Source organism: Barbus barbus, assembly GCF_936440315.1.
Source record: "Barbus barbus genome assembly, chromosome: 38".
In the NCBI taxonomy this organism is placed as follows: domain Eukaryota; kingdom Metazoa; phylum Chordata; class Actinopteri; order Cypriniformes; family Cyprinidae; genus Barbus; species Barbus barbus.
The window spans coordinates 2,573,036-3,149,751 of record NC_136716.1 but is presented as its reverse complement, the minus strand read 5'-3'; the positions used below and the strand labels follow the sequence as shown (position 1 = coordinate 3,149,751).

Here is a 576,716-nt window from a genome sequence, read left to right as displayed (position 1 = left end):
TCATTCAGCCCGTCTGCTGTTTTTGTTTATGCAGATGTGTTATGTACCATCATTTTACAAAGATAAAGTCAGACCTCTCATGCAACATGTGTGTGTGGTATCTTTGTTTGGATCAAGATTAAAATGCAGTGGTTGCCTCTAATTTAAAATTAGCTTCGGCCAGTTTGCTTGTTATAGAGTAAATAAACAATAAAATTAATTTGCTTACAAAAAAAAATCGGCAACCACCCTGACTGCACACGTACGTCACAGAGATGTCTATTTGATATCTGCATTTACATCTGAAGAGTTAATCTGCAAAAACAATTAGTGTCCTGTATTAATCTTCACATACAGCGTGATCTGAACCCTAAACACGGTATTGTGCACTTTCAAGGCATCGCGAGTTCACGTTTCACTGCAAAAGCCGACAAGCGCCCTTGTTGCTTGTGAACAGAAGCTGATAAGTCCATTATAGCGAATAAGCATGCTGTATTCAGGTCAGGTGACAAGGTTACTTTCACTTTGAAAAGATGCACTAGCTGAGAGGAGTTTCATCAACTTGAACCTTTGATATCTTCTTCAGGGCATAAAAGGAAAATAAAAGCTGAAACTTTTTCATGGAACTTTTGCAAAAGCAGCACGTTACAATGGTGAGGGAAAAGCTGCTCCCTGTATTGCATGTAATCACAACCATAGTCTATGATCACAACAACAATGTTGGTAACACTTTATTTCGATAGTACACTTTAGACATTCTACTAACAGTAAGTAACTTTGCAACTACATGTCAACTAGCAGTCATTGTATCTGTAGACTGTCTGCTTAATATCTTCTAACACTTTATTTTGAAGGGTCCACAACATACTGACTATGAGAAACTTTGTAAGTTTAGGTCAACTTATTCTAAAGTGGACTATCAAAATAAAGTGTAACCACAATGTTTGTTAGGCATCTACATGAGTAGATTAAAAAGATGTTTTGTTTTTTTTCTTAACTGCAATTTTGTAATTTTGAAACTTGAAATGTGGAATTATCTGCTTTTGCCAAAAAACCACTGTTGGAGTTATCTGCTTTTGCTATAAAACAAAACTTTTGATAGACTATTATGGGTGGGTTGCACCAACAAGGATTAAATTAAGCAAAGTTTAGAGCTAATCAAGGATTTGTTGATCTGGGTTTTATTTTAAATCCAGTTGTGTTGCACCACTTCAGTTTAAATTTAGATGAACAAATTGGGGATTAGAATTCTAACCTGCGATTAAAACATCCATCTATTAATTTTCTCCGCCATGATGGATTCGTCATGTAATTAAACAGCAACAATGTTAATATTCCTTATCCTCTGTCTCTGACATAAGTTGCTTTTGTCGATAAAGGAAATAAACTTGTCATGCCGTAATGAAAACAAATGTCAGCCATCTTTATAAATCGCTACGTAGATACGGCTGATTAAGCAAGCAATGAAAACTTTGAAGCAGTGCATACAGATTTCATAATCTTGGAAATATATTTATAGCAGGGTAGAGTGGGGGAAAACACCCCCCTTAAGGACTGTGTAAATTATTTTCTGTAAAACAAAGGTTAAATGTGTTCAGAAAAGTTATCATAGTTTCAGTGACACTGACATAAATTATAAACCAAGTACGGAAAATGTCCAGAGTTTTCATGTTATTAGATTTTTAACAAAAATTTAATTTGTACCAAGGTAAAACGCCTCCATGGGTGGGGTAAAACGCCCCCCAGTCAAACAAAGCAATTTGCTTTAAACATTTACAGCAAAATCAGAGTACATGAAGTTTTAGCTTAAAATAAAATAATAATAAAAAAAAGAATATAATCAATAATTATGGACTGCAAAATTCTGAAAGCTATTTGGAAAAAAATAAATAATAATTGTTAGATGAAGCTAACTGGCTAGCTAACTAGCTACCTGATGCTAACTTGGGGTAATTTTTAAATATAAAGTACAAATATTTTGATTCAACCAACTGGTTATAATACATTTGATAGGACGTCCAAAAATTACACTTCAAAAACTACACAAAGTGAATATGACAGTAACTCTCTCAGTCTCTTCTTAAGTGAAACGATGTAAGAAGTTAATCTAAATTAATCTATTTTCAAATAGATCAAAATGATGGATTAAATGTAAACCTGCTTATTTTTAAACAAGGTTTAAAGTTTGGTGCAACAGAATTATTAGATAAACCTTGATTTAATCTAGATTTAAGCTTAATCCTTATTGGTGCAACCCACGCTAAATAAAGAAAACATACTTTCAATGAACTGTAATTTTGTAAGTTACCTGTATTTAAAAGTTATTATTACTTAATCAAAACAGCCCAACTGCAGTTTGATTGATATTTGGAATGCACAATAAAAACATGATTTCTGAAAATAAATAAAACAGTTATATGTTGCAAATAAGCTCTTCATCTGCACCCTTTACAGGGAGTTTGATTGACAGGAGATCTGTCCAATCATAACGCCGAATCTGCCATTTTTGTCTAACAAACAAACCAGACTGGAGAGTACATTAATGTTGGTGGACTTGAACTTGAAAAATGCTGTGTATTGACATCGCTCTGCAGTTTAAACAAGACATCTTTGATGTTCATGTTTATTTAACTAATAAAGAAGAAAAAATTATTAGTCCACGTTCCACTTGAACTAAGGGACTGCAGTGATCTGTCATGACACAATAAAGAGCCACAAAAATTAAGTGTAGCGTTAGTTCTGGCAGGTCATGTGAGTCAAGCTCGCATCAGCTGACTCTTAGTTGATCACATCTACCTATAGGAATATGACACCTATCACGGCATCCCTACATAAGCGCTATTCAGTATTATTCAGCAGCTTGCTTGTTCGGGAGCAAATTACCCTCCTCCATCCCCAACTCCTCCTTTCGCCACAGTCAGGACTTGGCTTCTGACATTCCTGTTGAATCAGACTCCCTAATCTTGAGTAAGGTGTTACACTAAATGTAATTAAGTACATTAATGATATCTGCTTGGTTCTATTCTGTTAACCCTTGGAGGGTTATTATTGCTGCTCTCCCTGCTCATTCATGACAGGCTGCATGGATGGGCAGGGAGTTTTTGCCCAGAACAGAACCATACCGCCAAACCAAACTGTATACTAAGGGTCTATCATTGACAATAGTGCTCCTGAAAGAACGGCATTTATTGTTTGAATTTCTTTAAAATATGACACAATTAGAAAGCGGAGACTTTGTTTCATACATAGGTAAACTGCTCTGTCTTGTATGTCAGCACGTTGTCACTGTCCTCAAATTGGAAGTACAATCTTGGCTGTCTTTTTCTATCGATTTTCAATAGGTATATGTTGTCTTTCATAAAGGTCTCAAAAAGGTTGGTGACCACTGCTCTAGAGAGTGTGATGTTGCTCTTATAAAACACTTCTGTTTCTGACACAAGCTACTGTATGACTTTAGATGACTTTGAATATACAGTCAGTCTTTTATGGTGCTTTTGCTTCATTTTTGAAGCTTGAATGCCTCAGTCCTCATTCATTGTAATTGTGTGTAAAAGGGCAGCTTGAACGTTCTTCAGAATTCATCCTTTTATGTTCCACAGAAAAAAAGTCATACATGTTTGATGACATGAGGATGAATAGGCCTTTTTTTTTTTGGAATGAAAAATTATTATACCTTAGCATTCAGATCTGGGACATTGTGGTTTTTACACCAGCAGTCAAGGTCATTTGAGTGTTTTTCTGTATGTCTTTTCCTCCTCTACCTCGAAAATGATTTGATAAGACAAGAACGGGATTTGTATTGTTGTATCAATCCTGTTTATAGCTGGAATATACTCTGCTGTACATAAAAGAGACATTGATCCTTCAGTACAGTGCAGTGTCAGCATTCTGCATATTTATGCAACACACAAACTGAGAGGCATGAATGTGAAGGTGTGCTCTGTATTTCTTAAAAAGGTTTTTATGCCCTATGGGTTTTCTATTTACTGGTGTAAACAAGTGTTTTTCACACGTACTGTAGATCCCATGTCCTGTCTGAATCACACTGGGGAAGCGCTGATTATTGCGCTCATGTTGAATCTGACAGGAATTATCCCTCTTCTCTCATTGCACAACTGACCGCAGTGTTTAGCGGTGGTTCCGCATGGATGCACAGAAGGATGGCGTCAATATAAAACACAGTTCGGGTGCGACAGGTTTACTGTAGGTGGTCCACAATACATTTTAGCATAAGTAATGTCTCACTTGTGCCAAGCTTTTAATGGCTTTTCTGTGGTGGAGTGAAGAAGGTCAAAGCATCTCGTGAGGATTGCGGACACGTATTCCAGCTGTGTGGAGTAAATTATCATGTGTCCTCATGCGGAAGAGCTCGCTCTCTGGCCTCTCTGCTGGCCGGAACCTTTGATCCTCCATCCATCAGATATGATGTATGAGCTGCCGCTTTAACACTTTTGCTGCAGGAAGTCGATGTGCTGTCAGATCTGCAATCCTCACAGATGTGCGAACACAGGCTTATTTGCAATGAACTGTTAGTGTGTTATAATTAATTAGGGAAAATAATTATAAGTTACTTTTCTGTTACCTGCGGTAGAATATGAGATCTTTGAATTGCACGTAAGAAAGGAATTGTAAAGTCTGACACACAGACTAACATTCAAGGCTATAGATGAAACCAGAAACTCAGCAAAAAGATCAAGCAGTGCTAGAAAATGACAAATGCATAGCTAGAGGCTGGAGGTTTGGATGGTTGGGATGACTCAGTTTGAGGATTTGACAACACAAAAACTCCTTTCTCCATTTGAGGATTCTGAAAAAAAAAGCTACAGAAGCAGTGAAGCACTGAAATTATAAAAACATATTTCAGTTCACGAGTTCACACTTACATATATTTAGCACGAGTTACGTAATGCGTATTTTGCGAGTATAGTAATATGTAGTTGGCGTGCTGTCCTGGGGAAGGGCTCCGAGCTCGGGAATGGCCCGAACCCAGAGCATCCCCCATGGTGTGGTGAGAACTTAGTGATATTGGTGGAGAAGGGGTGGTGGAGGGATGCTGATAGACCGTCGAAATGAGTGGAGATATGTCAGCTGTATTTATATCCGTGTGTTGATTGACTTGATTGCGTGCCACTTGTGTTTAATTAGGCTAAGTATCTGACGTACTCCTCCCGAACTTTTATAATAAAACATAATTTCATGAGTTCACACTTACGTATATTTAGCACGAGTTACGTAATGCGTATTTGGCGAGTATAGTAATACGTAGTTGGCGTGCTGTCTTGGGGAAGGGCTCCGAGCTCGGGAATGGGCCGAACCCAGAGCATCCTCCAAAATGCAATGAGTGTAGGACAGCCGCCAGACTGATACCCCCCCACCCCAAATTCGCACTAGAGATCCGGGAGCTAGTTCCGAGGAGTAGCCTGTATGTTCTGAGGGAGCATTTTGGCATGCATAGGTAGACCCCACCAGTCGCTGGTGTGAACTACGTGGTTTAGGGTGACCGGTCGGGGAGGGCTCGAACCGAAGCTCAACGGTGTGCTCATCACATTGGGACGGGTGAGCCCTGCCCGCTGATGGAGGAGCAGCGTGGTTGAGGCCCTGACCAGGAGGACCCGAGTTGCCAGCAGTGGGATAGTTCACGGAGTCAGCGTACGGGCCCTACTGACCATCAGCCCCTGCTAATCAGAGGACAGAGGGCGGTTGTCTGGCCGAGGGGGCCCATGAAGCCTCCGGCTTGAGCTCAGTACTCCAGCGTCGAACAAGTGGGTCCCATCGGCTTGGCAGATAAAAAGAGTTTGGGACGTCCGACAAGGAGGCTCTCACGACATCTGACAGTGTTCGGCGGGCGGACGAGACCCGTAGCAACTGAAGGCTAGGCCTCGTCGCCCGTCGGACGGAAAATTAGGTGGGTGGCCAAGACCGACGCCGATGCTCTACGGAAGGACAATACTCACTGAGTCTAACGGGTCGGTCTCGCCGACCGTAGGATGAAGCGGTAAGTTGTCTGGCTGTGAGGCTCTTGCCGACGCCCGACGGGAGCACAATACCCACTGTGTCGGACGGGTAAGCATCTCCAGCTTGGGACTTGAAAAGGTGAGGTTGTCTGGCCGGGTCTTTTTTTAAATCACGCAAGGAAGAAGAATATTGAAAGAGCTATCCAGCCAAGTGGCACATCGGCTGGTAATGTTAGATACTTTGGGAGAGGTGCCTAGCAGTACGCACTTCACATATGAATTAAGTTGCAGTTTGCACTTGTTGCCTTAATTTTCTCATTTACTGTTGGTCCACTGTGATCAACAGTGAAACTTTCCTCTTCCACTGTTGGTTTAATCCACAAAACGAAAATTAAATCTTATCCATCTTTTCTATCCATTTATTGAAATGCAATGTGTAAATTAATTACAGGTAAAAATGCTGGTGAAAAATAAGGAAAGTCTGAGTAATTCCAGTGTGTATCCTAAACGCTTGCGTCATGGTTACATAGTGACATTAACATCCAATGATGTTGCGATGTCCTTTAACAACTTTTATCAACAAACTAACTGCCTTTAGCAATTTTACCTGAGGATTATTTGGCAACATTGGTGGTTGCGCCGCTAGCGGAGGCCGCCTTGCGCTAGCATCTGGAAACAGAAGCTAGAGGCCTGGCTGCATACGGCACTGCGGATGGGAGACCCGCGGTGAAGGCTGAGCCGAAGCGGGAAGCGAGTGAGGCTTTGCTACGGTGAGAACTGGGGTGGGGCCCAGGCTCGTTGAAGGCCCGCTGCTGCGACCTAACGCTTGCGGAGAGCCGGGTCTTTAGTGGGACAATGGTGGTGTCAAGCGAGGCGATTTCGGGGCTTTCCTCAATCTATTGCCCGCTGGAGTGGATTTAGGAGTGAGGTTGGTTGGTTTGCGGGGTGACGGAAGATCGTGTAAATCTGCTTTGTTTACCCTCCGCGAGGACGGTGCGTCGGAATTAATCAGCGTTTGCCTCAGGCTTAAATACGATCTACTTTCCGATCGGAGGAATTGTTGGCACGGATGAAATCCGTGCATCCGAATGATAAGACGCCGGTGGAGGAGAGCGTGTGGTTGGTTGACGGTTACGACGACAAACTGCAGTCAGGTCGAGACCCCGATGGAGGACGACGAGCATGCAGATGAGCTTCCCTGAGATGGTTTCTGACAGTTTGTGGAGAAATTCTTTGGTAATGCAAACCGATTGTTGCAGCAGCTGTGGCTGGTCTCAGATGACCATCTTGGAGGAGACGATGCTGCATGTGGAGGTCCTGGGCTGGTGTGGTTACACGTGGTCTGCAGTTGTGAGGCCAATTGGATGTACTGCCAAATTCTCTGAAACGCTTTCTGAGACGGCTTATGGTAGAGAAATGAACATTCAATTCACGGGCAACAGCTCTGGTGGACATTCCTGCAGTCAGCATGCCAATTGTACGCTCCCTCAAAACTTGCAACATCTGTGACATTGTACTGTGTGATAAAACTGCACATTTTAGAGTGGCCTTTTATTGTGGCCAGCCTAAGGCACACCTGTGCAATAATCATGCTGTCTAATCAGCATCTTGATATGCCACACCTGTGAGGTGGATGGATTATCTCGGCAAAGGAGAAGTGCTCACTAATACAGATTTAAATTCCGTAAACACGGAGTCGTCTCAGGAAATATCTGCGTCCACACGGAATCACTGAAACCGACTGAAAACGATGTAGTACACATGCCAGACCAATATGTGGCGCTGTAATTCTGCCACAGAGATACACAAAAAACAGAGAAGAAGACTTGGACCATGTGCGTAAACCTTGCGCACTGATTATAAACTAACACACAAAGCAGAAGATTTTGCTTTAATAAAACTAATGAGCTCAATAGGTTCTGCAGTACGAACACAGGCACGTAGTCTGACATTGCTGTTGTTGTTGTCGCTGTTATGTGACGTAGCGGTGTCTGATTAGTGGCAAGACGTGGGCTGATGACGTCATCGTTTCAGAAAATATACGGATTCGCCGTCCACACGAAAACATGAAACCGGCGTTTTCAAATTTATCCACCCTGGGACCCGGTTTCAAAAATGATCGGTTTCACTCTTCAAAAACGCTGGTTTCGTGTGGACGAAACGCCTATACGGTAAAAAATGTATGCGCATACAGAGAAACCCGTCTTCGTGTGGACGGGGCCTTAGACTGTCACAAAGAAGCAGAGACAGGATTCAATAGCGGGTGCTAAACAAACAGTTTATTAGAGAATCTCTGAAGAACAACAATTGCGCGTCCACATCAGTCTAGCCAAATTTGGGACTTTCATTAGTTGTCAGTTATAATCATCAAAATTAAAGGAAATAAACATTTGAAATATATCAGTCTGTGTGTAATGAATGAATCTAATATACAAGCTTCACTTTTTGAATGGTATTACTGAAATAAATAAACTTTTTCATGATATTCTAATTTTATGACCAGCACCTGTGTATATATTGTATGTGATAATCTACACTATGTCAAATAAATGTTTGATAGACCTGGAACAATCCTTTAAATCTAAGCACAACAAACACAGAGAGACAGGAGGAGGACGTGAAAGCATTGTGTAAATAAATGATTTAACATTCCGTCTCATGCATTTCTGGCTCCAGTACAGAAGAAAGAAAAAAGAGAGGGTATCAGGCTAACATGTTCACTTCTTTGCCCATACAGCCTTAGGAAAGCTCGTCTGAACAGAAGCTGAAATATGTGCTCGTCTTAGCAGCTGTGACCCACTTAATTCATTCATCCCACAGACGACATCAGGAAAGAGGAAAACAGTGGCAGCTGTAAAACTATTCCTCAGAGAGACTCGTGATTCATGTTAGCCCGTAGCAGTTCCTATAACTCTAATGCTATGTGGTGCTTTACGTTTCTTTGGCTCTCAGTCACTCTGATGTGAAGGGGAATGATGAGTGTAGTTAGCCGAAAGGCTTTAAATAAGGGTGTACTGAGCTCTAGTGCTGTCTGTCAAAGGTGAGCTGTTTCTCCATTTGTCTTCAATCTCAAATTAGGGCCAGAGATGAATTAGAGTTGGAGTTTTGTATTGTGGTTGCAGCACACAAACATTCTTGAAAGTTTGCACAGATTCTTAAATGTAACAGAGTGACAGCACAGAACAACTCTGGAGACACAAATGTTCACAAATCCTTCCATGTTTGTATAAAATTTAATACATTTAATTATTTTTTTTTATTTTTTTATGAGCATGATTAACTACATAGTTTCAGTGTCATCCCATTTAATTTTATTTGTTTGTTAATTTGATTTTATTTAATTCTATGTGAACATGTTAAAATGTAATGTATTCCTGTGATCAAAGCTGAATTTTCAGCATCATTACTCGAGTCTTCAGTGTCACGTGATCCCTCAGAAATCATTCTGAAAACTTTTTTAATTGTTTTTATTTTTTTATCAGTGTCCATTTTCCTTTCAGTAGAGTTTTGGCTCTAATCAAACACACGTGAACCAGCTAATCAAGGTTTCAGGATCACTAGAAACTTCCAAGCCATTTTTATTCCTGTGCAATGATGTAACTCGCTGCTTAACCAACATAGTACGATGCATCATTACAGAAATGAACTAGCTTTGAAATGAAATTGCCTATCACAGCTATGCTGATGATACCCAGATTTACCTAGCCTTATCTCCAAATTACTACAGCCCCATTGACTCCCTCTGCCAATGCATTGATGAAATTAACAGTTGGATGTGCCAGAACTTTCTTCAGTTAAACAAGGAGAAAACTGAAGTCATTGCATTTGGAAATAAAGATGAAGTTCTCAAGGTGAATGCATACCTTGACTCTAGGGGTCAAACAACTAAAAATCAAGTCAGAAATCTTGGGGTGATTCTGGAGACAGACCTTAGTTTCAGTAGTCATGTCAAAGCAATAACTAAATCAGCATACTATCATCTCAAAAATATTGCAAGAATTAGATGTTTTGTTTCCAGTCAAGACTTGGAGAAACTTGTTCATGCCTTTATCACCAGCAGGGTGGATTACTGTAATGGTCTCCTCACCGGCCTTCCCAAGAAGACCATTAGACAACTGCAGCTCATCCAGAACGCTGCTGCCAGGATTCTGACTAGAACCAGAAAATCTGAGCATATCACACCAGTCCTCAGGTCCTTACACTGGCTTCCAGTTACATTTAGGATTGATTTTAAAGTACTTTTACTCGTTTATAAGTCACTCAATGGCCTAGGACCTAAATATATTGCTGATATGCTCACTGATTATAAACCAAACAGACCACTCAGATCATTAGGATCGAGTCAGTTAGAAATATCAAGGGTTCACACAAAACAAGGGGAGTCTGCTTTTAGCTATTATGCGGCCCGCAGTTGGAACCAGCTTCCAGAAGAGATCAGATGTGCTAAAACATTAGCCACATTTAAATCAAGACTCAAAACTCATCTGTTTAACTGTGCATTTGTTGAATGAGCACTGTGCTATATGTCCGAACTGACTGCAATACATTTTATGTATAATCATTTTCTTTAAATTTATTTTAAATCATTTTCTATATCATTTTAAAATTCTTTGTTTTTATTATTTTTATTTCCATGTTTTTATTGATTTTAAATGTCTTTCACTTTCTTTTACGTAAAGCACTTTGAATTACCACTGTGTATGAAATGTGCTATATAAATAAACTTGCCTTGCCTTGCCTTGCCTTGCCTAGCTAGTCACAGCTGTTTCCAAAACTGTCTCTTAGATGCTGCTGCGATGAACATGGCATCTGAGGACTAATTCACTATTTTTCCCCATATGTTTTGCTTTATTCAATGTTTGATTCATTGCATGTTCCCTTATGCACTGATGCACATGCACATGCTAAACTCCAATGATTACACCTCTGTCTAAAATGATTTACCTGTGTTTGGCTCATTGTTGTTGCTATTTAGCAGGAATCTGGATCAGTCTGCCACTATGACACGAGATTGAGCAGGCGAGTTTTGAGATCTACGTGTATTTGAATTGTACCAATAATTACATTTTGCATCCAAGCCAAACAACTCAACAACAACTCACTACATTTCCTTCCACAGGTTTTCTTCCCCCCCCCCCCCCCCCCCCCCCTTCACGTCTAAGCAAACATGATTTTGTCTTTCTCTGTTAAAACACTCCCAGAGAGGTTGAACCTGTGAAGTGCTTTACAGATTGTCAATGTCCTGACAGTTTCTCCTGTTTCAGCCAAAGAGCTCTTAAAGTCTGTCAGTGTTTTAGCTTCTCTGACGATTACCCTTTTTCTCCAGCCGCGCAATTTGGTAGGAGGGTCAGATCTCTGTTTGCTCCCTGTTGGGTCTTGTCTTTTTCATTTTGTTTCAGTGCTCTACACTGAACTCCTAGGAAGGTTTCAAGCCATTTTGTAAACTTCTCCAGCAATTCAGTTATTTGACAAACCTCACAAAGTTAGCAATACTACATGTTACATTTCTCAAAAACACTCGTAATTTGTAGTTTTGTAAGTATGAATCAGAATCATGCAGATACTCAGTAAAGCAACACTCTTGAGTGTGTGATATTGCTGAAATATTAACTGTGTGTGTGTAACCTATCATCAACACTATATGTCATTAGTAAGCACTAAAGTATGTACTGTATGTGGTGACTCTGTGAAATTATAATAGCTAGAAGTCCCAAAGATCAGGTAATATTAGCTGGGCTTTCAATTTAAATAGCACTTTCAGTCCTGCCAGTAACCCAAATGGTAAGTCCCTCAAGCAAGACTCAAAGCTAGAAAATTATGACCACAGCTGAGGCCAAGTTGCCTTGACAACACCTGTGACTAAGAAAGATCTTACTTGGTTCTCAGAGGTTTTTTTTTGTTGTGATCCTTTAGTCATTCAGGAACGATACAGATATATATATATACATTACGATGGATTTGCGTTGCGTTGAAGGGAGTCACATTTCTAGTGCATTATACATACATATTTTGAGCAGTTAATTTCCTTGTGTGTATATACTCGTGTGACCATCGCTTCACGAGAATAACTAGATTACAATGTGATGTTAAAAGGACACACAAGCTTGTGAATGTATTCATTTAGCAGACAAAAATGCAAATGGAACGGATGCGGGATGTCTCTCATGCAGAAGAATTTATTTAGTTATTTAGTTTTTGGATGTATGGAGAATGAAAGATAATGCATTATATTTCAAGAATGAGGTTTTATAAACTGTGATTACATTCCCTGTTTTATGACCATTTTAATTAAATGGTCTAAAATCCCAGTCTGTTTCAGTCTGTCATCTCCTGAGAGTGACAGGTGAGACGGTGGATGAGATTAGAAGCGTCACAACCTTGACACGCGTCACAGGGACAATTTTACTGAAAATAGACAGAAAGTAGACAGACAGAAAATAGAAAAAAGACATTAAATGGGTCATCGGATAATTCACTTTTACATGTTGTCTGAACATAAATGTGTGTTGGCAGTGTGTGTACGCATCCACCCTATAATGATAAAAATCCACTCGGTGGTTTTTATTTAATCCCTAAAAATAATATCCCCTTTCTCAAATCAAGCTGTTCTCAGCTTCTTGTCTGTGTGACGTCACATGGACGGAAGCCACGCTCACGATTGTTGATGGACACTGCCGTCTTACCTTAGACCCGCCCTGAGTGAGCTTTAACAGTCCGACCGCCATTGTTTCAACGCTGGAGCAGGAGTAGACAAGAATGGCTCCATAGCGATTGAAGTGTTTTGTTGTTGGATGTAATGAACATAGCAGACGTCATTTACTCCCGCACATTTTGAGGGGCCCAAACCAAAAAACGGGCACTAAGGGGGTGGGTGCTTGTTAATACAAATTATCCAGTTGTTACAAATATACACTACCAGTCAAAAGTTTTTGAACAGTAAGATTTGTTATGTTTTTTTAAAGAATTCTCTTCTGCTCACCAAGCCTGCATTTATTTGCTTTTATCCAAAGTACAGCAAAAACAGTAACATTTTGAAACCGTTTTACTATTTCAAATAACTGATTTGATTTCTATTTGAATATATTTCAAAATATATTTATTCCTGTGATCAAATCTGAATTTTCAGCCTAATTTCTCCAGTCTTCAGTGTCACATGATCCTTCAGAAATCATCCTAATATGCTGATTTGCTTCTCATGAAACATTTATTATTATTATCATCAATATTTAAAACAGTTGAGTATATTGTTTCAGGATTATTTGATGAATAGAAATATGGAGTCAGTATATACAGTATATATATATTGGAAAGAAATGATAGAAATTAATACTATTATTTAGCAAGGATGCTTTAAATTGATCAAAAGTGATGATAAAGACATTTATAATGTCACAAAAGACTTCTATTTCAGATAAATGAAGAAAAAGCCTGAAAAAAATTACTCAGCTGTTTTCAATATAATACTAATAATAAATGTTTTTGAGCAGCAAATCAGAATATTAGAATGATTTCTGAAGGATCATGTGACTGCAGTAATGATGCTAAAAATTTCGCTTTGAAATCACAGGAATAATTTACATTTTAAAATATATTCAAATAGAATATTAAATCGAATTAAATTGTAAAAAAAAAAAAAAATCAGAATTTTACTGTTTTTGCTCTACTTTGGATCAAATAAATGCAGGCTTGGTGAGCAGAAGAGACTTAGAAAAAAAAATAAAAATTAAATATTACCGTTCAAAAACTTTTGACTGGTAGTGTACAATTAGAAGAGAAGACAGCACACTCTGTAATAATTTCAGATGTTTTGATAGAGTGGGCTCCCCCTCACTCTCCGAGCCTGCTTCTGCCTCATCTTCAGTGGAAGTGTATTAGACAATTAATTTAATATTTTACAGCATAAATCTGTATTACTAATTAACAGCTCATTTAGAGCATTTATTTTACCTTTTTAACTATTATAGCCCTATTCATATGGTTTTAATAAAATATGATATATGTGTTAGATTACTGGTATGAACAAGACAAGTGATTATAATGGGAAATATACTTAATAGCAAGAATTAAAGTGTGACGAACTGCTAGATATTCTATAGTATGATGATTTACCTGCTGGCTTGCTTCAGCTTTGAATTCATCTTTGCAATGTAGAACTGCCTTTAGCAGCCTCCCTTTGCTCTCTCTCTCTCTCTCTCTGTCGCTTTCTCCTTTTTGTTTTGTTTTTTTGAAGGCATTGTAATGCATCTACCTGTTAACGCAACTACCTTAGGGAAGAACTGTACACTCGGGCACACCGATCGTGAGTGATGCCACGGAGCGGTGGGGAAACATGGAGTAGATTACACTACCATTGAGAAATTTTAACCATAGACTTTTCATTAAGACCCTAAAGAATCATATCAACTTGTGGAAAATGGGCATCCGATTTAAGAATGAAATTAATAAGGGACTTTCAGAGAGCTTTCAGGACATATGCACCTTTTTTGTGTCATCTGCTTTGTGTGCATGTGATTTAATGAATAGGAGTGAGTTTATTTTCCACCACTTTGATTCCTCATTCTGCTTTGGGAAGCAGTTGAGTGACATATGAATGGATGTCATTAATTTTATCTGTAAGCTCTAGAATTGAGTAAAAAAACACTACAAATAGATGTCAAGGTATCTCTTGCAATTTTCTACTGCTAGTTATAACTTTTTTGTTACCATGACGTAATGGTGTTAGCAGGAAGCACAAGTAAAGGGCCCTTTTTTTCTTTTTTTTTGAGTGCAGTAACATATACAATAATTTTCATGTGCACAATGCTAACATCAACCCTTCTGTATCCCTTGTAAAAAATATTAGAACGTTTAAGGGACACCTTTTTTCATCTTGCTCAAAGATGCATGAAAAAGCACTTATTCTCTCCATTCAGTCTCAACTAGAAACCCCCTGTCCCATTTCAACACAGCAGAAATTATTAATGTAGTTCTAGTGGCGATACATTATGTAAACTTCTATTTTACAAATTTAAATGGATTGTACAAAATGAAATGATGTTGTGAGAAAATGTTCAAGAATTGTTGCATTGGCTCATTTTAAGTAATTAAACAATTTGAGCAAGCAGCATTTATGTACAGGGTAAAATAAGTATTGAACACTTCACCATTTTTCTTAGTAAATATATTTCCAAAGGCGCTGTTGACATGCCATTTTCACCAGATATCGGTAACAACCCAAGTAATCCATGCATACAAAGAACACAAAACAAATTAGTTCAGAAATGAAGTTATGTGTAATAGAATGGAATGACACAGGGAAAAAGTATTAAACACATGAAGAAAGGGAGGTGCAAAACGGCATAGAAAGCCAAGACTCCAGCTGAAATCTATCAGTAATTATTATTATTATTATTTAGTCATTTAGCAGATGCTTTCATCCAAAGCGACTTACAAATAAGGACAACAGAAGCAATCAATTGTAGCATTAAAACAACTAAAAGCAGACCCAAAACTAAAAGCTAAAACTTTATAAATACTACCTATACACATTTTAAAAATAAATTTAATAAAAATGACAACTGAATACAACACAATTTCAAAACTTAACATTTAAATGAAAAACAAAAAATAAAGCTAAAAACAATTCAAAATATTAAAGAACAAAAGGTATGAGTATAATAATGATTCTAACATAACACTAAGCCAAACACCAAAAAAACTACAACATCAACTATATATATATGTATATGTACAACCACACACACATACATACATACACATTTATAAATTCAATATATATATATATACATATATATACATATATAATTTCCATTTAGTTTGTTGAAGTATTAAAATAACTAAAATTAAATAAAACTAAAACTAAAACGAGACCAAACGCGATACCAGCACGTCTCCGCACAGTAAACAAAACAAGCGATTCTGAAATTAAAAAGCAATCCTGCCCCTTGTCAGTGGAAATTAATTTAGCTGGTTCCATCCCAACACCTACAGTACCAGGATGATGAAGCTGAAACAAGGGTGGACATTTCGGCAAGACAAAGATCCCAAACACAGCCAAGGAAACTCTTGATTGGTTTCAAAGAAAGAAAATGAAGCTGCTAGAATGGCCCAGCCAATCACCTGAATTCAATCCAATAGAAAATAAGAACTAAAGACCAGAGTTCATTGAAGAGGCCCACAGAACCTTCGAGACTTGAAGACTGTGTGGAAGAATGGGCCCAAATCACACCTGAGCAATGCATGCAACTAGTTTCTCCGTACAGGAGGCGTCTTAAAGCTGTCACTACCAACAAAGGCTTTTGTACGAAGTAAAAATGTGAAGTGAAATTTCAGTAGTTCAACACTTTTTCCCTGTGTCATTCCTTTTGTTACACATAACTTAATTTCTAAACTTATATGTTTTGTTTTCTTTGTACGTATGGATTACTTGGGTTGTTATTGACATCTGGTGAAAATTTCATTTCAATAGCACCTTTAGAAATATATTTACTGAGAAAAATGGTGACATGTTCAATACTTATTTTACGTGCTGTATGTGTGTGTGTGTGTGTGCATGTATATATTTATTGCAGTGGTCCTAAACCCTGTGAATTAGTCAATCATGGTCATAGTGTTTTCATTTCATGAGTATATGTTTGTCTTTACTTGAAGAGACTTTAACTATTAGGTTGCTGAATAAATCTGGCTTTGTTGTCCTAGACAGTGTATAGCCTTGTGTATATATATAATATTGCCTTCTTTAATACAATAGAACAAAGTTTCTTGTTGTTACAACACCCATGTTTGGTCAAAAGAGCTTTATATTTTTTTGTTCTTGTTGTTGTTTTCATACAGTAATTCTAAAACAGGCACTTCTCAAACTATATATATATATATATAAGGTAGATTTTTTTATATAGATACATTTACTGAATCTGACACTTCTTAGCTTGTGCTTTCTCTTCTTCTGCCTCCAGCATACAAGACACAGCGTTTGAAAGTCTTGACAAAGCACTCTGTCTACAGCGACTCCACACACATGCAGAAACACAAGAGGACAGTTGGCTTAAAGAGCTCTTCAACACACTCATGCTGATATTTAGGAACAGTGTTTTGACAAGGAATTGGGTTAAAATATCGACAGTGTGAGGAGACACATCAGAAGACCAGCAAGCCTTCGGGAGAAATGCATAAAGGCTTGCAGGACTGTGCACCACTCTTATGTATGTGTGTGTGTGTCTTTATATATATATATATATATATATATATAAGGGATGTACACACAGGACCTGCTGTGCTTTAAGCATGGAGTTATTTGATTGGATTCCTACTACTAGATTCTATTTGTGACTCTATTTGTGTTTGGATGTGTTCTCATTCTCATATATATACAGTATATGAAATAGTCAGCAGTTGTTCTATTTTGGTCAAGAATGATGTGTTTTGATATATAATAAAATATCCAGAGCTAATTTAATGCCTGGATTGGAAACAGACTGCTTTGAATATTTCCTTGTGGATATTTTCTAGGCATGATGCAATAACATTTTCTACTCTTGCGTTTCATTTTTCCATGAATACGTTCACTTTCTTTTTTTATATAGTTTACATCCCTGAGCATGCAATATGTAATGTGAATGCAATCTTAAATCAAGTATGCATTTCTTAAAGCTCGATATGTGAAGTCCAAGGGAGAACTTCACAAGAAATGCTTGAATATTTCATTAGAGAAACTATGGATGGCATCGTTAAAAAATAGAGAAAGAGAGGGAAAGAAAAGAAAGGGAAAAAAAATAGAACAACTAAGAAGCTGTAACTTAGCAACTGCTTTCAGGCTTCATAATCAGAGGATTGTGTAGGATGAACTTAAAAATATTCTAAATTATAGTCTTGTTTCTTAATGTTATTCCTGATAATTAATTTATGATAACTGAATAACAATATGCTGTTTTTGTTTGATCTTTTTCATTTGCTCAGTCCACAAACACACAACAGAATAAATCTGCTTTTTCACAAATTTCTAAGAGCTCTCTTGAAAATACAGTTACATAATATAGTTGAACATCTCTTAAAGCCCAACACAGGCACTTCACAATACCTGCCTGGGAAAGCTGTTGAACCACGTGACTTCATGCAGAATATTGCGATGCCTACAATAGCATCATGTTGGTTTACTGAACTATCTAGTGCTATAATTACCACACCGTACAAGACTGGCCTGATAGTGCTTAAATGCAATATGTACAGTAGCAGCATTTAAGGCAGAGATGGTGTCAGTCAAGCCCTTTATGAATCATTCATCTCCAAAGCAACTGTGTTCAGCTCTCTGCAGCCTAATCCAGCAGCAGCTCCATCTTTCTGTGAGATTAAAAGTAATTAAGGCGAGCAGAGAGAGATTCACGGTACAAAGAGCAGCCAGACGGAGTGTACAGAGCGTCCTGAAGACTCTGCGAGTTTACGCAGGTTGGAGAAGACAGTTTTGCAGGGAGACACGCGTTCAACACTTGCTGGAGCAGCGGCAGACAATCTGTCACATAACAACAGTAATGCTTTAAGTGACTTCGTATGACAGCTGTTTTCTAGTACTTGCAAAAAGTCTGCAGGAACTGAAACAAATGATAGCGTGCAGGAGCGGGAGAATAGGATGCAGACTGCTATAGGAAATCTATTCAGTGCTGTTTGCAGATTTTGTCCAGCATTTTCTGCACACGGACTGAGGTCTGGCTAAATAACAGTGAAAATTCATGCAATTTTATATTCTTATAAAAAAGCCTGTGCAACTATAACAAATGGCACGTAAAAGGCTGATGAATAGGTGTGGTAATATGTGTAGGGAGGAAATGAAGACCCACGTCCCAGAGAGAGAGAGAGAGAGAGAGAGAGATGCTCATAGACGGAGGGTGACGCCAGTGTTTCATGTAAGAGCGAAAGACGGTAGGCGGACCGTTCAGATAGGTCTGTTCGGGATAGGATACTGACTGCCACTTCACTTCACCTTGGCAAGAGCCAACACACCCGCTCGAAGCAGTAAAGTCAAGGTAAGTGCTGATCAATCACTGATTGCACTCTTTATGTAACCACATAAATCGATTAAATTAGCTCATGAATATCAGACGTGTTGATATGCATCGTATGAAGTGCGTGAATTTATTTTTATTTTTATTTTAGCTTATGTAAATTGATAGAATATAATTTACATTTAAGCAAAACAGAAAAAATGGAAGTCAAACTGGCTTTTAATGCATTCATATTATTTTTCCGTCCATTAAGGCATCGAATGCACATGCAACTGTATTTCAGGTACATGCTTTCCAAAACAGATATTGCCATGTATGCAGTGTTTAAAAATGATACATTTACATATTAGAAAATAGAATTAACCACAAGAAATGCAATCATAGATTAAAAAACAACCACGAGTGAATTTCAAATAGTGATAATAAATGGTAAAAACACACCGTCTGGCACTGCTTATTTTGAGTCTGAGATTATCAGTGTCAGTGTGCAAACATTTAATTCGCTAACAATTAAGTTCGTCTCTACTTCTTCTTCCCAGAGCGAGATGGGAAGCGACACGTAAAGCCTCGTTTGACAAGAGTTCGTCGGAAATCCCAGCAGTGACGCCCAGCTGAGTCAAACACAAAACCGCGCTGGGGGCAGAATATCTGCTTTAAATGAATGGCGCCTTTCATCAGCATCTCCACAAGCGGCTCGTCGTCAGGGATGTGGGACTCGCGAACAGCGGAGGATCAGCGCGCCTGAAGCGGAAACCACAGAGAGCTGTCCAGGGTCCTGAAACGCGCCGCGCCATGGGTATACGACACTTTCTGCTGCTGCTCATTTATCTGGACCCCCTCAACGTGTTTGGCACACTGACTGCCAAACGAGCCAAGCCTGCTCCCAAAAGGACTCAGAAGCAGAAGGAACTGAACGGCACCACTGTCGCGCCTTCCGCGTCCACGCAGCGGATCACGCAGGTCCGCCCGGCGCTCACACACGAAACCTGCCTGGGCTACTACGACGTGAGCGGCCAGTTCGACAAGGAGTTCGAGTGCAACAACACCGACCACCGCTACTGCTGCGGCTCGTGTTACTTGCGATTCTGTTGCCAGTTTAAAGGCAATCGGTTGGAACAGAAAACATGCAGGAACTACCACAAACCTGACTGGGATAAAACTGTGCCCACGTCTCCTGTTCCAACAGGTGACACTTACGATCCGAGCATGGACCAAACGAACACCGCGGTCTACATCACCTGCGGCGTCATTGCGTTTATTATAGTCCTTGGGGTTTCCACTAAAGTCGCATATGACAAAGCAACCCAACCACCTCAGGAAATGAACATTCACAGGTGAGCGCCTCGCATTCATTCTCCTACAGCTCTAGGGCTTCTAAACTCTTCCTAACGAGATCAAATTCTCATTTGCATATTAGAGCCTCGGAGTGATTGATAACGTTGCAAGTGGACTGGATAGAAGAGCTCCCACCATCTGCAGTATCTGCAGCTCTTTTGTTTCTCCATATAGAATATCACACATGCTTACATGGCTGTGATCTAAATTCCAAGCAGAGTTTTAAGATGCACCTGTAGCGCTATAGAGCCAAGCACACACCCATCATTTCTGTGTTTGAGTGAGAGGGTTTATGCTTCATTACAGATGCTTACATTTTCCCCTTCATTTGGTTGGCACAACAAGCACAGATTCATCACAGTGTCTGCCTGTCTGGACACAGAACCACACACTGTTCACACAGGACACAACAATCACTCAGTGTTCATTGGCCAGTTGGTTTATTAAGATGAATTGGCAGCTCTGAGACTGAGAGCTTCAGAACATTTTAATTGTGTTGCGAGAACAGTTCCCTCAATCACCAGTTTGGGATTTGGTTTTGTTATATGTAGATGTGCAATCATTTTCCATAGAAAAAAAAGCATAGAAAAATATCATAATATAAAATTGAATTGCTGCAGTTTTTCTTATAGCCTATACAAATGTATCTGAGCTTCACGCTCGAATCCTCTGGTACAGGCTGCAAACTGTCTGCCATTTTCCATTGTACACGAACAGGTGAATGTATAAAATATCCTTTAGTCAGACGTCTTGCTCTGGTTGTAGAAATAATGTCTGCTAGGGCATTAAACTGGCCTGTATTATATAGTCTATGCACAAATAAACACCAAGAAGCAAACAAACAAACTGAGAATGCATGTAATAAGAAGGAGTGTTGTTGACTCTTCTGTCAGTTCAGCTACTGCAAGGTAACACATGCAAAAATAATTCAGTTTCTCTGCTAACAGTAAACATTTACAGAGCTAACAGTGACTTTCATAATGCAGCTGTGAATTCACATCCTCTGGGCTTCCTATACTAGGTGCAACTCTGAGAATATTGAAATGTGGCTCACATGTGATTAAACATTTATTTATAGATGTTCTTTCTTTCTTTATGTACAAATCCAGTGGAATTAGACTAGAGAGTAGCTGGAGGTGATCTTTCCCCCAAACATTGGAAAGGTATTGTTGTTGTTAACTTCATATCGTATAGTTCTCCATTTTTCTCCACAGAGCCCTAGCAGATATTCTTAGACAACAAGGACCCATTCCTATATCTCAATACGACTGTGAGAACTTTGCGGCGATGAACAGCTCATCCAAAGATAACACTCCGCAGCGTGCAGGCTCCAAAAACCACTACACCCCAGTCCACAGCTCCAAATCTAATCACGGTAAGCGGCCTGATGCTGTTCAAATGTTTGTGGAAAAGCCAAACTGAATGAGATATATGAAATATATGACTGATTTACATAAGCTTCATTCCAAATACTGTTCCTTTTAATGCATTCAAACCATCACGGGACCACATAAGTGACCAATGGGGAACAATCTTCATAGGCAGCAACTACACATGCCATAACTGATTGGTGTTAGCATCTTTCTAAGCTAACAGAATGACACTCTGAAACTCATAAAAACAAATAGCATGAACAAATATTGGATGAAAAAATAAGTTTTTAATTGCAGTTTGTGATTTTATTTATTTACATTTACATTCAGTCATTTAGCAGACGCTTTTATCCAAAGCGATGTACAAATGAGGACAATAGAAGCAATCAAAACCAACAAAAGAGCAACAACATGCAAGTGCTATGACAAGTCTTGGTTAGCCTAACGTAGTACACGTAGAAAGGTTTATTTTTTTATTTATTTTTTTAAAGAAAATGAGTAGATAGAAATAGAAAAAAGAAACCTAATATTGTTGTTTTATATATAAGAAACAAGTATATAGAATAGAAAAAATAAAGCTAGTGTTAGTTTTTCAAGATAAGCTAGCAATTAGAGAATAAATATACTAATTGATAGAGGGTCAAATGTGTGTGTTTTCTTGTTTTGTTTTGTTTTTTTGAAGACAGTTAGATAAAATAGAATTAGAATAGAGTGCTAGAGTTAGAGGGTCAAATAAAGATGGAAGAGATGTGTTTTTAGCCGTTTCTTGAAGATGGGTAAGGATTCAGCTGCTCGGATTGAGTTGAGCAGGTTATACCACCAGATGGGAACAGTTAATGAAAAAGTCTGTGAAAGTGATTTTGTGCCTCTTTGGGATGGCACAATAATGCGTCGTTCACTTGCAGATCGCAAGCTTCTAGAGGGCACATAAGTCTGAAGTAATGAATTTAGGTGAAGGGGTGCAGAGCCAGTGGTGGTTCTGTAGGCAAACATTAATGTCTAATAATAATCAATATTAATTAATTAATTAATTTATTTATTTTAAAAGCATTTGCCTCATCCACCGTCTTTTTGGCCCCTCTGAGCTTGAATGCATGCATTCTGGGATTACTGCCTTAGCATTGTGCCAAAACGAGACATCAGAGTTGGCAGCATAATTAAACCAGCTACCTTTTGGAATAGCATTTGCATCTGTAGCCCTCCTATGATGCCTTAAATGTTGTCTCCTGTGGGCTGTTCGCTAGGCTTTGGAACAGAGCACTGGACAACTTTCAGTCACAGTTGCGATATTGGCATATAGGAGAATATGTATCGGGGGCTTGTTGTTGGATTGTGTATGTTGCGCTGCAGACCATGTGCTAGATGCCTGTCAGTCAGATGGTTTATATGTCATGCTGTTCTCATTGCAGCATGTGTTTCAGCCCTGTCACGTGTAATCTGCCAGGTTAACGCTTGGTAAACATCTGACTTCTACATGCCATATTTAAATGGAAGTCAATTATTGACGAGCCATAAAGATCCGCTTCCTCTCAGTTGTGCTTGGATTGAAGGCTGCGCTGTATTTAATTATGTTCAAGGTCAGGAGGGACTTCAGAGCATTGTTGGAGGTTCTCATGAGTTATGATCGCACAAACGGCAGTTTTGACTTGAGGGAGATAAATGTCCCTCATATGGCAACAACAGCAAACCGAAGGCGGTTTATATTTAAGGCCCATCACTCTAGAAGATCTACAGCTCTTGAAACCCCTTATAATGCACTTTAAGTGAGATTTATGTTGCATGTTTTCCATATTCTCATTACAAAATGACATTGTAGTGCAGGATGACGTAAATGATGTCACTTGACTCCTTACCTGGGATCAGGGTCGATATGAGGCTGTGAAATGCACTGCAGCTCATTAGCCCAAGATCTTTAGGATCCTTTCTCCATTTGTTGCCTTTATGGAAATATTCCTGGTTCGATACAAGTTTAACAGCATTTGTGGCATGATGATGATTACCTCAAAACAGAATTGATTTTGACTGTCAACAGATGAATTTCATTGAAGACATTTGGGTTACAGTAAGGCCAATTTTGGAGGATTTAAAAGCAAAAATGTGAATCTTATAATTGTAGAAATGATAATTATAAGATATTTATGTTAAAATATCTGTATTATTTGAGCTGTAATGTAGCTTAAAGTCATTTTAACCAGGTAGGTAGGTAAATTATTATTTTTTCACCCAAAATCATGGTAACAGGTATATTGTCTGTGTTGTGGCTATACTATATATATATGTAAATTTATTTATACTTGTTTAGTGGCAACTTTTTTATGACTGAAGACTATATGTAATGCTGTCTATACTAACATTTCTGTATGATTGAGATTTTTAATTTTAACATTTATTAGACTTGAGAAAAATAACAACCTCTAATTTAAGTGAGCTTAAAACTATTTTCACATAAACCCATTTTAATAAATATCATATTTGCATGTGCCCTTCAGCAAGTAGGATATATACAGAACTTTAATGAAGTTTTCAAGCACTAAATTCTAAATGAAATATAGATGAATCCTTAAAGCTATAAAAGTTATTGATTTTTCCTCTTTTTTTTTGTTCTTTGATTAACAGACATCACAGCAGCTGGGTTATTAGGTTATTTGGCTGCTACCACTTTAAGAGCTGCCGCTGCTGAACATGACACGGATATGACATGCATGCTTGGAATTTCATTCACGCTTTAATATGAAATGATACAAGCTACAGCGTGCTCCGCCGCATTTGTGTGTGCAATTGAACAGCACGCACTATGAGCAGAGTATAACGGCTGACAGGACAGAAAAATTCTGACATATGACAACATCTGATGTTCACTGATGTTCTACTGAAGCTCCTTATTTCCATGCTCGTTTGACTAACGCCTGGCGAAGTAGAAATCACATCTGAAAAGTCTTCTGTTTGATGTGGTCGTAAAGACTTTATGCGTCTAAATAAACACAATTCTTGCCAATAAAAAAGAGACAGAAGCAGCAGTTAGCTCCGCCCCTGCCTTAAAAACTGTATATATAATTTAACAAACATATATATAAATATATGCATGTGTATATACATATATACTTTTTTAACAAATTGACCAATTCACTGTAGCCCAGAGCTTTGCTTTTTATGAATTATTAGAATTGTTAGTCAAAATTATTATTTTTATTTTTTTTGTGGTAATCAATGTTATGCCATAAGTGCTGATTGCTGATGTATTTCTGCACACATTGATGCAGCTGTGTGTTCATGTATGACGCTGTGAGCTGGAGCTATGCTGGGTGACTTTGTGCTGTCAGCCATGACAGAGCCTAACAACATCTCATTCCCAGGGAGTGGAGCCAGTATTTTCACCAGAGACCCCCAGTCCTGTCCCGGGTCGCTGTTAAGGGACAGTGGCAGCCTCTACAGAAGCGTGTGTAATTGGCATACAAATTTGAGTGCAATGTACTGATAGCATCTACTGAATCAACTCAAAGAGAAAATGCATATTCACATGCTCTGATGCACAAGAGCGTTTATTGGAGGGAAAGACATTGGTCTAAAATGATGTTCATAACATGATCTGGGGGAATAATCTGTGTTTCCATTGCCCGACTATGAATAATTAGTGTTTTTTTACTATACTCTAACACAACTGGACTCTCTTTATTGAATCATGCAGGATATTATAAAATGGCAGCTGTGGGAAAGTGTAAAAATGCTTCACATGTAGCAGGATGCACTGAATGTTTATAGTCAAGTGATTAAAGAACGATTTGACATTGAGAAACATGCATGCATAAAATATTTGATTAGAAGTATACCTGATGAACACAATAACAGAGCCTCATTTTTTTCCCGAGTTGCCAAGGAAAGTAGCACAGCAGCAGCTTGGTGAATGTGCTTCTATGTGTGTTTTATTGCTTTAAGAGAGCAGCATTGCATGTGTAAAATGTGTCTAGCTTATTAATTAGTTTAATTAAGATGTGGAGCGCCAATGGGCAATTTCATAATGATATGGCTCTACACATTTTTGAACGTATTGCCTCATCATCTCTACACTTAGCAATTAATATCAAAGTTGTATGGGCCATAAAAGCATAGTGGAGTAGCGGCTGTGATTTCTCCCTGAGGTTTGCGAAGCCTTACCTGCGTCCTACGAGCGCATGAGAGCCGGCGGCACTGCCATGTTTCTCCTCCGGCATATGTGCGTCAAGAAACAGCATCACAAGGACTCTTGCTAATGGTTTCCAGCTCTGAAGTTGTTATTATCTAGACGTGTCGGATTCTTGACCCTGTGGCAAGGTTGAGCACACTTTTTGGGATTTCCTTAGGGGGCGATATAACAGTCTGTTAAATTCAGCTACATAGTCATGTAACGGCACAGCGTAATGAATTCTCAGCAAGACGGCTCACCTGTGCGCAAGATGCTTTGGGGTTCTCAGGGTTTAGTGTGAAAGAAGTTTATTGTGGCTTTATTGCATTCTCTACCCCCTGCCTCATGTTCATTTATTTGATTCAGAGGACTGTGTCAGATCTTTCCCTTACCTGAGTGCTATGCTGTTGTTTTTTCTGTTTGTCTAACTGTTCCAAGTGATCCAAAGCAAAAGGCTGAACATGCAGCTCTCAGTATGAGAATCTGTCCGTCTCTGAAGCCTCTGTAAACAACATTTTAACATAGTGTTTCCTGCAGTTCAACCTTTTGATTCTTCGGCCTTGTACATCCTGTTGTGCTTGTTATTTAGCTATGAAAAAGCACGCGTTCTTGATGGATTAAATAACTGTTAACCACATTTAATACATTTCTAAGGCCTCTAAATGATCAACAGGATCAAAACGTTGTTATTCTTGTCGCACACAAACTACTATGCTTTCTGTCTACTGATTGATAGTATCATTTTATAATATTTTTTAGAAAAATCAGTGAGTCTTAAATATGATCATCAAAATTTTGATGAAAGTTTGTTTCCAGAAGCTTCACTTTCCTCGTTCACGTTCCTCATATGAGGAATGATCTTCCCAAGCCTCAGATCTTTTGAGGAACATTTATTTGTTCATCTCTCAATCATCATTGTATTGCATTGCATTATATGTTTCGATCATTTAAATATCATCTAAATGAGACACATATTATTGGAGATATGATGAGTGCCGACTGATATTTCTATCATTTTATGTAAGTATCTGCTGTACTGTTATAAAGATCACATTGATTTACATTACAAGCATCAGAATTTCATTTTATAAATATCAGCATCTGCACCAAATGCCATATTTTTGCTCAGTTTGAGTCTCATAATACAATTGAGCTGTGTTTTCCTTCATATACTCACTATATCAGACTATATGAGCCATAAAAGCATGATCCAGCAAATATGATACAAAAACATGAAGCACATACGGAAACCTTTTTTTAAAGATTTGCTTTTAGATTTTGTCTTATGGTTTAACAATGTTCCATTTATTTATTTTTATTTTTCTGACAATTATATAATGTGTCAGTCTTTATGTGGCTGAACTTGCATTTACAACAGTATAAAATAGTATTATCATTTCTATTTTCAAATAAATCTTCTTTTGTGTTTAGTCCCTCTTTATAGGTGGCCTTAAATATTATGTACTTACCTTTAAATTAATCATTTGATACAATGCACTTATTGTTTATATACATGTTTTACATTGTACTTATAATAATAAAAAAAACACCTGCATGTAATTACATCTGTAATTATTAATTTTTGTAATAGCATTTATAATTACACTTTTGACTTAACTGTTTTAAATTAATTTTAAATCAATTTTTATATAATTTTAAATGTTTAAACAGAAGGTTAAAGTAAGTGCTGTGATGGTAAAGAGAATGTGGGCAAAGAAAGACAAGTGTGTTGGTTAATCAGTTGAAAGTAGGACCTCTGGGTTCTATTTGTTTGGTTTATGATGGTTAAAGTAAGGTGTTTTGGAAGTTTCTTTCACTTAGTGCGGAAGAGTTTTAATGTTTGTTTTAAATTCCATTGTTTTTATTGTTGTGATTATAATTATTATTTTTTTAATTCCTTGTTTTTATTGCTGTGATTATTATTTTTAATGACTATTTCACTTCCTTTTTATGTAAAGCACTTTGAATTACCACTGTGTATGAAATGTGCTGTATAAATAAACTTGCCTTGCCTTAAACCTTAACCCACCCTTAAACCTAAACACACCACTAAACCCGTCCCTAACAAAAGTGTTTTGCAATACAATATGAACACAATAAGTACAAAGAACTTATTTCTGATGTAAGTACATAGCAGTTAAGGCCACCTAATATAAAGTAGGACGCTGTAATTTATGGGTGGATATTGTGTAAAGTTTTAGGAATGAAAAATATTAGATTCTGTGTTCACTAAAGCCCAGAAACACTTAGATATGATGCCTAGATTTGAGTGACCGCGACTGCACTGAACTCCCAGATGGTGCTCAAGGTTATCGTCTGACTTTTCTGACTCCTCCATGTACATGCTGGTATTTCATTGATAATTAGAACGTCAAGAATAAATATAACACATCAGACGGTGCCAGCATCAAATATTCTCATGACAGAGCAGCATGTTGTTTGGTGGACAAGGTGGCTTTACCTATGAATTATGGAAAGTCATAAGTCTTGAAATGCACTGGGAATTTTGTTATGCTGTTGACGGCTGTTTAGCTTGGAAGCAAAGTGTGACAAGACGCTGAGTGATCTTCTACATTAATGTTCTGGTGTCCATTTACAGGAGCACATTACTCGAAGGAGAGCACTCGAGGCGGCGGCCATGACCTTCACAACTTCATATCGTCTGGCTTTGTGACGCTTGGCCGGAGCCAAGTAAAAGGTAACATGATTCTATATCGCCGCTTAATGACACTGAAATCATTCGTCCACAACAAATAAGGTGCAAAAATAGAAATAGAAACATTTATTTCTCATCATGTTGGCTTGGAATTCACAGTTCTGGTTGCTAGCACTGAATCAGGCTTGATCTGAGACCTTAGTTTTTAGTTTTTGTAGGTATATTCGTAATTCTAAGCACACTTCCACTGTTTAACCACTATGCAAAGCAAAAAATCACAACTGGAAATGACCTCTCATACATATGTCAAACGATCAAGAAGATTTAGATTTGTAATCTTTTAATGTTGAGTAGTTTGTTGTATGAGCTTTGCATGTTGCCAAGAAACAAACTGACTGGATCACAGTATGTGAGTGGAGCTACAGAGATTTCCTCTTCTTGCTCAAAACTTTCTGTGATCAGTTCGCTCCATTCCGCGTTTTCCATTTTCCGCTCCACGCTTGCTCTACAGACACCGGTGAGAGAAACCTGCTCCGTCCAGCTCTTCACTGCAGCCAAACGTTGCTTCCACTCTCTGCACATCAGAGCTGTTTTATTTTCTGTTCATTTTATGAGATCTGCAAGTTTTGCAACACTGTACATTTAAAGTGTAAATACACTTTAAACCATGAATGTTGTGATTTTATATGTTTTTCTAGCAATAAAATTTGGTAACCCTTTATGGTAACACTTTATTTTAGGGTCTCTTAACTAGTTGCTAATTAGCATGCATATTAATAGAATATTAGCCATTTATTAGTAGTACAGTGGCATGCGAAAGTTTGGGAACCCCTTGCAGAATCTGTGAAAATGTGGATAATTTTACCAAAATAAGAGAGATCATACAAAATGCATGTTATTTTTTATTTAGTACTGTCCTGAGTAAGATATTTTCCATAAAAGATGTTTACATATAGTCCACAAGACAAAAAAATAGCTGAAATTATTAAAATAACCACATTCAAAAGTTTGGGAACCCTTGGTTCTTAATACTGTGTGTGGTTACCTGGATGATCTACGACTGTTGTTTTGTTTTGTGATGGTTGTTCATGAGTCCCTTGTTTGTTCTGAACAGTTCAACTGAGCACTGTTCTTCAGAAAAATCCTCCAGGTCCTGCAGAATCTTCAGTTTTCCAGCATCTTTTGCATATTTGAACCCTTTCCAGCAGTAACTGTATGATTTTGAGATCCACCTTTTCACACCGAGGACGACTGAGGGACTCAAACACAACAATTAAAAAAGGTTCAAACATTCACTGATGCTCCAGAAGGAAACACGATGCATTAAGAGTCGGGGGGTGAAAACTTTTGAACAGGATGAAGATGTCCAAATTTTTCTTATTTTGTTGAAATATCATATTTTTCCATTTAGTACTGGCCTTCGGAAGCAACAGAAGCTACTTGCATGTTTCCTGGAAGACAAATTAAGTACAATTTACCTTGATCTTCAAATTCAAAAAGTCCCTCAATCATCCTCAGCGTGAAAAGGTGGATCTCAAAATCATACAGTTACTGCTGGAAAGGGTTCAAATATGCAAAAGATGCTGGAAAACTGAAGATTCTGCAGGACCTGGAGGATTTTTCTGAAGAACAGTGCTCAGTTTAACTGTATTAACCACACACAGTATTAAGAACCAAGGGTTCCCAAACTTTTGAATGAGGTTATTTTAATAATTTCAGCTATTTTTTTGTCTTGTGGACTATATGTAAACATCTTTTATTGAAAATATCTTACTCAGGACAGTACTAAATAAAAAATAACATGCATTTTGTATGATCTCTCTTATTTTGGTAAAATTATCCACATTTTCACAGATTCTGCAAGGGGTTCCCAAACTTTCGATCCCCACTGTAATTAAGCACATATTAATGCCTTATTCTACAGCCCTAATCCTGCTCAATACCTAAACTTAACAACTACCTTACTAACTATTAATAAGCAGCAAATTATTCGTTTATTGAGGGAAAAGTCGTAGTTAATAGTTAATAACTGTTCCCTATTCTAAATTGTTACCCACTTTATTATAGGGATCAATTCTCACTATTAACTAGTTGCTTATTAGTATGCCTAATATTAACATATTGGCTGTTTATTAGTGATTATAAAGCACATATTCTGCATGACCATAGTCTACATCCCTAATCCTGCCCAATGCCTAAATTGAACAACTACCTTCCAAATTATAAATAAGCAGCAAATTAGGAATTTGAGGCAAAAGTCATAGTTAATGATTTTTTAATGGTGAGAATTGGATCTTAAAATAAAGTGACCTAAAATTTAAATTGACATGACAATTAAATATTTTAAATTAAATATTTGATGATCAATTCATTAAAAATTCTAAAACAAATAAATAAAATAAACAAAGACAGGTGGATTGATACAAACAGTAAAAAGTCCCATGTTAGCTCTCTTTGTAGGAATTTACTAGGATTCTATCAACTTTACTGAAAATAAAACAAGACATATTCTCCTAAAAGACTTGAATGTTAAACAGTTTAGTTTTTTTTTTTTTAAAGATTTTTACACCAAACCATGCAGTATTTGACTTACCTCTGTTAAACAGTGTTTTTTTGTCTGTTGTCATCTCAACATCTGTAGTGTAACATTAGTAATCTGCGTCAGAATGTTCTATAAGCAGAACGTGGAGCATTTGCACCAGCTGCGTGATTTTTAACACGTACATGAAACATTAAGCTTCATCTAATAGCCGGCGGTAAGTTGACTGACGTGGCAGAGCTTCTTCATCCCACATGCAGGGTCGCTCATTTACAAATCTTCCACATGTGTCAGTTCTCACTTGTGATGCAGCGATTAATATTCATGTGCTCTCTGCTGACTCAGACTGCTAACAATGAATCTGCTCTGTGCAAAAGAATCGCTCATAAGAACCTGACCATGTTAATTGCATTTCTTTAACTCCTTTAAAGGACAAAGGAAAAGAGGTAAGAAATAAGAGGTACTGGTATTTTTTGGTGTACGTGATACGAGAAGCTCTCATGCTATTGCCATTAAAATGTTGAGTAAACGGGTCATCAATTAGTATTATCTGACCAGTAACATTTAACAACTCTTAAACACCATAGTAATCCACGGTCAATGCCAAAATAACCATGAGAGGACTAGGCAATCTCCATTAGGCTGCATTTTTTTCTCTCCAAATTTCATTTCCTCCGGTACAATGCATTGACCTAAAATCCATTTATTTCTCCGTGTCTGTCTGCCTCCACCCTGCTCAAGACGTTTGTTTTTTTTTGGGGTTATGTGTCTTTAGTGCCCTTTTCACAATGGCCTATTCAGCCATCTAGTCGTGGTGGAAGGAATGGCTATTTTTGTAAGTCATGAAATATGAGCAGAAAGGATATGGACGCTGCTGCAGGGTGAATGCTTTCCAGACTGCTGCATTTGAACATGACAAAAACACCTTTCATTTATTAGACGGGTGCTGCAATATGATTGCAATGTTTTGTTATTAGTGTTTTTTGGTTTTACTCATTTATATGGATCTTATTTACATGAATGTTTGATTTTTTCTTGGGTAATTTTTTATTTTATTAATTTTTATTTTTTGGTAATAACATATATCTTCCAAAAGTTTATTTTTTAGAAGTTCATTTACATATTGATGCTTTAAAGATAACATACCTAGACCACACAAAAACCCCACAAAACCTGATTTCAGCCTATAAATGTTTGTCTACTACTGATGAAATTGTGGGAGAAACTGTTTCAAAATGAGCTCTCAAGGACTGCTGACGTTAGATGTCTGGTTTTTACATTATGGTACATTCAACATTGAAAACCTAAGTCAAGGTAGATGCCATGTTTATTTTGACATGGATGAAGATGTGGCTGTCCTGTCTTAAGGGATAGTTCACCCAAAAATATGAATTGTTCTATTAATTACTTACCCTCATGTTGGTTCAACCATAACGTTATGAAGCTACAATATGTTTTTTTGTGTGCAAAGAAAACAAAATAATACATGCCACTGATGTTGCATGGACTGTTTTTCGATGTCCTTACTACCTTTCTAAGCCTTGAACGTGTCAGTTGCACTGCTGTCTCTGCAGGTTCAGAAAGCTCTCGGATTGTATCAAAAATATCTTAATTTGTGTTTTGAAGATGAATGAAGGTCTTACAGGTTTGGAATGACATGAGGATGAGTAATTAACGACAGAATTTTTCATTTTGTGTGAACTATCTCTTTCAGACTTTTTTGGCAAGACATATTTTCAATGTTCATCGATTTAACAATCAATACAGGTTGTGCACAGCAGTATAACTCGTTGAGCAGACTGTATGTCTAACAGCCTCATTTTATGTGCGTTAAATTTAACATGCTGTCTAGTCTGAAGTCCATTGATGACAGAGATCACGTTTGATTCATTCCAGCAAAACTGTTGCCTCATCAGAGCGAGGCCGAGAGCAGTGAACACATCTCTCCTCTTGATAATGATGCACTAAGATCAATGGTTTTCTTTGATTCTCCCGCTGTCACGATCAGACCAAGACCAGCAGTGCGTATGGGATGGGCTCACGGCCCTCTCGATAACACAAGCGGACATGTCATGGAATGTTATCCTCCTTGATAAATTGCTCTGTTTTTGCTCCGAGCTTTCTCTCTCAGTCTTTTCCTCTGATTGTTGCCATGCTACCAATTCTCATCCTGTGTATCGTCCTCACCGCTTTTGCCTCATGTTCCAAAATAGTCCAGGTTTTGAGATTCACCATGGTGATTAAAAGGGTCATTGCAGAGGAAAACTCTCTAGCGGTGGTAAAACCTGTGTGCGGGCAGACCGTTGAGTTATCGAGCGTCCGCCCAGGTACATAATTGCGAAGAGACTGTTCGAATAGCATGTTGGTCCCTGTAGGGTGAGTTACAGAGGTCACAACGAACAGCATGCTTCACATACGGCTGATCAAGAAAACAACCTCTTGTCAAAAGTTCAGTCATGCTTGTGTGTGTCATCATGCCATGTATCTTAACCCAGCTCTTAATGTCCCTGAGCTCTACTGTCTGAGTCAGTCAAAGAAGAGTTTGTGCTATGTGAACTTGAGTTATGAAATGAGATTTTTTCAGTGTACCACAGTCATTATTTGTACACCCTCATGTTCCAGTCATGTAGGCTGTTTGTTTATTTCATGGAACACAAAAGGAGAAACTGATTTTTAGCATCTGTTAAAAAACAGCCACTTGTGCGCTATATTCAGAGTCTTCTGAAGCCATATTCCTAGTGAAAAATATACTAAAATGTTTTGAAATACATTTATTTCATGCTAAGTGCTAAACTGGTATACTTAAATTCTGCTAAATTGGACTAAACTAATTTTGTATTGTATTTGTGCAGAGATAGTGCTGAAGTACAACTAAAGATATACTGAAGTATATTTAATTGTGCAAACGTGGAACTACTGCAAGTATATTTCAGGTACACTTTAAATATCTTGCACTGCATACAATCCTCATTAATAGTGAAATTATAACACATTTTATTGTAGTACTCCAAATAAAGTTTAATTCTAATTTTTAAATCAGTAAAGGTCATTGCACACTGAGTACGAAATTTTCGTCCACAATTTTTGCACATTAAAAAATAAATACAATCTCACATCGTGTCAATCATGTTTACACACTGCCTCCGAAACTTCGGATCAGGTTCGATTTTCTGCGTTTTCACATCCGTAGCATGCATTTTGATAGGAAAGGATGAGGAATACGGAAAAAAAACGGGAAAAACGATTGCGAAAATTTCGGACTCCGTGTGCAATGACCTTTAGTCTCGAGCGATATGTCAGTAAATATGATAATAGATTTGAACTATGCTTAGTATGAAATAAATGTATTTTAAATATATTACTTTTTTACTAGGGATGATGCTGTAGCTGTGTTTTAGAAACAGACCAAACTGTATGCCATCTTTCTCTCCAGTGAGCTGCTAATGCAACCAGATCATTGAGTCAGTGAGTTAAATCAGTGATTAAATTTGATTGAATCAGTTGATTTATTTGGATTGAAATTGGATTGAATGTTTCATTCACAAATCAAAGACTCCAAGATTAATTTGCTGTGTTTCTTGTGTTCACTTTAGAGACTTATATTTATATTGGTGTAGAACTGTTATGGACCACATGCATGTTTTTGGTTGTTTTGTTCCACATAACCTGTCATAAATAATCACAGTAAATAATGGCTAAAAATAATGAGAGAATTTTCATCAGTTGTCACTCTACAGTCAAACAGTATCACGGAGTGTGTCAGCAGAAAAGCTTCTCTCTGAAATGCTACACAAACAAATAATTATTCAGATATGTATGTAACGGCGTAATATCCTGAGTGACCCAAAGTGGCTGTTCATTCGCACATCTCATTCCTGGAGAGGTTTGCACAAACTGCTCTAAGAGGGAGGAAAGGCAGCTGTATATGATTGGTTTTCAAGGCTCTGACCTTTGGTTCGTCTCAGCTTGAATATAGAGCAGTTCCCCTAAGAGATCTAGACAGTCCTTTCACATAAACTTGTTAATATGCTAGTCCTCATGTCATCTTTCAATAGAGCCTCTGTGAGTTGGGGAAAAAGAAATAATAGTTGCATACTGACCCAATAGCACTGGGATTTCAGCGATTCGCCCTTGTACTGTAGCTTTGACATTTATCCAGTTTGTTTTGCACACATTATATAGGTACAGATACCCATTTCCACCTCGGAGTAAAATATTTATTTCACCTTAATTTCACATAGAGTAATAGCAACTTTGTTTCTGATAACTGTATTTGTAACTTCTTTCAGATTTGTCCCGCACTTTGGAGTGACTTTATTTCTTATTTTAAACTTTCTCTCACAGTCTCACAGTGTTCATTTTTTACTCCGAGGTGGAAATGGGCTTCCATAGACTTGTAAAGCAAGAAATAAAAAAATGCCCAGACTGGTTGTTTGTTTTTTATGTGTTTTTTTTTCCTAATATCCCTCTCAGAGTGAGATGGTGCATCACATTTTAACCATTCATAAATGTTTAAGCAATCTTCAATCTCAGTCCCTTTTTGAAAAACAATCTCTTGAAATATCCATTCCATTAATAAAAGTCAGTCGGACTGATATTAAAGTCCTCAGAAATTCTCTTATTATTCTTGAGCTGAGAACTCATTGGCATTTCTCCCCTGATATGTTAAATATAGATGATTTGCATATCGGTTTTGAAATATCTTTGTTTAGAAGAACCATCGCACCAAACTCTTTGATTGACGGCATCCAAATGAGATGGAATTTTAAACAGGCCATTTGATCATGATTTGAGCTCAGTCCAAAGACAGTGACTGGTTTAGTCTCATCTAACTCCACCAGGACTGATCATTTCCTACGATCCTTGATTATTCCGAAGCCAGGAATGATTATATCGGAATAAACGCTTCGCTTTGATTGACATGACGGCATAACAACCGGTGGGTGGAAGCATTGGAGTTTAAGTGATTTATCCGTGGCTGAAAAGTTATTAACACGCACTTCCTTGCTCATATAAGCAACATCAAATCAACCTGACAGATGCCTGATTGCAGTTTATTATGTTATGGAAATGCGACGCCATTCAAACCAGGGCTGCGTATGACTCAGCGCCACCCTAGTGGGTTTTATAGCCTCTGGACGTAAATGTTTTCCCCCAAAATGGAGTAGATTTTTAATGCATTATCGTTGTGTTTGGAAACTGATTGAGACTGTGCAAACACCACTGCAAGCCTGAATGCCGATTGTTTTTTAACAGCGATGAGGAATGTGCAATTATGCAAACAGAAGTAAACACATTAACTGGGGAAATAAAAAGAAGAGAAACAAGATTACACTGATTGCTTGGATTCTATTTCTGAAGCTTTGTGCGTGAAGGCTCCGCCCAAGTGAAAGCTGATTGGTCCGCTCCAATGAAACAGTCTTCTGATTGGCTGCGATCAAGTCATGGCAATTTTGCCTTCAGCGTGGACAGAAATGTGATTTGTCGTATGGTGACTGGTTAGGGCACATTGTCAGGCTCTAACATACGAGTCTGAAAGCAGTGATTAAAATCTGTGTCCAGGTGACCTGTCTGAGCTGTCAGAATCCTAAACAGTGAATTCATTAGTGTGACAACAAACAGGAAGAGCCTCCCACTGTGTCCATAAACAGCAAAGTCTCTAAATGTCAGCGCAGTCGTCCTCTGCTCCGCTGGTCCAGCTGTCTCACTCCATATTCCCTGAGTGCAGCAAAACATTCATAGAAAGTCAGTTTTCATATCCTTCCAGCTCGGTTTTGTGCCTCATAGTGTTCATTCGCAGAGAAGAGATGCCACAAACTGAGGAGTAATAAAATTGTGGCTAGAAATTAACAAACATATAAATAAGAGATTATGAATGGAGAGTTTTCATTACATGTGATTTGGTTTCTAGAAACTGAAATATTGTATTTGACAAGGCAAACATGATTTAAATCTTTTATTATACTATATATTTTATCTGGATCATTTATTTTATTCAAATATCCTGTATATTTTATCCTCTATATATCCTATATATGGAGATGTTTATGTTTATGCAGCTTTTATCTTGATTTGTATGTGCTGATTTGCTGCCGAAGCTGGCAGTGAAAGCTGAGCCTCGTGTCTCACAAGGGGGAAAAGATAAAAGTTTCCATTAAAAATCAAGGTTTCTTCATTGCGTGTCGTGGGACAGTGTGAGGAGGGCTATACTTTTTTGGAAGAAAAAAACAGTAGTAGGAGAATGGGGACATTCATGCAAATCCATTTTTTTTATTATGCTAATTGACAGGTCTTTCAAGAGAGTTGAAGTGTCTTGAATGGTTCATTTATTATGCAAGAGAACATCTGATCATATACTTTTATACAAAGTTTGAGGTAAAACTACCCAAGAGATGAAGATGTTTCTTTAAATATTTTTGTGCGGTTATATTTTTGTTCTTTTCCATCTTCTCTTGTTACATGAATCCTTTTTTTCATATTGATGTGAAATTTTAGCTTGGTAAATTCACATCCAGCATTCGTACCATCAGCACTGGAGCTCCTCAGGGCTACGTACTCTCCCCACTGCTCTTCTCCCTCTACACCAACGACTGCACATCTAAAGACCCCTCTGTCAAGCTCCTGAAGTTTGCAGACGACACCACACTGATCGGCCTCATCCAGGACGGTGACGAGTCTGCTTACAGACAGGAGGTTAAGGAGCTGGCTGTCTGGTGCAGTCTTAACAACCTGGAGCTTAACACGCTCAAAACTGTGGAGATGATCATGGACTTCAGGAGAAAACCCCCTGCTCTCCCCCCACTCACCATCATGAACAGCACTGTGACTGCAGTGGAGTCATTCAGATTCCTGGACACCACCATCTCTCAGGACCTGAAGTGGGACAATCACATAGACTCCATTGTCAGAAAGGCCCAGCAGAGGTTATACTTTCTTCGCCAGCTGAGGAAGTTCAACCTGCCACAGGAACTGCTGAAACAGTTCTACTCCACCATCATTGAATCCGTCCTCTGCACTTCAATAACTGTCTGGTTCAGCTCAGCTACCAAATCTGACCTCAGAAGACTACGGAGGATAGTCCGGACTGCTGAGTGAATCATTGGTACAACCCTCCCCACTCTCCAAGAACTGTACTTATCCAGAGTGAGCAAAAGGGCTGGTAAAATCACTCTGGACCCCCTCACATCCAGCACACTCCCTCTTTGAACTGTTACCGTCTGGTCGACGCAACAGAGCTCTGGGCACCAGAACAACCAGACACAGGAACAGTTTGTTCCCTCAGGCAATCCATCTCATGAACACTCAACAATAAACGTGGAACACACAACTATTATACATTATTTATTCACCACACTCACTTATTTTATTTTTATTTTCTCATTAATTTGCACATACTTGACCTGTACATACATAGTTGTCTATATTATATATTGTGTTTTTGCTGCTTAGTACATTGCCTATTTGGATATTTGTATATTATTCTTTTATTATCTGTGTCCTGTCCTGTTGCTGTCTTTCTGTTGCACTTTGCAGCTTCTGTCACTACAACACATTCCTTGTATGTGTAAACATACTCGGCCAATAAAGCTCATTCTGATTCTGATTCTGATTCTCATATGCAAATATGTAAGAGGAACCAAATAATAATTAAATAAAAATCGTAATAGACCCATATGAAATTTCAAGCACATTTCAGCTGTACAAAAGTACAAAAACTCTTGCCTTTCCAAATCATTTAAGATCTTAAATTATTTTATTAATTTTTTTACCACTGTGTGTTCCTCCACTTTAAACTAATTTTAGTTTTGTTCAGACAGATTATCTAAAAGAGAAGGAAGAGAAAGGGGGGAATTGTGATGTTTGGTTTGGGTTGGTTTAGGTTGGTTTGGGGCTGGATTTGTTTGGGTTGCTTTGGATTAGGGCTGGGTTTGTTTGGGTTGGGGCTGGAATTGTTCGGGTTGGTTTGGATTTGGGTTGGTTTGGTTTGTGGCTGGTTGGTTTGGGTTGGTTGAGTTATTCTGGATTAGTGCTGGGTTTGTTTGGGTTGGGTTGATTTGTATTGGGTTTGGTGGGCTCCTCACTAATCTACAGTATCAATCAATACTCCAGCAGCTTGTTATCAGAGCTCGTTACAGTAAGTGCTGATGTTTTATGCATCACTTGGAATACAGAGAGTTTTTCATGCAAATGCTCTCGTCTTAGATATTTATTATCTTTGAGGAATCTGTACGTCATGTGGTAGAAAAAGAAACCATTTTGGGGAGCAGCATGTTGGTATAGAGACGAAGCCACTTGGCATGTCATTGAACTCCAGCCAGATACTTCATACCAGCAGATTATTCACACGTAATGGAAATGAATATGTCACACTGTGCCACACTGATTAATTTCTCTGTTTTATAAGATGCTTCCTTGTACTCAGTAAACAGCACATAATGAAGCTGTTTGATTGTGTCTCCTTTGTGGTTTGTTCATGGTCGGATACACAATACATTTACATTATTGGTCCTCAAGTGACTTTTTGTCTCCTTTTTTTTTGTGGTATATCAAGTGGCGACCTCATACAGTAGCAAAATTGCCCTTAAAGATTGATTCAAGTTAAACTGCATCAACATATTATATGACATACACAGTTTTGTATTGAACCATTACCAGTCGAACACATTATGGATGTGTTTCTGAAAATATTTGGCTTTGCGCTATATTGTGAATGTAGTGACGGCTGAAGCGTTTGCAGGTGTTTGTTGTGCGTGTCGTGCCTAACAATGCTCTTTAGTCGTGACCGTATTGACAACATCGCACAAACGCGAGTGCCTCGGTGCTTAAATATAATATTCATTGCTGATTAATGTACTGTAGCTGTAGGGCCCTCACTGGCAGGCTATAAAGCAACTTGTGCTATTTAAAAAAAGCAGTGCATTCAATATGACAGACAATAAATTATGGCTTTATCATTCGTCTCTTTTATTTTATTATGGTAATGTGCTAACACTGCCCTCACTTCCCCATGCTACAAATTGAATTATAAATTGTGTCAGTTCACATTGAAAGATGACTTTCTCTTTCTCTCTCCTTCAGACGTGAATACCATTGATTGAAGTTAAAATGGACAGTAATCTGATTGTGGTTGTATGTCGGATATGCTGGACTGTATAGCTGCTTCTCAGAGCATTAATCTCAGCACGAAACAGACACTGGCGCGCTGCTAATCTCAGATGTGCATGAGGAGGAAAAGAATTTACAAACCCCCTACCAACAATGCTTTCATGAATACATTAGCAGATGAAAGGCAAAGCAAAGGAGACATGAATTACAATACTGTTTGCAAATGGCATGTTTTGTGTGTGAATGTATGTGTTTGTGATTGCGTCAGGTCCGTCTTGTTTCTGAACGCCTGACTTTTATATGAAACACCGCCACAAAGGACCTCACATAAAGAAATTCCTATAGATGGATTAATGTGGATTACTATCAAGATTTCATGAGCTCCTTCCAGACTGAATAAAATGCTGCCACACAAGGAGACCTATTTATGGTCGGAGACATTAACCTCTTCACAAAACGTATTATTTCACACTTAATGACTCGAGCATATCATATTTGGGAAGTGAAATATAAATAATATCCTTCCCAGCACAATTTCTTGACCTTACGAGCGTAGTGCTTGACACCTACAAGGTAAAAGCTGGTTTTGGTTTGTAATCTATTATTTATATGGAAGCTGCGGGAATGAAGACAGTGGAAGGCAGAGCTCATCCCACCCCATCCATTCTCACTCGCATTGGAAAAGCACACAAATGCAATGAGAACGGAAAGTGCTGTTCCATCTGCAATCAGAGCTAGACTCATCGCTCAAATTCAGCTCTGGGCTCAAGTTCAATACTCTATGTTTTGGTGCTTGGGATCCAGTTAGCTCTTTCACAGATTTCTAGTCACCATAATAATGTTGGTTGTGTCTGTATAGGCCTATATCAGGGTAAATGACATGACACTCTATTAAATGATTCTAAATGTGCAATTTGTGCATACTATAATTTGAATATAGCTCTTTCATGATAAGCTTGCTTTTCATTTCTGAACTAAAATTAATTTTGATATATGTCAGAGTGATACAACTGCCCTGTTGTGAACTCGCTCTCCTGTCACTTAAAAATACATTGAGCTTAATGTTAATGCAAAGAAGAACATGATGAATAGAAAGACGCACTTATCCACTGGCCCAAAGCTAAAACGGAGAAAGCAGTGAGTAGTTAAAAATGACATTACAATTTAGGTATTTCAAAAACAGAATAAACATTGGTTGTTGTAATTTCAGTAGCAGACAATTAATTAATTAACGTAATTTATTTAGTTTTAGTGCCTTCTAGGATGCTATAACACAAAAACAAAAACAACACAGAATCAGTGGCAAATTCTAATATATATATATGTGTTTGTATGAGTGTGTGTGAGAGAGTGTGTGTTTACGAGAGCAGTAAAGTGTGTCCATGAGGCTTTTCCGTGCCAGCTGTGTGTGGATAATTGCCTCATTATGGTTTTCATTGGTGCCCATTTTGAAATTGCACAAAATGTGTGAAAGACCTGGGAAGGACATTGTGCTCCCTCTAAAAAAATCACTTTCATGCCTCCTCTTCGGTAAACAGGGCAGCTAGTTTTCAAATTGACTATTCTCATGTTGCACAGCAGCGTTCTCTTCCGGTTAATGCATTAATATTGGTGTTGCAGGAGATCTTGATAAGTTTTGTAAGCGTGATCTGTGAAATGGGCAGGTCTGTCACTCTGAACATCCCTGAAGTGCTCGTTGTGTAACTCTCATCCTCTCTGAGCACTAATAAACACAGGCCTAGCAGGAGCTCATGAGTTCAGTCCGACTCCCACTGAGACTCTGAGTGCTGGATATGTAGGCTAATGGATGGAGGGTCCTTTATGTCATTCTCCAGCACAATGAATGCTTCAGACGGGACACTTACAATAGCACTTACAATTTGGAGAAGTTGAGTGCAATTAGATGGATCAGCGCAATCACTCCTCAGGGGAAGGGTTGAGAAAATCTGTTTTAATGATTTTCATTTTTGATAATCTTATACAAGCAAACAATTATACGCAAGTGGGTTTCACTTTATTTCCATATTCCACTTTATTGTTTCCACTAACTAGAACTAACTTTGCATCTATATGTCAGCTAACTCTGATTAGAGACTGTTCAAGTTAGTAGAATAAGTTGACATTTACTTGCAAAATTCCATATAGTCAGTAGAATGCACATCAAAATCAAGTTTTAGCAGATATTAGACAGTCTGCTGATACTCGAATAACTATTAGTTGACTTGAGTCCAACATTTTTGTATTCGCAGCTGTCATCCTAAAAATTTATCACACACAGAAACCTTGCACACTGAGTCTGATGCGTATTAATTAATCCATTGCAGATTTTTTTTTTTTTGAAAAACAGTACTAAATGGAGTCCTCAAGCAGTGAGCATGATTTTGTTGTTCTCTCGCCTCTTAAAAAGAGAAAAAGACCTCCTTATTAAGGATCAGCGGGATTATCACAGGCGATTCAAAGTTTAGGCTACTTCAGGATGTCAGTGGCTCAGTTATATGCTTTGCTAGCAATACTAGAGCCACATATTTTTAAAAAAAGACCACCAATATCTCTGAATTCAGTGTGCAAGGATCTTTACAGTGCTTTGTGCTACGAGACAAAGTGGATGAACTTGGCAACTGGCATTCTGGATTTTGGCGTTCACTTGTACTGTGGCTCTGAATTGTCAAAACACCTCTCAAAATGCTTGCTACGGATGCGAAAAACACAGAAAATCTTCCCCGGTCCGAATTTTTTTATGACGGCTGAAATTTTTGGAGCAAGTTTGTAAACGTGATTGACACAGAGTGAGGTCGTATTTATTTTTCAACGTGCACAAATTTTGGACAAAAATTTCACACTCAGTGTGCAATGGCCTTTAGTACAATGTCTAAAGTGGACTACTGAAATAAAGTGCTTTTTTAAGTATGAGTGTGATTTTACATACTTCAATACAAAGTTAAAATAAAGTAACTTACGTTCATTTGTATACATTTTTTTTTCTCCACCAGCAAAAATATTTCCAAAAGAAGCCAGCCATCAGGCTGAATTCAATCTGAATTCTCTCAGCAGAGCCGTACAATATTTATCTAAAAAATGAAGATGTGCAATATTAACGCTGAGGTGATGGCACAGGATAAAAAGCCTCAGAAAGCAGATCCGAGGTGACGTCGGGAAGCGCACAGAGCAGTCATTAATGGAGGATGAGAAAAAAGAGGAAATCCAGACGGACCTCACAGTAGAGAGTTGGATGTATGTCATGTTAGTGCTGTGTCCGGTCTATTGGGACTTTGCTGCTGTGTTGAAATGATCGCTGAGCTGAATTTTACTCTATGTTAAACGCTCTATGAGGAATCAAAGGTAAATTCCATTGAAAATATGGTGCAGTATTGATGCCTAGGCGATAATAAACAGCTGTGTATATTCATAGATGTACAGAAAATGATTAATGATTTTAATTTGAGTGTTTGTGGTAAAAACGGTGAGTTTTATAATAATGCATTTAAAACTGTAGATGCTCATTACTCCCTCTCTCATGTCATTCTAAACCTCTACGACATTATTTTCTCTGTGTCAGACAAATGATGATATTTTGAATGGGTTTGGAGTAAATGATGACAGACTGATGAATTCTGATCTCACACAAGTATGTACATTTATTCATCCTGATTATTAATGGATAACTTTACAAGTCTAAAATATCACCTTGATCCAGAGGCATTATTCCAACACACATTTTTAATGCTGAATGTGTATTGCAATCTTCTGAACAAAATGGAGTGCAGACATCTCAGATCTGTCTGTGGGAGGATGTTTGATGTCGGATTGCGTCCCCCGAGTGCTCTCCTCCGCTCCTCCTCTGCTCCTCTCTCAGTCGAGGTGACCCCAGGAGTCGAGAGCAGCAGAGAAACAGAGACAGATCTACATGGAGCCACATCCACTCAATCTCTGCCACAGTCGCCACTCAACACCTGACAAACAGATAAGATAATGCTTGCAAAGATAAAAACATATTAACTAATGTCAGGTACTGAGTATGTAATGTGGATTGTATATCAATGGCTAATATAGACGAAGCAGATGTTTTTATCCTTTACGTTCATCATGAAGACGTTTTTTAGGCCCGTTCCCACCCTGTGTTTCCAGACGGTCCTCATATTAGCAGATTAACGATGAAAGCAAAATATATGATAATGAAAACTAGAATTGTGTCTCTTTATTCTAAACTCTTTATTTTTAGATTTTACTTTGCATAATGGATTATTAAGTAGTATTGAAGAGTAGGCCAACGCTGATAATTGAAAAATGGCAATTTTTAAAAAATATCCACCCTAATTAAAATAAATAAAATATACACTAGTAATGTTAAATTAAATTTTGTAGTGTTTTAACACATACAATTCATTTATAAATAACGGGTTTCAGAGATCAACACATCCACAGCGGTTCTTTTTACTCTCAGTAACCTTTTCTCATACCGGTTTATTGAAACATGTGTTTAATGCTTACTTAATGCATCACGTCTCAGACGACACCGAACTGATTAGCTTCCTGAGTGCTGTGCCGCTGCGCTATTAATATTGTGTCTGGCTCCTTTAAAATCCTCTGGAACAGATCCTGCCTCCTCCTGAGAGCGGTAACAGCACACCCAATGTGTGTAATCACAGGTACAGACATCAAAATGTTGTGAAACCTTTTTTTTTCCTGTTTTTCACTTAGCTAGAGACACAACTTTGAAGCTCTGTGCCACAGTTATTATGAATAATGACAAAACAAATAATAGTATAATAATGAGAGGAATCGGTAAAGCACAATTAAGGGACACATGATTCATTTTCAGTGAGTCAGAAGAATATTAACCTATGAAAATATAACCCATGCAATGTCAATTTCATCATCCGCATATTAGGCATAATGCATGATCTGGTTTCAGGTCCTAACAGCTCACGCTAAGTAAGTGTGAATGCCGAACACGTATCTCGAACTCATCTCCTGGAGACGGAACAGTACAAGTGCAATTATCATTTACTGTAATTGCATTAACCTTCTAATGAACGGCTCAAAGCGCGAGATCCTGCTGGCTCACGGTGCATTGCAATCTCTTTGTCAGCTTGCGAGAAAAATCCTATCTACGGCGCTAGAGTTTCACCAAGCCAGATTTCTGTAAGAGATACAGCAACGAAGGCAAGCATGAAAACATTTAATTAAAGCCGGTGAAGTCAGTCACGCATCAGTTATCGGGAGCCCAGGGGAGAGGTGAGCGCTGGATGAGAGCTGTGGCCTGTTTGTCGCTTCTGTTTGAGGCCCCCCTTGTGAAAAAGAAGTGCACTTAAGTATACTTTTATAAAGTGTACTTATTGCAGAAATAACATACTTTAAAAGAACACACATAAGTACAAATTAAATATGTTATTTTCTATGCTTAAATACATTGTATTTGTAATTAACTTCAAATGTATCGCATTTTAAAGTGATATTAAATGCTATAAGTTGAACTTTTTTTAAACCACTTAAGTGGTACTTTTTAGTACATCTTTATATGTATTTTCATAATAGTTACTAGTGTCTTTAAAACATGGTTAAAGTGTACTACTAATGTACTAACAAGCAATTAATGTTAACTAAAATATACTTTAATGTCAGTTAACAATACACTTAAGCATGAATCAAATGTCATATTTTTGACCACCTAAATGCATGTTATTTGTAATTGAATGCAAATATATTACAGTTTAAAATCACATTAAATGCAATTAGTTGAACTTTTGAGTGATATTTTTGAACCACTTAAGTGGGACTTTAGTATATTTTATATGTACTTTGAAATATGGTAAATATGTACATATGTAGCAATTAATGTGAACTAAAATATACTTAAATGTCATTTCAGTGTACTTAAATGTTATATATCTTGGGCAATGAAGTTGAAATTTAGTATAGGCTATTTAAAATTTTATTTTAAAAATCTCTTAATTACCTAGTTACAATCAACACAAACACAAAATGAAAACCCTCTACATTTATTGACAAAATCTCTAAAACAAATACACAAAAATGCATTTTGCTGATGCACAAGAAAAACCCAACACTATACACAGCTGTAACACTTTAACTCACTTATTAGAAAGAGTCTGGAGGACAATGCAAAATCACTTATATACTTACATACAAAAGTACCTAATCTCACCTTCATAGAAAACATTATTCTGTATGATTTATAAGCCTGTTTCCTCACTGGGAACCTAAAAATGTCCACAAGGTCAAAATTTACTGGTGTTACTATCCTTGTGGAGTCATTTGGTCTCCATAACGTATAGGATTACTAACACACACACTTAATACAAAAAAAATGATTCATAATTTGTACAACAAATGAGACCTTATTGTAAAACATTACCAAGCTGTGTTAATGGTACCCTCAGTTTCACAGACAAGGCTTAAGACCAGCCCCAGACTAAAGTGTAATTCTGAGCTGTTTCAACTGAAAGAAACTTGCACTGATCTTTAAAAATATTAGTGCCTTTGTTTTGTCTCAAGATGGACACCAGTAATGTTTTTTCTAAGGCATGTTAATGAAAATTACTTAAATGTCCTAATTGAACTATGGCCTAATCCTGGCTTAGTCTAAACCCTGTCTATGAAACTGGGCCATTATAGACTAAATACATTTAAAATACATTAACAAATGTAATTTTGAAGAACACACTTAAATTGAAATTAAAATCAATTATTTTACATGTGCTTTAGTATATTGATAAATATATCAAAATAAGTGTACTTATTTAAAATCATAATTATGTCAAATGTATGTTTAAGTAATACTTAATTATACATTATTATAAAGTGCATTTTTTAAAAAGTGCACTTAAGTATGTTAAGACCTATTGTCATTAAAATGTACTCTCTTTAAGTACACTTAAATGGCCTTTAATTTAGATTAATTATATTATCTGCAAGTGCACTTTTAAAAAAGTATATTTTTAATAATTGAAGTTCACAAAAAGTGCACTTTTACTGCAATTAAGCACACTTCTTTTTCACAAGGGCAGCAGATCCACAAAGTTACGAAACAAGTTTCTTCTGGATTGTTTTTGGTGAAAAATGCATGCATTTGTGCTTTCAATGATCACTTCCCTATTTAGTATGAAGAATCCTCATAAGGCATAGCAAGGATTTTGTCCATTTTCACCCAATACATTAATAGAGTGCAATTAATGTGATCTAATAAGTGTGATATTTAACTGAGACCTATTGACTCATACAACCAATGTAAAATGAATATCCATTTTAATGGAAGTCATACAGTACGGCACAATGAATCGTATTTAAATCATGATCATGATTTCTGTTTCTCCCGAATTATTAAGCATAATCATCTTCAATATTTGTTCCATTGTTATTTATCCTGAAAACATTTAATTTTAATGTGGCATTTGCGGAAAAAGTGTTCATGAGCTGAATTTTAGTTTAGCGATAGATAAGAGTTTGCGTAACAATCTGTAAGCAAACCATGCGAGTTGACATTGTCTTTATCTGTTTTGGGGAAAGTTACTTTTAAAAGTAATGCATTGCAATAAAAAAGTAACTAATTGCATTCCTTGGTTACTTTTTACAGATATTAATGCATTGCGTTACTTTCTCATCCGGCCGGGGCTTCCTTGTTTGTTTTTAATATAAAAAAAGTTTTATTTTTGGCAAATGTCAAAGCCCCTTCACATCAAAAGTGAAATGAATAAGCCTCAGGCTGAAGTAAATGTAAATTCAAAAAGCTGAAACAAACCTTCGTTGCAGGAAGAATAAGACACTGGAGAAGAAAGTTCAACATTTTCTTCTCAATAACAAAAAAGAAAGCAAGAAACACAATTGTTTTATTTATCTAAAGTCATTTTTGCTTATTAGTATGGTTGAATTGAATCATCATAGGTCAGCAGCAAAGACGTTGGAAATGAAATGAGATTAAATGCATAAAGGATTTTTATGTTATTTCACATATTTAATTATTGCAGGTTTGAGTCATGCTGAAGTTGCATTTCACTGTTTTATTCATTTTGAGGAATACTGAATCTACTACTGTACAACTATAGTTTACACATCGCACACAAGTTCTCTGCACTGCCTACCCATTTCTCTCAACATGGGGACAGGAGTGCTGTCAGTCAATAAATGGGAAAACAAAGTAACTGGCATTACTTACTTGAACAAGTAACTCAGATATTTTCTTGTAAATTAAAAAGTAACGTGGTACTTTACTAGTTACTTGAAAAAAGTAATCTGATTATGTAACTTGCGTTTCTTGTAATACGTGACCCCCTACACTGGACTTTATTTGTGCTTACAGTATGTGAAAGTGCAATTCTGATAAAATGTAAAAAAAAAATATTGAAATGGCAATTATTGTAATTAATAATCAGGATTTTATTTTTGTGATTAACTTTATAAACATTATTGTGCAGCCCCAAAACTGGCAGGAGCTACATGTTTTTAAGAAATGGCAGCAATAATGTCATGCATTCTCTGCCAAAATGTCCAGTTAGACACACTTATTTTGTGAAGGAATAAATGATTTATTCTTAATTTGTACTCATCATTCTAAACTGATTTTCTCTGTGCTGGTTGGTTTGTGTTAAGAGTGTGAGAGGTGAGATTGTTTCTCTGTTATTGAGCAGCAGTTGGGTTTCTCCTCCGCACGGATAAAGGCTGGTGGGTTTTCAGCATCTTTTAGCTTGCCCTTTCTCCACATTCGTGTGCTTGTCCAGATGTATTTATTTACCGTGTCTCGAGTGCAGCGCATGCTATCAGAATGTTATTATCTATCATGCTCCACTCGCTGAGTTAGATCGCGCCTTTCAAAACAAATTACCTCCAGTGTCTTGAAGATTAATTTCATAGATTTTCCCAGTTGCTCTTGGCCTTTGAGCTCATTATAATTTATTTGAGGATTTCGCAATTTTGCTTTTCTCCCAACCCAACCCCCCCCCCCCACCTCTATGTGTGAAGACAATGACATTATTAAAGTACCCTGCTGTTCAGGTCTTTCCATGATATCTGTAAATGTGCCACCCTCGCCAAAAACACTAATTGGTGAATCTCTGTCGGTGTGTTGACCTAGATGGCAAACCATTGGTTTCCATGGAGCCTGTATGGATGTATTCACGGACGATATTGATTGACATGCATGAAAATATAATGACTATATAATCAGATCATTGAAATTGTGACACTGATCAATAAGAGGCACAGAGTCTTAAAATACAGGCAAATTTGCTAAACAGTTGCAGGTTTTTGTGTTAAAAAGTGTTTCAGTGCATCTTATTCACCAACCACCCACTCAACTGACTGTTTCACTTAAAAAGCCTTGTTCATAGAGTTTGTTTACTTTAGAATTCTTCATATGCATATTCACTGGATATACAGTACATATTTGTCCATTTTGAGTTAAAGAAGTAAAATTGAAATTGCATTGTCAGATTTTATTGCAGATATGAAATGTAGTCTTGACAAACTGTCTACAAGTAGATGGTGGAACATTATATGTGAACACACTGAATGCAACCCTGATGACCCTGATGAATAAGTCAACTCAAGTCAGATTTCTATAGCGCTTTATACAACACAGGTTGATTCAAGGCAGCTTTACAGTGATAAACAAGAAAATAATGGTTCAATCATGCAAACAGCAGCTCTAAAAAGACAATAGTCAACAGTCATTATTCAGCTGAAATCGATTGAGGTCAGTTATTAATATGACTTAATAGAACAAAAGTAGGTTACACTTTTATTCAATAATCCACTGCAGACATTCTACTAACTGTTATTAAAATTTGCAACTACACGTCAACTAACTCTCATTAGAGTATTAGTCGACTGTTAGGTTAGGGTTCGGGTTAGTAGAATAAGTTGGCAAGTACTTGCAAAATGACCTATAATCACTTGAATGTCCAGTGTTAGCAGATATTAAGCAGACAGACTACTAATACTCTAAAGACTGCTAGTTGGCATGGAGTCACTTAGTTACTTACATAAAGTAGCAGGTCTAAAGTGGACTATCAGAATGAAGTGTTACCAAAATGTAATGAACAGCAGCTGTGTCTACATACAGCTGTATTTGAATGCGTTGAAGGGCATTGGTTGTCTGGTGGTCAGGAATTGCATATTGTTATCGCCGTATGAGATGGACTGGTTTATTTATGGTTTTCCATCACTAAAAGCTGTTGTTACAATGGTACGTCTGACATGCGTATATCCAGATGCACAGTACTGTATGTTCAATTTAGGGATTCACCTGACTGGAGATGAGTCACTATAAAGCACACTAGACATGCCGTCTTGTACTGACTCTCATTCTGGGTAAGTTTGCGAGTAACATTTGATATTTACGTGCAGCAGATTTTGATCGGTGGCATTTGTGAACACAATGTGTGTCTCCCAGACTCACCAATGTTGTGAGCATGTTTTCAGTGGCTTCAGAATGCCTGTGTGTGACCATTGTAAGTGTGTTTTAGCCTTGGGGATTGATCGAGACGCAGGACAAATATCAGAGGTGGAGGCTGCATTATCAGCATGATGGATCTGAAGGACCTGCTGCGAGCGATGCAGTCAAATCAATGTTTGGAATTCAGAACGACTTTCCACTCATTCTTAAACACCTCCTTCTATGACTCACATTCTTCATGAACAATACATTAGAACCTTAAAAGACTGAAAGCTTGTTTATATATTTAACTTTATGAGTCCTAATTACAATTAAAGAGTCCAAATATTGTGCAATTTATTTTTTAATTTCCCTCTCAGTCTAGCTGATCTATTCATGGCTGCTTAAGTCGGCAATTTAGCCTTTGCAGGCTGAGTTCCATTGTTATGCATTGGTTGTTTTTATTGTTTTCGTTATCTAAATTATTGCTTTGACTTGTCTTTCCTCCACTTCCTCTGCTGCCGCGAGCTTCCTGTCTCATGGTTTTGTCTGACTTCAGAGCGGCATTGTCTCTTAGGCTCTTACATAAGGGTTTGCACAAGCTGTGTGTGTGTGTGTGTGTGCAGACATGCATGTTGTTTACAGGAACGTAAGGGTGTGTATAAAAGTGTTCTTTCACGTTTTCTGTTGTCTTAGCAGTTGATAATGTGTTACAGCATGTTTCCCAGTGCACTGAACACTTCATTTACCACAGCGTGTAGAATTTAGTCGATTCCTCTTCCTGTAATTCCAATTTATATACCATTTCCACTTCCTGTGGCATTTTAAGTTCACATTCACTCACAGCCAATTCTTCAGTTCTGTCTTCAGTTCTGCATGGTTGCAAAATCACCCATATGTCTGCGACAAGCACAAAACCAAATGATAGACAAAGAAACTTGATTTTATCAGAACTATTGAAAAGAGGTACAGTACAGAGCATCAACAAAATATCAACTGACAGCAGTCATAAATGAACATTTTTAACCCTGCGTTCTCTTTTGTCTCTTTTGTTCATGAAAAGGCCATCTGAGATGGGAAAATTGCATCTCCTGGTGAATATGTCAAGATTTTAATTTGATTTTCCCCTCTATTATGCAAACAAATTCGTTTTTATGAACTCGTTTCTCTCAAGACATGACATGTCATGCCTAAATCTTTTATTTGAGCTCAAGACAGGCCATAATTAAATTTGCAAGTTTTTGCTCGACCTTGAATTTTTTGGGTCAAGTGCCATTTGAATTTGGTACACACTCAATATCGAGCAAAGAAAGAAAGATCTTTGATAATACAGGCAGGGGAAGTGATGCACGGGAATGTGATTTTGCACTGTGACTATGCGAGTTTTGTTTTGCATGGCAACAGCTCTCTGATCAGAGCAAAGGAGAGATGTTAGGACGTTTTCCAGACCCTTAAGCAAAGACAAGCATGCATTAGAGCGACTTTTATTTGGGTGGCTCTCAGATTTCAATAACAAGCTCGTCTCATAGCTAATGATGTATTTGGAGAGGTCAGATATGGGCTTGTTCATTTGGCATGAGGTTTTCTGATTGTAAACAGCAGTTTAATGAAGTCTAGCAGGTATTAATCAACAGAGATATGATTTTCATGATCAGTAGTATCATTTCATCCCGCCTCCCATGGCACTTTTCCCTCTATAATGAGCTTGTCAACAAGCAAAAGGCTCTGATTCCAGGAATTAAAACCACCTTTGTACATTTGATCTTGGAGCTCCGTGGAAAGAGTGAAAGTAACTTCTCACATTACGCTAAGTTTATTTCTCTTATCTGTTCATCTCTGCTCCCTGTCTTCTCTACATTCTGGCACTTTCCATGAATAGAGTTTTTCCACTGTTATCGTACGCTGTTATCTCTGTGACCTAAAGGTATCATAATATTCACTAGACATGGTTGATGGTAATATCATTTGATGTAGTACGTTGAGGTACCATATAAATATTATGGTATATGACTATGGTAATCATTACTATGTACCATAATATGACTTTGCAGTACATTCTGTTCCATGGTTACTATTTTATAATTTGTGTATTTCTGTTGTATGCTTTTGTTTTTATATTACTACAATATTATAATTTATTATTATACTCTATCATTAGGATTGTAATAATGACATTACATACCATGGCATTTGATCAGATACTGTCACTGCACACCGTATAAAATAATGGAGTCAGATAGAATGGCATGGTATGTACATGGTAATCGAGGACTTTAAGGAATCATATTACCATGGTATATTTAAAAAAATAACACTGCTTTTTTTTTTTTTTTTGCAAGATTCCGTAATTATTATTAACTTTATTAATAATAATTCTCAACTTTATTAATAATTAACTTATTAATTATTAACTTCTGTAATTATTATTATTTTTGGTTTATTATTATTATTAGTAGTAGTAGTAGTAGTAGTAGTAGTAGTAGTATTGTAATAATAATATGTGACCCTGGACCACAAAACCAGTCATAAGAGTCAATTTTATTAAATTCATATTTATACATCATCTGTAAGCTGAATAAATAAGCTTTCCATTGATGTATGGTTTGTTATGATAGGTCAATATTTGGCCGAGATACAACTATTTGAAAATCTGGAATCTGAGGGTGCAAAAAAAAAAAAAGTTTCTACAGAAGGAATTTTACAAAATATCCTCATGGAACATGATGTTTACTTAATGTCCTAATGATTTGTGGCATGAAAGAAAAATCAATAATTTTGACCCATACAATGTATTTTTGGTTAATGCTACAGAGACTTAAGACGTTTTGTGGTCCAGGGTCACATACGATTTAGTTTTTTTATTTATTTCAATGCATTTTATTTTTCATATATTTCATATTTTTCATATTTTGATGATGAAATTTAAGTTCACATTTAGATTTTGGAATAAAAGTGGCAGAATTTTTAAAGATTTTCCAGCCCTCTTTTGGTCCCTATTCATGGAAATTGTCTTCTGTAATCAAAGATTTTTATGCAGAACACACCGATTAATGATATCAGTTTTCCGCTAGTCGCTGAAGCGTGTCATGTGTGTTTCTTTCAGATGAGCTTCAGATTGTCACACTTTGCTGTCAGGATTTACATACATGCACATATTCATTACAAAGGAAAACATTTCTGCACACAAAATCTACATAGTTAATATATCGGATCTGCACAAACGTACCCAAATTAAACCACTGGTGTTTATTATGCAGAAGGATCAGGCAAGATTCACGCTGTGCTTTCCTGACTACAATGAATCATCACAACCCTGAACCTATTGAAATTCCTGCAGGCCGGAGCACTGACTCTCTCTGCTGTCTGGAAATGTGCTGCGCAAACAGCATCTAGTTCTCTAATGGAATCTAATACTATCTTATCTAACAAATAACCAAGCGAAACGTCAATGAATGAACAGAAAATGCTAATGTTAATATCACACGGACAGATATACAGTGCAGCAATATAACCGTCATACAGTACGTACAGCTTCTCCTCGGTTCTACAGGTACAGGCACACAGAGATTTGATTTGTTAATTTGTTAATAGAAGTGAGCTTCTGTACTCAGGAACAAAAGGCCTCCTCTCAAGTGAACTGCTGCCCGGGATGTTTAATTAATGTGAATTATTACTCCACCCGAGTGCTTTTCACAGCAAGTGTTGATTTTAGACGCTTAGGATGGTGATGCAGAGACAAAGAAAGCTCGTAAATAACAAGCTGCATTTCTGTAACTGACTGCAGTGAGACCGGCTTGGCTATGGTTACTGATGCGATCGTTTACAGCAGCACAGTGCTGGGAATACACACACCAATGGTTATGCTGTGCCTCTTCTGTGTTTGCATTCTCAGAGCCAGTTATATCTTTAAATTATTTATTTGTGCAGGTTTTACTTCGGTTTAATGGTCATAAATTCCTGGATAACATGTCAGTGTTTCTGTTATGTTGATGCATATTACTCTTCAGCATTTTTGCCCTTCAGGTTCAATGGGCATTTTACACCAACATATTTTTGTGCGTGACTAAGAAAAAAAACAGTAGTTCTGAAAAAATGTTTAGCCTTGAACTCTCAAATGTGAATCAAATGTAGATTCTTCAAGCCTTTCTCAGTATAAGGATTCAGAAATGATCAGAATCTGTGTCTGTAATATTCCTATGGTCATTCAAATACTGTAAAATAACAGAGCATGTTAAAATTGTGATTATCAGGCTTGGCAATGTCTTGGAAAATAATAACACTGAAACTTTGATGCTGTAATCACGTTGTTTGGGAGGATTGTTTTACTTTACCCGAGGATAAAGATAACAAAAACTTTAAAAAAGAATGAAAATTAGATCCTTTGAACTGTGTTTTATATATATATATATATATATATATATATATATATATATATATATACATATCCATTCCAATGATTAGTACTCAACAAATAAATTGTGTAAAAATCATTATCCATTAAAGTCATATGAATTCATTGGCTAAAAGATGTGGGAATCCTGCATAAATGCTTCTTCGTCCCATTTGACCTCACTGATTCCATTCGAAATACTCCAGCATGCTGTGACCTGTTCATATGAAAAGCAAACAACTCCTGCAGTGCTCTTGTAGAACTGTTTACTATTGGTCACAATCTAAATGAAAATCTCTGTGAACATCGACCGCTATCGTTGAGAAAGAATGAGTCCGCTGGGCAGTTGGAGTGCCTCTGTTCTGTCAGCACCTCAGTGACATGTTTGTGGAGCTCGTCTCATTGGCAGTCTGCTTCACTATCACAGTGCCAGCCTGACAGTGTCTGTTACTGACAGCGTCTGAATCCAGTTCAATACTTATATATTCATGGGCTTATATGCCTTTAATGGACAGGACAGTAAGGAGCAGATAGGAAAGCATTGGGTGGAGAGAGGGGAGCAGGATCGGCAAAGAACCTTGATATCGGGAATCAACTTCGCGTCGCCACGAGCACAGTTGCGCTATGTGTCAGCACACTAACCACAAGGCTGTTGGCGCTGATTAATCAAGTCAGTCTCTGACAGTGTATGTTACTGACAACTTCTGAATCTAATCCGATACTGACAGCGTCTGAATCCAGTCTGATACTGACAGCATCTGAATCCAGTCCGTTACTGACAGCGGCTGCATCCTGTCCGTTACTGACAGCATCTGAATCCAGTCCGTACTGACAGCGTCTGAATCCGGTCTGTTACTGACAGCGTCTGAATCCGGTCCATTACTGACAGCGTCTGAATCCAATCCGTTACTGACAGCGTCTGAATCCAATCCGATACTGACAGCATTTGAATCAAGTCCGATACCGACAGCGTCTGAATCCGCTCTGTTACTGACAGTGTGTGAATCCAATCCGTTACCGACAGCGTTTGAATCCAGTCCGATACCGACAGCGTCTGAATCCGCTCTGTACCTGACAGCGTCTGAATCCAATCCGTTACTGACAGCGTTTGAATCCAGTCCGATACCGACAGCGTCTGAATCCAATCCGTTACTGACAGCATCTGAATCTGGTCCGTTACTGACAACGACTGAATCCGGTCCGTACTGACAGTGTCTGAATCCAATCCGTTATTGATGGCGTATGAATCCGCTCTGTTACTGACAGCATCTTAATCCAATCCTTTACTGACAGCATCTGAATCCAGTCCGTTACTGACAGCGTCTGAATGTGGTCCGTTACTGACAGCGTTTTAATCCAATCCTTTACTGACAGCGTCTGAATCCAATCCTTTACTGACAGCATCTGAATCCAGTCCGTTACTGACAGCGTCTGAATGCAGTCCGTTACTGACCGCGTTTTAATCCAATCCTTTACTGACAGCGTCTGAATCCGGTCCATTACTGACAGCGTCTGAATCCAATACATTACTGACAGCGTCTGAATCCAATACATTACTGACAGCATCTGAATTTTGTCCGTTACAGACAGCGTCTGAATCCAATCCTTTACTGACAGCGTCTGAATCCAATCCATTACTGACAGTGTCTGAATCCAATATGTTACAGACAACATCTGAATCCAATCCGTTACTGAGAGCATCTGAATCCGGTCCATTACTGACAGCGTCTGAATCCAATCCATTACTGACAGCATCTGAATCCGGTCCGTTGTATGCTTTTGTTTTTATATTACTACAATATTATAATTTATTATTATACTCTATCATTAGGATTGTAATAATGACATTACATACCATGGCATTTGATCAGATACTGTCACTGCACACCGTATAAAATAATGGAGTCAGATAGAATGGCATGGTATGTACATGGTAATCGAGGACTTTAAGGAATCATATTACCATGGTATATTTAAAAAAATAACACTGCTTTTTTTTTTTTTTTTGCAAGATTCCGTAATTATTATTAACTTTATTAATAATAATTCTCAACTTTATTAATAATTAACTTATTAATTATTAACTTCCGTAATTATTATTATTTTTGGTTTATTATTATTATTATTAGTAGTAGTAGTAGTAGTAGTAGTAGTAGTATTGTAATAATAATATGTGACCCTGGACCACAAAACCAGTCATAAGAGTCAATTTTATTAAATTCATATTTATACATCATCTGTAAGCTGAATAAATAAGCTTTCCATTGATGTATGGTTTGTTATGATAGGTCAATATTTGGCCGAGATACAACTATTTGAAAATCTGGAATCTGAGGGTGCAAAAAAAAATTATTTCCTACAGAAGGAATTTTACAAAATATCCTCATGGAACATGATCTTTACTTAATGTCCTAATGATTTGTGGCATGAAAGAAAAATCAATAATTTTGCATTACTGACAGCGTCTGAATCCAATCCATTACTGACAGCATCTGAATCCGGTCCGTTACTGACAGCGTCTGAATCCGGTCTGTTTCTGACAGCGTCTGAATCCTGTCCGTTACTGACAGCATCTGAATCCAATCCTTTACTGACAGCATCTGAATCCGGTCCATTACTGACAGCGTCTGAATCCAATCCGATACTGACAGCGTCTGAATCCAGTCCGTTACTGACAGCGTCTTAATCCAATCCTTCACTGACAGCATCTGAATCCGGTCCTATACTGACAGCGTCTGAATCCGGTCCATTACTGACAGCGTCTGAATCCAATACATTACTGACAGCGTCTGAATCCAATACATTACTGACAGCATCTGAATTTTGTCCGTTACAGACAGCGTCTGAATCCAATCCTTTACTGACAGCGTCTGAATCCAATCCATTACTGACAGTGTCTGAATCCAATATGTTACAGACAACATCTGAATCCAATCCGTTACTGAGAGCATCTGAATCCGGTCCATTACTGACAGCGTCTGAATCCAATCCATTACTGACAGCATCTGAATCCGGTCCGTTACTGACAGCGTCTGAATCCGGTCTGTTTCTGACAGCGTCTGAATCCTGTCCGTTACTGACAGCATCTGAATCCAATCCTTTACTGACAGCATCTGAATCCGGTCCATTACTGACAGCGTCTGAATCCAATCCGATACTGACAGCGTCTGAATCCAGTCCGTACTGACAGCGTCTGAATCCAGTCCGTTACTGACAGCGTCTTAATCCAATCCTTCACTGACAGCATCTGAATCCGGTCCTATACTGACAGCGTCTGAATCTGGTCCATTACTGACAGCGTCTGAATCCAATCCATTACTGACAGCGTCTGACTCCTGTCCACACTGACAGCGTCTGAATCCAGTCCGTTACTGACAGCGTCTTAATCCAATCCTTCACTGACAGCATCTGAATCCGGTCCTATACTGACAGCGTCTGAATCTGGTCCATTACTGACAGCGTCTGAATCCAATCCATTACTGACAGCGTCTGACTCCTGTCCACACTGACAGCGTCTGAATCCAGTCCGTTACTGACAGCGTCTTAATCCAATCCTTCACTGACAGCATCTGAATCCGGTCCTATACTGACAGCGTCTGAATCTGGTCCATTACTGACAGCGTCTGAATCCAATCCATTACTGACAGCGTCTGACTCCTGTCCACACTGACAGCGGCTGAATCCTGTCCGTTACTGACAGCGTCTGAGTCCGGCCCATTACTGACAGCGTCTGAATCCGGCCCATTACTGACAGCATCTGAATCCAGTCCGATACCAACAGCGTCTGAATCTGGTCCGCTACTGACAACGTCTGAATCCGGTCTGTAGTGACAGCGTCTGAATCCAATCCGTTATTGATGGCATCTGAATCAGGTCTGTTACTGACAGCGTCTGAATCCAATCTGTTACTGACAGCGTCTTAATCCGGTCCTTTGCTGACAGCATCTGAATCCAATCCGTTATTGATGGCATCTGAATCAGGTCTGTTACTGACAGCGTCTTAATCTGGTCCTTTGCTGACAGCATCTGAATCCAATCCGTTATTGATGGCATCTGAATCAGGTCTGTTACTGACAGCGTCTGAATCCGGTCCTTTGCTGACAGCATCTGAATCCAATCTGTTATTGACAGCATCTGAATCCAATCTGTTATTGACAGCATCTGAATCCCATCCTAGTCACTAATACACACTCAAAAACACACTTGATATTCATTGATCATACATTGGTCTTTACACTGTTTTTGTTCTTAATTGAACCAACACTGAACTGTATTGACACTGTTTTCATTTAGAATTGCTTTACAGCAGAATCTGAAATTTCTCCATAGTTGAGTTTCTATAACTGATTCTACTATTTTCCTGTTTATCACTGTAAAGCTGCTTTGTCAGTCTGTATTGTGTAAAATGCTATAGAAATAAAGGTGTTTGGACTGGACACACACATTTGAGTCCAGCTCAGATTTTCCCCATTGTTTCCTGTTATACACCATTTAAACAGCATTTTAAATGCTGAAGTCATAAAGTATTCTTGCACAGAAAGAAAAAGCTTGAAAAATGGCTGTGTTTCCATTCTTTTGTTAAATATAAGGTGGATTGAGATTGTGGTTTGGTGTTTATTGTACATGCTTAAAGCTAGATCAACCCCATTCTCCCCATTCCTTGTCCTTTTTATACAGCTCCATCAAACAAAAGGGCCCACAAATTATATGTAAGCAATTAAAACAGCAGAATTTGTCATTATTAATTATTTTGCTTACACGGCTTAGTAGTTCTGTCAGTGACAGATTGTACTTTTACAACTAACAGAGCATCAAACTCGTCTACATGACAAAAAAACACACAATAAAGAAATGTTTTTTTTTATCACTTTCTTTGCCCTCAGTGACAATGAATCCCATGAGTTTCTCTTGCATTATTCCCAGTATAACCTAGTATGTCATAAAGTTCAGTCATTGTGCACAGTGATTGAAGGTACTGAGGATGATTGGTGAAAAAAGCTGATATGTAATCAATAATGATGAATCAAAGCACTACACCTCTACTAGCCTGTGGTCAGACCGCATCACTGTTTGCTACTTCATAGCATCTTTTCATCTCCTTCCTGGTGGTGCTTCTCTCTGGTGATTATTAATCACTAGAAGGTACGGTGTTAGTCGAGCTCAAGGCTCTGAAAGAACTCATAAGGTCTTTAGAGAGATCTAGTCGGATGAACGCAGACTTGGATTTGATATATAATCAGTTACATTGTATGTATTGCTGGGCGGATGTGGATAACAGAATGTAACGGGCATTGCGGCTACAACTCAGAAATTGAATTTTTCTGCCACCTCAGATTTGATGCGTCTCACAGTGAATACTGAAGTCAACTATTATCCTGCCACGAGCAGATTACAGGCCTCTCAGAAACAGGAACTGTACAAAGAGACAGCAAACAATACTCACATATTTTCGAGAGAAAAAAAAGAAAAACACTTGAGGTGGGAGGCTTTACTCATCAATAACCTGCTTTGTGTGTTGTCGGTTTTCTGTGAAAATGTGCATCCAGAGTATGAAAAGGCAACAACATTTTTACGAATGCAGTTATTTTTGTGTTTTTCCCCCCAAAGTTACTCAAATGCTCTCAGCAACAATTGCAGCGTATTTGAAAACGCATTCATCTGAGTGACGCATTTCTTTCAGTTCCATTCTCTCTTGCAAAACGGAACGATGATTCACTCCGTCCTAATTAATTTCGTCCAGAGCCATTGTTTGCTGAGCGGAAGGAGAACTTGGACATGAGAGTCATTATTTTTTTGTGCCTCCCTTTGCTTTGCTGGAAATGATGCTGGTGTTAAAGGTCTTTGATGTGTTGACTCACCTTGACTCTGCCTGGTTGTGTCTTCCAGGGGAGAAGCACTGGCCGGTTCGGTCTCAGAGTCATCATGGTAGGAACGCTGCTTCTATGTAGTTGAGTGTGTTTCTTCCCTCGACCTCTGCCTCTGCCTCTGCCCTGTGTCTGTGTTTGTGGTGGATCTGTAAGTCTGTGTAACCTCACTCCTCACCATGTAGCTCTGATTAGATCATTCTTCTCCTGCTTAATCTGCACCCCTGTAGTGTCTTTGTTCCTCTGGATTCTCTGTTCCTCCATTGCTTCGGATTAAGAGTGCCTCCGACAGACAGAGGAGCACACATGCTAGCGCAGGGATAAAGACAGTTTTGAATGATGTTACTTCTTATTAATTAAAGAAGACATCAGAAAAATCTGTGCTTATCTCTGTGGGCGACGTGATGATGCTCCTCGTGAGAAGATCTTCTGCCGGCGTCCTCCAACCTGGTATGTGCAAGCTGAAGGGTCTTTTTATGTGTTTGTAAATGTCTTCTTTTTGTTGTTTTTCTCATGAGTTAAACTGTCATTTATGAGAAGTAAATGAATAAAAAGAAAATAAAACATTGGAAATTGTCTGCAGGTACGTTCAGTGCTTTGATGTCCTGTTTAGTATGGAGCGAACGTGTCTGGGTCAATGTCCATGAAATTGCTGAAATGTCTGTGATATTGCTAAATGATCCAGCGCAGAGGTTTCCGTCTTATCCTGAGAGAGAAGCTGTATAGTGACTCAATCAGTATGTGTTTGTCAGTGCAGCACAGCTTTAAAAGCAAATACACAAGCTTTATTTACCCATCAACCTTCTGCTTCAAGAGCCAAAGGTTACTGTGTCTCCAAATCCACAAGTTAATGATAAGAAAACTCTCTAGTAAAGAGGATACAATGCAAACAATGATTTCCTTGCGCAGTATTTTTGTCTTGTTTTCCAGTACAATTCTTAAATCGAGATACATTTACTTGAGTAACAAAACGACTTAAGATATTTGGTCTTGTTTGCTGAAAAATGTATCAAAATGTATCAAGGTTTTGCAGTAGCGTGTTTACCAACCATGCAAAGCACGCAATTACGTGGGGCAATTAAGATCTTGAAATCAGCGTGCTTTCTGATCCTGCATAGACAGCAATGCAACTACCACATTCAAGGCCCAGAAAGGTAAGGACATTGTTAAAATAGTCCCTGTGACATCAGTGGTTCAACTATAATTTTATGAAGCTACGAGAGTACTTTTTGTGTGCAAAGAAAGCCAAAATAGCGACTTTATTCAGTAATTTCTTCTCTTCCGTATCAGTCTTCAACGCGCATTCAGCGAGTGCCACGACGCATGCATGTGATGCTGCTGATGACGTAGAACCTGAATGAGCTGCGCCTTGTTTGCAAGCAGAGAATTGTGCACAATACTGTCGTGTACGTGCAGCGGAATCTGACACGGAAGAGAAGAAATGGTTGTTATTCTTTTTGTTTTCTTTGTGCACAAAAAGTATTCTCGTAGCTTCGTGAGATTAAGATTGAACCACTGATATCACATGGACTATTTTAACGATGTCCTTACTACCTTTCTGGGCATTGGATTGTTTCAGTTGCTTTCCTGTCTATGCAGGGTCAGAAAGCTCTCGGATTTCATAAAAATATCTTAATTTGTGTCCTGAAGATGAACGAAGCTCTTACGGATTTGGAACAATATGAGGGCGAATAATTAATGAATCAATCATTTTTGGGTGAACTATCCCCTTAAGAATATTTAGATATTTGTACTGAAAAACAAGACAAAAACACTAAGGAAGAACAGTGTGTGGACTGTTATTAGATGTCATACGGTGCTCACAGAGAACTCGATTGCAGCTCAGTTACAGCATTATTTATTGCAGGATGGGTCAAACTGTGCACTTCAGTGGGGAATTGCATTTTCATACATGTAGGACTACCATGGCATTTCACAATTAAATGTTAACCGTTTTTGTCAGTGGTTAAATGCCAAGTCCCAGTGGCTGTCCTGCTCCACTTTTGTCAAAAACACAGGAGAAGGGCAAGCAAATTGGTTTCAAACTGTCAGCGAGGACCATCGGGCTGGACCTCGTCCCCCACAAGACTATATCATTAGAGCCCTGTTTCTAAAGCAGTGTCATAGCTGTGCATTTTGAACAGGTGCATAAACACGACCAACTTCTGGAAGGAAATGTGATGTTCTCGTACTCGCCCTCCCTCCCACTCATGTCTCAATCCCTTCCGGCCCCTCATTAGTCTGAGCAGCATCACCTCTGGAGAGTGGCAGGCTCGAGTGGGTTTTCAAGACTATACGCCGCTCTCATCAGGTTTTTATCAGGGACGATTGGGTTTCCTGTTATACGAAGCCAGATATTTTAACAAAGGAACTCAGACTAGCAGATGTATTTGGCTGTGCTATAAGATGTGCTTGGCATACCGAAAGCTTACTGACCTAAGATTTTGGCAGGATGTATTCATCAAGGAGGCAAAAGCGTGTTGTTAATTCTCGTCAACACAGGGCTGGACCGGATGAGACAGAAGGGAATGAGCACTAGAGGCTACACAGCTGTTCATGCAAATGTTTTCGCATGACCTTGTTTACTTGCTACTTCTTGTTTTGTTTTTTGCAGTAAATTTTTTATTTGATTTGAACTTAATTTCCACAATCAGAGGAAATGTTAATCATGCCGTCATCATAAATTAACTTTTAACTTGTTTTTTTATTCCAGGGATTGTTTAATATCACGTCTCACAAGATGTATTATATTACTGCTGTAATTGTTCCAGTGATTAAGACAGCTTATTGTGAGATTTCTTATAAAGCACGCCAACCTCTTGTGAGCTCCTTTTGTGCTAATCCTGGACTATCCGATGATAGTGTAAAATGAAACACACCCACAAAGATCTCATGTAAATGCGATGACAAACAGCAACCCCTTCTGATGATGTCGATGCATTTCATTCTCTGGAGGAAAAGCAAGAGAAATGTCAAATGACTGAATCATTGCTTGGCCATCTGGACATTACTATTCAAACTGGAACGAGAGTGTTGTTGTCAGGTTATATTAGATGTGAAACAGGAGTATGTGCAAAGTGACAATTCATCAGCTGTAGGCTCTGGCGTCGCTACTGTTGCGCTTTCAAAAGGCCAAATCAACAACATTTGTGGCATCTGATTCATACAAAGTAAATTTCATTGCAAACCGGGGCGGATATTAAAAATGATACACAGCTCATGACTTCTAAAAGCGACCACACTGCTGTTAATGTCAGCGAGTCGCTCCAAACAGCTCAAGATAACAATAATTCTCCAAGCGTTCTCTGAAATCATCAGCTTTTAAAAGGTAGTAAGTGTTCTTTTATGCTGTCATAAACTAGGCAAAACAAACATTACAACCTGCTGTCTGCTTTAGAAACAAAACTCGGCAGAAGTACTGGAATAAAAGATACCGTTTCACCTAATTGAGTTTGATATCAGACCTCAGACAGCATTGCGCAGCCTCTCCTTGAGCTGGAGTGAAACTCTTCATTAACCTTGTGATGCATTACGAGCAGTCAGCTCGAGCCCCTTCTTGTTGACTAAATGACCTGAGAGACTCAGGCCGAGCGAGCCTAAATTGGCACGTATGCTGAGAGAGAGAGAGAGAGAGAGACTGGAGAGAGCGCAGACCTCCGGCCCGTAGCCAGACTTCAACTAACCGCCTTCTCAAAAGCAACTAATTGGTCCCCAGATTAAAGCAGGATCGTTGAACTGGACAATGCTTCTTATTAATTAGAACTCAAGACTGAGCTTTGAGCTCTAGCTTTTTATCAGTGCTGCTGTGAATGTAGTGGACCTGAGATGTTTTGGGACGTGTGTGCGTCCTAAGCACTCCTTAACTTTTATTTGTCAGTTTTAATAAGTTGCTGTAGACAGTGCAGAGAAGACTTTCAGACTAATTCAGTAGTTCTCATCTCAGACCCTGCTTCTTTTTATTACGATTTCTGCTGCTGGAAAGGAAAAGGAAACACATTCAACATAAAACAATGAAATCATGATTTTAGCTCACTTTGATTCCCTTTTGACATGTATTATTCCAGAAACAAGATTTTCAGCCAAGTTCCATAAAAGTCCTGCATGGGGGTCAATAAACAAGTGCACTACAGTTCAGAAGTTTGGGGTCAGTAAGATATATACAGTAGGCTATATATAAATTTTAATACCTCTATTCAGCATGGATTCGTTAAATTGATCAAAAGTGACATTTACAGTATAATGTTACAAAATTTCAGTTTGAAATAAATGCTGTTCTTTGAACTTTCTATTCATCAAAGTATCCTGATGAATAAAATGTGTCACAAATATTAGGAAGAACAACTGTTTTCAAAATAATAATCAGAAATGATTCTTGAGCAGCAAATCAGCATATTAGAATGATTTCTGAAGGATCATGTGACACTGAAGATTCAGTACTTTTTACTATATATTCACATAGAAAACAGCTTTTAAATTTTAAATTTTAATAATATTTCACAATATTACTGTATTTGTTTAGTAAATAAATGCTGCCTTTGTGAGCAAAAGAGAGTTCCTTCAAAGAAAGTTAACTTATTGAACTCAAATTTTTTATTGATATTATAAAAGTTTCTTTGAGAATATAAAATATTTTCTACACATAAAATGTTTTTATCCAAATGTGCTTTTTAAATATTTTTAATAAATATCATTGTAAAGTATATCTGGATGTCCCAAAGTAGGATGGTTGAGAGTCTGGGTCGCCTGAGAAGGTTAAAGAACCCTGTTATAGACAAACTATTGTACTAAATCTATATTGTATATACAGTAAACACACTACAGGAAACCATATAGCTACTGGGCAAAAACATACCCAAGTCATTGAATAACTGCAACGATTGACTCCATTCTATCGAAACAGGGGTCTTCGCTCATCTGAACTCCATGACAGATGTAAATGGATGTTAAACTATAGTCACTCTAATTCATTTTTAAACAGGCACAACAGCAGATATCCAGACGAGCATGACGCTGTGCTCCCTCTAGTATTCATCCATTTATCACGGGCGCTTCATGAGCCCATCTTTGCCAGCTCAGAATAGCTGCCATTCATCACCTCTCAGCACACCGTGGTCCTTACGCGCGGATGCTGCGGTCCATCTCAGCCCATCACAGAGCCTTCTTGCCAACCGCATCAGCCACCTGCCGCGCTAAACACACGCACACAGACTTTGTGACAGATGACAGAGCAACTTTAGTCCTGTAATACAGCTCCTGAAAGCAGGCAAAATAGAAATGTCAACTGGTAAAGCAGCCTCAACACTTTTCAATGATGTGCCGATGATGATGAACTCTGAACTAATGCACATCGTCATATGCAGCGCGTCCATTAGTGCTGAAACTTATAACTGCAACCGCCAATTTAGTAAATGACACGTTTAGCTTTTCTGCAGCTGTTGGTGAGTGAAAGAGCAATTGCATCGCTGAGATTATGGCCATCATTCAATAACTGTTCATGCATGAGCGATTAACAAAAGTGGTCATTCTGCCAAGTGCCAATTTGAAAATATACAGTTCCCTGTCAATGGATAACACATAATTAGTATTTTCAAGTATCAGTGATTTTGTGTAAACATTGTGTAATTGAGTTCAATTTATATTTTAGAGTGATAACAGTAAGCATTTGACTTTTATTAACTAATTAAATAAAAAACATTTAATAGCTGGACCACTAGTGTTGATTGTTGCTGATGCTTTTTTTTGTCATATGCTTTATGTGCACTATATAGCCAAATGTATGTGGACAGTTTTGCCTATTTTAAGCACACACATGCTTAAGCAGATTTTTCAATTTGAGCTTGATAAAGGTTTAATGATTTTAATGCGTAAAGGGTCCACTCAGCAAACTAGGATCCACTCCCTATTTAAAGCCTGGGGTGTGGGAATCAAACCTGAAACAAGCCCATATTGCTGGTCCACATGCTACATTTGGCCACGTAGTGCATGTTGCAATGCTTATCTAGCTATTAATGTGCTTCCCTTTTTGCTAAAGGTAATTTTTCCTATTGGAGCGATCGCGCTCTGGATTACAATCGATCATGCTTGCCTTTACTTTGCAACCAAATCAGACTTGTCATTGCTTTTTCTGCAGGAGCCCATCAACATAATTACAACCATCTTGGTCTCAGTAGCCCAACTCGAACACCTAAAAATGGTAAGAACCACATTCCTCATTTAACAGCACTATTTCACGGATGTTGAGTGCTTTTCACTGATTATTTGTGTCCGCATGCCTACAAGATCAGCTGGTTCTTTGAACAGATCAATGGCGTTGTCGATTTTCATCATCATCACTACCATGAAACAAACCGAGGATCTTGATTTGAGTCAATGGTCTGGAGAAGACGCAATTTAAAGCCAGACATGCAGTGAATAACTGCCAGAGATGGCAAAAGTACACACATCCTTCACTCAAGTAGAAGTATAGATACTCGTGTTTAAAAATACTCTGGTAAAAGTAGAAGAACTGACTACACTTTTTTACTCAAGTTAAAGTAAAGAAGGGCTCTGACATGTACTTAAGTAAAAAGTACCCCTTACTACTACCTGTTTTAGTGTCACGCTGGTAACTGGACCTCACGTTATATTGACACATTAATATAAAATAACTTACATTTAATATTTTGTTAGCTAATGAACGTATCATGACTGAACAACCGCCATGTAGAACAGGGCAGGACTGGGACAAAATTTCAGGCAAGGAAATCTCACACTCATCCAGGCCATCCCATACACCCACAACCAATTCTGAAACCACTGATAACCCTTTTCCTTTTAACCCTTTTGTATGGCCATCACATTAATTAAAGGTTCTCTATTGAACTGCACCTTCACTTGCATTTTCAGTCTTTTCATTTTCCATTATATCTATCTACATCTCACTTTGTGTGCATTTACTTATTTCACTAATCTTCCTGTACCTGTCACTCTTCCCATCAGCCATCTACTGTTATGAACAAAACTGTCTCCACCTTGTTGCAAAACAACCACCTCATTGTATTCTAACTTTATTTTAGTTCAATTTAAAGTATCACATTATGACCGTGTTGTTGTTCTATCTTATAGTGACTTATACTATAGTTTTAACGAAACTATACTCTTTAAATTGCCTAAATGTCAAAATTAGAACATTAATAATTACATCATGACAATATCTTTAAAGAAAAATCCTAATACTGTATATGTTATTGCAATATCACGAGTCATATTTTTCTCTTATCAAAATTATGGTTCATTATAGAAGTTTTTTTTTTTTTTTTGATTGATTACAATCAGTTTTAATTTACAACCATAGTTTCACTACACATGTCATGGTTAGACTATAGTTAGTGTAGCAAAACCATGGTTATTGTTGTTACCATGGTTTAACTAGTAGCCACGGTTATTGTTGTTACCATGGTTTAACTAGTAGCCATGGTTTTTGTTGTTACCATGGTTTAACTAGTAGCCATGGTTATTGTTGTTACCATGGTTTAACTAGTAGCCATGGTTTTTGTTGTTACCATGGTTTAACTAGTAGCCATGGTTATTGTTGTTACCATGGTTTAACTAGTAGCCATGGTTTTTGTTGTTACCATGGTTTAACTAGTAACCACGGTTATTGTTGTTACCATGGTTTAACTAGTAGCCATGGTTTTTGTTGTTACCATGGTTTAACTAGTAGCCATGGTTATTGTTGTTACCATGGTTTAACTAGTAGCCATGGTTTTTGTTGTTACCATGGTTTAACTAGTAGCCATGGTTTTTGTTGTTACCATGGTTTAACTAGTAGCCATGGTTATTGGTTTGAATTTTTGTAAGGGTTGTGTTGTTATCTGCCCTCTAAACCTATTATAAAACGATATTTTATAACATCTGTCTGCTAAATTACTACTGTAACTTTACAGTAGATAATAATTATGTCCTTAATCATACAGTATTTTGAGTGATGATAGTAATTTAGTTTAGTTTATATTAGACTATTAGTAATGATCTGGCTGCTACAGCTAAGAGTTGCGAGCAGTTTAATTCTTAACCAAGTAAACAAACACAAAACTACAGCCTATTTACAAATGAAACTGACCTGCACTTGAAGTCATGAACAGCTCTCTGATCCACTCCATTCTCGAGTCTCTTGCATTTATTACTCCGATAGAAACCGATAGAAACTTTTTGGCGAAGACGTGGAGCGCGCACGAGCCGAATCGCGTTCCCAGTCAAGACTAACCGATTCATAATGTATTATAGATTTGTTATCGAATGTTGATCCACCAAAACTAAAGTAACGAGTCTGGTTTGAAAATGTAAGAAGTAGAAAGTACAGATTTGTGTAAAAATGTAGGGAGTAAAAGTAAAATGTAGTCAGAAAAATAAATAGTGACGTAAAGTACAGATACCAGAAAAATCAACTTTAGTATTTGTACTTCGTTACTTCCCATCTCTGATTACTGCGCTTTCCTGAGCCTCTCTGACATGTCGAAGCTTAGTCACACCTGGAGCCTCACGTTATATTTTTGTGACCTGAAATGAGACTTATATAGCACTCTGTGCTCAATTCTTCAAAGCGCTATGCCTCCTGCGTTCAGAGGACAGCATCCGTTCAAACTCATGCCTCAAAACTATCATCATCTATCTCCAGAATGTATTATTGAAGGCATGAGAGCAGGGCTCGGGCTGTTGTTAAATCTTCCAGCTGATGTTGCTGTATTGTGAGGCTGGAAAGCTTCTCACTAGTGAGCAGAAACGCTCAGCCTGTTAGCGCTGATTAAATCCCTGCTGTTGGTGAAGCACTCAAGTCTGGCTTGGGTTGGTGGAGGATGGGAGTCTAAAGATGGATTGCTTTCCCACACAACAAGCTTCAAATGCTCCCCAATGGATCCCTGTTTTTATGACAAAGCCGGTTATTGCATTCACACCCAGCAGCTAATTCACTGTACGAAAAGAGATACTCTTCCCATATTGCTGTGATTTATAATGACTTATGCTTATATTACGCCTGCAGCTCAGCCTGCAGTCGGCTTTTGTCAAACCTTTTAGTGTCCAAGCAGAGATCAGTCTCTTAAGAGCCTGTACATTATTTACAATTTGTCTTGCAACATATGCTATTAAAAATAAATAATATTTCATGAAATAACAGTACCTGAATATGGAACCATCTATCTGCAAAACCATCTGTGAAACAGAAAATCAATTACGCTAAGGCCCAGACAATGAACTCTTAATAATCAAGCCTCTGTTGTATAGTATCATTACATATAGTTCAATAACAATACACTACAGTTTAAAAGTGTTTTTTTTAGTGTTAGTATTTTTGTTCATCACGCATGCAATCAAATGATCAATGTTACAGTAGATTTCTATTTTACTTAAATGCTGTTCTTTTGAACATTCTTTTCATCAAAGAATGATGAAAAATAAAATGTATCACGGTTTCTACAAAAATATTGGGCAGCACAATTATTGATAATATAATATCATAATTGATAATAATCAGAAATATTTATTAAGCAGCAAATCAGCATATTAGACTGATTCCTGAAGGATCATGTGACACTGAAGACTGGAGTAAAGATGCTGAAAATTCAGCTGTAATCACAGCAATAAGTTACATTTTAACATACAGTTTATTCACTTAGAAAACAGTTATTTTAAATGATAATACTATATCACAGTATTAATGTTTTTATTGTATTTTGATCAAATACATTTAGCCTTGGAAGAGACTTCTTTCAAAAACATAAACGTATACACACACACACTTCCTAAATATACAGTGCTCTCTGACCAATTTGGAAACGTAGGGTTTTGGACAATACATAAAGCCTTTTAATTTTGTGATGACGTTGCATTGCAGGACAATCTGAACTCTGAACATCTATTTAATTACACAACAAATAATGATTTTATAACAGAAAAAAAGAGGTGGTTTGCTGGTCTTAGCAGCTAAACACCACAATATTATATACTGGTAGCCACTGGTACCAGTATATACTGGTAGCCACTGTTACTACCAGTATATCATAAAAAAAGAAAATAATTTTTCTTGGTTTTCAGTGGTAATTGCCCAAAAGCCCACTCTTGATCCAAGAGAGTTTCTGGTGGACAGAACGACGTCTGTATGTAGAAAATGAAGTCAGTTTAGCTGTGAACAGCAGTACAGCACACGTCTCCACCATCCACATCACGTGTTCTCGTAGTTTGTCTGGTTTCACCACACTGTTTTGCTGTGAGACCCGTCACATTGTGTGGACACTGCTCTCTACAGCTGGTGCAAATAGTCACTCTAACAAAAAGCCCAATTCAAACTGCCATTTCACAATGCTTCATCATTACAAGAGCACTAGAAAACCAAGCAGCCCGTCCCCAACTCTATTTCATCTGCTCTCTCCACATAGTGCTGTTATTGAACTGCGTTCTTTTTCCCTTGAATTGACCAGCTCACAGATCTCTAAGGCATGGTAAGTTATCTTCAACATCATTGATTCTCAATCTTTCCTCTTTCCTCCTCCTCCTCCTCCTCCTCCCTCCAATGAAGATGAATGTTTTCCACTTCACACACCACAAACAGCTGAACCCCATGGCATGAACTGAGCGAGTGCAAAGTGCTGTTGTGTAAACATTGCTCGTCCTTCGTATCTCCCCCACCCGTCCCGTCCACCCACAGTGCGAGCGTCCCGCCTGCTCCCTGGAGTGTTGTCGCCTCCTGGCCCGTTCTGCTGCGCTAGTTGCTGCCCTATTTTTAACCACGGCTTGATCCTCAGCCTGCCCAGACTCAGACTGGCGTGACGGGCACATAGGGGCCGCCGCACACATCACATCACATCAGTCACCCAAACCGCTCCTCCGTTATCAATGAGACGGCCGATCGAATGCCATTGGTCACTGTGGCACTGCGACTCTGGTCTTTTTATACCCCCCTAAACCCAGTACAGACGTTCCCCTTCATCCCTCCTCACAGTAATGTCTTCCAACATGTCAAATGTGTGCTGAAAACCTAAAAACAGAGCTTCCGTTTGACAATGGAGATGTTTGCATTTGTGATTTTGACTTTGCCCAGCTAAAGATTGGATGGTTTGTTTTGTCTTGCCCGCAGAGAGCACCCGGATGAACAGTATCCTCACCTCACAGACCGAGCCATACGATCTGTCCTTCTCGCGCTCCTTCCAGAGCCTCTCCCACCTCCCCCCGTCCTACGAATCTGCCGTGAAAGCTGACCTCAACAAATACTCCTCGCTCAAGAGACTAAGTATGTCCTCAGCTCTGCTAAGCATGATCTTTCTTTAGGGGTCTCGGGGCCGGTGACGCAGCGCAGAAACGGGATCTCATGTACACGTGATTACTGACAGTTTAGCCTTAGCAAATATTGTTCTATTTGTTTTATTTTTAGCTAAACTTTAAAATAAGGGTTCGTTGGTTAACATTAGTCACATAGAAAGATAAAGTCCCAGTTGTGAGACATACAGTCACAATTATGAGAAACTTGTGAGATTTAGAGTTGGCATTACAAAAAGTGCTGACGTAAGATACCCAGAAATACTTTTATATTCATGTTCTATATTTCATTAGTTAAGAATATTATGAAATAAGGTCTCAATTAAAGTAATGAGAAAAGTTGCAAATGTGAGATACAGAGCATTTATTAATTTTAGGTTCATGTTCATTTCTACACACAGTATGCTAATGTATCATGAACTAATAATAGTCATAAAAAGTATATAATTTAGCATTAATCTAGATCGTGAATCCTGAATACATTGTTAATTCAATGATTACACCTTCTGAATTTTATAAATCTAGAAAAATCCACAGAAAATATGATGTGTAATAACTGAATTGAAGAACGAGGCTCCTTCAGATCCCAGGAAGCAGTCGGACTGTCAAAAGCTGCTCCTGCGGCGTCTTCGCCACTCCATCACGTCAATCAACGATTCTTATTTTCTGTCCGCTGTGAAAGCTAATCAGCAATCAACATTCGAGCGTGATGCATTGTTTGCCGCGATTGTGACGCCAGTGTAAACGCATTCATGCAGCTGTCTTTGTAAACACACTGTATATTTGGTTCTATATGCGGAGTAAAATCTGTAAGTGTGAAGTAACGGTGGCTGCAGGGGCGTCTCGTAGGCCAGCGCTCGTGGCTCACCACCGGGATCAGAGCCTTCATTTTATCTCATCAGAACTGTTTGTATGCTTCCTCAACAGGCGGCCATTACCCATTACCACGGATTCGATCTGAATCTGATATCACTGAGTAAAGCTTTCTCGTGGCCTTAGCCCTATCATATTGATTCAGTTAGTGGCAGGTTCTTTTGCTGTGTAATAAGGTCTCAGCTTATTATATTCCCTAAGTGAAGAGTAAATTCCCCTGAGGCTTGTGTAATTGCATAAAGAACGCCCCAGATCACTCCTGGCCCTGAACCCAGCCGAGGCCGGGAAAATTGACAGCCCAACTCATCTGCAATTCTTCCGCGTCCGCCGAGTCTCCACCAGTGAAAACATGCAATCATACACTAAACTATTCATGGCAGGAGACCCTCCTTAAAACTGTCCTGCGGCAGCGCCTCCACCGAATCTCAGATATGCCTCTGAAGCAAGTTATTTGTTGTGGGGTGTAGCCGAAAGGCTTAGCTGTTTCTTTTGGAGCTTTGGCGGTGTTTTGCGCTGACAGATCGTGTTGGATGCAGCCAACAGGCAAGAGCTGAGTGCTGTGCCGTTTCCGTGCGGTAGAGTCCTGTTAATAATAACATCTCCAGCATCCTCCTCCTTCTCCTGATGTTTATTTTGCTAATATCCACAAACCTTCAAAAGGAGGCTCCTTTATGAAGAAAGATTAATTTAATCTGTAATCACCATAAACAGATTATGTGCCATTAATTTCCCCATATAACACAGTGTTCGTCCTTTCACAGAGCGTGAGATAAATGGTGTTATTTAGCTCTTTTATCTCATAACAAACTGAATCTAATCCCCTTAAGAGACGCTGTTTCAGATGTCCCACAAAAATGACTGCCACTACCTCCGGCTGTGAATTACTGTGCAGTTTTTTTTTTTATTTTTGTTTTTTTCCCCCACAAAACTTTCATCACAGTTATTCGATTAATTCTCACTTATATAAAGATTTGTGGCTGTAATTTTGTTTGATACACTGCTTTATTGCATTCACTTCTATATTACTGGGCTCTAAATGTGTGGAGAAATCTATCAAGTGTAAGTGAAATCTCGAGGACATCAGCTACCCCAGAATGTATTCATTACACCTCCGAGCAGAGGATAATTTCATTATTTCCAGTTCCAATCACGCAGTTCATTACAGTACCGGCTGGCTGACCGGACTGTCCTGAACGTATTTGTGTCCTGAAGCTCTCAAGCTGTGATCAATCTTGTAGACAAAAGCAAGTCCCTTTGATTTAAAGTATCTTATTACTTGACTGTGATTGGTCAGTTTAAATGGTGTGTGGAACCATTTTACATCTGTAATCTGATGCAGTCCCAAGCAAAAAAGATCCGATATTCACTTTATTTCAATAGTCCACTTCAGACATTCTACTAACTATATGTAGCTTCGCAATAACATGTTACCTAATGCCGAGTTCACACTGCATGATTTTCAAAGTCTTCAGATCACCGTTGTTTTTAAACTGCACGGCTGTCTGGATTAGCATTCAGTTACGCAGGATCCGTTGATCTCTCCCGACAAGATTATGTCCATCAAGCGCTCCGGGTTCCACAGCGACAGGAGGTTACACACTGCATGACTTTACAATAAAGAATCGCTGATAACTCTGTCTGGTCCGCAAACTAAGTTTCATATAACTCCTCCCCGAACTTTCCGCTGCCCTGTATCTTGCTCTCTCATTGGCTCTAGGTCATCGCCAATGCATTTGTCAGAACTCTTTTCACACAGCAGGATTTTGAATCGCCGACAGGTCCATATATTTAGCATGCCAAATCTTTCACGGGCTTCGGCGATGCATCGGTGATTCTCTCAGATCTCGTCTTTTATAATTCACACTGAGTGATTGTCACTTGCATGAACGAACACCGATTTGCCTCCGATATCGGGCATTTGTCAGTGATTTCGCAAAACCTGTTGGTGAGTAAAAATCAGGGCTAAAATCGTGCAATGTGAACTCAGCACAACTCTCATTAGAGTATTAGTTGACTGTTAGGTTAGGGTTATGGTTAACAGAACGAGGGTGATGGGTGCTTGCGAATTTCCTTCTAGTTAGTAGTACGTCCATCAAGTATAGACAGATATTAAGCAGACAGACTACTGACTACTAGTTGACATGTAGTTACTAAATTATATAAAGTGTAAGAAAAAAGTTGTATGGGACTTGGTTTAATCCATTGGCGATTCATTGATAAAAGTCTCCATATATCATAACAGACAGGTGGTTAAAAAGTCAGCTGAAAAGGAAAGTCATTTGAGAGGCAAAAGCCAGCAACTAATTTTTGATTTCATAATGACTTAAATGCTCTGAAACTTACACTGCTTGTGTTTTTACACAGCGGATAATGACGTTGACGACTACTACAGCAGGAAGAGGCATCTTCCAGACCTAGCAGCACGAGGAACTCTTCCCTTGCACATGATCAAGATAAACCAGGAGTCCCAGGGCAGCCAGCAGCAGCAGGCCCAGCAACAGCAGCAGCAGCAGCAAGCGCCCCGCCAGCGTCCCCACAGAGTTCAGAGGGCCATGTCCCAGGACCATGTGCTGTCCCCCGAGCGCATCCACGCAAACGACTATCCCATGTCCCCCTACGACATCTCCCCGTACGGCGGACGCATCCTCTCTGATGAGCAGCTCCTGTCGGCGGAGCGCCTGCGTTCCCACGAGCGGCTCATATCACAGGACCGCCACTACTCCCAGGACCGCATCCACAAGCAGGACCGCTTGATGTCGCAGGAGCGTCTTCACTCTCAGGAACGCCTGCATTCCCAGGACCGCCTCTACTCCCAAGACCGTCTCTACTCGCAGGATCGCCTTCACTCGCAGGATCCGTTGATCTCTCCCGACAAGATTATGTCCATCAAGCGCTCCGGGTTCCACAGCGACAAGTCAATATCCAGAGCCATATCCCACACGGATGTGTTCATGCCCACCACGCCCCTCCTGGACCGCTATAAGATGACAAAAATGCACTCTCATCCCAGTGCCTCGAACAACACCCCCCCGCAGAACACTGCGACCATGAACCAGACGGCCTCCAAGAGGCAGGCCTTCGCCTCGCGCCGCACGCAGACAGTGGAGCAGCTGCACTACGTCCCGCAGCAGCAGCATCACCATCACTACCGCACAGGGAGCAAGACTGAAGTGACCGTTTAACCGCTCGCAAACTCTCGGACGGTTGAGCCACAAGCCCAAGCAACAACAGAAGTGCAAAAGAGCCATTCTAGACTTGGATCCGGGCCTTTCCAGCAGTTCTTCAGTGACTGACCCAGCACCAGCTAGTCTAGAGTCAATACTGAGACATTTCTGTGTGCATATCCATTCATTTAACATGTGTTTGTTGACCACTAATAAGGAAGGACTTACAGATTCTGCGTTCGTAAGGGCTTTGCATGGGGACTCGCAGAGATCGTCAGAAGAAAGAACGTGCGTTAAAAGGTATGGACATGGAACAGAACTGTATAAATTTATATATAAATGCATAAATATATATATAAATACAAATACTGTTTGTACTTCCGGTCCTAGTCAATAGCTTTAGACGTTCTTATGATATTCACGCACTTCTTTTGGTGCCTCTACGAAAATGCTCCATTTCAACGACGAAGTGGTTTTGTGGGTTAAAAAGCACAATCAAGTAAAAGTTGCGTTTCGTTCTGTTCTGTTCTTTCGTTCGGTTGGTGATGGCTAGCACATATCAGTTTTTTCTCTTTAGTTAATTGCCATTGATTATTTTGCGAAGATGATTGTAAATAAGCTCTTTTAGCCACAGTAAACGGACAAGTCTGTTCTGGTTGGCAGTTGTATTATTGTAGTTTGATTTTTAGGAATTCAAGACTTCAGAACTATAGACAACCCACTAACCCAGTGTTGGACCAATTAAAGTAATATGATACTGTATGTGTGTCCTTTCAAATGTGTTTGTAGAATGGGAACCGGGCAAATGTTGTTGGGAAAAAAAAGACAACTGTTGATATCTGGCTGTAGACTGTGTTGCAGTGACTCACAAGACAAATGAGTATATTATGCTTGTTGTAGTAGCTTCAAATAAACCTTCCTTATTTTTCTAAACATGAAAATGAATGTGAAAAAGGTTCATGTGCCTCAAAAGAAAACACTGAAATATCTGAAAGAGCTCCGGTCTAATGGTCCACGATATAGAAAACAGCTAAATTCAGAGAATAAGATAAGAAGAAAAAAGAAGAAAAGGAAAAGCTGTGACAATTTAAAAAGTTAGTTCACCCCAAAATACAATAAGGTATATGTCGAGCGTCACGAAAACAGCTCTCATGCACTGTGAACTGATGCCAGTTTCCATGGAGTATTAAAAGAATCAGCTAACTTTGCTAGTTGTTTTTATGGTTGCTATTTTGTTCAATTTTAATATCTGAATGTTAGCAAGAAGAAAAAACTTTTAGATATCACTTTGCATATGTGATGGGCATCGGTTATGATCATCTTTGGTATTTACTTGAGTAAAATCATCTCGAGTAAAACAGATTCTGACACAACACAAGGACAAGTTTGTATATCTGCCTAGACCCTGGTGCTCAGCACTTTACCATGTCACACTGCCAAATCTGAACGTTAGCGTGAATTTTAGCATGCACACTCTAAGATCAAATCTGTGCACATTTTATAAATGAACTGGAAATGACGCGACCTGTTTTACCAAGTACAGACGTTTGTGGTGCATAACCTCTATTGTATAAAGCCTGTATAACTTTATAAGGATGTAAGGAACATTGTCCAATTTGTGAACAAACAAAATGTTCTTTTGTGTCAAAAAAAAAACTTTATACAACCAGCAAATGTGAGCTGCAGATGGCACAGCAGCCTTTGAAACAGCTAAAGTCACAGGTTTGGAACGGCAGATTATGACAGAACATTCATTTTTAGGAGAACAGCCCCTTTAACCTTAGAGTTCACCATCTTTCTCTTTGGGGTTTTGCTACAGACAACCTTAACTGAACGTTTCAGGAAAGCTTTTCATTTTAAAATGGTTTTTGCTATATTTATAAGTCATGTTACAGTTTAACTTCGGAAACACTTGTGTAAAACAATCTGAGAGGAAAAGAAATGCAATTACATTACATAGAAATCAGAGCAGCACGACAAATCGCCACGTCGTCCCTGTAGAGCTCTCGTGCAGAGCCAGAAAAAGCCAATGTGTCTGAAAACTAACCAACCAAATATGCTTCAGCAACTAGGTGATATATTAGGTTATTTTTTTTATTTATTTTTTTGGAACTGCTGAAACCTCCTTTAAATTCATTGAACTTCAGGGGTGAAAATGCAATTCTCACACACAAACAAAGCCTTTTGCATTTACATTTCTTATTTGCAAAAGCTTTAGGAGTGAGGCTGCTTCGTATCTCGGTTCCTACCCCCCCACCACGTCTTCCCTATCAGCATTTAAATTAAAATATGACAATTAAATGGAGTCCGTGTAGCAGACTGGTTGACATAAAAGCAGAAGCACGAGGCGAGCGAAAGCTTCCACTGTGCAAATGGCTGCTGACTAAAACATCGGTCCCATATAAAATACTGAAAAGCCCTCTAGGTTTCCACTTCTGAGAGCAATGTCTTGTTCAGCCAATATGCAATGTTTCGTACTAAAATTGTTATCCTGGTCAGGGTGAGGTATAAGGCAGGCTCTCCCTGCATGAATTTGGAACATAATTCGTTAATTATTTACCGTCTGTCTGTCAGACCGGCCGAGCTCAGAGACGAGAGACGGCTTTTTAACCGCAGTAGTTGGGAACACGCTTCTGAAAAAGGCATTTGTGTGTTGAAAACTGACAGTTTAGCCTTTGTGCCTGCACAGTACACTGAAAATACTTTCCATCATTCTCTTAAGGACTCTCATAAGTGTTGAATACGCCACATAAATCTTCATATTCCGCACGGTACTTGTGAATAATACAGGCAACGGTACATTTCAAAAGCTTTTAAAGAAAAAGAAGTGGCTCCAAGCGCTTCCATTAAGTTTACAGTTTGCTCTTGTCTCAAATTACCATATTTCAGAAAGGCAAAGTGAAGAAATGCTGTGATTCTCTGCAATTTAGCATACAGCCTGCTTTAATATTACATACACTGCACCATCGCCGGCTCTCTCCTAAGTCATTTCTCAAGACTGACCTGTAGCCTAGCAACCAGCATTTCCCATGGACATGATTAAAGCTTCCTTCTTTACATTCTGAGCAGGAGTCTTTGATAGATTTCTGCTGTAGCCTGACACTTTGCCCAGCGCATGTACCCGGCGGCGCAAACATCCCCTCTGCGATGTGAAATATGAATTGTCAGGTGTGAATGGTGGCCGTGACTGAGGGGAGGAACGGTGCGGGACGGCTGCGTTCGGGTCGAGATGCTCACGACGGATGCAGATGTTCACAAGTGGACTCTTACTGTACATGATTCCAAGTCACCGATGCCATTGGACAGCATGATCTTTGATGGAAACTTCCTTCTTACTTGAACAGAAATCCACATTACTGTAGTCTAGAAATAAAATATTAGATTTTTAAGTGTGTAGTTCATCACAAATGACAACTTTAGTCATCACCCTCATGTTCTAAACCTGTATGAGTTTCTTTATAGAACAGGCTGAATGTTCAGGTGGTGTAAAAATGTAGATTGGTATAATGATTTTTTTTTTTGAAGTTAGTAAACTGCTAGTTGGTCAGACTTGGTGTTAAGACACTGAGACTAAGTTCTGCACCTGGCCTTGTCAAGCTCTAAATGATCCAGGAACAAACTTAAATGGATAGTTCAAATTACCCCATGATTAACTCACCCTCAAGCCATCCTGGCTGTATTTGACTTTCTTGTTACAGATGAATCAGAGTTGTATTACAAAATGTCCTGGCTCTTCCAAGCTTTATAATGGCAGTGAATGGTGGTCGAGATTTTTTTGGGGGTGGGGCTTTTATGCCGTTTTTATTTTGGATTGAACAGTAGAGTGGCGACAGGAAAGCATTGGGTGGAGAGAGGGAAGCAGGATCGACAAAGGACCTCAAGACGGGAATCAAACTCTGGTCGCCGTGAGCACAGTTGTGCTGTATGTCAACGCACTAACCCCGAGGCTATTGGCGCCGACGGTGGATGAGATTTTAAAGCCCAAAAAGTGCATCCATCCATCAGAAAAAGTGCTCCAGGGTGTTAATAAAGGTCTCCTGAAGCAAATCGATGCATCTGTGTAAGAAAAATATTCATATTTAAAACTTTATAAACCAGAATCTCTAGCTTCCGCTAACTGTCGTACTTATATTCAGGAGAATATAATATGGCGTTCAAGCAGATGACGTATAGGACATCGGCGTTGAAAATATGCTAGTCTTGTGAGAACCAAGTTTTGTTTACAGCAAAGGAAAACCAGTCTCCTCTTGGCTTATATCGAAATCCTTCAACAATCTTTTTTTAACAAATCCTCATTTTGTACTTCTAATTTGTGACCGGTGTTTTGTTTTGCTCTCTCCTCTGCACTTCTGTGCTCATTACTTCTTACTGGATTTTACGCTACGCTATGCCACGCTACGCCTACATCCTATGCCATCTTAGATTACAGTTTATAAAGTATTAAACATTTATATTTTTCTTACACAAATGCATAGATTTGCTTCAGGAGACCTTTATTAACCCCCAGAGGTGTGTGGAGCACTATTTCTTATGGATGCATGCACCTTATTTTGCTTCAAAATCTTGACCACAATTTACTGCCATTATAAAGCTTGGAAGAGCCAGGACATTTACTAATATAACTCTGATTATATTCGTCTAAATGAATACATTCATATACACCTAGGATCGCTTGAGCGTGAGTAAATCAAGGGGTAATTTTCATTTTTGGATGAACTATCCCTTTAAATATAGTCCATACGACTTTTGTATTTTCCAAATCTTACTGAAGCCATACGATGGTAATCACACTGAATGTCCTGTCCTTTGCCACAGGCCTCAAATCTCATTTGTTTGTGTACAAATTTAAATATGGTCTCAAAAGAATGAATGCATTTTCAATCATTGAAATACAAAGCTATAATATGACTTTAGACTTTTAATGATACCTTTGTGGATTTTTATTTTAGTATTATTATTATTTTGGATATTGAGAGTATTCAGTGTCATAAAGCAAATATCATAATTTGGTTGCTTGTGAGAAATATGCAAGAAACAAAGTTTCTTAAGATAATAAAGAAAGAGTTTAAGATAATAGAAACTGCCATACCATAGTGAACTCTTTAACATTGATTTGGCAGCAGACTTGAATCCTGACACTGTATAATCAGCCGTATCATGACCAACCTGATTAATTGCTTTCACCAATTTAGCTTTCATTTAATCATGGACAGCTGCCAATGTCTGTGACACAAAACCCCCTGCATGTCTGATCTCCTCAGTTGATATTCACAATCAATACAAAAGCAATCTGAGGAGAAAACCAGATTTTCTTCTTTAATGGCTTCGAAATAAACCAGAAAACATTCCTAGTCCTAATGATCCGATCTTCATCTCAGTCACAACCAGGTCTGTGATGAACACACTGAGGAAACCGTCATAGCTCAGAGTGGAACAAAAATATGTGAGTCCTTAATAACTTTAATTTAATAACAGCCTGATCCTCCTTTTGGCAGCAATAACCTCCAGTAAACATCTGATGAAATGCTGGAGCAGAAGGGATTTTGCAGCATTTCTCTTTACAAACCGGTTTTAAACTCAGAAACATTCTCATGTTTGGTGTGAACAGGTCAGGATTGAGCCGCTGTTGGACAGATTTACTCCTGCGTTTGGGTTTTTCCCCCATTGCGTCACCCAACATCCACTAAGCTTCAGCTGCTAGACAGGTTGCTGTACATTTTCCTCCATGTTGTCCAAATCATTGCGTCTCATGAGATTGGATTGGTTTTAATGTGAATATCAAGGATTGTAGAGGTGTTTCTGTAAAACTTTCCATCTTTATGAAAGTCAACATTAAGCTGTGATCTTCGAAAAAAACGATTAAAATGTGCACCGCAAGCTCTTTCATTGTAAGCATATTTGAAACGTATAAGTGTAAATGTATTTTGTTTGAGGCATGATTCACATTAACATTTGTGAACAGCATCTCTTTGATTGGAATGTTTTGAAGTCATTTGCCTCAGGATTCACATTATGTTTCTCATGGTACGCTCAAACAATACATGCAAACGTTTGGTTGTGATTTTTCTGAAGATCAGATCAAATTTGATGACCAATGTGTTTAGAAATCCAAGTATATCCAAATCTTCACATACTTACTTTTTGCAAGCGTTCACGGAAATCATCGTCTCTCTAACTCCTGACACATGTAAAGCTTCTCTGATGTGGGTTTTCACTGATGCAGAACCAAAGCCTGAAACCTCACCTTAAACTCCTCGCGTCTCTTTTGATGCCTTACAAGTGCTGATATTCGCTTCAAAAAAATGCAAATGTAAAATTCAGAGAACAAAGTGCACTCTTTACTGCCGTGCTGGAAGGAATAAACAAGCAGCACATTAATCATATTTAACCGATGTGTACACAAACAAATGAAGAAGGTTCCCTTACATTTCGTGTCGGTTTCATATTTATTTCTTTAACGTGTTTGTCTCCTATCCCTTACGCCGGGACACGAGAGAAATGAATATAAAGAGCACGGCAGAAGCTCCCTTTCCCGGTGCTTTGTAATTGGATTCTGGATGGATTTATTGCTTTTCTCCACATATTCTGTTTCCCTGTGGCCCCGTTTCATAGCTCAGTCTCTGTACGTGTTGTTAAGTTTTCTCAATAACAGATATAAGTGACCCTGGAGGCTCATCGCTGCTGCTGCGGCGGCGGCGGATTCACTGAGGTGTTGCACTTTCTTCAGACCGACGCCACGGGTTCTCAGGGTGAGATGCTTGAATGTGATAGAACTGAGATTTGTAGGCTTCCTGTTTTAAACTCAAGAGAACAGAAGTAGAGCAGAGTCACACAAATCTGTGAAAGAAAAATACAATGAACAAATATGAAACCGGTTCATCAAAGTGCTTTTAATTTAACTGCATGGAACGTCGTGTTTTTTGTGCTAATGTTTGCACTGGGACTTGCCTTTTCCTAACGACACAAAAAATATGAATATACTATGTTCTAAAAAAGGTGCTATGCCATGAAATCACGTGTTTTGGTGTTATTGGTAGCTAATAAGTCATCGGTGAAATGCGAGCTGGTCGTTTATATCTGAAGCAGCAGAGCGACTCCAGCGAGGGTCCATTTGGACGGTTTCTCTTTGGTCTTCAGGTTGAAGGTCCAGATGTACGTGGGTCCACGTTCTCGGGTCTTATAGACGGGACACTGGTACAGGCTGCGGGTCTCCTGTTTGTCCACAGGAATGGCTTTGATGAAAATCACCGGCATTGTGGGCGTGAGCTCCTTTAGACGGGCATCCACCATTATCCCAGCCTAAAAAAACAGACATTAGAGGATCATCGTTTTCACATTTATAATCACTCTACATGATAAATCACCAATTAAACATATTGCATTATATGATGTTCATATAAATGGCATACATTTCAATATAACATATGCTATTCATGTGCTCATAGTAGGGTTGCACGATACACCGGTACTACGGTAGTATAGCGATACTAAAGCTTAAAAATACCCGCGGTGCCATTGCATTTTTTAAACGGTAGTATAAAATGTGTTGTATGCATGGCAGGAACACTGTTTAAAACATTCATTTGAACATGCATGCCAGCTTAAACATTACAAGTTGATTGCCAAATGTCTTTCTGCTGTGCTCTGTGTAGTTTATATGGTATTGAGTGTTTCCCGACGCTTAAGTTCAGTTTGCAATGAGAAGTTGCACTTGCACGTCGCACATCTATTTATTTATGAAATTTTGATTCATTTTGTGGAATTGAATTTTAAATAAACAATACTGCATGGTATCGTGGTACTTCAGCTGGTGTAGTATTGTAAGACATTTTTATGGTATCGTGACAACCCTAGCTCATAGTATCATATACTGTATATTCATATTTGTATTTATATGAAGTACAGATCTTTTAAAGCTGCAGTCCGTAACTTTTGCCTCTTTGTCGCCCTCTCTGTTTGAAAATCTGGAATTGCAGCTTTTTGCGGAATTATCTAGCTTGCATGGGCTGTGAGTTGCCACGGCTCCAGCCCGGATGAATCTAATGTTTTGAGGTGAATGTGTTGCTGTCAGTCACCTCACCGGTGTGGATGTTTACTATACTTCACAATCACAGATTCTAGCCTACATATTGGAATATATGACCCAAATAAGAATTTTCACCTTATATTGTCATCTGAACAAGTAACAAGTCTGCCACGTTTTTTCTGCCCAACTGAGGAAAAAAACATTACCATACATCGCACTACCAATGGTGATTTAATTTAAAGATCGGTTAGCTCATATCACATCAAACCATGCAAAGTATTATTATTGTTATACTTTATTCTCAAACTATTAATGTTAACAACATCAGCATTGCGTGACTGAGTATAGTGTGTATTAGCTTGTAGATTTCAATTTCTGTACAGACTAATATCTAATTGTCAAGCCATTCGAATTTCATATTAAGAAATTCTTTTAACCCAAAAAGCAAATGATGCTTCCTCCTTCGAACTGGTTTTCTTTAAAATACAAATCTTGTGTAATCCCAGGCTATCTGTAATCAGAAGCACGTTTAAAACTGGAATATAATTTAATTTCATTCACATGTGTTTCATAAACACATAATCCTTTCTGGATCACAATCCGCCATAGAAATTATACATTTAATTATTCTAGCTGCTGTGAGAAAAGGCTAAATACGATCCACCACCTGCAGGATCCTCACATGCTATAACCTAGTAGCCGGGTCAACTTCTTTATGTTTACAGACGTGACGTAATGATGCAGTGCCATGCTCGAATTTCCCACGAAAACCTACCCGTACCACTCAAATTAGAAAACATTATTATAAGCTATAAGTGAATCGGGCTGAAGTAAGGTATGTACTTGCTCAAATATTGATTTCGGGTCATTTTTAACCAAAATGAAGTTACGGACTGCAGCTTTAAATATCAGCATGAAATGTGACGTATATCTGAGTGAAACTGCTTTTTGAACAGAGAAAATTCCTGTGAGATTAAACATTATGAGGGCACATACAATTATATATATATATATATATATATATATATAATATATATATATATATATATGATGTGCATGGATAAATTATAATGATTTATAATTCATTGCAATACTCCATTAAAACGTTGATTTCATTTCATGGCAACTTAAAAGGGATAGTTCACCCAAAAATGAAAATTCTGTCATTAATTACTCACCCTCATGTCATTCCAAACCCGTAAAACCTTTGTTAAATTAAGACAGAGAGCTTTCTGACCCTCCATAGAGAGCAATGGAACTACCATGTTCAAGGCCCATAAAGGTAGTAAAGGCATCATTAAAACGGTCCACGTGAAGAAATTGTTGGGCTTGGGCTTTGAACATGGTAGTTGCATTGCTGTCTATGCAGGGTCAGAAAGCTCTTGGATTTAATCAAAAATATCTTAATTTGTGTTCTGAAGAAGAACGAAGGTCTTACGGGTTTGTAACCACATGAGGGTGTGTAATTAATGACAGAATTTTCATTTTTGTGTGAACTATCCTTTATATGATAATGATTTGATATGATTTCAGCACAGAAAAGGTGTTTGATGATACAATGCACTAATAGGTTTATTTATTGATAATAGCAATAGATACATTTCTTGACAGAAATAATCAGAATTAGTAATATAATTCATATAGAAAATTGTTAAAATAACACTTTAAATGTGGCTCATCAAATCAGATTTGAAATCTGGAATATATTTCATAATGTTTATTACTTACTTTATTAATGAAAATTATTATAAAGAGGCTTCATGTTTGCAGAAGGAAAAAAACATAACACCAATTGAACTGAACCGAGTTTCTGTTGGTGGTGGCAGTATTACAGAAATGATCTTGAAAGTTTGAATTGTCCTTCACTAAACTGAAAACTCCTGCAGTAACAACAGGGAAACGTGCAGGAGTTCATATGCGGGACATTTCATCGGATAGTTCATGAATTCATTAATCCTCTTCTGCTCCACAAACAACAGACCAAAGATTGCAAGTATTAAAGGGACACATGCAAATAATGTTGACATTGCAGTGCTCCACAGAGGACGCTGTTTATGATTTCACTCTAATTGTCTCGTGGCTGCAGTAAAAGTTTGTGCTTTTAAATACTGATAGTTTTACGACTCTTTGAATAAATAGTCAGTAAAACACTCCTTGCACATCTAGCACACGTTTAGAGGAACTCATGTTAGATCTTCTACAGGGCCTGAAAACTTAAGGTCACGTCTCTTTAAAACTCTCTAAGCTGATTACACTACTTCATCAGCTAAGAGAATATCTTCAGAAATAAGCCATACGATAACTATACGATAAGAATAATATTATGTATATAGGCCATCATGTCAATGCCTATGTGCTTGATGTCGTCGCTGTAGGTGTTAAATCTCATTCATATAAATGAGGCCAGATCCTCCATCTCCGCTTATATGCTTTCACACTCGGATAAGCTGGAAAAGCTTTTCCCAAAGGGCAAAAGGCATCCTGAATCTAAGTTTAAGTTGATCGAAGACTATGACGGAAAACAGTCGAGGGGCGCAGTGATTAAAATCTTCCTGTGCGTAATTAAAACTGGTTTTTAGAGACATTACCAGAAAGCCGCATGCATTTCCATTCATTAGAGCGCTAATGGTGCAAGCAGACTCTTTGTTGTGGGTCTGTGCTGAAGCATGTGTGTGTGTTTCTGCAGATCTGTGTGAGCGAGTGTTAAAGTGACAGCTCTCAGAATCAACTCATTTAACCAAATCAATTGGTAAATTAAGCAAACAATGCTAGTTAATATCCAGCTGGTGTCATTATAGTCTCAGCTGGAGAATCTCAGGTGATGCTCTACATGTCGATGCTCCTCTAGGGTTTTTCAAAGGCCGGGGAATAAAATCAGCCCAATGTTGGTTTTCATTTGGATTTAAATGAGCAGAAACCCCTGCCTCATTCATCAGAAATGCTGGTCAGTGTTTAAAACTCCTGTTTAATTTTTCATGACAATGTAGTCAGTGTGAATTTAAGCCAGTAAATCTTACAGATGCAGTAAAATATTCATGAACGATTCATCTGTGCATAGAGGAGCTCGCTGTGTCACTGCTTACTTCACCTGACCTCCAGAGAAAGAGAAAAGAGATGAAATGAATGTGCCTGATTGGAGAGATTCTAGAACACGCAGCCATTGCTATGCTGTCCATATTTCTGTCATTAAATAAATAATTAAACTAAATAATTAAAATGTATCTATTGACCTACCTATATACCCATTTAAGTCTTTATTTTTCCACATTATACACATTTTCATGAATCAGACAAGAAAATCTATATTTAGAATACGTGAATGTAGTCTTAAAAACGTTTTTTTTCTTTTTGTAATAATATTTCTAATATGAACCATTTCCTAGTATATCCTATATTTGAAGTCAAAGCTCACTATCACAATCAGTTAAACACTGAGACGAATGACAATAATTAATCATATGGTTTTAAACATTAACAAATTTAGTTCATAAAATTAATTTTACGTGCCATGTAGAAAATTTACTTTTTTTTATGCATTTATATATTTGAATGGCATGCAGCTGTGTATTACGGGTCTGTTCACGGTCTGCGGTGACAGTAAACCTACTGGCGCATCTTACCCCACTATCTACTGTACTCTACAAAATAATTTAGCAGTAAAGCATTTATGAAGCACGAGGACAGAGGGAAAGGCTGTAATGTGATGATAAGATGAAGACAAATTCAGTGTGATTAGTGGTAAATTGTTCTGGATGTCAAGCTTTCCAAGCTTTTGCTCTTTTCACAAATATTTGCTGCTAGATGAAATGGACTCGAGTGAAGTGTGAATACGCTGCAAACAGCCTGTCACTGCAGTCCTGCTACAAAACTACACATCCTCCATTATGAGCGCTCGCAGTACAGACATCTTCACTGACTGTCATGTAGCTTTAACACTCGCTCTCATTTCAGACAGTTTTACAATAAACAAGTTGTCGACTTCACTATATTACTCTTTCTTCTCAAAACCAATAACAGCGAGTCTGACCTGCGTGTCCCATCGGGCGCCCTCCATAAACAGGCCGTGGATGTAGGCTCCCTCTCGCGGCGGCGAGCTGAAGTCCTCGCGGTTCTTCTTGGTCACATCGCACTGCAGGCTCATCTTGTCCAGCGGCCACTCGTTGCGGCGCGCCATTGACTGCATGATGGCTGTCAGGAAGGACTGCGGGTTGAAGAAGCCGGCCAACCACACCACCGAGGGCAGGGAGAAGTCAGAAGTCCAGGTCTCCAGTTCCTTGATGCGGTTCAGGAGGTCCATGAACCAGATGGCCAGACCGGATATGGACGGATAGGCGCGTTTGGTCCAGGACTCGGGCACCTGGTCCAGGTAGATGGCGTTCTGGAGATTCTCCATGTCGTTGGTCATTGTGAGCTCGCCCTGAGAGAGAAACATATGGGTCAGCCTAGAAACAGTGCGGCTTGATCATTTCGGATTCAAGTGAGAACATGTATATGTATTTGTTTTAAATGTTCAGTTTAAAAAATAAATCCTAAATAACAAATAAAATGATTAGTAATAAAAAAAATAAACGTAGCCTTGTTCTGTTGGCAAATGAATTGTCATGTCTAGTGTTTGTCATTTAAAGTAGATAAAACAGGTGCAATGATTCAGCCGAAGAAAAAACTTTAAATGGGGTAATATATAATACATTTTTGACGTCCTGAGATGAAGTGTTTTTTGTGGCTAAAACACTCAGTTTCAGTCATAAGTGGACAGAATAAATCAACAGGCACCTTGAAAATGTTCAGTGCTAATGTAAACAAACAGAGTTTTGAGAGTCAATTTTGAGACTTAAAAAAAAAAAAAAAAAATTATTTTGAATTTAAGATTTTAAATGTGATTCTTCATGACATGAGCCCTTTAAATGACAGTGTTTTTAAAATCATGTTTTTTCACACTCCATATAGCATAATTGTTTTTTAATGGAAAAGCTGAATATGAATATACTGTATATGAAGCAAAAACATGAAGATGCATCTAAAATGTGTTTCCTCTCATCTATAAATCTCAAGTGTCACACTGCCGTCTTTTAATTATTTTGTTTTCATAGCATACTATTTCCCACAATGCAATGTGGCTCCAAAACCATCCAGGAATAATTGAATAATTTAGATTTTTTTCCCATGTTGTGTCTCAGAACGACACAATAAAGGGCTTCAGTTGTTTCTGTAGGTGATCCACAGTAATGGAAATCATCTCAGTGACCCCTGCCAAGGCCAGAATCCTGCGTTAGTTAATAGTTGTCTTTTCTTCATAAGGCTTACCATCATTCAGGGATTTAATGCAGTTAAAATAGGTCTGAAAAGAGCAACATGACTCTCTCGCCGGCATGCTAGCGATTTAATTTCTGCCGTTACCAAGCACCAGGAAAGAGACGGATGTGTCATTCTAGCAGGTGTGCGAAGAAAGCAATAACTGACTGCATATCAGATTTTAATAATATGGCATAAAAATAATTCAGCAACCTGATCAGCATTTGATGTGGTGATGAGAATCCGTACAGCAGCAGACAAAAGGGGCTAGAAACTCAGTACAACAGCAAGCCATTCACTTACAGGTGTGTGTGTGTGTGTGTCTAACCTTCAGGCCTAGATTGAGCTCTTTTAGAGAGCGTTTGATCTCTTGTGTCAGAAAATTCATGCGCTCACACTCCTGTAACGCCACAACAATATACGGCGTCCTCTCCTCCACCTTCCCCATCATCTCCGCCATGTTGAACTCCTCCGGAAGCTTCTCAAGGATCTCATCAAGTGCCGCTTTCACCTGGACACACAAACACACGTCAGCGACTGCTCTCATCAATCCATAACGCTGAACACTCAAATCACTCCCTTAAAGTATGCCGCTTTTTAAAATACGTCATTCATTGATTCAAATGATTTTACAGAAAAATGATACAGGTTGGTAATTAGTAAATGCTCTTTTTTTTTTCATTAGCGTAAGTGTTTTTATCTTTCTTGGCTGACTAATTTACTAAGGAAACATTATTGGTAAATCAGAACACTGCACACAGAGGAAATGATCTTTTGCAGGATGAACCAACTATTCAATTAGCCTGCAGGCAATGCAATCATCTAATAAGTCCGATCATGTCATTGATGAAGGTATTACTGCTTAGGGACAGATCTCTTCTCTTAGCAGAGAAACATGGCACGGTTTGGATGAGAAGGATTCAATAGAATAAATACTAACAACAACGAACAAATATATTAAACATGACAATCATATGGAATCAATTTAATGCCATATATATTTGCAAGAGAATTGAAGCATTGCAAAAGAAAATAAAGGTTTGCAAGAAGTTTTGCAAACAAAAATAAGTATTGCGAGAAAAAAAATCAGTTTTGTAACCAAAAATAAAGAATTGCAAAATATAAATGAAACGGAGCAAAAGCAATGAATTGCAGTACATATTTTCCATGGCCATATCTATTAATTTATTTGCAACGCTGCTTTTATTTTGCGTTTCAGTCAAGTTTGAGCTTGTGATACCGTTTTCCCCTTTGCGCTTCATGTTTCTGCGCATCTCACTTTGTTTTGACATGGGGGTGGAGTCAAGGGACCCCGTGTACAACAGGCCTGGGGGGATCGTTTCCTTTTATTCACTAGCTTTACAACATGCATTTTTCATTTTATTACAAATGTATGTGTGTGTTACCAGCGTTTTCTCAAGTTAAAGAAGTTGTTAATATGAACATCTGCTGTTTATTTCTCTCAATGTGCACACTTTTAGAGCATTAATATGTGTAGTTTTATTTGGTTAGCCTACCTAAATGTGTATTAACAGTGCTTGTTTAAAATCTCTTCACCTGTGGGAGGACGCCAGCGCACAGCGTTCTTTGTTTACATTAGTTCAGAGTTACTGCTAGTTTTAATGTAAAAGAATGCAATTAATTTCATAAACTAGCCTATCCATCATTAAAAAGGTCTAAGACGCAAGCTTCATATCGATCTCAACTTCGTTTTTCATTTACATAACTCCTGGCATAAATTAAGAAATTACTGTCACTGGAAGATTCAAAAAACGAAGAGTCTTTTTAGTTTAGTTTAGTTTCATTGCACAGAATTTGTGCTGTGAGACACGTGCAAATTGCTTGACAGTGTGTGCTTCCACCCGCCGTGTTGTACTTTAGATATGCTTTCATTTATACCGTTTGGAATGCAGTACTAGTAGATACACGAAACTCGCACACTGACAGACTTTCACGTGCACTTTGTGTTTGTTTGTTTGTTGAAGCTCGATTGTGCCTGCGGTTAAATGCATTTGCATTTTCAAATACTTTTGTACGAAATTGATGAACACACAGTCAGTTATGTTTTCAGAGCAGGACAAAACATCTAATATATCGAAATAGATCTGAATGCAACCTGTTAAAGCTGCCACTGTCTATGATCTCATCAGTAATAATCAAACAGCAATAATGCTGAGGAAAAAAAGAAAAACCTATTGTCTGTAAACTTTCGGATACTTAAGGAACACTTATTTTAAATAAGTAATTGTTTTAAAAAGTAGCCTGCTTATATAATAAAACAATTAAGTACATTTTGCACAAAATAAATTTGATTTAAAATTAATATTCTCTAATGTAGCCATGTGCAGTAATATTGAGAACTGAAAATGTGACGCACCGTGATATTGAGTTGATAATGATAAGCGTAATTGAACTGAATAGTGAAACCATGATTCCAACTATAAACATAAGGCATGGAAACTCCAATTCTGGTTAAAATTTAAAGTTGTAACGATGTATTTGCACAGCAGAAGAATTAATTGGGGGGAAAAAATGTAGATTTTGCAATCGGATTGTGACTCCCAGAATCGGATTGGATCGTGAAGTGCCTGAAGATTCCCACCCCTAGTGAATGTAAACTGACAGTTCGGTCTGGGCTCTTTAATCGCGATCCTCTCAGCAGATCTATTTGTCTATGTCAGATACATGAGGAGTTAATGCAAAGCGCTCATTGCTTACAAATCCCAATCTCTTAAAAAAAAGGTCAGCTGTCATAATGCATTCAAGCACTCTTCCACGACTCCCATATCTGATCTCTTAAATGTCAGAGGCCTCTGAAAGCAGCCGCTGCTGGGAAAGGAGCCGAGTTGAACCTCTTCAGACATGAGAGCCTGTCTCCGGATGTGACGATGTGATCACCGCGACCCTTACCGAGAGCACATTCACGCTCTGAGAGTTTAATGAGCCTGAATGTAACACTGAGATGTGCTCGTCTTTGTCATGTTTTTTTGTTTTTTACAAAATGGTCTTTTGTGGTACAGGTAGCTAACATTATGGTTTATATATGGTAACATAACTGGGAAAATTGATTGCTTGGTCTATAATTCACGAAGGCCCAGATTCTAAATTAATTATGAAAATGTCCCATAGTTATTTAACTGTAGCTTTTACTGCAGCAAGGCTTTGATTACAGGTAAGAGCATTGATGGCTCTTCATTACTATGCTTACTTTCACTGTATTTCTGTTTTAAATCGATAGCATTATGAAAAATAGCAGCCTATACATTTAGAAACTATAGCTGCAACATAATGCAAAATCTGAAGAAAAGAAAAATTTACCACAGTAATTACTGCTGTACACTAAACCGTGGGAAATTCTAGTGTGGTCATCAGTAGTTTAAAAGGTCTTCTTCTTTATGTTGGTGCAGGACGATGTTTTCCTCCTCTGTCTTTTAAGGTTGTGTGGTTCATTTTGATGTTTGTTCTTATCCATTCTCCTGTAGTAAGTGTTAAATTATTCCTAGAATTCAAACGGGTTGCATACTGTTTTGATGAGAACGGCTTGTACAAATTTGTTTTACCCGTTTGAAACACACTGAACAGAATGTACAAAGATTTGCACGCTACTCATGCAAAATTAAACTAGTCTTCAGTCATTTTGTGCAGATGATTGGTCCTAGTTGCATGTTTCAGATGGGAACATAACACTTGAATCTCAAAATCTCTGAACACAATGAATATAATTAATGTATAATTCTACACGTTTCCATTAACCATGGTATAAATATTGTGGGGTTGTACTTGCTAGTTTCAGTCTCCCCAGTGGAAACTAGACGCCCCTGTACAAGTATATTTTTAGCTTGTTCTTAGTTTGGATTTGGATCAAATAGAAATTCAGTGTGTGTTCATCTCCTTTCCCCTCAAAACATTCATGTGGAATATTTAACAAAAAGTATTGATTTTTTTTTTTGCTGTGAGAACATCGATACAGTATCAAGAGATACAATTAATGTTTCCCTTCCCTTTTTCTCACTATTACAAATCGTAGCTAAATAATGTGGTGAAAGTGTTTTTCAGTCGAATGCGAGCGCTTCTCCAGAACCTTCTCATCACGTGATCCGGTCGTTCCCTCTCCCGATCCTCCGTCTCTGGGCTGCATTTCCAGCACGGTGCGGAAGAGCTTCTCTGACGTCTGCGTGAGGAAGCCGATCTCTGCGTTCGGGTGCAGGCCGTATAGGTACGGGGACTCAGGCGGAAGAGCGCCATCTATGTACTGAAACAGATCCAGAAAGAGGTGATGAGGTGTGCAGCTGTAATGAAGTGGTGCTGCGATCATCATTAGACTGAACTACACATCAAATATGAAGACACGTTCATCGAGTCCACTGGGCCTCTCATCTATGATGTATTTGTGACGATTTAAATGCAGTGCAGATGAGAGACAGTGAGCCTCGGGATCACCGCAGACATTCACACAAACACAAACCAACACAGACCTTCAATTCTAATAATGATGAACCCTAATGTATTGTTTTACTGTTAGTGCCAAAATATCGGCCATGCGTGACCCAGCATCCTCGATACTTGACAGTATGACAGAAAAGAGGCTTTGTTAATTAGCAGTGTTCTAATCTGGGCTGCTGACACATGCGGGAGATGTGAGAGAGCAACATGTCAATCACACAAAATGTCATAAAACACTCAGAAGTGTCATTAAATTCAGCCATCTAAACAGGCATGTGCATTTGGGATGCAACTTTGAACTGTGTGGCAGAAATCACTCTCTTTCCACAGATAATCTTCCATTAAACAGATACATTTACTCACCATCCTGGCGCTCCAAACTCGTATGGCTTTTTGGAAAACAAAAGGAGTTATTTTCAAATTATGAAAGCTGAGGATCGCTGGCTACATTAGCAAGTTAAATTATGGCAGGTTCTGAACCCAGGCACATACAGTACATTATATCACAGTATAACATAGATGCATGCATATAACATGTATAGACAGATGCCACATTCGACCGCTCCAGACACGTTGACGCGTCTGCCATCTTGGAACGGTCGGTCAAGGTGTCGTCACTCACTATTAAAATAAATTCATTTCAAGATGCCACAACATTGCGCATTACCTCTCATTGTCAAAAACCACCGAAACTTATATTCCTGAAGAAATTGAATAAACTTCACAGGTAACAATATGTTGCCTGTATTGTCAATATTACAGGTTTATAAAACTATTGTACCTTTTAAATGCCATGTTAGCTAACGGCTTCATCGTTTTGAATTGTGTTAGTTTAGCAAAATAATCTGCTGAAGTCTATTGCAAATATAGATATTCATACATGCGTATAACTAGGGTTGCAGACGTACAGGCAACTTGCTCTCGAGTGTTCACAGACCTGCTTTGACCATTCCAATATGGCGGAACGCTTACATATAGCGGCCCATAGAAACAGCCGCAAATAGGGCATCTACCTATACATATCTATAAGTATAAAAGTAACAGCATAACATATGTGACCCTGGACCACAAAACCAATAATAAGTCGCATGGGTATATTTGTAGCAATAGCCAGCAATCGATTTTTCTTTTATGCAAAAATTCATTAGGATATTAAGTAAAGATCATGTTCCATAAAGATATTTTGTAATTTTCCTACCGTAAATATATCAAAACGCAATATTTCATTAGTAATATGCATTGCTAAGGACTTAATTTGGACATCTTTAAAGGTGATCTTGTCAATATTTTGATTTTTTTTGCACCCTCAGATTCCAGATTTTCAAATAGTTGTATCTCGGCCAAACATTGTCCTGTATTAACAAACCATACATCACTGAAAAGTGTATTTATTCAGATGATGTATAAATCCCAATAAAAAAGACCCTTATGACTGGTTTTGTGGTCCAGGGTCACAAATACACTTGCCTAGTCCATCTAGTGTCAAGGTTTTATATCATATAATGATCCCCTTCATAAATTCAGTATAAAGGCAACAAAAAATAAAGACAACATGTTGTTTCCAAAATAAAAAAATATTCTATATATTGTCACTGTTCTAAAGTCAAAATAAATTATGAAAATATTATGTGATGAAAACTTAACTAGACAGCTTTTAATAAATTTATATATATATAAAATCACTTTGACAGCCCAGGAAAAAAAAGTAAAGAAAAGTAAAATAATTTTTTGTCTTAAATTTCCATAGAGTCCCAAGCTGCTCACAGGCCCCAGTCTGACCCCAGACGTAGTGACCCATTACTGCACTTCCATCAGATCCTAAACATCTGCACTTATCACTGCGATCATTACTGATATGACACACTCACACCCACAGCTTTATGTCCCACAGATCTGGATATATAAGGCTGGCCAGGTTTGGTGAATCTCTTTACCTGATGATAGCCGTTGTAATCCATGTTTCCTGGCAGACGGAAGCCGGGCGCCAGATACAGCTCTCCCTCCATCATCTCCGTCTTGATGAACTCCTCCAGATATGTGCGGCACAGCCTGCGGTCCCAGTCGTCGGTGATGTGACCCCCATACATGATCTCACCGAAGAGATAGCGCAGGTCATCATAGGGCACCTAGATGAAGAGATGACAGTTCAAACCTGAACTAGTCTGAACCACTAAACCACAGCACTGAAAGCACTAAGCTGCTCTTCTGAGGTGTTTCACTGCTCCCAAGAGTGTGTTTGAGGTATATGAGACTCATTCATTCTCTAGCGTGTATTGAGCGTCATGCTCTGCGGCCCCTGCGGATGAGTGTTACGGCCGCGTTTGAATGGCGACTCTGAGTAATGTGATTAAGCTAATGTGGGTGTGTGACAGTACGGCGCCAGAGCCAGATGAAGCCGTTCTCAGGTGAGAGGAGGTTAATGCGAGCGCTGTGACCTGCAGAGATGGAGTGTGGGCAAAACTATTGGAGAGCAAAGCTGAAATGCGTCAGAGGAGCAGGAAAGAACAGCAGCTCATTACATATTCAACCCCATCTCTGTTGGTGAACTACAGTCTGTTGCAATGAAAGCCTCCAAATGTGTTTTTTTGAATTACTAAAAAGTCTCATAACAAAATGTGCATAATTAAAGTGCACAAAGCACTGGATTCATACGTTCTGGTTGGGGTTTTTCCAAAGGATTTGCCTCCTTTTGTGAAACACTGAAATATCTAGAATGTTTGAGCTTCTGTTTTCAATATAATACATCTAGATTCTAGATGGTGATTTATACTCAGTGTTGGCGGTAACACATATCGTAATGCGATTTACGTAATCAGATAACGTTTTTCAAGTAACTAGTAAAATAATGCACTACTTTTACTTTTTCAAATATGTAATGCTAGTTACTTTGTTTTTCCTGTCCTGTGTTAAGAGAAATTGTGAGTGAGTTTCAGAGTCACTTCCTTCAGCCTGAGGTTTATTAATTTCACTTTTGGTGTAAAAGGGCCTTTACAGTTGCCAAAAATATATATTTTTTGTTATTAAAAAACAAATAAGCAAACCCAGCCCAGATGACAAAAAGTAATGCAAAAGTAACACAATGCATTACTTTCCATAAAAAGTAACAAAGTAATGCAATTACTTTTCGATGGTGTAACGCAATATTGTAATGTATTTTTTAAAAGGAATGTTCCCCAACACTGTTTATACTCCTAAAAAGTCTAGATGTCTATATGACTTCACACTATATTCCAAGCCTTCTGAACACAGATGGAAATTTAAGTCATAGTTCACTGATGACCCCCTGGTGGTGGAATATAGTGCACAAGTCTATTTGGTGAATTTATTTGTCCATTTTGGATCTTGGCAGTATGAACTACTATTGACTTTCAGTCTATGTAAAACATAAGGCTGGATATGCTTACGCATTTTTAATTTTTGGGTGAACTATATCTTTAAAGGTTTGAAAACCTCCCATTGACTTCAATAGATTATTCAGTAATCAAAATGTAACCAACAGCTACATTTGCATACTGAATTACGCCTGTTATTGGTGTTTTGTGATTGGTGTTGTCCTAGTATATATTTAAAGCATTTATAGCTATAGTCATACACAGCACTCGAGTGAAACATGACGGTTGCTGAGAATCATGACAGTGGCTTTAACACACCATTACACTGAACCAACACGTATCTAACGCTGCTCTGCAGCCTCGCACTGCTATTTCCTTCAAGAAATGGCGATCTAGTTCGAGTCCATAGCTCTTTAGCACTGGGTTTTTGCCATTAAAGCAAGCAGTGATGCTTAATTGCTGGGTGCAATGAAGGGCATGAATATTAAATTGGGAGCAGGTTGTTGTGTAGGTGTGGGTGAGTAATTACACTCGCTCCAGACCCACATCAGTCTCTTTTAACACAGCATATGTCAGCAGGCATTTCACTCTCCCTAGTTCAATAAATACACTCATATAAATACACTCTGCTTCTCTCACCTTGGTGTTGGCCTCCAGATAGTTGTACAGCACGTAGACAGAAATGGTCAGGTCTCCGGTGTTGAACGGGTAACTCCTGTTCCAGCCCTGAGGGCCGAACTTCCTCCGCTCCGCCACCACCGCGTGGAAGTAGCACAGGGCGAAGAGAATGCTTTTGAACTCGTTCTCGCGGGCACACATCTCCAGAGTATCCTGTCAATTAGGACATATCGGTATCACGCTTCACATTCTGCCAACAAGCTCCGACCGGAGAACAAAGAGAAAGCGTTGAAAGTAAAAACCTTTGCATTGTTCTTTCATTGACAGCATTCCCAGTGGACACCAGGCATTAGGACAGACAAAAGAATGACTCCATTCCAATATATTTAGGAGCTGAAATTCCTTTTTAATTGTCACTGCTTGTCAGAGCTTTCATCGCCGGGCTCATTATTTGAAACAACTTCAATCAGTGTGTGTGTGTGTGTGTATGTGGGGTTGATGTCCAAATGGCATCTCCACCTCATGGGATTCGTTTGTTTGCACAAGAAACCCAATAATGCCGTTAAACAAATATCCTCTGCTTATGAATATGTCTCCAGTAGTGTGAGCTCTTATATGTCGCTGTGCTGGTGCGGCTGATTTAGGAGTTGAAGCTCTGATCCATTAACATTCTGCACGCGACACCAGCGATCTAAGCGCGCCGTACATCCACACACTCTACAGAATGAGTTTATGATCTCCATAGCTACATTTAATGGCTCGTCACAATCAAACCAATCATGAAGAGTTAAAAATCATTTCCATTAGCCCTGAATTTGACAACGCCAACAGGAAGCAATTGACTCGGCTCTTTGCCAGAACAGCTAAAAAGGTCAATATGAAAGTAGCTGTCATTTTCAGGATTACTGCTGCTTACTAGAGTTTGAGAGCTGTTTAGGCCTTTTTCTCTGCCATTGATTTACTTTCGAGGTGCGTACATGACTAGAATGTGACTCGTTCGGCGGAGGAACCCTCCTAGAAAGCTACAGTACGAGAGTTGCTACAGCACTGATCTGGCAGATAGTCATCGGCACACTAAATCGGCCTAGATTGAGCTGGAAAGTCACGCCATAAGTCGGGTTCGTCGATAACACATGCAGAATTTTAATTAGCAGCAGCGCAGCAAACAGAGATTCTCTCATAACAAGCAAAACGGGCCCCGCAGATGGCCACTATTTATTAACCAGACCCAAGATAAACAAAACAGCACAATTTGGATTCATGGGACTTTACAGAAAACATGGCATGGGTTAATAAAATGACACTTATAAAACGGATAGTTCTTGATTCTGATTGGTTGAGCAAAGTTCAAAGCTGTTGTAAATTACTCTATAAACATACACCTTGCTCGGCAACCACTTTGTTGGAACCACAACTGTTTCTGAGGCCCCATTTACACTAGTACATTTTCATTTTAAAACGCATAACTTTTGCTACGGTTACACCTATCGTTTTCACTACTCCAGCGTTTTCCACCCTTGAAAACAGAGACTTCTTGGGGCTTATTGCTTATTTTCCCCCTGCATTATTCAAAAATGCAATTAATACATACAGTGACATGAACACACTTCTTCCATAATGGGCATTTTGATATATTTCACATGGCATGAAGTCAGAAATCTCAGAGTGATACAACTGTCCTAATATCAATGCTTATTTATATTTGAGAAAAAAACTGAAGAAACAGAAACCCCTGCAGGGCCTCAAGACTGTATCTCATGGTCAATAAATGTCTTACAATATTAGATCATATGACTATTTTATGACAGGGCAATATTAGTTCAGGTTGTAAAATGTCATTGTCACCATAACCAATAATATTTATGAATTAATAGACCATAATATTTGTTTAATAATAATAAAAAAAACTAAATTCTCTCTCTCTCTCTATATATATAAAAAAAAAAAAAAAAAAAAAAAATTATATATATATATATATATATATATATATATATATATATATATATATATATATACACACACACACACAGTATATGATAGATCGATAGATAGATCACATAGAGCTTAAATCCCATTTGATATACTATCAGAACTATAATTTTTTGGGCTAATATTGTGTAAAGTAACCTTTTGTAGAACAGAAAACGATAGGTTTGTAGTGGTATGTGACTATACCTACACTGTATGTACTTCAGCTCAGTCAGTGCAGTATGCATAAGCAATAACATAACCAAGAACATTCAGTATTAATCCAAAGTGCACGGGTCACTCTACCTGGTTGAAGTTGTCCAGGGCTTTGTGTAGGTTGGCATGCATGCCCATCGGCGGCTCATTGGTGATTTTGATGGAGTTCTCCAGGATGCCCTGTGGGATGATGTGGCCATCTGGCGAGGAGGACGGTTCCGCACTGATGAACACCCTGAAGTTCTGGTGGCTTCCTTCTGCATGCTGCTCCAGCTTCTTCTCCAGCGTTCCCAGCCATTTAGCCACCAAGTGGATATTCTAGTTTAGAAAACAGCCAACAAGAAGTCGCAATTTAAACAACAAGCAATTCCCTGAAGCATTATCGTGCTGTTATTTGTCAGTATGGTTTATGTAAATTTTTCTATACATGTAAAGTACTGATACTGTCTTAAGCTCTAAACTACAATGTTTTGCATTTTGTTAAAAATCTAATGCATCAAAGAGAAACTGGTTACAAAAACAACTGCGCTATGAAAACAACAATGACTGATAATGCAGGGGCACAAATGATTACCTCCTTAATGCTGCTATCTGCAGAATATAACATTGTGCTGAATGAACAGTGTTAAAATCAGTATAACAGCGCTATTGATTCACAGAAAGATTTAAATGAAAGAAAACCCCTAAATCATATCAATATTGCAATTGGCTGGTAATGACTTGAAAGTACCAAGGATGAGCTGAAAGCTTCCACAAAACAAAGTGGCGCTTTAACTTTTAGCTTGTCAACACAAATGAAGGCTTTCTTTCTCCAGGGCACAGACAGACGTAATGTCTCTCTGAGACGAAACAGCAGCTAAAAGCTTCAGAGCCATCTGCAGTTTTTACTATCTATCCCAGGTGAGATTTCTGTCGTTGGCTGCGTCTGAAAACTGAAAAACTCAGGCGCCTTCATGTGTTTTGTGGTTTCTTTAGGAGGATTCTCACTGAATACATGGCTTTCTGACGTTCATTTTAATTCACTCCACTTATAATGTTCATCCTATAATTTGTACTGAAAAAGGAGTATTAAAAATGCACAACTGATGTGGCTGTCCATCACCATGAGTCATAATTTCATTATTCCAAAGGATTTGTTCCCTTATACAGCATGTCTGTTGTAACTGATCTTTCCTGCTGAATCTGCCCGTAAAGCCTGATAACGGCTGGCTGAATGCGGCATATTCCTTCCAGAAAAGCCATTAAAGTTAAACACTATCCTGGCAGCCGCTTTTCAAGTAATAGTCATCCCTGAGAGAATTCACCTTGCTCTCCAGGTCTCTACTCATTGTGTATCTAAAAGGGTACATTTCTAGCGGGAGGGGGACTATGGTCACTGTAAGCCACTTGATTCCCATGACTGAGGATTTTCTGCTCTAGTATTAGCGATTGATTGCCTCTCTACGGTGAGTGGATTTCTGCATTTCTGCTGGCCGGGACCCCGTGTGCTGCAATATAATTAACCTTCACTGGAGGGGAACTTTCCATTGACCCACCGTCTCCCAGCCCAGGTCTGAATTCATTAGTGCACTGAAACAGGAGATGAGACGACAGATGAAGATTGTGGGAAGGCCGTACGGAGATGGGAATCTATGGATCCATCGATTTAGACAATTAAATAGCATATTTATGATCGGCGCAGCGGGTGGCGGATCAGGATTTCAGGTAAAGATGTTCACATTCTGCTGCTGTTTCATCCCCGTCTATAAAAGTCATTGTGATTCTGCGCAGGAGCAGGATTTAAAGTAAAGATGTTCACATTCTGCTGCCGTTTCATCCCCGTCTATAAAAGTCATTGTGATTCTGCGCAGGAGCCTCGTTTCTGTGCGTTCAATGATGCAGCACGTTTGTCTAGATGAGAGACGTCCATATCTCAGGCATCTGATTTCAGACCACCCCCATACATGTTTTCTTGACATATTGATCATGATTGTGTTTTTTTAATCAAACCGCGTCTATATGGCCAATTTGTACATTTGAGTGGCTGTTGGACGCCGTCCAGACTAATATGTGAAATGAGCAGCAGTGGCCAAGCGGACGCTGTCTTTACAGTGACATTGGGATGGAACGGGGCGCTCTAATGGACTCATTAGTGGAGTGCGGCTGTTTGCCTCCGTGGGCCGGCGTGAGTGTAGGGCATTTCTCTCTCCCAGCACAACAGGCCATTAATCAGCCGGGAGGCACACGCTGCCCAGACATTTGCTTTGCCAGTTAAGTGCTAATGCACAAGCAGCATTCTTCATCTGAGACACGCTACCGTCATACTGCACTGGTTTAAACATTTAGGGGGAAAGTACACAACGATTTACTAAAGAATGATGCATATCAGGAAACTGCTGAATGCAATTTAAACAGTGTCAGGTTGAAGGATGCTGCAGGTTATCACAATCTGGTGTACTTTACTGTAACTGTACAGCATCACTCCACCACTGCCATCCAGGCCAGTGTTATTTTAGAAAAAACAAGATGCGATTATAGTTTTCATGAATATTTTTCAATATTTTGAATAGTTTTTACTCCTACAATTTGCTTTTTCATATTCATTTGAAAGATTTAGAATCAGAATCATTTTAGAATTAGAATCAGAATTAGACTTATTACCATCTATGCTTACACACACAGGGAATCTGTCTTGAGCTTCCAGTGCCCATTCAGTCCAGCTAGATAATGATAAACAAACTTGACTTGCTGTCCTCGAAGGAGGCTCGAACCCAAGGCTCGGCTGAAGCTCCGAGTTAGAACCCCTCCTTTTTTCTTTTTTTTTTACATATGTGATGGAGAAATTAAGGAAATAGAGGAGGAGAAGGGGATGCCGGAAGAATTTTCGCTGGAACAGTGCAGTGACTGCTGCTTATATACACTCGTAGCAATGATTGACAGGACTGAATGATTAGGCTCCTCCCAAACCTACGTTTAGAACTTCATATAAATAACAGACAAAAAAGAAAACGGGCATTATATGTATAGATATATTGCTATATACAATTATATAAGGGAGTGTAAATAAGAGGTATGTCACACGAAATAAATATAAATAATATGAAATATAAATAGTTGGGTATTGCACGTTTTTATTGGACAGACGGGGACATTTTTTTATTTTAGATATTTATTTTATTTCAAGTAATGAAAATGTTTTTTGATCCAGACAACTGAACTGGCTCCAGACCTGTGGGTCTGGTTATGATGGTCTTCACGTGTTTTAGTAATGACCTGAGGAAGAACTTGAGGTGGTTTTACTGCAGTTTGTTGTGTTTTACCTGTAAAATGACCCAGTGCCCCTCTTTCGCAGCCAGATCCAGAGCCTGTTCTGCCACTACCTCCTGCCCCTGGCCCAGCGAAACGTTGTGGAAATTTCTGTTGTCGAACGTGTATCCCAGTTTTCTTCCTGAAGGATGTTATTAAAGGACAAAACAGATCTGAAGTCATGTGAGGTGTTCTGTGTGCGGTCAGTAATTGTCAGGTGTGTGATCTGATTAGTCGTGTTTGATCTGATCCCTCACACCCCCACACACTTCATGGACAGACAGAGCAAGACTTTCAATAAACCTTCAAATCGGCCTTTGAGGAAAAGTCTGGACACAGTAATTAGCCTGCTTACACCGACAGACTCTCTCAAACACATTAAGTTTAGTTTAAGACAGCAAATACAAATAATGCATTGGTCTGGACTGCAGGTATCTGCTGATCTTAACAGGGTCATTTTGAAAATAACAAAATTACATTTGTAAAATGCCAAAATTACACCTTAGCTTTAAAATCACATGCGATTACTGCAGCATTTTGGTCAAAAGATGTAAATGGTCTTCAATTCGAGACCATATGCATCTGTACCGTGTTTCTCCACGTCCTTCAGCGGGTCGACTCCAGGGGACAGGATGAAGAACATGGGTGTGGCGGCTCCAGACTCCTCATATGACACGGCAAAGTCCAGCGAGCGCCCAATCACATACTTACTGCCCAGCTTCTCCTCCACAAAATCTCTGAAGGGTGAAAGAATCGGGATTTGACTTTTTGAAAACTGATGAACTCATTATGATCACAATGTAATAATGATGCACTTCCAAACCATCATAAAGAGCACAAAGTCAGGAATGGACCCATACAGGCCATCTGTGGAAACTGATGTTTTAGACACCGGCCTGTGCTGTCTTGTTATATTAACACTGCCTGTGTCTCCCTAAAGGTCAAGCATCATGGACTGTAGAAACACAGAACTACTAAAAGCGGTAATGAGCGAATATAAAGATTAAAAAAATCCACTGACTAGGCTGTCAGAAGATTCTGGTTGAGATCTGATTTATGAACAAATGACTCTTATTGATTTGAATCAGTCTGACTAAATGAACTGAATCCATCAGAGCTTCATCAAATCACCATCTGACTCCCTTATTGAGCCGCAGCTCTTTACGCTATACTCAAGGTGTCTTTTTTTTGTAACTATTTTTTCAGTTAATGAAGTAAATGTTTTGTATGAATGCAGCTGAGCAAAAACACAGATTCACACACTCCTGGGAAAACATGTCTGAAAACACCACGGTGTGATGCTGAAGGACGGACTGACATCTGACCTGACGGCGTAGGTCATTCTGTCGGGCCGTAGCGCTCTCATCATGCACAGCCTCTGCAGCGACGTCTTGTTCTTCCACTCCTGAGGGAACTTCTCTTTCTCTGGACACTCGGACTCTGAAAACTTCTTCCAGCGTTTAGCCGATCCTTCAATGTCACGGTCCAGGTTATGAAACTCCTCCATCGTACTGAGAGCCTGAAACAACATCACCATAAAATAAGCACATTTTCTATTAAATAAATCCTTAACAAGATAAAATACTGATTACAGATACCACACAAAACCAGCGGAAGTGAAAAAAGTTCAAAAGGCACTTGATGCACAGTATGGCCATGGACTTCAGATTATGTCAAATAGTCCTGCAGTGTGGCAAATTAATTTTTAAAAGTCCAAATATATCACGTCGTCTCAGAATTAATATGAAGCCATAAAAGCTGCATGCATAATAATTGTAAAGTAATTAGCAAAAAGCTGTTTAAAGAATCTTTCGCTGGAGTTTAGCATTTTACGCCACAGGACTTTCCGAATATATCTGATGTCTCTGCTAAGCGTTTCGTCAATAATACAAGTATGACACATTTAGTATGCATTATTTTGCACGTTGCTGAGTGGACGGTGTGCAATCTTATCAAACGTTATGATGACAGACATGTAAGCCTTGGACAGAATAAAGAGCTCAGATACAACATTGTCAAAGCGCTAATCAAATCGAACTACAAAGTAAAGTGTCTTTAAGGCATAAACTGCTGAGTAAACATGAATGTGTTTCTTCATAACGCAGACTTTCAGAAGCACTTAGGCAGCAGAACAGAGGATTTCCTATTGCACACTTATATTTATCTCCTCTCGGAAGAACAACGCTGTGACATATGCCGTTCTTTCATACGGAGTCTCGGCTCGACCCGAAGGTGCCGAAAGCGGTGGGAGAATGATGATGACTCATAATCCCAGAAAGCCTTGCTTAAGGGAAACACTATATCTTAATGGCAGATTTGAGCACATTACGGACTCATGGACTCTTAAATGAGATCAGATTTACATTCCCATCGCTGACGATGTCCTGGAGAACAGCAGGAAACCTCCTGAAGATTTGCACTGAAGGTGAAGTTAGTCGCTCAGAAAGCGGTAAAAGTTTTCAAGACAGAATAGAAGAGACAGCAATTGCTAGATGTACAGTAGTGCACTTAAAGAATAAACTAAGTGATGGGTTTCTGTACAATTACTATTCATTCCTAATAGCATCTATGATGAAGAGACATACAAATTCTAATATTATAAGAACAGTTCACTTCCAAAGGCCAACAACAACAATATATAGGGTCACACTTTAGTTTGGAGACCAATTCTCACTATTAACTATTTACTAAGGCTTTTGCCTTAATAAACTCATAATTTGCTGCTTATTAATAGTTAGTAATGTAGTTGTTAAGTTTAGTTATAGCGTAGGATTAAGGGATCTAAAATATGGTCATGCAGAATACGGCATTATTATGTGCTAATAAGCAACTAGTGATAACTGGTCTACAAACTAAAGCGTTACCATATATTAATAATAATAATAACAGCAACAACACTGATGATAATTCATTATTATTAACAATAATAGCTGTTGTTGTTAGTAGTAGTAGTAGTATTAAAGCTAATATTTACTGTATATAGTTTCATTATAAGAAATTAATAGTTGACCCAAAAATGAAACATTTGAAAACACAAAGATCTCATGTGGAATGTCCGAGCTTTCATACCATGAATGTGTATCGTGATTTATTCAGCTAAATCAAAAGCAGCAGCATAAAAGCATCTTGACGTCAGCTTCAACTAACAGCTTTCCTGACATTAAAGCTCATCTTGCTTTTAAGCAGATTTGGTGAATGTGTTTGAGCAGCCAAATGAAGCTATATTAAGATATGATGAGGACAGAGAGTTTGTTCAGAGATATGATGATGCTTCTGCTCCCTGTGGCCACATTTTCATCCTTTCGTGAGCAAAGCAAATCAAAGATCAACACAGACACTGACGTCTTTCACTAAAACCGTTACACTGAGTAACTCACTTTAATTCCTCCCCAGGAGTGGTTGGACAGGAAGTCGACAGGTGACGTCAAGCCCGGCTGCACCGGGTAGCGCAGCAGGAAGTCCAGCTCGCGGGGATTGATCTCTTTATTCATGAGCAGGACCTAAAGCGGAGATAAATGAAACGTGTTTAAGAGAAGCCGGATGAGCTGTGGCATATGTTCGGGTCTTGTGAGGAAGCGGAGGCTCACCTGGAAGGCCAGCTGGGCGATGTAGGTGAGTTTGTCACACTCGAAGAGCCCGCGGGTGGTGTACTGGAACACCAACGACGTGATGCTGTCGATCAGATTTAAGACCCGTTGTTTCAAGGTCTCGTCCGGGTCGGCTTTTAGCACGGCATTTTGAAACACAACGTTGAAGGCCTGGATGTGAGGAGCATTACAGGAGGAGAAACAAAGAGAAATAACTTGATTTAATACTCTTCTGCTTTTCTCTCATTCTCTAATGAGACGCTTTTGTAACTAGTTCTGGGGAAGATCAAGATTTCTCTGCATAAATTTGTACACAAAGGAAAAGGCAATTATTTTTTTGATGGCTGTGGATTGTATCTTGTCAGCATGATGACTGAAAACACAAGAAAACTAGCGTACAAATTGACTATACATTCATAATCTATTCTCCATTTATGTCTGCAAAGCTCTTCTTATGAATATTAAAATAAAGTGTTTCTTAAAGAATTCTGTGTTGCAGTTAGAGGGGAAAAATAAAATAAAATAAAAGTCTATACTTCTGGGTTTAAGTCTGACAATAATATACTGTAAGTACTGATAACATGCATCTCAATGCGTGAGTCAGATATATAGATAGTTTGTGATTCTTATTGAATGATTCATTAAATGAACAGATGCTGGAAGCAGCGTGTTTGCTTTTGCTTGCAACCAGTGATGACGTGTTGCCTATTTATTATCTTTGTATTATTTCACGGTACACAGTCTAAATCTCATCACATTCAGTTTGGATCAAACGATATATATGCGTAATATAAAACATAATAAAGTATAATAAATGTAGCTGTAGTGATCCCTGTGTTATTAGCTGGTGTAGTAATACACTGAGCATCTGTAGAACATTATATTAACTGCTGTAGTTCATCACGGCTAAATAGTTGTGTTAGCATGGGACAAACACAGCTTCATAAAAGCAGGAGATAAACACAATAACTAAATCCTGGAGCACAGGGAAATAAACAACAGGTTTTTAAGAGCCGGTGCAGGTCAGGCTGGCGCTACCTTGAGAGAGAACTGGTACATGGGATGGATTTTATTGAGGTCGTTCATGATGAAGTATAGGAGTGAACCGCGGGCCGCCGCCAGACGGTAGTGTTCCCGCGCATCATTGATCTCAGCCTCCGTCACCTTAGCCTCTTTCACCTGAAGCGCAGAAAAACAAGATCAGGATCATTATTAATGTGTAAATATGTGTGTTAGTATGTATGTTAATATGCTGCTGAATTTCAGCACTTTCATAACTCATATAAATATCAACAAATAGTTTGACAATGGATTTCATTAGCAATTAATCATGTTTTCACAATATATACATATACAAATGATCTGTAAAACTTAAAATGTACTGTATTTTTAGAGCAAAATTCTGGCAACCACAGCTATCATTTATTACTGTAAATCACACCCGGGAAGATGTTACTGAAGCTGAAAACCCAAGAACACACCTTGACTTCAATCTCAGCCGCCGTTCGTTTGGTTATCTCCAAGTTCTCCACCAACTCGATGTCTCCCAGGAAGTTTCCGGACGCGGAGGAGAGCCGTGAGAGCAGGTTGTCCTCCAGAGTCTTCAAAGTGATTTTGAAGCCATTCTGCTGCTTTGTGAGGTTCGACTACAAAGTAAAAGACACAGAAAGACGTGTGTGGAAGAATGTGTGAAGATTGGTGAAAACAAGAGCCAAGGGGCATGAGAGAGCATCTGAACAGCTGCAGAGATCAATATATGCAGGAGAAATGAAGCTAGTCTTTGCGTGGATTAACGGACATCAAAAACCACATCCGCTAGCGTGTGATGGGATTGTCAATGCTGATGGATCCATTTCCCACGTTTGGATAGTGAAACAAACACACACGCACTCTCGCTGATGATCTCAAATCAGAGAGCTGTCATCGCTGGAGTGAGTATTGAACCGTCAAGACAAAACTCATCCCTGAAGAGGTCAATCTGCAAAAAAACTCAAGTATATCAACGTCGCTCCGTCAGTGACCACCAGAGCCTCTGTGAGACTTTTACAAATAACAGCGCTGGAGAAAAACAGCTGGGTTCAGAGACACAACCCCTCATCAGAGAGGAGGAAAACAGGTATGTTCAACTATCCCGTCTGAATGAGTCACTCATTAATGATTACATTTCCACTGGCATCTTGTGCGTCCAATTAACCCAGACCTGCAAAACAAACAATTAACTAGCAGCCCCACGTGATTGTGAAGAAACTCTGTGCGCTTACAATCTCAGCCGAGTAATTATGCAACCCAAAGTGACGTTGGTCAGATGATTTCAGAGGAGCAGAGTGGTCCTGCTCATTAGACGAGACTGATGCGGCTCTCCACCGATCACAGTGACATTTACTTCATCTAATAGCCTTGGTGGATGTGCAGATCTCACGCTGTAATAAGATAAAACAAAACTGCACAAGTTTGCTCAGCGCAATTATGTCGGTACTGCATGATGTAAAACAAGCCAGGGATTAAAAACAAACCCTCGAAAAAACATCTAAATAAGAAAGCGCATCCCTGCGGTGTGGTTGCATAAGATCTAATTATAAATCCAGCAAACACTGACCGGAGTATAACGATCAGCGAGCAAAACTCTTCGTCTCCCTCCACATTAAAGCAGGTGCTGAGGGATTGTCATGCTTTTCTTGCAACTTTCAATATTAATTAAGATGATAAGAGAGTTCAGTAGCGTTTCCCCATCTTTAGGATCTCAGCTATGAAACACTAATTAATCAAGCTTCATTAAGTAACATTTCAATTTTACAGAATGCACATCTCAAAATAACCGCATTCACTTCCTGTCAGTTATTCAAAAACACTTCTCCAGTTTGTTGTAATTTGTTCTCAAATGAAAGCTTCAGCGTCTGACAGACATTTTAGAGAGAGGAAATGAAGTAAAACGAGAAAAGAAAAAAAAAAGTGTGGAAAGCGAGAAACTTAATGGGGAAGTTCAAGCCTGTGGCACAAACGCTTGCTTGACCATTGCAGCTAATTACTTACAGTAATGTTATGCTAATGTACTAATATACATGTGCGTATCTTTTGGTCATTAAAAAAAACTGCTCAAGGAAACTGTGCTAATTATATACATGGAAGTGCAAAAAGTAAAGCACCAATTACCCTTTTGTAAGTAAAGGTGAGAAGACAGAGTCAAGCTCCTCAAATACGCGTGCAGAACCGCTATGATTGCCCGTTCTGGCCGTCAGCGCATGATGACTAATTATCTTTGAGTTCAGCCAATCTAGACCTCAGAAACTGATTAATCCAATTAAGCTCCAAAAAACCTGTCAAATACCATCTACTTAACCGTCCCGCAATTAAGCGTGGAGAGATTGATCTGATATGGCTGTGATGTTCCTCAGAGAGTGTCTGATTGAGAGGAGGCTGACTTACCTTCAGCTCCTCCAGGTCGGGTCTCTCCATGCTGACCACGGCCGCCAGCAGCTGGTCCTCCAGCCCGTCCCGTGTCACCGTGAAGTTGACCAGCGTACACTGAGCCTGGAGCTCCGGCTGGTAGTGAGGGTTTGCCAGCTTGGTGTGAAGGATCAGACGAAAACTGGGGTTGTACTCGCACTCCTTATCACCGATCTTTATGTAGCTGTAGCGGATTACAAACCAGAATCCTCTCATTATTTTATGACACTTTATCTATTTGCGTCTGTAGATTTAAATTCCAATCTGTATCTTTAGAATTTTTTCTCTTACATACAGCAAACCTTAGTTTTATTTCTATCTATATTCTGAGGGTTTGTTCATATATCATTCATGATGATTTATGTAACATTTTACTCCTAAAAACAAGGTGAAAATGTCTTTGTTTTCTGTCTATTGACAGTATTTTCTGATTTATAGAGTAATAATATAAGCCTTTATATATCAACAAAATCAAACAAGAATTATGAACCTGGCATTATCCAATGTTCAGATTTATGTTCTGGACATTTATGCAAATCAGTGCATATTTAATTAAATAATGTATCATTTGCATATTTAAATATATCATGTCAGAAAACTTCTAATACAAATCTGTTTATCTTAAAGGGGACATCAGATGCAAAATGCACTTTTACATGGTGTTTGAACTGAAATGTGTGCTGGCAGTGTGTGTACACAACCAGCCTATAATGATAAAAATCCACCCAGTGCTTTTTTTAAATCCCCGATAATAATGATCCCTTTCTCAGATCAGGCTGTTCTGAGATTCTTGGCAGAGTGACTGCACAGACCCCCCCCCCCCAGAGCTCATTAGCATTTAAAGGGACATGCACTGAAATGGCTTGCTGTAACAGAGCTGTTTTTGACAGGGAAAAAAGGGTGGTTTTTTACACTACCATTGAGAAATTTTAACCAAATTATGCTATAGACTTTTCATTAAGACCCTAAAGAATTATATCAGCTTGTGGAAAATGGACATCCGATGACCCCTTTAATGTACTGTGCTTAATCAGCAAGGTTAATTTAATTCACCTGTGCTGTTTTGCCTTAATAAAAGAGGCTAGGGTCACATTTAACCACCATATATAATGATAAACATGACTAATAACTACATTATAACACTCACCGTCCTTTCTTTATGGTTTCACGTCCGAGTAGTGGACCGAGCACTGGATCCACAGCCTCCTCCAAATTCTCAATGAGGACGACTTCACCTACAGATAACGCTCTCTCGATGGAGTCCAGATATCTGCATTAAGACACAGACACACACACACACACACACACACACACAGTAAAGCAGACATCAGTAATGGATCAGGTTAAGCAGATTTGATGTGTATGCATATGTAATGCGTGCTCTACCCTCTCTGTCCAATCCTGATGATTCGCAGCTCTTCTCCGTATTTGTTTTTGATCCATTTGATTCCCTGCAGCTGTGGATCCACCATGAGCGGCCATCGTTCGCAGCTGGTGAGGATGGTGGCGTTTTCAGTTGACATCCGGTCCGCCGGCAGACCCTCGTTCTGCCAGCCTGCGATGTCAGCGTCATCCGTCAGCATGTTCAGCGGGTCCAGACCCGGAGTGACCGGGATCGGCACCTGTGGGAAGAGCGATGACACTCATAGACTGAACCCTCAGAGAAACAAATGACACAGATTAAGAGAGGAATGAACTACCTTGATGAAAAAAAACAGCATATGCTGGTTAGATGTTGAAGCATGGCAGCTGGTTTAAGATGGTCCTGAGTTGGTTATAACCTGGTTATGAGCTGGTCCTGAGCAGGACCTAGTTGCTTAGGACAATCTTAAACCAGCTAATAATCAGTTTAGGACCAGCTTAAACCAGCTGCCATGCTTCAAAATATACCTAACCAGCATATGGTGTTTTTTTTTAACAGGGTATGCTTTAGATTTCAGGTGAAAGCCACACTGGCCTTAATCAAACACATGGGCCCGGTTTCACAGATGGGGCTTAGTTTAAGACAGGACTAGGCCTTAGGTAAATTAAGATATTTAAGCAGCTTTTATAAAAATGTCTTAGAAGAAAACTTTACGGGTGTGCATCTTGAGACAGAACAATGGCACTGACATATTTTAAGATATGTCAGAGCAAGATATTTTCAGTTGAGACAGCTCATACATGCATTTTAGTCGGGGACTAGCCTTAAGCCTTGTCTGTGAAACCGGGGGTTAATCTCTTACTTTGTTAATCTTAAACATTTTAAAATCTCAGTTTTTAGCATTGCCGGTGGGACAGACCTTGAGCTGGCTCAGGTACGGCCTCCAGCTGTTGTCCATCAGCTCCAGGCGGTAGCGTTTGGTAAAATAGCCCAGATAGGAGACGAAGGCAGTGATGAGGAGCACGTCTCCACACAGAGTGCTCTCCTGATGCCTGAAACTCTTCACCGCCTCTGCCCAGCGCACGTTCTCCGACGCCAGACCTCCAACCTGAATACACACAACTCTATGAGTCTGACAATGTCATTCAAAACACTCACAAAAAGCGTATATCCACCGCAATGTCCAACGTGGAAGCGATTTAAACAATGAGTGACGTATAAGTGCAACAGATCGCTTCTGCGCATGCATCTGCTATGCCAGAGCATGTTGACGCATCACGCGCCGGCTGTTGTGAACGCGCTCAGGACAGTTGGACATTGCGGTGGATCAGAAGTAAAAAATTATATAAATACTGTTCAGTTTCTTGCACAGACTGATTGTTTTGTGTCTTAAAACCTCAATGTATCATCACGAGCCGCAGGGTTTAATTTGGTTTTGTCTATGTATGTTATTTTTGACTCTCAAAGCCGTGGGTCCCATTGACTGGCATTATATGACTGACAGACTGCAATGGTTTGAGTTAAAAATCTTTGTTTGTGTTCTACTGTAGAAACAAAGTCACCTACATCCTGGATGCCCTGGGGGTAAGCAGATAAACATCAAATTTTCATTTTTGGGTAAACTATCTCTTTAACAGTAAGATTAATTGTGAAAAACTACATTAGCTATGATGCTGTACAGAAAATTCCACCTATCAGAAAGTTTGGAGCAAGCAAACTGTGCCAAAAAAAAGAGATCTTTAGCTCCACCCACTCCCATGAAGCAAAATTAATGATGAATTGAATTGGTCCCCTTTGTAGTTCATTTGTCTTTTTGTCTATTTTTCAAATCAAGGTCTGTAATGTTGTGATCCTCCTCATAGCTGGTTGGTTTGATTCACTTCTTATAACGCTTTAACCAAGACTTGTGAATGCAAAACGAACGCGATAAATACTTCTGGTACCAGTGACACTGTCAAAGTTAACAGCGCTATTGCAGCTTATTATAAAGTGCAGCCTTTTGGATTCTAGCTCAGTAGATGTTTAAAGGTGCAGTATGTAATTATTTACTTGATTTTGCTTGAGCAGCAGCAACCTATTCTGAATGCCGGCATTATTTGCGTGATTGTGTCTGCTGCCCACAGTGGTGTAGAAATGACGCACTTGACCTTTAACCCCTGGTCACCACCAAACCCCTCACACATTTTCGGGTCACTGCCGGATCAATGCTATAAAACGCACAATTATTCCCAGATCAAACAATCGCTGTAATAAATAATTCCAGCCGGTGCGCTTCAGGCAAAGCTAGTGCTGCTGCACGTGTTTGTTTGTGTGATTTCCTGCTGACTTAGTATTGCTGCATGCTTCAACGGACAGCATAAATGACTGATTCTGGGGGTTTGCTGCATTTTAATTATTATTCAGAATTTTCTTCTGTTTCGCTGGCTCATCTATTTTTTCTTAATTAAGACAGGAAGCAGCAGCTCTGGGTGTAATGTGACACGTGCAGCGCTGGAGACTCACCAGGCGGTTGGCGAGAGCGATGGTGCGCGCCGTTGTCTCAGCCTCCTGTTGGCACCGCAGCTTGTCTGCTGTGGCTTTCTCAAACTTCGCCGTCAGCTTCGCCAAGTTCTCATTAAGTTGCTGTCAGGAGAAGAACACAAACAGAGGATGTTAAAAGGCAAAACGCACATTTTAGGTTACGCTTCTTTCAAGTTTTTTAGTTTTTTTCAACACTTTCCACCTTTTGCCTTCAATCATTAATTTTAAATAGAACCGTGGTGTGACAAATGAATTTTTTAAATGTAAAATTAATATAATATATATATATATATATATATATATATATATAAGAAAAACAGTTAATATGAGGCCATTTAAGCTTTATGCATACCAATAAAAGTTTGATAAATTTTAGATGAAAGGTTTTAAATGTTGCCTCATCCAGTCACATTTCTGTCTTTTCACTCGTGTTTGTAGCTGCTTCATCTGCACATGTTCTCCAGTGTTAATAGAGCAGTCAGAACAGTATAAAATTCTACTTACATTGATTTTTGCCTTGATGACGGAGAGTTTCTCCTGCGCGGCGGCGAGTTCGGCGTTGGCTTTGCTCAGAGCTTGTCTCTTAGGCTCGACCTCACAGTAAACCTCATAAAACGTCACAATGTTGATGACCCAGGAGCAGAGGCCGGCCGCCGCGTTGGATTTGGCTGCTATCAGCTCAGGCTTGAAGTCTGGGTCTTCTAGGTACGGCCGGATGGCTTTGAGACAGTTCTCGTGGATGTTTTCTTTTTTGAAATTGATCAAGGCATCGAGGAAGGCGTCCACCTTAGCCATCATGACTTTAGCAGCCTTCCAGCTGCGGTCCTTGGGAATGCGCCCGCCGGGAGCCATGAGGACCATCACAGCAGCTGTGACGTTTGTCACGGCGGCTACAGGAGAGCCAAAAGACTTCAGTTCCGTCAGATTGTTCTGAAAACAAGAATCAAAACAAGATATACATGCAGTCAGCAAACCTTATATATACACATTATATATAAATCCATCGAAAATAATGCACATGTGTGGTGAAATCAGACCTTGTTGAGAGTGTTCAGAGCCTCTTGTGCTGCTATGAGCGCAGGTTCTGCTTTAGCCAGGTCCTCCTCACAGTCTCTCTGTTTGCGCGTCACCTCCTTAGCGATGCAGGCCACCTTTTGCTCCTCTTCATCAGCCACCGCCTTCTCCCGTGCCACCTTCTCGGTCTCCACACCCACAACCTGGATCAGTTTATCTGCGCTCTCGTTTTTCAGCTTCAGCTCCACTTCCTGTGCCGCCAGCTTGGCCTTCAGATCGTCCACCTAAGAGAAAGAAAAACATCAGAGTATTGGGATGAGGTACATACATCAACAATATGTGTGTAATAAATATAAACTAATGGTGGTGACTACTTTAAACATGGTCTGTCATCTAACTTATCAGACAAATGACAAAGGAATTTATAGTAATGTTAATATTTAGCCAGTCCCAGAATCCTCTCAAATGCGTTGTGTATGCAGAGCATTTGCAGCTTATATGGATTTAATAAAAGATTAAAAAATAATAAGAACTAAAATGCTGCTGCAAAAAAATGCCGTTCATGATACCTAATGCATTAACTGTGTAACCTATAGAACCTTTTTATAAAGTGGCATCATAATATTATATGTGCTGTATTTATTCCCTATTAAAGTTTGTTGAGGAAGTTAATGAACTTGCAGTTATCAGCTAATTGCATCAGCAGTTGTTCTGAATAACAGCCTATTTGTTTTTGTTCATTGTTAAATCCTATTAGTGATATTATCAGAGAAATGAGCGCTCAAAGTTTTAACGGATAAATGACAATCACTCGATTGTGAAGAAGCACTGTTCACAGAGATATGCCGGATGAAGGATTTTTTTAATACACTATTTCTGTTTTCATCCATCACAATGGGTTGAGCTGCTGGCACTTATTCAAACAAAGGCCAATTGGGAAAAACCTATCAGGAGAGAAAACTGGGCGAAATACGCAATTAGCTGAAAACTGTTGTTAGACGCAATCCAAAGCAACACGACGCGGCTTGTAAAGCAAACAAACAGTCAAATACGGCTGTTCTACTGCAATCCCCAGCAAATTCCTCTTGAATCTGTTTCCTTTCTCCAGACTCCAAATGAGCTGATTAGCCTTAAGAAAATAAGACGTCAGGGATGAACTGCCCTTGGGTAGCGAAACCCTGCAATACCCACAAAATCAAGTTGCTATCATGTGGGTAATTAAACCGATGAATAGGAGGTAAAGACGAAGGAGGACTAATTGCCCAGAAAGCACAGTCAGACAGCGCTCTTATGGCTCTTGGTGGAAGTTTCTCCCTCTCTGCTCCTCAAACTACATGAAATGCCTAATGATCCTCTTCAGTCGAAGAAAGCAGATCATCCTCACAAGTTCACATCAAAGAGCACGAGCCTAATATTGCATTGTTAAAATACCGTAAATCATCTCAAAAGAGACCGTTTGAGATGAAAAGGCAAAAGAACTCTTAGATAATAGACAATTGGCGCTGCTTTTATCATCACCATAAAGATGGACTGATCTCCGTCATAATCTTAAAGAAGGTTACATCGTAAACATGCTTATATTGAGCAAAGAAAAACAATGCATATTCTCATTGAGACATGAACCGCTTAATGAGTGGCTATAAAACAGATGAGTCCACCTCTACGCCCCCAAATGTGGGCAGGGACCAAATAGCTTGAATTGATATCCGCTCTCCGCTAATTACATGTTACAGGGTCCCACCTCAATAAAGCAGCCTGGAGCAGCACCAATAAACTTTCTGCCTCATTAGCAGCTACTTTTAATTTTGATTTCTAGCCAGGCCAGCTCTCCTCTCATCGCTAATGTAAAGAGGTTATTCTGGTGGGTGTGGATCTCTAACAGCACTATCGGATATATCTTGCGTATGTGTGAATTCTGACTTTACATTTCCCCTCCCGTCGCTTGCAAGTGCAATCTCAGCACACAAATGAGCTTTCTGATAGCTTTTCCACTGAAGGGTGGAGGGACGAGGACGAGGTGCTGAAGCCATTACCTGAGAAGAGTTTTTGAGCCGTTCTGCACCGGCGGGATTAACGCGTCAGGAAGCATAAAGCAGCTCAAACAGAAGGACACATTAGATAGGTCATAATGTCTCAGTCATAATAATTAGCAGTGTAGCTGAGAACAAAATGATTGCTAATAAGAAGATTTGCTGTAGAAAATGTGAACCATGTCACTCATGCAAAAATCACCGGCACGTTGCTAGGGTGTTGCTATGTTGCTAGTCTCTATGATAGTCTGAGGCCAGAAGACACTTGGAATAGACAATGTTAAATAGAATGAAATTATTATTCGCTACTATTTTCATCTGTTTTCAAAATTTCCATTCCTGAAGAGACATTCTCATCGTTTTAAGGTTGTAAAAAATTATATTTATAAGTTATGTAAGGATAGCCTTACACTTGACTTAAATCCTAAAAGATAAGGTTTATTTCAATTTTAAATATTAAAATATAATAAAAGTAGCTACGTATAATACAAGTTTTTTTATTTATTTATTTATTGAATAATGTTATTAATCCTAATACTGTGTTCCAATTATTTTGAAGAGAGGATTTTTTTTTCCAGAAAATTCAAAAAAAAAAAAAAAAAAGATTAAATAAATATAATAAGTTAATAATTAACTAGCTAACTGACATTGCTCACACAGGGTATAACTACATCTCCATTTTTTTTTTTTTTTTTTTGTATATTTAAAAAAAAAAATCCTACCATGATTGATTCATTTGTTCCAGGTCAAAAATGACCAGTCTTCAACAAATTACAGTAACACTTTACTTAAAGCCTTTATGTATACTGCATTATAAATGTTATTTAAGGGTATAATGCATTATAATTATTTATAATGTGCACTGTAAAACTGTCACGAATCTGGTCTGTGGACTTCCGTTTACTCACCACCAGGGGCCACTCCTCCATCACATTGAATCTTGCACCACACTACTGTTGCACTTCACCCACGAACTACAATTCCCATCATCCACTGCACTGACGACACATTGCTCTGATCACACAGCTGATTGCACTGATTACACACGCTTCATAAACCTTGAACTTCGTCTCTGTCTTTGCCGAGTATTGTTCTGTGTGTAACACTCTCCTAGTGTGGCTGCCTTACCGAGCCATTCTGTGTTTTCTAAGTTTAGTTTAGTTTGTTTTGTTTATAGTCTCGTTTCCTGTTTCCCGCCCTTGCATCATGGATTTACCCTTGTCTCACCGTTTCGGACTCCGTGTATACCTCGTTTGGATTATTGCTCAGGTTATCGGATTACCCCACTTCTCAAGCCCTCTAGATATTGTTCGCCGATCGAGGACCCACGCATGCCCTTGGATTACTCTTGTGTCTTGCCTGTGCTATACCCGCTTGCTGGTGTTTTGACCTTGCCTGTTATTTTTCTATGTTTATTAATAAAAGCTTGCAAATGGATCCGCACGTCTCGTTCACCCCGTTACAAATACAACTAGGTATGCACCGATATGAAAATCTTGGACCGATTCCAAAAATCGATAAATCTTTATCTTTGAAAACCGATAACCGATATGTTGGTCGATAAATCTATATCCAAATTTTTATATACTTTTTGAGAGCCAGATTACAAAAAAGGTCTCATCATTAAAAGCCACATCCCAAACACTTCAACATAAGCAGCCTAGTTTGCACAGTGTATGTTACAAATAAATAAAATAATGCATGAATAAGAAATAAAAAACAAGTCATTGGAAATCAATACATGCGTAAAGAATCAAAATGCCTGCGCCATGGATCAATAAAACGGACAATAATGAAATAAGAAAAAATAATCATAAGAAGAAAAATAAAAGTGGTGGTAATTAATAATGCATCAATAATTTTGAAAAAGTAACAAATTAATGCCACTGTTTTAAATAGCAACAATGCTGTTTGAGCTGCATGTGCTGCACAAGTTATCTGAACTAAATAGTCAGATGTATAACTCGTGGACACGCTCTTGGCTCTTAAGGTATGGGCAGATTGCATGTTTTGGAAGGCACTATGAATGCTGAAAGGTGTATAAAGGTTTTTGAGCAACATATGCTCCCCTCCAGATGACGTGTATTTCAGCAGGACAATGCAAAACCAAATACTGCAGCTATTACAACAGCATGGCTTCGTAGTAGAAGAGTTCGGGTGCTGAAAAGGATCATGTGATTTGAAATTCTTTTAGTTTTCATTTTATTTAAATTGAAAAAAAAACGTCCCAACATTTCTGGAATTCGGGTTGTACATTTATATATTGTCGTAAATAATTATAACCAAACAATGAATTGATGTTATAATGTATTAACTGTGGTTTCAATTATTATTCATGAGACTGAACAATGTATTATAAGGTGCATTACAAGGCATAATTAATACATTAAAAGTACTTTTATCATGCATTATACATAAAGGCTTTAAAGGGATAGTTCACCCAAAAATGACAATTCTGTCATTAATTACTCACCCTCATGTTGTTCCAAACCCCTAAGACCTTCATTCATCTTCTGAACACAAATTAAGAAATTTTCATTTTTGGGTGAATTATCCCTTTAAGTAAAGTGTTACCCAATTACTTATAAATTAGCACAGGTTTTGTCTTTCTTTTAGAATCTAATTTATGGTAGGCCTCATTGATCCAAGCTTATGCTCCTCAGTTTTTCAGTGAATATTGACAAAATTACCCACAAGTAATGCTTTTTTCACTCAAAAACTTAGGTCTATTAAGGCCTACGATCAATCAGTTCCAAAAAGAAACAGAAAACCTGAGCTAACTGAAAGAAAACAAGCTGAAATCTACTGTAACTCTGGGTTATGGGATCAAATCCTCAACAAGTAAGTTTGAATAACAGTGATAGTATTGCTCACCTTACATGCCAAAATTATACAGTAGGCCATAAAACCACATGACAGAAAATAATGACATTTTCCTAACACAATGATCATAGATCAATAGAAGAAGCCAGCAGGCTGACCGGGTGATGTTTTTGACAGACTTGCTCCATTAGCGGTGTCAGGAGAATTATTATTATTATTATAAATGTATTAATGTTTAGTGTTTTAATGTAAACATTTTAGAAATTAGTCTGATTCAAAGGGGAATGAGAAGCCGATCCTGACTGGACGAGAGGAGGAGCTGGGGATGGAGGAGGGTAATTAGCCACTGAGCAACGCGGAAGCTGTTGATAATACTGAAGGACCTTATATATGGGTGCTGTGATAGGTGTTGCATCCCTATAATGTAGGTAGACGTGGATCAACTGAGAGTCAGCTGATGTGAACTTGACTAATGTGACATGCCAGAACTAACGCTACGTTGATTTCACTGGGAGCAGCCAAATAATCATAAATGCCAGTAAGTCATTAGATAATTATCTTGTCATTTATTATGCTATGCTGCGTAATGAAATCTGTGTTTATAGTTCATTGACATTACACGCACCTGAGCTGTCGTACTGTTGAGCTTCTCCAAGCCGTTTTCCAGGCGCTCCATCTTGGAGGTCAGATCTTTCTTCTTGAGAGCCAGCAGGTTCCCATACAACTTGATCTGCTCCAGGAAGGACTTGGGCGTGGTGTAGTTGTATCGCCGCTCGTTGGCCAAGTAGTCTTTTGAGGTCTTGTTCACGCTAATGTGTACGTAGGCCATGAATTTGCTCACCGAGTCCTTCACCTCTGGCTAGATCAGTGAAAAAAATGCAGTTCATACATGAAATATAATTACCAGAATATTGCCAGATATGTCATACTACTGAGTCGTCACAGTCGTTTAATTTTCCCCTGAAATATAATGCAGAAACTGACTGCACAGCACTTGGCCAATCTACTTATGTTCTTCATGACTTCAGGCACCTCAAAAAAAAAAAAAAACACACTCTGCATTTGCTTTTAAATGTATTAGATGGCATTGAGATGCATTACTGCAGTAGGAGAGGTGCGTTTGTCTAACCAGCTGAGACGTTCAGTCCTTTGGATTGAGGGAATCATGATAAAACCGTTTGATGAAGATGTATTGTTTCTGAGTTGATGGGCGTCTCACCTGGATGTGCTCCAGGTCCTGCAGGAACCTCAGGCTGACCGACTCTAGCGCCTCCTGTGGCCACTCGTGGAACCAATCGATGGCAGTGCAGTTGACCACTGCAGGAAACTTCCTGCTGCGCACCCTCAGCTTATTGCCCACCGGAGAGAAACACAGCGCCACCTGCAAGACAACATCAGTGTTGGTTAAACGCTCTCCGAAATCACAGGGAAGCGGTGTCAGTTGTAGCTGGTTAGTTGGTTGGTATTTTAATTTTATACATATGCTACTTTGATGGTAACATAGTATTAAAAAAAACCTATATGAGGTTTAAAATTGACTACTAAAATGTCTTCAAAAGTGTTTGTGGAGTGGTCTTGAGTTTTATAAGGCCAGTAGACATGACTTTAAACTGTTAAACTGTTTCAGTGGAAGTGAATGTCAGCTGTGGAAGAAAACTCCATTAATTTTCTCCATAGGGAAACTTAAGACAAACCTGATGTGAGCTCTTAGGTTGTTAATCGATTAATCGTATATGCTGTTGTTGAATCTGTTCCTGTTAATTAATTTTTAAAATAACTGTTGTGAAAAACTTCAGTACCCATGGTGTTGTACAGAAAATGGCACCAATCATTGAGAAACTTTCTTATATAATATCTAGATAGACTGAAATATAGTGAAAGACAAATAGTTGGTATTTCAGGTGTGTATAAATGTGGCTTGTCACCCCTAGAGTATTTAAAAAAAAAAATGATCTTTTCCTTTTATGCAAACCCTGGCTTGTATATAGTTATTGTAAGCCATGTATGCTGGTTTTGTTCTACAATAAATAAACAGTCAAAAAAAAAAAAAAAATTGCACAGTCACAGTAAGCAAAGCACGCAAGAAAAGAGCTCTGCCCACTCCCATGTAATCAAGTTGGTATGTAAACATCCATCCATCCGTCCGTCCGTCAACAATTGAAGTGGATCAAAAAAGTACATTTTAGTAAAATAAAAAGTGTAAAAAAAAATTATTTCAAAAAGTAATTTCAACTAATTTGTTACCCCCGCTGACTTAAACTTTTTAGTTTAGTCAACTTGAAATTTTAAGTACCTCAATGTTAATTTAAAGGGATAGTTCACCAAAAATGAAAATTCTGTCATTAATTACTCACCCTCATGTCGTTCCAAACCCGTAAGACATCCATTCATCTTCAGAACACAAATTAAGATATTTTCGTTTGAATCTGAGAGCTCTCTGACCTTCCCTTAAAGCGTGATGACGTTGAACACACGGCGCAAGCGCTGATCCAGATCCGTGTGTTCAACGTCATCACGCTGGATCTGGATGAGCGCTTGCGCCGCCACATGCTTGCGTCATGTACTGTTGTGAACGCACGCCCACAAGAGAAACATTAATGACAGAATTTTCATTTTTGGGTGAACTATCCCTTTAAGGGACAACTGGAATATTTCAGTTGACTAAACTAAAAATTTTAAGTCAGCGAGGTAAGAAATTACTTTGTTGAAACCAATTTTTTTTTTTGCAGTATATATATATATATATGGAACATCAACCATAACTCCTTCAAAAACAGCCAGAAACCTTGGAGTTATGATTGAAGATCAGCTGAATTGCTTAGACCACACTGCTAAAACTGCCCGGTCCTGCAGATTTGCTTTATTCTCAAGAAGATCAGGCCCTTTCTTTCGGAACATGCTACACAACTCCTTGTTCAGGCTCTTGTTCTGTCCAGGCTGGCCTATTGCAATGCTCTCTTGGCAGGTCTTCCAGCCAGTTCTATCAAACCTTTACAATTTTTAATGAGCCGAAAAGAAAGCATGTCACACCTCTGTTCATCAATTTGCACTGGCAACCAATAGCTGCTCGCATAAAATTCAAGGCACTATCGTTATGTGCCCTCTAGTAGCTTGTGTCAAGTGAATGGAGCATTATTGTGCCATCCCAAAGAGGGCAAAAAATCCCTTTCACAAACTTTTACATTAAATGTTCCCTCCTGGGAATGACCTGCCCAACTCAATCCAAGAGTCCTTTGCCATCTTCAAGAAATGGCTAAAAACACATCTCTTACATATTTATTTGACCCTCTAACTCTAGCACTCTCTATTCTAATTGTCTTTTATCTATTTATTTTCTTTTTTTATTTAAAAAACCCTTTAAGACTTGCACTCTATTTGTTTTCTAACTGCTTGTTTTCTATAAAAAGAAAAGACCTTTAACGCTTTTTCTATTCTATCTATTATATAATAATAATTAAAAATAAAGATAAAAACTTGCTACATGTACTGCATTAAGCTAGCTGAGATCTGTCAAAGCACTTGCTTAGTATTGCTCTTTTGTTGATTCTGATTGCTTCCTTTGTCCTCATTTTTAAGTCGCTTTGGATAAAAGCATCTGCTAAATGACAAAATGTATTTATTTTATATACTGTATATATATATATATATACTGTATATATATATATATATATATATATATATATATATATATATATATATATATATATATATATATATATACAGAAACCGGTTCAACTGGTTCAAGAAACCAGTCTGAAATGATTTGAGCTTTATGACATGGTGCATTATCCTGCTGGAAGTAGCCATCAGAAGATGGGTACACTGTAGTCATAAAGGGATGGACATGGTCAGCAACAATACTCAGGTAGGATGTGGCATTTAAACGATGCTCAGTTGGTACTAAGGGGCCCAAAGTGTGCCAAGAAAATATATCTCTGTTTGTATTGATCTAGTCACATTGCGAGAGCTGAGACTCTATGTGTGAAGCATTACAGAGGCAGTTCGGAGCCTAATCTTTCTCACAGGCTGTGGGAGTATAAAGGCTTCATGAATCACTCCTTTTCACATACTTTGAGTTGCCTACGGACACGGTCGATGAAGAACTTCCAGCAGTTCTCCCTAGTGTCCATCAGACCCTGGCCACGCACTTCATTCCTTAAAGAACCGATGATGTTCTCCACCTCATCATCAGGGAAGAGGTCTGGGATTTCACCTGTGATGAAGACAAAACGATGATGATGGACGCAGAGCAGTCAGACAGATGCTGGTAACATCTGAGAGTAAGATATCAGTCTTACAAAGGAATATTACAGCACTCTGAAAGATGGAAACAGCCAACGGCATTATAAATATGCCATAGACCATAGGAAAATAATAAAGCACTCTGAAAAATTACAGTAGGCTATGATTTAGACTGTAGACCTGGGAAATATAACTAACACAATCATACTTCGTAAATAGAAATGATTTAAGTGGGTGATTTGAATTAGCGAAACCATCTTTTCAACCAAATATTCTCTGTGGACATGTAGATTCAAAATGTTTAAAGCAAGTAAAGTAAAAATGATTATAATTATGTTTTCCACACAAGATGGACAATACAGGGATTAATATTTTATTTAAAAAGCAATAATTACCTATGTGCTACACTGTAATCGTTTGCTAAAACGAAATGCATATTAATGATATTCATTGTATCATCATGATTTTAATATAGTTATTAATACTGTTGTTTGTTGTTAATAATTTTTAAAAAATAATGTTGTAAATATTTTATTTCTAAATCTTTTTTTTTACTAACATACAAACACACTATTGGAGTAGTTCATTGAACAGTGACGATTCAAATAAATTATTAAATCCATATTTAATCATTTAAAATGATTAAGGAATTAATTCAAATGACAACTTACTAAAATAAAATTCTCATTAGAAGTAAAAACGCATATTAATCATCATCAATTTTATATTTTTATTATCATTATTTTTGTTATTGTTGCTAATAATAAATGATTGTAATATATTTATATTAAATACATCTATTATTTTACTAACATACAGAAAAGCTATTGGACCAGTGAACATTTTCAGAAGATTCAAACTAAATCAGAAGACATTGTTGAATCAATCTCTGAACTCCTTCAAGGAAGGACTTACATTTCCTTCATATTTTCATATCATCACAAATATACCCCATGCATATCATCTGGCAGAGAAAGCAAGCTCTACGTGATGCAAGTGGGCACAGACACACAGCAAAGCTTACCAGATGCTAAAAGGTCGTTCACCAACACGAGGAACTTCTCATCTGCAACCTGGGCATCTGTCATGAGGAGCACTGTGCCAATATTCTTCACGCCAGCTTTAATGTACAGTGCGCCCAGATCGGTCTAAAAAAACACAAAACAACAGTCGTACGCCATGAGCTCCTCGTCCTGGAACAGTCCCAGCAGAACGCTAAGAGATGAAACATTACAGGCATGAAGGCAGATGAGCTCTGCAATCTCATATTGTGCTCAAGAGCTCCTCTGGTAATCCCTAATTATTCCATTATTTTTTTCAGACTTTTGCAGGGCCGAGTGTGAATTTGAAGCTATGTGATCTATGCTCTGGTGAGGAGCATTACAATGAATATTTGATAGGGCAAATAGCAAGCGGTTTCAGTGGAGATTCAGTGTGATTCATAGCAATGCAAGCCAATCTACAAGCATGTTTTGTTTTGGTTCGGGCTAATAAACGGAGCAAACCTTGAGATCAGGGATGCCGTATCCTTTCTTCAGCGTGATCTGAAAGACCTCCAGGGAGCTGATGAACGCCGCCAGCCTGGTCAGGCTCTGCTTCCCGCTGCCGCCCACCCCGACCAGCAGAGCATTTCCCCGCGGAGACTCCAGGATCCGATTGATACGGCAGCTGAAGCAGGAGAGACGAGGGTCAGAAGGGTTAAGGAGATCAACTTTGAAGAATCAAACTTCATCCTGCTGAGTAATGCCTAAATCCATGAAAAGGTTTGTCCTGAAAAATCAACCACTAAGATTAGCTTACTGGTTTATCAATGGATAGTACTTATTATTAGTGTGTTTAATGCTGATTAATTCATAGCAGGACCATCCAATGACAGCAAAATATACTGAAATGAAGACTAATAACTCACTAAAAAACCTGAAAGCGGATTTGTTTATTATTCTGTCAGTAGAGTTTAGAATCGGCACAAAAGCCAAATATCACCAGTGATTTGGTCTGGATGCAAAATTGCGTGTACATAATTTAAAAATCAATTAGTTGGTGAGTTGCTAGTCAATTAATTGGTTTTAAGGAAGTTGTTGTAATTATACAGAATTTATAAATTCATTTATTTATTAACTTTTTTACATTATCACCAACCTATTTTGGGTAAAAGTAGGAAAAGTTTTTCTCCAGTGTTTTACCACCTCAAGTTGTTTCCGTTAATGTAAATATATACCTCATTGTTATGTTCTAGCCTTGTTATATTTATCTTTCAATAAAACTGGTATGCCCTTAAAGTTGTGGCAGTTTTTCTCTGTGGTATCAAAAATGGTATAGAATATCGATATTGTTATCATATCAAAGTTATAAATTAAATCCCCCTGTGGAAGTGCCACCATAAATAGAGTTTAAGTTTGTGGGAAACACTGCTTGAAAATACACTGTTAGCAGCGGGCATTCAAAAACAACAAGGCGCACCAAAGAGATCCATCTAAATGCGTTTGAGTGCGAATTAAAAAGGGCAAATTTAGAGATACATAACTTTCGTTAAGGTGATATCAAACTTTCTCAAGAGGGTTTTAGGATGTTTAGCTGTCTAGTACACTATCGTAACTGATCCCGAACTGTTTTCTGGTATACGTTGCACAGTCTAAAGTAGTGCCCAGATGTTCATCCATCAGCAGAAGCTCTTTCTGGCTCTCTTACATATGAGACATGGCATCCTCGAACAGAACAAGGTTTATAACCGCATTGACTTCGTTGTAGCTGTCAAGAGCTTCCAGCAGGGTCTTGTTCAGGCTCCCCCAGGACTGCACCGCCATGTATTTGGGTTCACCGATGCCCGTGGCAAAATGGCAGTACATATTCATGGCCCTGGTCTCCTCTAAGGTCTCCTCCATATCCTGGTGGGAATAAAAGCAGCCTTAAAACTCCATGAAATATTAAAAGGTGAATAACTAAGGTTGAGCGCTGCTGCCTTGGGAAGGAGCTCATGTAAATCAAACAATCACCACCCTAAGAATTCATAGCGGTCGGAGATCTTTCCCTCTCCAAAACCAATGGAAATCTGTGTATTTCATGTGTTGATCAACATGTGTGTGTATGTCAGGTGATTAGATGTTGCTTTAAAGGCGAGCAGAAGTAAAGAAGGACAGTGTGATTTCTCTCCTTCGCTTTCCTGCACAGAGTTCACTCATAAGCCTCAGGAGAGAAAAGCAACATAAATAATTTTTTCCCCCAATTTGGTGGACTGGCAGGGTTTTGCTCTGATTAGCACTGACCTTTAATGACTCTCTCCAGTCAAACAAACTCTCACCTCGTAGAACTTTTTCACCATTTCTAACTGCAGCTTGTCAAAGATGTCGAAATCTTTTTCTTCCACCATCTTGTCGCGGTAAACCCGGTTGGACTCGTGAAGGTAGATCTTCACCAGGTCCTGAGGAGTCTTCAGACACTCGCTGGTACAGAACAGGATGCCCTGAAATCAAACAGACAAACTGCAATAACAAAGGGTTATCATTTCTCCAGACATTTCAAATGCCAAACTACTGCATAACATTTTTGTATGCGTCTTTGTATGCGTCTCTCAGTGGCAAAGCAATAAAACAAAAGCATAATGAGCAGATATCATTACAATTCAATGGAGAAAGATGCTCAAAAACACTGAACTGTTGGATTGTAAAGAGAGAAGAACAAACCATTGATTTTTGACCACCAGTGATTTGGGGAAAGAGCTACAACTGATCCGTCTAATACCATATATTGCACCACTTTAAACTCTACAGTCTTCTAACGAGACTAAGAGGGATTTCAGGCACCAGAACAGGCACAGTTTTTAAATTTCCTCATTATAAAACATTGACATCCTTTGTGTCAATGTACTAGAGAACACTACACTGCTACAGGTCTTTAAAAGTGACCGAGGCACTATCATCAATGTCCAAAATAAGAAGATCGATAAAAAAATTGACCCAGGAACCACGGGTAAGACAGTAGTCATCCTGCATGCTCGAATGGATCCCTGAAAGCATCATCTGGTGTGATCCAGAACTCAAATTCATATTGATTAACCATCAGGAGGAAGGATAAACAGCCTCTCGGCTGTGAGGTCTGTCCCGGAGTCCATACACCGCTCCAAAGAGTGTCTGACGCTGGATTTACAGCGAGCATCAGTCTGATTTCTCCTCAGCATTCATTCTGACACTCTGGAGCTCCTCTGACTTTGCCACAGCTATTCATCACTGGAGAATGAGCTCTATTCTAGCACAGACCTGTCTGAACACACCGCGTTTAGATGCTTTCTTCCTCTGCTAAAGCTACATAAAAGCTCACGAAACAAAGTATAACCATTTAAATTCTGAATCAAACAAATAATCACTAAAACTGCAATAAACATGTCTATTTTAGATGTTGTCTACTGAATCCTAATCAACCATCCAGCAAACCTGCTATTCCATAAATTCCTAAATCTACTCGACATCGCTGGATGTTTCATCAGAATATAAACGACCTGAAAACACCCCATGCACATTCTCAATCTTTTTTTTTCTGAACCACATTTCCACATGTGAAATTACATGAAATTGTTTGTTTGTCTTAAATGTATTATTTTATTCATATGTACTTACTAATTTTTTTATATACACTTATTATTGTTAATCACTCTGTTTTATCAGTTTTTATGACTAAAAGTCTGGGATAACAGTATAAAACTAGCCAAAACACCCCAATTCAGATGAATTGATTAAATTCTAAAGCTGTAAATGCTCCATAAATCTGAACCTGCTGCTGCTGCTGTTCATTATTCTGCGCTCCTGCACTGCAGTGAATCTCAGTCACACACACGGCTCTTCAGACGCCATTTCCACAGCGATGAGCCTCCTTTGAAAACAAATAAATCAAACCGATGGCCCATCGCTGCTCAGTGAGATACAGGTCCAGTCACGGCCGGACAGCGCCTGAGGAACTCCGTTCAGATGACATACGGCAGTGCTTCCCATCCAGTCCTCAAGGGAGCCTAATTATCCGAGCATTTCCTCACACCATGGCTATAAATTAATGACTTCACGTCAATCACCACGCTGAAATGAAGTACCTATCGGCAGCATCTGAAAAACTTTTATAAAATGGGAAACTATTTCTTGGCTGTGGGGCGAACAGGAAGCCTTTTAATTTTTTTTAAAGAGTTCACAAAAACAAATTGGATAAGATTGCACCTTTGGGGCCCTCTCGGTGTAACAGGAGACTTTTAATACTGTGTATCGCCAACCAATTAAAGAGGTCTGAGAAATAACCGGCAATCGCCGCTGTCTCGATTCAACAGAAACACTGAACATGCAGTCAAGATAAGTAAAAAAGAGCTGCAGACGAAGCCTTATGGAAAGCTCAGAGGGAACGTGTCGTGAGATCGGCTGTGAGGCAGTGGTGTCTCTCTGTCCTCCGGCTGCTGAACTGTGAGCTGAATTAGTAAGGCAGAACTAAGGGCCACACTTCAAATGTTCCTTCAGCTGCGTCTCATCTGCTCCTTTCTCCCGCTCTCATTTCGCTTCATTACTCTGGCTGCACCCACAACAATGAGTGGAGCTTCAGAGGCTATTCTCTTCTTTTCCAGCTTTCATCATCGCTAAAGCGAGGAAACGGGGCTCAGTAAAGCCATTTTAAAACAATGAAATCCAAAGGGCGTTTGTCTAATCCAGCACAATAACAAGACCTGGGACAGCAGAGCCGCACTTAAAAGGTGGACGGACTGAACTGTTTATGCATCTGGATAATGATGTTGACTTCCTTAACTAGGTTGAGAATGGAGTGGATTTAAATGTGATCATATTTGTGTCTGCTAATTAGAAGAAAAAAATCAATTTTATGCATTAATTAAAAGTAATGTTATGCTTTTGTCACAATGTGCACATGAAAAAAAAAAAAACATTAATTATTCATTTCTGACTGCAAAGAGAAACATCAGAAGCTGATAGGTGGCTTTCTGACAGTGCTGTTTTCATGACCTGTTCTAGAGTTAATCAATCTGCATATCATGTCAACGTGTTAGAGAGAAATTACTCACACTGTTTTCTCTTCAAACTCAGAGCTCATGATTTGTATAAAACGAATATTAGACATAGACCAGATTATAAAACTTTCTCCAGCTGAAAAGAGCGAGATGGAGGAACAGCAGGTAAGTAATTTCCTCACATTGATTACCGGGATTAATGGATTATTACTGAAAGATCACAATTCGCATCTGCTGGAGTGTGATCGGAGTACCTGGAAAATGTTGGACAGGTCGCGCAGGTTGAAGATGTAGTGGAATTTAATGGCGGTGGGCAGGAAGGTTGCGGTGATGCGCTGATGGAAGGCCAGGGCCAGCTGAACCAGCTGAGAGCAGCTCTTCTGCAGAACGGCTGGGAATCCCACGCCGCGCAGATGCTGACTCAAGATGCTACAGTAGATGGTGTTCAGAGCCTCCACACCGGGAAACGAGAGCGCAAACACAGAGAAATGCCTCTGAAATAAAGCAATAGTTCAACAGCTTCGCATTAAACCACACGCTTCAGTTTCGACAGCTCACATAATATCACACATCTACAAAATACAATTATACGTTGTATCAAGTTTTGATTCCCAACATTCTTCAAAATATGTGTTCGACACTCAAACATGTTTGGTGAACTGTACTGAACTCTATAAAGTCTTATATTTTATATTCGCCAAGGCTGCATGTATTTAAATAAAAATACAGAAATACTGTGAAATATTAATACAGTTTAAAATAGCTATTTCCTATTCTCTGAATCTACTGTAAAATGTCATTTATTCCTGTGATCAAAGCTGAATTTTCCAGTCTTAAGTGTCACATGATCCTTCAGAAGTCATTCTAATATGCTGATCTGCTGCTCAAGAAACATTTCTGATTATTATCAATGTTGAAAACAGTTGTGCTGCTCAATATTTTTGTGGAAACCGTGATATCTTTTTATTTTTTAGGATTCTTTGATGAACTGAAAGTTCAAAAGAACAACACTGTTCTGTAATATAATTGTTTTAATGTTATAAATAACTTTTTTTTATCAGTAGTGTAAATTTCTTATGACTCCTAATGTATTTCATGTCAATCTAACAGTACAGTTTTTGTTTAGCTTGCAAAAGCTATTATTAAACCAATTAAAATGGCGAGTGAAGTATTTTTGGGAAAACAAATTTGAAGGTTGAAAAAAACAAAAAAAACAACAACTACTAAACGATAGTGTGTGTGTGTGGGACTGTTCTTGTACTTTACTTACAGTATATTGTAAAATACTCTGACAACCCACTAGTGAGAACATTTTACTGGTTCCCACTAGTTAAAAAGGTATATAAATCAGCCAAAATATATATATATATATTTTTTCTGTAATGGGTAAGTTTAGTGGTGGGGTTAGGTGATAGCAAATATCATTAACCTGATAGAAAATCCAGTGTAAGTTATAGTGAAACAAACACTTGTGTATTTATGAAGTGACAGCAAACTCTGTGTCAGACAGACTGTGCTGTAGAATCTCCCTGATATCAGTACCTGCAGGCGAGGGTTGATGGTGAAGCTGCCGGCCGTCGGGTTCATGCAGGACACGTACTGCACATTGTGAATCTCCTTCAACTGCAGCTTGCTCCTGTCGTACCTGAGAGGACACGGCGTTCATCAGTCACACACAAACACGCTCTGTATGCACGGCGTGTCTGTGCTAAAGCCAATGCAGCTCACAGATACACTGACTTCAGCTGCTCTCAGCTCATCTCACATCTAACAGACACACCAGAGACTGCAAACCAACAGTAGACACACCGCATGCAGTGACCGCCCTGCAACTGGACCATCTCAACCAATACACAGTTAGGTCCATATATATTTGGACACTGACACAATTTTCAGAATTTCGGCTCTGTATGCCACCAGAATAAAATTAAAATTAAAGTACAGACTTTAAGCTTTAATTCAAGGAGTTGAACAAAAATATAACATAAAATGTTTAGGAATTACAACCATTTTTATACACAGTCCCCCCATTTTCAAGGGCTCAAATGTAATTGGACAAATACATATAACCATAGATAAAATGTTCATTTTTGATATTTTGTTTACAACCCAAATTCCATAAATGCTGGGATGTTTTTTAAATTTGAATAAAATAAAAACTAAAAGAGTTTCAAATCACATGAGCCAATATTTTATTCGCAATAGAACAGAGAACATATCAAATGTTTAAACGGAGAAAGTTTACACTTTTATCCACTAAATGAGCTCATTTCAAATGTGATGCCTGCTACAGTGCTCAAGTTGGCACGGGGGAAACAAAGGGCTGAAAAAGCAATAATTTTTTTTAACTATTCAGCTGGGAGAACATCTAGCTACAAATTAAGTTAATTGACATCAGGTCTGTAACATGATTAGCTATAAAAGGGATGTCTTAGATGGGCAGAGGCTCTCCAATCTGTGAGAGAGCATACAAAGATTGTGGAATCTCATCATCATCAGTGCATAACATCATCAAAAGATTCAGAGAAACTGGAGAAATATCTGTGCGTAAGGGACAAGGCTGAAGACCTTTGTTGGATGCCCGTGGCCTTCGGGCCCTCAGATGACACTGCATCACTCATCAGCATGATTCTATCATTGACATTACTAAATGGGCCCAGGAATACTTCCAGAAACCACTGTCGGTAAACACAATCCGCCGTGCCATCTGCAGATGCCAACTAAAGCTCTATCATGCAAAAATGAATTTGTGAACTTGGTCCAGAAGCACCGTCGTGTCCTGTGGGTCAAGGCTCATTTAAAATGGACTGTTTCAAAGTGGAAAAGTGTTCTATGGGCAACGAGTCCAAATTTGACATTCTTGTTGGAAATCACGGACACCGTGTGTTATCATAAGTGCATATGGTATGGGCAGCTTGCATGTTTTGGAAGGCACTATGAATGCTGAAAGGTATACTGTATGTAACAGACGTAGGCAAGTACGTGCTGGTGGCCTTTAGCTTCCTCGTTAGAGTGCCCGCCTCCCACGCCGGAGACCACGGTTCAAATCTCACTCAGTAGAGTAGGACCGCAACATATATAAAGGTTTTAGAGCTACATATGCTCCCTTCCAGATGACGTCTATTTCAGGGAAGGCCTTGTGTATTTCAACAGGACAATGCAAAACCACATACTGCAGCTATTACAACAGCATGGCTTTCGTAGTAGAAGAGTCCGGGTGCTGAATTGGCCTGCCTGGAGTCCAGATCTTTTACCTCTAGAGAACATTTGGTGCATCATTAAACGAAAAATACGTCAAAGATGACCACGAACCCTTCAGCAGCTGGCAAGAATGAGACCAAATTCCAACACCAAAACTCCAGAAATTCATAAAACTCATGCCCAGACGTCTTCAAACTGGATATAGTCAACAATTATTCACAGATAGACAGGGGTGTTATAATTTGAGAGGGGCTTTAAATATGAGACAACAAATTCCATGGACAAAACTCAAAAGTATGTGTTTTCCTTCCAGGAACTCGAGCTGCGTCAAAACGCTAGGGGAACGCTTTCAGCGTGACCGCTCTCTGAACCACGTGTGTAATCTGCCCAATGGAAGGGCGAGACGTTATAGGCGGGTGACGTCACCGACCGGGAAGCATAAAAGCAGCGTCAGGCGTTTGCTTTTTGTCATTCAGCAACCGCCTCTCTGTCTGTGTGTACTGTCATTTTATGTTGTAAGTCTTATTTAGTGTTGTTTGTCCCTTATAAGCACACTATAAGCTCCAGTGAAACATGTCTAAGAGTGCTCAGAAGTCTAAGCACTTGGGCGACAGCAGATCGCATTTCAGACCGTGTGTTCCCCATTTCAGACGCTACATCACTGCGGGGGATACTCTGTGTGGTCTGCTTGGGAGCAAGTCACGCAGAGTCAGCTCTCGAGGGAGCCGACTGCCCGCATTGCGGGCGTCTCTCGCTGCGTGTACTTCGCTCCTGGAAGGCTCTCTTTCGCGAGACAGTCTTTGCCAGCGTTCCCCGCGGTGCTGGTCCCGCTGCCGCCGTGGCAGAGCGGCGGCTGCACTCGTGGGGCTCCCAGGTGGATCTGACAGAGGAAATGGAGACTTCTTCCCAGCCTATCAGACCCAGCGGCCGCTCCCCGGGATCAGAAGCCCGCTCCATGGTTTCTTCCCCCCAGGGAGGCGGCTCGACACTTCTCCTATCTTCCTCTGAGGAGGTTGATGTGGAGAGCGTCGATGAGGTTTCGCACCCTCAGTATGAGGAGCCCCAGTATGAGGAGCTCGTGGAGGTTACTCGTGCGGTGGCCAAGTCGAACATCAGCTGGCCCGCCGAGAAACCGGCCGAACCGCAGAAAAGCAAGTTAGATGAGAGATTTCTGCGTGTCAGACCACCACCTTCACGTCGGAGCCTGCTCCTCGGTGTGGATGCTCCGGGTGGAATAGACGCTTGCGAGCTATCTGTCCCCTCGCACGGCATCGTCTCTAAAGGCTCCGACCTTGCCTACCAAGCCACTGCTCACAAATTCAGTGCTGGTGGGCAAGGGGTACGCGGCTGCAGGTCAGGCTGGTGCGTGTCTACACACCATGGCAGTGTTACAGGCGTACCAAGCCGACCTGCTCAAGGAGCTAGATGAGGGAGAGGAGCTCAGGCCTGAAGATATTGCCCGCGCCATCGGCAGGTCTATGGTAGCACTGGTGGCTGTGCAGAGACACTTGTGGTTGACCCTGTCCGACATGCAAGAGAAGGATAGGGTGCTCCTCATGGACGCCCCGCTTGCGCCTTCTGGCCTGTTCGGCGACGCAGTCAATTCCATCGTCACCAGGTCTCTAGAGCTGATGGTTCGGCCGTCTCCTGCCGTTTCTCCGCTTCAGGGCACAGAGCTAGCAGCTCTGAGTACATCAGAGGCCAGTCTCGAGAGACTGGTTCCCTTAGGCAGCGTGGAAACTACTGCCAAATGTGTCTCAGTGGGTCCTGCATACTGTAGAGAAAGGCTATCGTATTCAGTTCGGCTCTCCGTCGCCGCATTTCAACGGGGTGATTCCCACTCTGGTGGGCCCCGAGCAGGCTCTGGTCATGGAACAGGAAGTAGACTTAACAGATCATCATCCTCATCTTAACAGATGGATAAAGTAGGACATGAATTGGAGTAGTATTTTTGTATTATGCAAAATGGTATTTCTGATTAAAACATCACAACATTTCCGGAATTTCGTTTTGTAGAATCCATTATATAACTGTAACTTGAATATGTTTTGGTCAACAGCTAAAATAATAAAAAAAATTGTACTTGTGTCCAAATATATATCGACCTAACTGTATGCAGGTTAACACCATAAAACACTCGTGTAACCAAAGCCATGAATGTAGCAATTAAACGATCCACCTGAGTAAAGGCACACCATCATAACAAGTGTGTTTGTGTCAGATCCTGTGATAAATGGCGCTCAGTACCAGTGGCTGTAGTCCATGTGCTGGCGGATCAGTGTGTGCGGCTGCACCGTCCCATACGCGTCCACCTCTGGCATGTTCATGTCATCGATGAAGTAGATGAGGCGCTTGCTGCCCGGTGGCCCGTAGTTCCTCCCTGCCTTCTTCTCCAAGGGTTTCTCTAAAACAGCTGCAGGGAAGACACGCGTTTCTCAAATGCTTTGTGAGCACAGATTTAACAAACAAAATTACATGAAGTTAATGAGTTCATAGACAAAGTCTCATCATCGTGAAGAAACTTTACAAGAAAACTGCATTGCATGAAAAATAGGATGGCACTGAAGAGGGTTTGACTATTAGATATGTTTTATAAAGTACTATCTAACAATATTAACATATAATGTCTGTATCAGTACATTAAAACTGTTTTTGACTGGTCATAATTTTATCTGTTGAAATGATATTCAGCTCAGTGTGCTAAAGCTATTTTAACTTTGTTTTAATTGCATGCATTTTAATAGATATTATTCATTTTAGTTATATTACAAATGTAATATCTTTTAATTGACTCCCAAGTAGTAACATAGATTGGATCCCTTCTACAGCATGATCAGAAAAAAAAAAAAAACTTATTTTTCTAATTTTGTACACAAACTGTAGTCAATCATTTTATTTATTTAAAACTAACTAGCTCCTACTGAGTTAAAACTTAATTTAGGTTCATTTGTAACTTCACAACATGCAATCCAGTTACTAACGATATCCATTTAAATGCTATATACTATATATAAATGCTACATATGTTTTTTTTCTAGCGGTACATAAAAGATTGCAAAATGCATATATATATTTAAAAAAAAAGGAATTAGCTATAAAAAATAATTACTATATAATATAAATTATATAATATTTTTTACATAATAATTTCTCCTGAAAATAATGTTAATATTTTTTTACAATTCCAGGCCTTATTTTGCACCCTAGTCTTTAATTATACTAAAGCATGTGTAGGCTAAAGCATGTGATTGTGATTGTAATGCGTGTCAGTAAGTGAACAGACACATGGCTAAACATGCTGCAGAGCGATAAATATCAAACCAACAGATTGCAAAGACAGCGGAGGACAACGGCACAAAAACAGCTGACGCTGGGAAGAATGTGGCATGGGTGTTTGCTTTAGATCACAAGAATCTGTCACTGTCAAAAGGGCTTGAAGTTGCACTTCTACGTTCAGGGTCTAATGGAAGAAAGTAGAGACATTGTGTTTCTGAAAACACACACACCCTGTAACATGGCTGACGTGGTGTAGTAGTTGAAGGGTGCGTTTTTGATGGCGTATTTCTCCGGGTCTAAAGAACCCAGTTTGTCTCCCACCAGAACAGACTTTCCGGTGCCAGCGTTGCCCACCAGCATGACCGGACGCCTCCTCTCCAACAGACGGTCCATGAAGTAGCGCACACGGATGGTCTCTGTGGTGTGGACCAGGCAGGCCTGCAGGACACAAACACAATGACCTTCATAACTCAACAACTTTCAGAGATGACCACTGATATGATGGCCATCATGAGCTGCTTGTGTATACAGCATCGCGAGCCAGATTCAAGATCACTTGATCTTGCCAAATTCTAAGGAGCGTCATGTGTACAGCATCTTTTGTGCATAAGGTAAAAACAAAAAACATCCCAGACAGAGGACAAATTGAGAAGAATAAATAAATAATTCATTCAATATCTTAAAGTATGGATACATTTATGCTATGGAAGTATGGATAATTATATCTATTTAAAAACCTAATTAGAAACTAAAATAAAAAAGCCTGTTAACCTGGAATAAAAAATGTCAGCTGCAATTGAAAATAAAATAAATTGAAAATGAAAATAAATGAATTAAATAATATTTAATTCATTTTCAATTTATTTAAAATAAAATTTTTCAATATATCTCAATGTTTCATGTCTATTGTAGTATATATATATATATATATATATACACACACTGAAAATTTCAATGAAGAAAAATGACATGAAGAAACAGAACAAACGGAGACGTCTACAAGATGCTTCAAGAAACCTACCTGTAAAGCTACAGTATTGTTAAAAAGTTTTTGCCACTTCTGTAAAAATGCTGTTAAATGAGGATGCTCTCAAAAATAATAAATATATTTTCTTTATCAATTAACTTCTATTAACTAAATTACACTGAACAAAATTATAAATGCAACACTTTTGTTTTTGCCCCCATTTTTCATGAGCTGAACTCAAAGATCTAAGATTTTTTCTATGTACACAAAAGGCCTATTTCTCTCAAATATTGTTCACAAATCTGTCTAAATCTGTGTTAGTGAGCACTTCTCCTTTGCCGAGATAATCCATCCACCTCACAGGTGTGGCATATCAAGATGCTGATTAGACAGCATGATTATTGCACAGGTGTGCCTTAGGCTGGCCACAATAAAAGGCCACTCTAAAATGTGTGTTCTAATAATTTTGGCCACCACTGTACATATAAATTATTACTAATATACGTACATATAAAATAACACTGGTAATCCAACTACATAGTCTGGCTTTTATATAGTATCTTGGAATTTTATGATTCTAGTATTTACATGTATTATTTATCATCATCATATTTTGCTTTTTTAACCTTTATTAGTTAACCATTATTATTTTAGCGTTTTATGGTCACAGTTTACAATTTTGTCCAGTTTTATTGAGAAAAAAAGAGATTGAAATAACACTGCTTTCATGTGAGGAGTGCTGTTGGAGTCACTGACTATGTAGACGTCACAGCTTCCCATGTAGTATTGTCAACATTGTAGTATTTATTCTAGTATTTACAGTGCAAGTGTTGTCAGACTGCTGCACTTTGTAGAACTACAAATACAAACACATCAGTACCCACCTGAAGAGGGATGTCAGGATCCATCACAAATTTGGGAATCATTTTTGACCAGGGCTCAAATTTTTTGCTCTCGGGATCGATGTAGTAATCGAATACGGTTCCTTGAGCCGGAAACTTTACGGTTTTGAACTCTGTCACCCACCACTTACTGAACTCCACCCTGTAATCCACCAGCTGCAGCAAAACACACATTACAAAAACAGTCATCATTCATGATGAAATCGTGTGGAAATAAGAATACACAGCAGTTTGTGTGTGTGACTTTAAGGCTCAGTCGGTAATTTAGTCACATTAGATCCACCTGATCCTGGAACATGGTCCCTCCGAAGGCCCAGACGGCTGCAAAGACAAAATAGAGCTCGTAGAGATCCTTATGGCTGTCTGGAGGGGTGTGTTCTGGGATCAGGAGACACTCCAGGAGGAAGCAGAGCATCTGGACCATACTCTGCTCAGGAAGTGGGATGATCTTCTTAAATCTGGAGCAGGATAGAAAGCAGCACAAAGGCACGCACACACCTGATTTACATTTCATAATATACATTTGGCTCTAGCTGCATTTCCTGAAGCTGAAATGTATTCACCCTCCAAAAGACAGAAAGAGATCTTCAAAGTCAAATTAAAACTGACTTCAGTGAATAAATACTGACTGAAGAGTTTGGCGGAGTCGTACTGTAAAGGGAGGACAACTCACGCACCAGCAGGTCAATCGATATCTTCTGAATGAGGATAACGCTGAGGGACATTTCTTCACTGTTTTACTGCGGCTAATGTGTAACGTGACTGTAGAATAAACTGAGCCGGACTGACGTGGACTGGTTTTTGTTTGTGCTGCTGATTGGAAACAGTCTGACATGTTTGTCATTTTGATGTTTTCCTCTCTGGTCATGTTAATTTGGGTTTGGTTTACATGAAAATTATATGAACAGTTATTATACTTAATTAAAACTAAAACCATAAAAAAGAACATTTGTGTTACTTAAATGTTAAAAATAAAATATAAAAGGTATTTATTTCAGCTAGTTGGCAACATATAATTTAAATTTAGTTCAACTTGATGTACTAAAATAATCAAAACTAAAATAAAGATGAATAAAAACTGTAAAAGCATCTCAGTGATACTAAAATAACACTAGTAAAGGCTACATGAAGCAAGTTCATGAATATTAATTAGTTCATGCTGACATTGCTTAATCTTACAAAGAACTCTCTGTTATGAGACCTATAATTAATATTAACGAGCCAAGTGTTTACGCTCAGAACTCAGAAATGGCACGTGATTTTTAACTGGACGTATATGGTCATGACAAGAATCATTCATGACTCTACCTTGACCTGAGCGTGTCGAGGCATGATGGGAGGTACTTGTCAAACAGAATGGTCAGATTGGCCTTCTCTGACTGGACTTCCCTCCCGTCAATCCAGCTGGACACAGGAGGATTCCAGCCTAAATCCGCAGGGTTGATGTACAAAATACCTGTTTGGAGACACATCAGTAAAATAATGAGATTATAAGTTTTGGATCTCATTCAGGGTGTTGTTTATTGGCTCAGTGTGATGCAGACTAGGAAGTGTTGTGGAAGATACTTAAGTTGTACTTTTGAACTTAATTTTAGTCTTTAATTTGTAGCTTCAAATTGAGGTGATTGCAGAGATGGGAAGTAACGAAGTACAAATACTTAAGTTGATTTTTCTGGTATCTGTACTTTACGTCACTATTTATTTTTCTGACTACATTTTATTTTTAAACAAATATCTGTACTTTCTACTTCTTACATTTTCAAACCAGACTCTTTACTTTAGTTTTGGTGGATCAACATTCGATAACAAATCTATAATACATTATGAATCGGTTAGTCTTGACTGGGAACGCGATTCGGCTCGTGCGCGCTCCACGTCTTCGCCAAAAAGTTTCTATCGGTTTCTATCGGAGTAATCAATGCAAGAGACTCGAGAATGGAGTGGATCAGAGAGCTGTTCATGACTTCAAGTGCAGGTCAGTTTCATTTGTAAATAGGCTGTAGTTTTGTGTTTGTTTACTTGGTTAAGAATTAAACTGCTCGCAACTCTTAGCTGTAGCAGCCAGATCATTACTAATAGTCTAATATAAACTAAACTAAATTACTATCATCACTCAAAATACTGTATGATTAAGGACATCATTATTATCTACTGTAAAGTTACAGTAGTAATTTAGCAGACAGATGTTATAAAATATCGTTTTATAATAGGTTTAGAGGGCAGATAACAACACAACCCTTACAAAAATTCAAACCAAAAACCATGGCTACTAGTTAAACCATGGTAACAACAAAAACCATGGCTACTAGTTAAACCATGGTAACAACAATAACCATGGCTACTAGTTAAACCATGGTAACAACAAAAACCATGGCTACTAGTTAAACCATGGTAACAACAATAACCATGGCTACTAGTTAAACCATGGTAACAACAATAACCATGGCTACTAGTTAAACCATGGTAACAACAATAACCATGGTTTTGCTACACTAACTATAGTCTAACCATGACATGTGTAGTGAAACTATGGTTGTAAATTAAAACTGATTGTAATCAATCTAAAAAAAAAAAAAAAAGTAAATGCACACAAAGTGAGATGTAGATAGATATAATGGAAAATGAAAAGACTGAAAATGCAAGTGAAGGTGCAGTTCAATAGAGAACATTTAATGAATGTGATGGCCATACAAAAAAAAAAAAAAAAAAAGGGTTATCAGTGGTTTCAGAATTGGTTGTGGGTGTATGGGATGGCCTGGATGAGTGTGAGATTTCCTTGCCTGAAATTTTGTCCCAGTCCTGCCCTGTTCTACATGGTGGTTGTTCAGTCATGATACATTTATTAGCTAACAAAATATTAAATGCAAGTTATTTTATATTAATGTGTCAATATAACGTGAGGTCCAGTTACCAGCGTGACACTAAAACAGGTAGTAGTAATGGGTACTTTTTACTTAAGTAACTTGAGTAAAAAAGTGTAGTCAGTTCTTCTACTTTTACCAGAGTATTTTTAAACACGAGTATCTATACTTCTACTTGAGTGAAGGATGTGTGTACTTTTGCCATCTCTGGGTGATTGTTTGACCGCAAAGTCAAGCTACCCTCTTAAAAGTAGTTGTACATTACAACATTATAGCTATAACTACACTCAGATCTCGATTACAGTAACAAAAAAAATCCTGTAGATCAAATAGTAGAGAATGGTGCTAGCGATACCAAGGTTATGGGTTCGTTTCCCACAGAAAGCAAGAGCTGAAATCTGAAATAAAATGTCCATCTTAAATATAATATAAAAAAATAATAGCAATAAAAATAATATTAATATTAATAAATAATATATATTTTTATATATAAAAGCTTTTGAACATATGACTGAATTTTAACCCTGTACACTGAATACCCCAACAACAAAAAAAGAAACAATACAAATATTAATATTCTTATATTATTTTGTACATTGCATCACTACAAAAAATAAAAAAGCATGCAAGATGTGCAAGAATCTGTGAATCATTTTATTAAATTTAATCTGATTCCTAATGCTCCATATGGCATATGAGAATGGATGTTTAAATGACCATGTCTGATTAGTACCCATGCAACACTATATTACATTAAACAGAGATATTTTTTGTTAAAAATAAAAAAATGCTAGATTAACAAAACAAATCTCATTATTGGGAAGGCAGTGTTTTGACATGCTGTAACATCAGCATCATTAATGTTAGTTAGTTAGTTAGTTAGTTAGTTAGTTAGACTGAAAACAAACCGGCTCTGGAGACGGTGGCTGGAGTGGCAGTGCGGAGGTGACTGATCTCAAACAACAGCCTCATGCTTGGGTTCAGAGGAATCCTTTCATTACTGGCCAGCGTCAGCACCTAGACACACACACACACACGTCATCTCAGCGAAAGGTCACATAAAGGTGAGGCTGTTTTCATGCGCTCTCTTTCATAAATATATCTGAATGCTGCATGCGAAAGCTGATATTGAGCTGGAGTTCTGGCTGTCTCAGCTTTACCTTGTTATCATCCATTACTGTGTTCAGCGACTCAATCCACATCGGATCGATATCACCATCCAGGACAATCCACTTGGGCCCGGTGTGACTGATGTTGGCCAGCTCACGCATGATATTAGAAAAGAGGCCTGTGGGGGAAAAGCACACGTGTTGAGTCTGGCATTGGGCTGTGATGGAAGCACTGGAAACGGCGGCGGCCCTCACCATCCTTCCACTCGCGCGTGGCTGGGTTTATAATGCCGAACAGCTCGTCGTTGGTGACTGCTTTGGGGTTGAGGTCGGCCCACACGGCCCTTCGCTTCATATTCTGATACGTCTTGTGGAGAGACTTGAGGACCTGGGATTTGCCGGTGCCGGCGTTTCCCACCACGAACACGGAGTGACGGACGGCCAGCAGCTCCTCCAGCTGGACCACCTGAGACACAGACACACATCACACTCAGAACACGACAGAACTAGCAGGGTTGGCTAATGCAGTTTCAGCAAATCCGGCCTGTCAAAGTATCTAGTGGTTTTGAGCACCGTTGTGACTTCACGCCAAACATTTCAAAACAAAAACAACAAAAAGTTTGAGAAGTCTCTTCCCTGTGCTGTTTAATGGCACCTCTGGCAAACAGGCAGACAGTGAAGCTGTGTGTGAGTTCAGTTTTGGGAACGGGTCGGGTGGATCTGCAGTCCCACAGGAGCAGACAGTCTGTCACTGTAGTATTGTTTTAATAATGCACATGCGAAACAGTGAAGACTCAATGCAACTAGGGAAACATTACAATTCAAACATATGATGTGTTTAAAGGCAAAGTTTGTAGTGTCTGCACCACTAGCATCACCAGACAGAACTGAATCTACAGCACAAATTAATAAGGTTTGCTCTTCTTAGCAAATCGAACGCATAAGGAGAAGTCTGAGCAGTGTGATTCGCTAATGCATGACTCTGAGTCAGTTATATTTAGTGAATCATACGGTACAACTGTAAATCACTCATGTTTCTAACTGGTTGTTCCTGACATAGTAGTATTAGATGAAATATTTAGGGTTTCAAGCACATAGCCCTGACATCCTATTATAATTTCTAAGATTTTCAAAGATTACAGTCAGTCCACAATGTCAACAAGGCTTGCCCTGATCGGCCTAAGGGGGCACTAAAGCAATCTAAAGTACAAAATCGTTCATAACTGTTAAAGCGCTTGTCGCAGACTCAAGTGTCTTATACCATCAAGTTGAACATTTTTGAAAAACATACTTTTGCAAACTAGTTCTATGTTTTTCACCCGATCGGAATCAAACCATTGCAGGAAAATTATCTGCAGAGAGAATAGGCCTATAAATTATGCTTTTCACACATCACATACACAAGGTATTCATATTATTTGATAGATCGCGTCATCATGAACACATTTGCATCAGTCAATCAAAGTATTTAAATATTTGAGATTGTTAAAAACCTACTTTTGCGAACTACTCCGTTTTCTGATCAACCTCAAAAAAAACAAACAAACAAACAAAAACACTGAAGTACAATTCTCTAGGTCAATAATTATCCCAAAAAAATTGAACTTTACACTTTGGTTAGATACCGTATAACAAGGTCATTTAAAAATGGGCATGGCCAAATTTACCCAAAAGCCTACAATTCCTAAACTAAAACTCAAAACGTCATGAAACTAGGTGAGCATATGCAGGCAGCATATGGTTCTAAAAAAAACATGCCAACTTTTACATAGATTGTGCTATAAAGGGCACTATAACAGTTATACAAACAAAAAAGAAACATCATATATCTATGGTAAATTACATTACGCACCTTAGAATAGAATTACATTCTATGGTAAACTAATGCTTGATCTCTAATGGTATTATATTATTTGATTTAGAATACAAGTCATAAGACGCTTCAGATGATAAAAACATATTCCAGGATATACGGTAGCTGCCAAAACTGTGACAGACATACTACAGAGCGTTTCATAATGACACATTACAACTGTAAGTATACAGACTGTAGTTTTACCGTGGTTGAAACTCCACATTTAGATGATTGCTGGAGCATTATGAGTATGATAAACATTTTTACAGTGAGCCGCTTCCCTCTGAGAGCCAAGCGCAGCAGAAGTGCGAGATTTTCCTCTTGGATCTGATGGCATGTTCAATCAATGGCATTGATGCAGCTCCCCGTCGGGCTCTTCAACGCTGCTTTGGCATCTCTGAGGGTTTGCTGATTGCTGCTTTGATCTGATGTCTATAAGAGATGTGGCTAAAGTCCTACTTAAGAATGCACCTCTTCCTCCTCTCGCACCTGTCCTCCAGCCAGTCAGAGCGCGGACGGTCAGACGGGCTGCAGCACGCTAACCCGTGTCTCTCCTCTCAATGTGAAGGGGTTAAACATGCGGTGGAGCGCCGGCCTCTGCTGATGGAGTGCTGTTATGTTGTTTCTGTGGCTCTTTGACCTGTGTGAGATTGCACTTATTTCCCCTGGCTCTGCTGAATGCAGCGGCTGATATCCAGAGCTCATCCTAATGCTCAGAATTAGAGCTGTGCTCCGGCACCTGAGGCGCTATTACACTGTAATTCCTGCTATCTTTGATTTGTCCAATATATCCACTTCCAGACTGCTTTGACACTAATGTCTATTTGCCTGAAACACAACAGCAGGTTTATGGCTCTAAAAGGAAGATAATGTGCAACCCGATGAAGAAAAAATGCGAGTGCGGCATCAATCAGGACTGCACTGGTTCAGTGGATGATTCTTTGAGTCCTGATGAACCTCGAGGCAGCCTGTCAATCACGAACTGATGTGAGGTCAATGGTTATTACTAGTCCGAAGACGTAAATTTTGAAATCATCGTTTTGTTTCTCCTCAAACGATACTAGCTTCGAAAGGGACCAGTGTAAGATCTTTGCCAAAAAGTGCACAAAATGACAGGCTGTCTAGAATAGAGTATGGGAGCGGACTGAAATGACAGCAATTTCCCATCAGTGCTCAAAGCGTTCTGATCGGCTTCTTCATTTCTTGCTCCTCGATGAGAACATAAAGCCTGAAGCGAGAGATGTCGCTTGCTTTCAGTACACCTCACACAACTCCAGCAGCAAAACTTAGCGGATTAATCATTACATTAAGTCATTGGTTGTCCGATGTTTGGGCATTTTGAAATTATCGACATTGTTTGACAGTCATGCCCACTTGGTTGATTAATAGACATGTTTATCTTCCTCTCTTGTCGATTTTAAATTCTACTGACATTTTTGTCAATTGACAGATAATAATATACAATTTCTTTTTTTTTTGATGAATTTTGAGTAAAAATGTAGAATAAAATCAGTGGTGGATGAAGTACTTGAAATAATATACCATATAGTATTTTAAAAAGAAAAACAAAATTTGTGGTGAAACATAATATGAAAATAAGCTGTATAGACGTGACATGGGGTAAAATGTGTTAAAGGATTAGTTCACTTTCAAATTAAAATTTCCGTATAATTTACTCACCCCCATGTCATCCAAGATGTTGTATTTCTTTCTTCAGTTGAAAAAATTGCGACAAGACGTCATACTTCATGAAATGGGCTGTAGTTCCTAATCTGGTGTAATGGCTCATTTGTATTCCCTTCCACTAGATGGCAGACATGTAGTACTTCGATTCTAGACCAAAATTGTTCGAGGAAATAGCATAGTAAGTGAGCTATCGTGTCATTAATGCGGAAGCAATTCAGTTCATAGCGTCTGAGTAAATTGTGAGATTTGTGAGAGAAAATCGCCAAACGGCTAATAAAAAGTTGTACTGTGAGGATGTGTTGCAAATGTTATTGGCCGATTCTGACTCTGAAGGGGAATATTTGCCTTTTGGAAATGACGATCGGTCGTCTAATGATCGCGCTTCTCCCGGTACACCTTTTCCGCGCAATTGTGCCGCTGCGCAAGGCGCGATCGTTCACAAAGCACAAACAAGTGATCATTTCAACACTTTGCCCAATGGGGATGGGGGTGGCAGGGGTGGACGTGGTCTTAGTGTCCATAGGAGAGCTGTTTCTCTCTGATAATCGGCCAGATTGCGCTGTTTGTTCTGATCGCGCGCGCTCTAAGTGCCGCCGGCAGACAGTACAGGTGCGGTGTGTGGGGTCGGTCTGTGCGCTGTGCCATGCAATGAGAGGTACCATACTCTCAAGAACTATAAACTGTCACATAGATACCTGATTGGACAGATAGCTGGTCAACTGATCAAAAAATAGGCACATGTATTTTACTATGGCACAGTAATATAGTAATAATTTACTACTTTCTCCTGTTTTACTGTTGATTTCCTCTTTTCCTGATCATTTGGAATGAGGATAAAAAGACAAAAAAACAACAACAACATGCAAATAAGTTCAACCATCCATTCAATATCTATTATTTCCTGAATATTACTGATGAACTGATCAAAAAGTAGGCTACTGTTCACATGCGTTTTACTACTATATAGTAATAGGCACATGTATTTTACTATGGCACAGTAATATAGTAATAATTTACTACTTTCTCCTGTTTTATTGTTGGTTTCCTCTTTTCTGATCATTTGGAATGAGGAGAAAAAGACAAAAACAACAAAAAAAAAATCAAACATCAATTCAATATCTACTATTTCCTAAATATTATGAAATTCAAGCCCTGATGACGTCATAATATGCAAATTAGATGAGTATATTTACACCCCACATAAACTTTCGGTCATGCCCAACATTTTTTTAATTTACAGTAGATCTCTATCTTTAAGCCCTTTCAAGCCACAAGCTTTTGAAATCTTGATGTCAAAATCCAGCATTTTTTCCAAAAAACCCTGGCGCCTAAAGGGTTAAGGTTTTTGATGAAAACATTCAGTGACCTTTTCAACGTAATTATGTATTACGTGAAGTCAGGAACGTGCATCGCATTTTTTATTTTTTTTTAAATGACCGATCGTTTTGCTAGATAAGACCCTTATTCATTGTTTGGTATCGTTTATAGCCCTTTGAAGCTGCAATGACACTGTAATTCTGACCTTCAACTTCAATTTAGAGTCCATTGAAACTAACCATATGGATAAAATCCTGGAATGTTTTCATCAAAAACCTTAATTTCTTTTCAACTGAAGAAAGAAATACATAAACATCTTGGATGACATGGGGGTGAGTAAATTATCAAATTTATTTAAGTTTTAATTTGAAAGTGAACTAATCCTTTAATATTAAGAGGAAAGCTATGCAAACACACTAGATTTTATTTATAATAATCAATTCTAAAATTCGGCATTAGTAACTTTTCATGCCATCAACTACATTCACTTTATACTTACTCAAGAACAGCTGCAATCGGATCAGTCTGATTTGCGAATTAATCGTTCAGTGTGATTTGTTAACCGATTTAGCAGGTTCATTAGAAAGAATCAGTTGGAATCAGAAAGAATCTTGCATCTCAGAGGGAGCGGCGAATTCTTGAGTTTGAAATGAGGAGGAATGATATAGTTTTATGAAATGAAGTGGAGAAAAAGATATTATGCAATACAGTGAAGTAAAAGTTTTCCAAAATAAATATAGATCAGGATATTAGTATATAGATCACCTTCAGCACAAAGTTGTCCTCAGCCTGCAGCTTGAGATCCAGCACGGACTGCTTGACGAATTTCTCAAAGTCCATGTCCCGTTTGCGGGGCACGTCAAGCGCTGGGAACAGGTCCACGATCAGGCCCATGAACACAGGCATGTCATCAGTCACAATTTTAGGGACGTTAAAGTCTCTCAGCGCTCTCATCAGCACCTGATCCTCCGCTCTGCCCGGATCACCTCTCTTCAGCGAACCAGCCACAACCAGCACCGACTTAATGGCCCGCAGGCCCCAGTCATAGTGATCCTGAAATAGGACGACATGGGAAAACACAATGAGATAAACACAACGAGAGAGACTCACTGAGTTGAATCACAGAATAACAGAGTGGAATCAGTGCAGCTACAGCAGCTGAAACGCTGTTACACACTGACTAATAACTAGACGAGGAACGTTTGATGACAAAATTTGATGTTGGCTTGACAAAGCCAGGTCTGAAAGTTTCAAATAACTTCAAAAAGGTTTAAGTTTGAGGGTTTTATTCAGAGAAGAAAGAGAAAGTCAATAAAATAACATGTTTTAGCACATGGCTAGCATCTTATAACATGTTTTAACAATTTGCTAACATGATTTAACGCATTGTTGTCATGTTGTAGCATATTGCTAGCATGATTTACCACAGTGCTAACATGTTTTAACACGTTACTAGAATAACTTGACTTATAACATTAGTTGCATGTTTTAGCACTCTTTTAACATGTGTCTACCATGTTTTAACACATTGCTAACATGAATTAGCATGTTGCTAGCATGTTTAACATGTTTCTAGCATGTTTTAACATTATGCTAACATTTTGCTCGCATAGCTGTATCTCACTTCAGAGGCTGCATCATCCAGAGGTTGCATCTGAAGGCTGCATACATCATTGGGACAGTCTCATTTTAGAAAAGTAACCATTAAATTGCAAAGTAAAAAAAAAAAAAGAAATGACAACATTTTACATCTTACAAGGAATAACAATCAATTTTATTGTGGTTACTTTTCTTAAATAAGATGTCCTTAATAACATACATGAAGCCTACAAATGTGACCTCCGGAGAGTGCAGCCTCCGAAATGAGAAACAGCTCATATTTAGCACATGGCTAACATGATTTGGCATTTACTAGAATGTTTTCAGATATGGCTAACACTTGACATGTTGCTAACATACATTAGCGTGTTGTCAGGGTGTTTTTAACATGCATCTAGCATGAATTAGCATGTTTCTAACATGTTTTAGCACGTTGCTAAAATGAATTAGCTTGTTCCCAGTCATACTGTTCCTGAGAAAAACACGAGAAAACAAGTTTGACAAAAAACGAGAAGAGAACGACAATGAGAGAGACTTAGAATCAAGCAGCAGAAACGCTGTGAATTATAAAGGCTTTGATTTCTCACTTTCACAGTCTGTATCAGATGTAGATAAAAACTATTTATAGAGTAACAGCAGTATGAGAGCAGGATTGACAACATTTTTATTACAAAGCAATTGGGAGTCTCATAACATCGCAATCAAATAAAATCCCAATGACAGATTAACAAACTGCTCTGGCTTAACATGTCAAAGCCTTTATGTGACACAGCTGCTAACTGCATTGGAGCGATAGTGTGAGACGTCTAAACCTGTTTGGAGAGCAGCTCCTTGCACAGCTGATAGAGAGTGATGAACTTTCTGGCCAGAAGTCGAGCCTCGAGGAAACCCTCGGCCACCAGCATGATCTCACAGATGAGCTCGAAATCTGGAACCACCATCGCACACGGCCTGCAGAAACACAACATTATGACTGAGTCAAACACAGCATACATGCAGATCAGGCCTGTCACTCTTACATACAGTCTGTTATACAGAAACCGACTACAGACATGTATTTACACGGCTTATTCCAGCACTAAAACATTTGTTGCTCACATTTCTTTTTGATAGTCCACTTCAGACATTATATGTCAACTAACTCTCATTAGAGTATTAGTCAAATGTTAGGTTAGGGTTCGGGTTAGTAGAATAAGTTGACATGTTCTTGCAAAGTTTCTTATAATCAGTAGAATGTACATTAAAATAAAGTGTTAGCAGATATTAAGAAGATAGACTACTAATACTATAATGACTGCTAGTTGACATGTAACTTGTAGTTGGTAGATTGTCTAAAGTGCACTATCAGAATAAAGTGCAACCCATTTATTTTTGAATATCATACAGTGATATTACTATATGTACTTTTAGTTATCATCTATTTTCATAACTTTTGACCGTCTTTCTTGTCTCCTAATGGCACTGATATCTGCCTGATCCATAAAAATACATATAATATAACATAATATAATAATAAAAAGGCATCACATTAGAAAAAACAAACAAACAAAACATTTATGGTAATTAACAATCTGCATTAGTTGTAAATGTTCATCTGATGGAGAACAACACCTGGCTGGAAATGCAGCTCATCTGTGTTTGAGAGCTTGATGTTTATGAATATGAATTATGTTTATGAGTATGCAGCCAAAAATAAACTACAGTATAGGCGGTCAAATTAAAATGTGTTCATGAATGCTGACTCTACAGAGGAAAATAGATCTAATGGGAAAAAAGTTATTTATTGTTTGAAATGCAAAAAATATTTTTAAATCTGTGTTATAAAGAAGCACAGGTGCATCCAATCTCCTTATAACCAGGATGCAGATGTCGATATTTAAAATGGCAGAATTCCCCTTTAAGAGCAAATTGCACCTAATGAAATGTAAATCCGCAGCGCACCTGAAGAGAGCCTTGAGGTTTTCTGGCAACTCAGTTCTGCCGGCGTAGCCCGGGTTCATGGTGATAAAGATGCCCACCGACGGGACCAGGTTCACATCCTCGCCCATGAAGTTAAACCTCTTCTTTTTGTCTCGAATGGCATCTTGAATACTTTTGACCTGATGGATCACACATCAGCAATATAAATGTAAATGGAACAGAATGTATGTTAGTTGCACTTAAATGAGAAAGAGAGAATAAATCAACACAAGAGAGCACAAAGAGCACAACAGGAAGCTGGATGTCAAAATCTCATTCACTTAATAAAAATAAAGCTTTAAGAGAGGCCAACCATGAGCTCTGAGATTGTTAGCAATTATTTAAACATCTGATGAAGGCGTAATGCAGATTGTGTTTAACAGAGACAGAGAGGTCAATGTTAGCTCGAAAAAGCCAAACTGAGGCAAAGGAGCTCAGCAGAAACTGCTTGCTAAAATAAAGCATTACAATGTAAACAAGTTTGTCTGTGACTTTCTGTTTCTGTACATGTTGGAATGATTTGCAATAAATTTAAAAACAGATTTTTTTTGCATATACTGTACATAAAATCTGATAAAATCTTACAACACTGAGCATAAAGTAACACAAACATAAAAATGGCAAGAAGAGAAGAAACAGAAAATAATAAATGTAAAGAATGCAAAGATGGGAAAAAACTTAAAAAATCTAATGTACATATATTACAACTTAAAACAGTATTTTTATATTTCTAATCAATAACAAAACTATTTAAAATGTATTACTATTATCATTACTACATGCTTCACAAATAATTAATTTGAGTATTTTGATTACTTTTCTTTTTTTTTTTTGGCAAGTCAAAGTGACTTCTAGAAATGCAGAGCTGTTTGGTTAATGGCTTGTTTTAAGAATTTTTAAAATCCTTTTAGAGAAAATCAATGTGAAAAATCTTTCCAGAAGCAAGGCCACTGAGAAGTGAGTGATCGCGGTTACGCTCTATAACTCATTTACAGCCTACAGTACAAGAAGCATGTCTTACTAGGACGTAAATGTGTTTAAACGGCCAAATCCTTGTTCCTTTCACTCCCTCCACTGACCTTGATGAAATAATCAAATTTAAATTTTATATTACAAATTCATATTAGCCACTGGTCAGCGTGGAGAGAGAGGAATGGGAAGCACAAATACTAGATCAGGATACAGGCAGGCTGTGCTTTAATGGAATATTTTATGAAGCGACAATCAAAAAAAGATCTAATCGGATTACAGTGAACGGTTAACCTGTCAACAGCGCATGAGGAAGGGTTTAGTGTCTGAAACAGCAATGATTCAGCCGCTCGCAGCACTGAAGACGCAGTCTGATAGAGTTCAGGCTGCTAGCAGATAAACACTGACATATAACATTAAGAGTGAGTCAGATATTGCTGAGAGCTGATGGAATAAGATATGAGGTTTTACTCTGCCATGGCCTTACGTGAACTCCAAGCCTCACACTATACACTGCCTTCATGAATTTTACATGCTGTTCTATAGCAGAGCAACTAAGCCACACACAGGCTGCATTAAGAGCTGAAACAGCAGAAGAGCCTAAGAGGGTGACCGGGACACAAGAGTGGAAATTACTGGGAAATATTAAAGGGTTTGGGTACTCAAAACTAAAAAAAATTAGTTATCTTTATTTATCTGACTGACTTTGTTCTGTTGAACTCAAAAGCAGATGTCCAATGTCCAAGCTGCTCTTTTCCAAACAATGAATGGTGTGAATGGTGACTATAGCGTCTTTCACACATGCAGTCCTAATGAATTCCTGGTGAATTAATGGTAAATTACTGTTAAGAGATCATGTGTGAACAGGACCTTTTCAAAAATACTGGTAAAATTGTTCTGGCAATTTACGGTATGAGAAGTTGTAATGTTACCGGTAAATTAGCGGTAATGTGCGCTGTGTGAATGCAGAATGAGATTACCGGTATGAGCACGTACAAGTTCAGAACTCACTGATGTAAGACGTCTACTCTGGGCCAATCATAACATTCTGACGCATTTACTCCACACTGTTTACGAAAATCAAACAAATGTCTAGAATCATCTAATATGATGTCTCTGGGCCAAAAGCATAAATGTGAACGTTTGACACAAAAATTAAAACACTAACAAACACTTATGTATGAATGGTGCTTTACCAGTAAAAAGACGGAACGCCGTTGTTTGTGTGAACAGTGCATTTTTGCATTTACCGGTAAAGTCATTCTGGTAATTTTACAGCAATTTACTGGTTTTGCTGTGTGAAAGGGGCTTATGAAGCAAGATTATCATATGACTTCAAAAGTTACTTTTAAACTTCCTAAAAATATTCAATTCTATTATCAATTTTACTGGGATGAGAACTAAAGTAGAATTGAATTGATCTGAATAATGACACTATTGTCTTCTATTGAGCGGCTGTACTGCAGATTTTGAATTCGTCTCGTACTGGATGAATTTGAAATCTTTGTTATTTTCCTGTTTATTACTGTAAACTGCTTTGAAACCACTTGAATTGTATAAAGCGCTACTGTGACTTGAAGTTCAATGAATCTCTTTTTTAGGATGTTTTTGGTCCTGGTCCCCATTCAATTCCATTGTATGGACTACAGCAGCTCAGACATTTTTCTAACCATCATGTGCATCAATACAGAGAGTGAGTAAATGAGGACAGAATGTTCATTTTTGTTTCCTATTCTATGAATTGCCTGCCTTGACAACAGCCTCATTGTCCGTAAACGAATTGCCTGATATTTGGGGACACTCCTCTGTAAATTTGTTTCCCTCCCATGGGGAGCGGCGGTGAGGTGAACGCTGGAGGTGGTTAATTTGTCTCAATATTGATACGTCTGGAGGCCCTTCTGTTTGTTTTATCTTAACCAAATGGAAAATTGATTCTATCTGTCTTAGTGAGAGTAAAATTTGAATGGACTAAATTCCAGCAAAATATCCTCCTACTTCAAAAGGATAAGGCTAAACGTCAGTCGCTTCCTGTCAGACAGCCTGACAAACGCCTCGCTATCATTACTATGATGTTCTGATTCACTGTAAATTGTTCTTCGTGACAGCTGCTCTCTGAAAACACTACAAAAGAAAAAGGTAATTCATTTTTTATCACACCTTTTCAATGTCCTGACATTTCAGACAAGTCTTTCTCGCTTTCAAAGGAAAAAGTGCACCTTTTCAGGAATTGGCCATTAAAACCCGTCGTACTGTATCACAACAAAAAGCGTCTCAAGATGAACGAGCAGCTACACATCAAACTCTTTATAATCATGCCCATCATCATCTTCAACATAATAGCTATTGTGAGCAAATTACGTCTGCCAGCGTTATGAAGATGATTCATTCGACTACGGTACGTGCATCTGCAGCGCTGCCGCATCCTTGCGTAAACTCTGAATTGCAAGGCATAAAATCTCAATGGCCAACAGCAGATGCCACGGCATTATGAGAGGATGTGACATATAAGCAGCTGATGTAACTGTTGAGTGAATCGCAAAGGCTGGGTTTTTCTCATGCAGTGTTTTCCTGATGCATTATATCTTTATTTTTAGGCAAAAACCTTCCCTGGTTGCATTCCAAGTAGGGCTGTCGATTTAATGGTTTAATTTGGTGCGATTAATTATGGAAAAAATAATGCATTCAAAAGATTAAGGCTCTTAATAAAGCCAGCCCGTCCAGACCTGTCCATCATCTTACATTGATGCAGTAGCTGATGAACCTGATGCAGGATGACTGACAAGCCTATTAAAATGCAGTTTTATGAGTCTATTGAAAATTCAAGATATGAGCGCAAAATAATTACCCATATCATATGATATAGTTCAGTAATATCACAGCAGCAAGAGTGCAGTTTCTCCCCAATACCTGCACAATTGCAAATATGAAGTTGATTAATACAACAGTTAAATAACCAAGAAGATAGACACAGTTTAGACACAATATTGTTGTACTGAATATTGTTATTTTGATCAATTTCACAAACAGTTCTGCTAGGGCTTTAAAGGTAATATTTTCATTATCAAAAATGCTCAAAAACAAGATAATATTGACAATATTGTGTCTAAAATGTAACACTATTAATTTACTGTTTATTGAACTCTCTTGTTAAATCAATATCACATTTGCATTCGTGCAGATATTCAGGAAAAAATCAGCTCTCTAGCTCGAGTTGTGTGATATTGTGTATTTACTTCAACCTCTCAGGTAATGTCAGCTACAGAAATGCATCTTCATATTTTCAAGTAATTTACTCCATTTTATGCATAGGTTACTTTCTAGGTTAATACATCTAGTCTTGACGTCCATCGGGGGGATCAGAGGGATCAAAACTACCAGTGTAGTTTTAGTTTGAGAGTATCACTCATGAAAAAATAAATAATTTCATATTTCAACATTCATTATAATATATATATATATATGTATGTGTATATATATATATATATATATATATATATATATATATATATATATATATACACATACATTTATTATCATTATGTTGAATCAAAATATTTATTTCTAAAGCTACTTCTTTTTTTATGTCTGTTTAATGCTTTTCTTAGTCAACACAATGACTTTACAAGACCTTTTGGGGGTAACCTCTTTTGATGTGTGATTCTTTTGCAATTCGTTCGATTATTTAATTGGTGCATCATGTAATAAAAAACCCCCCAAACAAACAGCCCTAGTTTCCAGGTTTCTAAGCCAATGGCATAAATCGAGTTAATGCTGTTGTTTATTCATCAGGGTGCAAGTCACTCACCTGCACCGCCACCACTGAAAGCACCTCCACCGAGATCCTGTTGAACTCGTCGAAGCAGCCCCAGGCTCCGGTCTGCGCCAGGCCTTTGTAGATGTTGCCACACGACTGAGAGAGACAAAGAAGGCACAGAGTTACATGTGCATAGCTGGAAAGCATCAACCGCAACAAACAGAAGCATGTGAAATTATGCAGGCGTCTTTTGTTTACTAGAAACGACCTCACGGTTCCTGCTCCGCTGAAATTCCAGCTTATAAACAAGAACAACAAATGCTAAGCGGACGTTTTCTGGATGGATGACCAGCATTTGCAAACCCGCATTCATATTCATGTGTGTGTTTGCAGCGCTGGCTGAGACGTGATGAGAGATGACCGGAGATTGATTGTGGGCGTCTGTGATTCTGAGGCCGTCTTCTCCTCTCTTCAGTCGCAGCAGAAGAACACTGCGTTTCTATTATATGGAGCGCAGATGAGGCCTGAATACTGACAAGGCTTCAGACGTAAATAAAAGCCGGTCATTGGAGCTTTACTAATCTGCTGGAGCCCGTGATGGGAGAAGTACATTAAGAAATCGCTCATGAGATGAAGGACGGGATTAGGTGAGGTGTGGAGTGAGTTTGGAGTTAAGAGCTCGCTGTGAACTTGATTACAAGCTGCTCTGATCAAAACGAGACTGGTTGTGTTGGGAACGTGAAAACCACTGTACTATTCTTACCAAGAGCATTTCAAACTTTTCATCAAAACATGTCCTAACATTATTATAGACAAATGGATTGTATAACAATAAAGACTTACTTTGTTGCAAACAAACAATATAAGGCATTTGCAAGTTTTGTACAATGCATTGTAGCTAAAAATCACTTCATCCAGGGCTACTTTTTGTTCTCTGTCTTATAAAGTATCCAGTTGCAGTGCGAGAAACCACTGCAGATTATTCAGCCTGCGAGTGAACTGTCCAAACTGAATCGTGAACCACTTCAGATCATTTAGCAAGATTTGAGTGATTCATTTGCTACTTTTTCTAGTTCTGACTCTAAACAGCTGACAGAAAACATTCATGATTGCTGAAATCCTATCATTATATTTCAGGTTTTAAAGGACACTTCATATTCAGTAATACTGTATTATTGATTTAACTGCACTGACACTATTGGATGAGAACGAAACTGAATTGATCTGAATAATGAACTATTGACTTCTCGTGCTGCTTTACAGCTGAATTGACTTTGTTTTCATAATTGATGGATTTTACTAAATTTACTGAACACTTATTGAACTGAACCGAATCCATTTTTAAAATTGTCTTCAGTTGAGCTGCTTTTGAATTTGTCTCATATTTGATGACGTTTCTATCATTGATTCTGTTTATTAGCCTGCTTTGAAACAATTCTGTAATGTTTAAAACGTAAACATGACTTGAGTCAGGTCAGCATACAGTAATCTCCACTGTCAAACAATGATTTATTAATAATACTTCACAGCTGTATTTCACTGGGATCAGTTAGCAGTGCTTCTGGTTTTTACTAGTGCTACAGAATACTCAAGTCCAATTGCATTGTGGGATACTGTACCGTTTCTGTTTATTCGTCATGCTGGAACTGGAAGATTAAATTAAGCACATTTGCATTGCCTGCATTCGAACATAGGTGGTCTACATAACCCATATCAGTAAGATCTGGCAAATACATATAAGAAACAGCACAACCCAATAAAGAAAAGCCCAGGAGCGTGTACAGTTGTGATATTCTCTGTTCTCGTCACCTTGTAGTCCATCTGCTCAGAGCAGTTGAAGACGTAGACCATGATGCCGAGGGCTCGGCCCAGGTCCTTGGTGGTCTCGGTCTTCCCGGTGCCGGCCGGACCGGCTGGGGCTCCACTCATAATAAGATGCAGCGACTGCGTCAGAGTTATGTAACACCTGCGTTTGAGCCGAGAAAAACACATTTCAGCAAAACAAACACAAATGTTCAATCACCTAAATACAGACTTCCTCAAATTCAAGTATTTGCCAGTGGCCAAAGTCCTGCTATTACAGTGTGCTGCTGATGTGATCAGCCTGAGCAAACAGCTCGATTCTGGTAGACGGAGCTCTGCTAAATGGATCAGGTTTTACCTTATCTTTAACACTGAGTTTGGTGTATTTACTGATGGCCTGTGTACAGAACGGAGGGGTTTTATGTGTTTAAGTAAGGCTATTTGGCAAGCCTTTACCCCTGAAGAGTCCTTCACTGAAGATCATTTGCATTAATAGGTGAGGATGGCACTGTTTTATGTGATTTACACAAACAGGCAATGCTCCTGAATCAACATCCTCTGCTGGTTCAGGAAGAATAATCTAATGCTGTTCCTCTTTAGTGAATCGAAAATGTACAATTCGATCAGAACTGGCTGACTCTTATGACTCCTATGAGCCGGATCTTTATATTAAATCGAAACACTACAGCAGATCCAGTGGACTCCATGTGAACGAATGATTCTTATGAAGTCGTTTTTTTTTCTTTTCAGAAAGTCAAAACCCTAACGAATGATGCTTATGAGTCAGTTCAAACACATTGTGCTATATTGAACTTAAATTAGTTTAGTTACTACTAGGGGTTGGACAATAAATCGATATGGCGATATATCGCGATCCTTCTCCATGCGATACGAGAATCGATATCTGGCACCAAATATTGATATTTTCATTAATGCATTAAGGTGCTCTAAATAGATTTCCCTGCTTCCAGCATCTAAAAATGCGTGGAAATCGCGGCCGCGCCATTTCCAGCTTCTTTCCAAAGCACTCTGAGCAACCATGAACCACGTTCTCTATGAAGATGGTGAAGCACGGGGAACCGAAGGATAAACAGATTTCCAGCCACTGTATTAGCTCTACTGCTATATTATATATGTTTATGGAGATGAGAACTAAAAAAACTGCCCCTGAAGTGCCAGAACAGCTATCAGCGTAGGCCATAGGCACCGATCATGTTATTATTGCAGAGAGCATATTCAGTCCATGAGTAGCCTCTCCGCTCGAATCGAAGGTGGATTTCCTTAGAGCAGGGGATGCCCAACCCTGTTCCTGGCGATCGACTGTCCGGCAAAGTTCAGCTCCAACTCTAATCAAACACACCTGAAGCAACTAATTAAGGTCTTCAGGATCGCGTGAAAATTAAAGGCAGGTGTGTTTGATTAGAGTTGGAGCTAAACTTTGCAGGACAGTCGATCGCTAGGAACAGGGTTGGGCATCCCCGTGTTAGAGAGAGTACTGCCAGCGCGTCCAGTTTTCCCTTCTCTCTCAGATATTACAAGTGCGCGTTATGCAGTGTGAGGACAGTGGGCACCGACCGGTAGAAACATAAATCTGCACCTATGGCATGGACGGTGAAACAAAACCTTGTCAGAGCCTTTATGTGGCACAGAAGTGTATGTGCTTGTCGCGCATCTACATTTGAAATAACGAACTTGAGCGCGCAAAAGACGCGATGCGAACGGCTATTTTTTCCCTGCATGCCATATGTGCAGGGCACTGTTTTTATGATGAGAGGAGAGGAAAAGCTGAGAAAGCATTTCAGGTAAATTTTGAAATGTACCAGGCATATATAAAGTTGATAAGCAGTTAAATTTGTTGGTTTACACCCAGAGAAAAGTGTAAGCTTTTAAGAAGTCCAAGAATAAAATGATTCATTTACTTAACATGTTAAAATTGATTTACAGAACTTTTTTTTGCTGTTTTTTAACAGTTTGGACTTGAATAAAGAAAGAAAACTTGCACTTAACCTTTTCACAGGCATTTTGTTTTCATAGACAGATATCGTGATGTATCATTATATGATTGTCTTGCAATATATCGATTATTGCTGTATCGTGATATTATCGTGAGTTATGTACCATGATTATATCGTATTGTGAGGTACCCTGCGATTCCCACCCCTAGTTACTACTGTACATGACAACATGTATTTAAAGACACATCATGAGTTTTGTCAGTAGTATATTATGAAAAAGGTGAATCATACATTGCAGTTAAAAAGAATGGGCTCGGTAAGATTTGTTTATGTTTTTGAAAGGAAATGCTCACCAAGGCTGCATATATTCGATTAAAAAACAGTCAAAATTGTGAAATATTATTACAAGTTTTCTATGTGAATATACACTGTAGTAAACTGTAATTTAAAGCTGAATTCTCAGCATCATTACTCCAGTCCTTCAGAAATCATTCTAATATGCTGATTTGCTGCTCAAGATACATTTCTGATTATTATCAATGTTCAAAACATCAACATTTTTGTAGAAACCGTGATACATTTGATCTTTCCTGTAGCTCAAATAGTAGAGCATGGCGCTAGCAACGCCAAGGTCATGGGTTCGATTCCCAGGGAAAGCTGATAAAATGTAAAAACTGTAACTTGAATGCAATGTAAGTCGCTTTGGATAAAAGCCTCTGCTAAATGCGTAAATGTAAATGTATCAGGATGCTTTGATGAATAGAAAGATCAAAAGAACAGTATTTATTTGAAATAGAAATCTTGGTAACACTTTAGAATAGGGAACACTAATTCACTATTAACTACGACTTTTCCCTCAATAAAGTCCTAATTTGCTGCTTATTAAGAGTTAGTAAGGTAGTTGTTAAGTTTAGGTATTGAGCAGGATTAGGGCTGTAAAATAAGGCATTAATATGTGTTTAATTAGTACTTATAAATGGCTAATATTCTAGTAATATGCATGCTAATAAGCAACTAGTTAAGAGACCCTAAAATAAAGTGTTACTGAACTCGTTTGTAACATTATAAATGTCTTTACTGTCACTTTTGATAAGTTTAATGAAAAAAATAAATAAATAAACTAAAACCTTTGAACAGTAGTGTAATAATATCTTGCGATCCCTAATTTAAAAGTGTGAGTCTGTCACACTTTATATTAGGTGGCCTTAACTACTACGTACTTACATAAAAAAATAAGTACAATGTTCTTATTGTGTTCATATTATATTGCAAAACACAGGTTTGGTAGTATGGGTAGGTTTAAGGCTGAGTTAAGGTATAAGGGATGGGTCAACAGTGTAATTATAAATGTAAGTACAGAAATTTTAAAAAATATAAGTACAATGTAAAAACATGTAAATACACAATAAGTGCATCGTACCAAATGATTAATGATAATAATGATAGGATTTAGACAGTACATAGTAGTTAAGGCCACCTAATATTAAGTGGGACCCGTGCGTCTAATGGAATAGTGTTTGTTTAGCTTGTGTAGGTTCACATTCTGATTTAGTTCATAAACTAAGCAAAATACAAGTGAAATATTTTGGGAAAACTTATTTACAGGTTAAGTAAAACAACTATAAAGTAAGCATCTGTGCACATGAATGACGTTCAGCGGCCGCCCTATCTTAATGGAGCCATCTGTGCCCCGGTGTTGTATTTTTGCATCGTCTCGGTTCGGTGTGAATGAAAGGCAGGCGTGTGACTCGGTCACCAGAGCTCAGAGACTGACCATATGTTCAGGAAAGCGCACTGTCATTGATTTGACTATCAAACAGCAGCGTCTCTGCTTTGTGATGGTTTCAAAGGGTCGAGACGGACCCGCCTGAGCAACCTGCCGTCTTCCTTTAGCGTAAGGGCATCTGATGGGACGCGTTCGCTCTCTAATGGCTCCTCAAATGAGTCACTCTAAAGCTAAAGCTGTGTTTTTCTGGCGTCTCACCTGTCTGTGAGTGGCGTGATGACTAATCGTGGAGTGTTGCCCAGATACTCGTATGAATAGAGGAACTGGGCGTCACAGATGTTGGCGAAGCAGTGCTTCTCTCTCTCGCCCCAGCGGTGCCTCAGTTGGGACAGCCAGAGAAAGGCCTGAGAGTTCTCCACCTGAGGGAGATGATTATGAAGGATTAGCATGAGGAAAATATCACACCTGAGCTGGATAAAAACATTGGTGCGCTTCTGAGCCACTCTACGGCGCTTTCATTAGGACTTCTATTCTACTAAACCGCGGGTCTTCAAGTGAGACCAAAATATGAGCAATCACATGAGAGCACATTGAGGCTTGGAAAATGGAGGCAAATAGAGGCAGTATTGAATATCCTCTTATGAGACGCCTGCAGGCTTTTTCACATGACTAACGCTAGTGCTGGTCACTGCAGTGAACTCTTGCATCCGCTGCAGCATTCACCTCATGCACTGTAATACACTGCTCAAAGCTCAGACCATTTCAGCTTTGGTCTTTTGAAGGCCATCATTGGTTTTCAGATGATTCACATGACTTATGCAAAGCGTTTGCAATAAATTCTGATTCTAGTAGCATTTAGGAGAGTCCCTGGACAATATCAGAAAATAAAAAAAGTAGGTAACACTTTACTTAAAGCCTTTATATATAATGCCATATGAAAGTATTTTTATTGATTTTTATTAAAGTGCATTGCAAGGCAATAATGAATGCAATAAAAATACAATTTCAGATGTAACAAGAAATCTGCAAATTGTATAATGCATTTTAAATCAGATGCAATTTTTTATGAAAAGATATAATGCATTATAACATACATTATTGAATATCTTTATAATGCATTATACAGTACATAAAGGCTTTAAGTGTTACCAAAAACTTCCATTTTATATGAATTCAGATTCATTGCAATTATTTTATTCTATTCACAGCTATAGTTTTGTGAACAAAATATTTCTTATTTATTTCTGTGCATTTATCTCTCCTCTCTTGCAATGTACAATATTCTAAACAAATACCTATGTAATTTCTTCAAAACAATTTTGATTATGAAAAGCATACTAAAATTACATTTTAAGTTGATATTAATTGAATTGGAAATGTTTATACATCTAACATTAATAGTGTAGAGAAAAAACAATTCTACTTAATACAAGCTAAATATATTCCATATAATATATGAATTGCTTTGGCTTTAGTACAATGAAGAATTATTTCAATTACTTCATTTTGTCTTTACAGCATAAATCTTACTACACTACTATGCCTAGACTGTCTGACATTAAAACATTTTGCAAACCCCCTGCAGTAGATTACAAAACAACAAATGTTCAAACAATCTAGAATTTGTTGCAGTTTCATTCTTTTTTTATCCTACCATATCATCTTCGAGTGCGACCAAAATATGAGACCATACATGGGAGCACACTGAGACTTTGATTATGGAGGCAGTATTGAATCTTCATCTGCAGATATCTGAAGGAAACTCAGTGTCAAGGATAGAGTATGACAATAGGAAAGATGAGACGGTACCTTCTGCTGAATGATCTTGTCCACCACGTCTCTGGCATGGACGTCAATGGTACAGATGGTCATGACTTTCTGCCGGTCTCCGGGAGTGAGCTGGCCGATCAGCATGGTGATGAGTGTGTTTAACTGACTCACTTGCTTTTTATAGTACTCCTTCATTGCATTCTCATATCCCTCCTCCAGTCTGGAGAACGCCATTCCTACATCAGTAGTCCACCAGATCTGAGTACAGGTGAGTGCCACCTATCCAAATAAACAGATGACGCATTTCTGTTCTGCACTAGGCCAAAATACATGATCAGCATAACAATAGTTAAAGGTAACATGAACGTCAGGATGTCTCAGGCCCCGTTTACAGTAGTGTGTTTTCATTTTAAAACGCATAACTTTTGCTTTCTTTTTGCTTTCTTTGCTTTTTTTACTTTCTACTCTTTGTATTTATATTGGTTTCATATGGTTTAAAAAAAATAACAATTACGTAAACAAGAAAGGTTACAATTTATGACTAAAATGTCATGTGGTGAAAACATCAAGTAAAAAGTAATAATATGCATCTTAATTTATTTAAAGGTTTAAGTTAAGTTACAAATATTACATTTAAAAATATCATTATATAACAATTTTAAATCATTAAAATGTTCATTTTTCTGCATGTTGGTTGGACCATGTTTTTTTTTTTTTTGCAATTTTTTAATTTATTTGAATTCTTAGGTTTGCTTATTTATTCTGAGAAATAACGACTGGCCTGAATGTCTTCATTTTACATTTTTCAAATTCATTAAACTTTTATTTACAGTTTTATATGAGAGTTTGAATCCCAGATTTGGTCTGAAATGTGTCAGCCCCACTGAATAAAATAAATAACCATGATTTAAACACAGACATCCACTGTGGCCCCATTGCTATTGGGCAAAACATGAAAAACTCCCAAAAAGCAGGCTTTCATGAGGCTTGATTCTGTAAGCAGCACATGCAGACAGACCCGTAGGCTTATAGATAGTAATACTGCCAGAAATATCTCCAATTCCTCATAATTACTCTCTCATTCAGAGGAAACCGGCCTAGAGATGTTTACAGGTGCTGAGTCAGTACCTGAGCAGGATAGTCGAACAGCCACTGCTCCCTGGGCTTCTCCTCATAGGCGGCGACGGCCTCGGTCATCTCATGACGCACAGTGGCCCTCATGCTGTCCAGAACACGGTTCAGCCACATTTCCACCTGAACAAGCGTTACACGGTTCCAGACGTGAGGAGGTTTGGCAGCAGCCTGATACTGTACATTGGTTCCACTAGAAATAAACTAATCATCCACAAGCAGATGGAGTAAAACTCCACAGGAATACAGAACTTCAGGAGCCGGATTAGATTGAGCCTTAATCCACAGCAGATCCTCCAAACATAACCACATTTATAACCACATGTGCTGGAGAAAACATGAGTGGTGTTTCTCTGTGAAAGAGCCTGTCTCTGAGTCTCTATGATATTCTGGACCGCAGACGTGACTCATGTACAGCAGTGGCCAATAGTGATGTCCGGTCTAGGAAAATGGACATCCTCATCCTTTATTCAAACATTTGATTACTGGGTCAAAGACAAGATGTCACATTTTGATGTTTGCATCTGATTCAATTTACCAAAGTGATTTTATATACATAGAAAACATATTTAATGCAACCAAACTGTCTACTAAAGTTTCATACAACTTTTGTGAAAAATATGGGTGAAATAATGTCATAATTGTCATTCAGCATAATAGCTATATTTATGTAAAAATGAAACAATATACTACTTCTGACCTATATTTACTAAAATATATAAAAGATTGAGTGACCATGCTAAATTTGGTTATATTTAAATGCTAAAAAAATGTTGCTGTCAAATGGGTAAAAGCTAGTGGTTTGAAGGATCATGGCAAAGATTGATTTAAAAAAAAAGAAAAAAAGTATTTTACTATTTTTAAATAATAGTAAAATAGTACAGTATTTAAATAAGACAAGAGTCTCTTGTTCTAAATATGCGTGACAAGATTTTCTGGTATACTGTATAAACTACTTTTTGTTTTTTTGTAAATCATGGTAAAAAATGTATTATAATCTTTATTTATTGTTCAGAATTAAACAGAACACATTCTAATTTATGTCAAGAAAAAAATAATAAAGCTGCATTAAACTTGTATTGTTTTGATGCTTGAAAATCCATTTTGGTACTTGACTGTATTAAGGATTTTGTCAGCATTTTGTGCAGTGAAACATGACAAATTACACCACATGTGCAAAAAATATTGAGTTCTTCCATGGACAATGCCTGCTGTAATCAAAAACAACTAAATATTAATAACTGATTATGTTCTTGTATTAGATGTATGCTTAATTTCCTGTAAGCTTTTTGTTATTCTATCCAGTTTTTTGAATAGTAAAATAAACCCATATTCCGTGATGAACTGTATTTTGTTAGTTTTTTCCCCTAATCATTTTCTCAGTTAAATAGCTTAACCAAATTAGTGTTTTCTTCTTCAAGATATTTTGATCTTGTAGGGTCAATAAAAGCAAATATTGAGAAATATCCTCTCCAGACATCACTTGTGGCCATACTATACATCTTCGGTTTAAATCTGGGCACGCGTCATCTCCACAAAGCACATGATTTGAGTTATTATTCATGTCTGTAACAATGTGCCAAGCATGCAGCATGTATCACTATTTCATGTGTCATCCAATAAATGAAAATCTCCTAATTAAAATGCCTTTTGTAACTGGTATGCTGCAGAACAAAAAAAACTTTTGCGGTGCATTGTGGGTAAATAAGGCAGAGGCTGGCTGTACCTGGCCGGTGCAGTCACAGGACGCGTTGAACTGAACGTACTCGTCCTCCTTACTGAACATACCGAGCCCCGTCTTGGTGGGCTTTCCGCCTGCGTCCATTTCAAACTTCAGCTTCGCCATATTGTCAAACAACTTTGACAGATGCTTCTGAACCTGAGGGAAAAAATGTACGGCTTCACAACTGCACAGCTGCTATTTCGGTTCAATTTCGTCCTAATGTGACATGGAAAATTTGCTGTGTGCCTTCAAGACAACTTAAGAAACCGCAATCAACACTGCCATCCAGTGGGTGCAAAAGACAAATAATGGCTGCGCTGCACTGCAGTTTGGCCATAAGCACTGTATAAGTCATGCTAAATGATTTTAGGCACATAAACATGTGATTTTATGTGTTTACGTGATGGTCTGTGTGCAGATGTACCTGGTGAGGGTCAGTGCCACTGGACAGGATATCTAGCAGGTCAGCAGAAGAGATGAAGTAGAAGCGTGGGAAGGCCAAGCGCTTGGTGTCCAGATACTCTGCCAGGGCTTTTTCACAAATAGACAATCTGCAAGAACAGGTGAATGATGGTCACACTCTAAATCTGAGAGATAATCGGTTTAGCGCAAAGCATCACGGTACACTGAAGCATTTCATGTGTGCATTCTGAAATGAGCACTTCCTGAATGAGGATTTTAAAGGTCAGTCACTGGACACAAATGATGAAATAATGTCCAAATGTGTGATTTTTAATTGATCGTGAATGTGAATAAGATTCATGAGATCCAGCAGGGGGTTATCAGTGATGATAAAATAAAGTTATTGTATGGCTTCAGAAGATGTGGAATATAGCATAAGGGCATATTAAGTTCTTTAGATTCATGAAGCTTTATTGGCCTTTTTTGATGCCGATAACGATACTGTCAGTACTGTATGTTAGCGTCTATGGCTGCACACACTAACGTTTATTCCAAGCGCTGCAGTTTTGTCATCTGCCACCTTACATGGCCGAGTGCTTAAAGTCGGATGGATTCTGATTGGCATTGATTTTATCATTCATCAGCTGGACAAAAATTGCTCTGAAGTGATTCCCATGAATTGTTCTGTGTTTTTATCACTATAACTGTAGTGTGAACTTATTTTCTTCAGTGTATTTGATTTGTTTTCCAGGACAAATATCTAATCATTCTTAAATCAAGATACATTTAGAGAAGCAAAATGACATCAGATATTCTTCAGTCTTGTTTTCTGAGAAATGTATCAAAATTAAGTACAAAATTAACAACAAGAAAAAATATCTGGCACAAGGGTCCGATAAAATCCTTTGAATTAATATTTTTTCTTGTTCTAAACAACATTTTGATGCATTTTGCTTCTCAAGTAAATGTATCTTACTGATTTAAGAATGTTTTGATATTTGTACTGGAAAACAAGACAAAAGTACTGAGGACGAAAATGATTATTAATGAACTAATACAATTTTTTGCAGTGTAGAGCGACTATTAAAACTTTCTAGTTAGTGTTATAGTTGAAAACATTTGTGGCTGGAACAACAGAAGTGTGATTAAATAATGACTAAATTTGCAGTAAACTATTCCTTAAAGTTGCAGAGAGTAAGTTGAGTAAATCAGACAAACAGCAGCTGCAGACCTGCGCTGAATGTCCTCCAGTTTGTCGAAGAGCCCAGGTTTATTGGTGGCCTGCACAACGTTAGGTGTTTTACTGGCGTCGTGCGTCAGCTCTTTGAAATCAGTATCAATACCGTCGAAGCGTTTGGAGTCCTGTGGAGACATTCATGACAGAATGAGTCGAAACAACTTCATCTGCCAGAGAGAAAAACCCAAAACAACCTCTGACATTCTGTGGAACATCTGTGCGTCTGGCCACAGGCGCCCAATGGTAATTACCCAAATGTTTTCGGCCAAATGCATACGATGGACATTTTCATCTCTCATCTAGATCTATGAACACAGTGCCAGAGGGCAGGACAAGATGCTCCCTGAATCTGAGCGGCTCTCCGTTAAAACATCTCAGATGTCTGTTTCACATTTTATCTTTAGTATGCCTTTTGTACATTCCTGCAAATTTGCGTATCGGGTGAATATTCAAAGAAGAAGGAATAATATTAGAAACACATCAGCAAACCCGACCTCTGGTAGCTGAGAACGAATGTCGTCAGAACCGATAAAGATGCTCTCCAGGTGACTCCACGTCCTCTGAACTTCGAACCAGATGGAGATCACGGAGTCCGTTACAGAGAGCTTCCGCTGCCACGTGGAAACCTCCTCCAAGAAGAAGGAGATGTACTTCGATGTCATCAGGTTCTGCAGCTGCACCTGGTTGTCCTCCAGCGTTTCGATCAGTTCCTCGCTGGACTTCAACAGAGGAATGTTAGTCCGTGGATGAGGCTCAAAATCGAACGCCATGCTGGTCCAGGTGGCGTCCAGCTCGTTGAGCACCTTCTCCATGCCCATCTCCTTCACGGCGCGATCCACGATGCCCCTCACTTCGTCCTCAAAGTGGTGCAGGTTGAGGCGGAGCAGGTCGGCCAGCGTGGTGTCCTTGTCCATGGTGAAGCGCACTCCCGTGGCGTTCATCAGCTGCTGCCAGTGGCGCGGACGGATGGCCGGGTTCTGGAGCTCAGCGACAGCTCTAAGCGAGACCAGTGTGTTCTTCACAGTGCCATCCAGCCCGTTGAAGGCGTCCCACGAGCGAGCCTCTTTGTCCAGCATGCGGAGCTCCTTAGAGAAGCGCTTGCACTCCATGTCCATGTCGTCCACGTTGATCTGTCTCCAGGGCGTGGTCTGCCAGGCCTCCAAACAGGACTGGACCACCAAGACCAGATCCCACAGCTCCTTGAGAATGGGCAGCTCTTTGCGGCACTGCTTCAGCTGTCTGTAGTCTGATATGTTGACTTCAAAGAGATTGGCAGACACAATGAGCCCGGCCATTGTGGTCTCCATCTCCTGAATTTGGTCGTGTGCTTCATCCAGCATCTCATGTGTATTCACACAGTCAAACCTGAAAACAAACCGAGACGAATGCATGTTAGTGACTGTGGTCAGAAATGAACTTTTCCATTAAGGGCCAGTATATGACCCAGAAATTTATTTACGGGGCATTTTTACCTTTGTAAAGGCAATTTTTTTTTTATTACGTATCAGTGTTGCTATTTTCTTTTAATGTAAAATACTTAAATTTGACCAGTTACTTTAATCAATGACAGTACTGATACCAATCAATTGTTTCAACATCAATGAAGCCATCTTTACTCTGCAAAGCTGGAACAGAAGCTGTGCTTATGTTGATTTACACAGACTTGTTTGGGTGAAGCTGGAATATCATTACAAAATCATTTTTATTGATTATTGAAAATGTAACAATGATTATTAATGTCGATTAATTTTATGTGGTGAAAATTATTTTGGCTACAAAACAAGCTAAGAATCATTTATGAATTTGTTTAGTACTCTTTTCGGATTACTTCACATTTCAGTAGCATATGTTAAATAAAAGCAGAATATATTATACAAAGAATGTGAGTAAAGAACACTGAAGCATAAGTAAGAACACTGAAAATGTAAGTTTCGTACTTTCGCATAAACTCCCATAATCACCAAAGCATCTACACTGAGAAATTAATATTTTACATCTGTTCTGCACTTGTTTATGATGAGATAATTTGTGAACGCAGATTCCGAATTCACTCAGTGTAAATGTAATGCTGAAATCGATACTTTTCATTAATTTCACATTTCACTTTTATTGATTCATGACAGCTGTAATAGATCTAGTTTAATTGTGCAGGGGCATTTTTTGCTGCCTTATCTTGAATTTAGGGGAATTTTTGTTCCTTTTTACGACATAAAATTTTCCCAAATCTCCCTTTAGTTTCCGTCCCTGCTGTAGCCATGATTACGGTTATCCTCCAGACTGTATCATGTACCTGAAAAAGTCTTTCTTGCGGAACTGCTCTCTGAAGGTGTGTTGCTCCACATCGAATGCAGCGCATTTCCTGCGCAGGTTAGCCACCTCGCCAGCCTGCAGCGGAGCAACATGCTGCTTCACCAACACCGCCTGCTTCTTCATGTTATTCCACTTCTCCGGCAGCACCTGTTCATAAAAAAAATTATTAAAAAAAAGCAAGGTCTCAAGATGCATTTTTTAAAAGCTGAACTTGTCTGTCTAGACAGAAAAAAAATCTTAAAGTTATAAAGATAACCTCAATCTTGTCTTAAATCACCAAATGTAATATGTTTAATGAATTTATTGGGTTGCTTCATATATTACACAAGCTACATATACACTATATACACACACACACACGCACACACACACATATATATATATATATATATATATATATATATATATATATAGATACGTATATACACTAGCTATGTGAATATGGCCCAGAACAATCATGGAAATTCCTCACAGGTCTAAATAACACTTTACATTCATAATCTACCCACAGAACATTAGGTTGACAGAATAGTTATTGCTAATAGAGATTGTCATGTTAAATCTTGGCCTCCGTTTAATGGCTTTATCAGTCAGATAACAGTAAAACAGTGAGTTTGAACTTCTCTCACCGGTTTTCAGTATTATTTTATGGACACACGTACCTCTAGCTGTTTGTACACCACCTCTGGGAGTTCCTGTTCATAAGTCTTCAGCAGATCAATGGTGTGCTGCAGAGGCTCGAACATCTCATCTGTAGTGCTCTGTCGCTCTTTAACTGCCATCAGGTAACCCATGATCTCCACCAGACCGTTATAGTCACCCTCCTCCACCTTCTTACACAGACCAGCCTCCGTCAGCTTGATGAACCCCTCCAGGTCAGACAGACTACAGCCACAAACATAACAGATCAGACAAGACATCAAAAATATCAGGCAGACCATTTGGTAACTTAAATATGGCCCTATGAAACCTGTTTTGTTTTTTTTCCTTTTTTTTTTTTCTTATTATGCATTTATTTACTTCTGTTTTTTTATTTATTTAAATTCTGTTTTAATTTTTCTGGATTCCATTTTAATTGTTAAATTAGGTTTTTACACTCATAAAGCATGTCTGATAATTTGATATCATGAAACTTACACAATTTAACAACAATTTAATAAATGTTTTACAACAATTACATTTTTTTTTTTTTCAGATTCCATTTTTATTTTTCCAAATTGTGTTTTCCTTTTTAATTTTTAATGTTATTTTAATCATCAAAAAGGATGTTTACTCAATTGAACTTGTGTCTTTTTGTGGTTTAATATTCACAGGCTATAGTCCATATGTCCATTTGATTAAGTGTATTGATCTACTTTTGATTTATTAATCCTAAATTTGCCCAGTTCTGTGACATTCTGCATTAAACAGAAAATTATATTTTTATAATTGTATTACATGATTGTGTCTGTTTTCCACATTGTAGAAATCATAGGGCACTGCTTAAACTGGCTCTGATGCACAATTGTAATGTAATTAGGAACTCAGTGCTTTTACCTGTTCGTCACATGATCAATAAGATGCTGTTTGAACATGAAGCTCCACTTTCTGATGACGTTGAGCAGGGCACTTTTGAAGGCTCGTGCGTCCACCCTCATCCAGCTCTCAAACACATGGACAGGCTCCAGCCGCTGCAACTCCTCATATAAGGCCTCATATGAGTCCACCTGCTTGCGGAAGCACTCCAGAGTCGGAGGGGTTTCTGGGACGCCGTGCTCGGCATGGGTCTCGACCTCTTCGCTCGTGAGCACGTGACCGTACAGCAGGAACTGACGCATGAACTCCTTCCGGTCGTCCACGTAGAGGTAAGCGTGGCGTTCCAGGCTGTTACGATACTCACAGCACTGTCCCATCACTTTCCTCACGCGCTCCATCAGAAGATGCCTCCACTCCGCAAAGTCCACCATGTCCTCCATATCAGCCTGAAGGAACAAGATGCCTTTATGTAAACATATCTGACCATAAACCACTTGCTAAGCCACATGAAAACAAAATCCACTGCATTTACTTTCTTAATATGTGTTTCTGGGCTCATTGTGCACAATTAAAAAATAAAATAAAAAAGATATTCTCTTCAAGATCTTTTATCAAAATGTAAAGACTTGATCTGCCTCTGAAATCTGATCTGCCTCTTGATAGTGAATCATGAATTTTCACTGAAATTACAGAACAGGGCCCGTATTCACAAAACATTTTATTTTACCACTAAGAGTTCTCCTAAATAGCAGTAAAAGTTTTTAGAGTAAGAGTTTTCTCTTAAAACCTATTCACAAAGCTGCTGAGACAAACTTGTACTAAGGAATAGAGAGAAGTCTTAAACTCAGACTAAGGGCAGGGTTGACCTCGTTGCTATGGATGATGTCAGCATGCTTACTATGGACACAGTGATTGGCTGATAGGAGAGGCTAGGGGTCTCTGTCAGAGATTTATTCCTAGAAATATTGCAGAGCGCAATGTTATGTTGCCATATTCAAATAAATATTTTATTCAAATAAAGGTTTAAAAATAAAAATGTTAATTGCCACATTCAAATAAAGATTTTATACAGGCTAAGTGTCGCTAATCAAACAATATATATATATATATATATATATATATATATATATATATATATATATATATATATATATATATATATATATGTTCAGCTAATTGTCAGCCTGTATGCTTCTCGTAAACAAATGAGTGAATATGCATATAAACAGGCTTTTAATTAACAATGTAAAATAATCATGGCTGATAGTAAGAGATGAAACAGAAAACCATGAGACAGAAAACCAAACTGGACTCAAGAACAGCTGTTACTTCTTGCCTAATTGGTTAATGAAAACAAGCATACAATCAAAGTAAAATTTGGAGTTGGGATAACCTCCAAAACCAAAGGTGATACCTTTATAAAAGCTCATTATTGTCAAATATTTCTAAAATATTGACGTTCCGATTGCTGACAACAGCCATTTATATATAACTGACAGTAGTGTTGTTTTTTGGAGACACAAGTATGTGAACTTGGCATGTTTTCTAAATATCTGCAAACATATTATGGTATTTTATGCTTTAGTACAGTCAAAAACTTGTAAGACCCGCAGAATCCCTGCAGAAGTATCATGGCACAGACACCTATTCACAGTATCTAAATCCAGATGAAGTGACGTGTTTGGCTCAGTACCTGATAGTGTGGGAAACCACTGTGCTCAGATAATCGTGGCACAAGAGCAGAGATCCTAAAGATGCTATTGATGAGGCTCTCCACCAGATCATGGAAGCCGTCTGAAGCACTGAACTCCAACGACGGACAAAACACAATCTCAGGAATCTGCAGAAGTAGCTGGACCTCAAAGAGTGGGGCTAATCCAGCCTTCTGATCTGTATCAGGGTATTGGTGTAATTGTTTAGTGCAGAACAATAAGTCTGCAATGAGGGAAATCCCTATAATCATATTTAGTAAAGCTTAAAAAAAATTCAAAAGCACACCTGTGTTTTCTAAGAAGAATTTGAGGGAGCTCTCAATAGCGTTGAAGAAACCATCGATGACCATTTCATCAATGTACTCCACATAAACCTTCCACTGCGCAGACGACGGGTCTGCTTTGAAGAGTGACATGTTGTCCTGAAAAAAAAACAAAAAGATAATTCTTATAAGGAGTGGAAATGTTAGGGTGAGCAGTTCCTTTAAAATGTGTCATTCTGTCAGTAGTTATCTGATGGGATCACCGCTGGCTTTTGTCATTGCATACTTTCAGCAACAGATGGATCTTGGTTCCTGAAGCTCGGATCTGGCCGTACGTTCTCTCCAGACGCTCGGTCTTATCTTCCAGGTTTAGAAGAGTATCTTTCTTCCCCTCCTTCCTCTCAAAGACTGGGGTAGTCCAGCTCTTCATGATAGTCTGGATCTCCTCAACATTGTCTTTAGTCCTCTGTAGTCGTTGATCCAGGTCATGTACCGTCTCACGGACATCCTGGATGTATTCCCAAATCCCTACCAGAAAAAAACACAGATTTAGTCTATATAAAAATCTACAGTTTATAAAATCAAACATAAATGATCATCTTACAACAGAGGGAAAAGTTTAAAACACTATGACTATTGTAATGATTATGTGGTGTGTTTACTTCTATCATACGGACAAAAGCAGCATGAACATTCTGCTAAACATCACTTTTTGGGTTCAGCAGAAGAAATAAATCATAAAGGTCTGAAACAACATGACGTGAACTATTAAAAAAAAAAAAGTACAGTAACAGAGGCAGACTTATAAATATAAGAGCAATATAATTAAGCTAAATCACCACATAAGAACAGAAACTGATAAAAGAAGTTTGATCTGAGCCTTCAACAAATGTTCTATGTTAAAGAAAGCTGAAAAATGCTGATATTTTGAGCTATTTTAGTATCACTGAAATACTATTATACTTTTTCTTAATGCCTGTTTTTGCTCTGTTTGGCAAAAATCATTCCAAACACAGCCACAGCACTGTTATGCGTCTCTGAGCAGCATGCTGTGTTTCGAATGAATTAACCGTTTAAATGATTCGTTCAATCGCAATGTCTCCTTTACTACCGTTATCCAGGAGCAAGTTGTGTCGACAACTGTCATCACTCAGTCTATGAAGTATGCACCAGACACCTCTGAGTCTATCATGTCAACCGCTGTCTTCCCAGAGTCTACTGAGTGCACTCCTGTTATTCAAGAATCAGTCGCGTCTTATGTTGTCCCTAAGGTCTGTTCCCGACTTGTCACATTCTGTCGGCCCAATTCCTGTCTCCACTGAGACTACCAAGATCACTACCTCTCCGCCTGTGTTGGCCGAGATGGCTACAGATACTACAGAGGCGGTCAACTACGCAGTTTCTATCCGTCAGGAGATGAAGAAAGCGGCCCATGCTGTGCAGTCTAATGTCCTTCCTGTTAGATCCACTGAAGCCATGTTTTTGAACCCTGTCTTGTCTACAGAATGTGTTCCCGCCAGTCATGTCTAGTCCAAGAATGTTCCTGCTAGTCATGTGAAGTCAACAGATTCCTGTTAGTCAAGTTGTATCCACAGAGGCCACTCCTGAACAGCCCACTCTCACTGTGTTGGCCACAAAAGCTATTCCTGAGGCTCTCATCCAGCCCATTGTACTCACAGAGGCTATCTCTGAGTTACCTGCTATTTCTGATAATCAAGTTATGCCCAATGAGGCCATTCCTGAACTGCCCATGCTCACTATGTTGGCCACGAAGGCCATTCCAGCGGCTCTCATTCAGCCTGTTATGGTCAGAGAGGCCACCTCTGAGGTTCCTGTTGTGCCCCCAGAGGCTGTTCCTGAGCGGTATGCTCTTAAAGTCATGGTCATGGAGGCCATTCCAGTGGCTCACATTCAGCCTGTTATGGCCACGGAGGCCGTCTCTGAGCACCCCGCTTTCCCAGTCACAGCCATGGAGGCCATCCATAAGCAGCCCGTTGTCACGGCTGCTGAGGCCATCTCTGAATCTCTTGCTAACCTAATCAACTCCACAAGGGAGATTTTCGCCACCCTTACTATGGCCATCAAGAATGAAATTCCCGAAGAGGAGCGCCCTGAGTTCGCCCCAGTCCAGGAGCTCCCTGAGTCCGCTATGGAGGAGGTTGTTTTGAAATCCGCTCCAGGTAGTGCGGTCCCTGAGGTCATTGCAGAAAGGACTCCTCCAGTGTCCGCTCCTCCAGAGCCCGCTCCAGAGAGTGCGGTCCCCAGATCCATTTCAGTGAAAGCAGTCCCCAAGCCCGCTATAGAGGACGTTGTTCCCAAGCCCGCTCCTGAGAGCGCAGTTCCAGTGCCGGCTCCAGCCCCAGAGCTCGCTCCAGTGCTGGCTTCTCGAAAGCGCTTTGCTGTGCCTGCTCCTCAAAGAGCAGCTTCCAGTGCCAGCTCCACGTAAGCGCATCCCAGTCTCTGTGATCAGCCCACAGAGGGCTCTGGTCCCAGAATCCAGCGCAGACAGGGCTCCAGATCCCGAGTTCAGCCCAGTGCGAGTCCCTGTACCTAGAGGCACCTCCAGTCGGGCTCCCTTCCCACCCTCTGTCATTCCTGGTAGTGGTTCCCCAGGGCCGAGACCTCCCTGGCCAGCCATGAACCATTGGCCTGGATCAGTTCCCTCCCTCCCCTCTATGTTGGGGTTTTGATACTGTCAGGATCCTGCCCTCATTGTCTTGTCAGTGTTGTCTGTGTTTCACGTTTCTATGTTTGTTTTGTGTTTGAGCACATGGGTCTGTCTTTGTTGTTGTCTGCCATGTACTCCTCCAGTCCTGCCGCCTTGTTACCCATTACCACGCCCCCTTGTTTAGTTCCCATTGGTCTGAGTGTTGTCACCTGTTGCTCATGTTCTCCTGTCCTTAATACTGTTCTAGATTTTAGTCTCTCGTCAGTCCTCTGTCTCGTCTCATTCTGTCCTGTCCAGCAGGCTGGGCTACCGGTCCCCTCCCTGGGTCTGCCATGCTGCTAGGCCTGTGCCGAGCCTGTGACATCACTAGCATGGAGTGTCTGGCCACCGCTGCTAATCTCTGGCCTCCAGCTTTGCTGCCTTCACTGCTCTCTGGCAGTCTACCATCCTGGACTGGACTCTGCGACCGCTCAACTAGGCCGCCTGTCGTCATTCGTTCCCTGCCTATTGTCTGGACTGTGTTCTCTCCCCTCCTCACCATCTCTTGTCCTGTCTGTTGTTTTGTTAATAAACTGTCAACTCCATCCTGCATTTGAGCCCTCTCACATAGAAACATTGACATTTATTAAAATCACGAGTTGTGCTTGTTAACATTAGTTAATGCACTGTGAAATAACATGAACAACTCTATTTTTATTAACTTACATTAACTGAATTAGCCTGCAGGATGCTGTAGTTTTTAGTGTTCATAATGACGTTTGCATTATACTAACAGCTGTAGTGGATCAATCTCAGTTATCTGAGGGTTCAACACTGATCATTTCTACCTTGGCTTGTCCAGCAGAGGTTCCCCTCAGCTTCTTTGAGCTTGGCGTCAATGTCTGTCAGCTGGCTCTGGATCAGCGGCATCTCCACCTCAAGCACGGTGCTCATCACTTTGTTGTACCAGCTGGTTGTAAGATCCAGATTGGCCACATACTGCCACATCAGCTCTCTGTTGGAATAAATGTCTGCAGCCATATCTGGAATGACTTCAGCCTGTCTGGCCTCCAGGTACTTCACCTCCCGCAGCACCGACACCAGCTACAGGGCGAGACGAGAGTCACATTCGATGAGGGAACTGGACTGTAGATATTAACATATGTGTGTGAGGAGAGCGACAGCCTGACCTGCGGGCTGAAGTTGACAGAGATGAGTCTCGTTCTCTGCTCTCGGGATATCAGCGGCTTCTGGAGATTAAACTGTGACTTCTCAGCCACAGAACTCGTCCAGACGTCATACAGTTTAGAGGCGTATCTGGTAATAAATGCAGCAGGAGAATTACTAACATGTCATTTTTGATGTATGCTAAAATTAGGGATTTTAATGAATGGTTGCTCTTCATACATCAAATGTGGGCAGTGCTTCAAACTGCCAAGATGAACAAAACAAAGAAGTTTCTTTAAAGAGCACTCTATACAAAGATGCCTTTTTGGCATCAAATGCAATTGCAGTGGAGATTTTCCAGCTGGATTAGATGGAAAGATAAATGATCGCATGAATTTTAGTCTGTTCAGAAGTAATATAGTGCACAAGCCATATGGAACACTTTTATAGTGCATGCTTTTGCTTGTTGGAGCTTGACAGTATGAATCACCATTCACCTTCATTCTCTCAAACATCTTTACTTGCTTTCACAGAATAAATATGTGGTCAGAACTGCCTATTAGAAAATGTTTTGAGCAACATTGATTTGAAGGTGAGTGGGCCTGTACAAACCACCTGTAGTAACACACTCTCCTCTATGTGCACTAGACGCTTTACACACACTGCTGCGTGTACACAATCCCACAAAAGACTCAGCAATATGTATGTTTACATGCTCATGCACTACAAATCATCCTGCACTGTTCCCCAACCAGCTGCTGACTCAAAATGTCTCACTTTGCACATGTACAGTATTTGTGAAGCATTCGTATAGTTTGCATTTTTTATCTTCTATTTTTTAGTTTGTATAGGGTAAATATTTATGTGAAGCATTCGTATAGTTTGTATTTTTTATCCTTTATCCTTTTAGTTTGTATAGGGTAAATACTTATATATAGTATACTAATAGTTAAATCTGTCAGTAGGTTAGTTGTGTATAGGTTTATAGTGTTTTTTTACTTCATTGTTGTATGTCTGTATTTATGTAGCACCGTGGTCCTGCGAGGCACGACATTTCGTTCCACTGTATGTCCCCACATGTAGCGGAATGACAATAAAGCTCGACTTGACTTGACTTGAAGGACAGTACAGATAGGAATGCTGAAGGATTGTGAACACTTAGTGAACAACCACATGCATCAAGGGTCTAAACAGGCAAACATTCAAATCCCAATTTTAAACATACGCACAGTTTTCGACCATCAAATGCTTATCTAAGTAGGGTTTCATGTGTGTAAGTTTTTAACTGTTGGCACAGCATTCATCAAGAAGCGCGTCGGGTCCCTGTACTGTTACAGTAATCTCTTTATAGGCCAATTGTGAGAGGCTGTACACTCTGGCCTTTATTGGATTTGGTATGAGCTTGATCGTCTTATTAGAGTTGCAGAGCTGCGGTCCATGAAATCAAATATCGCTTTGCTTCACACAAGTCATATGTCTCAGTGTCAAGAAATAATGACTAGAGATACCAATAACAGCTCCAGCTAGATTGTGTTTACGCAACATCGCTGATTACCATCATCTAACGAAGAGGCTTAATTTCTGACAGGAGAGAACGCATATCTGGCTCCTTGGGAAATGCATCATTTGTTTCTCACAAGAAGGGAAACATACACATGCATCACGTCCTTGGTCACATGTAACATACATTCCTACATCAGCGATGCATTACACAACCATTGTTCAAGCTGTGATATGGAAGCATTGCACATAATTGGAGAAAATGAGACCCTGAAGTAATAAGCTACAGACACTAGTGCCTAAATGAGCAAATAAATCATGTTGTATTTGTTTATTCCATGATGAGCTTGAGGTCCCTCAGCAATACCACCCTATCTTCACATTACACCTTACTGTTCCCGCTTGCAGCAGAGAATATATAGGTCTTTCAATAAAAAGCCTCATTTATTTGAACAAAGGTGGATCATAGCGGTCTATACATTGGTTAAACAAAAACGGTTCATCTGGGATTAAAGTTATCAGCTGAGACACACAATCAAAATAAACATGACTAATAACAGGGACCTATTATGCAAAAATCCTTTTTATAAGGTGTTGCAACACAGTTGTGTGGCCACAGTGTGTGAAAACAACCAGCCTATAATGGTAAAAATCCACCCACTCATTTTTTTATAATCCCAATAAATCATAAATAGTCTCTCTGGACACATGATTCCAGATTTCTCCCTATGATGATGTCGTTGTAGGGAAGAAATCTCGCCTAAATGCCAAAGTCACGTGATTTCAGTAAACGAGGCCTGGTAACGTCATGACTGTTTCAAAACGTTTCAAAATTTCAATAGTTTACTTTAGGGGGTGATCTTTGTGAACCCGTGAATCATGCGAGTTCATTGAGATCACCCCCAGCGGCGAACCATTGACCCAGCATCTCTGATCACAGATCAGTTTTATACATTTTTAAGACATTTTTAATGAGACGTGTGTAATTAAAAGGATGAGTTAAGAGTCTCTTCCTGGCCTGTTTAGACAAGCTCTCCATAAAACAAACAAAACAAACCCAGCAAATTAATAATAATTATTTTTAAAAAAAATCATATTATACAGACACTTCATAATGGAATTTTATTATATTAAAATATTAAAATATTATTTTCATTAATGGTATTTTATTATTTTGATTGCATTTAATATATTATACTTTCAAGAAAGCATTTGCATTGGGTTTGAAAAAAACGTTTTTTTTTGTTGTTGTTTTTTGCATGATTTGGCAAGAGTTTTGTTGCATTTACACCGTTTTGACCAGCAGGCATCACCAGCGTATGATATTTCGAGTGAATCATTTTGGGAAGCAATTTATTCAGTTGATTGGAAGCTTCAAAAAGCTTTGTTTCCCCCATCATTACAGTACAATCAGATGACCGACTTTTAAACCGAGTACGTTTTCTGTAAAGATAACAGGCTTGTACTAATAGAGGAATGTTTATTTGCAAATGCCGGAGCATGAACTCTTCAAGCACCACCCTCTCCTGAAAAGGGGGTCAGGAGCACCAGCTTATTTGCATTTAAAGAGACAAATACAAAAAAGGCATTTTGGCTCATACCCTAAAAGTGGCAGTTTTAACATGCTATAAACATGATCTATGGGGTATTTTGGGCTAAAACCTCACATACACGCTCTATTCCCTGATTCTTCTTTTTCATCTTTTAATTTTTCCTTTCTAAAATAGCCTACCACTTCCATACACTCAGAAAGTCCTCCAGTTTTGTGGACATTCACACAAAGACATTAGGTGTCAGGTGTTTACACATTAAAATTCACAAATTCACAAACATTTTTGTAATCTTATCTTCTTTCATCTAATATATTTACTTTAAGTACACCTGAGATTTTAAAATAAATATGTTGATAATTAAGTAACACATTTGCATGTTCACGGTAGTCTGACATTGGTTATGGTCACATGACATGCAGGTAAACAAACTTTTTTTTTTTTGATTGATTGATTGATTGATTGATTGATTTTAAAATTGATTTAAAATCAATATATGATTTAATTAATTATTAGCTTTTCATTAAACTCATAAACCCCCTGCAGTCCCTTCACAAATCTAGTTTGGGAAACTTTGATGTAATATAATGTTTAAAGCGCTTCATGTTGTTAATAACAAATGGAATACATTTTCTTACTCTTTGCATTTTTATGCCAATATGGTACAAGATTTTCCTATTTAAATCAATGTCATAAACGAGTTAGGTCAAAGGTAATCTGAAAGTAATCAAAATGACCTAAAATGCGTAATGTAATGGATTACGTTACTAAAATTTTTGTCATTTAATTTGGAATCAGTAACGAATTACAATTTGTAAGCAATCTACCCAGCTCTGCACACATACATTTTATATAATATTTTCACTGACCCTTTGAGTTGCTGCATCAACTCATCGTATTTCTGGATCATCTCCTTTCCATCCGCAGACTCCATACATCTATTATCACACAAATAAAGTGGTTGTTTAACACAGAAGCAGTTCCAAACGAGCCTTCCCATCAAACACCAAGCATAAGATATTTACGGGTGGTTGATGAATCTGAAGTTATTGTAAGGGATCTGTATGCGTTCCTGCAATTGCTGGACAAATTTCAAACCTCCGGCAACCACAGGCATGTTCTTGGAGACAGGAGAGTAACCTGGAAGACCAATTAACAGCAGATGTCAAGTCAAAAAAGTTAATAGCAAACAGCCAGGTGATGTTGTTTGTGGACACTGAACCTTGGGTTTCTCCAGTCTGCATCTGCTGCTTGAAGATCATCTTGCAACATTCCAGTTGCTTGTCAAACATTTTGATCAGCATCCGATATCTAGTGTGAGCATCGGCTGCTATCAGGGGTCGCTCCAGCAGTCTGCCAAACATGTCCAAGACCTGCCAAGCAGAGACTCTTTGAAACTGTGTTGTGTTTATTGTATTTCAGAAACACAAATGCTTTCCACCAACTTCATCCAAAGACATACTTTTTAATATTATGGTTCACTGCACTATCAACTGCAAAAATCAAATATAACAGTAATGAAAATATGTTCCAGGGTAGAATATTCTGCTCATTGCAAGTTCAAATGACTACAACTCAAAAATACACAAAGAGCCTAAAGCGTGTTTTCTTCTCCTGCAGGGTTCAAACTGAGCTCTGTTAAAGATCTGGAGTCTGTGGAGATTTGTGTACATTCCAGTCTTATAATTCAGGCTGCGTTCCTGATTGGGACTTGATAATATGCAGGTATCTACAACTCATTAAAGACTGAAAAAAGCACTGAAACTGTCTATGTATAATGTCCAAACTCTTTGTTATTACTAAGACCAGGAGCATGTGTGCAGCTCTGCACCAAAAAAGGCTTTCAAATGTTATTTTATTGTCACATTTTCAGAAAGTTTTGCTCACCTTGAAAGCGTGCTCCAGACCAGCAGCATCATCAAAAGCATGACAAAAGATTGTACTCAACTGCCGCTCGGTATTCTCCACCTTGAGCTGAAACTCCATGAAATCTGCTTCAAACTCCTAAAAAGAAGCATCATTTGTTACAGCTACGTCAACCTTCAGTGTTTGTGTTGCGTTTTGTTGGAGATGCTGCCCACTTACCACATTATTAACATCAAGGCAGTCATACGGCTTCTCTGAGAATGTTTTATATGTCTCCAAGAAGTCTTCATGTAAGAACTGGACTCGCTGGCTTAGAGATTTTCCTAGAATCCCTCCAAACTCGACCTTCTCCAACTTCATCATATCAACTACAGTCAGCAGGAGAGTCTAGACGATGACAATGAAAAAGAACCAGACAACACTGATACCACATTTTGCACTACAGACTCTTAAAATAATTCCATATATGGCCTAAACACAAACTACGCACATATGTGAACATGTGTGAGTGAGTACATCTCTCCACTTACTTCAATTGTTCTGAGTCTCTTCATGAAGTGATCCAGTCCGACAAACACCAGGAGGGGTGAGAAATCCCAAGGCTTCACCTCATTCTGGTTCCTCTGGTACTGACTCAGATTGGCCCTTCTGTCCTCATATGTGCTCTTGAAGTGTGTCAGCCCATCTATAGCCATCTGCACTCGGGACAGGCTCTCCAGCACATCACCCTTCAGGACATCCTCTGGGTTCAGGAAAGTCCGGGCCTGACAAACAACACTTATATGTAAAAAGCTTTCTCTTTTGGTGTGCCGATGAACCAAACTGATCTAAAGGTGTGTTCCCGCTTTTGCAATTGCTCCATTAGTGTGGTTAATTTGAATAAGTGTGAACGCTGTCATCTGAACTTTGGTGAGCATCAAACAAACAGACAGAGACCCAGCATTTCAGACTTCCAAACAAAATCTGGTGCAGTTCGACTAATATATGAACGCAACACAGACTAAAGACATCTAAACATCTAAAAAAAAGGACGTGATGTCACAATATGCGACTTTAATTTGGACAGAATACTCAAGCATACCTCATTCTGTTGCATTAGAACCATTGTCTCCTAGCAGTGGATCTCTATTTGAGACATAAGAATTCCTGCAGCTTTATAACTCTTCTAGACATTTTATAAGCTCTTGAGAGTTATAAGCTGGTAAATATACTGTACCACCATATGTACACACATACAGCACATTTAACCAGCACACAGCATTATTTTAGACACTTGTTAATTTTGCAATGTAAAGTGAATAAAAGCTGTCCAATCGGGTTATATTTTGTATCGTTAGGTTCAGTGTTAAAGGTGCCATAGAATGCATTGATATAATATTTTAAATTGTTCTGATATCTACATAGAAGGTATGTGGCTTAGGTAAGGGCAAAAATTCTCCAGAAACGGTTTTACATGTCCATTTACAACCCTGCTTATCACATCAATAAGGTGTATACTGAATTTGATATTTTAATATGTTTTAATATATTAAGGCACTTTAAGTGTTTTTCATAACGTTTTAGACTGAAATATTGCGGCGGCCGGCAGGTGCTTTATGGCAAAAACTTGCATTTTGTTCACATATCTTTGATTTATTCTTTTGAGAGGGTGATTTAAATATTTGTGGCTTGGAAACGGGTGGAAAATTGACAGGCTTGTGCTGCAGTTCTATGGATGTTTGACTGAAAACTATGAATGAAAGTCGGTGGAATATAAAATGTAGTGTGACTGGCCCTTTACCTGCTGGATGAGGAGGTTGCAGATCTCCTGTAGAAGAACTATGATTCGGGCTGGGCTGTTGTAGTATTTGGAGTTTGCCCATATGAGACACACTGTGTGCATGAGAGGAGCGATCTTTCCCTTCACCTCGCTGAAGTCTGCGTTCTCCACATCTTCTACAAGTTTCTCTATTGGCTTGAGGAAGGTATTGATATCCCTCGTCTCATTTCGAGCTTAATAAACACATCGCAAATCCAATTAAGATTCAAAGCTTCCACACAATTAATGCATCACATGTTTTATGGCAGAAGCTGATGTTATACCTTCTGAAACGTCCCGGAGCATTTTTGCAAAGGCAGGATAATAACTGCTGTCGACGGCAGCCAGGAGCTCAGCCAGCATCAGAACTCTAGGGGACTGGAACTGGTTATGAATTCCCTGAAGATCAGCAAGCCTACAACATAACATAACATGGACAAACAAGACTGAAGGAGCTTTCCAGGCAACATCTGAGTGACTGAATTCCAGGACTAACCTGTTTTTCCAAAACTTTATCTCTGTATGTGGAGTGGGGTTTTTGCCCTCAAGTAACGGCTCTGATGAGTCCTTCTTCAGGACCTTATAGACCTGATGACTCCAATCGATCACAACAGTCTCCATCGAATGAATGAGTCGTTTATCCACAAGATGCATACTGCAAACATCAAATCAATGTTCAATGCAAATCAAATAACTAACCCTCGTGTAGTGTTCTGGTTATTTTGATCCTGAAAATGCTAGTTAATGTTTTTGCATTGAACTAAAATATTCTGACTTTGCTCACACACAGCTTCCCAAAATCAATGATAATTTTTGTACATTTTTGGGGAGTTTTTTCATATTAACACTTGTGGAGTTCTGGTCAAAAATGGTGAAATTGCTTATAAATTTCTTGTCATGATTATCACCAAATATTGGGTTCTTTTTGTTAGTTTAATGTGTTTCAATTAGCACAGGTTTTGCGCTTCTTTTTAGAACCAGCTGATCGTAGGCCTCATTGATCTGAGCTGAAACATATCAGTTTTTGAGTAAAAAAACAAAAAACATTATTTGTGGATAATTTTGGCTAAAAAACTGATCAATCTCAGATCAATAAGACCCATGATCAATCGGTTCCAGAAAGTATCACAAAACCAGTGCTAACTGAAAAAAAATGAGTTCATAAAAAGGTTGAATTACATTTACATGCGACTTACAAATGAAGACAATGGAAGCAATCAAAATCAACAAAAGAGCAATATGCAAGTATAACAAGTCTCAGTTAGCTTACACATAGCAAGTTTTTTTTTAAATTATTATTATTATATAATAAATAAAAAGAAAACCGATAGAATAGAAAAAGAATAGAGCAAGCTAGTGTTAGTTTGTTAGTTAGTAAATGAATAGAGTGCAAGTCTAAAGGGGTAGAATTAGAACAGTGTTAGAGTTAGAGGTCAAATAAAGATGGAAAAGATGTGTTGACGATGGCTATGGATTGAGTCGGGCAGGTCATTCCACCAGGAGGGAACGTTTAATGTAAAAGTCCCAATTACAAGCAATTTTTAAAAAGCCAGTCATTTTTAAACTGGAAAACCAAATTGGAATTATAAAGAATATTCAGCACAGCACATGGATTAAGACATAAAAACATGTTTATTAAAATGTCATGGCTCCATGAACCCACCTCTTATCTCCCTCATGAGCGACTGGCTCAACCTGCTCGAATCCTGGAGGCACGGGAAGGTGTGTTTTGCCTTTGACTTGTCCAGCAATAACAAACACGTTGTTTTTGAGCGCGTGGATGTGCCGCATGAGGTCCTGAGAGATGACATGAGGAAAGTCCCGGTGGTTCCTATCATTGGACAACACCGGTTCCACAACCTCAACACATGGGAAAGATGAAAGCAGAAAAGGCTGTGATATTTGGACAAGTCCCTAATTTGGTAAACTCTAATTCTTGTGGAGACTTTCATCCAAAATGACTTTCTGTCAGAGAAACATGAACACAATAAAAAATCCTGAATTCACCAACCCTTTAATACAGTTTGTGGTGTCAAGTATATAATTACACCACAAGGTGATTACATTAACCCATTGTCTCCATAATAACCCAGTGTTTGCATGAATCGACCTTCTACTGCTATAGTGACAGGCAGGTCAATGGCCATTGCTTAGAAACTGCTGTGATGTTTTGTTGGCCTCAGACGGTCCTGTTTGTGTAAGCCCTGAACAATGGTGAATGAGAATGAGTTTCTGAACTAAGGATGACATGTCTCTTAATGATCGCATAAGGAAAATCTGTGTGCTGTAACATGCTTTTTCACACTGTTCAACAACTCGTCATATAAAGATTGTCAAATTCACAGGCATAGCAGGCAGAATTTCCTCATGCTGACAATTCTGCATTCAGTGTATATGTGGCTTCAATAACAAAACTATGAGGACAGTGCAAAATACCTGAAGAAAACAAATCAGTAGCAAAAAAACTTTCATTTAACCAAATCTGACTGTGAATAACTGAATATTATATGAGCTGTGGAAGAGAAAATAATTTCTAACAGTGTTATAATCTGTTTTACAATTTAAACTTAAAATTTAAATGAATTATATTAAACTACAATCAAGTACACTTTCTTCCATTAGACAACATTCAATATATGTATGGGAAAAGAGACAGGAGCATTTGTTTATAACTTGTTAATACGATTTAAAAAAAAAAAAAAAAAGTAATTTATAACAGAGCATTAAAACATTGTCTGTGTGAAAGATATTGAACTTAATGAAGACCCTACACATGGAAAATATATGTGCATATTTGATTTCAGTCGATTGTATGTAGTGTGAATGAACTCAGAAACTCTCCTGGAATGACCGAACTGTAACACGTGAACCGATTCATTTAGACAGCTTTGAGGACTGGTTTGACCGATTCTTTTCAAAGAACCAACTCAAATGAATGAGTCGTTGGCAAAGCGGACATCACTACTCTAGACAAGTTATAACACTAATACAGTGTTATAACAGTGTTTTTTCTTGTAACTTATTTCAAAAAGTGAAACTTTCATATATTTTAGATGCATTGCATGTAAAGTAAAACATTTCAAAAGTTTTTTTTGTTGTTTTAATTTTGATGATTAGAGCTTACAGCTCATGAAAATCAAAAATCAGTATCTCAAAATATTAGAATATTTACATTTGAGTTTCAATTAATGACCATCCATACAGTATAAATTCTGGGTATCTCTTGTTCTTTGAAACCACAATAATGGGGAAGACTGCTGACTTGGCAATGACTCAGAAGACGAACACTGACGCCCTCCACAAAGAGGGTAAGTCACAGAGGGTCATTACTGAAAGGTGTGGCTGCTTACAGAGTGCTGTATCAAAGCATATTAAATGCAAAGTTGACTGGAAGGAAGACTTTGGGTAGGAAAAGGTGCACAAGCAACAGTTATGACCGCAAGCTTGAAAATACTGCTAAGCAAAGCTGATTCAAACACTTGGGAGAGCTTCACAAGGAGTGGACTGAAGCTGGAGTCAGTGCATCAAGAGTCACAAAGCTCAGACGTCTTCAGGAAAAGGCCTACCAAGTCTTACCTGGGCTGTGGAGAAAAAGAACTGGACTGTTGCTCAGTGGTACAAAGTCCTCTTTTCAGATGAAAGTACATTTAGTATTTCATTTGGAAATCAAGGTCTGGAGTCTGGAGGAAGAGTGGAGAGGCACAGAATCCATGTTGCTTGAAGTCCAGTGTGAAGTTTCCACAGTCAGTGATGATTTGGGCTGCTATGTCATCTGCTGGTGTTGGTCCACTGTGTTTTCTGAAGTCCACAGTCAACGCAGCCATCGACCAGGACATTTTAGAGCAATTCATGCTTCCTTCTGCTGCCAAGCTTTATGGAGATGCTGATTTCATTTTCCAGCAGGACTTGGCACCTGCCCACACTGCCAAAGGTACCAAACACTGGTTCAATGACCATGGTGTTACTGTGCTTGATTGGCCAGCAAACTCTCCTGACCTGAACCCCACAGAGAATCTATGGGGTATTGTCAAGAGGAAGATGAGAGACACCAGACCCAACAATGCAGATGACCTGAAGGCCGCTATCAAAGCAACCTGGGCTTCCATTACACCTGAGCAGTGCCACAGGCTGATTGCCTCCATGCCACGCCGCATTGATGCAGTAATTCATGCAAAAGGAGGCCCAACCAAGTATTGAGTGCATAGAAATGAACATACTTTTCAGAAGCCTGACATTTCTTTTATTGATCTTATGTAATATTCTAACTTTCTGAGACACTGAATTTGGGGTTTTCATTATCTGTAAGCCATAATAGTCAAAATTTCAAGAAATAAAGGCTTGAAATATTTCACTCTGTGTGTAATGAATCTATATAATATATGGGTTTCACTTTCTGAAATGAGTGACAAAAAATATTGACCTTTTTCACAATATTCAAATTTTTTTAGATGTACCTGTAGAGGACTGCTGAAATATTGTCACGGTAAATAAAATAAATTAATAAAATAGATGTCACTTAAAACCTAATTAATTAAGAGAGAGAGAGAGAGACGATGTCAACTCACGATACACGTAGTATCCTAATAGTGCTGCAGTTTGTAGTAGAGTCAGATACTATATTTGATAGCTACTAATGCTCTCTGTGGTTGTATTTATACAGTATGTTTCTAATACTTTAACAGTTTAGTTTTTAGCAAGTGGCTCCTCACATCACTAAAACATTAGATTACTGCGAATCTAAATGATTCGTTTAAAAGAACCGGTTCCAAAGAATGATTCATTAGCGAATCAGCAACTCACCTTTTCCACCAGCACTGAAAACTGCTCCAGAGGAGAGTGGCACATGTCTCCACAAAACAACTGTGTTTTCATTTTATCAGCGGACAGTGCGGTTTTACACCGTTTAACGAAATAAACCGACTTGTTCTTCCCGGTCCCCGAGAGTCCGAGAGCAGGGGTCAGCTGTCCGGCGGAGTTTGACGATATAACCAGAGTCTTGTGTTCAGGTTTATCCAGAAACTCCTGAATGAGCTGCCGCTGCTCCTCTGTGGCAACGCATTTCTGCCAGCGGTCAGACTTCACATTAAACGCTTTCGACACGCACTTCTCTAAGAACTCAAATCTTTGGTCAACTTTTTGCGACTCGTTCTCCTCCATTTTTTCGATGTGTTTCTAACTGACCGGACGACTGATTTCCTTTAAACAGCTGTCTCCATGGCAAACAGTGTTTACATGCGCAGACCTGCTGTTGCTATGGTGACAGAGACAAACCTTCTCACAGGTAACTGTCAGTGTATTTATTGACATTTATAAATGTAATTTAAATGAATAAATTAAATTAGTATTTTTTTTTTGTTTCTTTTTAGTACAAAATGAATTATTAGTTTTAAAATGCATTTAAAAATATTTTTCCCATTTGTCAATTAAATTAAACTGAACAGACTGAATAGTTAAACCTATCTGACACAATTACCACCTGCACAAATAAATAAAATAAAATAAATACATGTTTGATTGTTCAGTTGGCATGTCTGAAGTTTTGAAAATGTGCTTGAAAACCAGCACAGTGTCTATGGATTAAACTCTGGATCATTTTTCAGTGCTTTGATGTAAATTGCATGCAGTGCTTATTTTGCACACATTTATGAACAACTTGCAAAACTCCACATTCTTATATGTTCAGAAATATTTACAGAACTTTGTGTTTTATTTGTACCATGCCTATTAAGTACTTACACTGACAAAGCGGCCTAAGAATGTCCAGTGAGCATTGATGATTTTTACTTCATCAAACCGAGCAGGTTTTTTTTTTTTTGTTTTTTTGCATTTCTTGATCTAAATGTTTTTGATGCAACTTAAACATTAAAATAGCTCTTAATAAATCACTTTTTTTTTTAGGCGGCTGTGAAGAGCTTCATCTAGGACTGTGAAGGCCTAATATATGAACAACTAATATATGAGTTTGCACTTTTCTTTTTAAACTAAGTTTGTGACTTGCTAAATTCAAGCTATATTTTATTTATGGTTTTATATTGGGTTATATTTTCAGGTTATAGAATGTACATAAGTTGCTCTTTAGGCCTAATTGGTTAAATGTGCATGCTACTGTACCTCATATCCATTCTCTGTTTTACTCAGTGAGGATTTTCCACGTAAAAGCCATTTCAGAAGGCACAGATGTATGAACTCCAAATGCAGTAACCTGCAAATGCCATTGGATGGCACTAAAAGAGAAGAGACTGTAGCACGAGTTGAGAGAATAAAGTGGCTTTGAGTAGTTTCCTACACAGAGAAGCTTTGGATTGTTGCGATTCTCTTCTTCTTGGTAGCAAATGAAGTTTATTCTCTCCTGATCCAGACAGTTTTAACATACAGTGTTTTAAAGTCTCTTCTGCTCACCAAGGCTATATAGTAAAAATTGTGAAATATAACCACAATTCAAAATGACTGTTTTCTATGTGGCTATGTGTTAAAAGGTAATTTACTGCTACGATCAAAGCTGAACTTTCAGCATCATTTCTCCAGCATGTCACATGATTCTTCAGAAATCAATCATATATGCTGATTTGATGCTCAAGAAACATTTCTGATTATTATCAATGTTGAAAACAGTTGTGCTGCTAAATATTAGTGGAAACTGTGATACATTTTATGTTTAAGGATTATTTGATGCACGGAAAGTTCAAAAGAACGGCATTTATTTGAAATAGATATATTTTGTAACATTATAAATGTTATTACTGACACACATACAGGGATGGGCGGTATTTCAAATGCATGGATTTAAAATACGTATTTGAAATACAAAATACTATTTTGTATTTTAATACCTTTGAAAAAAATCTAATGTGATTTGTATTTTAATACATTTAATCTTAGTATTTTTTTATTTTCAAAATACTTTTTGCCAATCAGCCTCTTTATTAAACTGCCGGTTTCCTGTATCAACTTCAGACATGCCACTTTCATGCTTTTCCTGGGAAAATCTTATTAAAGTCAAAATCGTAGCTATTTAAGATATTTAATTTTGAATAAAATGTAGCATCCCATTTGTTGACAACTATATCATCATTCACAGTGCTATCTTTACAGTAAGCCTGATGATTCTGGATTTTCAGTCAAATACATGTTTTGCTATGTATAAACCGTACAAAATGTTTGAAATGGTTATTGCACTACTATGTGCATGACTTGAACATTAAAACAAAGTGATCTTGCTTTTGTGGGAAAAAAAACATTTAAAAAAAAACCTAGCAAGTGGAGCATAGCATTAGCACTAGTCAGTCTTGTTAGGTTTTTTTTTTTTTGGTCAGATTTTGGTTTTATCGACTAGCTAGTCAAATGTGTTCATTAAACCTGAATCATTACTGCTTGCTATGGCGATATGACAATATAAATGTTGGCAATGATATGAAGTGTAAATCGATTTAACTTTTTCTATATCGTTTCTATATGGTCGTGGTATGCAAATATATCTGTGGAGCTTTAGTGGGCAGGAGCTATTGACATGTCAGAGCGATAAATAAACATGAATAAATGAGTAATAAGCAGCTTTCTCTGCGAGTGTGTACCCCAAGACAAAGATAACTATAATGCTAATATAAAGAAAAACATTTTTTTTTAATTGTTCTAGGGCATACTCACACTAGGCACAGCTGCCTTATACTAAAGCCCAAGCGCGATTGTAATTTCGCTAACAGACAGATATCACAGGATTATAGTCATGGCCTAATAGTTAGAGAGTCGGACTCGTAATACAAAGGCTGTGGGTTCGAGTCTCAGGCCGGCAGGGATTGTAGGTGGGGGGAGTGAATGTCCAGCACTCTCTCCACCCTCAATACCACGACTGAGGTGCCCTTGAGCAAGGCACCGAATCCCCAACTGCTCCCCGGGCGCCGCAGCATAAATGGCTGCCCACTGCTCCGGGTGTGTGTTCACTGCTGTGTGTGTGCACTTTGGATGGGTTAAAATGCAGAGCACGAATTCCGAGTATGGGTCACCATACTTGGCCGTATGTCACGTCACTTTCACTTTCATAGGTTTTCATATCTATTAACTGTAACAGCACATTCCGTTAGGATGTATAAATGTTTCAGACAGCTGTAGATGTTTAAGTAATGAATTATTATGGCGTATGAGGACATGAAGATTCATTCATCAGTGTGATAAGATGCTAAAGCAGAAACATGAAGCATTATCTATTGAAAATTCTGACGTAGTCATGTTCTGTTCATGACCGATGGAGGGAGCTAAAGCAACACCGTCTGAAACCAGTGAACCTGCTTTTCATGAAGCCTGTGATCTGCAGAATATGACTATGAATATGGGTTATTAATTACTCCATCATACAGGCTCTTAGTCATCAGTTTGTTTTGACAATTAGAAATGAATATCAAGAGCTTGTCTGGGTTTAATGGCATGATATTTTTGCTGTATTAATGTATTTTTTAATAAATATATAAATTTATTCAAAAACATAAAAAATGTCTTCTATGTTAAGCATGTTTTTAATTTCTGGATTAAAATTATTATATTTTTATTCATTTTTTTTTTAAACAAGTCCATTTTAAGGAAATGCAACTGCGTTGATACACACACACACATTCATTTATTTATATATACACTAACATGTATGCTGTCACAACTACGTAGGAGCAAGGAACAAGGAGGCGTAGGAACTTTTTCCAACATATACTTTTATTGACCCAAACAGTTAGGGAACTCTGGAGGCCTCCAGGGACCAGGAGACATGATTAACGGCCTACAGGGTGGCGCCCGTTCCGGAACCCATGGCGAATCCGGGGACTCGGGAGGCCATGGTGAAGCAGGGAGCTTGGGCAGCCATGGTGGGTCAAGGGACTCGGGAGGCCATGGCGGGTCTAGGAGCTTGGGCGGCCATGGCAGAGCCGCCTCCGAGACTTCGGCTCCAGCCCCCGCCTCAGCCTCTACGGCAATAGCCCTACTACCCCCCCAAAAACAATTTATTGGGGGAAGTAGGGGCTTGATCGGGCTGGCATACTGGAGAAGTGAGCACTTGGGGGCGCTCGGGAGGAGCGGACTCTTGGGGGCGAACTGGAAGCGCGGACTCTTGGGGGTGCTCTGGAAGCGCGGACTCTTGGGGGCGCTCTGGAAGCGCGGACTCGTCGAGGAACTGGCCCTGGAGAGGCAGGCACTGGAGGGCACTCTGGAGGCGCAGGCACAGCATAGCGCTTTCAAGGGAGTGGCACTGGGCATGTGTGTACAGCGACCGGCAGCCTTGCCATACTCTGCCGGTGGGCTTGGGAGAGCCACGGGCAGCTGACTTGTGTTGGCCACGGACAGTAGCGGGCTTGCGTTGGCCATGGGTGGCCGTCTTGCGTTGGCCGCGGACGGTGGCGGGCTTGATTTCCTCGCGAACGGCAGGCTTGACTTTGGAGCCGCGGACGGTGGCAGACATGACTTCGGAGCCGCGGACGGCGGCTCTGGGCTGAGGAGGATTCTTTGAGGAAGGTCGAGGGGAACGGTGAAAGCTAGCTCGTTGGTGCAGCAGGTGGAGGGCGCTGGCTTGTGGTGAGCTGGAGCGTCCGCATGCTTCCGGATGGGAGGAGGATAAGGATCCTCCACATCGACAAAAAACTTCATTAACTCAAGAACATAATTTAGAAAATCCGCTATGGGTCTGCGGCAATTGTCAGGAGTAATGAAACAAAATAAACTATCCTCTTTTAGTCCCATCCGGAAGGTAGCGTTAATCATAGAATCGCTCCAGCTCACCAGATGTAACACGCTCAGGAATTCCTCCACGTACTGCTCCAACGACCGTTCCTCTTGTTGGAAGTTAAAAAGGAATTCCTCAGCCCAGTTCAACGTTATTGTTGGTCCGGTCTTCTGTCACAACTACATAGGAGCAAGGAACAAGGAGGCGTAGGAACTTATTCCAACATATACTTTTATTGAGCCAAACATTTAGGGAACTCTGGAGACACGGAAAGAAACACTCAGATAGACGATCACAGAATGACAATCACAGAATAACAATCAACACCGGACACAGAGGCAGAGGGCTTATAAACACAGGGCAAACTAGATTAATAATAACACACAGCTGGGGAATAATCAAGGGAACTAATGAACTAAACAGGGACAGGAACAGGAACTAACCAAATATGGGCACGTGAGGAGGGGAAACACGAGACACAGGACTGACATATGCCAGATTTAAGGATAATATATGCTAATAAGTTTTACCACGTGCCACGTGACATTTTTAAACTCGTTAAATTAGAAAAATTTCTTGAAAATATTTAAATGTTTTTTTAATACCAATAGTACAAGATTTTTCATTTTCTTTCATGTGGACATTATTGGCCTCAGTTTTTGTTGTTGTTTTATAAGTTTGATCACATTTCTCAGATAGAGAGGAAACGCTCACTTCAGACACATGAAGCTGCTCTGACTGGGGCTTAAGTCTCTCTTTCTCTCAGCACAGATCCGCTGCCATGGCTTTTGTTTCCATGTCCGCTACGCGAGACATCAAAGCTATTTCTGTCCTCCAGAGGGTCTCGACACGTTGAGCGCTGGACGCATGAGAGCGGCTGATAAACGCCTGCAGGAAGTCAGGCCCGATTATCTGCTCACAGAACAGAGCACTGCGGTCGCTCAAATACACACTCATATCGTCCGCTATATGTGGGACGGTATCATCGCAGGGCTCTTAAATATGTGCAGGGCCTCCAACACTGGTGGTTGCAGCGCTTCAGGCCATGACTGGACAATTTTCATAGTTTCACGCTTTGGTGGAAAGCCAAGAGCAACAGGCTGGACCGAGACTTGCTCTGAAACAGGAGATTGGCTTAGTAATGGCCGTCCTGGGACTGTAATATGACAGAAATAACGGATTTGCTCTGCGTGTTCGCTCATCTGATGAAAGTCTTTCCCAATTTCACACACATTACTGGCTAATTAGAACTTTAAGGGTTTTTAATGCGCTTTGACAGTCTTCACCACAGTACGGCCTGAACCGATGTGCTGCCGAGACGTATTAGTCAATTAAAGTCCGTCTAACGTCTGTCGTTCATTATTAACCAGATCTCAGGGTGTTTTTCAACTCCTTAATCTACCTGTCATGCCAATAAACACGTACTAAACGGCTGATTGTTGTGAAGTCGCAGCGTCATTTGACTCATTCATCACACAGAGACTTCTTACCGATAACTGGGTTTGACTCAAGACATGACGTCACTTCTGGTGATAACACCAAACGCTCTTACCTAGAAACTTCTGGAATCACAAGAATCAAGTTCTGGTTGAAATTTCCAGAGCATGAAGTCAGTGAAAGTGCCATACAAGCTCTTTATTTGATTTTAAAGCAGGTCTGTGTGTATGAACAGATGCCCAGCATGAGCAACTTCACTTAGGAAATGTTTTACAAGATGCTGGAACTTTCAATAACTATGTATGTTGGCCAACAAAGAAAAAAAATATATTTTTTTTAATGCACAGTAATGATCACATTAAGGAATGATTTTCTGTTCTGTAGCAGATCATGTTTAAATAACATGTCAGTTATTTAACCCAAATAAATGGGTTATTTAATGCAGTTTTTGCATAAACCTTTATACTGTCACAGCAGTTTCAAGTGCTTCTAAATTTAGAAGTTAAAAGTCAAAAGGTCAACAGATGGTCAAAATATATATACTGTATATATATATATATATATATATATATATATATATATATATATATAGTTTTTTTGAAAAAAAAGTCTCTTCTGCTCACCCAGGCTCCATTTATTTGATCAAAATACAGTAAAAACAAGGAAATGTTATTACAATTTCAGTTAACTGTTTTCTGTGTAAACATTGTAAAATGTATTGTATTCCTGGGATCAAAGCTGAATTTTCATCATCATTACTCCAGTCTTCAGTGTCACATAATCCTTCAGAAATCATTCTAATATGCTGATTTGCAGCTCAAGAAACATTTCTGATTATGATCTGATTATTATGTTGAAAACAGTTGTTCTGCTTCATATTTTTGTGCTGATACACTGTGATACACTACCATTGAAAAGTTTGAAGTAAGAAAGATTTAAAAAAAAATTATTATTATTATACTTTATTCATCAGGGACGTGTTAAATTGATTGAAGATGACTGTAAAGACATTTATAATGTAACAAAAGATTTCCATTTCAAATGATTGTTGAGGACAGTCATGTCATTATAAGGAAGAGTAAAACTGAACATCATACTGGTTTGGATGTGATATCACAATAAATACTACAAAACAGATTTTTTAAGACCAGTCATCAAAGTGTTAATTAAAAAAAAAAAAAAAAATTTAAATGCAATCCTATCAGATGTAAATGTGTTTTGTTCCCCCGATTACCTTGCAGCCATAAGCTGAAAGGTCACTGTGTAAACACACTTACTGTGCTTGATAAATGACCACATGGAAATCCTGAGAGAAAATTGGAGACAGAATATAATGCCACCAAAAACAATAGGAGCGAGTCCTGGCTAATATCAAACTATGAATTCATACATCGGGATCCGTGGAGCGCTGCATTGATATTTGTCGTCCATTGATCAGAGCCTCAGATCAGCTCAGAGATGACATATGAATATGACTGATGTCACACATCACTCGTGACTAGATCATCTTCACTGATAGATCCTCAGAAGAGCTGGTGTTTCTTCTCTCTGAACTCACTCTAATAGCGTGTAATCAGGGCCAATTAGAGCTCAATTAAAGCAAAGAATTTCTTCATGAGGTCAGCTTGGAGAACGTTCCTGGACTCAGTTTGAGGTAGCATAAATCAAGTATGGATTTATAAAAACGTTTCAGGAGCCTCAGATTCAGTCGCAAACAGTGAAATAAAGACCAGTTTAGCTGTAGCTTTAAAATAATGCATGTACTTTTGTTGTTTTGTGCCCTTATGTCTCACATGGGACAAAGAGGATAAAGTAGTAAGGATGTAATTTTGTTTAATGTATATTTAATGTAAGTTAAAGCACCAGGAAAATGTTTGCAGGGATACTAAAAGAGGTCAGCGTAAGAAAATCTCTGCTTCATGTTGGCATTATTCTTCACTCTAACCCAGGGGTAGGCAACATTGGTCCTGGAGTGCCGCTGTCCTGTAGAGTTTAGCTACATTGCCTACTCCTGCTCTGACCCCATCATTTTCATCCCTTTATTTCATCCCTGTTTTATCTTAACTCCACTGGTCTGTATACCCTCACCTGCTGAGCTTTGCTCATTCCAAACTGCATTCTCCTCTGTTTTGTTCATAATTTTTGCTATAGAACAAACTCAGACTCAGAGGTATATGATGTCATGTATTTCCAAACTCAGTGCAGTCACAAATAAATGCTGGTCTCCTAGTGCCACACACAGAGCCGCAGCTCTTCCCATCCCGTGTGTGTGTGTGTGTGTGGCTGCTGTAGTTCAGTGTTTATTTAAACTCTGGTCTGTGAGTTATGAGTCTTACTCTTAATGATGACTGCGGTGCGTGTCGCTGCTCTATTGTTGAGATGCTGCCTCTAAACAGGCCCGCTGTTGTTTATTTGAGATTTCGGGTTTATATTACCACGTGTCATTGGACTGTTTACAGTTTGTCCGTGTTGATTGATCATTTCTATCACCCGTTCTCCTGCCGAAAGGAAGATGTTGTTCTTAAAAGATGCATGAAGGACTAAAGCGATTTACTCGATTGTAAGGGCAGTTCACTCAAAAAACATCATTCTGTCCTCATTTATTTACTCTCCCTAGTGTGCAACATAAGAGAAGATATTCTGATATTCTTGGTTCATACAAAGAGAGTCATTTTTCTAAAGAAAGTCCAGCAGGTTTTGAGAGTAAATGATGACAGAATTTTGGTTTTTGGGTGAATGATGTAAAAAAATAAAAAAAGCGATAGTTTTGCCAATGACGTTATCACCCTGCGCTCTCTCTCTGCCAATTATGATCTAGGACGTTTACGTGTAATCTGCCTGCATGCATGCTGATTTGTTGTTCGATTGCACTCCTGCCAGGTTTCTAACGTTTCACCGAATACTGAGTGAAAGGACAAGCTGAGGAATGTAAACGCTGCTTATTTTCCAATCCAGAAAAAGCTGAAAAATGTCTTGGCCAGATCTTGAGTCATCAGGCCCGGTTCTGCTGGAATGCCATTTATTATTGTTCTTGTATTGTCTGCTTCGACTATAAAAATGGGATTGCTGAGGCCTCAGATATGTCTCTGGACGAATCGCACGTCTGTTTTTCTGTAAGACGTTCTTCGGCATTAGAACAACAGCGGCTTGCTTATATTGGCATGCTGGGAATATGCTTCATAATCTGTTGACATATTAAAGTCACAGCTACATGATGTTTAGACACTCCAGAGAAAGCTGAAAGAAAAATGTCTGTTTTACGAGACTCTGTTTGTCATGTGCCTGTAGATTCGTAAACACACGGCGCACAGCTTTGACCGTAAAGTCAATCACTCATGCCTTGTTAAATTACGCTGCTCGCTTACAATGCTATGAAAAACGGCGTGCTCAAAAAAACGATTTATTACGTTTCATATCCCAACAGATGATTTTCAGACAAATTAAATGGATCGCATTGCATGTGTTTAAAATTTGCAGCGAGCCTCATTTATTACATTGATGAAACGGTGCTTGTTTAGCCAGTTATTGTACAAATAAAGAGTATTATTATGAGTAGATTTGCGTTTAAGATGTAATTAAGCTGCTCGCTCACCACTTATTGTTACAAGCGTTTGGAATGGTTAAAGAGTATTTAACATGAAGACACCTGGTAATGTTGGGTTTCAGGCTGGTTTCGTGTAGAACCGATGCTTTTGTGTTGAAGATCTTCATCTGGCTTGCAGTCGGTAGATATATATTAACCAATTGGTTATGTTTACAGACAACATTTACTTTCAAGTCTTTATGGCTTGTATTCATCAACTATGGGTTTGTTTTTAATACGATCTGTCATCTGCAATTGAAAGGTAATGCTAAAGTTTTCAGATCTAGTCCTCACAGTGCATGTCTGATCAGTTTGTGGAGAAACATCGCAGGACCCAATAATTAAAGAAAGCTTTAGCCCTAGGAATAACCAAGATCATTGGAATATCAAACAGTGTATTGAGAAATTCATCTGACATTCATCAGAAATTTTATAATTTAATATCTTAAGCCATCCAAGGCCTCAGGACATTCTGTGATTTATTGAATCAACAACCTCGGTCTTTGCCCAATCAGTTTTTGCACAAACTGCGTTTGCTGTCATAATGAACTTAAACACATTAGTGTGATCGCGGCCTCTTCAGCACACTCTTACTGGGCAAGGTGCTTCACGGAGGAAAATTTAATATAGCTCTAATGTTATTTGATGCACGGTTCATTGAGCATTTGGATCTTATTTGTCTCTCCTCGAGGGCTCGGGAAGTTAAACTGTGTTGGGGACACGCATTGAAAACAGACAGCGTATGCTAGTACACATAATTCAACCCTCACTGCATTCTGCTCTTCATCTTGCACACACTGAGATATTGAAATCTGTTGATTGTTTACATTAAATTAAAAGGCAATCTTGTCTTAATTTTTATGGCAGATGAAAAGTGACTATGGCTCTGTGATAGCTGTAATATGTGGTTTATGTGACTTGCTCTTCTAGCATTTTCTCTTCCTTTTGTATTTTTATTTTTATCAAGAAAGCCTGACAACATTGCAACAATTTTGCACTTAAAGCTGAAAATTACATTTTAAAAAATTAAAGGTTTACTCACCCTCAGGCCATCCAAGATGATATTGAGTTCGTTTCTTCGTCAGATTTGGAGAAATGTAGCATCTCATCACTTGCTCACCAATGGATCCTCTGCAGTGAATGGGTGCCGTCAGAATGAGAGTCCAAACAGCTGATAAAAACATCACAATAATCCACAAGTAATCCACATGCCACCTGTCCATCATTTACCATCTTGTGAAGCCAAAAGCTGTATGTTTGTAAGAAACAAATCCATCAAGACATTTTAAGCTTCAAACCATTGTTTCCAGCTATCCCCTGTTGTCTCTCACATCAAGATCTACCACATATTATTTGTTTAGAGGCTTGTAAACACTGCTTGAACTGTGCATATTTCTCTACTGATTCAGAAAAGATGACTGGAGGAAGTGTTATTATAGATTATGGACTCGTATTTGAGTTAAAAACATCTTAATGACAGATTTGTTTCCTACAAACATGCAGATTTGGCTTCACAACATGTTGAACTGGTGTAGATTACTTGTGGATTATTGTGATGTTTTTATCACCATTCACTGCAAACAACCATTGGAGAGCAAGTGATGTAATGCTACATTTCTCCAAATCTGATGAAGAAACAAACTCTACAAAATCTATATCTTGAATGGCCTAAGGGTGAGCACATTTTCAGCAGATTTACATTTTTAGAGAAACTATTCCTTTAATTATTGTAAACTCTATATAGTATTTATTTTATGGAACCAATGTGTGTAATCAGTAATGCTGTTTTGCAGTATTTAGCATTCAACCTTGCATTTCAGTCGGTTGAGAAAGCCCCATTTTATCACCACGTGCTGTTCAGACACACACAGACTGATAGATTTACATGATTAAAGCAGATACTCAGTCAGCATAGTCATGGTGGATTAAATGTACCAGAAATGTTCCTATCCATGCTTCACATTTTGTATGTCCTACCATCTGGAGTTTTAGATTCTTTCTGAATAAATCTAAATGTTATAGACCTATCGACAGACATGTCATTGACAAAGTTCAAAACCTGGTTACTTGTTAATCAGAAAGAACCTCATGCTAGTAATGAACTTGGACTGTTGTCTCCTTGCACTGACTGATGTGTGTGATTGCTGTTTACTGATGGAGTGTGTTGAGAGGATAGCAGGGTGCGAACAAGAGCAGCGTCTGAACACCATAATTAAGGCCTGAACCCCCCTAAAGCATGTCAAAACAAACGGTTTAAGGTCTTAAAACCACATATTAATTTAACATACAAGTATATATACATTTCAGCAGGGATTTGAAATGTTTCTCTAAACATAACAATATATTTCACTTGGTACTAAATAAGCGCTCACAAACAGAAGTCGTGTAATAGTCCAAACTGCCAGGTACAGCAAAAACAAACTGCTTTAATATGAAATAAGCATTATTATTTGATGAAACATTGACATTAAACTAAAAAAGACTTTAGTTAATGAATTTACATTTGTATTTTGTTTATTTGAATTTGTATTCCTTCTATTTACACATGAAAGGTTAGGCTGCAATAAAAACTTTATAAAAAAAAAAAATATATAAATTATTCTTTTATAGCCTTCTGAACACCAGAGTTTGAAGTCAGGGCAATGATGATGTCACCATTCCCCTCGACACGCGTAATTAACGAATGTAATCAAGAGCCATAATGATGTCAAACTCAAACTCCACCTTCAAAAACTCTCCATTGCCTTCCTAAAGGGGTCATCGGATGCCCATTTTTCACAAGTTGATATGATTCTTTAGGATCTTAATGAAAAGTCTTTAACATTCTTTGGGTATTTCTCAGTGGTAGTGTAAAAAACACTCTTTTTACCCTGTCAAAATCAGCTCTGTTTTCAGCAAGCCGTACTAGTCCATGTTGCTTTAAATGCTAATGAGCTCTGCTGAACCCTCCCCTCTTTTCTGTGGGGTGACAAGCAGACTGTAAACTTCAGCCACAAAACTGGCTAACTGGCACATTATTAGGAAAGGCCATTTGCAAAGATTCATAACGTTATACTCACTTCATCTATAGATGAAGCTGGATCACGAATGATTTGTGCGAACATAGATGCATTTATGTAGATCAGGATCTGCGCATTCCCTTCAAAATGAAAGTAACGTTAATCCTCTGCGTCTTCAGCGGCTCAGATGTTGGGAGTAAATGACGACTGTTATATTCATGATTACATCCAACAACAAAACACCTCAATCGCTTAATCGGAGACATTCTTGTCTTCCCCAACACCGGAGTCAACACAATGGCGGACAGCTCTCAGCTCACTCAGGGCGGGTCTAAGGTAAGATGGCCTTGTCAATCAACTATCGTGGGAGGGGCCTGTACAGAACTACATCATTCTGAAGGTTACAGCAATGCTAAGCAGACAAGACGCAGGTGTTTATTTTTAATCTTAGAGTGTTTGTAATAAACATCAAACCAGCGTTTTACGCTATTAGACAGCAAGCGTATCATTGAGTGTTGCTAATAAAATCAGCATATACCTGAATCAGAAATATTTGTTTTGGGTTGAATATTTGTATTATGCAAGATGAATATATTTAATAGTTTATGTTACAATTGCTATTATTAACCTACTGAACAATTTGTAGCTAATGTTTTACTGTCGTCGTTTTTTAAGAAATTTGTTAACAGTAGTCCACACATAGATATTTGGTATATTGCTTAGCATTTGCATTGTTTGCGTTGTTTTAATTTCTTCTGACTCACGCTCAAACATTATGGCTCTATCACAGCGTTAGCCATCTCGAGGATCAAAACACATGACATGCTGTAAACGAGGGTGTGGCTATGGTGTGATGAATTCAGCCAATCACAACAGTTGGCATTTATTTCCGTTTCTGCAAGAGGAAACGCCCCTTTAAATTGAGCGTGTTTCACAGAGAGTGAAAATGAAGATGGAAAATTATAATTGTTTTGGTGCCAAAAATGTTGAACTTTTCGAACCTCAAGAAACACATAAAAATGTGATGAGATTTTTAGCTAAATATATACTATAGGATGTCAAAAGACTATGTGTTTTGTGTGAATGAACTCCAGAACTTTCCGATGTAGATTCCTTGGGAAATGTCAATCATTGTGTCATTCGCACGCTGAAGGATGAAGCAAACTGATGACTGACGGAAGATCTCTAAGGGAACTCTGTTCAGAGGAATGTGTTTTGGGTTTGTTGCAGTGTAATATGAAACATTCCCACTTATTTTTGCCATTACATTTCATGTAGAGAGCGTGAAACTCCACGGCAGGCTCTGTTGGTATTGGATGACATAGTACTCTTTTCAGTGTTCAGTCAAAACTGCACAAACCTGACATCATGGCTGGTTTGGAGTCCAAATATAGCACACGGACTGAAATCCTCTCTAAATTTAACCTGTGATGTCATTGTCATCATGTTTTACAGCTGGCCGCAGTCTGTCTTACTCAAGGAACGGTACAAAGGTTTCTGAATAAATCTGATTTGTGTCATGGGAATGTGCAGCAAAACAAGTCAAAGGTGATGGGTGGCAAATTACTTTTCTTTTGCCATTTTTCTGTCGTAAGAGCTTTTTGTGGTTCTGTGTATATATCACTCATTAAACGTATTCAGAAAATTTGAATAGGGAAGCGGTCACAACCCCAACTTCCTGTCAGACAGACGGAGCTGAAATCATTAACGCTGGCTTGTGATTTTTCTAAAGCTTGTAATATCAAACAGTCTGTCAGATATTCTTAGTTTCACAGAGTGCATGACCTAGACGTACATTTTAATTTCCTCTTTATTGCATTGAACACATTCTTCTGCACACAGTCTAGCAAAAATATAAAGGCAAAGACTATCTGGACATTGCAAAAATGTTACAGAGAAAACCTCTTGAAATTGATTTGCAGATGATACTTGGTTCGATTGTTTTATTATCTATAAAATGCACACATTTGAGCAAGTTTCCAACTTGTAGCACTTCTGTATTCCAGGGGTTTTCCAGTACAAATATCTAAACATTCTTCAATCAAGATGGATTTACTTTAGTAGCAAAAGGACTGTAGATATTAAGTTCTGGTTTTTGAAAACTAAGTGGGTTTGTGCTTGATATGTCAATAGGGTGAGGAAAAAAAAAAAAAAATCTTTATTCAAAGAGAAAACAAGATAATTTTTTTCTGACACCATTGGTAGATATTTATTCTTGTTTTAAGCAAAAACTCATTTTGATAAGTTTTTCAGACTTCACAAAGTTTTCACTTAATTTTGATTAATTTGAGAAAAAAAAAGTATATATACAGTATATATGTATATATATGTGTGTGTGTGTGTGTATATGTATAACATACAACCCGAATTCCAGAAATGTTGGGATGTTTTTTTTTTTTTTTTTTAAATTTCAAATCACAGCCCGAGTCCGACCCGAGCCCATCTTTTTCCCCCTTTCTCCCAAAACAGCTTATACTACTGTTTCAGCTATTAAAATAGTTCATTTGTGTATGTAATGGCAAAGTGATTATATTTTCGTTTCATTTTTTGTTCAAGTTAATTTAGAAAAACGTTTGGAGCATTTTGTGTTGGTTATAAGTTTTTGTTTTCTAAAGTAACGACCAAGCAGCCAGGGGCATACAGTAAGCTGATCATAGTCTTATGTTTGATCAATTTAACCTTCTCAAATCATCACGACTTGCCTAAAATAAAATCTATAGATATAAAACAGTTCAAGCATATAACAATGTTTAAATGTTAGACCTAGATAAATGTGCGCTGTATCCAATAGTTTGTGCGGAGACTGGAAGCTAAAGCGCACTTTGCAGGACATGGAGACACCAGCGCAATCACTTTCAATTTGTTCAGTGGATACACCATCATTTTTGCTCATAAAGGTAAGAGTAATACATCATTCAGAATGTATTACTAGAAATAAGGAGAAGCCTAAAACAGGTCCGAGGCCCGCTTCTTAACTATGATGTGAAAATTGGCCCAAAGCCCGGCCCTAGAGGCTTAAAAAAGTCGGGGCCCATCGGGCCTGGGCTGAAATGCAGGGCTCTACTTTGCAATTTACGTTGAGGAATGTTGTTTTTAAAGTATTCCACAATCTTTTTACGCACTCTTTCACAGATTGGAGAGCCTCTTACCATCTTTACTTCTGAGAGACTCTGCCTCTCTAAGACATCCCTTTTATAGCCAATAATGTTACAGACCTGATGTCAATTAACTTAATTAGCGATAGCTACTCTATGGAGCCCACTTAGTTGGCCTTGCCTTGCCTTGCCTGGCCTGGCCTGGCCTCGCCTCTAGTGTTTTGATTCTTGCCCGTGTTTCCTGGATTTCCCTTTGCCTTGCCATTGGGACTCTGTTTGCACCTCTCTTGGACTATTGCTCGTGTACCTGGATTATCTCTCTGCCTTGCCCTGTTGGATATTGTTTGCCGATCGTCGACCCACGTTTGCCCTAGGATTACTCTGTCTTTGCCTGTGATGTTCCTGTTTGCCATTGCATGAACCTTGCTTGTTTTGTGACCTCGCCTTTGAATAAAGCCTTGCAAATGGATCCGCACGTCTTGTTCGCCCCATTAAAGAATACCCTGCCACATAAGGATCCAGCGGCTTTTCCAAGGAACATTGGTCAGGTATGGACACGGCAAGAATTTTGTTAGCCCTTAAACAAGGCTCGCGATTACTGGAGAACTATCCACAAATTTTTAGCCATTGCAAACTACTCTGATCTACCGGAATGTTTGTTAATAGAGGTTTTTTTTTTGTGATGGCATTAATAAACCACTGCAATCTGAGCTTAGACACGAGGGACCGTGTTCATCACTCGCTCAGTTTATGGATTATGCTTTGTTGACTGTTGGCTCTTTGTTTACTGTGGGTGTTGCAGAGGAAGAATGCGACTCTGCATTTATGACCGAGATGGCAGCTGCGTTAGAACACACTCACAAAATGGTTGCGACAGCAGATCCCGTTCACAAAATAGCAGCCATAACAACACCCCATCATGTCATTGCTGCCGCCTCAGAACCCATTAACATTGCAGCTGTTGCATCAGAACCTGTATATGTCTCGTATGATCTGCCATATTTCGGTCAAGTCATTGCTAATCTTAAAGATCTAAGTAAAGTCACAGCCAATGTTAATGAACCAAGTCAAGTCACAGTTGATCTTCGTGAGTCAAGCCGTTGATTGTTATGAGCTAAGTCACGTCTCCGCTGGTCATCCAGAGTCACACCACGTCTCCGCTGGTCATCCAGAGTCACACCACGTCTCCGCTGGTCATCCAGAGTCACACCACGTCTCCGCTGGTCATCCAGAGTCACACCACGTCTCAGCTGGTCATCCAGAGTCACACCACGTCTCAGCTGGTCATGCAGAGTCACACCACGTCTCAGCTGGTCATGCAGAGTCACACCACGTCTCAGCTGGTCATCCAGAGTCACACCACGTCTCAGCTGGTCATCCAGAGTCACACCACGTCACAGCTGGTCATCCAGAGTCACACCACGTCACAGCTGGTCATCCAGAGTCACACTACGTCACAGCTGGTCATCCAGAGTCACACCACGTCACAGCTGGTCATCCAGAGTCACACCACATCACAATTAATCTTCACAAGGCAAGTCACGTCTCTTGTGACGTCCTGTCTGTCACACCCAGATGTTTAAGGTCAGTGCTTCGATTTCGCAGTCTGGTTTCCAGTGTGAGGGATGCACCGCTGGTGCCTGCACGCGCAGCTGGTATCCCCAAACCCACTTACTTTAACCCTCCTGCTCCTGCACTAATTCCCCTGTCCGACATGCTTCCCATGATGGGGATCGTTTTGTGTTGCATTTGGGCTGCGTACACCACCACAGAACTGCCTGAGGTGGCGACGTCCACTGTGATGTCTCCAGAGGTGGCGGCTGATGCTGCAGAACCTTTTGGGGTAGTGACACTCGCTGCTGTGCTCTCCGAAGCGATGGCACTCGCTGCAGCTTCTTCAGAGGTGGTGGCACATGCTGCAGAACCTCCTGAAGTGGCGGCGCTCGCTTCAGCTCCTTGTATGGTGGTGGTGCCCAGCAATGTACTTTCAGCCTCTCGTGTTGCGGTCAAAGAGAGCGTTGCTGAACTCTCCCTGTGTCCAGAGTTTACTATTGTAGAACCTCCAGCGGTGGCGGCAACTGCTGCAGAACCTCCAGAGGTGTAAGTGGTATCCACTTATCTTTCCTCATTCTGTCACAGCCACGGAGGCTGCTTTTGAACATTTTAAAGCCTTTAAAGTATACTCCTTTGTCAGTGAGAGACTCATTCAGAATCAGCATATGGTCACTGTCTAGGGGCTTTGTTTTCAAGTGCGCAACTCATGGCATTCGCTGTTCTTCTGCTGGCAGTTATCAAACAGCGTTGCATTACTGCAGATGCCTCCTTCTGGATTGAGGGTGAATTGCCTGTGTTCGTTGCAAGGCCTCATGCACCAAACCGAGATGCCCGTACCGTGACGGTTCGGTACGAATACATGTATCGTGCCACCCCTATGTAGAAGTATTGTTCATTCTTAGTTCATGTTAACTAATGAACCTTATTGTAAAGTGTTACCGAAAAATCTATAATTTTGACCCATACAATGTATTTTTGGCTATTGCTACAAATATACCCGTGCTACTTATGACTGGTTTTGTGTTTTGTCAATCTGAGAGTGCAAAAAAAATCTAAATATTGAGAAAATCGTTTTGTCGTCATTCTGTACAAGTGTGAAAATATCTCATATTTTCTATGTATTTTGACACAATTATTTCTTTGAAATAATTTTAAAATCTTTTCTGCATTTCTCCTCTTCTCTAGTTTGCTTCATAGTCTAGTTGTCTGGTTTGACTAATTGCTTTGTTCCTCTTTTGTACGCCCCTTTGAATAAAAGCATCTGCTAAATGCATAAATTTAAATTAGCCTTAGTGAGACAAAGTTGTAGGTCATTTTGTTCCAAAAATGTTCAATATATAATTTCCTTCACCATCGTTTCTATCCCAGAATGCTATTACACACCGTACATTTGATATTTGGTGCAAATGACGCTGTAGTGGAAATATTCATATTCAGTGCCAGAATTCTCCTGTGATGCAAGTTTGTTCACTGTTGGACATTCATAGCAGACAAAAATGACAGTATGAAAAAAGAAATGATTTTCAAGAGTCCACAGGGATTAAACGGCCCTTCAATTAAAGAAACCAAAGGATTTTGAAGTAAATGTGTAATCACATAGAAAGGTAAACAAGCAGAAAAGCAGCAATACATCACAAACTGACTGATGTGTGAGAGCTAATATTTGTCCTGAAATACGTCTCCCATAGGGGTCCTGACTGAATATTTCACATGGGAAGCTTTCAATCTTTGGGAAGCTTTTCAATCAGATGGAGAAGCAGTGACTCACACCAACGCTGATTTCATCCGAAATCAACAGGAATATTTCCAAAATGACCGTTTGCTCCTACTAAAGGCAGCAGCGAACTGCGAGCGAATGCTGATAAAATCTCCTGCACAGATTCCCTGATGGCAGTTAGGAGTAACTGGGAGGAGAGAAGCATCTGCTCTCCGCAGAACTGAAGGAGCTGCTGGCATTGACACTGAGCCTCCAGTGAAGACACGTCGATCAGGTCAGGCCTGCACACATTTCTCATTCACATCTAGTGTTCCGCTATCAGGCCTGCCTGCGCTTTGATTAATAAACGTGGTTCCACAGAGGTGCTTACTCCGTCATATATTCTAATGTGTGTTTCTGTAAATGCTTTAGTGAACAAATCTGATAAAACCAGCTCGTTTAAAGGCTTTTGTGTTTTAAATGCGGTTGGTTGACAGACGTGAGCGTTATCAGAGGAGCTGTGCTGACGGCTCAATGCTGTGTTCTTATAGTTTCAAGCACTTTGCTGATGAACTGCTCTGAGTGACGCATGGTGTTTAGATGTCTCTTGGCTCGGCGCTGGCTTTGGGGATTTTTGCAGTGTGATGTAAATGAATATATTAAAATTGAGATTATTACTCAAGGAATGTGTGGACGCCTTGGCCCGTCCGATGCCTTAAAGCCGTCAGCTCAGTAACAAGAAGATTGGTTGTTTATAGAAGTTGAAATGTTCAGAAGGAGCGTATCTTCAGGGCTGATCCCAGGAGCCAGGCATAATTGAAACCAAATGCTGGAAGTTCACTTCAATACGGCTGCGGATCTCGCTTTTATGTAGCTTGGCAAATTGCTCGCCTTTGTCAGCTGTAGTCGGTGTCACGTACCTCCCTACACGCTCGTGTGCGCTTCTGATGCTGGAGATCCTCCTCCGTCAGGTACAATGTGTTTTTGATTGAATCTCTTTCATGTGTTTGCCGCTCGCCCCCAATTGCCTTCTAGAAACATGACATCATTGAGCGGCGTTTCTTAGCGTACCAACAAAAGAATTGCTATTGTTCTTCATCATAGGAATTTGATTACTAATATAGTTCCAGTTCTGAAGATTAAATGTAGTGCATGTATTTCTATTTTGAGTCATGTGTTTATTAATTGCAGTGAACACATGATAACCATTTACATGAAACTCTCAAAAGAATAGTTTACTCAAAAATAAACATTTGCCATCCAGTTTCTTCATCAGATTTGGAGAAATGTAGCATTGCATCACTTGCTCAGCAATGGATCATCTGCAGTGAATGGGTGCCGTCAGAATGAGAGTCCAAACAGCTGATAAAAACATCGTAATCAACATCACTCCAGTCCATCAATTAACATCTTGTGAAGCCAAAAGCTGCGTGTGTGTAAGAAACAAATCCATCATTATGATGGTTTTAACTAAAATATGAGTTCCTCCTGTGACAAAGTCCATCTCCTGTTGTTTCTCACATCAAAATCCACCCATATTTGTTTAGAGCTGTTTTGGCTCGTAAACAGTGATTGATCTGTGCAGATTTCTCTTTTGATTCAGACCAAACTTTTTCTCTGGATGAACTGTTATTATGGATCATGGATTGTAGTTAAAAACGGCTTTCGTGATGGATTTGTTTCTTTTGGCTTGGACTTTCATTCTGACGGCACCCATTCACTGCGAGGATTTTTTTTTCTATGAAGAAGCTGTAGTGGATGTTAAAGGTTCTTCATGGAACCATCAATGGCAATGAAGAGGCTTTATTCTTAAGTGTAGACCAAAGGCCCAACCAGGGACTGGAGTTGAAAATTAGCTCTAGCTATAAACTCTTTTTGCATAGCATCAGTTACTAAACTTGTTTTGTACTATGTTTAATTGCAATGTCCCTGTCAAATAAAAGAGAAAATAAAAAATAAAGACAGATGCCACAATACAAAGTTTTCTTTAACTCTGGAAAATACACATTTTATATGATGGTTTCACCATGAATTTCATTACATTTACATTTGCCTTACATTGTACTTACATATAATTTTTTTACCATATGAAAGTGTCACAACATAAAAATAGTAAATTTCTTGGCACGTGTTTTTCCTTTATGTTATCATGGACACTCGTATTTACATGTGGTGTATATGGTTATTATAGACGCTCATTTTATGATCTGAAATCCTGTTCTGTCATTACAGATGCTTTTCATTTAATTGACAGACTTTGTCTTTCAGACATTCATTTAGTTCGCGTTTTTTGGCTTTACTTTTTGAGAAATTTTTGGTATTATGAGATATGATGTCAATATTTCTCATATGTATTAGACTAAATAATCAAGAGGATTTTGTTACTGTACGGTGTTATTGCAAAGGTGAACCAGGTGAAACAGGATAACCTGTCAATCTCAATAATTGCCAGGTTATGTGAGTGAATCCAACGAGAAACACAGAACAAATAAAACTTTATCATAAATCATCAGTCCTAAGCTGGACAATTCCATATACAGAAGCCCTACTGTTTGTTTGATTATATCAACAATAGCATGAGTGTCATGGCGATGTGCCAGATATACATTCTTATGAGTTTCATGCATTTTTCCGATGTAAAACAAAAAAGGAGCTGCAGTTAGAATGTTATCCTGGTGTATTTCTGTCAAACAGACACCGAAATGTGTATTGATCAGATCCAGTTCAATCAGCTCATTGACCATTCATAGTAACAGACCGAGCGTCTTAAAGAGTTTTTAAATATTTGTCTGATCCAAACACAGTTGATGAGTCACAAAACAACAATGTAAATAGAATGAGTGCTAACGCTTTCCCTCCAAAGTGAGGACGAAAAACCAAATCCATTCTCCGGCATGCATAGCACCAGCATCAGAGTCCATGACATCCATCCAAGAGAAACGGCAGAAATAGCTCTTCTATTCCTGGCCTTCGCCAGCGCTTTGTTTATGTCACTTTTTCTAAAAATAACTTGCATTTTAAAATGATAAGCTTGTTCCATTTGCTTGATTTGATTTCTTTTTTTCTCTGCAGCTGTGATTCATATGAAGTATGTGATGACATAAGCCCCGGTATTTGTATAGTTTCTGGCAATTCCTACTTGATGCTCCACACATCCATCCGCTTTAGTCCAAATCAGAGTCTGATTGCTTCCCTAAGCATGCATCATTATACATCTTTAGGGAATTGCTGTAATCAATGGCAGACAGACTCGGATCTTAACTTCTGTTCTCAAGGAGCTGTTCTGAAATGCATTGATTACGTACATTATAACCGTGCTTTTGATTTCAGGAGAACTTGTGTTTTGTCCAACCTTTTCCAAGATTAAAAATGCATCAAAATGAATATTTCGGAACTGTTTCATAACCACTGCTTGAGGTATTTCACAGAATGATTCACGTGAAGTCACAGGGAACTGGATCATGACGTTTGCTGGAAAATAGACTACACTGAAGAATATTTATCAGATGATAGAAATATAGAGAGATTATCAGGATTTATACTGTATTTGTCAATACCCTATAGCCACTGCATCGTATTTGAAACCCAAATGTCTGAGGCTCTAAATGGTCAATCTTTGCTGTTAAAACCTGTTTCACCTGTTCTACTAGTCGTCTGATTGATAGTTTAGAGTCAAAGGTCTTTTAGTATAATTGTACAAACATCCACCTTCAGCTCGTGCTTCACGTGTCTCTTTGCTCTCACATCTTTACAAATTTTTACAAAGTAAACATAAGAATAACTTCAGTAATACTTCCAGAGGAACGCTTGCTGGACTGAAGCAGCTACGCTTTACTAGATTCTCCATAAATGGTTTTTTTTTTTTTTTTTTTAAATCGGTGAGTCTCAAATCTGATCTTTTGAGGAACGTTTGTTTCCAGAAGCTTTACTTTCACTGCTCCTCAGTGGAGGAATGATATTCCCAAGCCAAAACATCTTGCATCTTTTGAGGAACGTTTATTTGTTCATCTCTCAATCATCATTCGATTGCATAGCCCTATACGTTTTAATCATTTAAATCTCATCTAACTGAGACATATTAGAGATATGTCGAGTGAGGCCTGATTTGATATCATTTTATGTAAGTATCTGCTGTACTGTTAGAAAGATCACATTGATTTACATTACAAGCATCAGAATTTCATCATATAAATATCAGCATCTGCACAGAATGCCATATTTTTGCTTCGTTTGAGTCTCAAAATACAATTGACCTGTTTTTCCTCCATATTCTAACTATATTAGACTATATGAGCCGTAAAAGCCTGATGGACCAAATATGATGCTCAACATAAAACATCAATTTTTTTTTGGTAATTTTGTCTAAAGGTTCTGTTACAATCACAACTAGTAATACTTCACACATAATATATGTGACTTGAGATGACAGAGTGCTCCAGACATCTAAAAGTGAAATGGATAAAGCATATTCTCAACAGTTATCCATATGCTTATTTATCACTCATATCTCAAAACAGCTCTAAATACAATAGTTTTTCTTTGAGTAGTTTGTAGTTCTTCACCATGAGCTTTCTAATGCACACACTCGGTTTATTATGAATGAGACAAATGTGCTTCATTGCCGTCTGCTGTTTTTAAGTTGATTCATGGTCCATAAATGTACAATGATGTCAGGTTAATTTCAACATAATTTTTCCAAAACTAACTTTTTCTTGATAAATGTACCATTTCAAAGCATTTGGCTTCAATCAGCAAGAGATGGAGGATCACTGTATGACTTACATTTGTAAGCAACGTTTCATAATATTTCTGGCAATGAGGGTTAAGATAGATTCTGATCATGGTATGCTACTTTTCATCAGCAGGTATTAAAATATTTGATCAAAATATTTTTTTGTTGTTGCAGTATTTATTCATCTAGACTAATATTCATTAATGCATGTACTATTGTCCATTGGTAATTCATGCTTCCTCATAATGCATTAACTGTTGATCATTTGTTGCCGTTATGGTCATGGGATGAAGCGTATATTGTTTTGTGATGTATTTTGGTATTGCTGTATGTAATACACCGCAGTGTGATGTAATCATGTTGATGGCCATTGTGTGTGGCTGAAGTTGGAGGATCAGACAAGTTGTTTAAAACGGGACGCTATGAAATCCTTTCTATTTTTTCTCCAAATTCCGTCTTTTTTTTTTCTTCCAAATTCAGTTTTTTCTGTTAAATTTTTTCTAGATTCTATTTTTTTTATTTTTTCATTGAAATTTTGCTAGACTCCGATTTAATGGTTAAATTAAAAAAATCATTTAAATTAAATTAAAAAGCATGTCTAATTAATTGAAATAATGAAACATACAAAATTGAACCGCAATTTATTAAAAGTTTAACAAAAAAAATTAATTTAAGGCCCTATGAAATACATTTTGTTTTTTGTCAAATTATTTTTTTTATTTTACCAAATTCAGTTTTCCATTCATTTTCTGGATCCATTTAAATGGTTTCATTATATTGTATTAATCAAAGGCATCTCTAAATTTATTTTATAAAAAAAAACAAAAAAAAAACAATGTATTTTATTTAGTTCTCTTTTTTTTTCAGAAATATTGTTATGCATTTACATTTTTTTTTTTTTTTTGGTAAATATTCCTTAAAAATAATGTTTTAATAATAATTTTGCCATTAGTTGTACATCACATTAAAGCTGCAGTCCGTAACTTTTTTTTTTGTGTTCAAAATGTACAAAATGGATATAATAAGCGAGTACACCATGAATCCATTTTCCAAACTGTGTTTTTGGCTTGTCCTGAACAGTGTTGGGAGTAATGCGTTACAAAAGTAAAGCATTACTGTAACTGATTACTTTTTGCTGTAACGCAGTAGTGTAAGGCATTACTAATACATTTTTACTCGGTACATGTTCAGTAACGCTTGCGTTACAACACACTTGTAGCACAAAATTTAATTGTTCAAAGAAAAATAAAAAACAGCAAGACGGCGAGACATTAACAAATAAAAAATTCCACAAGTTCTATTTCCTGTTCGTGGTCAGTCAATAGCCGCGTGTGGTGTCCAAGTTTGTAAATAAAGACTAAACAACTACATATTCTGATATATTTGTTTAGCGATTTATTTCATTCATCTCCCTCACGCTGGTGGAACTTTGTATTGTGTGACGTAGTCCAGTTTAGGGTGGGTTTTACAGGAGCGCCGCGAGGCTACTGGCCCGACAGTGGAAACGCAGCATGGTTTCGGCATCTGTGCTTGAGGTCCGAGGCTATTAGCCCCGTCCGGCTCGCACTGGCCAGTGGAAAAGCAGCTAATGGGTGAAGATGGCAGAAGATGTACATTCGCGAGATGCCTGGATAGCGCACAGTCGTTATGCTACACCATGTAAAAGTACATTTTGCCATTTTAGAATGTTGATGTTCTACTTCTGTAGTTATTTTGGTGAAAGTAACTAAAAAGTAATAAAGGAGTCATGTAACATTACAATTCAGTAATATTGTAAGGTAAGAAATTACTTTTAAATAACAGTAACAAGTAATCTACAATCTGCGGAGTAGCCCAGTACCTGCGTGATTCGTCATAGACAAAAACAGAGAGAAGTAGTTCCGGCTACAATGTTCTTCCGCAAGACGCACGCAGTTCTGTTTATTATCCGCTAGAGCACCAAAAGTTACGGACTGCAGCTTTAAGTAAGATATTTCTTTCACAGTTTCCTCAAGTTAAACCAAACTTTTATTTTGACGAGTTGCTGTGAAGACCTTTAGGTTTCTGTTTGTATATGTATTGTATAGGTAAAATGCTCCTAAAATGACTCTCCGAGCAGTTCTAGAAATTATGTTCATGTACTCATATTTTGACGAGGCAAAGGCTAAAAACACCAAGCATCATGATGGCTTCAGTCAGAAACACGCAGAACGTGCAGGATTTAAATAGTATTTTTCCGGCGAATTCCGTGACATTCCCGTGTTAAACAGTAAATTCCATTTTTTTATGACTGGATCCCGTGATTCTGTCTGTGTTTTCGCCATCCTGGAAATCTAGGGCCCTACCAACACGAGGTCGTTCAAACCGGGTGGAGCCTGTGACCCGCGGGACGTGTTTTTCTCAGAATTGGTGAGCGCTGGGTCGTGGCGTGTGACGCTCCAGTGCGTTTGTGTGTTTGTTTGTGTGTTTTGTGGGTCTCCAGTGGCCTTCAGATCCTCTGGGGTTCGTCTTTCTGAGTTTCTGCCCAAAAATTCCTACTAGTTGAAGCAACAATGATGTTTTGTCTCCAGTTCCCTTGATTCTGTGAGCGAATGCTGGAGTAGAACTGAAGAGGAAATTCTACGCTGGAGTTATTTTAGGATGTAGATATCGCTTTGTGTATCTCACATGCTCTAATGGGTTACTTTGATAAAACGAGTTTGAATTGAGAAGCGAAGGCCTATTATTTTTTTAGGTTTTGTAGGAGTATTTATTATTGTTGTTGTAGTTTACAGTTTTTCTGATAAAAGGGTAGTTCATGGTATGTTAAAAATTAGTGGTACTTGATGGATCTGTTTTTGACTGATACTAATTTTATTGCAGTGTATATTTTTACATGCATCGATGTAAATATGGGAGTACATGAAACCTTTTGTACTCTTGCAACTTTTCTAGATGCACCACCATATCAAATAAAGTGTGCAAGTCATTTTTCTGGAGATGTTACTTGAGCGCTTCCGTCTGCCGCTCTGACGTTTGGTTTTATCTGTGTGTGAATGCAGACGCTCAGAGAATCAGGCAGCAGCAGATACTGTACACAGCATGATGGGAGTTAGTCGTCAGCAAGATCCAAACCGTGAGTTTCATGCTACGGTTTATTCATTTAGAGCCTTGCTATTTTCATTGGTAAATCAAGCCTGCATATTTCTGAAATCTAATTTTGAATGGTCCTGTTTGCCCGTGGGCTTTGGGCTGGAGATGTTGTTCTGTTTCCAACCACACTAGCAAACCATGATCAACATCAACTACAGGAAAACATCTGGTTCCTCAAACGGCAGTGTATCAACATGAATCGGTGTCGTGTGAGGTTCTGTCAGTGTGTTTTACAGCCCCGTATCAAAACTCATTATGCACAGCACATTCCTCTGCTGTGCAAATCAAGCATCAGTTTTTGTTGTGTTTGTAAAGACATCGTTTGCCAGAAACCCAGTAAGGTTTGCTCATACGGGTTTGTGCATAATGAGTCCTTTAATGTATATGTTGGTTTCTCCACAGATGCACACATCTGAAGCTCTCAGAGGATGATGAGGAGGAGGAAGCTCAGGTGATTCGACCGCAGCTCCTCCAGGACACGTGTTGAGCACCATTTAAGAGCACTACATAGACAACATGATCATCTACTTCTGAGACTGATCTGAGATCTGGACCATGACGATCACGAACACTACTGTTGATCATTAATTTCTCAGGTATGACTATCACAGTACGTTTCAGGATTACAATCCTGATTATAAATCAATATCATGTAGAGTATCTTTCCAATTAATAAGCACTGTAAGATTGAAGTATTTTATGAATAATGGGGTGTCAAAGGGAACGTGTACATGAGATGCTTATTCTGCTACTGCACATAATGTTGTAGTTTCAGTAGATCTGACCCAAAGGTCTGGTTCAGAGCCGGTTTATGCTGGGGATTAAGAAGGATTGTGCTCATCTGAAATCATTTCACCTTGAAGAAAAATACCTGAGAGTATTTAACAATTCAGCGAGTAAAGCACGTCTCATTTCATCTACACGCTCCTCGTCACGCGTCTGATGATCCAGTCGATTGCGCAGCAAAAACATTTTTTTTTACTTGGTATTTTGGTCTTGTTTTCTAGTATAAATATCTAAACATTCTTAAATAAAGATACTTTTAATTGAGAAGCAAAATGGCTTAAGATATTAAGTCTTGTTTTCTAAAAAAACATTTTCTTAGTTTTTGCTTAAAACAACATTGGGGTCTTAAACGTAATCTTAATTCAAGGGGAAAGCAAGATTATTTTTCTGACCCTATTGGCAGGTATTGGTTCCTGTTGCTTACTATTGTTAACCGAGTGAAAGTGGAGCAGGTCTGAGCTGCTCTGATTGGATGGAGGCTGGGCCTAATTTGCATATCTATGATTCCTCGAATACTAACTGAAGTGAGGATGAGTTAAGACACAAAGAAATCATTTTGATTTTATGGAATCAAATTAGTGATCAGCCTGTCCGACACAAAACAGGGCACCTCACACATATTGTGAACAAGAAACATTTGCATAAGTGAAGATTTGCATAGTAAAAATGGGTTAATTATCTTCCTTCTGTCCAGATTTCCTTACGTCACCTTCTTTAAATCATTGCCAGTAACTCTCTTATAAAATGAGATGCAAATTCACATGAAGAGCATTGGCTGTGTGTGTTTGTGTGGAGAGCGCATGGCTTGCTGATGTTACAGGATCTGTGTGTTGAAGTCGTCTGCTTAGGTGAGCGGTGAGTAGATGAAACATCTGCTTACAGTCAAATTCTGCCCTCAAACACGCTGTAAATATTTTGATAAGAGAATGCACTATAAACAACATCAGTCTGTTTGCATATGATAGCCGGCGTACTTCACGATAAAGAATGCTAGAGATGAGCCTCGCGAGAGCAGATGGAGCTCCTCACAGCTCGATCAAGTCCTTTTACTGTAAGTGGCTCTTCTGATATGGGAATATGACGGTGATTCTGTGTTTTTCGGTGTGTTCAGAGGATGATGGGATAGCCCGTCTGTATTTGAACTGTATCCGTCATCTGCTTTGAACCCTTTAGGCTCTGAAAGGCTGCAGATGTTCTCAATCACTTCACTTTACCGCATTAGTTTACTAATTGCATTTGCATAAACAAGTCATGTTTTCCTGTTTATCATGCATATTCCCGTAAGTGGCTTTCATAGTTTGTGTTCGGTGGTCATGAAGTGTGAACATGTGCAGTCGATTCAGCTGAAATCTAATATGGGGATTAATTGGGTAAATGCCTTCATACACAGCAAAAAACGATGGGTTATTTTTTTTAACCCAACCGATGGGTTACACGTATTGGGTCACAATGTTGGGTTCATTTCTAAAACGTTGGGTTATTTTTTTTAACGTTCAAATTTTAACGGACGACAAGTGACTTGCAGTCAGACAACAGAAGAAGCTGCTGCTGTGTCAGTATGAGGTAAGTAATATCGGTTTTTGATATATAACTCTTATAACATATAAAGAATCGTTTTAACGCACTCTAAAATTGAATTTTTTAAATTAATTTATTTTTTTAAACAAAGTTGTAGTTCCCTTTAGTCAGTGTATTGTTCTCCGGAGAATGAGCTCGATTGTAAATAAAGAGCCAAACAGCTGTCTCAGTTAGGTTGCTTGTAGTAATAAAGTAATTTAAAAAATAACAAAGTCTAACGAAACTGTTTAGAGATGTATTACAGCCACCCAACGTTAATAGTGTGTAACATTAGTAGAATGTACAGGTACATCTCAAAAAATTGGAATATCGTGAAAAAGGTCAATATTTTTTGTCACTCATTTCAGAAAGTGAAACCCATATATTATATAGATTCATTACACATAGTGTGAAATATTTCAAGCCTTTATTTCTTGAAATTTTGATGATTATGGCTTACAGATAATGAAAACCCCAAATTCAGTGTCTCAGAAAGTTAGAATATTACATAAGATCAATAAAAAAAGGATATTTTAAACAGAAATGTCAGGCTTCTGAAAAGTATGTTCATTTCTATGCACTCAATACTTGGTTGGGCCTCCTTTTGCATGAATTACTGCATCAATGCGGCGTGGCATGGAGGCAATCAGCCTGTGGCACTGCTCAGGTGTAATGGAAGCCCAGGTTGCTTTGATAGCGGCCTTCAGGTCATCTGCATTGTTGGGTCTGGTGTCTCTCATCTTCCTCTTGACAATACCCCATATATTCTCTATGGGGTTCAGGTCAGGCGAGTTTGCTGGCCAATCAAGCACAGTAACACCATGGTCATTGAACCAGTGTTTGGTACCTTTGGCAGTGTGGGCAGGTGCCAAGTCCTGCTGGAAAATGAAATCAGCATCTCCATAAAGCTTGTCAGCAGAAGGAAGCATGAAGTGCTCTAAAGTCTAAAATTCTGACGTTGTCTCTGGTTCAGAAGTGGCTTGGTAGCCCTTTTCCTGAAGACGTCTGAGCGTGGAGACTCTTGATGCACTGACTCCAGCTTCAGTTCACTCCTTGTGAAGCTCTCACAACTGTTTGAATCAGCTTTGCTTGACGGTATTCTCAAGCTTGCGGTCATAGCTGTTGCTTGTGCACATTTTCCTACCCAAAGTCTTCCTTCCAGTCAACTTTGCATTTAATATGCTTTGATACAGCACTCTGTAAGCAGCCACACCTTTCAGTAATGACCCTCTGTGACTTACCCTCTTTGTGGAGGGCGTCAGTGTTCGTCTTCTGGACCATTGCCAAGTCAGCAGTCTTCCCCATTATTATGGTTTCAAAGAACAAGAGATACCCAGAATTTATACTGTAGGGATGGTCATTTATTGAAACTCAAATGTAAATACATCACATAATTTCAAACTTTTATTTGGAGATAAAGAGCTGGTGATCTCTTGGAGAACTGTGTCCATATTAGTCTGTTTATGTGTATCAGTGTGATCTGTGTGTGAGAACAATCACTTTACATTTGAAGTGCTAGATGTATGATCTGATATTTATAAGGTCAGATGTATTCGAGGGGACTTAAATAGTTTGAAGGCTCGTTTAATTGCGGTGAGATTCTATCTGTCGCTGACCGCTGGATTAATATCTGTTGTGGCAACAGGTGACGGCTCATGCTTGAGTGGCTCAGATGAGATTTCCTGCTGTTCCTTTGTGCCACAGTCGTGGCTGAGCACTTTAACAGCGACACGGCAGATAATTGAACAACTGTTCTGTTACAGCGCTTTCTGAGTATGTCAGACGTCAGTGCCGCTTCAGAGAGAACAACTCCAGGTGATCATCGAGGACACAAGCATTAGAGATTCAGTTTTTATATTTTACGGATCATTTGCTGCAGCTCTTTGCAAATGTTAAACTGTTTTTGATCAAACAATGAAAGTCAGTGGGGTCCAAAACATCCCAGGACTTGAATGAATAAAAACATTGAAATGTCTTCATTTATGTTCCGCAGGAGGCAGAAGTCACACAGGTTTGGAACAGCATTAGCATCAGTACATGATGACAGGATGGTCATTTTTTGGTAATGCAAACTTTCTGAAACTTAAAATATGGCAAAATGAATGGTTGTGAACTACAGAAATCATTGACTGAAACGATGATGTTAAAATAGTGTTTCTCCAGTGGCAATGTTTATCTAATTCATGCATTATTTAAAATCACTCAGCTAAACATTGATTTATACCAGCAAAACTCATTATTATGGGTTAAACCCAGTCAGAACAGGTAAGATTTTTTCCAGTGCATGACAGACGTGTTTCAGCTAGTAGTACTGAGACTGTTTTAAAAAATAGTTTATGAATATCATTCAGAGTTTAATCTCGTTGTAGAGTTTAAAGAAAGTAAACATGATAAACATGCTGCCAAATGGGGAAAGATGATCAAAATGAGCAATCACATCACTTAAAATATGCATTTTGTGAAAATCGATCGATTTCGTTGTGTTTCCTGGCTGATCCTGGAAAACAGCCACTGCCATCAGAGCGCTTTGGAGAAGAAAATAATTCAGTAGCTCTTATCACATGGGAACCAGCACTTATCTGATGATATCACAGCAAACTTTCCAAACGATCTCAAACGTCAGTAGGTCTTAAAGTCACTGCATTTTTGGGATGCTTTCCGCAGACTTTCAGATCGAAATATCACTATATTACAGCTCAGATCTGACTCTCTTTCATAAAGCCATTAAGCCAGAGCTTGATAAAACAAAATCTATGATGACAGCTTGTTATCTCTGTCATTTAATGCAATAAAACGCTCGTGGAATCGATCAGACAGGCCGAGCGCTGAATACATAAACATGAAAGCTAATCATGTTGAATTCTGATTACGCTGATTATCTCAGACAATGACGGCCTGAGCGCTGGCAGAGTCCCGCTTCATTTCCTACCGGTTATTCAGAGTCTCATTTTCTAAGTCAAAACAAGCAGTCGTAGTGCATAATGGAGCCTGGCATGTGAGTCCTATGGAGTCTCTGTGAACGGGCAGCTCCTCCTCGAGCTGCTGTTGCTGTTGGTATGTGTCAGTACTGACAGCGCTGATGTGAATCTGATGACAGAAATCATGTGAACACTCTTATCGTGACGCTTATCGTAAATATTAGAGCAATCACAGCAGCTATTAGGCTTCTTGGCTAAAAAACTGTGTTGTTCACATGCCTATGGCTAGAACAAGAGCTGATTAATGGTAATAGCATCACATCAACCAAAAAACAGCCAGCCTCTTTTTTATTTTACAGGGAAGGGAAAGGGAAGTGGTGTGTGGCCAAATATGGTGACCCATACTTGGAATTTGTGCTCTGCATTTAACCCATCCAAGTGTACACTCAGTAGTGAACATACACCTGGAGCAGCCAATGCTGTGGCGCCCAGGGAGCAGTTGGGGGTTCGGTGCCTTGCTCAAGGGTCTCACCTCAGTCGTGGTATTGAGGGTGGAGAGAGTGTTGGTTATTCACTCCCCCACCTACAATCCTTGCCATACCTGAGACTCAAACCCACGACCTTCAGGTTACAAGTCCAACTCTCTATCCATTAGGCCACGACTGTCCCTCCAGTTCAAGATACAGTTCACCCAGAAATGAAAATCTGCTGAAAAGATGCTCACCTTCAGGACGTCCAATATGTAGATGAGTTTGTTTCTTCATCAGATTTGGAGAAATGTTGCATCGCATCACTTGCTCACCAAGGATCCTCTGCAGTGAATGGGTGCCGTCAGAATGAGAGTCCAAACAGCTGATGAAAACACCACAATAATCCACACCACTCCAGTCCATCAGTTAACATCTTGAGTGTTTATAAGAAACAAATCCATCATTAAGACAATTTTAGCCAAAATAAGAATCCATAATCCATGCATCCTCCAGTATTAAAAGTGGTCTGGTCTTAATCAGGAGAGAAATATGCAAGCACCGTTTACAAGCCAAAACAGCTCTAAACAAATGTGTGGGTGGATTTAGATGTGAGAAACAACACGAGATAGACGTTTTCAGTAGATGAAAGCGTTATTATGGATTATGGACTCATATTTTAGTTAAAATATTGATGGAATGGAGTAGTGTGGATTTTTTGTGGATTATTGCGATGTTTTTTTTATCAAGCTTTTTGGACTCTCATTCTGATGGCACCCATTCACTGGAGAGATCCATTGGGGATTTTATATTATTTTTGTATTGTGTGGTTTCCATCAGCAGATCTTGCAGCCTCTGAGCTGAAAGAGTGGTTTTGTTTCAGCTCTTTGGCGTCAGGAGGCTTATAACTACACCAGTTCAGTGACCCAACACCAGTTAGAAATCTTCTGCTTTCTCCATCGCTGTTTTTGTTTGCATATCTCACATTCCTCTTTTTCTTAATTGTTAACATGAGACTAGATAAAAATCCAGCATATCCTCCTCTCTCAGCTTGTACAGCGGCTCGAAGGGTTAAAGCTCTCGCGTCACTGAGTGTCAGAGAGATTTCACACATGGCTTCAGCACTAGGTGAAGCAAACATAACATACAGCCTTTTCCATGAGACTCAGGTTGTGTATTTCTATAGGACATCTGTGTGTCACAAATAAAATGTAGAAGCACAAGGTGAAAGAAGTTTTGCTTATAAAAAGCTGCCTCTTTCCACTGATCATAAAGAGCTTGACAGTCATCTAAACACATATACACAGTGTACAATATTTAGCTTTGTTGTCCATAGAAGAAAACCATTCGTCGGGAGTGGTTTATAGTAAGAGAACACAGGATAAACAGGTGGAACATTCCAGCACGTTGATCTGGAGACGCCGAGTGTTCATCAGGTAGACGAGATTCAGCCGGAGATGATTTGTGCTCCAGAGGCTTCTGGATGCAGATGGAGTGTTTGCTTGAAAACTCATAGATGTTCAAGAGTGATGGAGAATCCTAGCTGTGTGATGAAAGGTCAGGGAAAAGGATCCGCTGTAACGTGTCACGTATGAAACAGCCGCTCGCTTTGACAGACGCTATTGTGGAACAGCATCAGAAACGAGCTGCTGATGTTGATGAGAAAGGGCTTGAGGAGAGTAACGCTGTTCAGGTGCATGCAAACACCACAGCCGGATCTGAGATCCTTGAGAAAGTGGTTGACAGGAGGACGCAGATGCAGCTGCTGCAGAAAACACACATAAACAAGCATTACTCCTGGAATAGAGGGGATACAGATACAGACATATCAGCTAGAAGAAACTGGACCTGTAAGTGTGTCGTAGGATAGCTGGTGTACACTAGAAGAATAGTGTCAGACAGACACATGATGTGCTTCACACATGGACATGACACACACATTTCCAAAATCTTAAGCTTCAGGAAGATCAACTGGCTTCTACACGTTCTCAGTTTACTGTCTGCTGGAAAATACCAGACATGTTTATTATAGATGAGAATTTTTTATTTGAGTTTTTTGCCTATTCATTTGTATTATCATTTGACTTTTTTATTTTATCATTATTTTCTCTATTATCTTTATTTTATTATATCTAGTCATTTTTTGTGTATTTTTGATCTTATTACTTTTTCTATGTTAGTTTATTTATTACTTATTCAGTTTTGTTAGTTAGTAATTCTGCCATATATATATATATATATATATATATATATATATATATATATATATATATATATATATATATGTGTATGTATGTGTGTGTGTGTGTGTGTGTGTGTGTGTTGTATTACATTTCTCAGCACGGTGTGATTTACTATCTAGTAGCATTTAAAGTTTAGTAGTTTTATGTAATGTATCTCAAAAAATGAATGACTAAAACTGAAATGTATTAATTTTATTTCAATTATACATTTTTTATTTCAAATTTAATATAATATTTACAGTCATGGAAATGTATTTTTATTTTTTACGTTTTTAATGTAGTTAATTTATTTTATTGTCTGTTTTTAGTTATGTTTCTGTTTTATTTTAGTTATATTAATATATTTTATTTTTATTCTCTTATGTTTTTTTTATTTTAATTTATTTTATTAATTTGATATTTTTTCTTACTTTATTCTAATGTAATTAAAAAAAAAATATTTAATACTTCATTTAATATCATGTTTTTTGTTCATGTCTATTCAAAGCTTTGCTTGTCTACCACAATAGTATAATGTCTTTGAATTATCTTTACTTGGGGACTCAGCAAACATTAATGATGATCTGATATGGGCCTAGACTGCCATCATTCACCACATCAAATAAAAACTATTAAAGTATTACTTCTTAGGTTGCCAGAAAAGAATACGATGAGAGGATAACTAATCTTCAGACATTATATTCCTTAATCATTCTCAGCAATAAGCTTTGTTTATGGTTAGCTAGACATGTAATTATTTTTCAAAGTTCATCCAGATGTGTCTATAGGAGCTCTCTGAACGCAGTCGTTCAGGGTTTATTTTCAGACTCCGGCCACAGCATTGTTAGTGTATTTGTTTTATCATATCTTTTGTGGTTATGCACAACCATTTTTTATTCTGATCTTCCATAAAAGCATAAATACGCGACTCGGCGTGGCACGCTTTAAAAGCTTGCTCGCCCATTAAAAGGAAGATCTGGCATCAAATCTGTCAATTTCCACGTGTTATCTGCTCTGTCTTGAATCTGGGCAGACCTGCCCACCCAAGACGCCTCGCGACGCTCGTCTCGCCAGCATATCTCCGTCAGCTCAGAGTAAATACACTCCCTTTCTCGGGAAGCATGGAAACTTATTCTTACAGCAGATGACCGAACCATTCACTCCACTAATACACAACCACAACAATAAGTTACTGAGCCATTATGAGGAAAAACATGATGCTGGAAAAGGACAAACATGGACCAACTGTTACATCTCATTTCGTATCATTGAATGATGTCTCTGAAACACCACAAATGCCACGTTTGCTTGTTTTCGTATGCTGTGCATGATTCTAGTGTGTTTATCGGTTTCTTATCTGAATGGATGTGGGTTTGGTTCATGATTTCCCTGCATGTCACTGTTTTTGTCTTCTAATTCTCTGACGGACATAAAAACTTTCCCCGTTGATCATGTTTTGACGTTTGAGGTTTAACCTTTCACCTTTAAGACTGGTGAAGTCTGTGACCTTGCCGTTCTGACGCATATATATAGCATCAAATCCCAGTAGGGCAGTTCTGCTTATACAAACGGATCGAAATAGATATTTACACGTTCTTGATATTTTTTCTTCACGCTATTAAATTCATACAGACAGTTTAAAAATGTTCCCATGACTAGGTCGTTCCAGCAGCCGGGCGTTTCTGCTCGAGCCTTTATTTAAACCCTAAACTCATGGGAAAGCTATTTCTGAACTCACTCAGCAAACACTGCCAGCTGTTTATTAACAGGTGCAGAGGCACAATGAACTAATAATAGCTGTTTAAAGTAAACACACTGATCAGAATAGATCTCTGGCATGGAATCTATACATTAATATGAGTTTTTGAGAGTTATTCTGAACCATGACTATTAATGAATGCCACTGAAAATGGTTCCCTGGCTGTATTTCCACATCTGGTTTTATCTGATGTACTGAGAGGTTATTAGATGGGTCAATGACATATAAGAGGGTTTATAATAAAGAAATGGAAATAACTTTATTCCATGACAAAAACAAAATTTTATATCAGTTTAAATCTCACAATTCAGACTCTGTTTCTTGCAATTTGGAGGAAAAATTGCAAGATATGAACTCAGAATTCAGACTTTTTTTCACATTTTTGTTTAGTTTTTTTCTGCCACTAAATACAAAATGTAATTACAACTTTTTATCTCACAGTTCTGACTTTTTTTCCGTCCAATTGTAATTGTATATCTGTTTATATCTCACTGTTCTGTTTATCTTGTAGTTCTCAATTTTTTTCAAAATTTTTCAACAAAATCTGAATTGTGAGATAAAAAAGTTGCAATTACCTCTTTATTATTTTTATTTTTTATTTCTCTAATATCATGAATTATGAATTGATTAAATTTTAAGGGAATATATTACATCCTGTCCTGAACTAATCATGCCTGTTTTTTTTTTGTTTGTTTGTTTTAATATATATCACGATGACATTTTTTTTTATGCCCCCAATGAATATCAAACTGAATTGATTCACAAACATGCTTATCATGCCCTTATCACGGGGAAGTCGTGGCCAAATGGTTAGAGAGTCGGACTCGTAACTCAAAGGTTGCGGGTTTGAGTCTCAGGTCCGGCTAGGATTGTAGATGGGGGGAGTGTATGTACAGCCCTCTCTCCACCCTCAATACCACGACTGAGGTGCCCTTGATCAAAGCACCGGACCCCCAACTGCTCCCCGGGCGCTGCAGCATAAATGTCTGCCCGCTGCTCCAGGTGTGTGTTCACTGCTGTGCGTGTGCACTTTGGATGGGTTAAATGCAGAGCACGAATTCCGAGTATGGGTCACCATACTTGGCCGTATGGCACTTCACTTTCACTCACATCAGTATATGTCAGTTCAAAGTCAGTTTATCATTTATTCAGTGATGTCATCATCCAGCTCAGATCAGTTCTCTTCAAATAGTGTCTTTGCAATCAAGTTGACAATATTACCAGAAATTAAGTGTCCCCAGTAACCAGGTTACTGCTAATTTATCCATTAATTTAATGGACATTTCAGTTAATCCTAAAACACAATGCAATGCAGTGCAAAATTCAAAATACAGTAAAAAACAACAACAACAAAACAATACGGAAAAATGCTTCATATTAATAAAAAGTACATTGTGCCCCAATTCATGCATTTTTTACAGTTTGCCTTGACAAGTAGCTAAGAATGAATGTTAACTGACATGAAATATTTAAAAATACCAGTTTTGCATTTTATTTGCGATATTAAAATGGTTTCTTTCTGGTTTTAGTTTCAATGTCGTAACCCTGCTGTGTGCGGTGCGTGTGAATCTGAACACATAAACATCACGGTATCAGTAGGATGTTGTGTTTCTGCGTCTCTGTATGCACAAGCTGCACGTAAATATTTCTGCATGGAATTACATGCCTTCGCTCTTCAGCTGCGTTTTTGTAGGAATGTCTTCAAAACAGTTTTGAGAAGCTACTTGCTGCATTTGACGTTCAGGTCTGAATTGTTTGTGTATAATGGATGTATACACAGCTGTCAGCTTCAGAAACACCACCGTCCATTTAATCGCATCCAGCCTTCCCTCGGAAAACCCTCGCGTTCTTCCGAGCAGAGTGAGCAGAACGCGGCGGACTGGAGCAGGACGTGCATCTGGGAGCCCAGCGACCCATCTGACTCTCCTGCCACTCTGTTTTTCCCACACACACTGGCAGGACATGAGCTTCATCTCATTTGCAGCGCTTTCACAGGAGCGCCTCAGGAATTTCACATTAATTCCTGTCCTAACTTATGATTTATAGCTCAGAGAAGGGCAGCAGACTTGCTTATGATGTTCAAGCCATCAATGGCAGGATTACAAGAGTCTGGAAGGTCATCAAAACATTACAGCACTTCTATTTCCCAATAAAACCTCAAGAAAACATGTTTGAAGAGCTGAAGAGTTTCATATCTTCTATGAACATGAAACTGCAAACATCATAAATGATCCCAAAGCAGAATTTCTGGCAAATTTTAGTTCATTTCTCAAAATTTGGACATTTCATCCTTGAATTGTGTGTCCCATAAACAGGCTTCCGTTTTTCAACTTCTATTTTTAAAAATAACATAAATGTTACAGGTGAAGTCAAAACTTTACATATACCTTACAGAATCTACAAAATGTTAATTATTTTACCAAAATAAGAGGGATCATACAAAATGCATGTAATTGTTTATTTAGTACTGACCTCAATAAGATATTTCACATAAAATATGTTTATATATAGTCCACAAGAGAAAATAATAATTTAATTTATAAAAATGACCCCGTTCAAATAAATAGTGATTCTTAATACTGTGTTGTTACCTGAACGATCCAAAGCTGTGTTTTGTTTTGTTTAGTGATAGTTGTTCATGAGTCCCTTGTTTTGCCTGAATAGTCAAACTGCCTGCTGTTCTTCAGAAAAATCCTTCAGGTCCCACAAATTCTTTGGTTTTCCAGCATTTTTGTGTATTTGAACCCTTTCCAAGAATGACTGTATGATTTTGAGATCCATCTTTTCACACTGAGGACATTACATTCAAACGGTTCAAACGCTCACTGATGCTCCAGAAGGAAAAGCCATGCAGTAAGAGCCGGGGGGCGTGAAAACTTTTGAACAGAATGAAGATGAGTACATTTTTCTTGTTTTGCCTAAATATCATATTTTTTCTTATTTAGTACTGCCCTTCAGAAGCTACAGAAGATACTTACATGTTTTCCAGAAGACCAATTAAGTTAAATTTACCTTGATCTTCAAATTCAAAAAGTTTTCACGCCCCGGCTCTTAATGCATGATTTTTCCTCCTGGAGAATCAGTGGGCGTTTGTCAGTCATAGTTGGAAAGGGTTCAAACACACAAAAATGCTGGGAAACCAAATAATTTGTGGGACCTGAGGGAACAGTAGGCAGTTTAACAAACAAGGGACTCATGAACAACTATCACTAAAAAAAAAAAAAAAAAAAAAACAGCTTTGGATCATTCAGGTAGCAACACCGTATTACGAATCAAGTGTATGTAAACTTTTGAACAGGGTCATTTTTATAAATTCAACTATTATTTTATCTTGTGGACTATATGTAAACATTTTTTATGTGAAATATCTTATTCAGGTCAGTACTAAATAAACAATAACATGCATTTTGTATGATCCCTCTTAATTTGTTAAAATAATTAACATTTTGCAGATTCTGAAAGGTGAATGTAAAGTTTTGACTTCAACTGTATATTTTAATGGAACCATACAGCTGGTCCTGAACTAACCTTGCCTGGCTTTTTTTATTTCATCACACTGATCTTTTTGATTTCATGCCTCCTATACATATCAAACTGAACATGCTCATCATAGTCATGTCAGTATATGCACGTGCCTTGCATATGAAATTTATTTCTAAGGATGACTATAGCTGTCAGTACCATAATACAAAGGCAGGATTACAGGAGTCTGAAAGGTCAGCAAAACATTAAAGCGCTTTTTCTCAATAAACGTCACAAAAGCCACGTCTGAAGAGCTTCACAGCTGAGCTTGAATGTAAAACTTCAAACATCATAAATGCTCACAGTGCCATATTACTGTCTGATTTGAGTTTATCAGCATGCAGACTCAACCATTATGACATACACGTATATGCTAATCACAGGAAATTTGGATTTTACATTTGCTGGGAATATGGATGTGTGAAATTAGACTTGTTTTCCCTTGAGCCTTTAAATGTCTCATGCTGAGTACTGAAGCACCAGGTCTGGAAAACTGATGAAAGGCGTTCTCTCGGGCCAGTTTGTGTACTGGGAGAAGCAAAGCTGGCATCTCTGCTTTGCTCTTCATTGGACTCCCACAGGATGAGCAGAGAACATCGGACCGGCCCGTTTCCCAGCTGCCACTCCACAGACTATCCGTCCTCCTCACCGCTCGTATGACGTCTTATGAAGGGGCTTCCCCCCATTCTCGACTCGTCCCGAGGGTCATTTGTTTGGTCGTCTTCCATCATCGCTACATTTAGATAAGCTAAAATAAGAGCAGTTGCATTGCGAAAAGGCCACAACAAGGCGAGCTCACGTTTAACTGACTGATTTAAACCCCAAACATCAGCTGAGATTTGTGTTCGGTTCACTCCCGCACAGACTCAGCGGGATTCCCATCGACTGAAAGAATCAGATAGAGAGTCTCCAAGGGACATGCTGAAGGAGTGGTAAAAAAAAAAAAAAAAAAAAAAAAAGTCTTATTTAATCATGTCATTTTCAACCCCATTTTATTTATTTTTCCTCCCATGGAACACGAAAGGAGATTTTAGAATGTTGGGTAGCGTAGTAAATTCTGTTGAATCCAGATTGATTCACAAAACAGGTCTCAAATGCATCATTGGTCAAGTCATCTTTACCTCTTTTTTTATCTACAGTATAGAGCTTTACACAACATTGTTTCAAAGCTGATAAACAATAAAATAGTGATTTAATGAAGCAAACCGAATTCATTCTGCTGTAAAGCAGCTGCAAAAAGACAACAGTAAACAGTCATTATTAATCATTAGCCAGCTGTGGTCGCAAGTTTTGTCTTTAGCAACAAAGTTCAACAATTCAGTTTTTCCTAAAACCAATATCGCAAACTTGTGTTTTTGGATTTAAAGGGATAGTTCAACCAAAAATTAAAATTAACCCATGATTTTCTTAACCTCAATCCAGCCTGTGTATATGACTTTCTTATTTTAGATGAATACAATAAGATTTAAATTATAAAGATTATATATTGATTTAAACTTTTATAAAGCTCTTCCAAGCTTTATAATGGCAGTGAATGGCTGTTGAGATTTTGAAGTCCAATAAAGTGCATCCATCCATCATAAAAAAGTGCTCCACACGGCTCCAGGGGGTTAATAAAGGCCTCCTGAAGTGAATCGATATGTTTGTGTAAGAAAAATACCCATATATACAACTTTATAAACCGCAATCTCGCTCTAAATGTCGTACGCGTGTTCATGAGAGAGTGGCGTTCCAGCAGATGACGTAGAAAAATAGTCTGGCTAAATTAACAGTAATGACATAGACTGTTGCAGGTTTATTTAGTCTGCTGTCTCTTTAAGACCTCGTGCACGTGCATTTTGACATAATTTTGTGTGTATTTGGACATTTTATAAGGCACAAAATATAACAATTCTGTAGTCGCGGGCTGTTTCAGAGGTGGCTTTATGTGTGCATGCTTTGGGTGTGGGCGCACAGAAAGTGGTCTGTAAGAGAGCGTAAGACAGCAAAGTTACTATGGTTTAGGGAAACAGGCATGACAAGCCAGTTGATTTCCATTCAAGTTCATTCACTGAAACTGCATGGAAAAAAAGAGGTACTGGCATATTATTCAAAATTCCTTCATTTGTGTTGGGGATTGAACGATTACCGGGCTGACGATAAATCATGATACAATTCCCCACGGTTAGTATTACACTTTCATATTTTAATTATCATTAAAACCGTATTCTATGATAAATAAATACTGTCCAGCATGAAGCAGCATAAGGTGCTTACTAGTCTCTCATGCACACTACATGCAGAGTAGTTTGTTTTGTGTGAAAACAAGCTGGGAGGTTTTAAAAGAGTGCAAGGGAATACAGTATATAGATGAATAAATCATATGAATGTACAAAGGTTCTGATTGTTTTCAGAAAAGATTCTATGGCATTTTGTTTTCATCTTCACTCCATGTAAATCTAATTTTGTTGTTCCATAAGCACCACCTTGAGTCAGAGAGTGGATTTACAAAGAGTTACATTTACATTCAGCCTGTGTCCAGTTTTTGTCTGATCAGAAAATGGGCCGAATTTGCGTGCCCTGCTGTAAATTTTGACCGGTTGATGAAAAACAAGCTAGTGTGGATTCCACACATTTAAACAATTCGGATAAGGTTTCTTGAATTATTCATGGAGCAGATAAAATACATATAATCATTTATTAATCATTTATCTTTTTGACTTAACCCTTTTCTTTATTTAAAAGAAAATGTGAGGTTTACCACATATTAAACTTTTTCAAAGTTTTATTCGAACATTTCTTGTATGCTATTAGATAAATTGTTGTCAGTCATGTTATCATTTTAAATCCAGACATCATTGGTAATGTTTTTGTTTTAGTGTTTATGCAAACAAAAAGTAATTTAATTTATTGTTTGTTGATTTTAAACACAAAACTTGGTGAAACGATTTACCGTGATAATTTTGGTTACTATTATTGTGATAAGAAATGTTCATATACTGTTACATGTCTAATTCATCTTTATCATCAGAAAGAAACAATATGAACTTGAGTAAACGATGACAAAATTTTCATTTTAGAAGGAAATACTCCTTGAAGTCATGTCTCAATAGTATGAATGAATCTGCAGAGTAAACTTATAAAATGAATATTTATTAGATTATTTAGTCTCTCTCATTGAACACAGTCTCGGTGGTTTTCAGTTTGGCTGCGACTGACGAAAGTCTGGAGGCCGTCAGAAGCCTCCTGAGATCATGTCATGTTGATGACACGAATCTCCAGCGGTGGGTAATCAAGTCATAATGACAGACCAAAGCCTGACTCCCAAAACCTGCCTTCAGATTCCTCCGCATTTGGTTCCATCTGAATGATATTTGAGACACAGAACACAGCGCTTTCTGTCCCGAATGTTCCCGCTCAGGATCCGGGCAGGAAACCTCCTCTGCATTTCTTGGCGGTCCGTCCATTGACCCCTCAGCACAGTGGACGCGGCTAGGCTTCGTCTTCAGGGACTGAGAGAGACTGTGTTTTCACTCCATACGAGTGAAAGTCTAATTACTGGAGGCCAATTACCAGCGTGAGGGACGACGGCCAGCGGTCTTCTGTCTCAGACGGCCCTGCTGTGCTCTCATAATCATGAGCTGAGGATCTTTTATTGTCCACACATGTGGAAATTCATCTTCGGCCCCACAAAAACATATACCATAATTACACTTGACTTCACAATCCAATACAACAGACACACCGAACATATAAGAACATCCTTCCCCAAGGATCACAGACACATAAGACACAAAATAAGTATATCGAAATTTGGCCAATAGTACTAAAAGCACAAATAGATAATAATAAATAACTAAATAATATTAACAAACGAACAAAAGCAATTAGTTACATGATATACATAGACCTGATTATAAATCATTTATTTAATAAAGTAACAGCAGATGGTATAAAAGATTTTCTTGTTGCTATGGGTACCCTGTATAGTCTGCCTGAAGGAAGTTTTTCAAATTCATGTTGGAGAGGATGGCTGGAGTCCTGAACTATTTGTGTCTGGTTTGTATACAGTTCCACCCCCTGCCTCTGGGGGTCTAATATGATTTTACTGGCTATATTAATAATCTTTGTGATCTTACTTTTACTTCTAGCCCCCAGATTCCCATACCAACAGGTGATGTTATAAGAAATAATACTTTCCAGCAAACTGGTGTAGACCATCCTCAGGATTCCCTTAGTCACATTAAAACTATTTAGTTTCCTCAAAAGAAACAATCTTTGGCTTGCCTTCTTGTAGATATAGTCTGTGTGCTCAATAAAATTTAAGATACAATCTAGGATAATCCCTAGATATTTAAAACTATTCACAATCTCAACATGTCGGCCCCCAATTATGATTGGCTGACATGTAGGTTGCCCTTCCCTAGTACTGACAAGTTCCTTGGTTTTAGAAGCATTTAGTGACAGAGCACTCTCCTCACACCATGCCACCATGGTCTATATGCTAAAAGTAGGTCCTTTCTAACTCCCCCCTTCCTCTGACCATTAGACAAACCATAGCCATGTCATCGGCATACTTAAACTAAAATTACTTTCACAAATCTGCATTTCATTTATATACATAGAAAACAATGCAGGTGATAACACACAACCTTGGGGGATTCCAGTATTCAGAATAACCTCGTCAGACATGGTACCCTATACAGAGACTCTTTGAGGACGGTCACCTAAGAAGTCCTTGATCCATAACACAAGGTGCCCATTGGTATCCAGTTTTAATAGCTGATCTAATGAAATGTAAATCCTGACAGTATTAAAAGCTGAACTAAAATCAATGAATAAAATTCTAGCAAAAGTGCCAGGATGCTGAATGTGCTTACTAATCACATGCAGCAGAGTTACCGTAGAATCCTCAGTGCCTCTCTGTGCCATATAAGCAAACTGCAGTTGGTCAGACAAATGGGTATTTGGTAAATGCCCTAACACAACCTTTTCCATGCATTTACATAGAATGATGGTGAGGGTGTTGAATAGGTCTGAAGTCATTAGGTGATACAGGGTTGCAGTTTTTAGGCACAGGGATGATTGTGGTTCTCTTCCAAGAAAGTGGGACAGTGTGTGTGTCAAGCAAGATCTGAAATAGTCTAGTAAAAACACCTTTAAGTTGGTAAACGCACCCTGCTCTGGCCCTCCCTCTAAGACCATCCGGGCCAGGTGCTTTATGAAGGTTTACCCTAGCAAGACAACCAGCTATCTCCTCCTCTGTAAGAGTGATGGAATTCCAAACATGGCTACACACTTGGTCAGCCCTAACTGTGAAGTTTTGTCAAACCTACTGTAAAACTGATTTAATTCATTTGCAAATGAACCTATATTTGTGGGTAGGCTATGTTGCTTCTGGGTCTCTCTACCCATCATGTTGTTTAGACTGCTCCATGCTTTACGAGCATCCCCAGTGACAAACTGTTTCTCCATTTTATCTCTATATTGCTGCCTGGACTTTCTAATTATCACTCTGAGTTCTCGTCTTTTGTCTTTAAAGAGCACCATATTACCATGAGCAAAAGCAGCCCTTTTCTCACTTAGAAATTTCTTCATTTCATGTGAAACCCAAACCTTATTATTCGGGTATATTTTAACAGTTTTTGTTGGTACAACATTATTCTCACTTAAAATGATGTAAGATGTTATTGTTTCTGTTAACTCATTTGTGCTTACACTGTTATCAAAGAAAATGTCCCAGTTCGTATCATCAAAGCAGTCTCTCAGTCTCTCTTTACAGATCTCAGACCACAGCGTTTCTTCTCTTACAGTAGGCTTTTCTTCTTTGAGTTTAGCTTTGTATGTGGGCAGCAGATGAATCACGTTATGGTCTGACTTACCCAGTGGTGGGCAGGGCATTGCCTTATAAGCAGTCAGTATGTTACCATAACACTGATCCAGAGTCCGCGAAAGCCATGTGGGACAGTCTATATATTGTTGTAGCATTGGTAAATGTCTGGAAAGTTTGCAGTTATTAAAATCCCCAAGTATGAAGACTGGTTCACAGAACGCGAGAGTGCGTTGTTAAAACTCCCACTTATCCTACCAGCAGCTTCTTCGTATTTGGGTCCCGGTATATAAACCAGAATGATGGTAATCTGTCCGAACTCCCTTGGAAGATAGAACGGTCTAAATGATACAGAAAGCAACTCATAGTCGGGGGTGCACTCTTTCTTATGAATGCGCAGTTGTGTTGCCCATTTACTGTCCACAAAGATACACATACCTCCCCCGATCGATTTGTTTGATTGATGTTTGTCCCGTTCAGCTCTTATCGTGATGTACCCAGGAAGCGCAACTTCAGTCTCGTCTTCAAGCCATGTCTCCGTTAGACAGATCAGGTTACTCATTTTAAAGGCATTCTCGACTTTTACCCTGGCCATCAGTTCATCCATTTTATTATTAAGCAACCGCACATTTGACAGTGTTATCATGGGAAGAAGGAATCGCGCACCTCGCTTCCGAAGCCTGGCCTGAATACCCCCTCTTGCACCGCTTTTCTTCAACTACTTCGCTTTAAAGTTAGGTTTCCGTGCGATGTCTTTGTAGAGACATCAGTTACTCTCTGGAGTAGGTCACATCTTGCCTTGGCCCAGACAAGGAGTTGTTGATGGAGAACAATGTAAATAAGGCGTTCAGAATTAGCCATGTCCTAGTTATCTCCATAATCCACAGTGCTATAAAACACTATAAAACTATAAACAAACAACGATTAGCGTGGAGCTCTGGGTCAGCCGCCGAGCAGCGCCCCGGAACAGAAATAAAAATAAATAAATAACAATAAAAAATTGGAGGATTCACTGTTTTTATATTAATATTTTTTGTTCGGAACACGATGCAAGTCCACTGTATTGTCTGAAGCTGTCTGACGTGCAGAGACAAAAATTTCTCTCTTTTTCTTCCATTTCGGAAAGTGTAGGCGTTGTTGCTTCACTTGCATTCACAGACGTTTGTGGTCAAAAACATTTCAGTTGTCTATTGTCGATAGCGTAGCGATGCATGAAGTGTCACACTGAATTCAAACCAAGCAGTTGTCTGTTAGTCAACACAGTGAATTTGCATGAAACAAATGCAAAATTTGCATGTGGAAATCTGATTCCCTTTTACGAAATTCTCCATCGTATTTGACAGAACCTTTACATTGTGAAAAATTGTTTTCTTTTTCAGGATTTTTGTATTGAAAAAAAAAAACATTCTTAAATCAAGACATATTTACTGGAGAATCAAATCGCAAATATGTGACCCTGAACCACAAAACCAGGTATATTTGTAACAATAGCCAACAATACATTGTTTGGGTCAAAATTATTGATTTTTCTTTTATGCCAAAATTAATTAGGATATTAAGTAAAGATCACATTCCATGAAGATATTTAATACATTTCCTGCCATACATATATAAAACTTAATTTTTGATTAGTAATATGCATGGCTAAGAACTTTATTTGGACAATTTTAAACGTGATTTTCTCAATATGTATATTTTTTTTGCACCCTCATATTCCAGATTTTCAAATAGTTGTATCTCAGCCAAATATCGTCCTGTCCTAACAAACCATACATCAATGGAAAGCTTATTTATTCAGCTTTCATGTTTAAAATTTACCCTTAAGACTGGTTTTGTTGTCCAGGGTCACAAATCTGCTAATGGCATCAGAAAAAAAAAGAAATTGCAGATATTTGTTCTTGTTCTGAGCATAAACTAATTTCATTTTCATACTTTTTCAGAAAACAAGACGTAAAATGGCATTCATTTCCCTTCCCATGTAAATACATCTTGATTTAAGAATGTTTAGATATTTGTGCTAGAGCTTTTACAATGTGCATCATTACTTTGATAGTAACTGATGTAAATCCACAAGATATTACCTGCACTAAATCTGAATTCATCACTGTCTGTTTCTCAAGCTAGTCAGTGACAGACGCAGAGACTTCTCTTTGTTAAAACAAATAAATGATTTTTTAGAGATGAAGATGAAAACGACTGTTCTCAGCACATGATAATGGACGAGCGTTCTCTCATTTACCACTACAATGATCTCCTGTTGGGCTGCTCACTCCATCAGCATATTTACTTTACAAACCTATCAGTGTCTCTACTCAATGTTACACTCCTTACACATTCGTACTGAAGCTGCTGTTGTGTTTTTCCTCGAGGACACACACACACACACACTGATCCGCTTCTCATGGCAGGCCGCGGTCAATCGTGTAGTGGGCCGTTCCTCGTGTTTGCAGATCTGGACTGAGATGGAAATCCTGTGGTCATGCTGAGGATTAACACGGCAGCTCTGGACTGGCCTGCCGAGCGTGTGCTGCATAATTGAATTTCATGCTTGGGCCTCTCCTCTGAAGTCGAGTACCAAAGCGGTCATTTGAAAAGAAAGCTATTAGTCGAGGCCTCTGGAAGATGTGGCTCTGGCAGAGGAAGTCAGGATTACTGACCAGAACTCCACAAAATACAGGAGTATCCTGTGAACTTCTTCCCAAAGCGTCTTTGTAGGTTTATTCTGATTTTTGAGTCTACTGTGACTTAGAGTTTGCGAGCCTCTTCCGGTTTGGGGAACTTCGACTGAAACTAATCAATTCAAATCATAAAGCTGCACTACACATAATCCTTATCCACTTTCCTTCATGTTCTGTTTTAGAAAGTCAGGAGAATAACATTTGGAAGTCTAATAACGTGCTATAACAAAAAATATCTGTGGAAGAGCACTATTCAGTTTCATCCTGATTATTTTCATTTTTCCCTTGTATTCTGCTATAGCAAATATGAAAGAAGACAATATACTGCACATTTGTGCTTTAATTTTCCATGTATTCCATGAATAATTCAATTAATGCATCCAGGTTCGTTTTCATACATGGATGTTTTAAAATGTAATATTACTTCATTTCTACTATTAGCAGTGTTGACTGAAATTAAATATTTGTTCTGTCAAAGTGATGAAATCATTATCACTCAAATGTTCCAGTTAATGAATACTTAAGGCATTGTATGTTACATACCTGTAATACAGACATAATATATAATTAATAAAGTGATCTGTAATATTGCAATAAAAAAATTGGGAGTTTAGTCATGGTCTGTTGTGGAAATTGTTAATGCTTTTACACTTTTAAATTTCCTTTTAATTGGAGTGAGGAGAATAATGCCACTTCATTGTACCCAGCTTTGGAAAATGCTAGTTATTGCATTCATAGAGTGAACCTTTCGCTGATTGTTTGTTTTTGGAAATTACTCCCATAACCCACTCGAAGCATCATGAGGCGTAGGAGAAATGTGGATGAACTATTGAACTAGCGTTTATTTTGTGTTTCTAACAGCGGTAGGACCGTTGTGAGCGTTAGAGAAAGCCTCCCTCCTCTCACGGGTCGTGTCTTAACTCACTGCCATTAAAGCATGTGTTGAAATGACAGTTATGTAAAGCCATCGAGGTCCTGCTTGTTTAGAAGACACTCAAGGATCCAGATGAATCATCCTGTTTTAAGACGCTGACATCACGACACAGAACTTTAAGCATCTCTTTCACCGGTCACTTTCCACTGAGAAGATTCCAGACGCAGAGATCTGCAACTAGAGCTTATGATTCATGTACTGCATACTAAAAATTATTATACAATGTGTATTCCTCCTTTAGAACATTTCTGCTCTATTGCAAAACTACAAAAGAAATGCTTTTCTTGGTATTGATTTTGCTGGACAGTGACAGGTGATTGACCAGAGAGTCAGACTTATGAGGTGATTTGTGTGTGTGTGTGTGTGTGTGTGTGTGTGTGAAATCCTCATTGTCACATGACTGCTGATTGTGACAAATCTCTATTTTTATACAATGGTTTTCTCAGGACTGAATATGCAGTAATTATGTTGGTTTAGTTCTGCAAATTGAAAGCAAATTAATGGCCAAATAAAGGAATTGCACATGGAAAGCAGCTGGAGCCACAAGCACTGTCCCATATCTTGCTGTTTATAGCATCAGCGCACCACAAAACCACCAGCTGACTGGCTCTGAGAATATTCAGCTTCATAGTGAAGAAACTGAAGAGAAAAACATTTCATGCTGGAAATATGTCAGTTGTTTTAGAAAGAGGTTCTTTTCATGAATAGGGTATAGGAGGAAATAAAGATATTCATTCATTTATTTATTCATTTGTTTTTAATTAATTATTTTTTCTCTCTCTTTTTTGATGATGATGATGGTGTGTGATGATGGTGATGATTGGTTAGTGACTATATATCTTCTAGTGGAGTAATAGATAATGGAACACCTCAGGGCAGTGTAATAAGTCCACTGCTATTTATCATCATGATTAATGATGTCTTTTCAAGGGTAAATTCAAGTCTGGGGAAATCTCTGTTTGCTGATGATGGGGCTATTTGGTTTAAAGGAAAGAATATAGATTATAATTTAAATAAAATGCAATGTGCATTAAATGAAGTAGAAAAGTGGTCAAGGGAAAATGGTTTTAAGTTTTCAGTGGAAAAGACTAAAATAATACTTTTCACAAATATGAAGCGGAATGTTGAAATTAAGTTAAAACTATATAAACAAGATCTAGAACGTGTATATACAGTAAGGTTTTTAGGAGCATGGTTTGACAGTAGATTAACCTGGAGAGAGCATATAGAAAAGATGGTGGGAAGATGTAAGCGAGTAATGAATGTAATATTTCGGGTCAGCTGGGGAGCAGCAATGGGGAGCAGATAGAATGGCTTTAAAAACGATATATACAGCCATGATAAGATCTATAATGGATTATGGTTGTTTAGTATATGGATCGGCAAGTAAAACTAATTTAAATAAATTAGATAGAATTCAGTCCTAAACCCTAAGAATATGTTGTGGGGCATGTCTAACATCTCCAGTTACAGCTCTTCAAGTAGAGATGGGAGAAATGCCATTACAGATAAGACGACAACAGTTAATAGTATCCTACTGGGCAAACTTAAGTGGTCAGAATGAAAATCACCCTACCAAAAAAGTGTTAAGACCTAGTTGGGAACATGAGAAGAGAGAATGTAATAGTTATGGATGGAGAGTGGTGACATTAGTAAGAGATATGAGACTGGAAGAGGTAGGATATGCTCCAGTAATTCCTTTATCTCCAACGCCAATGTGGGTTATGCTCCAACCAAAAGTTGACCTTAGCTTATTAGAAAGAAGACAAAAGGAAGGATCATACGAGACAGAGGTATATGATGTAAGGGAATATATGGGGTCACGGTATGGAGAATACAGTGGGTACGGAAAGTATTCAGACCCCCTTAAATTTTTCACTCTTTGTTATATTGCAGCCATTTGCTAAAATCATTTAAATTCATTTTTTCCTCATTAATGTACACACAGCACCCCATATTGACAGAAAAACAAAGAATTGTTGACATTTTTGCAGATTTATTAAAAAAGAAAAACTGAATATCGCATGGTCCTGCCCCAATAACACACTTTTTTTAACAAGACTTTTAAAGTCTTAACATGTTACAGTGTATGACAAAGATTGTTGTAATGAAAACAAGCTTTGATTGGAGCCGTCAAGCTCTTCTGTCACCTCTTTTGTTTGTTGAATGTGGAATAATGAAATAAATCAGCATCTCCAGTTGGCCTTTTAACTCATGCTAAAGAAATACTGTAAAAGCGCCACATCCTCTTTTACAAGTCCTTCAGGAGCGGGCCAAGCAGAAATAATGATCCAGAGAGTCTTACGTTTGTTTAAACTATGTGCCCTGTATAAACCTCCTCCTGACCACACAAAAGCAGCCTCTCTTTTGTACTGCCTTTGACCGCTTTGTGTGAGGATGGAGTTTTATTGGGTGTTAAAACAATGCATTTATTTTTTTCATCCCAAACAAATGTTTTCTGTCACATCACGTCTAAATGCGTTGTTCATTAGAGATGTGGCAGGTGTGTTCAAGTTCAAGTTTATTTGTATAGCGCTTTTTATGATACAAATCGCTGCAAAGCAGCTCTACAGGAAATTAAGTTTCCACAATATATTTATATATTGCAGAACCTTAATATATTTAACTTATGGCAAAATTTGGTAATTCTGTATCTTATCTGAGCGTTGGCATCCTCTGAGGTCCTCTGAGGGGTTGGCATCATCTTTTCTCAGGTGTTTGGTCATCTCAGATCATTTAAGGGTTGGATCCAGACTGAAGCTTCTGTAATTCTGAGTTACCACAGGATGTTAATCAACAGAGAAACAAATAGAGACATAATTAGCGTAGCTGCTGTTCCACCTAAGCAAAAATGATTTGTTCAACCCAAGCTAAAGAATAATAATAATGTTTAGATCGGGCGGTGTCTGTTTATTTGTTAATCTAGCCACTGTGCTAAATAAAAACCTTGGATTGTTTTGGTTATTATCTATGATTTTGCGGATATACTCTGCCCTGGCAGCTTTTAGAGCCTGTCTATAGCTGGACATACTGTTTTTCCACGCAATTCTAAAAACTTCCAAGTTAGTTTTTCTCTATTTGCGCTCAAGATTACGAGATTACGCCATATAATTAATATCAGTAATACGCAGCATGCACGATACAAGGAAATGATCAGTAACATCACTTTGAGGTACGATATCTATATCGGTAAGATCAATTCCATGCGATATAATTAAATCTAGCGTATGATTAAAACGATGAGTGGGCCCGGTGACGTTTTGCTTGAATCCAAAACAGTTTATTAGGTCAGTAAACGCAAGTCCTAACGCATCATTTGTATTAACAACGTGAATGTTAAAATCTCCGACAATTAGCAGTTTATCAACATTAACTAATAGATCTGAGAGGAAATCTGCAAATTCTTTTAGGAAATCTGTATATGGCCCTGGCGGTCTATACACAGTAGCCAGAGCAAGAAATAGGAGAGATTTCTTTTGCATATCTAACAGTGTAACATTAAGCAGAAGTATTTCGAATGAGTTAAACCTCCTGTATCCTGTTTTCTGAGTAACATTGAGAATATTACTATATATTGTTGCCACACCACTGCCACGACCAGTCTGACGGGGCTCATGTTTATAACAGTAGCTTGGTGGAGTAGACTCATTTAGACCAAAATATTCATTTGGTTTAAGCCAGGTTTCAGTCAGGCAGAGTACATCAAAATTATTATCTGTGATAATTTCATTTACAATAATTGCTTTGGGTGTGAGTGATCTAATATTTAGGAGCCCAAGCTTTAAAAATTGTTTTTGCTCATTTATTTTGCGTTTTTCTGGTTTAATCACAATCATTTTTTTCTAGATCCTGCATTAAATTTATATTTTGACCTATTGACCTATCGCTATTCGGGGAACAGACACAGTCTGTATAGATTGGACAACGCAAGTACTTCTATCTTTTAAGTGGGTAGAACAAAAGTCATCATAGCAGTTATTTGAGAGTTGTCTTACTAGTCAGATGGAGCGTAGCGTCCTGGAGATGTTATTTGATAGGAGTTCCTCTCCGACTCTGCTGGGGTGCAGGCCATCAGCACGGAAAAGCCTAGGACGCTCCCAGAAAAGATTCCAATTATTAACAAAAAGCAGTTTCTGTTCTTTACACCATGACAATAACCATTCGTTTAAAGCAAACAATCTACTGAACCTTTCGTGTCCTCGCCAATACGAGGGAAGCGGTCCTGATACGATGATCGTTGTCACAGGCAATGTGCTGTGTACCGTCTCGATCAGGCTCCTGAAGTCCCTCTTCAGTGTCTCCGTCTGCCGCAGCTTGGTGTCGTTAACCCCCGCATGCAGCACGACTGCATCCCTTCAGGATCGCGTGTATCTGCGCAGAAACATCGAGAACACGAGCACCGGGGAAACAGTGAGTGTGCACTTTACCTTCAGCTAACGTAGCACGGATGTGCCGGGCGATGGAGTCTCCGACGATCACAGCATCGCGTTCCGTCTCGCGGAGGGGAGCGAAGCGGTTCCGGTGGAGATCTCGAAGACCGGAGGCAGAGAGGTCATCGCCCGGGGCCTGACTCGCGTCTTCCGCTGCTGGTGCACCCAGGGTCCCGGCACCGGAGTGAAGGACATCTGGGAAGATTGCGTCCTGGGTGCACAGGGTCTGTGCAGAGAAACACACGGAGTAGAGGTGGTGGGAGTGTTAGCAGCGTGCTGTATACTTACCCCGGACTTGTGAGCGTCAGCCCGGGATGTTTCCAGCGCGGCTCTCCGCTCTCTCAGATGGGCCTGCTTCTCCACCAGGTCACGGACCTGTACTCAAAGGTAGACACAAATCTGCCATTTAAGCAAGTAACAGTGAAACAATGGTAATGTGTTTGAATAGAGCACTAGCAATCTAAGCGAGATTAGCGGCAGCCACGCTGCCGATGCTAACGGGCTATAAGCTAATAGCAGACTTGAGAAATCAAAATAAAACTAGTGATAACAAGGCACTCTGATTGGTTTTGTTTTAGAATGCTATAGGGGATATATTCACATGTTATAGAAATGATAGTATATAAAATTGTTTTTAAGATAAAGAATCAACTTGATGGAGCTCAAACTAAAAACATGCAGTGTTCGAGTCCTTCACAGCTCTGTCACACGCGTGCTTATGTTAAACAAAGACTCGCTGCTCTGGGTTTAGCCCTGATCTGTTTCTCCGTTTGTAGAGTTCAGGTGAAACTAATATTCCGGGTCAGAAGTTGATCATCAACAAGAGGGTCAAAGCGTTTCCCTGAAACTCAGAGCTGTTTATGTTCAGTGAGTCGTGTTCAAAGCGCTCACTCGTGTCTTTGAGAATGAACACTGGAAAACAGACCGAGATTGTCCTGGTACTGTATGACATGATAGGCCACATATAGTTGCCATGCGTTTTCCTGGTTAAAAGCTTTTTTATGAAACGCTGGAGTGCGAAACAAGATGTTTTATTTGACAATTGCAGCATTTAGAGAAGCAAAGTCAGAAAGTGTTTCATTACAGCTGTGGTTTCTGTGGCAGGACTTCAAAAATGCTGGGTTAAATACAACCCAGCGCTGGGTAAAATATGGACAAACCCAGCGATTGGGATGTTTTGACCCCGTTGTTGGGTTACTGCCCAGAAGGTTGGGTTAAACATTTTACCCAACTGTTGGTTGAAAACAACCTAATCGCTGGGTTTGTCCATATTTTACCCAGCACTGGGTTGTATTTAACCCAGCATTTGTAAGTGTAAGGACAAAAATATGTGCCTGTGCCAGCATTTGTGTAAAAATAATAAAGTAGAGGAGTAGGGCTAAAAAGTGTGGTCAGTTTGAAGTGTGACTGTGGCAGCATGTTATTATGTTGGTTCAAGCACATATTGCAGCAGTTTTGGAAATCAAATAACCAAAGAAAGGCAATAAAAGGTTAAGGCTTTATCTAATACCACTACTAAATCCGACCCTAAACTTAACCGATAGTGTTATCTCAAACATGAGATAAAAACACATGTGCTGAAGCAATCATGGCATTTGATCTTGCTCCTACAAGTCCTGCTCTTTTATCATGACTCATGTTTAATCGACTTATACCCGAGCGCAATGCTGCTTGTACAATGATGTACCGGGTGCACTACTGAGCAAGTTTATTGTGTCTGAAAAGCCAAACATATGGAGCTGGTTATGAGACACAAAAATCAAAATGTATTTTTGTTTACAAATCATGCACTATAGCAAAGGTTTTAAGCTCTAAACATAGAATTGTGCGAGAAACCTTGTGAAAATAAGTCTTAGTCAATCATTTGTCATTATAATAGTCAGTAATGTTAGTTTGTGTCTTTTGTTTCTTTCTTTTTTTACTTTTAATGTGCTTTTTTTAAATTGTCATGCTAAGTTCATTTTAAGTGAGATAATAGTTTATCTACAGTAACATGTCTACTTTTTTAGCTTCCCCATTTTTTTATTTTATTCTTTATTTCGAAAGGGACAATGCACATTAATTCCCATGAGCACTTGTCCATCATGTACATGTCCGTTATCTACAGACATTTAAGTGACGATTCCAAAAAAAGTTCAGTAGCATGCAATGTGTTAATGTTGCAAAGTTAGTGTCATTATTCAGCTCCATTCAGCTCAAATGCTCCTGTACTGTCAAATGCTGACGGTTTGGTTGATCTTCAAAGCTTTCTCTCTGGTGTAAGTGTGGATGATCTCTGGGCTCTTAGAGCTTCTGCTTTGCTGTTTCCTCGTGTGATTTAGCTGACACTGGATTCCACTGGCAGGAGTTCTGCTTGTGTTGGAGGTTGAGGATAAATTACAGAAAGTGAAGAGCAGATAAGATGGCTGTACGCGCGTCACCGTGCTCTTCAGTTTCCACACGCAGACACACTGTCGTACGTGTGACCGCGGCTCTTATTCGTGAGTATGTGTGTATGCAGAGGAGACGACGTGTGTGTGTGTGTGTGTTTGTGTGCATTTTCCATGAAAATCTGCACACTGAGTTCTTCATCTGACTTTTGAAGTGAGAAGAAGCACACGTGAGGTGAATATATAAGTCCATACGCTTATAAGGCAGTGCTATATTTGCTGTGTTGGAGTGGAAATAGCCTGTGTGTTATCAAACTGCAGAATAATCTCGGTTTACAGCTTCTCTGGCGAGGCACTAGAACATTGCGCTGTTTAACAAAATATAATGCTGGTGACCTTCGCTCTGCCATTTCTTCTGGAATACTGCATTTTTTACTGTTTACTAATCACAGCTGCTTGCCAATTAGACAAACAAGACTCTCCATATTAGTACTTTGCTAAACTTACATTTGAAATTTGTTCCTTAGAAATTAGAGCTATTTTTTCTATTATAATAATACATTTCAGACAGGAGAATCAAATGATCCTTACGTCATGGGTTCATGTTCCTGCGAAGGCTATCGCTGTAATCTAAACATCATTTACTCTTCTGCAATCAGACCAATGTTGAAACAACACTTTGAAGAACATGCCAAAATTAACACCAAATGTGAGTAAATGGCTAGTACATTTCAAAAATTTGCATATTAAAGAACAGTTTAGCATAAACTTTTTTTTTTTTTATTAAAATAGTCTAAATGTGAATAGCCTTCATGTTGTTAAAAACCTGTGACTTTCTTTTTTCTGTGGGACATATTTTGAAAAAATTTGGGGGTGGTGTTGGTGTTGGTGTGTTGCCCGGCCCAGCCCGTGTCCGAGAGCTTGACGGAATTACCAGTCCGAGTCTGACCCGAGCCTGTCTTTTTTCCCCCTTCTCCCAAATCAGATTATACTGTTTCTCAGCTATTGATTATATTTTGTTTCGATTTTTTTATTAAGTTTATTTAGAAAAACGTTTGGAGCATTTTTTTTTGTTCATTAAATACGTTTTTTCTTTCTTAAAGTAACGACCGAGTGGCCAGCAGCAGACCGGCGGGCTGATCATAGCCATGTTTGATCAATTTAGCCTTCTCAAATCATCACGACTTGCCTTAAATAAAATCTATAGATATACTAAAACAGTTCAAGGATATACAAATGTTTAAACGTTAAACCTAGATAAATGTGCGCTGCATCAGTAGTTTGTGCGCAGAGTGGAAGTTAAAACGCAGGACATGGAGGCACCAGCTCAATCAATTGCATTTTTTTCAATGAAACAACTTGCGCCATAATTTTTGCTCATAAGAGTGAGAGTAATACATCATTCGTAACTGTAAAGGGTCTACTTTTATTTGTGTGCACTCACAATATCAACAAAACTTTTTATAAAATAAAGAAAACAATGATGCGCTTTCTGCCGTCTCGTCTTGAACAGGAGCGCTTCACAAAAATGAACCGAAAGTCAACCCCTTAGAATCGTCCTATCCTATCCAACCCCCACCCACCCCCCACACGGCGCCCCAAGTTAGACATCTGAGAAACCAAAAGAAGTTTCTGGCAAGAACGATTTCAATGTGAATATGAAGAAATCGCATTACCCTTTTTGGAGTTTGACAGCCCCTGGTCCCCATTCACTTCCATTATATGGGAAAGCGCAACTCAGACACTCTGATAAACGTCTTCCACAGAGGAAAGTAAGTTTGAACAATGATGAGTACAGGGATAATGATGATGAGTACATGCTGACAGAATGATCATTTTTGAATGAACTATCCCTTTAAGCCATTAAAATGAATGAACAGTTAGAGACTACAAATATTTTAGTGCAAATGTATTCAATTCCCCAGAACTGAACCCTGATTTACAGCTCATACACATACAGCCGTACTTCCTGTGATTAATTTACTGCATGTGGTCATGCTGGAGGATGTGGATTGTTCTGTAGATATGGAGTGATCTATGGATGTCGTGGGAGGTGGAGGTGACGAAGGCCAAGTCGGCAGCTCAAGTCTGCATCTTACACGTGAAGGAAAGCCTGTTTGAAACGAACGTTCAAACAAATGTTCTCCAAACACCAGGGTGGAAAAAATGGCAACTCTTCAAAGGTGCAGAGGGCTTTTGTTCTTTTCTTTGCACTGACTCCAGCGATATTCATAAATGAATTTCAGCAGGTCTTTCCACTTATGGTCCTTGTCAGAGCGTGGCTCTCCTGTAATGTGTCACTTCACTGTTTGTTTGTCGGATTCCACTGGTGTGCATCAAAGTGTCGCCGCTCACTTTCCATTTTTACTCATCGCAGGCAGTCACTCATTCTTAGGCTTTCGTTTCATCAGGTAATCGCTCTGGCCATGAAAGAAATCAGTGTGAGATTTCCAAGACGAAAACATGCATATCTGTTTAAATATCACAGTGTTCTCTCTTTTGGGTTCAATTACTGATTTCGTAAACTTCACGATTTGTATTTCCATTACAAATGAATGCAGAAATGTATTAAAAGAAACACGTGCCCTGTCCTTAGAAGGATTCATTTGAGGACATTAATTGTCCATTAGTTCAAATTAGTTTAGACATCTTCTAGGTTAAAGGGATAGTTCACCCAAAAATTAAATTCCGTCATTATTTACTCACTCTCATGTTGTTCAAACCACAACGACAGAAAAAAATAAGTCCAAACTACACTGGGCCCCACTGACTTTCATTATATGGACAAAAACACTTCTTTTATGTTCCACAGAAGAAAGTCATGCAGGTTTGAATTGATATGAAGGTGAGTGAATGATGACGGAATGATAATATTTTGAATTAACTTTCCCTTTAAAGGTTTGAGTTTGCAGATAGATACATGAAATGCAATTTGCAACCCATTTTACTTCTGTAATCTGATGTATTTCCAAGTGAAATAGGATTTTATCCACCAGGAGCAGAGTATTTTTAATATTTTTTATACTTGGATTTTCTATTTTTTTATATAGTTTGTATCAGTTTCTTTAATTTTTATTTATTAATTTATTTAGTTAGTTTTAATTATTTTATTTAACCAAAATAAAACTAAAAATTATATATATTTTTTTTTTTTGCTTTAGTAAACTATAATGATTAGAATCAAACTACTGGTTTCGTCTGACCAGAGGACAACAGAACACTATTTCTACACACTATTTCCTTGTTTAATACTGTAAAGCTTCTTTGACACAATCTGCATAAAAAGCGCTATATACTGTAAATAATGGTGACTTGACTTGGCTAGACCCCTTGGAGAAACCTTATAAAACCTTACAAAGACAAACTATTTTAGGGCAAATTTTTAGGGCAAAAAAAAAGGTGATTTGGGGCAAATTTCTGGTATGAGGCCCCAACACAATAGCTATATGCTCTTTTACACCTATCTATAACTAGTTTATTTACCCCTTTCAAACCTAAGTAAACCTGATGCTGTACTAAAGCCATATCACTACCATCAGGTTATTGGTTATTGGAATTCCACTTATTGGTTAAGTCCGCCCCTGATTTTAGCTTAAATTGGTAAATTATTCAAAATAAGAACAGGAATTTGCAAAACACATGAGTTTGTGTTGACTAAGAAATGACACTATTAATGACACGACTGTCTTTGTAGAGAAAAATATTTGAAGTTTCCATCATTAAATCAGTTATTTTCCTGATAATTTCTGTGAAGCTGCTTTCAAACAATCTGTATTGCATGAAGTGCTATAGGAATAAATGTGACTTGACTAAAATCTATCAGTATCGATCGCTGCCTATAGGATGGCATGATTGACAGCAGTGATGTATTTACTTGTGATGTTGGTGGTTTTTGCTCCGCCCCTTCTGATCAGTTGATGTTTGGGTTTGGTCCAGACGACAGCAGGCAGAGAATGTACTCAATGCCGCTCATAATGACGATGAGCCATCGCTGTTTCCTGACCTCTCTCTCTGTTTACTAATGGAGAGCGCATTACTTCACTCTTTAAACAGCTGACGGGAGGTGTTTACCTCACTCACCGGCCGTGACTCAACCATCCAATGATATCACCGAGATTCGGTGTAAAATCTGCCACTAAAACAACATGAGGGACAAGAACACTAAAAATAAAACATGCTGTTTATTTCCTTGCTGGTTGATTTGATGTGTGTTTGAAAAAGGCCTGTCAGTCACTTCAAATATTTAATCACGAGGAATATTTTTCCGATCATATTTTTGATCGGAAAAAGTGACTTTTGTGTAATTATTAGGTTTGGATGCTGTGTGTGTTCCCATCAAATCCCACAGAACAGAATGAAAGAGTTTTGACATCAAACTAAATAAATGTGTTAAAACTAAACACATCTAATCACGTGCATTCATGTGTTAACCCTAACTGTCCATTTTAAGCTCTCGGTAATTCTCAGTTGATCCCAGCGCCGGCTGGTTTGAGTGTGAATATGAATGCATGTCTGGAAGTGTTTCAGAGACCTTTAGCGCTTTCTTAAGAAGACTTCTATAAATGTCATATGACTTTATTTGTATATGCTGGTTTATTATGTTAAGTGCATGACTCAAAAAATAAATACAGAGTCAATACAAACACAACAGTTTTGAAATGTAAAACATTTTTTCTCATGCATTAAGTGATTTCTTATCTGAATTTGAGCAGCAGTGGGCCGCAGTGAATTTCCAGTAAAGTGTGATTATTGTGATACTTGACCCTGATGGGTCAGTCGTGCTCAAATATGTTTTCATAATGACTGTTAAACTGCAAAGACTTTCCACCAACTTCTTGTTCTCAGTTAATAGGATAATGTACTCAAACAGTCCTGTCAATTATATCATTAGTAGTAGTCAGTGCGTCTATTATGTCATTTTGAATCATTCTGTCTGAGATGCAGTAGGCAGGTGTTTAGTCTGTGATAATTATGAGACTCTTCTCCAGCTCAGAGCCAACGAATTTCACTCCAAATCTACTACGTGCGTGTGTGTCTTGAGCACGCCAGGCGGGAGACTGCATGTAACATTACATTATTTGACTGATTTGGATGTTATGTAGGAATAGTAACAGCTGCTTTAAAGGAAAGGAGTAGAATGCGGCAATGTGTTTTCATAATCATTGAAAGCCAAAATTAAAAACGAAACTAAAATTCTATTAATCACACAGCTGTAGTCATTAAATCATCTTCAAGAGGGAGTGGGCCCACTGTGGTTCAGTAACCAATGAAACTTGTGAAACTTGGCACTGACTATGGGTTTTAGTTTTCCAGAGAAAAGTAAAAAAACTCTGTTTCCACTCCACAATGCTCACGCATTCTGGTCTGAAATGCCAACTAAGAACATCCCAGTGCTGATCATGATAAATAACTGGATGCTTTCCTATTGAAATGAAAACAAGAGTTCATTAAATTGACATGTTTGTTTTAGTGTAAGAAAGTGATTCGCTGTTTTATTTGCCAGTACCAAAAGGAATGAAATCAATGAGCTGAGACTGACCAAAATGCATTGAGACACTCGGCACACCTCAACTCCAATAGGAAGCTCAGAAATGCACGGAAACACATGAGCGTGAGCTTTCCAAATCAAAAACATGCACTCTGTCTGTTCAAAAAAACAGTGTTCTCTCTTTTGGGTTCAGTTGCTGATTTCATAAGCTTCACTTTTCACATTTCCATTACAAATTAATGCAGAAATTTATGGGTGGAAACACATCCTATTTTTTTTTTTTAGAAAGATCCATTAGAGAACATTAGTTGTCCTTGTAAAAGATAGATTAGACATTGACTAGGTTAAAGGGATAGTTAAAATTAAATTCTGTGATGCACAATGAACACAAAAAAGAAGATATTTAGAAAACCAACAAGATGAAAACATCAAGTTTATGTGAACTAACATAAGCTGAGAAATCAAAATTGATCTTTTGACATATAAGAGGTTACTGTGCTATAAAAAACGTTTCAGAACTCATAACAGCTTATATTGAAGGCAGACTGCCTAAACGACAGCTTTTGGAATGTGCCACTTTATGATGTAATAGAGCGGCTAAACACCACCTGTGCAGAAGAAGATCAACGCCAGCTTCTACATCACTGCCTGTTTAGTCCCTCCCACTGATTCACACACATTTTGGGAAATGACGAGAGTGCCAAATGCAGGTCTATGCAGAAACCAAACCTTAAACTACTACTAATACCTATGAACCTATAATAAATTACACCCAATAATAAATTGTGACATTCTGTAGTTTTGTCTCATAATCATATTTGCAAATGTCTTGACTCCACAGCCAACAGAGCAATTTTGTCTTCACTGTTCCAATACTTTTGGAGGGCACTGTATATATTTATATATATATGTGTGTGTGTGTGTGTGTTTTTATTTTTTTTATTGAGCGGAATGAAACATAAATTAACAACAACAACTTGATGTAATAACCTACACAAAAGCTGGTAGCAGTGGCAAATATATACACAAATACAGGAGTGAAAAAGAGAGGAAAAAACAGACAAAGAATACAGACAAAAGAACAAATAACAAGCACATATGCTATAGATGTATGAGTACGATCATTTAAACAGGTACAGAAGTAAGTGAATAGTTTCATGAATTGTAATAGTAATTATTAATATTATTATTAATCAAATTTACTTGTTATTTTGGCAAAAGATGAAATTTACAATGTGCCATGAACAATCTTAAATGCAGGGACAGCTTTAGTTTCATAGTCACTATGTAGATGGAAACCGATCAAGCATTCAGTGATAGCACTGACAGATGATGGCCTACTTTTAGGATTGTAGGACAAAAGTGATGCTAAGTAATAATGTAGAAAATTTGGTGCTGCTAGCCCACCTTGTGCTTTATTTTTTGTAGTTTTTGTAAACTTATCTTGAGATTCTTGTTTTTCCAGTAGAATTTGCTTATTATTTGATTTAATGAAGTAAACCATTTCTTAGCTGGCTGTACCGGAGTCACTGTGAATAGGTAAAGGATTTTTGGTAGTATACACATTTTAACTGTTGCAATTATACCTATTATAGAAAGTGGTATGTTCATCCATCTAGTCTAGTCATCTTCTATGGTTTTTAACAGTGAAATAAAATTAAGGTTAAATAGATCTGACAGGTTCTGGGAAATCTGGTGTGTCCTGTATATTAGTATCAAATGGATTCATAATTCAGTGGTAAAATTGATGTATGTATATATATTTATTTATTTATTATCCAAGAACTGGACTGCTGGATTGTGAAAAGTAATGTTTAAATACCAGAATGGAGTCAGATGGTTGAAAAATAAGAAGTTTGTAGAAAAAAATCAGTTTAGAGGTACAGAATGTTATTATACCGTGATAAAACATTGCAAAGACAAACTATTTTTAACTTTAAGAATTCAATTCTGTCATTGTTTGCTTGCCCTCAAGTTGTTCAAACCCCAACGGCACAAATATATGTAGAAAGTCCACACAGTCAAAACTACATTGGACCCTACTGACTTTGTGCAAGTCCATTGGTTGTTTTCCTGATGAAATGGAAGCGTGAGTTCATTAAGCGTAAGTGTAAGAAAGTGATGCTCTCTATTATTTGGGACTGAAGTGAGTTGAGACTGACCAAAGTGCATCAAGACACTCGACACCAATAGGAAGCTCAGAAAGCGTGAAAACGCATGAATGGAAACTGAAGCGCAGGATTCCAGGGAGGTCCCTAGTGTTTTTCTGCAGATGGGTTTGCTGCGTTAAAGCTTGTCACACAAAGCCCAGCAGAAGTACAGCCACTGTAAACTTTCCGGGAGCTTTTTAAACAGTGCCGATGCCAGCCGTGAGAGCCAGAGCTCCAGCTCAGTGTCACACACACACACAGTATTTATATTACCTTATGTATTTAGATTACACGGCTGCTTTCTATTTCTCCAGTTAAACACACACAGCATTATTCATGCGGCTGCAGGGAAACCTGTGCTTCAGCGGGATGATTGGTGGCTCGTATGATGAAGCCTGTGCCACTGCAGGTTAACACAGGACAAGCACTATCCCTGCCATCCTTACACTAGACATCAAAACACAGCGTTATTTACAGCAAACCACTCCAGATATGCTTTACTCATATTATACAGTCTGTCCCTGAAAGTAAGCACTGGACAGCGGCCAGGGAGTTGTTTTAGATCGGGCACATGAATGCACTGAGACATGAATCAGATGTTTGATTCCACTGTGAGGATGAAATTGTTTCCATGAAGATGAACCAAACTGGTGTGGCCTTATTTTTTTTATCTGAATCTATTCTCATTTCATTTTCTCAATAAAAACAAAAAAGGGGGTGGGGGGATATCTAAATTTCATTGACTGTATTCATCAGGGTCAACCATTTCTGTTATCCAAGTTATGTAGAAACAATGACCTCACAAGTATTTTTCTTTAATTTACAGAAATTTATGTTTGTTTGATTGTTTGTTTAAATTAAATTATTTTTACAATTTATTTTATTTTACACAGCCAGTTTTTTAAACCATATTTCACAATTTTTGCTAACAAAGGGGTGGTTGATCGTTATTTCACTTTTTGTTTTTGCATTGGTTAGTGTGTAATGTTGCTGTTTGAGCATAAACAATATCTGCAAAGTTATGATGCTGAAAGTTCAATGCAAACGGAGATATCATCTTTTAAAATGATGTCAGTTTAATGCCTACAGTTACAGCTGGTAGGGACTACAACGAGCTTCTTCCCGGGTTCGTGACATCATAAGCCCTGATAAACCCCGCATGTTGCGCTGCTTTAGAGAAGAGGAAGAGTTGTTGCTATTCCGTCAAAACTAGGGATGCATGAAAAAATCTATTCATATATGAATAGCGATTCTGTCTTCTAATGATTCTAATGGATTCACAAGTTTCAAAATCAATTGTCTAAAGCAGCGGTTCTTCATCCTGTTCCTTGCATCCCCCTGCTCTGCACACGCTCTGCATCTCTCATTCACGGGTGCGTTTCCCGAACAACAACGACGTAACTCGCTGATTAACCACCATATAGTATGATGCATTGTTTTGGAAATGAACTAGCTAGACTGTTTCCCAAACATGGGAATTTGAAGCACATTAGTTCAACAACAAAGGACCATTGTCTCTAAGATGCTACTGTATATAAACATTAGGGAAGTCGTGGCCTAATGTTTAGAGAGTCGGTCTCGTAATCCAAAGGTTGCAAGTTCAAGTCTCAGGTCTGGCAGGAATTGTAGGTGGGAGGAGTGAATGTCCAGCGCTCTCTCCACCCTCAATACCACGACTTAGGTGCCCTTGAGCAAGGCACCGAACCCCCAACCGCTCCCCGGGCTGCCCACTGCTCTGGGTGTGTGTTCACAGTGTGTGTGTGCATGGGTTAAATGCAGGGCACAAATTCTGAGTATGGTCACCATACTTGGCCGTATGTCACTTCACTTTCACTTTGATTGAATATGGCATGCAATTCACTATTTCTTGTTCCCTGTCATTTTGCTTTATCTGATGTTTGATTCATCGTGGGTTCCCTCTTACATCACACTCCTGGGTTCCCTTAGGAATTTATGAACGTGCACTTTTCAAAAATGGCGCTTACAATGGACGACCAAAAATACATAATCAAAATGCATTTATATTTAGATAGAATGGAAGATACATGTTAGCTTGCTTGTTGTGCCCAAGAGTATATTTATTTAAGCCCATATATCTTTCTAACAAGAAACTATGCTTCACAGGACGAGAGCTGTAGTTCCAATCACGTAAGTTTGTGACGCTGATTGCGAACTATGTTTCCAGGAAACACTGAATCATTGAACTATGCTGGTAACGATGGAACTTGCGACCATAGTTGGCTAACGATGCTTTTTGGAAATGCACCCCATCATGATGGAGATCATCTGCTCCATCAATGATCTGTGTTCCAAGAACACACTTTATGTGTATAGACCAGGGGTGGTGAACTCTGGTCCTGGAAAGCCGCAGTCCTGCAGAGTTCAGCTCCAACCCTGATTAAAAACTCATCTGCCTATTCAGATGTGGTTGATTAGGGTTGAAGCAAAACTCTGCAGGGCTGCAGCTCTCCAGGACCGACGTCCGCCCTGGTATAGACAGACACATATTTTTTACATAGTTGCAAGAAGCATTAAACATGGATGCGCATGTGGTTGCCATGGTAGACTTGCTTATGTAAAAGTATGAGACAACAACAAACAAAAAAAAACATACCATTCTGAAACAAGAGTCTGTGTAAGGTTGTCACGTAAGGTTCTCAGCGATCCTCTTCACTAATATTCTCTGCGTCTCAATCAGGTTCAAATTGATAAGCAATACTGACGATGCAGTGACACCATTGTTTACAATACAACCGGAGCACATGACACTGAGGCGAGGGGCGTGTCGTTTAGACACACACTAGCGGTTTATCAAATCACAACACATTGGGTCATCTGACCAATCTGAGCCCATTGTGTATTTCTGAGGGTGGGGCTTCATAAAACCGTCAGAGAATAAAGGTAAATTATGTGAAAAATAATGTGTTTTTTAAAAATAAATCCATTTACACGTTAGACTGCATCCCATAAACACAATCAAGCCTAGAAAAAAAAAAAAACAGTATACCACCCCTTTAAGTAATAACAGAGGTTGTCAACCCTGTTTTGTTCCCTGTTGTAGAAAGAGTCAATGAATCAAAGTCACATCAAATGACTGTAAATCCAGAGTGAATTTCATTAAGAACATAAAGGCCATATTTTCATTAACAATTCTTGATATTTCTTCATGTTCATTTGCAGATGATTTAAGAGTGTTTCACATAGTTAAAATGCAGAAGTCTGTCGTCAATTTTACGAGAAAATGTAAGAGTTATTGTTCTCATAAAGTGAAAAATCTGCACGTACAGCTCTGATAAATCAGCAGTTGTGTTCTTGAATACACTGTGTGCCGCTGAAGGTCGACAAGCCTTCCTCAGCATCAGCAGACCCTCTTTTATACTGAAGAGAGAACAATCTGTACCACAGAGTTTCAGGGAGGAATGGGAGAAATTTACACAAAGACAAACACAGCAGGTCTGACGAGTTTCTGACGGAGAAGAATCTGTTTAATTGAGAATAAAACACAACAGAGCTTCGGCCACCCTTGATTTCCATATGATTTGAGTAATGCGGAATCTCAACACTTTATCATTCATGATGCAGTCAATTAGAAGATTGTAATTATTATTATTATTATTTAGTCATTTAGCAGATGCTTTTATCCAAAGTGACTTACAAATGAGGACAACAGAAGCAATCAATTGTAGTATTAAAACAACTAAAAACAGATCCAAAACTAAAAGCTAAAACTTTATAAATACTACCTATACACATTTTAAAAATAAAGAAATTAAATAAAAATGACAAATACATACAACAAAATTGAAAAAATAAAGCTAAAAACGATTCAAAATATTAAAGAACAAAAGGTATAAGAGCATAATAATGATTCTAACATAACACTAAGCCAAACACCAAAAAAACATCAAAAACTATGTATATATACAACCACACACACATACATATACAGTATATACATAGACATTTATAAATTATATATATATATATATATATATATATATATATATATATATATATATATCTCATTTCATTTCCATTTAGTTTGTTGAAGTATTAAAATAACTTGATAAAAGGCCTATACAGACATAATAAATTCAGACATTAACTCAAATTAAAATAGATAAATACAATTCACGACAGTATAGTTTATCAGTAATCCTAAGAAATAACACTACTAAACACACATGCTAAAAATAACAACATACTTACACATAGTAAGAAATGGTTATAAAAACTGAAACAGAAGTGAAACAAGTAGTAGAAAAGATGAGAAATAAAAAGTCATACTTATATCCTTTGCCGGTGTCCCAACCCGGTGGAGTCGCACGGTAGAGTCGATGGTCTTTACACTTTTCGTTCTTCACAGGAGGAGGAATTCACACGACAACTGCCGCGACCGCTGCCGCAGTAAACTAAGCTTTTTTTATACCCACCTAACAAAATACTAATTTAATTTAGCTGGACACACTTTCCTTATTTTTTCACAACAAATGGTCAAGCAAGCGCAGACACTGACAAGATACACGAGACGGAACGAGACCAAACGCTATATCAGCACGTCTCCACACAGTAAACATTAATGCAACCTGAATTCCAGAAATGTTGGGGTGATTTTTAAATTTGAATAAAATGAAAACTAAAAGACTTTCAAATCACATGAGCCGATATTTTATTCACAATAGAACTTAGATTCTTTTTTTAGAAAATTTTAAATTTTATCCACTAAATGAGCTCACTTCAAATTTGTTGCCTGCTACAGGTCTCAAAAAAGTTGGCACGGGGGCAACAAAGGGCTGAAAAAGCAAGACATTTTGAAAAGATTCAGCTGGGAGAACATCTAGCAACTAATGAAATTAATTGACATCAGGTCTGTAACGTGATTAGCTGTAAAAGGGATGTCTTAGAGTGGCAGAGGCTCTCCAATCTGTGAAAGAGTGCGTAAAAAGATTGTGGACTACTTTAAAAACAAAGTTCCTTGACGTCAAATTGCAAAGGCTTTGCAAATCTCATCATCTACACTCATGGCTAAAATTATCAGCACCCTTGGTAAATATGATCAAAGAAGGTTGTGAAAATTGTTAAGCCTTTTGATCTTGTCTTTAAAAATTCACAAAAATCTAACCTTTCATTGGATAATGAGAATTTAAAATGGGGGAAAATATCATTATGAAAAAATGTTTTTCTCAAATACACATTGGCCACTATTAACGGCACCCTTTTTTTTCAATACTTTTTAAAACCTCCATTTGCCAGGAGAACAGCTCTAAATTTTCTCCTATAATGCCTGATGAGGTTAGAGAACAAGAGATCAGAGACCATTCCTTCATCCAGAATCACTCCAGATCCTTCAGATTCACAGCTCCATGATGGTGCTTCTTCACTTCAGTTCACCTCACTCATTTTCTACAGGGTTCAGGTCAGAGGACTGGAATGGCCAGCAGAAGCTTGGTTTTGTGCTCAGTGACCCATTTTTGTGTTGTTTTTGAGGTTTGTGTTTGGATTATTGTACGGTTGGAAGATCCAAACATGGCCCATTAAGATTTCTAACAGAGTCAGTCACTTATTGATTTTTTATCTGTTGGTATTTGATAGAATCCATGATGTCATGTGTCTAAACAAGATGTCCAGGACCTCCAGCAGAAATATAGGCCCAAAACATAAAAAATACAGCAGTATATTTCATTGTACACATGGGGTACTTTTTTATCCTTGTGTTGATTGTTTGCTGCTAAAAAGCTAATTTTTTAGTTTCATCTGACCATAGAAGGAAAACCCGTTTGAAGTTCCAGTCGTGTCTGACAACTGAATATGCTGGAGTTTGTTTTTGGATGAGCTAGAAGAATTTTTCTTGAAACCCTCCCAAACAACATGTGGTGATGTAGGGGCTGTTTGATAAATGTTTTTAAGGTTTTCTGACCCCGAGACTCAACTATTTTCTGCAATTATCCAGCTGTGATCCTTGGAGAGTCTTTAGCCACTCAAATTCTCCTCCTCGCCGTGCATTAGGATGACATAAACACATGTCCTCTTCCAGGCAGTTTTGTAACATTTTATGTTGATTGGAAATTCTTAATTATTGCCCTGATGGTGGAAATGGGAATTTTCACTGCTCTAGCTCTTTTCGTAAAGCCACTTCACTAATTTGTGAAGCTCAATTATCTTTTGCTGCACGTCAGAAATATATTCTTTGGTTTTTCTCATTGTGATGGATGCTTAAGGGAATTTGGGCTTTGTTTTCCCCTCTGTTTATATTTCTGTGAAACAGGAAGTCATGGCTGGATAATTTCATGTTCATAATCACCCCGGAGTGCTCAAAATTGTGAATATGAATGGGCATATACTTCAGAGATATTTTACTGCTAAGAATTTCTAGAGGTGTCAATAATTGTGTACAACGTGTATTTGAGAAAAAAAAAAAATCATAATGATATTTCCCCCCATATTCAAATCTTATTATCCAATGAAAGATTTTTGTGAATTTTTAAAATAAGAGATCAAAAGGATTAACAATGCAGATTAATTTTCACAGCCTTCTTTGATCATATTTACCATATTAAAATTTTAGCCACGACTGTATAGTGCATAACATCATCAAAAGCTCAGAGAAATTGGAGAAATCTTTGTGGTCTTCAGGCCCTCAGACGACACTGCATCACTCTTCGGCAGGTTATTGACATTACTAAATGGGCCCAGGAATACTTCCAGAAACCACTGTTGGTAAACACAATCCGTCGTGCCATCTGCAGATGTCAACTAAAGCTCTATCATGCAAAAAGAAAGCCATATGTGAACATGGTCCAGAATAGCCGTCATGTCCTGTGGGCCAAGACTCATTTAAAATTGACTGTTTCAAAGTGGAAAAGGGTTCTATGGTCAGACGAGTCCAAATTTGACATTCTTGTTGGAAACCATGGACGCCATGGTCCTCCGGACTAAAGAGGAGGGAGACCTTCCAGCGTGCTATCAGCATTCAGTTCAAAAGCCAGCATCTCTGATGGTATGTGGGTGCATAAGTGCATATGGTATGGGCAGCTTGAATTTTTTGGAAGGCACTGTGAATGCTGAAAGGTATATAAAGGTTTTAGAGCAACATATGCTCCCCTCCAGACAACTTCTATTTTCGGGAAGGCCTTGTGTATTTCAGCAGGAGAATATAAAACCACATACTGCATTCAGGTTGAATTCAGCTTGAATACAAATTGTTAGGAAAAACGTAACAGCTTTTATCTGTTAGGGTTAGGGCTGTTGACTTAATTTGTTCTAATAAATTATGGAAAAAATAATACAGAGTTAAAATGATTAGGGCATTTAACGCACGCCCAGCCCAGAGCTGTCCGTAATATTACAGTGATACAGTTGCTGTTAAATTACGACTGACTGCATGATGAAGCCTATTAGAATGCAATTATATGAGCCTAAAATTCAATATATGAGCGCAAAAAAATCATCCTCTTATGATATAGTTTAGCAATATCACACCAGCAAATGTGCTGTTTCTCCCCAATATCTGCTCAACTGCTAATGTGAGATTTATTTATACAACAGTTCAGTAAACATGTTTTGGGATATATTTAAGATTGTTTGATTTTGCAAATTTATATCATTCCAATCAAAGCCACAGTAGAACCATTGAGTCTCTGATCAACACACAGCAGTGATTCAGTACCGAATAAATCCACAGTTTTGAACAAATCAAGTCAATGGTTCAGTGACTCATTCATAGAGACACTCACTTGATTTGTTTCTGAGTGAATCAGGCGTTTGAGTCAATGATTCAATGACTCACTCGTTAAGACAGTCACTCACCGTGTTTATGGTAGCTTTGCATTTTTTTAAATCATTTCATATTTCAAAATGAATAATAAAAAAACAATACCCATTGAAAATCCATTAATCTCAAAGCATTATTTATGTGTAAATGCATTCATGGCATCTCTGAACAGTCTGTGTAAATACACCTAAATGCCACCTACATTTTAATGGCCTCATTGTAGCCTTAAGTTTGTGTAATACATTTTATTTTGAATCGAAATATTTATGTCTAAAGCAACTTTTTTAAAAGTCTATTCAATGCTTTTCTCATTTAACACAATAATGACTTTAAATGATCTTTCGGTGTGTAATTTCTCACCCAAATTGATTAGCTTAATTAATCAGCACATCATGAAATAAAGAGATTTGAATATTTAATTGCTTGACAGCCCTAGTTAGGGTACATCTTGTGAACTGTGTTAATCTGTCTTGGCATCTGTGCTCAGTATCATGCTTTTTCTTGATGGAATCAGTTATTTTTGATTGGTTGAGTCTGTAATTTGAATGTCTTTCTTCATTATGTGTTTCAGTGTTAAATAGACACAATAAACCAGAAGAACAGAAGTGCTTCAGCTGTAATTCTGCTTACAGAGCACCAGACCGATCATACGAGTCCCACAGCGGAGACACAGAGTAAATCAGCCTGTGATGGGAATTTGGGTGCATTGGGTTTGAGTCCGGCTGGGTACCAGAGTATTTCCGTGCTGAACTTAAGCAAAGGATAATTTAAAATAACACAAAAGGTCAGGTTAAAGAAAAGTCTACATTCTTAAACTCAGAAATGTAAACTGTTTCAGTCATTACAACTATAAAATGTGTTTGGTTTTTGCCCAGAGTGGCTTGTAACACAGAGCCGTCTGTTTGAAATGTTCAGGGTTTGTCTAATATGACACGATTCGGTCTGGAAATGCACACAGATTCATCAGAAAGCATGGCTGCGCTGCAGGCATTTAAGTTGTGTGTTGTGTGTGTTTGTTAACCTGTTAACTTCAGCGGTTTACATAGCTAATCTCTCATAAGTCACTCCAGACGACTGTATGCATCGCCCGTCATCCGTAGCTTTTAAGGGCCTTCTAGACTAAACCACATTGGTCATAAAAAGGTAAAGTCAAAAAAAGTTTGCTCTGATGTTTAGCACATTCTGCTATTAATAACCTCAATACTCCAATGGTGAACGTCTCAAACTAAATTGAAATGCTGGGCAGGACAGTACTTGATTCTTCACATTATCCACACACTCACTCACACATACACATCATATTACACACATATTATTATTATTATATGTTTATTAAGTTATTGTATTATATTACATGAGTGCATTTTGCTGACATTTCTACCCAAAGCAAATAATATTATTATTATTAATAATACTTGACAGGAAACTATTAGTAGTATTATTATTCAGATTTTTTTTAAGTTTTTTACATTTTATTTAGAAACAGCAGTAGACCAATTGGACAGTAGCATTGTTATTATTATTATTATTTAAAATCCCATTCAACCCTAGACATAAGCAGATAGCTTTCGTTATGATGAAAAATAAATAAGAAATATTTCAGATCCTGCATTATTTGTGTCATTGCTCATCTGAGTTCCTGCTGGAGAACATGATGATCATGAACATGTATGTTTATGTTTCTGCATGGATTGTTCTTCAGCATGTGTTTATGAGGTATGAACGTGGAGTCTGTCAGTGACAGTCCACCGCAGCAGTTCTCTCAGCAAACACTTGTGTTATATTTTCCGTTTGAAGAAGGGAGGTCAGCGGTGCATCTATCCAGATGGGGTTTTCCTATAAACAAGTGTACAGAGAGTATGTATACAGGCCGTGGTACCTGACGCCATAACACTCCTGACATTCTGTTTAGTGGCCGTGTTGCCATAAGTCACACAGCAGAATGAAATAAATATTTTCAATATACCCATGCCGTTGTTTATTATAGAATGGCAAAAGCTCTAAATCTTGCCAAATCTTCAGTTAGAAAGTCATTCGGCTCATGCTGCAACACCTTTCCCTGCATCTGTTTACTGTGGAGAAGCTCGTCTGTAAATACGACACATCAACAGATTCCACCTCGCTTTCCCATCAGGCCTCTGATTAGTCCGTTTGTTTAAACACGTCCTTCCTCGGAAGCTTTTATTTATATGTTGTCTGTCATCGGACTCCGGCCGACACGTGTTACTGTTTCTGAAATCATTTGTTGTGTGGATTTAGTGGTGCATAACTATAGGGAAATTGTTGGAAAAGATATGTTGTATTAAAACAAGAAATATTTTTAAATTCCATCAGCAGTACTGTCAAATAAATACATCCTCCATACATTTTTGCTGATATTTGTGCTATTCCATTTCCAGATAAGTGATGTTATTATATTTATGCTTGAGAAAGTTAATGTGCTTGTTTTGTGCCAAAGGGAGGAAAAATGTCCTCATAGTGATTTACTATGTTTTATGATTATTATTATTATCATTAATAATAATAATAAATGTTGTCTCAGGTGATGCATATTCTTCTCTATGGTTCACAATTTTGTCTTCTAGAAGAGTGTTTATTGAGATACCTTGTGCATTATTAAAAGCTGCTTTTGTATTTCAAGCTGTTTTGATTTTATTGGCCAGATTAAGAATTTATTGTTATTAATTAGCTGACTCAAGAAAATAATTTTGATATCATACGGTATGTCCTCATAAAAGTTAAAAATGCATCTGAAAATGTTCCAGGGGAAAATATTGCCCTTTAATAATGAAGCGAATTGTACTGTAGATTAATGGAGTTGTTCATTGTTCCTGCAGACAGATGAAATCTGAAAGCAGCGACTCTTGTCACGCAGCACAGGGTCATTATACAGTGAATAGAGAAAAATCATCAGTGTATTAATTCTTTCACAAACTCATCCCTGGAAGTCCTGGAGAAACACCAACATAAATAACACAAGCAATGAAAACCTCCCATACATTTGGCAATCGCTCAACTCAACTGGTGGTCAGTTTGAAATAAAGTGGGAGAAGAGAAAGATTAAAAATGACAGAGTAAAGTAAACATGCCACATAAAACTGCATTTAAATGAATTCTTAAATGAAAGCTGCACATTTCTGTCATTCCTTTGTCACAGGAATTATGTCAGAAATTATCTAAGATATGTTTAATGCTTTTGAAAGACCTCTCTTCTGCTGCACTTATTTGATCAAAAGTACAGTAAAATCAGTAATTTTGTGAAATATTACATTTTAAAATAGCTGTTTTCTATTTGAATAGTTTATTTGCAAAAACAGATAATTTAAGAATTCTCAGAAATCATATTTTCTCATTGTGCATTCCAATTAATCTCAATCAAACTGCAGTTGGGTTATTTTGACTAGGTGAAAAATAACTAAAAAAACACCTAACTAACACAATAAAAGCATGATAACAATAACAAACATGATTTAAACAAAAACAGAGTTATGTTTTTACAAATAAACTCTTCATATGTTAAAATGTAATTTATTCCTGTGATCAAAGCTGTATTTTCAGCATCATTACTCCAGTCTTCAGTGTCACATGATCCTTCAGAAATCATTATAATTTGCAGCTCAAGAAACATTTCTGATTATTATCAGTGTTGAAAATAGATGTGCCGCTGAATAGTTTTGTGGAAACCGTGATTATATGTACATTCAAAAATAACAATTCAAAATATATAGTAAAGGTATGATAGTTGCTACGTATAAAATAATTCCAAGTAACCAAAACAATAATTACACAGTGTTTTGCTCCTACAGATCTGATTTACTATGATATACACAGAGGTGATGATGAATTCCAGTGCATCACGATGGCCTTTAGTTCATTAGCGTTCCTCCTCCTGTGGGATGTTTTACTGCGGTGCTGTCACTGACTCGCATGTATCCTTCACCATTCATCCTTAAACGCTCACACGCGACATAATGAGCAGGATTGCATCTGTGATGGAGGCTTTAAAGAGCTGCCCATCAGTTAAGAGTCTTTCTTCAGTCTGTGTGGTGAGAGACGCTTGATCAGATGTTTCTGTATCCAGAATATTCTTTTGTTTTGGTTTGGTTTGACCTCACGATGGTGCACACTTACATGAGAAACCAGATCAAAATGCATCCCATCTGAAACATTTCTTAACTTGTAAAAGATATTGGCAAGTTATCATGACTAACCGGTTTTATTTGTAAAACACACCTAATACACCAAACATATTACATTCCATGATTCCAAAGGTTTTATCAGTGCCGTGGCTTTTTGGCTTGTCAAATGTGCAATAAATTGGCAGTGTGGCTTTGATAACACGGCTATTTTTACAAGCCGTGACATTTTTAGGGAATTAATGTCCTTCAGACATCTAAGTGCTTTTGAAAACACAGCTTATTAAAGAAAATAGAGCTGTATGTTTGGAGTGCCCTATGCGGTTTGTGTCTGTAGATGGTGTATAAAGAAGTCTTGGCTCGTGGAAAGGAAGCTGAAGGCCTTGTTTTTCGCGAGGACACATTGTGGAGGCCCTCAAAGCTACTGGATTGAGAGCGTTTGTGTTAAGGTCCCTCATTGTGAACTCTGTAAATGAATGTCACGGTGGAAGGAGGCGCATTTGTTGAGCTTTAAGAGAGCTTGTGCTTTATAAACAAACAGAAACGCTCTGCTCGCTGCTCAATATCTGCTTGCTAAAACAGATTTGAAGGAAAATCAACAGCAAAAGGTCCTGTTTGTTTCAGAAACACATTCTGTGGCTTCAGTTCAAGGCTTCTTACGCTCTTAAAAATAAAGGTTTGCAGAGCAGTGCCGTAGATGAACCATTTTTCTTAAAGTGAGGAACATTTTAATGATATTAAGAGCCTTTTGGCACTGTAAAAAACCTTTAGTGGTTTCATGGATGTTAAAGGTTCCTCTTGGAACCATCAAAGTCAAAAAAGAAAGTGTAGACGATCAAAGATAGTCCAGTAAATGACAATGTTAAAGGTATAAACCAAAGATTTTCTCTTCGTTTACTCATCCTCATATCTTTCCAAACCTGCATACTCTTTTTTTTTTTTTTTTCGTGGAACACAAAAGGAGATGTTTAGCACAATGTTCAAACTTACAATGAGATTAAATGGTGATAAATGGACTAAAATCATCATAAGAGTAGTTCATGTGCACTACCTTTCAAATCTTAAAAGAATATTTCAGCCAAAAATTATAATTTGCTGAAAGTTTACTCACGGTCAGGCCATCCAAGATGTAGATGAGCTACATTTCTCCAAATCTGATGAAGAAACAAACTCATCTACATCTTGGATGGCCTGGGGGTGAGCACATTTTCAGAAAATGTACATTTTTGGGTGAACTCTTCCTTTTATGACAGCTGTGAGAACCAGGCTGAAGTTTAAATTGATATTTATTGAAAATCTTGTTTGACAGCTGTGGCGTCCCTCACATGTTGAATATGACCGTGTTTTGATGTGTGTGTGTTTTGGCCTGAACAGAGGGGGAGCGTGAACAAGGCAATGAATGCAGTGAAGAGCAGTGAACAGACTCCAGATCTTGAGTCCAGCATGAGGAAGCCTAACCTTCATCGCTCCTCAAACACAGAGCACAAGAATGGTGAGTGCATCGTTACACCCGAACAGAATGTGAAATTGAATTCAGCATCAAAAAACTGAGAACACTTGCAAGTGTGTTGTAAGTTGCAATGTCAAAATTTACCCATTAGCATGGAAAACACTGCATGGATGACGATCAATGGAGGGCAGCTACTACTAGTTAACTTGTACGGTCACAATAATTGTCCAAAAGTAACATTGATTATGTGTGTATATACTTGCACTTTAGTGTGACATTAAAAGTTATGCAACAGATGCAATGAAGTGAGTCATGTGACATGCATTTCTCCAGCACTGGACGTTCTCTTAAATGTTAGTGTACGGTTCTCATTTGATGACTTTTTAGGAACTAATTCCGAACATTCTTGCAATTCGCTTAAATTTTTAATAGCCATTAACTAACATTTTCAGAATATTGCATGGGTTTGTGTGTGTGTGTGTGACAACCTAATGTAAACCTAAAGTGAAATTTAACTAATGCTTATTTTGAGTGCCATATTTCTTGCTTTATCAACATGCACTGACGTACTGAGTGGCGTTTATAGTCATGAAATCAGAGACGCATTTGAGATGCATGCATGCAACATTTCAGCTGAACTCTTGAGATGGGGTGACCTGAGATGGAGGTTAATAGGTTGTATATCTCGAGTTCTCTCTGCACATCACAAATCTGTCTGCAAAACTCAGCAACATACCTGCAAACAGACACACAGAGTACAAAAGTACATAGGGTCATTGATAACTTCATACCAGTTTATGAAACTTTATGACAAACGATTTAATCATTTTCCTTCATTATCTCGAAATGCGAATATTCCTCTTTAAGAAAAGCGTTTATTTTTGCCAATATACATACCAGGTAAATAGGTAAGTATGCAAAGCTCGGTTCTGACAAGAAACTCCCCTGGCCAGATAAAACAAGATTGTTTGAACATTTTATTAGAAGCAGCTGATGACTAATCCATGCTGAAATATCAGCGCGCTCCGCTTTTCCACTTCATAGTCTAATCAAACCAGCTTAAATGCCACTCGAATCACAAGGTTTCGACATGAAAGTATTTGTGGAATGCCGCGATACAAACTGTATTTTTAGAATGATGGAGAGAGACTCGGCTTCCCAGTTTTCCATGATGTCATGTGTGGCGTTTGGGTGAAAGCGATCGAGGGGGCTAGAGAAGGTTTGAGCCGTTCGAGCTCTGACCGTGAAGATTTGTTGTGTATTTGCTTACATTGTTTGGGAATTGTAGCAACACACTTTAATGCTGTTAACAGAACAGCGCTGTTAATCCCGAAGCGCAGTTCCCACATGCAGACATGGAGTGGAAAGAGGTATTACATCACAGTTTGTCAAATACTGCAGGTATGCAGTCTTGTTAAACAAAAGTAAGACATTTCAAGTATGAAAAAGGCATGTTTTGTGCATTTGTGTTGGTCAAATAACCTGACTGAGCTGAATGTATCTGGCCTGAAGACACGCTCTTCAGCTCAAATGAAAATAAACATGCATGCATTCATCAAAGCCATACGGGCATAAGTCTAAAAACCCTAAAAATTGAAACTTTATCTCTTTAACTTAAGCTCTTCAGATCACTGACCTCAAGCCTCAAATGGAAAGGCCGAACCATCCTCTGACGTGAGCTGATCTCTTTAAACTCTCACACAGATGCTGTGTGTGGTTTTGTTTAGGATTAACACACATCAGAGTTTCATCAGTAAACTAAATACACAACACGTCCCTGAAATAATAAGCAATGTGAATCTCAGTTGTTGTGTGCAGTATGTCAGTGTGTGTTGACGTGTTAAAAGGATCCACAGGATGGCATCCTTCACACAGCAGTGGCTGCACATGCTAGCTTTGATACAGAGATTACATTTCTGTTATAAAATATTATGTCATTATGAAACTGCATGGCTTTTATTTCTGTGGAATACAAAAAGAGATGTTTAGCAAACTGCTTTTCCATGCAAAGTATATAAATGAATGACGTCAAGCTACAAAAATTACAAAAAGCACCTTAAAAGTCATAATAGTCATCCATATGACTTGTGCAGGATGTTTCAAATCTTCTGAAGGCATTTGATAACTTTGTATGAGGAATAAGACAAAATGTAAGTAGTTATTCACTGAAAATCATGATAAAGAAAGTGTGTATGTGATTAGATAATGTAAATTTCAGTCTGTTCCTCACAAAAACTCATCTCATGAGCTAGTTCTTCGTTCATCTTTCACGGAAAAGAATAGTTTGAATATTCTGCTGCACTGCAAAACAATATTTCTTAACTCTCCCGTTTAAATATCATTCTTACAAATAACAATCTTAAAGCTGCAGTCCGTAAGTTTTGCCTCTTTGTCGCCATCTCTGTTTGAAACCCTGAATTGCAGCTGCTTGCGGAATTGTCTTCCTTGCGTGGGATGTGCTCCGGCACGGATCCAGCGCGGATGAATCTAATGTTTTGAGGTGAATGTGTGGTAGTCAGTCACTGCTCTGGTGTGGATGTTTACTGTACTTCACAATCACAGATTCTAGCCTACGTCTTGGAATATATATATGACCCAAATAAGAATTTTCACCGTATATTGTCATCTGAACAAGTAAGTTGTTCTGACCAACTGAGGAAAAAATCATTACAATAAATCACACTACTGTCAAGGTTTTGGACTTGTTTTTCCATGTTTCACCCGTTTTTGTTCCTTATATGGTCTTTTTCCTTTTCAAATTAATTGATTATTCCTCGTTTAGTTTTATCCTGGATGCTTGCACCTGTGTTTTGTAATTATCCCTTGCATTTTAGTTCCTGTTTGTTCGGTCTTTCTTTGTCAGGTCTACTAGTTGCTTTGATGTGCTCTCGTGGATCTTGTTGTGTTTGTTCATCTCCTATGTTGGATTATTCCCTGCATTTTGTCATTAAAGACTATTTGAAGCTATTTCATGCCTCTTGCGTTCTCCCTGCTTCTACGTAACGTGACAGCTACCAATGGAGATTGAATCTAACGATCGGTAAGAACATATCACATCAAACCATGCAAATTATTATTATTGTTATACTTTATTCTCAAATTATTAATGTTAACTACATCAGCATAGCGTGATTATGAATATAGTGTGTATTAACGTGTAGATTTCAATTTCTGTACAGACTAATATCTAATTGTCAAGCCATTCGAATTTCATATTAAGAAATTATTTTAACCCAAAAAGCAAATTATGCTCCCTTCGAACTGGTTTTCTTTAAAATACAAATCTTGTGTGATCCCAGGCTATCTGTAATCAGAAGCAAATTTAAAACTGGAATATAATTTAATTTCATTCACATGTGTTTCATAAACGCATAATCTTTTCTGGATCACAATCCACCATCAAAATGATAAATGTAATTATTCTAGCTGCTGTGAGAAAAGGCTATAAATGATCCTCACATGCGATAACCTAGTAGCCGGGACAACTTCTTTATGTTTACAGACGTGACGTAATGACGCAGTGCCATGCTCGAATTTCCCACGAAAACCTACTCAAAATTAGAAAACATTATTATAAGCTAACCGTTGTGATTCGGGCTAAAGTAAGGCAATAGTTTTGAACACTGGCTGGTTATGTACTTTCTCAAATATTAATTTCGGATTATTTTTAAACGAAACCATCTTTAAATCAAGATGCATTTACTTGGTAAGGAAAATTAATGAGATGTGTCTTGTTTTCTGAATAAATATATAAATATATGCTCAAAACAAGAAAAAAATATCTGCCAATGCAGTTTAGAAAAATAAACTATGCATTTTTCAGGAAACAATAATTTAATATTTTAAGCCATTTTATTTCTGAAGTAAATGTATCTTGATTTAAGAAAGCTTCGATATTTGAATTGGAAAACAAGACAAAAAAAAAAAAAAAAAGGATGAAATCTTTATACTTTCTTCCAAGGAAGAAAGAACAGGTTTGGAACGACATGAGGGTGAGTAAAGATGACCAATTTTTTATTTTAGCGTTAATTGTCCCCTCTAAGAATTTGTATGTATTTTTATCTCACGATCAGTTTCTGGTTTCCTTTGCACTATTCCTCTGGAGCTGAAGAAAGGCGTTTTGTCAACAAACTACGTATGCTTCAGATCATCTCAAAGTGTGTCTGTCCGCTGAAGTGCTACTGTTTAAATTTTTTTCTTCCCATTAAACCATTGTTTGTTAGTTCATTTGTCAGCGAGTGCTGCTGCGGCCTAATAAAACAAAGCGTTTGACGCTGAGTGGATTTTCTGTGTTGTCGTCAGGCTCATTTGTCATTGATCTGAGGAGCAGGCTGATGATCAAAGCGAGACTCGAGCACTCATGACAGGAGCGAGCACAACATCAGCACCGGATTCCAAACACTCTCAAATCAACATTCTTTCCTCCACACTATATTTCATAACCTGCGGCGGCAAAACTCTTCGCTCTGCTGAGGAACGTTTGTGCTTCATGCAAACAATTAGGAGACAGGAAGTGAATGAGGAACTTAGGTCAGTTCCTATCAAACACACAGCCAGTCACACCGCAACGTCTGGACACACATGACTGCATTTGTTTCTGAAAAGGAGAGAAAAAAACTTTTGAAGTTGCTCGTAATTACTCTACTCACCAGTGATTAGGCTTTCTTTAATGAATGAGTTGGAGCAGATTGCTTTGATTTGTTTAGCATTTTTAGACATAGTGATCAGATTATTATATTTTATTACAAATTAAATAAGAATTATAATTTATTCAAATATTCAAATATGAAAATATTAAAAGAAATAAAGAATGAAGTAGTTGTGTTCAGACTTTTCTATGGACAAAAAAAAAAAAAAAGATCATTGTGATAATTCTGACTGTTATTTGTTGCAGTACTGTGTTTATACCCCACCGTTTATTTATTTATTTATTTTTCTGCTGTGGACTAAACAATTTTTAAAGACTTTTTTCTTTCTTCTGTGTTTATATTTTGCAATTTGGCATTTATATCTCACAATTCTGTGTTAGCGTCTCATAATTCTGCATTTATATCTTGTAATTCTGAGTTTATTTCTTGTAATTCTTTAATATCACAGCATAATTCATAAAGTTTATAACACAAATCTTAATTTATATCTCATAATTCTAAGTTTAAGTCTCACAATTCGTTTTATATCTCAAAATTCCAAGTTTATATCTTGCAATTTTGTGTTAATATCTCATAATTATGCATTTCAAAAGTCTGTCAATACCTCAAAATTATGCATTGATATTTTATACATATGAGTTTTTATCTCATGATTCTGAATATATATATATATATATATATATATGTTACAAATCTGAGTTTTTTCTCAGGATTGCAAGAAAAAAAAACAGAATTGTGAGCTGAAAAGTCGTAATTACCATATATATATATATATATATATATATATATATATATATATATATATATATATATATATATATATATATATATATATATTTTTTTTTTTTTTTTTTTTTTTTTTTTTAATTCATTGGTGAAATGGCTTCCATGCTTTTGTCTTGTATTGTACATATGAATAAAGCCACCAGCATCTTAGAATAGAAATACCAAGAAGGTACAAACAACATTTGCGGCTGAACTTCAAAGCTTTCTCTCGCTTTCATTGACCCAGAAAATAGCGCAGTCGCTCCTCGCACCAGGAATGGATCGACTTTCCCTCTTTGTTTTATAGCCATTTCATGCGAACACAAATTTGACTTGATGCTATCAGGGTCGAGAAACAAAGCGGCGGACGGCTGGAGGGAGAGCCTCTGACAAAAGGCTTTTTGGCCCTTGTGTTCAAACCAACACCTGCAATAAAATACTTACTTTTACAATCTGGAATGGATGGAAAGCTGCACTGGGAATCTTTCATGTGAATTCCATGCTGATTTTGTAGCAGCGATGGCTGAGAGATTATTATGCTCATCTGTTTGGAATTGCCGGTGAAGAAGGCTTGACAATTCTTCTGAATGCATGTTTTTCTGAAGCGTTCTCATTGATCTTATATATCCTGTTGTGTCCATGTGTCGTTTTCCTATCAGAGACGATTTGGAGAGGCCGAGATCGGCACGAACTGTTCGCATCGCAGTGTCCTCAAACAATGGATTTGTTTACTTCGAACAGTCTCACATCATTTATCAGCTAAGAAAACATAAAAAAGGGAAAAATGTATCGGAAGGAACTGCCAAGACAGAGCTCTGATACCATCAGCTTAAAATAAAAACAAAAATTTCCAGCGTTTTCTCATTAGGCAACAGGTGGAATGTGCCGTAATGCATTATTCTTCTGCTTCCCAATTTATGCATGAAATTGCTCATATGAACATGCATCGTTTCATTCAACCCGCTGATGAGGATTAGTTGATGGATTATGCATTTCACCAAATATTATCAAACCCTCATACTCATAAACAGAACTGAAGAATGCATTTAGATAGAACAACCATTTTTAATGGCAAATGAAGAATGTCGGCAGCTGGGTTTCTGCTTTTTCCCGGGAGTAATTGATATCACTGAGTTATATTAGAGAAAAACATTTTGATAACTATATGCTCTGGGGTTGAAAACATAACTCGGGCATCATTACTCAAATGTTTTGCACATATGGCAGTGTTCATTGGACTGGACGTTGGTAGTTGATTTTGTTGTAAGCTTTGAAATATTCATGTCCACAGCCAAGAGTTGTTCACCTATTAGGAATGTACAGTTGAAACTGGTTTGCAGCTAATATAAATACAGGCGCTGCTGCTAGAAAAAAAGCCCATCGCAGACCTGTCTCATGAACGCATTCACACGCCTGCCAAATGAGACGGATATGAGAGAGCATGAGCTTATAGTGCTGAAATGAATCAGTGACAGAAGGCCTGACTGACTCTTTGATTCACTGCAGAATGAATCATGACCAGTGTGTGATCCTGGACTTATCTGCTGCTCTTTTAATCAAATATTAGTCAAATATGTCATTTCATACACTGTATTTACTTTGTGTGCATATTACTCAAATTAAAATTTGAATACTTAGAGATTTTTGTCATTGTTTCAGCATATATTCTACAAACAAATAGTTAATGTTGAGTAACATTAAGTTGAGTTAATTTAGTCTTTTTCAACTTTAGTGCAATATGACAAAATATATTTATGTTAAATATACAATCTATGAAAATAAAACACTTTTCGGATATTTGAGAGAGAGAGAGAGAGAGTTATTATATCATTGAGATGCTTTTATATTTTCGATATTTTAAATCTGTTTTTTATTTTAATTGTGTTTTTGTCATTTTTAGTAGTTAAAAAAAATCAATTTCTATATAGTTTTTATTCATTTTTATTTCAGTTTTAGTTATTTTAGACCATCATGTTGAATTAACTGAAAATGAGACATGTTGACAACTGGCTATGGCAACCAGCTGAAATAAGAAGTTATTTACGTTTTATTTTATTTCAAGTATCAAATATGTTTTGGTTTTTAATGGTTTTGATTTTAGTTTCACTTGTATTTTAAGTAAACTCTGTTAACCAGGAGCTATTTTATTTGAAAATGAGATGTTATTCTAGGTTACGTTTCCTAAAAGCATCGTAAGTGTAAGTTGGTTACAATGGGTCTACAGTGTTTTTAGGCTTACGGTGCTTTTGGAAAACGCAGCCACTTAAACTCAAGAACCAGCTTTAACACTTTTACACTAATTAATGTGATAAATACTCCCTCAAAATGTTTAACAAGGCTGTTTATGATTGCAAACCCTTCTAGAGAAGTGTGTCCTGAAATGAAGGCCAGAGCCAGTGTTTACTGTAGTGACTTCGGCCCGCTGGTTAGTAGTTACTTTAACCTACTCTGTGATCTAATGCAACTGTTTTAAAGCTAACATTTAGACGGAGCAGATCCAGGCAAATCCACAACACTATCAAATAGCCTAATTCTTTCAGTGTTTACAGCAGCTGATAAGAGCTTTCAGCTATATAATATTCTCCGTCCTGCGCAGTCAAACCGGAAAACATGAGGTCATCGCATCCACAGCTCTATTTATAGCCGTTTAACGGCTGCATATTAAACAAAGCACTCAAGAAATTCAATTACGAAAGCGCTGGGCCGCGCTGACCTGAAAACAACCTGCGAGCTGCTTCAGAAACGCCGTGCGGTGGCTAGCATGCGAGTGCAGCTTAAAGCGTGGATTTTGAGGTGGCAAAGATTAATGGGCACTTTCTTTTTCCAGGTGTTGTATTGTGGATACAAGAGATTTGGGTTGTGAATTTTGCCAAGAGAGAAATCCCTTCCTTGGAAATGAAAACAGTTACACAATATACAGGCTTTATCCAGCTCAGCTGAGAGACGAACCTTCATTCCTCACTGCGGTTCTACAGCATCTCAGCACATCTGCGCTGACCGGTCAAAATCACCAATCGGCTCAGATTAGAGATGCAAATAACCATTATTTTGACAGTCAATTCATCTGACAACTATTTCTTCCATTAATCAGTTACAAATCCAGATATTATTAATTATTCAAATAATTGTATAAAAAAATTAATGTGGTGCAAAACTGATCGTTTTACAAGATCAAAATTAGGAGTCGGTTAAAATTAGGGCTGCAACTAACAATTATTTTGATAATAAATTAATCTGTTGACTTTAATTATTAATCAATTAATCGAATATAAATTCAAATCGTTATTAATTAATAAAATGCAATCATTTTAATTAAAAAATAATAATATGGAACAAAACTCATTGTTTGACTAGAATAGTCAGTGAAAATATGGGCAGCAACTAATGATTGTTTTGATAACCGGTTAATTGGTTAATTTTCATCAATTAATTATTAAAATAACTTTATATTTAGAGCAAAATTTACATGATCAAAATTAGGAATTAGTTCAAATTAGGGCTGCAACTGACAATTATTTTGATAATCAATTATATTTGTAGAATATTTATTTGATTAATCGATTAATCGGATGCAAATTCAAATGTTATTAATTATTCAAATGTAATCATTTTAAGGAAAAATAATATGGAACAAAACTGATTGTTCGATGAGATTAAAAGTCAGAAATCAGTTCAAATAAGGGCAGCAACTAACAATTATTTTGATAATCGATTAATCTGTCAGCTACTTCATCAATTAATCAGAGGAAATCCAAATATAATTATTAAAATATAATAAATTTATTTATAAAAATAGAGCAAAACTGATTGTTTTACGAGATCAGAATCAGATAAAATTAGAACTGCAATTGACGATTACAATAATAGAATATTAATAAAAATTTTAAGAAAAATTAAAAAAATGTGAAGCAAAACTGGATGTTTTTTACGAAATGAAAATCAGGAATTAGGGCTGCTTTTGCCAATTATTTAGATAATCGAACTGATTGTCCATATTTTTATATGTATTTCAAAACATACATAAATGGCCAAATATATATGTTAATATATTTTTCCAAATATATTTGCATACAAATATTAATTTTCACAGCCTTGATCATATTTACCAAGGGTGCCGATATTTTTGGCCATGACTGTATATTTAACATATATTTTGACCAGAAAAAAAAAAAAACGTTTTTTTGTCATATGGGCAGCATGCAGATGGGATTAATTGATAATCAAATTCATTATAGATCATAATGTATTTGATGGATTAGTTGTTGCAGTCCTATAGTTCAGATCCAGCGTGTGTGTCGTGTAGAGCCCAGTGAGTGACTTCATCTGCTGTTTTTGTGTGTGTTTTCTCAGTGTACAAACTCAGTGTACTGTGACCGGCGCTGCGCGATTGAGACGAAGCCATCGACTCTAATTCACCAAAGATAAAAATAAACAGAGACATTCTTGGTCATTTCTTTATGCTCTTTATTTGAGATTCATTCTCTTTTGTGCAGCTCAGGTTGTACATCATGTTCTCCGAGACACATCCTTCAGCCTTTTTAGGTGAAATCCAGCTAAATCTAGTTTGGAGGTTATCAGAAAGCGTTCAGTACTTTCATAAGACTGTGTAAACAGAGTGGCACGGGTTTGTGACTGCGAACAGACATTTCCTCGCAGGCCCAGATCATTCACATTTGAACTGCACCCGCTTCCAAACATCTAAGAGTGAACTGCAAGAATGAATTCGCGAGCAATGCGACCTAGGTATGTTTGGGAGTGATAGAGAAGGTAAGTTAGAAGCACATGTTAATTTGAAGGGAAGCATCTGGAGATGATGATGAGGAACGCAGCGGTGTGAGCGAGGACAGCAAACACACTCGTTTAACACAAACAAAAGCCCACTAATGTGTTGCAGCTTTGCATCAACAGAAAAACAGCGCAATGCTTTACGACTTTATTAGCCAGCGTTTTAATTCATCTCGCTGCCAGCTAAGAGACTATCAACACAATACAGGACTTTATTATTCAATAAAGCAGCAATATAACCCACTTTACTATTTCCTTCCCAACACGAGAACATGCGGTATTGCTATGAGTTGTTGTTCTGCGGGAATCGCCGTGTCGGTGGTGGTCCTGCTTTAATAAAACCAGCGGGAAGTATTCATTTCAATAGGAGCCAAAGGCTGCATTAATATAGGAATAATTGGTAATGCTTCATTTGAAGCCCTCTCTCACAAAGGCCACGAAGAGCTTCACAACATCCTGATGAAGCCTAGAACATGCTGATGTCAGCAGATAAAAATGCAATGCAACTGGTGTGATATCGTATTGATTTGCTCCGTTTATCAGGCTAGATAAGGGGATCACCAACCTCATAAGACAACAAACTCGCATAGGACTGCAAACACAAGGAGATTATAAAGAGAGCAAATGAGGAGGGTAACGAGGAAACACAGGTGGGGCAAATTAACCAATAATCAGCTAACAAGAGGGGTGGGGTCAAGACAATAGACAAGAGAGCACATGGCACATAGAACATAAATATATATTTATTGTCAGGGTTCTGTCACTTCGGTCTAGTTTATTCGTGGTTTTGTGGCAGAGCCCTGACACTCTTAATTTATTATCTTAATAAATAAAAGTATTTTTGCTTTATGTACTAAAATTACTAAAACTAAAATAAATACACAACAAAATTACTGTAAACTACTGTAAAAGTGTAACTAAAATTTCAATGGAAACAGAAAATATAAAAAAATATATTAATAAAAACTATAATATCATCTCGATACTAAAATTACAGTGCTTTATATTTTCTTAATAATTATTGTACATTTCTATAAGTTTGGCTGTCTGGTTTTCTGCAGCCATAATTAGATGAATATTGTTTGTGATTATTTGTGTTGGCTTTTACACAAATAATGAATGTATTATGAATGTATTAATATAGGAACAAAATATGAATGTATTATTAGCTAAGTGAATATCTCATCAGAGACAGGTTATGATGTGAGTAACGGCGGATCAGATTGTCATATGTGACTGTCTCTCATTAGAAGTGCAGGTCTGTGAGCGCTGAGCTGGATGTGGTATTCATTAAAGCGTAATGCGGTGAATCAATCAAACACTGCCTTACATTTCTTTTGAAAGCTGCCTATCCCAAAAGCCAAAGCAAACACGGCAGATGGGGTCATATTTTTAAAGGTTTCCACTGACATACCAGCAGCTCTGGGAATCAGCTAGAACACAAACAACAAAATACCACTTTCATATTGAAATTTCTGCAGGAGCCAACATCTATCAGACAGCATTGGCTCCAGAGAAATCACACGTCTGTCTCATAACCAACCAACAGACGCGTTTGACTAATTACACTGACGAACAAAACATCTTAGTCTGAGAATAATGCACTCTCATTTCTGAAGATGATGGAATGGAGCTTCTGTCTGTGTGTTTTAGTGACAGCACTGGCTCATCCAATGGTGTGTGTTTGTGGGCAGGGCCAAACAAACAAAACTTTGCCGTATGGTTTGCATTTGGTTTTCTTTTGGAGAATCAAATAATAACGTTCTGGGAATGTTCTATGTCGGTTGTTTATGTGTTTATGGGAAGTCGTGGCCTAATGGTTAGAGTCGGACTCGTAATTGAAAGGTTGCGGGTTCGAGTCCCCGGCCGGCAGGGATTGTAGGTGGGGGGGGGTGAATGTACAGCGCTCTCTCCACCCTCAATACCACGACTGAGGTGCCCTTGAGCAAGGCACCGAACCCCCAACTGCTCCCCGGGCGCTGCAGCATGGCTGCCCACTGCTCCGGGTGTGTGTTCACGGTGTGTGTGTGTGTGTGTGTGTGTGTGTGTGTGCATTTGTTCACTACTCACTGCTGTGTGTGTGCACTTGGATGGGTTAAACGCAGAGCACCAATTTCGAGTATGGGTCACCATACTTGACAATACGTCACGACTTTACTTTACTATGTGCAACCCAAAACTAACCTTCCCAGAACGTTGCAGGTATGTTCTTTTTGGGGGGGATTTCTTTTCAATAACCTAAAGAGAGCCTATACCCAATAGTTATTGTTTAGCTTTTTTATGACCTAAAGATAACCTATATGAAATGTTCCATGGGTTACTTTTTGGGATTTATTTTTACAACCGAGGGGGGCCCTGCTCCCTACCTCGCACTGGGCCCCGCATCAGCTAATGACGGCCCTGGTTACAATACTAATATATGTTTTAAATTCTTCACCTTCAAATGTTCAACCCTTAAGCTTTTACCATTTCAAATGTGAAACGCTGTAAACTTCTGTCCTCAAAAATGTTGGAAATTATGTGAATGTGTAAATAAATTAAACCTCACACACGGTGCATTCCCAAATACATGTTAAATAGTGAGTTACTGTGATCTGAGCCAGACATCATCTTAAAATGAAAGATGCGAACAAAACTATGGTTAAAAAAAAGCATTTAAATGGAGCTTCACCTGTATATAAATGTGCTTTGTGTCGAGTGTTTCTCATTGAAACTCAAAAGACATGCAAAACCAGTCTGCCATAAAGACACTTTTTGGTTTTTGTTTCATATAATCTGTAATTCTATACAACTATTTAGACTTTCAGTTGACAAGTAGTAATGAAATATATTTCTAAGTGCACACTAGTAGTGTTTGTCTGTTGTCTCACGGTAATGGTGTTCAGAGAGATAAGCATGAGATCGGTTCTGTAACGTATGCGGCCAGTGAAACTCCACCTGTCATCGTACTAGAGGTGAAAACACTGAACATATTGATCTGAACAGCAGCTCACACACTATCCCACCACGTACACGCGCACACACACACACACACACACACTTATATATGTGGTTTATGGCTTCATTCTATAGGCGTAATGGTTTTATACGCCATAGGCGTAATATTCTACATCCCTAATCCCAATATCTAAACTTAACAATGACTTTATTATTAATAAGCACAAGATTAGTAGTTTATTGAGGCAAAAGTCATAGTTAATGGCTTGTTAATAGCGAGAATTGGACCTTAAAATAAAGTGTGACCATTTATGTAAATAAATTCAGATAAATAAAGCCCAGTTTTTGATGTGTGTTTGTAGACTGTGCAGCGGTTAGTAATCATCTGATGGCGTGCTGATCTCAGTGACTGTGTGATTCAGAGTCAGTCTGACCGCAGCAATAATGTTTACATTTCCAGCTCTGCTTTCCTCAGTGTTTTCAGTGGAAGAGCTTTGAGAGAAAGTGAGATCACTTGAACTGTAAACTCTAAGAACGGAGTTAAGTGGGACTTTAAAAGCACAGCCGTTTAACCTCCAAACCATGCTTAAAATAAAGCCATTACGGGTGAATTCATACATTCTGATCGTCTGTCCGTTAGATTAATGAGTATTGAAACAGTCAGAACAGACTGTGGTGAGTTGATGATGCTTAAGTATTCTAGGAGGAATAACATTTAGACATTCATGCATTTGGCAGATGCTTTTCTCTAACGCGGCATGCATTGCATCCAAGGTATAGATCTGATCAGTTCATGCATTGTCTGGGAATCAAACCCATGACCTTGGTGTTGCAAACACCATGCTGTACTGTATGAGATGCAGTAATGATCTAACAGTACTGAGTCATTTTAATCTCATTAGGGATTTTTTTTAAAAACTTAATGCAGGTTTCTAGAATAACAACCTGTGGTTTTATCAAGCCAACAAAAGCGTCAACACAAGAACACGAGCAGTATATAAATCCCATAGATATTCTGTCGAGCATGTGTCGTGCTGGCATAATGGGATTTGCTTGTTCAAAAGTATTATCAGAGGCCATTTTCTCATGGGTGTTAAGAGAAAACATATGCCTTTGCATGTTTGTTCAGGTTTTCAATCTGAAAAGAAAGCAGAAATGCTGAAGACGTAATGTAGCGAATCAGAGCGATGATAAGGCATGTAATTTCCTACTGACAGCTCATGTAACCATCTGCTCTGCCGCGTATGTTTGCAGTGGACACAGAATGGCAGAAGCTGCCGTTGTCCTTTAAGTCAAGGAGGTCAAGTTGGACCAGAGTTTTTAGGTCCTAGTTATTCTCACAGGGTCGCCGTGCGGCTCCTTCTTCTCTGTCAGAAAAACGTGGGCCGCTGTATGGCATGTGAAGCTGTGAGAACCTGCTTGGACCAACACAAATATAGTCTCGGTCTTTCCTCGTCAGGAGGAAAAATGGAGCGCTTGACAGCATGTTTCAGGCTGGGCCGTTTGGAGGTGTTTGGATCAATCCAAGACATGAAAAGCCAAATATTTGCACTATTCAAAACTCAATCCCTTTTGCTACAGTGCTGCTGCGGTGTGACGGGAGACTGACACTTCCTGTCAGAATAAAGGTCAGAGGTCTGAGACGAAACAGAAAGCTTCACTGTAAACCGTGATATTTCCTAGAAATGTGTTTGCGAGGTGCATTGACCCGAAGGTTGTGTTAGATGACTGTTACTACATGCGGTGAGTTAGTTAAGAGCTCCAGGAACACGTGTCTTCAGTTTTTTTTTTTTTTTTGCTTGGTTACAGGGATTTATGCCCCTGTGCCCAGCATACTCTGCTGTGATGTGACAGTCTCCCCCTCTGTCCCACACACATATGTAAATAACATGCTGGATATAGGTAGTTCACATGATAAAAAGTAATTATTTTTATTTATTTATTGCTTGGTTTAAAGATATATATATATATACATAAATCAAGGCTGCATTTAATTAAAAAACTGTGAAATATTATTAGGCTACAGTTTAAAATCAGTGTTTTCTATGTGAATATACAATATCTTACAATGTAATTTATTGCTGTGATCAAAGCTGAGTTTTCAGCATCGTTACTCCAGTCTTCAGTGTCACATGATCCTTCAGAAATCATACTAATATGCTGATTTGTACTGCTGAATATGACTTAAATCTGCAAAACCTGTATTAAGAACTGTTAAAAGATGGACTAATGAAACAGAGCGGGATTTACAAGCCTGTTTCTCTCTCACTGATTGGACTGTTTTTGAAGCTGCTGCCACCGATCTGGATGAGCTCACAGAGACTGTAACATCTTATATCAGTTTCTGTGAGGATATGTGCATTCCTACCAAGACTCATCTAACTTACAACAACGACAAACCATGGTTCACTGCAAAACTCAGACAGCTCCGTCAGGCCAAAGAAGGTGCTTACAGAAAGGGGGATAAAGTCTTGTATAAACAGGCCAAATACACACTGGAAAAGGAGATCAGTGTGGCAAAGAGGAATTATTCTGACAAGCTAAGGAACAAATTATCTTCCAGTGATTCTGCTTCAGTGTGGAAAGGTATGAAAGATATCACCAGATACAAGATACCATCCCCCAGAACTTTGGAGAATCAACAACTGGCAGACGACCTGAATGAGTTCTATTGCAGGTTTGAAAAAACAGCCCACACCTGCCCTGAACACCTCTCCACACAACCATTCATACCTCCAGCAACCCCCCTCTCCCCCACACCTACAATTCAGATCAGTGAAGATGATGTGCGCCAGGTCTTCAGAAAGAACAAAAGAAGGAAAGCACCAGGCCCAGACAGTGTGTCACCAGCCTGCCTAAAAATCTGTGCTGACCAGCTGGCCCCCATTTTCACACAGATCTTAAACAGATCACTGGAGCTGTGCGAAGTCCCCTCATGCTTCAAATGCTCCATCATCATCCCCATCCCAAAGAAACCCAAAATTACTGGACTTAATGACTACAGACCTGTGGCTCTAACAACTATGGCCATGAAATCATTTGAAAGACTGGTTTTGGCTTATCTGAAGGCCTCCACTGGACCCTTACTGGACCCCCTGCAGTTTGCCTACAGAGCAAACAGGTCTGTGGATGATGCAGTCAACATGGGACTGCATTTCATCCTGCAGCATCTGGACAGACCAGGGACTTATGTGAGGATCCTGTTAGTAGACTTCAGCTCCACTTTTAACACCATCATCACGGACGCCCTTCAGAATAAACTGACACAGCTCTCCGTCCCCATCTCTGTCTGTCAGTGCATCACCAGCTTCCTGACAGACAGGCAGCAGCTATGAGGCTGGGAAAATTGTCATGCAGCACCCGTACGATCAGCACTGGAGCTCCTCAGGTCTGCGTTCTCTCACCACTGCTCTTCTCCCTCTACACCATGACTGCACATCTAAAGACCCCTCTGTCAAGCTCCTGAAGTTTGCAGACGACACCTCACTGATCGGCCTCATCCAGGATGGTGACGAGTCTGCTTACAGACAGGAGGTTAAGGAGCTGGCTGTCTGGTGCAGTCTTAACAACCTGGAGCTTAGCACGCTCAAAACTGTGGAGATGATCGTGGACTTCAGGAGAAACCCCACTGCTCTCCCCCCACTCACCATCATGAACAGCACTGTAAGAACGGTGGAGTCATTCAGATTCCTGGGCAAAACAATTTCTCAGTACCTGAAGTGGGACAATCACATTGAGTTATACTTTCTTCGCCAGCTGAGGAAGTTCAACCTGCCACAAGACCTGCTGAAATAGTTCTGCCATCATTGAATCCATCCTCTGCACTTAAATAACTGTCTGGTTCAGCTCAGCTACCAAATCTGACCTCAGAAGACTACGGAGGGTAGTCCGGACTGCTGAGCAAATCATTGGTACAACCCTCCCCACTCTCCAGGAACTGTACTTTTCCAGAGTGAGCAAAAGGGCTGGCAAAATCACTCTGGACCCCTCACATCCAGCACACTGGTCGACGCTACAGAGCTCTGAGCACCAGAATGACCAGACACAGGAACAGTTTCTTCCCTCAGGCAATTCATCTCATGAACACTTGACACTAAACGTGGAACACACAACTCTATTATACATCATTTATTCACCACACATACTTATTTTTTCATTTCAAATTTGGACATATCAGACCTGTACACACATAATTTTCTATATTATATAATGTGTTTTTGCTATTTTGTACATTGCCTATTTGTGTATTATTATTTTATTACCTGTGTCCTGTCCTGTTGCTGTCTTTCTGTTGCACTGTGGAGCTTCTGTCACTACAACAAATTCCTTGTATGTGTAAACATACCTGGCCAGTAAAGCTCATTCTGATTCTGATTCTGATATGTTTGTGGAAACTGTGATACATTTTATTTTAGATTATTTGCTGAATAAAAAGAACAGCATTTATTTGAAATAGAAATCTGTTGTTTTCTATTTCAAAACAAAATAATAATTTTTTGTGAACTAATTCACAGAAGAGAAGTTCATGTGTACCCTTAGCAAATACGTTCTTACCAAAGCGACAAAGCGCTGCACAAATTACATTCCTGACAAACAGCAGAACAGGCTGAGAAGATCAAACTCCAGCAACCGAAGATATAAAAAGACCTCAAACGCAATTCAGTTGCTAACCAATTGAATACCTTGGCAAGATGCTACTGCATAATACAATGGATGAGTCCCTAAAGACGAAAAAAGAGAAAGATTAAACATGGGTTACACAGACAAATGTGAAGCGTGAGTTTAATGGCCGCCATAAACAGGGGGAACGTCTGACACTGTCTAACATCTCCAGAACATTCACACAAAACACAGACATCCACATCTCACACATGTAGCATGACGTCCTTCAAGAAGTTTTATATATAATCTATGGGGAAAGCATTACTCCACGCTCACAAGACACACGCCAAACACATTCCTCAACATATACAGTAGTCTTCAGACTAAACACGCATGTTACATGGAGTTCATCTGATCCAAACATGTACAACTCTTTCTTTCCAATCATAAATCAAACTATGCTCAGTTTACCTGACAGAAACCAAGTAGATTTGTTCTTCCAGATCGAGAGGAGCCACATGGCATGGAATCTGTTATTTTTCATACATGTTTTTGTTTTCATTGAAAGCAGTAGCAATGGATTATTATAGGACAAATGTATATCTATTTGGAGTGATTAAATTTTAATGTGTGGCTGAGGTTTTGCAGACAATAAATCAAAAACATTTATAAATCTTTTTTGATGGCTCAGATTTGAATGTTGCAATTATTCTGCTTATCAAGTTTACATCAGTAGTCCCATATTCTATGTCTTTATACAGTATAAGCAAATATATACATAGAGACATTGTATCTTACAGACATATTGGATTGATTTTAATAACTTAAACGTACTTGAATTGTGCATCAAACACTAGGAATATACAAGTACTGGATACTCAGCATCAGCAGGTACTCAATATTCAATGACTCGGATCAATGATTCGAATCCATAGTGTATATATATATATGTGTGTGTAATTCAAATAAAATAAGTATAATTGAAATAGAATAGAATATTATCATATATATATATATATATATAATTCAAATAAAATATCAAATATATTTATTTCTATTCAGTTTGTTTATACTGAAGTCATTCATGCACATTTCTTTCTCCTCCAACATCCTGCATCCAGCCTTCCAGTCAAAAGTTAAGTCTCAAAACCTAAACAGCCTCAAAGGCACAAGATAATAACAATAATCCATATTAATGGATATCCCAGCCTCTGCAATGTTTTTCTTGTTGTGTATGTATTCCAGGTAGATCTTCTGCAGCTCAGAACAGATCTCAACCTTCACAACATTATAAATCACATCTTTAGTTTCTCGTGAGGTTTGGCCCGAGGTCTTCTCTTGTCAATTCTGATTTGAGGTTTGTCTTCTTTTGACCAAATATCAGTTCAGGCTGAGATGTGTTTCAGCTGACGCTCAAGTGTGGCCTTTAATAAGAAAGAGCAATGAGTGTGAAAGCTCCAACAACTCTGATAACGTTTAATTGGGGCTGATAAAACCAATGAATCATGTAAAGCAGAGTTTGATTATATTAATATGTGAATTCCTGATAAGGTTCTCAACAAAGCTCTTTGTTAAAGGAGTCATAACCTTTAAGAATGTTGAAAGATCCAGACAAGCTTTTCTTCACATACCAAGAAAGAGAAACATATTTCCTGAACGTAGCACACAGACGGCTGTTGCAGAGCTTGTGAGTGTTTACCTGTGGACGTGTGCGTCTGTGAGACAGTCGCAGCACGACAGTAAGCAGAGACGGGTCATTAACGGCTACAGCGCTAACTGAGACAGAGACCATCCAGCTGCTTTATGTATGTATTCGTACCGAACCGTCACGGTACAGACATCTCGGTTCGGTGCATGAGGCCTTACGATGAATACAGACAATTCACTCCCAATCCAGAAGGGGGCGCCCACAGCAATGCAACGCTGTTTGATAACCACCAGCAGAAGAAAAGAAAATGTCATATAGCGCCATACGTATCCCTTCTAGCCTTAACCATGAGTTGCGCTTGAAAACAAAGCCCACTAGACAGTGACCATGTGCTGATTCTGAACGCGTCTCTCACATAGACCGACAAAGGAGTATACTTTAATGGCTTGCGCACTCAACTGTTTGCGAAATGGAGCTTTGTGCTCGTGTATCCTACCTCTCTCATTCGTCACAAATCCAAATATTCCATAATATTTCCATATTTGCGATGCAACGAATGCTAAACTATTATTTATGTAAATTGTAGGCTTTGTACTTCAGTTGCGTTCCAACGGTGACACAGAGGCAGGTACGCTGATGTTTGGCTTACTGTATTTTATTTTGATAAAGTACCAACTGCGCTGTCAAGTTAGCAATGCTGGAACAGATGTGTTTTTTTTGGGGGGGGGGGGGGGTTTGTGAGCATGTGTGTGTGTGTGTACACTCACAATGAAAACAAAACAGATTTTATATAAATAATATTTAGTATTTTCACATCTACGTCGAAAAAATAGTAATTTGCACTACTGTCGGTTCAAAATAAATGAAAAGAAACTGAGCATAGTAGATTTCTTTTTTTTCCCCGTTGTACCGAAATCGTATCGAACCGTGACCCCCGAACCGAGGTACGTACCGAACCGTGACATCTGTGTACCGTGCCACCCCTAATATATATATATATATATATATATATATATATATATATATATATATATATATATATATTAGTAGTCGTAGTAGTAGTACAAAATGTAATTATAATAATTATATCTATATTTGCATATAGTTTACATGTAGTTCTTTCAGGTCTGATTGGCTGAGAGGTCTTTCCAACCATGAGATGGTTCCCAATATCGTCACGGGAACCGTTTCACCATTTGTATCACTCTGCTTACAGCATCTCTCAAAGCGAGTGTCATGGTGGACTCCCAGATCCACTATAATTTTATAAGTACCGCTTATAAGTAGTTTTCAGAGTTTTTTAGTAGAGAATGTAGTTGTGGGAGATGTGAGCTCCAGGGTGTTAGCGGTCGTTCAGCGCTTATGATGAATGGTGTCTATAGTGATTACATGGGATTTAATTTGTTTTGGGTAAATCAACGAGCAGTCTTAGGTCTCATTAATCTATTATTTGTTGCAGAGCAAATAGTTTTGGCTGAGGGTAAAACCTAATTGTGTTATATTTTATATAACTTTAAAAAATGTAATGCTATAAATCAGAGCGCTGACTTTGTACTTTTGACTGAATTGCTTTGCATCTTCTATGATGGCTGTTTTTGTTTATTAAAATATTATTATTCAATAAATAATATTTTATATAAATAATAGTATTTAGTATTTGGAAACGGTGTGTGTGTTCGTGATGGTCATTTTATTTACATTATTCCATTATTAGATTGTGACAAAAGATTTTTTTTTTTTTTTGAGTGAGTCAGCAGTTTTTTGAATAAGCCTTTTATACTGAAAGACACTGAAAGCTGTTGTAAACAAGGAGGTTATTTTTACTTTCAACAAAACCTTGTAAGACGCAGTAAACAAAGGCACTGAGCACCAATGGCATTGGAAATCCCCCTTAATGAAAGGAGAGCATGACAAAGATATCGCTTTCCTCAGCGGACATTCAAACTTATGTTTTATTGTGAATATGAGCTTGAGCTGAAGAATGAATCCTGTATCAGATGCAGATAATCGCACTTGCTCAATCTCTCTCTCATAATACTCTACTCTATATAATATACAGCTTTTAATATAGTAATACAATAAGCTTTTAATGAAGCGACTTAATGTTCCTCTGTTAACTAGTTCTAAAGTGACGTTTTCAAATTAGTAACGGAGGCCTAGGCTCAGCTCTTAAACTGTCAAACTGAGATTTGAATCCATGGTGGAAGGAAGTAGTTCTACACAAAAGGGGGGTTTAAAGACACTCTGTTGTCACACTGTGATAACCTATGGCCGAATCACAGCTGTGCTGATATACAGCCATATCACATTGCTACGGTGATACTACTCATATATATATATATATATATATATTATATGAAGTTTGTTAATAACACACACACACACACACACACACACAGTATATAATACGTACATTCAGTGGTGTCCAAAAGTCCACATTAATAGTCAGTTATTCAAATGTAATATTTAATATTAATTTGATGAATATTATTTATTTATTATTGACTTACCATCATGGTATCATCATTATAGCACAAATATTAACATTATTAATGTTATTTTTATTATAATATTATATATTTTATGCAACATTTCAATTCTTTATTATATTTTACATTATTTCAAATGATTTTTTTTTTAAGTGATCCCAGACTTTTGAACCCCACTGTATGTCCGTTTTCTATCAGTCCCAATCATGTTTTTCTGAGCCCGTGTGTCTCTCTGTGTGTCCCGTCCTCTGCTCATCCTCTTCTTGCTCTGGCCTCACTGGCTCCAGTCGGGACCCCGTCTGTCTGCGTGCGGGACCCTCGTCTGAGACGCAGCCAAGAGCTGGATGATCCCTCACAGAACTCCTGCTCAGAACAATTCAGACGGAGCATATTATATAATTATTGTAAAGCATTGTTTTAAAAAGAATTTCATAACGTCTCAAATCGGACAAGTCCTGGCGTTTGGAAATGCAGCAGCAGTTAAAAGACATGAATAACAAATGACACAAATAGGTCCCTAGACACGTGTATTACTCAAAGCGCAGACTATCTGCTGACAAAAACCTTCACTGTAATTTGAATTTGATTTCAGTTCAGTTTTTTTTTATCATTGCACTTTAAATGTTCCCCAAAAAGAACCAGAAGAGTTATGCATTCATTCAAAGTGTAGAAATGTTTTCACTGGAAACTAATGAATGATGTTTTTGACTTCTAAACACATTAAATTATACAAAGACTAAGACATCATTTATATTAGATCTTGTGTAGAATGTTTTGTGATTTTCTTTTCACACAAAAAAACTCTGTTCAGGACGCCAATAAACACATGCTGAGAGATAATGATTTTGATGAATTCAATATGGTTTGAAACGCTGGATCTAGTGAAGAAAACTTCACGTTCCTGAGCTCATGTTAAGACGGATGCCCCGTTAAAGAACGTGTGTGTGTGTTACTGTATACAGCCACATATCATGAGCCGGAGGTGTCAGATGTAAGATGTCACGCTGCAGACTCAGAGCCCAATTACAGGGAGGATTAGGACGGGGCTCAGTGACCCTCGCAGGAATTCACAGGGATGCTCTGTGTTCACTGTCAAACTCTGGGTCGCACCCTGCCTTTAAGTACTTTCACCTGCTAATTAAGCCGTCCAAACTCCAGTCATGGGGAAACGTGTGCGGCCAGACGCTCTTCTAGAGAAAAATAGTCGGTTCACAACTCAAGATGTCCTAATGTAAATATTTGACCTGGCTTGTATACTGGAGCGCGCTCGACTACGCGTGGCAGAGGGACCGGACCGATTCTGGTGCCATTAGCGAGTTTAAACCATTTGCTTTGCTTAAACTCCAGCTGAAGTGCTTGAAGACATGGGGCCTTGGGTCTCTGGACAGGAGGAGTTTCATCACAGTTTCATCTCATATGGTTCTCCTAGAATATTTGTGCTGTTGTTTTAGGTCTTTAAATGTCAATCTTGCAGTCATGACACATAGTAGTGTGGCTGTATATCTGTATATCGCAATCCCAAATCTATTTCTCACAATGTGACTTATCTCACAATTATAGTGACTTACTTGTAACTGCAATTTAGTCTTGTAATTACAACGCTGTTTCATGTAATTGTGACTTCATATCTCTCTATAATTATGCAACTTTATGCAAATGAGAAAAATTTTTGCAATAGTTCTTTTATGCCATACAATTTCACTTTTTATCTCACAAAATTACTTTATAACTTGCAATATTAAATATTAAACTTTATAACTTGCTTATTTCACTTTTAAACATGACTTCTCACAATAGCAACTTTATTTTCACAAATGTCCATAATTCTCACAATAGTAGTTTTATACCATACAATTTTGTCTTTAAACCTTAATTTTTTTTCTTGTTGCAGCTTTATATTTTAAAATGTTTTAAAATGCAACTTTTTATTTGTCCTCACAAGATGACTAAATCTCGCAGAGCATCTTTATTTATAGTCACTGTGACTATATTTCTCTTTATATTTCTCATGATGTGACTTTATGTGAGAAACTCTCTGAAGAGATCTTATTGAGTTTGTGAGGTTGTGGCGACACGCGGTCATCAATCAGATTAGCAGCAGATGAATGCATTACACAATAAATAAGGGGAACGAATGGGCACTGCCATGAAAGCCCTGCGGCTCAACATCTATTTTTAATTCCATATTTGTACACTTTTGATTAAATTGATTTGAAAGGCCTGCTCAAACCACACAATGGCACATCACACGATCCTAGATGTTCTTACAGCTAATTGCACAAAAGCCAGTCCAAGAGCAGCGCTTCAGTGCCAGCACTTGTTAAATGTAGGCCGGAGACACAGCGAAGCCCTGACCAATGTTTTGACAGCCTGTGGGAGCCGGAGGAAGGGCTGCTTGTTTTCCGAGTGGAGAATCCAACACTACAGATAAGATAACGTATATCGACTGAATGATTGGCAACACGTTACCACACTTAACTGCTCATATGGGAATCTAAGTATTAAAGTCTCCCACACTTCAAATGAAGATCATTCTGCTACTAATTATGACCACATGTTAATTTGAGATTGCTCAGGGTTTGTTTGTGCATATGTTTGTGTGTGTGTGTGTGTGTGTGTGTAAGAGAGCTGAAGGAGGTGGGACTCAGTCGAGCCTCCTCAGCTTTAAGACCCTCCCAGCAGCGCCGCATATCAGTTTCTCTCTCATGGAGCAGAGAATCAGTTCTGCATGGGACCAAAGCGATTGAGCACGTGAATGCATGCGGATAGTGTGTGCTATGAGAGGCTGAAGCGACGCACTTGATGCTTTAACACTGGAACACAATGACTCTACTGGGCTCTGAACATTCCATTCTGATTCGCAGCAAGTTTAAATCAGGTGAGATCTTTGTTTCACCTCCAAAAGAAATGCTTTTAGGAAACTTATTTGGAAGCATCGATTATTTACCAATGCATGATTACAATCCACAAAATGTTTGTAAGTATGTTACATACACTTTACTCTGGAATACGAAGCTATTTTGGTTTTGTACCTGTTGGTCGCTGCATACACTTTTAGCCTCACTGCTTCCAAAAGCTTCAAGTGCTTTGACACAAGGGTCAAAGGCCATCAGGTACCACTTAACCTGTGCAAAAACATGATTTCCTTAGTATTTCCGTCTTGTTATCCAGTTCAATTATCTAAACATTCTTATATACATTTATTTAATGATGTTAAGATATTATTAAATTAGTTTATGCCTAAAATAAGGAGAAAAAATGTCAGTGGGATCAGAAAAATTGTTGTTGTTTTTCTTCTTTTAAGCATAAATTCACTTAATTTTGTCATTTGTCAATCATTTTTGATTTACAAGTAAATACATCTCCATTTTAAGAAAGTTTAGATATTTGTATTGGAAAACAATACAGAAATACTGAGGAAGAAAATCATTCAGTGTAAACATAAACTCTTACATCTGGCTTTTTAATGACTTCACACTTGTATTGTTTACTACTATCCACTCTTTGTGTTTCTTTCGAATGCTCTCTCTCTGTTTCTGTTCATCTACTGAAGCCGTTCAGTGTCACATGTACATGTATTGTGAGCAATGCTGCCACCTTTCTGATGAAAGTGTTACTGAATAACCACAATGTCAGAGTCACTGAAGATCTTCTTTGCTTCTGTCGGCCCAACCATCAAGATTTATGGCCCAGCAGACAAACTGCAGCTTAGATTTCCTCTCGAACGCTGTGTTTGATTTCACAGCAGCGCTCGGGTTTGGCACAATAATGACTTGCTGCTCAAAATTACAGACAAAATTGAGCTCTTCCTTCAGAGAAGGGAAATGAGCTCTATGCTCAAGGGAAGTGGAGATGTAAGGCTGTTCCACACAGTGGCATGATGGGAAAACTTAAACATTGGCGTGTTGTGAACAGCACACATTAGCGCTCTGATGCAGCACAGATGTAAGGTTTGTAGCTGTGTGTGTTGGCTGTTCAGCGAGCATGTGTGTGTGTGTGCGTGTGTGATTGAGCTGTTCTGATAGGAATCATACAGTATGTTCCCTGTGGACGTGTTTGGCTCATTGAGGTTGTTCAACAGGACATGGGCGGCCATGAGATTGCATAGCCCGTTTAAATGCTTTCTATACTCGTGCATCTGAGGTCAAGGTCTGAAATGTTTTCACTGGGCTTTTAAAGAGGATTACAGACACGTTTAACTTGTTAAAGCTCACAGGCAACTAAAGGCTGTTAATGTTTTAGGGTGACAATAGATGTTTTTATTGACATACACATAGCAAGAGCTTTTGATAACCTGCCCAAAGTGTGCTGTGCTGTGCTGTTTACCTGGCTGTTATAGTAAATGATAGGTAAAACTCAACTGTCTTTTCTTAGAATGTTCTATAGAGAGAAAAAATGCCATATTTATACAATTTATATGTGAAAACATTTAAATATGAATGTAAATGCTACTGGGTTACAGTATGGAAAAAAAAACACTCAAAGGGTTACTTCTGAATATTCAAAAGTGCAAAGAACTGCACAGTACACGCGGATGGAAAATTGCAAATAATAAAGAAATCTGGGCAATAATTGGTTGATTTCCTCATGCTAGAAAGGGTCTGAACAATGACCATTTGCCATGTTTAGTCAAAAATGTAGTTTTAGCAGGTACTGTAATAGCCCTTTTTATCTTTCTACAGACATTTCTATAGAGATATGTCCTATTTAAATCATCTTTATGTGAAAAATCTGAATGATAGAAATGCACTGAAAAGATACATATGAGTTGCACAGTGCATTCATATGAAAAAAACAGCAAATAAACCTGCATAAATGGGTTAACTGCCTCAAATCAAAAAGGGTCTGAACAACGACTTTGATAAATAGCTTGACGTGCCGTTGGCATGAAAACAGAACATGCCAGGCAGAAGTTAAAGAGCCATCGCTGGTTCCTGTATGCTTTCATGTGCATGCATGAAAACACAAACGTGTTTGGCCTCAAATCTCCCAATATACCTAACAATCACTCCTCACTCACAGAAAATGAACATCATGACCTTCAGAGCTTCAGGTTTCCCTGATGAACACGCATCTATTTAGTGTTTACACTCTTAAAAACGGGGGCTTGCCATAGAAGAACTATTTCGTGTCCCAAAAAGAAGCTTTCAGTGAACTGATCTTAAAGCAAGAACCATTTTTCCGTCTAAAGAACAATTTCCACTAAAAAGAAGGTTTCGTAGAATGGAAAGGTTCCACACTCTTAAAGGTTCCAAAAGAGGTCAGTTCTTAAAAGAACCATTTTTTTCCTAGTGTGAAAATATTGAAATAATCTAAAGAACCTTTGGTGGCTCCATGGATGTTAAAGGTTCTTCAAGGAACCACAGATGCCAATGAAGAACCTTTATTTTTAGTGTATATAAAGTGCTTCATGTCTGAACTCCAGAGGTGGGTAGTAACGAGTTACATTTACTTCGTTACATTTACTTGAGTAAATTTTTGGGGTAACTAATACTTTGAGTATATTAAAAAATGGGTACTTTTCTATCATTTAATTCAGTGATACAAATCTGAATTTCCATCAGCTGTTGCTCCAGTTTTCAGAGTCATATGTGACCCTGGAGCACAAAACCAGTCTTAAATCGCTGGGGTATATTTGTAGCAATAGCCACATTGCATGGGTCAAAATTATCGATTTTTCTTTTATGCCAAACATCATTAGGATATTACGTAAAAATCATGTTCCATGAAGATATTTAGTAAATTTCATATATATCAAAACTTAATTTTTGATTAGTAATATGCATGGCTAAGAACTTCATTTGGACAACTTTAAAGGATATTTTCTCAATATTTAGATTTTTTTGCACCCTCAGATTTCAGATATTCAAATAGTTGTATCTCAGCCAAATATTGTCCGATCCTAACAAGCCATACATCAATGGAAAGATTATTTATTAAGCTTTCATATGATGTATACATCTCAATTTTGAAAATTTTAAGACTGGTTTTGTGGTCCGTGGTCACATATAATCCTTCAGAAATTATTCTAATAAACTGATTTATTACCAGTGTTGGATCCTGTGAGATTTTGTTCAGGATTCTTTGATGAATAGAAAGCTAAAATGAACAGCATTGATAATAAATCAACATATTTGAATGATTTCTGATGGATTATGTGACACTGAAGACTGGCATAAAGGCAGATGAAAATTCTGATTTGCATCACTGAAATAAATTACATAAAAAATCTTTTGAACGGCAGTGTATATCTAAATAAAAATAGACTATAGATATACAGTATATGATCCAAAAAAACTAGTAACTAACTACTTGAGTATTTTTTTTTTATCCAGAACGTTTTTACTCTTACTCAAGCAACTATTCAGACTATTACTTTTACTTGAGTAAAAATTTCTATAAGTACTTTTACTTTAACTTGAGTACAGTTTTTGGGAACCTCACTTCTGCGGAACTCCAAGTTCTGCTTGAGACGCATCACCATGTGCCTCAGAGTCTGTCTGAATGTGTCACGGCTGCCTGTGTCATGTCAAGATTACAGCCTTGCTATTTACAGGCAATGCAGTTAACGTCAAAGTTCAGGGCATTTGTCATGCAGCTCATGACATTTGAGTTTAATAGACATACACAAGCCAAACAAGACAAAGTGTGTACGCTAATTTGCACTGGAGTTTAAATGGGGATCTTCTAACATAGCATGAGTATTGTGCAATTGCATAATTAATACGTAATTGTTCTCATTAGGGCAAATTATACAGGGTACAAGTTGTTTTTGCAGGTATGTGCCTTGAAGACAACGGATGCAGCTATTTTTGTGCTATTGAGTCAGATCATCTGGTTTTGATTGTGGAGGGTTATGTGATCCAGTTTGTCTGCAAAGCTGTGATAATTCTTATTGAGGGCAATCACTGAGGGCAATCATGGGTCTGGTGCTTTCGTTTGCCCTGCTAAAATGTGTTACGTTGCCAGAAGGCATTTTTCCACTTTGGGCTTTTATGAACTCGCCTGTTTCTGGAGAGCAAACGTGAGGTCCAGTGACTGGTCTTATAGCGAACAAACAGCATTAAAAGTTTGATCTAGATTGGTCCAGATTGAGTTTCGTTCCATCCGCCAAAAGCAGACTGGCACTGCTTGTCTCAGTTCATATCAGTGATCATGCGAAAGCTGGCAGTATTATTGTGCGTGAGAGGTTGTGTCGGTGTGCCAGAGCTCGACATCATTAGATTTCTCTTGTTTGTCCACATACTTGCAGTGCATGACAGATGCTGGCGCTGGACACAGAAGTGCAGGTTGTGTGACCTAAACAAAAGCAGATGTATGTAGATAGCTGATGCATGATCTCAGCGCTACGAACACGGAGCCATCAATCAGTCCGCCTGCTTTTGTGTCGACAACACAATTATGCAGCTGGTTGATTGATTGCGATGATAAATAGAAGAACAAATGAGCGATCAAATGTACTTTGACAAGTACAAGAACTGTTGCATGTACACACGTTAACTAGCGTTCGTGTTGCGGGAAATGTATTTCAACAATATCTTGCGAGTAATTATGCTATTTTTTTGTAATTGTGTGATATTGCTGTTATACAGTTCAGTAAACATCACTGAGTAACTTACATTTTTAGACACAATATTGTCTTTTACTTTGTTTATTTTTCCTCCGCCAATGGAAATAGTTCCAGATGAGGCGAAAATACAATCAACACACACAGTCACTGAATGAATTGCTTGAGTGAGTGATTAAATGACTCTCTCATAAAGACAATTACTTGTTTTGTTCCTGAATGAATCAGTGTTTTGAACAAATCACTTGAGTGAATGATTCAATGACTCGCTCATAAAGAGTGTGGCTTTAGTGTGTGTTAAGGGCACTGCGCTTTGGCATTTTTAAGACCTGGGACAGTCTTGCGCACTTACTTTCTGTCAGCGAGTGTGAGTATTTGGACAAGGCATTACTTGTTTTACTTGAAATGAATCAGTGTTTTGAACAAATTGCTTGAGTAAGTGATTCAGTGATTCTTTCATAAAGACAGTTATTTGCTTTGTTCCTGATTGAATCAATGTTTTGAACAAATCACTTTAGTGAATGACTCATTAACTCTCTCATAAAAACGATTACTTGTTTCTGAATTAATCAGTGCTTTAGAAGAATTGTTTAATTGAATGATTCAACGACTCACTCATAAAGACAGTTAATCGTTTTGTTTCTGGCCACGAATCAGTGTTTTGAATAAATCGCTCGAGTGAGTAATTCAACAACTTTTTCCTAAATACAATTATTTGTTTTGTTCCCGAATGAATCAATGTTTTGAACAAATCAGTTTAGAGAAAGAGTGACTGAAACTTTCTCAACACAAATGTTTCTACTAACATCTGTCTGGAACACTCAAACACATTCAGAGGGATACAAACAACCCAATGTCCCATTGCTATTGAACTAAATGTCTGGTAAAACGTCATTTATAAAGAATCAAAGCCATTCTTTTCACTTATTCTTCTTAGTCTTACATACAGTAGATTATGCAGAAACATAATACATGGACACTTGTGCAGTGACAGGGTAGATTGCCGTGATGAGAGACACACCACCCAAAACAAAGACAAAAATGAAGCAACAGACCCACAAATATTTCTTAAAACAGGATGTAGGTCTATGATAAACACAGCTCCTGGCTTTAAACAAATCTTCTTTCAGTGTGTGGTCCTCCTGAAGTCTGAGAGGAGGGAGGCGCTCATAAACGTATGAGGTGGCCGGTTAACATGTGTGTGTGTGTGTGTGTGTGTGTGTGAGTGTGCAGTATCTGCCCGTCCGTACAGGAGGATGTGTTCCTTCTCCGGACACAGATTTCTGTCTGATTTGTCCAGCTTCACTCATGATGAGTCATTATCTGTTTCCTCCTCCACCCACAGTCCTGCAGCTGAGACTCCAGCAGAGGAGGACTCGAGAGCAGCTCGCTGACCAGGGCATCATGCCTCGTGAGTAACACCAGCAATCCTCTGACTACATCACACTGCAATATGGGTACCTGATAAATGACCGAACCGCTTTCATGGCGGCGTCAGGCAGTGAGCGTCACGTGAGCTGAAGATCTGCACTACGGTCACACACTCCACACCTGTTAACATTTACGTAGAAGAGCCCTGTTCACACAGCTGGATCTGGCACACACACACACACACACACCGGGCACAGAACACTCTCAGAGTTTATCTGCCCATTCAAACGGCTGAGAGGAACGATAACAAACAGATGATCAGCCAAAGCAGCTTCACTTTATAACCTGAAAATGAGATCAAGGACATTCTGCATGCTTCGGTTTCAAGGGTTTTTAGTCGTTTTTATGCTATAATCGCTAACATATAAGTGTGCCCACAATAAAAATAAATAAATAAATAAATAAAAAATGTACTTTTTGTATTAATGTTCAGTTCATATGGTTTTCAGCAACTTCTATACCATTTTTCTTTTAAAGAAAAGCTTTTATTGAATGACTATTGATTTAAATGGATCCGTTGAGTAAATCTCATTAAAATATTGTCCTTAAACCTTAAATGTAGACGTCTTAAACATTATTTTCAAAATATTTTTCAAAGTAGAAAGTTTTTTGCAAACACAAAATGATTTAATTATAAGAATAAGAATATTTGTAATTAATTCATTTATTTATTTGTTTGGGTTTTATTTATTTATTTATGCATGAATGCATTTATGCATTATCAGATTTTACAGCCTGAACAACATTTGTTTTACATTAAAAGCCACTCCATGACATCATTTTCTGTGTTTGTTGTTGTTGTTTTTATGGAAAACGTACTTTTTAGGAATTTAATTATTTAATCGTCCTCTTTCATCATCATGATTTTAAAATATAAAAATTTGTTTAATTCAGACATCACAGAAGAGGGGCTTTCAAGTCAGTTTATATATGAAGAGCATTTATGAATTATTTTGAATATAGGACCAGTGAGCATTTAAAGCATTGTAAGATGATTCATAGCTAAACACACAAAATATTAAAGAAAACAGCTTCTAAAATATACCGGTGTACCAGAGACTTTAGATTTAGGTTTCATAAATATACCAGTGTCTCTATTCAAATACAGTCATAACTGTATATTTTGTTTGCAATTAGGTGTTTTAATTGAACTGTTGATGTAATGGGAAATTCAGCCGCTGAAGTCTGGATTTCAGCAGGTCTGCTGGAGATGAACCACACAGATCTGTGACTGAACGGGTCTGAGCTCCTAAAAAAAACTTTCAATGGCTGTTTATCTTTTTACAGCAGACAACAGGTTGGCAAACTTAGATAAACAGTTTTTTTAAGCATTTAAATAGGTGCTGGTCTAAATGCATGTGGGAAAGCATGCATAGTTATAGAAAACGTGTTTAGAAAATGCTTGGTTTCTGTGCTTTTTATTGCCAGCATATGTCATAATTTATTCCGTGTGATTTATGACAATTGTACTAGTGTTTGTTTTATTAACATATGGCAGTATCTCATGAGGAGTACATCCAGCAGAAAGCAGATCTAATGCTAAGAGCTAGAGCTCGCTCATAAATCCAAATGCACCTTACATTTCAAAGGCTGGAATTATGCAATTGGTTTCATTCTTCAGAGGAGGTGATATTTCAATATTCGCTGTGGTTTTGCACATATGCGGTGTGTGTACATTTCTCTGAGCACATCTGTTCTTTATTACATGGTCAGGCATGTGTCTGAGGAGCCTCTGACATTCACATTTTCTTCTTTGACTTCTGTAGCAATGTAATGAGACTGTATGTGTGTGCAACCTTTTGAAGAACCATTGAAACAAAAAGTAATAGATTTTAGACTGACAGAGACAGAAAGTAAAGCCACCAGGATCATTTTAAAGACAAAAACATCATTTTAAATTAAATTTGCATTAAATAATATATATTGTAATGCATGTAAAATATTATTCAATGCATACATGCTTTGGTTTGCATTCAACAAATAAATCATGGAATTATTATTATTAATTTTATTTTTTTATTTTTTTAGAACAACTGTGAGGGTAAATGATGACAGATTTTCTTTTTTGGGTGAACTATCCCTTTAGGTTACATTTACTTGAGCTGCAAAATTTCGCAATTTATTAAGCACACTTTTTAAAGAATATTTCAGATTCAATTTAAATAGAATGGATGGTATTTTTCATTTCTGACTGCCTTTAAACTGAATAAAATAAAAATAAATAAAAACACACTTTGTTAGATTTATGCTTTAAAAAATTCCCAAAAGTCTTTAGTTAAAGCTGCAGTCCATAACTTTTTGGGGGTTAAAAATTGTCCAAAATCAATATTTGAGCAAGTGCATAACCAGCCAGTGTTCAAAACTATCGCCTTGCTTTAGCCCGATTCACAATGTTAAGCTTATAATAATGTTTTATAATTTGAGTGGTACGAGTAGGTTTTTGTGGGAAATTCGAGCATTCTGCTTTGTCACTATGTCACGTCTGTAAACATAAAGATTGAGTCCCGGCTACTAGGCTATCGCATGTGCGGATGCTAGTGGATCGTTAGCCTTTTCTCACAGCAGCTAGAATAATTAAATGTATTAATTAAATTAAATGTTGATGGTGGATTGTTATCCAGAAAGGATTATGTATTTATGAAACACGTGTGACTGAAATTAAATTATTCCAGTTTTAAATGCGCATCTGTTTACAGATAGCCTGGGATTACACAGGATTTGTATTTTAAAGAGAACCAGTTCGAAGGAAGAATAATTTGCTTTTTGGGTTAAAAGAATTTCTTAATATGAAAGTCGAATGGTATGACAGTTAGACATTGAAAAAGAAATTGAAATCTACACGCTAATACACATACATACAAGTAGGCAATGCTGATGTTGTTAACATTAACAATTTGAGAACAAAGTATAACAAAAATAATAATTTGCACGGTTTGATGTGATATGAGCTAATCGATCGTTAGATTTAATCACCATTTGTTGCTTGATTTATTTTAATGCTTTTTTTCCCTCAGTTGGTCAGAACAAACGTTGCAGATTTGTTACTTACTTGTTCAGATGGCAATACATTGGGGAAAATTATTATTTGGGTCATATATTCCAAGATGTAAGCAAGAATCTGCGAACCTAAGTATAGTATCCACACCGGTGCAGTGACTGACAGTCACACATACTCATTAGATTCATCCGCGCTGGAGCCGAGCCGGAGCACAACCCACATAATAAAAATAATTCCGCAAGTAACGGCAATTGCAGGTTTCAAACAGAGATGGCGTCAAGGAGGCAAAACTTACGGACTGCAGCTTTAATTAATTTAATTATATTGAATTAAAATATAATAATAAATGTGATGAATAGCATGCAGAAAGTTTGATGGATTGCAAAATGTTTTGTAAAAATTCAATTTTGTGAGAAATATGTCCTGTATACCTTTTTGTGTGCTTTTATTTTGAAATGTTTGAGATGTTCTTGTGTTGTCTGAATCATTTGTAATCGGTTAATGTTGTAATGTTTAGTTTGTCTTAGTTTCTTTGTTCCTGTTCCATGTGATTTACAACCCGAATTCCGGAAATGTTGGGACGTTTTTTTAATTTGAATAAAATGAAAACTAAAGACTTTCAAATCACATGAGCCGATATTTTATTCACAATAGAACATAGAAAACATAACAAATGTTTAAACAGAATTAAAATTTGATGCCTGCTATAGGTCTCAAAAAAGTTGGCACGGGGGTAACAAAGGGCTGAAAAAGCAAGACATTTTGAGAAGATTCAGCTGGGAGAACATCTAGCAACTAATTAAGTTAATTGATATCAGGTCTGTAACATAAAAGGGATGTCTTATAGAGGCAGAGTCTCTCAGAAGCAAAGATGGGCAGAGGCTCTCCAGTCTGTGAAAGAGTGCGTAAAACTTGTGGAATACTTTAAAAACAACATTCCTCAATGTCAAATTGCAAAGGCTTTGCAAATCTCATCATCTACAGTGTACAACATCATCAAAAGTTTCAGAGAAACTGAAGAAATCTCTGTGCATAAGGGACAAGGCCGAAGACCTTTGTTGGATGCCCGTGGTCTTTGGGCCCTCAGATGACACTGCATCACTCAGCAGCATGATTCTGTCATTGACATTACTAAATGGGCCCAGGAATACTTCCAGAAACCACTGTCGGTAAACACAGTCCGCCCTGCCATTTGCAGCCCTGCCAACAAAAGCTGTATCATACAAAAAGGAATCCATATGTGAACATGGTCCAGAAGCGCCATTGTATCCAGTGGGCCAAGGCTCATTTAAAATGGATTGTTTCAAAGTGGAAAAAAGTTATATGGTCAGACGAGTCCAAATTTGACATTCTTGTTGGAAATCACGGACGCCGTGTCCTCCGGGCTAAAGAAAAGGGAGACCATCCAGCATGTTACCAGCGTCCAATTCAAAAGACAGCATCTCTGATGGTATGGGGGTGCATAAGTGCATACGGTATGGGCAGCTTGCATATTTTGGAAGGCACTATGAATGCTGAAAAGTATATAAACGTATAAAGACGTGTATTTCAGCAGGACAATGCAAAACAACATACTGCAACTATTACAACAGCATGGCTTCATAGTAGAAGAGTCCAGGTGCTGAATTAGCCTGCCTGCAGTCCAGATCTTTCACCTATAGAGAACATTGGCGCATCATTAAACAAAAAATAATTTGGTCCCATAGGAATGGGACCAAATCCCAACACCAACACTCCAGAAACTCATAGCCTCGATGCCCAGACATCTTCAAACTGTTTTAAAAAGAAGAGGAGATGCTACACCAACATTCCCCCAGCCCCGTCCCAACTATTTTGAGACCTGTAGCAGGCATCAAATTTGTAATGAGCTCATTTTGTGCATAAAATTATAAAATGTCTCAGTTGAAACATTTATTATGTTATCTATGCTCTATTTTGAATAAAATATTGGCTCGTGATTTGAAAGTCTTTTAGTTTTTATTTTATTCAAATTTAAAAAACGTCCCAACATTTCCGGAATTTGGGTTGTAGATTCTAGTATGCAATGAAAGGCTGCAGTGAGACACACCTGAGCAGAATTTCTGTAGAAAACACTATAAATGTGTTTTTATAAGATAACGATAAGTCAGCCATGTGTTGAATATCAATGACAGACCTCTGATTACCCAATAGCTGTGCTGATCAACAACTAAATAATCATACATTTTTTTAATTTTTGAGGAAAACATGATTGATGTTCATCTGTGCCAAAACTTATACTTGTGGGTAGTTGTCTGTTGGTGATATTTTGGACTTCAAATGAAATGTTTGTGATTTAGTTTCACTCAGAAAACAACTTTAGTAGCGATGTTTAGAAAGCAGCACTAAAACAAAAGTAGAAACGAGTGTGTCTGTATCAGTCAGACGTTTGATTCAGGACTATAATTCAGCTTTAGCAGAGAAACACGGGCCAGATCAGACGCTGGCAGAGATGATTTATGTAAGATTCATTGACAGTGTGTTCACAGATAAACAGTCAGATTTACTCAGTTTCTCATTTGTTTTTCCAGCCTTGAAGAATCCGGCTGCGTTCCACGAACAGAGGAAAAGTCTTGAGCGATCCAAGGTTAGAAGAACCAAACAACGATATAGCAAAGAATCCTTCACAACTAAAGTCACGCAGCACACCCCTTACCAAAAAGTAGTATACATCAAGTATATTTTTAAATAAACCTTATGTACACTGTAAAAAATTATCGTGATTTTAACGGTAAAAAACTGTGAAAATGCTATGGTAAAAACCTGTTACATGGTTAACGGAAAGTTCCTGTAAAATTTACAGGGAAAAACCGTAAACTGACGTTCCCAGAATTCCCTGCATTCCATTTCAAATTCTGTTTGAATTTGACGTTTTTTTCTTTGAAATAACTGTTTCTTCTTAGTTTTTTCTTATCGGTTATGTTTATTAGGGTTGTATGTTACATCTAATGTTGTTAAATGACTGTTTATAGCATATTTCAGTTTAATGAGTCTCACCATGATGGTGTTTAAAGCTTGTGTGAATGACACTGTGCACCTTCTGTATATTCTATTGTTTAAAAGTTGCTTGTGATGGGCTTTGGCTCATCATGTGACTTTGTCATCATCACCTGCATTTGGTGGTTATCAGTGTATTTCAAAGGAAAAAAACAGATTTCGGTAGTTTAATAGGTTGGTATATTAAGATTATATCAGTTAAAGAAATTACGGTATTTAACTGTAAATTTAAGTTAAAACCGTAAAACCTAAAACGTTGCTACCGTATTTTTTACGGTAGAATTCTGGTAACCACAGCTGCCAGTTTTTTTCCGTAAATTTTACGGATTTTTTTTTACAGTGTAGTAAGTATACAAATATCAGTGTACTAGTAGTACAAAAAGCTGAAAAAAGACTATGAATTGGATTCAGAATGATAATCAAAATGTAGATGGAGTCGATCAACACCCCAAAGCTTGACAGTCATTATTACCTCTTCATTGCTCGACATTTTATTCCATAAAGTTACACAGTTTGATGCTGTGTTATGTCTGATGGTCGTGTTAGATTACATGTGGAAGTATCTGTTGTTTCTTTTTCTTCTTCACTTGTGTTTTTTGGAAATGTTGTACAGAAGATGTGTACTAGAGCCCCCTACCATAGAACAATAAAATCACGGATTCTCGGAGCACAAGTATAACTCAAATATATTTAGACTTTTTCTAAATATAGGTCAAGTATACTTAAATGTTATTTTAATATATTTCTGAGAAGTATATAAAAAGTGAACTAAAAGTATACTAATAGCACACTTGAATAAACTTTTTCGTAAGGGACACCATCAACAAGAAATCATTCTGCCACACCAGAAATCATTTTTACTGAGAGATTATTTAAAATAGGATCATTACAGTACTAGTTAATTGTCTCATAATTACTTGTCTTGCTCAAATCAATTAAATACAGATTATGTCAAAGCATGCAGCTAATAAACAGCAAAATAACAGTTACCATGATGAAACAATCTCTGGTGATGTTTTTCTTTTTTTATTTATCTGAATGAATATATGAAACTTGGTAAAGGTTTTGGCACACACACACACACACAAACACACACACACACACACACACACACACACACACACACACACACACAGAGGGTTAGTGTAAATGATGTTCATCAGCTATGAAACTAATTTGATTCAGGTCAAATCTACAGAATTATAGTGAAAGTGTGTAAAAATCCAACTCATTATATTTAATGTTTTTTAATATTTGACGTTGCAGACTGGAGATTATTTAAAACACAAAATCAGAAGTCGACCAGAGAAATCAGAGCTTGTCAACATGCGTATTCTACAAGGTAAGAGCTTTAAAAAATAAAACCAAAATCAGAGCACTGAAACAGGTTTCACTCATAAATTGCTTGTAAATTTCACAAATAATTACAGAGAAATAGCAAGTAACACACTGAATTAAATAGTACTTTTCTGTAAAACATGCTCCAATAATCTTTGTTTTATTTGCAACTTTGACAAATCACTTTTACAGTGTAAATGCATACAGAATGATTCAGATAACATTATAACATTGACTTGATTGCATGCTGTGAGTGTATCATGTTGTCAGCTGCACCCGTCGACAACTGTTTACACTGCAGCGCTCAACGCTTCGGTCTGAGCGGCTTGTGACATGATAGCTGCTTATTCTCCGTACTGCATCATGTGTGTGTTTGACTGAAGAGCTGCTGTGCTGGATTAATAGTGTGTTTACTGCAGAACCCGCTGCCGAAGGTCCCGCACAAGACTCACAGACCAAACTAAAGCGAGCCAGACTGGCCGACAACCTGAATGAGAGAATCGCTCTCAGACCTGGCCCTCTGGAGCTGGTGGAGAAGAACATCATTCCTGTCGATTCCACTGTTAAAGAAGCCGCTATGAAAGGTATCGGAGCAAAGCACAGCTCATTTTTTTCATGAAATGGTCTTCACTAACCACTGCAAAAAATGAAGTTCTTCCTCCAATATTTGTGTCTTGTTTTCAAGTACAAACATCTAAGCATTCTTAAAGGGAGAGTTCACACAAAAATGAAAATTCTCTCATTATTTACGCGACAGAATTTTGTGTGTATGTTCCTTTATGAATTTATTTTTTTCAGTTGAACACAAAAGATGATATTTTGAAGAATGTGGGTAATAAAACTGTTGATGGTAACCATTGACCTCTGTAGTTTGGGGGGTAAAATATGGAAAAAAAATATGAAACCAAACAGTTGACAGTAGCCATTGACTTCCATAGTATGGAAGAAAAAAAAAAAGAAATTATATGGAATCAAACAGTCGATGGTAGCCATTGACTTCCATAGTATAGAAACATTTTTGAACCAATCAGTTTTTAACTTCCAAAGTATGGAAACAAAAATAAAAATAAAATACAAAATGGAACCAGACAGTTATTAACTTCCGTAGTATGAAAAAAAATATGGACCCAAACAGTTGACGGTAGCCATTGACTTCCATTGAATAGAAAAAAAAAAAATGTTGAAGGTCAATGGCTACCGTCAACTGTTTGGTTATACCCATATTCTTCAAAATATCTTCTTTTGTGTTCAGCAGAAGAAAGAAACTCATACATATTTGGAACAACATGAGGGAGAGTAAATAATGACAAAATCATTTCACCATTTTTGGGTGAAATATGCCTTTAAATCAAGTTACATATACAGTTCTTGTAAAGCAGAATAAGGTATGAAGTCTTAATTAAGTCCAAATTAAGTGGGTTTGGAAATAAGCTTCATTCTTAAATAATGAATTTAATATCTAAAACTATAGATATCTTAATACCTAAAATAAACTTACTATCTAAACTGAATTATTTTAGATATTTGAATGCAAAAACCATGTTGTGTGTTTTTCTTGCATCACTAACTCCTGAATTCATATCATGGCTTTATGTTGCATCTTTTTGCATGAGCGAATTCCTCGCTAGTGATGTTGAGCGAGATTCCTCACAATCCTCCCAACCTTCGGCTCAACAAACACAGCTTGATTTAGGAGGCCGTGGGCTCTCGCTCACAGGCATTAACTCGCACTGTGTTTACTATGTCGTCCGACCGCAGTATGTTGTGCGCTCAGGTCCAGTGTTTTCGGACATGCTGAAAGTAAACATGTCCATGTTTCCCCTCAGGCTGCGGCTGAATGTGTTGTGTAAGCCGCGTGAGGCTGGGGACGGTGGTTTATATTACCTCTGCAGGAGGAGCAGCGTGTTTTATTGAGACAAACAGCAGCTGTATTTAGATCCACCCTGTTCGCTGGAGATCAAATGAATGTCCCCTCATTCTCTGTTTTGACTTGACATGATTTATGCGGCTCCGTCGAACCACCTACAAAGGTGTTTGAGCAGACGTGACCGTCTGAGAAGCCCTTCCCAGAATGCTCAGCTCATCATTAGGCCTGCTAGACTTCTGTCGTGTCAAATTCAAACATATGGTATATGTTGAACAAACGCTTCTCTGCAGTGTGCTGTGTTGCTCTTTCCATTAGAGTTTTTTAAAATTGCTTTGCTTACTCACTTAAAGTTGTAGTTGAGGCTCAAATCAAAACAAACAGCTCTTGTGTAACTCTTGTATTTAAGTATTAAAAGTAAAAAGTATTGATTGATTAATATTTATTTTGCAATTTTATATACTCTATCCTCCTGCTAAAAAATACATATCATACACTGATCACTACTGATAATTCAAGTGTGCAAACAAGTGAAAATAACAACATATACCATATAGTATATGTAGAAATGAGGGGGGAAAGTGTGTTAGCAAATATAAATATAGCTACAAAAAGGTCACATTTGGCAAAATGTGTTAGCATTTTAGAAAAACACTTTTACATCATTTGAAAGTGCTATGGCAGCAGGGTAGCATGGGCATTGATTTGCATTATTTTAGCATTAAGGCCATTGAACATCAACCCTGTTCAGGTGATAATACACACATATGCACATGTCTATGTTTAAGCATTTCATACAGTGGGCTTAAACAGTGGGCCCTTTTACAGCAGCTTTCATTCACAAACAATGGACTCTCATGACCCAAATATGATTTTCATAAAAAGTAATAAATGCTAAAATTCGACATTAGTCATTTTTTCACTATTCAGTTGGGCATGCACTCAAGCTCCAAGGATTTCCCATTCTTGGCACATTTCGAGTCAGACCTGTGAATTCAGTGATTTGTTAATTGGAGACTCGCTCTGACCGGATCATATGAATCAGTGATTTGTTGACTCGAAAACAGCTGCAATTCGCTCAATCCAATTCGAGAATGAATCATTATTGATTTGCGAACCAATTTAACAGGCTCTTTGAAAAGAATCAGCTCCTTCACAAATCGTACATCACTATCGCTTCTCGTAGTGCGTGCCGATTTCTCCAGTTCAAAATCACGAGGAACGACATGCTTTGGAATAAAAAGTACATGATTATGATTTGGAATGTAGTGAAGTAGAAGTTTCCCAAAATAAAAATACTCCAGTAAAGTACAGATACTTGAGAACTGTACTTAAGTACAGTAACGAAGTAAAAATACTTACTGTTCACCACGGTAAGAATTAAACTAGTTTTTAAGTAGTTTTGCTTGCAAGAGATGTGTAATGTTTTGCATCTTGCGTGCATGTTTTATAGAGTTTAGAGAAAAGGAGGTACAGCATCAGAAATTGTAAGCAACTTTAAGCAAAGAGAGAAATGGCAGAATGGCATTGCACAGACTGGGCATTTTCTTTACAAACACTGTCTCAGATGATCTAAGATAGAGTAAGTGGACAGTAAGGAGCTCACTGGACCTCATCATAACACCACAACCATCCAACATCAACATGAGAAGGAAATAACTCACACGAGAGAGAGAGAGAGAGAGAGAGAGAGAGAACAATGTTCTTTGTTGTCTCAATGCTTTGGCAATACAAAATGTATTTTTGTCATGCCAATAAAGCTATTTGAATTGAGATAGAGAGAGAATACCTGGGATTCTTTATGTTATAATAAGATAATAATACCAGTATAGAATATACAGTATAAAAACCATTACGCCTATGGGATGTCCCCACTTTTCACAAAAACAAATGTGTGTGTGTGTGTGTGTGTGTGTGTGCTTGTGTGCCTAAGAGTGCTTGTGCTGATTTAATCCAGTCCCTGCACTGCTGCTGCCAGCTCACATGGTCAGATATCGTACACACACACACACACACACACACTGACCTTTCGTGACCCCTTGTGTGACTTGTACTCTATTAGGCTCCTGTCACTGCATCACAAGTGTTCGACCCCCTGCACATGACAAACGGTGAGGCACGTTCAGCACTGGCACACGCATCAATGTTCTGGCACGCGCTTAACACACACACACTCATCAGACACAAACAGACTTTCAGTCAAATATTTACACAGACACAGAGTTCAGAGGCTGTAATTCTGTCAAACACTGCTGGCGTTGAGATGTTAATTAGTCTCGTTCATATTCGCTGCTCTCTGTACATTTGTTTTTCTTATCTTTTCTTTGTTTCGCTGTTGGACTGATCTTCTCACTGAGTTTATCTGACTGAGTTTGAGTCTCTATCCCGCCTCTTGTATCTCTGCAGTGAACCATGGGAAGTTCCCGCAGCAGGAGGACTCGTACGGGTTTGAGGAGGACAGCAGCAGTGAGAGTCTGTCTCCAGAACAGCCGCACAGTGAGGAGTCGCAGTGTTCGGCTGAAGCACTTACAGAGAACAAGAGCAGCAGCTCGAGGTCACCGGCACTCACCAACACCGAGCATGTGAGTCACCGTCCAAATCACAGCAGACACAATCAGGACATCGCAAACAACTGGAATCTATGAAGGAATATATATAAACACATAACATGTTTTTTTATTGCTTTTCTTTGCCCATAAATACAAAAAAACTTAAAACTAATAATATAATTTAAAAAAATTAACATAAACTGGTAATAAATATAAATACACTATTAGTCAAAAGTTTGGAATAATTAAGATTTTTGAATGTTTTTGAAAGAAATTTCTTCTGCTCACCAAAGATGCATTTATTTGATCAAAAATACAGTTATTTAAAAAATGTTAAATATTATTACAATTTTAAATAACTGTTTTCTATGTGAATATGTAGGAAAATGTAATTTATTCCTGTGTTCAAAGCTGTATTTGAAATAGAAATCTGTTGGAACATTATAAATGTCTTTGCTGTCAGTTTTGGACAATTTAATGCATCCTTTTTGAGCATTAATTTATGCCAGCCTAACCCCAAACTTTTGAATGGTAATATCACAATTGCAAAAAATAAAAAAATAATAATAAATAATATATTTTTTAAAGAAATTGTATTTTAATACATTATAAATATATTCACATAAAAAAACAGTAATTTGAAATTGTAATAATGTCTCACTGTTTTTACTGTATTTCTAATCAAATAAATTCAGCCTTGGTGAGCTGAAGAGACTTTTTTCAAAACTGTTGAACAAATTAATTATTCCAAATTTTTTAAATGATAGTATATATTTTAAGTCTAATAAATTAAATAAAATTTAAATAAATGAGCTGGAGACTGAATGCACTCCTGACAGATGGTAGTGAGTCTATATGTGATATATGTGATGCTAGTGGTGTGTTTTAGTGTTCTGCCCCCTGTGGTGATCCGATAAACTGCAGTGTTCTGCTCAGGCTCTGAAGGAGCCATTATTTTCTGACAGCTCTTTGACTCTGAGCCCAGATCAGCATGTCAGCGTGTTTCTTACACACTCAGAAGTGTATTGTACTCTCTGCTGTTCCAGCATTGCTCCAGACTTCAGAATGATTGCCCGTTCTCTGGCAGCTGGAGTAATAAACCATCGGCTGAAGCTGTCAGGAGACCTGGCATCAAATCCTCATGACCTATCGCTCAGATCACGTGGAGCAGAAGCGTGTACAATTTAGGAATATTTATTTAAGTTTTGTGGCTTACGAAAATTGTAAATCATGTACATGTTTAATAATAGTCACCTTGTGTCATCCGAGTGATAGGTTTTTTTTTGTTTTTTTTTATCAAGTCAAATTTTATCAAGTACAAACATCCACCTTCAGACAAACATCCACCTTGTCAAATCTTTACTAATAAAAAAAAAAAAAAAAGTAAATGTAAAAATAACTTTAGTAATATTTCCACATGAACACTTAGTGGACTGAAACAGCTCAGTTTTACTTGATTGTCCATCAATATCGGAAAATATATGGAAAAATCAGTCTCAAATCTGATGATCAGGATCTTTTGAGGAACGTTTGTTTCCAGAAGTTTTACTTTCAATGATCTTCCCAAGCTTCCAAAACCTCACATCTTTTGAGGAACGCTTATTTGTTCATCTCACAATCATCATTGGATTGCATTGCATTATATGTTTTGTTCATTTAAATCTCATCTTTCTAAGATATATTATTGGAGAGATTGAGTGACGACTGATATTTATATAATTTTATATAAGTACCTGCTATACTGTCACAAAGATGACATTACAAGCATCAGAATTTCATCAAATAAATATCAGCATCTGTACCAATTGCATATTTTTTGCTCAGTTTGAGTCTCTAAATAAAATTGAGCTGTTTTTCCTCCATATTCTTACTATATCAGACTATATGAGCTGTAAAAGCCTGATGGATCGAATTTTATACAAAACATAAAACATAATCAATTTGTCCAAGGGTTCAATAAACTGCTAATTTTCTGAATTTGATTTTATACGTCAGTCTTTACAGGCCATGATACTCGGTTATTATTAATGGTTTAATGACAGTATTTTAATTTGATTGTTATGCAGGGGTCTCAGAGAAAAGACAGCAGCCCTCAAAACCAGGGACATGACATGAACATGACAAACAGCCAGGAAACTCCACCTATTCCTGTTCCTGCAATAGTCAAGGTATGACTAAACATCTCGTCTATTTCAAATCACTAAACACAAAACGGTTGATAATAAGTTATTGTAATGCAAACCTCTAAAGCACTCTCATAAATCTAATATCATCTCATTTCATGACGTTTTTCAATTCCTCTGCAGTCCAAAATGTCTGAGAAGAACCGCCACAAGAAACCCAAAGACATCAAGCCTAAAGTAAAGAAGCTGAAGTACCACCAGTACATCCCGCCGGACCAGAAGGCAGAGAAATCTCCTCCGCCGCAGATGGACTCGGCGTATGCGCGTCTCCTGCAGCAGCAGCAGCTCTTCCTGCAGCTGCAGATCCTCAGCCAGCAGAAACACCAGCACAACTCCTCACATTCACATCCACATCAGCAGCAGAGCTTCAGCTACCAGACCCTCAACCAGAGCATGCTCAACAAGTGAGTCAAGCACTGCAAAAAACATCTCTCTTTCTAAAAGATGGTTTTTTATATAACAAAAAGAAAACAAGTAGATAGAATAGAAATAGAATAGAGAGTGCACATGTTATGGGGCTTGTGGTTTTTTTTATTAAAAAGAAAACAAATATATAAAATACAATTAGAATAGAGAGTGCTAGAGTTAAAGGCTCAAATGAAGATGGAAGTTTTGATGAATTTTTTACTATGAAACTTTCCTCGGATTAAGAGTGGAATTCTGTTCTGCTTCAGACTTTTTGAGTTTAATTTTTTACACACTTGACATTTCGGTCTTTACCAACCCCAAGCACTTGAATAATAGTGTGCATTTATGAGTACGATTTAAAAAAGAGAAATGCTTTTATTCATCAAGGATGCATTGAGCATCAAAAATGAGAGTAAAGACTTTTATAAGACATTAAGATTTCTATTTCAAATAAATGTTGTTCTTTTGAACTTTCAATTCAGCAAATAATCCTGAAAAATAAAATATGATGGTTTCCTCGAAAAATATTTGGCAGCGCAACTTTTTTTTTTATAATAATAACAATAATATTGTTTCTTGAGCAGCAAATCAGTATATTAGAATGATTTCTGAAGGATCATGTGACACTGAAGACTGGAGAAATGCTGAAAATTCAGCTTTGATCACTGCAATAAGTTACTTTTTAACATATATTCAAATAGAAAACATAGTTATTTTTAATAATATTTCACAATTTTACAGTTTTTTTTTTTTTTTTTACTGCATTTTTGATCAAATAAATGCAGCCTCAAGTGCAGCGGAAGTTGAAAAACATTCAAAATTTTACAGACATCAAACGTTTGAACAGAAGTATTTATAAAAATGTTTTCAAAATAATGTAATTATTTAGGCAATTTTCTGATCTTGAGAAGCATAATTGTGTGTGTAACAGGGCATCCGGTGAACAGCAGTCATCATGTGCGTCCAGCGTCCAGACCAGCAGCAGCTCCTCGTCTCCAGTGAAGAGCAGCTACTGCAACCCGTCCATCAGCCCCGTCAGACCCGGACCGCTGCCCGCCAACCTGGACGACCTGAAGGTCAGTGCTGCGCTTTGACACGTCATGATGTGATGAAGGGGTTAAAGATCTGGACGGGAAACAAGAAGTTTGTAGATTTTAAAGAGGAAGGTGTGTGTCATTTAAGGCAAAACACTACAGGTCTCACTAATGGGCATCAGCATTCTAAACCAGCTGATGTGTTTAAATTATGTTTAAATACAGTCATGGCCAAAAATATCGGCACCCTTGGTAAATATGATCAAAGAAGGCTGTGAAAATTAATCTGCATTGTTAATCCTTTTGATCTTTTATTTAAAAAAATCACAAAAATCTAACCTTTCATTGGATAACAAGAATTTAAAATGGGGGGAAATATCATTATGAAATAAATGTTTTTCTCAAACACACGTTGGACACAATTATTGGCACCCCTAGAAATTCTTATGAATAAAATATCTCTGAAGTATATTCCCATTCATATTCACAATTTTGAGCACTCCAGGGTGATTATGAACATGAAATTATCCAGCCCTGGCTTCCTGTTTCACATAAATATAAATAGGAGGGAAAACAAAGCCCAAATTCCCTTAATCATCCATCACAATGAGAAAAACCAAAGAATATATTTCTGATGTCCAGTAAAAGATAATTGAGCTTCACAAATTAGTGAAGTGGCTTTAAGAAAAGAGCTGAAGCAGTGAACATTCCCATTTCCACCATCAGGGCAATAATTAAGAATTTCCAATCAACAGAAAATGTTACGAAATTTCCTGGAAGAGGACGTGTGTCTATATCATCCTAATGCACGGTGACGAGGAGAGTTTGAGTGGCTAAAGACTCTCCAAGGATCACAGCTCGAGAATTGCAGAAAATAGTTGAGTCTCGGGGTCAGAAAACCTTAAAAACAATTATCAAACAGCCCCTACATCACCACATATTGTTTGGAAGGGTTTCAAGAAAAATTCTCCTAGCTCATCTAAAAAAAACCTCCAGCATATTCAGTTATCAGACACGACTGGAACTTCAAATAGGACTGGCTTCTATGGTCAGATGAAACTAAAAAAATGAGCTTTTTAGCAGCAATCTTCCAAACGTACAATAATCCAAACACAAACCTCATAAACAACACAAAAATGGGTCACTGAGCACAAAACCAAGCTTCTGCTGGCCATTCCAGTCCTCTGACCTGAACCCTGTAGAAAATGAGTGAGGTGAACTGAAGAGAAGAAGCACCATCATGGAGCTGTGAATCTAAAGGGTCTGGAGTGATTCTGGATGAAGGAATGGTCTCTGATCTCTCGTCAGGTGGTCTCTAACCTCATCAGGCATTATAGGAGAACATTTCGAGCTGTTAAACTGACAAATGGAGGTTTCAAAAAGTATTGAATTAAAGGGTGCCGTTAATTGTGGCCAATGTGTATTAGAGAAAAACATTTATTTCATAATATTTCCCCCTATTTTAAATTCTTAAATACACATCATTCATTCATTAATCTATTTTTTACACTTGTTTTTTAAGATCTATATCCATTTAAATTTTAGTTTTACATGTTTATGCAAGTAAAATAAAAAATTTGAGCAATCATGAGTTATAAAATTTAATTAAATTCTATTCGTTCCTATGGATTTATCCTAGTAATTGTAAGATTATATGTTCTTATCATTTTCATACAATTATATATTCAAAAAAAATCCTCAACAGTATAGACAAAATGGTGTGTTCATGTGTAATTTGAAGTTGCAAAAAAATTTCTAGAATATAAAGAATTTATATTGGGTCTTATTTGGGTCCAAACGTACCCAGAATGTGAAAACAGTATGCAAATTTTAAATGTATTATGATGATTAAACATTTAACGCAGCAACTACAGTTTTTAAGTTGAACTACTTGGAATTGTTTGCCTCACTGTGTTGTGTGTTGCCAGGTGTCTGAACTCAGGCAGCAGCTGCGGATCCGCGGTCTGCCCGTGTCCGGCACTAAGACGGCGCTCATAGAGCGTCTGCGGCCCTTCAAAGACTCCAGCTGCGCCTCTCCAGCAGCTTCTGCAGACGTCAGCGCAGCCACATTCCCCGTGACGCCCACCAGCTCGCTCTCGTCCTACCAGTCGCACAGCGCCAGCTTCTACCCGTTCTGCAGCAGCGGCTCCACGCCGCCCATCTCTCCGGCCTCGTCCGATCTCTCTGTTAGCGGCTCACTGCCCGACAGCTTCAGCGATGTCACCATGTCCTCGCCGCAGTTTGGCCTGCAGCCGTCGCCAGCCCAGCTGAGCGCAGACGAGGCCCAGAGCGCGCTGGGACCGGACGCCGAGAAGGACAAGATGCTAGTGGAGAAGCAGAAGGTGATTGAGGAGCTGACGTGGAAGCTGCACCAGGAGCAGAGGCAGGTGGAGGAGCTGCGCATGCAGCTGCACAAGAGGAAGCGCATGCAGGACTGTCCCGCTCCGCCGCAGCACATGATGCATCTGCAGCCTCCTGCGCAGATGCAGCAGTTCTACGGCGTGTCCGTCAAGCAGGAGCAGGTGGCGTCCAGCTGTCCTCTGGCTGCCAAGCAGATGAAAGGCGGTTGCATGGCTCACTGCGATCTGCACGCTGCGCCGCACTGCATGGAGCCGCCGTCATCTGCAAGCCCCGCCGGCCTGTCTGCGTTCCTGAGCCCTCAGTGTTCTCCTGAAGATTCGCCCGTCACCAAACCCTCCAGCTGCCCCTCGTCTCCCGGCCAGCCGTACCTGCTGAGAGACTCGCACACGCTGCCTCAGAACGCAAGCAGAGCCGCACGCAACGTACAGGTGATCCACGTCTGTACACACATCTGTCAAGTCACACTGATTTCTATAGCAGTTTATACAATACAGATGGTTTCAAAGCAGCTTTACAGTTATAGACAAGAACATAGTGATTTAGAATTCAGTTCATCTTCATTCATTCACAACACAATTATTATAGTTAACTACAACTAAAACCATTCATGTGTTTTCATTACTTCAAATCAAATAAATCTTAACTGAAATAAAACAAAATATAAGACACCTTAAACTTATTTCATTTCAGTGAGTTGCCAAAGCAACATTTTTCATTTTAATGTTTATGTAATGTACTAAAATATCTAAAACTAAATTGAAATAAAAACTATATGGACATTTTAAAAAATAAAAGGGCACAACAAAATTACTGATATTTTGAACTAAAAGTAACATGAAAGCAGAAATAATAAAAAAAAAATAATTCAAAATCCTAACCAAAACTGTAATAGTATCTCAGTGATACTAAAATAACAATGATTCAGAAATACAAATGCTGTTCATACACACAATGACTCAAACACACCTCTGCCATAAATAGCTAAGACATTTTCATCTCTGAATTATAATTAATTTGATATTTTTGGGTGGTAAACTAACTAAATAAATACAATACAATATTGTTTTTATTGAAATTATATTTAAAAAAATTGCTTATTATTTGACAATTTTTTTGCTAAATATAAGTCATGACTGACATAAACAGAAAATAATATCATAGAGATTATTATATACATTATTATATCTATATAAGCAAGGTTAGTTCAGCTTGTAAAATGTCAGGTGGTGCAAAAACGTAATGGTATTAATTTATAAATATTTTTATATAAATGTAATTAAATATATTTTCACGATATCTGTAAAAAATAAATTTTATTTAAAAAAATGCATTCATGTACTTATATAATACTTTGTATAGTTATAGTTGTATAATAATAATAAAATCATTGTGTACTTTTCCAAATATTTAAGATTGAGTATAAATTTCTGGAACTTAATGACGTTTATAAATTAATATGATTTCGTATTATTCATATATTTTTGTTATTTAAACATATTTTGATGATATTTTTCCAAATCTTTTATCTTGACATTTATTTGAAGATGTGTACTTTGACATGAGTTGAAGGAAAATGTTATAATTTTTACGTAATACTTGCAAAACTTATGTCATTAGATTTACACTTTTTTGTTGAACTTATTTGTATAGCACTTTTCACAATGTACTTTGTTTTAAAACAGCTTTACCTGAATGTTAGGTTATAATATCTTAATATCATGCCTTATCAGATTAGAGGTATACGATAATATAGTCACATTTTGAAATGATACAAGAAATCAGGCAAGGTATGTAATAATGTATTTGGATAAAGTTGGATATTCTTCTATATACAACTTTATATAAAGAGCTGGACAATATTATAGTTATAATTTGCCACAAAAAAAAAAAAAAAAAGTTTTCACAAGTATATTTAACATGAAGGGTAAGCTGGTTTTGTAAAGGATTCTGTCTTTTCTTTATCATGGACACTGATGTTTGTCATTGATTGCTGAAATCTCTCAGTTACAGCAGAAGAGCGCAGGACAGACGGCGAGCTGCTCGTATCCGTCAGATCAGAGAAACCTGCAGCCGCTTTACCATCAGAATCCATCAGACAACAACATCAGCGCCAGAGGATCCACCAAAGCCAAGAGCAGCAGCATGCAGCAGAAAGTATGTGAAGAATCAAACTCGCTCATCTAATTCATCACTCACACAAACTCACAGCAGAACATCACACATTCTGATCGGCTCCTGTAACAGTAAGTCTCAAATACACCGGGCTTCTGTTAAAAGAGGATTCCCTGTATCAATCATGCGTCTCAACCAATGAACACTAACGGTCAATAGTTTGGAATAAATCTGATTTTTTTATGTTTTTGAAAGAAGTCTCTTCTGCACATCAAGACTGCATTTATTTGATCAGAAATACAGTAAATACTGTAATATTGCTACAATATAAAATAAATGAATTCTACGTGTAAAATGTCATTTATTCCTGTGATCAAAGCTGAATGTTCATACATTACCATTCAAATGCTTGGGGTCATCACAAGAAGACGACATGGATACTTTTATTCATCAAGGACAAATTAAATCGATCAAAAGTGACAGTAAAGACATTTATATCGTTACAAAAGATTTCTATTACAAAGAAATGCAATTTTTATTCATCATGGAATCCTGAAAAATAAAATGTATCACGGTTTCCACAAAAATATGAAGCAGCACAACTGTTTTCAACATTGATAATAATCAGAAATATTTCTTGAGCTGCAAATCAGCATATTAGTATGATTTCTGAAGGATCATGTGACACTGAAGACTGGAGTAATGATGAAAATTCAGCTTTGACCACAGAAACAAATTACATTTTAACATCGAAATATTATTAGTTTAAAAAGTGTTTTCTTTCTTTTAACTGTGTTTTTGATCAAATTAATGCAGCCTTAGTGATCGGATAGGACTTCTTTCAAAAACATTAAAAACTAATTACACCTAATGTTTGGCTGGTCCTGTATGTTTGTATTTGCTGAGATTGTTTAATCACATGTGCTGCTCAATGATCATGTGATGTCAGCACATGCCCACACACATGGATGCTGTGTTTATTGTAACTGTGTCAGAGGTCAGAGGTCAGGCCGTCCTGCTGAGGAAGCGTCTGATAGATTCGGTGCGACTGCGCACACACACACACACACTGATCAGAGAGCTGGGCTCCTCTGGCTCCTCAGAGGTGTAACATTTGGCCCTGTCTCCTGTAGGAGGCTCTGTCTCTCTCTCCGCGGCACGTTGAGCCCAAGTCTCCCACATCCAGCACTGCCTTCTGTAGCTCAGATCCCCCTGCCTCCGGCAGTAAAGGGCCGCCGTGTTATGAGGATGCAGTGAAACAGGTAAAGCAGCTCAGGATCTGCTCTCGCTGCTCACGCTCTCAGAGATTCTGCCTGTGTCTCTACAGCTTTACTGACTGCGTGGAGACGTACAGCGCTGCATCAGTGTACTGCAGGGATTCCCAAACACTTCTGTCAGACAAATTATTATTGTTAATTATTAATAAAATATTAAATATCATTCAAAATATTTCAAATTATACAAATTAGGAAGTATTTTATTTGGACTCTATAGCTGGATTTTAAAATGATCTTAAACCAGTTTTTAGTCTAACATTACATTCACCCTGGTGTTTTAGGAACCCATCAAATTGAATAATGATAATACGAATACATTTTATCTATTGTAAATATTATTATAAGGCTAGCACATATTGTGTTCCCTGATGCATGTTAAACTCACATACAGTGATGGAGTTCACTGCTGAAAACACCGGATCATGAGCTGATAGCATGAACACAGTGCTGCACTTCACTCTGAAACACAGAATATGCAGATATTGAATTAAATCACTGACTTTGATTTGATAATCGCTCTGATTAATCATGCATGTTTTAGTTTTACATATAATATGAGCAGTTATTAGCATTTTATCAACCCACGATCTCCGTTTGGGAAACCCTGCTGTACTTTCTAGTGATTGTTGTCCTTGAAAGCGCCTGCAAAAACAAGCATTTGCCAACAAGTCTAAGCGTAACAGTTCCAGTACATGTGTTTGAATGCAGTCAGCTACAAAATCTGTTCATACATTTCACACTCTTAACCCTCATCATGCATCTAAAATCTGTAAACTGTTTTCACATTCCATGTCTGTTTGGACCCAAAGAATTGTTATTTTATATAACTAAACTAAAACCATAGTAGCCTATATCTGATCAGCAATTTCTCATTAATGTGAAAAACAAAAAAAAATCTGTTTTGAATGTTATTACCATGTTACTATTGCATTTACCCACTTTTTATTAATGTTAAGTTTGCAAGCAAATCTTATTGAGCTTAAGTGGCCAAATACACTCAAAATTGTCGTCCTGGCGAGTATCCTCATAAGCACTGTCAGTTTTGTCATTAATGTAAACAGTTACGAAAGAATACGCATGTGTATCAGTAGGCTGTTGGACCCGTGAAATAGGTCTTGTGACAGCAGCCTGATTAAGCTGTGCCGTCTGTCATTAATGTTAATCAAACAACAAAAGAAAATCCCTCACTGCTCTTGACTAAATGTTTTGTTGAATAACATGTTAATTTACACTTTATTCAATTTCTGTAGCCTATCTAGAAAATGTAAAATTTTCTAGTAAATTAAATTAAATGTTCTCGTGTTCTAGTAAATATTTGCATTATTAATGTTTTATCTTATCCACCTGCGAACCACCCGCAAATTTTTTTATTACCCGACCCACGGATTATCTGCAGCGCCCGCGGATATAACCGCCATCCACGCATCAATACTGCAGTTGTTCATTGATAGAGGTCCATATTCATGTTTAGCAACAAAATTCAGTCCCAAAAGTGTGAGAGATGTGGGAAAAAAGGCTAAATATAGTTTACAGAAGTTTAGACACTAACACACCTTCATAGATGATTTTACATGTATTTGTGACACTAATGATACTCCATACATGCCCGGGTCAAAATAAACCAAACAAAAAAAACCTTAAACAACTAAATGCTGTGTATTTTGAGGATCTTAAAGCATTTGAAAATTTTGTTCCCTTACTAAAAACTATGCCTATTTTTTATGCATCTCTTCCGGGCCAAAACAGACTCAAATGCGTTATGAGGGTTAAAGCAAAGGCATGGAATGCGTCACAGCATGTGTTGACCGCATCAAATACTAACACAATTAAATGATCCTGTGATGTTCTTGCAGCAGATGTCACGCAGCCAGCAGATGGATGAGCTTCTAGACGTCCTCATTGAGAGCGGAGGTGAGTCTCTCCTTATCAGCTTTTGAATTTTGTCATTATTTACTCACCCTCATATTGTTCCAGACCTGTAGGAGTTTCTTTCTTCTGTTGAACACAAAAGATGATATCTTGAAGAATGTTAGTAACCAAACAGTTGGTAGCCATTGATTTCCATAGTATTTTTTTTTTTTTTAACGATACTATGGAAGTCAATGGGCACCAGAAACTGTTTGGCTACCAACATTCTTCAAAATATCTTCTACAGATTTGGAACAACTTGATGGTGAATAAATGACAGAATTTTCATTTTTGGGGGAACTATCCCTTTAGCCCTAAATGAAACGCTCACAAGGCCCCTCATTTCACACAGTAACACCCAGCTCTTATTGACTACTAAAGTCATTGTTTGTGGTGTCATTGTCTTGTTTTAAAGAAATGCCAGCTAACGCCAAAGAAGAGAGGTCTCCTGTAACCAAAGTTGTGCCTCACCTTACAGTTTCGTCCAAGTTCCACCGACACTACAGTCACATGTCGCCCTCCATGCTCGCGTACGATCACGCGGCAGCTCACGGAGACGCTCATCTGGAGGCGCTGCTGAGCCCCATGAGCCGGACACAAGGAGACGCCGCGATCCTGAAGATGCCTGCCGAGGACGGACGCTTGGAGGAGGCGGGCGACGGATTCAACAGCCGTGACATGATGGACACGCCTGTATCGCCAACGGCCGGAAAGATCTCAGCGGTCGCCGCCGAGGGTCACGGCCTCGGAATGACCTTCACGGAGTCGCCATGGGAGACAATGGAATGGCTGGATCTGACTCCGCCCAGCTCCGCCACCGCCTTCCACAACAACCTGCCTCCGTCTGGGCCGAGCATCTTCAACACGGAGTTCCTGGACGTGACCGACATCAGCCTGAACTCGGCCATGGACCTGCACCTGGAGCACTGGTGAGGAGAAACATCACGTCTACACCCAGATCTCCAGATCCAGTGTTTGATACTGTTTTATCATGTTCCATCAAAACTTGAATTGTTTTGACAGTGGATTCTGGCAAAGAATATTTTGATTACTGGAAACAGAAAGAAGCTCCAAATGGAATTGGATTCAAGCCGAGACGTCCGTACCATCCGTCTGTAAATATATGAAAGCAACTCAATACTACTTTTTGTCTGCACATTTGTGGTGTGGGAAAAACACATATTAATGCATCACACTAGTATATCACATGTATTCTCTTGTGCTGTTGTAAATATGAATTCACACTTGCACCTTGAGCTTACAGTAGGATGTCACACTTTTTATGAGCATTTTATTCTTTCCTGTCAACGTCGTGTCATTAATTTATTTTGAAAGCGCTAACTTTTGGTTTTTATGTGATATGAAAGCCTGTTTCCGTCATGGGATAAAAAAAAAAAAAATTGTAATAACGTCTTTTTGCTCACAATGCTGACTTCTTCCTCACAATTTTCAGAAAGAAAGTCTGAATAGCAAGATATCATCTCAGAATTTTAGCTTTTTTTCTCTGAATTGTGAATTTACATCTCGCAATTCTGTTTTTATTTTTTGTTTATAACAGAATAAGTACTAAAAATAGGTAATTGTGACATTTCATCTCCATTTCAACCTTTTTCTTGAGTTTATATTTTACAATTCCGTCTTTTCATCTTGTAATTACAACTATCTCATAATTCTGAGTTTATATCTAGCAATTCCAATTTTATATCTTGCAATTCCAACTTTCTATCTTACAATTTCAAGTTTGTATCTCACAATTCCAACTTTCTATCTCGTAATTCTAACTTTCTATTTTACAATTCCAAGTTTGTATCTCACAATTCCAACTTTATATCTTACAATTTCAAGTTTGTATCTCACAATTCCAACTTTCTATCTTACAGTTTCAAGTTTGTATCTCACAATTCCAACTTTCTATCTCACAATTCCAACTTTCTATCTCATAATTCTAACTTTCTATCTCATAATTCTAACTTTCTATCTCACAATTCCAAGTTTGTATCTCACAATTCCAACTTTCTATCTCATAATTCTAACTTTCTATCTCATAATTCTAACTTTCTATCTTACAATTTCAAGTTTGTATCTCACAATTCCAACTTTCTACCTTATAATTTCAAGTTTGTATCTCACAATTCCAACTATCTCACAATTCCAACTTTCTATCTCGTAATTCTAACTTTCTATCTTACAATTTCAAGTTTGTATCTCACAATTCCAACTTTCTATCTCACAATTCCAACTTTCTATCTTACAATTCCAAGTTTGTATCTTGCAATTCCGACTTTCTATCTCATAATTCCGAGTTTGTATCTCACAATTCCAACTTTCTATCTCGTAATTCTAACTTTCTATTTTACAATTCCAAGTTTGTATCTCACAATTCCAACTTTATATCTTACAATTTCAAGTTTGTATCTCACAATTCCAACTTTCTATCTTACAGTTTCAAGTTTGTATCTCACAATTCCAACTTTCTATCTCACAATTCCAACTTTCTATCTCATAATTCTAACTTTCTATCTCATAATTCTAACTTTCTATCTCACAATTCCAAGTTTGTATCTCACAATTCCAACTTTCTATCTCATAATTCTAACTTTCTATCTCATAATTCTAACTTTCTATCTTACAATTTCAAGTTTGTATCTCACAATTCCAACTTTCTACCTTATAATTTCAAGTTTGTATCTCACAATTCCAACTATCTCACAATTCCAACTTTCTATCTCGTAATTCTAACTTTCTATCTTACAATTTCAAGTTTGTATCTCACAATTCCAACTTTCTATCTCACAATTCCAACTTTCTATCTTACAATTCCAAGTTTGTATCTTGCAATTCCGACTTTCTATCTCATAATTCCGAGTTTGTATCTCACAATTCTGAGTTTATATCTTGCAATTCCAAGTTTGTATCTTGCAATTCCGACTTTCTATCTCATAATTCTTAGTTTAAATCTTGTAATGCTGACTGTCACAATTCTGATATTCTATCTTGTGATTCTTGCGGGGAAAAGTCCAGATTGTGAGATAAGATGTAGCAATTATCTTTTTATTTTTATGACATTGCAGAAACAAGCTTCCATAATGTTAATGCTCACACTTCATGTGAAAGAGAAAATCACTAAATCTCTGGAGAATTGAGCTGTATTTTAGCACGATCAAGCCAACATCTCTGGTCAAAAGATCAAAACTGAAGTACTTAAAAACAAGAGTTTAATATTTAGCTAATTTCTTTCCCCAAAGTCTGTTTTGTATTCTAGATTATTATTATTACTGCCACTTCTGTTATTTTGAACATTCATTAGCTCTTTTCTTTTATTATTATTATTAGTTGTTTTTATCATTTTTGGATCTTTCTCTTCTGATGTATTTATTTCAACCTTTTCTTTTAATTGGCATATTTATATATATTTATGAGACATTCCTTTTCATAAAAAAACTAAAAGTTAGAGTAAGCGTACTCACAGTTAAAAGAGTGATTAAAACAATGAGGACATAAGTGTGAAAACAAATGTTTACTATAGTGGTGACATTTTCTGACACACAAACAGTAGGTTTTTAATACTGTCTGATTTATTTGTTGACTTGCCATCCCTGTTTCTCACTGAAACCTCGCGGAGTCCAATAAATCACATTGGATGAATCTTAAATGACAATCAAAACATCCTGAATCAAAAGCAATACATCACTAACTGTGATGGCCTTTTTACCAGCACTTGTGAAGAATGAATTCTAATATATAGATTATATAAGATCAACTGTGAAACTGTACTGTGGCAAATTTGGGACCTGACTTTTTTTTTTTTTTTTTGAACTTTTTAAATAAAATCTTTAGTTTTAGATTTTAATACTGGTCACTGATTTAGTAATTACTAAATAAAACCGAGTAATTTTTTATAAATAATAATTAGCTCACCAAAAGCTTAAACTGTGAATAGATTTTTTTTTTTTTTCCATTTCATGAAATATGTTTGTTTTTGTTATTTACTGGTTTTTATTAATATTTTGTGCCACTGAATGCTTTAGTGAATCTCTTTATCGTGCCTTTTCTAGAGCCGTGAGGCCTTACAATACAAATGAACTCAAAGCATAATTCAGACAATTTTATATAAATAGTTTTGTAAAAACAATAAACCCTGGGTTTTAGTTCAGTGAATAAGCATCAAGGGCATTACAGACCAAAGCAAGCTCTGTTTTATATTCAAGACTCACTATTAAACGTAGTAGAGCATTAGAGACTCTATTTTTACACAAAGTAGTTTCATACAGTACTTTTAATACGACCAGCTAAGAAATTAGGTCTCTAATCAAGATGAATTGTGTGTAAAGTTTTATGTTGTGTAAAGAACGTCACATAATCCTGTAGATTTTATTTTTCTATGTTTGATATCGGCTAATGAATGAAGCAGCCCAGTAGAAGTGACTTTACGATCTTGTATTTTTTTTCCCTTTATATAGTTTGTTTCTTCTCGATTGTAAGCTGGGATTCCTTTGATCCTGATGGCAGAAAGCATCTGTGCTGCACAAATGTTCACTATTACTCTTCGCCTCGGAGGTTTTGTCTCATTTCTTGATCTTTTGATTCTCCTGGGGGAAATATATACATATGACAGAAAGCTTTTGTACTGCTTGGCCACTGAACAACATTACCATATAAACTGTCCCAGTATTTGTCTCCACCGCTGTATTAATGTACCAGAGTTCAATAAACAAACATAAAACAAACAGACTCCATCAGTCTTGATGACTAACAAAAAACTCCTTTTGAGCTTTTTAATAACGATTATTTATAGTTTCAGACTGTGTGCACTGTAGTAAATGATTTTTCAAAGATGCAATATCAATCTTTCGGCTTTTCACATTTAATTCAATGTTTCTTTGTAATTGTGAAATTTACTATGAATTTCTGAGCAAAAACGGTTTCTAACACCAATTTGTTTTTTCAGTGGCGGTACTTCAAATGCATGTATCTCCAGCTTTTACAGATGATCGGTTGAAGGTTGCGCAGTGGTGTTGAATAAATGCGAGACGATGAATGGCTGAGTATTGGTTTTATTCTAGCATTGAGCCCATCGTGTGTTCAGATCTAACAGAGCAGAATGACAATAAACCGCTGACCTGCAGGCAAACACGCTCATCATATTCATAACGCCAGCTGATGTCCATGTTAACTGTGACGTGTATACGACAAAAAGCTGTCAGAGGTTAATATATACCCAAACCTGAAAATATAGTACGCTGTATCCCTGTACATTTCCTTTTACAATTTTTACAGATTACTCTTCTCACTGTACACGTAAAATATTTTCACAGTGATTTTGTTTCTGTACATAGTTTCCTCTCTTGATACAATATAATAATACACATCGTCCTTAAAATTATTTCACCCCACATTCGTGATGTGCCACTATTATTTCTTAAGCTGCATTTGAAAAGATTTCGAAGAATGCTATCCGGCACCATGTTATTATACAATCAAACCGATGTTTGATGAACGCCGTGCATCTTTTAAAATGAGTGACCTATGAATGAATTATCAGCCGTATCCCACACGAACCAACAAAACTCGTGCCAGATCCTCTGAAAACATGCTGAAAGTGAGCTTGTGGGAAATCTGCGAATCTTCCGATTTGACGACGTGGAGTCTGTATAAATACATTTACAGTGACGAGCAGCGCCTACATTCAGACACCAGCCTGGATTCTCTTTGATAAAAGTGAAAACCATTTGGATCATCGTGACATTATATTGCATACTGAGCGAGTAAAGCTACTTTAACACATATCATTGATGCAGAGCAACACCTTTGCATACCGCTTCATTAAATAAAGAGAGAGTGACGTGATGTGTCTGTACACGTATGAAGAAAAACACCGGCACGGATGCTTTTTCCTCCTCTTATGATTCATTTTGGTAAGCACATCCACTTATCTGATGGTCTTTGTCTTAAATGAGCAAATTCAAGTTTTGCTTCTTTATATTTCTAAATGATTCCCCACACACACATATACACATACATACGAATGTAGCATGATGCAATGAACTCAAAAGGTCGTTTTGCTAAATCTGAAGCTTGGTTACACACCATGATGTAAATGGCTTTTAAATGAGAGCCGATTCTTATCGCACAAGATGTTTTTGGAGAAGTATTTCTCTTTGAACGCAATCATGTGTTCACACTGAAGTGAAGATACAATTACGGAGTCTAGTAGAAATACTCAGACCCTTCACCAGGACTTGCATTTCACAAACGAGAACAAATCCTACACCCGACGTTTGTTCTCCAACTGCGTACAGAAGCGAAGCCACATTACAGCACAAAAAGTGGCACAAGCGTTTTAATGTGGCACTGAGAATTAGAGATTCACTCAAACTAAAGCATCAAATGTCAAGAGTAGGATGTGCTGCGGTAAATGCAGTGAAATGAGAGCTGGTGAAGGGCCGTGCGTTTCGTGTGAGGCGCTGTATGTACACCAAATGGTGGCCGGACCGTCTTGTGTTCCCAACAGGCCGCTCACCATCAGTCGACATACATCGGCGAGCCGGGAGACGCCGGCATTTCATCCAGAATCCTGCACACGTAGCTGGCCACGTCCACGATCCGCTCCTCGTACATCAGGATGAACGGATGCTTCTGCAGGAACAGCACAAATAGAGCACGATTACAGCAACACAAACACACGTTCAGGGCATTTCAGTTTTAGCTGATACACATTATTTTCATGCTATAGTGAATAACCAATAAATGGCTGATATTAAAATGCTACACTATTTTGTCAAGTCACCTTTATTTATACAGTGCTTTATGCAATACAGATTGTTTCAAAGAAGCCTCAAATTAATAAACAGGAAAATAACTGTTAATCTTGCTAAATTTAATTTATAATAATATCTACTAATATTAACGCTATGCATTTTATTATTTTATAAATTCGCCTTTTTAAATAACATAAAATAACAACAATGATAATAATAATAAAAACAAGATGTATTGTTTTCAAAGTATTATTATACCAAAAATATTATTATTGGGTGGTATGTAAATAATAATATTATAATTATGTTTTTATTACATTTAAGATTTTGCTGTAATGCAGATCTGAAAGCATTTTCTGCTGAAAATGCAGACAGAATGAAAACGTTTTAGTTTAAGATTTGCTTTTATCAGCGTTTTTGAAGATTAATTTTATGTGAGCAGCAAAGGTCAACTACATGTAAAATATGGATTTTGTAAATTAGCATGCGTAATTAAATCTCCAATATTACTCATATCAATTAAACAATCAATAAATTAAAACTGTACTACCGACCAATATGTTGGTGGTCCAATATTGCATCTCTAAAAATCAAGTTTAATTAAAAACATAAAAATATAATTGTACAAGACAGAAGTCCATTTTTCAATTAAAATCTTTTCAAGTACAATCAATAAGTTCAAAAGCTGCACACAATAAAGCAAAACACACACAATACTCCTACTACTAACAATAATAAGTGTACAATATTGTATAATGTATTGTTATACGTTTAAAAACGTTATTATAACAATATTATTATTACTATTTTTAAATCATAAAAACAACTAATTATGTATTATGTTTTATTTAAATATCTAAAAATCGAAACAATATAGTACTTATCTAATATTGCATCCCTAAAAATTATGACTAATAAAACCATAAAAATATAACTATACAAGTCAGATGTGCATTTTGAATGAAACACTTTTCAAGTAAAATCAATAAGTTCAAAGGCTGTAGTTCGAACAAACAGGTTTGACGTACCAGCAGTTCTCTGTACTTTGGCCTTTTTGACTCGTCCTTTGTAAGGCTGGAACACACATGATCAAACAAAGACGCGTCACATGACTGCTTAGCAAAGAAACACATGCTTTTTTAACACTCATATCCTTCAAAGCACAGGAAAACTGCTCAGCCACATGTGAACGCACCATAGATTGACAAACTGGATGAATTTGGGTGAAAACTGTCTCTCCTCGGAGTTGCTGAGATGCGGCGGGTCTCCCTTCACCACCTGCGTCAGCTGATCAAACACGCTGTTCCATTTGGGGTACGGGAAGCGCCCCGTCGCCAGCTCGTACTGCAACACAAACACATTCACAATGTTAAAGCAGAGGAGCTGGTGCTTTAGTACTAGAGCCGTTAAATTAACAGGTTAATTAAGTGCAATTATTATGAAAAAAACAGCAGTTTAATGTTCCTTAGGCTTTCGGTGTCGTGAATGTTAATCGAATAACAAAACACAGAGACAAATCACTTTTGTAGCTTTACAGATTTATTAGATTTCATTTATACAGTGAAGACTATGCAGTTATTTTACATTTGATTATTCAATTTCTGTACCTGAAAACTTAGACTTACCTGAAGAATATAAAGCACCGTTTATTTCATTTGTATAACTTTTCTATTATATTTATCTATGCTTTAATTTGCTTATTTTCTATGCTGATTTATTCACCTACAAGATCATTTTTTTTCCAAATATCGCAATTTGAGTTTTTTCCAATATCGTGCAGCCCTAATTCTTTTCCAACATATTTCTATATTCAGAGTTTTATATTTAACCCCTTAACTGTCACTCACAGTTTTGAACATAGAGATTATAGAGCACTATTCAAACTTAAATGTTTATAATTCATGAACGAAAACATTTTGTAACATGATTTTTATGTACCATTTCCATGGTAATGCAATGTCTGATTTTAAAATGGGTTTCAAAGGATGAATTTTGAGATTAAGTTTTCAACTATATCATTTCTTATGATTTCTAAAGCGTGAGAGGGAAAAAGGCAACTAGGAAAAATGTCAGAACTCCTGTTATGATGTAGATTTTTCAGGTGCACTCTTGTCATAAATTAATCCATTAGTTTCCTACATCATTTTTTAACAAAAAAGGTGGAACAATATCTATTTAGGAGTCTTAGACCTTTCCAATGATATATCGTTTGTATAGTTTGATTAGATTAGGATTTAATTGTAAAATAGTGAAGTAAATTTAGGTGTCCCGCTGAGGGGACGGGTGACAGTTAACAGGTTAAAACATTAATCTCATAACATTATTTTTGCAATTATAAATACAGTCTAAATGTATAAAAACCACATCTAAATGTCACTTCATGCAGCTTCTTTATTGAGACAATAAAGCTCAACTTGAACTTGAACTTGAACTTCTGTGCAGTGCTAAGATGAGTTTTGTTTACATCATTTCATGGATAACTATAGCCAGTCATTCATTCACATTAATGACGTATTCAGAGGAAAATCTTGTCTGTTTTCATTTACATCTATTTATGAAATTGATACTACTTGGTATCGTGATTCTTCAGCTGGTATAGTATCGTAAGACAGAGGTTGAGTGAGTTAATGATTCAGTCACTCGCTTCATTTCTGAATTAATTGGTTGAGTGAGTGACTCGCCATTTTCAATAATCAATCAAAAAAAGCATTAATACACATTTTTTATGATTTTGTTGAATCAAAATATTTCTGTCTTGTTTGTAATGTCTAGCTTATCACATTTAACACAATTATGACTTGAAAGGATTATTGTGGGGTCATTTCTCAGCCCATAGTGATGTGCAATTAATTAGATTAATTATTCATTTTGATCGCATTACATTCCTAATTATTACATGTGTATATGAGGGAGTAGAAGAGAGAACGAGACGAACCAGCGTGATTCCCAAACTCCACACATCCGAGCGGACATCATAGCCCTGCCTGGAGGCGCTGGGGTCGATCCGTTCAGGCTACAACAACACAGTAACATCATCATATGCTGTAAGCACACATCACGTTTATTAGAGGAGCAGAATATGATGCTCACAGCCATGTATGGTCTACAGCCAGCATCTCTGGTCTTGGCGATGGAGTCGACCAGCTGCCCGCTGATGCCAAAATCACAAAGCTTAATGTTGCCGTTTCTATCCAGGAGAATGTTGGAGGGTTTGATGTCTGAAAAACACGGTAAAAGAACAATTCAAGCATTCACTTCAGATAATGACACCGAGGCTCAGAAAACTCGCTGCAAAAACCGTATTCAAAAAGCTACAATTGATGTAATGGGGTAATTGCTTCACCCAGCTTTAAACGTGTTGATGCTTGGCCACTCACCTCTGTGGATTATTTTCAAGTTTTCTTTCAAGTGATTCAGTGCTTTCACAGTCTACAAAAAAAAAAGTTAGCTGAATGTGACAACAACAATAATAAATGCATCAAGTGTTAAAATCAGTTATATTAATAATAATACTACGTGTTATATTTAATACAATTAATTACAACCAGGGCTTGACCTGCCGAATGCGGGTGGATTTCAGCGGTGGCGGGTAACACGGTCCCACTAGCCACTCCGGCAGGTTGAATTTAAATACAGTAACACAGCTCAACATTAATGTTTATCCGGGACAAGTATATTTTTTGAAGGGGCAAGTGAAAGAAGAGAATTTTACTTGCTCGACCAGACAACTAATCTGATTAAAACATCTAAATGCACTGACATTTCGGCGAGAATGGTTCTGATTTGAATAATTCGGTGTAAACGGCGATTGATCATGTATAATCAGTAATAAGGTCGCGCCAGTTGAAGCTCACGCAGCCTGTCTATGTGAGACAATCTCATGGAGAAATCAAAATAAATGAATGCAACTGCACACAGAAGAAACATAAAATTTATAACTTCGTTTTTATATTCATAACTCACAGCATATATGTAAGTTATGTAACATGACACGACCAAGAGAGGGAAGATCCCTTGAATTTTGAATCATTGGAGTCAATGATTCAGTGGTCCATTCATAAGGACAGGCACTTGCTTCATTCTTGATTCAGCTGTCTGAACGACTCCTTTGAAGGCATGCTTCAATGACTCATTAATTAAGATGCCACCTACTGGCGGTTTACTTCCATAGTAGCTTATCTTTGCATTTTTTACATTTCATAATTGTATATTAAAAATATATATATATAATTTTTTTTTTTAAACACTGAGCTCACGTTATTTATGCTGTTATAATTTTGCATGCAGTGTTATTACATTCATGCTATATTTCAGCTAAATTGAACTGTCTGTATAAATGTATCTGAATACCGCTCCAGTCACTTCTGTTTCTTCTGCAGCGGAAAGATCGATTTTGTAGATACTTATTTTATATGATTGGTAACAGCGCTATATTATCTTATTATATTAACTGAAATTATTACTAAAATGTAAGAATTTGATATAAAAGATGATGCATGCATTTAACCCAGTTAGGGAAATATGCCCTTTAAATAGGTCAAAAATGACCTGGAAATCAATTTAAATAAATTGTATGCAGTATTAAATCATATAAAACGTAATTTCCCAACAACAAAATTGTGGCCAGTGAAAATGCTGAATGGCTAGTAAATTTGGAAAACCACTAGCCACAGTGGCAGGTGAGCAAAAAAAGTTAATGATTATAACAAAATATTATTATTATAATTTTTTTATAATCATTACTTACATTAATAATTATTATTATTATCACTGTTGTTAAAAATATTAAAAGTACATTATATACTGTTATTATAAAAGTATTATTGTTACTATCTTTATCATGTATTAGGTTTCATTAATTATAATTATTGCTTACAACAACAATACTACTACTAATAATAATAAATTATATATGCACTATTTCATAAATTGTATTATAACAAAATATATTTAATATAATTCCAACATTAATTAGTAATATATTAAGTTTAATAAAGGTTATATACATTTTGTTCTAATAATAACAAATATCATAATCATTATTTATAATAACAATAATAATAAACATTATTATTAGTTGTTGTAATTACTAATACAAATTATATATTTTTATTTTGTTATAACTGATCATCATTATATTAATAATGTATTCATATCTATTAATTTTAATTATTAATTATTACTTTATTATTAACACATAAGCTTGTGTTAATATAGAAGATAAGTGACTTACTGCTAATGTAATTTTGCCTAATATTTCCTCTGGAATCACATCATCTAATGAACAATATACATATTTGTAGAATTTGTCGAGGGAGGTAGACATTAGTTCCATACATATCCAGCAGTCGCCCTGAAGACAGACACAAAAACAGTACTGTTAGAAAACAGCAAACACAATAACAGTCATTCGAACACTGAGAAGAGCGGCGTGTCTGCGTCACCTCTCTGAACAGGGCTCCGTAGAACTGGACGATATACGGGCAGTCGCTGCTCCTCATCACCACATCTAAATCCATCAGAAGCTGTTTCTGCTCCTTCTCATCCACCGTGGAGCGAATCCGCTGCAGCGCAGGCAAGAAGACTGAGGTCAGATTCATCACACACAGATGATGTCAGATTTAACCGGAAGATCGCAAGCATTTCTTCAATTATCAAATTATTGATGAAAACCAGATTCAATTTGTGCTGAATTCTATTAGTTTATTTTCCAACCTAAATCTAAACCAGGTTTGGCGAGTCTCATCCCGGTGCAGTGACGTGTGTCTGACTCTAGGTGGCGCATTCACGCGTTTGATAATATCAGGACAAGCACATGGGCTACAATCAAGATCATTTTCCTCTTAGCTCTATCAAATCTGTTGGTCATGGGTTTTTCTATACAGTGTATTTGCGCCGTCCACTTTTTCCGCGACGCTGGTTCCTGAAGTATTTTTCACAGAGGGTGTTTAAAAACGTCTTAAAGCATTAAAAGCTATGTACCAATGAGGAGGATCACAACATTACAGACTTTGATTTGAAACAGGAAAATTTAAACATCAGGAGAAAAAAAACACAAAGATACAAGACTGGGAACTATAATCCCATGAAGCATTGCAAATTAAAAAAATTTAAAAATGATGGTGAAATATAAAACTATTAATTTAATAGATTTAATTGAATAGTTGATTTTTATATAGAAACTAGTGTTGTCAAAAGACCCGGTACTTCGGTACCAAGTCGGTACTAAAACAATGAAAACATCAAGGTACCAGGTTTTTTTTTTAAGCACTGGTGGTACAGAGTACCCGGTCAACCCGGTTCTTGACGTGTACGCCCCTATGATTTCCACGATACAGAAATCACGGACGGAATCTCGGAATCCAATACAGTTTAGCACGGAATGTCACTGAATTTGTCAAAGTTTGGATGAATTAATCAAAAGTAGGTCATTACACTTAAAGGAGACATATTATGCCCCTTTTTACAAGATGTAATATAAGTCTCTGGTGTCCCCAGAATGTGTCTGTGAAGTTTCAGCTCAAAATACCCCACAGATCATTTATATCATCACTTTGAAAATGCCTAATTGGAATGGAAGCAGAAACACTCTCATTTCCGTGCCTGTTTCTTTAAAGGTCCCATATTGTACACTTTTCTGGAGTTTTTTATTTTAGGTTTTGATGTCCTTAAGAATATATATTCACGGTATAAGTACCAAAAACCATCTCAATGTATTTTTACAGCTCTTCTCTCATGAGCTCTGCTAAGTATAGGTCGATTTGGCCTGTCTAATTAATATATTAATATTTGGCCTAATAATCCCCATCCACTTGATTGGCTCTATACTCTCTCTCCTCTCCACCTGTAGCTGGTTTGTGGTGACCGCACTGGCTCCGTTGTGCTGTGGCTGCCGTCGCATCATCCAAGTGGTGGTTGAGGAGAGACCCCCCAACATGATTGTAAAGCGTTTTGGGTGTACAGCAATACACAATAAAGCGCTCTATAAATGCTTCATTCATTCATTCAATATTCATGAGCCTCTCTTCTGATTGGCCTGTTGTTTTCTGAGTGACGCACGGCTAGGCCAACCACAGGTAACTAGGGTCATGTAGGGCTGACGTCACAATTACGTCACCGCGGTAAACTGGAAGCAAAACAAACCAGTGCAGATTCAGCTTCATAAGGAGCTGAAAATATCATCTTGTTGTGATGTTGGATGCCAGAATCGATGTAATACAGCCTCAAATTAGAAATTTGATTGCATACCTGCTGCCACTGCCAGGTATAAACTTGAAAGGTATAAACTGTTCTGTGCTGCGATATAGTCAGACTTGGATGACTGCAGCGACGCACAGCGAGTTCTCAATAAAGAGTAACTTCTGCTTGAAAGATATCCCAACGTCTCCTGGTCTCTGCTTCGACGAGGAAAAAGTTTCCTACAAAAGTATTGTCTTTTGTTGTTATGGGCGTGTCTAAAGATTTCTTGCATCTCACGACTGTCATGCATGAAATAATGTCTGTGTGCATGCGTGTAAAACAACAAACTGACGGTTTATATATAATCATTTGTAATTGTATATACATTGTTGTGATTAATTGTGGCTGGAATAATAAGGTAGCTGTAAAAACAGTTGCCTGCTGAAATTGAAATGTATTTACATGTTCATCATGACTAGATAGACACGGTGAGTTTGTCTTTACTATACATGTTAGCCATGATCCACCTCATAGTAACAATCCTGTCAGATCGTCCATCCTTTGAGTGAAGAGTATAACGTTACAGGTCAGCCGATCTAGTTTCGTCCGTTAAAAGTTAAACTTTTCTACATGTTTGCTGCTCAGCAATGATGCTGTCTGGGGGTTTGGCAAAACGACGGTGGGCGGTGCTCGGGGTGGTGACTGAAGGCGGTGACTGAGTAGATCGGACGTCACATTTTTACGGAAGTCACAAGGGAAAAACACAGCTACTTTATGCAGGCTGTGTGCACTTTACTGTGGACTGACTGATTTGAAACTTGTATGGTAGTTATATAGCCCCTAGACCTCTGTTATCAAGAAAAATATGCATTTCAGCTCGTACCTGCTAAAAACGTCTGTTTTCGTTCTGATTATCATGTTTTTCGTGCTGAAATCATGCTACCTTATCAAACCTTTGTTTTATCAAATTATGACAACACATAAAATATAAAAACATGTCATAATTTATCCAGTTTAATAAGATAAACCTTCATTGCATCGTTGTTGTGTTTAGGGCAGACGCTCCTCTGAACACATCATGCTGGTCACACCCAAGTTCAATTATAAAAAGTTTGGTGACCGGTCATTTGCCGTTCAGGGCCCAAAGCTGTGGAACGCACTTCCGGGACAGCTTCGAAACATCACTGAGTTGTGTGTTTTTAAATCGCAGTTGAAGACATCTTTTCAGACAAGCTTTTGATATGTAGCCACTGACTCGATTGTTGTTTTTATGTATATTTGTGCTTTTATTTATTGCTGTCTACTGTGTTTCTTGTTTTTATACTGGAAAGCGCCCTGGGCACCTTTTAGGTTGTTGTATGGCGCTATATAAATAAAATTTGATTGATTGACGCGCGAGCGTCGCGACATGTTTACATTAATATACACCTTGCTTCCTGCAGCGCGGGGGAAAACAGTATACCGCGACGGTTGAAAAGCGACTCAGCCTTTTCAAACTTATTTTTGCCCCCAAAACGAAGAATGAAAACGAACTCCGTTTGAAGTATATCAGGGCCTTAAAGGTGTCTCAATTATTCCATTCCATTTTCCAATGTTCCCAGACTCCAGTAATTTCTGCTGGATAATTCTGATATTTTGAGAATTGATTATACAGCACATATAATGTGAATCACCTTGACAGCCATGATCTGTCCGCTGGGTTTGTGCACCATATTGTTGACGGATCCGTAAGCTCCTCTCCCGATCTCCCCCAGGTCCTTGAGGTCCTCGGCCGTGAAGTCGCAATGTTGCTCTGGAGAAATCTTCAGCTTCCCTGAGGACTCGATGCTGTGCGTCCGCAGCCGCTCTCTGAAACGCATGATTCAGTTGCTTTTACACACAGAAACTACAGAGCAAACTCATGAAACCATGACCAAACGGAACTGCAAAAATTGTGACTGTTGCCAAACAGGTTTCCCAAACTTCCCGATATTGTCCCACCCACAAACTCATGCCATTGGCTGATTGGAGTGCCAGGATATTCAACATAAAAACTACCCATGTGACCTTTAACAAATCATTAGCAGTGAATGAAATCTCACATGTGTGGATTCTGGAACGGAGGGTTAGCTGTCGTGATGGGGAGTCGGGTGGTCGTTTTGACTGGCGGATTCGCAAAGTTTAACTTAAGTGCTTTGCGTTTGCCTGTAAAAGAAAAAAAAACCAAAAAAAAAACGTTAACTTCAGATTGCTTTGCTAAGTGTAATGGAGACTTTTTTTATGTTTTGTATTAAAAAACTAAAAAAAAACCTAATTTAACAAAGCATGCAGAAAGAAATGAATATGGAAATAACGGAAAATCAAAATATGAGATGATTTCAGAAAACTGTGTGGCTTGGTGAAGTGAAGTTTATTTATCTACAGCGAAGGCAAGCACTAATCATGATTTCATGTCAATTATTTACGATATTTCATTCATATGTTGTTCATTTTGGTATTAACTGCATCTAAAGCAGAAACCACACTGTATTTTCAGGAGAGAAGTGAAGCAAACCATTATAACAGCACAGAAAACCAGCTTACTTTGGGTTACTCCAGAAAGATTGATCTGAAATCCTAAAGAAAATGGAAAAAAATTAAAATGTAGAAAATCCATGCAAATGATGATACATGTATGGATGCTTATTTGTCATAAAATAATTAAAAAGGTAATTGTGACTTTTAATCTCATAATTCTGACTTGGTGTCGCACAGTTCAGACAATTGTGAGATATAAACTTATATATAAACAATCTAGCAGTGCTGAGAAAAGAAGTCCAAACTGTGACACTTTTCAATTTATCAAAAAAAATAAAAAAAACTATTTATTTCATGGTGGAAACTATATATGTGAGATATAAACTTGCAATTTATCAGAGAATACTCAGAACTGTGAGATAAAGTCACAATGACCTTTTTTATTCTGTGGTGGAAACAAGCTTCAGTATAAACTGAACTGATGATGATGTAAATAAGTGTGAAGTGTTTGTGAGCTGCTTTACCGGTTTCATTCTGACACCTCCAGCATGTGCTGGAATCTAAATGAAGAGGAGAAATCATTCATTTAATAATAACACAATCAGACCACTGGATAATATGAGACTGACCCGATATGATCATCTTAATGCAAATACATGCTACAATCAACTCAAATTATAACTATAACTAAATTAACACGAGTAGAAAATATAAAAACTTTTAGTTTCAGCTAGTTGCAACATTTTTCATTTTTAGTGAAGTGAAGTGAAGTGACATTCAGCCAAGTATGGTGACCCATACTCGGAATTCGTGCTCTGCATTTAACCCATCACGCGTGCACACACACAGCAGTGAACACACACACACCGTGAACACACACCCGGAGCAGTGGGCAGCCATTTTATGCTGCAGCGCCCGGGGAGCAGTTGGGGGTTCGGTGCCTTGCTCAAGGGCACCTCAGTCGTGGTATTGAGGGTGGAGAGAGCGCTGGACATTCACTCCCCCCACCTACAATTCCTGCCGGCCGGAGACTCGAACCCGCAACCTTTGGATCACGAGTCCAACTCTCTAACCATTAGGCCACGACTTCCCCTAGTTGTATTCCCCTTAGAATACAAGGATATACTTTAGAATTCCCCTTAGTTGATGTACTAAAATTAAACTATAACAGTATTATAGTTAACTAAAACTGTAACAAAAATAACCACAAAATACTAAAACTTTAACTAAAATTAATATTAAAGCAAAATATAAATAAAATCTGCTTTAGAATATTAAAATATATATTTGAATTTTACTAAAACAACTGAATAGTGCAGTGAAATATTTTACCTACAACAAAATGTCTTATAAACGGGCATCAATCAGAATCACCGTTATCTATAAATCATCAGTATGATTGTGTTACAGCGGTGCTAAAGAGCAAGAGAACCCTAGTGAGGGAGCTGTCCATATAGACAGCAGTGTTAGCCATACATGATGATGCCTACACGAGCCACTGCACAGGCCTACAGCCTCAGCTCAGAAACCAGCCATGCAAACTCACTCAGACACTTCTGAGAGACATTATCATGGAGCTTCGCGTTCATGTGACACTGTAAACACTGGCGCGCGCGGCCTAAACGCGTTCATTAGCCGCGTCACGCGGTGTTTGCGTCTCTTACCCTGCATGTTGCTCATTGTTGTGAAGTGTTGCGTGTGTAAGGCGGATCCCGCAGCGCTAGCTGGTGAACTGCTGCTGGGACTGGGAGTCGCCATTGTGGATCTGTTGGACTCCAGCAGCGGGGCAGATTGACCCTTCGGACACTGGATTCTCGCTGGACGCTCAACACACGCGACTACTGCAGCGAACCGACAGGCTTTCCGCACCCCATTCGGTTAAGTTTAGAAGCGAGGGGTTAAACGGTCGTGAGGCGGGACGGGACACCAGCTGCGGTTGCCAGGTGCGCGAGGACTCCCCGCTCGAGGGGGATATTAAGACTTTTAAATATCTCTGTATACAATGTAACATCTGTTTTATTATTTTCTTTTCTGTTACATGAATCTACAATTATACATTCAGTATGTATATAATGCAATTATTATATAGTTATTTATATATACTAAAATTACATCATGTAGTTTTAAATGTAAATATTGATATAAATCATAATTATTGCATATTTTATTACTGAACATTGCTATTATTCCCGTTACTTTTGTTTTCTGTTGCTATATAAAGTTTTATTCATAAAAATAGCCTAAACGTATATAAAAATACATTTTATTGCATTATATTACGTGGGTGCATAATTTCATTGTGTATACATTTAGTTTTCTATATTCTTGGTGACGAAATCTTAATATTATTATATTCTCTTCATAAAGGCTAGCCAATTTAAATGTATTCATTGTGTATTTCATGTTTATTATAGCTTGTTTCTAATATTAAAGGGCAAGTTCACAGATTCTCAACCAACTTTATATCGTTAAAATATCGACATAAGTAAACGAACAATGTGTGTTATTTTTACGTGTCACCTCCACCAAGATATTCCCAAACGTGTCGGATGACATAAAAAGCGTCACTTTTGACAGCTCCAGGACTTTTGTATAAAAACTACAGATCGTACAACTTCCGCATTTTTGGATCATCTGGTCGAGCCCAATGCATTATGGGTGCTGTAGTTTTCCTACTTTTTTTTAAAAAAAACTTCGCTATGGACGTGTTTTGCGTTTCTACTGCATAGGTAGCCAACTTTCATTAAAATCCCATCTTGTCAGCGATGACTTAACCTTACTAAGGGTTTGTTGTTGTTCATTTTGTTGCTAACAGTGCTACTTATACATGAACATATAGGGTTTATAAAAATCAAATTTAACACTAAATGTAAGCAGGAATTGAGAGGATCATACAGATGGGTTTTTCTTTATTATTTTCCATTCCATTATTCATTGACAATAAGCTTCTCTCCTGTCAGTTCATAAATGCTTTCCATTCATGGATACTTGAGAACCATGTCTGATATCCTTCCATTGCCCTTTAGAACCATCTGGTCCTTATAGACATAAACCGTCCCGAAGGCATTACTGTCTGGACGCGTTTCAATCACCCCCTCCAGCGTGATGTGGTGAACGCCAGACTCATCCATGTAATATCCTCCATCATGATCGTGTCCCGCCATGAAGCAAACCACACTCTTATGAGAGCGCAGCACGGCCTGCATGGCGTCGTAGTTCCACGCCAGACAGATGGGGTCTGTGGCGTACGGGTGAACGGGAAGATGACCTACACAAGTACACAATATACAGTGATTCTCAAAAGTTTGGAAACATTTTTAAATGTTCTTAATTAATCTGCTCACCAAGGCTGTATTTATTTGCTCAAAGATACAGTAAAAATTACGAAATGCTATTGCAATTTAAAATAATTTTTAATTTAAATCAATTTTCTATGTGAATCTACTGTAAAATGTAATTTATTCATGAGATCAAAGCTAAATTTTAATTTACTGCTTCAGATTTTGGTGGAAACCATTATAAATGATCACTCAAAAGAAAAACATGCTTTAAGTACTGTAAAGACCTGAAAAGACCAAGCATATATACTTACTACAGACAGTAACTCTCTCCTGTTTCTGGTCAGCAAGAGTTAAGACTTCATCGAGCCACAGCAGCTGCTCTTGGCTGAATCCGCCATTAAATTTCACAAACCTTCGTTCCAAGCCATTAAATACTGTAAGAAAGCACATAAACAAGCTGTACCCAGTCTGTGCTTAACTGGGTTTAATTCACCCCAATAGTACTAGCTGTTTGCTTACACACTGAAATGTGTCACCATGACTATTATATACAGTAAACATGATAAAACTGCATGTCAACCTGCTCCAAACAGCCTTTTCTGACATGTATGATTCTACATAATGTCCACTTATGTATTTCTCAAGTTATGTCTTTAGACATATTTTCCAGGATTCATTCCATCACTTGCTCATCAATGGATACTCTGCACTGAATGGGTGCCATCAGAATAAGAGTCCAAACAGCTGATAAAAACACAATAAACCATGAGTAATCCACACCACTCCAGTCCAACATCTTGTGAAGCCAAAAGCTGCATGTTTGTAAAAAAACAAATCCATCTTTAAGACATTTTTAGCTGAAATACAAGTCCTAAATCCATAATAAAGCTTCCTCTAATCCAAAATATCACTTATCAGCTGTTTGGACTGTCATTCTGACGGCACCCATCCGCTGCAGGGGATCCATTGGTGAGCAAGTGATGCAATGCTACATTTCTCCAAATCTGATGAGGAAAAAAACTACATCTACATCTTGGATGGCCTGAGGTGTTAATTTTTTTGCTGAACTATCTCTTTAAAAATCATAAATCACATTTATCTGATCTCTTTCATTTTTAATATTAACGGTAAATGCCAATATCTCAATGCAGTTTATTTTTTAATGGTGAAATAGAAACAGTGGGACATTTAGTTTTTACATTTTCATTTAATACAAATCATTTGGAAGGATTTACTGTATATAACTGGTTAAATTTGGTTTAATATGTTAAAAGAACAATGATTTGTGGTAACTTATTACTGTTATTTATTTAATATATATATATATATATATATATATATTTATTTATTTTTTCAAAGAATTGTCCAAATTATATTTGGAGACGGCTAGGTGATAATCTCCAAGACAAAAATTTTGACTTCTATAACAAACCCTGCCTGTTCATATGTTGCATGTTAAATTAATTTATTTTCTATATAAATTAATTTGAAATGGACCAGAATATGCTTCAGCTGCAGCCTACATTTTCCAAAAATTATTTTAAAATATAATTCACATTTTAATTGTTCCAATTTTATTATTATAATTAGGCTACTATTTGTTTATTTCTTTGTTCTATTTTTTTTCTTCTTTAATCTGTTAAGCACTAGTTAATACACTACTCTAGTTCCACTGCCTTCCGCTATAATCTCACACAGGTTTGGCTGCAGCACCTGGTGGCTGGTTGAGATCAGGGTTGCTGTTGTGTTCCTGCAGGAGTTTCAATGATCGTTTGTGTTTCTCGCAACTCTCGTCTCTCCCGATCACGCTGATGTCATACGCGTCCAGCAGCACGAACCGAAACCCGGGGGCGGGGCTGAACTCGTACGCGTAAATGTCATCCGCTAGTAGGTCACTTCCACTTCCTGCTTTCAGCGCGCTGTTGAGCGGGGAAGCGAGTAGAGTTTCCCTGGAGAAGTTGTAAAACTCGTGATTGCCCCACACGTGATGCACATCCGCCGAGCTCTTGTCGAACTCCCCGATAACGGTGTCTAGAGCCTGTTCCGAAGCGCTGCGGCTCTTATTAAAGCCATCAATAATGTCCCCCAGCTGAAGGACGCACCTGACGCGCTGCTCTTCCCAGCGGCGCGTCGCGTTGCGCAGCAGCTGGAGGCTGTTCCTGTAGAAGCGTTTGCGCGTTCTCAGATAATTCAAGCCGTCCTCTATATCTGCGTACTGTATGTCCGCGATGATCCCGAACACGAACACCGGTGGTGAGCGATCCTCCATCGCTGTTCTCCTGATCAAACATATGTGTAGATAGATGTGCTTTTTATTGCAAAATTTTAAACAATGAACATAGAAAGTCAATTATCAGTTAAAACATAGAAAGGCAGTATCAGTTACATTCACTCAAATTGTAGGAAACAATAGGCTACAATGATAAAAAAAGAAAAACCTAAAGTGGGGGAAAAACACATCTGTATGAAGAAATATACATTTTATGTATTATATATCATTCAAAGGACAGATTTAAAGGGGTCATCGGATGCCCATTTTCCACAAGTTGATATTATTCTTTAGGGTCTTAATGAAAAGTCTATAATACTTTGGTTAAAATTTGTGAATGGTAGTGTAAAAAATGTTACCCTGTCAAAATCAGCTCTGTTTTCAGCAAGCCGTACTAGTCCATGTTGCTTTAAATGCTAATGAGCTCTGCTGAACCCTCCCCTCTTTTCTGTGGGGTGACAAGCAAACTGTAAACTTCAGCCGCAAAACTGGCTACCTGTCACATTATTAGGAAAGGCGATTTGCAAAGATTCCTAAAAAACCCTAATACTCACTTCTTCTGTAGGTGAGGCGGGATCACGAACGATTTGTGCGAACATAGATGCATTTATGTAGATCGGGATCGGCGCATTCCCTTCAAAATGAAAGTAACGTTAATCCTCTGCGTCTTCAGCGGCTCAGATGTTGGGAGTAAATGACGACTGCTATGTTCATTATTACATCCAACAACAAAACACCTCAATCGCTTAATCGGAGACATTCTTGTCTTCCCCTGCACCGGAGTCAGACAGCTCTCAGCTCACTCAGGGCGGGTCTAAGGTAAGACGGCCTTGTCAATCAGCTAATGTGGGAGGGGCCTGTACAGAAATATGTCATTCTGACAGGAATCTCAGAACAGCCTGATTTGAGAAAAGGGATTTAAAAAAAGCCACTGGGTGGATTTTTATCATTATAGGATTGATGTGTACACACATTTATGTTCAAACAACTTGGAAAGTGAAATTTGCATCCGATGACCCCTTTAAGGCTTTACAATTACAAAAAAAACTGCTTTGTTAGCCCATTTCTTGTTTTTTAATGTATACAAGTAGTGACCTATTTCTATTTTAAAATGAGTGAAATTTTGATCTTGAACAATACCTCCCCAATTTTATTATTATTATTATTATTACTGCAGTAATACAAGAGTCTGGAGACTTTAAAAGTATCTTTCTAGTTGACATCTCCAAAATCCTATATCTAAAGGAACAGTGGAGAGAGATTTCTTCGATAATTACGATTACAATTCTTGTCTTTTAAATGTATATCTCCCAACTTAAGACTGAAATCTAAGTTGTCTAAGTTCTACATAATTTTCTAGCAATTTAATAAGTTCTGACGGAATGGCATTAATTACAGTCATGTTGACAGGTAGGCCTACATAAAATTAAAGTTTTTCTAAAAATGCAGAATAAGAATGAACTTGATTTTGAAATATTTAATACTATATTTAAAATTAAATGGATATAAAATTATAATATTACTAATTTAAAAAAATAGATGGTATTGAATTTCTTCTTAATTTTAATTTTAATATTAGCAAGCTAAACAGGCATTATTAGCCTATCATTGATGGTTATATACAAACACAATTTCTCTCCTCACATGAAAAAAAAATCTCTTTTTATCTTGAAATTATTATTGGTCCCAAAGTGTAGTATTTTAAGAGAACTATTCCAATTTTTGTATAATGTTCGCTGCACGAATAAATTTGTTGCCAAATCCAAAGAAATCAAGACCTTCAAATAAAAATGTATGATTTACAGTACAGTATCATACAGTACAGTATCAAATGCATTATAATAATCTATAAAGAGATTGTAACTATCATCATTTAATAGACAATTACAGTCAATCCAATCTAGTCGAATATTGTTGCCAGTATATCTTAAGGAGATGATACAAAGCGACATTGTTTGGGCACTTTCCTATTGAGAATAGGCAACACATTTATATATATATATATATATATATATATATATATATACACTTGTGTCACCTGGTTGCAACATTGCTCAAAAAGTGTATCATCACCTTCAGCGGCTGTGACTTCCGCCATATTGGAAAGATCAAAACACTTGAGAGCAAGTGGCCTGTGTGTCTGTAACCCTAGTAATACACATGTATTAATATATATATCTGCAGTACACTTCAGCAGACGATTTTTCTAAACTTAACACAACACAACAAGATGTAGCCGATAGCTAAAAGGTACTATAGTTTAAAACCCGTAACACTGAGTTATTAAAGAAAGCAACGACAACACATTCTTACCTGTGAAAGGTTATCTATTTTCTTCAGGAATTTACATTTCATTTACATCCAGACGCTGCGCAACGTTGTAGCATCTTGACGATATATAGAGTGTTCCACAATAGCTGACGCGTCGACTTGTGTGGAGCAGTCCAATGCGGCATCTACCGAGACACACCTGTGCTCCTGGACGGTTTGTGCGCAGCTCCGCTGAATAAATAGACAATTAATTTACTAGAAATCCTGAACATACAGTTTAAACACCGTATATACAGTGAGAGTTTGACGTGTAATCACGCGTGAAAGTGAAAGCGTCCATTGACAGATCGTGGATCGTACCATGTCGCGTTTGCAGGGGGGTTAAAACAAATAGGCCTAATCCACTAAATGCACTAAACACAACACAATGCTAGTTATGGAAGAATAAAAAATAAAATACTTTAAAAACAAATCACAATTTTTAATTATGTGGCCGACAAGGGCTTTCACACGTTACCGTATAAATCTGCTTTAGGACGTTCAGAGCTCGTGGTGCATCACAATAACACTACAGTTATCTGACCACGAGATGGAGACCCAGCTGCAAAAGTGATTCACATATTTCCATTCGCTTTCACTTCTGTAGCTCCTCTAAGTGTTAGTTACATCATCTGGAGTTTTCTCAGATAACTAAATATTCATTTCAGGAGAAGGAAAGTACCTCATGCTTCTCTATGACACACAAAACCGTGACAATCCACGACACACATGCATCACAAAGACTTGTGCTTCATTTACTATAGTCTATTAATAGCTATACGATTATAACAACAAATGGCTACTGTTATGTGCAACATTTGTCAAAGTTCATTTATATTAAAGTGAATGTTGTATTTGCCAATTTTATAAATATTTCTCTTTCTTCACTGTTGCAGTCAATGTTGTCTACTCACAAATCGGTGCATTAATTATCATCTAAAATTATTTTATGCAAGTTGTATTTATGTCGTTTCTTTGATATTCGATGTAGCCTAAATATAGGCTATATACACATTTGTAGGCAAAACGTTTTTTGTAACACGTCTTTCCTACTTAATTCGCAATATTTGATTTTCTAAAATGAGTGAAGGCATCCCTGTATTTCAGGAGAACTGTCTGATCTGTCGCAGTTCTTGTTTAGTGACACAGATCAGGCTTTTCGGAATGAAGCAAGCAGTGACTGATGATGATGGAGATGATGTGAGAGTGTGTGTGTGTGTGTGTGTGTGTGGGTGTGTTCACTCCGGTGCCGGACAGCGTTCACATTACAGTCCACTCCGACCACGAGAATGACAAACACGGCTTAAGCTCTCGAGGTCGGAGTCACTCGGATTACAATTTTGGAGACTTTTTGGTGATTCGACTCGCCACCTGAGGAGTTTACGATGTCAGACTCGTTTTGTCGAAGTTTATACGCCTTTAACGGGGATCAGCATCAGCAGGGACTGAAGTTTGAGGCTGGAGAAGTGATCAGAATAACGCAAGCTCTGGACGGAGGCTGGTGGGAGGGAGAGAAGGACGGAGTCAAGGGATGGTTTCCCTCAACTTACGTGCAGGTGGAGGTAAGCTCGTCATCACAGGTGTGTGTGTGTGTGTGTGTGTGCTCTCACTGAACCATCGTGTCTAAACACGGGAACTGTATCGGCATATGGGTTATAAAAACGTTGTGGAAACGTTTTGAAATGTTTCTAATACGAAGAAATGTCCAGTTTTCTTGTAACGTTATTTAAAGGTTACATAAACGTTTTTAGAACGTTCGGTTGGCTACTACAGTAACATGTTTAGGATGTTCTGAGAACGTTGCTTTAAGAGCGTTTTATCTAGATTTCTTTATTTAGAGTAGCCTAGTTCTTCCTTTACTAATCCTGGGGGGGGGGGGGGGGGGGGGGGGGGGTGTTCTGAGTAATTTTAGGGTGTTCAGTTCAGTGTGAAATCTGTGATTCTCATTTACTCGCCCATCGAAAGGTTTCAAACCGGTTCTGAATGTTTCCCTCATGATGGGCATTGTGTCTCTCATGAAGCGATACCATTATTACCCCCCTCGAAATCATCGCTGGCTCGAGACTTCCTCGTTTCTCAAGCTCGGTCTTTTCATATATCTTGCTCAACATGAAACTCGCACTTGTATTAAACGTTACACATTACGAAACCAGCAGTATTTTGGAGAAATAGTCATATGCTGATGTACACTCAGCTCAGCTCAACCTGAAGAGGGTCGGTCCATCACATGACCAGCTTAATGTTTTTGACCAAGTTACTAGGCTATCAATAAAAATAATGTTAATACTGTGTTTACTTTACATGGCCCCTTCAGTGCTCAGAAACTTTACAGAAAGCATAAATTTAGAAGTTCATTTATCACATTCCGACATAAACACAGTATAGAGCGATTAAGGGAATCTAAACTTACCTTACAACCCATTTGAACTGATTCAGAGGATAATGATTCCAGCTGTTATCAAGCAAATGTTAAATGACAACATGTCTATTTTTCGAGTTAGGCTATTCAGCAATATATATGTGTGTAAACACCAAAATTGCAGTGCAGAGTGGAAGATATGGCCAAAATACGATTTCACAGTATGAGGCATTTTATCTCAGAATAACTATATATCACATTATAGGTATTAAAAGTTAAGAATAATAAAAAATAAGAAAAATGATGCAAATAACAAACAATAGAACATACACAATATAAGATTTTATGTTTAACAGCATTCAAGTAAGAAATAGGCTACTACAGAAATTAAATAATCAAATGTAAATGAAACACTGCATTCATTGAAAGAATTATTCACTGATCCTTATTAAAGCTACTAAAGTTTTTCAGTCAAGATAAGTGTGAATTTTCTCTGATTTCTTTCCCCGTTTAAAAGTTATTGGACCTGTTGGAACAAATAAGCTAGAGTCGCATGATTTATTTATTTTTCCCTAAACCGGTTCAGTGCAAACCCATCTGGAGACTTCACTGGTCATGTCAATCACAGGGCTGATTGTCTACAAAACACTTAAACAAATACTAACCCATAACCCTAACCTAATCCAGATCCATTGATCAGTCAGTCCATTCATGATTTCACAAAGTATGAACTTTTCATGACAGGTGACCATGATTGAGCTGACCAATGAAATCAGCTGAGGGGCGGAGTTTGATGGATAGATAGATCCATATGTAGATGATTAACATGCTAGTAATTCATGCTTGTTGATTAGAGGATGCTCACTCGTCTAATGTGTTTCTCATACTTCCATCTCTTCCTTTTTTTGGCTTTCATTAGAATCTAAACATCCGAGGGTGTAAATAGTTCCTCTGATCTGTTCACCTCTACAGCATCAGTTTGTTATGGTGCATCACCTCACTTTCTTATTTCCTGTGTTTGGTGAAAAACCAAATGTGCAAATGCTGTGATATGTAGCGTCTGTATAAATATCTGGCTCAAATTAATGCTACTCTGACAAATATTCACTGTGTGACAACTAACCCTGCTCTCCACTAACCTTTATCTAACACATCATGCTTGTTTTAACCGGTGTAACCAGTCCTGTATAAACATCAGCCATTGGATGGATGGATGTGTGAGAGCAGATTCACATACACTATCACATACATGACAGTGAGAAAGTTCTCAGCAGACCAATACCTCAACACCACGTGAACAGCTAAGAATGACAACAACATCACAACCATTTATTGATTTCTAACATTCTGTGATCAGGAATGTTATTTTACATTGCAGTTCTTTAAAGGAATAGTTCAGCCAAACTTGAAAATGTGCTGAAAATGTCCTCACCCGCAGGCAATCAAAGATGTAGATGAGTTTATTTCCTCATCAGATTTGGAGAAATGTAGCACTGTATCACTTGCTTACCAATGGATCCTCTGCAGTGAATGGGTGCCGTCAGAATGAGAGTCCAAACAGTTGAGAAAAACACCACAAGTAATCCACACAACTCCATTCCATCAGTTAATGTCTTGAGAAGCCAAAAGCTGTGTGTTTGTAAGAAACTAATTCATCATCATTCATCATTTTTAACTTCAAACCATTGTTTCTGGCCAAAATATGACTACATAATCCATAACATTGCTCCTCCAGTGAAAAAGTGGTCTGGCGTTATGGACTCATATTTTAGTTAAAAACATCTGAAAGATGGATTTGGTTCTTACAAACACACAGCTTTTGTCTTCTCAAGACATTAATTGATGGACTGGAGTGGTGTGGAATATTGTGGTGTTTTTATCAGCTGTTTTGACTCTCATTCTGACGGCACCCATTCACTGCAGAGGATCCATTGGTGAGCAAGTGATGCAATGCTACATTTCTCCAAATCTGACGAAGAAACAAACTCATCTACATCTTGGATGGCCTTAGAGTGAGCACATTTTCAGAAAATGTTCACTTTTGTGCAAACTATTGCTTTAAAGCTTCAGTTTATAAGCATTTTGTCAATTCATCTAACGTCCAACACACATATTTGTTTCTCGAATCAAACTAACTTTGAGCAAATATATGAGCCAGATGATCATGATATGGATTATTTCATATAAGTTGTTCACCTGCTATAACAGACTAATAAAGCATTAGTGTCAGTGACTGACGGTGACAAACACTGAATTAATCTGACTGAATGCTTGGCGAATTACAGCATCGCTTTGGAAAGATTACAGAATGACTGACTGTAATTAACAATGGAAATGTTCAGCTAACCAGAATGAATTTTGTCAGACTCTCGTTCTGTGCAGAGAGAGAGAGAGAGAGAGAGAGAAACGAGTTGAACAGGAGGTGAAATACAGAGGGAAACTGTACAAAACAGGCCTTGTTATCAGTCACACTGATAACTATTGTTTGCCATCTCAGTCTGTGGGAGTTTCGTGCTTCTCATCTGAGAACGACTGTGACGCTCCAAGTTTTACATCTGGAGAATCAAAACAAAGTCCAGAGAGTGTTCAGTCGTGCAGCAGCATGTTGATTTACATGTTTTCTCTCTCTTTGGGTCTGGAAGAGACGTCTCACCCTCTCCAGTGCTTTAACATCCCTCCGCTCACGGCTCTGCTGAGAATTCGTTTGCAAGCTTGTGTGAGAAATGACACTCCAGACAGAGTGCTGTTTCTCTCACGGATTGATCCTCTTCAAGATCGTCTTTCACCTTTATATTTCATTAAACAGGCATATTTTCTCATGAGATGCGCGTAAGTGAAATTGTCCAGGTTGGTCAGGCCGCTGAAGTGTAAACATCAGTCTAGAGTTAAAGCAGCGCTCTGTCACTGAGGGCTGTTAATAAGCGTGAAAGTGATAGAATGGATGAGGGAATAATAGGAAACAGACACTTCCCTTATTTGCCCTGATGGGCTGAAACTGCTGACAGCGTAAAATAGGGACGGGGGGGGGGGGGGGGATTCCTGGCTTAAACACATTGTATGAGTTTGCTTTCTAAAGCAACCGATTCTGCACAATTATGGAGAAAACTTTAAACTCATAAGGAAGAAAGTTCTTGGCTTTTAATTATATCTTTATGATATGATAGTACTTCATTATTTTATTACTTTCAAAAATTATATTTGTATTAATTTGTTGTTATTAGGAATGATTATTAGTATTAATAATCACATCTTTCTTACTGTAAGGATAACATTTTTTATTAATAAGAAGGATTCATTGAAAAGAAGAATGATTTGTCTTTTAATCATATTAAAAGTCTAGATTTTCTGTGTGAATAAATAACTTTGTCATTGCTACAACATATATATTATCAATCAATAATATTAGTAACGATAATAAACAGCAGGAATATACATAATAACTTTATTAATAACAATAATACATGTTTTATTATAAAAATAAGAATATTTCTAATAAGAAAGGTTAATGAGAAAACCAAAAAGATCCTGCCTTTTAATTAAATTAGAATTATTTTATTATTGTGGGTAAATTATTTTACTGTTAATACTACATTTTTATTTTCAATAAATAATATTAGTATTATTAAGTTCTTATATTATTATTAATAATACAAATAATAATTAATTTCTTTATAAAAATTAGAATACTTGTATTAATAAAAAAGATTAATTAGAAAACAAGGAAAGATCTTGCCTTTTAAATTAAATTAGGAGTTTAGATATATTTAAAAAGTATTATTATAAAAAAATATTTTTTATTATTATTGCATATTTTCAATAAATATTACTACTATTATTTAGTACTTCTTATTATGGTTAATAATAATAGATATTATTAATATTATAATTAATAATAATATAATAACAACATCAACAGTAGTAGTAAAGTAAAGACTGCCTTTTAATGTTTATAACAAGAAGAAAAGTCCCTTTAAGGGAAGTCCTAAGATCATTGAGCAGCGTCTCAGTTAGAGCCATCAGGCCCTGAAGTGCTCTGTGTTTATCCAGTGCTGTCACACACTCACACACACATGTTGGGTGGATCCGCTGGTTTTCGTGAGGGTCAGGAAAGCCTGACTCACACAGAGCGGCTCATTCATGACGACTCTGACTCTGAAGTCAAGCATGCGGATCTGGACCGATGGAGTCTGACTGCGCTCTCTCTCAGCAACACTGGGAATACCTTAATAGATTTACGATATTATCCATTAAAAATGCTACAAATACTCCTGTATAAATCAGTACAGACTGTAGCCAGTCATTAGATCAGATCGGAAGATTGACACACACATACTGTATATGCAGTATGTCAAAATCAGATTGAATGTGTCCAACGGACCAATGAAGGTCACGAGAGCTCAAATTCTCAAGATTCAAAGCATTCTTTCCTGGAGTGTTTGACGGATCATTCCTGATTTTCTGAGCAGAGTCTGAATGAGGCGTGAAGAAGCGTGTCATATAGACACAAAAACAAGCGCGAGATTTCTACATATACTTACAGAGAAAGACCAGAGGCCTCTGATATCATACCGTAGGGACTGAAAGCATGCATGTTGAGAGCATAACAAGAGTCTGTATTTACCGTTATTGATCCTGATGTGATTGAGAGTCGGGTTGATGAGGTTCTGGAGACGCAAGCCGTCTGTTTGTGTCCATGGGCACATTTGGCATCTGATGATGGACGTCCTCAGGGTTTAGATGGTCAGCCATCTGAAACATGCATCATTTAATCATACATATGTCGGGACAAGCCGGCACATCAACCCAGATCAGAACATGAACCGAAGCATGGGGGAGATTGAGCAACTCTAATCGACTAAATCGAAAACAAAATATTACTTGAAATAAAATAAACACTAACTAAAGTGCAAATAAAATACTTAACATTTAAAATAAACGTATTTCAGGTAGTTGAGTAATACTTAAAATATATAGACATTATAAAAAATAAAGAAAAACTACAAATGTACTAAAACCTTATCTAAAATTAAAATGAAAACAGGATATATTAAAATAAAATCTTATTCAAGCTGAAATGTTCAAAATTCAAAGCTGCAATCATAAAATAATATTTTTTTTGACAATTTACTGTTTACTTGTGAAATTATATTTTTAGATAAACTTAAGTTCTGCATATTAGGGCAAATAGAAAAGCAGCGTTTCTAAAGACCTCTTTATTGCAATCATATTTGTCGGTGACTTACAGTTTTACAGATACACTGAAAAAAATGATAGTAATTACTAAATGATACCAACTTACTAAAGGTCAATTTATTTTAGCTACATTTAAACAAATTCAGTAAATTCAATGAATCATTTTTTTCTCAGAAAATGAACGAGAGCAGTTACTTGTCTGCGTTACAGGAAAAACCCAACTCATCCGCACCCCCCAAGCAGCGATACTCGTTTATAAGAGAGGTCAGTCAAACTGATTGTGAACATGATTAGGAACGTTCGTTTACATCCCAGCAGATATTTTTAACCGTTCGGTCCGTATCTCGTTTCAGTCGTGATTTCAGTTCCAGCTCTGAGCGAATGTCTCGTAAAACACAAGAGATTTCTGCTCATCATTGCTTGAAAGACAAAGATGTTTCTCATAAAAAGATGATCCACTTTCTTGCTGTTTCCTATCATACTTATTAATAATTTAGAAGACGCTTTTATCCAAAGCGACAAACAAATGAGGACAAAGCAATCAAGCCTTTTTTTTATAATAAATAAAAAAAACAAGTAGATAGAATAGAAAAAGTATAGAGAATGCTAGTGTTAGAGGCTCAGTGTAAAATAAATGAACAAGTAGATATAATAGAAAAACAAGAACATAATAGAGAGTGTTAGTGTTAGGTCAAGTTATAAATATAATAAATAAATATAAAAAATAAGCAGCCAAAATAGATAAGAATATAGAGAGCAAGTGTTATTATTTATTACTTTTAGTTTTTCATTATTACTTGATCTGCCAAAATATGTACTGTAGTACATTTTTGTTTTTTTACATTGAAATTAGTCAAATATTTCATTAATTCTCAAAAATACATTTTGGAAATGTGTGTATTATAAGTACATGTTATTTTTGTATTGAAAGTACGTCCAGTACAGTAATTTTGTCCTGTGTACTGTATAATGTACTTGATGTGTGAAAAGGTTATTAAAGGGACAGTTCACCCTCAAATCAACATTTTGTCATCATTTACTCTGCCACTTGTATGCTTTTCTTTCTTCTGTGGAACACGAACCTATGGTTATTGTGAAAGACAAGAAAGACAAGTTGTGTTGTGAGGAGGACAGAAAGTGTTGATTTTGCGGAGCTGTCTCGGCTTCTACATACCATGTTTGATTTAGCATCACGAGATGGAGAGCACGCTGACATCTGGCACTGAATCCTTCCCACACATTTCCAGTATTCTCAACTGGATGAAATTGAGTGGGAAAACCTCAATGAGCTAAACGCTGGAGAAGTGCTGCCAGCAGATCCTACAGATGCACAACATCCAACAACACACCCTACATGTGCGACAGAAACTAATAACACATCTCTAACCTCATTTGCTGCAGTCAAATCCATACATTTTCATACGCTCAAAATCTGTATGCAATCCATTTAAACTAAAACCATATTATATCTGATCAGCTTTTTCATAATAATGTGAATGAATGAGATTTTTTGTGTGTGTGTGTGTGAAAAAGTTTTTATATTTTAAAATGTTAGTACTGTATTTATCTCTTTTCTATCAATTAAAAAATATATATATATATATATATATATATATAAATTCTTTGAAATTTCAAATGTTGCATTTTTTTTTATATATTGACGAGAAATTATTTGACTATATCTATCAAATTTATAAGAACAAATAACTTGAGAATTACATTACAATTACATTATTTCCATTGGAATGAATAGAATAGAATTAAATTTCCTTTGAATTTATTCAACTCATGATTGCTCAAAACCGGTCCAATTTTATGAAATCTACATATGTATTTCTATCAAACCAACATAAATATTACTCTGAGAATTTTTAAATTTTATTTGCATAAACTTTCACTTTCTAATGAAAAAAATGCTGAATTAAGTACATATTCATGTTTATCCTCAAAATTCTGTCCCAAAAGAGAGTGAGATTTGGGGAAAAGACTAAATATATTTTACAAAAATGTTTTAACACCTAATGGGACTCCATACACACCCAGGTCAAAATGACCCAAGCACAAAACATGTAACATTGTTTTATTAATTTTATTATTATTTTATAGATGGTTATATCTCTTAAAAAATAGCTGTGTCAGCACCGATAGCCTCATGGGCAGCAAATCGACATATAACGCTGTTGCTCTTCAGGCAACCCGAGTTCGAGTCCCGGCTTGTGGACCTATCTTAATCCTGTCCCTCTCTCTCTCTCTTCCACTTTGCTTCCTGTCCTCTCTGCACAACGCAAAAAAAAAAAAAAAAAAATCTGAAGTTAAAAATTAAGTAAATGAATAAAACCTGAATTCCGGAAGTGTTGGGACTTTTTTTTTTTTTTTTTTGAATAAAATGAAAACTAAAAAACTTTCAAATCACATGAGCCAATATTTTATTCACAGTAGAACATAGAGAACATAACAAATGTTTAAATGGAGAAATTTTACACTTTTATCCACTAAATGTGCTCATTTCAAATTTGATGCCTGCTATAGGTCTCAAAAAAGTTGGCAAGGGGGAACAAAGGGCTGAAAAAGCAAGACATTTTGAAAAGATTCAGCTAGGAGAACATTTAGCTACTAATTAAGTTAATTGACATCAGGTCTGTAACATGATTAAACACTCTTAAAAATAAAGGTGCTTCAAAAGGTTCTTCAAGTGATGCCATAGAATAACTATTTTTGGTTCCACATACCTTTTTATAATCTGAAGAACCTTCTTTTGTCACAAAAAAAACTTTTGTGAAACAGAAAGGTTCTTAATGGAACCATTTAGACAAAAAGATTATTCTGTGGCATCGTGAAGCACCTTTATTTTTAAGAGTGTAGAGAGGCAGAGTCTCTCAGAAGTAAAGATGGGCAGAGGCTCTCCAATCTGTGAAAGAGTGCGTAAAAAGATTGTGGAATACTTTAAAAACAATGTTCCTCAATGTCATATTACAAAGGCTTTGCAAATCTCATCATCTACAGTGCATAACATCATCAAAAGATTCAGAGAAGACCTTTGTTGGATGCCTGTGGTCTTTGGGCCCTCAGATGACACTGCATCACTCATCAGCATGATTCTGTCATTGACATTACTAAATAGGCCAAGGAATACTTCCAGAAACCACTGTCGGTAAACACAATCTGCCGTGCCATCTGCAGATGCCAACTAAAGCTCTATCATGCAAAAAGGAAGCCATATGTGAACATGGTCCAGAAGCGCCGTCGTGTCCTGTGGGCCAAGGCTCATTTAAAATGGACTGTTTCAAAGTGTAAACGTGTTTTATGGTCAGACGAGTCCAAATTTGACAAATCACGGATGCTGTGGGGGGGGGGGGGGGGGTGCATAAGTGCATACTGTATGGACAGCTTGCATGTTTTGGAAGGCACTATGAATGGTGAAAGGTATATGTTTTAGAGCAACATATGCTCCCCTCCAGAGAATGTCTATTTCAAGGAAGGCCTTGTGTATTTCAGAAGGACAATGCAAAACCACATACTGCAGCTATGATAACAACATGGCTTCATAGTAGAAGAGTCCGGGTGCTGAATTGGCCTACCTGCAGTCCAGATCTTTCACTTATAGATAACATTTGGCACATCATTAAAAGCAAAACTCCAGAAACTCAAAACCTCAATGCCCAGACGTCTTCAAACTGTTTTGAAAAGAAGAGGAGATGCTACACCATGGTAAACATGCTCCCGTCCCAACAATTTTGAGACCTGTAGCTGGCATCAAATTTGAAATGAGCTAATTTTGTGCCGAAAATGTTTAAATATCTCAGTTTAAACATTTGTTATGTTATCTATGTTCTATTGTGATTAAAATATTGGCTCATGTGATTTGAAAGTCTTTTAGTTTTCATTTTATTCAAATTTAAAAAAACGTCCCAACATTTCCGGAATTTGAGTTGTAAAATTTAAATAAATAAATAAATAAATGAATGTGTCTTTTGAGGGTATTGAAGCATTTGCAAAGTTCTGTTCCCTTACTAAAAACTATGCTTTTTTTATTTTATTTTTAAGAAGTTTTTATGTCAATCTAAAGAATCTTTTTCCACTATAAAGTACTCTTAGTGGTTCCATGGGTGTTAAAGGTTCTTCAAGGAGCAATTGATGTCAATAAAGAACCTTGATATTTAAGTGTAGCTGTCCGAAGTCTTTTACAGGTCTGTGCTTGTGAAAGTGTGTCAGCAGAAACAGATGGACTGTGTATTTTAGCATTAAACATATTTTTTTCAAATGAAGCTTCTTCAGAAATTACTGACATCATTCATTCCCTCTGTGTTGTAGAAACTGTCCTCGATGTCTCCTCTGGATGAGCCGCTGCCCAGAGACTGGAAGTGCTACATGTCACAGCAGGGACGCAGATACTATGTCAACACCGTCAGCAATGGTAAGAATCTCCAACGCCACTAAATCAGAGGTGCACAAACTTTTTAACACAAAGGGCCAAAAATCAAACACCACTGAGGACCGTAGGCCATAAGTTCCATTACGTATCATATTAAAATGTATTAACATATATTTTATGTGTATATAAAATATATGTTAATACATTTTAATATACAGTATATTTTATATAATATTTTTTTTATAATATAAATATATTTATATATATATTTCTCAAATTAATTTTATTTATGTATTTATTTATTAATTACATATTATCGAAGAAAAAAAAGAAGTTGAAAAATAAATATAAATTCTTCTTTTTTTTCCTATTCTTTTCCTCTCGTCTTGTGATAAGGCATGGCCAATGGCCAAATCAAAGGTGATCATTGGCATCTGCAGTGCACTAGACCTACAGTCGTGCAGTGTTTTCTCTTTGGTGGCAGATGATGTTGTTGTCGTATGCAAGACTCTGAGACACACTGAACAGCAGCTGTGAATGTCTGCAGACAGTCGAGCACGTCTGGTACAGGCTGGTTTGACCGGATCAGAGGATCGGTACTGATATCTCCACTTCTCATTGTGTCCAAACAATCAGCATTGTCCCGGTCAGAGTCATCAGTCAGCACACAATGCCATGTTTACACCCACAGTGTATTCTGTATGCCACAGTTAAAAGTGAAGAAACGCTTTCAAAAATCACCACCGTTACCTATATTCATATAACATCTCTTGGCACTTTTCTCACATTTTAAATGCGTCTATGAAGTTTCCATGCCCACGTTCTGCAAAATTCACACCGTTCATACTAATGTGTTGCTAAAAGAAGCATCATCACTTCTGCTTGCTCGTATTCAGCAGCTTACATTTCTCTCAGCATGTTTACACTGTTTTCAAGATCTTTTACTTTGAATGTATGTAAGCATATTTAAATTTATTTATTTTTTTTAAGTATTTTTCAGAGTAATTTTTTACAAATATAAATTATATTATAAATATCATGACTTTATGCCTCCTAAATAAATTATATTAAAATACTGCATAAAAGTCAGTGTACAATATTAATGGAATGTATTTTAAAATAAAAATAAGTTATTTTTATATTTTTAAATGTATTTTTAATTTTAATTGTTTAATTAAAATTACATTTCAATGCAATGTACAGTAAAAACAATATTTTGAAAGAAAAAAAACAAGAAAATACTTTGTCCTTCTACTTCAAAATGTCGTTTAATTCATTGTATTACTTGCAGCTTCTTTGTAATTATTCGTCAAATGTATTAGCAATTTCTGTGAAAAGTAAATACTACACCAATTTAGTTTTTATTGTATTACTTTCAAACTGAGTGGAAGAAAAGCGACTGCTATGCTGATTTAAAGGCTTGAAGATTCACATTTAGGTGACATTTAATAATGAACACATTCATCTTCCCCATGGTTTCTATTACATCACTTGCATTTCCATGGTTGCCACTGACACTCAAAAACAGCCCAACTCCACCAATAAAGTAAGCGATAAAGGTGACATTCGCTCCTCGTTATTACTCGAGCTAAACTGTGAAACAGAGGGAAGGCGTGAGTTGTGAAAGCAAGAAAACAAATCAATCTTCTAACCAACCAATTACAATAATCCTACAAAGTCTGTGAGTAAGAGAAACTGGAATCCACCGAGAGTTTCATCATGCCGTCCAGATCCAGTCCTGCCTGATTAATGTTTATTAGGACGTTATTAACTTCTCTGGGTTCGTTACTCATTCACATAAAGTCAGTCTCACACAAACACAGAACCAGCTAAACAGTGTGAGAGTCTTTTAAGCTCCTTGGTTTTAGCTTGATTTGTTGTTTGTGTTGAAATTCACGTGGATGAAACAGAGGGTTGTTGTGTTGTGTGATCACCATGGTAACACGTGTATGTGTGTGTGTGTGTGTGTGTGTGTGTGTGTGGTTTCCTTCCTCTTCTTGGCTGTGGTTTGGTGAATGTGTTTTCTTCTGGGGAACACACATGAATATGAATAAATGAATAACTAAACCGCTTGTTTCAGATCAACCTCACTAGCGTGCAGGTGGAGAGTCCGGGAAACCCTCTGAGATCTAAAATACATCACTAGACTTCATGAGAGATGTGGAAAAGGATGTTAAACTGTATGCATAAATGTATAAAAATGTATGCATTTCTGTTGCATTAGTATGGAAGCTTGGTACTGCTGGATAAAAACATAAAATTATATAATTCTAATAAAATTTCCCCTCACAATTTTGCATTTATATCTTACAGTTTTGAGTTTCTATCTCACAATTCTGACTTTATTCTCAAAATTGTGAGAAAAAAAGTCTGAAATGTTAGATAGAAATTCAAAATTGTGAATATTAAATAAGAATAGCAAAATATAAACCCACAACTGGGAAAAAAAAAAATAAGTTGGAATTGTTAGATAAAAAGTCACAATTAACTTTTTTTATTTCACGGTGGAAACAAAAGAAAACAGAATTGTGAGATGTAATAAAAATATATAAACTTAGAATTGTGAGATATAAGCTTGCAATTGCAAAAAATTATGTAAAAAGTCACAATTATCTTTTTTTTATTCCATGGTGAAAAAAAAAAAGTGAGATATAAACACAGAAAATTTCTAAATTACAAGATAAAAACTCGCAATACTCACATCAAAAATCAGAATTGTGAGATATTAATTCAGAATTGTGAGAAAAAGGCAGAACTGTTAGATAAAAAGTCATTTATTTAGTGGCAGAAAGGGCTTCCATAGATTAGCCTCCCCAAATTTAGCAAAAACAGTAACAATTGTTACCAAACGGGGTTTCCTGAACACTGTCATTGGTCAAGACAACTGATAGCTCCGCCCCAAACTCATGTGATTGGTTGAGTCAGTGTTGCTGATGCTGGGCGGGTTAAGATGCTGCTCAAACTCTTTAAAATCACCACATTAACACAGTATTTACACTTTTCTGAGGAATCGATCCAAGAATGGATTGTATTAATCTATATTTGAAGATTGACAGAAATTAATACCATTAACACTTTAAAAATCAGTTTTGACTTGATCATAAGAACTGAATGGAATGATCAACACAATGAAATATTTTAATGCATTTTTTTTCTTTTTTTCAAAATTAAACCTCAGTTTCAGGTAAAATCGAGCAGATCAGTTTGATTACTAAGACTGAAATCAATGGCAGTAGTCAAACTTTGTGTTTGTATTTGCTGCCATGTACGAAGATGAAATCTGTTTCTTAATGGTTTGATTGAACACTCATGACTCATGCAGTAGCTGGAGGAGCAACAGAGCCAATACAGATGGTGCTAAATTAAAGATGAACTACAGAACGCAAAAACTAGGCCATTATTCATCGCCCACAGAGCCAAAGCACAACATTGGTCACAGATTGGAGGACCGTGACACAGTCCCGATCTGGCCAGAAGATCAGTCGCTGCTGAGCACAAACTACAACAATACTGTAGATGTCGAGCCCAGTCCTGCCGTCCAAACGCTCACAGCTCGTTTGAAGTAAATAATTAGACTAATCAGCTTCTCAGATGCTCGTTGCTTAGTAACCGGCTTCTCTGTTTCATAGTTCGCCAGGCTGTTTCCGAACTTCACAATTCTATATGCAGAGGACACATGGATTAAAAATGCATTTCTATGTTAAGGAGGACAATAAATCTAATCGGATGCATGCATTGCACTTTTTTGAGAAAACATTCAGAGCAATGCTTATGAAACTGTGTATGCATGTCTAATGTAGATTATTTTCATCACATTCTCCTTCATCTTCACACTAAATGCTTCTGCATTCAATCTGTTCTCAAATATAATAAAGAAGAAATAATATAATACTTATTATTACTTAAAGTTCAGGTTAGTTATGTATGTTTACCTGAAAATGTTAAGTAACTTTTGAAGGAGAAATACAATAATTATTACATCAAATGCCGTATAATTTGATTCACTGTAAATTACCAAAAATGACACAAGGAAGACATCTGTACTTGCTCAATACAGGTTTTCAGTAAATCTCTGTTGATGGTTACCGAAACTGGTTTTTGGGAGGATTGATTTGTGTCTGTCTGTGAATATCTGATACGGCCACTGTGAGAGCATTGTGCATTAAGTTATTACCGATGTGGCGTTTACTGAGCATTACCTCCCAACAGAAGAAAACAGATGATGTAATTAACAGGAAATGGCTTGATTTTGCTCTTGTTTTTTTTCCAGAGACAACATGGGAGCGGCCGTCCAGCACGCCTGGCACCCCGAAAACACCAGTGAAACACAAGAACTCTGTCCCGACAGGTGGGGAATGCACCTTTATGGCTCGTTTCCACTGAGTGGTACGGTTCGGTACGGTACGCAATTATGTCCGTTTCCATTGTCAGAAGTTGTGAATGGTACCAAAATAGCGAACCATACCGTACCACTTTTTTAGTACCAAAAGGGTGGAGCTAAACTCACTGCAGTAGTTGATTGGTTTACTAGAATCGTCACTTGTGCGTGATACAAGGAGATAAAGCTTCTCCTTCACTCGTTCCACTCTCGGCTCATTACATCAGAGTGCGCAAACACACACAAAAAATATAACAGTGTATTTTATATTTTCACACAGACAAGAACCGTTTCTCAAAATGTGTTCTTGTCTGTTCTTGTGGACTTGTGAAACGTCATTGCCCACAAAACCCACGTGATTTTCTAAATATTACGGTTATTCTGTCATAAAATGTAGAGTTTTTCAGGCGAGAATGTAGTTGTTTAAAACTCAAATCTGTGGTTTATTTATAAAGATATAGCGCCTATTTGAAAATTTGCTATGCCGATTTCGAAGCTCCAGTCAATCAGCGGGTGTTCATGTATCCGCCTCGAGCAAGCTTACGCTCGGCTAGTCCTTCCGACATTTGCCGCTGGCTCTGATGTCTCTGTGGTGATTAAACGAGAATCAATTCATTTTGTGTATATTTAACAGGCATTCGTGGTCTCATGAATCTATTATTTGTTCCTTTGTTTTAGCACAAAGTTTAACTTTATATTTATTTTGAACTTGACCATAGTAACTTACAGCGCTGACTTTGCAGCAAACGTTTGACTGTGAATTGTTTGCTTTTGTCTTTATTTCCTCTTATATAAGTACTTATATTTTTAGAATGGCTATTATTGTTAATTAAAACTGACATAAAAGAGACAGAGTTGTGCTTATTGTCGCTCTTTATTGTCGATCGCTACTTTCCGGCATACACCATGCCTATCAAGTAAAGGGTACTGCTGGCAGTGGAAACACAAGCCTGATCAGGGTTACCCGTATTGAATCGTACTGAACTGAACTGAACGATTCAGAGAAATGTAGCATTGCATCACTTGCTCAACAATGGATGCTCTGCAATGAATGGGTGCCGTCAGAATGAGAGTCCAAACAGCTGATAAAAACATCACAATAATCCACAAGTAATCTACACCACTCCAGTCCATCAGTTAGCATCTTGTGAAGCCAAAAGCTGTGTGTTTGTAAGAAATAAATCCATCATTAAGATGTTTTTAACTTCAAACAGTTGCTTAGGCTAAAATATGAGTCCACAATCCATAAAAACGCTTCCTCTAGTGAAACAGGTTGTCTGGTCTGAATCAGGAGAGAAATCTGAACAGATCAAACACCGTTTACAAGCCAAAACAGCTCTAAATAAATATGTGGGTGGATTTTGATGTGAGAGAACAACAGGAGATGGACTGTTTTACTGGAGGAAGCATTATTATGGATTATATACTCGTATTTTAGCAACATTTTGAAGCTAAAAATATCTTGATTAATTTGTTTAATACAAACACGCAGCTTTTGGCTTCACAAGACATTTATGGATGGACTGGAGTGGTATGAATTATTTGAGGATTATTGTGATGTTTTTATCAACTGTTTGGACTCTCATTTTGACGGCACCCATTCACTGCAGCGGATCCATTGGTGAGCAAGTGATGCAATGCTACGATTTCTCCAAATCTGTTCAGCCTGAAAATGTTTGGAAACAAAGTGAGAACCAGTGATTGAGAACAAACCAGTGCTTATTCAGTATCAAAAGCATCTTCCTCCTTAATAAATCTTAGTAAAACTTCGACAGAAAGGAGTGTGAGATATTCACTCATCAAAGATTCACAGCTTTGCTGTGTGAAATCTGTTGAACAGTTGAAGTTTATAATTTACCTCAGTATACAGACTTCCTCTCAACGCCAGCCAATCAAACTCTAGTTAGATTTGCCTATCTAGGAACAGCCTTTCTAGGTCAACCGCTTCACTGTGGAAATCCACAGGAAAGATTTGAGGACAGAGTTTCAGTCTCGAATATATGCAGCTATTTGGGGCAGTCGTGGCCTAATGGATAGAGACTTGGACTTGTAACTCGAAGGTCGGGGGTTCGAGTCTCAGGTCCGGCAGGGATTGTAGGTGGGGGGAGTGAATAACCAACACTCTCTCCACCCTCAATACCACGACTGAGGTGAGACCCTTGAGCAACCGAACCCCCAACTGCTCCCCGGGCGCCATTGGCTGCCCACTGCTCCAGGTGTATGTTCACTACTGTGTGCACACTTGGATGGGTTAAATGCAGAGCACAAATTCAGAGTATGGGTCACCATACTTGGCCACACACCACTTCCCTTTGCCCTTTCCCCTATCACTGGTCATCTGCAACCTTTAGACTAGCCCAGTATAGTCCTGCTGTAGCCTCTCACATTTAAGTTTGACATGACTAACTAAATAAAATAAATTATGCATCTTCAGAAAATGCCTAATAATGCACTATTTTAGTCTAGAAATATCAATAATTTTTGTGATACAATATGTCTTAAAAAAAGCACTTGACAGTTGGTGCCCAAAGGTCAGAAAATGCTTAGGTTTTGCTTATTTTTATTTATTTCATGGTGTTTCAATATTCATATATTTAAGACTTAAAATATGAAAATATATACTTATGTAATAAAACATTAAAATTTTGATTTTGAAAAAATATAATACATTTTGTTTTAATGCTTTAGATTTAATAAGTTGTTTTTCAAATATTGACAGCGTTTGAGTTTGAGTGAGAAGTTGAATTAAGAAGGAAAATGAAAAGTCAAAAGTTCTTAGTAATTATAGTTTGTCTCTTTTTGTTTTCATTCTACAGCATCATTTTGAACGTTTTGACCTTGAAACATTCTTTATATCCAGGTTTAAGTTCATCGCAGACTGTCATTGTCTCAGACTTTCGGACCCCACTGTAGATCACAGTAGTTCAGCACTTGTCCAAAATCTTTTCCTCCTCCATCCATCCACAAATCAGCTAATGGAGAATCTACTGTCCCACCTCCGTCCTGAGCTCCGTTTAGTACTCTTGATTTGATTTGCACCGGCTATCAGCATTTAAAATGTCTAAAAGCACATCTTAATGATAGATGGACAGGATAATCGCGTCCACCAGAGATCCAACTTGTGGACGGCACACCATAGAGCAAATGACATTATGAGCCAGCTGAAGAGAAATGAGTGTCATTGACATGGACTGAGGGAGGAAACAGTAGACATGTTCAGGATGAGCACATCTCAGCAGAAAGCCTGTCTCATCACTCTTCCTAAACATGTGACCAACTGGAAAATGAGGAGCATTTTAATATGTTTACTTCCTGTGATGGATGACTGTAAAAACGTCACACAATTAACGGTTAAATCAATAGTTCAAATAAACATTTTCTGAAAATATAGTCACCCTCGGACCCTTGGATAGTCATCCATCCAAGATGTAGATGAGTTTGTTTCTTCCTCAGATTTGTAGAAATGTAGCATTCCGTCACTTGCTCAGCAATGGATGCTCTGCAGTGAATGGGTGCCGTCAGAATGAGAGTCCAAACGTCTGATAAAAACATCACAATAATCCACAAGTAATAGTACACACCACTCCAGTCCATCAGTTAACGTCTTGTGAAACCAAAAGAAACAAATCCATCAAGATGTTTTTAACTAAAATATGAGCATAATCTATAATAACGCTTCCTCCACTGGTCTGAATCAGTAGAGAAATCTGCACAGATCAAGCACCGTTTACGTGCCAAAACAGCTCTAAATAAATATGTGGGTGGATTTTGATGTAAAATACAACAGGAGGAGATTTACTTTTTCACTGGAGGAAGCATTCTTATGGATTATATTACTGGTATTTTAGTTAAAAGCATCTTAATAATGGATTTGTTTCTTACAAACACGCAGCTTTTGGCTTCACAAGATGCTAACTGATGGACTGGAGTGATGTGGATTACTTGTGGATTATTGTGATGTTTTTATCAGCTGTTTGGACTCTCATTCTGACGGCACCCATTCACTGCAAAGGATCCATTGCTGAGCGAGTGATGCAATGCTACATTTCTCCAAATCTGATGAGGAAACAAACTCATCCACATCTTGGATGGCCTGAGAGTACGGACGTTTTCAGATTTTTATTTTTGGGTGAACTATTGCTTTAAATTGTCTCTCGGACGTATTTAAACTAATTGTTGATAAACTGTGCTTTAGGAATAATGAGTTTGAGCGAGGGCTTTTTGCTCTGACATTTGAAATGACCCTCCCTTGATAAAGCAGAATGGAGCAGCTTGTTATCGCACACAGACCATCAGCATCAATAGAGGCTCTTTTGTTCTACAAATATAGTCAGGCGGTTTATAATTAGACCGAGTGCAGGCGGTGCTGTAACACGTCTGGAAGGCTGGAGATATTGTGTCTCAATGATAAAGGAATCACTTTCTTCTTCAGGTGCTTGTTCTCTGACTACTGTTGTCCTTGGCCTGCTGACTGGAGCTATTAGAGGGGTAGTTTACACAAAAACCGAGTCCACCGGTGTAGTCTGAATGACTCTTATGAGCAGATTCTTTTTAGTGAATCAAAAACATACACAACCATGCAGTCTGATTCCTGAACAATTGACTCTTATGAGACGATTCTTCCTAGTGATTCAGAAACATAGACAACCAGTGTAGTCAAATTCCTTAAAGAATGACTCATATGAACTGATTCTTTTCAGTGATTCCAAAACATGAATTGGCTTTTTTTAGTGTATCACTGGAAAGCCGCTTTGGTGCAGCGTGTTTTGTGACAAACATTGTATGAATTCAATTCACAAACGGAGACTTGCATCGATTCTGTACACAATAGCAGTGCATGCTGTTCATTACACACTGCTCTGCGTCTTTGTTACACGACCTTGTGAGAGGGAAAGATTTTGATCTCTCCTTGCTCTAAATAAAACTCATCTCAGTGTTTTCTTCCTCTCTCCAGTGAATGGATTTCATGGTAATGGCAGCCCGTTGCATCAGACTGAGCCATCGCAGGTACTGATGCGGAAGACCAGCACAGATCAACAGGTACGGCTGATCTCTCACATATAGACTAGTTCTCATTTATACATTTAGCACATTCCTCTGGACTACAAATCGGATTTCATTCCAAAAGTTATTTTTGGATGTCTCTCCATCTGCATCACTGGCATTAAAACAATAAACTAACTGAGACTCTTTGAGCTAGTTAAATTTTTCATTGCATATCAATTTATTGATGATTCAACATTGATATGATTTTTTTTGGAGGGATTATAAAGCAGTTTCTCAATCTGCCAAAATCTAATATTATCCCAAAGGTGCTTTTTATCAATCTGCCAGGAAACGAGTTGCATTTATAATAATAAATGATAATGATAATGTTAAATCGAGTGCTTCTCAGAAAGAACCTGAACTTGATTTATCCAGTTTAAGTTCTTTGTTTTTGAAGCAATTTGTAGCAATCAAATGAAATATCCATGATCAGATCTGAGTATTCTACTTTATATTCAAAGTTACACAGTACTGATGATTTAAAAAAAAAAAAAGATATGAATGATTTTGCTCAGCAAGGCTGCATTAAATTGATCAAAAGTGACAGTAAAAACATTTATAATGTTACGAAAAATTTCTATTTCAAATAAATGCTGTTTTTTATCTTTCCATTCATCAGAGCATCCTGAAAAATAAAATGCATCATGGTTTCCACAAAAATATTTGGCAGCACAACTTTTGATAATAATCAGATGTTTCTTGAATGATTTCTGAAGGATCATATGACACTGAAGACAATTCAGAAAATTCAGCTTTGATCATAGGAATAAATACAATTTTGACATATATTCACATACAAAACAGTATACAATATTTCACAGTATTACTGTATTTTTTGATCAATTAAACACAGGCATGGTAAGCAGAAGAGAGGTCTTTGAAAAACATTACAAATTATTCCAAATGTTCATCTGTGAAATAATCAGCACTTATTATTATTATTACAGTATTATATGAATATTTCTCCCCACGTCAATCTGTCATTGCTAAGGTTGGGTGCTCCATGGGTTGGTCAGTCGTTTTCTTCCTGTTTAAGTGGGCGTTTTTGGCCAGAATCAGCTGTAATGTGCTTATGCTGTTAATCAAAGGTCTGGCTTTACAAGACTGACTATTAGTAAGCCATTCGTAGGCTGATTCTCCTGAATGTGCAGCTCTCAAAACATTGCATCCCGACACAGCAACATCAGCTCAACCAATCGTGTGAGTCTGGGGGCAGAACTATGTCAAGCCAACCAATGGAAAACAGGGGAGAGTGTTCAGAAAAATGCATTGCAGTGGCACAATATCACCTTCAATGAGCATTTAGTGAAGGTGCGGCAGATGTCACCAATGAAACGCAAACGCTAGTAAACCAAGGGACTTTTCTTTTCTCTCTCCCTCCTGATGAGCTCAGGGTGGAGATGACAACTCGCACCACACAAACACACACACATCGCAGCATCACGATGATGTCTGACGCTCATTTTTGTGTCTTCTGTCAGAGTCCTGGCTCGACTTCACCCAGCAGGAAGCAGGAGTGCGAATCCACAGTAACTGTGAGTATGACAGCTGAACAAACACACGAAGAAGACTGACAAACAAACTGATCTCAGATGCTTAAACTGCATGACAACAAAACACATTCAAGCAAACAGGAAACCCAAACGGACAATGTTTACTTTACTAAAGCATGTTTCTGGTTGTATTGTGAACGAATCTTTGGTGCATGCTTTTATAACGAAAACAAAATGTTATCTTGAAGCAATTTGTTCCAACTTGCTCTGCCTCTGCGATGACTTTCCTTTTCCTCTGTGGAAATAATGTGTTTTTTGAACTTTAAACCACATAAACACATTGCATTACACCAAATACACAAAATAATGCTCTTTTTAGCAACGTCATATGACCCCTTTAATGCAATAAATTTGGTGGAAAAAAATCACTATTTCCTCGTTGGAGGAAAGACACTTAGACAGCGGATGTTAAAATGAAACCTGTTACCTGAATATATTCAGCAGATGATTTTACAGTGTGTTGACATTTGAATATAAAGATTTGTAGACTAATCAAGAACTGTGTTAACACTTGACTCAAGTTCATCAATCATAGCTTTTATAAAAACACATTAATATAGTCTGTGTCTGAAAGGACTACGTCACCCAGTAATGATCTCATGTGAGTAAGATTGATTGGCTCGTTAGTCACATTAGGAGAAAAAAATGCTATTTTTATTTTATTAAATCATTGTGAGAAGATTTACATCATGATTAAATATAGGCTAACACTTGTACTTTGTTCTTTTACCTATTATTTTCAAGTTGTAAATGTAACTGAGTAAAAGTACAAGTATTCTGTTTTAACAGGCCTCAAGTAAAGTACGGATTCTCCAAAATAATACTGAAGTATAGTACTGATGTACTATTGCTTTAATACTTTACACCTCTACAACTTGTGCATCGCCTGCTTTTAATGATCCAATCGATCCATAATTCCCATTTTCTGAAAATAATTAGTATTGTGCCAAATCCTACCAGAATGTGGAACCCCAAATCATTCCATTGGCTGACAGAACTTATATTGGTGCCAGACAAAAAATACTGAATATTAATACTAAGACTTTTAAAGGGGAAATCATATGCCCATTTTTCACAGGTTGGTATGATTCTTAAGGGTCTTCATGAAAAGTCTATAACATACTTTGGTTAAAATTTCTCAATGGTAGTGTAAAACAACACCTTGTCAAAAACAGCTCTGTTCACAATGACCCGTTTCAGTGCATGTCCCTTTAAATGCAAATGAGCTCTGCTCACCCCGTCCCTCTCTTTCATTTGTGCGTTAAAGTCGCCATTCTTATTCATGCAGTTATAGCTGCTCATAAATGATTTAAAATACATTTGAAAACTGACTTAGTCATTAACAAACACCTTTACATACCCTCTACAAAGGCAACCTTAATGTACTGTAGTGGACGGCATGCAACAAAGCAACCGTTGCAAATCATTTGAACTTTTGGGCTCATTCCCTGCAAAAATAAAAGTAATTCACTGCGTCTTCAGCGGCTCAGATGTCAGGAATAAATTACAACTGCTATGTTCACTATTGCATCCAACAACAGAACACCTCAATCTCTTAGGAGACATTCTTGTCTACACCTGCTCCGGTGTCGAAACATTGGTGGACTGTTGACTGGGGCGGGTCTGTGATAAAACAGCAATGTCAGTCAATAGTCATGGGAGGGGCCTGGGCAAAGCTACATCACTTTGCCCAGAATCTGTGAACGGCTTGATCTGAAAAAGTACTTATGATTTGTGGAATTTAAAAAAAAGCACTGTCTGGATTTTTATCATTATAGGGTGGTTGTGTACACACACTGCCAGCACACATTTCAGTTCAAACACCATGTAAAAGTGAATTTTGCATCCGATGTCTCCTTTAATTATTAAATGGGACATAAAATAACCAAAGCTATCGATATGAATCAAAACATTTCTCTTTCTTTGTGTTGTCATGTAACCAGTTATTGTAGCAAAACAGAAAATCTGGGTTGCAAATGTACCAGGACAACTACATTGACGTTCCTCTGCATCAGGTGTGATGATCATAGTTGCATCTGTGTTGTGCAACACAAACAGATCAGAAATGCACACCTGGGATGCATTACAGATGAATGATGAAACCGCATCCAGCAGGAGAACGCTTTGAGTTTCTGAGGATACAAGTGACGTCTGTAAGCAAATGCACTGCATTTGACTTAGAAAAGAAATATTAGCCGTGTAGCTTTGATAAGCATATTATTCATGTAAATTTCTGAAATTACGTTAAACTACAAGGCATATTTAACCTCATTTGATGTGTAACTACTGATGGTCTTCTTAACTTGATTGATTTGCATAGAGAGATCATAAGATGCAGCATTACGGCAATGCAGTCTCACAGGAGTCTAGTTATAAATAAACGTGGTGATCTTACTGACTCGTTCCTCAGTGAACAATCTGTAAGAGATTTATTATTGCTGGATAGACTAGTATTATCCCGACTGTTTGACATGAGTCACTGTCTGAAGCGTTATCAGAGACACAAAGAGCTGTTCATACATAAACAATGTAACAATAAGAAAAATGAGAAGAGAAAATGACTTATTGTGAAACTGTCTGATTTGTTACACTGCATCCACCTTATTATGATTGTCAGAATGAGGCTTTTTTTGTGCAGTACGTCTGGTTGTTTAACTTAACACTCGTTTTGATAAGTGCAGTATCCATATCATTTCAGTATAGTTTAGGGCTGATACAAGCAAAAAGAACAGCTAATGAAACTGAAGCATCACACAAAAACAGACTTTCCTGAATGCAGAGGGAATTTCTAGGCTGTTCATTCTTTAGTCACTAAACAGCAAGCCTTTTAATAATCTATCAATTATTTTTAAGCCCTAATAATAATTTATAAATATTTATATTTATATATAAAAATGTGTGTGTGTGCGTCAGAAAGCTGACGTCTTCATTTCAACACCCACTGCCATCTTCCTTTCACATTACTGGGATGTTTGCTGACATGGAGATCAGATAGTTCCCATCATGCCGACAATGACGCAGACTCTAACCAGTTTCGATTCATTAGTCCAGTGTGCCACACTTGATTATCTTCAGCAGAGCCGATGCAAACGCATGTGGAGACTCGTTCTCCTCCTCCATCTTTCCTCACAGTATCCAGCTTCAGCATAATAAGCCTCTGAAAATCTCAGGAGGATCAGTGTGTAGATCCGGAGGAACTTATGATCATTGTGCAACCAGTCAATGCACACGCTTGTTCTGTTTATCCAGAAAAACCCAGTTGCAAACAAACCAGAAGTGAGACAACAGTTGCAATATGAGGCCAGCTCTGTGCCGTTTCCTCATTTGCTGTGATGCAGATTCAAACATTAGGCAACATGGGGAGTGTTGTGAGCTCATTCAAACCAAAAGGGAATTGCCTTTGCCACCAACTCAGAGTCAGCATCATACTTTCCTCTCGCGGACAGGAGCTTCAGACCTCAGAAACGTCCACGCAAGTCATTCTGCATCTAAACAGTAGAGTCAATATCTGTGTGAAGGAAGCACTGATGGAAAATGCTAACATAGAGCGGGGCAGTATTCATCGGACTGGTGAAATCACTGTATGTTTTGCAACAGATGCAGTTTCAACTTAATAGTCATTTTATTACTTGTTTGAAGTTTTAGTTTTGCTTTAATTTTAGTTATTGTTGTACTTAAACCTAAACTAATATTAATATATTAAAAATGAAATAACATTCATATATTCTTAATGCAATGGCGCTGTGATTAAAATGCCTAAAATGTTTTGCATAAACAAACAAATAATCTGAAGCCCATAAACTGTGTAGACATTCATGAGCATCAATTATTAGATGGTCAGTAAGCTTTTGCATACTAGCACGGGGTGTTACAGCTACAGTCCTTATGTTTTCTCTGTTTAAAGTGCATAAACAGCAGCTGGAGCTCCACACTGAGCTGTAATTGATCAACAGCTGCTGCTTATCGAGTGTGTTTACGGTACAGGACATATCATCGTACGTGGAGCTCATGCATTAACATTACAAGCTGCTTTAACGCTTAAACATGCGTGAAGAACTTTGCACCTAAAAAAAAAGAATAGTTATTTTGAAAAGTCTCAAATGACACACATTGAGATGAGGACTGCAGTCATATCAGCGGCTCACGAAAAACATGTATTTATCGTACATATGAGGAAAGAATATTGAAATACCAAAGTTTGACAAATATGCCTGCTTATAGTATTTCTACATAAACCTATGCATTCACGCTAACTAGTGTAAAGCACACACATCTTAACGACCAGCGACATAAAAATGTTCTTTCTTAATATATGTTTGTGGTATCATTATTCATGATTCATCAGTAATATTTGTGTTTTTCATTCAAATATAAATTTTTTACAATATACAATATAATTCCTAACGATTCAGTTCAGTCAACGATTCAATGACTCACTCAGAAAGACACTCACCCGTTACGTTTCTGAATGAATCAGTGATTAGAACAAATCCTTTCAAATAAATGATTCAATGACTCGCCCATAAAGCCAATCGTCCATTTCGTTTCATAATGAATCAGTGTTTTGAACAAATCAATTCAAATGAATGATTCAATGATAAAGCCACTCACCTGATTTGTTCCTGAATGAATCAGTGTTTAGATCGAATCCATTTAAATAAATTCAATAGTCTCAGCCTCAGACGTCACGCCCACTGACCGCTGGCTGAACGTCTGATGCACACAAAAGTGGAAACATTCCAGGAGTTTCAAAGTCGTCATCGGATTGGTTGAATTATACGGGATTTTCGGGAGATGTGCGTGCCGCGTTCTTTAACGTTCCACCTGGAAACAAAGATGCCGAGATGCCAAACCCCCTCACGAAAGAAGAAAGCCGTCGTGTTTACAACTGTGACGACGAGCGCTTATCAAGATCAACTAAACGCTGGATTTTCAAAAGTATGTGAAATATTTAAAGTTTGCAGCATAGAATCTTTAAAATACGTCCAAGAGTCTGTTATTGTGGCGACATTTCCATGTCCCGAAACGTGACGCTGAACGAAACGAACTGTGATTGGTTGTTTGACATGTCGGTCAAACGGCCTCATGGGCGGGCCTTGGCCAATGAAAGCTGCCATGGATTCCAGACCTTCAGCCGTCAGTCTGAAGGTCTGGCTACACGAGGCTAATGATTCAATGACTCACTTATAAAGCCACTCGTCCATTTAGTTTCTTAATGAATCAGTGTTTTGAACAAATCAATTCAAATGAATGATTCAATGACTCACTAACAAAGCCACTCACTTGATTCATTCCTGAATAAATCAGTATTCTGAACGAATCAGTTCAAATCAACATAAAGTCTGAATGAATCAGTGTTGTTGAACGAATCGCTTGAATTAGTGATTGACTGACTCATTTGTCGCCACCTATTGGTGTAGAACTGTAGAAAGAGTGGCTGTGAAATCTCCCCACCAACACACAAACAAGTGAAGTGATTCAATTCAAACGGTACATTAACGAGGGTGAATCCAGGTCAAATTTGGGGTACTTTTTGCCATTTTGGCAGTTATCCTGAATTAACCCTAATTATTGTTCAATTTTCATTCAAGTATGGGTGATTGTGTTTCTTTATGTTTATGATTAGAATTGTTGACTGTTCCTTTATTTGTCTAGTTTAGCAGTTTATGATGCCCATTATATTATATCGGTCGTCTCGTCACTGATGTTGTTGTGATTGGCAGCACTGACTGTCATAAGCTAGTTTAGATAGAACATGTTCTCCTAAAGCTTTGCTGGCGTCGCTTACTGTCCACTTTTACAGTTTGTGAGTTGCTCTGTATTGAGGGTTGGAATTGATTGTCAGTTTCTCGTTCTGTTCTTCATGTCCTGCTGCGAGCTGATGTCTCTGGATGATTTCTTTCCCTCTGTAGATCAACTGCGTGACGTTTCCTCTTCCACTGCACATGTCTGAACAGCAGCTGCTCAAACCAGATGAGTGGAGCTACTGCGATTATTTTTGGGTAAGCTAGAATGTCTCCAACCACTGACAAACCACAAAGATTTGCTCATGTAGTTTAGAAAAGCCTCACAAACAGTTCGAATGACATGCTTTGCATATCCTTTTATACTGTTTAACAGCATGAATTTCATCAAACATCTGTAGTAATCTGCTTTGGCTTGTAGTTTTGATTGGAGAAGATCCCACCGAATCCTTGTTCTGCCACTTTATCACGCTTCTGTGCTCATGAATCTGCCTTGTGTTTTGTCTGTGGATCTAGGCGGACAGAAAGGACCCTCAGGGAAGCACCAGCATCTCAGGATTCGAGGTTCTGCTGCAAAAACAGCTGAAGGGAAGGCAGATGCAGAAAGAGATGGCCGAGTTCGTGCGGGAGAGGTAAACGTTTGTCATCCAGAAGACAGAAAAAATATTCACTCTGAAATTGATACTACATTTCACAATTACAAACAAATGACATAAATGAATTCAACATGAATTTTGAAGTAAAAAAGCTGAAAAAGTATTTTCTTGAAAACCTATTCTTTGTTTTATAAAAAATATTTCATCTTTTATTTCCACTTTCTTTTTTTGAAGGATATAATCAGGGAAAAAGTAGATAAAAATTGTGTAATAATAATTCAATAATTAAAAAAATCTTGTCATTCATTCATTTATTTATATATTTATTTCGTTATGTATTTATTTATGGGATCAGTGGCACCAAACAAACATTCATGGGTTTTCTATAGTAACTGGTGTACCTTTCTTTTCATTTTTTTCTTTTTTTTACAATTATGGCAGTTGTAGCCTACAAAAAATATATATAATAATAATAATTACTGAAAATGTTTAAAATAAGAAATCAAGTCACAGTTATGAGAAACAAAGTCACATTGTGAGGTATAAAATCATAATTGTGAAATTTAAAGTCACATGTCACAATCCTACATGACAAAGTCTCAACTGCAAGGCATAAATTCATAATCCCGTTTTTTGAAGTGGAAAGAAACAGCTAGTTATAGTTTCTGAATGTCTTTATGATACTATATTTAATAGCACAGTAGTTGTTCCAGAAAGCATCATTACGCTGATCTAACCATGACAGTATGTGTGGTTACTAAGGTCTTACAACAAATACGGTTATGGATATTGCATTATCTATGTTAATGAAACTGTGTAATAGCTTGATATAGCAGCTGTTATTTCTGTTGCCTTGACTAAAAACATAAAAACACAACAACGCAACACATGCAACTTCCTGTAGCTCATTTCCTGCATTTCATTAATATCATGTTTCAGGGGAAGAGTGCTTGAACGTGAACTTTAGATCTGCTCTCAAACGTTAGTTTTTAATGTTATGGCTCTTAATTCTTCTTCGGTGATGTTTGCGCTGAGTTTGGATTGAATGAGATACAATCGGGGCTCACATGAAGTGTGTTTGTCCCTGAGGAGAAACATTTGAGTCTGGGAAGGAAATGACCTTAGTGTGTGAAAGTCAGAACAGACATCTGCACTCAGTCTCTTCACATGCTCTGCATGTGCCATAGATCCATGTGCTCTATCACTCCAGTGCAACTTAAATTCATGTATTTATTTGGACAGGATCAGGATTGAGGAGGAATACGCCAAGAACCTGTCGAAGCTCTCGCAGATCCCGCTGGCGGCGCAGGAGGAAGGGTACGTCACCTAGTGTTTGGAGGAAAACAATGGCAGACGTGGAATAATACACCCTCTTTTCTCCTTAATAACTCAGAATCTCATGCAGTGACCTTCAGATAAATATAATGCTTTATAAACTAACTACAGTCATGGCTGAATGGTTTGTGACTGACAATGTGAAACCTCTTTCAAAGGAATAGTGCACCCAAAAATGAAACTGTACTCACCCTCAGGTCATCCAAGATGTAGATGAGTTAGTTTCTTCATCAGATTTGGAGAAATGTAGCATTGCATCACTTGCTCACCAATGGATCCTCTGCAGTGAATGGGTGCCGTCAGAATGAGAGTCCAAACAGCCATCAATTAATGTCTTGTGAAGCCAAAAGCTGCATGTTTCTAAGAAACAAATCCAGCATTAAGACATTTTTTTACTAAAATATGAGTCCATAATAGCACTTCCTCCAGTAAAAAAGTCCATCTCCTGTTGTCTCTCACATCAAAATCCACCAACATATTTGTTTGAACTGTTTTGTCTTGTAGACGGTGCTTGATTTGTGCAGATTTCTCTCCTGATTCAGACCAGATGATTTCACTGGAGGAAGCATTATTATGGATTATGGGTGGTATTTTATCCGGAAGCAGCGGTTTGAAATTAAAAACGTCTTAATGCTGGATTCGTCTCTTACAAACACGCAGCTTTTGGCTTCACAAGACATTAACTGATGGACTGGAGTGGTGTGGATTATTGTGATGTTTTTATCAGCTGTTTGAACTCTCATTCTGACGGCACCCATTCACTGCAGAGCATCCATTGGTGAGCAAGTGATGCAATGCTACATTTCTCCAAATCTGATGAAGAAGCAAACTCATCTACATCTCACATGGCCTGAGGGTGAGCACGTTTTCAGCAAATATTCATTTTTAGGTAAACTATCACTTTCAGTGTCACACATCCTCACTATCAAGTGTGCATGTATTTTTGTAAATCACCATCAGCTGCTGTACTCTTTTAGTGTTTGGTATCAGCACAACTGCCAGCGATTTTTTTTTTTTTCAGCAGCATGTCAGTCTGGTAGAGAAGGCTAATTGTTTCATGTACAATGCGAAGCGTGTCATCGAGCGCCGCCCACCGTCCCACAGACAGACGGCACAATCCCGCCATTCTTCTGACTCTCAGCCCCCGCTGTGTCGTCGCTTGTAATGACCATTGTTGTTTTTTTTGTCCGGCTCCTACGTCTACGCTCACAACCTCTGGTTTATTCCTAAATTCACTGCTTGTGTTGCTGCCATGCAGAAATCATTGTTGCAGAATTGCAGGTCGTGACCTTTTGGCTTTGCATGTTTGCCATTGTCTGACTGGCCTCTAGAACTTATCACGTGCCATTGGTGCTGTATGCTGCACATACATTATACACACTACTGTTCAATTGTTTGGGGTCCTATTTTTTTATTTATTAATGCTTTTATTCATCTAGTATGCATTAAGTTGATCAAAAGTGCCAGTAAAGACATTTATAATGTTACAAATGATTTATATTTCAAATAAATACTGTACTTTTGAACTTTCTGTTCATCAAAGAATCCTGAAAAGTACAATATATCAGTTTCCACAAAAAATATTTGGTGGCACAACTGTTTTCAACACTGATAATAATCAGAAATGATTCTTGAGCAGCAAATCAGCATATTAGAATGATTTCTGAAGGATCATGTGACACTGAAGACTGGAGTAATGATGATGAAAATACAGCTTTGATCACAGAAATAAATTATATTTTAACATATATTCACATAGAAAACTTATTTTAAATTGCAATAATATTTCAAACTTTTTACCATGTTTTTGATCTATAAATGCAGCCCTGCTGAGCAAAATAAAAGTAAATAAAATAAAGATATATGTTCAATGAAAAAGTCAAAATACTGACAAATATATTTATGTATAATAGCTATATTGCCCACCTCTCTCAGTAAACAGAAGCAGGTTCAGACCAGAGGTTCAGGTTGGAATCTGATGTCTGAGGGAGAAATGAATCATCAGATGTATTTTTATGGATTCATACAGAATTATCTTCCCTGAGCAACAGTGAGAAAGAAAAGCATTGATATTCAGCCTTGTGGATTTGACTCAGCTAAAGTTTAGATTGTTAAATTCCACCCACGTCTTTTATTGAAAGTTCTCCTTTGAATCGGTGTGTCAGTCATAATGGGAAGGCCTGAGAACGGCTCAGTCTAAACATCTGAAACATCTCAGGAATGAGGCGGTCGAGTCTGATCCGCTCAACACTCATGACTGCAGCGTTCATATCCAAACAGAGAGAAGAGAAGGAAAAGACAAATTATATCATATAAAATAATAATGATACTATTTATTATTATTATTTATAAATATTTTATATATTATTTATAAATAAATACATTTTTATATTTTATTTAAAATGTATTACATTTATAAAAATGATTTAATATTTGTGACAATTTTTTTTATTTTTATAAAACATCTTTAATAAATTTAATAAGGCCCTATATATAAAATTTTACATTTAATGTATATTTTATTAGGTTTTATTAAATATATTTTATTAAATATATTGCCCTTTGTCATCTTTCTCTCAGCACGCTTGGAGAAGCTTGGGCTCAGCTGAAGAAAAGCCTGGCAGATGAAGCAGAAGTTCATCTCAAGTTCTCCTCCAAGGTGAGATGTTGCAATAGAAAGATGCAGCACCGCATTCAAAGCCTATAGGATTCATTCTGATCCGGTCTAAACGCACAGCTGGTGTGGAGGAATGTGCTCTGTGCTGATGTTCCGCTCTCTCAAGAATATGAGAGCAGATGTTACACACACACTGTCAGTATTACTGTACATATATGCATCTATAACACTGAAGCAATAAAAAGACATGATGTAGGAGGCTCTTTTTTACTTTTGGCTTTAGTTGCTTTCTAAAGTAAAATACTCGGTCTGTCTCCGATGTGATTTAGCTTCAGAGTGAAGTGGAAAAGCCTCTGCTGATATTCCGAGAAAACTTCAAAAAGGACATGAAGAAGTTCGACCATCACATGGTGGATCTCAGGAAGCAGCTGGCCAGCCGAAACGCCGCCGTGGAGAAGGTACTGACTGCAAAACATGATTCATCTCATGCGTCATGAAATGTGGCCATATTTAGTCTTCATATTTAGCCTCTTCTAAAGTTGCAGGGATTTTTCTCATGCGTTATTAAATGTCCAGCATATTTTCTGGAGAATTGGACCGTTTTCGTCTCTGGAGCCCATTGGGTTTCTATATATAATCTCATGCCCTTCAAACCAATGACCTTCTCATAGAGCATTTACTGATCTGGCCAACAGGAACAAAACAATTTGCTGTCTTTTAAAGGGACAGCGCACTCAGTACAAACGGTCACTATTTACACATTCACACAGCAAACGGCGCTGGTTCTCACATGTTTTGTGATCGGCCGCATTAATGCCAAGTTTAAATAAGCACACATGCAAATATAGAAATACATGAGTGTAAGTAATTGCCAGCATTTTTATTTTAAGTTGAACTATTCCTTTAAGAAAGAGCGTAATGTAAAGAACAAGTGATTTTAATGTGCTATTGTTATAAGGATTTGAATAATTAGAGGTAGAGTTAAGAATTAGTAAATATACATCTTTGAAGATCCTTAATTGTTCATATCACTGTACAATGAGAGCTCTGATTTATTCAGCAGCATCTGGATCTCAACATGCATCAGCAGATGCTTCTGAACACCCAGCCTGAATAAAACACGTCACGCTCACCTCGTCTCTCATATTCTCATATCTCATGTTCTTCTTCAGGCACGGAAAGGGCTTGCAGACCGGCAGAAGGATCTGGAGTTAAAAACCCAGCAGCTGGAGATCAAACTGAGCAGTAAGATCGAGGAGGACATCAAGAAAGCGCGCAGGAAATCCACGCAGGCCGGTCAGTACAGCTTCAGCAAACCTCTCAACCGTCCATGGCAATACAGGCCTTAGACACGACACATATGTGACATCCTATTATCAGATAATAAACACCCAAAGATACTCCACAGACGGATTCAATCCATCAAGATATATTCACACAAAATATTACAGATTTATCACCATTATGATAACTGGATGCCACTCAGCAAATTAAGCATGCAATGTCATAATGCAGTAGCGAGATGGTTTAAAGCGTTTATCCCTGAAATAATGGCTACAGATTCACATACTATTTTAGAAATAATAGGCAAAAGTATTCTGTTGTGAACACAAACCTAATGAACAGCAAGTATGGAGGAATGTTTGTGTCTGCTGACATCTAGTGTTGCATTATGGTTATTAAAGAGGAATTTGAAAATAATAATCTGATGTGAAATTCTAGTATGATGCAGTTCTGTTACACATCAAACATCACATACATTTACTACACATTTAAATTGTTACTAAAATGATCGACTTTAGAAAACTGCAATTGTGCTCAATAGCAGCAACACTCATCTGCTCACTTTACTCTGCACTCTAAAAAAAATATCTGTGGCTCGTAATCATAGGGTAAGCACTTTTGGTGCTAATCTTGGTGCTTCAGTGGTTCTTCAGCGGTTCTTTGGCATGACTGAGGGGCTATATAGCACCGCTACATATACAGAACCTGTTAAGCTCCTGTATGGTTCTTCAGCGGTTCTTTGGGGTGATTAAGGTGCTATATAGCACCACTGCCATACAAAGAACCTGTTAAGCCTCTTTAAAGGTTCTTTGGATCCAAAGAACCACTGTTGGTGCTGTTTAGCACCATTTTTGTTGAAGAAATACAGTGCAATATGGCACCTCTTATGGTTCTACATAGCACCATCTGACAAAGGTGCTGTTTAGCACCTTTAAATATATGGTGCTATATAGCACCAAAAGTGGTTCCCCTATGATTATGAGCCAAGAACCACTTTTAGTGCTATATAGCACCATTTTTTTTAGTGTGTTCATCCAATCCTTTCTGACAGGAGTCAAATAAATTAAGCAGAAAATTAAACATAAAAAACCCCCCGCATATATAACTGCAAATAACCACATTTAACTAAAAATATCCAAGTGTTCACAGACTAAAAATACATTTGGGTTTCCATAGAAATATACAGTTGTGTTCAAAATAATAGCAGTCCAACATGACTAACCAGATCAATCACTGTTTTTGGTATAAATCATATTACATGGCAAATAATTTACTAGTAGGTGTAGTAGACTCAGAGAAACCAACAGACCCAACATTCATGATATGAATGCTCCTGAGTCTGTGTAATTGAATAATTAAGTGAAAGGGGCGTGTTCAAAATTATAGCAGTGTGGAGTTCAATCAGTGAGGTCATTCATTATGTGAAGAAACAGGTGTCATTCAGGTGGCCCTTATTTAAGGATGAAGCCAGCACATGTTGTACATCCAATTCTCTCTGAAAACCTGAGAACGATGGGTCGTGCCAGACATTGTTCAGAAGAACAGCGTGCTTTAATTAAAACGTTGATTAGAGAGGGGAAAACATATAAAGAAGTGCAGAAAATGATAGGCTGCTCAGCTAAAATGATCTCCAATGCTTTAAAATGGAAAGCCAAACAAGAGAGACGTGGAAGAAAACGGAAGACTACCATTCGAATTGATCGAACAATAGCCAGAATGGCAAAGACTCAGCCAATGATCAGCTCCAGGGAGATCAGAGATGGTCTGAAGTTACCTGTGAGTACTGTGATAATTAGAAGACGCTTGTGTGAGGCTAATCTATCGGCAAGAAGCCCCCGCAAAGTCCCACTGTTAAAAAAAAGACATGTGCTGAAGAGGATACAATTTGCCAAAGAACATATCGACTGGCCTAAAGAGAAATGGAGAAACATTTTGTGGACTGATGAGAGTAAAATTTTTCTTTTTGGGTCCAAGGGCCGCAGACAGTTTGTCAGACGACCCCCAAACACTGAATTCAAGCCACAGTACACTCTGAAGACCGTGAAGCATGGTGGTGCAAGCATCATGATATGGGGCTGTTTCTCTTACTTTGGTGTCGGGCCTATTTATCGCATACCAGGGATCATGGATCAATTTGCTTATATCAGAATACTTGAAGAGGTCATGCTGCCTTATGCTGAAGAGGAAATGCCCTTGAAATGGGTGTTTCAACAAGACAACGACCCCAAACACACCAGTAAGCGAGCAGCATCTTGGTTCCAGACCAACAAAATTAAGGTTATGGAGTGGCCAGCCCAATCCCCGGACCTTAATCCAATAGAAAACTTGTGGGGTGACATCAAAAATGCTGTTTCTGAGGCAAAACCAAGAAATGCAGAGGAATTGTGGAAGGTTGTCAAATCATCCTGGGCTGGAATACCTGTTTACAGGTGCCAGAAGTTGGTTGACTCCATGCAGCACAGATGTGAAGCAGTTCTCAAAAACAGTGGTTATACAACTAAATATTAGTTTAGTGATTCACAGGAATGCTAAATCGTAACGTTTTTTCAGTTTATTGAGTAAATATGAGTTTGTAATGAAAAATGCAGACACTGCTATTTTTTTGAACAGCCCAATACCATTTTTTTCTTCATTTTCTGTGAAGTAATTAAAATATTGATAGTTTTTCTTCATGTTTTGATGTAAAATATAATGTGCAGTGTTCCCAATGAATGGAAATAAAAAATATTATAAGGATTTTGAGCTTTACTCACGTTTTAAAAAACACTGCTATTATTTTGAACACAACTGTAGATATTAAGTGTTTATTTTGTGCTATATTTACATTCTTAACCTACCTTTTTATTTACCTTCTCTGTGTTTCCTTCATAATATATATATATAAATCTTAGAAATGTTATCCTCATGAATCAGATGTGTGCATTCATTGCACATTAGAGACAAACAGATGCATAGAATATTATATAAAATATTGAGTGAAGTGAGCAGTTGATTTTCATTTTATTTTATTTAAATCATCCCTAAATAAAAATGTCGAAACATTTCAGAGTTATTGTATGTATTTAAGCACTTTTTCAGTGGTATGAAAATACTGATATAAATGCAGTGCTCTTATTTACATGTGTGGATTATTACTGCAAAAAGATCCTTATATTATTATCCTTATAAGAATATTACTGCAGTTCCATCATGAGCTGGTGTGTGTTTGTGCTTCTGATGATGCATGCTGATGATTTCAAATGTAAAATATGAGTTATGTGTATCTTCAGGTGATGATCTGATGCGATGTGTTGATCTCTACAATCAGTCCCAGTCCAAGTGGTTTGAGGAGATGGTGACCAGCAGTCTGGTGAGAGATTCACAGACACCAATAACAGCTCTGGGTGAACACAGATATGGACCATTCTTCAGATAATGCCACTTAAAATTGTCAAACGAGAGATGGCAATGATGATTTTTTTTTTTTTTTTTGGTGAAAATGATGAATAAAGCCTTGGACGTTAGCTACTCTCAGTTAACTTTGAACTTACAAACATAAAAATAATTTGATTTGAATTCCAGTTTCACATGTAGGTTTGGTAATGACATGTAATAAAGCTACTCTCAGATCATGATGTAAGAATGCGAAAATAAATCACTTTTACCACTTAACGCCACTAAACCAATGCACTTACACACACACAGAGATCTAACATTAGTTAAATACATTATTTAACATGCAAACCACCTCTAAAGCATTTATTAATCTCTGTTAATGTTTACTCCGCATTTACTAAACATGAATAAAGTTGCATCTGTTAATATTTATTGGACCTGAGCTGACATCAACTACAATGAACAGTTCTAAACTAACATTAACAAAGAATAATAAATCCTGTAACAATGTGCAATGCATTGCTTAATGAATTAACTAATGTTAACTCATGGGACCTTATTGTAAAGTGCTACCATTTGTATAGGAATGGAGAAGTTGTGTGATGTAGGGCACTGTACAAAATAGAGAAATTCTGGGAAACTTGATGTTTCAAGACTACTAAGAGATGCAAGAAAACTCTTGATTTACAAACAAAAGCATTTTCTCTTAAAACCCCAAATAAAATAGACAATCTCCTTACGTCTTGTTCCTGACAGGAGCTGGAGCGTCTGGAGGTGGAGCGTGTGGAGATGATCAGACAGCATCTGTGTCAGTACACAACACTACGACACGAGACCGACATGTTCAACCAAAGCGTGAGTTAAACAGCCTCATCCACACTCACTCGTACAGTACAGTCTGATGCAGATCATGAGTACTGATAACCTGCTGTTTCATCTCCAGACCATAGAGCCGGTGGACAAACTGCTGCGGAGCGTGGACCCCGCCAGAGATCGAGAGCTGTGGGTCAAAGAACACAAGACGGGCGAGCTGAGACCGGTGGACATGGACATCTGACACCATCAGACTCGCTCTCGTTCCCTCGTCCGGCTGCTTTAGAGACGCTGAAACGCAGCTCTGGCTGAAGAGAAAGCGCTCCATGTCATCCTAATCTAGGTTTGAGCTCTCAAAAACCCTGTCAGGCCTAAACCAGGAGAACGAACACGACTCAAACCGAGAGGTTATATACCATAACCTTCCCACAGATCTGACTGAAAGAGCTCTCGAGGTGTGACAGGGACTGTGTGAACATCTGCAGGATTTCACCCGGGAGAACTGATGTGCTTGTCATTATCTACTGATGCAATCATGCCATTAGGATTCAGCATAGATTGAACTGAGTTCATGTATGTGAAATAGTACTAATATATACTGTAAACGCTGCTGCTGCATCAACTATTACAACCGATTTCAGTTCTGTGACTAATCAAAGCTCTCGCTTGCCTTAAAGCGACAGAACACACAAGAATGAGCATTCTGTCATCGTTTACTTCACTTTCATGTGGTTCCAAACATGTTTGAATTTCTTTCTTCTGTTGAGCACAAAAGAAGATATTTTGAAGGATGTTGGTAACCAAACAGTTGATTAAAATTTAGGACAGTTGACGGTAGCCGGTGACTTCCATAGTATGGAAAAAATATGGTACGGAACTAAACAGTTTGTGGTATCCATCAGGGTCAGAAATGAACTTTTCCATTAAGGGGCAATTTTCCCCCGCTGGAATTGATTTCCAGGGGCATTTTTTACATTCGTGAGGGGAATTTTTATCACCAACTTAATAACTGTATCTGTGTTTTTAATGTTAAACACTTGGATTTAACCAATTATTTCAATCAAATAAAATGCTTTAAACTGTTGCCAATAGCAATTGGCTGTTTCAAATTGTATTTAAACTGTGTTTAAAAACAGGAGTTACTATTGCTGCAATAGGACAAAAATGATAATTGTCGATTATTGCTCTTGATATTGTAATAATGATTGTTAATGTTAATTAATAGAATCCATGTAAAAACTTTGTGTTTTGTTTCAGCATTATGGGGAAACAGCTTGTGCTTCACAGACAAACATGTCAGTCCATGACGTTACTCTCGTCACTGAAGCTACAAAATGAATCTTTTATTGGCATCATATGTGCGTTCTGTACAGTGTTGTTTAAGATGAGGGAATTCACAAGTGCAAAGAACTCAATCAGTGAGCATGCACACTCAACAACAACACAGGAGTTTTCAGCACTGACTCATTTGAATGCCTCTGATTGGCCATTGCATTCCTAAGCTCAACATAAATTCATATGATTGGTTATAAGGCTCAATGCTGAAAAAAAAAAAACTTAAGCTATCTTGGTGCAGTGTGAGCACATCTAAATTTAATTCCAGGAATAGACACTTTTTCATTAATTTTCACATTTATTTTTCATTGCAACAGCGGCAAATAATTTTTTTATTGTGCAGGGGCAATGCCCCTTTTGCCACTTTATCTTGAATTTGTAGGACATTTTGTTCATTTTGGTAAAGCCCCCAATAATTTCCAACCCTGGTAGCCATTGACTTCCATAGTATTGAAAAAAATGGAACTAAACAGCTGACGGTAGCCATTGACTTCCATAGTATTGAAAAAAATGGAACTAAACAGTTGACGGTAGCCATTGACTTCCACTGTATGGAAAAAATATGGAACTAAACAGCTGACGGTAGCCATTGACTTCCACTGTATGGAAAAAATATGGAACTAAACAGCTGACGGTAGCCATTGACTTCCATAGTATTGAAAAAAAATGGAACTAAACAGTTGACGGTAGCCATTGACTTCCATAGTATTGAAAAAAATGGAACTAAACAGCTGACGGTAGCCATTGACTTCCATAGTATTGAAAAAAATGGAACTAAACAGCTGACGGTAGCCATTGACTTCCATAGTATTGAAAAAAATGGAACTAAACAGTTGACGGTAGCCATTGACTTCCACTGTATGGAAAAAATATGGAACTAAACAGCTGACGGTAGCCATTGACTTCCACTGTATGGAAAAAATATGGAACTAAACAGCTGACGGTAGCCATTGACTTCCATAGTATTGAAAAAAATGGAACTAAACAGTTGACGGTAGCCATTGACTTCCATAGTATTGAAAAATATGGAACTAAACAGCTGACGGTAGCCATTGACTTCCAGTATATGGAAAAAATATGGAACTAAACAGCTGACGGTAGCCATTGACTTCCAGTATATGGAAAAAATATGGAACTAAACAGCTGACGGTAGCCATTGATGGACAAAAAAAAAAAATGGTACTAAACAGTTGTTTAGTTCCATATTTAGTTGCATACCAGCAACTGTTTTTATGTTCAACAGAAGAAAGAAACTCTTCTTTAGAACAGCTTGAGGGTTATAAACGATGACAGAATTCTCAGTTTTGCGTGAATTGTCTCTTTAAAGTGGACATGAACCCATTTATCTACATAATGCTATTTATTTCTGAGTAAAATCAGGATTTTCAATGAGAGAAAGAAATACCTGTCAAAAAAAGAAATGGGAGTTACTTACCGAAATGAACATCGAAAGGAAATCTGATTCAGGTGGAGAAACCCATTACATTTTTGTCCTTTGGAATAACATGTATGAATCATGTAAGACCAGAAACATGGATCAGCAAGTACAGAGAGTCAGTGTTGATTTCAGCTTACGCAGGATATTATACAACTCAATGCAAAATCATAAACATATCCATATTTGTTGTAACAGATCTGGAATTATATTGTATATGAGTACAGCTGCTCACAGTCATGGACTCAGGGTTTACATTACTTCATACTCAATTAAGAAATGAACACAAACACATAAAGATGTTTTATTTTCTGTCTTTTGTTCGAATATACAGAAGTCTCAAACAGTCATTATTTGGGCCCAATATTGTTTCCCCAACCCATTTACTCTATAGTGAGAGAGCTACAAATAATATATGTAAATGATTCTGCACTGCTTATTTTTATATGAAATCAATTAACACTTTTCCTAAATGATCATCAAGATGTTTAAACTGGATTTGATTGTTTTTGACAGCTTCTGCATTTAACGCATCTACATTACTGATGTACATGTTCAAATAATTCATTCTCTCCCTGTTATACAAGGATGTAAATGAAGAATAACTGCTGAATATCATCCATTATGTTTTCTGGAATATAATTAAATTTAATGTTTAACTAAATAGGATTTATTCGTTTGCACTATTTAAGTAGCTGTCATCAATAAATACAAAATTAATGCAAACATGACATTACTGAGAAAGGGAATAATATACACTGAATGGATATTCATTCAATGCATTTCGAATTTTTTCAGAATATTATGATTTAATTTCAAAGTGAATGTGTATAACAGAAACGTATTTGTCCTATTGGCTATGTATAACTAAAGCAGTCCTCATTACAAAGGAATCATCGGAAATGTGCTCACTCTCAGGCCATCCAAGATGTAGATGAGTTTTGTTTCTTCATCAGATTTGGAGAAATGTAGCATTACATCACTGTCTCAGCAATGGATGCTCTGCAGTGAATGGGTGCCGTCAGAATGAGAGTTCAAACAGCTGATAAAAACATCACAATAATCCACACCACTCCAGTCGATCAATTAAAAAACAGAAAAATCTCTACCAACATGTGAGTGGATTTTGATGTGAGAGACAACAGGAGATGGACTTTTTCACTGGAGGAAGCGCTATTATGGATTATGAGCTTGCATTTTATTTTAAAATGTCTTGATGGATATGTTTCATACAAACACGCAGCTATTGTGATGTTTTAATCAGCTGTTTGAACTCTCATTCTGACGGCACCCATTCACTGCAAAGGATCCATTGGTGAGCAAGTGATGCAATGCTACATTTCTCCAAATCTGAGAGTGAATACATTCATTTGTGGGTGAACTATTCCTTGGACTACATTACAAAATAAACGAAACACTCAATCTTTACAAAATCAAACTACAGGTGTAATCAAAGTTACAGTTTCTTGATAGTAAAGTCATGCTGATGATACCAAATATAATACTGAACATAGATACTTGTTGTAATAAAAAGATTTTTATGTTTACAGTTATATGTTAAGACAAAAATGGCTGAAAAATCTCTGATTCTAATCGATCATGAGTTTCTTGATTGAATTCAAGTACGTGGGAATGAGAGAGCTGATTGTCTCGTCGTCATCAGTGACCTTCTCACCTCTGCCCTCTGACCCCACAGAGCTAGGTGACCTCACCAGGCCAGGATAGGGAGTGCTGTAACCCTGTGTCAAACACACACACACACACACACACACACACGAGCAGAGCGTTAATGACTCCTGCTGGAGATGGATGGCGTAACATTTGTCCTGACAGACACTCACTGAGGAGTAGCCTTTGCCGAAGCTGCCTCTGTTCTTGGTCCTGATCTTGGTGAGCGCAGACTCTGCGATGTCGGCCCGCTCTTCTGCGTCGTCCAGCTCATGAACCGTCTTCCTGTACTTGGCCAGATTCACGTTCGCCTGCTCCTCCTGTGCATCAACAACAGCAGATCAGAGAAATACATGCTGTATGTTTGACAGCTTGATGAAGTTTCACAGTTACACTTCAAAATAAAGCTCAGTTGAACATTCATTAATTCATTTATTTTCTACTGTTTGTATTTATTCATTCATTTCCATTGTCGTATCAGCATCAAAGGCCATATTCATTACAATAATAAACACATACAAATAATGCAATATACAAATACATTTCTTATACTACATTTTGCACTATTATATAACTTATTGCTCATTGTTAATTCATGTTTTTTTTCATAACACATTAATTATTAAAATGTTGAAGACATCCACATAAGAAACAAAATCATGCTTTGGCAAATCATGATTATATAACATAATTATGACTTTTAACTCATAATTTCGACTTTTTATGACATTTTGTCAGTTTTGTCATAACTATGACTTTTAGGTTATCATCATATAAAATGACCTGACTTTGAATTTATTTCATAAGTATGACTTAATATCCATTTCAATTTTTAATCTAATAAATATGACTGCCATAATTTTGATTTATATATTGATATTTATATATGACTTTGTATGTCATTTAGCTATTTCATAACATATCATCAAGACTTTTTATCTATATTATAATTGTGACTTTTTACAGGCATGTCATAATTACGCCTTTTTCATCACTATGACTTTTTAATCTCATAAATATGACATTAAATTGAGTTGTTATTTCATAACTATAAATTTTGTCATAATTAAGAATTTTATCTCATAACTATAAATGTTGATTTTGACTTGTCAATTCAGATTTTTCAAATAAATTTATTTTTATCTCGTAAATGACAGTCATTATTTTGACTTTTTATTACATAACTATAACTTCTGTCATGAGACTTTATCTCATAAATATAACTGTCAGTTTCAACTTTTATGTCATAATTATGACTCACAATTGACTTTTAATTATATATGTTTTTGTCATAATTTAACTTAGCATGCCAATTTTGACTTGTCAATTATGATTTTTCATCACATCCATTTTGTATGTCATATTTCTGGCTTTTTTTTCTCATAATAATGAGTATAATTATGATTTATCCAAAGCAGACATTTTATTCATATGTGGCAGTCTTCCATAGAAAGGTGAGGCTAAATGTTGAAATTAGCTAAAGTTTTACAGGGTCCAAACCTATGTGAAAATAAAAAGGTCAAATCTATGAGAGTTACGATCCTTATAAAAATCCTAAAATGTCATGCTGCCCCAGGCTGGTTTACGCTGGTTCATGCTGGTTTGCAGCCAGTCCTTCTGGCTTTGCTGGACTTTAGTGCAGGAATATCCTGTTCTACCAGCTTGACCAGAAACCTCATGCTGCTTTGACTGGCAGTGAAGCAGATGTGTTTATACCAGCACTAACCAGCATAAACCACAGGTTAACAGCAGTGTCCTACCGCCTCCTCCACTTGTCTCTTGTAGGCTTTCATCTTCATCTGGAGTCTCTCCACCAGCTCCTGCATGCAGTGTTGGTTCTTCTGGTCCTCCTCAGACTGGAAGAGCAGCTCCTTCAGACGCCGCTCGTTCTTACGCAGGCTCTTCACCGTCTCAGTGTGTCTCTTCTGCTCACTGTCCAGCTCCAGCTCCAGCTCCTTCACCTGAGCGTTTACAGAGAACAGAGACCACAGCAAATCACTCCACACACCAGACACTCGGGATCAGGGCTGGATAAACCAGACATAAGCTCTGGACATGTTTTACTGGCTCTTCACCACAAACCGACAAAATTAAAGATGACAGAAATATATTACTATTGTATACTAAAATGCACTACTAAAATGCATTATGACTTCAATCATAAGTTAATAACGTAATGACAATTTTGACTTTTTGTCAGCTATAACTTGTAATTTCAACATCTCATAAATATGAAAATATAGGAAGTTTGGGGAATTGAGTTAGAAGTTATGGATTCGTGTTTACTGTTTTGAGAATACGAGGCATAGTTTCAAGAAATGTGTTTAAGCAATCGAGAAAAACTGTAATATCTTATGATATTGTATGTGCTAATATTTATGGCCCGGCCCCGCTCATTAGGTTAACAATGTTTACCCGTCCCTCCAGCTTCTGAATGATCTTCTTCCCTCCCTTCATGGCCATCTGCTCAGCTTCCTCCAGTCTGCCGCTCATGTCCTTCATCTGGAGCTCCAGGCTCTTCTTGACACGCTCCAGATGCATGATGTGCTCCTGCTCCACACGCAGCTCCTCCAGCACACGCGCCGTCTGCAGACCGGCAGCACAGCGTCACAATCAGCACCATCAGGCCGTTCTCTCAGCGCTGAGTGTTTGTGTGTCTGTACCTCACATGCAGATTTCTTGGCCTTGTCGTTGGCTGCTCTGAGTTCAGTCTGCAGCTCCTCGTGCTCCTGCGTCAGCTGCTGAACGTCCACCTCCAGCTTCCGCTTCCCGCTGGACACACTCTGGAACTGAGAGCACACAACAGCTCACATTAGCAGCATGACAAAAAAAAGGGCATCATTTGCATATAAAAAAAAAAAAAAAAAAAAAGATTAAAAAAAGTAATTTTTGTTGTGGTTATTTTTAGTAGTATTTGTATCTGTCTATATAGTTTTTATTCACTTTTATTTCAAATTTAGTTTTAGTTATTTTAGTACAAGTTAAACTAAAATGAAAATGAGAAATGTTGGACATCATTTGCATATAAAAATGATAAATGACCCGTGTTTCTCGTACTGCTATAATTCGAAAAAAAAAAAAAATGGACCGAGGCACTGCAAAAGTATTGACTAGTTATCCAAAAATACATAACACAGGAGGTTTTAGGTACTCCATGTTAGAAATTAAAGTTTAATATTTGCCCTGGAAATAAAAGCACTTGGACTGTTACGATATCAGATTTTCACTAATTATTGTGGCCAAAAGAATTCATTATAACAATAGTGTTATATCTATAGAAATGTGTGCAGTTTATTTATTTATGCATTTTATTTTATTTAGTATTATTTGTTTTATTATTTATTGATTGATTGATTGTTTGCCAATGAATCACACTCAGAATAGAACAGCAGGATGTAGAGCTGGGCACGAGTACTCAAAAGTGACAGCAATGATCAATCATCAAAACAATGATTGCATTCATTTAAAGTATATACAGGTCCTTTTCAAAAAATTAGCATATTGTGATAAAGTTCATTATTTTCTGTAATGTACTGATAAACATTAGACTTTCATATATTTTAGATTCATTACAACACAACTGAAGTAGTTCAAGCCTTTTATTGTTTTAATATTGATGATTTTGGCATACAGCTCATGAAAACCCAAAATTCCTATCTCAAAAAATTAGCATATCATGAAAAGGTTCTCTAAACGAGCTATTAACCTAATCATCTGAATCAACTAATTAACTCTAAACACCTGCAAAAGATTCCTGAGGCTTTTAAAAACTCCCAGCCTGGTTCATTACTCAAAACCGCAATCATGGGTAAGACTGCCGACCTGACTGCTGTCCAGAAGGCCATCATTGACACCATCAAGCAAGAGGGTAAGACACAGAAAGAAATTTCTGAACGAATAGGCTGTTCCCAGAGTGCTGTATCAAGGCACCTCAGTGGGAAGTCTGTGGGAAGGAAAAAGTGTGGCAGAAAACGCAGCACAACGAGAAGAGGTGACCGGACCCTGAGGAAGATTGTGGAGAAGGACCGATTCCAGACCTTGGGGGACCTGCGGAAGCAGTGGACTGAGTCTGGAGTAGAAACATCCAGAGCCACCGTGTACAGGCGTGTGCAGGAAATGGGCTACAGGTGCCGCATTCCCCAGGTCAAGCCACTTTTGAACCAGAAACAGCGGCAGAAGCGCCTGACCTGGGCTACAGAGAAGCAGCACTGGACTGTTGCTCAGTGGTCCAAAGTACTTTTTTCGGATGAAAGCAAATTTTGCATGTCATTCGGAAATCAAGGTGCCAGAGTCTGGAGGAAGACTGGGGAGAGGGAAATGCCAAAATGCCTGAAGTCCAGTGTCAAGTATCGAAGCATCCTGGGCCTCCATAACACCTCAGCAGTGCCACAGGCTGATTGCCTCCATGCCACGCCGCATTGAAGCAGTCATTTCTGCAAAAGGATTCCCGACCAAGTATTGAGTGCATAACTGAACATAATTATTTGAAGGTTGACTTTTTTTGTATTAAAAACACTTTTCTTTTATTGGTCGGATGAAATATGCTAATTTTTTGAGATTTGAGAATTTTGGGTTTTCATGAGCTGTATGACAAAATCATCAATATTAAAACAATAAAAGGCTTGAACTACTTCAGTTGTGTTGTAATGAATCTAAAATATATGAAAGTCTAATGTTTATCAGTACATTACAGAAAATAATGAACTTTATCACAATATGCTAATTTTTTGAAAAGGACCTGTATATATATTTAAATACTGCTACATTGTTACAGGAAAGAGCTTGTTCACAATGTGACTTACACACTGTGAAGATGTATGTTTTAATATTATGTTTATGTTGTATATATCTGATTAAGCTCAAACCGGATGTGTTTGGTTGAATTATTCCAAAACGCTTCAGTTTCTTGATGCTCATTTTCATTTTAGTCATTTTGTTGTGTTTTTTTGTCATTTCATTAGTTTTTGAATATGTCTGTATAGTTTTATTCACTTTTATTTCAGTTTTAGTTTTAGTTATTGTAGTATAAATTAAACTAAATGAAAACGTGAAATATGTTTTTAATATTTTATTTTATTTCAGTTAATGTTTATTTTATTTCAAGTGACAATTTTATTTTTTTTAGTTTTAGTTAACTTTGGCCTTGTTCATTTCTGACTGAGAGTTTGTAAATGTACTGCAAGGGATATAAAGAAGAAATAAAGATTCTCTAACATGAAATTTGACAGCATCAACTCATGACCTGCTAAGGACTATGTGATATAATCAAGTTTTAATGAAGGTTATGATGAGTCTAGTGTGTTGTAGAGTGGTGTGGATCAGCACCTGGCTGTCGAGAGTGTTGTATTTCTCTGCGGTCTCATGCAGCTCTGTCTCCAGGCTCTTGCGCACTCTCTCTGCCGCCTCCAGCGCAGCGCGGCTCTCCTCGCTCTCAGTGACCAGCAGAGTGCAGCGGCGCTCCAGCAGTATCTGCTCCTCCCTCCGCTCCTCCTGCACACGTGCCTCCTCCTCCAGCTGAGCCTGGAGCTCCTGCAGGAGCATGTACCACACATACAGTAAAAAAATTTGACCCCCTGCTGATTTTGTACGTTTGCCCACTAACAAAGAAATGATCAGTCTATAATTTTAATGCTAGGTTTAATGGTAGGTTTATTTTAACAGTGAGAGAGAATAACCCAGAAATCCAAAAAAGGCATTTCAAAAAAGTTATAAATTGATTAGCATTTTAATGAGTCAAATAAGTATTTGACCCCTTCGCAAAACATGATTTAGTACTTGGTGGCAAAACCCTTGTTGGCAATCACAGAGGTCAGATGTTTCTTGTAGTTGGCCACCAGGTTTGCACACATCTCAGGAGGGATTTTGTCCCACTCCTCTTTGCAGATCCTCTCCAAGTCATTAAGGTTTTGAGGCTAACGTTTGGCAACTTGAACCTTCAGCTCCCTCCACAGATTTTCTATGGGATTATGGTCTGGAGACTCCGCGACCTTAATGTGCTTCTTCTTGAGCCACTCCTTTGTTGCCTTGGCCATGTGTTTTAGGTCATTGTCATGCTGGAATACCCAACGCTGACGGTACATGGCCCCATCCATCGTCCCTTTGATGCGGTGCAGTTGTCCTGTCCCCTTAGCAGAAAAACACCCTGAAAGCATAATGTTTCCACCTCCATGTTTGACAGTGGGGATGGCGTTCTCGGGGTCATAGCCAGCATTCCTCCTCCTCCAAACATGGTGAGTTGAGTTGATGCCAAGGAGCTCAATTTTGGTCTCGTCTGACCACAACACTTTCACCCAGTTCTCCTCTGAATCATTGGCAGACTTCAGACGGGCCTGTACATGTGCCGTCTTGAGCAGGGGGACCTTGTGGGCGCTGCAGGATTGTCCTTCACGGCGTAGTGTGTTAAGGCGGGTGTACACGGTGCAAATTCTGATAGTCGGAAGATCGTATGTCCACGCACACGATACAAGTGAGTTGATCTGAAAATCGTACAGACACAGTGATACACGACACGATTTTAAGACCTGCTGAATTCCGAAGCAATCGATTGAAGTTCCCTCCCTGATGTAATGACATGTATTGAATTAAGTTGAGAAAAGGGCAGTGTCATAGCCGTTATGTAGTACATTTAAATAAAATGTTCTCTCTCTCTCTGTCTCATGACTGCATAATATTGATACGAGACAACTGTTTGCTACACATACAGAATCTTTCAGCACCGGGAAACTGGGACGTCTGGTCACCCCGTCCCCGTGTGTGAATTATAATATGGCTAGGAATAGCTATAGATAACAATAGCTATAGATAAGTACCTCTACGTGCTACAGCTGACCTGATAACAGTAGCTCCTGAGCAATCCGCTGCAAAATATCATCTCGGACGATTCTGTCATGTCACACAAAGTGCTTGCTGTTGCTGCCAAAGTTCGGTGAGTTACTCCAGACCTCTCTCTTTTGTTTTCATGAAAGAATTTGAGCAATATTTTTCATTGATCCAATTGTCTAAGAACAAAAAATCTTTAAACACTTTATCTGTTTGTAACTCTTTTCCTATCTTTACATGTAGCCTCAAATTGTTGTATTTTTCAGTTTGTAATGTATTAAACACCCATTTTCTTTTATTTATTTATTTTCCTTTTATTTCGTCTATCATTTTTTATTTGATGACGGTTGTATTACTGTTTGTATACTGTTTTTGAGCATTAATAAAAAAGAAAAAAAGTTCTACAAGTTTCTATCTTCCTTTTCGTCTTTCTTCTGTAGTTTTCCTCAGCTCCTGATTGGTCAACTTAAGATGAATCGATGAATCGGCTCGTTCAACTGCACACACATCACAAATGCAAGCCGACAGCTCCCGAACTTTTTTGACATGTTTAAAAATGTTCAGATGCTCGTGAGGCTCGTAAATCCTTCTCACACGATGCGAGCCACGACCATGCGAGCATCAACAATTCCTCCCGATGGGAAATTAATTTCATATGACATCGTACGACAGCAAAAAGAAAACATTGCACCGTGTACGCTTGCCTTTACCAATTGTTTTCTTGGTGACTATGGCCCCAGCTGCCTTGAGGTCATTGACAAGATCCTCCCGTGTAGTTCTGGGCTGAATCCTCACCGTTGTCATGATCTTTGAAACTCCACGAGGTGAGATCTTGCATGGAGCCCCAGACCGAGGGAGACTGACAGTTATTTTATGTTTCTTCCATTTGTGAATAATCGCACCAACTGTTGTCACCTTCTCACCAAGCTGCTTGGCGATGGTCTTGTAGCCCAATCCAGCCTTGTGTAGGTCTACAATCTTGTCCCTGACATCCTTGGACAGCTCTTTGGTCTTGGCCATGGTGGAGAGATTGGGATCTGATTGATTGATTGATTGCTTCTGTGGAAAGGTGTCTTTTATACAGGTAACAAGCTGAGACTCCCTTTAAGAGAGTGCTCCTAATCTCAGCTCCTTACCTGTATAAAAGACAGCTGGGAGCCAGAAATCTTGCTGATTGATAGGGGATCAAATACTTATTTCACTCATTAAAATGCAAATCAATTTATAACTTTTTTTAAATGCATTACATTAAGGAAAATGGAAGTGGTGTGTGGCCAGGTATGGTGACCCATACTCTGAATTTGTGCTCTGCATTTAACCCATCCAAGTGCACACACAGTAGTGAACATACACCCGGAGCAGTGGGCAGCCAATGCTGCGGCGCCCGGGGAGCAGTTGGGGATTCGGTGCCTTGCTCAAGGGTCTCACCTCAGTCGTGGTATTGAGGGTGGAGAGAGTGTTGGTTATTCACTCCCCCACCTACAATCCCTGCCGGACCTGAGACTCGAACCCACAACCTTCAGGTTACAAGTCCAACTCTCTATCCATTAGGCCACGACTGCCCCTTTTATCATTTTTAAAATTATAGACCGATCATTTCTTTGTCAGTGGGCAAACGTACAAAATCAGTAGGGGATCAAATATTTTTTTTCCCCACTGTACATCAGAATGTTCTCCTGCGTGAATGCGAGCTGCACCTTGATCTGCTGCTGCATCTTCTTCACAGTCTTCATCAGCTCCGCGTTGTTCTTGTTCAGCTGGTCCACCTGAACCTCCAGCTCATTCACATCACTCTCCATCTTCTTCTTGAGCCGGGCCGCCTCCGTGCGCGCCTTCACCTCCACATCCAGACTGGCCTGCAGAGACTCCAGCGCCCTTTGGTGGCTCTTCCTGAAACCAACAAAACATCTCATTCGCTTCTGTTTCACTGCCTGAACTGGATGGTTTGGAAATGTTTCTCGTTACAATAACTGATTAAAGCATATTTTAAACCAGTCTAAGCTGGTTTGGTGGTCTCGGTTTCCCAGTCTGGACTTTGAGAATTGTAACATTGATACAAATTTTTTTTTGTGAAGCTGCTTTTGAATTGAACTGAACTAAACTGAATTTAACTGAATTGAGAACCAACCAATCAGCTAAACAAGCTGGGCTGGGAGACCATCTTAAAACAGCTAAGACCAGCAAACTATTTCAGGCTGGTTTAAGATGCAAAAATAGAATTCTGTAGGACACCTTGAATAATGTCAAATAAATAATAGAAAAACACAGTAGGTTTTTGAGTTGCTGCTCCACATTAACATTATTTATAAAAAATAAAATAAAATAACTGACTGTCAGGATATCAGATTCCCACTATATGAAGATCATGGCCAAAAGAATTCATATTAACAATATTATATAATAGAATATATATTTATACATACTTTAATAATATCTATAAAAAATGGGTAAAAAAAAATAAACAAACACTCAGAACACTGTGCAAGCAAAGATATATAAGCTAACAGATTTCAGTTGCATTATCAGAGAAATTTGCAATATTACAGGAATGAGAAGAAGCCAGATAAAGTTACTTACCATAGCACTTATAAATAGAAGCAGGAAATAAAGGATGAGGTGGAAAAACAGAAGAGTTAAAGGACTGAAATGCAAATTGGACAACATTGATTCAAAGCAGATGTTTTATCAGAGGCATTTCTCCAAAAAGGGCATATCAGGCAATTTTCCCAACTATCATCATCCACCGAACCCTTTAACACACACTCATGTCAGTCATATCATGCACTGATCAAACCTGGTGGCCTCAAACTCCTCTTCTTTCTCCTGCAGTCTGCGCTCCATGTCTGCTTTAGCCTGAGACACTTCCAGCTGAAGACGCAGAACCTTGGTTTCCTCGGCCTACAGAAACACACACAGACAACACATCTGGTTCCTCTCTGAAACACTAGATGGCACAAAACTCACAACAGCACTTTCAGAAACACACGCTTTCACTTTCCATGTGGAAGGCAGCAATGCAAAGCTGATTCTGTGCTGATTTGATCTAATATTTAATGTTGCTGTTTTTCCCTCAAATGTTATAAAATTAGATTTTTTTTTAATTATGAATATTTTTAGACAGGTTTTTCAGTTTTCTTCAAAGCAATGCAAATATAGGCAAAAACAAATAAATAAATACAAGAAAATTCAGCATGCAAATTGATTTAAGAAAACCAACCACAATTCAGTGTGTCAATAAGAGAATGCATAAGTATTTATCAGTAATATTACTACAATAATTCCTCTCAGCCACTGCCCATAGTTTTAGAGGTTGCAAGTTACTTAAAAAGTAAATATCATGAATTAATTCCTCTACACGTTCAAATCTACTGCTGCAAGTGGATAATGAACATATCAAGAGTTTCTGAATGGGTTCCTTTGGAAAAACACAAACGCCAGATGTAAAGCAGCGCTCCTCCGTCTTCTTGAACATCATCCATCAGTGCCGTCAGCTGGACGGCCGTCAGACCACACAAGCAGAGGTCACGGGGTCAGCGGCCACGTCATGACATGTCATTTTAAAAAACACAGCCTTACAGCAGCTCCATTTATCATTTAAGGTGAACACTTCTTGAGCAAAAACATGACAGGATTCTGTCGTTTTTACTCAGGAGACTCGTCCTGGTGATTTAAACCGATTAAGACCGCTTTGGTTGTTGGGAAATAATAATGAGCCGTTCTAAATCAGTCTTAGATGTAATAGTGACATTATCACTGCTAATAATTCATTGTGCTGTCTTATTTGGCTTCTGCTCTTTACCAAAGCTCTTACTAGTGTTTCTGAACACCTGGTCAGTTAAAATCAGTCTTTCTGATTACTTTACTTACTTTACTTTACTTTTGTCATTTAGCAGACGCTTTTGTCCAAAGCGACTTACAAATAAGAAAAAGTAACTAAAACTAAAAAGTTACAACTCTATAAATACTATCTACCCACATATTTAAGAAAATAAAGAAATTAAATAAAATTGACACATGCATATAACAACAACATTTCAATAATAAACATATCAATGAAAAAAAATTAAATAAAAAGCTACTACTATCCCTTGCCGGTGTCCCTGCCCGGTGGAGTCGCACGGTAGAGTCGATGGTCTTTAAAGTGAAGACTATGCTGGTTAATCTCATAAAGGCATGTCTAGAATATTTTTCACCAAAAAATTAATATAAATAAATTTTATATTTTAATGAACATATTTTTTCTTTAAAAAAAAAATTATAATAAATCACCATTTGCACTTTACAAATGCTATTTTGGTCATAAACTAAAATAAGTCTCCTCCGTTCACCAAGGCTGCATTTATTTGATCAAAAAATATACAAATTGTGAAATATTATTACAATTTAATATAGCTGTTTTCTAAGTGAATATATTCTAAAACATAATTTATTTCTGTGATCAAAGCTGTATTTTCAGCATCATTACTCCAGTCTTAAGTGTCACATGATCCTTCAGAAATCATTCTAATATGCTGATTTGCTGCTCAAGAAACATTTCTGATTATTATCAATGTTGAAAACTGTTGTGCTGCTCAATATTTTTGGTGGAAACTGCGATTCATTTTATTTTTCAGGATTCTTTGATAAACTTTGAGAAAGTTCAAAAGAACAGCATTTATTTGAAATAGAAATCTTTTGTAACATTATAAATGTCACTTCTGACCCATTCAATTCATTATTGATGTGTAAAAGTATGAATTTCTTCAATAAATAAAATCTTACTGACTCCAGTAGGATACATATGTACTTGTATTACAATAATGAGAGTTTTGGTGAGATTTACCTCTATTTATAGAGTAATCATCAAGCAGAAAAAGGAAAATCGGAGTATTTCTCCAGACCTCTAATGCTGCCTCTGACTCCTCCAGTGACGCCTGCAGCTCATCTTTCTCCATCTCAATTTTCTTCTTCATTTTCTGAAGCTCGTGGACACTCTTCCCTCCATCTGACAGCTGGTCGGTAAGATCTGCGATCTCCTCTGAAACACAACACAGATCGATCAAACACGACACAACGATGCAGAATAAGTTATTTAGTATTTTAGGAGAATTCTGAAGCATCATTCTCTCCGTCCATTGAGTCAGCTTGTTTCTGTTGAACTGCCTTCCTCAACTAATTACGGTCTGAAAACCGCAGCCATTCAAACCAAGCCTATAATGACAGATGGAGACTGACGGTCCCACATCACGCTGGCTCAGTTCTACTGTAATCTGTGTTTATATAAGTTCTGTCATGTTTTTACAGGCCATCACACATGCATCTTCACAAAAGGTTTGAAATAAACAGATATCCATGATGACGTGATGGTGACAGATGTGTCAGCGTTACCCTGTAAGGCCTTGTTTTCCCTGCGGAGAGCCTCGCTTTGCTCCACGGACTCCTCATAGGTGGTTTTGAGCTTGAAGAGCTCTGCGGCGTGTTGTCTGCTCTCCTTCTGACAGCTCTCCACCTCCGACAGCAGCTCCTCAGACTTCTGCCTCCAGTCGCTCAGCTGTTTGTCCAGCATCCGCTGCTTCTTATCCAAAACTGCAGCCACATTGTTCGCCTGCAGGAGGGACAGTCATTACTAGCAGTCTGTGAATCTGGCTTGTCAAAACCTGACGCTCATAAGACCCATTAACAGCTAAGGTAGTGAAATGGTGTTTCATGAAAGACTGGTTTGGCTGGTTGTAGATGCACTGAAAATATTGGTTTCTCATTTTGATGAACCAAGAATCAATCTATGCGGTTTTCAGTTGATGCATGCACTTAATAAAACACTAGTGGCTCCCATTCAATAAATGTGTTGTTACTTTTGATTTGAAACAGTCTCAACTTTCATAATCTGTCAATTTTATAATGAAATTCAAGCAATAAGTGTGTTTTTGCTGCTCTTTAATGTTTGGTGACAGATGGCCTAATGAAGAGATCATCTAGATTTCCTCTTTACTACTCATTACAGCAGCAAATAAACACGAATAAACATCAGAGGAAACAGAACAACTGACTGAAATAAATCAAGAATCAAGTAATCGATCAAAGACGAGAAAGACGTCAATAAAACAGATCAATAATGTCACGTAACGTCACATTTACCTCAGGAAAGACATTTAATGACCATAAACATGATAGTTAGCTAGCTTACAGGGTTTATTGTGTAGTTCATAGCATTAGTTGACAGTTTTTTTCTTGAAATGAAATCTATGTTTCATGATATCGAATCGATTGAATCTGAATCGCAAGCTTGTGAATCGAAATTGAAATTGAATTTAATTGTGAAATTTCCCTCAATAACCAACCATAGTAACTACACTGTTAAAAAACAACTACATACAGTATTTTCCAGTTTACAGGACCTTTTGAGTCACGAACACAAAGAAACGTGAAATTGTCACCGTTCTTGAAAAACTATATCCCAGATATCTTGGATTTATAAGGTGATTGCACTTTTAGAACAAAGATGGCATAATTCATCTATAAATACGGCTACCAAAATTATATATTTAGACAATTTATAGCATTACTAATAGAAAATTAGCTGTACAAGAAATCTGTAGTTGCCTTGGCTGAATTGAAAAATTGAAAAAAATTGAAATTGACAAAATAAAGTATGACAATCTGTATTCATCATTTTTCTCAATTCCTTTTTTACAGTGTACACTGTTACAGCATGAGTGCAGAAAATGTGTTAGTAATTTAAAAATGAATTCAATAGCAGTAGATGTTTCACCAGCATGTTTTTATTTCTGGAGAGCTTTTTGTGAATATGGAACTGCTCAGATTACACTGACATGTCAGTACTAGGTTTCATATTTATGCGTGAGAATCTTTTGTTCATCTGTGAAGGGCTCATACCTTCTCCAGATCCACACACAGCTCCTCCACCTCTCCCTGCAGTCTCTGCTTGGTTTTCTCCAGACTGGAGCACTTGGCCTGTGTGGCCTCCGCTGCCTCCTCGGCCTCCTGCAGACGAGCCAACAGCTTCTTCCTGCAATGGACACTCGTTACAAACATGCTGGTGAACTTAACATCATCTACAGAAGAACAGTCTGGCCCCAGATGTTCAAAAGAAATTTGACTGGATTTCGGCTACTGGATTGGATCAAATGTTGAAAATGTGTCGTTCAAAAGAAAATCGAGTTTTGGTTTTGATCTGGAGCAAACATTCAGCATGTGTTGCACAAAACATTTTAGATTAGGATCAATTTGATTCAGCAAATCCCAGCAGAAGGGCAGATTCAGGGTGGATTTCATGTATGCACATTTATATTCTGTGCTTTATTTATTTAACCGTTACAATAATAAAGCAGATAAAGATAGAAGTAGAATATGTATTAAGCCTTTCAGTATAGTAAAAAAGAGATTTTGTCCTCAAAAAGCTGTCATTATCAAACAAAACCAAAAATATTTAATTACTTTTAACTGTTATTTATCACTGTATCAATCATCAGAGAGGAACCAGTCAGAAGTGGTTTATAATAACTACATCCCTTATTGCATGAATATTTGGCAACACTTTTAACACTATTAACTAGTTGCATATTAGCATGTCTATTATTAACATATTGGCTGTTTATTACAGGTTTTTTCAACTGCTTACACACATTTTCAAAACTTTGCCTCTTTTTTTTTTTCAAAACTTTACACACAAATCCAAGAATTGCACACACAAAATGCAAAATGCCTCACTCTTACAAAATGAAGCACTGCATTCACAATATCACAAACACATCTCAAAAGCAAACATTTGCAAACACCTTTGCCATAATATTAATTCCTGTTAGATTTTGTTGTGTTACATAGAGAATTGTGTGTTGTGTTTTGCAAAAAAGTGTTTTATGTGTGTCAGTGTCAGCTTTCAGAAATTGTGTGACAAGTAAAGATTTTGTGTAAGCAGTTGAAAAAAACTGAATCAGAGCAATCCAATCCAATGTAGCTTTGAAACCCAGCATGAACATAGATTACCTGATCCTGGATAGCAAAACATGGGATTTCCAAATCCAGATTTAACGCTCTGAACAACCAGTCCTATTCTAGGGCTGCACGATTCATTAAAATAAAACCAAAATCATGATATGGCTTATTGCAATTATCAAATTGCAAATTTTCTGATTTAATTAAATAAATATATGCCCTATGGGTTTCAGACCGAAGGGCGCCACTGTGTTCATTTACACGCAAGCAGTAATTTTGTTTTTAATTCAGTATTAAAAAAAATTTCAGTAACAACAACAACAATAATAATAATTATTATTATTTTTATTACTATTATTATTATTATTATTTTACAGCCATATTGATATATATATTTTGGCACTCCCAGCAAACCTTTTTTTTAATCAGAAAAATGCCATTTTTTTCCCTAAATCGTGCAACCATTCTGAATGTTGTTACAGGAACAACAAAGAACATCCCTGCAATAATGTCCTACTCAAAGTGTATGTTTACACCATTAATGCATACTTGGCTTCTTCCAGCTCGTCGCTGTGCTGGATGGCATCAGCCTCATGGCGGCTCCTCCAGTGCGTGATGTCACTGTTGAGTTTGGAGACGAGGCGCTGCAGCTCCTGTTTGCTCTCCTGCTCCTCCTCCAGCTGCTCCTTCAGCGTGTCACACTCCTGCCTCAGCGCAGACAGACTGCTGCCCAGCAGCGCTTTAGCCTGACAACAGACCGAACCATGACACATTCCCTCACACTGCAAAACAATCTGCTCCATTAGAGTTAGATCGGTTAACCGCACACACCTTCACCTCCTCATCAAACTGTTTCTTGAGTTCGTCATGTTGGGATATCAGCAGGGCTTTCGATCGGCTCAGGTGGCTGCCCTTGTTCTCCATCTCCTCCATCTGCCTCATCAGCTCATTGTTTTCAGCTGCAAAGGCAAGTTTGAATACTTTTAAAGCATTTTTAAATAAGTCCTATTAACAACTGTTTAACCAGATTAAACAGCCCATGAAATCACATCTGGTGTGGTTTGTGGCTTTAGTTTGTGTGTATTTCCTCTGAGGCTACACTAAAAGTGGCCAAAACAGATTTCAAGGTATTTTTACACATACAATTTAGAGCCTTGTCTGAGCCAACAGTCAACTCGCTTCCCTTCCTGTCTATATTCTGCTGCTCTATCATAGTAAAGGCAAAAATGGCAAATATAAACCTTATAAAAAATGGAGTCTTTATGCTATGTGAAAATGATGATGACTCATCTTGCACTCAGGGGCGTGTCCAAATTGTTATCCAATCAAATCAGAATGAAAATGTCCCCTCTCCCTAATATCATCTGCTTCTGACTAGCAATTGTGAAATTAAAGTACATACAAAAATGGTGTAAAAAACATAAAATGGGTAATTCTGAGAAATAGTTTAAAATAGAATTACATTAAATATAAAGCTGCAAGTGCAACATTTCTGATTATTACCAATATTGAAAACAGTTGTGCTGCTTCATATTTTTGTGGAAACTGTGATACATTTAATTTTTCAGGATGCTTTGATGAACAGAAAGTTCAAAAAGAAAAGCATTTATCTAAACTGTCAATTTTGACCAATTTAATGCATCCTTATTCGATAAAAGTAAGTATCAAACCAAACTTTTGAAGCATAGTGTGACTCAGGTATTAATGTGAGATCTTCATCAGTCACCTGTGAGTCTGTTCTTGGCTGCTGTAACCTCGTTCACAGTTTTCTGCAGGTCTTCATTCCTAGTGTTGGCATCACAGAGCAGCTCCTCCAGTTTTCTCATCTGAGTGTCAGTCGATGCCTGATGTTACACATGATCATACAACATGACATTAGGTTTGATCAGTGGCTCAGCAGGTCATCCGCAATCTACCTGCTCATGTCTCACAAACCTAATCCTACAGCAATGATTCACGGAGATCCATATTAAAAAAATAATAATAATTGCGATAGACATTTATTTCTGTTGCCCAAGAACCAAATCTGAACCAAAACAAAACCAAAACAGATTTGAAGAAATGTAACATTGCATCACTTGCTCACCAGTAGATCTCTGCAGTGAATGGGTGCCGTCAGAATGAGAGTCCAAACAGCTGATAAAAACATCACAAGTAATCCACACCACTCCAGTCCATCAGTTAACATCTTGAGAAGCCAAAAGTTATGCATTTGTAAGAAACAAATCCATCATTCAGATGTTTTTGACTAAAATATGAGTTCATAATCCTTAATAACACTTCCTCCATTGAAAAGGTTGTGTGGTCTGAATCAGGAGAGAAATCTTCACAGATCAAGCACCATTTACAAGGCAAAGCAGCTCTAAACCAAAGTATGGGTGGATTTTGAGACAACAGAAGATGGATATTTTAGTTCAAAAACATCTTAATGATGGATTTGTTTCTTACAAATGTGCAGCTTTCGGCTTCACAAGACATTAACTGATGGACTGGAGTGGTGTAGATTACTTGTGGATTATTGTGATGTTTTTATCAGTTGTTTGGACTCTCATTCTAACGGCACCCATTCACTGCAGAGGATCCATTGGTGAGTAAGTGATGGAATGCTTATTTCTCCAAATCTGAAGAAGAAACAAATTCATCTACATCTTGAATGGCCTGAGGGTGAGCACATTTTCAGCTCTTTGCTATTTTTGGCTGAACTATTCCTTTAAAACAGTCTTCCAGCCAGGCCAAGCTAGTGCATCTGGTTTAACAGCTGACATTTCCCAAAACCCCTTTAAAACCAGTAAAACAGTGCAACTTGTCATGATAAGTTCTCATAAAGGTCTTTTAATGTGTTTTTCGGTGCTCAGAGCATCAGGAGTCTGAATGCCATACATCTGCAGCAGTAAATGCTCTCCTGAGAGGCTGAGTGTGTTCAGAGCTGACCTTGGCTTTCTGCAGTGTGTCCAGCGAAGCCGCCAGATCGTCCACCTCCAGCCTCAGACTCTGTTTCTCTTTCTCCAGTTTAGCTCTGGTTCTCTGCAGGCTCTCGCACTGTTCTCCCAGCTCCGACAGAGCATCGCTGTGACGCTTCCTCAGCGCCGCGGCCACCGCCTCCGCCTGCACCGACGACTCCTCCAGCTCCCGCCGGAGACGCTGCAGCTCCAGCTCACGCTTCTTATTCATCTCCATCTACACACACACAACACGGCACAAAAAAGTGCCATTGCATGTTTTACTCTATCGTTCAAAAGTTTGAGATCAGTAAGATTAAGAAATTAATACTTTTGTTCAGCAAGAATGCACTAAATTGATCAAGTTACAGTAAAACATTTATAAATAATGTTACAAAAGACTTCTTTTTCAAGTAAATGCTGTTGTTTTTAACTTTTGAAATCCTGAAAAATAAAACGTATCATGGAATGCACAAAAATATGAAACTGTTTTCAACACTGATAATAACCAGAAATGTTTCTTGAGCAGCAAATCAGCATATTAGAATGATTTCTGAAGGATCATGTGACACTGAAGACTGGAGTAATGATGCTGAAAAAAATTCCACTTTGATCAAAGGAATAAATTATATTTTACAGTATATTCACACAGAAAACAGCTATTTTAAATATAAATTTGAATTTCAAATACTCCTTTTATGTGGCTATAAACAATCATAACCAGTGTTTTTTTATATACCTGGGAGGCCGTGGCTCCTCCTGCTTCCTCCAGTTTGTCTGTCAGATCATCCAGTTCACGGCTCAAATCAGCGCGCTGCTTCTCCACCTGTGGAAAAACACTGTACATTTACTCCCAAACACACAGCTAGAGTTTAACAGTCATCATCATGCAACATATTCCAGATTGTATATGTAATAAATACAGGTACAGATAATAAATCTGCATGCTCATCCACAGTTCTGCTTTAAACAGAGATGTCATAGAGATGATCCACATGCAGGTCAGGACATGAGTGTGTATGTAGAGTTAAAGCAGGGCAGATGATAGATGTGGGGAAGTGATTAGAAACAACCATAACAAGAGTCTAGTCTAGACCCTCCTAGTGTCTGGATCACTTACAGAATTATGCTACAACACAACATTACATTACAGAGGGTAAAAATCAAAAACATGAGATCTTTGAGGGATCCAAGAGCCTAAAGGCAAATTCAAAAACCATCATAACACTTTAACAAAACACACATGAAGGTTTGTTTGTTTTCAAATCTAGAGCCGAACTCATTGTTGAACAGCAATAAAAATTCGCAGTGCTGTTCAACAGATGCTTATTAAAATGAATAAACAAGACATTTGTTTATGTTACAACACATCAAAGCATATCTTGAATGCAAAAACAGGTTTCTTCATTTATTCTCCAGCTGTTTGAGATATAATCGTCCGCAGCGTCATGTCAAATGATGAGAATGAGAATAAATATAAGCACACAAGGTGAGAGGAATCACAGGCCAGAACAGAAGCTGGTGATCAGACACGGTGCTGTACTGCAATAAAGCCTATCAAATAAAACAATTATGCAACTATCTGTTAACATTGGACATGATCAATATTTCCTCATAATCCTTGACCCCTATGTGAGATACACTAAGTGAGACACTAACCCCCGGTTTCACAAACAAGGCTTAAGCCTAGTCCTAGACTAAAATGTAAGTCTGAGCTGTTCAACTGAAAGAAACTTGCACTGACTGATCTTAAAACATATCAGTGCCTTTGTTTTGTCTTTAGATGCACACCAGTAATGTTTTTTTTCTAAGGCAAGTTTATAAAAATGACTTAAATGTCCTAATTGAACAATGGCCTAATCCTGGTTTAGTCTAAGCCCTGTCTGTGAAACCGGGCCTAAGTGTCCAAATAAGTTTATTATAAATTAATTCTGGAAAATATATCTATTTCTTTATCATTTCAATTCTTGAAATGTGTGTTTGTGTCTTTAAAAATGCCATTTATAGTTTTATAGATATTAGATATAGTTATTTTATATACAGTCTTGGAAATATCTGGGAATATCTAAAGTTTGATTTCCAGGCTGTAAATTACTGTTTTTAGAGCAAGCTGTATAAAATAAAACAAAATCTATCCAGACATAATAATTTTTTTTTTAAATAAATATCAAAGTACCAAAAAAATAAATACCAAAATATCATGGAAATTCGTTAGTCTGAGAGGGTCCAGGTTTTATGATGAGACAGTTAAGGTCTGCAGAAACTCTGTCTGTATATGTAAATGCACTCATGCTGTAAACTTTCCGGAGCTCATCATAAGGTATGTAGAGCCTGTATGTGTTTGGTCTAATGGAGATATATATGTGTCACGTGTGCTCTTGGCGTGTGTGTTTGCAGTAGATGAGGGCTTGAATTCCTCTGTGGAAACCTCTGGAATAGAATGCAGTACGTCCGATGCTATCTGAGAAGAACAATGGCACGTCTGTGTCGATCCTCTGGAGGTCTGTGGAGGCAGATGCGTGATAAACGCACACATGTCCGTGCTTGACTCTCACACTCGCCACCCAACACGAAGACACCTTCACATCCACAGCCACGGGCCATGTCACTCCGTCAGACAATATTCCCACTCAACTTTATGAGGCTCTCAGTAGCTTACAGCAGAAGATCACAGTGCTGAATAATGTGACCTTTAATAGGTTTCTGTCTCCGGGAGCTCCACACGAGAGCCTGTGAGTGCTGGAGTCAAGCCATCGCTTCCTACAGACATGAAGACTTTTATTTTAGGACATGTACAGGCATCGCCGCCTAGAAACGGATGAATGAAAATTAATAACTTCCATCAGGAAAGAAAAGGGAATAAACAGCCTTCAAGGAGTCGGAAATATCATATTTATGATTTCACACCATAGGAGTGATCAAACGAAGATGTATGGGAAATTTTTAATTCTAGATGATACACAAGAGGTGATGGAAAAGGGTTGTATGGATGTCGCAAATCAATCTGTAGTTTTAATTTTAGAATATTAAGGCACTATATATGAAAGAAATTACAACAAATGCACATTTAATTACTGATACAAAGAGTCTCAGTATTATTTTTTAAGAGTGCGTGTAGTCATAAATATTTATTTTTGCTTGAGCTTGACATAAATATTATTTTTTTTCAGAGCGCATGACGTCCTGATAATGAATATCACAATGAATATTTTTTCAGAGTGCACGTCCTAATAAAGATTTTTTTTCACAGGAGTCATCATCATTATTATTTTTTCTGATTTCATGGCATGCCAGCTTTCTTATAATAGCATTGGTTACTAAACTTTTTCTTAGTTACCCTTTATTGCATATTCTAGATTAGAAATTCTACTAACTAGAAGTAACTCTGCAACTACAAATCAACTAACTCTCATTAAAGTATTAGTTGACTGTTAGTTAGGGTCTGTGTTAGTAGAATAAGTTGACATGTACTTGCAAAGTTAAGTCAGTTGAGTGTCCATCAAAAGAAATAGTTAGCAGATATTAAGGAGACAGTCAACTAATACTCTAATGACAACTAGTTGACTTGGAGTTGCAAAGTTACTTATAGTCAGTAGAATATCTAAAGTGGTCTATCAGAATAAGGTGTTACCATTTCCTTTTACGCAATGCTGAATCTTCATCACCTTTAACACTTTCACATTGACAATAAACTCATACAGCAGCAAAAAGCTCTTAATCATGTTTTCTTTCAATAAGAGTTGGTGATTTCTGGTCACACGGGTGACAAAGGTCAAAGATCAGAGTTCAGCTGCATGCAAATGAGCATCAGTAGTGTGATGCATCAACTGCACAGTCAAGTAGAAAAACAGCTTGAGCTACATAAAGACTGAGGCCGATGTATCATGCTGATTGCGTTTATACGCTGACACATTGCTTGAAGAATTTGACTGGCAGGAGCTGGGCGGTGATAAGGCTGGATAACCCTGGGCTGATCTGTTATTCCAGGTGCAGATGATTTATCTTGAAGCAGAGGCGCCTCTGCCCCAAACACAACTCAAACCAATGCCAGACTCCGTCCACATCAGCCCTGACTCCTGCCGATAGCTGATACCCGTCAGATCTGCTCAGGATTACACACACACATATGACTGGATCACAGAGCAGAGCGGCCATCCAGCACAATTCATTCATTTCCACTCTGAGGTCAGGCCTTCACCGACGAATCATTCTTCTGAGCAGATTCTGAATTGAACAGGCAGAAGATTCAAAGCAGCATGTGTGAACCAACAGAATCAAATGAGCCGATTCAACTAAGGATTTGCTACGTGCAGTTATGTTAATCATAATAGTCAAATAAAACATTTACAATCTTACAGATCTCTTTTTCTGTGCTATTTTATAATCATTTCAAAATCTTGAGATTTAAACTAGATTTAGCCAATACTGCTTCAACGTATTAATAACATATAATAACGTATTGTGACTTCTCTCAGTCTCATAGATTCAGATTTATTTATTTTTTCTTAGAGTTGTGAGATATAAATTCACAATTGTAAGAAAATGTCAGCTATACTACGGGGCTGTTGAAAGCTTGAATCTGATAGGCTGACGAATGTTCTAAGGTGTGCAGTTATTTTCAGGGAAAAGCATGGCTGAAGTAGTTCCAGGCAGCTCTTGATCGCATTATTTGTCCATATAACTTCGCCAAATGATTTCAGTTATTTCAAAAGGTCCTTACAGTTTACAACAGCAAAAGAACCAAAACCCACAACAACACTGACAAACCTAATTAATATAGCAACCAATAGGATAAAAATGATTAATTGTCCAAATTGTTGCCATGAAATTACTTTAAATTATGTACGGAAAGCATATACTCTCTTTCTCCCACTCACACGTAATGCACTGACATACACTCTGGTGAAAAAAGCTTAGCAACTTAAAAACTACATGTCATTTCTCACTAGCGAGGTAATAACGGTGTTCTTGAAGCAGTTCAACTTACAGTTTTGCTATTAGTGGAGACGCTGCTGCTGAACAATGTTCTCAGACTCAGGTAATTCACACACTCTCTCTTTAATAACTTCATTATTCTGCATTAGTCTGCTATCAACAGTTCAAGCCTCCATTGCTGCTCTAAAATGATGTTTTGGAATTAGCAATGGCATTGGATGAGATGCATAAGAAATTAATCCTACTCACAAGAGCGTTTTAAGGACTAAACCGAGATGAATGTCTTGAAATACAACATCTGGACAATGTCTTGAGGTGCAGTAACCGTAGTATAAGCAGAATAATGGACCACCTCGGGTGTGCGTTATATTCAAATGATTCAACAGCCCTTCATCAAGAATTTAACTTGAACAGATACATTAACAGATAAACTAATAAGCAAAGCTGTTGTCAACAAAATATTTTTTTCTAAAAACTTCTGCATTCATTTCCATGAATCATATCCGTATGAATAAAACTTTCCAAAGCGACATATGGCAGGAGTGTGTTTGATTATCAGCTCAATTCACAAGATGCACTGATACTTGCTGGAGAAAACGGGTTGTAACTAGAGAAGCTGCATTATTTTGAAAACTACAGTCAAATATGTAGTTTAGTTAATCGCCTTTTTGCTACTCTGACACTGAGAGACTGAGCATTTCTGTTTTACAGGAGCGTATCTGAAGGTTGACCTGTAATCATTTGCAGGTACGTTCAGGTGCCACAAATACCTCATCAGTCAAACTCCCAGATAAGCTAATGGACGACATTAGAGTCTCGCTTATTTGGCATTCCTGGACAAAGATCGAAGCTTGTGTGTTTAGGAGATGAGGTCACTGAGGGCCGTTCACAATCAGCAGATGCTCGTTAGGTTAGATTTCTGTGCCGTACCTTTGCCCGTAAGGCTCTCTCAGCCTCCAGCTCTTCCTCCAGCTCCTCAATGCGGACCTGTGGGATGAGATACAGGCCAGCATTACAGAAAAACCAAATACAATCATACTTGGTATAGTGTACTAAAATTAATCATTCCATGCTCTGTTGACCTTAAAAAGCAAATACACTTTCATTTAAATGGACAAATAAAGACAGAATCTGTATATACACACAAACTACTTTGTCTTGGTAAGGTTGTTTGATGTTTCTAAAAAAAGCCTCTTCTGCTCATCAAGGCTGATTTATTAGATCAAAATACAGTACAAACTGTGAAATATTTTTACTATTTCGGATAGCTGTTTTGGATGTGAATATATGTTAAAATGTAATTTATTCCTGTGATCAAAGCTGAATTTCCAGCAACATTACTCCAGTCTTCAGAGTCACATGATCTTTCAGAAATCATTCTAATATACTGATTTGCTGCTCAATAAACATTTCTGATTATTATCAATGTTGAAAACAGTTGTGCTGCTTCATATTTTTGTGGAAACTATGATACTATTTATTTTTCAAGATTCTGAGATGAATAGAAAGCTCAAAAGAACTGCATTCATTTGAAACAGAAATCGTTTGTAACATCATGTCTTTACTGTCACTTTTGAATCAAATGAATGTAGCCTTGCTGATCTTACTGACCACAAACGTTTGAACAGCAGAGTGCTTACATATTTTTTAGGGTTTAACCCTCTGGTTGTGTTCGGGTCAAATTGACCCGGAAAAAGATTTTCTTTTTCCCGAAAATACTAGTTAACGTTCTCTCATTGGACTCAAACTTACTGACTTTGGTCTTTTTTGGGGATATTATGCTTTAAATGTAATGTCATCAAATGACATAAAAATATCCTTATGGAATAGGTCATATATCCTGTATATTCCCACATTAATCCAACTACCAAATTGAGAACCCATATTAGTATGGAATAAAAAATTGTATTATTAGTCAGTGTAGATAGGATGGGCAGGCTCTGATTATACTTGAGAGACCTTCTGATCTGTGACCAGGCTTTGACAACTCTGATGATGAATGGATTTTCTTTTACCTTGTCAGGAATTTGGGTTTTCTGGTCTAATAAGTTGATCAAAGAAACTGGGTTACAAAACTCTTGTTCTATATCTACCCATGGAGCCTCTTCAGGTTTGTGTACCCAATCTAGGATGCTCCTAGCCTGAATTGCCCATACATAGTATTAATTTGGAAGAGATCATCCACCTTTATCAGTGGGCAACTGTAAAGTTTGTAGTTTGACTTTAGGTTGTTTACTGGCCCAAATAAATTTAGACATAGAGCTATTAAGATCTTGTATATCAGCATTTGTCAAATTTGAAAAAGTCATGGATAGTGGGTATAGAATCTATGGGAATATTATCATTTTTATAAGGTTTATTCTTCCTGAAAAAGAGACTGGAAGTGTTGAATATCTTGTGAAGTCTTCTTTGATGCAGGATATTGATGTTTTAATATTGGCATCATAAAGATGTGAAATTTTGGGTGTAATACGGATACCTAAATATGTGATACCACTAGGGGACCATTTGAATGGTTTAATAAAATTAGGCTCTGATATATTTAGTGATCCTAATGGCATTATCTCTGGCTTATGAAAAGTAACTTTATACCCGGAAATAACTTCAAATTGCTTGATCAAGTCAGTTAATTCAGGTAAAAACATTTGCGGGTTGGTTATAGTTAACAGAATATCATTTGCATAAAGCAGTATTTTTTGTTGTCTATTACCAATACTAACACCGTAGCTTTTTGGATTATTTCGAATGTAAATTGTCAGGGGATCTATCACTATGGCAAATAATAAAGGGGACAAGGGGCAACCCTGACGGGTCCCCCTATGAAGCACAAATGAGTCAGAGTTAGTTAATACGGCAGCCTTAGGTGACATATAGAGCAATCGGACCCATTTTATAAAGTTTTTGCCAATACCAAATGTAGAACATAACATATAACCCCACTCTACCCTATCAAATGCTTTTTCGGCATCCATGGCTACTAAGATTCCAGGTATAGGGTAATAGTCCAGGTGGCTTATTATATTAAATAACCTTCTAGTATTATAATAGGTGTCGCGGCCTTTTATATACCCTGTCTGGTCTGGGTCTATGATGTCCGGGATTACTTGCTCAAGACATTTAGCTAAAATTTTAGCCAGGACCTTTAAGTCTACATTTAGCAAACTAATTGGTCTGTAAGAGCTGTATTCCTCTGGATCCTTTTCTTTTTTGTGTATTACGGTAATATTGGCTACGTTCATATAATTAGGAAGTTTAGATGTATGAAATGAGGTGTTGAGAGCTTTTAAGAGATATGGACTTATCCACTACTGATAATTAGGTCGAGGTGGGGACATTGTAACAGTTACAGGTGCATGGCCTGATAGAGTTATAGAGCCTATATTAGATCTCTCAGCCAAACTTATCATCTGATTTGAGAAGAATATATAATCAATACGTGAAGCAGTTTGATGGGGGTAGGAATAAAATATGTAAGCCTTAACAGTGGGATTTACAAATCTCCATATATCAATCAGACCAAGCTCCTGACATGAAGTTTTAATAATATTAGCAATTTTAGGGGTTATGTCAATTGCTGGTGATTTATCCATATTTGGATTAAGGTAACAGTTAAAATCACCCCCCAGAATTACATTGTTGCAGTCTAAATACGCTATTTTATTATAAACCTGAGCAAAGTAATCTTCATCATATATATTTGGGGCATATATATTTGCTATCACAACCTCCTCTCCATACAGTACACCCTTTATTATGACTGTTCTTTATCAGAATAACTTGTTTGTTATTGAAATGGTAAATTTTTGTGAATCAGTATTATTACGCCACGTTTTTTGGTAGAAAAAGATGAATAATAACGTTGGCCAACCCAGTCTCTGCCGAATTTTTTCTTGCCGCTCTCAAAACATCACGTGACCGTGCTTTAATGTTTAATCGGGAAGTTTGCTTTTAAATGCTTTTATTTTGTACAAAATAGCAAAAAGTCACACTTGTGGTGTTCCCGGTCAAAAATGACTGGACTCTGATCAATTGTTTATAAATCTCTCATTTTGCTATATTATCACCAAATATTGGATTCAATCTTTTTGTCAACTTGTTTTCTTTAATTTAGGACTGTTTTTCTGTTTCTATTAGCATCTGATTAATAGTAGGCCTCATTTATCAATGTAGGCACCTCATTTTTTGAGTGAAAAAATGAGATAAAATTAGATAAATTATGAAAATTTGCAGTTTCTCACACTAGTGTGTTTTAATGTTTAATCAGGAAGTTTGCTTTTAAATGCTTTTATTTTGTACAAAATTGCACAAAGTCGCACTTGTCAAAAATGGCCAGTCATTGAAAGTGAATGGGGAAGAATGAAAGTAAGAGAAACAACTAGTGTTCAGGAGCATGCTGTGCTTGCAAACATAACGGCCTTGGACCAGTGCATGTGTGGATGCATGTATACTCACGCTATCTCACACACACACACACACACATCTATGCATGCAAACTATTGTGAGTATTACACCTGTTTCATCCTACCCTGAACTGCATGCAATATGCTTTTATGAATCTGATATTATAACTCTCTCTCTCACACAGACACACACACACACGCACAAACTGCCTTGTCTTTAGCCTGCATCAACTTCAAAAGAATCTTTTCTTTCACCACATATTCTAGACAAAACATTATGGCAATAGGTTTTAAGGCTTTCGTGTTCTCTCAGAGTAGACGAAAGATTACAAATAAATGCCAGAGCATACAAATGCCTCACAGTGCCTTGCTTGTCATTCACACGAGGAAGGGACAACTGAAGAAGAATCTTACAGAGCAGATGCATTGCAAGATATATTGGAAGAGGAAAGCATCACTGAACAAGCTGAAAACCTTACAACAACTGAAGAGGAGCAATCTTCTGATTTTGAGGGCCCAGCTGAAGTTGATGTAACATTTTGGTCGAAGGATGGAAAAAAATATTATTTTGAAGTCAATGCAGGCTAAAGACAAGGCAGTTTGAGCATGTGTGTGTGCGTGTGTGTGAGTGAGCGAGCAATAGTTATAATATCAGATTCATAAAAGCATTATTGCATGCAGTTCAGGGTAGGATGAAATAGGTGTAATACTCACAATAGTTTGTATGCATAGATGTATGTGTGTGTGTGTGTGTGTGTGTATATATGTTATAGTGTGAGTATACATGCATCCACACATGCACTGGTCCAAGGCCTTTATGTTTACAAGCACAGCATGCTCCTGAACACTAGTTGTTTCTCTTACTTTCATTCTTCCCCATTCACTTTCAATGGCCGGCCATTTTTGACAAATGTGACTTTGTGCAATTTTGTACAAAATAAAAGCATTTAAAAGCAAACTTCCTGATTAAACACTAGTGTGAGAAACAGTGCAAATTTGTATAATTTTTTATCTCATATTGTGAAAATTATTTTTTCACTCAACAAATGAGGTGCCTACTTTCAGATAAATGAGGCCTATACGATTAATCAGATGCAAATAGAAACGCAAAGCCAGTCCTAAATGAAAGAAAACAAGTTGACAAAGATTGAATCCAATATTTGGTGATAATATAGCAAAATGAGAGATTTATAAGCAATTGATCGTAGTCCGGTCATTTTTGACCGGGAACACCACAAGTGTGACTTTTTGCAATTTTGTACAAAAAAAAGCATTTAAAAGCAAACTTCCTGATTAAACATTAAAGTACAATAGTGTGAGAAACAAGTTGACAAAAAGAATATCATCAATTCAGTATCAAGAGATTTTTTTTTAATTGAAAAAGACATCCTAAAGAAATAAAGACATTTGAAATGAGTAACATTCCATTTTCCAAAGTAACCCACTCCTTTGGCTTTCTTTCCATGTGTCCAAATCTAAGATAAGCTCTCCAATCAGTGTGACACCATAATCACACAGTAAAAAACCACAGAGGAAGAGCGACCGGCCAACTAGATGGGACACGCTGGAATTCTTGTGAAAATATCACAAAGCAAATACTCTGGGTCAAACCCTTGAACCTTTTCTGTGCACACGGCTGAGACAAAAACAGGCAAGTTCTTTAATAAATGTAATCAACGTCCTTAAGAGTTATATTAACCACAAAATACCATAGTGCTAAAAACATGACATTAGGAAATGTTAACTGGGTAATGCATTTCCTACTGACAGAAATTTATGACTGCAAATGATGAAATCGTCATCCTCATGTCGTGTGGCACATAATGTCTTATGAATGATCTTCTCTCTGTCATAGGCAGGAAGTTTGTCTGAATCGCTGGAGGACACACATGCTGACAACCTCAGATCCAACACACACACACACACACACACACACTCAGAAAGAGATTCAACTTGAACCCAAAGGCCTGAATGACACTCCCATTTAAAAATAGCTGAATTAAAAGTTACTTTACAGATCAAGCTACAGATGTTCCACACATGCAGGGACAAGCAGAAATGTGAGCGATACAGGGAATAACATCCGCAAACTATAATGCAGTGAAGAAGTAGAGCTCAAGAACTCACATGCCAGCGAAGGACTTCAGCGGAGAGAACAGCCATGAGTAACAGAGACCGAAGCAGACTGACACACACACACACACACACACACACACACTCACACACAACCTCACCTCAGACTGAAGGGAATCCACACCCCCTTCACACTCCCTGAGCAGTTCAGCCTGCCCTCCATACACATACACTCTGGTATTCTTATCATTGTGGGTTCATTCCATAGGTGTAATGGTTTTTATACTGTACAAAGTATATTTCTATCCCGTTACCATAAACCTACCCGTGAACCTACCCCTCACACAAAACTTTCTGCACTTTTAGATTTTCAAAAAACTTCATTCTGTAGCTTGATTTAAGCTTGTTTCCTCATGGGGACCAAAAAATGTCCTGACAAGGTTCAAATTTACTGGTATTACTATCCTTGTGGGGACATTTTGGCCCCATAACATAGGAAAGACCAGGTACTGTACACGCACACACATACACACACACACACACACACACACACATACACACAGAACAGATCAGCCACTCACACTTTATTTTAAAGTCCAGTTCTCGCTATTAACAAACCATTACCTACGACTTTTGCTTCAACAAATTACTAAATTGCTGCTTATTAATAGTAAGTTAGTAGTTAAGTTTAGGTATTGGGTAGGGATGTAGAATATGGTCATGCAGAATATGTGCTTTATAAGTACTAATAAACAGCCTATATGTTATTAATAGGCATGCTAATAAATATCTAGTTAATAATGAGAATTGGTCCTTATACTAAAGTGTTACCTATCAGCCTGCCGTCCACACACAATTAATGATATTTCACAATTAGTCGTCATTTACTGTCTCTCATGTCACTCCAGACTTTATTTCTTCCGTGGAACATGAAAGCTGTTATTCTGAAGACTGTGCCGTCGCTCTGTTCCATGAAATCACACTGAACTGAAGTAATAATAATACTGTATCATTCCAATTCACATATCATGAAGATTCAGATTTATATTTCGCAGCACAGAAGACATTTTTTTTTTTGCAGTGAACCCTGATAAAGCCCGTCTGTGAAAGGCTGGCAAAAAATGTTAATGGAGTCAATACTTTTTATACTGTGTAGCTATATTTTGATATGTTGAAATGGAATCTTGTCGTTTCTGAGTCGTATAAAAGGTTTACATTTTGATTAACACAAAATTACTAACAATAAAACCACAAATACATCAAGGCAAGGAGTGCCTTTACATACACTTGAACCACGAGGTTTGAAGTGTGTTTTCATCAAAACATTTTTACAGGGGCAAGTTATCATAAGTCATGTTTTCTACATTTAATACACTGTAATAATTGCATTCATACTATGCGTTTGCCAAAACAAATATTGTCTGTATGATGCTTTTTATATATATTAAGCAATGCATGAATTATTTTGTGTTTCATAATTGCTTTAAAACTTTAAAATTGATCTGATAGGTCGTTTAATATAAGCTTACCCCATATAGTTGTCCCTAGTGGGGCATGTTGTCACAAAAAGTCAATGTGTCTTTAATACATTTTATATTTTCTTTGGAGCACTAATGACATGTAAACCTCAAAAGATTGTTGTTTTATCAAAACCTTATGGTTAAACTTTACTCCCCAAAGAGGAGTTTTGAGCTAATAATTAATTAAACCTTAAAACAATAAATAAATAAAATATATATAAAAAATAGGGTAATTTTAAACTAAAAACAATCAAAATAAAACCTATAAGAAAGATTAAATATGTTATCTGTTTACCTGAATGTCATGTGACCATTAACTACCAGAGAACCTTGAACATGTGTTTATGTTGTGATTTTCTTATATATATATATATATATATATATATATATATATATATATATATATATATATATATATATATATATATATATATATATATATATAGTGACGAGCGTCCCGAAGTGTTATCAGCATCGCCCTGGAAACAAGCGAGGAACACCTGCCCATCCTCATCACAGGCTGATCAGTCACAGCTGTAGCTCATCATTCTCATTCTCAATAAAGCCACCCTTCGGGGCATTTAACCTGCCTTCCCTGTCGTGTGATTCCTCACCCCGTTACAATATTAACTTAAAACCTTGTGGGACTAAAAATATTTCAGGACAAAGGGGTTTAGCTGACAAAAAGATTTAAAGTGGCCTTAAAATGATAAACGTATCCTGAGAAATATCTACTCAAGTACAGCGTGACAACTAGCCCCGGTTACAAACTAAAGTATTTATAAGATCTAGACCAAGAGAGTATGTATTTGATTTTTGCAAGGTCACTGGGGAAAGATTTTCAGCATGCCAATTTATTAATGAAAATAGATTATTTGATTGATTGTGTCAACATGACATAAGCCAAATATGTACATCATGTTATTACTTATATTTTAGTTTACAAAGAGCATCTGTGTTTTCTAAACAAGCTGGAGTCCGCTGAGAAACCATCTCCTGTCTTGTCCATCTCAAGTCTTTCAGCCTCACCGAAGCTCGGGAAACAAAAAGAATCTGAATTACCATGAATTTTATGTGCAATGATTGTAAATGCATTAGAGTAGAAATGTATCTGTGGCAAAAGATAAATCTCCATTGTACACCATCTCCTCCTGATATTGTCTCTGAAATGGCCTTAAAAAGAAAAGCTCACCCAAAAATGATAATGTGCTGAAAATGTGCTCACCCCCAGGCCATCCAAGAAGTAGATGAGTTTGTTTCTTCATCAGATTTGGAGAAATGTAGCAGTACATCACTTGCTCACCAATGGATCCTCTGCATCAATTAATGTCTTGTGAAGCCAAAAGATGCATGTTTGTAAGAAACAAATCCATCATTAAGATGCTTTTAACTAAAATATGAGTCCATAATCCATAATAATGCTTCTTCCAGCGAAAAAGTCATCTGGCCTGAATCAGGAGAGAAATCTGCACAGATCAAGCTCCGTTTACAAGCCAAAACAGCTCTGAACAAATAGACGGGTGGATTTTGATGTGACAGACAACAGGAGATGGAAGAAGTGTTATTATGGATCATAGACTCGTATTTTAGTTAAAAGCATCTTAATAATGGATTTGTTTCTTGCAAACACGTAGCTTTTGGCTTCACACAATGTTAACTGATGGACTGGAGTGGTGTGGATTACTGTGATGTTTTTATCAGCTGTTTGGACTCTCATTCTGACGGCACCCATTCACTGCAGAGGATCCACTGGTGAGACAGTGATGCAATGCTATACTTTTCTCCAAATCTGATAAAGATACAAACTCATCTACATGTTGAATGGCATGAGGGTGAGCACATTTTCTTTTTTGGCTGAACTATTCCTTTAAATGGATTAGTATCACGCATTTCTAAATGACTTTGGAACTGGAGAGGGTGTCACAACTACTTGACATGAAGCGGGATTGACAGAGGTTAAACTAACATTGCTTTTCAAAAGCTTTTAAATGCCTCAGACATTCTCTAACTCTCTCCTTCTTTTCAAATATATCATTCTGCTGTCACTTTCTGAGTCCCGTGCAAAAGAGCCAACAGAGCACTAGTTAAACAGACTCTGCTTAAAAAAGCAGTGTGAGGTTACAACCGGAGCCTTCTTTCCCTCTCTAGAGAGATCGTTATCAGCTCCTGAACTCCTCAGCTATGTTTTAGTCATCTCTGGCTCACAAATCAGAGTCTTGGACCCCCACAGCGCTGACAGACAGGAATGCTGCAGCTCTCCCACGAGGCCTCACCTGGAGCTCCTTATTCTTCCTCTGCAGGCCTGCGTTCAGCGCCTCCTCAGCCTCCAGCCGGCTGCTGGTGCTGCTTATCTCCACATCTTTCCTGACAGAAGACAGACGGACAAAGAGAGCGTGTGAGGACGGGAGTGACAGGGCTAATTTAGCAGGCATGCCCTGTGTTGTTTTCTAGCCTTGTCCGATAAACGTCACCCGTGTCTCAGATTATTAAACGTGCCAGTCAATCCCAGAACACCATTTGAAGGTCTCATTGATTGACTCTGTGATTTGTATGTTGTTGTTTTAACTAAAGAGTCTTTAAGGAAAGTCAGTTCACATGACGGCCATCTTAATAATACCCTGCACAGACCATTTTTGTTTTTATTAGGCATGTAGGTACAGCTCCTACCTACATAAACCTGTTTCTATGGAGTCCGAATATGGTAATGGAAAAAATATGAAATGGGAGGAAAAATTATATTTCAATGATTTTTACGTTTGCTCACAAAACATTTGCATTCTTATGAGAAACTTTGCCTTTGTTCCCAAAAATTTTACATTCTTCCCAGACACTTTACATTTTCTCCAAGAAACTTTGTGTTCACTCAAAAAAAAAAACTTTCAGCATCTTTGAGAAACTGTTTATTCACAAAACTTTTGCGTTTCGCCAAGAAATTGTGTTTTTGCTCACAAAAAGTTCTCACAAAATCTTGTGACCCTCCAAGAAACTTTGAATTCACTCACAAAATGTTTGCGTTCCCCCAAGAAACTTTGTGTTTGCTCAAGAAAATTCATCTGAGAAAGAAACCTTTTGCATTCGCTCACAAAGCGTAAGCATTCTCTAGTAAATGTATTGTGTTCCCCCGAGAAACTGCACGTTTTCTCACAAACATTTGCATTCCACTGAGAAACTTTGCATTCGCTCACAAAACGTTTGCATTTAAAAAACATTCAGGTGGCAACTGCAATAAATAGCCACAATTACTTATTTTTAGGTGCATGGAAACAGTCTTCTGTTTCAAGAAAGAGTGAAATCTCCAAAACTGTTGGTCAAGATTCATTTTAAATATCATATTGTATGTCTTCAAATCAACAATAAACAAACAGATGATGCCTCTATCAGAAAGCTGATTGGCTATTTTAACTGAAAGGTGGAGCTTCCATTCATACATCCGCCATATTGAGCAGTTTTTCCTCCTCCACATACTATCTCTCTGCTTTTAACCCTTTCACCATTACTCAAATATTTAAAAAAGAAGAAATTTTCTGGGGTTTTTTCTTCTAATTGGGGCCTCCATGAAACAGCTGGTTTTGCTTTCTACAGAATATACGCCATTCTGCATACTAACAAGCCTGAACAGCTCTAGGAGCCTGGAGGCCTTTAACTCATCAAAGCAGAGATAGTAGCGCTCCAAGCACATATCATGTTATAGACAAGAGCCGTCCAAACATCTGTTTTGCTGCTATATCTTCTCCATTTTTAAGACATCAGCGGCTTCAAGAGATCATTCATTTTTATTTTAGTGAAGTCTCTAACATTTTTGACAGCCCCCCCACAGATTTTAAAGGGGTCATATGACGTTGCTAAAAAGAACATTATTTTGTGTATTTGGTGTAATGCAATGTGTTTATGTGGTTTGGTTAAAAAAAACATTATTTTCCACATACTGTACATTATTGCTCCTCTATGCTCCACATTTCTGAAACGCTTGATTTTTACTAAGCTCATCGTTCTGAGAAGCAAGGTGTGCTCTGATTGGCCAGCTATCCAGTGTGTTGTGATTGGCCGAATACCTGAAGCATGAGATGGAAATGTTAAGCCCCCTTACCGTATTGTGATGCCGTGTCCCTGCGCAATGACACAAAAACAATAAAACCCATTATAAACGAGATATTTGTTGCATCTAGTGGAGACATAATTACTGATTATAATGACTTATACTGTCTTTTTACGCATCGTGTTGCATCGCGCCACATAAACATTACCATGTCTCCATTTGTGATCGGAGAAATGACAAACAACAAGCACTACTCTACACTGTTCAAAACTCACGTTTGAAGAGTCATTAGCAGAAACGTACTTACAGGCTGTGAGTCAGAAGCGTCAGACTGTCCTTGCAAAGTTGGAATTGCCCCACTTTATAGAAACAGCCTTTGTGCAAGCCAGCATTGTAGGCTAACGTTACTCTTCCAGGTTCAGGAAATAGTCCTCCGTGAAATGTACTGCACACACTCTAATATTTGAGTTGAACTGTTCTGGAACAGTGTTGTAAATACAACTTAACCACTGATTTCTAGTTGTGTCCTCTTTTGGAAGCCCAAACAAAGTACTTTCACTTTCACAATGAAACACAGCGTCTCCAGGACATGGCGCCGGTGGCAGCAACAATACTACAGCGAGAATAATAGTTACGCCTATACATTTGGGCGGTGTTTTGCAAATCTTCCCACACCGTGACATAGACATGTGGGGGCGTGTTTAAATGAGCCGTTTTAGAGGGGCGGGTTGAGTCTTAACTTTTATAAATAATATCTCTTTGGTTTTGAGACTTTAGTCTTTGCAACTTCAGGGATCTTATCTATGCACAAACAGCTTGTAACACTCCAAAGAGAAAGGAAAACTTGAAATCGCATCATATGACTCCTTTAAAATATTATTTTAATCATTTAACAACACATTCACATGCTATATAATGAATATTGCTCTTATCTGCTAAACGCATAAATGTTAATGTTCACGGATCGCTGATGTTGGTTAATGGTCACATGACATGCAACTAAACAAATGAAATATTCAAAAAATACAATATTTAATAAACAATATATAAAAAATGAATACAAATAAAATACAAATAAATAATAAATATTAAATAACTTATGTAATTTGATTGCTTACAACTTACATTTTTATTTAATTAATTATTAGATTTTTTAACTCACACACCGCTTACAATCACAGTTTCTGGTTTATTTGTTTAATTCTCGACTAAAAGAAAAAAAGGGACACGTTCACACGTAAGCCAATAGAACAACTGTTTCAGAAGTAAATTAAATAACAGTGATTCATCTGTGAAATGCAGTTAATTTATCTTCATTTGCATTTGTGAAATGTCTCCTCACCTTCTGATCATCTCCTCCAGACTGGCCCTCATCTTGCCCATCTCTGTCAGGTTGTCCATAGGGTTCCTACCGTCTCCCTCCAGCCTCCGTCTGCTCTTCTCCAAATCCGTCCTCTGTTTCCTCTCCTGCTCCAACAGATACTCCAGCTAGGAGAACATGAAGCAGATTGGTGTGATTTCTTTATCTATCCATGGCCCGGACCACAGTGATCTGCTGATCTACTCACATCCTCTGCCTGCAGCTTCAGCTTGGCTTTCTCTTTGGTCAGGAGGTTCACCTTCTCCTCCTCGCACTGTAAGTCCTCGATGGCCAGCTGCAAAAATAAAACAGAGACATGTGGTCTGTCGAGCAGATGTGGTGTAAATTTCCAGCCAAGAATGGCTCACATCTGACCGGGATGCTTTCATTCGGCCGATCACAGAGAAAGCACGATGGCTTAATCAAATCAGATCCTGAAAGGCACATTCATTCTAGTCTAAAGTGAAGTAAACTAAAATGTAAAGCACACCACACCAACACTATGCTCCTTGAATGAAGAGCTGACATATCTGGAGATGGTTCCTGATGAAGGTCGTAAATCACAAAGATGAGCTGCTACTGTTCGAAATCCGGCTTACGTTACTGCACACCAGTTTTATGGAGCGCAAAAGAGATGGTGAGAGGAAAATAAGACACTTCTTGACTTACTAAGGTGAACTAAACCGTGATCTGAGGTGCCCTGCATCTACATCAAGACAGATTACTTAGGAAGTAATTATTTCCAAATAAGCTTAAATTGCTGTGGGGGGTTTCTCCGGGTCAAACATAAATTAATAATTTGTCATTTCGAGGATATGCACTTTTGTAAGCATTAGCAAATACCGTATCAAAGTGACAGACACAGTACCGGAGCAACTTTGCTCAGTAATTAGGATATGAGAGCAGTTCACAGCTGTAATTCATTATTTTCAGCAGATAGACACAGAGGTAAGTGCAATACAATCAACAGGTTTATTGAGTAGTAGCAGAGGTGAATGTGATGAGCAGAATGTCCAGGTAAGCAGGCAGGGAATGGGAAAGTCTCTAGGGCTTATCTGAGTGTGAATGTCCTTTTTCCTTATCCAGGGGATCCAGAGGTAACAGTGGAGCGTGGAGATGTGGAGAACTGGAGCAGCGCAGAACAGGCAACTGGTAAGTAGACAAAAGGTAAGTGGGTCAGGTTAGTCAACATGGAAAGTTTGAGACCAGACAGTGAGAAAACAGGAGGAGTGCAGGGATATAGTGTTGCTGATTAGTGCTGACAGGTGGCGGTGATCAGAAATCAGGGGATTGGGACCTGGTGAGTGTCATTGGAGGAGACTGCGGTGACTCTCTGACAGTACCCCCTCCTCCAGGGGCGGCTCCTGATGCCCTATTACGGCGACGGGGTTGGCCACGGCCTTTGGGTGCGGGACGGTCAGGGTGGTTCTGGTGAAACTCGGCCAGGAGAGAGGGATCCAGCACATCTTCCCGGGCCACCCAGGATCTTTCCTCCGGCCCGTATCCCTCCCAGTCAATAAGATATTCCAGGCAACCACCCTGTCGCCGAGAGTCCAAGATGTCCTACACCCTGTAGACTAGGGGCTACTCGATGATCTTGGGAGGAGGAGGTACTGCAGGCTCGTCGGGTTCTGTGACAGAGGGAGAGACAGGCTTGAGGAGTGAGACATGGAATGCTGGATGGATACGATACCATGCAGGGAGTTGAAGATGGAAGGTGACCTCATTTATCTGCCTCTCGATGGAAAAGGGACTGATATAGCAGGGACTCACAGGGACGCACAGGGACGTTGAAGAGACAGTTTTGGATAGAGGATTTACTCCATCGGAGGATCTTGCTGGTATCCCATCTGACTTCGGGGGAATGTTGAGATAGCCAGGGGCATCCCAGGATGATATCAACGGTGGGTCCCTCCAGTACCAGAAAGGAAATCCTCTCCTGATGAAGACAGCCTACTTGCAGAGTGATCGGCGGAGACCGGAACTTGATGTGCCCACGCCTGAGCAGTTTTCCCTGTATGGTCTCGATCTTCAGCTCGGCCTGTCTCTGGCGGGGTAAATCAAGCTGTTTTATGAGGGCTTGTGAGATGAAATTGCCTGAGGATCCCGAGTCCACGAGGACGGGTACTGAAATGAAATGACGTGGGGTGAGCAGTTGTACCGTTAGCGGTGGTAGGGTAGAGATAGCAGGCTCCAATTGGAGGGTACTCACCACTGGGCGTGGGGGGCAAGAGGGGCACACCCGAATGAAGTGCCCCGGAACTACGCAGTAGAGGCACAGGCCCGTGGCGAGACGTTGAGCACGCTCAGAGCGTGAGAGGCGATTAGTATCCATTTGCATAGGTTCTGGTACCTGAGGACAGGCAGCTGGTGAGGACGGTTATGTCCGGCTGACAAGCCGTGAGACGTTGGGAGATCTTAACGGCCTTCTGTATAAAGCTCTCCAGACCGACAGTGTCATCAAAGATCGCCATCTGGGCTCTGATCAAGCCCTGACGGTAAGCAGTGAGTAGCGCTACCTCGTTCCATCCACACGAGGCCACCAGAGTCCGGATCTGCAGAGTATGACAGAGGGGAATGAGTTGGTTGGCAATGGAGAGCGGCCGGTGGATAGGTCGAAGACCTCCTTGAAGTGGGAAGAGAAGGCATCGAAAGAGTTAATTTAAGTGGTCTGTGAGTTCCAGATGGCTCGTGCCCAGAGCAATGCCCATCCGGTTAGCAGGGAGCTCAGGAAGGCAACTTTAGCCCGTTCACTGGAAAATTTATGGGATTGCATCTCTATGTAGAGTGAAAGTTGGAGTTTGCAGGGATGGCCATGGGACTGGCAGAGGCAGACTGAGGGTGTGTGACCGGAGAGAGAGCTGTTCGAAGAGCGCTGACCAGCTCTTTGAGGGGTTCCGCAGTGGCGGGGTTTGGGAACTCCATCTCTGGTCGTCGATTCTGGTCTGTTCTTCTGTCAGCAGATAGACACAGGACACAGAGGTAAGTGCAATACAATCAACAGGTTTATTGAGTAGTAGCAGAGGGGAATGAGATGAGCAGAATGTCCAGGTAAGCAGGCGGGGAATGGCAATGTCTCTAGGTCTTATCTGAGTGTGAATGTCCTTTTTCCTTATCCGGGGGATCCGGAGGTAACAGTGGAGCGTGGAGACAGTGGAGAACTGGAGCGGTGGAGAACAGGCATAGGAACACTGGAGCAACTGGTAAGTAGACAAAAGGTAAGTGTCTACTTGAAAAGGATCAGGTTAGTCAACATGGAAAGTTTGAGACCAGACAGTGAGTGAACGGGAGGAGTGCAGGGATATAGTGCTGCTGATTAGTGCTGACAGGTGGCGGTGATCAGAAATCAGGGGATTGGGATCTGGTGAGTGTCACTGGTGGAAACTGCGGTGACTGTGGTGACTCTCTGACAGTTATCAGGGTCGATGACAAATAAAAGTGTCCACAGACACAAAAAAATATTTTAAAAACATATGTGCCAAGTTGGAAATCTGCTCTTTGTATTGATATTGGATTTGAAAAAGGATTTACAGTATATTTAAGAAAGTCTAAATTCATTGACTCTAAAAGTAATAAAATATTTTCCTCACACCATGAATATAACTGTACACAATCACTACTTTCAAATCTCTTTTAAATATATATTTTCAAAGTAATTTATTATTATTATTATTAAAAAAATCATAAATATTATTAGGTTTTTAGGGGTTGCACCACATTACAATTTACAACTTACAATTTACAATTTCAATTTACAACTATCTGATATTTCTAGGATATCATTTCCTGTTTTATAGTTTTCTCACCCATGTTGGTCAAATTTCATGAGAGACTACAGTTATGAAACTGCTTTAATGCTTTTTTTATTATTAATTCATAGTAAAAAATATGCGAAACTACCAATTAAATTTTTTTTATGAAAAAGACTTTTAGAGACCTTTTTCTTCATTATGATATCAGTAGTCTCGCTCAGTCGTTCAGACTGACGGCTGAAGGTCTGGAATCCTTGGCAGCTTTCATTGGCCAAGGCCCGCCCATGAGGGCATTTGACCGACATGTCAAACAACCAATCACAGTTCGTTTCGTTCATCACATAACAGACCGGTGTTTAAAACTCTCAGACGTATTTTAAAGATTCTGTGCCGCAAACTTTAAATATTTCACATACTTTTGAAAATCCAGCGTTTAGTTGATCCTGATAAGCGCTCGTCGTCACAGTTGTAAACACGACGGCTTTCTTCTTTTGTGAGGGGGTTTGGAGTCACAGCATCTTTGTTTCTAGGCGGAATGTTACAGAACGCGACACACACGTCCCCTGGAAATCCTGTATAATTCTACCAATCCCATGACGACTTCGAAACTCCTGAAGTGTTTCCACTTTTGTGTGCCATATGCATCAGATGTTTAGCCTGCGGTCCGTGGGCGTGACTTCTGAGGCTGAGACTATGATATCAGGACAATTGTATTACCCTAATATTTCTGTCTTCATGCCCACAAAAATATCCAAATGAACTTTAATTCATAAATTAAAAAATGGTTATCACAAAGAAGTATATGCATGAATTACATTTTAATGTATTTCTGAATTAATTAATATGTCCGAGCATCACAACAGTGATGCATAAAGACAGATTGCTTACAACAAAAGTATTTAGAATATTTAAGAACATTTGTTCTGAATTATTGAACATCTTTTCAACCGAGTCAAAACCACATAACCACATCAATTTTATGACATGCAAAAAACATATCTATTACTATTGCCGTGTTTGAGTCAAACGCCATGTTTTGTATGGTAATTATAAACCATTTTGTAGAAAATATTTTTCATTCTTTAAGAAACAATCACAGCAGTGACCTGAACCCTTTAAGTTATTTTCCAGGTTAAAGTCGGAAATGGCCTGTTGTGCCAGAGGGATGAACGCTAACCTGTTAACGACCTCCAACTTGTCTTCCAGATGGGTCTGTCCCATTTAAAAGAGCAGCCTGTGTTGATTGCATTAGTTACCTCACCTCATGACTGACCTTTACACTACAGCATCCTTGGAAAACACTGGTAAAAACTGTCCAACATATGTCTAAGGCTACTGTTTTGAGTGATGGATTCTGGAACGTGAACAAATACACACAGAGAATGTGATTCCCTGCCATTTCAGAAGCCCTCACCTGGCTCAACTCCACCAGGTGCTCCTTTTCTTTCTGCAATTTCTGAACCAGCTCGTTCTTCTGAGTGAGATCTTCAGAGAGCTTCCTCGCTGCAGAGTCTGAGGACTAGAGAGAGTTCAGGTGCATCCGATTTAGGAATATTTGTAAGATAAACATTTGCAATTAATATTAATATTTCCAATTACAGCCAAGTCTCAATTGCAAGAAATAAAGTTGTAATTACGAGAAAAGAAAAATCACAAAAATTAGAAATTAAGTCACAATTAAGAGAAACGAAGTTGCAATTATGAAATATAAAGTTGCAGTTACGAGAATATAGTCACAATCAAGGGAAATAAAATTGCAATTACAAGAAATAATGTCGAAATTACAAGAATTAAAAGTTGCAATTACTAGAAATAAAGTTGCATTTACAAGAAAAAGTCGCAAATTTCAAGAAAAGTCACAATATCAAAAAAGGTTGCAAGGGCAAGAAATAAAATCGTAATTGTATTAAAAAAAGTTGTAATTAAGGGAAACAGTCATATGTTGCAATTATGAGAAATAAAAAAGTGGTTGGAAAAAAAATCACAATTACAAGAAATAAAGGTGTAATTATGAGAAAAAGTCACAATTAAGTGAAATTATGAGAAATAATGTTTCAATTGCAAGAAATAGTCACAATTACGAAACAAAATTGCAATCATGAGAACTAAAGAATTGGAGTTGAAAAAGTGAAGTTGCAATAACGAGAGCTGTAATTTTGTTAGAAAAAGAAACTTATACTGACTTTGTATGTGGCAGATGTGATTTGTTTCAACAATGACATGAGAGACTAATGGAGCACACGTGTGCATGTGTGTGTCTGTGTGGGTGAGTTTGGGCCTGTTGGAGCTTTGAGAAGCAGATCTAGACCTGGGGCTGGTTGCACAAGCTGGACTTACACCCGGTCGTAAGGCTAGCCTGGACGTAAAATGCACTTTAAGTCGTGCGTAGAATTTATACCCGTTGCACCATCTCGGCGTAGTGTCGACACTAAATCTTACGCCTAGTCAGAGGTAGGTGTAAAGTGAAAACTCACGAATTGCTCGGACATTATTAGTTTTTAGGATTCATGTCTGGCAGATGTGAACTGTAAGGTTTATGGTCTTTTCGAGCAGGATAAGCGATATCAATCGCAGAGCTCGGTGTTGACTATAACACTCTGTCGACAGTAATTGAACTAATAAAAAAAAATATTTATGTACAGCTTGTAATTATGTAGTAAAATATTACATATGATCCGGGATTATTAAAAGAAATGTAGCCTAACATTCCACATCTTGCTTGGATGGACAGTATGTTTGGAAATATTTCACGTCTTTAGTTCCATTCATTAGATTTGTAGAGTGCCTGCCATTCAGTAATCGCAGTAAGTTTTGCGTTTTGTTGCTTTTAATCAGAAATAAATGGGCGCGCATCGTCTACGTCGGGCGTAGGGCTTACACCCAGCTTTTTTACGTCTAGCTGGTGCAACCGGCCCCTGAAGGGTAGAGAGGCTCCTCAAATACTTTTATCCTGATACCACAGCTTTCATTTGTCCTCTGAACTCAAGACATAAACTAGAACTATGAGCAGACAAATAACCTCACACATCTGCACTTACTGTAAATTGTTAAGAGATGAGACAAAATTATAATTGGAATAATTATGGACTACGTGCTGTAATTGAAAGGCAGCACACCTAGCTCGAATTAGAAGTCAGCACAGCTTTATGAGGTGCAGTCAATGTAACAATTACTGCCATCAGGACACAACGCCTATGGAACTGAACTGGCTATATTTTTGAATATATTTTTACAGTTTTGTTTTAAATGTAGAAATGAAAGCTGAATGTAATGTTAAGACTTGAGTTGAGGTCACACATGAAGTTACCCACAGTTTTTCTATGGCAACAAATGGACTCCAAACCATTTCCGCTTGAAGTGTAAAGGAGCAAACAACCGTGCAGACCTGTTCTTCTGTATGTCAACGTTAGCAGCAGGATTTTACACATTTATCATGGATAGTATGTCACCCAAACGATTGCCAAAGATCCTGACAACAACTGCCAGAACAACTATCACCAAATATCATTTTCATGTCAAATTTCAAATGTATAGTGTTAGATAAAGTGAAAGATATGTCTGAATTATGAGAAGTAAAGGTAAAGTTACACAAAAATTAAGTCTCAACATCAGAAATAAATTTGTAATTGCAAGAAATATAGTCACAAATATTTACAATTCCGATAAACAAAGTTTCAACTGTGAGAAATAAATAATAATTATGAGACAATGTTGCAATAGTAAGAAATAGTTGCAATTACAGAAAAATAAAGTGGCAACATGAAAAAATAAAGTTGCAATTTCTGGAAATAAAGTTGCAATTATGAAAAATAACTTGAAATAGAGAAACAGTTTCATTTATAAGAACTAACGTCGCAATATTAGGAAATAAAGTTACAAGAACTAGAAATAAAGTTGCAGTTATGAAAAATAAAATTCACTATTATGAGAAATAATGTCACAATTATAAAAAATTAAGTCCCTATATGAAACAAAGTCACAAAGTTTCGAGAAATAGCCACAATGTGATAAATAATAAGGCTGCAATTATGAGAAATAAAGTTGCATTTATGAGAAAAAAGTAAGATATAAAGTTCCTTTTTTACAGATAACTTTAATTTTTCCATCATTTTAGTTTTACCAGAATGTTTACAAATGCATAGAGTATTTACCAGTGATCCTGCATGATCCCTTATTATCTGAATTTAACACCTAAAAATAAAGTCAAAATCTAGATTGGTCCCCATAAGAACTGTAGGTCCTCTCCTCTGCTCTAAATCATGAAGCATGAAATATTCCAATACAGTTTCATATGATATTCTCCAGACTACTAATGATGCATGATTTACAACGCGGAAAAACCTCATAAGAACAGAAATGGCTGCAGTCCCTCCACTGTAATGGGTCAAGCACGTGTCAGCCAGTTTGTGAACCTCAGTCCTACCTGCTTGTCCTTCTCCACAGAAGTCAGCGTGTTCTCCAGCTCCTCTAGGTCTCGGCGCAGACTGCAGCACTCGGCCTCGAGCCGGTGACGCTGGGAGGCCAGCTGAGCGGCGGCACCCTCCTCCTGCTCCAGACGCTCCTCCAGTCCCACCACCTGCGCCTCCAGCTGAACGCAGCGCTGCTCGGCCTGATGGAGGCTCTCCTGCTCCTGCTCCGGGAAGGACGAGACAGACAGAGGACACGGATGAGTCTCCCGCTGCATGTCAGCCTCGGGGGACGCACTTCAGAGGGTGACGACAGGAAAAGAGCAACAAAAGAGGCTCAAAGCGTAAAGCAGCTGAGCTCTTCACAACAGTCTTGTGATCAGAAGCTTCAAAATATGAGGACAAAGTGATCTTCCCTCAATGAAGCGGATGATTTAACAAACTAGTCCCAACAGGACATGAAAAGCTCTGTTTTTGCAACTTGTACTTTGATACATGCCATCAAGTTAAAAACACACACAAGTATGAGGGTCCTTGCAAAGTTGGCAGTGGATGTGTTTTGCCCACAAGCATATTTCTCCATAAATGTGCTTGTTCTGTTCTGATTTCAGTCATTCGTGTTTGACTTATTAGTAAAGCATCTGTTTTTATCACTTGCTTATCAACTAAGACATTAATGGCAGTGTTACATCACCTTAAAATGTTACTGGACCAACTGCAATATTTTAGTTTGAGCAGCTCAACTGGAAGAGACAGAACAACACTAGCTCAACCAATGGTAATCTGTTTGGTTGACCAATGGGAGACGAGGGAAGTGTTCATGTAACAGACTCAAAAACTGCTTCCTCTTGCTTGTAATCATGTGCAATTATAAATAATACAAAGATTATTAGAGTATGACTTAAAAGAAAATACAATTTCAATCCTTCTACTTCGAAAAATTCTTATTTCTTTGTAATTATTTGTGAAATTTACTAGCAATTTTTGACTCAAATTTGTTTCAAAGTCATTTTTCTCAATGTATGGCCCTTTATTTATTTTCTAACAATTTGATCAGCTTGTTCCAGATGCTGTATTTATAAGTGCTGTATAAATAGATTGCTTGCTTAATGGATATCTGTATCAACATTTGTAGAAAACATGCAAAACACATGCATTATGTGCCACTATAACTCAGATGGGGTCAGTTGATTCATTCATTAAACATGATACATAGTATTATTATTAGTGGTGTTTGCTATGCTTGCCACCTGGCAAATGATAAAACAGATGGGGGGGGGGGGGGGGTCACACTCTTAGTTTGAAGGAGGAAGTCAGAGCCCTATCTAGGGAATATCAGAATCGAGAAAGGGCTCTTGTGACTTTGATCAATAAGAGACCATCAAGCAACTGCATAGCAACCTATTAAAAACCACTAGAACAATTTTGCAACCAAATAACAACATTCTGGCAGCCATCAACACTCAAACAACTTTTGGACAGGCATTTAAAATCAAGTTATTTTCAGAACTCTGAAATTACACACTTTTTAACAACAAAAATTAATCATATTATAATGTCAAGAAACGGCTCTTTTGACCAATACGAAACCACCAAGCATTGTCTTAGCAACCGCGTAACAACCTATTAAAACCACTAAGAACCATCCACAAAGCACTAGGAACTTTTGCAAACACACCAACTTTTTTTTCTTTAAAACCCCTTTAAAAATATAACTGATCTTGCAATTCTGAAATTATGCTCTTACTTTTTAACAACAAATATGATCTAGTTTATCATATTATTATGCCAGTGTAAGGAGGGACCCTGAGCCCCAATTAGTGAATATCACATTTTTGACTTTGGCCTATAAGAACCACCAAGCAATGTTTTAACAACCCAATAGCAATCTATTAAAACCTTTCATCCACCCATCCACAGCATGCAAGAATCATGGCAGCAAGTTTTGCATTGCAAACACTCACGTTTTCTTAAAAGCATTTAAAAATCAAGTTATTTTGCAATTTTGAAATTATGCACATACTAAAAATGACCTAATTTATCAAAACAATGCAAGGATGCTGATTACGACACTAAAATATATCCAGATGCATTAGCCAAAGCAACAAAACGGTGAATTGAATGTAAACATATACAGGTCTATGTTCTTTAGGAATCAAAGCATCATCATGCACATGCATTATCAATATAGCAGACTCGCGCTGTACCTGATGGAGTGGGATGGATGTGGTCAAACTATCCCAGTCCAGCTCCTCGTTCTCAGCTTCTACCTGTCACTCATCCGAGAGCGAACGCCCAACAGACATGACCTGACAAACACCATCCATCTCTGAGCAGCGTCTCACCCTCCTCTAACAGCTGGACGCCTTCTGTGTTTCTACACAGCACCGACGGCGTCTTTCTGAAGTCCTGCCGCGGTCGGACAGAAACAGGTGCAGAGATGATTGTCTGATGTCGAGGTGTAGAGTAACAGACTGTGTGAGTGTCTTTGTGCCGTCACAACAGAACTCACGTTAATCAAAAGAATGAAGCTAAATCTCTGTGCTGCAAGAGATTTTCGGTCCGTTTCGTGCATTTATTTAAAAAACCAATCCATGCCTACAGTCTGGAAAATGTTTGAGAGTGTCAGAAGAACAAAGCTATTATTGTAATCTATGCAAAAATGTGTTTGCCATTCATTTTTACAGACAAAACACTCTGTGCTTAGACATCAAGCATTTATATCTACCACAGGTGAACCAAGACCCATTACTGGCGGACGATGATTACATCTCAACAGGTGTGACTAAATCAACATGCAATCGACATGCTGTATGTAGTTTGTGTTTGGTGAATTGCGTACTCAACCACATACCATAGCGGTGATTTATGGCCTGAAGCCCACTGGCTGAGATTCAACTGCTCAGACTAAATAATGGTGACCATTATGGTGGCCTCTTCATGAAACTGAATGGTAATCATCCCACACTGATGACGCCTTCACAATCTGCCTCAAATATGACCATAAATTATACCCAAACAATATAAGCTTCCCACTTTCATATGAATGAATGTCAGTAGATTTTCTTATGTTTATACTATGCCAACTGCTGAGAAGAAGCTCTGACGGGTGGTAAAAACACCCAAATCAAATTAATAATTGTATTAATTATTATTATTATTATTATTAATAGCTTAATTAATGTCATGTATTTATTATTAATATTATTATAACTTGGTTTCTGAATTTTCTTTATTATATGAAAATTGTAAATTATTAGAAAATAAAATTATTATAAATTATTACTTTTATTCAGCAAGGATGCATTATATGGATCGAAGATGATGGTAAAGACAATTATAATTTTACAAAAGATTTCTATTTCAAATAAATGAACTTTTTTTCATTCATCAAAGAATCCTGAAAATAAAATGAATCATGGTTTCCACAAAAATGAAGCAGCCTCAACATTGATAATAATCAGAAATGTTTGTTGAGCAGCAAATCAGTATATTATAATGATTTCTGAAGGATCATGTGACACTGAAGACTGGAGTAATGATGCTGGAAATACAGCTTTGATCACAGGAATAAATTACATTTTACAATAGATTCTCATAGAACACAGCTACTATAAATTGTAATAATATTTCACAATTTCTTCTATATTTTTGATCAAATAAATACAGCCTATAGCAGAAGAGAAGAAAAACATTACAAAATCTTACTGGTCCCAAACTTTTGAATAGTTATTGGCTCTGTACTTGTACTGTGTCTGCACAATGGTAATAAAACTGATTCTTATCTACCTCTAATCTAATTTTATTTATAAAAAATTCAACTAAATCCATGGCATGAAACCCAAACTTTTGTCCTCTGCATTTCAAAGGCATGTTGCTTTCAGGAGCAAGAGAAGCATAACAGCATAAACTTTTTTCACTCATGTATGTCTGCAGATAACAGATCACTTCTTTAGAAATGGTTCTTCATAACAGCCCTCATTCAACATCCTGTAACCTCTCAAACTTCAGCGTCAGGACAGAAGTTTCTCTGAATCCAAGAGCACATGGTTAGGATTGCATTAGAGAAACATGCTCTGACTCGACCGTATGGGCTTCAGAAAACACAGATCTGTTAAACCACATGTTACCTGCTCGTATGATGCAGGTGTCACTCAGAAAACAGAGTCGTGTGTAGAAGTCTTCTGACCTCTCAGTAATATTTGTTGCGTTTAAGGTTCATGACTGGGTGGCGGTACATAACAGAATCATTAAGTGTGGAAAAACTCCTAAAATGACGTAAATATTTAGAAAGTGTGGATAAAATGTGGCCCGTTAAAACAAAGAATTACTCTAAACAATAACTCCTCAGTTTATATCTCATAGGAAACACTGGAGCAGCTGTGATTACAGCACATCTGTGATATCAAACTGCTGTTTAATGAGCTTGTGAGACTGGAAAACATGTGATATATGACATGCACCGATCTATGGAAGTTTAGCTTTAATCCATGAGTATTTGAACATTTTTGCATTTAACTGCACAATATAAAACATCAGTAAATAAATGTTTATGTCTTGCACTAGCAGGCCTATTAGGATTTTACCATATCTGAATCTGCTCTCAATTATTTCATTCAATTCTTGGCCCAAAAGTGATGAGTTAATGACTGTTAATGGGCATTTTACTGCAGTATAAAGCACTGTCATAGAAGGGTGTAGAGCAGACATGCCGTTTGTGTATTTCCTCTTCCAGGGACAGGCCTCATTCACAAATCCAGCCCTGCACCTCAGGACCTGCACCAGCGTCCAGACCGTAAAGCTTTTCCACGTGCGCAAGTACGGGATTTCACATTATCTTTGGTAAACAGCGTGCAGTACGCACTTTTCTTTTACTTTTTGCTAAGAACATTTTAAGTTGGAAACTTGTTTCCACCACGGAATAAAAACTACCTGGTCTCATGGCATAAACGTACCAGGGCACACTTTTTAGCGAGACGCGAAATACGTACTAATAAGTACATATATCACTGCACTTTCCAAAATAAATGAACACTAGAGGCAGTAAAACTCCAACGCCTTTTATTCCTTTTTACAGAGTTTCGATTAATAAAGCATAATTTTTGCACAATTACTTGAAGAATATCATGTTCTAACTTCAAAACAATATCAATATGCTGGGAAATTTGAAAACTGATGCTTTTGAATGTTAGCATCACACATATCCAGCTTCATATCTATGGGTTTTCATAAACGGTAGGTTTGTTCGGTAGCTCACGGAGTACGGAGACGTACTTGAGAGGTGAAGAGCTCCGGTTCGACAAAACATTTCAAATCTGCATATAAGGAAGTTCAAATAGTATGGTTGCATCAATAAATGCGTATTTATATCAGTTTGGCATTTGTCAACACTATCGGGTAGGTTTAGGGTTGGGTTTGGTGTAGGGTATATTTCCAATACGATAGAGCATTAACTTTTAGCGACGGTCCCCGGATATTTGAATTCTGAACCGCCACAAAACGTACCTGAAGAAACGTAATAAAAAAAAAACTGCAATATGTACCTATATCAACGTAATAAAAACGTGGCAGGGTTTACGTATTGAAAACATGATTTAGCGCCACTCAGTGGACATTTCTCGTGGACGTGCAGTAAGGTACTTCTCGCTAAAAAGTGCACCCAGGTACGTTTATGCCATGAGAACAGGTTGAATAAAAAGGTTATGGCAACTTTTTATCTTAGAATTCTGACTTTTTTCACAATTTTGAGTTTATATCTCTGAACTATTAATTCACATCTGACAATTTTCACTTTTCTTGCAATTCTGCCTTTCTTTACATCTCGCAATTTTCACTTCTTGCATTTCTGAGTTTACATCTCGTAATTCGAACTTTTTTTTCTCGCAGTACTGAGTTCACATTTCACCTTCTGCCTTTTTCTTTACATCTCGCGGTTCTGACTTTTTCTCGCAATTACATTTTTGTTCTCTAACCTATTAGTTTACATCTCACAATTCTGACTTTTCTTGCAATTCTGAGTTTACATATTGCAATTCTAACGTTTTATTCACAAATCTGAGTTTACATCTCGCAATTCTGACATTTTTGCAGTTCTGACTTTTTCTTTATATTTCGCAATTTTGACTTCTTGCAATTCAAACTTTTTTGTAAACTTGAAATTCTGACTTTACATTTCGCAATTCTGACTTTTTCTTTACATCTCGCAATTTTGACTTTCTTTTGCAATTCTGAGTTTACATCTTGCAATTCTAACTTTTTCACCAAGTTTTATTTTATGTCTCGCAATTCAGAATTTTTTTACAACTCGCAATCCTAAATTTGCTATTCTAGATTCATAGAATTAAAACTGAAAATTTATGACAAGAAACACAGGGAATAAAAAATGAGGGAGACAGTCAGAAGCTGTTAGGAAATAACAAAATGCCTATTTTGATCTGCATTTGATTTGGAAGTTATCGTGATATTAACAGATTCCAATCTCATAGTGGAAGAAATACAGCTAGAACTAGCTGTGCTAAAGTTTTTGGGGAAAAAAGATCGGTGCTCACCCTCAATGTGATGTTAAAAATGTGAAGTGTGGCTTTAAATAACATACTCTCTAATAAGACCCAATTAATCTACGTATTTTACCCAGCAATCAGTGGCTATGATCTGGCAGCAGAGGACAGATGAATTATGGCTGTGTGAAATCTAGATCTGCTATAATTGCAGTAGGGAGAGAGATTTTCTGACAGGGGATGGAATCAGGGAAAAAGATTCATTTTCCAAGCACACTGGAAATATACGCGATCAGCCAGAATAACCACTGAGTCAAACGTATGATTCATAAACACCTGACATAAGATACGCATTTGTTCTGTGGTATCTATTTTGCGCTGAATTGATATTCCTGCACACAGAACAGGACAAAACGCGAATCCTTTCTGATACCTATCCAAAAGTACAGTAAAAAATGAAAGCTATCTGTGTCTGTTTCCTCATCCTGTCTAACCTGAGCCACATACCACACCTGTTGTGTATTCTGAGCTGGCAGCACAAAGATATTTCACTCATAAATCACATGTTTCTATTTCCAGATAAAGGTGCAGAAAAGTCTGAAGACACCTATACTTTCATACTCAGAAGAAAATAATTACTGCCAATAAACTTGGTTGGCAAAGGATGGCTATGACTCTCAAGTTAACAAATATTTTAGATTATAATTGACAAATTATTAATTATTCATTTATAGTAGACTTTAATCTCATAAATGAAAAGCTGCTACTGGAACATATTCAGGATTAGCTACAAACTTAAAAGGTCACTGCATAAAAAATGTCTTTAAAAAACTTGAGCTACAGCACAATGATTTACAGAGACAAAGAGAAGAATATGAGAGAACTGAGGATTTAGACCGGAGTGTCTGCCAATGCAATCAGTTCAAATAATCCCCTATCTTGGCCCTGCTGCACCGTGGCATTTCTGCAAGCGCTGGCAATATCACTACAATCCCAGAGCCTCGTACTGAGGCTTATTTCACCCCAGCAGGCGACAATAATGCTGCAGTTCTACTCATTTCCCATGCTTGTGTATGGATGGGTGGGCTGAAAAGACAGACAACTACACCAACCTGTCTCTCCATCACAATAAAACCCAATCAGATTTCTCTGTGAATTGTTAGGAAAGAGCTAAGTCAACAAATAAAAACCGTCCAAGAGAGTATCAGTTCACATAAGGAAGGCGGATCTTGCACATTTGCTGAATAACTCAGTCTATGAAAGCATATCATTATGTACTGTAAACTGTCTACCAGCAGAGTAATAAATAATAACTACCTAAATATGAAACAGCAGGAATAAAACCACATACAGCGGAGTCCAAAACTCTGAGAGTGCACTGAAAGTATGGAAAATAAAGTTTTAGAATTTTGAAAAATGAAAAAAGAAGCATCATGACAAATTAATATTCAATATGGAAATAAAAAATATTTTATTATTATTTAAAATGATCAATTCTGCATTTCAAGGTCAGTAATAAGATCATTTATAACAGAATTGATTAACATATAGCTTAAAATAATATTTATATTGCTAATTAGTACTGTAATATAATTTAAAAGCATTTACATTAAAGTAAAATAATGCAAAACAGGAGTATTTTCACTAGTGCTTTCACACTTGGATCCCACTGTATGTGACTGTAATTTAATTTGTAATATATTTTATAATAATATTTGTATTTAATTAATATTGGTAAAATATTAATATTTTAAAACATATTTTAAGATATCTAATTAATTAATTATTGACTTTAATTTAATTTAAAAATAAAAAGCAAATGCATAAAATTAAATAAAAATGCATTTTCACTAGTGCTCCCACACTAAGATCCCACTGTATGTCACACTAATCAGATCATTAATACAATTTGTAATATATATTTTATAATAATATATATTTTAAACTATTTTTAAAAATCTATAATATTTCTTTAATGTTTAAGAAAAAAAAAATAATAAAAAAAAAATAATAATATATATATATATATATATATATATATATATATATATATATATACTTAAGCATTTACTTTAAATAAAAAGCATGTGCATTCAAGTACAAAAATCAAATCACTAATGACACTAATCAAATCATTTAAATGTAATCTGTAATATAATTTATAATCATATTTTCAACAATTAATATTTCAAAACAATTAAAAATATAATACTTTTACAATTTAAGACATTAACAATTAAAATCAATTAAGTAATATTTATATGACTAATTATATATATATATATATATATATATATACTTAAAAGCATGTGCATTAAAGTAGAATAATGCTTAAGATAAGCATGTTCACTAGTGGTCTCAGACTTGGACCCTAAGGTATTATATGACACTAATCATATAATTTTTACTGTAATTAATCATGCTTATTTTATAGCAATATTTGTAAGTTTATTTAAAATGAAAAGCATGTGCATTCAAGCATAACAATGCAAAACAGAAGAGCTCTTAATCATCTGGACCCCACTGAATGTGACACGGTATTCAATGAACCTTTCCAGCAGATCTCTCCAGGTAAAGAAACATTTCCTGCACATGAAGTCAACAGCATCAATGCCAGCGAGCAGAAAGACTTACAGCACGCATCCGGAGGAAAACGTCATGTTTCTCCCTGCACAGCTCTGAGTTTTCCCCCTCCAGCTGCCGGACGCGGGACAGCAGGCGATCCGTCTGCTCGATGGCTTTCTTCAGCTCCTCTCGATCCCTCATTCCTGCCTGTGGATGAACCTGAGCACCACAGAAAGAGCGTTTCTTCAGTCAGACTGCTGTCTGGAGCCCCTCCTGCTTCTGGGGCCTTTTGGCCCAATTCAAAACAAGCCCGACTTCTTCCACTGATACGTTTCCACTACAATAACTCTCCCAGATCAAACACACACAGAGAGAGAGACTGCTGCAAGGTTTATGCTTCAATGCACTGAGTTTCAGATAAAAACCCAAGAGGAAAAATCATTAATAGGACTGCATTAAACAATCATATGAGGGAAGAGAGTCTGTCTGCTAAAGTAATCATAAGTTATTCATCATGAATCACAATTTGTACATGATTAGACACAGCAGAAACTCCTATAGGGACTTCTTTTTGTAAATCCAGAATCACACTGGCATAAGAGACATTTATTACACATGACAGCTGACTGGTGAAGTATAAATGCAACGTCACGAAGCAGGTGCAACTCCGTATCCACCTCTATAAAGCAGACAGATGATTGGGAATGGCTTGTTTTCATAAACAAAAGAGGAGATGTGCATAAGGCCAGGTTAAAGGTTTTTTGCATGAATATTGTCATAGATATTGTAAACAAATGATAACTGTATGTGATTTGAATTATGAGGGCTTTTAAATCTACATTTTTCCTTCAATCCCACTTGGAACTTGGAAGTAAACTATTATTATGTACTTACTTATTTTTATTCATAATTTATTATTTTGTTATTCATTATATATATATATATATCCAGCTGAAAATACCTGTAAATAAAAGCTGAAATGTTAATCTCTCATCTCATATTCATCTTTTGATGTCAAACCCAAATGTTTTCAGTTTACAGCAAAAATAAAGGAATTGGCCTTACTGTTCCAATACTTTTGGAGGGCACTGTATATATATATTACACACGCACACATTTTTTCATTCATTAGCCGTTCTATTTATAACCAATAAAGTTTGCAATATCAAGCAGCATAATGGTAAACAGGTAAAATACGTCTTTTTGTACAGAATAGGTCAAATAACTGGAAGCATGAAACCGGAAGTCTCGCACATTAAAATTACAGCTGCACCCACTCTTAAGGTAAAAATAATGTAAAAATAAAAAATTTATATTGTTATGTAGCTAAATGGGATCTGCTCTTTTATGTATCTGTCTCATTAGAAAAAAAGCAGGAGTTCATATATGATTCAGTAGCTGCTCATGTATATTGCCAAATCACTACTAAAGTACACCAATATTAATTTTATACAGCAGTTAAGAGGTTAATATTAAATAACTAACATTTTAGAAACAAAACACTGACAGATATTGTTGATAATGACCTTTCCTTCTGAATGAATCAGTGTTTTTGAACGATTCGGATGAGTGAATGATTCTATGACTCTCTCAAATGATACACAAAAGAACCTTTTCGCCACCCACTGAGTGCACTAGGTTTTTTTGTTTTGCTGCTGTTGTTGGATTCCTTGCAAGGTTTTGTAGTGTTTTCTCCGCTGTTTTATGTTCAAGATTTAATTAAGCAGTCCTCTCATATTTATTGGAGTCTGGTTCAACACATTGTCCGATTACATTAACAGAATTGCTTACTTGCAAAAGGTGGATATACAGATACTTTCTCTTTTATACAAGTAAAAATATAGGAAGCTCAGAACCTGTATTGTACATATAGAGCTTATTTCATTGAGTTCAACAACATTAGTCTGTTTAGTTGCAGATGTCTGGCAACACCTTTTTCATGTCAGCATTAGCTTATTGCCTGCAATGTCTGATGAATATAATAAGTGTGCCTTTATGAGAGCTTTTACTGTAATCTCAATCATTCCTCTCAACTCAGTTTTAGCTACAATATTCAACAAGCAAATCTGGCATTACCACCAAAGCACAGATTTCAAGTTTCATGGATGGAAAACCAGATGTGAACAGATTTTCCAAAACATATTCAAAAGCTGTTTTAAAAAAAAATAAAATAAAAGGAAGAATTTCTGCTGAAGCTCGAGCCAAAATGTCTGTGGAAAATGTCTGTCATTAAGAAAAACAATCTCGTCTTATCTCTAGATAAAATCTTATGTATGTGTAGGTATTTCATTAATGAGAGAAATTTGAATATTATCAAAGTGCAGCTACAATGTAAAATCCCTTAAGGCCTCATGAATGACACTGTTTGTGTGGTGAAGTGTTCATGTTTCAACTTGAGAGGAGGATATACGTCAGACCGGACTGTCAAAACACTCAAATTGCATTATTTGTGAGATCTAATACCTGAAATAAGCTTCCATTTGCATTAAATACTCAGTTAAATACAGTCCCTCTGGCAAAAAAAAAAAAAAAAGACTTTCACATTCCTGCTTTCACAGTCAATTGTTCAAGGCCCAGATCATGAGCAGCAGTTTTCCAAATAAATTTGTTCCCCTACACTGCATTCCAGCTCTACAGAGGTGACACACACACACACACACGGGACTACAAGCTTTTTAACAGCTGTAGCAATTTCACCATTTCACAAAAGCATTACTGATTAATTTTTACAATATGAGAATGCATTTGTGTCTCTGTAAAGTTCAAACTGGCCAAAAGAACATTTTAATAGGCTACATATATTTAACATTATAATAACATATTTTGCTTAATTGTAAACAGTGGTGTTGAATTCTCATCCTGTAACATAATACATCCACTAAAACTACTTCTTACACATTTGCTGAAGAGCTCTGAATTACCCATCATCTCTGTATTTATTTTTATTAGATCTCTTTCAAGGGCAGCAGTGGCAGAAAAGATTTGTGTTCGCTCTAGTTCAGAAAAGAAATGGATATTCAAAAATCCATATGTTTGATGTTAAAATAGACTTGTTATATTGTATATTGCAGATTACAATGTTGCAATCTAAAAACAGATGTTTTATGCATGATTTCCTGGACATACACATATGGCATGATATATGTTGCATGCACATCAAAGCTGCTCCTAATGCATTTGTGCTGCAGATGCTGGTAAATCGACTCCACTTACATGTTGGCAGGACAAAAATTGACCTAGATATAAACCAAAACAAAATTAAAGATGCTATCGCAACTCTGACAGTAAATCACTGGTACAAAAAAAAAGAAGAAATAGTATCATTAATCTACATGTATGTTAATTTATAATATGTGTGTATATGTATATATACATGCATGATTTTATAAAAGTAATAAACACTTTTAGATTTTAAAATAGTATAAAATTAATATTGAAAAAAAATCAATAATTTATAAAAACTGAGTTTTTATAATCATTTTAATAAATAAATAACATTGTAAGTAACCTATTTACATATAAATGAAATGTTTCTTGAGCAGCATATCAGTATATTAGAATGATTTCTGAAGGATCATGTGACACTGAAGACTGGAGTAATTATGATGAAAATTCATACTCTTTTTACTGTATTTTTGAACATATAAATGCAGCCTTTGTGAGCAAAAATTTTATTATTTCAAAAACATCAATGAATCTTGAAACTCTGAATTACTCCAAACTTTTGCCCCCACAGTGTGTGTGTGTGTGTGTGTGTGTGTGTGTGTGTGTGTGTGTGTGTCTAAGCATATAATGTGAAAATCAATATCAGTATCAATCTGAAATCATTCTCATTTGTCATTATTGAAATCTATGGCAGCCCAGCTGAAGACCCTTTGAATTGTGGGACAGGACTGTGGTTTTGTTCATACGTTTACATTCCTGGGGAACACACGTGTGTCTGCATTTACCTGCACATTAACACCCGGCAATCCAAAAAGAAACACTGATCCTTCACACACACATATAGCAACTAAAAACTCAGACCCTCATCAGAGCGCAAACACTGCTGAACATGAGGGTGTGTCTGACTAACACAGGGTGTGTGTGTGTGTGTGAATGTGTGTGTGTGTGTGTGTGTGTGTGTGCATGTTTATGTGGTTTATGAGGACACAAATGTGTATAATGACATGGGTATGACAGAGGTATTACAATATGAAGGTGGTTTATGAGGACACTGCCTATGTCCCCGTAATTCAAAAGGCTTAAAAAACATACTAAATGGTGTTTTTTTGAAAATCTAAAAATGCACAAAGTCTCCTGTGAGGGCTAAGTTTAGGTGTAGGGTTGGTGTAGGGCAATAGCGCACACAGTTTGTTCAGTATAAAAACCATTACGCCTATGGAGAGTCCCCATAAACCACAAAAACCAACGTGTGTGTGTGTGTGTGTGTGTGTGTGTGTGTGTGTGTGTGTGTGTGAGTGTGTGTGTGTGTGTGTGTGTGTGTGCGTGAACATGAGGCCCACAGAAGCACCCAAAAAGGAGAAAATGCTGTGTCTTACGTGTTGACTGTGGATGATGATGGGCCGATACTGGTGGAAGTCAGTCTGGATCACACACACTTTCTTATCCATCCTCAGCAGAGGCTCAGGCTCCCATCCTGCTGTCTCCTCCACGAACGCAGAGGAAGTGAAGCGTCTGTTACCTGAGCCGGCTAAACACACACACACACTCACATGCTCACAGGGGGAGGAACTCCAGCACGAAAAGAAAACATCAGACTCCCTCTGACACTCTCCACCTCCACACAAACACACACACATGATTGTTTCTGTGAAAAAAATATATATGTTGTATTGAACATTAATGGAGCAACAGATATTATGTGAAAATAAATCTTATAAATGTATGAGGTGGCAAGAGGGCCCTTTTACCCCACACACGGGGTATAAGGACCACCAGCATGGGGTAAAAGGCACACGGTATTGATACAAATACTTCAGCTAAAATAATGTTTTTTAAAATAATGTCTTACTTAATACTTGTTCAAAACAATCACTTTAGCAAAGTTTGTACTATTTTCTGCTTACTTTGGAAATTAAAATAATTAATTTTTGTTCAATAAATATACTGTCATTAAAATGTTAATATAAAAAATATAGTTTAAATACAGAAACAAAATAATTTTAATAAGTAAAGATTCTGAAAGTATTGGAGACCAAATTATAATTGAATATATATTTACAGTAGTAACAACAAATTATATTTTATTAGATATGATTAATATCATTTTTTTTATATCATTTTTCATTCTAAACATGGTGATTATCTCTAATATGGACACCCAACATAATAAATGATATTATTTACCATCTGAATCTAACCATGTCATGTCAACAAATGGAAAAGTCTATTAATTATCATGTTAATTACTGTGCGCCTTTAGGCCCAACAGCAGGGGCAATTTTTTACAGCACTGTAAAACATTTAATATTTTGCTTATACTACAAAATGTTGAAAAAACGAAAAACATCCCCTACAAGAATAAGTTAAGAAAACACATCTGCTGAAGCTGGCTGCCTTAAACTTTAAAGTTTTCTCAATTTTTTTTTGTTTGTGTTTTTTACAGTGTAACAAGTTTTTGCTCAAAACTAACCAAAATTTAATTTTCGCACAAGAGAGACTTGTGTTCACAACAAAAGGGAAATATATATATATATATAGATATCAGCATCGGCTAAAATGATTTGAAAAATATAATAGTGCATTCCTACATAAATATTTTTTCTTAACTGATTGGAAAATAAGTTTCCTTGTTCTGTGCAGAAATTATGCATATTTTTGTATGTATAATGTTACGGGGTGGAAGAATCACGCAACAAGGAGAGCTCAGATTAAATTCCCCGGAGGGTAGATTTATTAAAGAAACGGGCTTAATTGCCGTGATTCGTGCTCCGGTGCAGGGGTGCTCTTTGAAAGGGTGGTTCCAGGTGCGGTGGGTCTGTGCGTTGCTCGGGGTGGCTGTTCGGTCACACACTGCTCTCTGGCACCAAACAATATTTAACTTAAGACATGGAAAAATGTCAGGCAAGATCTTCAGCCTTTCAAGAACACAACAGAGAGAAACGGCCTGAGGAGTTACTAATGCTTCCGATGGAAAATATGAGCTCCATGTGGTCTGATACTCAATGACTTGATCATCTTCACTCGAGCAAAACATCAGCACTAAATAATCACTGATGACACATGCCCATCAGATCCAGCCGATCATGACTGATGCCCAAACAAGTCCTGTTATCTATGTGGAATCATCATAATTCTCCCAGGAGTCTTAAATTAATAGTTCAAACTGTAAATAACCCACATTTTAGTACTTCAAAAGAAATCCAAAACAGTCCATGTTTCTTCATCCTAATGGACCGTCCCATCTCAAGCTTGTATAAGCATGTACAGTATATAGGGGGGACTGGGGCAAGTTGTCACAAGATCCATATCTCAGTTCTCCAGCAGTGTTTGATATTGATTTCAAATATCCAGTCCATATGATACAATTACAATATGATTATATATATATATATATATAAAATTCCAGTGTCATTATATTTTCACCATGTAGCAGTCAAAATCAAAATAATTAAACACACTGATGTATTTGGACAAGCGAGAACTAAGAAATTAAGATTTGAACTCAAAATATAAACTGTGTTCCCAGGATGAGGGTATTTTTTCATAAATGTTATGGTGGGGCAAGTTGTAACATGTATTTAAATACATTTCATATTATTTAATGTAATCTGTTAATTAGTTTGCCATAAAGATAAAAGATATTTTATGCAATGAGTGTTTTAAATAGTTTAAATTTGGTCAAAAAGCCACTAAGAGTAGATTCCTATTGGGGCAAGTAGTCACATACATTGTATATATTGTAATTGTATGCAATCCATAAATTATTATTTGCCAAAAAATATAAATAAAATAGTTTCCATTTTTTGCTGTTTCATTGAACATTTTGAGTTTCACATTTTTACATTTTGTTGGCAGATTCCTATTAGGGCATGTTGTCATGTGTTGTTTTTAGTATAAGTTAACTGTGTTTTTAGTATAAATTAACTGTGTTTTCCTGAGTGGTTTTCTTGTAGCTGAGACTATGTGGTCTTGCAGAAATAGATGACTTTCAGAAATAGACCTACCCTGAGAAATATTTCCTCTATATACATGAACAATGTGGATATATAATAAAGCTTTATTCCTATAAAGCTTTATTTTTCTATAATTTATAGCGAACACTGAACACACTGAAGCAGGTCAAGAGTTCAGTGTGAGCGCTGAGGTCAGATTAGTGTGATGTATTACTGCACATTTTAAAGTTGTGCTCTCTTCTGAGTGTTTAGTACATCGCCAGAGATTTATGATTTGAGAGCAATATTCTCCTTCACAGCATGTGTTCAGAAAAAGCTACCGGTCGAGCTAAAGCCCTTATTTCATTTGATGACTCTGACATCAATCAAAATACCAAAACAACAGGCAGAATTCAGTGTGAAGCCATTAGACCCAGAAGCTCATCAGATTGCTGTCTGGATTCATGCCATCGCACTCTGAATGCTACTTTTGTTTGGTCACTATATTCATATTAAACTATAACCCATATTTCTCTTTGTATGAGTGCCAGTGTGCTGAGCTCTTGAATATACAGCGATCCTTTCACCTGAACGCCACTCAAACTGCTTTGTTATCTTCAGGAATTTGGGCTGCTTTAATTGATGCCTTTTTCCATCCTAAATGTCATGAGATTAAATGTAATGACTGATTTATCAATACAGGTCTGCATAGAGACATTTACAAGCTATTTTTGGTGAAGCACATCAGGAATGACAGTTTAATTGTATTCATTTTACTCCTTCCTTGTTCAGATAAATCAGAATAGTTCCCTCAAAAACAAACATTTGCTGAAATGTGCTCACCCTCAGGCCATCCGAGATGTAGATGAGTTTGTTTCTTCATCAGACTTGAAAAAGTTGAACATTGCATCGCTTGCTCACCAACGAATGCTCTGCAGTGAATGGGTGCCGTCAGAATGAGAGTCCAAACAAAAACATCACAAGTAATCCACACCACTCCAGTCCATCAGTGGACATCTTGTGAAGCCAAAAGCTGCACATTTGTAAGAAACAAATGCATCATTAAGATGTTCTCAACTAAAATACAAGTCTGAATCAGGAGAGAAATCTGCACAGATCAAGCACAGTTTACATGGCGAAACAGCTCTAAACAAATATTATAATATGGGGGATGGACTTTTTCACTGGAGAAGCGTTATGAATTATGGATTCTAACCAGAAGCAACGGTTTGAAGTTAAAAAGGTCTTAATGACAGATTTGTTTCTTACAAACACGCAGCTTTTCTCTAGATTTCTCCAATCTACATCTTGGATGGCCTGAGAGTGAACACATTTTTATTTTAGCTGAACTACTCCTTTAAATGCAATGTCTTGGTCTGGCAAATGATATAAACCATTTCTATGTCAAACTTTACTCCATGTTAATGTTGATCCTGGCCAGGTGCCGTAGCGTGTAAACACACATGCATGCGTGCCAGGGTCTTTACTGATGTATCCAGTCAGACAACCAGCACAAATTCCACCTGGACAGATCACCTCCCAAAATTAAAGCATGTCAGGACAAGTATAATATTAAGCTTACAGTAGGACTTCAGTATTAAAGATCGAATCGGTTTTCTTTGCTGCCATCGTGTCTTATGATGTTTGAAGAGTGAATGTAAATCAGTGAGATTTACTCTCTCACTAATAATCCTTACATCAGTGAGGTTAATATATCATGCAATGTTTTTTATTTGAAGTCCTTTTGATGCATTCTCTGATGCATTCATTTGTCCAAATATAAACCACAGACATAGACATGAATCAGTCCGGCTGCTGGTGAAGTGTTTAATCTTCAAAACAGAAGCACAGTCAAACATCTAACAACAACAAAATATCAAAATGTATAGCATATTTTCTTCGATTACACAAAGATTTATATCTTGATATACAGGTTTTTGATGGCAAACTTTATTGGAATGAAATCTGACACACTTGTAGCGCCACCTATTGGAAGTACAAATGATTTTTTTATATAATTAAATGCATTGAAACACATTTAAGTACTAAAAATATTGTTAATGAATATTGATTAGTTAAATATATTTTTGTTCTGTTCAAACAGGCTTACTTTGAGAATGAATATGGGTCCATAGAGACGACGGGCGCTGAGGGGAAGGCTGCTAATTAATTTGGATTTTGTGTGTGTGTGTGTAATCTCTGTGTGTAAGTGTGTAATAGGATCAATCTCACATGCTGGACAGCTGAGCCAAATTCCCACTGACTTACATTAATCCCATAGTGTAGTGAAACACAGCAGGTGCCGCTCTCACCTAATATACTTTCTTGAAATCAATCGCTGTTCGCTGCTGTACTGAGAGTCGCCGCATGAACACAAGCAGCTCATACTCTATTCACCTCTGTATACCACAATATTTTTGTCCGTTTCATATATTTTGATCTCATACAGGCTGCCGGGTGGGAGAAGCTGTACCATACTGTCCCAAATAAACACTGACAGGTTTTCTGTGGTGCTGCATAAAACAAATAAACATGAAAATATCATTAAAAGGACTGTATTGTGACAGATATGTGGCAGAAAGAGAGTCATACCTGACAACATCAGCAAAATAAGGCACATCCAGATCCAGATTTTTATGGTCAAGAGGTTTCATGATGGCCTCCTAAAAACAAATATAACTTATTAACAATGTTTAGCCCTTGCACATGTGCATTTATGATTTGCTAAAATAAAAATTACATTTAAAAATCTGAATAAAAATGACAAATTTGATAACATATGTCAATGTTACAGATAGAATTTATTAATAAAATCAATGTTTAGTTATGTTAAATTAACGAATAATATTATCAAATATAAATAAATTAAAATCAGGTATTTTTATTTATTGTTAAGTGTACAGATGGCCGTACCTCAATATACTCCTTCAGATCAGTAAGGTTCATTACCATTCCTGTGTTTCTGTCAATCTATGAAAACAAATGTACAAATATTACAATACACCAGATTCTTCAGTATTAAAATGTGTATTTATTTATTTTTTTACCTAACATGGTTGTTACATACCTTTCCACGAACAGTCACTTCAACTAAAAAAACAGAAGTAACAAAAACTTGTTTACTTGTGTGCATGAATGAAATATGAGACATAATCATTACTAAGGTTAACGATGTATGTGATCATAATTTATTGCTACTACATGTATAATAACTCACCTGTGTAGTTATGACCATGGCCATTAGGATTGTTGCATTTTCCAAATATTCTTTTGTTCTCCTCATCACTTAAAGATTTGCTAAAATAAATAAAAATTAAATTTTAAAAATAAAAATAATACAAATACCAACACCACTACTACTCGGTTACTACTACTACTACTAATTATTATTATTGAAATTAATACTTTTGCCAATGACTTAAAATAAGAGGCTGTTAACGTTTAGTCAGACTGGTGAAAAACTACATTTCCCATAATTCCTTCGTGTTGACGCAACATGTTTCGGACTTCCTGCAACAGTTTGCAAATATTATTCAGAATTCAGACTGATTGTTGGAATAATGTGCATAGATTTACCCAAACCCGGATTCACATTTTGCTTGTTGAAATAATAAAGGTTCACGATGCAATGCGCATTAGTGGAGGTTAGAAGGCAAACCGTGGTTTATTTGCTCACAGTAACTTACCTGTGTAAACGATGGCAGGCGCTGAAGCTCTGCACGCGCGTGATGAAGCCGATGCGCTCAGACATGATGATGAAGATGAACAGGAGAGTGTGTTTATGGTGCTTTATAATCACAGCTGCACTGCACTGGTTCTTCACGCTATAATAATATACATTTCATGATTTTCAGTTCAATTTCAGTTTAGTGGAGGCGTGGCTTCATCAATCCGCCCCCATGCATGACATGCTAATCGATTATATATCATTACATCAGCACTTTCCTCGTGCATGATTCTGCTCATGAGCGTCATGTGGCTTCTATGTGGCTACTAATGTCATATTATTTACGTTTTTCTGCATTTTACTATATGAAATAATATAATTTAATATTAAATTAAAATGACATAACATAACTATAAATACATTTAATTAATTTATACATTATTATTATTATAAAACATATCATTGTTATTAATATAAAAATTTTACCGCTGAGAAAAAAGCATAATCTCAATGCAAAATATGGATACTGATAAATATAGCAAGTAAATTCGTTTTGTAACAACTACAATATTGTGATTCAATCAAATATTATTGTCAGTATTTTGATCGCGCGCGCGCACACACACACTTAATTATATATTCATTAATAATATTGTACATTTGTTTTGTATCAACATATAATGTGTTTTTTTTTTTGTGCATATGCGTTGATTTTATAATAATACCAAAAATATATATTACCAGTTCTTTATCTCTAATTTTAATCTTATATTGCATTTACATGTACAAAATATGGTCCTTGATAAATGTACATGTAGCCAAACATTACTTTATATTATCTCATTTTTCACAATTATTTAACCAGGATAATCTTGTACCATATTGATATATAAAAATACAAGGAGTAAGAAAATATATTATATTGTTATCAACATGAAGTGCATTGAAAATTACGTCAAGGTTTTCCAAACTGGGTTTGTGAAGGAACTGCAGAGGGTTTATGAGTTTAATGAAAAGCTAATATTTAATGAAATTATACAAATGTTCAATTAAAACAAATTTATCAAAATATAACACTTACTGAAAAAAATGAAATATTGTATCGGTTTACCTGCCATTTGACCATAACCAGTGTTAGAGATCATGCAAATGTGATGCTTCATTATTAAAATATTTATTTTAAAATCTCAGGGGTACTTCAAATAAAATTATAGCCTATTAGGTGAGGATCATTATATTAGAGGATCAGATGACAAAAAAGGTTGGCGAATTTGTGCATTCTAATGTATTTGAAAGACAAACATACCTAAGTAATACATGGTAAAATAACCGACTGAGTGATAATTCAAATAAAAATGAATGTGTTCATCAGTACACATCTCAACACTTCTTAAACCTGAAATGATTTTGGCAAATCCAATGCCTGACTAATGACTGAACTCTGTGCTAATGTCCGCAAAACTGGAACACTTTCTCTTATTTTTATTATATATAATCCAAATATTATTCATGTTTTTTTAGTGTTGATCTTATAATATTATATATTGTTACATAACCTATCAAAACGTTTAAATTATATATTATAAATAACACTTAACATATAAATTAGTCACCTCTGTGCAAAAAAGCATAAATATTTATTGACTAATTGTTCTTGAACACTCTCACAAACCAAAAATAGTAAAAGTGTTGGTTCGTAAACTGTACATGATATTAATTTGCATGCACTCAATGCAAAAGGGACCTTAATTAACACACATGTAGGCAAACATCACCTCAGTAAACTGGTTTTGTAATAGCATGCTGCCATATTGTGGTTTAATCCGAATGCATCAAATAAGATCAGGAGGTCTCCTGCTGTTACATAAGCTCATAGTCTTTCAAGACTAACTCCTTGTCTGCCAACTATCAAATCAAAAGACGCTTCAGCTAATCACTTTGTTCTCTTTAATCCTCGGTTGAGTTTAAATAGCAGACAGTGCCATTATACTGGACACTCAGTTACAGTTCACAAAATGGGCAATGCTAAAAGTGGAGCGCTTTCCAAAGAGCTTCTGGAGGAGCTGAAGATGAACACCAAGTACAGCGAGGAGCAGCTTTACGCCTGGTACCAGAAGTTCCTGAATGAGTGTCCGACAGGCCGCATCAGCCGGGAGCAGTTTGAGAGCATCTACGCCAGCTTCTTCCCCGACGCCGATCCCAAAGCTTACGCTCAGCACGTCTTCAGGAGCTTCGACGCCAACAGCGACGGGACGCTGGACTTTAAAGAGTACATCGTGGCTCTGCATCTGACATCCTCAAGGAAGACCGTCGAGAAGCTGGAGTGGGCCTTCGCTCTGTACGACGTGGACAGGAACGGCACCATCACCAAAAACGAGATTCATGAAATAGTGAAGGTGAAAACTAGCACAGATTGATGTAGACATTGTAATCATTGCTGGGTGGATTGCTTACAAATTGTAGTCCATTACTGATTACAGATTACATGACGGAAATTGTAATCCATTGGATTACATTTATTAGGTGATGTATTCTGACTAGGCCTACTTTTAGGTGACTTTAGATTGAAAATTGCCTGTGTGTGTAATTTCCTAAAACTGGAAGGCTTTCCAAATGTAAATAAATGGTAGAATGTTTTAGAAATTAAGGACAATTATGGGAGTAATCCAGATTACATGTAATCAGTTACTGCCCAGCACTTATTGTAATGTACTGTCATCAGAATATGTACAGTCTCTTTGCTCTTCTTTGCAGTCAATATTTAACATGATCTCCAAAGAAGACCAGAAAAACCTTCCGGATGATGAGAATACTCCTGAAAAACGAACAGATAAAATTTGGGACTTCTTTGGGAAAAAAGAAAACGGTAAGAGAGTTTTAGTATGTGCTGCATTATAATTATGTGACAAAGATTCATCCGCTTTAACAGAATAAGCTTTATTGTGTTTTGAAGAATGCATTTCCTCTGTATCATCATCATCATCAGGTAAAATAACAGAGGGCGAGTTCATTCAAGGAGTTATGGACAATAAGAACATCCTCCGTCTGATTCAGTTTGACGAACCACAGAAGGTCCAAGAGAGGCTCAAAGAGAAAAAGCAATAATGTTTTTTTTTAATTGCTGCTGGTTTGCATTTTAGTGCGATCTGATTCTTTTTTTTTCATGTGCACTGTAATGCTTTTGATTTCTGCTGTTATGTGTGGACCGAGATTTCAATACAATTTGTGCCATGAAGTATACATGTAATAATGCTGCAGTAGAAAACATGAAATGAAATAGACAGTTAGAAATGGAAAAGCTTGATATCTAGACACTGAGTTACAGTGAAATACACAGATACAATCAGTCCACTGGCAAGAAAGGGTCAAAGACACGGTCACATTCACAGTCATCGCAAATCATGTGCCGTGAAACCACATGCAAATTATGTAAATAATCCACAACTTTGCTTCACACTCATTTGCTCATGAATAAATGCTATATGTAACAGTCATGCAAACGGTTTCATTTTAGTATTCTACTAGTAGTACTTATGTTTTACATTGAGTAGCATTCTATTATTACTAGTATACATGCATAAAAATTAAGACACCGAGGGTTTTTCCAGATATGGGATTTTCCAATAGGCTGTTTGACCAAATAAACATACAATGAGGGAGAAATTTGTTGTTAATTGTTTAATTGTTTTGTTAATTTAATTGCACTGCCTTTGCAATGTAAAAAAAAAATTTTTTAAAACACATCAAAATGCAGATTAAGATGCAAATCAATGTGTAATTAAATAAACGGCTTTCAACTGGTGCATTGACAAAAAAAAAAAATGTCGGAAAAAATACACAGCTAAATTAATATATTAAATTGCATTTAAATTTGACCCCAAAATGCAAGAAAAAAATACTAAATGTAATAAATTGCATTTGACACTATTATCTAGCATAGTTAGGAGAACAAATGTGATAACATTACCAATTTCACATATTGTTGGATCTATGGCAACATTAATGAATTTCAAGACATTTCTGTGGCATTTATACATTAGTTTTGGTTCTGTATTGAGTCACCACCTATAACGTCTAAATGTAAAATCTTGGTTGTGATCAAAACCAGTTGAAAACCATTGATCTAGATAATAAAGCAGGTAATATCGTATTAGAGCATCATAATACGTGGGCTGTTTGCAATCACAGTCCTTCCATGTTTTCACTACTCTTGTTGTTCAATGAACAAGTGTTCAATAAACTGTTTAATTGGCCATAATTTGACCACTGCCATTTCAAATAAACAACAAAAGAAATTTGTTGAGAATTTCTAAGCTAAGAATGTGGAGCTCCATCCAAACACCTTGCATTATATACACATACAAAAATCAGGTATCAAAAACATCATGGAAGCCATTTACAGTAGTTAAAGTATATATATATACATCCTTAATTACATATTTATAAAAAAAAATATTCTGAAACGGGCTGATGACAGACGTTAAAACTCCTCTATGATCTCCTCCATCGTCTCTCCTAAAGTCATTTCCCCATCACTGCTGGAGAGGCTCTTCCTCATGTAAAACTCCAGGCCGGAGCTCCGCCCACACAGCACGTCCTCTGCTGATTGGACGGCCACCTGCAGCGGATGTCCCTGTGTGGGGGCGTGGCTTCCCTCCTCATTGGATTCGCTCTGTTCTGTGGTTTGTCCGGGTCTCTTTTGTGAGCACTTCCACAGGTGTTTGGGGTGAATTTCTGCAAAGCAGTTGTGTACCTCGAAGTGATTGGAGGAAACGAACAGCTGCCACCTCTTCTTCAGCTCAGCCTGGACCTGGAGGACACGTTTGCAAAGTTAGGTCTATGGTAAAAGATATTCTCACACTTAACCTTTTTAGTAAGGCAACGGAACTTTGCAAATGCTTTAAAACCATCAAAATACACATACTTTATTTTTATTTATTTTTTCAGATTTTTACAATGATTTTTTTTAAAAGATATAACCACCAGTGAAATAAAAATGTCATGTTTCATGTTCAGGAAATGTATACTTTTTTGTAAAATCATTTATGAAGTTATATTAGTGTCAAAAACTTAAAATATATTTCGCCTTTTCCCCATGCCTCTAACTTTTGGGACTGAATTTTGTTGATAAACTGAAAATGTACATCTTTTTATTAACCATTGCAGCATAAAAAATTCATTATTTTTTTTTTTATCTGAAAGTTTATGCAAGTTTATTTCATTTGACAAAGTTTCAGAGTAATATTTGTTTTAATGTTGATTTGTAAGAAATAACCATGTTGGTTTCATACATTTGGACTGTTTTTGAACAATCATGAGTTATAAATTTAAACAAATTCAATTTAATTCATTCCAATGGCGTTAATACTGGTAAATCTCAGATTTCATAAAATGCTACATTCGAAGAAAAAAAAATTCTCATCTCACAGATATTTTGCTTTTTTTTGTTGTTTTTGTAGTTATAAATTCCAAATAATTTCTCATTTTTTAAATAATAAAAAGGGGTAAATGCATTAATAACATGGCACTAACATAGTAACATTTCCAGTTTAGATTTTTTTTTCACATTCACTCATTAATGAGAAGTTGCTGATGAAATTAATTATAAATTAACAGAACAGGAATGTGAAAATAGTATCAAGATTTGAAATGCATTATGAGGGTTAAAGTTCAAATATCTTCACCAAACATACCTCTCCATTTGCAAAGCAGTACAGCACTGCAACTAAAAGACCCTGTTGAACAATAAAGTTCACTGATAAATGTTTGGGTGAGTCAAAATACAATTTAAAAAATTATTTTTCAAAGTTGTACATAAAGTGAAGTTTACAGTACAGTTATAAAAAAAAAACATTTTTCATTTCATATTTAATTTTTTTCTCAATTTTACACATAATTCAGTGCATTACTTGAATTACTTGCCTTTCCTTAGTAATCACTTGTGAAATTTACGACCAATTTCTGAATGAACCATTTTTTTTTTTTTTTTTCAGTGTTCTAGTCACCAAGGAAAAACAAGCATTTTGTCACCTGGAAAGAGCTCAGGGTCAGATTGACGAAGTTTCGAGCGTAGCGGCTGCTTCCCTCAACTGATTCATCTATAATTAAGGTAAAGACGATCTCATGGACCCCGAGCAGAGGAATCAACACAAGCGTTGCTCTGGCTAGACTGAGAAACAGATGCAAATCACATGAAACGAGTCTTGTCACCATCAGTTTTATATGGGCAAATGTATTTCAGATAAACCAGTGACTAACCTGTATCTGTAGTCAGTGAACTTCTCCTGGTTAGCCTTTAACTTGGACAGCAAAAGTCTGATGATTTTAAGAAAAATGCAAAAAATGACCTGAAAGACAAGTGAGTGTATGATTAGATCAACATTTTACTTGTGTTTGATTCATATTTCCTTATAAGTATGTTTTTGTGGTAATTAAATATTGATTTTTTAATTAATTTTTTTACTCTATATTTAATCAAAATTGATTTAATTTAACTGAAATTAATTACAAAAGTTTTATTTGATTTCACATGTATGTTTATTAACTGACAATCCACCAATTTTTTATTATTATTATTTTTTTGCATGATTGGGTGTAAATTAAGGTTTGATTTTATTATTTTTAATACCCTATATTTCATCAAAATAGATTTTTGTTTTGTAAAATTTTCTGATTTGACATGTATTGAACAATTATTTAGTTTGTATTATTTAATACTCTATATAGCATTATATATACACACAGTATATACACACACACATATACTCTTTTATATATTTATATGATTTATATAATGAAATTTATGATTTTACATGTTGGGTAGAGTGGGGGAAAATGCCCCCCTACTGTTTTTTCCCAAAATAACCACAGGATAAAGTCAAGATAATTTTGTATTGTAACTATGGACTACTTTGACAAGAGTGATGTAGAAGTTTTCACCATGAAGCTTACACTGAAAATGGATTTCACAGTAAATTATCAGCAGTAAGATAAAAAAGTGTTTGAAAGTTTGTTGTTTTGTAGAACATCACAGTTATATGATATGAGAACAGTAGGGCCTGTAGATAAGGAGTACGTGTTATTTAATAAAAATATTATTATATTTTCAGAATTACATCTTTTTTTTTTCTCAAACATCGTGTGTGGGGTAAAACGCCCCCAGGGGGCAATTACTGTAGTTATTCTGTTCTGAACAGAAATATTTTGACTTTATATTTAAGATTTACCTAAAGTTAGCATCAGGTAGCTAGTTTTTTTTTTTTTTTTTTCAAACAGACTATTATAATTTTGTAATTCATAAATATTCTCTTTTTTTATTATTATTTTTAGCTAAAACTGCCTGTCTGTAAATGTTATTGTAAATGTTTAAAGCAAATTGCTTTGTCAAAATGGGGGGCATTTTACCCCACCGATGAGGGCGTTTTGCCCCATAGGTGGGGTAAAACACCCCCTTGGCACAAATTTAATTTTTGTTAAAAATCTAATAACGTGGAAACTCTGGACATTTTTCATACTTGGTTTATAATTTATGTCATTGTCACTAAACTATAACTTTTCTGAACACATTTAACTTTTGTTTCACTGAAAATAAATGACACAATCCTTAAGGGGGGTGTTTCCCCCTACTCTACCCTACATTTATTAACTGATTATCTGCCTCTGAATAATAAAGGGTTCAAACACATTTGAAACATTGCTTGTACAGCTTGTAATCAGAGATGATGCAGAACGACCGGTTTGATCCACTGTAACTGTCATGTTTTCCCATGAGCTCGTGACCAGCATGAGACGTGACACGAGGAACGGCTTCAGCTACAGTGAAATCAGCATTACAGCATGACAGCAGAACAGATGTAAACCAACTAACCCTGCTTTTCTCCTTCCACAGTCTTCATATTAAATATGGCATCAAAAGAAAACAACTACAAAAGAAAAAAGCCATTTTAAATGAAATTCATAAGGCATTATACTCACAATCACTGATAATGTTATTGGGCCTCTAATTATCCACCAGATCCATCTGATGTTATTTAACCAACAGCTTTAGAAAAAGGAAACATATGATTTTTTTAAGGCATAAATAATACATAAATGATTTACCTTTCTTTTTTTAACTATAGTTACTATTATTTATTAATAAATAGAATGTCATTATATAATATAAACACTTGTGTTTAGTTTTATGTGCATGAGAACGTTTTTGAAGATTACTGGAGTACATATAACAAGAAAATACAATTTCAGTAAAAGTAATTATTTGTGAAATTTCATATTAATTTAAGTGAAAATTGTTTTAAAGTTAATCTTTTCAGTGCATATCATTACCAAGAATATTTCTTCCACCATAAAATACCTCCTCACTCAAATTATTTTATGTATTACATAAAAAACTTATTTCTAAAGTATGAATCAGAAGTATAACTGGCACATACCTTTTATTTTCATACAACGTTTTGGCAACAGTCCAGGGAATCACAAACAGTAATGGAGTTCCTGAATGAGTTCATTGGATAAAGTCGGAGAATGAATAAGTCATAATTAAATGTATGACATATTTTTAAAGAAAATAAAAAGTAAAGAGTATTTTTATGTAGTAAAAACAAGCCTCACCCCATCCTATAATCATGTATTTCTTAAGAAGTCTATTCCTGGTCAGAACAGCAGTGAACAGCAGCGTATGCAGGAATATCGCCTCCACTAACAGCCAGAAGTAATTACACCCAACAAAATATTCCAGCAACACCTTTGAGGCCTTGCAGACGAATGAAATCTGGAAGGTTGACATTTATATTACTGCATTTGTCTCGTCTTTTTTGTTTTTTGAAAAAACATTCAGGAAGTTTTGTAGACTTGCTCAGATGTAATTCCTTGAAATAATTCCACAAAACTAAAAAACAGACACATAAACAAAAGTTTCTGTACCGTAGATTTTGTGTAGCTGTTCCATCCGATCTCATCCCTAGGCAGGTTGGCATACACAACTTGTAATATAACCTCCTTGATAATTACTGCTATTGCTCTAAATATGAATGATACAAAGAGATTCATGTGGATGTAGTTCCTCGTACAGTGAAGCTTCCTGAAAACAACAGGTAAAAATCATTTATTTCTTGGTCGGGGACAAATAAAATTAGGATATCAGATATCTGGAGCCAGCTCTGGGCTGGAACAGAATAAATGACCGGACAGGACAGAATGGAATCTATTTGATTAATGAAAACAAAGCTTGGAAATATAAGTACAAAAATAAATCTAATTATGTAAGTACAGTGACAGAGAACATTGGCTAAATGTCAACATAGTGAACAGGATAGAATGTCTACATTCCAAAATTATTCAATGGTTTGCCGTCATCTGTATGACTAATGGCACAGAATCCACCAGTGAGATTATGATTAAAATGTTATGAGAAATAGTGAAGGAAACCATTGTTGCAAGCTATCTTAAAGTACTAAGAAACATAAGGGGACCAAACAGCGAGCCCTGCAGAACACCGCTCACCTCAGAAGACTCATGATCAGAACAGCCAAGCAAAGAGAGGAAAATGACAGCGAGTATCCTACAATGGACAAGACTCTCAGCACAGACTGCCGAAACACTTCTTCTTCCTGTGGATGCAGGATACAATTGTAAAATTCATATGTGACGGAAATCATACTTGTAATGTATGGTAGAAATATTCACCTCAGACTTGAAAAAATTATGGTTTTCACACTCTGACTGATTTCTCCATACGGTGCTGGTATTCTCCTCAGTTTTCCAGGTCCCGTTGACTGTGCATTCCTTGTACACGTTTCCAGTAGCACCTAAAAATGACCACCATAAATTTCTTATGTTTACAGTATCTAATTAGAAAATGATACATTATCAGTCAAACATTTGGAATCATTAGGATTTTTTTATGTTTTTGAATGAAGTCTCTTCTGTTCACCAAGACTTCATTTATTTGGTACAGTAAAAACAATAAAATAGTATTACAATATAAAATAACTCTTCGATACGAATAATGCTGAATTTTCATCATCATTACTCCAGTCTTCAGTGTCTCGTGATCCTTCGGAAATCATTCTAATATACTGACTTGTTGCCTCAGCTATGCCAACACAGAACTACATTTTTAAATATATAACAATACAAAAACAGGTATTTTGTATTTTAATAATAATTCACAATATTGATGTTTTTCTGTCTCAAATTAATGCAGCCTCGGTGAGCATTATATTAATAATAAATTAATGAATACTATATTATTTTAGTTTTAGTTCAGAAAGTAACGCTACACAATGCAATTATACAACTCAGTAACTTTTTAACTATATTCAGACAAAAGTGTTAAACTGGAATAGAATAAGTGACCTTCTTTGATCCACGGTAAATAAGGAGGGCAGGGTACAGATACAATCCCAGGAGATGAATGTGGCCAACAGGCAAAAACATCAAATGTTCCATTGCAGAAAATTCCTGTAGGGTGATTTGAACAAGAGATAAATGTAATCTGCATGTATGTATGTATATATATATATGAAGGGAAAACAAAATCCAAACCCACATGGCCCTGTGTGAAAAAGTGTGCCTAGGGGGGCCCAACCGGTTATTAGGTTTAGGGGGCAAGTACTTTTTCACACAGGGCCATGTGGGTTTGGATTTTGTTTTCCCTTCATAATAAAAAACTAAATTCAAAAACTGCATGTTGTGTTTACTTGTGTTATCTTTGATTAATAGTTACATTTGTTTGATGAGCAGAAACATTAAAGTATGACAATCATGCAACAAAAAAAAAATCAGGAAGGGGGTCAACACTTTTTCACACCACTCGTATATATATATATACATATACATATTTCAACTGGTTTCACTCACCAGTTCCAGTAGGGAAAGTGGCTTTCAGGAATCGTGTACAGTTCTCTTGATATTCACCACGTTTATAGATCAGATCATCCAGGACGGAGCCCATGACCTTTACAAAACCATAATACATGACATTTACTGGCTGTTATGGTGTGAGTATTTCACAGTGAGTCATAATGAGATCTTATGGTTTCATTGGGTTGATGAAGATGTATGATTATGGCACCTTTTCAAACACAAGATGGCAGTATTTATAAATGTTCTCAGAGGAAAGGTCCATGTTGTTCTCTTAAACATATCTTAGCAATAACTTTAATCAAGCTTTTAGTCAAATTTTGCGTTTTAAGAAGTTTCTAATTTGAATCTTGTTTTATTAGGACTTAGGAGTGCTGTGTGCTTTCCATTGGAAGTGATATTAAACACATTTTCATTTCTGCTACAATGAAAAGATAAATATTTACATTCTTCCTAATTTACAACGCCAACTCTTGAATTTCAGTTGCTTGGATGCGTTCTTGTTACTCATTTTCAGATACTCTGAATACTGGGTTTAATGTTTCTATGATATATTAATTAGGGCTAGAGGTAATAAAACACTGCTTAAGATTTTACTATATCAACACAGCTTAATAATAAGAATAGTGTACATCTATATTAAATAATATTTAAAGTGAATAATCTAAATGAGCAATACTTTAAGCCACTATTTTTAATAGAAAAACCAACCATACTAACATTTATTTATATGAGGAACTGTATTACTACAAGTGCACTTTATGCACATAAAAATGATCACATTATAAATGACCACCATCCTCCTGATCTGATAGTTTATGTACAAATAGCAGGATTTACTGGACAAAACCCTATTCTGAGGTTGAAAATCAACATCTCACTTCTGTTTTATAATATCCTGTTACTGCATCCAACTGATGCATCTGATTCAGCATAATCTGTTTAATTTGATATATAAGATTTACTCTTTCACCTAAATGTTAACAAATCCTAGAAATATCATGTCTGCACAGACAAGGGAGGGTTATAACCTTCTCCGATGTACTGTAACTCTACTGAGCTCACAAAGATTGCACAAAACTCTACATGCTGACATTTGACACAATTGTGAAAGTGACCAACATGCACACAGACACTTTTGTATTTTAGAGTTGTTAATCTATCTTTTGTGCATTGGTTTAATCATTTCAATAATATATATTTTTTTAAAACAACAACATTTTTTCAGTTTAAAAGCTTAAAATGAAATGTGGCATCAGTTTTAATAACAGTTTACAATAATTTGTACATTTCAAAACTACTAATTTTCAGTTCATAGTGTGTGGAAAATATGAGATTCCCCTTTCTCAGTTACTGAGAAAGCACTATAGGCTATATTTTCATACAGGTTTTAATAGCAACTTGCAAAATCGTCCACCTTTTACAGGCTCTTTTATACCTTTTTATAAGTTGCGCTGCATCGTAAATGTTTAATCACATCATAAATGTTTAAGACAAATCACATTCAGATGATCATATCGGGAGCATATTTTGCAATGTTTCTCCCACATTGCCGAACTTTCTCTTTGCTAATCTCCAGAGATTCATGTTTGTCTGCTTAACTTTCAGGGTATGTGGATTTATATGAGAGCTTAAACAACAACATATGGGCAGAGATATGCCTAGGTATCTGTTCATAATAATATCAATATATAGCATTTGATATACGATACAAATTCGGTGCACAAACAATTTTTTTACATAAAGTGCAATTTTTTTTAAATAATTACAAAGAAACGGCAAGTAATACATTGAATTAAGCATGAAATATTATTTTCTTGTAAATTTCTGTATAATTTATAATGTTCCAATAATTTACAACTTTGAAAAATCAAATCTATTTTTATTATTTCATCTACTGCAAGTTACTTTTTAACTAATTATTAGGACAAAAACATTTTTATAGGATGTACTTTAGCATTTTCTGAGTGAAAATGGTTTCATTTTACAAATAATTACAAATAAATTTGATTTACATTTTGAAGAAGTAAAATGCAACATCATCTGTAGATCGTATAATCTTCCAATCATTTTCTTTGAAAAATATTTTGCCATAATTACAGAATTTTTTTTTTTATCCTATTAACTATCCTAATAACTTAGAATTAAAAGGGAACTTAAGAAACCTCTTATTTTATTATTAAATTATTCAAGTTATTTTTTTAACCAACTACACTAAAAAAAAGTTTCACTCAGAAATTGCTAGTATATTTCACAAATAAATACCAAGAAAATATACTCAACTGAAGTAAAGACTGAAACAGTATTTTCTTGTAAAACAGTGTATTAACCACAGTTTGTAAAGCTAAAAAGTATAAAATGAAACTTTCTGAAGTCATTTGACAGTGATGTGCAGAGACGTATGTGTGAATGTCATTGGCTCACCTGGCCGCTGTAGAGAAGCACAATAAGAACCCAGAGCTGAACTCTTCTCTCCATGAGCAGCATGAGCATGGCTCAATATTCACCTGTCCATGAACAGAGCTCCAGCACGTCACACCGTGTCCCTCAGGCCACCGCAGCTCCTCTCACTCATAGTGTTTCCTGTCCTCAAGCTGGATTTCCTGTTGATCATCCGATGCGGCTGCTCTGGTCTGGATGAGAGCGGGAGCCTCAGAGTTCACACACTCCGGTCCTTCTGTTGCCTAATCTCCAAATGAGAGCATCTGCGCTGCTTCACTCAGTCCTGCTTCCCTTCTGGCCCTTCCCAGCCAATCAAGATAAGGCAAGAGATGAGAACTTCACTGTTACGGCTTATGAAACACAAAGCATACACAGGTTTTAAAGAGAACAATTCAGTTACAGCATCTGAGCATTTTCATCAATAGTTTCATATGTATTATTAGATCATCAAAACCGTAGGAACATGGGAGAGAAAGAGATATTGGTCACAGAGTCAGCTTCATTTTAATGCAGCTGCAAAATATAAAATGCAAGAACAAAAATGATTTCAAAAGGCTTTAGGACTATAATTAAAATAAATAGATAAAAAACAAAAAACGAAGAAGTAACACGTTCCACGTAGGGCACAAAACATTTTTATTCAACAACCAAAATAATAATAATAATAATAAATAAAAAGAAATAAAATAAAAGACCAGTAAAAAGAGGTGCTTAAACTTCAGAAAATGTTCAAGTGATATCGTTAAATATTATACAAGCTGTTTTGTTTCCGATTTGGTTGAATTTTAACCCTGTTACTAACATGTAGAAGATTTGAAATGCTTTTTTTAGCATAACAATTAAACAAGTACATTTTTAACATTAAAAACTAATTAAAACAACTGCAACAATATGCCAGAAACAGTAACACAGTTTCAAAACTTTAACTTATTAAGGGCATGTTTTGGGACGAAAAGTTGGCTTGAAGCTCCTGATAAATTTACATTTGAAATAAATTGAAAAAAAATAATATCAGTTTGATCATTTTCTCTTACAATAACTTGGGCAACAGGGTTGAATTTTTTAGCTTGTGGACTGCAGTCGACACTACATTTGTCAAAATATTAATAAAATGCATGAATAGGACATCAAGCCGTACCACATTTGTGGAAAGTACCAGTCATAAATTTGCTTATATCACAGTAAATCACTGTTATGAGCCAGCCATCATCTAAAAGCTTATGGGTTGGTCTTCGAACTAAACTCACCTTGTTATGTGCCAGCCATTTGTCAAATAAAACTAATAAATAACACCAGACGCCTCTGCTCTTATTGTACCGCAGCCCAAGCTAATAGAAACTAACTTCACTAGACCTTCAGCAGCATGTAAGCACTTCACTCGTTAGGATAATTACCTGCCATAATATACAATTATTCACTTTTAACAAAGTCTACTAATAGGGATAGGAATTTAATGTTCTTCATTCAGGAAGTCAATTACGATGCATTAACAAAATTGAAGTAAATTGACTGGCATGCATTAATGCAACATTCACATCATCATCAGACAAACTTGTACATTTGCATTTGCTTTTTCCACTTTAATGACATGCACATTATGCATATATTAAAATATCAACATCTTCCACTGCTATTAATATCTAAATCTCTTAAGTAAAGATTAGTATCACTTTGCAAAGGAGTTACTAATGCAGTTGAAACCAATGAACAATGAATTAAAGATCAAATGAAGATGAAATACTTACATGTAAGAGCTCACCTCAAGTGTAGAGAAGACTTCTGAGAATTTGAGGAACATCTTAAGCAGCTTCTATTAAGATATTCAAATGATGATCCCTGTGAATTTGTCATTTTGAAACCTAATAGTTTAATGAACAACCTCTCTGCTCATGAAGTAAATAGTTTGATTCTTAATTCCTGTGACAAAGTGTCCATCTGTATGAAAGTGAATCACGACTGCTGCATGCATGTGTCCGGTCAGCTTTCCTGCGTTTGAAGCTACGTGTCCTGTAGATGTAAAAAAATGGGCAATGAACTTGTGCAGTCTGACAGTCTGAAGCTGAAGTGAGTTCTCATGATCTCTCTCACAGGGTCAAGATGAGCCACAGATATACAAAACAGAACATATGATAAACAAATGCGCAGAAACATCGAACTAACTCTTACATCACTGACAGCCGTGTTTAACATCAAGAGCTTCAAAATTAGCCAAATCAGAACTGCTATATGATGAAAGATATACACTGCTGGTCAATTCATTTATTTTTTATTTTTTTTTAAAGATGTCTCTTCTTCTAACTGAGACTGTATTTATTTGGAAAAAAATTAAAAATACAGTAAAAATTGTGAAATATTTTTTAAGTTTAAAATAGCTGTTTTCTATGTGAATGTATTTAAAATGTAATTTTTTCCTGTGTTCAAACCTGAATTTTCAGCATCATTACTCCAGTCTTCAGTGTCACATGAAATGTCACAGAAATCACTCTAATATGCTGATTTGCTGCTCAAGAAACATTTCTGATTATTATCAGTGTTGAAAACAGCCGAATAATTTTGTGGAATCCATGATACATTTTATTTCTCAGGATTCTTTGATGAATAGAAAATTCAAAAGAACAGCATTTATTTGAAACAGAAATCTTTTGTAAAATTATAAATGTCTTTACTGGCACTTTTGATCAATGTAATCGTTGGTGAATGAGTGTTTATTTAATTAGGAAAACTCCTTATCGCAAACTTTTGAATGTAAATGTATCACAGTTTCCCTAAAAAAAAAAAAAAAAAAAAATTCAGCAGCACAACTGTTATTGATTGATATTGATAATATTGATAAAATGATTGATAATAATCAGAAAAGTTTCTTGAGCAGCACATCAGCATATTAGAGTGATTACTGAAGAATCATGTGATACTGACTGGGGTAATGATGCTGAAAATTCAGCTTTGATCACAGGGAAATGACATTTTACAGCATATTCAGATAGAAAACAGCTTTTTTGAATTGTAATAATATTTTACAATATTATTCCAAAGTTTTGGTGTGGTAGTGTATGTTTTAAAAGAGCACAGTAGGCCAGTGGAAAATAAATCACTATTTCATCAATACTTCTACTTACACTTCGCACTATATGTAAACGCAGGGGTTGCTGGTAGAGAGAGGGGAAGCATGTATAACAGTGCAACTCAGACTCGTAAATCTCTCGAGTTGGATTCCAAATGACCTTGAGAGTAATTTTTCCTAGTTTTTTTCCAGGCTATTTTATTTCCCATCAGGACATGACCAGGGCAACTATGCACATAGTGCTTGTGTGTTGACTTCAGGCACACGCCGCATGTTCATCTCCAGCACATCACAGTGATAAATGAGTGCATTAGCGCCTATGAGGTGCGTGACGCTGTATGTAAACACTGAGCAGCGACCATGCGAACAACCACATGGTAACATCTAAACTTCAGGAAGACAATTAAATATCACTAATGAATCACCCAACTATCATGACACATAAAATCAAACTTTTAGGTTTACTTTGCATTATATGAACATTTCACACCACAGCCATTAGCTTAATGAGGCTAACGCTAACAAATTTGGCAAAAAAGTCTGCAACAACAGGAGATTCTACAGTAGTTTTCTCTTTTAAAACCAACATTTGAAATCTTGGTTATATGCTTGTTTCACAAAGCACATTTACTTTGGTGTTCATATTACATGCGAGAAACATAAATCCAAGTAAAGTTCTGGCATTGCAAAAGACTGAAAACGATTGAAAAATTGAAAAAGCACTATAAACTTATTTTTTCAGCAAAATATTTCACAATAGGCTTTTATGAAGTAACAAAATATCAAAACGAACTACACCCATTGTTTGAAAGAGACATCTGTTCTACATACAGCTACAGACACACAAACAGCACTTTCTATTCAGTAAATCTGACTGAAAACAGTGATTTAAGCAGTTTATAACTGCGCTTTGGAGTTTGGCATCCATTGCATGGCTGACTCTTGATAATCATGTTATTATTGATGGATGTTATTAGAGGAAAACTAGATGTGGTAATAAAATTACTTTACTTTCTGCTTAAAGTCTCAGCTCTGTCGCATTTTACATTTTACTGATCTAATGAACAGGATATATATATACAGGTATATATATATACATATATATATATAAATATATATATACACAGTGCCGAGAAAAGGTTTATTAACAAATTTTAATATTACCCAAAGGTAATGCAAGTAAATACAAAATGCTTTTTTTAAATGATGATCTCATTTATTAAGGGAAAAAAGCTGTCCAAACCTATCTGGCCCTACATGAAAAATTAATTGCCCCCTCCTGTTAAATCATGAATGAACTGTGATTAACCACCTTATTTTAGAAAGCTGAGTTAAATTTCACTAGCCAAACCCAAGCCCGATAACTGCCAGACCTGTTGAATCAAGAAATTACTTCAATAGAACCTGTCTGACAAAGTAAAGCATGCTTAAATAGCAACACATCATGCCGCGACCTAAAGAAATTCAAGAACAGGTGAGAAACAAAATAGTTGACATGTATCAGTCTGGAAAGGGTTATAAAGCCATTTATAAGGCTTTGGGACTCGAGCGAACCACGGTCAGAGCCATTATCTACAAATGAAAAAAACTTGGAACAGTGGTGAACCTTCCCAGGATTGGCTGGCCTACCAAAATTACTCCAACAGTGCAACAACGACTCATCCAGGAGGTCATAAAAGAACCCAGAACAACATCTAAAGAACTGCAGGCCTCACTTGCCTCAATTAAGGTCGGTGTTCATGATTCAACAATAAGAAAGAGACCGGGCAAAAATGGCATCCATGGGAGAGTTCCAAGGCAAAAGCCACTGCTGACCAAAAGCTACATCAGCGAGCTGCAGCGGCGAGAGATGATCTCCCCCGGGGACCAGAGCAAGCGGACCGACTTTGATTGCTGCTTCTGGCCCGAGATTCTCCTCTGCCGAAACGGCCACTGCTAGCTCAACTGAGGTCTCCTCCTGCCAGCGTTTCAACAGGTTGAGATGATAAATTTAATGTGAATCACCCCTGTCCGTTCGTTCAACCTCATAATCGAGATCTACTCGCCGTGTTACCACAAACGGTCCTTGCCACTTTGCGAGTAATTTTATCAGCTGTTTAGACTCTCATTCTGATGGCACCCATTCACTGCAGAGGATCCATTGGTGAGCAAGTGATGCAATGCTACATTTCTCCAAATCTGATGAGGAAACAAACTCATCTACAGTGGAGACCAAAAAAACAACCTGCAATTTCCTATATTTCGAGGTCACTGCTTAGTCCTATTTTAAGTTATCCTAACAGGAGTAAAAGTGCCATTTTTAAGCACATTTCATGAGTTAAATATATTCTGAAGCACAATTTAAAAAGACTTAAATGAGATGTTTGAAAAAGAATTCGGATCAAAATTAGAGAACACTTACAGATACATATCAGTTATTGGTGTTAATCTGGCACCTCGAGCTAATTTCCTTAATTAGTTGACAAATCCTTTTTAACTGGCAGCCTAACTTTACAGTTTTCAATGATTTTGCAAGATGGTGAGCCTTTCTAAAGTGACTGAAACTCTCCGACAGCAGGTTGTCCAGATAAAGGCCAACAGCAGCTATAGCAAAAGAAGTTGTTCCAAATCTGTGATTTCTAGAATATTGCATCTTTACAATGTCACTAACTCATTCAAGTCCCCCAAAAAGGCTAGTTGCCCACAAAAGACAAATGCATGAGAAGACAGGATAATGCAGAGACTCTCAATGGGGAATCGGTTCAACACTGCAGCTGGAATTGCTTGCCAGTTCAGCGCTGAACAGGGTAAGGATCTGTCTTGGCATTCAGTGTCTCAACATTTAAGAGAATTTGAACTGAGAGCCCACTCTGCAATGACCAAGCCTCTCATCAGCAGAAAGAATCAAAAGGCTAAACTAACCTTTGCTGAGGAGCATGTTGTGTGGAGAGAGGAGAACTGGTCCAGAGTTCACTTTAGTGAAGAGAGCAAGTTAATTTATTTGGATCCAATGGGAAACATTATGCTCATCATCAAACTGGGGAAAGACTGAATCCAAAGTGTGTAAAGAAGTCAGTGAAAGGTGGAGGAGGAAGTGTCATGGTTTGGGGGATGTTTTCTGCAACAGGAGCTGGACCTCTTATACGGATACATGGCAAGGTGAATGCAAATGTGTATCAGAACATCCTGCAGCAACATTCGGTTCCTTCCCTGCGTTTATCAGCCAGCAATTTTCAGCAGGACACTGTCACACTGTTTCCTGTCACACAGCAAAACGGGTAATGCACTTCCTTGAAGCTGAAAACATTGAAATAATGAAATGGCCAGATTGAAAATCTCAGGAAAATCCTTGGTGACAAAGTTATGGCTAAGAAACCCACTACAGTCACCAAACTGTGGAAACAGCGGAAGAAGAGTGGACCAAGATCACACCAGCACAGTGTGAGAAACTAGTGATGTCCTGTGGCCGCAGATGTGCCGAAGTCATTCAAAGCAAGGGCCTTACATTTCCTACTTATTTACTACGCTAACCTTCAGAAATTTTATTTGTAACGTTTCTTTGTGCTACAATTTGCCATTCTCTAATTTTGTTCTCTTATTTAATTTAGCTGCTCTCACAAAATAAAGGGTTTTTGTTGAAGTGCCTTGGTTATTTTTTTGAAAACACTGTTCTACTCGCATGGTATAGCCACAACTAAAATGCCTTCAAATTTCGAATGATGAAGATTACATTATTTCAGAAAAAAAATCAAGTGTTCATAAATTGTTTTCTAATCTCCACTGTACATACTGGATGGCCTAAGCGAGAATAAATTTTCACTTTTGGTTGAACTATTGCTTTTTAAAAAAAAAATAGGTAACACTTTATTTCGATAGTCCACTTTAGACATTCTACTAACAGTAAGTAACTTGACATTCTAGTTGACATGCAACTACATGTCAACTAGCAGTCATTAGAGTATTAGTAGACTGTCTGCTTAATATCTTCTAACACTTTATTCTGATGGGTCCACAGCATACAACATACTGAGTATTAGAAACTTTGCAAGTATAAGTCAACTTATTCTACTAACCCTAAACCTACCCTACTGAGAGTTAGTAGACATGTAGTTGCAAATTAATGAGACTTAGTCGACATGTAGTTGACAGGTAGTTACAAAGTTACTTATAGTTAGTAGAATGTCTAAAGTGGACTATCGAAATAAAGTGTAACCAAAAAATATTTCAGTGATACAATTTGCTTTTCTTTTTTTGTCATTTTAACAGCAGTGTAAGTGGAGAGATGACAGCAACATTTCTTACCACAGGACTGTGCAATTTTACAGGGACATCTCTGGATCTCTCCATTTTTAGTCTGCCAATAGACATAAACCTCTCTGTAATGCAGTTTTAAAATCATACACCACGTGCACTCCACTTTAACGTTCATTTGTAGTCCTAAAATCTAGTTTATGTGTAGCCGGTTTCTCTCTATGTCCTGTATATATTTGAACTGTTCTTTGCGATGTTTTATCTGCTCATTGAAGTGAAATTAGCTGATGTGTCCATGTTGTGCAAACTTTCGACCCTTGAGGAAAATATATAAGAGGTGCAACTGAATCATTCATGGCTGAATTTTTCCTCGGGTTTCAGCTTTATCATGCTTATGTTTCGGTGTGATGGTGCTTCAGACGCTTGGTAAACATGACTTTGCTAGGGGGAATCTTTTCAGGTCTTGTTTCCAACTGTTTATGGCCAGCTGTAAATGGGTTAAAGTGTGTTTGGTGCTCTGGACAGGTGGTATCTGGAAAATGTAAACAGGTTGCATGATAGATGCATAAATTGTTTGGCCCGCAAAGTCATTAAAATGTGGTGTGTGTGTTTTGTTTTGAACCTTTTTTCCTTTTTCAGCTCTAGGTGAACCGAGAGATGTGTTGACAGCATTATGCATCATATACTGCATGCAAGTGTGCAAACTGTTATCTATGTGTGTATATACCCAGCAGGCACCGAACGTCAATATAACGTCAGATTGACGTCGGAGAAACGTTGAATTTTGGTTGAAAATGAAAATCGGGTTGACGTCAGAACCCAACGTCATATTGATGTCAGAACCCAACGTCAGTCTCCAACGTTGGACAGACATTGCATTTTGGTTAGTTAATGCCACAACCTAAAAATAACTGAAGATCAACGTAAAATGATGTTAGAATTTGACATTGTGTGGACGTTACCATTATGGCGTCTACACGATGTTGGGTTTTGGTTGCCATACCTGACGACTATATATCAGTATTTGACATCAATGTGATGTTGGCTTAAGACGTTGGCTAGACGTTGTACTTTGGTTACTTCACAACACAACCTAAAAACCACAAAATATCAACGTCAACTGACGTCGGTCTTGGACGTCAAATAACGTTGTCATTAGACGTTGGCTTGACATTGAATTTTGGTCACCTGACGTCGCGACCTAAATCTAACCTATATATACCTATATATATACACACACACACACACACACACACACACACACATAAAACATATATATACATATATAATACATAATACATATATATTTCCATTGTCCTCGCGACTTACAAATGAGGACAATGGAAATATATATGTATTGTGTGTGTGTGTTTTGTTTTCTTTGCAAATATTATATATTCTAATGCAATATTCTCATCGGTTTTCTATCAGCTGTGACATAGGCTATAAATCTGCATGTTTTTTATATGTTATCCAAGGGCTTCTTTTTTTTCTTTTTTTTACCTTTATAGAGGCCATTTGCCATCTCATTAACTTTAATTTCCAATTCTTACAATTCTTACATCTATAAATTCAATTATATTAATGTGATTGTTATTATCTATACGTTATCAAATTAAATAATTTACACTGAAAAATACAACTACATTAAATTATGAGATTCTTAAAAAAAAACAAAAAATGTGAATATACAAACAAGAAATGATGGTGGAAATTAAACTTTTCAACTAAATTAAAACGCCATTAGTTGCCAGTAATGAGCGTCATTGAGTCAAACGGCAGATTCATCAGATGTTTATGCATGGGCTAATGAAACTTTGACTCAACCGATTCGTTCAAAACACTGAATCATTCAGCAATGAATCGGATGGTTGCTTTGAGATGCGCTGTGGTTCCGCCAAAAATCGTCACCTAATATTATTGTATTTGCTCTTTGAACTGTTTATAGAACTATTAAACAGTCGTAATGGTGAGTGATGTTACCTAGCTAAATGTATTTTAAATATAAACACTTTCCATTTTGAATTTTCACCTCAGTATGCTGAGTTTCTTAGTGTTGCGCGTTTTGATTTCTCCTGGATTTCTCTTGGATTCAGAATGATAATCAAAATGTAGATGGAGTCGATCAACACCCCAAAGCTTGACAGTCATTATTACCTCTTCATTGGTCGACATTTTATTCCATAAAGTTACACAGTTTTGATGCTGTTTTATGTCTGATGGTCGTGTTAGATTACATGTGGAAGTATCTGTTGTTTCTTTTTCTTCTTCACTTGTGTTTTTTGGAAGTTTTGTACAGAAGATGTGTACTAGAGCCCCCTACCATAGAACAATGAAATCACGGATTCTCGGAGCACAAGTATAACTCAAATATATTTAGACTTTTTCTAAATATAGGTCAAGTATACTTAAATGTTATTTTAATATATTTCTGAGAAGTACATAAAAAGTGAACTAAAAGTATACTTTCCTATTTTTAGTTTAAAAGAAGCATACTAATAGCACACTTGAATAAACTTCTTTTTCGTAAGGGACATCAAGATTTTTTTAAACTTCAAACCATTGCTTCTGGCTAAAATGTGAGTCCGTAATCCATAATATCACTTCCTGCAGTGAAAAAGTCTTCTCAATTGAATCAGGAGACAAATCTGCACAGATCAATGTTTACAAGCCAAAACAGCTCTAAACAAATATGTGTATGAGAGACAACAGCGGATGCACTTTTTCAGGAAGGGTTATTATTGATTATGGACTCATATTTTAAAAACATTTTAATGAAGGATTTGTTTCTTAGAAACACACCTCTTTGCTTCACAAGACATTAATTAATGGACTGGAGTGGTGTGGATTATTGCAATGCTTTTATCAGCTGTTTGGACTCTCATTCTGACGGCACCCATTCACTGCAGAGGATCCATTGGTGAGCAACTCATGGAATGCTACATTTCTCCAAATCGGATGAAGAAACAAACTCATTTACATCTTTGATGGCCTGAGGGTGAGCACACTTTCAGCAAATTCATGGTAAACTATTCCTTTAACATCAGGCCAGTGTGGTCTTTATGAAAATTCTTCTCAGTATTCTCATCAGTGGTGAATCTTTGCACTTACCCGTCTGCCTCATCTGTTTACATTCTTCGAGCTGCAGAGAGCGTCGATGGGCCCCCGGCAGACAGACCACCGTATATGTCCAATCCAAGTAGGAAAAACAAACAAGCTGCTGAACATCCTGTCCGGCCTCAGTCAACAACACACTCCAGATCACCTGAGGGCACAGGTCCTCTCTATCTCCACCATGCCTCATTCTTAATGAGGTGCTGCTCTCATCATCGGTTTAGGGACGTCGTTTCTGTGGTTACAATCAACAAGATCTTCACTGAAATATCTCTTGATATAGTGAGATATAATGGCCTTGTGCATTCATTTACCCAGTGGACCCTTTCACATTTCTGGGTTTGCAATGAGGAGGTAAACTATAACAGGATAAACTTCTATAGAGATTAATGGGAGACTGTAGCAAATACAATTCTTGTGTTCCCATTTACTCCAACAGAAAAACAAAAAAATCCACAATTGCATTTCCACAGTTATCCAAAAGAAGATGGATTTACCAGTCAGTCAGAAAAGTATCTCCCTCAGCAACAGTATTAGAAAGCACTGTTTACCAGAAGGTGAAGTAATTAGAGTAGTGTGACTATACTTCAGTATTGATTTGGGGAACTTGTACTTTACTTAAGTTCTAAATACTTGTACTTTTACTCAGTTATGTATTTTTTTTAAATGAATACATTTACCTAATTACAATTTCATGTAGACTTAAAAGTTCAAATTACATATGTCGTATGACTTAATTTCTCAGTAACTTAAAAATGTAATTTCTTTAATATGACTTTGTAAGATGATAGTGATTAAATTTTGACAGAATGTTGATGTTTATGTGAACTAGTCCTTTCAGACATGTGCCAGCAGAAAAAAAAATCCTTAGCGTGTCAATACCTTTTTTTCCACCCACCCCTGTTGAAATGAAAGCTGATTTACTAGCTTACCTGGGAGTCAGTGTGAATCCACGATATGCACAATTTCCAGTCCAAACTGTGCATACATGCCATGTCAGAAATATGAAAATTACAATTTTCAGTTGACAAGTTTAATTTTTCTAGCAAGACAACACACCTACTATAGGTCCCACAGCAGCGTTTCCTGCGCTTCACACATGCAAAGTGTTTCCGCTTCTCAGAAGCGGTGCTCCTCACAAGCAAAAATCAAAAACAAACCTACAGCACAACACATGAAGTTTGATTTCCAAAAAAATAACTCTTCTGCTCAATAAATCGTTTTTAAATGATTCATGTATTCAAAAATCACCAGTTTGAATCACTATGGCCAATGCCTTCAGGAAAGAACTCTCCAAATCCATCAGAACGGCTGGTGAGTCAATATACAATTGTGACTCACTCACTGAACTACAAGTTCACATAAATCATTACATTGCAGAAATTAGCAGCTATTGCAAAAATATATTCTGTTCTTATCTAAATATAGCCAACTTAACACTCTTTGTTCATCCTTTTTTCATAACTTACCATAAACTGTATGGTGATGTAATGAATTTTATGTCCTATCCAATCAAATATTATTACAAGGCAAAAAAAAAAAAAAACCCCGAAACATTTTGGTGAGTCTAAAGACTGATTAAACCTCTGCAGGTCCAAAGCTATACCATGAAAACGTTTGTGAACCACCAGGTCTATGTAGGCCTATCATGCAAACTCCAATACAGTTTTCAGTAGAAGTTAACGCAATCCATCTTAATAACCACTATCAGCGATGTAAATTATGCAGCTTTGTACAGGCATGTTAGCTACTTTTTAGAATATATTGTATTATTTAAAGGAATATTTCACCCCAAAATTAAAATTTTCATTAAAACTCAATCATCATCAGGCCATCCAAAATGTAGATGAGTTTATTTCTTCATCAGATTTGGAGAAATGTAGCATCGCATCACTTGCTCACCAATAGATCCTCTGCAGTGAATGGGTGCCGTCAGAATGAGAGTCCAAATAGCTGATAAAAACATCACAATAATCCACACCACTCCAGTCCATCAGTTAATGATGCTACATTTCTACAAATCTGAAACTAGCTCATCTACATCTCGGATGGCCTGAGGGTGAGCATATTTGCTACTCTTTATTTTTGGGTAAACTATTCCTCTAAAGCTGCATCTCTCTGAATAATCGGATTTATGAGAGCAGCTCGCAGACAAACCCAAATGCAGCTCTGTGCATAAAGTTTTGGTAGTAAATCTAAAGGGATGCTTAATTTGACAGCGTCTTCTCCGGAGTCATTACCTAGATACAGTGGTAAACAGATGACGCAAGTGTAAAGACAAGGGACCAGCGGGGCCAGCGACGGAGATTCACATTCAGACCAAGTGTGAAAACAGTCCAATTCACACATCAGCTCCTCAGGCTGACTCTCTGGATGAGGGAGAAGATGAATGTGGCTCAACGGGCCAATAAAGCAGTGATGGGAGTCCTGAGGTGCAATGATTGGCAGTCTGTGTCAGAGAAAGACTGAGTGAAGCACTCACAAGGAATTATCCGGCAGTGACACACCACTCACCTCTCAATAATCCTGTTAAAGGACATGCCCTCGAGTCCCTGAGGCCAGAACACGGCTCTTCCTCTCTGGGTTTCATCTGCTTTCGAATCAAGTGATACCCACACTCACCATTAACTCACAGATGCTGACTGAGATGCATTTGTCCATGGATAAATTGGCAATTTATTATTCTCTCACTGGCAAATGACTTTGCTTTGTTAGGTGTCTGGATCCGCAGCGGCCTGTGGATATTTCAGTTGTGTTGTTACTTTGGAAATGATGAATTAAGGGAAAATGAATTCTTGGAACAGGGTGTGTTCGTGGAAAACAAAACACGGAATTTCTTAGGCAAGCTCTTGGTTGATGGATTTTATATTTAGACTGTCTCGCAGTCGTACTAAGCTCATCTAAACACTGTGCGCAGATAAGTCAGCTTCATTAATTTTCATCCCAGAAGACCTTTCTACAGTATACTGAGAGTGAGCTGAATGTCAGGACCTGAGTGAGAGCAGGTTCAAATGATCATCCAAATTTCCTACAATTCTTATTGAGAAGTCGTCTGTTTAAAAAGGCGTCAGCTTAAGTTATTATAAGTTTTTAATTAAGAGCATGTATTTTGTCATTTACAATTTTATATTTTTATAGCTTAGTTTCAATTTGATAACATATGCATTAGTTAGCCAATGAAGACATTAACTAATGACAAGAGTAATAATTTTATAGTATTTTTACTCACCAAAAATTATAAATAAAAATGCAGACATATAATATTATTGAGTTGATTGTTTTAATAATTTTACATATTCTTAAAGCTTCCGGGGGTGAGGGGGTTACAAATTGGCCGAACCAGGGTTATTACAATGGGTAAATACAAATAAAAATGGGTCTAACCAGATGAACACAGCAACCAGTAACACTGAATCTCTCCATGTTCATTTTCACTATAATTGATAAGCGAGTCACAAGATGGTGCCAGTTGCATTTGTATGAAACGAGAGAACAATATGTAATACACTCATTTCAGTTACCCACAAAAATTACCATAGGAAAGAGCTGATTTATCACTTAAAATTAAACTACTGTACAATATAGAACTTTATTGTGAATTGTTACCTATAATTTCAAATTTTAATTCATTTCATGTTTGTATATTTATCCTTTAATATTTAAAAAAATATTTGTAGTATTTGTATTTTAGCATTAATTCTGCTGCTGTGATTTTGTGTAAATGCACATTTTCACCGTATATTCTGTTCGCATTTCTGTGACGCAGCATATCCTCTGATGGAATATGGAATTAAAGCACAGAACATGATGTTCTCACACTGCCCATTTTCATCTGCAGATGCTTGAGAACCATCTGGTCATTACAATTCCTCAACCGAGAGACACAAACGCACACAAATTAGTCTGACACAAAAGTACACAGACGTAAGAACTGGGAAGCACTGGAGCGAGTTCCACAGAGAGGAAAAGATGCTGTTTTGCATCACTGAATATTTCTACTTTATTGAAACAGAGCCAGGGGACAACATACAACTTAAAAAGCCAGAAAAACCCCTTTAGTCTATATTTCCTAAATGAGCTACTGCCTTCGGTCGCATGATGCATGAAATGAATGTGCTGTATGCTCTCTATGTGATTCTGTAGTGTAATTGCTCATAAGGCCATGGCGTGGTGTATGTTCTTTTATAAACCTTCAATTTGACCCCAAGAATGAACTGAGATAAAACAGAGACGTGTGCAGGATGAAACGCAGTCTCAGCTGGCTTTATTCACACATATACAATATCCTTCATCTCATATGGCCTGCTGAAATGCTATAGATACCACATCCAGACATGCAGCCTTATTTTTATCATCTGCTGAATCAAAGCAACACAAACGTCTGAGAATGTATCTAATCGTCTGTCTACCGAACATTTGATCTCATAGGGAGTTATGAAAACCTAATCACAGTTTTGTAGTGAAACAAATGTTTCGATCTGAGCTATTTAATCATTATGTGTTAGTGTGAGATCAAAAAGCACTCAAAACTTATGATAAACAAGTATTTCTTTAATACAAGTTAAGACTTGACAATGTTGTTTACCACACAATAACTACTTCATCTAAAGGTCACGATAGGTCGCTTACAATGGAAGTAAATAATGGAATTTTAGAGTATTTAAAAGCAGAAATGTGAAGTGTACTCAAACAATCTCATAAAAGCACTTACAATTATTCTTTGGTTCAAACTATTTTTTGAGCTTTAAGGCTGTTTAAATCATTATTTTAGGATTTTAGGGCATTGTCAAGTTGAAACAACTTTGCACAGACAAGACTGTAAGTGATTTTTTCCACACTGAGCACATCTGCTTTACTTCTTGTGGCTAAACTGTTTAAACAGTGAATATTATAATGTTGACAGATTGGCTTCATTCAGTCTTCATTCATTTCCTTTGTGTGGTAATTAACATTATGCCTCAAATGCTGTTGATAACTTGCAATGAGCCCGGATTTGATCCTCCAGCACATTTTAGTTCACTTTCATGGATTTACATGCCTTCTTATCCTTTTTATCTCACGGTTCTCGATTGTGACTGATACGGCACCCGATCGAGAGCGAGAAGATCAGACACACACATCCACCATCTTGTCAAAAAATGCAAGCCATCCCGTATAAACACTATAAATTCTGCTTGTCTTTTCTTGGTCCGAGTCCAGATGCAGGGAATCGGAGGGTTTGTGAACTTTCTGCTACTGTCTCATGACCAGATTTGGACACACGTCTCTGTCGAACATGAAAGTCATCCTGGAATCCTCTGGGCTTCGCTGTGTTTGGCCAAATCGTGCTGGAAGATGGAAACTCGTGGACAGCAGAAAACCATCAGCTGAAGTTTATCCAGAGAGTGCAGACAGAAGGCTGCTCTGGCATTACATAATGTCAAAATAGGATTAACTGAAGAAATACTTTAATCCAAAAGTACAAACTCCACATGGACAAAGAGCTCCATGAAAAAAAAATAACATCTGCATCTTTTAAATTTAAAACTTAGTATATTGGTTATGTTTTGCAATCGGTTCATGATGCAGAGATGAAATAATTTAATTCCAGACAAGCTTTGTGAATTGCATGTGAAATGTTCTAATAATGTTTCCTATAAACACCTCAGTATATCGCATCACTGCCAGGAATAGCAGCTGAAGTCATGTAACTGCATCTTCTCTCAGTCTCTGGAATGTTAAAATGCTGGAGGTCAGTGTGTGATGAAACAGCGCTGCCCAGGGATGAGCTCGAGACATGCATAATGTTTGCTATGCTCTGCACATTTACTGAAATATTATTCCTAAACTAACCAGTTGAACTTTAAGCCCCATGTTTGATGGTAACTGCCACTTAAATGATCAAATTATGATAGAAACTCCATCATTAAATGCATTGCCAATGTTTGAGCATTATGCATGGGTTACAGAGAGGATTCACTGTAAAACAGTGTCTCTCAGCCAAACATGAAGAATGTGATAGTGTTCAACAGGGGGCAGTACAATCCAAAAAACAAATAAAGACTAACATAAAAAAAACTAGAGTTTAAACAAGCAGTGTTTGCCTGCACTTTAAGAAGAGTTTGTAAAAATAGGGCTAAATGTATTGTGTTCATATGAATTTTTCACAGGTGTTTTACCTGTATTTTTAATTATGCCTGCTTGTGTTGTGTTTTGGTGTTAAATGAAATCTCTGTCAACGTAACAGATAATGTGCTGGCAGAAAATAAGCAGATTTGTTCTTCTAGTGTGTGTAACCTCACCACCACAGTTCAGATTAAACCGGGTTCTAGCTGGTCAATAATGTTTCTCTAGGGTGAGCATGCATCCTCTTTTCATTGACACGCATATTTGCATTGATCTTCTCGCACACCATGATTAGTCGATTGTGACACACAATCGACTTGGTCAGACTACCTCAGTCATTACTTTAAGCAAGTATATTGTTATGCTGTTGCTAATGTATTCTGACTGTATTTAGTGCATTTTTATGTGGTTGTTGTGGTGTTCTGGCTGTTTTAGCACATTGTTATTAGTTGCTAAGGTGTTCTGACTGTTTTTAATTCATTATGCAGTTGCTAAGGCATTTTGACTATTTTTAGAGCGTTCCTATGTGGTTTCTAAGGTATTCTGGCTGTTTTTAGTGTGTTGCTAAGGTGTTCTGTGTTTAAAGGCTGGAATACACTACACAACTTTTAAAATCTGAACAGATTTTTAAAACATTAGGCATCATACACTTACTGACATTGTAACTAGTGACAAAGGAAAACTGGGCATCATACACTACTTGACTGAGGATCATACACTAGCAGACTTTAAAGTTGTTCCGATCACAACTAACTCACCCAGAAATGTGCGCCCTGTTGCTAGGAGACGCATGACAAATGAAAACATATGCATTCTAAAATCGTCTGAAAATATCAAACATGTTTGATATCCTCCGACTGGATAGAATCAAAGTCTGAAGCTAAAAAATCGGAGTCTGTAACCATGATACACTACGCGATTTTCTGTGGAATCTGTCAGCTGTAATCTGCAGACTGGCTCTGACTTTCCTCAACTAGCCTCAACTTGTTCAGACTGTAAAATCGGGGGGGAAATCGGGGCAAAAATTGCGTAGTGTATTCCAGGCTTTAGTGGTTGCTAAGGTGTTCTGTTTTGCTGAGGTGTTCTGACTGTTTTTAGTATATTGTTATTGGTTGCTGAGTTTTTTTTTACTGTTTTAAGGCATACTGATGGTTTTAATGCATTGCTATGTGGTTGCTAAGGTGTTGTGACGGTTGTAATGCATTGCTATGTGGTTGCTAAGGTGTTCTGACTGTTTTTAGTGCATTGTTATGCAGTTGCTAAGGTGTTCTGACTGTTTTTAACACTTTATTAATGGTTTCTAATGTGTTCTGACTGTTATGTGGTTGCTAAGGTGTTTTTACTGTCTTTAGTGCATTATGCAGTTGCTAAGGTATTCTGACTGTTTTTAGTGCACTGTTATGCTGTTGCTAAGGCATTCTGACTGTTTTAGTGCATATCTATGTGGCTGCTAAGGTGTTCTGACTGTTTTTGGTGTGTAGTTATGTGGTTGCTAAGGTGTTATGTTTTTAGTGCAGTTATTTAGTGTCTAAGGTGTTCTTACTGTTTTTAGTGCATTGTTATATGGTGGCTTATGCATTTTTACTGTATTTAATACATTGTTATGCAGTTGCTAAGATGTTCTGGCTGTTTTTAGCATAGTTGCTAGGGTGATCCGTGCCTCTCCAGTGATAATTATCTAAATGAAGAACTTCACATCAACATGTATAATAATTATAAATAATTTATATCAAACGTAAACACTCAAAAAAATCTGAAATCTTCATGTCTGCATCACATTTGAAACAGAATTCATGATCGATTTGTCCTTAATGTTGATTACTCAGATTTTTTAGAGAGGTACAAGCAAGATGTTATTGTGTCGACCATCTATAAACAAAAGGCAGCAAGCATATTGTAACTCATAGCAAACTCTAGATTTGATCAGAGAGAGTGCTGATGTAATTAATGAAAACACAGTCCAAATGGACAGCCTTCAATTAACACCAGAGCCTGTGGTTGTAATTGAATGACCCTGATGGCAGACGGCTGAAATGAAGGGATGATTTATGGCGCCGGGAGAGGACAACATGGGCGAGAGCTCCATCATTCAGATTTAAGACTCTTGTGGAAAGAGCATCTCGACTCATTAACCCAACATGCCTTTTGTGTGGGTCCCTGCTGCTTCCACAGTCTTTAATTGTAGATGTGTGAATAGCGATTCTGATTGACATCCAGGTTGCCCCGCCCACTCTCAAACCACCCACGCTGTTTGAAAAGCCTTTGAATGGATCATCAAAACCACATGTGAGCCGTTCTATGAAAGGAGCATCAGTGCATTAAACGCAAATATATTTTGTTTTGCAGTATTTGTTTATATGTTTTGCAAGCTCTAATCTAATCTAGAAAAATATACTTATTCTATTTAATTTATTACTTAATGTGAATACGTTAAAGGTTGTTGTTTTGTTTTGTTTTTTTGTTTTTTTTGGGGGGGGGGGGGGGGGGGGGGGTTACCAGTCCGTACAGCCAAATGCAAAAATTACGATCTAAATATTTGTTATTTAAATAAAAAACTGTATTTCTAAAAACATATATACAGTAAGTAAACCTGTGGAACAAAATGAAAGAAGTAAGCGTTTGTCAGAATGTATCAAACAAAAAACAGAATCGTATGTTTCCTGACAAGGTTTCCGCTCTAGTTTTGTAGCAGAGATGGTTTCACACTGTTCTAGGACAGGTTCCAGATGTGCAGGTGTTGCAGCATTGTGAATCCTGTTATAGAGACATTTCCTGAGAGAGAGGATGAATGAATAGTCTCTCTGAGACTGATTGCTGTGGTGTCCTTGCTCTTTATCCCACTGACAGCTGCTGATTCCTTCAAATGGGATGAGAGAGCGTGAGTGCTGTGAGGTGGGCTGAGAGTGGATTGTTGTTGTCAACAGGACGAGCGGGAAGGGACGGCAGCCTCATCAACCACGTATTAAAAACCTGGATCACAAGGGATTTACGGATGCAAAAAAATTCAAATTTGATCTAGGTTTACTAGAAAGAGTTCCAGGCCTGTTTTTGTTATATAAATCAAACAGGTTTCGGTACAAACCCCTAAAATGAAATGTCTGTGAAACCAAGACCTTTATAAACACCATTATACTGACCTACTTGTCATAACAGAGGAACTGGCAGAAGAAAATGTACAATGATGCAGCATACGTCAAAAATAGAATCTAAATGTTTTACACAGTTCACTAACAAGATATTTCAAGAAATGCTTCAGGAGTGTAACCTGAATTTAATTGTTGTGTTCTGGTCATTTTGCTAGTTAATGTCATCGCAGTGGACTAAAACTTAAAGGGATGTTTCACCCAAAGCTGAAAATGTGCTGTTAATATATTCACCCTCAAGCCATCCAAAATGTTGGAGACTTTTTTCTTGTGTGGAACAGTAAAGAGTTTTAGCTGGTCCTTGGTGATTCATATAATGCAAGTCAGCGGCTGCATGCACTTCTTTGAAAAGCATATACAGATTACACAAAATGAAAACCCATGGCTCCTGACTATATATTTAATTCTTATGAAGTGAAAACAGACCAAAGTGATGTCCGGTTCACGAACGAATCATTCTTTTGAAATGGCTCTTTTTAGTGAACTAGTTGAACCAGTTCAACAAATTGGACTGAATTGTCTGAAACAGTTCGCAGCTCGAGCAGCACAGATCTACACGTTACTCAGTCAAAACTCACTTTCAGATACCTAACAATCACTCCAACTCAAAATGAGCCAAAAGAGTGGCGTATTTGATCCTGTGATGAATGAACAAGATGTGCCGGTCAGATCTAGAAATGCTTTTCATCAACTGTAAACATTTCTGCTCGCCGCGGGAGTTCTGCTCGTTCATTCTCGTGAGTGTTTACATTCCACCACAAGCGCACGTGAGCTCAGCTTTACAGAAACTCACTGATCAGATCACAGACACAGAACAACAACACCCGGACTCTGTTTTAATCATTCTAGGGGACTTTAATAAAGCAAATCTCTCCCATAAACTGCCAAAATACAGACAGCATGTTACACCAGAGACAGTAATATACTGGATCACTGTTACACAACAATAAAGGACGCATAACAGTCTGTCCCACGGGCAGCTTTAGGACTCTATGTTCACTGTTTGGTTCATCTTATTCCGACCTACAGGCAGAAACTGAAGTCAGCTAAACCTGTATTAAGGACTGTAAAGAGATGGACTAATGAGACAGAGCGCTTTTACAAGCCTGTCTCGACCTTACTGATTGGAGTGTTTTTGAAGCTGCTGCAAACGATCTGGACGAGCTCACAGAGACTGTAACATCTTATATCAGTTTCTGTGAGGATATGTGCATTCCTACCAGGACTCATCTAACTTATAACAACGACAAACCGTGGTTCACTGCAAAACTCAGACAGCTCCGTCAGGCCAAAGAAGATGCTTACAGGAATGGGGACAGAGTCTTGTATAAACAGGCCAAATACACACTGCAAAAGGAGATCAGAGTGGCAAAGAGGAATTATTCCGATAAGCTAAGGGTCCAATTCTCTTCCAGTGACACGGCTTCAGTGTGGAAAGGTCTGAAAGACATCACCAATTACAAGATACCATCCAACAGCACTGTGGAGAATCAAAAACTGGCAGACGATCTGAATGAGTTCTACTGCAGGTTTGAAAAAACACCATTCACACCTGCAATCCCCCTCTCCCCCACACCTGAACTGCAGATAAGATAAGATGACGTGCGCCAGGTCTTCAAAAAGAACAAGAGAAGGAAGGTACCAGGCCCAGAAGGTGTGACACCAGCCTGTCTGAAATCCTGTGCTGACCAGCTGGCCCCCATCTTCACACAGATCTTCAGCAGATCACTGGAGCTGTGTGAAGTCCCTTCATGCTTCAAACAAAAGAACAAAAAGAAAATATGAGAGCAGAAGAAAAAAAAAATTAAACTAAGAATGTTGAAACAAAATTACAGACTACCATACCATATCCATAAATCACTATAAATGATCACAATTTTGACGGGTCAATAACCATATTTTCAACTTTTTAGAGAAACCATAGTGTCATGTTAAATGTTTTAATTCTTTCAGCTCTACTGGGAGTCTATTCCACTCATGTGTTCCTCTAAAAGCAAAGATAATTCACCAAAGGTAGTTCTTCTTAATGGCACATTACAGATGAATACAGGCACGTGCATATCGTCCTGTTATCTGATCTACAGTATATAATCCTTAAAAACAGGTGGAGCAAAACTGATCTTAAAAATAAGTACCAAATCAGCAAATTGAAATGTTCCCAACTCAAAACAGAAAACTTAGTCCATATCCATAACATTATGTCTAAAATATCCTTAATAATCAGTAAAAATATATAATATATAAAAATATAATGATATGTTAATATTGTTTTAAATTCATAGGTCATAATTATTTGATGAGCTGTAGACTGTGTTTAATAATGGCATAGCTCTGGAGTCAGATAGCTTATAAATTTTGTACTACTGCTCAACAAGGTGGCCTTTCATATCACATTTACTCAGTAGAGAACAGTGACAGTCAGTCCTGAAAAGAATGTCCCCGTTAATTGTCATGGCCATATATATATATATATATATATATATATATGCATGGCAAATCTCCAGCTGCTAAATTCAAATCTGCTTTTGCAGTTTAGCTGGCGTTTTTACAGTGCTGCAAATTATAATCAATTACACACGATTGTGTTGAGCTTACTTATTGAGTGTTTTGTTCAGTGCATGCACTCGTTGACTGTATTCTGCTCTCTGGCGAATTCTCTTATATCAGAAACAACAAAGTGCCGATTTGCGCACAATGGAAGTAGGATATTCATTACACAGTGGTAAACAGCTTCAGGGAATATAGAGTTTTTAAGAGGTTTTAAATCTGGCTAGACTGCAATGATAGTGTTCTTTGCTTTCCTTTCTGTACAATGAAAGTGTTAAGGCCTAATTAACAACTTACAATGCTTTTTTGTCAGTTGTATTAAAAATATTTTATTACATTATGACACACATATCTGTTGCTTAAGTGAAAAGACGGGTTTTATGTGTAGTTAGTAGATAATATAACAGGCTACTTTTCCCATCGCCCGTAATAGATCAAGTAATATTTATTTATAAAGGTGCAAAATGCAATTACTTACACATATTTGAGAATCAGGATATTTCATGATGTAGTTAACAGGTTTGGGAATACTTTGAATAAAAAAGGAAAATTTAAAATATAATAAGCCTACTAACATGTGTCACATGACAAGCCCCCACCTCCCTTCACTTGTGCCCTCTCAAAAATAATAAGTGCATGACACCCCTGAGATGGACCCATATATAAATGTTATAAACATGTGAAATATCTGCATATGACGCTCAGAGATGTGTTCGTTTTTTCATCAGATCTGGAGAAATGTAGCATATTTGCTCAGCAATGGATGCTCTGCAGTGAATGGGTGCCGTCAGAATGAGAGTCCAAACAGCTGATAAAAACATCACAATAATCCACACCACTCCAGTACATCAGTTAACATCTTGAGAAGCCACAAGCTGTGTGTTTGTAAGAAACAAATCCATTGTTAAAATGGTTTAACTGTAAACTGCTGCCAAAATATGAATCCATAATAGATAATAACACTTCCTTCAGTGAAGAGGAAACTTTGTCTGTATTAGGAGAGAAATATGCACAGATCAAGCACTGTTAATAAACTAAAATCATTCCAAAACAGCTCTAAACAAATATGTGGGTGGATTTTGATGTAAGGGGACAAAAGGAGATTAACTTTTTCACTGGAGAAAGCGTTATTATGGATCATATTTTTGCCAGAAGTAACAGTTTGAAGTTAAAAATGTCTTAATAATGGAATTGTTTCTTACAAACACACAGCTTTTGGCTTCACAAAACTTTAATAGATGGACTGGAGTGGTGTGAATTACTGTGGTGTTTTAATCAGCTGTTTGGACTCGAATTCTGACGGCACCCATTCACTGCAGAGGATCCATTGGTGAGCAAGTGAAATTTCTCCAAGACAGTTTCCGTCTCTCGGTGCGACCAGACTGATGTCAGTGATTGTCAGAAGTGGACAAAGACAACCCGTTCCTGTTCATACAGATGTCCATCATTTGAGCAGATTAATTATTGTTATGAATCATGCTCCTTTCTCAAGCTTTAGCCTATTCTACAACAGAAAAGCGGTGAAAATTGTTATTGATTTTCCTTTGAGATACACTAAGAAAAAAATAGACTGCCGTCTCGGCCATTGAATATATCAGTGTTTCTGCATCATTAGTGAAATATTAAAAATCATATTCAACACAGTAGGAACTGTTTCTCTAAATGTGAGGTGCATCCATCTATAAAATAAATAGAAAGAATAAGTACTGAAAATCAATGTTGTGAAATGAGTAAGTATCATCTCAGTGTATTAGGATGTGAAGATGTGACGGCGCTTCACTGGAAGCAATTGCCATGTATTGCATTAGGAAACGCTGAAGTTACACATATGCGACAGTGGATCGAAATGAAGGTCTGTTGGCATCAACCTACACAGTCCAGCACTGTACTAATGGGTTGGGAAATAGAGGTGGGCCAGGCTGACAAGGCAAACACAAAGGTTGATATTTTGCCTAGCAATCTGACAGAGATAAGATGTGCAGTGACACCGGTGCACTCATCAGCATTATCCAAAACCGTGAGTCAGTCCGCAGATGTTGCTTGAAGCTAAAGCACTTGTAAAGAGGCAAGGGGGCGAAACTCCTGAGGATTCTGTTGAGTTTGCATAAGGAGATTCATGCTCAGGTTTGTAATTAGCACTCTGAACGGATCCAGGGGCATTTCTGAACTAGAAGCAACCACAACACCTGTAATTACATGTGGATCAAAACAGGCGGATTTCTGTGAAGTCCTCAGCATCTAAAGCACTGTCTGACAGGGAGCAGGGTTGAACGCCCACAACCTGAATCGTTGCATCACAGAGGAGAATATAAATAACCAAATTAGAAGATGGATTCAAAGATGGAGCTGGAAAAAGTTTCATAACAGCGGATCTATGGCTGATTGCTCAAAAACCCCAAGAAAATGTACAATGGGAACTATGGTTTCTGCCTAAATATCATCATTCGTACAGTTACTGTTCCTATGAAAAAAAAAAATATGAAAAAAAAAAGCTACCAATAATGTCACTGTCAAATATGTAATAAACTAACTAAATTGTTGACAAAATGTAATTTTGTAAAATTTGATGTAAATCCCTGAAAAAGTGCAAACATTTTGTATTTGTGGTCCTGTCAAAAAGTTTTAATATTTATCTTGAAGGAATAGTCAATAGTTCATGCAACAATGACAATTAGCTGAAAATGTGCTCCCCCTCAGGCCTTCCAAGATGTAGATGAGTTGGTTTCTTCATCAGATTTGGAGAAATGTAGCATTACATCCATCTCCTGTTGTCTCTCACATCAAAATCCACCCACATATTTGTTTAGAGCTGTTTTGGAATGTTTTAGTTTGTGAACGGTGCTAGATCTGTGCAGATTTCTCTCCTGATTCAAAAAAAAAAATACTTGAAGGAAGCGTTATTATGGATTATGGACTCACTGGTAAACCATTTTAATGATGGGTTTGTTTGTTTTTTACAAACACACAGCTTTTGGCTTCATAAAATGGACTGGAGTGGTGTGGATTACTCGTGGATTATTGTGATGTTTTTATCAGCTGTTTGGAGTCTCATTCTGACGGCACCCATTCACTGCAGAGGATCCATTGGTAAGCAAGTGATGGAATACTACATTTCTACAAATCTGATGAAGAAACAAACTCATCTACATCTTGGATGACCTGAGGGTGAGCACATTTTAGCAAATTTTACTATTTAGGTAAACAATTACATTAACTTGAGCACAATGCTTTTTAGAACGGCTTGTTATGCAAGAGATGCTGCAAAAGACAAAGCGTGAGTGCACCTTAGATGTCTCTTTAGCATCTTTTCATAGAAGAACAATGGAAGAGCAGTGCAGTGAAATGCAAAAATAGCCCCTTAGATGATATTCGTTTAAGATTTTACGGTAGCATTCAACAATTTTATCACATTGCATGTTCTTTTCATTTTGAATACATTTATGTAAGTTAGTGAGGCTGTTAATAGACACAGCTATTGACAATTGATGCATCATAGATCAAATCAAGAGAATAATTTTGTGAAAAAAGGAGCAATAGAGGTGACAGAAAGAGTGTTTGGTCATGTAAGAAAGTGCTGGACACAATCAGGTCGGTCATTTGAAGTGCACAGACAAATACTGTTGTGATCCATAATGAATAAACACACAACAATTGTCACTTTTGATTTGTGCATGGGAGTGTAGTTGTGCTCAGGAGGGTGAGTGAAGAATCAGCCATTACTATGGGTGACTGAGTTAAAGTCAACACAGATTGCAATGTTTCATTCCTGAAGTAAAAACACAAAAGACTGGGCTAATGTTGCTGAAAAGAACCTGCAAACTGAATCCTGCAAGCCCTTGAGCTAAAGAATATGTTTGCATTGTTTCTCTGTGAAGAATGGAGGTGGGCAGTTGGTGACAAGAAACCTTCTGAGACATTTTCCTGTAATGGAAAAAGCAAAATATTGATTTACAGTAAACACAAGATGAAGACACAAATTGCAGAGCCTCACAAACAGTTGTAAGGTCATCGATCCCTCTAATCCTAATGCTCATGTAAATACATGCTTTTTGGCTTGGAGAGAATTTAAAATGGGTAAATTAGAAATAAGTGCGCAATAAAGAAAAAGAAAAGGATCTCTTGAGGATCTCAACAACACGTCGAGCTCTTATAAATGTAATTGTGGTATTCATGTTCTTTCGTATGGCTTTAAGCTTTCATGCAATTTTCAAAAAAAATTAACTATCCATACAATTCTCTGCCATTTTCAGCTGAAATGTACACTAGTGGCAGTAAAACACCAACAACAGGCAGATTATTGATTAATTAATTTTTAGACTACTTATTTTCACATTTGCTTGCACAATACTATATAATGAGCTCAAAACACTTTTTACCATAGTGTATTATTTGTAAACTAATACATTTTGATGTTTGCATCTCATGAGCAGCTCCATACTTTTGACTTTTCCGACATAGTAAACTTGCTCGTTAGCGCACCAATTAGCACAATAATTAGGATAAGGAATTGCACCAAAGGACAGTTTTACAACTAATCTTCAAATAAAAAGGTCAAATGATCTCATATTTTAGAAGACCTTTTGACCTTGACACACAGTTACAGAAGTTTGTCACTGACCCAAATACTAGGAAATTATGTTACTCAATGTGAAGATGATTTTTCATGTTAGATGCATGCTATTTGAAGTTCAACCAATCAAACACAACACAGTGACTGTAAGTTCACTTTGTGCATGTCACCAGCCTGGCCACATGCAGGAATATTATGTATGAGATTGAGGAGTTTTTACATATGCCAGCTTCTCATCATTTGGGATTCACCCTCAGAAACCTGGAAAAAAAGTTGAGTTGAAAGAGAATCTCCTCCTAAGTGAATCCCTGCAGTCCCCGAGCACTGAGAGAGAAAGACGAACAGAAGCGCTTCATTAACAGCGGCGACATGATTCTCTTTGTGTGGGGATTTCCACTGTCTCTGACATTCTCGAAAAACTCAAACCACATCTCATACACACCCTGAGGATGCACTTTAAAGCCTCAGTTTTACAGTGGGTTTCAAACAGAGGAATAAGGATGAAGAATAGTCTCGACTATAGTCAGTATGGTTTGAATCTTGCTCTAAATTGAATAAATACCAGGAAGTTGAAAACAGAGTGAGCTTTTACATGGAAATCTTAAACAATGACTAGAGGTCAGCATGGAAAAGGCCTGATGAGACAGTAGTTGATGTGGTTTGCAGGCCATGTGTTTAATGCCTATAGTAACACCAATGTTATTGGCACTTACAACTAGAGTAGAAAATGTAGGACTTTCTGTGCATGGAAAAAGAATATCCTTATAAGATTTAATATCAAGTTAAAAGCAGTATGCTGTTACCTGCAAACTAATTGATTTGCTTTTGGGAGGAAAAAAAGAAGCTATTCACAATAAATAATAAACACAAAAATGGAATTGGTTTGCAACTTCAATTTGTTGTTGATTGTCTTTGGTAGGACTTTTGATAGGATGATGTGAAACAAGAACAATGTATCAAAAATGATTTGTGTTGCACAGAGAACATCATTTCAAAAATTTCCCATTGTTTGTTGGCTTGGATGTAAAGGCTCAAACCCATCTTTACAAAACAACAGTGATTTCAGAAACCAGACAGACCTGTCAACGCTCCAGATCCCTTTGACATATACATATATATTTTCTATTATTTCCTTATGAAAGAGGAAGAAATACAGATAGAATGACAAAAATACTATTAGATTTAACAAGAATAAACTGTTTCACTGTAAATGCTTTTTAAAGTACATTTTATAATAAGAATGTATATTTAACAAAATGCCAATGATAACAGTATAATATTATCAAGAAAACTCAAGAATTTCACTCACGAAGGCACACGTGCTGTGGTGATGTGACAATAAAAAAAAAGTGATTTGATATTAGCTATAGTTTACTGTGAAAAATAAAAACATTATAAAATCCTATCAATTTATATTTAAATAAGTATCTTTCTAAACCAAAAGTGTTTACCAAGTTAATGAGATCCAAAACTAACAAAAAAAATTAAGCATTTATAAAGCAAATAATTAATTACTAAGCATTTTATAAGCATTATCGGTTAACCCTCAAGTTGCATTCCAGTCATTTTACTTAGAGAGGATTTTCTTTCCCCAAAAATGCTAGTTAATGTTATTGCATTGGACTAAAACTTACTCAAAAAGGACCACTGAATCATAATTGAATCTTTTTTTTTTTTTTTTATTGAATATTGCCATTTTATCCACAATTAATGCTTTTTTCACTCAAAAATGGATGTGCATGAGCTCCGATTAGTGTGGCCTATGATCAATCAGTTCCAAAAAGAAATACAAAACCTGTGCGAACTGAAAGAAAAGAAGCTGACAAAAGATTAAATCCAAGGTTTGGTGATAAAGCATAATGCAATATTTACAAGCCATTTTTGACCAGGAACACCAAATTAGACAAAGAATTTTCAGCACAGCACAAGAGTTAATTAATTATCAATATAAAAATGCCTTCTCATAATGCCTGAAGTGCTGTCACCATATGTTTTGAAGTGAATTTCATAGAAAATAAAACAAAGAAATATCATCTGACATCTGCAAATAGTGCAGTAGATGATCATTTGTGTCATTCTCATATTATGGATCTCAATGCCTTCGATGGCTTTGATGATATCAGTCTAGTCATAAAGCACATCTCCTGGTAGCAAAGCTTAAGCAGATGACAGGTATTACCAGGGATGATTAACTCAAAGAATAATTGAGCATGCAAGATTGATGTTTTGCAGATGTGTCCTTTTTTGTTCATCTGTATGCATTCTATCACATTGTTATAGGATGCATGAGTGATGAGCAGTAGAGCGCAGTATTCCAGCAATACAACTCTACTCACGTCTTCAGTATACGTGCTCTTGTTGAATTGGTCTAATTATAGGTGTGCGGCGAGAATGTCTGCACAATGACAAGGTGTCAGCGCATATTGACTGCTGGGCTCCTTCCCTTTTTTTTAATCAATTACAATTTCCCTAAAGCCGCTTGTCTCCTTAGTCTGCCGGTTAATAGAGAAGTCACTTCAGACGAGGCCATCTGTTGCATAGCTAAACAGACTCTACCTGAGGCTCATTTTGCACCATGCTTTTGCTCTTTGTCTCTGACATTTTAACATTCATTATAATGCTGAGCTGACTTAATACAGTCGATACAGACGACTTAAAGGTGCTCCGAGTTGGATAAAACCCAGAGAAAAGCACACGCTGTTCTTTTGTAACCTACTTTCTTTGATTTATTTTTATGCACTTTTAATTAAATAATGTACACTAGCCACGGCACAATCTATTGTAGGCGTGTTGACATTTTGAGTGTGCTTTCAACACACTTTAAATGTCCAACACAAGGTCAGAAAGTCTCTTAAAATATTGAACAATTTGACATTGTAAAATGTCATGCGGTGTGACAAGACCATACACTTATGAATTATTATGATAATTAGTGAGTTTTAGAGGTCGACTGATATATATCACCAATGCCGATATATCATCCAATATTTGTCTTTTTTGACATTGTAAAATGTCATGCAGTGTGACAAGACCACGATATTTAGTGGTCAACAGATAAATTCCCAATGCCGATATATCGGCCGATATTTGCAATTTTTTATGATAATTATTCAATTTAGAGCGAGTCCCCAGTGAACTGAATTCACAAGTAAGAGCTAGGAGATCTTGTGAGTTACTAATGTCAAATTTCAGGATGAATTATTGTAACTGAAAATCATATTTAGGTCAAAACTGTCAGTTGTTTGTGAACTAAATCTGCTGTAAAGGGTGTTTAAACACTGAAATGCTTTAATGTACACACATCAGCATCAGTGTCTCTATGTTTTAGATCAAAAAACAAAACATTAAAGGGGTCATATGATGCTATTTTAAAGATCAAAATTTTGTGCATTTGGTGTAACAGAATATGCTGACTTGCTTTAATGTTCAAAAAACAAATTTTTCAAATACTGTAGAGTTCCTCTGTGCCCCACCTCTCTCGTCATTTTCTACAAAGCCCCTCCTTCCGACAAGTGCAGTCTGCTCTGATTGGCTAGCTGACACGGTGCATTGTGATAGGCCAAACACCACAAGCGTGCGTCGGAAATGTAACGCCGCTCACACTTTTTGCAAAACACTACACACGTTGTTTTGCAAGACACTAAACACACTTCTCAACATTAGACAGAAATCTAACATGTTGTCACTTCTTTGCCATTTTAAGGCACTGCTTTCCAAAATACCACACATATGAACCAATTGATCAAACATGGCCGTCAGGTGTGCAGACACTTAGCTGCTTAACTGTAAACTCAACAATCAAGGTGTAAGCATTACAAAAAGGCAACAGGTGAATTTTTGTCTTCAACAAAAATGAAAGGCAGTGGTGCAGGAAAAGGAAGAGGAATAAGAAGAAACATCTTTGGCCACAGAGCTATTTTGAATGTCCCGGGTCAACGTGGTGGTAACATCACAATATATGCTGCAATCACGCAGAATGGGGTCCTCCATGGGGGCATGGCAAAATAGCTCCTTACAACACCGACCGCATGTGTTTAGACAGACTAAGTATTGGACAGACTAGGTATTAGACTAATGCAACCAGAAACTGGTTCCATTATTCCAGTACTTCCCACAACACTTTCCCTTCCTTCCTTTTTCCCTTCCACATGGCAGTGGAAGGTTTATGATCTCCGACCCTATGTTATACCCCTCATTCAAGCTATGGAGGAGGCCTATGACCTAATAGATGCAGAGTCTGGGCAAGGATGAAGTCGCCATTCGAGAGGTCATTTGTTCCTGATGAAATGCAAAGCACTATGGTTGACCATGTTCTTCTGCATGGACTGACCATGAGGGAAGTTGGCCTACAGGCTCATCTACAAGGTTTTAATACTACTGACACATACAATATAATTACAGTACATAGCAGCAGTACTTCAGATGAGACAACTTTCATTATTCTATGTACAGTAAATACTGTACACCCTCAAACTCGTTACTGTTGAATTGATTTGTAGCCAAGTAGTCCTTACATGTACTCTACAGTGTGTGCAGAATTATTAGGAAAGTTGATATTCTGGTCATATTTTTTTTTCCAAGAACATTTTACCAATTCCAAACCACATCAATCTTAATAACTACTATTGATTTTGTATTTAATCATTTATAAGTGAAATATAATTGTCCATGAAGGCTGAAAGTCAAAAACTCCTTATTTCAGATGCGAAGATTTATTAGGCTGCTTTTCTTTTGCAGATTTTAGTTCATCTCCTATCCTGAAAAGTATGTCTTGCAGGATTGATTAAAAATGAGCTCCTAAAACTTACTGCCAGATTCTGGAAGATAAATTCTTCAAACAGTGACACAAGAGGATGAGATGCTGGTCCTTCAAGAGTCACTCTCACCTTATCTGTCCATAAAGCCTATGCAAAATCAGTCTTCATGTATTTCACAACACTTCAGCATGTTATTCTTATTAAGTGAGGGCCATTTTCAAGACTTTTTGCCCAAGCAAAGTCTCTGAGAACCTGACACATTGCACTTGTGGAGACTCCAGGAAGGTTGCAGTTCTGGAAAATGATGGTGCTGGAGAATAAATGTTTCCTGATGGTTTTTCACCTAATTCTTCACATTAATTCTTCATTCTTTTGCAGTTAACGTGTCTTTTCTTCTCCACCTGTTTTTTTTTTTCTGACTGTGCTGACCCAATGAGCATTTCGCTGCCCAATGGTCATGTCTTAGCTTTGCTAATTCTGTTATTGCATTAGTATTGCATCCTTCTCATGGGCATTTAATGTTTTTTTACTTTTATTATTGTGTTAAATCTCTTTTTTTGGCACATTTTATCTGTAAAAGAAAACCTCCCTAATAATTCTGCGCACCTGAAATAAGGAGTTTTTGACTTTCAGCCTTCATGGACAATTATATATCACTTATAAATGATTAAATACAAAATCAATAGTAGTTATTACAGTTTGCTTTGGCTCAATTCTCAATTTTTTTTTTTTTTTTTTTTGGAAACAATAAGTTCAGATCTCAGAACAATTAGCTTCTTGTTCACATCAGACTGGAAATTCTTATTGATTTGAGCAAATTGCAAATGCTTTGGCAAATGTGTGCAAACAGTAAGTACAATAGTCTCATGGTTGACTGTCATGGTGAAAAAATAGAGGGGTGCAGATACAGTAAAATTCACCAATAAACTTTAAGAAAAGTTTCCTTTCATTGCACGACTGTAAAAAGGGTATGTTTGTCAGCTCTATTTTAGGTATTTCCATAGCTAGTTTAGGCCAGATTACCCATTTTAAATAAGGTATAAACCCACTTAATGAACTGATCCAGTTCGGATCCGTTGCGTCATCAACCCTAACCCTAACGTGACCTGTCAGGACTAACGCTGACGCTAGATTTTTGTACTTTCACTTGAGTAAAATTGAAAAAGGAGTACTTTTACTTTTAATGGAGTAATATTTTATTACACGTATCTATACTTTTACTCAAGTACTTGATTTGTGTGCTTCGTCCACCACTGTGTAAAGGCAAACGCCATTATACTTTTTCATATAATCTACTGGTGGTATTCAGCGAAAACATGTTTATATAGTTTAAACATGTCTTTGAATATCTAATAAATATTTTTATTCCACAAACTTTAGTGAATTCAGCTGTTAAACTCGCATTTCTGAGATACAAACTGTGAGAAATTGCAAAACTCAAAATTGCAAAAAAAGAAAAAAGTCAATTATATATCACATAAGAAAAAAAAGTCTGAATTATAAGATAAAAAGAGAGAAATTATTTTAAAATAAAGATTATTTGAAATGTATATTTATATGGTATAAATATTTTTAAAACCAACATGAATACAAAAGAGTATATTTCTAAGAACTTGGCACATATACACCTCTTTATTAAAGTTTCCTAAAGTTTACTTTTCTTTATAATGTATGCTCTTATTAATGCATTAATGAAGGGTGGAAAATGGAGTTTCTTTTGTAATGGTGACTGAACAGGAATTTTCAGATATGTTGTATTTTAATACAGTGAAAGGATTTAAATATAGCAATTATTCAGAGTGCAAATGCGTGATCAGTGAATATTACATACCCCATATTCTTGTATTGTATCCCTGCATAATTAAGGGATTATAATATGAACACTTTCTCTCACAAACACACAAAAACAACAACAACAAAAAATGATCTTTTTAAGAATGCACGCATATTTTTCACTCTCCCTTACAAATATAGTAAACACCCAGTGATATCTGTTTGGGTCTGAAGGAGAATAATATGTAAGTGGAGAAGAGAGGCAAAGATTTATCACACATTTTTACACAGTATTATGGAAATATTCCTGCAGGACAAAGCAGAAAATCTTCTATCTGACATTAAAGTGTTCTAAAAACCATCTTAGCCTACAAAATCCTTTTTATAGAACCAAGAGATGCATTTCCAGCCCGAGGCATTTGTCTGTGTGTGACATCTCTGATCAATCAATGGAAATTTTCCATCCTCTTGCCAGGGAGGAAATCAGGGACGAAGTTTATGTTAAATTCTGCTGGTGTACTCAGAGTCAGCACAGCGTGAAAGTGCAGGTCCGACCTTGTGTTTCGACCCCATTACTTTACAGACCTTCAAACTTACAGGACTGATGGCAGGAGGCGTTTCACTCAGCTGCCGTCCTCTCCTGCTCAGATACACTTACACTACTGATGGAAATGTTGAAACTCTCCATCACTCTCGTAAAACCGTTAACCCCGGGGTCATTCTTTACCCTGGGGTAAACCCGAATCTGGGTTATCATCTTCCATCTCATACCATCATCCTTGGGTACTTATTAATCTTGAGTAGTCAGTTCTCCACATTTCAAGTGTATAAACTGTACTTTTTTTTAAGTACAAAGCATGTATAACTCAGGGTACCAGATTAAGTGAAGGAGGGTCATGTATCATTGAATGTAGAATCCTTTTAAATTACAAAACCAATTCCTAAATGTAACTTAAGTTAGCAAACAGAATGCAGAATTGCAATTCAACTTTCACTGTAAAGATGTATAATTAAAATGTATTGGAACTCAAATATAATCGGTAATTTGACTGTATTTTTAACATAGACGAGCAAATTTTGTCAAGACTTTTGTCTTCACAATCTTGTTTGAAAGTTTTGAAAACAAACAAAAATATTTAAAAGTTTGAAAGTTTATATGCTTTATGGACAGAGTGAGACTAAATGATTGATGGATGAATAGATAGATGAGTAGATGGATGGATGGACAAACGGACGGACGGATTGATGATAGATGGTTGATGGATGGATGAATGGATGGACGAACAGATGAATAGATGGTTGGTTGGTTGGTTGGATGAACGGATGGATATTTTTCAGGAAAATTAAGGTGAATTAAGGTTAAAAATGCTTTATGGACAAAGAGAATAAAGGATAGATAGATGGATGGATGAACAGGCAGATTGATGATAGTTGTTTGGAGGGAGGGATGAATGGATGGACAAACAAGGAAGTTTGATGGTCAGATGAAAGGATAGATGGATGAATAGGTGGATGGATGAATAAATGCTCAGATGGACGAATGGACAAACAAAGGGATTGATGATAGTTGGATGGATAGATGTCAGATGGATGGATGGACAGACGAATGGTTGGATGGATGGATGGATGGATGGATGGATGGATGGATGGATGGATGGGCAGACAAATGGATTGATGATAGATAGTTGGATGGATGGATAGATATAGGATAGATGGACAGATGGATGGATGGACGGATGGACCGATAGATAAACGGACTGATGATAGATAGTTGGATGGATGGATAGACAGATAAACGGATTGATAGATGGTTGGTTGGTTGGTTGGATGGATGGATAGAGATGGATGGATGGATGGATGGATGGATGGATGGATGGATGGACAGATGGTAGGATAGAAGGATAGATGATAGATAGATAGACAGACATGTCTCTAAATGACTCCAGTTCAACTTAGTTAAAAATACTTCTGTAATTTTCAATGAATCATTGAAATTCAGCCCACAGATTATTGACATTAAAGGGCTAACCAAATTAACGAGTCTCCAATATGGAATATTTGAGAGAGAGATATGCATCAATATTGCATGAGGTCATTTTAACCTCCTTAACGGCGCTGCCCTCTTTATGCCTGAAAACGGAGGCTATTTTCTCCTGTGCACAGGAAATAGAAGCTATTCTCATCTCGGCATTTCCTGGGCTGATACCTATGGACAAACCTGTCTGCAGGTGTCATGTGTTCCTCTCAGCAGTGGACAGCTGATGCGCTGGAGGCTGACATGCTGAATAATTGATGCTCTTGAGTTAGCATGTTCTGGTAAGCCAGCAGAGGAGTATTAAAAGAGGTCTGGGCTCCTGCTGCCTGTACATGTAAAGGATAAGAGGACTAAAGCCGTGGGGGACATTAGCATTTCACAGACACATGAAGGCATTACTGGTAGTCTACCAGTAGATTTTTCTTCTCGTTTTTTTCAGTTGCCTGCATGAAAAATGTATTAGAATGTGCATGTAAAACTCGGTGGGATTCGCTTGTGTTTATGGCTGCCATTGACCATGAGATAATGATAAAAGCTAATGAGAATAGAGTGTGAAACAGCTTTGAGGCTTTTTGAAATGAGTTTGCATAACAGTTTCTATTACATTCCATTACAAATGCATACTCATTTTTTATTCATTTAGTTCCTTATTTTTATTTTATTTATTTATTTTTATAATTGCCCTTTCTTCATCTTTGAATGCTTGTGTCTTCCAATAATTCTCAAGTATATGCATGTTTCTCAACAGTGTTTCTGACTCTCTTAGTCTGCTTCAATAAGGTTAAAGACAGGAAAACAAAATGTTAAATGACTAGAGAAATTTTAGAAAATGGACTGTGACATTCCCTTTTGCAAAAAAACACCCATATGCACAAAATCCTTGGAGCTGTCAAAAGTCCACTGGATAATGGAAAAAGAAGAGTTTTGCATCATCCAGTGGACCTGTGCTGACAAATAAATAGGACTTGTCCTTTAAAGTCAATACATCAATTATACATCCAAGTATTGTGGCACAAATGCATGCAGTATGTCACTTAGTAGAAGCAGCCAATTAGAAATATGCGAATGTGAACACTGTCCGTTACATGATCTCATCCTTAAACCATGTATGAAGCTACACCTGATTATAACTGTTGTGCTATGGTTGTTGTTCATGATTGACTGCTTATTTTATGACTATTATATGAATTTCTAGTTTTAGATGATTGCATTTCAGCTGAGTATGATGATGAGTTTTTGTCCATATAATGTATTGGACCCAAATGACTTTCATTGTATGGACCACACAATGATCCATATGATTCTTTCTTTCCAATTTAAAATTTGATGTCCACTTTAAAGTCCTGAAGAAAACCACTGATCTATGGCCAACAACCAACTCACTGAACCCATGTAAATTGTTCCTGGGCTCCATGACTTTTAGCTAGAACAGTGAATCCGGATACAGAAGATTTAAAAAAAAAAAAAGGGAAAATGATTCAGATGTCCTCTGTGATCAACAGATGTGTGTTATGTCTCAGCAGAAGCTCTGAATGAGTAGCCTATAGGCAACCATGTCAGGTTACATTCGAGTACAGTCTCGTTTAATTAATTTGAAACAGGTATAAATTGATCGTCCTGGGACAGGTTAATGGAATCATCATTTTCTGTGTGAAATCTAATTTATTACTAGGAAGTGCAGTGTGATTACATGACTTGCCTCAGGTCTGAAATCTGATATTTGGCATATATCTTGCATAATATTTCCAAAGAGTCCATTTTCTAAAATTTCCATTTGATACCATTGCATCCCATCCGAACGGCTCATTATTTAAAGGGGTCATGAAATGCATTTTTTGCACCAATCTTTATAAATGATTGGCATCCTCATTCTCACTCTCTGTGAAACACACTCAATTTAAAGTTGCGTTTCCTCTTCAGGAAATGGAAGTAAACGCCCACTGCTATGATTGGCTGACTTCATCACACCGTAGGCACGCCCTCCTTTACAGCATGTCATGTGTTTTGATGCTCGAGATGGCTAACGCTGTGATAGAGCCGTATATGTTTAATGCAACATTTGCAACACAAAGTAACAAAAACATAACCAAATATTTATATTTCTTATAAGAAAATGACAGTAAAACACTAGCTACACATGGTGTGAAGTCTTTTAATAATAGCAATGGTAACATAAACTACAGGTTAATAATTATATTCGACTCACATAATATTCAACTAAAGCATATATTTCTGATCTGGGTTTGGGCTGATTTTATTATCAACACTCAAACATGCTGGTTTGGTTTTTGGTGTTCGAGGGGAATCGTGACGTCACTATTCTCTGATTTCAAATCCAGGTATTTCAGAAAGGTAGACAATAATGAAAATACTTGAGCGGGTATGCTGCAATAAAAACAATGTTCAAGTTTTATTATTCATTATTTCATATGAATAAAAAAACTTTAACTGTTTTTATTGCAGCATAACCGCTCAAGTTAAAACACGTTTGTGCACCACATCAGACGGTCTGTCTAATGGTAGACAGAGGAGACATATTTGTACTACAACTTCCCACTTGCCTATCAATGATTTGTTCATGTCTGCCGGACACGAGACGAATGCTGGAAGAAAAGAAGAATTCAATTCTGTGCCATGACTGTATACTGTATAATGATGATGAACACCAGTATCAATCGCAGGTCATCGGAGACACATCCAGACCCTCAGAAATGGCAGCATATTGATTTCCTGTTTTGAAATGTCTGTGGCTCTTAGTACCCTGCTATTATCCCCAAATTTAAATTACGATCTGTCATAGCGCACAATGGATCGTCCTTGTGGGATAGTTGTAGTAAAGCGAAGCCGGAGCTGAATTAGAAATTTTCAGGGAGGGATGTCATCCTCGGCTAGGTCAGAAAACACATCAGAGGGCTCTGGTGCCTCTATGGATGATTAGCTCCAGAATTGGTTAACTGACATCAATTTTGTAAGAGATCAAACTGGCAGACTCGCTCATTAGCGCCAAAGCTGTACGGCCCGTGTGACTCTGGGTTAATGTTGATGCTCAGAGACCGGTTTCCTCCATTATCATGTGGTTGTTCATCATTAGCCAGACCTGCCTTGTGTTTAAAACTCAGTCTCCATTTATAGGCCAAACAACACCTGTACCTTCTCCTCTGGTGACCTGGAAGCTAAAAATTAAAAGTGGCTGGAGGAAAATCAACTCAACCTCATTACAACAGAACACGAGTTTCGTTTCCTTTGTCAGGTTAGTTTGCTCGAACAACAGGACTGGATCATCCCATTAGCCCTCTGTCCTCCAACAGTATTGGAACAGTAAGGCCAATTGCTTTATTTTTGCTGTAGACTGTAAACATTTGGGTTTGACATCAAAAGATGAATATGAGATGAGAGATTAACATTTCAGCTTTTATTTACAGGTATTTTCAGCTGGATCTGATACACAACTTAGAAGATAGCACCTTTTGTTTGAACCCACACATTTTTCATGTTACCAAAAGTATTGTAACATGTGACTGACAGGTGTGTTTTGTTGCCCTGGTGTGTCCTATTAATTGATTATTCAAACAATAAATAGCACTGAATGTCTGCGCTCAGTTTCAGATCCGTGCAGACTGCATCTATAGTTAGTTAGACGTCTAACCAACATGAAAACCAGAGAGGTGTATGGGTGAAAAACGAGCAATTGTGAAGCTGAGAGAAGATGAAAAATCAATCCAACCATTGCACAAACACTGACAATAGCAAGTACAACCATTTGGAATCTCCTGAGGAAGAAAGAGACCACTGGTGTACTAAGTAACACCTCAAACGGGTAGATCAAGGAAAACATCTGCAGTTGATGACAGAAACATTGTGACAGCTGTAAAGAAAGACCTTAACAACTGTTAGTGACATCAGCAACAACCTCCAGAGGGCAGGAGTGAATCTACATCACAATCTACTGTTCGCAGAAGACTTCATGAACAAAAGTACAGAGGCTACACCAGAAGATGCAAACCACTCATTAGCAAGAAGAATAGGAGACGAGCCTCCAAAATTCTGGGACAAGGTTTTATGGACTGATTTTATGGACCAAAGTGATGGACAGGCTAAAGTTTGGAGAAAGAAAAGATCTGCTCATGATCCCAAACATACAAGCTCATCTGAAACACAGTGTACACAGGTGTACATTATAGTACACATTACACAAGTAATGTAATGGCTTGGGCTTTAATCGCTTCTTCTGGGACAGGCTCATTAATCTTCATTAATGATGTAACACATGATGGCAGCAGCAAAATTAACTCAGACGTCTACAGAAATATTTTGTCTGACAATTTACAGAAAGATGCAACCAACCTGATTGGGAGAGCCTTCATCATGCAGCAAGATAATGACCCAAAACAACTAAATATTAAGTATTTTTCACTTTAATCTATGTTAATTCTATCTGTTCCAATACTTTTGGTAACATGAAAAATGTGTGGGTTCAAACAAAAGGTGCTATCTAAGAGTGAACTGCAGTGTTGTTTATTTCCATGTGCTTTCTGCATTGCCTGCAGTAAGTGGACATTGAGCTGCAGTTTGTTTGTGAGCTGATGCCAGTTAATTGCTGAATATCGGGGTCTTGATTTAATGGTGCTGGAGATCTAACAGGATTGAGTCCACATGAAAGAGTCATAGTGATGTGAACCACAACACACAGTAACAAGCAGAGCAGCCAATCAGAGCTCTCAGAAATGATTACATGCTCATTTCTGTCTCATAATCCGCTACTTTTTACTCTGTGGCTGCATTCAAAAACTTAGGCAGCTGACTTGTTGCCTCACTGCTCTATCAGGCAATGACTTGCAGGCAGCGTTTGCGCACGAAGGCACCTCACGAAACTGATATCGGACAGACTTCTGAGGCAGTGTAACAGTTTAATGATCTGAGGAAATAACGACCAGGGTTTTTGATCCTCAGGTCATGGTACAGCAGCAACGTAAAATCAGTAAATGGGGTTGAAAGAGAGGTCCAACTCCTGCTCCTTTTGTGCATTGTGAGCATTTCCTACTTTTAGTGTGAGAGCTTGGCTTTGTCCCTCGAGTCTGAATCTTCCGAGGTACAATATGTGTCTAAAGTCATAAATCAAAGGAAGAAATATATGGAACCCTGTTTCTGCTTCATAGTGTAAAAAATAAATAAATAAATACAAAGATTTTTGCAATTTTATATGCAGCAATTCTGATTGTATATCTCACAATGTAACTATATTGTCACGAATCTGGTTCGTGGTCTTCCGTCCAATCGCCATCAGAGGTCGCCCTTCCATCATATTGACTCTCACACCAGACTGTTACTTGTCACTCCGGACTACAGTTCCCATCATCCATTGCACTGGTTGCACATATACAGCTGAATCCTATCAGACACTCATTATAAGCCTTGGACTTCTTCTCTCTCACTGCCAAGTATTGTCTAGCATTTAGCACTCTCCTAGTGTTAGCTACTTTACCAAGCCATTCCGTGTTTATTTGCTATTTAGTCTCCTGTATTGTCCTGCGCGTATCGCTCTCCTAGTGATAGCTGCCTTACGGAGGGAGCCTTGTTCTAGTTTTGTCTAGTCTTTTCGTATTGCCTTGTTTCTTGTTTCCTGTTTCCTGCCTGTGTACCTTGGATTAACCCTTGTCTCGCCGCTCGTACTTTGGCTGTTCCTCGTCTGGAGTATTGCTTGTGTTTCTGGATTGCTCTTCTTGTCAAGCCCTCTGGATTGTGTTTGCCGATCGAAGACCTATGCCAGCCCTAGGAATATTCTTGTGTTTTGCCCGTACCTGTTACCGTTTGCTAGTGTTTCGACCCTGTCTGTGTTTGTTGACCACATCTGTCAATAAAAAGCTTGCACATGGATCCGCATGCCTCACGCTTCTGACACTCTGATACATATGTCTTTCAATACAACTTTAATTAGTTTTTTTTTAACTTGCAAAGTGACTTTTTTTCTCACACTGGGACTTGCTCAAAATTACATTTTTCGCTTTTTAATTTGATGTAGAAACGGTCTTTGTAAAACTGAATTTTAGAGTTTATAAGAAATTATATATTCTCTCTTACCTCAACAATCTGTATGCTTACATAATTATAGCATCTATGCACTCTATATTTAGTTAGCATTCTGGAAACATGGAGTTCAGGGTATTCAGAGCTGACTACTGTAAAGGGGAAAATGACGAAATAACCATTCTTGGTAAATGACTTACTGAATCTCTTTGATGGAGATGACACAGGATAATCTCATATGTATCTCCCTGTGGTGAGTGTGTCAAACGCAAACCAGACATGAGGAGAACATACTGTCTTGAAGGAGGCTTTAATGCTCCATATTTATTACCACTGAGGACACCAGCAGCCTAACAGATCCAGAGTTTATGCTGCTAGAATGCTGGATCAAATCCAGTCATGCCTTGCGTGAGCAAAGCTTTTTTTCCATAGTCTAGTTGGAAATATTTATTACTAAGCAGAATAAGGTCATCTCTGCACATCACTCAAGCTTTTGAGAGTTGGACATTGTGCTGAGCTACTAATGACTGCGATGGAAGAGAGTTTGCTTTCGTGCTGGTGTTTATGAGGTTTATGGACCAGATGGAGGGTGGAATAGAAAGGAAATGTTCCTTGCTTCTTTTAGGGGGCCATGTGGCCAAGATGACTTATTAATATTATATTGCCTTATGTAGAAGGACACTCAACGCTGCCAGAGGTGATCAGACAAATGACATTAGCTGTTTGGTTGTGCTTTGTTTAGATAGATAGATAGATAGATAGATAGATAGATAGATAGATAGATAGATAGATAGATAGATAGATAGATAGATAGATAGATAGATAGATAGATAGATAGATAGATAGATAGATAGATAGATAGGATGTGCAGCGGTCTCATACAGGTGCAATTTTCTTTGTAATTAAACATTAGCTACTCTACTGTAGAAAGCAGAAATAATATAGAGACTATACATTATATCAAAAGAGATTTCCAAATAATACAAAATTATAATGTGAGACTAAAATATTAATTCACCAAACATCAAAAAACTAATTGGAAATCATGTCATGGGACAAATGCTTATAGTGGAAGAAATCGTTCAAGTTGTTTACTACTTTACATTTTTAATTAACAATGCAAAACATACTAGAGGAAGGCAAATGCGAGCCAGTCATCGGAACGGATATCTGTGGGTGATGAATGAGCTGTCATGTCCAATTGTTCCAGGCCCTCGCTCTCTCTGACACCCACTCCATCTCCTGAGTGCTGAGCCACACGCCTGGGGTCAGAGGTCATCTGAACACACTTATCTGGGAGGGGCCGCAGGTGACCAACCTGAGCTATCTATCTGTCGCTCTGTCTGTCTAGTTCTGTTGCTCTGTCTAACGCTCTTTCTTTATTTCTGTCTGCCTTTCATTGATCTGACACTCTCTTTTTTCTGTCTATCGCTCTATCTGTCTGTCGCTCTGCCTTTCGTTCAGTCACTCTTGTTCTATCTGTCACTCTATCCGTCACTCTGTTTTTCATTCTACCTGTCTCTCTCTTTTTTCTGTCTATCGCTGTATCTGTCTGTCGCTCTGCCTTTCGTTCAGTCACTCTTGTTCTATCTGTCACTCTATCCATCGCTCTGTTTTTCATTCTATCTATCACTCTTTTTTTCTGTCACTCTATCTGTCTGTCGATCTCTGCCTTTCGTTCGGTCACTCTCTTGTTGTATTTGTCTCTCTGTCTTTCATTCTATTTGTCACTCTGTTTTGTTCTATCAATTGCTTTATCTGTCACTGTTTTTTTCTATCGCTCTATCTATCTGTCACTCTGTCTTTCACTCTATCTATCGCTCTCTGTCGCTCTCTCTTCCGTTCTGTCACTCTATTTGTCGCTCTATATCTATCACTTTATCTGTCTACCGCTCCACATCTCTGTCTTTAGTTCTGTATATCACTCAATCTGTTGCTCTATATCTATCACTCTATCTGCCTATCACTCTGTATATTGCTCTATTTGTCGGTTGCTCTATCTATTTCATCTATCATTTGCTCTATCGATCCCTCTGTCAATCACTGTCTTTTGCTCTATCTATGGCTCTCTTTTGTTCTATCTTTCATCCTAATTATCACTCTTTCTATCACTCAATCTATCTTTTGCTCTATTTGTCTAGCACTGTCTATCTATCGCTGTCTCTGTCCATTGCTCCGTCTTGCTCTATATATATATATCACTCTATCATCTGTCTATCACTCTTTGTCCATCTATCTATTGCTCTATCAGTCTTAATGTTTTGTTCTATGTATCAGTCTGTCACTCTCTTTTTTCATTCTATCCATCCTTCCACACATCCATCTTCTTGTAGACCATAAATGTACCACTTACAATATGTAACGCACCCATTGCAATATCGTGATTTATTATTTACCTAAAGCTTCTTTGTTGAAGAACGAAAGGCATAAATATAAAGAATCACTGCACTGAGCATAACACTTCAGTCTCCAAATATTAGCTTTCTATGTGTGAATCAGACAGTTGATGTGACACAAGGCCATAGATGAGCACAGTCATTCTTTAAGTGTTGGGGAGTTCGAGAGAGCCATTCCACTCTTGTGAACAGTAAAGTGGAATCGATCCCAAATACATGCAACAGTTGGGGGATTTTGTGCTTAACATGGAATTACAGAAGGCTGCTATATACAGCATTACTGGATAGAACTGTCTAAGATAATTCTTGCAAACTGGATTCAGAGCTCAAAGCTCCACATTTAATAGCATGCATATTTTGATAACCCTGTCCTGGAAATCCCTTCCAATATGACAGTTCTGATACTTCTGCGTTAATTGAATCCTGGGCCCATTTGTGTCACCTGGATACGCAAAGCCAGCAACTTTAATTACTTAGATACTCAATCCTGACATAACCTGACAGTAATACATTTCTCTGTCCTGAAAAGGTGTTTCAGAGATAGATTTATTCTCACGGCAACAATATATTCTCAGTGACATACCCTATAAGCAGTTGATTGCGTAACAGTAAAATAAAAGAGATTTACGTATATGAATACTTATTAATCATTCTTCCTCTGGTGATATATTATACTGTCTTACATAATATGTTGTAAAGGTGCAGCTGTTATTACAGTTAAGTGGAAGTGCAGAATAGGCATTGCTTTATGAGTTTCACCCCTGGACCGAAACAAAAGCAGTTTTGTTTTGAGCCATTGATCAGGGGTCTGGATGTAATTTTATAAAGCTCAGCTGTACATTGAGATAAAGCAAGCTAGTTTTTCTTATAGAAAACAAAGGAAAACGTGAAGGAAGAGGAGCTAAGAAATTTAAAGAACAAAACACGTACAACATGAGGAAAATAAGCAATCTGCAAGCGCAAAGTGTATCCAAATGAAAATATGTCTATCACTCAATCCTTCTGTCTTTCTATCCATCTATCTATCTTTCTCTCGTTCTATCATTCTGTCACTCTGTTTATGTACATACATCTATATATGATGTATGTGTGTTTGCAATTGAATTCAAGATCAGATACAGAATCTCACATTTTGCAGAGAGAGATGTTTGCTCTTACTCGTATCTCCCACATTCCCAGAATGTCCCATTGCCACACATTTCATATTTTTCAAGAGGATGCGCTGGCTAATTCGTCATGGCTGATTGTTTGGATATTTGGCATGGATAAACACAAGCTGTGCCGCCTGCCTTGCTGCTTATGAACTGGGTTTGTTTTAGGCTCAGATCCAGGGAAATATTCCACAGTAAAGGCTTAAAGATTGCCTCTGATTTCCATTGCTTTATAAACACACAGTCACTGACAGAATGTGAGCATCTCCCTTTACACCCAGGGTTAATCCTTTATATTGGCCTAGAATTTGCTGACGGGACACACTAACACAATGCAGCATGCTTTTGTTATTTTATTTTTTCAATTACAGTGACAAGAAGGTGGAAAATCATTTAGGTGGCAAAAACAAGCAAAGCTAGGATATTACTTATAAGACATGCATGGATGTAATACACAAGTACTGTATATATTATATTATTCTGTTCAAGGGGGTCAACAGAATATTCAGAATATTTCTCTAATAATTAATTGGGCCTTTATTTTTTTAGCATGGACCTTTTCCATTTAAACATTTATATACTTTAATCAGCTTTCTTGATTCCCATGTAAGACTTAAACACATTTCCAAACCTAAAGCCAGTTTTTTTGTTGTTGTTTTTTTTCCTTTGTGGATTAGCAAATTCACATCTGAATTCATCTCGCATCTGGATTGAGATCACCTACAGTTATGACTGACCTATTTCCCAAAACACAGCGCAGTGTCCTTTGAGAGAAGGTTGTGTGTCGGGTCTTTGACTCTTCTCCTGTTCCTATTGAAAGATTAAACTCCATCAGTAAGCGTCTGGAAGGATTTGTAATCTCAACATCAGCCCAAGCTGATAAATGAGATGAATGGTGATTTGTGTCTGTCTGAGAGTGCTTGATAGGAAAACCGCAGCTCGACCTCACAACATCTCTCATGCCCACTAGACAGGCCGTTTGACAATAACCCTCCACAATTCAGTACAGCTGATTTGCATGCAATAAACTAGCGTGTTTGTGTGTTCATGGACAGCTCTTTATATATTTAGCATATTGTTTCATCTATTTTCTATTGTGCATAGAAATAACACAATGATAATTATTTGCTTTCCATTACTTCCTAGTATATTGTACAAAACAAATTGATGTGAAACCCTAAAAATCAAAGCAACGTGATGCAATGAGATTTTTAATAATCGGTTGCCTTTTTACATTTACATTTAGTCATTTAGCAGACACTTTTATCCAAAGCGACTTACAAATGAGGACAATAGAATCAATCAAAATCAACAAAAGAGCAATAATATGTAAATGCTGTGACAAGTCTCGGTTAGCCTAACGCAGTATATGTAGCAAGGATTTTTTTGTAATAAATAAAAAGAAAACAAACAGACAGAACAGAAAAAGAATAAGGAATGGTAGTGTTAGAGGGACTTTTTTAAATAAAAATAAATCAATTCAAAAGAATAAAAAAAGAATTGAGAATGCTAGCGTTAGAGAGTCGTTTTTTTCTCATAAATAAAAAGAAAACAAGTAGATAGAATGGAAAAAGAATAGAGAGTGCTAGTTAGTGTTTTTAAATAAATCAAAACTACATTGTGCATATCTCAGTGAACTAATAAATTCTTGAAATGGAACAGTTTGTTGAAACTTCCGATAAAATATTTTGTGTATGTTTTTGTATCATATTTGATCCATCAGGGTTTTATGGCTCATATAGTCTGATATAGTGAGAATATGGAGACTTTTTTATTCAGAGACTCAAACTGAGCAAAAATATGCAATTTGGTGCAGCTGCTGATATTTATATGATGGAATTCTGATATTACGCTATATCTCCAATAATATCGTCACGAATCTGGTCCATGCACTTCCGTTTACTCACCACCAGAGGTCACCCGCTCACCACATGGACTTTCACACTACACAGCACATTGGACTCCATTTCCCACCATCCATTGCACTCACTAATCACTCACAGCTGTTCACACTGATCACGCCCACACCTGAGAACCATCTCGCAATCACCATCACCCAAACACACACTATTTAAGCCTGGGACTTGCTCTTGCTCGCTGCCGAGTATTGTTAGCCAGTCTGCTTTACAAAGCGTTTCCTTAGTAGTCTTGTCTTGTTTATTTTGCCGTGTCTGACCCTGCCCGTGTTTTTGGATTATTCTCTCTGCCTTGCCCTGTCTGGATTTGGTACGCCGATCGTCGACCCACGCTTGCTCCACGGATTGCTCTGTCTTGCCTCTGCCATACCTGTTTGCTGTCTCTCGACCCTGCCTGTATGACCACGTCTTTTAATAAAGCTTCGCAAATGGATCCGCACGTCTCACGTCTCGTCACTCCCGTAACAAATATGTCTCAGTAAGTTTATATAATTTAGCCAAAATGATCCAAACATAATGCAATGCAATCCGATGATGATTGAGAGACGAACAAATAAACGTTCCTCAAAAGATGTTTTGGAGGCTTGGGAAGATCAGTGAGGAACAGTGAAAGTAAAGCTTCTGGAAACAAACATTCCTCAAAAGCCTGATGATCATATTTCAGACTTCTAAAAAAATCAATAGATCAAGTAAAGCTTGAAATCAGTAAAGATCTGACAGCAAAACTATATGTGAAGCACAAGCTGAAGGTGTACGTTTGTGCAATTATACTAAAAGACCATTTGCTTGATAAAAAAGTGTAAACTGTCAATAAGACGGTAGTTTGTGTGCAACAACAAAGTTTAGAGGCTTTCTTTGCAGTAGGCTTTATAGGGTTAAGATTTAGTAATGGTGAGAAAAACTCCTACTGAGTGACAAAAGAAATGACAAATAAGTGAACATGTTCCTGTAGGGCACTTAACCTAAACGTGATACGAATTTGATGACTTTCTCAAAGCTGTGCTTTTTCTTCCCAGTTTCAGAAGAAAATACAAAAGCCCTGGAGTTAGTCCTTGACTTAGAAATAATGAGTTCACCAGCAGCAAGTATCAGTTTCTTCCAGCTCTGCAGAAAAACCTCTCAGTTTGAAAATTCTCAGGGAAGTTGAGATGGAGCGTCTATGAAAAGTTGATATATATATATTGACACGATATCTGGGTCACGGCTCCTGACCTCAGGTATTGCTTAATGAAGTCTGGTACTAAACTCATTAAATGACTAGTCTTTGATGTAGAACTCTGAGTTTAGCAGTAATTACCGCTATGGATTATAAATCATCATTAAATGCGTGATGGCGATGAGGTACGGTGTGGTGCGTGATGCTTGTCGGCGGAGAGACTGAATCCCTGCGGAGAGGATGGAGGCTGGAGAGCGGCAAATTAAAGGTCCCAGGCAATCAGCCGTTCTCCACACGGCAGCCGCTTCAGGAATCCATTTCATTCCAGTGATGGAGCGCGGACACCAGCAGATAGTTGAGTCTGATGAAGCAGGTTTCTCCAGGCCGACTGTGACTGCTCTCACCCCGAGGTGAAGATTCCAGCTCCTTTCCACCACTTATTGTGACGAGTTTGACTGATTTGACTCCCGGTTTTAATATATCATGACTCGTGATGGGTTCTGTCGTCTGTCAGTGGCTAGTTCCTGTGAGATCAATGGCTGCGACGTCTCTGGTGTTCCTTTGTTTCTGTCTGAGTTTTCCTCATCGAAACCCTCCAGCATTCGCTCTTGATCTTGACCCACATAAAGTCTCTTTTGTCAAGTTTCAGATGAGCGGCTTTGTCACCAGCCAATTTAAAGTGTGACTTGAACTTCAGAAATGAAGGAAAGTTTTATGTACATTACACACATCAGTCACTTTTACATATATTCATCTCCAGTCACAGTGGGGTTTGGACAGTCATCTCATTAGTATTCAGGGCTCTTCTTTAGGGTCTCAAAAGATTTTTTTGCAGCCTGTTCAATTTACCTAATTAAAATGCAACACAGTTCTGCCACATTTGGTCAACTTAATTTCTTTTCACGCATTTAAGTTTGCGTAATAGATGTTTACTTAATCCGTTTGTGTTGGGAGTACATGAATAATTTTTGTTGCATTAACAGAAACCAAGCAAAGGATTTTGAGCAGTTAAAAAAAAGGGTGAGTGTTTATTGTTCTGTGTTTTGGATTTAGAAGTTTCTGATATGTTTTTTAAGGGTTTCATTATAGTGATGAATGGAGCTTGTGCTTGAGATGAGGACAGGTACAGTATAGAGAGATTTATTTAAAAAGCAATTGTTGTGCAAGTGTAAGTGCAGCAACCAAATGTCTCAAATATTCAAGCTATTTGAGTTCCAACAAGAAGTGAGAAGGTTTGTCAAATCTGTTCAAAGTTTGGGGTCAGTAAGATTTTGTAACAATTTTATTAGTCAAGTATGCATTAAATTGATCAAAAGTGACAGTAAAGACACTTATAATGTTAAATAGTTATTTGTTTATGTTATTTCAAGTAAATGCTGTCCTTTTGAACTTTCTATTCCTCAAAGAATCCTGAAACATAAAATGTATCACCGTTTTCAACATTGATAATAATCAGAAATGTTTATTGAGCAGCAAATCAGTATATTATAATGATTTCTGAAGGATCATGTGACACTGAAGACTGGAGTAATGATGCTGAAAAAACAGCTTTGAACACAGAAATAAATTACATTTTACAACATATTCACATAGAAACCTTCTATTTTAAATTGCCATAACATTTAACATTTTTAGCTGTATTTTATAATCAAATAAATGCAGCCTTGGTGAGCAGAAGAGACTAAAAACACTAAATTTTACCAACCCCAAACTTTTAGTGCATACATCTCTAAAGTTGTTCCAATGGTGACAATACACTGATATTGTACATTTTTGTCTCAAAATTGTTTATATAGGCTACTTTACATAGCCTAGTCGTACCTCCAAATGTAACTGAAATTACACTGATCACTAAAGATCACATCGGCTTTGATTTGTTGAACCTTTGTGTTCAAAGTAAATTTGTAAGCTCCCAAAAATATCACTATTTGTTAATAATCTGCCTCTGTTTTAAATGTTATTCATTTACTGAGGGATGAGGCCGCAAATAGCTTTCAAACCATCCAGTCACTTTTTGTATATATATGTTTTAAATCATCCTGAAACATGACATGTATCTATTATCCCAGAAGTATCATGTCATATTACCTTTAATAATATGACATCTATTATCATCTAGCTCATGGCAAATATAAAACAATCGGTTGCTCATTCCAGGTTTGAAATCTTGCCTAATCGAAGCGTTTTGACAGTCTGCTGTGGTTGTTTTCCGCTGCAGGCGTCTTTATCGCATTGGCTCTTCTGCGATTCATCTTCAGGTGTCTCTGCCGCTCTTCAGCTCATCCGTCCAGCGCACTGACTGCTCTCCATCACCGCTAACATGCATTATTTATTTGCTCTGCCCAGTCCTTAATCCAGCATGATTTGCATGGAGTATACCTTTGCCAAGGGCTAACAGCGAGCTCTTTAACCCTATTATTCTTGCGGTTGTTGTGACTCACGATGCTCTGAAGGATCATTTCATTGTATATATTAACATTCAGTCAAGAAACAGAGACACTGCAAACAAGATGAAGGACTCTAAATGATCAGTATAACATTTATAGATGTTTAATTAAGCCTATATTTTCTCATTTTAAAGACGTTTGTAATAAATTGAGATTTTATTTGTTTTAATCAGCGACTCTGAGCACTTATAAGAAAATAGTTCTCATTGGGAAAAATACTTTTGCAATTCCAATTTACTTAAAAACATGCCTTATTGTCATCTATATTGCTAATTTCAGGATGAAACACTAAAAAACCTGGAGGATATGTGAGAACATGCAACAATATTCAAGTCCACTGATAGTCACTCATTAGCTCTATGATCTTCACAGCACTGGCTATTTCTCACCAGAAGAGTCTGGCTGTTAGAGAATGGTTCCTATTTACTAAATCAAACTTTAGCCCAGATATGTCAGTCTGACGTGCTGCCTTTAGTAGCAAAGGTCTCTTTTGAAGATGAGTTCCAGACACGATTGATCTGAGATGTTTCTGAAGGGTGTTTCTGATGAGTCATATACAGGCAAAATTTGAAGCTCAAATGTTCTTCAAGTTGCTTTGGATAAAAGATGTTTCTATATAAAAATATATATATATATTTTTGAAAACAAATATTGTCCAATAATCATGCAAAATGCACTGCGAGCAATGATCTGCATTTAGTAAGTAATTTTTTTGTTTCTGAAAGAAGTCTCTTCTGCTCACCAAGGCTGCATTTATTTGATCAAAAATACAGTAATTGTGAAATATTATTGCAATTTAAAATAAATGTTTTCTATGTGAATATATGTTAAAATGCACATTTTTCCTGTGATCAAAGCTGTATTTTCAGCATCATTACTCCAGTCTTCAGTGTCACATGATCCTTCAGAAATCATTCTAATATACTGATTTGCTGTTTAAGAAACATTTCTAATTATAATCAATGTTGAAAACAGTTGTACTGCTAAATATTTTTGTAGAAACCGTGATTTTTCCAGATTCTTTGATGAATAGAAAGTTCAAAAGAACAGAATTTATTCAAAATCGAAAACATTATAAATGTCTTTACTGTCACTTTTGATCAATTTAATGCATCCTTACTGAATAAAAGTAATAATTTCATTCAAAAAGCTTTTGAACAGTAGTGTGCATGTATATGACATTTAAAAACGTTCACTTGTGTTCTGATGCATCATTGCACACATGCATTTCCCTGTGATTTTTATCACATCCAGAACTTCAATGTACCTTGATATAGCAAAGTCTTTTCATTCCCACTGGAATAATATCTGTGAACTGATTGGGAAGTCTATTCAGCCACCTGTGGCCCGCTGTAATATAAGAAATCTTTTCCATCCTCTCTGAGCAGAGGTTCATTCAAACTTTACAGGGCCATGCTTTAAAAACAAACAAACGTCCTCCTGGTTTGCTGTTGAGACTCATAAATCATATTCAGATTAGTAACCTTAAGCCATTTCGCCTGCGTGACGGTATACAATAACAGTCCCAATCCAGCCTAAATTCAGTTTTGTCGTATTCTCCGAGGCCATCTTGTAATTGTAACTCACCACAGAAGATTGATAAATGGCATACTTATTGTAATGAGCTTCTATGACAGCGGGACATAATAATGAGCTCCATGGCTTGCTGTGAAGGAGACACAACTTGGAGCATGAAATGTCTCCATTATTGTCAAAGTTAACGAGTAAATAATGCACTTTTGCCTTTAGGGGCCACAGTTAATCAGAGCTTTAGAGCAGATATTGCAGCAGAAGCAATTACACAATACAGATTTTTTTTTCTTATGAAATTTCACTATGGAAGCAGGTATTTTTTTCCCCAAGCAATGATCCGATAATCCGTATTGTTCTGTTATGATATACACCCAGTCTTATTTGACCTTGAGGTAAACTGAAGGACACTGAGCGCAGGTGTGCAGCATCATCTCCAGCGACTGCAGCTCATCAGAGGAGCGCTGGACATGAGAACTAACGCTAGAATAGAGGACACAAAGACGCTCTGACCTCCACCTCATCTCTCCGGACAGAATAATGTGTGTGTGCTGTCAGCAAATGCAGCCGCTGTGCTCATAACGAGCCTGAGACCAAACTTTGGTGGACAATTAAAGACATAGTTTCTGTGACTCGGTGTGCAAATGTTGTTTGGCTCTGTCTGCATTCCCTCAAGCATTCAAGACAACACAAACAGGCATTTTGGGGGGGAATAAGAAAGTGTTGCTTGTTTTTTTGAAGATTTATGGAAAAATAGTTTCTGTTATCTCCCAGAAATCTCTCATCCAACGTTCTCATTCCTCTGAGATGCTTACTTGCTATGAATACACACATGCAGCACACAAACGCTGGAGACAATTTCCAGCTAATTTGACCCAACTTAAAAGATCGTTCAGCCAAAAAATGAACCCTTGTGCTGAAAGTTCCGTTAGTGTTACCTAAAATGACTGGTCTTTTAAAAATTGCTTGTAAATATCTCAATATGCTATATTATAACCAAATCTTGGATTCAATCTTTTTATCATTCAGTCAGCGCAGATTTTGTATTTCTTTTTAGAACTGCTTGATCGTAGGCTTCATTGATATGAGCTCATGCGCCTCAGTTTTTGAACATTGAATATTGCCAAAAGGATCCACAAATGTTTTTTTTTCCTCACTCAAAAACGTAAGAGCATATAAGCTCAAAACAATTACCAGTTAGGTTTTTATATTACCAATACTTGCTGATAATACAGCGCAATGAGGCACTTTCGGGTAATTTTTATGGTCATTTTTCAACGGGAACTGCACACATGTGAAAAGATGTGAGAAAAACTGGCAAAAAGTACAATTGATATACCCTGTATGTGTAAAATCAGTAGATTTAATACTAATGTGATAACATTAACTAGCATTTTAGGAGAAATTAAAATCCTCTCCGGGTAAAAATGACCAGAACACAACATGAGGTCTAAATCTGTTCATTATATAAAGCATTCATTTGCAAGACTTGGATGAAAACGATTTCATGTCGATAACTTTTACAGCACTTTTTGACTTTTTTGAATCTTCTAATAAGTTTAGGTTACCTGGAAACATGTCAGGATTCAGTAAAACTATCTTAACTTGTGTTTTGAACATTAACCAAAGACGTATTGATGTGAAATGAAAATAAACAGAATTTTCATTTTTGGATGAACTTTTCCTTCAAGTTGCTAATGAAGTATTTGTGTATGTTCCTAACAAAAATATTTGGTTTCATTGTAATATACTCGTTATTTTATTGAGTTTATGTCCTCCATTCACTCAGTGATTCATATAGAGTCATCCTGATGGTCATCTTTCTATAATTGACAGCAAACAACTGTCCCTAAGACACCCTCAAGTCATTTTATTTGACTGACGAAGAGTTTTTACCATTCATTAATGCTCAGTCTCATTCAATCACTTGTGCTGTCTGTTCTCTTTAAAATATTGATCCTCATGCTACATGTATATGTATGTGAGTGTGTAAACCTTCCCAGCTTTCCCCATATCCACTTATGATGGGTCCGCGGTGATTTCCCGAGGGTCAGGTAAACCGTAATCTAACTGGAACATTCTTCTCGCTGATAGTTTGCGCCGTACTTGCTGCTCATTCCTGGCCTAGTGCTCTCAAGGCCACAGATACATCAACCTAATGATAGCAGTAATAATACACAATTATGTTTCCAGCAACAACTGTACATAGAGCGAACAACTGCACACCAAAATCACAAGCCTTGCCTTTCTCAAACCTGACTTCAATTTTAAGATTTAGGAAGAATCTGGGACATAAAATGACGTTCATGGACACTGTGTGCACAAAGCGTGATGCATCTGTTACGTGTCGTCGTAAGTTTTCTGCCCTTGGGGATCAGCTTGTCAGGACGAGGACTTGTGAGTTCACTGAATTCATTCTCTAGAGATGTCCAGTCGACACGAGGGTGTTTCAGATCCTTCAGCGCTCTGTCACTAATATCGATCAGCTGGTCTCATATCCAATACAGAGAAATAAATTAGGTGGCAAATGAAGCCGTTTGTTTTCCACAGCGTCCTTCATGAGAACCTGCGATCAAACACCGTCCCACAAACCAGCAGTTTGGAAAACTGCAGCATTTCCACTGTGAACTGAGTCAGATATAGTAGAAATGAAATTTGATTGATGATTTTTATTCTGTATGTTTTAAACCTCAAGTCCTCTGTCAATTACTTAATATATAGGTTCCAACTACAACTGTTTCTGAGGAACTACATTGTTTGGTGGAAGAATACTATTTTTATTAATATCATTACACTTATATGCACTGTTTTATTTTGTGAAACCTTACTAAGTATATGGAATAACCGTTTTATAAAAGCAATAAGCCCCGTGAAGCCGTGGTTTACAGTGAATTTATAACTCCGCCTATAACTCAGTGTGCCTAACAACGCCCCTTAGCTGTTATAAATTCACTGTAAACCACGGCTTCTTGGGGCTTATTACTTTAACATAGATTCATCCTAATGCTTCACCTTTCATATTCACCTGATGTGAGTTCAACAACATCTCCTGAAGCATTCAACAGACATAAAATGAGCCCTCTGAGGGGAATATTTATATTGAATTTTTTTTTTCAAAACCACTTAAACCTCTTGCCCTCTGTGCATTTCTCAATACTTCAGTACTTCATATAGATTCATCCTGATGCTCCTCTTTTCATGATTCAGCTGCTATGAACTCAACAACATCACACATACTCTGGTGAGTTTATAGTTTGTTTTTATTTTGAAACAATAGTTAATAGACTAGTGAAGTAATTGTGTTTGTATTTTCTGTCACAACCATATATGAACTCGGTCATGCAGAGTTGCTTTTGATTCTGTGGAAAATCGATCTGCTTTTGTAGTAGCGTGCAACGCCTGCTAAATAAAATGGCTACTGCGTTTAATATGTGTCATGTGTAAAATACAGTCAGACTGAGGTGACATTTCAATAGATGGAGATTAAATCAGTTTGAAACCATCCTGAAATCTCAAATGATTCATTCATCAATGTGAATGCATGTGATTTATCAATAATCTGCTTTTGTGACAGCGTTGACCCATATTGAGAGATTACAAGGAGGAAATACTTCAAATATCACACTGATTCAAAGTCATTTCTATATATTTTTTTTTACTTCTGTAGCCTATTTTGATTTTCTATCACTTACATTGTGTACATAACGAAATAATGGAGTGCCTTCCCAGCTAACAGGGAATGTTTGCACAACATTGCAGGGTTGTTGTTTTTTTACATACATGTTAAGACAAAACATTCCTAAATTAGGCTAATGTTTATGGAGCATTCTCATAACTTTATTAATATTTGATAGCCTATGTTCTCATTACATTGAGATCAACATTCTCAAATGCTACGAATGTTCTCATAATGCTGAGAGAAAACATAGAATATTAAAAATAAACGTTTAAATAACATTATATTTTGGCTGAAAATAAAGTTCCAGGAACGTTTTTGTAACCAAATAACGTTCACATCACGACAGTAAAAATTGGATGTTCTTATTAAAATAAATATTCAAATAACATTATATTTTGGGCGAAAATAGTTAGCTACCATTATAACATTAGGCCCTATAATCGTCCCAAACTGGACGTTTAACATCTCAAAACAACATTCCCACAAGCTAATTTCACCCTAAACCTAAACAACGCCAGAGATTACAGCAAACACAGTCCACTGAGCTGTGTCAGCTCATAATGAAGGGGATCCAGATGATGCCAGGGTTCTTTGTGAGCACTGGATCCATGCTGATTTACATATTTGACGGAGAATATCTGTGACCTCGTGCTTTCATTGTGTGCCTGACATCACATGAGAGATGAAGCGTGCAGAACACTGTGAGAGCAGCGAGAGAAGAAGCACTGCACGCCAACACATGACAAACCACCGGAGTTAAACACATCATCATGGGGATGGACCGGCGGCGGAGAGCCTCGCTCGCGCTCACCTTGAACTTCCTCGCGCTGATCCTCGCCATATCCGCGCTGACCACCAGCTACTGGTGCGAGGGGAACCGGAAAGTTGCCAAGCCCTTCTGTACCGGACCGGTGACCGTCAAACAGACGCACTGCATTAGATACAACAGCTCGAACATCACCGACAGCCGGCTGGTTCAGTATATCTGGGAGACCGGCGAGGATAAGTTTGTTCTGAGGAAGTTCCACACCGGCATCTGGTTCTCCTGCGAGCAGAACGTCGACCTTGTCGGTAAATATGCGGCTTTTCATCCCATCACATATTATAAACATGTTATTTCTAAATGTTTTTTAAACGTTTGAACGTCCGTTTTTTAAATGTAGAAATACATTTTTGTTATATGAACGTTACTGGAACATTCCAAAAGGTTATGAGAATGATAATTGAATGTTCGTTCATTATTTAAAACACCCAGTTTTCACATTTAAAAAAAAAATGTCTAGGTTATCCGAACGGAGGAACATTTCATTCTATCATTTTGAAAATGTTCAAAACGTTCTTTAAAAAAAAAAACATGTAATAAGAACGTTTCTTCTTGGTTATGCGAATGTTAGAGCAGCATTCAATCATTTTGAAAACGTTGTGAGAATGTTACATTATAATGTTCTCTCAACGTTTAAAAAAACGTCCATTTTTAAACAAAAGAACGTTTATCCGAACGTTGGGGGAACATTTCATTCTGTCATTTTGGAATTGTTTTAAAAATGATATTTCGGATTTTTTTTTATGTTCAGAACGTCTATAAAAAAATTAACAAGAACGTTTCTTCTTGGTTATGCAAATGTTAGAGCAGCATTCTATCATTTTATGAGAATGTTACATTTGAATGTTCACACAAGCATTAGAGGAACATTGCTTTATATCGTTTTTAAAATGCTATGAGAATGTTACATTGTTATTACTGAAGAATGTTATTAAACAGTTCTGAACAAGTTCTGAGAACGATAACATCATAAGCACATTCCAAGAACATAAGAATGTTTCCTTTCAACATTATGAGAACATAACAGATATTAATTATCAGGGCCGTTTAGAGAGGGGCAGGTGCTCAAAGTATAAAAGGGGCACATGGGGCTTTTAATAGGGCTATGCTCCTTGCTGATATGTGCATAGAAATGGATGCTTCTGTATTGATACAGCAGCAAATGCCATGACGCAGGTTTGAAAATAGAACACAGAACAGAAAAGACCATTTTAAGTTTAAATGTTAAAGACATTTTTTGCACCTCTTAATTACTCTGGAATGATATTATTATTATTGTTGTTGTTGTTGTTGTTGTTGAGTTTACAGGGTATGGTGGGTTTGCTGTTGTAAACACTACTGTGAAAATATTCCTGACTTATTTTAAATCCTGTTCTGAATTTATTCATTTTTTTGAATGATAATGATTATAAAAACAGGATTGATAAGTATAATTCGGAGGACGAGAAAATCAGTATAAGCCTGTTTTACCAGTGTTGTGATAATTATTTTTAAGGCACTCTACGTGTTTTAAATAAATACTGTAATAATAATAGTTCAAAGTATGAATAGTTTTTAGTCAGATAACATAAAAAAGACAAGACACCTCGACGTGCTTTAAACTTTTCCCAATTAAACAGCAAGAACAAAAGAGAACAAGCACCTTTGTTTTTATTGCTGTGTGTAGAACTGTATTTTTAATATTTAATATTCATTTTAATCAAATGTAAATTCGTCCCCCGCACTTTATTCGAGGTCGAGCAGGTGTTTTCACATAGAGGTGTCTAGATTTAAATCTAGATTTAAATTAAAAGAGACATGACCTGACGTTTTATTCATATCCAAAATGAGGAGATATGAATATCAGGAGAGCTGAACAACTCACGTGCATTGAATGTTTCATTCATACTGGAAGTCAGAGGGCGCTCTGCAAACTTTTGACCTGCAGGAAATCCCTGATATGGACAAACTCACTCGGCTATTGCTGTTGCTGAGCTGAATAAAAAGCAGAAACGTTTTTACTGATGAAACATGAAGACAAAAAACACACGATTGCGAAAATATATGGTTTATGTGTGTTTTTCAAGTTATCTTCAGTTAATAAATAAACTAAATGAAAAGTGCAGTACTGATTGACATATCATTTAGTATAGAAACTATAAAATATATTTACTGAATTATTCTGTGATAAAAATGGGAAAAGGGTGTTCGTAGTAGCCTTTATAAACCAATCATAAAATTGGCATAAGGCAGCCACTTACAGCCAAAATTGCCACTTACCGGCAGCCGCAGACGTTATTGAAGGCATCCTAAAGGTGTCTGAACGTGAGGGATCGTCCCGGATGAGATCGTCAGGTGAAAGTTCATCATGTGGATAATTTTATTTACGGCTAAACTATTATTAATTAATTTTACTAATAGATAGATTGGGCAGGCCTTCACAAAAGGGCATTTAATTACAAAAAAATAAAAATGCCTTGACAAAAGGGCACTTTGGGCATCAAGGGGAAAAGGGGCAGGTGCTCAAGCACCCCCCTCTGCACGTGCCTGTTAATTATGTTATAAGAACATTCTATAAATATTACTTTAAGAATGTTTTGTCTTATAACCCTTAAAAAAATATTAGTGAAAGTGAGCAATCCCTGTTAGTTGTCCCACCACAGTGTGAATATTCAGCTTTTGAAGTGCGTAAACCTTGTTGTTGCCATCCTAGCATTACTAAATAAATGATGATGACTGTCAAACAAGCCTTCCTTTTTTAAAATTCATTAATGTCAGGGGATGCTGTAACCTGAATAGCAGCTCAAAAACCTCTCGTTTTCATCATATATGTATTGTGATAAACTTTTTGACAGGCGATCTGATTTAATTCTGTCTATCAGTTATTGGACGCACATCTAAACCTTCTCACCTATATCCATATCCATTACTCATTCAGCGAAACACAGCTGTTTTTCTTCTAGGACTAGCTGTAGTTGTTTGAATAATGCTTTCTTTCTTGGTGTCACTTTACAATAAGGTTCCATTTGTTAATATTAATTAACAATGAAAGCATCTACTAAAATTTTATTAAAATCAAAGGCTGTATCTGTTCATAATATTTAATGAAACTGACATGAACTAACAATGAATAGTTTTTTATTTATTTACTAAGATTAACAAAAGATGAATAAATACTGTAACAATTGCATTGCTCATTGCCAGTTAATATTAGTTAATGTATTAACTAATAGGACCTTTTTGTAAAGTGTTACCTTTTTTATTTTTCTCATACTTTCATACTGTTTGAAAAAAAACTGTATTTGATATTTCTATTATTTATAAGGATTTATATATATATATACAGATTTATTCTATTTATTAAGTGTATTTTTGTTCATTTTACAGTAAAAAACTGGTAGCAGTGGCTTTTCGAAGTTTGCTGTAAAATACAGTGACAGTGTTATAAGCGCTATAAAATGATTTTATGTTGTACAGTTCAAAACTGTATGTGATTAAATCATATAATGTTAATATAGCAATTTTTGTTACTGTAAAATGTGATGGAAACACAATGGAAAACCATCTGATGACTTTTCAGAAAGAACATAAAAACAAACACAAACCATCAATCGGGTAACACACATCACACTAAAACAATGCAATAAACATAAATTTAAAAAAACTACTTAAAACACATATTAAGCGCTCCAATGCATATAACCGCAACAAAGAAAATATTAAAATTTATTCTGGAAATGCTCCTTTTCCATAAATTAAAAATGCTAATTTTTTTATCATATTTTACTAAAAGGCTTGTTTTTATATATTGTAAAAAAAAAAAGAAGGAAAAAAAAGTATGAATTAGCTTACAGTTTACTGACATTAAAAATTGCATATGCTTTTTACACTGCAGTATGATATTTTTTACCGTAACTTACAACTAACCAATTAACAGGATTTTACAGTATCATTCTCTCTTAAAATTACTAATATTTTTTCACACATTAATAATCATGAAGTAAAAAGAAACCTCAGTGAGTCTCACACCGTTGTGTTGAATGTCTTTTCCTCTTGCAGGTGAGAAATGCAGAAGCTTCATAAACGTGGCTCCTCCTCATGAGAGAGGTATGTCTGTCACTCTTCATTATGAACTGATTTTGCATGATGTTTTAAATAGGGTGTCGCTCAGGTCCTTAATGAAAGCGATTCTCATGATGTCCGTTCTTATATTTTGCATGCTGTCTGGAGGTGCGGAGGACTTTTTTAATCTTTCTACACCTGCCTCATTCTCATTCACGTAGATATATGAGCATGTCAATATGATTTCATTCTCTCAGCAGGCAGCAGCGCCAGCATCTTTAGCACAGTTGTTTCTGAGCGTAATTGATAGATGCATGATCCAGACTAAAGATCCATCAGATATAATGATAGTTAAGCATGATGATGATGACTCAAGGTGACTCCTCACTGTAATTCAGCTCATTCTGCACTGACCGTGACAGAGCTGAGGTCTAAATCAAGAGTGAGAAATAATCATCTTTAGGTTTTATATCCCTGGAGATGAAACGCATGTATCAGTATAATGATATTCTTGTGGATTATAGCCATAGAGTTTTATTGATGAGTAATCTGTCCTTATGCATTATGATGAAGTCAGTCTGTGTTTATCTGTGGGTGATACATGTACAATGTGTTCATATATGGTTCAATAGCAAATACGAGTGTGCACAATAAAGGAAAGAAAAAATAATAATTTAAGAATTAATATGTCAAATAAAAATTAATATAAATCTCTCTATATAGAGAGAATTTGGTTTCAAACGTTATGCCTTGCTTTGATTCTTTGATTAAAATAGAATATAAAATAGAAATCTTTTCTAACAATATAAGTCTTTACTATGACTTTTTATTTATTTAACACATCCCTCCTGAATAACATCCCCAAACTTTTGAATAGCATTGCATATTGTAACACTAATATTTTTTTTTTTTTTTTTTTTTTTTATAAATGCTGTTCTTTTTTAACCTTTTATTAAACAGAGAATCGTAAAAAAAAATATCACAGGTCCCCAAAAAAATATTAAGCAGCACAACAGTTTCCAACATTGATTATAAATCAGCATATTAGAATGATTTCTGAAGGATCATGTGACACTGAAGACTGGAGTAATGATGCTGAAAATACAGCTTTGATCATAGCAATAAATTACATTTTGACATATATTCACATAGTAAACCACTATTTTAAAATGTAATAATATTTCACAATTTTTGATCAAATAAAAGCAACCTTGGTGAGCAAAAGGGTCTTCTTTTAAAAACATTACAAAATCTTTCTGAAGTACTTCATTATTTTCAGAAAAATGGACTGAACTTTTGTCCCTCACAGCCTTTTTTTCATTTATTCTGTATCTGAAACTATAAAACTAGACTACATCTTCCTTCCACCTAAAGTGCATGTGACAGCATGAAGATTTCCGACGAACTCTATGAAATATGTAGATGCATCCGCATGCTTTCAAAGTTGAAATCTCCTTTTAAATCTAGTGTCAAGTTTCTGGAATAAATAAATATTTCAGCCGCTCCCTGATGGGAGGCCCATCTAAATGAGCCCCAGCGGTTCAGTTTGTCGTTCTCCGTGAGTGTCTGCGGCTCCACATCATCTTAATCAGCGGCTCCATCCGCTTTCTCTCCTCATCTTGATAGAACTGGAGTCTTCCATCCATAATTTCCTCAGGGCCTGTCAGAAATTCCCTCGATACACATCGCTTCTCTCTCTCATATCTTCACAGGTGTTTTGTGGCTCTGCATCGTAGCCGAGTGTCTCTACATCCTACTGCTGGCCACCGGAGGAATCCTCATGTCCATCGAGGTCTGCCATTTTGGAAACGTCATCGATGGACTGAAACTGAATGCCTTTGCTGCCATATTCACAGTCCTGTCAGGTAACATGTTGCATAAAGGGTGGAATTTCTATAACACCAAAAAACAGAGGATTAAGGATGATATGCTGATTTTCAGGAGCATTTTTACCTTTATAAGGACAATTTCTTAACCATAGTAAAAAAGATGTGTCATCTATTTTGTCAGTTCCAATTATATGAAATCCAATTACCAATTAAATGAAGTCGATATTGATAAAAGCCATCTTTGCACTGCAGAAGTGGCATTTAGATGTATTTACCCTGTTTAATGCAGCTCAGAGATGCAATGAATGCATTTACACTGCAGTTACAATTGCATACATAATGTTAGGAGATTAGTGTGTTAAATATAAAATATACTGAATATAGAACTATGAAATTACACTTTAAATATGAAACTTAAACCACGAGTAGGTTGCGACTTAACAAGTGGATCATTGATTTGCTCATTTAGAAATTATTTGGAAATTAAGTGCATGACTTGCTGATTTTGGAACCATGTACTAGCGTACTATTACTATTTCTGCCATAAAAAGATGCTAAAATAGTAGTATATAATAATATAATAGTATAGTAATAGTAGTAGGTAGTCGAATTTAGGAACTGTTTTTATGAATGGCTTATTGAATCATTGACTCAACTGATTTGTTCAAACACAAAGACTGTTGAGCATAGCAACAGAGTAAAACAGTCCATACTGACAATATTGTGTCAAAATCGTGCATCACTACATAATGACTTGAACATAACATTATCAAATGTATTTATTACATAGCATTGTAGAAAGTATACAATAGCAATCTTAAAAGGAGGACAAAAGCCTGCACAAGTTGGCAAACATGGCATTTCAAAACCGCACTCTGACCTAAAACCAGATGAATGGCCACACTAGTTGTATATGATCAGCATGTGCTTGATGTCGTTGTCTCTGAATATGATGCTAATGTTTGAGTGATCATCTTTTGTCAGGCTCTACCCTTCAAAGGTCAGCACAATCTTTGTGATTCTGTCCTGTTAGAGCCACATTTAAACCATATTGTTTTTTGACCAATTAAAAAATCAAAAACAGGTCTAGCAAATGTCCCTCTCTATAGCTATAGCAATGCTTTAAAGGCCACTAACAGCAGTCCTCATGGAGATGCATTACTGCTCGATGTCTATCTACCTGCAGGCTGTCCTCTGGCTGGTTTTTTGTGGCGAATGTCTTTGCATTTATGTGGTATCAGAGCCCTATCTGTTCCCCAGATACATACAAAAACATCCGGCTCAAAATCCCATATAAGCCTCACAGTATTGTTAGCAGTACTCTTGAATGTCATCCAGGCTATTTTTGACAGTTTCACAATTTAAGGGTTTATGGCGACATATGCGTCGAAATTCAATCTGCTTAAATCCTGCTCTACTTATTTATATATTTCAGTGTAGCATTGACTGTGCACGTCCATTGTATGGAGGGGGAGTAGCACTGTACAGCCAATATCCTTCATTTATGTTATTATTATTATTATTGTTACGCGATGCTGATTCAGGAAGGCAGGAAAACAAGGGATTCAGAATAACCAGGTTCTGGTGTAAACGAATTCAACAAGAGTAAACAGCATAGACACAACTTTACTTTGAGACACGACGAAGAAGATTACAGAACTCAAGGCTTATAAAGAACACAAACTAATGAGGAAACAAGATGATTAATACAAGACAGGTGAATGGAATAAAAGATGATTAACTAATGACAGGAAACCGACCAAATAAGGACAAACAGGAACTAAACCGAAACCAAACCGTGACAATTATCATTATAATAGTTTTAACCTTATATTGCATTAAAGGAGACATACCACTACAACAACAATTACTACTACTAATAATAATTCATTACAAAAATGAATTAATTATATTAAAATAAAGATAATATCATTGTGACTATTTATATTATTACATTATATTATATTTATTTATGATTTTAAATGATCAAGAGTCTATAATATGATCAATCAAACTGATATCTTACCTTAATCTTGTTAATGTTGTTGTTAATATTATATATATTAAATTCAAAGGTAATGAAGTACATTTGGAGCATTGTTTTGAGAATCTGTACTTTACTTGAGTATTATTTTTCTCGAAACTTATGACTTTAACTTCACTACATTTGAAAGAAAAATATCGTACTTTTCACTTCGCTACATTTCTATCAAGGTCCTCAAAGTAGAAAATCGTTACTATGTAGCAGCTTTGAAAGTCAATGGGTGATTTTTTGACAGTTTTTGACAGCCTATCAGTAATCATTTTTCTAGGGTTACGTGAAGTCATTTCCCAGCATTTTTGAACACTGACTAGTTGCAAATGTGATATTTCTTTACAACAATTCAATAATAAGAAGTTAATATTAGTATATATTAGACACAATATTGTATAGATTTTACTAAATTGTGTAAACGTAAATATCACCTATAAATCCCCCGAACAACTGTTGTGCGTCTCCTAACAAAGCACAGTAGGTGTTTGACTTGAAGCAGCACTGCACAGACCGTTCTGTGTGTGACATCAAAGTACCGCGAAAGTTATGATGCCAAATAAATCTTGCTGTTTTGCTTTTTTGTTAAAGCAGTGTTGCTTTTGTAAAGTTATACAGTTACAGATGTGTTGCTGGGGTTTAAAGCAGGTTTAATTTTTTTTCTTATCAGTATGTATTTACAGCAATTTCACTGTCCACTCGGTTTAAATGTGGATGAATGGCTACACGTAGATGTGTGCACTCTGCTAGAGCTGTGTGAGATCACTACCACACTGCTTTTGTGGGGGTGGGTAGGGCTGTTAAATGAAAGTTTTTTTTGTCTTTGTCAACTCGTTTCATTTCTAACATTTTTAACATTCTAAAAACTCTTTACTCCAATGATACTACAGGCTAGACAGTGTATTCAGTATGTGTAATATATTGTAAGTTGCTTCAGAGGCATAAGGTATTGCAAGTATTACATACAACAATTGCATTGATATAAAAAAAAATTACTTTTGGTATTTAAGTACTTTTAAATGCAAGTACTTCTGCACTTTTACTTAAGTAAACATCTGTCTTTACAACTTTCACTTGTAATGGAGTAATATTTGACCAGCAGTGTCTGTAATTTCACTCAAGTAATGGAGTTGTGAACTTTGTCCGCCTCTGATTAAATTATTATAACATCATACCTTTAAAAATACATAATAATACATTTTATCGTATCTCATTACATTACAGACAAGACATAATAATAATAATAATAAAGGTAAGATATTATAAACTTTGACTATTTCATTTTTTTTACTCTTCATTATGTTATATTAATTATATTATATTCACTATTCATATTATATTATTATTATTATTGTGATAAAAATGTACAGTTAAGATATTATCATTGTGATTATATTATATTATCCTCTGAAGACCCAGAATTGTTTTTAAAGAAAGATTTAGTATATTTTCATGTCGTTATATTGTTTAGAGCATTAGAAAAAAATATTTATTTCAAAAAATATATATTTCATTCATATGTTTGGCTATGTCCTCCTTAGAGGACACCGGGACTCGATTAAAAAAAATAAAAATAAAAAGACATGAATGAACATGCACCGGAAAAAACAATAGATTTTTTTTTTAATCACCAATACATTTTTAGGTTTCAGGATTTTTTTTATACCAAACTTTGTATAAAGATGATTCTCAACTCTTATAACAGAACGATTTTATATACCGTTCTTCTTTATGCAAAATGTGTGTAAAATGACCATAAATGGGTTTTCCAATATATAAACTGTATCTAATTTGCATATTAATGTGTTTTTGAGGCAACATGTAATAAAACAGTAAGTGTAATAATGGGGTAATAATTGACAAGATTTTCATAATAATTTATAATATTTCATAGGAATATTGAAATATATTTTCTTTCCCTATTCATTTGTTGTGTCTCCCAAAATGCGTAATAAACATGCTTTTAGTCTCGGTGTCCTCAACTGAGGAAATGTATGAAATTGATGTCCTGTTCTATAACAGAAAGTCATATTTTGATTTGAAACCCCATAACATTTTCCTGAAATGTTGATTTATGACAAACTGTTTAAAAATTAGTCAGATTTAAATGATAATTACACAATATTATCATATATCCATAGTGTTACATTTGATCACTAAATTAACATCAGCCATTTTTGAAGACCAAGAAGAGGGAGTGGTTATGGTGAACGTCCAAACATTTAGTGTCTCTGTAAAACTGTGGCATGTATAGTCTCAGAGAAATTCTGAGACTATACATGTCCTCATATGAGAACGCATGGTCTCAGAAGGCTATATTATATTATATTGTAATAATAATAAAGTGGTAAAGTGTAATAATAATAATAAAGTAATATCTTCCTATTAATCCTATGAATTAATATTATGCATTACCTTCTACACACTTAGGATTACTACTGAATGTTTGCACATCACATTTATTGGTATTCAAATTAATACACTGTAAAAAATGCAGGGTTAAATAGAGCCCAGTGCTGGGTAAATATTGGACAAAACACATGCTGGGTTGTTTGCAACAAACAGTTGGGTTAAATGTTTAATCCAACCTTCTGGGCAGTAACCCAACCGCTGGGTTTGTCCATATTTTACCCAGCGCTGGGTTCTATTTAACCCAGCATTCTTTAGAGTGTACCTCCCACATCATAAAAAATGCACTTCTGTATTTAAATGAGGCTTTGACCGGCCTAAATGTGTGTCAAACACAGAGTAAGATTGCTGAGAGACCTTTTGTGTCACGTTAGAGTTTTATTATTGCATAAAGGCTGAGGGATGAACTTACGGCCCACTGTCATCTCTTTCTTGAGCTTCATGAGAGAGCGGGATCATGAACGCCGTGCATCATGGGAAGGGAGCTTCAACCTCAATTAGCTTCTGTCTTCATTTGACTCAATCAACAGAAGAGAGCAGTCGACTGCATTCTTAACACACCAGACGTTTAGATGAAGTGAAGCATTAAGTATATGATGTATATTGAAAAGCTTTAAGTTTAATGCATTTGTCACATAGATAATTATGTTTTGTGACTCTAATAACCCATTACCTTTACTTGATTTAACTCGTATTTTAATGCTGTTGTAGATGCAACGTGACGCGGATCTGACACGCATGCTCGTTTTTTTCATTTGTGCTTTAACTCTTTCCCAGCCAAACATGTAATTTTCAGAGCTTCTGCATTCTCACTGTAATATACTCAGGGGCACTATTACGCATCTCCTGAATGAGTCTAGAGTGTGCAGATCAAAAACACAGACGAGGAAGATGCAGAAACAAGCGGTCTCATATGTATGCATATGCATATGAAAAATAATGCAATCATCAACAATAAACAGCATATAAATGAAAACTGACTAATGTTACAGAGTGAAATCTCGATCCAGGAAGTGGTAAAGGACTGTGCAAGCTTTGGGAGTGCTTATGTAAGTTATCTACTGCATCTTTGCTTTGATCATGTACTGAATATGATCCAGATGTTCTCAGCTTTTTGCTCAAAATGCTGCTTTTTTATGAAACCTACCTACATTCAAGTGTTGATTAAAAAAACAATGCTTGAAGCTAGAATAAAACAGATTTTGTTTTGTTTAAAAGTAGAGGGTCTGTTCTTTATTTTCATGCATTGCATGTTCAGATATTCATACAACAAAATATTCTGGGGGCTATGAAATTTTAGTGAAAAACATAAAAAATGCTGGTAGTGGCTGGCACCTTTTTTCAAAAACGCTGGCGGGGAAATAGTTAATATGAAATGATACAGGCTACAGTGAGCACGTACTACAAGCACAGTATAACAGCTGACAGGACAGGAAAATTAGTTTTTACTGTTATATGGCCTGACAATGTCTCATCTGACCACAGTTCACTGATGTTCTATTGAAGCTCCTCATCACCTGTACGGTGTCCGTGCTCATTTGTTTAGCGCCTGGCGAAGTGGTGAAGTGGAGTGCGCATCTGGAAAGTATCCTGTTTGATGTGGTCATAAAGACATTCTGCATCTAAATAAATGCAATTCTTGTTAAGAAAAAAGAGACAGAAGCAGCGGTTGTGAGTGGGGTGGCTCTACTCCTGCATTAACTGTGTTAAATATTCTTAATGCCGTTAAACTGGAAAAATTAATCACCACGCATATTTTGACAGCACTAATTTAAATTATATTATATTTGTTACTATCGCCAGCTGGAGTGCCCATGAACTCCTCCAGAGGGCACACCATCCCGTACCTTTGCAATTCACCCTGGACTCCATTTCCCATAATTCTTTGCCTGGACTCATCAGATGTCATCATCAGTTCACAGCTGTCTCATATTAGGAGAACTATGAAGGTTGCACCCACACTCTCACACAAGACTGATTATTGTTAGCCTGTACATTTCATTGACTACGTTTAAATGGACATCAATACTCCGATTTTAATACGATTAAGACAATACTTAAGAGTCTACCATGTAAACAGAGATTTCTGATTGCCTTAATTAAAGTCATAATCGAAGTAAACACAAATCAAATTAAGACGTGAAGTATTCCTATTTTAGTCACATTATTGAAGTGCAGTACAGACATGTAAACACCTTAATCAAACTATTACCATCGTGTAGGACCTTTCGTGCATTTTGCAACAAGATACACACACAGCAGTGGTCAACCGTTTGATGGCAAATAAAAGAGCTTCAACACTGTCGCCGTCTGTATGCATGTACAAATAATTAACTGTACTTAATTAACATGAAAGGATTATTCTAAAAGCAACTCGTGTAAACACCTTTATCATAATATTGTCTAATTCAGAATAATGGTAAATAATTAGATTACTGATGTCCATGTAAACGTAGTCAATGTCTCCCGTGTTTTTTTGCCTTTGTGTTTATACCTTGGACTTGGTCTTTCTGGCATTTGATTATTTGCTGCCTGCCCTGACCTTTGCCTGTTGTTGGATTACTCTTTTTGCCTTGCCTTGGATATTGATGTTTGCTGTTGTTTTACAATGCCTGTCTGAATACGCTCTTTATTAAAGCCTTGCGTTTGGATCCAACTCCATTGTCACGCCCATAAGTTACAATATTATATTATATTATATTATTTATAACTGATAATATCATACCTTTATATATTTATTAATAATCATCATCATCAACATCATCTTTATATTATATTATAGATAAGACAGTAATAATAGTAATAATAATAACCATCAACAATAATCATTTACTTCGTTCCAAACCTATATCAGTTTCATTCAGGGTAAAAAAAGAAAAAAACATAAAAGTTTGAGCTATATTGTAAGCCTTCTAAAGCCATATAATAGTTTAGTATGAAAAAGACTTTAAGCTTATTGGTTTCTAAATGCCTCGTACCCAAATGCGATGTGACAGGTTTGAATATCCGGAAGTGCAAATGAGATTTGACAGCAGAGGGTCATTGGAGAGTCTCTTGAGGATCTATTTTGTGTTTTTACAGTATTAATCCATTATATAGTCAGCCTGAAGGAATCAATCACACCCTATGCCCCATTTGTGCTGGCAGTTTGCTGAAAAATGGGGCAATAAAAAGAACTAATCATAATTCTGATGGGTTATTGTAGTGAACGTGGGCTGCACTGTCCGGGGATTCTGCTGATTCATGAATTAATGCGGTTAACAAGCGCTTTTTATTGTTATTATTCACTGGTGGTTGTTCGTGAAGATGTCTGCATACAGGTGGATCGCTGCGGTTGCCATGGAGACGTGAGGGTTATCGGTCAGACACGCGTGTGAGGATTTAGATGGACATGATACTATAAGAGACACAAGTCTGAAAGCTCAGACTGTCTCTTTCAGGTTGCTTTTGTTGTTTTTCCACTCGATTCTGTGATTTGGCTTTATTGAGTGGATGTGTGGTGCCTCAGTATGCAGACTTAGTGAGCTGTAAATAATGTGTAATTTACCTCTGTCCTTGCTATTTCTGGTGAGGTGACTTTGATTGTTCGGACTGCAGGTCTGACGCTGTTGATTATGTCCAGTTTGCCATCTGACCAGAGCATTTAGACTGCTTTCACTTCCACATAATGACACCATTACGCAGGAAAGCCTGACCTGTGCCGCTACTGCTAACACACACTCATTCATTCATTCATTCACAAAGATTTCCTAGCATGTCCTCTGATTGACATTGAGTGAAAACTGCATACAAACAAGATTATTCAACTGTAAACATCCATATATACGAGATGAGAATCCTCTAATTATTGGACAAGACATTCAATGCATTGAGATGAAATACATATAATATATAAAAAACATATATATAATATAGATGAATGGCTATGCTATAATTTTGTTTTTTAATTTGTTTAATAGTTTTTTTCATTTCCACTGAATCTAATTTATTAGTCAATCTACCATTGTGTCTCCGGAAATGAGTGATCTTTGACACTGTATTATGTTGAACATCAAACGTGTTGTGTCTGTTTGTTAATGACAAATTTGTGGACGTATTAATGTTTTTGGACTTAAAAGTTATAATTTTTGTTTTGAAATAATTGGCACTGAAGGCCTAGAGTGGCATGTTGTTACTAGTGTTATTATTTTTTATTTACAGGGTTATTCAATAATCCCATGCAACAGAGGTGCAGACTTTGTTATTAATTTCAACCTAAAGGCTAATTGAGTGAAATCATTTCAATTTGCATTCATAGTGTGGCTATTATGACATATCCTCAGTTGCATTATGGACAATTAAAGATGTAAATATTCATAAGCCTGTATATAAATCAAAGAATAAATTATCATTTTCCATTTTGTGCTTTAACAGCTAAATTAGGAAGTGTTTCTATTTATTTCTAATAACACGTTGGCTGATGCATCATCATCCTGAACATGATAAACATCTAAATATGTTAAATTTAAATGCACATTGTACTGGGGGATCTTTCCCCAACTTATACACACACACACACACATAGGGAACCATGGAAGCATTGTAATCTGTGTCAAAACACCCCCTTTTAATGAACAGGTTTGGTTATTTCAGCAACATACAAAACTAACAGGTGCAAAAAATTAAGTATACAGCTACGAAATCCGCTTAGACCAACATTTCTAATAGAACAAGGCGTTCATTTTCATGACAATACCCCTATTTATACCTTGCCAATGCCTCAAGGTATATTCTCTGAAAGCACGCTTTACGTAATGTTGCTGCTCAAGTGAATATTTTTTGTTTCTTTTTTTATGTTTTTATTTGTTAGGATGGTTTGTTTGTTTTTCTGTTCTTATTTCCTGAAATTAGACTAAAAATTATAGACATTTACATTTAGCTGACGCTTTTATCCAAAGCGACTTACAATTGCTATATATGTCAGAGGTCGCACGCCTCTGGTGTGAGAGACCCGGGTTCGAATCCACTGTGAGACACCAATGTGTCCCTGAGCAAGACACTTAACCCCTAGTTGCTCCAAAGGCATGTGTCTTATCCACTGCGCCATCACCACCCATTATAGCTGGGCACTTTTGGTTATGTAGTCTAGTTTATATGAGCTCATACAAACTACATTGACTAATAATACATGAATTAGAAAATGTCCATTAGATTAGTGTTAGATGTAGTTCATCATGTGGAGCTGCAGGATTCTGTGGAGTGTGTTTGAGGTGCTGCTGGTGTTCTTCTATGCCGTGGTTCATCACTGCCTCCTGCTGGTGACAAAGGGATCAGTCTGTAACAGTGTTTGTGCTCTGGTTCACAGGTCTCCTTGGTATGGTAGCACACATGATGTTCACTACAGCGTTCCAGCTGACCGTCAGTCTGGGCCCGGAGGACTGGAAGCCACAGAACTGGGACTACAGCTGGTCTTACATGTACGTTCACTCATGTCATGCTTTCTGTTGTCTAGGTTTAATAAGCATTAGAATGAAGCCCAGGGATGCATGTTTTGGGGGTTTTAACAGCTCTGGAAACAATACACTGCAAAACCAATGTTTGAATGTGAGCTCAAAAAATAATATAATATAATGTAAGCAATGTTTATTTAACCAAGAAAGTGTGACTGGGTCGTGAATTTACATTTGATTTTAAAAATATATATATATATATATATTTGCTATAACTTGTGTATAATTAGTTCCAAGATGCATGGTTTTTGGGTCTCGCAGGTCCATAATCTGTCCTTAATGATGCCTGATTGTTTAATACCTAGTTATAAGACATATGTTGATTTGAAACCCTCTTGACGTTTTTCCTCCAGCTTGGCTTGGAGCTCCTTCACTGCCTGCATGGCCTCCTCCGTCACCACCATCAACAGATACACTAAGACTATTCTGGAGTTCAAACACAAGCGAAGGAACATTGAGAAGAACCTGAAGATCAAGCAGAAGCTGCTGGACCTGGACTCTCCAGACCAGGTGTGGGACATGTACATCAGCTCCGTCCCCAGCACGGCCGAGGAGTTTCTGGACCTGTCCAGTTCTGGACGCAAGCTCTCCGCCAACTCAGTCTTCCTGGACCTCAACGACCTGCCGTCTCCACAAGAAGAGGAGTACTGCTGAAGCCGGTCATCGTCTACATCACGCTCCTCTAGTGTCATTCACAGACTCTGACAGCCGTGGAAGCTTTGATTGGAGGTGATGCGTTGAGATTATATAACTGTTGCATAATGTTTGGTTTGATGTTGTGCTGGTGTCTGAAGGTGATGCTGTGAGTTTTAGTTTGTTATTAATGTGCTGCTGACATTGTATGCGTAAAACATATTCTGGAACCAGACCTGCGACGAATGAACGACTTTCCTCAATCCTAGAGAATAAAATGTGACACAAGGCATTTTTGAAAATCTAACCATTGAAATTGCATTAGATATATTCCCATTTTCTGAGAGCCACCACACTCGTTCAGTAGAAGAAAAAAAGAAAACTGCCTGCTGCTTTAGATTTTCCCTCTGCTGTATTATGAAGTCATTACCAAATCAATCCTGAGGGTCTTTTATTCTAGATCAGTTCTAATGAGACACAAATTACATTGCTGAGTGCCTTTGTTTGTGCTATTGATCTGGTTGTTTAACCGTAGCATGCAAAAGTCCTGGAACTGTTTTTTTTATAGCCTATTTGATCATCCATAATGATCTCAACACATATCAAATTATGTAAGGATTGCTATTTCATTTAGCTCTGTTTTATTAACTCATCAGCTCTAAACTATAAATGAAAAATTTGTTTTTAATTGTTAATCATTTTGCGTTCTGTAGAGTGCAACGATCTATATGTGTCTGTGAAAAGAACAAGAATTGAATTCTAGATCAACTAAGCGCATGCAAATGTTTGGGAGAAAAGAAGTGACTTTACTGTGGGACGCTGTGCTGTTCTGTTTAGGATGGAAGAACATGATCCATGAGGTCAAGTTACTTGAATTCCTTTCGATTCTGTACATTTGATCTCATTCTTATCAATTTATCCATTGATTTATGAACCGTCTAAAGAGTCTTTGTACTGCCAAAATGAACTGTTTACATTTTATGTGCAATAATGAATGAAGCATATACATTAGATTAATTATACTTTTTTACAGTAATGTACACTGACCAACTCTTTCTAGACTAAAGGTGTCAAATGCATGTCAGCTTATATCAGATTGGTCATGTTTAATTTGATATTTGGTGTTCTCTCATAAGTGAGCTGTTTGCTGTGTTTATTTGTTTGGTTTGGTACGTTGTTTTTATTTATTGGATTTCTTTGACTTTATGTTGATGAAATATTCTACAAAAGCAGCAGCACACAAAGTAATCACTATATTAAATCAATGCATTATTAAAGAGAACCTTTATAACCTGAATCTTGAGTTTTTCTCATGTTTATTTTTTGCTTAGAAACACTTGATTGTTTTGGCCAGAGGGTGTCGCTATAGACAGTGTTTTACCAAACCTGACCCGACTGACCTTACACTGCTACAGGCGAATATGACAGTTGCTCTTTTGCATTTCTTTTTGGATTTCTCTCTTAATATGCCATTTTTTATTTTTAAAGAAAAATTAGTCAAAAGTGCCACAATCATGAAAAAATCATATTGCGGTTAATAAAACAAAATGCATTATAATTACAATGACAACGTGCCTCATAACTGTGACTACACTGTCTGTTTACATTACAGTCATTGTTGATGGCTATGGATAGGTGACCAGAGAGAAAAAATAAAACAAGCATTTTTTTTTATTTTTTTTTTTCATAAATAATCAAAGTTGTGTGTCAATTAAAGCCCACATATCATAGGCCTATATTTTATACATAATTATGTCCTTGTGACACAACAAGGTCAACCCCTTCACTGGGAGTTTTGCCAAATCTGCTATTTTTGTCCGACAAACAAACCAGACAGGAGAGTAGATTAACGTCGGTGGACTTTAACTTGGTGTGTATTGACTGTGTATTCTGATGTTCATTCATGTTTATTTCATGCTATAACTAGTAAAGAGGAAGAGATGAATGGTTATGTAAGTAGTGTTCAGTTTCCTCATATTAACATTGATTTACCATTTGATGAAACTATCATAGTTGGATAAATGAAGTTACCTACAGGCTGTTACAGTAGAGAGAAATAAATGCTGTTCTTTTGAACTTTCTATTCATCAAAGCATCCTGAAAATAAAATGGTTTCCACGAAAATATTCACGAAAAACTGTTTTCTCCATTGATAATAATCAGAAATGTTTTTTCAGCATCAAAATCAGCATATTAGAATGATTTCTGAAGATCATGTGACACTGAAGACTGGAGGAATGATGCTGAAAATACAGCTTTGAACACAGAAATAAATTGGGACATAGAAAAGCTATTTTAAATGAGTTTACTGTAGTTGTGATCAAATAATTGCAGCCTTGGTGAGCAGAAGAGCCTTCTTTTGAAAACATCAAACTCTCTCCAAACTTTTGAATGCTAGTTCACCTTTTGCACTTCTAGAAATACATTTTAGCCAATAGCACCATGAGGGGATTTTGTTGATGTGATACAATTAATCATTTTATTTCAGAATTATGTGAAACATTAAAAAAAAAAAAATGGTAAAGAAATATATTATTTTGCATTAACATTTATATTACATTTTACCAATTTTGGGGATTAAACAGAGCAAAAACAACTACACAGGAACTTAAAATAATTTATTGGCTTTCTAGTGGGCTGCATTTCAGATTAATGCAAATTCATGCATGCAGAGGGGAAATTCAAAAGGACTGGCCTCATCTGCATATTGTCCACATTTGAACCAATTACTGCAGAGAATCAAAACCAATTTGAGCCACTGGATGCAGAATGTGATTGACACAGACACAGAGGCGCTACAGTGTGTCTTTCTGTCTATGCTACACAGTTTATTTCAAATCCAGACTCTTTCAGATATGAAGGATCGATCAAACTTGATTGAAGCTTGACTAAGCAACATAAAAAAAGTCATAAAAATTGCAAGAGCAGAAAAGCGCTATAAACCAATGATTTTAAAACCGTTGAGTCACACCGACGTTATGAAAAGACTATTGTATCCCGAAGTGCTCAGACCTCTATTTATCTGGCAGACACATTGATTTGAACAGCTATGGAGCCATTGACCATCCTAGGATATCGTTTTTCACTTCGATCACATTTTAGACCAACTCGGTTTAATCTTAAGCCTCACGCTCAAGAAATCAACCGCAGTATGGAGCCGTTATGTGTTAATTTTTCAGAAAAAGTCATTGCCATCCAAAGTCCAAGCCTGCCATTTGGTAGAACTTGAGATTGTGGGGCTGGTAGAATTCCCTCAGTTTCTGAATGATCTCCGGGTTGATTTTAGGATGCGTTCTGCCTTTGGTTTTGCCCAGACAGTGGGGTTTGCTACTGCCTTCTGGCTTTTTGAGGCAAGGGAAGCCCTTGGTCTTGTTGAAGTAGAAGTGTTTATCTGTGATAATCCTCTGCAGGCCGAGGAAGTCCTGCACTCGGCCCAACTCGCCCGCCGGGTCACTTATCAGCCTCTCACCGTGAACAAAATGGATCTGCGAGAGCGGAAAGTAGGCCAGCCATCGCTCCAGGTGTCTGGCGTACAGGCCGATGTACAGCGGGCTCCAGAGAGAGTCTATCTGTCCCGTGGATCGGTTCTTGAACGTCAGACTCTCGAAGCTGGGGATGTCAGGCGTCTTAGAGATGATCTGGGTGTAGTCTGAAATGGCACGGGTGATGGGATCCCGCACCACCACGATCAGCTTGATGTTGTGCGACATGGCGTGGATGCGGCCCGGCGTCTCTGGGGAGACGAAGTATCTGGGAGTTTTCTCCATTACGATTTGGCCGTTGAGGGCTTTAGGCATCATGCTCCTAAAAAATGAGAAGAGCAGGGATACTTGATTACTATACACACAAATGCATGTATATTTATATTTAAGAAAAATTTGTTAAGTTTGTCAAATATTTGTTAAATATTTATATATAATATCAATTATATGAATATAAATATATACATGGAAATATTTTCAAAATATATACTGTATGTGTGTCATAATAAATATACACAGTACACACATATATATTATGTAAACAAAAACTTTTATTTTGTATGCGATTCATCGTGATTAATCGTTTGACAGCACTAGTTATTATAATTTACTAAAACTAAAACTTGAAGTAACAAAATTTACAAAATAAAATTTTACTGAAATGAAATAAAATATAACTTATAACTTAAGTTTCTAAATTGCACCGTAATTGAGCCGGAATGGCGCTAATGAAGTTACGGCCACGGGTTCAGTCCCGCTCAGAACACGGCTGTACATAATGTTAATTATAGTAATTATATAGTGACTATAGTTGATCCTAGAAATATTTAAATGCCCTTGTATTTGCTTAATATAGTTGTGTGTGTATTGTTGTTATAATTATTCTTGTGCACTGTTATTTATTATTCTTGTATGTATATTTCAGAAGCACACATATAATTGCAGTGGAGAATAAATGTTAAAGAAGAAACATCCTTACATTCTAACCGGATGTGCCATAGTGATAGCAAAACTTTCCTAACCAGCCCCAAATAAGTAATTGAACAGCTAAAACTGAAATAAAAATGAATAGAAACTATATAGACACATTTTATTTTATTTTTAAATGAACAAAAACACAACAAAATTACTCGTTTAAAATGAAAAATTTGGAAAACGGAGAAATACAAATATTAAAACAAATTTAGAATATGAAAAGAATATCAAATGTCTTACTATAAGAAAACAATTATTATTCTGATATGGATTTTCTACATAGAATTCACCATAAAATACGAACATATTAAAACTAAGAAAAGGCATCTGGCTTAGGATAAATGCAAAATGTAAATTACTTCTGCTGCTCAAAATTTACTTCAGATTCAAACAGAATGTATAAAATAACTTTTTATGATTGCACATTAATATATTAATTGTAGTACATTGTGTTCTTTTGTTTGCAATGTAAAATGCTAAAGCATTTCTCATATAAACATTTACTATTGTTAAAAACTATATGAAGAACATAAACAAACCCTACATTATCATAATGTCAAAGCAGTCAAAACTGCAGCCAAAAATTCACAAAAAAAAGTTTCCAAAAGGAAATTCCTCATTTGGGACACAACAGCACCATCTGTCTATAACACGGGTTAAGAGTGTTACTTAAGCTATATACTTAGTATGTCAACATTTTTTCTAGCTGAATATTGAATCATTTTAAATTAAACAAATGACAATTAAATTCAAAATAGTACCTTCAGACGTCTAAATGCAGGGTTATTATTAATAATTTAATTAAAACCATGAAAATACATTTCTTGAAATATAATACATGTCAAATGAAATAAAATAAAATCAATAAAAAAACATTAAACTTTTCTTTATTTCAGCTATAGTTGCCAGGGCAAAATTTCTTGTTTTTGTTTAGTAAGTTGAAGCAAATAATTAAAAAAATAAATAAATAAAATAAAAATCTAATGACATAAAATGACAAAATTACCAAAACAAAAAATAAAAACTTAAAAATAAAACTTTATTCTAAATATTAACAAAAACTATATTATATTATATCAATGATACTAAAATAACACTGCCAAATACTTTTTGCACTCTAATCTGATTACAATAAAGAAGAGTTAGGAAAGTCATCAAGTAAAGTAGACTTACTTTAGAAACTTACTTTTCCTTCCCTACCACCATCAATCTTGTGTTTCCACAGATCTGTTTTACTTAAGAGCTGGATCGCGACTGCCAGCCCAGTATTGATCATCTAAATCACATCACGCCCCCAGCGGAGGCATCAGAAGAGGCTCTGCGGCCCGGCGCACATGACCTAATGAGGTGTCACGGCGTTCTGTCCTCGAGCAGATCAGCCTGGGCCACACGCTCCACTGTGCCTCTTATTGGCTGTAAATGAGAAGTCAGCCGGCTCCGAATGTGCATCAGTAATGCTGCTTATCGTGCAGATGTGCAGCCGGCATCAATCACGGCGGGTTACCAACATACACGGGAAAACAAATGGAATGTGTGCGTGTCTTTTTTAGCGTTGGCAGATGGGACTCATTTGTTTTAAGTGGCTCACAGGCGCACCAACTTTAATGGTCCACCTGCACCCCACCTGCCTTTACAACACGACCAGAATGTCTATTTAAGGGACTCCAAGTCCAAATCTATCAAGCTCTGAGAAGTCAAATACACGCGAGTTGGTTCTAACAACAAAAACTGAGCGTGAAATGCCAGAACAGAGCAGTAAATAATGAAGAATGTGCTCAGATGAAACAAATTACTTTGAAGGAGTTATGTTTGATGAGCCTAACTGGAAGGTGAGATTGTGATGAAGCGATGGGTTAGCTGAAACTACAAGCAGTTCTGTCTTAGCTAGGTTGAGTTGAAGGTGATGGTCCATCATCCAGCAAGAAATGTCTGTTAGACACGCTGAGATGCGAGCAGCTATCGTTAGATCATCAGGATGGAATGAGAGGTAGAGTTGAGTGTCATCAGCATAGCAGTGATATGAAAAGCCATGTTTCAAAAGCCGAAAGTGATTCAAAAGAGCTGTTGATACTCAGAGATGGTAAAGGAGGAAATTTCCAATTATTAGAGATGAGCAGACCAGTACCTCCACATCCACCCACATATTTATTTTAGAGCTGCTTTGGACTTTTGGCTTGTGCTTGATTTGTGCATATGTCTCTCCTGATTCAGACCATATCACTTTTTCACAGGGGGAAGCAATATTATGGACTCGTTTTAGTTACAAATGTTTTGTTTCTTACAAACACGCAGATTTTGGTTTCACAAAATGTTAATTACTTGTGGATTACTGTGATGTTTTTATCAGCTGTTTGGACTCTCATTCTGACAGCACCCTTTCACTGCAAATGATGCAATGCTACACTTCTCCAAATCTGATGTAGAAACAAACTCATCTAAAGCTTGGATGGCCTGAGGGTGAGTACGTTTTCAGGGGTTTTTTGTATTCTTTTTTTTTGGGGGGGGGGGGGGGTTAACTATTGGGCAAGCAAAAATTTATGAACATGACCGTGAAATGAAAATGGTCATGAAAACTAGCTATGTATTATATAGTTATAGATTTATAACAAAAATATGAAATTTTACGACAAAGCTTTTACTGACATTATAAGTGGAGCTCAAGGGGAGAATGTAAATAATAATTGCATGATATGCCCCCTTTAAAAAAGCAAGTAATTGTGGAATTCCAAACTATGAGACTTACTACCACAATCAAGGACACTGTTTTTAAATGTATGAGGCTCAGTGGGTCAGACCAGATTGCATTTGATCAAAGAGATGACAAAGACGTACTGTCCGTCATGCTGTTCAGATGGGTCACTGAGGACGGGCCAGATGATGACTCTAGTGTCCTCTGGCAGGAGACAGACTCACATCGCTGTGCCAGCCGTCCCTGCAACGCCAGCTCCTATCGATACAACAACACGTCAGCCATGACAATCACAGACCTCCCTGCATTATCAATGACTTCATCTGAGAAAGCACTTAGCCTAAAGACTTCCCTGTTTACCTATGCCTATTATGGGGCCAGCAAGTCTATTAGATCCCGCCATTAATTATTCACTTGCTTCAAGCGATGTGACCGCTTCGTACTTGCATGTGCCTCTGAGAGTGTGTCCTCCAGCTAATGCAAGGATTTCTGATGTCCACCGACCACTGAACATTACGGAATACAGAGGAATGTGTTCAATAACACTGAATATGGGTCAATGCTTATATTTTTGCTCCATTAACTTATTCAAAAATATTCAGCAATGCTATATTATTATTTAATATACAACAATATTTATTGTATAATAAAAATATGAAACAAAACTTTACCAAATGCAATTCATATATACAGTGACTTAAATGCACCTCCTCTGATGAGCATGTTTCTGATTTCTGAAAGAAAATGTTGATATTTTTGCAAGCATAAAGTGAAAAATGTCAGGGTGATTCAGCATCAAAGGCTCTTAAAAGAATGAAAAGAAACTTTTTTAAGAAGTCTTTTATTATTATTTCTTAGAAGAAGAAAAACAAAGCTGCTTCACCGCATATTAGATATCTGAAAAACATTTCATCCATAGGAAATGACGTGTCAAGGTCAATAAGTGTCTTAAAAATATAATTTGACTTTATATGACACTTGCGACTGCCCAAAAACATCAATGATATTTCTGAATTGATAATTTGATATTTTCTTAAAAATGTTTTACTTTGAAAAGAAACCTTTAAAACATTTAAGAAAATAATGATGATTATGACTTAGTTTTTTAACTGAGTTTTTTAAAACCAGGAACAAATAGATATATTTTTGATATTTTACTAGATTTGTACTTTTTATTGTGGGCACAATAAGTGAATATATGTCCACAATTCAGTAGATTCTTATATCTGCTTTAAATTAATTGAGACAATCTAAGATAAGAACAAAGATACTGATCCAAAGGAACGTCAATTTAATTCAGATTAGCCTATGAGTTGAAGTCAGTTTATATTGAATATATGCTTGCTTGTGAGAATTTGCGTAAAACTTGAACAGCCTTTTTGTAATCTTGGCAAATGTTTGAATTGGCTATATGATTAGCTGGCATGATATTCTGAAGAATTAAAACGTCAAATATAATAGACACATTTTACAGAATCCAACACAAAGCCAGGCCTGATTCAGAACAGGTAAGTCTTTGTTAGTTAGATGTTCACAGAACATGAAGCTCAATCTAAGCAGTATGGATTGTCTGTAAGCACTGAAGCGGCTTCATTGTTTGGCTCATTGCTCTGTGTCGTCCAATCCCATCAGCCCACAGGAGCCGGTGGATAGGTCTCCCTTAATTGAGGCTGCATTTGGCCGGGCCTCTCTGAGGTATCCTGAATAAACCAAATGGTGCCGTGGGTATTGATCATGATGGGGGTATGGTAATGCGGGCCTCAGCTGCTGCGAGTAGCAGGTGGAGTTTGTAGATGGGCCACTCTATGGCCTCATCAGCAGCTTGCTGTGCACAAACAGATGTGAGGCAATTACCCTGTCTTCTGTCCAAGCATCAACTACAGCAATGGATGTAATAAGAATTTTTTTCATTCCAATGAATCTGTGTAATGGGATGATGAAGCCTTCCGTTTTTCATTTTTAGAAATGCTGACTTACAAATAAACAGCTCTCACACACCTGGGCGCTCGTGGACAGATGTGTTATTACAGTTTAAAGAATAGAAATGTTCCACACTGACATGGCTTGAATGTCTTTGTTTTAACATTTTAGCGGAAAAAAAAGCATATCAGCATATTTGAATGATTTCTGAAGGATCATGTGACACTGAAGACTGAAGTGATGATGCTTAAAATTCAGCTTTGCTCACAGGAATAAATTAGGCTACATTTTAACAGATAAAACAGCTATTTTAAAATGTAGTAATATTTCACAATTTTTGATCAAATAAATGCAGCCTTGGTGAGCAAAAGAGACTTCTTTTAAAAACATTTCCAAATCTTGAAGTACTTCATTTTTAGTAAAATGAAAGTAAAAAGTAAATTGGTCAGATTTTCCTATACGTAGTTACATATTTCTAGAAAATTTCACTAATTATTACAAAGGAATGGCGAGTAACTCATGGAATTCGAGACAAAAGAAGTTCAAAAGTAGACAAAACAAAATAGTATTTTCTTGTCAAATGCCCTCCAATAATCTTTGTTTATAATGTATTATAGTTGATATTTGACTCAGACAGTACCAAAAAAAAAACTACTAACTGCAAAAAAAAAAAAAAAAAAAAAGCTGACATGAAAATATTGAAATGCAAGACGTGTTATGAACTGTACATTTTTTGTGCAAATACTTAAACTAATTTTTCACTGCTGACACTTTGGAATAATTTGTGAGAAATAAGCATATTGACGTGGTAAAATTTGGTCAGTTCATGAAAAAATAGATAATTTATTGAAACCAATTTTTAAATATTAAATTCTGCAAAGCAAAACGGAATATGCACTTGCAGTAAGACAATGGGGATTAGGAAGTGTGTGTGTGTGTGTGTGTGTGTGTGTGTGTGTGTGTGTGTGTGTGTGTGTGTGTGTGTGTGTTGGGCCCAACCATCCGTTTCTTTGCATATAGAGGTCATTAAAGAGTCAGTCAGTTGCAACTGTGCCCTGTCCACTTCCTAGAAACATCCATCATCAAGGGGCTCAGACGCCAGATCTCCATTCCCACTCCCCTGAGACACCTAATGAGAGCTGAATTACCATTGGCCTTATGTTGATTCCATAAACTACAGTTTACTCACGCCAATAAAGACACCTAGCCAAAACAAACATATACAAAAACATTTAACACCAGACTCCCACATTATGCCATCAGGCATCTTTTCATGTAGTATTATATATAATAACTGACAATCAGATCTGGCTCTTGTAGTGCGAATCATGTTGTTTTGTTGTGTTTGTGCGAAAAGCATGTGGAAGTTGCAAAATCTCATCGTTTTCATTAGTATAAGCTCTTGTATTCCTCTATTTATATCACCATCCTATTCAGCCGCAGTATTTTGATGAGTCTATGTCCTTGTGAAGTAGATGCACTACTCATATAGACAGTGCATTAATAATTGATGGCCTCAAAAAATCTCCTCTCGGGACATGCCTATGAACTGCTACAAAGGCATGTCTCATTTCTGAATTACAAAACCAGGGATGCTCACAAACTACTCACAAACTAATTACGTTTTTTGGCGTGTAAACATATGCATGTAAAAAAAAAAAAATCAAACTCGTTTACCAAAATCAAGGTTTGGCTGTGAATACAAGGAATTTAAATGGCCATTTTAATGACTGCTCCATGAATTGCAAATGAATTCCCATAATGTGATGATATCAGATGCAACACCAGCAAACCAAATTGCAGCGTGTGATGCAGCACTATTATCGCAGTGAAACAGCATTCCAGAAGGACTGAAGAGAAACACGCTGCTTATTTTACCGGATAGTTCCAGGAAATCGGTTTTGAGATTTTCGGTTTGGCTCGCCTGTCCCTCGAGTACTTCTGAATCAATATATTGATGCTTTACAGACTTCAAAAACTGCAAATGTGTGTTTCAAAGCTCTCATATGATGGCTAATGTTTAGATCTCAAATATTGTTCGCGTTCGCCCTCCTTCTCGTGCACTATTGAGGGTGACTTACAGCAAATAGATTTCTTTAAAGGAAAGTGACAGTATTGGCGTTTGAAACTTGAACTCGGAGTCTCAGCAGAATAAAACCTCTTGTTAATTGTAACTGAATATAACCAGTTTAATTCTAGCGTGAAGGTCAAGCATTGGCGCCAATCAATCGTAGAAACACTACAAGGACAAAACTCCATCTATCATCTCGGCCTTGTTCTTTTCTGCCATTTATTCTCTTTGGAAAAGATCTGAATTGAGATTGCAAAACCAGCATCCCACCCCCACCTACACCTACAGATTTAATCTATGCTTGATAACAAGATTAATGACCGGTCCATTCCATTAGACACGAATAAGTCAGCATGGACAGATTCCAGGATCTGCGTTTGGCCGCTTATCTGTGGCTCCTCTGACCATATGAAGTCCCTGGCGCAGATCATTATGTTTGGTGGAAAATGTGACTCGGGTTAAAGATCAATTGACAGGTCTCACAATAATGTCAAGTGGCCTGTCACGCTGTGAGGTCCATCTGGTCCCGGGAAGATGACAATCTGCCTGCTCTCGGCTCGTTCGTCTGAGCAGAACACTGGGGATTTATGTGTCGAACACAAAGGAATATCAAAGCAATATGCTTACAGGCAAACAACAACCGTAGAAGTGTTTCAAAAGCTGTTTAATGTGGCCGCCGACACTAAACGAGCCGAATGCGAATTGACAAAACAATCAATCAGCTGCTTAAAAGGTAAGTAATTGAGTTTTGTCAACTCTCTGAACAGTTTGAAGGCAGCGTGACAGACCATAAAATTGAAAGCGAGACATTATTGAGGATACGGACAGAATCTCCAATGGGCTTGTTGATCAACCTGCCACTCTGTTTTCTAGACAAGCAAATAAATAACCGATTGACATGATGCCTAAAGCCCCGGTCACACTAGACTTGCAAAATTCCCTCGGATGCTGCAACGGTCGCGATATGATGTCGTGCTCTGCAGCATCTTTTTAAAAAGTTAAATTCAACACATGACAAATAATAATACATCTAAAATGTAAAAACACACAATCTACTACACTTTCCCGCAGTGCTGCAGTTTTAATTTTATGCTCTTTTAATTCAACTACGAGGTCATGCTGGGACGTATCGATCTGCTGTTGGTTACACGGTATCACGTGATGCTAAATCGTAGGGCACAGTTCACCAAGCTTGAACTTTGGAACGCAGTGAAATGCGAAAACTTTTCGCATGGGCTTGCATTTCTGGTCTGACGCATTCGCATGCGAATGAATGGAAGTCAATGAAACGAAAAGTCTAGTGTGACCGTGGCTTAAGAGCGCAAGGCCTCGTTCCCAACAATTGCAGACTTAATTCTCTATCCGCCAAATTTGCCAGACACTTTTAGATGTTTCAAGATACCAAGACATTTCAAATGCAGCAGTCGACACACAAGTGTTCTCAATATAAAGGAACATCTGGCAACAGCTCCAGAGATGATTAACACTGCCAACTATCCAGCCCCACTTCAGTGGATTGCAATAGCCAGATGGCATTATTTTTCTCACTCAAACCTTTACGAATATCATAACATGGCCTAGTGTTATACTGATACCACGCCTCGTCAAATAATATGCTTTTGGGAGTAGATTGCATTGAGGTCACACAGTGGTGAAATTCACACTTTTGGACAATAGCATTAGCTTGTGCAAATGTAACAGTGCCTGCCAACATATTACATAATAATATAAAGGAATGTATGACAACACAAGCTATCCTAAAGAAACACTGCATGCAAAGTTGCATAACTGTTTAGAAAAGTGTAAGTACACTGTAAATAAAATTTGTGACTTTGTATTGTATTCTTGGATAACAGTTCTTGCTTAGTTTTACTGTAGCAATTGCAATATTATTATGTCAACTTTCCAAGGAATCAGTATGCAATGCCGTGCATGAATAATGCGGTTGCATTTGACTATGCACTGGTTTATTTTGCTCTTGCAGCCATTGTTGTTATTTTGTTGTTACTTTGACTTATTGGTATGTAATGTTTTTATTGATTGATTGATTTAAATATTTCACCATTCAGTCATTTCATACCTTTCTCCGTGACTTTATTCTGCGGTATGCAAAAAAAAATATTTCACAAAAGTGTTTTTTGTCCTATAAAGGAAAGTTAATGGTGTTGAAAACCAAGATTGGTTCAAAATATCTTCCTCTGTGTTCCATACTGACATTAGGATGAGTAGTTATTTTTTTTAAGATTTATTTTTGGCATTTTGCCTTTTATTTTATAGGACAGTTACTTGACAGGAAACAAAGTGGGGGTGGATGGGGGCGCGGTTAAGGAAAGGTCCACAAGCCAGGATTCGAACTCGGAACAGCCGAACACCCGAGGATCATGCGCTGATTTGTGACTGCGTGTTTTGAGTTTGAGCTCCATCAAGTTGATTCTTTATCGTCTATTGTCTATCTTAAAAACAAATTTTATACACTATCATTTCCGTTTCTATAATGTGTGAATATGTCCCCTATAGCATTCTAAAACAAAACCAATCAGAGCGCCTTGTTATCACTAGTTTTATTTTGATTTCTCAAGTCTGCTATTAGCTTATAGAGCGTGGCTGCCGCTAATCTCGCTAACATTGCTAATACTCTGTTCACACACATTACCATTGTTTCACTGTTACTTGCTTAAATGGCGGATTTGTGTCTACCTTTAAGTGCAGGTGAGGACACATTTGAGCTGCATTCGGTGCAGCTGGAGCTGGAGGCCGTGAAGAAGCAGATCCGCGACCTGGTTGAGAGTTGAGAGAGCGGAGAGCCGCGCTGGAAACATCCCGGGCTGACGCTCACAAGTCCAGGGTAAGTATACAGCACGCTGCTAACACTCCCACCACCTCTACTCCGTGTGTTTCTCTGCACAGATCCTGTGCACCCAGGACGCGATCTTCCCAGATGTCCTTCACTCCGGCGCCGGGACGCCACGGACCCTGGGTGCACCAGCAGCAGAAGACGCGAGCCAGGCCCTGGGCGACGACCTCTCCCCCACCGCCGCCTCCGGTCTTCGAGATCTCCACCGGAACCGCTTCGCTCCCCTCCGCGAGACGGAACGCGACGCTGTGATCGTCGGAGACTCCATCATCCGGCACGTCTGTGCTACGTTAGCTGAAGGTAAAGTGCACACTCACTGTTTCCCCGGTGCTTGTGTTCTCGATGTTTCTGCGCAGATACCAGCGATCCTGAAGGGCGATGAGAGCATCGGTGCTGTCGTGCTGCACGCGGGGATTAACGACACCAAGCTGCGGCAGACGGAGACACTGAAGAGGGACTTCAGGAGCCTGATCGAGACGGTATGCCACACATCGCCCGCGACGACGATCATCGTGTCAGGACCGCTTCCCACGTATCGACGAGGACACGAAAGGTTCAGTAGACTTTTTGCTTTAAACGAATGGTTATTGTCATGGTGTAAAGAACAGAAACTGCTCTTTGTTAATAATTGGAATCTTTTCTGGGAGCATCCTAGGCTTTTCCGTGCTGATGGCCTGCACCCCAGCAGAGTCGGAGCAGAACTCCTATCAAACAACATCTCCAGGACGCTACGCTCCATCTGACTAGTAAGCCAATTCTCAAATAACTGCTATGATGACTTTTGTTCTACCCACTTAAAAGATAGAAGTACTTGCATTGTCCAATCTATACAGACTGTGTCTATTCCCCGAATAGTGAGGTCAAAATATAAATTTAATGCAGGATCTAGAAAAAAATCTGATCGTGATTAAACCAGAAAAATGCAAAATAAATGAACAAAAACTATTTTTAAAGCTTGGGCTCCTAAATATTAGATCACTCGCACACAAAGCAGTTATTGTAAATTAAATTATCACAGATAATAATGTTGATGTACTCTGCCTGACTGAAACCTATCTTAACCTGAAACCTGTCCCCCACGAGGATATTGGTACCTACTACGATGAGTAGTTCATGGCCGAATTTGAATTTTTGGGTGCCCTGGCCCTTTAAGAGTCAATAACCAAACATTGCTTCTTTTAATAACACACAGTACAGAGGTAACCCCCCCCCCCCCCACACACACACACACACACACCGCCCACCCCAACGCAATTTTCATTTTTGGATGCATAAAATAATCTAGCATGCTCTAATGTCACAGAAGTCCGAATTCAGTGTTATACTTTAAAGTACTTTAAAGCTATTTTGCAGTTCCAATCATTAACCACAACAACATGCAATTCACTCCTATTCCAACGCCAAGCGCGTTTCTGTGTCATTATTACCTGTACCAGCCGAGTCCGCGCATGTAGTGCCTGTCAAAGAAGTGCGGTTCGGAGCCGAGCGCGCGAATGTCCGGATGAAGCCTCAGGAACTCCAGGAGCGCACGCGTGCCTCCCTTCTTCACTCCGATGATGAGCGCGTCTGGGAGGCGCCGGCTCGCGGTCCAGTCCTTCCCTGAGCTGTTTCCATCCACGCTATCATCCGCCACATATTCAGGCGCAGTCAATATCTCTCTCAGCACGGTCTTATTATACCATCCCAGCGGTGAGTTCTGCGAACTGTCCACCAAGTCCGGCTCGCAGCATCCCAGCAGAAAGTAGAGGATCGAGACGCAGACGATGCTGAAGGAAAACATGATGACTAGTTTTTGCAAGAGTCTCCGGAGGTCCAGAGGCGCGTTGTTAAAAGTTGCCATCCCTTTGAGGACGCTCTGTAGACGGCCATTCTCTTCAGCACTTTATTCGCTTCACTTTGACCAGCTGGAAGACAAACGCGCGATTGACAGCGGGCGCGTCCCATTCCGAGCGCTTCGCGGAGCGGCATTCCTCAACAAAATCCGCTTTGTAGAGTGTCATCGTGTTAGTGGGAGATGGAGGGGACTCGTACTTCCATGCTTTGCGCGGACGGTAGAAACAGAGGTTGTTATGTCCGTGCAGGAGAGCGAGGATGTGACTGTCCCGGGAGGATTCCTGACACCGCTCTCATTCATTCATGAAAGTGCGCGCAGCGCTTCAGCTGAGTTTGATTGGAGGGTGACGGCTGAAGGCGGGTTTAATGCTGCTCTACTCATACATCATATGAGCATGGGGTGAAATATGGCATGCATTATTTTTCCATTATTTGGCCACAGTGGTGTGCATTCATATTTGCTCTCCTTATAATAATAGGGTTGTTTACCCCAGAAAAGTGCAAACAGAGAACTAAAAAAAAAAGTATCATAAAATGAAGTCCACATTTGGTGCAGTTCCCAACTCTCATTCAGTTATGTGCATATTTAAATATATTAAACAGGACAGAATTTTTACACTTTTTACTGCAATACACATTTTATTTCTGAAACTCAGTTTCTATTCAGGATATTTATATCTGTATATAACCTATTCTTGGATACAAAAATGTATTGACAATTTCCAAATATTGAACATTGATTCGTTTCAGTTATTGTTCAGGAAAAAAAAACACCTGTCACCATGTTATACGGGGTAATTTCTCACAGTGAAACCTGATTACAGGCTTTAAATAACAAAACAAGGTAACAAACAAAAATATGTAATACTACTTTATTGTTTACCCAATAAATATAATTCATAAACAGTATTCGTTTATATCACACTGTTGTCATTCAAATGTGACAACTTGCCCCAAACTGACAAAGTCCTGTGAAAATGTTATGCGGAAATTCAAATGAAATATGAGAGCTATGGCAAAGTGCAGAACTTCACAAGAAAAATATGACCAGTTGCTTAGAGAAAATTGATATTTTAACATTTTTGCCATCCTTTGCATGCATGACCGCACAAAGACAGTGCATTGTTTGATTTGTAGTCGGCAATTTTATTATTTTCATAATTATGGTAAATGGAAAATATCCAGAGAAAATACATTTTTATATATATTTCAACTCCCCACCCCCACCCCCCAAAGCATCAAAAAATTCATACACATATCAATCAGTAGAGTGAGAGGTATTTATTGCCTGTGCCAATATTTGCTTGATCCCAAATGTTTTGGTAGTTCTTTAGTTTGCCCTTTATACTGTAGTTTTTCTTTCCAATACAATGTAATGTGCCAGGTCTTTCAAACAATGGTCAATAGATGGACCTTCTATGTTCTTCCAGTAGAATGCTACTAAACATCTTGCATTAACAAGACAAAAGTCAGTCATTTTATTGTGATAACCTGGTAATGACAAACTTACAGGAAATAAACCCAAAGCATGTCATGGGTAACTGGAATTGGTTTAGTAATAATTGAGGAAATTAGTGATAACATTTTTTGCCAGAATGTCTTGATCATCATGTTTCTGACATTTGAAACATATGTCTGGGATGTTTGGGCTAAACTTTTCAGGGGTTACATAAGTATGCATTATCCAGTTGTATTGGATCAGCTAGTAATTGACAAATTCTTGGCTTTAACACATATCTTGCTCCATTCTAAATCTGAAAGGTCATATTGCAAATCTATATCCCAAGCTTCACAAATATGGTAAATTATTGGTACTTATAGATGCAATGTCTTATTCCAATTTTCAGAAATGCATTTTCCAGAAGTGATTGAGTTTTTACAATTGGTTACGACAATAAATTATTTTCTTAGACTATCGAGAGTTTTAGTAACTGCCAACAAAACGTTTTTTTCTGTACTACACGATCATAAACCCTTTAAATTGGCATAAGAATGTAAACATTATTGTGCTTTTTATCCAGGAAAATTGCTGTCCAGTCCAATATGGAAGCTCCATTGACCCATCACAGAATTTATTTTTGAATAATGACTTAAATTTAGTTCTCGTATGCATCAGAAGATAATATTTGGATTAGATTTGGATTTGCATTCAAGGCTATTAAACATCAAACCTTCAAATTTCTGCATGACTCCTCAGACCTCCAACAGAGCAAAGGCCTCCTTCTGTGACCCTCAACCAGATCCTAGCAATCTAACCATCCTTTGTAACCATTCCAAGATGTCAGGCGGGTGTTCTTGATCTCTTAATTGGTTTGGCATGTAGTCCAGTGTTCAGATCAGCACAGTAAAGCTGGTGATCACATTACTTCACACAGGCACAGGAGGACAGTGTTTACGCTCTCCGTTAGAAAGCATCTGCAGAAACTTTATTACGTACGGCTCTTATTGTCAGGACACTATCATTAATGTACAGGGACCACATGACAGACTAAGTGCTGGACAGGGCAGATATAACTGTGATTTTATTACCTGCAAAAGCAGACTTCAGTAATGCTATATCAAATAAACACTGAAAGCGTTTCATAGCTTTACAGTTCTGATATTTATTGCATTACGCTTAATGATCCTTTTGCATCATGACAGCATCAGGGTAAATGCATTACATGGCCATTTTGTGGTGATTTGTCTGGTTTATGTTGTGATTTATTTCTCCTATCTTCCAAGTGCAGATGTGACCAGGGTCAAAAGGTTAAACGCACCCTCTCTTTAAAAGAGCCATATTAGAAGATCCATACTTAGTCATTCTCCAAAATTGTGTTGTTTTTCTTCAAATCTATACTAATATAATAATACATAATGATAATGTATGACATAGTATAAATATAATGCAATGCAACACAAATATAATAATCTCGTTTGTTTTAGATAGCTTTCCACCACTTTTGTCTGTATAATCATCATATTTCTCTACTCCCTCTACACCCATGACTGCAGGCCTGTGCATGGATCCAACTCCATCATCAAGTTTGCTGACGACACCACAGTGATTGGCCTCATCAGAGATAACGATGAGACTGCCTACAGGGAGGAGGTACAGCACCTGGCTGCATGGTGTGCTGACAATAGCCTGCTCCTCAACACCAGCAAGACAAAGGAACTCATTGTGGACTTCAGGAAGAAGAAAAGTGGAACGCATGACCCCATCCACATTAACGGGATGGTTGTTGAACGTGTCTCCAGCTTCAAGTTCCTGGGAACCCACATCTCGGAGGACCTGACCTGGACCACCAACACATCCAGCCTAGTCAAGAAGGCTCACCAACGCCTCTTCTTCCTTAGGACACTGAAGAAGAACCACCTGTCTCCAATCATCCAGCGGAACTTCTACCGGTGTGCAATTGAAAGCATCCTGACCAACTGCATCACAGTCTGGTATGGGAACTGCTCAGCTGCTGACCGCAAGGCACTACAGAGGGTGGTGAAAACCGCCCAACGCATCACAGGGACACCACTCCCTGCCATTGAGGACGTCCAGAGAAAACGCTGTTTACGTCGAGCTCGCGGCATTCTTAAGGACTCCTCTCACCCTGACCATAGACTGTTTAACTTGCTGCCCTCTGGGAGGCGCTTCAGGAGCCTCCGATCAAGGACAAGCAGACTCAGGAACAGCTTTTTCCCTACAGCTGTTTCCCTACTAAACTCTGCCCAATGATACCCCCCTCACACACCACTACAAACTCTTCACCCCTCCCCATCATTAAATCGATTAAAAAAACGAAACAAAAAAACAACCAATCTACACTGATTACTATGTACTGTAAATTTTATTTCTATGCACTTTCAATGTTCATTGCACTAGTGTTTATATATCTTAATTTATAGCTTATTCATATCCATTTGTAATTATTTTCGCTCATAGTGTACATACATTTACTGCACAACCCATCTGTATAGTATGTTCATATCACCCATCTGTATATCATACTGATAGTATTTAAAAACTTGTAAATTATGTCCATAGTACTACTGCCTTATCTGTATATTTCTGTACATATGTAACATATTGTAGGCACTGTATATCCTGTACCTCTGCTTATTGCACTTCTGGTTAGATGCTAACTGCATTTCGTTGCCTTGTACCTTACATGTGCAATGACAATAAAGTTGAATCTAATCTAATCTAATCATATCTAAACACTAATGAGATTGCACCTAAAAAAAAAATTCAATGTATTTCAAGTGTGCCTACTTTTATTTATTACATGTATTTTTTTAAATGCTATATTTAATTTTCAAAAATATGAAATATAGAAAAACAAAAATGCATTAAATGATTGTAAAATTAACCAAAAAAGTAACACTCTAATAAAAAAAACAAAAAAAAAAGTAGCACTCTTTAAACCATGGCTTATCACCTGAATGCATTGGTAAGTGTCACAGTGGTATATCTGGCTGGATTTACCTGTTTGTTTTATCAATTTAACTTGTTTTCAAGGATCAGAGAACAAGGTCGCTCTAGTCAGTCCAAGCAATTGCACGTCTTCTGTGTGCAATCCAAGAACAGATTGCTGGATGATGAAGTAGCCATCTATAAAAATGTGACCCCTGGGTCAGGGCCAGTAAGCAGCAAGACTGATTTATTTCCTTCAGGCTAGAAAACACTGTTTTCATGAAAGTCTAACGAGCAGCAGAGCTTTATTAAGCGTGCTGAGCCATACCTGGCTTGCCGTTCTTGAAATGTTAAAATAAGAAATAATTGCTTTGCTCACTAGCTGGCTTTCATTTTCTGCTGTGTGCAGGCAACGCACGCCCAACGAAAATCTGTATCCCAGGTTGTTTTCCGAGAGATATATGCTGTTGTTTGTGTCGAGAGGCAGTAAGATAAAGTTGCAGACGAAGCCTTTCAATCTTTTGAAGGATGGAGCGGCCTGCCATAAATGCACAGAGGGCAGACTGAAATACCATTAGAATAGCGCCTTTCTACATTCAGATGCTCGCTTGGCAATTGACAGTCTATTATTCATCGTGGATTAATGTTGTATGTGACACGGATGAAGAAAACGAAGCACGGCGATCCACAGTTTGATGATGTCACAATGAGCTTAGTGTAATGCAATGAAAATAGTATTGCATCTAAAACATCACAGCTTCATTTGTTGCTCAAAATAAACTTTATTCTCAAAGTCATTCGAGGGAAATCACTGCGGCTGAAGTAAAGACAAGCGCTTCATGAATTAACCAATGAATTGGCATCTCTAACTGGGCAACATGCAATATGGAAAAGCAGCTAAAAACAAACCGACAGCCTGGTGACGCATGTGCTTAATGATGAGCGCCGGCTTGTGCTCAGACATTAATATTTCAGACGTCAAGGCCCTCATGTCATACATTACTGAAAACATCCTCGCCATGCTTTGTTGTCCCCTGTAGTCCTTTTGCACTGCCGCAAGATAGACCTTAAAGCGATAGTTCACCCAAAAATGAAAATTATGTCATCGTTTACAAACTTTCAAGTCGTTCCAGACTGGTATAAATGCATTAATTCTTTGGTATTAAAACAAAATTAGACAAAAATATTCTGTATGTCATTTTAATATCAAGTCCCATGTACAGGTATTACTACAGCACTTTATACAATACAGGGCTGCAATTTCCAAAAGCATCGTAAGCATAAGTTGATCGTAGAACTGTTGGTCACAATGGCTTACGATGCTTTTTGGAAACGCAGCCCAGATTGTTTCAAATTGGCTTCACATTAATAAACAGGAAACCAGTGCCCTTAATGTTGTAAAACTCAAAAATTATAAAATGAATTTCAATGAAAAGTGAAATTCCTAAACATTCTAAGTGTCCAGTTTTTAATAAATGAAGAATTTTTCATCTTGGTTATGTGAATGTAAGAAAGACATTCCATTCTATCAGTTTGAAAATGTTACATTTGAATGTTCTATCAATGTTGCAAAAACAGTTTGACCAAAACTCACACGAGTCCGACCCAGATGTTTAGGATAGTTAACATGTATTTGCATTAGTTTATATCCAGCTGGTCGCTTTTAGGCATTCGTTAACCAGCGAATTTGCATATTTAAAACTGGTGACATAAAATAGAAAGACATAACGTGTGAGAGTCTTAATACAATATACATAATGTATCATGTGTATCTATCTGCAATGCTATGGCCTTTTTGTAGAAATTTAAAGATGGCCATCTAAGCATGACTGTTTGGATTTATATTAAATGGTACTTTGTAATATAAGTTTATAAGTTAATGCTGTAGAAGTTCATTGTTAGATTGTTAATTTCAACATTTACTACATTTTTAAATTTAGTTAAGTTGCATCTGTTCAAATTAGCTAATAAACTAAAATAATAGTATAAACACTAAACTAACATGAATGATCAAGGTATAATTAATATATTAATATTTATTTATATTTAAAAAGCACAGTACATTTTCATAGTTCAGTATACTGTTTTTTTAATTATTGCAAAGTCTTTAAAAAATTATATTTAATTTGTAATATTTACTAGTAATTTCTAAGTCAACTTTTTGCTATCAATCTTTTCATTGTATAGAGTGATTTATGGTTATTGTTTAGCTTGATGGCATTCATCTTCAGTGTATAAGATTGGCCATCATTGTAAAAAACTAAATGCTGCTGCAATTAGTTACTGTATAACAACTTAAAATTGGTTGAAATAACTTAATTATCCAACTTAACTCGACTAAAGTAAACTAAACTTATCATTTTAAGTCAAGCATGAACAATTTATTTTGTTCTAGTGTTGAATTTTAATTTTAAGTACTAATTGTAGCAAGCTTTTCTTTTTCTTTTTTTACAGTGAGGATCACTTTTGTGTTCCACAGAAATCAAAGCATTGTTAATATCAAATGTTTGTCATTTCTGGGTGAACCATCCACTGAAATATCTTTAAAGCTTCACATAATACAAAATGCTTTTAAAACATTGTAAAAATTGACATTTTGAATGTTCAGAGAACATTCTGAAATAATGTTTGCATAAAACGCAATGGGGATTTTATTAGAACATACTTAGAGCGTATTTTAGTGAGTGTGAGCACAGACAGATTGTGAATGTGTTTGCTGTAAGCTGGAGTGAGAGGTGTAAGGCAGATTATTGGATCAAGTGCTTGTTTCAGTGTTAGAGTAGACTGCAGCCTCTGTGCTTCTGGCTGGTGCTTAAATCAAGAAGCTTCTGTTTTGCATGCATTCTATTTGTAAAATAAAGCAGACAGGCTTTCTGTATGTCTAATTAATCACTAAAAAGGTTGCATTGCTAAGTCTGCATGGTTTATTCCTGGCCGTCTCTGCGTTTGAGCTCATCTGAAGTCCTCTGCAGGTCTCGGGACAGACTGTGTGCTAATAGTTTAACCCCCGTTAATCGTCCCAATGCCGGTGTTGGACAAGCTTCTCTGTGCAGCACCTGTATTCCTAGTTGGAGTTAATCACTTTCCTCATCCTGTGAAGCACAAAACCCTCTTAAATTGAAAGCCAGATTAGCAGTAGAGACAGGCACTTTAATTCAGTGCTGAAGATTGCTTAGTTTTAGAAGATTTAAGGCTGGATAACTAACTATATTTACCTGCAAACCTAACTGGAACATTTCTGCCATTCAGATGCATGTGTTTTATCAAAGTTGCGACTCGTGGAGGATAAATACTGTATTCTCCATACATGTCCACTGATATTTAGTTTTATTAAAAAGAACATTGCATTATGCAAGATCTGAACAGGATCACTAATGCTAGTTTTAATAATGACACTGTCAAATGAAAACCTCATTCCTCAGAAAAGTTAATTCACTGAAAAACATTTGGTGAAGAAACAATTTTGACTGAGAAAAGCAATTTTTATGGATTAAAAAATCTAGTCAATGATGTTGAGAGTGTCATTTGCACTGAATAATTCAGTTTTCTCTCCTCTAAACAAACTTTCATGTTATTGACTAATTGTGGACATCCCTTTTTTAGAAATTCACTGAAAAGACAACATGTGTTTGCGAAATTATATATTTGTCTTTAATTTTATTGCAGCACTTAAGCCAAAGTAAATTTTGAAAATATTATTCAAATATTATCTGCAAAATATTAACTAACTTGAGCTTTTTCTATATGTACTTTATTTGAAATATTTTTTTCTAAAGCAATACATTTTCTTTCACAATAAATGTCATTCCACACAATTTTTGCAATTAACTTTGACAGCCCTAAAAGTACATAATAATAACTTCTCTCATATATTTTGAGGATTCTCCAAAACTGAATCCTCCAGTTTGACAATTCCTGATATAGACATAGATGTGTTTGTACAGATTATTAAACATATATTTAACAAATTATGTTAAAATAAAAAATGTAAGTACATTAGCTGTTCTAATATTGTATTTCAGTGGCAAATCGGCACTAGATGTACAATGGAATATAATATGAGCCAGTTAGTATGTGACACATTATTATTTATGTGACGTCTTAAATAGGTAGAAAGGTGTTTTGCTTTGAAAGGACAATGTTTTTAGGACACATGAGTGTCTGAGATGGGTCTCAATTTAAAAACAAGCTCATTTAAGACAGAAAGTGAGCGAGAGAGAGAGAGAGACAGAGAGAGATTACTACCTGCTGAATGTCTGACCTGATTCCCTGTGAGCCAGAACACATCTGGTATGGTTGTTTAATAAGACTGTTGTAAATAGTAAGGATTACAGATCACTTTAGGGTGGGGGTAAAACATCATGACAACAGAGCTGTTATCCTCATAAATCTGCCTGTATTTGTTCTGAAAACTCAGCCGGATTAATGAGTATGGAGATATGGGCCAGTAATCTGCTCCGTTGTTGGCGTCACCTTTCCTGCTGCGCAGGGTGTCACTTAATTCCACAGCACTTCCTGTGGCGTCCCATTTGTGGCCATCGTGGGTGTTACATTGGATTATGAATTTAAGTGTGTCACTTTTAAAAAAACATTATTTGTTAGATTTGAAATGTCTGTTCTGTCCAAATTCAGTCACATTGGTTTTATTATAATTCAACCATTGTTGAATAAAGCCGTTATTATTCGTATTCTCGTTATTAAAACGTATTCTCGTAGCTTTGTAAAATTACGGTTGAACCCCTGATGTCACATGGACTATTTTACCGAAGTCCTTACTATGTTTCTGTGCCTTGATCTTGGTACCTTGCTGTCTATTTGAGGGTCAGAGAGCTCACGGATTTCATCAAAATATCTTCATTTGTGTTCCGAAGATGAATGAAGCTCTTATGGATTTGGAACGGCATGAATTAATGACAGAATTTAAATTTTGGGGTGAACTATCCCTTTAACATTTTTCTTACAGTTTAAATGGGGTTTTATGGATGAAAATATATAGATGCCTTTATATTTAAGGAAGGGGTTTCCTTTGGGATCATCACAGTTGGGTGTCATTGGCATCAAAGCATTTTTTTTTTTTAGCTTGTCTATGGCATTATAGGTTAAGGATGACAATGATTTTGTGTGAATTATCATTTAAGACTGTATAGATTAATATTGCCAACTCATTGTTGTAACTGTAGCTTGTCTATTAATGATCCATAAATAGTTGATTTACTTTTATTACTTTGAATGAGTGCGCTTAATAGAAACAATAGTAGAAATCATAGAAGATTTTTCATGCATGTCCTGTTGAGAAATCTCTTTATAGATGTTGTTCCTTTTGTGTTTTTATGGCAAACTGCTTTGTGTTGTTTCTCCAGGAATCACTCTGTCAGTGTCTCAGAAACTCTGAGCAGAAGAATCGATGGCAGCTCTCACAGGTTCGGCAGAACTCACGGCTCTCGTTCAAGTAGGTCATCACTCATAAAGCTGCTGTTTAATTGCTGCTCCCCTCCACTGACCCATGACAGCGGCAACTATCTGAGGACTGATGACCCTCTTCATTTGGCCCGTCCTGCGGGACGTCCCGCTCATTGTTCATAATAGGATCTGATCAACACTCAGCTCACTCAGCACCAGCTCTCTGACTGTACCACAGCTTTGGCAGTAAATCATGTAATACAAACTTAGTATATACATACTAAACTACAATGTTCATAATTTCATAATTTCAGTTGTGTGAATTTGAAATAGCCCTACAGGAAGCCAAACTGAAATGACAGGAAGGGGAATTAATGGAGTTCAGAAATTCAACAAAATCACAAAACAGAAGAACTTCATCGGTCCAGAAACAAGAGCTTAATTTGAACTTAATTAACTACGCAAATTAGACTAATCGTGTTTATTTATTCCCTGATTTTTTTTATTTATTATTATCAAACATATAACTTAGTTTGGAAAAATTACCAAATCAACATAAGAAATTATAGCATCAATGATTATGAAGAATCATGTGACACTGAATACTATATTAATGATGCTAAAAATAAACCTTTGATTACAGGAATAAATGATATTTTTATATATATATTCACATATAAAATGTCTACTTTAAATTATAATAATACTTCACAATATTACTGTTTCTAGAAATATCACATCTCTTGTGGTTTCGACATTATATGTGTTTAGGTTTTTCACTCAAAACTAATTAAAAAATGATAAATTAATTCAATGAAAATTAATATTTGAAGCACTGACATCCAGTGTTTCTGAAAAAAATCACGTTTTGTTTTTGATATTATTTTTATAGTTATTTCATTCAAAACTAATAAAAACATTAATTCAATAACACTTAAAATTTGAAGCATTGATGTATCAATGTCAATATCATCCAGTGTTTCTGAAAAACAAAACATATTTGACATTATGTTTATAGGTATTTCATAAAAAAAAATGAAAACTACACTTACATGTAAATCTTTTTTTCTTTCAATTTCATTCACTGTAATTGTTTTTCTGTAAAGTTTGAAGCGCGTAGTTTCTGCATCACCAGAGACAAAAACTTCACCAGTCCATCACTGGGGACAACCACAAACTCACACCATTTTTGAACAGAAAGGCAGCAGTGGGAGAAGGAAAGGGTCGCCTGAAGCACTACTGCGCCGTATGTCAGACCGACTCAAACACCTTATGAGAACAGCTCACTTACATCGTCTGTCCACATCAAACTGGGTAGGAAAACACAAACTTATTTACAGTAACTTTTTATATATTCTATTTAAAATGATCTCATGTGTTTTCTTCTTTGTTGTTGTTGGCATTGATGTGTAACAGTGTAAATCTATAGGACACAAGGCAAATTTTGGAAGAAATTCTGACCAAATCAAATCAGTCATTTTAGGACTTCAGTATTCAGTTTGTTTGTGTGATTTTACGTAACTTTTTTGGCACCAATCTCAGCAAGTGTGATTTCACCCAAATGCGACTCTTTCAGTGTTTAGGCTTTAATCCTCAGCCACTTTACATTGGAAAATAAAACATTTTTCAACACACATCCAAGAAGGTAATTGTTCTCGGTGTGCCTCCACATGCGCGTGTGTCCCTGTGGAGAGCAAATGTGAGTTCACAGCCCAGCATATGCTCCACGACTCTAATGGACATTAGATTACTGCCCATTACCCAAACACTATTGATAAACCGCAGAGCGCTCATCCGATCCTCCCACTGTGTTCGGTTTTCATCAGCCAGGAAGCTAAGATTTTATCCCATGAAATAGATTTCAATTGAAATAAAAACACATTATCAGTGTGTTAACCTTCCCAGAATAAGGCCACTTAAACCCTGGGTTAAGAAGTGTTTTCACAATGCACTTTTAACCTCTGGGTAACACGGAACAAGGGGTGCTAACTTTGGCAACAGAACCAATCATAAAGTGCCTCAGGACTTACCTCATTAAATATTCATGAGCTCTATACAGCCACAGAAATGCTCAGATGATGTGTTTAGTTTCAGCATCTGAAAGGAAAATTTAAATATTGGATGATATGCCATACAAGGAAGCTTTTGAATGTTTCAAGAGACTTAAAGCTGCACTACAGGACATTTTTGGGTAAAACGTAACAAAAATTTAATTGAGCAAATAGATGAAGAATGTGTGTTTTTGCTTTACCCTGATTATAGCGCGTTATACAATGCAGATTGTTTCAAAGCAGCTCTAAAGTGATAAACAAGAAAATACCTTAGTTAAAAATACATTTTCTAAAATGTATTTGAAATACATTTATTTCATGCTAAGTCTACTACAAATACATTTACATATTTATGTACTTAAAGGTGGCATATCATTAAAATCTGATTTTTTTTTTCATAAAATTTTTTAAAGTGTTAAAATCAGGCCATCAATTAACTATTGCTCATCAATAGTGACATTAAAACACATTTTAGGCTTAATATTAAGAAATGTGTGTTGTGCACAAGTAGTAGTCCAAATAAATAAGTCAGTAAATATGATACGGTTTGAACTTTAGTATGAAATAAATGTATTTGAAATATCACTTTTTTACTAGTAATGCAATGATGCAAACAAAATTAAACTCTGCTACTGTATATAAAGCAGCTCTTTAAAAAAACAATAGTAAACAGTCATTATTCAGTTGAAATCAGTTCATTTTTGATTCATACCATAATTGTCTATTTTGAGCGGTTGGTCAGATGTGGCAGGATATTTCATGTCATGTAATTTTCCACATGTACTTACTCATGGCATTTTCCCACCTCAAAGCATCAGATTGATCCTTGCAGAAGGGCTGTGTCATAAGAACTAATGTGGAAAAAACAACTCTGCGAGTTACTTGCTGTTTTAGAGAGCCAGTTTTGCAGTGGCGTTTCTGTGGCAACATTTTCACAGGAAGTATTTAAAACCATTCGCAGGCTCGTTATATCACTATGGAAGCCCGTTTCCACTAAAAAGATAATTGTGACATTTTATCTCACAATTCAGAGTTTTTTCCCCACAGTTCTGAGATTGTATCTCACAATTTATACTTTTTTCTTGCAATTTTTAGAAAAATAAAAATTCTCAGAACTGCAAGAAAAAAAAGTTGCAATTACTGAAAACAGGCTTTCATTAGGTCTCATAAATATACAAATAAGAACATTAACTCGTAGTTTACAAATATACAGTGTGAATCTTGAACCTGATTTCCCAGATAAAATTAAGTGTGGCATGATAAACCAGGGCTTAAAGTGGCCCTTGATTGACCATCCATACAGCCATAAAAGCTTTCTTTTAGCCAATATTAATGCAACACGCAAACATTTTAACACCAAGTGGCTTTGCTTCAGTGCGAGAGTGTCTTTTCTGGGTTTCTCTGTGAATACATTTCACTAAAGTTACTGAAAGATGCCAGCTTGTGTATTCAAGACTTGGGGAAAGACGTGGTCCACGGTTCTACAGGGGCTTTTGTTCTCTCTCCCGATGCCCAAATCTCCCTCTTTTTGCAGCAACCACTAACAGGTCTCGGATCAGTGATCCTGAAAAGAACACGGGAGCAACTGCCATGTTTCACTGTGAGCGAGCGCTGTTTGATACGCCGTGTTAAACAGTTTATTTTTAACATCTGAATGAAGGTTTTGTTCTCCAATCTGAATGGGAGCTGTTGCCGGTGTGAAGTCTGAATTTATGTTTTTCCTTCTAGTTGACATGATGTGAACCCACAACAGAAACAGACATTTATTTGGTATGATTTCTAAGGCACAAGTCGTCTCCCAGAACGCTAACGTTCCTATTAAGTCATGATAATGTTACTTCTGAATGTTCAAAACATCCAGTTTTTTAAGTTTTAAAAATGTTTTTTTCTTGACTATGCAAACGTTAATGGAACGTTTCATTTTTTTCATGTTGCAAACATTATCTGAATGTCACTTTTGAATGTTCTTGATCCATTCTTAAACAAGTAGCAACATGTAAACAATGTTAGATGAACATCCAACTTAAAAAAAGTTTTGATGTACAAATGTTTTTGTGCTGACGTTTTGAGAACATTAATAAAGACAAACGTTCTATTAATGTTACTAGAGGAGTAATATTTTAAAAATGTTAGACAAGCGTTCAACTGAAACATTTCAGAAAAACACTACATGAATGATGTTTTGTGTAAACATTTTGAGAACATTATGAACATTACTGGAAGAACGTTAGTTCATAACTTTAAGGGAACCTTGCCAGAACATTAACCAAAATTAAAAAAAAACATCCCAGGATCCACCTGATGATTTGTTCAACATATTTTGTTCAATTCATAATATTTATACTCAAATGTGTGTGTGTGTGTGTGTGTGTGTGTGTGTGTGTATATATTATTTTTATATTATAAGTTTGATGACTTTACCATTGTCCAAAAATGTGGGAAATATGATAAACAACAAGTAGGTGTGTCTAAACATATTTATATTAAATGTCTATCATGTCCTAAAACACTTCTGTTCTTATTTTGTCCTAGACATCACATGAAGGTTAGCTCTTATAAAGTGTGATAAGCCCTATAGTGTCATATATGTGCCCTATTGCCTATATACTGCTGGAACAATATAGCAGGTGATAAGAATATAGTCCCAAATCCCATCATGAGAGAACCATTGTAAGGATTTATGTCTAGTTCTACTCCTATAGTGTATTGTTTTTAGGCTTGAAAACATGTGATGACTTCATTACCTGGTGTGTGACTTCTTTGGTCCATCAGTTAATGGCTCTTTTTATCTTTACCCGGGGAATCATAAATTTCTCCCAGCAGTTTTGCTGGGTTTTCACTCTGTGTGTAATGACTCTCTCCATATGGGGTATGACTCTTCAGGGGAAAGAGAGAACGTTTAACATCAGTGAAAGGCATATATGGTTATGATTAAAGTTTACCTTTTATATTCACATTCAGTCATTAAGCAGACACTTTTATCCAAAGCATATAAAACTTAATATAAATAAAAACAATTATCAATCTAAAAGTACTGCAATATAAAATTTCAAGTTTAAGCAAGAGTAGAATAATGACTTGAACGGGGGTTTATGAATAAGTAGAGGAAAAAAGAAAAGGCATATTTTGGTTAATAAAAAGTTACTTTAAATATTTATGATTATACATCAGTTCCAGTCCTTGAATTTGATTCGGTAAGTGTGATTGTGGATATTTATCACTGGGAATTTGTATGACAATGCTTGTCTGATTTTTCTTGTTAATACACAGTCCGTCAGTCTGTCCATTAGTGGTGATTTTCAGTGACTCTTTCTGCATGTTACATAGTTACACCAGTAGGTTGCAACAAATGACTTTATAAATGAGTCATTGAACCAACTGATTCATTTAAAACGATTATTCATTATTCGTGACCTGACGAATAAGCAATTAAACCATTCACTGAACAAATTTGTTTAAAACAATCATTCAATCGGAAGCGAAAAAGCAACTGACTCTATAAGTGAGTCATTCGCTCAACCGATTCACTTAAACAAATTATTCATTTGGGAACGAGAAATTAAGTTTATGAGTGAGTCAATTAACCATTCACTTAAACCAATTATTTGTTCAGGAGAGAAAGTATCTGATATTATGAGGTGAGTCATTATGAGGGGAATCCTTTAAAACAGTCGTTCATTCAGAAGTGAAAAATTGACTGACTTTATGTGTGAGTCATTGAACCATTCACTGAACCGAATCATTTAAAACATTCATGCATTCAGAAGCGAAAAAGCCCCTGAAATTATGAGTGAGTCATTGAATCATTCACTCAACTGAACTAAAAGTGCCTGACTTTACGAGTGAGGCATTACCAATTCATTCAGATATGTAATTCCACTTCTGCACATTGCTTGGTTGATTTTATTTCTATTGGATTCATTTAGAGCTATTTTCATGGCTTAAGCAAAATTTACAAAGTAATTGGCAAAATTGTAACTCACTGTTTATTGAAATGTTTTATAAAAGAAATACATTTTGCGCTTGCAATGATGTTGTTGCAGTCTGTTTTTCGATGATGTGCGTCTTACATTTGGTTTTTCAATATTCAGCAAGACGAGGAAGCAATGAAATACAATTTCTGATAGTGAATTCTTTATGTATTAGGTCAACACTGCGCCATGATTTTTCATTTGGATCTGGAAAACAATCAAATTAGTGACCCTCACTTGAAGGTGTAGGTCTTATAATCACTTCAAGAAGCGGTAACCCATTTTTTCTCACTAAAGAAGACATGAGATGAGCAGCCCGCTGCCCTTTGAACCGTGCATCATAATGTGGTTTTCCAGTCTTCAGCACTGGTCAATAAGAGCACAGGTTTGAAGGGGCGACTGTAGCAGCACTGCTCGTGAGAGAGCCAGGGTCACGCTGAGGTCACTCAGACAATTATTCTTTATGAAGTCCATCAACCCTCCAACACGTACTGTGTGTCCCGGTGGGCTCCAAAATAAAGCGTTAAAATGACTACCTCTATCATTCCTTAAATCACATGAGGAATTCCATGACCCAACTATCATGGAAATTCGATTTCTGGCAGGCAATAGTGAGTCTGCCGTGATGAAAGGCGCTGGTTGTCATCACTCCTGGTGGCAATAATCAAAAAATAAAAAAGCAAGCCTAGAACACAGCAAAAGCAAGAAGTGTGCACATGGGATTACTGTATATGAATCATAAGTGTTGCTTTGCCCAGATTATTCCATAAAACGTCTATATCTCTCCCTCTTCCGGCACATGTCTGCAGCAGCTCTGTTTTATTAGCTGCTCCTCCCTTTACACATTACCACACCAATTTAATTTCAGCTCGGGTGGAATGATCTGCCAGCGCCGCAACATTCCAGGAGCCAAATCCATTTTTATGGCCCTAAACGGCTGTGGACCTAATGACCCCCTCTAATTACAAAGAGTCAATATTGTTGCATTCTAGTCTTATTCCAATCACAAGAAGCTGAGCAATCGCTCACAGCCCACAATTCATGTCTATAAACAACAAGCCAATGTCCATTTGTCACGTCAGGATCCAGAGGGCTTTCCATTTCTACAAAGCCTCATCTTTTTTAAGTTTGTAGGAATATAAGTAAATGGCCTTGTGAAGTGAAGTGAAGTGACATCCAGCCAAGTATGGTGACCCATACTCGGAATTCGTGCTCTGCATTTAACCCATCCAACGTGCACACAAACGTGCACACACACAGCAGTGAACACACACACACCGTGAACACACACCCGGAGCAGTGGGCAGCCATTTATGCTGCGGCGCCCGGGGAGCAGTTGGGGGTTTGGTGCCTTGCTCAAGGGCACCTCAGTCGTGGTATTGAGGGTGGAGAGAGCGCTGGACATTCACTCCCCCCACCTACAATCCCTGCCGGCCCGAGACTCGAACCCGCAACCTTCGGATTACAAGTCCGACTCTCTAACCATTAGGCCACGACTTCCCCAAAGGTGGGCTCGAACTCGGGTCGATCGCTTCAAAATGCATACGCCTTACCATCTACGCCACTGAAACTGATGTCATATGATGAAAAAAATAAAAAATGGGTGCAATTAAGCCCAAAGTCAAGCATCAAATGACATTTGAGAACAGCAGCCTGATTGATAACGAGTGAAGCAGTCGATAGAAGAAGACGGTGACTTTATTAACATCTCCAATTAGACATGAGATCAATATCTGCTGTGACATCCTGCCGATGAAGGGGATCATCTGACAAACAGCAGCAGACGGTCGCCTGAATGTGACAGAATCAAACACAACTGTGGCTGAAGTCCCGACACGGACAGTGTCATTTGGGATTTCTTCGTCAGAAAGCACCGTGTTTACAGGAAATCCCACTTTGCATGCGGAACTGTAAATTGATATGCCCATGAAAATTCTGTCAAAATTTACTCACCCTTGTGTCATTATAAACCTGTGTGCAAAAAATTAGAATTACAAGTTTATTTAATTCCATTCGGAGTAAGAAAGTCAGAATTGCGTGCTCTCAAAATTGTGAGATAAAAAGTCGCAATTACTGTACTTTTTTTTTTTTTTTTCATTGTAAATTACTATTTATTAATACTATTCCAGTTCCTCTACTTCCAAATTTCTCATTTAATTCAATGTGATTTGCTGTGTCTTTGTATTTATTTGTGAAATTTACTAGCAATTTCTGTGTGAAATTTTGTTTCTTTTTTTCCAGTGTATTTCAACTGTTTTTCAATATTAAGTACTTGGGTCCAAATCAACACTTGACCATTGGCTTTCATTGTATGGACGAAAACCCAGACGTTTTTCCAAATATCATCTTTTCTGTTCCACAGAAGAAAGATAGAACGTTTGGAACGATGTGAGGGTGAGTCAACAGAATGCTAATTTTTGGCGAACCATCCCTTTAAAAAAAGCACAATGAAATATGGCAAACGTCAAACACTGGCTTTATCATGGTGAAGCTTGTGTACGGTGCATGTTTTTAATCTGATATCATTCTCTTGGCAGCCGCTGACAAACAGCATGAAACAACAATCCCTCCATTTCTACAGCATCCTCTCTTGACCTGTCATAATCACAATCGGATTCAGTGCCGTGTTGGATTAATGGAGCGAAACACAAAAGCAAATCTCTTTTAACATACTATCATCGGATTTACAAAGGAAATCCTGAGGTCAGCTCCAGCATAGTGAGATACAGGCCTGTTTGTGCGCATGCCTCATGAACACGCTGTTAGAGGAAAGACTGATGTTTTGAGTGTACTTGGACAAACCAGCTGCAGTGCAAAACTAAAACTGGGCTGTGCCAAGGAATTATATTGAATGCATTTCCAGAGTTATTTATTGCCTGTGTTTGTTGCAACCTCATGCTTCATTCATTTGGTCACAAATTGTGTGATTGCTTTTTTTTGCTGTCACTCGATATGTGTTGACACCGATCAGAGACAAAATCAATGAGTACTGTCATGTCAGATATTACTTGTAAATACTGATAAATGTAGCTTTCTTTTAAAAATGAACTGATAATATAGGATGCTTTAAAACTGATTGTCAGCTCTATTGAATTGTTACCAACACGGTTAAACAATATGAGATCTGACTGCTTTGAGCAATACCTAAAATAAATATTCATTCATTTATTCATTCATATTTATTTAGATAGTTTTTATAGTTTAATAGTTTTATAGTTGATTTATTTAAAATGTATTTATTTTAAATTATTTAAATTATTTACTTTTAATATTTATTTGTTCATTTATATTTTTACTTTTTATATTTTTATAATCTATTTACTTCATATTATTTAAGTAGCTTTAATGATTCATTCATTCATTAATATTTATTTGTTTGTTTATATTTCTATATTTTTGTTTAACATTTATTTATCTTCATTTATTTATTTATATTTATATATTTATTTAAACTATTTAATTTTAATTATGTATTTATACATTTATTTTTTATATTTGTTCATTTATATTTTGTATTTATTTTTATTTTTAAAATTAATTTATTTAACATTTATGTATCTTAATCTATTTATTTATTTATTTTAGACAATTTAATTTAAATCATTAATTTTTTTTTTTATATGTATTTGTTAATTTATATTTATATATTTTGATTTATTTATTTAACATTTATATATCTTAAACCCTTTCTTTCTTTCTCTTTCTTACCTCCTTCCATCCATCCATTCTGGTAAATGTGTTTTGTCCCATGTCTCAACAATCTGTGATTTCAGTGCAAAGGCAGTAAGATTCGTAAAGATTGTAAAGTTTATTTCAATTTGCAAATTCACATACTGCTGAAATGAAAGACTGAATATAGGCAGCAGATTCCCTTCATTTGGATGAATAATTTAGCTTTCTGCCATGTGTGTCATAATGTCTGCCCATTAGTGTAATTAATGCCACTAATTAGCGGACCATCATTAATACAAGTCTAATGACAACTGCATGAGCAACAAAGACTTCATTTATGGCATCTGCTGTCACACGAATCCTTCAGTCGCTATGGCCGACATCCAAACCCATGATGTAGGCTACAAATGAAATTTTAAATAATGCTTCTTACAGAAGGACGGATTCATGTAAAGCCTTTCATTTGTGCTAAATAAAATCAAAGACTGACTTAAGGTCTTTCAGTATCTAACTGCAGCGACTTTCCTCGGAAATGAAAAATTAAACGTGGTAAATCCAGCCAAGTATCCTGTAAAGTAGGAGTTTAATAAAAGATTAATTCAAACTCCATCCTCAAGATTAAAGTCTAATCTGGGATAAAGCATCCAGTGGGATGTGTTTGTTTCCATCAGTCAAACGAGACGAACGATGCCGAGAAACTCCAGTCCTGCATGCACATTAATGAAAAACACAAGGACATCCATCCAGCCACAGCGCATCCGTGAGAAAATCAGGGCCTATTTGAATTCAGTGAGTGAGGCAGGTGCGCAATCAGAGGCTACGCTTGATTTAAAGAGCTGGAATTGGCCAGATTCATTAGAGCCCTGCCACATCGCCCATAAATCAACACGCTGTCAATAAATGTAGCCTTTAAATATTAATAAGCGAGGCTCCTTTCTTCATATTAGGGTGGCGACTGAACGCATCCCCCTCCTCGTGTCATCTCAACCTCACGACCATCTACTCAGCGTTTTTTTAGTAGGTCATTTACCAAATCACCAGTCCAGAATGACACGCAATATGAAAAAGCATTGTCTTTTTATATTGAGTTGTGTGCGTCAAACGCTTTATATCGTGTATCGCTCAAAAATATTGATGGTCTGTGTTGCAACAAAATGCAAAATGCTACAGCGCTCAAAATGTTTTTCAATGAAATGCCCTTGAATAAAACATTTCTAAAAAGCCAGTGTGGGGGCTTTAAAGTATTTTGGGTTCAGCATACAAATAAGCTCAATTAACAGCATTTGTGGGATAATGTTGATTTCCACAAAATATGGCAACACTTAAAAATTAAGCTTGATTTTTTTTGTTTTTTGTTTTTTAGTGCATTACTTAATTTTTATAAAAAAAAATATATATAATTTTTTTATTTTATATATAGTAAAAATTATGTATAATAAAATGCATTATATATTAAAATTATATATTTTTTATTGATTTTTTAAGGTTTTTACCAAGGTGTTTTATCCCATGACTCAATTAGAAATCAGTCATTTCAAAGGCATTTTTTATTAGAGAAGTTTAATTTGATTACATATACTGGACCAAAAATAGTTTGCTGCAAAAACTGCTACAGCTTTCAAAATGTTTTTCAAGTTAAATGCTTTTGAATAAAATATTGAATAAAACATACTATATAATTAGTTAACATGAACTAATGATGAACAATATTCTACAGCATTTAATCGTGAATTTCAACATTTACCAATACATTTTTAAAATCAAATGATGTATCCATTAACATTACTTCTATTAACATACACAAACAATATATTTTTATGAACTAACATTAGCAAAAAATTAATTGTTGTTTAAATCCTAATTTTTATTTAATTTTTGGGTTTATGGCATTGCATTATCATGGCAACAAAGTTGTACAATTATATATGATTTACTAAGAAAAGTGTTATGCACATATACTTTTTGTTACAATGTTACAATGTGAAAGTATGTTAATGATTAAAAAGTGTTTTATTTTTTCCTTTAAAGAGGACAAATGCACATGAATTCTTGTCAACATTCTGCCTCAAATGCATGGATTACACTTATCATACACTGAATCCAGAGTAGGCCTGCGAACACAACAGAGATGTTTTTTTCATTCTGTGGTACAGACTTCATACAACTACCGCTGTTTTACAGACTACAGCCCAAGATCTAGTTCACACGAGTGCCACAAATACATTTTTGTCACTTTTCAGCCACTTTCTGAGGCGAATGTTGCTCACATTTGAAGTGTTGGTAAATTAGCATGATTCATTCAGCTGTCAGTATGAAAGCAGGGTCAGATCCCCGTGGGGCGAGTGACCCGTCGGATAAAGACTCGCGGAGGCCAGCTGGACTTTAACTCGGTGTCAAGGACCCTTCTCATGCTGGCATTAACATAACAACATAACAGACTGTATTCATTAGGATCCATGTTTGTGTGAGTGACGTGTGTGCCGTCAGGCGTCTCCTCACCTCTCCTACAGATCGGCTCGTTTTCAGCGTTTGCCTTCAGCGCTCCTGCAGGATTACAGCCTGTGCTGTTCAAAATGCTGCGGGATTTAATGAGCTCAGCTGTAGATTACTCACCTTTAACAATGTCTGCTCACAGCGCTGGTGCATAGAAACACACGCATCATTACTGATGTACTGACTACAGAACTGGATAAAGCCTATGGGGGCAAGTTGTCACGTCTCTTACTCCAGTGAATATTTCCCCAGATAAGAGGGAACGTTCTGGCAAGGTTCTCCTAAAGGGATAGTTCACCCAAAAATTTAATTCTGTCATTAATTACTCGCCCTCATGCCGTTCCAAACCCGTAAGACCTTCGTTCATCTTCAGTATATCTCTTGTATGATTCAAAGACAAATATATTTTAACAGCCCCTTTTTGCCAGCTACTGATAAATCTTCATTTGAAGTGTCAAATTACTTTCAAAAGGTGATTTACTCCATTTTAATCGCTCCCATACACATCGTACACACAGCTTATTATATCTGAACTATATACTTTTATCCCAGTACTTCTGTGATTTGAATGTTTGTAGCACAGAAATGATGATACTGTGTGGCTGAAAAGACTGTGAAGCGGTTTCATTCATGCCAGATGACAGCTGCTCTCTTTATTTAAATGTTCAAATCACACTGGGGTGAACCAAGTGATCACAACATTGTGATCGCACACAACAAAGGCTGAGGAATGTAACAGATGAATCATTGTAATTTAGGAAAAGAATTCCTTGGTGTTTGAATCGTGTTTGCGATCTTTAATGATCTATTAAATTAAAGTGCTTTGTCACGTTGGCGGTGACACCTATCTTGCAACATGTTTAGCTATCACCGATATTATACTTCGTTTTTTTGGCTTCTGATCGCAAATGTAGCCAAACTTTGGAGCACTTATTAGCGAGTAAGGTCCTGGTCCGGTCCTCACAGATGAAGAAAAAAAAAAGCGCATAGGAATCTATAGGCGGAATCGAAATTTCAATTTGACAACAAGTATCCGATTCCTGACTGTCACGAATCCGGTTCACGGTCTTCCGTACACTCCCCATCAGAGATCGCCCTTCCATCATATTGACTCATGCACCACACTACTGTTGCACTTCACCCTCGGACTACAATTCCCATCATCCATTGCACTGACGACAAATATACAGCTGATTGCACTAATCACACTCACACCTGAGAATTATCACACAATCACACACCCTTCTTAAACCATGGACGTCCTCTTCC

The 576,716-nt window shown here is 37.5% G+C and overlaps 11 protein-coding genes and 1 pseudogene across 18 annotated transcripts; 5 read left to right on the top strand and 7 right to left on the bottom strand.

Annotated features, from left to right (window-relative positions):
* Positions 1–19,720: 19,720 nt before the first annotated feature.
* LOC306857654 (shisa family member 6) lies at positions 19,721–76,989 on the top strand (the record flags this gene model as incomplete). Of its 6 annotated transcripts, none has more annotated exons than XM_079397684.1 (8): positions 19,721–20,262; positions 21,478–21,638; positions 28,395–28,493; positions 60,762–60,800; positions 66,870–66,932; positions 71,194–71,214; positions 71,850–72,002; positions 75,266–76,989. In XM_079397684.1, the coding sequence occupies 8 exons, from the start codon at positions 19,721–19,723 to the stop codon at positions 76,081–76,083; spliced, it is 1,896 nt and encodes a 631-aa protein (XP_079253810.1). The 6 variants fall into 6 exon arrangements, with proteins under 6 accessions (XP_079253810.1, XP_079253815.1, XP_079253813.1 ...); XM_079397689.1 differs by lacking the exon at positions 71,194–71,214 and having other exon boundaries at positions 75,266–75,573; positions 75,736–76,083; XM_079397687.1 differs by lacking the exon at positions 60,762–60,800 and having other exon boundaries at positions 28,398–28,493.
* A 5,946-nt stretch (positions 76,990–82,935) lies between these two features.
* dnah9 (dynein, axonemal, heavy chain 9) lies at positions 82,936–188,944 on the bottom strand (the record flags this gene model as incomplete). The annotated part of the gene is made up of 69 exons (XM_079398499.1): positions 82,936–83,364; positions 88,119–88,508; positions 89,712–89,894; positions 93,465–93,635; positions 95,761–95,952; positions 97,798–97,989; positions 100,051–100,278; positions 103,260–103,387; positions 103,834–103,982; positions 104,571–104,764; positions 106,623–106,745; positions 106,833–107,003; positions 107,871–108,011; positions 108,314–108,478; positions 110,256–110,460; positions 111,424–111,546; positions 111,663–111,898; positions 112,559–112,747; positions 114,142–114,261; positions 114,664–115,089; positions 115,197–115,457; positions 120,652–120,885; positions 121,246–121,407; positions 124,097–124,239; positions 125,293–125,416; positions 125,774–125,936; positions 126,957–127,153; positions 127,567–127,728; positions 130,512–130,751; positions 131,800–131,902; positions 135,706–135,871; positions 136,965–137,172; positions 138,586–138,759; positions 138,887–139,061; positions 139,912–140,059; positions 142,373–142,481; positions 142,625–142,752; positions 142,829–143,039; positions 148,197–148,484; positions 149,843–149,981; positions 150,972–151,129; positions 155,764–155,868; positions 157,522–157,678; positions 161,455–161,615; positions 163,006–163,245; positions 164,095–164,220; positions 165,824–165,976; positions 166,245–166,371; positions 167,454–167,584; positions 167,954–168,824; positions 169,750–169,916; positions 170,432–170,654; positions 171,306–171,730; positions 172,978–173,174; positions 173,283–173,418; positions 173,546–173,787; positions 176,755–177,010; positions 177,097–177,223; positions 180,993–181,061; positions 181,149–181,263; positions 181,346–181,496; positions 182,011–182,127; positions 182,209–182,376; positions 182,520–182,753; positions 183,770–183,981; positions 184,072–184,202; positions 184,284–184,442; positions 185,451–185,647; positions 188,588–188,944. 69 exons carry the CDS (start codon positions 188,942–188,944, stop codon positions 83,137–83,139), a joined length of 13,401 nt encoding a protein of 4,466 aa, XP_079254625.1. The 3' UTR covers positions 82,936–83,136.
* A 26,665-nt stretch (positions 188,945–215,609) lies between these two features.
* Positions 215,610–321,443, top strand: myocd (myocardin). 2 transcript variants are annotated; one of them, XM_079397483.1, is made up of 16 exons: positions 215,610–215,674; positions 216,094–216,287; positions 266,062–266,179; positions 296,925–296,990; positions 302,558–302,613; positions 304,290–304,365; positions 304,781–304,945; positions 308,632–308,807; positions 310,841–310,942; positions 311,081–311,361; positions 312,297–312,441; positions 314,328–315,188; positions 316,771–316,914; positions 318,006–318,134; positions 320,003–320,060; positions 320,473–321,090. In XM_079397483.1, exons 3-16 carry the CDS (start codon positions 266,083–266,085, stop codon positions 320,988–320,990), a joined length of 2,874 nt encoding a protein of 957 aa, XP_079253609.1. In that variant the 5' UTR covers positions 215,610–215,674; positions 216,094–216,287; positions 266,062–266,082; the 3' UTR covers positions 320,991–321,090. The 2 variants fall into 2 exon arrangements, with proteins under 2 accessions (XP_079253609.1, XP_079253610.1); XM_079397484.1 differs by lacking the exons at positions 215,610–215,674; positions 216,094–216,287; positions 266,062–266,179; positions 318,006–318,134 and adding an exon at positions 290,652–290,890 and having other exon boundaries at positions 320,473–320,986; positions 321,081–321,443.
* On the bottom strand, positions 311,472–339,262 carry map2k4b (mitogen-activated protein kinase kinase 4b). Its single transcript, XM_079397485.1, has 14 exons — positions 338,155–339,262; positions 337,015–337,050; positions 336,557–336,589; positions 336,076–336,178; positions 335,668–335,842; positions 332,260–332,379; positions 332,049–332,168; positions 330,193–330,244; positions 329,906–330,033; positions 329,751–329,828; positions 328,011–328,159; positions 327,844–327,889; positions 326,578–326,693; positions 311,472–312,490 (listed from the first exon to the last, which is right to left on the bottom strand). The coding sequence occupies exons 1-13, from the start codon at positions 338,246–338,248 to the stop codon at positions 326,580–326,582; spliced, it is 1,248 nt and encodes a 415-aa protein (XP_079253611.1). The 5' UTR covers positions 338,249–339,262; the 3' UTR covers positions 311,472–312,490; positions 326,578–326,579.
* Positions 339,263–339,383: 121 nt separating this feature from the next.
* Positions 339,384–344,891, bottom strand: adprm (ADP-ribose/CDP-alcohol diphosphatase, manganese-dependent). The gene is made up of 5 exons (XM_079397965.1): positions 344,829–344,891; positions 344,354–344,542; positions 341,485–342,050; positions 340,083–340,205; positions 339,384–339,758 (listed from the first exon to the last, which is right to left on the bottom strand). The coding sequence occupies exons 3-5, from the start codon at positions 342,038–342,040 to the stop codon at positions 339,469–339,471; spliced, it is 969 nt and encodes a 322-aa protein (XP_079254091.1). The 5' UTR covers positions 342,041–342,050; positions 344,354–344,542; positions 344,829–344,891; the 3' UTR covers positions 339,384–339,468.
* Positions 344,892–345,492: 601 nt separating this feature from the next.
* LOC306857346 (growth arrest-specific protein 7-like) lies at positions 345,493–385,515 on the top strand. Its single transcript, XM_079397252.1, has 14 exons — positions 345,493–345,912; positions 356,214–356,316; positions 360,545–360,622; positions 365,607–365,692; positions 367,180–367,233; positions 373,164–373,253; positions 373,512–373,627; positions 374,834–374,908; positions 377,507–377,585; positions 377,873–378,001; positions 378,716–378,839; positions 382,097–382,176; positions 382,959–383,057; positions 383,146–385,515. The coding sequence occupies exons 1-14, from the start codon at positions 345,736–345,738 to the stop codon at positions 383,257–383,259; spliced, it is 1,404 nt and encodes a 467-aa protein (XP_079253378.1). The 5' UTR covers positions 345,493–345,735; the 3' UTR covers positions 383,260–385,515.
* Positions 385,516–386,073: 558 nt separating this feature from the next.
* Positions 386,074–440,950, bottom strand: LOC306857345 (uncharacterized protein MYH16). The gene is made up of 23 exons (XM_079397251.1): positions 440,757–440,950; positions 431,643–431,849; positions 428,634–428,738; positions 423,676–423,762; positions 423,450–423,595; positions 420,345–420,435; positions 411,009–411,065; positions 405,883–405,969; positions 405,136–405,381; positions 403,931–404,048; positions 403,036–403,163; positions 402,754–402,950; positions 401,146–401,278; positions 399,640–399,856; positions 399,153–399,289; positions 397,067–397,170; positions 395,970–396,162; positions 392,779–392,982; positions 390,117–390,242; positions 389,869–390,039; positions 389,214–389,414; positions 387,627–387,773; positions 386,074–387,524 (listed from the first exon to the last, which is right to left on the bottom strand). The coding sequence occupies exons 1-23, from the start codon at positions 440,886–440,888 to the stop codon at positions 387,375–387,377; spliced, it is 3,384 nt and encodes a 1,127-aa protein (XP_079253377.1). The 5' UTR covers positions 440,889–440,950; the 3' UTR covers positions 386,074–387,374.
* Positions 440,951–449,588: 8,638 nt separating this feature from the next.
* On the bottom strand, positions 449,589–451,734 carry pts (6-pyruvoyltetrahydropterin synthase). The gene is made up of 6 exons (XM_079398375.1): positions 451,471–451,734; positions 451,002–451,081; positions 450,852–450,874; positions 450,698–450,754; positions 450,377–450,447; positions 449,589–450,297 (listed from the first exon to the last, which is right to left on the bottom strand). The coding sequence occupies exons 1-6, from the start codon at positions 451,533–451,535 to the stop codon at positions 450,174–450,176; spliced, it is 420 nt and encodes a 139-aa protein (XP_079254501.1). The 5' UTR covers positions 451,536–451,734; the 3' UTR covers positions 449,589–450,173.
* Positions 451,735–453,466: 1,732 nt separating this feature from the next.
* Positions 453,467–454,675, top strand: rcvrnb (recoverin b; the record flags this gene model as incomplete). Its single annotated transcript, XM_079397656.1, has 3 exons — positions 453,467–453,847; positions 454,206–454,317; positions 454,438–454,675. 3 exons carry the CDS (start codon positions 453,467–453,469, stop codon positions 454,554–454,556), a joined length of 612 nt encoding a protein of 203 aa, XP_079253782.1. The 3' UTR covers positions 454,557–454,675.
* A 468-nt stretch (positions 454,676–455,143) lies between these two features.
* Positions 455,144–465,011, bottom strand: LOC306857534 (glucagon-like peptide 2 receptor; annotated as a pseudogene). Its single transcript has 12 exons — positions 464,739–465,011; positions 462,312–462,408; positions 461,808–461,912; positions 461,136–461,257; positions 460,953–461,059; positions 460,374–460,530; positions 459,884–460,221; positions 459,426–459,492; positions 457,710–457,798; positions 457,482–457,620; positions 457,145–457,186; positions 455,144–456,261 (listed from the first exon to the last, which is right to left on the bottom strand). The product of its transcript is annotated as a glucagon-like peptide 2 receptor (transcript).
* A 56,149-nt stretch (positions 465,012–521,160) lies between these two features.
* On the top strand, positions 521,161–537,667 carry gsg1l2b (gsg1-like 2b; the record flags this gene model as incomplete). The annotated part of the gene is made up of 5 exons (XM_079397234.1): positions 521,161–521,461; positions 525,252–525,299; positions 526,967–527,119; positions 536,869–536,980; positions 537,367–537,667. 5 exons carry the CDS (start codon positions 521,161–521,163, stop codon positions 537,665–537,667), a joined length of 915 nt encoding a protein of 304 aa, XP_079253360.1.
* Positions 537,668–539,943: 2,276 nt separating this feature from the next.
* hs3st3l (heparan sulfate (glucosamine) 3-O-sulfotransferase 3-like) lies at positions 539,944–553,783 on the bottom strand. Its single transcript, XM_079397499.1, has 2 exons — positions 553,065–553,783; positions 539,944–541,450 (listed from the first exon to the last, which is right to left on the bottom strand). Exons 1-2 carry the CDS (start codon positions 553,475–553,477, stop codon positions 540,832–540,834), a joined length of 1,032 nt encoding a protein of 343 aa, XP_079253625.1. The 5' UTR covers positions 553,478–553,783; the 3' UTR covers positions 539,944–540,831.
* Between the last annotated feature and the right edge of the window lie 22,933 nt (positions 553,784–576,716).

Bases quoted from the DNA above. Each gene is read 5' to 3' on its own strand.
- LOC306857346 (XM_079397252.1), top strand. From the start codon at position 345,736: ATGTCAGACTCGTTTTGTCGAAGTTTATACGCCTTTAACGGGGATCAG. The intron at 374,909-377,506 runs GTACGTCACCTA...TCTTTCTCTCAG, and splicing joins CTGGCGGCGCAGGAGGAAGG to CACGCTTGGAGAAGCTTGGG. The intron at 382,177-382,958 runs GTGAGAGATTCA...TGTTCCTGACAG, and splicing joins AGATGGTGACCAGCAGTCTG to GAGCTGGAGCGTCTGGAGGT.
- adprm (XM_079397965.1), bottom strand. From the start codon at position 342,040: ATGGAGGATCGCTCACCACCGGTGTTCGTGTTCGGGATCATCGCGGAC. The intron at 340,206-341,484 runs GTGCTGCAGCCA...GCTTTCTTACAG, and splicing joins TGATCTCAACCAGCCACCAG to TATTTAATGGCTTGGAACGA. The intron at 339,759-340,082 runs GTAAGTATATAT...GTACTTGTGTAG, and splicing joins GGAGAGAGTTACTGTCTGTA to GTCATCTTCCCGTTCACCCG.
- myocd (XM_079397483.1), top strand. From the start codon at position 266,083: ATGAATGCAGTGAAGAGCAGTGAACAGACTCCAGATCTTGAGTCCAGC. The intron at 308,808-310,840 runs GTGAGTCACCGT...ATTGTTATGCAG, and splicing joins CACTCACCAACACCGAGCAT to GGGTCTCAGAGAAAAGACAG. The intron at 320,061-320,472 runs GTGAGTCTCTCC...CTTGTTTTAAAG, and splicing joins CGTCCTCATTGAGAGCGGAG to AAATGCCAGCTAACGCCAAA.
- hs3st3l (XM_079397499.1), bottom strand. From the start codon at position 553,477: ATGGCAACTTTTAACAACGCGCCTCTGGACCTCCGGAGACTCTTGCAA. The intron at 541,451-553,064 runs GTAATAATGACA...CTCATTTTTTAG, and splicing joins CGCGGACTCGGCTGGTACAG to GAGCATGATGCCTAAAGCCC.
- map2k4b (XM_079397485.1), bottom strand. From the start codon at position 338,248: ATGGCGACTCCCAGTCCCAGCAGCAGTTCACCAGCTAGCGCTGCGGGA. The intron at 332,380-335,667 runs GTGATTCACATT...CCTGCGCTGCAG, and splicing joins GACAGATCATGGCTGTCAAG to CGGATTCGCTCCACGGTGGA. The intron at 329,829-329,905 runs GTGAGCATCATA...GTGTTGTTGTAG, and splicing joins GCTGTAGACCATACATGGCT to CCTGAACGGATCGACCCCAG.
- LOC306857345 (XM_079397251.1), bottom strand. From the start codon at position 440,888: ATGAGGGATCGAGAGGAGCTGAAGAAAGCCATCGAGCAGACGGATCGC. The intron at 405,970-411,008 runs GTACGGCACAGA...GTTTTTCCACAG, and splicing joins AGAGAGCCTTACGGGCAAAG to GTGGAGAAGCAGCGCGCTGA. The intron at 390,040-390,116 runs GTACAGACACAC...GCCGGTCTGCAG, and splicing joins CCAAGAAATCTGCATGTGAG to ACGGCGCGTGTGCTGGAGGA.
- pts (XM_079398375.1), bottom strand. From the start codon at position 451,535: ATGTCTGAGCGCATCGGCTTCATCACGCGCGTGCAGAGCTTCAGCGCC. The intron at 450,875-451,001 runs GTGAGTTATTAT...CTGTTTTTTTAG, and splicing joins CCATGGTCATAACTACACAG to TTGAAGTGACTGTTCGTGGA. The intron at 450,298-450,376 runs GTATGACTCTCT...TGTTTTATGCAG, and splicing joins TATTTTGCTGATGTTGTCAG to CACCACAGAAAACCTGTCAG.